Source organism: Phalacrocorax aristotelis, chromosome W (genome assembly GCF_949628215.1).
Source record: "Phalacrocorax aristotelis chromosome W, bGulAri2.1, whole genome shotgun sequence".
Taxonomy (NCBI): Eukaryota; Metazoa; Chordata; class Aves; order Suliformes; family Phalacrocoracidae; genus Phalacrocorax; species Phalacrocorax aristotelis.
In genome coordinates this window covers 30371330-30944213 of record NC_134310.1, presented here as the reverse complement: position 1 = coordinate 30944213, position 572884 = coordinate 30371330, and the positions used below count along the sequence as shown (strand labels likewise).

The 572884-nt window shown below is 52.3% G+C and overlaps 14 protein-coding genes, 4 long non-coding RNA genes and 2 pseudogenes across 50 annotated transcripts; 9 read left to right on the top strand and 11 right to left on the bottom strand.

Annotated features, from left to right (window-relative positions):
• Positions 1–110983: 110983 nt before the first annotated feature.
• Positions 110984–272325, bottom strand: LOC142049354 (uncharacterized). Of its 2 annotated transcripts, none has more exons than XR_012657689.1 (7): positions 271923–272325; positions 151869–151978; positions 141041–141150; positions 130667–130776; positions 120898–121089; positions 120530–120639; positions 110984–111156 (listed from the first exon to the last, which is right to left on the bottom strand). It is a non-coding gene; the product is annotated as an uncharacterized LOC142049354 (long non-coding RNA). The 2 variants fall into 2 exon arrangements; XR_012657688.1 differs by lacking the exon at positions 271923–272325 and adding an exon at positions 152358–152519.
• Positions 272326–281804: 9479 nt separating this feature from the next.
• Positions 281805–285088, top strand: LOC142049788 (uncharacterized). Its single transcript, XR_012657826.1, has 2 exons — positions 281805–282331; positions 282719–285088. It is a non-coding gene; the product is annotated as an uncharacterized LOC142049788 (long non-coding RNA).
• On the bottom strand, positions 284994–302567 carry LOC142049782 (scaffold attachment factor B2-like). Of its 10 annotated transcripts, none has more exons than XM_075077740.1 (21): positions 302118–302567; positions 301094–301181; positions 299558–299622; positions 299191–299469; positions 297928–297990; positions 297090–297117; positions 295618–296116; positions 295142–295191; positions 294250–294350; positions 292902–293051; positions 292703–292803; positions 291638–291783; positions 290719–290807; positions 290019–290155; positions 289107–289400; positions 288436–288576; positions 287653–287692; positions 286710–286822; positions 285835–285947; positions 285546–285612; positions 284994–285328 (listed from the first exon to the last, which is right to left on the bottom strand). In XM_075077740.1, the coding sequence occupies exons 1-21, from the start codon at positions 302307–302309 to the stop codon at positions 285202–285204; spliced, it is 2883 nt and encodes a 960-aa protein (XP_074933841.1). In that variant the 5' UTR covers positions 302310–302567; the 3' UTR covers positions 284994–285201. The 10 variants fall into 10 exon arrangements, 8 of the variants coding, with proteins under 8 accessions (XP_074933841.1, XP_074933842.1, XP_074933843.1 ...); XM_075077741.1 differs by having other exon boundaries at positions 287653–287689; XR_012657823.1 differs by lacking the exon at positions 285835–285947.
• Positions 302568–302639: 72 nt separating this feature from the next.
• On the top strand, positions 302640–323132 carry LOC142049781 (scaffold attachment factor B1-like). The gene is made up of 21 exons (XM_075077739.1): positions 302640–303068; positions 304558–304645; positions 305824–305888; positions 305974–306180; positions 307509–307571; positions 308138–308165; positions 309070–309568; positions 309999–310048; positions 313077–313177; positions 314894–315043; positions 315139–315215; positions 315906–316045; positions 316389–316480; positions 316883–316989; positions 318172–318465; positions 318755–318892; positions 319400–319442; positions 320788–320909; positions 321643–321755; positions 321879–321930; positions 322767–323132. Exons 1-21 carry the CDS (start codon positions 302880–302882, stop codon positions 322894–322896), a joined length of 2748 nt encoding a protein of 915 aa, XP_074933840.1. The 5' UTR covers positions 302640–302879; the 3' UTR covers positions 322897–323132.
• An 8557-nt stretch (positions 323133–331689) lies between these two features.
• MICOS13 (mitochondrial contact site and cristae organizing system subunit 13) lies at positions 331690–335511 on the bottom strand. The gene is made up of 4 exons (XM_075077765.1): positions 335320–335511; positions 333818–333974; positions 332974–333025; positions 331690–331897 (listed from the first exon to the last, which is right to left on the bottom strand). The coding sequence occupies exons 1-4, from the start codon at positions 335346–335348 to the stop codon at positions 331800–331802; spliced, it is 336 nt and encodes a 111-aa protein (XP_074933866.1). The 5' UTR covers positions 335349–335511; the 3' UTR covers positions 331690–331799.
• Positions 335512–335556: 45 nt separating this feature from the next.
• HSD11B1L (hydroxysteroid 11-beta dehydrogenase 1 like) lies at positions 335557–347998 on the top strand. Of its 7 annotated transcripts, none has more exons than XM_075077760.1 (10): positions 335621–335843; positions 336461–336508; positions 336698–336779; positions 337736–337942; positions 339137–339267; positions 341226–341337; positions 342598–342689; positions 343510–343603; positions 344465–344630; positions 344930–347998. In XM_075077760.1, the coding sequence occupies exons 4-10, from the start codon at positions 337858–337860 to the stop codon at positions 345117–345119; spliced, it is 870 nt and encodes a 289-aa protein (XP_074933861.1). In that variant the 5' UTR covers positions 335621–335843; positions 336461–336508; positions 336698–336779; positions 337736–337857; the 3' UTR covers positions 345120–347998. The 7 variants fall into 7 exon arrangements, with proteins under 7 accessions (XP_074933863.1, XP_074933858.1, XP_074933860.1 ...); XM_075077758.1 differs by having other exon boundaries at positions 335630–335843; positions 337661–337942; XM_075077757.1 differs by lacking the exon at positions 336461–336508 and having other exon boundaries at positions 335561–335843; positions 337661–337942.
• A 1171-nt stretch (positions 347999–349169) lies between these two features.
• Positions 349170–392900, bottom strand: CELF5 (CUGBP Elav-like family member 5). Of its 4 annotated transcripts, XR_012657825.1 has the most exons (14): positions 392528–392900; positions 383243–383325; positions 369669–369720; positions 360461–360589; positions 359779–359858; positions 358641–358787; positions 353284–353428; positions 352457–352603; positions 352165–352227; positions 352005–352079; positions 350764–350907; positions 350486–350650; positions 349372–349429; positions 349170–349239 (listed from the first exon to the last, which is right to left on the bottom strand). XR_012657825.1 is itself a non-coding variant. In XM_075077754.1 (13 exons), the coding sequence occupies exons 1-12, from the start codon at positions 392814–392816 to the stop codon at positions 350523–350525; spliced, it is 1482 nt and encodes a 493-aa protein (XP_074933855.1). In that variant the 5' UTR covers positions 392817–392900; the 3' UTR covers positions 349344–349429; positions 350486–350522. The 4 variants fall into 4 exon arrangements, 3 of the variants coding, with proteins under 3 accessions (XP_074933855.1, XP_074933856.1, XP_074933857.1); XM_075077754.1 differs by lacking the exon at positions 349170–349239 and having other exon boundaries at positions 349344–349429; XM_075077755.1 differs by lacking the exon at positions 349170–349239 and having other exon boundaries at positions 349344–349429; positions 369672–369720.
• Positions 392901–398335: 5435 nt separating this feature from the next.
• On the bottom strand, positions 398336–402870 carry LOC142049786 (activated RNA polymerase II transcriptional coactivator p15-like; annotated as a pseudogene).
• Positions 402850–416420, bottom strand: NCLN (nicalin). Of its 3 annotated transcripts, none has more exons than XM_075077750.1 (15): positions 416132–416420; positions 413249–413439; positions 412889–413033; positions 411726–411820; positions 411424–411504; positions 411142–411245; positions 410612–410700; positions 410294–410433; positions 409682–409860; positions 409392–409479; positions 409259–409297; positions 408978–409141; positions 408286–408339; positions 408119–408197; positions 402850–406701 (listed from the first exon to the last, which is right to left on the bottom strand). In XM_075077750.1, the coding sequence occupies exons 1-15, from the start codon at positions 416310–416312 to the stop codon at positions 406642–406644; spliced, it is 1689 nt and encodes a 562-aa protein (XP_074933851.1). In that variant the 5' UTR covers positions 416313–416420; the 3' UTR covers positions 402850–406641. The 3 variants fall into 3 exon arrangements, with proteins under 3 accessions (XP_074933851.1, XP_074933852.1, XP_074933853.1); XM_075077751.1 differs by having other exon boundaries at positions 408978–409138; positions 416132–416402; XM_075077752.1 differs by having other exon boundaries at positions 413255–413439; positions 416132–416402.
• Positions 416421–416994: 574 nt separating this feature from the next.
• On the bottom strand, positions 416995–420708 carry S1PR4 (sphingosine-1-phosphate receptor 4). The gene has a single exon (XM_075077395.1). The coding sequence runs from the start codon at positions 420411–420413 to the stop codon at positions 419193–419195; it is 1221 nt and encodes a 406-aa protein (XP_074933496.1). The 5' UTR covers positions 420414–420708; the 3' UTR covers positions 416995–419192.
• A 4166-nt stretch (positions 420709–424874) lies between these two features.
• LOC142049765 (mast cell protease 1A-like) lies at positions 424875–431197 on the top strand (annotated as a pseudogene).
• Positions 431198–435163: 3966 nt separating this feature from the next.
• On the top strand, positions 435164–438673 carry LOC142049460 (chymase-like). The gene is made up of 5 exons (XM_075077201.1): positions 435164–435350; positions 435463–435610; positions 436709–436850; positions 436985–437218; positions 437901–438673. The coding sequence occupies exons 1-5, from the start codon at positions 435164–435166 to the stop codon at positions 438036–438038; spliced, it is 849 nt and encodes a 282-aa protein (XP_074933302.1). The 3' UTR covers positions 438039–438673.
• Positions 438674–448849: 10176 nt separating this feature from the next.
• On the bottom strand, positions 448850–465085 carry GNA11 (G protein subunit alpha 11). Its single transcript, XM_075076718.1, has 7 exons — positions 464888–465085; positions 460216–460400; positions 458438–458592; positions 457292–457420; positions 455742–455871; positions 454821–454974; positions 448850–453149 (listed from the first exon to the last, which is right to left on the bottom strand). Exons 1-7 carry the CDS (start codon positions 465021–465023, stop codon positions 452959–452961), a joined length of 1080 nt encoding a protein of 359 aa, XP_074932819.1. The 5' UTR covers positions 465024–465085; the 3' UTR covers positions 448850–452958.
• A 17237-nt stretch (positions 465086–482322) lies between these two features.
• TLE5 (TLE family member 5, transcriptional modulator) lies at positions 482323–492409 on the top strand. 2 transcript variants are annotated; one of them, XM_075076799.1, is made up of 7 exons: positions 482323–482506; positions 483050–483147; positions 484650–484713; positions 487156–487200; positions 488781–488843; positions 490372–490446; positions 491125–492409. In XM_075076799.1, exons 1-7 carry the CDS (start codon positions 482480–482482, stop codon positions 491344–491346), a joined length of 594 nt encoding a protein of 197 aa, XP_074932900.1. In that variant the 5' UTR covers positions 482323–482479; the 3' UTR covers positions 491347–492409. The 2 variants fall into 2 exon arrangements, with proteins under 2 accessions (XP_074932900.1, XP_074932899.1); XM_075076798.1 differs by having other exon boundaries at positions 482348–482506; positions 491128–492409.
• A 181-nt stretch (positions 492410–492590) lies between these two features.
• On the top strand, positions 492591–498329 carry LOC142049904 (uncharacterized). Of its 2 annotated transcripts, none has more exons than XR_012657856.1 (2): positions 492591–492646; positions 496814–498329. It is a non-coding gene; the product is annotated as an uncharacterized LOC142049904 (long non-coding RNA). The 2 variants fall into 2 exon arrangements; XR_012657855.1 differs by having other exon boundaries at positions 492598–492646; positions 492881–498329.
• Positions 498330–500936: 2607 nt separating this feature from the next.
• Positions 500937–519441, top strand: TLE2 (TLE family member 2, transcriptional corepressor). 5 transcript variants are annotated; one of them, XM_075078087.1, is made up of 20 exons: positions 500937–501062; positions 501156–501253; positions 501935–501998; positions 503286–503330; positions 505333–505395; positions 505626–505700; positions 506135–506324; positions 508551–508567; positions 511967–512068; positions 512384–512428; positions 513721–513861; positions 514990–515125; positions 516360–516520; positions 516932–517008; positions 517355–517604; positions 517789–518036; positions 518144–518291; positions 518372–518522; positions 518675–518751; positions 518842–519441. In XM_075078087.1, the coding sequence occupies exons 1-20, from the start codon at positions 501039–501041 to the stop codon at positions 518947–518949; spliced, it is 2220 nt and encodes a 739-aa protein (XP_074934188.1). In that variant the 5' UTR covers positions 500937–501038; the 3' UTR covers positions 518950–519441. The 5 variants fall into 5 exon arrangements, with proteins under 5 accessions (XP_074934188.1, XP_074934186.1, XP_074934190.1 ...); XM_075078085.1 differs by having other exon boundaries at positions 506132–506324; XM_075078088.1 differs by lacking the exon at positions 500937–501062 and adding an exon at positions 501627–501688 and having other exon boundaries at positions 501155–501253; positions 506132–506324.
• Positions 519442–520721: 1280 nt separating this feature from the next.
• LOC142049513 (transducin-like enhancer protein 1) lies at positions 520722–534206 on the bottom strand. Of its 2 annotated transcripts, none has more exons than XM_075077296.1 (21): positions 534078–534206; positions 533429–533552; positions 532616–532764; positions 531853–531916; positions 531336–531380; positions 527942–528004; positions 527672–527746; positions 526838–527033; positions 526345–526361; positions 525861–525965; positions 525665–525709; positions 525238–525393; positions 524786–524915; positions 524498–524682; positions 524348–524424; positions 523795–524044; positions 522341–522588; positions 522086–522233; positions 521855–522005; positions 521431–521507; positions 520722–521183 (listed from the first exon to the last, which is right to left on the bottom strand). In XM_075077296.1, the coding sequence occupies exons 2-21, from the start codon at positions 533450–533452 to the stop codon at positions 521076–521078; spliced, it is 2313 nt and encodes a 770-aa protein (XP_074933397.1). In that variant the 5' UTR covers positions 533453–533552; positions 534078–534206; the 3' UTR covers positions 520722–521075. The 2 variants fall into 2 exon arrangements, with proteins under 2 accessions (XP_074933397.1, XP_074933398.1); XM_075077297.1 differs by having other exon boundaries at positions 527705–527746.
• Positions 534207–542281: 8075 nt separating this feature from the next.
• On the bottom strand, positions 542282–547461 carry PLPP2 (phospholipid phosphatase 2). Its single transcript, XM_075077348.1, has 6 exons — positions 547288–547461; positions 544737–544888; positions 544119–544396; positions 543860–543917; positions 543545–543721; positions 542282–543431 (listed from the first exon to the last, which is right to left on the bottom strand). Exons 1-6 carry the CDS (start codon positions 547337–547339, stop codon positions 543294–543296), a joined length of 855 nt encoding a protein of 284 aa, XP_074933449.1. The 5' UTR covers positions 547340–547461; the 3' UTR covers positions 542282–543293.
• Positions 547462–548979: 1518 nt separating this feature from the next.
• Positions 548980–551431, top strand: LOC142049554 (uncharacterized). The gene is made up of 3 exons (XR_012657750.1): positions 548980–549325; positions 550407–550475; positions 550609–551431. It is a non-coding gene; the product is annotated as an uncharacterized LOC142049554 (long non-coding RNA).
• MIER2 (MIER family member 2) lies at positions 551425–564393 on the bottom strand. Of its 5 annotated transcripts, none has more exons than XM_075077318.1 (12): positions 563892–564393; positions 563188–563339; positions 562296–562481; positions 561511–561634; positions 560754–560863; positions 560013–560082; positions 558270–558421; positions 557418–557499; positions 557222–557316; positions 556318–556421; positions 555145–555281; positions 551425–554321 (listed from the first exon to the last, which is right to left on the bottom strand). In XM_075077318.1, the coding sequence occupies exons 1-12, from the start codon at positions 564010–564012 to the stop codon at positions 553846–553848; spliced, it is 1809 nt and encodes a 602-aa protein (XP_074933419.1). In that variant the 5' UTR covers positions 564013–564393; the 3' UTR covers positions 551425–553845. The 5 variants fall into 5 exon arrangements, with proteins under 5 accessions (XP_074933419.1, XP_074933418.1, XP_074933422.1 ...); XM_075077317.1 differs by having other exon boundaries at positions 556294–556421; positions 563892–564392; XM_075077321.1 differs by having other exon boundaries at positions 562296–562421; positions 563892–564392.
• Between the last annotated feature and the right edge of the window lie 8491 nt (positions 564394–572884).

Below are 572884 nucleotides of genomic sequence, written 5' to 3'. Positions count from 1 at the left end.
AAACTGGGATATACTGGGAGGCATTGGGAGGGAAGTGGGTGTCAACTGGGACATTCCAGTTTCCTCCCAGTACATCCCAGTTCCCTACCAGTGCAGCCCAGTACATCCCAGTTCCCTCCCAGTCCGTCCCAATCCCCTCCCAGTACATCCCAGTTCCCTGCCAGTATGTCCCAGTACATCCCAGTTCCCTCCCAGTACATACCAGTTCCCTCCCAGTTCCCTCCCACTACATCCCAGTACATCCCAGTTCCCTCCCAGTACATACCAGTTCCCTCCCACTACATCCCAGTACATCCCGGTACATCCCAGTTCCCACCCAGTACATCCTACTACATACCAGTTCCCTCCCAGTACATCCCAGTACTTCACAGTTCCCTCCCAGTACATCCCAGTACGTCCCAGTTCCCCTCAGTACATAACACTTCCCTCCCAGTACATACCAGTACATCCCAGTGTCCTCACAGTACGTCCCAGTTCCCTCCCAGTACATCCCAGTTCCCTACCAGTACATCCCAGTTACCTCCCTGTTCCTTCCCAGTACATAACAGTTACCTCCCAGTACATCCCAGTAGATCCTGGTACATCCCAAATCCCTGCCAGTTCCACCCGGTACAACCCAGTACAAGCCTGTACATCCTAGTTCCTCCACAGTACATCCCAGGGCATCCCCGCACATTGTAGTGCCTCCCAGTACATCCCAGTTCCCTCCCAGTACTGGGAGGGACCTGGGATGTACTGGGAGGGACCTGGGATGTACTGGGAGGGAACTGGGATGTACTGGGATGTAATGGGACGGAACTGGGATGTAATGGGACGGAACTGGGAAAGAAGTGGTAGTGAACCGGGAGGGAATTGGGATGTACGGGGATGAACTGGTAGGAAACTGGGATGTACTGGCATGGAACGGGGATGTATTGGGATGTACAGGAACGGAACTGGAATGTACGGCGATGTATTGGCATGTACTGGCAGCGAGCTGGGATTTACTGGGATGTACTGGGAGGAAACTGGGATATACTGGGAGGAAACTGGGATATACTGGGAGGCATTGGGAGGGAAGTGGGTGTCAACTGGGACATTCCAGTTTCCTCCCAGTACATCCCAGTTCCCTACCAGTGCAGCCCAGTACATCCCAGTTCCCTCCCAGTCCGTCCCAATCCCCTCCCAGTACATCCCAGTTCCCTGCCAGTATGTCCCAGTACATCCCAGTTCCCTCCCAGTACATACCAGTTCCCTCCCAGTACATACCAGTTCCCTCCCAGTTCCCTCCCACTACATCCCAGTACATCCCAGTTCCCTCCCAGTACATACCAGTTCCCTCCCAGTACATACCAGTTCCCTCCCGGTACATCCCAGTTCCCTCCCAGTCCGTCCCAATCCCCTCCCAGTACATCCCAGTTCCCTGCCAGTATGTCCCAGTACATCCCAGTTCCCTCCCAGTACATACCAGTTCCCTCCCACTACATCCCAGTACATCCTGGTACATCCCAGTTCCCACCCAGTACATCCTACTACATACCAGTTCCCTCCCAGTTCCCTCCCAGTACATCCCAGTACTTCACAGTTCCCTCCCAGTACATCCCAGTACGTCCCAGTTCCCCTCAGTACATAACACTTCCCTCCCAGTACATACCAGTACATCCCAGTGTCCTCACAGTACGTCCCAGTTCCCTCCCAGTACATCCCAGTTCCCTACCAGTACATCCCAGTTCCCTCCCTGTTCCTTCCCAGTACATAACAGTTACCTCCCAGTACATCCCAGTAGATCCTGGTACATCCCAAATCCCTGCCAGTTCCACCCGGTACAACCCAGTAAAAGCCTGTACATCCTAGTTCCTCCACAGTACATCCCAGGGCATCCCCGCACATTGTAGTGCCGCCCAGTACATCCCAGTTCCCTCCCAGTACTGGGAGGGACCTGGGATGTACTGGGATGTAATGGGACGGAACTGGGATGTATTGGGAGGCACTGGGAAAGAAGTGGTAGTGAACCGGGAGGGAATTGGGATGTACGGGGATGAACTGGTAGGAAACTGGGATGTACTGGCATGGAACGGGGATGTATTGGGATGGACAGGAACGGAACTGGAATGTACAGCGATGTACTGGGATGTACTGGGAGCGAACTGGGATTTACTGGGATGTACTGGGAGGAAACTGGGATATACTGGGAGGAAACTGGGATATACTGGGAGGCATTGGGAGGGAAGTGGGTGTCAACTGGGACATTCCAGTTTCCTCCCAGTACATCCCAGTTCCCTACCAGTGCAGCCCAGTACATCCCAGTTCCCTCCCAGTCCGTCCCAATCCCCTCCCAGTACATCCCAGTTCCCTGCCAGTATGTCCCAGTACATCCCAGTTCCCTCCCAGTACATACCAGTTCCCTCCCACTACATCCCAGTACATCCTGGTACATCCCAGTTCCCACCCAGTACATCCTACTACATACCAGTTCCCTCCCAGTTCACTCCCAGTACATCCCAGTACTTCACAGTTCCCTCCCAGTACATCCCAGTACGTCCCAGTTCCCCTCAGTACATAACACTTCCCTCCCAGTACATACCAGTACATCCCAGTGTCCTCACAGTACGTCCCAGTTCCCTCCCAGTACATCCCAGTTCCCTACCAGTACATCCCAGTTCCCTCCCTGTTCCTTCCCAGTACATAACAGTTACCTCCCAGTACATCCCAGTAGATCCTGGTACATCCCAAATCCCTGCCAGTTCCACCCGGTACAACCCAGTACAAGCCTGTACATCCTAGTTCCTCCACAGTACATCCCAGGGCATCCCCGCACATTGTAGTGCCTCCCAGTACATCCCAGTTCCCTCCCAGTACTGGGAGGGACCTGGGATGTACTGGGAGGGACCTGGGATGTACTGGGAGGGACCTGGGATGTACTGGGATGTAATGGGACGGAACTGGGATGTATTGGGAGGCACTGGGAAAGAAGTGGTAGTGAACCGGGAGGGAATTGGGATGTACGGGGATGAACTGGTAGGGAACTGGGATGTACTGGCATGGAACGGGGATGTATTGGGATGTACAGGAACGGAACAGGAATGTACAGCGATGTATTGGCATGTACTGGCAGCAAGCTGGGATTTACTGGGATGTACTGGGAGGAAACTGGGATATACTGGGAGGAAACTGGGATATACTGGGAGGCATTGGGAGGGAAGTGGGTGTCAACTGGGACATTCCAGTTTCCTCCCAGTACATCCCAGTTCCCTACCAGTGCAGCCCAGTACATCCCAGTTCCCTCCCAGTCCGTCCCAATCCCCTCCCAGTACATCCCAGTTCCCTGCCAGTATGTCCCAGTACATCCCAGTTCCCTCCCAGTACATACCAGTTCCCTCCCAGTACATACCAGTTCCCTCCCAGTTCCCTCCCACTACATCCCAGTACATCCCAGTTCCCTCCCAGTACATACCAGTTCCCTCCCGGTACATCCCAGTTCCCACCCAGTACATCCTACTACATACCAGTTCCCTCCCAGTTCACTCCCAGTACATCCCAGTACTTCACAGTTCCCTCCCAGTACATCCCAGTACGTCCCAGTTCCCCTCAGTACATAACACTTCCCTCCCAGTACATACCAGTACATCCCAGTGTCCTCACGGTACGTCCCAGTTCCCTCACAGTACATCCCAGTTCCCTACCAGTACATCCCAGTTCCCTCCCTGTTCCTTCCCATTACATAACAGTTACCTCCCAGTACATCCCAGTAGATCCTGGTACATCCCAAATCCCTGCCAGTTCCACCCGGTACAACCCAGTACAAGCCTGTACATCCTAGTTCCTCCACAGTACATCCCAGGGCATCCCCGCACATTGTAGTGCCTCCCAGTACATCCCAGTTCCCTCCCGGTACTGGGAGGGAACTGGGATGTACTGGGAGGTAACTGGGATGTACTGGGATGTAATGGGACGGAACTGGGATGTATTGGGAGGCACTGGGAAAGAAGTGGTAGTGAACCGGGAGGGAATTGGGATGTACGGGGATGAACTGGTAGGAAACTGGGATGTACTGGCATGGAACGGGGATGTATTGGGATGGACAGGAACGGAACTGGAATGTACTGCGATGTACTGGGATGTACTGGGAGCGAACTGGGATTTACTGGGATGTACTGGGAGGAAACTGGGATATACTGGGAGGAAACTGGGATATACTGGGAGGCATTGGGAGGGAAGTGGGTGTCAACTGGGACATTCCAGTTTCCTCCCAGTACATCCCAGTTCCCTACCAGTGCAGCCCAGTACATCCCAGTTCCCTCCCAGTCCGTCCCAATCCCCTCCCAGTACATCCCAGTTCCCTGCCAGTATGTCCCAGTACATCCCAGTTCCCTCCCAGTACATACCAGTTCCCTCCCACTACATCCCAGTACATCCTGGTACATCCCAGTTCCCACCCAGTACATCCTACTACATACCAGTTCCCTCCCAGTTCACTCCCAGTACATCCCAGTACTTCACAGTTCCCTCCCAGTACATCCCAGTACGTCCCAGTTCCCCTCAGTACATAACACTTCCCTCCCAATACATACCAGTACATCCCAGTGTCCTCACAGTACGTCCCAGTTCCCTCCCAGTACATCCCAGTTCCCTACCAGTACATCCCAGTTCCCTCCCTGTTCCTTCCCAGTACATAACAGTTACCTCCCAGTACATCCCAGTAGATCCTGGTACATCCCAAATCCCTGCCAGTTCCACCCGGTACAACCCAGTACAAGCCTGTACATCCTAGTTCCTCCACAGTACATCCCAGGGCATCCCCGCACATTGTAGTGCCTCCCAGTACATCCCAGTTCCCTCCCAGTACTGGGAGGGACCTGGGATGTACTGGGATGTAATGGGACGGAACTGGGATGTATTGGGAGGCACTGGGAAAGAAGTGGTAGTGAACCGGGAGGGAATTGGGATGTACGGGGATGAACTGGTAGGGAACTGGGATGTACTGGCATGGAACGGGGATGTATTGGGATGTACAGAAACAGAACTGGAATGTACAGCGATGTATTGGCATGTACTGGCAGCGAGCTGGGATTTACTGGGATGTACTGGGAGGAAACTGGGATATACTGGGAGGAAACTGGGATATACTGGGAGGCATTGGGAGGGAAGTGGGTGTCAACTGGGACATTCCAGTTTCCTCCCAGTACATCCCAGTTCCCTACCAGTGCAGCCCAGTACATCCCAGTTCCCTCCCAGTCCGTCCCAATCCCCTCCCAGTACATCCCAGTTCCCTGCCAGTATGTCCCAGTACATCCCAGTTCCCTCCCAGTACATCCCAGTTCCCTCCCAGTTCCCTCCCACTACATCCCAGTACATCCCAGTTCCCTCCCAGTACATACCAGTTCCCTCCCACTACATCCCAGTACATCCTGGTACATCCCAGTTCCCACCCAGTACATCCTACTACATACCCGTTCCCTCCCAGTACATCCCAGTACTTCACAGTTCCCTCCCAGTACATCCCAGTACGTCCCAGTTCCCCTCAGTACATAACACTTCCCTCCCAGTACATACCAGTACATCCCAGTGTCCTCACAGTACGTCCCAGTTCCCTCCCAGTACATCCCAGTTCCCTACCAGTACATCCCAGTTACCTCCCTGTTCCTTCCCAGTACATAACAGTTACCTCCCAGTACATCCCAGTAGATCCTGGTACATCCCAAATCCCTGCCAGTTCCACCCGGTACAACCCAGTACAAGCCTGTACATCCTAGTTCCTCCACAGTACATCCCAGGGCATCCCCGCACATTGTAGTGCCTCCCAGTACATCCCAGTTCCCTCCCAGTACTGGGAGGGACCTGGGATGTACTGGGAGGGACCTGGGATGTACTGGGAGGGAACTGGGATGTACTGGGATGTAATGGGACGGAACTGGGATGTAATGGGACGGAACTGGGAAAGAAGTGGTAGTGAACCGGGAGGGAATTGGGATGTACGGGGATGAACTGGTAGGAAACTGGGATGTACTGGCATGGAACGGGGATGTATTGGGATGTACAGGAACGGAACTGGAATGTACGGCGATGTATTGGCATGTACTGGCAGCGAGCTGGGATTTACTGGGATGTACTGGGAGGAAACTGGGATATACTGGGAGGAAACTGGGATATACTGGGAGGCATTGGGAGGGAAGTGGGTGTCAACTGGGACATTCCAGTTTCCTCCCAGTACATCCCAGTTCCCTACCAGTGCAGCCCAGTACATCCCAGTTCCCTCCCAGTCCGTCCCAATCCCCTCCCAGTACATCCCAGTTCCCTGCCAGTATGTCCCAGTACATCCCAGTTCCCTCCCAGTACATCCCAGTTCCCTCCCAGTACATCCCAGTTCCCTCCCAGTTCCCTCCCACTACATCCCAGTACATCCCAGTTCCCTCCCAGTACATACCAGTTCCCTCCCAGTACATACCAGTTCCCTCCCGGTACATCCCAGTTCCCACCCAGTACATCCTACTACATACCAGTTCCCTCCCAGTTCCCACCCAGTACATCCTACTACATACCAGTTCCCTCCCAGTACATCCCAGTACGTCCCAGTTCCCCTCAGTACATAACACTTCCCTCCCAGTACATAACAGTACATCCCAGTGTCCCCACAGTACGTCCCAGTTCCCTCACAGTACATCCCAGTTTCCTCCCAGTACATCCCAGTTCCCTCCCTGTTCCTTCCCAGTACATAACAGTTACCTCCCAGTACATCCCAGTACATCCCAGTAGATCCTGGTACATCCCAAATCCCTGCCAGTTCCACCCGGTACAACCCAGTACAAGCCTGTACATCGTAGTTCCTCCACGGTACATCCCAGGACATCCCCGCACATTGTAGTGCCTCCCAGTACATCCCAGTTCCCTCCCAGTACTGGGAGGGACCTGGGATGTACTGGGAGGGAACTGGGACGTACTGGGAGGGAACTGGGATGTACTGGGATGTAATGGGTCGGAACTGGGATGTATTGGGAGGCACTGGGAAAGAAGTGGTAGTGAACCGGGAGGGAATTGGGATGTACGGGGATGAACTGGTAGGAAACTGGGATGTACTGGCATGGAACGGGGATGTATTGGGATGTACAGGAACGGAACTGGAATGTACTGCGATGTAGTGGGATGTACTGGGAGCGAACTGGGATTTACTGGGATGTACTGGGAGGAAACTGGGATATACTGGGAGGAAACTGGGATATACTGGGAGGCATTGGGAGGGAAGTGGGTGTCAACTGGGACATTCCAGTTTCCTCCCAGTACATCCCAGTTCCCTACCAGTGCAGCCCAGTACATCCCAGATCCCTCCCAGTCCCTCCCAGTACATCCCAGTACATCCCAGTTCCCTCACAGTACATCCCAGTTCCCTCCCAGTTCACACACAGTTCACTCCCAGTTCCATTCCAGTACATCCCAGTACATGCCAGTTGCCTCCCAGTTTCCTCTAAGTACATCCCAGTACTTTAAAGTTCCCTCCCAGTACATCCCAGTTCCCTCACAGTACATCCCAGTACTTCACAGTTCACTCCCACTACATCCCAGTACGTCCCAGTTCCCCCTTGGTACATAACACTTCCCTCCCAATACATCCAAGTTCCCTCCCAGTACATCCCAATCCCCTCCCAGTACATCCCAGTTCCCTGCCAGTATGTCCCAGTACATCCCAGTTCCCTCCCAGTACATACCAGTTCCCTCCCAGTACATCCCAGTTCCCTCCCAGTTCCCTCCCACTACATCCCAGTTCCCTCCCACTACATCCCAGTACATCCTGGTACATCCCAGTTCCCACCCAGTACATCCTACTACATACCAGTTCCCTCCCAGTTCACTCCCAGTACATCCCAGTACTTCACAGTTCCATCCCAGTACATCCCAGTACGCACCAGTTCCCCTCAGTACATAACACTTCCCTCCCAGTACATAACAGTACATCCCAGTGTCCTCACAGTACGTCCCAGTTCCCTCACAGTACATCCCAGTTCCCTACCAGTACGTCCCAGTTCCCTCCCAGTTCACTCCCAGTACATAACAGTTACCTCCCAGTACATCCCAGTACATCCCAGTAGATCCTGGTACATCCCAAATCCCTGCCAGTTCCACCCGGTACAACCCAGTACAAGCCTGTACATCCTAGTTCCTCCACAGTACATCCCAGGGCATCCCCGCACATTGTAGTGCCTCCCAGTACATCCCAGTTCCCTCCCAGTACTGGGAGGGACCTGGGATGTACTGGGAGGGAACTGGGACGTACTGGGAGGGAACTGGGATGTACTGGGATGTAATGGGACGGAACTGGGATGTATTGGGAGGCACTGGGAAAGAAGTGGTAGTGAACCGGGAGGGAATTGGGATGTACGGGGATGAACTGGTAGGGAACTGGGATGTACTGGCATGGAACGGGGATGTATTGGGATGTACAGGAACAGAACAGGAATGTACAGCGATGTATTGGCATGTACTGGCAGCGAGCTGGGATTTACTGGGATGTACTGGGAGGAAACTGGGATATACTGGGAGGAAACTGGGATATACTGGGAGGCATTGGGAGGGAAGTGGGTGTCAACTGGGACATTCCAGTTTCCTCCCAGTACATCCCAGTTCCCTACCAGTGCAGCCCAGTACATCCCAGTTCCCTCCCAGTCCGTCCCAATCCCCTCCCAGTACATCCCAGTTCCCTGCCAGTATGTCCCAGTACATCCCAGTTCCCTCCCAGTACATACCAGTTCCCTCCCAGTACATCCCAGTTCCCTCCCAGTTCCCTCCCACTACATCCCAGTACATCCCAGTTCCCTCCCAGTACATCCCAGTTCCCTCCCAGTACATACCAGTTCCCTCCCGGTACATCCCAGTTCCCACCCAGTACATCCTACTACATACCAGTTCCCTCCCAGTTCACTCCCAGTACATCCCAGTACTTCACAGTTCCCTCCCAGTACATCCCAGTACGTCCCAGTTCCCCTCAGTACATAACACTTCCCTCCCAGTACATACCAGTACATCCCAGTGTCCTCACGGTACGTCCCAGTTCCCTCACAGTACATCCCAGTTCCCTACCAGTACATCCCAGTTCCCTCCCTGTTCCTTCCCAGTACATAACAGTTACCTCCCAGTACATCCCAGTAGATCCTGGTACATCCCAAATCCCTGCCAGTTCCACCCGGTACAACCCAGTACAAGCCTGTACATCCTAGTTCCTCCACAGTACATCCCAGGGCATCCCCGCACATTGTAGTGCCTCCCAGTACATCCCAGTTCCCTCCCGGTACTGGGAGGGAACTGGGATGTACTGGGAGGTAACTGGGATGTACTGGGATGTAATGGGACGGAACTGGGATGTATTGGGAGGCACTGGGAAAGAAGTGGTAGTGAACCGGGAGGGAATTGGGATGTACGGGGATGAACTGGTAGGAAACTGGGATGTACTGGCATGGAACGGGGATGTATTGGGATGGACAGGAACGGAACTGGAATGTACTGCGATGTACTGGGATGTACTGGGAGCGAACTGGGATTTACTGGGATGTACTGGGAGGAAACTGGGATATACTGGGAGGAAACTGGGATATACTGGGAGGCATTGGGAGGGAAGTGGGTGTCAACTGGGACATTCCAGTTTCCTCCCAGTACATCCCAGTTCCCTACCAGTGCAGCCCAGTACATCCCAGTTCCCTCCCAGTCCGTCCCAATCCCCTCCCAGTACATCCCAGTTCCCTGCCAGTATGTCCCAGTACATCCCAGTTCCCTCCCAGTACATACCAGTTCCCTCCCAGTACATACCAGTACATCCTGGTACATCCCAGTTCCCACCCAGTACATCCTACTACATACCAGTTCCCTCCCAGTTCCCTCCCAGTACATCCCAGTACTTCACAGTTCCCTCCCAGTACATCCCAGTACGTCCCAGTTCCCCTCAGTACATAACACTTCCCTCCCACTACATCCCAGTACATCCCAGTGTCCTCACAGTACGTCCCAGTTCCCTCCCAGTACATCCCAGTTCCCTACCAGTACATCCCAGTTCCCTCCCTGTTCCTTCCCAGTACATAACAGTTACCTCCCAGTACATCCCAGTAGATCCTGGTACATCCCAAATCCCTGCCAGTTCCACCCGGTACAACCCAGTACAAGCCTGTACATCCTAGTTCCTCCACAGTACATCCCAGGGCATCCCCGCACATTGTAGTGCCTCCCAGTACATCCCAGTTCCCTCCCAGTACTGGGAGGGACCTGGGATGTACTGGGATGTAATGGGACGGAACTGGGATGTATTGGGAGGCACTGGGAAAGAAGTGGTAGTGAACCGGGAGGGAATTGGGATGTACGGGGATGAACTGGTAGGGAACTGGGATGTACTGGCATGGAACGGGGATGTATTGGGATGTACAGGAACAGAACTGGAATGTACAGCGATGTATTGGCATGTACTGGCAGCGAGCTGGGATTTACTGGGATGTACTGGGAGGAAACTGGGATATACTGGGAGGAAACTGGGATATACTGGGAGGCATTGGGAGGGAAGTGGGTGTCAACTGGGACATTCCAGTTTCCTCCCAGTACATCCCAGTTCCCTACCAGTGCAGCCCAGTACATCCCAGTTCCCTCCCAGTCCGTCCCAATCCCCTCCCAGTACATCCCAGTTCCCTGCCAGTATGTCCCAGTACATCCCAGTTCCCTCCCAGTACATCCCAGTTCCCTCCCAGTTCCCTCCCACTACATCCCAGTACATCCCAGTTCCCTCCCAGTACATACCAGTTCCCTCCCACTACATCCCAGTACATCCTGGTACATCCCAGTTCCCACCCAGTACATCCTACTACATACCAGTTCCCTCCCAGTACATCCCAGTACTTCACAGTTCCCTCCCAGTACATCCCAGTACGTCCCAGTTCCCCTCAGTACATAACACTTCCCTCCCAGTACATACCAGTACATCCCAGTGTCCTCACAGTACGTCCCAGTTCCCTCCCAGTACATCCCAGTTCCCTACCAGTACATCCCAGTTACCTCCCTGTTCCTTCCCAGTACATAACAGTTACCTCCCAGTACATCCCAGTAGATCCTGGTACATCCCAAATCCCTGCCAGTTCCACCCGGTACAACCCAGTACAAGCCTGTACATCCTAGTTCCTCCACAGTACATCCCAGGGCATCCCCGCACATTGTAGTGCCTCCCAGTACATCCCAGTTCCCTCCCAGTACTGGGAGGGACCTGGGATGTACTGGGAGGGACCTGGGATGTACTGGGAGGGAACTGGGATGTACTGGGATGTAATGGGACGGAACTGGGATGTAATGGGACGGAACTGGGAAAGAAGTGGTAGTGAACCGGGAGGGAATTGGGATGTACGGGGATGAACTGGTAGGAAACTGGGATGTACTGGCATGGAACGGGGATGTATTGGGATGTACAGGAACGGAACTGGAATGTACGGCGATGTATTGGCATGTACTGGCAGCGAGCTGGGATTTACTGGGATGTACTGGGAGGAAACTGGGATATACTGGGAGGAAACTGGGATATACTGGGAGGCATTGGGAGGGAAGTGGGTGTCAACTGGGACATTCCAGTTTCCTCCCAGTACATCCCAGTTCCCTACCAGTGCAGCCCAGTACATCCCAGTTCCCTCCCAGTCCGTCCCAATCCCCTCCCAGTACATCCCAGTTCCCTGCCAGTATGTCCCAGTACATCCCAGTTCCCTCCCAGTACATCCCAGTTCCCTCCCAGTTCCCTCCCACTACATCCCAGTACATCCCAGTTCCCTCCCAGTACATACCAGTTCCCTCCCAGTACATACCAGTTCCCTCCCGGTACATCCCAGTTCCCACCCAGTACATCCTACTACATACCAGTTCCCTCCCAGTTCACTCCCAGTACATCCCAGTACTTCACAGTTCCATCCCAGTACATCCCAGTACGTCCCAGTTCCCCTCAGTACATAACACTTCCCTCCCAGTACATAACAGTACATCCCAGTGTCCTCACAGTACGTCCCAGTTCCCTCACAGTACATCCCAGTTCCCTACCAGTACGTCCCAGTTCCCTCCCAGTTCACTCCCAGTACATAACAGTTACCTCCCAGTACATCCCAGTAGATCCTGGTACATCCCAAATCCCTGCCAGTTCCACCCGGTACAACCCAGTACAAGCCTGTACATCCTAGTTCCTCCACAGTACATCCCAGGGCATCCCCGCACATTGTAGTGCCTCCCAGTACATCCCAGTTCCCTCCCAGTACTGGGAGGGACCTGGGATGTACTGGGATGTAATGGGACGGAACTGGGATGTATTGGGAGGCACTGGGAAAGAATGGTAGTGAACCGGGAGGGAATTGGGATGTACGGGGATGAACTGGTAGGAAACTGGGATGTACTGGCATGGAACGGGGATGTATTGGGATGTACAGGAACGGAACTGGAATGTACTGCGATGTAGTGGGATGTACTGGGAGCGAACTGGGATTTACTGGGATGTACTGGGAGGAAACTGGGATATACTGGGAGGAAACTGGGATATACTGGGAGGCATTGGGAGGGAAGTGGGTGTCAACTGGGACATTCCAGTTTCCTCCCAGTACATCCCAGTTCCCTACCAGTGCAGCCCAGTACATCCCAGATCCCTCCCAGTCCCTCCCAGTACATCCCAGTACATCCCAGTTCCCTCACAGTACATCCCAGTTCCCTCCCAGTTCACACACAGTTCACTCCCAGTTCCATTCCAGTACATCCCAGTACATGCCAGTTGCCTCCCAGTTTCCTCTAAGTACATCCCAGTACTTTAAAGTTCCCTCCCAGTACATCCCAGTTCCCTCACAGTACATCCCAGTACTTCACAGTTCACTCCCACTACATCCCAGTACGTCCCAGTTCCCCCTTGGTACATAACACTTCCCTCCCAATACATCCAAGTTCCCTCCCAGTACATCCCAATCCCCTCCCAGTACATCCCAGTTCCCTGCCAGTACATCCCAGTACATCCCAGTTCCCTCCCAGTACATACCAGTTCCCTCCCAGTACATCCCAGTTCCCTCCCAGTTCCCTCCCACTACATCCCAGTTCCCTCCCAGTACATACCAGTTCCCTCCCAGTACATCCCAGTACATCCTGGTACATCCCAGTTCCCACCCAGTACATCCTACTACATACCAGTTCCCTCCCAGTTCACTCCCAGTACATCCCAGTACTTCACAGTTCCATCCCAGTACATCCCAGTACGCACCAGTTCCCCTCAGTACATAACACTTCCCTCCCAGTACATAACAGTACATCCCAGTGTCCTCACAGTACGTCCCAGTTCCCTCACAGTACATCCCAGTTCCCTACCAGTACGTCCCAGTTCCCTCCCAGTTCACTCCCAGTACATAACAGTTACCTCCCAGTACATCCCAGTACATCCCAGTAGATCCTGGTACATCCCAAATCCCTGCCAGTTCCACCCGGTACAACCCAGTACAAGCCTGTACATCCTAGTTCCTCCACAGTACATCCCAGGGCATCCCCGCACATTGTAGTGCCTCCCAGTACATCCCAGTTCCCTCCCAGTACTGGGAGGGACCTGGGATGTACTGGGAGGGAACTGGGACGTACTGGGAGGGAACTGGGATGTACTGGGATGTAATGGGACGGAACTGGGATGTATTGGGAGGCACTGGGAAAGAAGTGGTAGTGAACCGGGAGGGAATTGGGATGTACGGGGATGAACTGGTAGGGAACTGGGATGTACTGGCATGGAACGGGGATGTATTGGGATGTACAGGAACGGAACTGGAATGTACTGCGATGTACTGGGATGTACTGGGAGCGAACTGGGATTTACTGGGATGTACTGGGAGGAAACTGGGATATACTGGGAGGAAACTGGGATATACTGGGAGGCATTGGGAGGGAAGTGGGTGTCAACTGGGACATTCCAGTTTCCTCCCAGTACATCCCAGTTCCCTACCAGTGCAGCCCAGTACATCCCAGTTCCCTCCCAGTCCGTCCCAATCCCCTCCCAGTACATCCCAGTTCCCTGCCAGTATGTCCCAGTACATCCCAGTTCCCTCCCAGTACATACCAGTTCCCTCCCACTACATCCCAGTACATCCTGGTACATCCCAGTTCCCACCCAGTACATCCTACTACATACCAGTTCCCTCCCAGTTCACTCCCAGTACATCCCAGTACTTCACAGTTCCCTCCCAGTACATCCCAGTACGTCCCAGTTCCCCTCAGTACATAACACTTCCCTCCCAGTACATACCAGTACATCCCAGTGTCCTCACAGTACGTCCCAGTTCCCTCACAGTACATCCCAGTTCCCTACCAGTACATCCCAGTTACCTCCCTGTTCCTTCCCAGTACATAACAGTTACCTCCCAGTACATCCCAGTAGATCCTGGTACATCCCAAATCCCTGCCAGTTCCACCCGGTACAACCCAGTACAAGCCTGTACATCCTAGTTCCTCCACAGTACATCCCAGGGCATCCCCGCACATTGTAGTGCCTCCCAGTACATCCCAGTTCCCTCCCAGTACTGGGAGGGACCTGGGATGTACTGGGAGGGAACTGGGACGTACTGGGAGGGAACTGGGATGTACTGGGATGTAATGGGACGGAACTGGGATGTATTGGGAGGCACTGGGAAAGAAGTGGTAGTGAACCGGGAGGGAATTGGGATGTACGGGGATGAACTGGTAGGGAACTGGGATGTACTGGCATGGAACGGGGATGTATTGGGATGTACAGGAACAGAACAGGAATGTACAGCGATGTATTGGCATGTACTGGCAGCGAGCTGGGATTTACTGGGATGTACTGGGAGGAAACTGGGATATACTGGGAGGAAACTGGGATATACTGGGAGGCATTGGGAGGGAAGTGGGTGTCAACTGGGACATTCCAGTTTCCTCCCAGTACATCCCAGTTCCCTACCAGTGCAGCCCAGTACATCCCAGTTCCCTCCCAGTCCGTCCCAATCCCCTCCCAGTACATCCCAGTTCCCTGCCAGTATGTCCCAGTACATCCCAGTTCCCTCCCAGTACATACCAGTTCCCTCCCAGTACATACCAGTTCCCTCCCAGTTCCCTCCCACTACATCCCAGTACATCCCAGTTCCCTCCCAGTACATACCAGTTCCCTCCCAGTACATACCAGTTCCCTCCCGGTACATCCCAGTTCCCACCCAGTACATCCTACTACATACCAGTTCCCTCCCAGTTCACTCCCAGTACATCCCAGTACTTCACAGTTCCCTCCCAGTACATCCCAGTACGTCCCAGTTCCCCTCAGTACATAACACTTCCCTCCCAGTACATACCAGTACATCCCAGTGTCCTCACGGTACGTCCCAGTTCCCTCACAGTACATCCCAGTTCCCTACCAGTACATCCCAGTTCCCTCCCTGTTCCTTCCCAGTACATAACAGTTACCTCCCAGTACATCCCAGTAGATCCTGGTACATCCCAAATCCCTGCCAGTTCCACCCGGTACAACCCAGTACAAGCCTGTACATCCTAGTTCCTCCACAGTACATCCCAGGGCATCCCCGCACATTGTAGTGCCTCCCAGTACATCCCAGTTCCCTCCCGGTACTGGGAGGGAACTGGGATGTACTGGGAGGTAACTGGGATGTACTGGGATGTAATGGGACGGAACTGGGATGTATTGGGAGGCACTGGGAAAGAAGTGGTAGTGAACCGGGAGGGAATTGGGATGTACGGGGATGAACTGGTAGGAAACTGGGATGTACTGGCATGGAACGGGGATGTATTGGGATGGACAGGAACGGAACTGGAATGTACTGCGATGTACTGGGATGTACTGGGAGCGAACTGGGATTTACTGGGATGTACTGGGAGGAAACTGGGATATACTGGGAGGAAACTGGGATATACTGGGAGGCATTGGGAGGGAAGTGGGTGTCAACTGGGACATTCCAGTTTCCTCCCAGTACATCCCAGTTCCCTACCAGTGCAGCCCAGTACATCCCAGTTCCCTCCCAGTCCGTCCCAATCCCCTCCCAGTACATCCCAGTTCCCTGCCAGTATGTCCCAGTACATCCCAGTTCCCTCCCAGTACATACCAGTTCCCTCCCAGTACATACCAGTACATCCTGGTACATCCCAGTTCCCACCCAGTACATCCTACTACATACCAGTTCCCTCCCAGTTCCCTCCCAGTACATCCCAGTACTTCACAGTTCCCTCCCAGTACATCCCAGTACGTCCCAGTTCCCCTCAGTACATAACACTTCCCTCCCAATACATACCAGTACATCCCAGTGTCCTCACAGTACGTCCCAGTTCCCTCCCAGTACATCCCAGTTCCCTACCAGTACATCCCAGTTCCCTCCCTGTTCCTTCCCAGTACATAACAGTTACCTCCCAGTACATCCCAGTAGATCCTGGTACATCCCAAATCCCTGCCAGTTCCACCCGGTACAACCCAGTACAAGCCTGTACATCCTAGTTCCTCCACAGTACATCCCAGGGCATCCCCGCACATTGTAGTGCCTCCCAGTACATCCCAGTTCCCTCCCAGTACTGGGAGGGACCTGGGATGTACTGGGATGTAATGGGACGGAACTGGGATGTATTGGGAGGCACTGGGAAAGAAGTGGTAGTGAACCGGGAGGGAATTGGGATGTACGGGGATGAACTGGTAGGGAACTGGGATGTACTGGCATGGAACGGGGATGTATTGGGATGTACAGAAACAGAACTGGAATGTACAGCGATGTATTGGCATGTACTGGCAGCGAGCTGGGATTTACTGGGATGTACTGGGAGGAAACTGGGATATACTGGGAGGAAACTGGGATATACTGGGAGGCATTGGGAGGGAAGTGGGTGTCAACTGGGACATTCCAGTTTCCTCCCAGTACATCCCAGTTCCCTACCAGTGCAGCCCAGTACATCCCAGTTCCCTCCCAGTCCGTCCCAATCCCCTCCCAGTACATCCCAGTTCCCTGCCAGTATGTCCCAGTACATCCCAGTTCCCTCCCAGTACATACCAGTTCCCTCCCAGTTCCCTCCCACTACATCCCAGTACATCCCAGTTCCCTCCCAGTACATACCAGTTCCCTCCCACTACATCCCAGTACATCCTGGTACATCCCAGTTCCCACCCAGTACATCCTACTACATACCAGTTCCCTCCCAGTACATCCCAGTACTTCACAGTTCCCTCCCAGTACATCCCAGTACGTCCCAGTTCCCCTCAGTACATAACACTTCCCTCCCAGTACATACCAGTACATCCCAGTGTCCTCACAGTACGTCCCAGTTCCCTCCCAGTACATCCCAGTTCCCTACCAGTACATCCCAGTTACCTCCCTGTTCCTTCCCAGTACATAACAGTTACCTCCCAGTACATCCCAGTAGATCCTGGTACATCCCAAATCCCTGCCAGTTCCACCCGGTACAACCCAGTACAAGCCTGTACATCCTAGTTCCTCCACAGTACATCCCAGGGCATCCCCGCACATTGTAGTGCCTCCCAGTACATCCCAGTTCCCTCCCAGTACTGGGAGGGACCTGGGATGTACTGGGAGGGACCTGGGATGTACTGGGAGGGAACTGGGATGTACTGGGATGTAATGGGACGGAACTGGGATGTAATGGGACGGAACTGGGAAAGAAGTGGTAGTGAACCGGGAGGGAATTGGGATGTACGGGGATGAACTGGTAGGAAACTGGGATGTACTGGCATGGAACGGGGATGTATTGGGATGTACAGGAACGGAACTGGAATGTACGGCGATGTATTGGCATGTACTGGCAGCGAGCTGGGATTTACTGGGATGTACTGGGAGGAAACTGGGATATACTGGGAGGAAACTGGGATATACTGGGAGGCATTGGGAGGGAAGTGGGTGTCAACTGGGACATTCCAGTTTCCTCCCAGTACATCCCAGTTCCCTACCAGTGCAGCCCAGTACATCCCAGTTCCCTCCCAGTCCGTCCCAATCCCCTCCCAGTACATCCCAGTTCCCTGCCAGTATGTCCCAGTACATCCCAGTTCCCTCCCAGTACATCCCAGTTCCCTCCCAGTACATCACAGTTCCCTCCCAGTTCCCTCCCACTACATCCCAGTACATCCCAGTTCCCTCCCAGTACATACCAGTTCCCTCCCGGTACATCCCAGTTCCCACCCAGTACATCCTACTACATACCAGTTCCCTCCCAGTACATCCCAGTACGTCCCAGTTCCCCTCAGTACATAACACTTCCCTCCCAGTACATAACAGTACATCCCAGTGTCCCCACAGTACGTCCCAGTTCCCTCACAGTACATCCCAGTTTCCTCCCAGTACATCCCAGTTCCCTCCCTGTTCCTTCCCAGTACATAACAGTTACCTCCCAGTACATCCCAGTACATCCCAGTAGATCCTGGTACATCCCAAATCCCTGCCAGTTCCACCCGGTACAACCCAGTACAAGCCTGTACATCCTAGTTCCTCCACGGTACATCCCAGGACATCCCCGCACATTGTAGTGCCTCCCAGTACATCCCAGTTCCCTCCCAGTACTGGGAGGGACCTGGGATGTACTGGGAGGGAACTGGGACGTACTGGGAGGGAACTGGGATGTACTGGGATGTAATGGGACGGAACTGGGATGTATTGGGAGGCACTGGGAAAGAAGTGGTAGTGAACCGGGAGGGAATTGGGATGTACGGGGATGAACTGGTAGGGAACTGGGATGTACTGGCATGGAACGGGGATGTATTGGGATGTACAGGAACGGAACTGGAATGTACTGCGATGTAGTGGGATGTACTGGGAGCGAACTGGGATTTACTGGGATGTACTGGGAGGAAACTGGGATATACTGGGAGGAAACTGGGATATACTGGGAGGCATTGGGAGGGAAGTGGGTGTCAACTGGGACATTCCAGTTTCCTCCCAGTACATCCCAGTTCCCTACCAGTGCAGCCCAGTACATCCCAGATCCCTCCCAGTCCCTCCCAGTCCCTCCCAGTACATCCCAGTTCCCTCACAGTACATCCCAGTTCCCTCCCAGTTCACACACAGTTCACTCCCAGTTCCATTCCAGTACATCCCAGTACATGCCAGTTGCCTCCCAGTTTCCTCTAAGTACATCCCAGTACTTTAAAGTTCCCTCCCAGTACATCCCAGTTCCCTCACAGTACATCCCAGTACTTCACAGTTCACTCCCACTACATCCCAGTACGTCCCAGTTCCCCCTTGGTACATAACACTTCCCTCCCAATACATCCAAGTTCCCTCCCAGTACATCCCAATCCCCTCCCAGTACATCCCAGTTCCCTGCCAGTACATCCCAGTACATCCCAGTTCCCTCCCAGTACATACCAGTTCCCTCCCAATACATCCCAGTTCCCTCCCAGTTCCCTCCCACTACATCCCAGTTCCCTCCCAGTACATACCAGTACATCCTGGTACATCCCAGTTCCCACCCAGTACATCCTACTACATACCAGTTCCCTCCCAGTTCACTCCCAGTACATCCCAGTACTTCACAGTTCCATCCCAGTACATCCCAGTACGCACCAGTTCCCCTCAGTACATAACACTTCCCTCCCAGTACATAACAGTACATCCCAGTGTCCTCACAGTACGTCCCAGTTCCCTCACAGTACATCCCAGTTCCCTACCAGTACGTCCCAGTTCCCTCCCAGTTCACTCCCAGTACATAACAGTTACCTCCCAGTACATCCCAGTACATCCCAGTAGATCCTGGTACATCCCAAATCCCTGCCAGTTCCACCCGGTACAACCCAGTACAAGCCTGTACATCCTAGTTCCTCCACAGTACATCCCAGGGCATCCCCGCACATTGTAGTGCCTCCCAGTACATCCCAGTTCCCTCCCAGTACTGGGAGGGACCTGGGATGTACTGGGAGGGAACTGGGACGTACTGGGAGGGAACTGGGATGTACTGGGATGTAATGGGACGGAACTGGGATGTATTGGGAGGCACTGGGAAAGAAGTGGTAGTGAACCGGGAGGGAATTGGGATGTACGGGGATGAACTGGTAGGGAACTGGGATGTACTGGCATGGAACGGGGATGTATTGGGATGTACAGGAACGGAACTGGAATGTACTGCGATGTAGTGGGATGTACTGGGAGCGAACTGGGATTTACTGGGATGTACTGGGAGGAAACTGGGATATACTGGGAGGAAACTGGGATATACTGGGAGGCATTGGGAGGGAAGTGGGTGTCAACTGGGACATTCCAGTTTCCTCCCAGTACATCCCAGTTCCCTACCAGTGCAGCCCAGTACATCCCAGTTCCCTCCCAGTCCGTCCCAATCCCCTCCCAGTACATCCCAGTTCCCTGCCAGTATGTCCCAGTACATCCCAGTTCCCTCCCAGTACATACCAGTTCCCTCCCACTACATCCCAGTACATCCTGGTACATCCCAGTTCCCACCCAGTACATCCTACTACATACCAGTTCCCTCCCAGTTCACTCCCAGTACATCCCAGTACTTCACAGTTCCCTCCCAGTACATCCCAGTACGTCCCAGTTCCCCTCAGTACATAACACTTCCCTCCCAGTACATACCAGTACATCCCAGTGTCCTCACAGTACGTCCCAGTTCCCTCACAGTACATCCCAGTTCCCTACCAGTACATCCCAGTTACCTCCCTGTTCCTTCCCAGTACATAACAGTTACCTCCCAGTACATCCCAGTAGATCCTGGTACATCCCAAATCCCTGCCAGTTCCACCCGGTACAACCCAGTACAAGCCTGTACATCCTAGTTCCTCCACAGTACATCCCAGGGCATCCCCGCACATTGTAGTGCCTCCCAGTACATCCCAGTTCCCTCCCAGTACTGGGAGGGACCTGGGATGTACTGGGAGGGAACTGGGATGTACTGGGAGGGACCTGGGATGTACTGGGATGTAATGGGACGGAACTGGGATGTATTGGGAGGCACTGGGAAAGAAGTGGTAGTGAACCGGGAGGGAATTGGGATGTACGGGGATGAACTGGTAGGGAACTGGGATGTACTGGCATGGAACGGGGATGTATTGGGATGTACAGGAACAGAACAGGAATGTACAGCGATGTATTGGCATGTACTGGCAGCGAGCTGGGATTTACTGGGATGTACTGGGAGGAAACTGGGATATACTGGGAGGAAACTGGGATATACTGGGAGGCATTGGGAGGGAAGTGGGTGTCAACTGGGACATTCCAGTTTCCTCCCAGTACATCCCAGTTCCCTACCAGTGCAGCCCAGTACATCCCAGTTCCCTCCCAGTCCGTCCCAATCCCCTCCCAGTACATCCCAGTTCCCTGCCAGTATGTCCCAGTACATCCCAGTTCCCTCCCAGTACATACCAGTTCCCTCCCAGTACATCCCAGTTCCCTCCCAGTTCCCTCCCACTACATCCCAGTACATCCCAGTTCCCTCCCAGTACATCCCAGTTCCCTCCCAGTACATACCAGTTCCCTCCCGGTACATCCCAGTTCCCACCCAGTACATCCTACTACATACCAGTTCCCTCCCAGTTCACTCCCAGTACATCCCAGTACTTCACAGTTCCCACCCAGTACATCCCAGTACGTCCCAGTTCCCCTCAGTACATAACACTTCCCTCCCAGTACATACCAGTACATCCCAGTGTCCTCACGGTACGTCCCAGTTCCCTCACAGTACATCCCAGTTCCCTACCAGTACATCCCAGTTCCCTCCCTGTTCCTTCCCAGTACATAACAGTTACCTCCCAGTACATCCCAGTAGATCCTGGTACATCCCAAATCCCTGCCAGTTCCACCCGGTACAACCCAGTACAAGCCTGTACATCCTAGTTCCTCCACAGTACATCCCAGGGCATCCCCGCACATTGTAGTGCCTCCCAGTACATCCCAGTTCCCTCCCAGTACTGGGAGGGAACTGGGATGTACTGGGAGGTAACTGGGATGTACTGGGATGTAATGGGACGGAACTGGGATGTATTGGGAGGCACTGGGAAAGAAGTGGTAGTGAACCGGGAGGGAATTGGGATGTACGGGGATGAACTGGTAGGAAACTGGGATGTACTGGCATGGAACGGGGATGTATTGGGTTGGACAGGAACGGAACTGGAATGTACGGCGATGTATTGGGATGTACTGGGAGCGAACTGGGATTTACTGGGATGTACTGGGAGGAAACTGGGATATACTGGGAGGAAACTGGGATATACTGGGAGGAAACTGGGAAGGAAGTGGGTGTCAACTGGGACATTCCAGTTTCCTCCCAGTACATCCCAGTTCCCTACCAGTGCAGCCCAGTACATCCCAGTTCCCTCCCAGTCCGTCCCAATCCCCTCCCAGTACATCCCAGTTCCCTGCCAGTATGTCCCAGTACATCCCAGTTCCCTCCCAGTACATCCCAGTTCCCTCCCAGTACATCCCAGTACATCCTGGTACATCCCAGTTCCCACACAGTACATCCTACTACATACCAGTTCCCTCCCAGTTCACTCCCAGTACATCCCAGTACTTCACAGTTCCCTCCCAGTACATCCCAGTACGTCCCAGTTCCCCTCAGTACATAACACTTCCCTCCCAGTACATACCAGTACATCCCAGTGTCCTCACAGTACGTCCCAGTTCCCTCCCAGTACATCCCAGTTCCCTACCAGTACATCCCAGTTCCCTCCCTGTTCCTTCCCAGTACATAACAGTTACCTCCCAGTACATCCCAGTAGATCCTGGTACATCCCAAATCCCTGCCAGTTCCACCCGGTACAACCCAGTAAAAGCCTGTACATCCTAGTTCCTCCACAGTACATCCCAGGGCATCCCCGCACATTGTAGTGCCGCCCAGTACATCCCAGTTCCCTCCCAGTACTGGGAGGGACCTGGGATGTACTGGGATGTAATGGGACGGAACTGGGATGTATTGGGAGGCACTGGGAAAGAAGTGGTAGTGAACCGGGAGGGAATTGGGATGTACGGGGATGAACTGGTAGGGAACTGGGATGTACTGGCATGGAACGGGGATGTATTGGGATGTACAGGAACGGAACTGGAATGTACTGCGATGTACTGGGATGTACTGGGAGCGAACTGGGATTTACTGGGATGTACTGGGAGGAAACTGGGATATACTGGGAGGAAACTGGGATATACTGGGAGGCATTGGGAGGGAAGTGGGTGTCAACTGGGACATTCCAGTTTCCTCCCAGTACATCCCAGTTCCCTACCAGTGCAGCCCAGTACATCCCAGTTCCCTCCCAGTCCGTCCCAATCCCCTCCCAGTACATCCCAGTTCCCTGCCAGTATGTCCCAGTACATCCCAGTTCCCTCCCAGTACATCCCAGTTCCCTCCCAGTTCCCTCCCACTACATCCCAGTACATCCCAGTTCCCTCCCAGTACATACCAGTTCCCTCCCACTACATCCCAGTACATCCTGGTACATCCCAGTTCCCACCCAGTACATCCTACTACATACCAGTTCCCTCCCAGTACATCCCAGTACTTCACAGTTCCCTCCCAGTACATCCCAGTACGTCCCAGTTCCCCTCAGTACATAACACTTCCCTCCCAGTACATAACAGTACATCCCAGTGTCCCCACAGTACGTCCCAGTTCCCTCCCAGTACATCCCAGTTCCCTCCCTGTTCCTTCCCAGTACATAACAGTTACCTCCCAGTACATCCCAGTACATCCCAGTAGATCCTGGTACATCCCAAATCCCTGCCAGTTCCACCCGGTACAACCCAGTACAAGCCTGTACATCCTAGTTCCTCCACGGTACATCCCAGGACATCCCCGCACATTGTAGTGCCTCCCAGTACATCCCAGTTCCCTCCCAGTACTGGGAGGGACCTGGGATGTACTGGGAGGGAACTGGGACGTACTGGGAGGGAACTGGGATGTACTGGGATGTAATGGGACGGAACTGGGATGTATTGGGAGGCACTGGGAAAGAAGTGGTAGTGAACCGGGAGGGAATTGGGATGTACGGGGATGAACTGGTAGGAAACTGGGATGTACTGGCATGGAACGGGGATGTATTGGGATGTACAGGAACGGAACTGGAATGTACTGCGATGTAGTGGGATGTACTGGGAGCGAACTGGGATTTACTGGGATGTACTGGGAGGAAACTGGGATATACTGGGAGGAAACTGGGATATACTGGGAGGCATTGGGAGGGAAGTGGGTGTCAACTGGGACATTCCAGTTTCCTCCCAGTACATCCCAGTTCCCTACCAGTGCAGCCCAGTACATCCCAGATCCCTCCCAGTCCCTCCCAGTACATCCCAGTACATCCCAGTTCCCTCACAGTACATCCCAGTTCCCTCCCAGTTCACACACAGTTCACTCCCAGTTCCATTCCAGTACATCCCAGTACATGCCAGTTGCCTCCCAGTTTCCTCTAAGTACATCCCAGTACTTTAAAGTTCCCTCCCAGTACATCCCAGTTCCCTCACAGTACATCCCAGTACTTCACAGTTCACTCCCACTACATCCCAGTACGTCCCAGTTCCCCCTTGGTACATAACACTTCCCTCCCAATACATCCAAGTTCCCTCCCAGTACATCCCAATCCCCTCCCAGTACATCCCAGTTCCCTGCCAGTACATCCCAGTACATCCCAGTTCCCTCCCAGTCCGTCCCAATCCCCTCCCAGTACATCCCAGTTCCCTCCCAGTTCCCTCCCACTACATCCCAGTTCCCTCCCAGTACATACCAGTACATCCTGGTACATCCCAGTTCCCACCCAGTACATCCTACTACATACCAGTTCCCTCCCAGTTCACTCCCAGTACATCCCAGTACTTCACAGTTCCATCCCAGTACATCCCAGTACGCACCAGTTCCCCTCAGTACATAACACTTCCCTCCCAGTACATAACAGTACATCCCAGTGTCCTCACAGTACGTCCCAGTTCCCTCACAGTACATCCCAGTTCCCTACCAGTACGTCCCAGTTCCCTCCCAGTTCACTCCCAGTACATAACAGTTACCTCCCAGTACATCCCAGTACATCCCAGTAGATCCTGGTACATCCCAAATCCCTGCCAGTTCCACCCGGTACAACCCAGTACAAGCCTGTACATCCTAGTTCCTCCACAGTACATCCCAGGGCATCCCCGCACATTGTAGTGCCTCCCAGTACATCCCAGTTCCCTCCCAGTACTGGGAGGGACCTGGGATGTACTGGGAGGGAACTGGGACGTACTGGGAGGGAACTGGGATGTACTGGGATGTAATGGGACGGAACTGGGATGTATTGGGAGGCACTGGGAAAGAAGTGGTAGTGAACCGGGAGGGAATTGGGATGTACGGGGATGAACTGGTAGGGAACTGGGATGTACTGGCATGGAACGGGGATGTATTGGGATGTACAGGAACGGAACTGGAATGTACTGCGATGTACTGGGATGTACTGGGAGCGAACTGGGATTTACTGGGATGTACTGGGAGGAAACTGGGATATACTGGGAGGAAACTGGGATATACTGGGAGGCATTGGGAGGGAAGTGGGTGTCAACTGGGACATTCCAGTTTCCTCCCAGTACATCCCAGTTCCCTACCAGTGCAGCCCAGTACATCCCAGATCCCTCCCAGTCCCTCCCAGTACATCCCAGTACATCCCAGTTCCCTCACAGTACATCCCAGTTCCCTCCCAGTTCACACACAGTTCACTCCCAGTTCCATTCCAGTACATCCCAGTACATGCCAGTTGCCTCCCAGTTTCCTCTAAGTACATCCCAGTACTTTAAAGTTCCCTCCCAGTACATCCCAGTTCCCTCACAGTACATCCCAGTACTTCACAGTTCACTCCCACTACATCCCAGTACGTCCCAGTTCCCCCTTGGTACATAACACTTCCCTCCCAATACATCCAAGTTCCCTCCCAGTACATCCCAATCCCCTCCCAGTACATCCCAGTTCCCTGCCAGTACATCCCAGTACATCCCAGTTCCCTCCCAGTCCGTCCCAATCCCCTCCCAGTACATCCCAGTTCCCTCCCAGTTCCCTCCCACTACATCCCAGTTCCCTCCCAGTACATACCAGTACATCCTGGTACATCCCAGTTCCCACCCAGTACATCCTACTACATACCAGTTCCCTCCCAGTTCACTCCCAGTACATCCCAGTACTTCACAGTTCCATCCCAGTACATCCCAGTACGCACCAGTTCCCCTCAGTACATAACACTTCCCTCCCAGTACATAACAGTACATCCCAGTGTCCTCACAGTACGTCCCAGTTCCCTCACAGTACATCCCAGTTCCCTACCAGTACGTCCCAGTTCCCTCCCAGTTCACTCCCAGTACATAACAGTTACCTCCCAGTACATCCCAGTACATCCCAGTAGATCCTGGTACATCCCAAATCCCTGCCAGTTCCACCCGGTACAACCCAGTACAAGCCTGTACATCCTAGTTCCTCCACAGTACATCCCAGGGCATCCCCGCACATTGTAGTGCCTCCCAGTACATCCCAGTTCCCTCCCAGTACTGGGAGGGACCTGGGATGTACTGGGATGTAATGGGACGGAACTGGGATGTATTGGGAGGCACTGGGAAAGAAGTGGTAGTGAACCGGGAGGGAATTGGGATGTACGGGGATGAACTGGTAGGGAACTGGGATGTACTGGCATGGAACGGGGATGTATTGGGATGTACAGGAACAGAACTGGAATGTACAGCGATGTATTGGCATGTACTGGCAGCGAGCTGGGATTTACTGGGATGTACTGGGAGGAAACTGGGATATACTGGGAGGAAACTGGGATATACTGGGAGGCATTGGGAGGGAAGTGGGTGTCAACTGGGACATTCCAGTTTCCTCCCAGTACATCCCAGTTCCCTACCAGTGCAGCCCAGTACATCCCAGTTCCCTCCCAGTCCGTCCCAATCCCCTCCCAGTACATCCCAGTTCCCTGCCAGTATGTCCCAGTACATCCCAGTTCCCTCCCAGTACATCCCAGTTCCCTCCCAGTTCCCTCCCACTACATCCCAGTACATCCCAGTTCCCTCCCAGTACATACCAGTTCCCTCCCACTACATCCCAGTACATCCTGGTACATCCCAGTTCCCACCCAGTACATCCTACTACATACCAGTTCCCTCCCAGTACATCCCAGTACTTCACAGTTCCCTCCCAGTACATCCCAGTACGTCCCAGTTCCCCTCAGTACATAACACTTCCCTCCCAGTACATACCAGTACATCCCAGTGTCCTCACAGTACGTCCCAGTTCCCTCCCAGTACATCCCAGTTCCCTACCAGTACATCCCAGTTCCCTCCCTGTTCCTTCCCAGTACATAACAGTTACCTCCCAGTACATCCCAGTAGATCCTGGTACATCCCAAATCCCTGCCAGTTCCACCCGGTACAACCCAGTACAAGCCTGTACATCCTAGTTCCTCCACAGTACATCCCAGGGCATCCCCGCACATTGTAGTGCCTCCCAGTACATCCCAGTTCCCTCCCAGTACTGGGAGGGACCTGGGATGTACTGGGATGTAATGGGACGGAACTGGGATGTATTGGGAGGCACTGGGAAAGAATGGTAGTGAACCGGGAGGGAATTGGGATGTACGGGGATGAACTGGTAGGAAACTGGGATGTACTGGCATGGAACGGGGATGTATTGGGATGTACAGGAACGGAACTGGAATGTACGGCGATGTATTGGCATGTACTGGCAGCGAGCTGGGATTTACTGGGATGTACTGGGAGGAAACTGGGATATACTGGGAGGAAACTGGGATATACTGGGAGGCATTGGGAGGGAAGTGGGTGTCAACTGGGACATTCCAGTTTCCTCCCAGTACATCCCAGTTCCCTACCAGTGCAGCCCAGTACATCCCAGTTCCCTCCCAGTCCGTCCCAATCCCCTCCCAGTACATCCCAGTTCCCTGCCAGTATGTCCCAGTACATCCCAGTTCCCTCCCAGTACATCCCAGTTCCCTCCCAGTTCCCTCCCACTACATCCCAGTACATCCCAGTTCCCTCCCAGTACATACCAGTTCCCTCCCAGTACATACCAGTTCCCTCCCGGTACATCCCAGTTCCCACCCAGTACATCCTACTACATACCAGTTCCCTCCCAGTTCACTCCCAGTACATCCCAGTACTTCACAGTTCCATCCCAGTACATCCCAGTACACACCAGTTCCCCTCAGTACATAACACTTCCCTCCCAGTACATAACAGTACATCCCAGTGTCCTCACAGTACGTCCCAGTTCCCTCACAGTACATCCCAGTTCCCTACCAGTACGTCCCAGTTCCCTCCCAGTTCACTCCCAGTACATAACAGTTACCTCCCAGTACATCCCAGTAGATCCTGGTACATCCCAAATCCCTGCCAGTTCCACCCGGTACAACCCAGTACAAGCCTGTACATCCTAGTTCCTCCACAGTACATCCCAGGGCATCCCCGCACATTGTAGTGCCTCCCAGTACATCCCAGTTCCCTCCCAGTACTGGGAGGGACCTGGGATGTACTGGGATGTAATGGGACGGAACTGGGATGTATTGGGAGGCACTGGGAAAGAATGGTAGTGAACCGGGAGGGAATTGGGATGTACGGGGATGAACTGGTAGGAAACTGGGATGTACTGGCATGGAACGGGGATGTATTGGGATGTACAGGAACGGAACTGGAATGTACTGCGATGTAGTGGGATGTACTGGGAGCGAACTGGGATTTACTGGGATGTACTGGGAGGAAACTGGGATATACTGGGAGGAAACTGGGATATACTGGGAGGCATTGGGAGGGAAGTGGGTGTCAACTGGGACATTCCAGTTTCCTCCCAGTACATCCCAGTTCCCTACCAGTGCAGCCCAGTACATCCCAGATCCCTCCCAGTCCCTCCCAGTACATCCCAGTACATCCCAGTTCCCTCACAGTACATCCCAGTTCCCTCCCAGTTCACACACAGTTCACTCCCAGTTCCATTCCAGTACATCCCAGTACATGCCAGTTGCCTCCCAGTTTCCTCTAAGTACATCCCAGTACTTTAAAGTTCCCTCCCAGTACATCCCAGTTCCCTCACAGTACATCCCAGTACTTCACAGTTCACTCCCACTACATCCCAGTACGTCCCAGTTCCCCCTTGGTACATAACACTTCCCTCCCAATACATCCAAGTTCCCTCCCAGTACATCCCAATCCCCTCCCAGTACATCCCAGTTCCCTGCCAGTACATCCCAGTACATCCCAGTTCCCTCCCAGTACATACCAGTTCCCTCCCAGTACATCCCAGTTCCCTCCCAGTTCCCTCCCACTACATCCCAGTTCCCTCCCAGTACATACCAGTTCCCTCCCAGTACATCCCAGTACATCCTGGTACATCCCAGTTCCCACCCAGTACATCCTACTACATACCAGTTCCCTCCCAGTTCACTCCCAGTACATCCCAGTACTTCACAGTTCCATCCCAGTACATCCCAGTACGCACCAGTTCCCCTCAGTACATAACACTTCCCTCCCAGTACATAACAGTACATCCCAGTGTCCTCACAGTACGTCCCAGTTCCCTCACAGTACATCCCAGTTCCCTACCAGTACGTCCCAGTTCCCTCCCAGTTCACTCCCAGTACATAACAGTTACCTCCCAGTACATCCCAGTACATCCCAGTAGATCCTGGTACATCCCAAATCCCTGCCAGTTCCACCCGGTACAACCCAGTACAAGCCTGTACATCCTAGTTCCTCCACAGTACATCCCAGGGCATCCCCGCACATTGTAGTGCCTCCCAGTACATCCCAGTTCCCTCCCAGTACTGGGAGGGACCTGGGATGTACTGGGAGGGAACTGGGACGTACTGGGAGGGAACTGGGATGTACTGGGATGTAATGGGACGGAACTGGGATGTATTGGGAGGCACTGGGAAAGAAGTGGTAGTGAACCGGGAGGGAATTGGGATGTACGGGGATGAACTGGTAGGGAACTGGGATGTACTGGCATGGAACGGGGATGTATTGGGATGTACAGGAACGGAACTGGAATGTACTGCGATGTACTGGGATGTACTGGGAGCGAACTGGGATTTACTGGGATGTACTGGGAGGAAACTGGGATATACTGGGAGGAAACTGGGATATACTGGGAGGCATTGGGAGGGAAGTGGGTGTCAACTGGGACATTCCAGTTTCCTCCCAGTACATCCCAGTTCCCTACCAGTGCAGCCCAGTACATCCCAGTTCCCTCCCAGTCCGTCCCAATCCCCTCCCAGTACATCCCAGTTCCCTGCCAGTATGTCCCAGTACATCCCAGTTCCCTCCCAGTACATACCAGTTCCCTCCCACTACATCCCAGTACATCCTGGTACATCCCAGTTCCCACCCAGTACATCCTACTACATACCAGTTCCCTCCCAGTTCACTCCCAGTACATCCCAGTACTTCACAGTTCCCTCCCAGTACATCCCAGTACGTCCCAGTTCCCCTCAGTACATAACACTTCCCTCCCAGTACATACCAGTACATCCCAGTGTCCTCACAGTACGTCCCAGTTCCCTCACAGTACATCCCAGTTCCCTACCAGTACATCCCAGTTACCTCCCTGTTCCTTCCCAGTACATAACAGTTACCTCCCAGTACATCCCAGTAGATCCTGGTACATCCCAAATCCCTGCCAGTTCCACCCGGTACAACCCAGTACAAGCCTGTACATCCTAGTTCCTCCACAGTACATCCCAGGGCATCCCCGCACATTGTAGTGCCTCCCAGTACATCCCAGTTCCCTCCCAGTACTGGGAGGGACCTGGGATGTACTGGGAGGGAACTGGGATGTAGTGGGAGGGACCTGGGATGTACTGGGATGTAATGGGACGGAACTGGGATGTATTGGGAGGCACTGGGAAAGAAGTGGTAGTGAACCGGGAGGGAATTGGGATGTACGGGGATGAACTGGTAGGGAACTGGGATGTACTGGCATGGAACGGGGATGTATTGGGATGTACAGGAACAGAACAGGAATGTACAGCGATGTATTGGCATGTACTGGCAGCGAGCTGGGATTTACTGGGATGTACTGGGAGGAAACTGGGATATACTGGGAGGAAACTGGGATATACTGGGAGGCATTGGGAGGGAAGTGGGTGTCAACTGGGACATTCCAGTTTCCTCCCAGTACATCCCAGTTCCCTACCAGTGCAGCCCAGTACATCCCAGTTCCCTCCCAGTCCGTCCCAATCCCCTCCCAGTACATCCCAGTTCCCTGCCAGTATGTCCCAGTACATCCCAGTTCCCTCCCAGTACATACCAGTTCCCTCCCAGTACATCCCAGTTCCCTCCCAGTTCCCTCCCACTACATCCCAGTACATCCCAGTTCCCTCCCAGTACATCCCAGTTCCCTCCCAGTACATACCAGTTCCCTCCCGGTACATCCCAGTTCCCACCCAGTACATCCTACTACATACCAGTTCCCTCCCAGTTCACTCCCAGTACATCCCAGTACTTCACAGTTCCCACCCAGTACATCCCAGTACGTCCCAGTTCCCCTCAGTACATAACACTTCCCTCCCAGTACATACCAGTACATCCCAGTGTCCTCACGGTACGTCCCAGTTCCCTCACAGTACATCCCAGTTCCCTACCAGTACATCCCAGTTCCCTCCCTGTTCCTTCCCAGTACATAACAGTTACCTCCCAGTACATCCCAGTAGATCCTGGTACATCCCAAATCCCTGCCAGTTCCACCCGGTACAACCCAGTACAAGCCTGTACATCCTAGTTCCTCCACAGTACATCCCAGGGCATCCCCGCACATTGTAGTGCCTCCCAGTACATCCCAGTTCCCTCCCAGTACTGGGAGGGAACTGGGATGTACTGGGAGGTAACTGGGATGTACTGGGATGTAATGGGACGGAACTGGGATGTATTGGGAGGCACTGGGAAAGAAGTGGTAGTGAACCGGGAGGGAATTGGGATGTACGGGGATGAACTGGTAGGAAACTGGGATGTACTGGCATGGAACGGGGATGTATTGGGTTGGACAGGAACGGAACTGGAATGTACGGCGATGTATTGGGATGTACTGGGAGCGAACTGGGATTTACTGGGATGTACTGGGAGGAAACTGGGATATACTGGGAGGAAACTGGGATATACTGGGAGGAAACTGGGAAGGAAGTGGGTGTCAACTGGGACATTCCAGTTTCCTCCCAGTACATCCCAGTTCCCTACCAGTGCAGCCCAGTACATCCCAGTTCCCTCCCAGTCCGTCCCAATCCCCTCCCAGTACATCCCAGTTCCCTGCCAGTATGTCCCAGTACATCCCAGTTCCCTCCCAGTACATCCCAGTTCCCTCCCAGTACATCCCAGTACATCCTGGTACATCCCAGTTCCCACCCAGTACATCCTACTACATACCAGTTCCCTCCCAGTTCACTCCCAGTACATCCCAGTACTTCACAGTTCCCTCCCAGTACATCCCAGTACGTCCCAGTTCCCCTCAGTACATAACACTTCCCTCCCAGTACATACCAGTACATCCCAGTGTCCTCACAGTACGTCCCAGTTCCCTCACAGTACATCCCAGTTCCCTACCAGTACATCCCAGTTCCCTCCCTGTTCCTTCCCAGTACATAACAGTTACCTCCCAGTACATCCCAGTAGATCCTGGTACATCCCAAATCCCTGCCAGTTCCACCCGGTACAACCCAGTAAAAGCCTGTACATCCTAGTTCCTCCACAGTACATCCCAGGGCATCCCCGCACATTGTAGTGCCGCCCAGTACATCCCAGTTCCCTCCCAGTACTGGGAGGGACCTGGGATGTACTGGGATGTAATGGGACGGAACTGGGATGTATTGGGAGGCACTGGGAAAGAAGTGGTAGTGAACCGGGAGGGAATTGGGATGTACGGGGATGAACTGGTAGGGAACTGGGATGTACTGGCATGGAACGGGGATGTATTGGGATGTACAGGAACGGAACTGGAATGTACTGCGATGTACTGGGATGTACTGGGAGCGAACTGGGATTTACTGGGATGTACTGGGAGGAAACTGGGATATACTGGGAGGAAACTGGGATATACTGGGAGGCATTGGGAGGGAAGTGGGTGTCAACTGGGACATTCCAGTTTCCTCCCAGTACATCCCAGTTCCCTACCAGTGCAGCCCAGTACATCCCAGTTCCCTCCCAGTCCGTCCCAATCCCCTCCCAGTACATCCCAGTTCCCTGCCAGTATGTCCCAGTACATCCCAGTTCCCTCCCAGTACATCCCAGTTCCCTCCCAGTTCCCTCCCACTACATCCCAGTACATCCCAGTTCCCTCCCAGTACATACCAGTTCCCTCCCACTACATCCCAGTACATCCTGGTACATCCCAGTTCCCACCCAGTACATCCTACTACATACCAGTTCCCTCCCAGTACATCCCAGTACTTCACAGTTCCCTCCCAGTACATCCCAGTACGTCCCAGTTCCCCTCAGTACATAACACTTCCCTCCCAGTACATAACAGTACATCCCAGTGTCCCCACAGTACGTCCCAGTTCCCTCCCAGTACATCCCAGTTCCCTCCCTGTTCCTTCCCAGTACATAACAGTTACCTCCCAGTACATCCCAGTACATCCCAGTAGATCCTGGTACATCCCAAATCCCTGCCAGTTCCACCCGGTACAACCCAGTACAAGCCTGTACATCCTAGTTCCTCCACGGTACATCCCAGGACATCCCCGCACATTGTAGTGCCTCCCAGTACATCCCAGTTCCCTCCCAGTACTGGGAGGGACCTGGGATGTACTGGGAGGGAACTGGGACGTACTGGGAGGGAACTGGGATGTACTGGGATGTAATGGGACGGAACTGGGATGTATTGGGAGGCACTGGGAAAGAAGTGGTAGTGAACCGGGAGGGAATTGGGATGTACGGGGATGAACTGGTAGGAAACTGGGATGTACTGGCATGGAACGGGGATGTATTGGGATGTACAGGAACGGAACTGGAATGTACTGCGATGTAGTGGGATGTACTGGGAGCGAACTGGGATTTACTGGGATGTACTGGGAGGAAACTGGGATATACTGGGAGGAAACTGGGATATACTGGGAGGCATTGGGAGGGAAGTGGGTGTCAACTGGGACATTCCAGTTTCCTCCCAGTACATCCCAGTTCCCTACCAGTGCAGCCCAGTACATCCCAGATCCCTCCCAGTCCCTCCCAGTACATCCCAGTACATCCCAGTTCCCTCACAGTACATCCCAGTTCCCTCCCAGTTCACACACAGTTCACTCCCAGTTCCATTCCAGTACATCCCAGTACATGCCAGTTGCCTCCCAGTTTCCTCTAAGTACATCCCAGTACTTTAAAGTTCCCTCCCAGTACATCCCAGTTCCCTCACAGTACATCCCAGTACTTCACAGTTCACTCCCACTACATCCCAGTACGTCCCAGTTCCCCCTTGGTACATAACACTTCCCTCCCAATACATCCAAGTTCCCTCCCAGTACATCCCAATCCCCTCCCAGTACATCCCAGTTCCCTGCCAGTACATCCCAGTACATCCCAGTTCCCTCCCAGTCCGTCCCAATCCCCTCCCAGTACATCCCAGTTCCCTCCCAGTTCCCTCCCACTACATCCCAGTTCCCTCCCAGTACATACCAGTACATCCTGGTACATCCCAGTTCCCACCCAGTACATCCTACTACATACCAGTTCCCTCCCAGTTCACTCCCAGTACATCCCAGTACTTCACAGTTCCATCCCAGTACATCCCAGTACGCACCAGTTCCCCTCAGTACATAACACTTCCCTCCCAGTACATAACAGTACATCCCAGTGTCCTCACAGTACGTCCCAGTTCCCTCACAGTACATCCCAGTTCCCTACCAGTACGTCCCAGTTCCCTCCCAGTTCACTCCCAGTACATAACAGTTACCTCCCAGTACATCCCAGTACATCCCAGTAGATCCTGGTACATCCCAAATCCCTGCCAGTTCCACCCGGTACAACCCAGTACAAGCCTGTACATCCTAGTTCCTCCACAGTACATCCCAGGGCATCCCCGCACATTGTAGTGCCTCCCAGTACATCCCAGTTCCCTCCCAGTACTGGGAGGGACCTGGGATGTACTGGGAGGGAACTGGGACGTACTGGGAGGGAACTGGGATGTACTGGGATGTAATGGGACGGAACTGGGATGTATTGGGAGGCACTGGGAAAGAAGTGGTAGTGAACCGGGAGGGAATTGGGATGTACGGGGATGAACTGGTAGGGAACTGGGATGTACTGACATGGAACGGGGATGTATTGGGATGTACAGGAACGGAACTGGAATGTACTGCGATGTACTGGGATGTACTGGGAGCGAACTGGGATTTACTGGGATGTACTGGGAGGAAACTGGGATATACTGGGAGGAAACTGGGATATACTGGGAGGCATTGGGAGGGAAGTGGGTGTCAACTGGGACATTCCAGTTTCCTCCCAGTACATCCCAGTTCCCTACCAGTGCAGCCCAGTACATCCCAGATCCCTCCCAGTCCCTCCCAGTACATCCCAGTACATCCCAGTTCCCTCACAGTACATCCCAGTTCCCTCCCAGTTCACACACAGTTCACTCCCAGTTCCATTCCAGTACATCCCAGTACATGCCAGTTGCCTCCCAGTTTCCTCTAAGTACATCCCAGTACTTTAAAGTTCCCTCCCAGTACATCCCAGTTCCCTCACAGTACATCCCAGTACTTCACAGTTCACTCCCACTACATCCCAGTACGTCCCAGTTCCCCCTTGGTACATAACACTTCCCTCCCAATACATCCAAGTTCCCTCCCAGTACATCCCAATCCCCTCCCAGTACATCCCAGTTCCCTGCCAGTACATCCCAGTACATCCCAGTTCCCTCCCAGTCCGTCCCAATCCCCTCCCAGTACATCCCAGTTCCCTCCCAGTTCCCTCCCACTACATCCCAGTTCCCTCCCAGTACATACCAGTACATCCTGGTACATCCCAGTTCCCACCCAGTACATCCTACTACATACCAGTTCCCTCCCAGTTCACTCCCAGTACATCCCAGTACTTCACAGTTCCATCCCAGTACATCCCAGTACGCACCAGTTCCCCTCAGTACATAACACTTCCCTCCCAGTACATAACAGTACATCCCAGTGTCCTCACAGTACGTCCCAGTTCCCTCACAGTACATCCCAGTTCCCTACCAGTACGTCCCAGTTCCCTCCCAGTTCACTCCCAGTACATAACAGTTACCTCCCAGTACATCCCAGTACATCCCAGTAGATCCTGGTACATCCCAAATCCCTGCCAGTTCCACCCGGTACAACCCAGTACAAGCCTGTACATCCTAGTTCCTCCACAGTACATCCCAGGGCATCCCCGCACATTGTAGTGCCTCCCAGTACATCCCAGTTCCCTCCCAGTACTGGGAGGGACCTGGGATGTACTGGGAGGGAACTGGGACGTACTGGGAGGGAACTGGGATGTACTGGGATGTAATGGGACGGAACTGGGATGTATTGGGAGGCACTGGGAAAGAAGTGGTAGTGAACCGGGAGGGAATTGGGATGTACGGGGATGAACTGGTAGGGAACTGGGATGTACTGGCATGGAACGGGGATGTATTGGGATGTACAGGAACGGAACTGGAATGTACTGCGATGTAGTGGGATGTACTGGGAGCGAACTGGGATTTACTGGGATGTACTGGGAGGAAACTGGGATATACTGGGAGGAAACTGGGATATACTGGGAGGCATTGGGAGGGAAGTGGGTGTCAACTGGGACATTCCAGTTTCCTCCCAGTACATCCCAGTTCCCTACCAGTGCAGCCCAGTACATCCCAGTTCCCTCCCAGTCCGTCCCAATCCCCTCCCAGTACATCCCAGTTCCCTGCCAGTATGTCCCAGTACATCCCAGTTCCCTCCCAGTACATACCAGTTCCCTCCCACTACATCCCAGTACATCCTGGTACATCCCAGTTCCCACCCAGTACATCCTACTACATACCAGTTCCCTCCCAGTTCCCTCCCAGTACATCCCAGTACTTCACAGTTCCCTCCCAGTACATCCCAGTACGTCCCAGTTCCCCTCAGTACATAACACTTCCCTCCCAGTACATACCAGTACATCCCAGTTTCCTCACAGTACGTCCCAGTTCCCTCACAGTACATCCCAGTTCCCTACCAGTACATCCCAGTTCCCTCCCTGTTCCTTCCCAGTACATAACAGTTACCTCCCAGTACATCCCAGTAGATCCTGGTACATCCCAAATCCCTGCCAGTTCTACCCGGTACAACCCAGTAAAAGCCTGTACATCCTAGTTCCTCCACAGTACATCCCAGGGCATCCCCGCACATTGTAGTGCCGCCCAGTACATCCCAGTTCCCTCCCAGTACTGGGAGGGACCTGGGATGTACTGGGATGTAATGGGACGGAACTGGGATGTATTGGGAGGCACTGGGAAAGAAGTGGTAGTGAACCGGGAGGGAATTGGGATGTACGGGGATGAACTGGTAGGGAACTGGGATGTACTGGCATGGAACGGGGATGTATTGGGATGTACAGGAACGGAACTGGAATGTACTGCGATGTACTGGGATGTACTGGGAGCGAACTGGGATTTACTGGGATGTACTGGGAGGAAACTGGGATATACTGGGAGGAAACTGGGATATACTGGGAGGCATTGGGAGGGAAGTGGGTGTCAACTGGGACATTCCAGTTTCCTCCCAGTACATCCCAGTTCCCTACCAGTGCAGCCCAGTACATCCCAGTTCCCTCCCAGTCTGTCCCAATCCCCTCCCAGTACATCCCAGTTCCCTGCCAGTATGTCCCAGTACATCCCAGTTCCCTCCCAGTACATACCAGTTCCCTCCCAGTTCCCTCCCACTACATCCCAGTACATCCCAGTTCCCTCCCAGTACATACCAGTTCCCTCCCACTACATCCCAGTACATCCTGGTACATCCCAGTTCCCACCCAGTACATCCTACTACATACCAGTTCCCTCCCAGTACATCCCAGTACTTCACAGTTCCCTCCCAGTACATCCCAGTACGTCCCAGTTCCCCTCAGTACATAACACTTCCCTCCCAGTACATACCAGTACATCCCAGTGTCCTCACAGTACGTCCCAGTTCCCTCCCAGTACATCCCAGTTCCCTACCAGTACATCCCAGTTCCCTCCCTGTTCCTTCCCAGTACATAACAGTTACCTCCCAGTACATCCCAGTAGATCCTGGTACATCCCAAATCCCTGCCAGTTCCACCCGGTACAACCCAGTACAAGCCTGTACATCCTAGTTCCTCCACAGTACATCCCAGGGCATCCCCGCACATTGTAGTGCCTCCCAGTACATCCCAGTTCCCTCCCAGTACTGGGAGGGACCTGGGATGTACTGGGAGGGACCTGGGATGTACTGGGAGGGAACTGGGATGTACTGGGATGTAATGGGACGGAACTGGGATGTAATGGGACGGAACTGGGAAAGAAGTGGTAGTGAACCGGGAGGGAATTGGGATGTACGGGGATGAACTGGTAGGAAACTGGGATGTACTGGCATGGAACGGGGATGTATTGGGATGTACAGGAACGGAACTGGAATGTACGGCGATGTATTGGCATGTACTGGCAGCGAGCTGGGATTTACTGGGATGTACTGGGAGGAAACTGGGATATACTGGGAGGAAACTGGGATATACTGGGAGGCATTGGGAGGGAAGTGGGTGTCAACTGGGACATTCCAGTTTCCTCCCAGTACATCCCAGTTCCCTACCAGTGCAGCCCAGTACATCCCAGTTCCCTCCCAGTCCGTCCCAATCCCCTCCCAGTACATCCCAGTTCCCTGCCAGTATGTCCCAGTACATCCCAGTTCCCTCCCAGTACATCCCAGTTCCCTCCCAGTACATCCCAGTTCCCTCCCAGTTCCCTCCCACTACATCCCAGTACATCCCAGTTCCCTCCCAGTACATACCAGTTCCCTCCCAGTACATACCAGTTCCCTCCCGGTACATCCCAGTTCCCACCCAGTACATCCTACTACATACCAGTTCCCTCCCAGTTCACTCCCAGTACATCCCAGTACTTCACAGTTCCCTCCCAGTACATCCCAGTACGTCCCAGTTCCCCTCAGTACATAACACTTCCCTCCCAGTACATAACAGTACATCCCAGTGTCCTCACAGTACGTCCCAGTTCCCTCACAGTACATCCCAGTTTCCTCCCAGTACATCCCAGTTCCCTCCCTGTTCCTTCCCAGTACATAACAGTTACCTCCCAGTACATCCCAGTACATCCCAGTAGATCCTGGTACATCCCAAATCCCTGCCAGTTCCACCCGGTACAACCCAGTACAAGCCTGTACATCCTAGTTCCTCCACGGTACATCCCAGGACATCCCCGCACATTGTAGTGCCTCCCAGTACATCCCAGCTCCCTCCCAGTACTGGGAGGGACCTGGGATGTACTGGGAGGGAACTGGGATGTACTGGGAGGGAACTGGGATGTACTGGGATGTAATGGGACGGAACTGGGATGTATTGGGAGGCACTGGGAAAGAAGTGGTAGTGAACCGGGAGGGAATTGGGATGTACGGGGATGAACTGGTAGGAAACTGGGATGTACTGGCATGGAACGGGGATGTATTGGGATGTACAGGAACGGAACTGGAATGTACGGCGATGTATTGGCATGTACTGGGAGCGAACTGGGATTTACTGGGATGTACTGGGAGGAAACTGGGATATACTGGGAGGAAACTGGGATATACTGGGAGGCATTGGGAGGGAAGTGGGTGTCAACTGGGACATTCCAGTTTCCTCCCAGTACATCCCAGTTCCCTACCAGTGCAGCCCAGTACATCCCAGATCCCTCCCAGTCCCTCCCAGTACATCCCAGTACATCCCAGTTCCCTCACAGTACATCCCAGTTCCCTCCCAGTTCACACACAGTTCACTCCCAGTTCCATTCCAGTACATCCCAGTACATGCCAGTTGCCTCCCAGTTTCCTCTAAGTACATCCCAGTACTTTAAAGTTCCCTCCCAGTACATCCCAGTTCCCTCACAGTACATCCCAGTACTTCACAGTTCACTCCCACTACATCCCAGTACGTCCCAGTTCCCCCTTGGTACATAACACTTCCCTCCCAATACATCCAAGTTCCCTCCCAGTACATCCCAATCCCCTCCCAGTACATCCCAGTTCCCTGCCAGTACATCCCAGTACATCCCAGTTCCCTCCCAGTCCGTCCCAATCCCCTCCCAGTACATCCCAGTTCCCTCCCAGTTCCCTCCCACTACATCCCAGTTCCCTCCCAGTACATACCAGTACATCCTGGTACATCCCAGTTCCCACCCAGTACATCCTACTACATACCAGTTCCCTCCCAGTTCACTCCCAGTACATCCCAGTACTTCACAGTTCCATCCCAGTACATCCCAGTACGCACCAGTTCCCCTCAGTACATAACACTTCCCTCCCAGTACATAACAGTACATCCCAGTGTCCTCACAGTACGTCCCAGTTCCCTCACAGTACATCCCAGTTCCCTACCAGTACGTCCCAGTTCCCTCCCAGTTCACTCCCAGTACATAACAGTTACCTCCCAGTACATCCCAGTACATCCCAGTAGATCCTGGTACATCCCAAATCCCTGCCAGTTCCACCCGGTACAACCCAGTACAAGCCTGTACATCCTAGTTCCTCCACAGTACATCCCAGGGCATCCCCGCACATTGTAGTGCCTCCCAGTACATCCCAGTTCCCTCCCAGTACTGGGAGGGACCTGGGATGTACTGGGAGGGAACTGGGACGTACTGGGAGGGAACTGGGATGTACTGGGATGTAATGGGACGGAACTGGGATGTATTGGGAGGCACTGGGAAAGAAGTGGTAGTGAACCGGGAGGGAATTGGGATGTACGGGGATGAACTGGTAGGGAACTGGGATGTACTGACATGGAACGGGGATGTATTGGGATGTACAGGAACGGAACTGGAATGTACTGCGATGTACTGGGATGTACTGGGAGCGAACTGGGATTTACTGGGATGTACTGGGAGGAAACTGGGATATACTGGGAGGAAACTGGGATATACTGGGAGGCATTGGGAGGGAAGTGGGTGTCAACTGGGACATTCCAGTTTCCTCCCAGTACATCCCAGTTCCCTACCAGTGCAGCCCAGTACATCCCAGATCCCTCCCAGTCCCTCCCAGTACATCCCAGTACATCCCAGTTCCCTCACAGTACATCCCAGTTCCCTCCCAGTTCACACACAGTTCACTCCCAGTTCCATTCCAGTACATCCCAGTACATGCCAGTTGCCTCCCAGTTTCCTCTAAGTACATCCCAGTACTTTAAAGTTCCCTCCCAGTACATCCCAGTTCCCTCACAGTACATCCCAGTACTTCACAGTTCACTCCCACTACATCCCAGTACGTCCCAGTTCCCCCTTGGTACATAACACTTCCCTCCCAATACATCCAAGTTCCCTCCCAGTACATCCCAATCCCCTCCCAGTACATCCCAGTTCCCTGCCAGTACATCCCAGTACATCCCAGTTCCCTCCCAGTCCGTCCCAATCCCCTCCCAGTACATCCCAGTTCCCTCCCAGTTCCCTCCCACTACATCCCAGTTCCCTCCCAGTACATACCAGTACATCCTGGTACATCCCAGTTCCCACCCAGTACATCCTACTACATACCAGTTCCCTCCCAGTTCACTCCCAGTACATCCCAGTACTTCACAGTTCCATCCCAGTACATCCCAGTACGCACCAGTTCCCCTCAGTACATAACACTTCCCTCCCAGTACATAACAGTACATCCCAGTGTCCTCACAGTACGTCCCAGTTCCCTCACAGTACATCCCAGTTCCCTACCAGTACGTCCCAGTTCCCTCCCAGTTCACTCCCAGTACATAACAGTTACCTCCCAGTACATCCCAGTACATCCCAGTAGATCCTGGTACATCCCAAATCCCTGCCAGTTCCACCCGGTACAACCCAGTACAAGCCTGTACATCCTAGTTCCTCCACAGTACATCCCAGGGCATCCCCGCACATTGTAGTGCCTCCCAGTACATCCCAGTTCCCTCCCAGTACTGGGAGGGACCTGGGATGTACTGGGAGGGAACTGGGACGTACTGGGAGGGAACTGGGATGTACTGGGATGTAATGGGACGGAACTGGGATGTATTGGGAGGCACTGGGAAAGAAGTGGTAGTGAACCGGGAGGGAATTGGGATGTACGGGGATGAACTGGTAGGGAACTGGGATGTACTGGCATGGAACGGGGATGTATTGGGATGTACAGGAACGGAACTGGAATGTACTGCGATGTAGTGGGATGTACTGGGAGCGAACTGGGATTTACTGGGATGTACTGGGAGGAAACTGGGATATACTGGGAGGAAACTGGGATATACTGGGAGGCATTGGGAGGGAAGTGGGTGTCAACTGGGACATTCCAGTTTCCTCCCAGTACATCCCAGTTCCCTACCAGTGCAGCCCAGTACATCCCAGTTCCCTCCCAGTCCGTCCCAATCCCCTCCCAGTACATCCCAGTTCCCTGCCAGTATGTCCCAGTACATCCCAGTTCCCTCCCAGTACATACCAGTTCCCTCCCACTACATCCCAGTACATCCTGGTACATCCCAGTTCCCACCCAGTACATCCTACTACATACCAGTTCCCTCCCAGTTCCCTCCCAGTACATCCCAGTACTTCACAGTTCCCTCCCAGTACATCCCAGTACGTCCCAGTTCCCCTCAGTACATAACACTTCCCTCCCAGTACATACCAGTACATCCCAGTTTCCTCACAGTACGTCCCAGTTCCCTCACAGTACATCCCAGTTCCCTACCAGTACATCCCAGTTCCCTCCCTGTTCCTTCCCAGTACATAACAGTTACCTCCCAGTACATCCCAGTAGATCCTGGTACATCCCAAATCCCTGCCAGTTCTACCCGGTACAACCCAGTAAAAGCCTGTACATCCTAGTTCCTCCACAGTACATCCCAGGGCATCCCCGCACATTGTAGTGCCGCCCAGTACATCCCAGTTCCCTCCCAGTACTGGGAGGGACCTGGGATGTACTGGGATGTAATGGGACGGAACTGGGATGTATTGGGAGGCACTGGGAAAGAAGTGGTAGTGAACCGGGAGGGAATTGGGATGTACGGGGATGAACTGGTAGGGAACTGGGATGTACTGGCATGGAACGGGGATGTATTGGGATGTACAGGAACGGAACTGGAATGTACTGCGATGTACTGGGATGTACTGGGAGCGAACTGGGATTTACTGGGATGTACTGGGAGGAAACTGGGATATACTGGGAGGAAACTGGGATATACTGGGAGGCATTGGGAGGGAAGTGGGTGTCAACTGGGACATTCCAGTTTCCTCCCAGTACATCCCAGTTCCCTACCAGTGCAGCCCAGTACATCCCAGTTCCCTCCCAGTCTGTCCCAATCCCCTCCCAGTACATCCCAGTTCCCTGCCAGTATGTCCCAGTACATCCCAGTTCCCTCCCAGTACATACCAGTTCCCTCCCAGTTCCCTCCCACTACATCCCAGTACATCCCAGTTCCCTCCCAGTACATACCAGTTCCCTCCCACTACATCCCAGTACATCCTGGTACATCCCAGTTCCCACCCAGTACATCCTACTACATACCAGTTCCCTCCCAGTACATCCCAGTACTTCACAGTTCCCTCCCAGTACATCCCAGTACGTCCCAGTTCCCCTCAGTACATAACACTTCCCTCCCAGTACATACCAGTACATCCCAGTGTCCTCACAGTACGTCCCAGTTCCCTCCCAGTACATCCCAGTTCCCTACCAGTACATCCCAGTTCCCTCCCTGTTCCTTCCCAGTACATAACAGTTACCTCCCAGTACATCCCAGTAGATCCTGGTACATCCCAAATCCCTGCCAGTTCCACCCGGTACAACCCAGTACAAGCCTGTACATCCTAGTTCCTCCACAGTACATCCCAGGGCATCCCCGCACATTGTAGTGCCTCCCAGTACATCCCAGTTCCCTCCCAGTACTGGGAGGGACCTGGGATGTACTGGGAGGGAACTGGGATGTACTGGGAGGGAACTGGGATGTACTGGGATGTAATGGGACGGAACTGGGATGTAATGGGACGGAACTGGGAAAGAAGTGGTAGTGAACCGGGAGGGAATTGGGATGTACGGGGATGAACTGGTAGGAAACTGGGATGTACTGGCATGGAACGGGGATGTATTGGGATGTACAGGAACGGAACTGGAATGTACGGCGATGTATTGGCATGTACTGGCAGCGAGCTGGGATTTACTGGGATGTACTGGGAGGAAACTGGGATATACTGGGAGGAAACTGGGATATACTGGGAGGCATTGGGAGGGAAGTGGGTGTCAACTGGGACATTCCAGTTTCCTCCCAGTACATCCCAGTTCCCTACCAGTGCAGCCCAGTACATCCCAGTTCCCTCCCAGTCCGTCCCAATCCCCTCCCAGTACATCCCAGTTCCCTGCCAGTATGTCCCAGTACATCCCAGTTCCCTCCCAGTACATCCCAGTTCCCTCCCAGTTCCCTCCCACTACATCCCAGTACATCCCAGTTCCCTCCCAGTACATACCAGTTCCCTCCCAGTACATACCAGTTCCCTCCCGGTACATCCCAGTTCCCACCCAGTACATCCTACTACATACCAGTTCCCTCCCAGTTCACTCCCAGTACATCCCAGTACTTCACAGTTCCCTCCCAGTACATCCCAGTACGTCCCAGTTCCCCTCAGTACATAACACTTCCCTCCCAGTACATAACAGTACATCCCAGTGTCCCCACAGTACGTCCCAGTTCCCTCACAGTACATCCCAGTTTCCTCCCAGTACATCCCAGTTCCCTCCCTGTTCCTTCCCAGTACATAACAGTTACCTCCCAGTACATCCCAGTACATCCCAGTAGATCCTGGTACATCCCAAATCCCTGCCAGTTCCACCCGGTACAACCCAGTACAAGCCTGTACATCCTAGTTCCTCCACGGTACATCCCAGGACATCCCCGCACATTGTAGTGCCTCCCAGTACATCCCAGCTCCCTCCCAGTACTGGGAGGGAACTGGGATGTACTGGGAGGTAACTGGGATGTACTGGGATGTAATGGGACGGAACTGGGATGTATTGGGAGGCACTGGGAAAGAAGTGGTAGTGAACCGGGAGGGAATTGGGATGTACGGGGATGAACTGGTAGGGAACTGGGATGTACTGGCATGGAACGGGGATGTATTGGGATGTACAGGAACAGAACAGGAATGTACAGCGATGTATTGGCATGTACTGGCAGCGAGCTGGGATTTACTGGGATGTACTGGGAGGAAACTGGGATATACTGGGAGGAAACTGGGATATACTGGGAGGCATTGGGAGGGAAGTGGGTGTCAACTGGGACATTCCAGTTTCCTCCCAGTACATCCCAGTTCCCTACCAGTGCAGCCCAGTACATCCCAGTTCCCTCCCAGTCCGTCCCAATCCCCTCCCAGTACATCCCAGTTCCCTGCCAGTATGTCCCAGTACATCCCAGTTCCCTCCCAGTACATACCAGTTCCCTCCCAGTACATACCAGTTCCCTCCCAGTTCCCTCCCACTACATCCCAGTACATCCCAGTTCCCTCCCAGTACATACCAGTTCCCTCCCAGTACATACCAGTTCCCTCCCGGTACATCCCAGTTCCCACCCAGTACATCCTACTACATACCAGTTCCCTCCCAGTTCACTCCCAGTACATCCCAGTACTTCACAGTTCCCTCCCAGTACATCCCAGTACGTCCCAGTTCCCCTCAGTACATAACACTTCCCTCCCAGTACATACCAGTACATCCCAGTGTCCTCACGGTACGTCCCAGTTCCCTCACAGTACATCCCAGTTCCCTACCAGTACATCCCAGTTCCCTCCCTGTTCCTTCCCATTACATAACAGTTACCTCCCAGTACATCCCAGTAGATCCTGGTACATCCCAAATCCCTGCCAGTTCCACCCGGTACAACCCAGTACAAGCCTGTACATCCTAGTTCCTCCACAGTACATCCCAGGGCATCCCCGCACATTGTAGTGCCTCCCAGTACATCCCAGTTCCCTCCCGGTACTGGGAGGGAACTGGGATGTACTGGGAGGGAACTGGGATGTACTGGGATGTAATGGGACGGAACTGGGATGTATTGGGAGGCACTGGGAAAGAAGTGGTAGTGAACCGGGAGGGAATTGGGATGTACGGGGATGAACTGGTAGGAAACTGGGATGTACTGGCATGGAACGGGGATGTATTGGGATGGACAGGAACGGAACTGGAATGTACTGCGATGTACTGGGATGTACTGGGAGCGAACTGGGATTTACTGGGATGTACTGGGAGGAAACTGGGATATACTGGGAGGAAACTGGGATATACTGGGAGGCATTGGGAGGGAAGTGGGTGTCAACTGGGACATTCCAGTTTCCTCCCAGTACATCCCAGTTCCCTACCAGTGCAGCCCAGTACATCCCAGTTCCCTCCCAGTCCGTCCCAATCCCCTCCCAGTACATCCCAGTTCCCTGCCAGTATGTCCCAGTACATCCCAGTTCCCTCCCAGTACATACCAGTTCCCTCCCAGTACATACCAGTACATCCTGGTACATCCCAGTTCCCACCCAGTACATCCTACTACATACCAGTTCCCTCCCAGTTCCCTCCCAGTACATCCCAGTACTTCACAGTTCCCTCCCAGTACATCCCAGTACGTCCCAGTTCCCCTCAGTACATAACACTTCCCTCCCCATACATACCAGTACATCCCAGTGTCCTCACAGTACGTCCCAGTTCCCTCACAGTACATCCCAGTTCCCTACCAGTACATCCCAGTTCCCTCCCTGTTCCTTCCCAGTACATAACAGTTACCTCCCAGTACATCCCAGTACATCCTGGTACATCCCAAATCCCTGCCAGTTCCACCCGGTACAACCCAGTACAAGCCTGTACATCCTAGTTCCTCCACAGTACATCCCAGGGCATCCCCGCACATTGTAGTGCCTCCCAGTACATCCCAGTTCCCTCCCAGTACTGGGAGGGACCTGGGATGTACTGGGATGTAATGGGACGGAACTGGGATGTATTGGGAGGCACTGGGAAAGAAGTGGTAGTGAACCGGGAGGGAATTGGGATGTACGGGGATGAACTGGTAGGGAACTGGGATGTACTGGCATGGAACGGGGATGTATTGGGATGTACAGAAACAGAACTGGAATGTACAGCGATGTATTGGCATGTACTGGCAGCGAGCTGGGATTTACTGGGATGTACTGGGAGGAAACTGGGATATACTGGGAGGAAACTGGGATATACTGGGAGGCATTGGGAGGGAAGTGGGTGTCAACTGGGACATTCCAGTTTCCTCCCAGTACATCCCAGTTCCCTACCAGTGCAGCCCAGTACATCCCAGTTCCCTCCCAGTCCGTCCCAATCCCCTCCCAGTACATCCCAGTTCCCTGCCAGTATGTCCCAGTACATCCCAGTTCCCTCCCAGTACATCCCAGTTCCCTCCCAGTTCCCTCCCACTACATCCCAGTACATCCCAGTTCCCTCCCAGTACATACCAGTTCCCTCCCACTACATCCCAGTACATCCTGGTACATCCCAGTTCCCACCCAGTACATCCTACTACATACCAGTTCCCTCCCAGTACATCCCAGTACTTCACAGTTCCCTCCCAGTACATCCCAGTACGTCCCAGTTCCCCTCAGTACATAACACTTCCCTCCCAGTACATACCAGTACATCCCAGTGTCCTCACAGTACGTCCCAGTTCCCTCCCAGTACATCCCAGTTCCCTACCAGTACATCCCAGTTCCCTCCCTGTTCCTTCCCAGTACATAACAGTTACCTCCCAGTACATCCCAGTAGATCCTGGTACATCCCAAATCCCTGCCAGTTCCACCCGGTACAACCCAGTACAAGCCTGTACATCCTAGTTCCTCCACAGTACATCCCAGGGCATCCCCGCACATTGTAGTGCCTCCCAGTACATCCCAGTTCCCTCCCAGTACTGGGAGGGACCTGGGATGTACTGGGAGGGAACTGGGACGTACTGGGAGGGAACTGGGATGTACTGGGATGTAATGGGACGGAACTGGGATGTAATGGGACGGAACTGGGAAAGAAGTGGTAGTGAACCGGGAGGGAATTGGGATGTACGGGGATGAACTGGTAGGAAACTGGGATGTACTGGCATGGAACGGGGATGTATTGGGATGTACAGGAACGGAACTGGAATGTACGGCGATGTATTGGCATGTACTGGCAGCGAGCTGGGATTTACTGGGATGTACTGGGAGGAAACTGGGATATACTGGGAGGAAACTGGGATATACTGGGAGGCATTGGGAGGGAAGTGGGTGTCAACTGGGACATTCCAGTTTCCTCCCAGTACATCCCAGTTCCCTACCAGTGCAGCCCAGTACATCCCAGTTCCCTCCCAGTCCGTCCCAATCCCCTCCCAGTACATCCCAGTTCCCTGCCAGTATGTCCCAGTACATCCCAGTTCCCTCCCAGTACATCCCAGTTCCCTCCCAGTACATCCCAGTTCCCTCCCAGTTCCCTCCCACTACATCCCAGTACATCCCAGTTCCCTCCCAGTACATACCAGTTCCCTCCCAGTACATCCCAGTTCCCTCCCACTACATCCCAGTTCCCACCCAGTACATCCTACTACATACCAGTTCCCTCCCAGTTCACTCCCAGTACATCCCAGTACTTCACAGTTCCCTCCCAGTACATCCCAGTACGTCCCAGTTCCCCTCAGTACAGAACACTTCCCTCCCAGTACATAACAGTACATCCCAGTGTCCCCACAGTACGTCCCAGTTCCCTCACAGTACATCCCAGTTTCCTCCCAGTACATCCCAGTTCCCTCCCTGTTCCTTCCCAGTACATAACAGTTACCTCCCAGTACATCCCAGTACATCCCAGTAGATCCTGGTACATCCCAAATCCCTGCCAGTTCCACCCGGTACAACCCAGTACAAGCCTGTACATCCTAGTTCCTCCACGGTACATCCCAGGACATCCCCGCACATTGTAGTGCCTCCCAGTACATCCCAGTTCCCTCCCAGTACTGGGAGGGACCTGGGATGTACTGGGAGGGAACTGGGATGTACTGGGAGGGAACTGGGATGTACTGGGATGTAATGGGACGGAACTGGGATGTATTGGGAGGCACTGGGAAAGAAGTGGTAGTGAACCGGGAGGGAATTGGGATGTACGGGGATGAACTGGTAGGAAACTGGGATGTACTGGCATGGAACGGGGATGTATTGGGATGTACAGGAACGGAACTGGAATGTACTGCGATGTAGTGGGATGTACTGGGAGCGAACTGGGATTTACTGGGATGTACTGGGAGGAAACTGGGATATACTGGGAGGAAACTGGGATATACTGGGAGGCATTGGGAGGGAAGTGGGTGTCAACTGGGACATTCCAGTTTCCTCCCAGTACATCCCAGTTCCCTACCAGTGCAGCCCAGTACATCCCAGATCCCTCCCAGTCCCTCCCAGTACATCCCAGTACATCCCAGTTCCCTCACAGTACATCCCAGTTCCCTCCCAGTTCACACACAGTTCACTCCCAGTTCCATTCCAGTACATCCCAGTACATGCCAGTTGCCTCCCAGTTTCCTCTAAGTACATCCCAGTACTTTAAAGTTCCCTCCCAGTACATCCCAGTTCCCTCACAGTACATCCCAGTACTTCACAGTTCACTCCCACTACATCCCAGTACGTCCCAGTTCCCCCTTGGTACATAACACTTCCCTCCCAATACATCCAAGTTCCCTCCCAGTACATCCCAATCCCCTCCCAGTACATCCCAGTTCCCTGCCAGTACATCCCAGTACATCCCAGTTCCCTCCCAGTACATACCAGTTCCCTCCCAGTACATCCCAGTTCCCTCCCAGTTCCCTCCCACTACATCCCAGTTCCCTCCCGGTACATACCAGTTCCCTCCCACTACATCCCAGTACATCCTGGTACATCCCAGTTCCCTCCCAGTACATCCCAGTACTTCACAGTTCCCTCCCAGTACATCCCAGTACGTCCCAGTTCCCCTCAGTACATAACACTTCCCTCCCAGTACATACCAGTACATCCCAGTGTCCTCACAGTACGTCCCAGTTCCCTCACAGTACATCCCAGTTCCCTACCAGTACATCCCAGTTCCCTCCCTGTTCCTTCCCAGTACATAACAGTTACCTCCCAGTACATCCCAGTAGATCCTGGTACATCCCAAATCCCTGCCAGTTCCACCCGGTACAACCCAGTACAAGCCTGTACATCCTAGTTCCTCCACAGTACATCCCAGGGCATCCCCGCACATTGTAGTGCCTCCCAGTACATCCCAGTTCCCTCCCAGTACTGGGAGGGAACTGGGATGTACTGGGAGGGAACTGGGATGTACTGGGAGGGACCTGGGATGTACTGGGATGTAATGGGACGGAACTGGGATGTATTGGGAGGCACTGGGAAAGAAGTGGGAGTGCACGTGGAGGGAATTGGGATGTACGGGGATGAACTGGTAGGAAACTGGGATGTACTGGCATGGAACGGGGATGTATTGGGATGTACAGGAACGGAACTGGAATGTACTGCGATGTATTGGCATGTACTGGCAGCGAGCTGGGATTTACTGGGATGTACTGGGAGGAAACTGGGATATACTGGGAGGAAACTGGGATATACTGGGAGGCATTGGGAGGGAAGTGGGTGTCAACTGGGACATTCCAGTTTCCTCCCAGTACATCCCAGTTCCCTACCAGTGCAGCCCAGTACATCCCAGTTCCCTCCCAGTCCGTCCCAATCCCCTCCCAGTACATCCCAGTTCCCTGCCAGTATGTCCCAGTACATCCCAGTTCCCTCCCAGTACATACCAGTTCCCTCCCAGTACATACCAGTTCCCTCCCAGTTCCCTCCCACTACATCCCAGTACATCCCAGTTCCCTCCCAGTACATACCAGTTCCCTCCCAGTACATACCAGTTCCCTCCCGGTACATCCCAGTTCCCACCCAGTACATCCTACTACATACCAGTTCCCTCCCAGTTCACTCCCAGTACATCCCAGTACTTCACAGTTCCCTCCCAGTACATCCCAGTACGTCCCAGTTCCCCTCAGTACATAACACTTCCCTCCCAGTACATACCAGTACATCCCAGTGTCCTCACGGTACGTCCCAGTTCCCTCACAGTACATCCCAGTTCCCTACCAGTACATCCCAGTTCCCTCCCTGTTCCTTCCCAGTACATAACAGTTACCTCCCAGTACATCCCAGTAGATCCTGGTACATCCCAAATCCCTGCCAGTTCCACCCGGTACAACCCAGTACAAGCCTGTACATCCTAGTTCCTCCACAGTACATCCCAGGGCATCCCCGCACATTGTAGTGCCTCCCAGTACATCCCAGTTCCCTCCCGGTACTGGGAGGGAACTGGGATGTACTGGGAGGTAACTGGGATGTACTGGGATGTAATGGGACGGAACTGGGATGTATTGGGAGGCACTGGGAAAGAAGTGGTAGTGAACCGGGAGGGAATTGGGATGTACGGGGATGAACTGGTAGGAAACTGGGATGTACTGGCATGGAACGGGGATGTATTGGGATGGACAGGAACGGAACTGGAATGTACGGCGATGTATTGGGATGTACTGGGAGCGAACTGGGATTTACTGGGATGTACTGGGAGGAAACTGGGATATACTGGGAGGAAACTGGGATATACTGGGAGGAAACTGGGAAGGAAGTGGGTGTCAACTGGGACATTCCAGTTTCCTCCCAGTACATCCCAGTTCCCTACCAGTGCAGCCCAGTACATCCCAGTTCCCTCCCAGTCCGTCCCAATCCCCTCCCAGTACATCCCAGTTCCCTGCCAGTATGTCCCAGTACATCCCAGTTCCCTCCCAGTACATACCAGTTCCCTCCCACTACATCCCAGTACATCCTGGTACATCCCAGTTCCCACCCAGTACATCCTACTACATACCAGTTCCCTCCCAGTTCCCTCCCAGTACATCCCAGTACTTCACAGTTCCCTCCCAGTACATCCCAGTACGTCCCAGTTCCCCTCAGTACATAACACTTCCCTCCCAGTACATACCAGTACATCCCAGTGTCCTCACAGTACGTCCCAGTTCCCTCACAGTACATCCCAGTTCCCTACCAGTACATCCCAGTTCCCTCCCTGTTCCTTCCCAGTACATAACAGTTACCTCCCAGTACATCCCAGTAGATCCTGGTACATCCCAAATCCCTGCCAGTTCCACCCGGTACAACCCAGTACAAGCCTGTACATCCTAGTTCCTCCACAGTACATCCCAGGGCATCCCCGCACATTGTAGTGCCTCCCAGTACATCCCAGTTACCTCCCAGTACTGGGAGGGAACTGGGATGTACTGGGAGGGACCTGGGATGTACTGGGAGGGACCTGGGATGTACTGGGATGTAATGGGACGGAACTGGGATGTATTGGGAGGCACTGGGAAAGAAGTGGGAGTGCACGTGGAGGGAATTGGGATGTACGGGGATGAACTGGTAGGAAACTGGGATGTACTGGCATGGAACGCGGATGTATTGGGAGGTACAGGAACGGAACTGGAATGTACTGCGATGTATTGGCATGTACTGGCAGCGAGCTGGGATTTACTGGGATGTACTGGGAGGAAACTGGGATATACTGGGAGGAAACTGGGATATACTGGGAGGCATTGGGAGGGAAGTGGGTGTCAACTGGGACATTCCAGTTTCCTCCCAGTACATCCCAGTTCCCTACCAGTGCAGCCCAGTACATCCCAGTTCCCTCCCAGTCCGTCCCAATCCCCTCCCAGTACATCCCAGTTCCCTGCCAGTATGTCCCAGTACATCCCAGTTCCCTCCCAGTACATACCAGTTCCCTCCCAGTACATACCAGTTCCCTCCCAGTTCCCTCCCACTACATCCCAGTACATCCCAGTTCCCTCCCAGTACATACCAGTTCCCTCCCAGTACATACCAGTTCCCTCCCGGTACATCCCAGTTCCCACCCAGTACATCCTACTACATACCAGTTCCCTCCCAGTTCACTCCCAGTACATCCCAGTACTTCACAGTTCCCTCCCAGTACATCCCAGTACGTCCCAGTTCCCCTCAGTACATAACACTTCCCTCCCAGTACATACCAGTACATCCCAGTGTCCTCACGGTACGTCCCAGTTCCCTCACAGTACATCCCAGTTCCCTACCAGTACATCCCAGTTCCCTCCCTGTTCCTTCCCAGTACATAACAGTTACCTCCCAGTACATCCCAGTAGATCCTGGTACATCCCAAATCCCTGCCAGTTCCACCCGGTACAACCCAGTACAAGCCTGTACATCCTAGTTCCTCCACAGTACATCCCAGGGCATCCCCGCACATTGTAGTGCCTCCCAGTACATCCCAGTTCCCTCCCAGTACTGGGAGGGAACTGGGATGTACTGGGAGGTAACTGGGATGTACTGGGATGTAATGGGACGGAACTGGGATGTATTGGGAGGCACTGGGAAAGAAGTGGTAGTGAACCGGGAGGGAATTGGGATGTACGGGGATGAACTGGTAGGAAACTGGGATGTACTGGCATGGAACGGGGATGTATTGGGATGGACAGGAACGGAACTGGAATGTACGGCGATGTATTGGGATGTACTGGGAGCGAACTGGGATTTACTGGGATGTACTGGGAGGAAACTGGGATATACTGGGAGGAAACTGGGATATACTGGGAGGAAACTGGGAAGGAAGTGGGTGTCAACTGGGACATTCCAGTTTCCTCCCAGTACATCCCAGTTCCCTACCAGTGCAGCCCAGTACATCCCAGTTCCCTCCCAGTCCGTCCCAATCCCCTCCCAGTACATCCCAGTTCCCTGCCAGTATGTCCCAGTACATCCCAGTTCCCTCCCAGTACATACCAGTTCCCTCCCACTACATCCCAGTACATCCTGGTACATCCCAGTTCCCACCCAGTACATCCTACTACATACCAGTTCCCTCCCAGTTCCCTCCCAGTACATCCCAGTACTTCACAGTTCCCTCCCAGTACATCCCAGTACGTCCCAGTTCCCCTCAGTACATAACACTTCCCTCCCAGTACATACCAGTACATCCCAGTGTCCTCACAGTATGTCCCAGTTCCCTCACAGCCTCACAGTACATCCCAGTTCCCTACCAGTACATCCCAGTTCCCTCCCTGTTCCTTCCCAGTACATAACAGTTACCTCCCAGTACATCCCAGTAGATCCTGGTACATCCCAAATCCCTGCCAGTTCCACCCGGTACAACCCAGTAAAAGCCTGTACATCCTAGTTCCTCCACAGTACATCCCAGGGCATCCCCGCACATTGTAGTGCCTCCCAGTACATCCCAGTTCCCTCCCAGTACTGGGAGGGACCTGGGATGTACTGGGAGGGACCTGGGATGTACTGGGAGGGACCTGGGATGTACTGGGATGTAATGGGACGGAACTGGGATGTATTGGGAGGCACTGGGAAAGAAGTGGTAGTGAACCGGGAGGGAATTGGGATGTACGGGGATGAACTGGTAGGGAACTGGGATGTACTGGCATGGAACGGGGATGTATTGGGATGTACAGGAACAGAACAGGAATGTACAGCGATGTATTGGCATGTACTGGCAGCGAGCTGGGATTTACTGGGATGTACTGGGAGGAAACTGGGATATACTGGGAGGAAACTGGGATATACTGGGAGGCATTGGGAGGGAAGTGGGTGTCAACTGGGACATTCCAGTTTCCTCCCAGTACATCCCAGTTCCCTACCAGTGCAGCCCAGTACATCCCAGTTCCCTCCCAGTCCGTCCCAATCCCCTCCCAGTACATCCCAGTTCCCTGCCAGTATGTCCCAGTACATCCCAGTTCCCTCCCAGTACATACCAGTTCCCTCCCAGTACATACCAGTACATCCTGGTACATCCCAGTTCCCACCCAGTACATCCTACTACATACCAGTTCCCTCCCAGTTCCCTCCCAGTACATCCCAGTACTTCACAGTTCCCTCCCAGTACATCCCAGTACGTCCCAGTTCCCCTCAGTACATAACACTTCCCTCCCCATACATACCAGTACATCCCAGTGTCCTCACAGTACGTCCCAGTTCCCTCCCAGTACATCCCAGTTCCCTACCAGTACATCCCAGTTCCCTCCCTGTTCCTTCCCATTACATAACAGTTACCTCCCAGTACATCCCAGTAGATCCTGGTACATCCCAAATCCCTGCCAGTTCCACCCGGTACAACCCAGTACAAGCCTGTACATCCTAGTTCCTCCACAGTACATCCCAGGGCATCCCCGCACATTGTAGTGCCTCCCAGTACATCCCAGTTCCCTCCCAGTACTGGGAGGGACCTGGGATGTACTGGGATGTAATGGGACGGAACTGGGATGTATTGGGAGGCACTGGGAAAGAAGTGGTAGTGAACCGGGAGGGAATTGGGATGTACGGGGATGAACTGGTAGGGAACTGGGATGTACTGGCATGGAACGGGGATGTATTGGGATGTACAGGAACAGAACTGGAATGTACAGCGATGTATTGGCATGTACTGGCAGCGAGCTGGGATTTACTGGGATGTACTGGGAGGAAACTGGGATATACTGGGAGGAAACTGGGATATACTGGGAGGCATTGGGAGGGAAGTGGGTGTCAACTGGGACATTCCAGTTTCCTCCCAGTACATCCCAGTTCCCTACCAGTGCAGCCCAGTACATCCCAGTTCCCTCCCAGTCCGTCCCAATCCCCTCCCAGTACATCCCAGTTCCCTGCCAGTATGTCCCAGTACATCCCAGTTCCCTCCCAGTACATCCCAGTTCCCTCCCAGTTCCCTCCCACTACATCCCAGTACATCCCAGTTCCCTCCCAGTACATACCAGTTCCCTCCCACTACATCCCAGTACATCCTGGTACATCCCAGTTCCCACCCAGTACATCCTACTACATACCAGTTCCCTCCCAGTACATCCCAGTACTTCACAGTTCCCTCCCAGTACATCCCAGTACGTCCCAGTTCCCCTCAGTACATAACACTTCCCTCCCAGTACATACCAGTACATCCCAGTGTCCTCACAGTACGTCCCAGTTCCCTCCCAGTACATCCCAGTTCCCTACCAGTACATCCCAGTTCCCTCCCTGTTCCTTCCCAGTACATAACAGTTACCTCCCAGTACATCCCAGTAGATCCTGGTACATCCCAAATCCCTGCCAGTTCCACCCGGTACAACCCAGTACAAGCCTGTACATCCTAGTTCCTCCACAGTACATCCCAGGGCATCCCCGCACATTGTAGTGCCTCCCAGTACATCCCAGTTCCCTCACAGTACTGGGAGGGACCTGGGATGTACTGGGAGGGACCTGGGATGTACTGGGAGGGAACTGGGATGTACTGGGATGTAATGGGACGGAACTGGGATGTAATGGGACGGAACTGGGAAAGAAGTGGTAGTGAACCGGGAGGGAATTGGGATGTACGGGGATGAACTGGTAGGAAACTGGGATGTACTGGCATGGAACGGGGATGTATTGGGATGTACAGGAACGGAACTGGAATGTACGGCGATGTATTGGCATGTACTGGCAGCGAGCTGGGATTTACTGGGATGTACTGGGAGGAAACTGGGATATACTGGGAGGAAACTGGGATATACTGGGAGGCATTGGGAGGGAAGTGGGTGTCAACTGGGACATTCCAGTTTCCTCCCAGTACATCCCAGTTCCCTACCAGTGCAGCCCAGTACATCCCAGTTCCCTCCCAGTCCGTCCCAATCCCCTCCCAGTACATCCCAGTTCCCTGCCAGTATGTCCCAGTACATCCCAGTTCCCTCCCAGTACATCCCAGTTCCCTCCCAGTACATCCCAGTTCCCTCCCAGTTCCCTCCCACTACATCCCAGTACATCCCAGTTCCCTCCCAGTACATACCAGTTCCCTCCCAGTACATACCAGTTCCCTCCCAGTACATCCCAGTTCCCACCCAGTACATCCTACTACATACCAGTTCCCTCCCAGTTCACTCCCAGTACATCCCAGTACTTCACAGTTCCCTCCCAGTACATCCCAGTACGTCCCAGTTCCCCTCAGTACATAACACTTCCCTCCCAGTACATAACAGTACATCCCAGTGTCCCCACAGTACGTCCCAGTTCCCTCACAGTACATCCCAGTTTCCTCCCAGTACATCCCAGTTCCCTCCCTGTTCCTTCCCAGTACATAACAGTTACCTCCCAGTACATCCCAGTACATCCCAGTAGATCCTGGTACATCCCAAATCCCTGCCAGTTCCACCCGGTACAACCCAGTACAAGCCTGTACATCCTAGTTCCTCCACGGTACATCCCAGGACATCCCCGCACATTGTAGTGCCTCCCAGTACATCCCAGTTCCCTCCCAGTACTGGGAGGGACCTGGGATGTACTGGGAGGGAACTGGGATGTACTGGGAGGGAACTGGGATGTACTGGGATGTAATGGGACGGAACTGGGATGTATTGGGAGGCACTGGGAAAGAAGTGGTAGTGAACCGGGAGGGAATTGGGATGTACGGGGATGAACTGGTAGGAAACTGGGATGTACTGGCATGGAACGGGGATGTATTGGGATGTACAGGAACGGAACTGGAATGTACTGCGATGTAGTGAGATGTACTGGGAGCGAACTGGGATTTACTGGGATGTACTGGGAGGAAACTGGGATATACTGGGAGGAAACTGGGATATACTGGGAGGCATTGGGAGGGAAGTGGGTGTCAACTGGGACATTCCAGTTTCCTCCCAGTACATCCCAGTTCCCTACCAGTGCAGCCCAGTACATCCCAGATCCCTCCCAGTCCCTCCCAGTACATCCCAGTACATCCCAGTTCCCTCACAGTACATCCCAGTTCCCTCCCAGTTCACACACAGTTCACTCCCAGTTCCATTCCAGTACATCCCAGTACATGCCAGTTGCCTCCCAGTTTCCTCTAAGTACATCCCAGTACTTTAAAGTTCCCTCCCAGTACATCCCAGTTCCCTCACAGTACATCCCAGTACTTCACAGTTCACTCCCACTACATCCCAGTACGTCCCAGTTCCCCCTTGGTACATAACACTTCCCTCCCAATACATCCAAGTTCCCTCCCAGTACATCCCAATCCCCTCCCAGTACATCCCAGTTCCCTGCCAGTACATCCCAGTACATCCCAGTTCCCTCCCAGTACATACCAGTTCCCTCCCAGTACATCCCAGTTCCCTCCCAGTTCCCTCCCACTACATCCCAGTTCCCTCCCAGTACATACCAGTTCCCTCCCAGTACATACCAGTACATCCTGGTACATCCCAGTTCCCACCCAGTACATCCTACTACATACCAGTTCCCTCCCAGTTCACTCCCAGTACATCCCAGTAGTTCACAGTTCCATCCCAGTACATCCCAGTACGCACCAGTTCCCCTCAGTACATAACACTTCCCTCCCAGTACATAACAGTACATCCCAGTGTCCTCACAGTACGTCCCAGTTCCCTCACAGTACATCCCAGTTCCCTACCAGTACGTCCCAGTTCCCTCCCAGTTCACTCCCAGTACATAACAGTTACCTCCCAGTACATCCCAGTACATCCCAGTAGATCCTGGTACATCCCAAATCCCTGCCAGTTCCACCCGGTACAACCCAGTACAAGCCTGTACATCCTAGTTCCTCCACAGTACATCCCAGGGCATCCCCGCACATTGTAGTGCCTCCCAGTACATCCCAGTTCCCTCCCAGTACTGGGAGGGACCTGGGATGTACTGGGAGGGACCTGGGATGTACTGGGAGGGACCTGGGATGTACTGGGATGTAATGGGACGGAACTGGGATGTATTGGGAGGCACTGGGAAAGAAGTGGTAGTGAACCGGGAGGGAATTGGGATGTACGGGGATGAACTGGTAGGGAACTGGGATGTACTGGCATGGAACGGGGATGTATTGGGATGTACAGGAACAGAACTGGAATGTACAGCGATGTATTGGCATGTACTGGCAGCGAGCTGGGATTTACTGGGATGTACTGGGAGGAAACTGGGATATACTGGGAGGAAACTGGGATATACTGGGAGGCATTGGGAGGGAAGTGGGTGTCAACTGGGACATTCCAGTTTCCTCCCAGTACATCCCAGTTCCCTACCAGTGCAGCCCAGTACATCCCAGTTCCCTCCCAGTCCGTCCCAATCCCCTCCCAGTACATCCCAGTTCCCTGCCAGTATGTCCCAGTACATCCCAGTTCCCTCCCAGTACATCCCAGTTCCCTCCCAGTTCCCTCCCACTACATCCCAGTACATCCCAGTTCCCTCCCAGTACATCCCAGTTCCCTCCCAGTACATACCAGTTCCCTCCCGGTACATCCCAGTTCCCACCCAGTACATCCTACTACATACCAGTTCCCTCCCAGTTCACTCCCAGTACATCCCAGTACTTCACAGTTCCCTCCCAGTACATCCCAGTACGCACCAGTTCCCCTCAGTACATAACACTTCACTCCCAGTACATAACAGTACATCCCAGTGTCCTCACAGTACGTCCCAGTTCCCTCACAGTACATCCCAGTTCCCTCCCTGTTCCTTCCCAGTACATAACAGTTACCTCCCAGTACATCCCAGTACATCCCAGTAGATCCTGGTACATCCCAAATCCCTGCCAGTTCCACCCGGTACAACCCAGTACAAGCCTGTACATCCTAGTTCCTCCACAGTACATCCCAGGGCATCCCCGCACATTGTAGTGCCTCCCAGTACATCCCAGTTCCCTCCCAGTACTGGGAGGGAACTGGGATGTACTGGGAGGTAACTGGGATGTACTGGGATGTAATGGGACGGAACTGGGATGTATTGGGAGGCACTGGGAAAGAAGTGGTAGTGAACCGGGAGGGAATTGGGATGTACGGGGATGAACTGGTAGGAAACTGGGATGTACTGGCATGGAACGGGGATGTATTGGGATGGACAGGAACGGAACTGGAATGTACGGCGATGTATTGGGATGTACTGGGAGCGAACTGGGATTTACTGGGATGTACTGGGAGGAAACTGGGATATACTGGGAGGAAACTGGGATATACTGGGAGGAAACTGGGAAGGAAGTGGGTGTCAACTGGGACATTCCAGTTTCCTCCCAGTACATCCCAGTTCCCTACCAGTGCAGCCCAGTACATCCCAGTTCCCTCCCAGTCCGTCCCAATCCCCTCCCAGTACATCCCAGTTCCCTGCCAGTATGTCCCAGTACATCCCAGTTCCCTCCCAGTACATACCAGTTCCCTCCCACTACATCCCAGTACATCCTGGTACATCCCAGTTCCCACCCAGTACATCCTACTACATACCAGTTCCCTCCCAGTTCCCTCCCAGTACATCCCAGTACTTCACAGTTCCCTCCCAGTACATCCCAGTACGTCCCAGTTCCCCTCAGTACATAACACTTCCCTCCCAGTACATACCAGTACATCCCAGTGTCCTCACAGTACGTCCCAGTTCCCTCACAGCCTCACAGTACATCCCAGTTCCCTACCAGTACATCCCAGTTCCCTCCCTGTTCCTTCCCAGTACATAACAGTTACCTCCCAGTACATCCCAGTAGATCCTGGTACATCCCAAATCCCTGCCAGTTCCACCCGGTACAACCCAGTAAAAGCCTGTACATCCTAGTTCCTCCACAGTACATCCCAGGGCATCCCCGCACATTGTAGTGCCTCCCAGTACATCCCAGTTCCCTCCCAGTACTGGGAGGGACCTGGGATGTACTGGGAGGGACCTGGGATGTACTGGGAGGGACCTGGGATGTACTGGGATGTAATGGGACGGAACTGGGATGTATTGGGAGGCACTGGGAAAGAAGTGGTAGTGAACCGGGAGGGAATTGGGATGTACGGGGATGAACTGGTAGGGAACTGGGATGTACTGGCATGGAACGGGGATGTATTGGGATGTACAGGAACGGAACTGGAATGTACAGCGATGTATTGGCATGTACTGGCAGCGAGCTGGGATTTACTGGGATGTACTGGGAGGAAACTGGGATATACTGGGAGGAAACTGGGATATACTGGGAGGCATTGGGAGGGAAGTGGGTGTCAACTGGGACATTCCAGTTTCCTCCCAGTACATCCCAGTTCCCTACCAGTGCAGCCCAGTACATCCCAGTTCCCTCCCAGTCCGTCCCAATCCCCTCCCAGTACATCCCAGTTCCCTGCCAGTATGTCCCAGTACATCCCAGTTCCCTCCCAGTACATACCAGTTCCCTCCCAGTACATACCAGTTCCCTCCCAGTTCCCTCCCACTACATCCCAGTACATCCCAGTTCCCTCCCAGTACATACCAGTTCCCTCCCAGTACATACCAGTTCCCTCCCGGTACATCCCAGTTCCCACCCAGTACATCCTACTACATACCAGTTCCCTCCCAGTTCACTCCCAGTACATCCCAGTACTTCACAGTTCCCTCCCAGTACATCCCAGTACGTCCCAGTTCCCCTCAGTACATAACACTTCCCTCCCAGTACATACCAGTACATCCCAGTGTCCTCACGGTACGTCCCAGTTCCCTCACAGTACATCCCAGTTCCCTACCAGTACATCCCAGTTCCCTCCCTGTTCCTTCCCATTACATAACAGTTACCTCCCAGTACATCCCAGTAGATCCTGGTACCTCCCAAATCCCTGCCAGTTCCACCCGGTACAACCCAGTACAAGCCTGTACATCCTAGTTCCTCCACAGTACATCCCAGGGCATCCCCGCACATTGTAGTGCCTCCCAGTACATCCCAGTTCCCTCCCAGTACTGGGAGGGACCTGGGATGTACTGGGAGGGAACTGGGATGTACTGGGATGTAATGGGACGGAACTGGGATGTATTGGGAGGCACTGGGAAAGAAGTGGTAGTGAACCGGGAGGGAATTGGGATGTACGGGGATGAACTGGTAGGAAACTGGGATGTACTGGCATGGAACGGGGATGTATTGGGATGGACAGGAACGGAACTGGAATGTACGGCGATGTATTGGGATGTACTGGGAGCGAACTGGGATTTACTGGGATATACTGGGAGGAAACTGGGATATACTGGGAGGAAACTGGGATATACTGGGAGGAAACTGGGAGGGAAGTGGGTGTCAACTGGGACATTCCAGTTTCCTCCCAGTACATCCCAGTTCCCTACCAGTGCAGCCCAGTACATCCCAGTTCCCTCCCAGTCCGTCCCAATCCCCTCCCAGTACATCCCAGTTCCCTGCCAGTATGTCCCAGTACATCCCAGTTCCCTCCCAGTACATCCCAGTTCCCTCCCAGTTCCCTCCCACTACATCCCAGTACATCCCAGTTCCCTCCCAGTACATCCCAGTTCCCTCCCAGTACATACCAGTTCCCTCCCGGTACATCCCAGTTCCCACCCAGTACATCCTACTACATACCAGTTCCCTCCCAGTTCACTCCCAGTACATCCCAGTACTTCACAGTTCCCTCCCAGTACATCCCAGTACGCACCAGTTCCCCTCAGTACATAACACTTCACTCCCAGTACATAACAGTACATCCCAGTGTCCTCACAGTACGTCCCAGTTCCCTCACAGTACATCCCAGTTCCCTCCCTGTTCCTTCCCAGTACATAACAGTTACCTCCCAGTACATCCCAGTACATCCCAGTAGATCCTGGTACATCCCAAATCCCTGCCAGTTCCACCCGGTACAACCCAGTACAAGCCTGTACATCCTAGTTCCTCCACAGTACATCCCAGGGCATCCCCGCACATTGTAGTGCCTCCCAGTACATCCCAGTTACCTCCCAGTACTGGGAGGGAACTGGGATGTACTGGGAGGGAACTGGGATGTACTGGGAGGGACCTGGGATGTACTGGGATGTAATGGGACGGAACTGGGATGTATTGGGAGGCACTGGGAAAGAAGTGGGAGTGCACGTGGAGGGAATTGGGATGTACGGGGATGAACTGGTAGGAAACTGGGATGTACTGGCATGGAACGGGGATGTATTGGGAGGTACAGGAACGGAACTGGAATGTACTGCGATGTATTGGCATGTACTGGCAGCGAGCTGGGATTTACTGGGATGTACTGGGAGGAAACTGGGATATACTGGGAGGAAACTGGGATATACTGGGAGGCATTGGGAGGGAAGTGGGTGTCAACTGGGACATTCCAGTTTCCTCCCAGTACATCCCAGTTCCCTACCAGTGCAGCCCAGTACATCCCAGTTCCCTCCCAGTCCGTCCCAATCCCCTCCCAGTACATCCCAGTTCCCTGCCAGTATGTCCCAGTACATCCCAGTTCCCTCCCAGTACATACCAGTTCCCTCCCAGTTCCCTCCCACTACATCCCAGTACATCCCAGTTCCCTCCCAGTACATACCAGTTCCCTCCCAGTACATACCAGTTCCCTCCCGGTACATCCCAGTTCCCACCCAGTACATCCTACTACATACCAGTTCCCTCCCAGTTCACTCCCAGTACATCCCAGTACTTCACAGTTCCCTCCCAGTACATCCCAGTACGCACCAGTTCCCCTCAGTACATAACACTTCCCTCCCAATACATACCAGTACATCCCAGTGTCCTCACAGTACGTCCCAGTTCCCTCACAGTACATCCCAGTTCCCTACCAGTACATCCCAGTTCCCTCCCTGTTCCTTCCCAGTACATAACAGTTACCTCCCAGTACATCCCAGTAGATCCTGGTACATCCCAAATCCCTGCCAGTTCCACCCGGTACAACCCAGTACAAGCCTGTACATCCTAGTTCCTCCACAGTACATCCCAGGGCATCCCCGCACATTGTAGTGCCTCCCAGTACATCCCAGTTCCCTCCCAGTACTGGGAGGGAACTGGGATGTACTGGGAGGTAACTGGGATGTACTGGGATGTAATGGGACGGAACTGGGATGTATTGGGAGGCACTGGGAAAGAAGTGGTAGTGAACCGGGAGGGAATTGGGATGTACGGGGATGAACTGGTAGGAAACTGGGATGTACTGGCATGGAACGGGGATGTATTGGGATGGACAGGAACGGAACTGGAATGTACGGCGATGTATTGGGATGTACTGGGAGCGAACTGGGATTTACTGGGATGTACTGGGAGGAAACTGGGATATACTGGGAGGAAACTGGGATATACTGGGAGGAAACTGGGAAGGAAGTGGGTGTCAACTGGGACATTCCAGTTTCCTCCCAGTACATCCCAGTTCCCTACCAGTGCAGCCCAGTACATCCCAGTTCCCTCCCAGTCCGTCCCAATCCCCTCCCAGTACATCCCAGTTCCCTGCCAGTATGTCCCAGTACATCCCAGTTCCCTCCCAGTACATACCAGTTCCCTCCCACTACATCCCAGTACATCCTGGTACATCCCAGTTCCCACCCAGTACATCCTACTACATACCAGTTCCCTCCCAGTTCCCTCCCAGTACATCCCAGTACTTCACAGTTCCCTCCCAGTACATCCCAGTACGTCCCAGTTCCCCTCAGTACATAACACTTCCCTCCCAGTACATACCAGTACATCCCAGTGTCCTCACAGTACGTCCCAGTTCCCTCACAGTACATCCCAGTTCCCTACCAGTACATCCCAGTTCCCTCCCTGTTCCTTCCCAGTACATAACAGTTACCTCCCAGTACATCCCAGTAGATCCTGGTACATCCCAAATCCCTGCCAGTTCCACCCGGTACAACCCAGTAAAAGCCTGTACATCCTAGTTCCTCCACAGTACATCCCAGGGCATCCCCGCACATTGTAGTGCCTCCCAGTACATCCCAGTTCCCTCCCAGTACTGGGAGGGACCTGGGATGTACTGGGAGGGACCTGGGATGTACTGGGAGGGACCTGGGATGTACTGGGATGTAATGGGACGGAACTGGGATGTATTGGGAGGCACTGGGAAAGAAGTGGTAGTGAACCGGGAGGGAATTGGGATGTACGGGGATGAACTGGTAGGGAACTGGGATGTACTGGCATGGAACGGGGATGTATTGGGATGTACAGGAACAGAACTGGAATGTACAGCGATGTATTGGCATGTACTGGCAGCGAGCTGGGATTTACTGGGATGTACTGGGAGGAAACTGGGATATACTGGGAGGAAACTGGGATATACTGGGAGGCATTGGGAGGGAAGTGGGTGTCAACTGGGACATTCCAGTTTCCTCCCAGTACATCCCAGTTCCCTACCAGTGCAGCCCAGTACATCCCAGTTCCCTCCCAGTCCGTCCCAATCCCCTCCCAGTACATCCCAGTTCCCTGCCAGTATGTCCCAGTACATCCCAGTTCCCTCCCAGTACATACCAGTTCCCTCCCAGTACATCCCAGTTCCCTCCCAGTTCCCTCCCACTACATCCCAGTACATCCCAGTTCCCTCCCAGTACATACCAGTTCCCTCCCAGTACATACCAGTTCCCTCCCGGTACATCCCAGTTCCCACCCAGTACATCCTACTACATACCAGTTCCCTCCCAGTTCACTCCCAGTACATCCCAGTACTTCACAGTTCCCTCCCAGTACATCCCAGTACGTCCCAGTTCCCCTCAGTACATAACACTTCCCTCCCAGTACATACCAGTACATCCCAGTGTCCTCACGGTACGTCCCAGTTCCCTCCCAGTACATCCCAATTCCCTACCAGTACATCCCAGTTCCCTCCCTGTTCCTTCCCATTACATAACAGTTACCTCCCAGTACATCCCAGTAGATCCTGGTACATCCCAAATCCCTGCCAGTTCCACCCGGTACAACCCAGTACAAGCCTGTACATCCTAGTTCCTCCACAGTACATCCCAGGGCATCCCCGCACATTGTAGTGCCTCCCAGTACATCCCAGTTCCCTCCCAGTACTGGGAGGGACCTGGGATGTACTGGGAGGGAACTGGGATGTACTGGGATGTAATGGGACGGAACTGGGATGTATTGGGAGGCACTGGGAAAGAAGTGGTAGTGAACCGGGAGGGAATTGGGATGTACGGGGATGAACTGGTAGGAAACTGGGATGTACTGGCATGGAACGGGGATGTATTGGGATGGACAGGAACGGAACTGGAATGTACGGCGATGTATTGGGATGTACTGGGAGCGAACTGGGATTTACTGGGATGTACTGGGAGGAAACTGGGATATACTGGGAGGAAACTGGGATATACTGGGAGGAAACTGGGATATACTGGGAGGCATTGGGAGGGAAGTGGGTGTCAACTGGGACATTCCAGTTTCCTCCCAGTACATCCCAGTTCCCTACCAGTGCAGCCCAGTACATCCCAGATCCCTCCCAGTCCCTCCCAGTACATCCCAGTACATCCCAGTTCCCTCACAGTACATCCCAGTTCCCTCCCAGTTCACACACAGTTCACTCCCAGTTCCATTCCAGTACATCCCAGTACATGCCAGTTGCCTCCCAGTTTCCTCTAAGTACATCCCAGTACTTTAAAGTTCCCTCCCAGTACATCCCAGTTCCCTCACAGTACATCCCAGTACTTCACAGTTCACTCCCACTACATCCCAGTACGTCCCAGTTCCCCCTTGGTACATAACACTTCCCTCCCAATACATCCAAGTTCCCTCCCAGTACATCCCAATCCCCTCCCAGTACATCCCAGTTCCCTGCCAGTACATCCCAGTACATCCCAGTTCCCTCCCAGTACATACCAGTTCCCTCCCAGTACATCCCAGTTCCCTCCCAGTTCCCTCCCACTACATCCCAGTTCCCTCCCAGTACATACCAGTTCCCTCCCAGTACATCCCAGTACATCCTGGTACATCCCAGTTCCCACCCAGTACATCCTACTACATACCAGTTCCCTCCCAGTTCACTCCCAGTACATCCCAGTAGTTCACAGTTCCATCCCAGTACATCCCAGTACGCACCAGTTCCCCTCAGTACATAACACTTCCCTCCCAGTACATAACAGTACATCCCAGTGTCCTCACAGTACGTCCCAGTTCCCTCACAGTACATCCCAGTTCCCTACCAGTACGTCCCAGTTCCCTCCCAGTTCACTCCCAGTACATAACAGTTACCTCCCAGTACATCCCAGTACATCCCAGTAGATCCTGGTACATCCCAAATCCCTGCCAGTTCCACCCGGTACAACCCAGTACAAGCCTGTACATCCTAGTTCCTCCACAGTACATCCCAGGGCATCCCCGCACATTGTAGTGCCTCCCAGTACATCCCAGTTCCCTCCCAGTGCAGCCCAGTACATCCCAGTTCCCTCCCAGTCCGTCCCAATCCCCTCCCAGTACATCCCAGTTCCCTGCCAGTATGTCCCAGTACATCCCAGTTCCCTCCCAGTACATACCAGTTCCCTCCCACTACATCCCAGTACATCCTGGTACATCCCAGTTCCCACCCAGTACATCCTACTACATACCAGTTCCCTCCCAGTTCCCTCCCAGTACATCCCAGTACTTCACAGTTCCCTCCCAGTACATCCCAGTACGTCCCAGTTCCCCTCAGTACATAACACTTCCCTCCCAGTACATACCAGTACATCCCAGTGTCCTCACAGTACGTCCCAGTTCCCTCACAGCCTCACAGTACATCCCAGTTCCCTACCAGTACATCCCAGTTCCCTCCCTGTTCCTTCCCAGTACATAACAGTTACCTCCCAGTACATCCCAGTAGATCCTGGTACATCCCAAATCCCTGCCAGTTCCACCCGGTACAACCCAGTAAAAGCCTGTACATCCTAGTTCCTCCACAGTACATCCCAGGGCATCCCCGCACATTGTAGTGCCTCCCAGTACATCCCAGTTCCCTCCCAGTACTGGGAGGGACCTGGGATGTACTGGGAGGGAACTGGGATGTACTGGGAGGGAACTGGGATGTACTGGGATGTAATGGGACGGAACTGGGATGTATTGGGAGGCACTGGGAAAGAAGTGGTAGTGAACCGGGAGGGAATTGGGATGTACGGGGATGAACTGGTAGGAAACTGGGATGTACTGGCATGGAACGGGGATGTATTGGGATGTACAGGAACGGAACTGGAATGTACTGCGATGTAGTGAGATGTACTGGGAGCGAACTGGGATTTACTGGGATGTACTGGGAGGAAACTGGGATATACTGGGAGGAAACTGGGATATACTGGGAGGCATTGGGAGGGAAGTGGGTGTCAACTGGGACATTCCAGTTTCCTCCCAGTACATCCCAGTTCCCTACCAGTGCAGCCCAGTACATCCCAGTTCCCTCCCAGTCCGTCCCAATCCCCTCCCAGTACATCCCAGTTCCCTGCCAGTATGTCCCAGTACATCCCAGTTCCCTCCCAGTACATACCAGTTCCCTCCCAGTACATACCAGTTCCCTCCCAGTTCCCTCCCACTACATCCCAGTACATCCCAGTTCCCTCCCAGTACATACCAGTTCCCTCCCAGTACATACCAGTTCCCTCCCGGTACATCCCAGTTCCCACCCAGTACATCCTACTACATACCAGTTCCCTCCCAGTTCACTCCCAGTACATCCCAGTACTTCACAGTTCCCTCCCAGTACATCCCAGTACGTCCCAGTTCCCCTCAGTACATAACACTTCCCTCCCAGTACATACCAGTACATCCCAGTGTCCTCACGGTACGTCCCAGTTCCCTCACAGTACATCCCAGTTCCCTACCAGTACATCCCAGTTCCCTCCCTGTTCCTTCCCATTACATAACAGTTACCTCCCAGTACATCCCAGTAGATCCTGGTACATCCCAAATCCCTGCCAGTTCCACCCGGTACAACCCAGTACAAGCCTGTACATCCTAGTTCCTCCACAGTACATCCCAGGGCATCCCCGCACATTGTAGTGCCTCCCAGTACATCCCAGTTCCCTCCCAGTACTGGGAGGGACCTGGGATGTACTGGGAGGGAACTGGGATGTACTGGGATGTAATGGGACGGAACTGGGATGTATTGGGAGGCACTGGGAAAGAAGTGGTAGTGAACCGGGAGGGAATTGGGATGTACGGGGATGAACTGGTAGGAAACTGGGATGTACTGGCATGGAACGGGGATGTATTGGGATGGACAGGAACGGAACTGGAATGTACGGCGATGTATTGGGATGTACTGGGAGCGAACTGGGATTTACTGGGATATACTGGGAGGAAACTGGGATATACTGGGAGGAAACTGGGATATACTGGGAGGAAACTGGGAGGGAAGTGGGTGTCAACTGGGACATTCCAGTTTCCTCCCAGTACATCCCAGTTCCCTACCAGTGCAGCCCAGTACATCCCAGTTCCCTCCCAGTCCGTCCCAATCCCCTCCCAGTACATCCCAGTTCCCTGCCAGTATGTCCCAGTACATCCCAGTTCCCTCCCAGTACATACCAGTTCCCTCCCAGTTCCCTCCCACTACATCCCAGTACATCCCAGTTCCCTCCCAGTACATCCCAGTTCCCTCCCAGTACATACCAGTTCCCTCCCGGTACATCCCAGTTCCCACCCAGTACATCCTACTACATACCAGTTCCCTCCCAGTTCACTCCCAGTACATCCCAGTACTTCACAGTTCCCTCCCAGTACATACCAGTACATCCCAGTGTCCTCACGGTACGTCCCAGTTCCCTCACAGTACATCCCAGTTCCCTACCAGTACATCCCAGTTCCCTCCCTGTTCCTTCCCATTACATAACAGTTACCTCCCAGTACATCCCAGTAGATCCTGGTACATCCCAAATCCCTGCCAGTTCCACCCGGTACAACCCAGTACAAGCCTGTACATCCTAGTTCCTCCACAGTACATCCCAGGGCATCCCCGCACATTGTAGTGCCTCCCAGTACATCCCAGTTCCCTCCCGGTACTGGGAGGGAACTGGGATGTACTGGGAGGTAACTGGGATGTACTGGGATGTAATGGGACGGAACTGGGATGTATTGGGAGGCACTGGGAAAGAAGTGGTAGTGAACCGGGAGGGAATTGGGATGTACGGGGATGAACTGGTAGGAAACTGGGATGTACTGGCATGGAACGGGGATGTATTGGGATGGACAGGAACGGAACTGGAATGTACGGCGATGTATTGGGATGTACTGGGAGCGAACTGGGATTTACTGGGATGTACTGGGAGGAAACTGGGATATACTGGGAGGAAACTGGGATATACTGGGAGGAAACTGGGAAGGAAGTGGGTGTCAACTGGGACATTCCAGTTTCCTCCCAGTACATCCCAGTTCCCTACCAGTGCAGCCCAGTACATCCCAGTTCCCTCCCAGTCCGACCCAATCCCCTCCCAGTACATCCCAGTTCCCTGCCAGTATGTCCCAGTACATCCCAGTTCCCTCCCAGTACATACCAGTTCCCTCCCACTACATCCCAGTACATCCTGGTACATCCCAGTTCCCACCCAGTACATCCTACTACATACCAGTTCCCTCCCAGTTCCCTCCCAGTACATCCCAGTACTTCACAGTTCCCTCCCAGTACATCCCAGTTCCCTCCCAGTTCCCCTCAGTACATAACACTTCCCTCCCAGTACATACCAGTACATCCCAGTGTCCTCACAGTACGTCCCAGTTCCCTCACAGTACATCCCAGTTCCCTACCAGTACATCCCAGTTCCCTCCCTGTTCCTTCCCAGTACATAACAGTTACCTCCCAGTACATCCCAGTACATCCCAGTAGATCCTGGTACATCCCAAATCCCTGCCAGTTCCACCCGGTACAACCCAGTAAAAGCCTGTACATCCTAGTTCCTCCACAGTACATCCCAGGGCATCCCCGCACATTGTAGTGCCTCCCAGTACATCCCAGTTACCTCCCAGTACTGGGAGGGAACTGGGATGTACTGGGAGGGAACTGGGATGTACTGGGAGGGACCTGGGATGTACTGGGATGTAATGGGACGGAACTGGGATGTATTGGGAGGCACTGGGAAAGAAGTGGGAGTGCACGTGGAGGGAATTGGGATGTACGGGGATGAACTGGTAGGAAACTGGGATGTACTGGCATGGAACGCGGATGTATTGGGAGGTACAGGAACGGAACTGGAATGTACTGCGATGTATTGGCATGTACTGGCAGCGAGCTGGGATTTACTGGGATGTACTGGGAGGAAACTGGGATATACTGGGAGGAAACTGGGATATACTGGGAGGCATTGGGAGGGAAGTGGGTGTCAACTGGGACATTCCAGTTTCCTCCCAGTACATCCCAGTTCCCTACCAGTGCAGCCCAGTACATCCCAGTTCCCTCCCAGTCCGTCCCAATCCCCTCCCAGTACATCCCAGTTCCCTGCCAGTATGTCCCAGTACATCCCAGTTCCCTCCCAGTACATCCCAGTTCCCTCCCAGTACATACCAGTTCCCTCCCAGTTCCCTCCCACTACATCCCAGTACATCCCAGTTCCCTCCCAGTACATACCAGTTCCCTCCCAGTACATACCAGTTCCCTCCCGGTACATCCCAGTTCCCACCCAGTACATCCTACTACATACCAGTTCCCTCCCAGTTCACTCCCAGTACATCCCAGTACTTCACAGTTCCCTCCCAGTACATCCCAGTACGTCCCAGTTCCCCTCAGTACATAACACTTCCCTCCCAGTACATACCAGTACATCCCAGTGTCCTCACGGTACGTCCCAGTTCCCTCACAGTACATCCCAGTTCCCTACCAGTACATCCCAGTTCCCTCCCTGTTCCTTCCCATTACATAACAGTTACCTCCCAGTACATCCCAGTAGATCCTGGTACATCCCAAATCCCTGCCAGTTCCACCCGGTACAACCCAGTACAAGCCTGTACATCCTAGTTCCTCCACAGTACATCCCAGGGCATCCCCGCACATTGTAGTGCCTCCCAGTACATCCCAGTTCCCTCCCGGTACTGGGAGGGAACTGGGATGTACTGGGAGGTAACTGGGATGTACTGGGATGTAATGGGACGGAACTGGGATGTATTGGGAGGCACTGGGAAAGAAGTGGTAGTGAACCGGGAGGGAATTGGGATGTACGGGGATGAACTGGTAGGAAACTGGGATGTACTGGCATGGAACGGGGATGTATTGGGATGGACAGGAACGGAACTGGAATGTACGGCGATGTATTGGGATGTACTGGGAGCGAACTGGGATTTACTGGGATGTACTGGGAGGAAACTGGGATATACTGGGAGGAAACTGGGATATACTGGGAGGAAACTGGGAAGGAAGTGGGTGTCAACTGGGACATTCCAGTTTCCTCCCAGTACATCCCAGTTCCCTACCAGTGCAGCCCAGTACATCCCAGTTCCCTCCCAGTCCGTCCCAATCCCCTCCCAGTACATCCCAGTTCCCTGCCAGTATGTCCCAGTACATCCCAGTTCCCTCCCAGTACATACCAGTTCCCTCCCGGTACATCCCAGTTCCCACCCAGTACATCCTACTACATACCAGTTCCCTCCCAGTTCACTCCCAGTACATCCCAGTACTTCACAGTTCCCTCCCAGTACATCCCAGTACGTCCCAGTTCCCCTCAGTACATAACACTTCCCTCCCAGTACATACCAGTACATCCCAGTGTCCTCACAGTACGTCCCAGTTCCCTCACAGTACATCCCAGTTCCCTACCAGTACATCCCAGTTCCCTCCCTGTTCCTTCCCAGTACATAACAGTTACCTCCCAGTACATCCCAGTAGATCCTGGTACATCCCAAATCCCTGCCAGTTCCACCCGGTACAACCCAGTAAAAGCCTGTACATCCTAGTTCCTCCACAGTACATCCCAGGGCATCCCCGCACATTGTAGTGCCTCCCAGTACATCCCAGTTCCCTCCCAGTACTGGGAGGGAACTGGGATGTACTGGGAGGGACCTGGGATGTACTGGGAGGGACCTGGGATGTACTGGGATGTAATGGGACGGAACTGGGATGTATTGGGAGGCACTGGGAAAGAAGTGGTAGTGAACCGGGAGGGAATTGGGATGTACGGGGATGAACTGGTAGGGAACTGGGATGTACTGGCATGGAACGGGGATGTATTGGGATGTACAGGAACAGAACTGGAATGTACAGCGATGTATTGGCATGTACTGGCAGCGAGCTGGGATTTACTGGGATGTACTGGGAGGAAACTGGGATATACTGGGAGGAAACTGGGATATACTGGGAGGCATTGGGAGGGAAGTGGGTGTCAACTGGGACATTCCAGTTTCCTCCCAGTACATCCCAGTTCCCTACCAGTGCAGCCCAGTACATCCCAGTTCCCTCCCAGTCCGTCCCAATCCCCTCCCAGTACATCCCAGTTCCCTGCCAGTATGTCCCAGTACATCCCAGTTCCCTCCCAGTACATACCAGTTCCCTCCCAGTACATACCAGTTCCCTCCCAGTTCCCTCCCACTACATCCCAGTACATCCCAGTTCCCTCCCAGTACATACCAGTTCCCTCCCAGTACATACCAGTTCCCTCCCGGTACATCCCAGTTCCCACCCAGTACATCCTACTACATACCAGTTCCCTCCCAGTTCACTCCCAGTACATCCCAGTACTTCACAGTTCCCTCCCAGTACATCCCAGTACGTCCCAGTTCCCCTCAGTACATAACACTTCCCTCCCAGTACATACCAGTACATCCCAGTGTCCTCACGGTACGTCCCAGTTCCCTCCCAGTACATCCCAGTTCCCTACCAGTACATCCCAGTTCCCTCCCTGTTCCTTCCCATTACATAACAGTTACCTCCCAGTACATCCCAGTAGATCCTGGTACATCCCAAATCCCTGCCAGTTCCACCCGGTACAACCCAGTACAAGCCTGTACATCCTAGTTCCTCCACAGTACATCCCAGGGCATCCCCGCACATTGTAGTGCCTCCCAGTACATCCCAGTTCCCTCCCAGTACTGGGAGGGACCTGGGATGTACTGGGAGGGAACTGGGATGTACTGGGATGTAATGGGACGGAACTGGGATGTATTGGGAGGCACTGGGAAAGAAGTGGTAGTGAACCGGGAGGGAATTGGGATGTACGGGGATGAACTGGTAGGAAACTGGGATGTACTGGCATGGAACGGGGATGTATTGGGATGGACAGGAACGGAACTGGAATGTACGGCGATGTATTGGGATGTACTGGGAGCGAACTGGGATTTACTGGGATATACTGGGAGGAAACTGGGATATACTGGGAGGAAACTGGGATATACTGGGAGGAAACTGGGAGGGAAGTGGGTGTCAACTGGGACATTCCAGTTTCCTCCCAGTACATCCCAGTTCCCTACCAGTGCAGCCCAGTACATCCCAGTTCCCTCCCAGTCCGTCCCAATCCCCTCCCAGTACATCCCAGTTCCCTGCCAGTATGTCCCAGTACATCCCAGTTCCCTCCCAGTACATACCAGTTCCCTCCCAGTTCCCTCCCACTACATCCCAGTACATCCCAGTTCCCTCCCAGTACATCCCAGTTCCCTCCCAGTACATACCAGTTCCCTCCCGGTACATCCCAGTTCCCACCCAGTACATCCTACTACATACCAGTTCCCTCCCAGTTCACTCCCAGTACATCCCAGTACTTCACAGTTCCCTCCCAGTACATACCAGTACATCCCAGTGTCCTCACGGTACGTCCCAGTTCCCTCACAGTACATCCCAGTTCCCTACCAGTACATCCCAGTTCCCTCCCTGTTCCTTCCCATTACATAACAGTTACCTCCCAGTACATCCCAGTAGATCCTGGTACATCCCAAATCCCTGCCAGTTCCACCCGGTACAACCCAGTACAAGCCTGTACATCCTAGTTCCTCCACAGTACATCCCAGGGCATCCCCGCACATTGTAGTGCCTCCCAGTACATCCCAGTTCCCTCCCGGTACTGGGAGGGAACTGGGATGTACTGGGAGGTAACTGGGATGTACTGGGATGTAATGGGACGGAACTGGGATGTATTGGGAGGCACTGGGAAAGAAGTGGTAGTGAACCGGGAGGGAATTGGGATGTACGGGGATGAACTGGTAGGAAACTGGGATGTACTGGCATGGAACGGGGATGTATTGGGATGGACAGGAACGGAACTGGAATGTACGGCGATGTATTGGGATGTACTGGGAGCGAACTGGGATTTACTGGGATGTACTGGGAGGAAACTGGGATATACTGGGAGGAAACTGGGATATACTGGGAGGAAACTGGGAAGGAAGTGGGTGTCAACTGGGACATTCCAGTTTCCTCCCAGTACATCCCAGTTCCCTACCAGTGCAGCCCAGTACATCCCAGTTCCCTCCCAGTCCGTCCCAATCCCCTCCCAGTACATCCCAGTTCCCTGCCAGTATGTCCCAGTACATCCCAGTTCCCTCCCAGTACATACCAGTTCCCTCCCAGTTCCCTCCCACTACATCCCAGTACATCCCAGTTCCCTCCCAGTACATCCTACTACATACCAGTTCCCTCCCAGTTCCCTCCCAGTACATCCCAGTACTTCACAGTTCCCTCCCAGTACATCCCAGTACGTCCCAGTTCCCCTCAGTACATAACACTTCCCTCCCAGTACATACCAGTACATCCCAGTGTCCTCACAGTACGTCCCAGTTCCCTCACAGTACATCCCAGTTCCCTACCAGTACATCCCAGTTCCCTCCCTGTTCCTTCCCAGTACATAACAGTTACCTCCCAGTACATCCCAGTAGATCCTGGTACATCCCAAATCCCTGCCAGTTCCACCCGGTACAACCCAGTAAAAGCCTGTACATCCTAGTTCCTCCACAGTACATCCCAGGGCATCCCCGCACATTGTAGTGCCTCCCAGTACATCCCAGTTACCTCCCAGTACTGGGAGGGAACTGGGATGTACTGGGAGGGAACTGGGATGTACTGGGAGGGACCTGGGATGTACTGGGATGTAATGGGACGGAACTGGGATGTATTGGGAGGCACTGGGAAAGAAGTGGGAGTGCACGTGGAGGGAATTGGGATGTACGGGGATGAACTGGTAGGAAACTGGGATGTACTGGCATGGAACGCGGATGTATTGGGAGGTACAGGAACGGAACTGGAATGTACTGCGATGTATTGGCATGTACTGGCAGCGAGCTGGGATTTACTGGGATGTACTGGGAGGAAACTGGGATATACTGGGAGGAAACTGGGATATACTGGGAGGCATTGGGAGGGAAGTGGGTGTCAACTGGGACATTCCAGTTTCCTCCCAGTACATCCCAGTTCCCTACCAGTGCAGCCCAGTACATCCCAGTTCCCTCCCAGTCCGTCCCAATCCCCTCCCAGTACATCCCAGTTCCCTGCCAGTATGTCCCAGTACATCCCAGTTCCCTCCCAGTACATCCCAGTTCCCTCCCAGTACATACCAGTTCCCTCCCAGTTCCCTCCCACTACATCCCAGTACATCCCAGTTCCCTCCCAGTACATACCAGTTCCCTCCCAGTACATACCAGTTCCCTCCCGGTACATCCCAGTTCCCACCCAGTACATCCTACTACATACCAGTTCCCTCCCAGTTCACTCCCAGTACATCCCAGTACTTCACAGTTCCCTCCCAGTACATCCCAGTACGTCCCAGTTCCCCTCAGTACATAACACTTCCCTCCCAGTACATAACAGTACATCCCAGTGTCCTCACGGTACGTCCCAGTTCCCTCACAGTACATCCCAGTTCCCTACCAGTACATCCCAGTTCCCTCCCTGTTCCTTCCCATTACATAACAGTTACCTCCCAGTACATCCCAGTAGATCCTGGTACATCCCAAATCCCTGCCAGTTCCACCCGGTACAACCCAGTACAAGCCTGTACATCCTAGTTCCTCCACAGTACATCCCAGGGCATCCCCGCACATTGTAGTGCCTCCCAGTACATCCCAGTTCCCTCCCAGTACTGGGAGGGACCTGGGATGTACTGGGAGGGAACTGGGATGTACTGGGATGTAATGGGACGGAACTGGGATGTATTGGGAGGCACTGGGAAAGAAGTGGTAGTGAACCGGGAGGGAATTGGGATGTACGGGGATGAACTGGTAGGAAACTGGGATGTACTGGCATGGAACGGGGATGTATTGGGATGGACAGGAACGGAACTGGAATGTACGGCGATGTATTGGGATGTACTGGGAGCGAACTGGGATTTACTGGGATATACTGGGAGGAAACTGGGATATACTGGGAGGAAACTGGGATATACTGGGAGGAAACTGGGAGGGAAGTGGGTGTCAACTGGGACATTCCAGTTTCCTCCCAGTACATCCCAGTTCCCTACCAGTGCAGCCCAGTACATCCCAGTTCCCTCCCAGTCCGTCCCAATCCCCTCCCAGTACATCCCAGTTCCCTGCCAGTATGTCCCAGTACATCCCAGTTCCCTCCCAGTACATACCAGTTCCCTCCCAGTTCCCTCCCACTACATCCCAGTACATCCCAGTTCCCTCCCAGTACATCCCAGTTCCCTCCCAGTACATACCAGTTCCCTCCCGGTACATCCCAGTTCCCACCCAGTACATCCTACTACATACCAGTTCCCTCCCAGTTCACTCCCAGTACATCCCAGTACTTCACAGTTCCCTCCCAGTACATACCAGTACATCCCAGTGTCCTCACGGTACGTCCCAGTTCCCTCACAGTACATCCCAGTTCCCTACCAGTACATCCCAGTTCCCTCCCTGTTCCTTCCCATTACATAACAGTTACCTCCCAGTACATCCCAGTAGATCCTGGTACATCCCAAATCCCTGCCAGTTCCACCCGGTACAACCCAGTACAAGCCTGTACATCCTAGTTCCTCCACAGTACATCCCAGGGCATCCCCGCACATTGTAGTGCCTCCCAGTACATCCCAGTTCCCTCCCGGTACTGGGAGGGAACTGGGATGTACTGGGAGGTAACTGGGATGTACTGGGATGTAATGGGACGGAACTGGGATGTATTGGGAGGCACTGGGAAAGAAGTGGTAGTGAACCGGGAGGGAATTGGGATGTACGGGGATGAACTGGTAGGAAACTGGGATGTACTGGCATGGAACGGGGATGTATTGGGATGGACAGGAACGGAACTGGAATGTACGGCGATGTATTGGGATGTACTGGGAGCGAACTGGGATTTACTGGGATGTACTGGGAGGAAACTGGGATATACTGGGAGGAAACTGGGATATACTGGGAGGAAACTGGGAAGGAAGTGGGTGTCAACTGGGACATTCCAGTTTCCTCCCAGTACATCCCAGTTCCCTACCAGTGCAGCCCAGTACATCCCAGTTCCCTCCCAGTCCGTCCCAATCCCCTCCCAGTACATCCCAGTTCCCTGCCAGTATGTCCCAGTACATCCCAGTTCCCTCCCAGTACATACCAGTTCCCTCCCAGTTCCCTCCCACTACATCCCAGTACATCCCAGTTCCCTCCCAGTACATCCTACTACATACCAGTTCCCTCCCAGTTCCCTCCCAGTACATCCCAGTACTTCACAGTTCCCTCCCAGTACATCCCAGTACGTCCCAGTTCCCCTCAGTACATAACACTTCCCTCCCAGTACATACCAGTACATCCCAGTGTCCTCACAGTACGTCCCAGTTCCCTCACAGTACATCCCAGTTCCCTACCAGTACATCCCAGTTCCCTCCCTGTTCCTTCCCAGTACATAACAGTTACCTCCCAGTACATCCCAGTAGATCCTGGTACATCCCAAATCCCTGCCAGTTCCACCCGGTACAACCCAGTAAAAGCCTGTACATCCTAGTTCCTCCACAGTACATCCCAGGGCATCCCCGCACATTGTAGTGCCTCCCAGTACATCCCAGTTACCTCCCAGTACTGGGAGGGAACTGGGATGTACTGGGAGGGAACTGGGATGTACTGGGAGGGACCTGGGATGTACTGGGATGTAATGGGACGGAACTGGGATGTATTGGGAGGCACTGGGAAAGAAGTGGGAGTGCACGTGGAGGGAATTGGGATGTACGGGGATGAACTGGTAGGAAACTGGGATGTACTGGCATGGAACGCGGATGTATTGGGAGGTACAGGAACGGAACTGGAATGTACTGCGATGTATTGGCATGTACTGGCAGCGAGCTGGGATTTACTGGGATGTACTGGGAGGAAACTGGGATATACTGGGAGGAAACTGGGATATACTGGGAGGCATTGGGAGGGAAGTGGGTGTCAACTGGGACATTCCAGTTTCCTCCCAGTACATCCCAGTTCCCTACCAGTGCAGCCCAGTACATCCCAGTTCCCTCCCAGTCCGTCCCAATCCCCTCCCAGTACATCCCAGTTCCCTGCCAGTATGTCCCAGTACATCCCAGTTCCCTCCCAGTACATCCCAGTTCCCTCCCAGTACATACCAGTTCCCTCCCAGTTCCCTCCCACTACATCCCAGTACATCCCAGTTCCCTCCCAGTACATACCAGTTCCCTCCCAGTACATACCAGTTCCCTCCCGGTACATCCCAGTTCCCACCCAGTACATCCTACTACATACCAGTTCCCTCCCAGTTCACTCCCAGTACATCCCAGTACTTCACAGTTCCCTCCCAGTACATCCCAGTACGTCCCAGTTCCCCTCAGTACATAACACTTCCCTCCCAGTACATAACAGTACATCCCAGTGTCCTCACGGTACGTCCCAGTTCCCTCACAGTACATCCCAGTTCCCTACCAGTACATCCCAGTTCCCTCCCTGTTCCTTCCCATTACATAACAGTTACCTCCCAGTACATCCCAGTAGATCCTGGTACATCCCAAATCCCTGCCAGTTCCACCCGGTACAACCCAGTACAAGCCTGTACATCCTAGTTCCTCCACAGTACATCCCAGGGCATCCCCGCACATTGTAGTGCCTCCCAGTACATCCCAGTTCCCTCCCGGTACTGGGAGGGAACTGGGATGTACTGGGAGGTAACTGGGATGTACTGGGATGTAATGGGACGGAACTGGGATGTATTGGGAGGCACTGGGAAAGAAGTGGTAGTGAACCGGGAGGGAATTGGGATGTACGGGGATGAACTGGTAGGAAACTGGGATGTACTGGCATGGAACGGGGATGTATTGGGATGGACAGGAACGGAACTGGAATGTACGGCGATGTATTGGGATGTACTGGGAGCGAACTGGGATTTACTGGGATGTACTGGGAGGAAACTGGGATATACTGGGAGGAAACTGGGATATACTGGGAGGAAACTGGGAAGGAAGTGGGTGTCAACTGGGACATTCCAGTTTCCTCCCAGTACATCCCAGTTCCCTACCAGTGCAGCCCAGTACATCCCAGTTCCCTCCCAGTCCGTCCCAATCCCCTCCCAGTACATCCCAGTTCCCTGCCAGTATGTCCCAGTACATCCCAGTTCCCTCCCAGTACATACCAGTTCCCTCCCGGTACATCCCAGTTCCCACCCAGTACATCCTACTACATACCAGTTCCCTCCCAGTTCACTCCCAGTACATCCCAGTACTTCACAGTTCCCTCCCAGTACATCCCAGTACGTCCCAGTTCCCCTCAGTACATAACACTTCCCTCCCAGTACATACCAGTACATCCCAGTGTCCTCACAGTACGTCCCAGTTCCCTCACAGTACATCCCAGTTCCCTACCAGTACATCCCAGTTCCCTCCCTGTTCCTTCCCAGTACATAACAGTTACCTCCCAGTACATCCCAGTAGATCCTGGTACATCCCAAATCCCTGCCAGTTCCACCCGGTACAACCCAGTAAAAGCCTGTACATCCTAGTTCCTCCACAGTACATCCCAGGGCATCCCCGCACATTGTAGTGCCTCCCAGTACATCCCAGTTCCCTCCCAGTACTGGGAGGGACCTGGGATGTACTGGGAGGGAACTGGGATGTACTGGGAGGGACCTGGGATGTACTGGGATGTAATGGGACGGAACTGGGATGTATTGGGAGGCACTGGGAAAGAAGTGGTAGTGAACCGGGAGGGAATTGGGATGTACGGGGATGAACTGGTAGGGAACTGGGATGTACTGGCATGGAACGGGGATGTATTGGGATGTACAGGAACAGAACTGGAATGTACAGCGATGTATTGGCATGTACTGGCAGCGAGCTGGGATTTACTGGGATGTACTGGGAGGAAACTGGGATATACTGGGAGGAAACTGGGATATACTGGGAGGCATTGGGAGGGAAGTGGGTGTCAACTGGGACATTCCAGTTTCCTCCCAGTACATCCCAGTTCCCTACCAGTGCAGCCCAGTACATCCCAGTTCCCTCCCAGTCCGTCCCAATCCCCTCCCAGTACATCCCAGTTCCCTGCCAGTATGTCCCAGTACATCCCAGTTCCCTCCCAGTACATACCAGTTCCCTCCCAGTACATCCCAGTTCCCTCCCAGTTCCCTCCCACTACATCCCAGTACATCCCAGTTCCCTCCCAGTACATACCAGTTCCCTCCCAGTACATACCAGTTCCCTCCCGGTACATCCCAGTTCCCACCCAGTACATCCTACTACATACCAGTTCCCTCCCAGTTCACTCCCAGTACATCCCAGTACTTCACAGTTCCCTCCCAGTACATCCCAGTACGTCCCAGTTCCCCTCAGTACATAACACTTCCCTCCCAGTACATACCAGTACATCCCAGTGTCCTCACGGTACGTCCCAGTTCCCTCCCAGTACATCCCAATTCCCTACCAGTACATCCCAGTTCCCTCCCTGTTCCTTCCCATTACATAACAGTTACCTCCCAGTACATCCCAGTAGATCCTGGTACATCCCAAATCCCTGCCAGTTCCACCCGGTACAACCCAGTACAAGCCTGTACATCCTAGTTCCTCCACAGTACATCCCAGGGCATCCCCGCACATTGTAGTGCCTCCCAGTACATCCCAGTTCCCTCCCAGTACTGGGAGGGACCTGGGATGTACTGGGAGGGAACTGGGATGTACTGGGATGTAATGGGACGGAACTGGGATGTATTGGGAGGCACTGGGAAAGAAGTGGTAGTGAACCGGGAGGGAATTGGGATGTACGGGGATGAACTGGTAGGAAACTGGGATGTACTGGCATGGAACGGGGATGTATTGGGATGGACAGGAACGGAACTGGAATGTACGGCGATGTATTGGGATGTACTGGGAGCGAACTGGGATTTACTGGGATGTACTGGGAGGAAACTGGGATATACTGGGAGGAAACTGGGATATACTGGGAGGAAACTGGGATATACTGGGAGGCATTGGGAGGGAAGTGGGTGTCAACTGGGACATTCCAGTTTCCTCCCAGTACATCCCAGTTCCCTACCAGTGCAGCCCAGTACATCCCAGATCCCTCCCAGTCCCTCCCAGTACATCCCAGTACATCCCAGTTCCCTCACAGTACATCCCAGTTCCCTCCCAGTTCACACACAGTTCACTCCCAGTTCCATTCCAGTACATCCCAGTACATGCCAGTTGCCTCCCAGTTTCCTCTAAGTACATCCCAGTACTTTAAAGTTCCCTCCCAGTACATCCCAGTTCCCTCACAGTACATCCCAGTACTTCACAGTTCACTCCCACTACATCCCAGTACGTCCCAGTTCCCCCTTGGTACATAACACTTCCCTCCCAATACATCCAAGTTCCCTCCCAGTACATCCCAATCCCCTCCCAGTACATCCCAGTTCCCTGCCAGTACATCCCAGTACATCCCAGTTCCCTCCCAGTCCGTCCCAATCCCCTCCCAGTTCCCTCCCACTACATCCCAGTTCCCTCCCAGTACATACCAGTTCCCTCCCAGTACATCCCAGTACATCCTGGTACATCCCAGTTCCCACCCAGTACATCCTACTACATACCAGTTCCCTCCCAGTTCACTCCCAGTACATCCCAGTACTTCACAGTTCCATCCCAGTACATCCCAGTACGCACCAGTTCCCCTCAGTACATAACACTTCCCTCCCAGTACATAACAGTACATCCCAGTGTCCTCACAGTACGTCCCAGTTCCCTCACAGTACATCCCAGTTCCCTACCAGTACGTCCCAGTTCCCTCCCAGTTCACTCCCAGTACATAACAGTTACCTCCCAGTACATCCCAGTACATCCCAGTAGATCCTGGTACATCCCAAATCCCTGCCAGTTCCACCCGGTACAACCCAGTACAAGCCTGTACATCCTAGTTCCTCCACAGTACATCCCAGGGCATCCCCGCACATTGTAGTGCCTCCCAGTACATCCCAGTTCCCTCCCAGTACTGGGAGGGACCTGGGATGTACTGGGATGTAATGGGACGGAACTGGGATGTATTGGGAGGCACTGGGAAAGAAGTGGTAGTGAACCGGGAGGGAATTGGGATGTACGGGGATGAACTGGTAGGGAACTGGGATGTACTGGCATGGAACGGGGATGTATTGGGATGTACAGGAACAGAACTGGAATGTACAGCGATGTATTGGCATGTACTGGCAGCGAGCTGGGATTTACTGGGATGTACTGGGAGGAAACTGGGATATACTGGGAGGAAACTGGGATATACTGGGAGGCATTGGGAGGGAAGTGGGTGTCAACTGGGACATTCCAGTTTCCTCCCAGTACATCCCAGTTCCCTACCAGTGCAGCCCAGTACATCCCAGTTCCCTCCCAGTCCGTCCCAATCCCCTCCCAGTACATCCCAGTTCCCTGCCAGTATGTCCCAGTACATCCCAGTTCCCTCCCAGTACGTACCAGTTCCCTCCCAGTACATACCAGTTCCCTCCCAGTTCCCTCCCACTACATCCCAGTACATCCCAGTTCCCTCCCAGTACATACCAGTTCCCTCCCAGTACATACCAGTTCCCTCCCGGTACATCCCAGTTCCCACCCAGTACATCCTACTACATACCAGTTCCCTCCCAGTTCACTCCCAGTACATCCCAGTACTTCACAGTTCCCTCCCAGTACATCCCAGTACGTCCCAGTTCCCCTCAGTACATAACACTTCCCTCCCAGTACATACCAGTACATCCCAGTGTCCTCACGGTACGTCCCAGTTCCCTCCCAGTACATCCCAGTTCCCTACCAGTACATCCCAGTTCCCTCCCTGTTCCTTCCCATTACATAGCAGTTACCTCCCAGTACATCCCAGTAGATCCTGGTACATCCCAAATCCCTGCCAGTTCCACCCGGTACAACCCAGTACAAGCCTGTACATCCTAGTTCCTCCACAGTACATCCCAGGGCATCCCCGCACATTGTAGTGCCTCCCAGTACATCCCAGTTCCCTCCCAGTACTGGGAGGGACCTGGGATGTACTGGGAGGGAACTGGGACGTACTGGGAGGGAACTGGGATGTACTGGGATGTAATGGGACGGAACTGGGATGTATTGGGAGGCACTGGGAAAGAAGTGGTAGTGAACCGGGAGGGAATTGGGATGTACGGGGATGAACTGGTAGGAAACTGGGATGTACTGGCATGGAACGGGGATGTATTGGGATGGACAGGAACGGAACTGGAATGTACGGCGATGTATTGGGATGTACTGGGAGCGAACTGGGATTTACTGGGATATACTGGGAGGAAACTGGGATATACTGGGAGGAAACTGGGAGGGAAGTGGGTGTCAACTGGGACATTCCAGTTTCCTCCCAGTACATCCCAGTTCCCTACCAGTGCAGCCCAGTACATCCCAGATCCCTCCCAGTCCCTCCCAGTCCCTCCCAGTACATCCCAGTTCCCTCACAGTACATCCCAGTTCCCTCCCAGTTCACACACAGTTCACTCCCAGTTCCATTCCAGTACATCCCAGTACATGCCAGTTGCCTCCCAGTTTCCTCTAAGTACATCCCAGTACTTTAAAGTTCCCTCCCAGTACATCCCAGTTCCCTCACAGTACATCCCAGTACTTCACAGTTCACTCCCACTACATCCCAGTACGTCCCAGTTCCCCCTTGGTACATAACACTTCCCTCCCAATACATCCAAGTTCCCTCCCAGTACATCCCAATCCCCTCCCAGTACATCCCAGTTCTCTGCCAGTACATCCCAGTTCCCTCCCAGTACATACCAGTTCCCTCCCAGTACATCCCAGTTCCCTCCCAGTTCCCTCCCACTACATCCCAGTTCCCTCCCAGTACATACCAGTTCCCTCCCAGTACATCCCAGTACATCCTGCTACATCCCAGTTCCCACCCAGTACATCCTACTACATACCAGTTCCCTCCCAGTTCACTCCCAGTACATCCCAGTACTTCACAGTTCCATCCCAGTACATCCCAGTACGTCCCAGTTCCCCTCAGTACATAACACTTCCCTCCCAGTACATACCAGTACATCCCAGTGTCCTCACGGTACGTCCCAGTTCCCTCCCAGTACATCCCAGTTCCCTACCAGTACATCCCAGTTCCCTCCCTGTTCCTTCCCAGTACATAACAGTTACCTCCCAGTACATCCCAGTAGATCCTGGTACATCCCAAATCCCTGCCAGTTCCACCCGGTACAACCCAGTACAAGCCTGTACATCCTAGTTCCTCCACAGTACATCCCAGGGCATCCCCGCACATTGTAGTGCCTCCCAGTACATCCCAGTTCCCTCCCAGTACTGGGAGGGACCTGGGATGTACTGGGAGGGAACTGGGATGTACTGGGAGGGACCTGGGATGTACTGGGATGTAATGGGACGGAACTGGGATGTAATGGGACGGAACTGGGAAAGAAGTGGTAGTGAACCGGGAGGGAATTGGGATGTACGGGGATGAACTGGTAGGGAACTGGGATGTACTGGCATGGAACGGGGATGTATTGGGATGTACAGGAACGGAACTGGAATGTACGGCGATGTATTGGGATGTACTGGGAGCGAACTGGGATTTACTGGGATGTACTGGGAGGAAACTGGGATATACTGGGAGGAAACTGGGATATACTGGGAGGCATTGGGAGGGAAGTGGGTGTCAACTGGGACATTCCAGTTTCCTCCCAGTACATCCCAGTTCCCTACCAGTGCAGCCCAGTACATCCCAGTTCCCTCCCAGTCCGTCCCAATCCCATCCCAGTACATCCCAGTTCCCTGCCAGTATGTCCCAGTACATCCCAGTTCCCTCCCAATACATACCAGTTCCCTACCAGTACATCCCAGTTCCCTCCCAGTTCCCTCCCACTACATCCCAGTACATCCCAGTTCCCTCCCAGTACATCCCAGTACATCCTGGTACATCCCAGTTCCCACCCAGTACATCCTACTACATACCAGTTCCCTCCCAGTTCACTCCCAGTACATCCCAGTACTTCACAGATCCCTCCCAGTACATCCCAGTACGTCCCAGTTCCCCTCAGTACATAACACTTCCCTCCCAGTACATACCAGTACATCCCAGTGTCCTCACGGTACGTCCCAGTTCCCTACCAGTACATCCCAGTTCCCTCCCAGTACATAACAGTTACCTCCCAGTACATCCTAGTAGATCCTGGTACATCCCAAATCCCTGCCAGTTCCACCCGGTACAACCCAGTACAAGCCTGTACATCCTAGTTCCTCCACGGTACATCCCAGGGCATCCCCGCACATTGTAGTGCCTCCCAGTACATCCCAGTTCCCTCCCAGTACTGGGAGGGACCTGGGATGTACTGGGAGGGAACTGGGATGTACTGGGATGTAATGGGACGGAACTGGGATGTATTGGGAGGCACTGGGAAAGAAGTGGTAGTGAACCGGGAGGGAATTGGGATGTACGGGGATGAACTGGTAGGGAACTGGGATGTACTGGCATGGAACGGGGATGTATTGGGATGTACAGGAACGGAACTGGAATGTACGGCGATGTACTGGGATGTACTGGGAGCGAACTGGGATTTACTGGGATGTACTGGGAGGAAACTGGGATATACTGGGAGGAAACTGGGATATACTGGGAGGCATTGGGAGGGAAGTGGGTGTCAACTGGGACATTCCAGTTTCCTCCCAGTACATCCCAGTTCCCTACCAGTGCAGCCCAGTACATCCCAGTTCCCTCCCAGTACATCCCAATCCCCTCCCAGTACATCCCAGTTCCCTGCCAGTATGTCCCAGTACATCCCAGTTCCCTCCCAGTACATACCAGTTCCCTCCCAGTACATCCCAGTTCCCTCCCAGTTCCCTCCCACTACATCCCAGTACATCCCAGTTCCCTCCCAGTACATCCCAGTACATCCTGGTACATCCCAGTTCCCACCCAGTACATCCTACTACATACCAGTTCCCTCCCAGTTCACTCCCAGTACATCCCAGTACTTCACAGTTCCATCCCAGTACATCCCAGTACGCACCAGTTCCCCTCAGTACATAACACTTCCCTCCCAGTACATAACAGTACATCCCAGTGTCCTCACAGTACGTCCCAGTTCCCTCACAGTACATCCCAGTTCCCTACCAGTACGTCCCAGTTCCCTCCCTGTTCACTCCCAGTACATAACAGTTACCTCCCAGTACATCCCAGTACATCCAAGTAGATCCTGGTACATCCCAAATCCCTGCCAGTTCCACCCGGTACAACCCAGTACAAGCCTGTACATCCTAGTTCCTCCACAGTACATCCCAGGGCATCCCCGCACATTGTAGTGCCTCCCAGTACATACTGGGAGGGACCTGGGATGTACTGGGAGGGACCTGGGATGTACTGGGATGTAATCGGACGGAACTGGGATGTAATGGGACGGAACTGGGAAAGAAGTGGTAGTGAACCGGGAGGGAATTGGGATGTACGGGGATGAACTGGTAGGAAACTGGGATGTACTGGCATGGAACGGGGATGTATTGGGATGTACAGGAACGGAACTGGAATGTACGGCGATGTATTGGCATGTACTGGCAGCGAGCTGGGATTTACTGGGATGTACTGGGAGGAAACTGGGATATACTGGGAGGAAACTGGGATATACTGGGAGGCATTGGGAGGGAAGTGGGTGTCAACTGGGACATTCCAGTTTCCTCCCAGTACATCCCAGTTCCCTACCAGTGCAGCCCAGTACATCCCAGTTCCCTCCCAGTCCGTCCCAATCCCCTCCCAGTACATCCCAGTTCCCTGCCAGTATGTCCCAGTACATCCCAGTTCCCTCCCAGTACATACCAGTTCCCTACCAGTACATCCCAGTTCCCTCCCAGTTCCCTCCCACTACATCCCAGTACATCCCAGTTCCCTCCCAGTACATCCCAGTACATCCTGGTACATCCCAGTTCCCACCCAGTACATCCTACTACATACCAGTTCCCTCCCAGTTCACTCCCAGTACATCCCAGTACTTCACAGATCCCTCCCAGTACATCCCAGTACGTCCCAGTTCCCCTCAGTACATAACACTTCCCTCCCAGTACATACCAGTACATCCCAGTGTCCTCACGGTACGTCCCAGTTCCCTCCCAGTACATCCCAGTTCCCTCCCAGTTCACTCCCAGTACATAACAGTTACCTCCCAGTACATTCTAGTAGATCCTAGGACATTTCAAATCCCTGCCAGTTCCACCCGGTACAACCCAGTACAAGCCTGTACATCCTAGTTCCTCCACGGTACATCCCAGGGCATCCCCGCACATTGTAGTGCCTCCCAGTACATCCCAGTTCCCTCCCGGTACATCCCAGTTCCCACCCAGTACATCCTACTACATACCAGTTCCCTCCCAGTTCACTCCCAGTACATCCCAGTACTTCACAGTTCCCTCCCAGTACATCCCAGTACGTCCCAGTTCCCCTCAGTACATAACACTTCCCTCCCAGTACATACCAGTACATCCCAGTGTCCTCACGGTACGTCCCAGTTCCCTCCCAGTACATCCCAGTTCCCTACCAGTACATCCCAGTTCCCTCCCTGTTCCTTCCCAGTACATAACAGTTACCTCCCAGTACATCCCAGTAGATCCTGGTACATCCCAAATCCCTGCCAGTTCCACCCGGTACAACCCAGTACAAGCCTGTACATCCTAGTTCCTCCATAGTACATCCCAGGGCATCCCCGCACATTGTAGTGCCTCCCAGTACATCCCAGTTCCCTCCCAGTACTGGGAGGGACCTGGGATGTACTGGGAGGGACCTGGGATGTACTGGGAGGGACCTGGGATGTACTGGGATGTAATGGGACGGAACTGGGATGTATTGGGAGGCACTGGGAAAGAAGTGGTAGTGAACCGGGAGGGAATTGGGATGTACGGGGATGAACTGGTAGGAAACTGGGATGTACTGGCATGGAACGGGGATGTATTGGGATGTACAGGAACAGAACTGGAATGTACAGCGATGTATTGGCATGTACTGGCAGCGAGCTGGGATTTACTGGGATGTACTGGGAGGAAACTGGGATATACTGGGAGGAAACTGGGATATACTGGGAGGCATTGGGAGGGAAGTGGGTGTCAACTGGGACATTCCAGTTTCCTCCCAGTACATCCCAGTTCCCTACCAGTGCAGCCCAGTACATCCCAGTTCCTTCCCAGTCCGTCCCAATCCCCTCCCAGTACATCCCAGTTCCCTGCCAGTATGTCCCAGTACATCCCAGTTCCCTCCCAGTACATACCAGTTCCCTCCCAGTACATCCCAGTTCCCTCCCAGTTCCCTCCCACTACATCCCAGTACATCCCAGTTCCCTCCCAGTACATACCAGTTCCCTCCCAGTACATACCAGTTCCCTCCCGGTACATCCCAGTTCCCACCCAGTACATCCTACTACATACCAGTTCCCTCCCAGTTCACTCCCAGTACATCCCAGTACTTCACAGTTCCCTCCCAGTACATCCCAGTACGTCCCAGTTCCCCTCAGTACATAACACTTCCCTCCCAGTACATACCAGTACATCCCAGTGTCCTCACGGTACGTCCCAGTTCCCTCACAGTACATCCCAGTTCCCTACCAGTACATCCCAGTTCCCTCCCTGTTCCTTCCCATTACATAACAGTTACCTCCCAGTACATCCCAGTAGATCCTGGTACATCCCAAATCCCTGCCAGTTCCACCCGGTACAACCCAGTACAAGCCTGTACATCCTAGTTCCTCCACAGTACATCCCAGGGCATCCCCGCACATTGTAGTGCCTCCCAGTACATCCCAGTTCCCTCCCAGTACTGGGAGGGACCTGGGATGTACTGGGAGGGACCTGGGATGTACTGGGATGTAATGGGACGGAACTGGGATGTAATGGGACGGAACTGGGAAAGAAGTGGTAGTGAACCGGGAGGGAATTGGGATGTACGGGGATGAACTGGTAGGGAACTGGGATGTACTGGCATGGAACGGGGATGTATTGGGATGTACAGGAACGGAACTGGAATGTACTGCGATGTACTGGGATGTACTGGGAGCGAGCTGGGATTTACTGGGATGTACTGGGAGGAAACTGGGATATACTGGGAGGAAACTGGGATATACTGGGAGGCATTGGGAGGGAAGTGGGTGTCAACTGGGACATTCCAGTTTCCTCCCAGTACATCCCAGTTCCCTACCAGTGCAGCCCAGTACATCCCAGTTCCCTCCCAGTCCGTCCCAATCCCCTCCCAGTACATCCCAGTTCCCTGCCAGTATGTCCCAGTACATCCCAGTTCCCTCCCAATACATACCAGTTCCCTACCAGTACATCCCAGTTCCCTCCCAGTTCCCTCCCACTACATCCCAGTACATCCCAGTTCCCTCCCAGTACATCCCAGTACATCCTGGTACATCCCAGTTCCCACCCAGTACATCCTACTACATACCAGTTCCCTCCCAGTTCACTCCCAGTACATCCCAGTACTTCACAGATCCCTCCCAGTACATCCCAGTACGTCCCAGTTCCCCTCAGTACATAACACTTCCCTCCCAGTACATACCAGTACATCCCAGTGTCCTCACGGTACGTCCCAGTTCCCTCCCAGTACATCCCAGTTCCCTCCCAGTACATAACAGTTACCTCCCAGTACATCCTAGTAGATCCTAGGACATTTCAAATCCCTGCCAGTTCCACCCGGTACAACCCAGTACAAGCCTGTACATCCTAGTTCCTCCACGGTACATCCCAGGGCATCCCCGCACATTGTAGTGCCTCCCAGTACATCCCAGTTCCCTCCCAGTACTGGGAGGGACCTGGGATGTACTGGGAGGGAACTGGGATGTACTGGGATGTAATGGGACGGAACTGGGATGTATTGGGAGGCACTGGGAAAGAAGTGGTAGTGAACCGGGAGGGAATTGGGATGTACGGGGATGAACTGGTAGGGAACTGGGATGTACTGGCATGGAACGGGGATGTATTGGGATGGACAGGAACGGAACTGGAATGTACGGCGATGTACTGGGATGTACTGGGAGCGAACTGGGATTTACTGGGATGTACTGGGAGGAAACTGGGATATACTGGGAGGAAACTGGGATATACTGGGAGGCATTGGGAGGGAAGTGGGTGTCAACTGGGACATTCCAGTTTCCTCCCAGTACATCCCAGTTCCCTACCAGTGCAGCCCAGTACATCCCAGTTCCCTCCCAGTACATCCCAATCCCCTCCCAGTACATCCCAGTTCCCTGCCAGTATGTCCCAGTACATCCCAGTTCCCTCCCAGTACATACCAGTTCCCTCCCAGTACATCCCAGTTCCCTCCCAGTTCCCTCCCACTACATCCCAGTACATCCCAGTTCCCTCCCAGTACATACCAGTTCCCTCCCAGTACATCCTGGTACATCCCAGTTCCCACCCAGTACATCCTACTACATACCAGTTCCCTCCCAGTTCACTCCCAGTACATCCCAGTACTTCACAGTTCCATCCCAGTACATCCCAGTACGCACCAGTTCCCCTCAGTACATAACACTTCCCTCCCAGTACATAACAGTACATCCCAGTGTCCTCACAGTACGTCCCAGTTCCCTCACAGTACATCCCAGTTCCCTACCAGTACGTCCCAGTTCCCTCCCTGTTCACTCCCAGTACATAACAGTTACCTCCCAGTACATCCCAGTACATCCAAGTAGATCCTGGTACATCCCAAATCCCTGCCAGTTCCACCCGGTACAACCCAGTACAAGCCTGTACATCCTAGTTCCTCCACAGTACATCCCAGGGCATCCCCGCACATTGTAGTGCCTCCCAGTACATACTGGGAGGGACCTGGGATGTACTGGGAGGGACCTGGGATGTACTGGGAGGGAACTGGGATGTACTGGGATGTAATGGGACGGAACTGGGATGTAATGGGACGGAACTGGGAAAGAAGTGGTAGTGAACCGGGAGGGAATTGGGATGTACGGGGATGAACTGGTAGGGAACTGGGATGTACTGGCATGGAACGGGGATGTATTGGGATGTACAGGAACGGAACTGGAATGTACGGCGATGTATTGGCATGTACTGGCAGCGAGCTGGGATTTACTGGGATGTACTGGGAGGAAACTGGGATATACTGGGAGGAAACTGGGATATACTGGGAGGCATTGGGAGGGAAGTGGGTGTCAACTGGGACATTCCAGTTTCCTCCCAGTACATCCCAGTTCCCTACCAGTGCAGCCCAGTACATCCCAGTTCCGTCCCAATCCCCTCCCAGTACATCCCAGTTCCCTGCCAGTATGTCCCAGTACATCCCAGTTCCCTCCCAGTACATACCAGTTCCCTACCAGTACATCCCAGTTCCCTCCCAGTTCCCTCCCACTACATCCCAGTACATCCCAGTTCCCTCCCAGTACATCCCAGTACATCCTGGTACATCCCAGTTCCCACCCAGTACATCCTACTACATACCAGTTCCCTCCCAGTTCACTCCCAGTACATCCCAGTACTTCACAGATCCCTCCCAGTACATCCCAGTAGGTCCCAGTTCCCCTCAGTACATAACACTTCCCTCCCAGTACATACCAGTACATCCCAGTGTCCTCACGGTACGTCCCAGTTCCCTCCCAGTACATCCCAGTTCCCTCCCAGTTCCCTCCCAGTACATAACAGTTACCTCCCAGTACATCCTAGTAGATCCTAGGACATTTCAAATCCCTGCCAGTTCCACCCGGTACAACCCAGTACAAGCCTGTACATCCTAGTTCCTCCACGGTACATCCCAGGGCATCCCCGCACATTGTAGTGCCTCCCAGTACATCCCAGTTCCCTCCCGGTACATCCCAGTTCCCACCCAGTACATCCTACTACATACCAGTTCCCTCCCAGTTCCCTCCCAGTACATCCCAGTACTTCACAGTTCCCTCCCAGTACATCCCAGTACGTCCCAGTTCCCCTCAGTACATAACACTTCCCTCCCAGTACATACCAGTACATCCCAGTGTCCTCACGGTACGTCCCAGTTCCCTCCCAGTACATCCCAGTTCCCTCCCAGTACATCCCAGTTACCTCCCTGTTCCTTCCCAGTACATAACAGTTACCTCCCAGTACATCCCAGTAGATCCTGGTACATCCCAAATCCCTGCCAGTTCCACCCGGTACAACCCAGTAAAAGCCTGTACATCCTAGTTCCTCCACAGTACATCCCAGGGCATCCCCGCACATTGTAGTGCCTCCCAGTACATCCCAGTTCCCTCCCAGTACTGGGAGGGACCTGGGATGTACTGGGAGGGACCTGGGATGTACTGGGAGGGACCTGGGATGTACTGGGATGTAATGGGACGGAACTGGGATGTATTGGGAGGCACTGGGAAAGAAGTGGTAGTGAACCGGGAGGGAATTGGGATGTACGGGGATGAACTGGTAGGAAACTGGGATGTACTGGCATGGAACGGGGATGTATTGGGATGTACAGGAACAGAACTGGAATGTACAGCGATGTATTGGCATGTACTGGCAGCGAGCTGGGATTTACTGGGATGTACTGGGAGGAAACTGGGATATACTGGGAGGAAACTGGGATATACTGGGAGGCATTGGGAGGGAAGTGGGTGTCAACTGGGACATTCCAGTTTCCTCCCAGTACATCCCAGTTCCCTACCAGTGCAGCCCAGTACATCCCAGTTCCTTCCCAGTCCGTCCCAATCCCCTCCCAGTACATCCCAGTTCCCTGCCAGTATGTCCCAGTACATCCCAGTTCCCTCCCAGTACATACCAGTTCCCTCCCAGTACATCCCAGTTCCCTCCCAGTTCCCTCCCACTACATCCCAGTACATCCCAGTTCCCTCCCAGTACATCCCAGTTCCCTCCCAGTACATACCAGTTCCCTCCCGGTACATCCCAGTTCCCACCCAGTACATCCTACTACATACCAGTTCCCTCCCAGTTCACTCCCAGTACATCCCAGTACTTCACAGTTCCCTCCCAGTACATCCCAGTACGTCCCAGTTCCCCTCAGTACATAACACTTCCCTCCCAGTACATACCAGTACATCCCAGTGTCCTCACGGTACGTCCCAGTTCCCTCCCAGTACATCCCAGTTCCCTACCAGTACATCCCAGTTCCCTCCCTGTTCCTTCCCATTACATAACAGTTACCTCCCAGTACATCCCAGTAGATCCTGGTACATCCCAAATCCCTGCCAGTTCCACCCGGTACAACCCAGTACAAGCCTGTACATCCTAGTTCCTCCACAGTACATCCCAGGGCATCCCCGCACATTGTAGTGCCTCCCAGTACATCCCAGTTCCCTCCCAGTACTGGGAGGGACCTGGGATGTACTGGGAGGGAACTGGGACGTACTGGGAGGGAACTGGGATGTACTGGGATGTAATGGGACGGAACTGGGATGTATTGGGAGGCACTGGGAAAGAAGTGGTAGTGAACCGGGAGGGAATTGGGATGTACGGGGATGAACTGGTAGGAAACTGGGATGTACTGGCATGGAACGGGGATGTATTGGGATGGACAGGAACGGAACTGGAATGTACGGCGATGTATTGGGATGTACTGGGAGCGAACTGGGATTTACTGGGATATACTGGGAGGAAACTGGGATATACTGGGAGGAAACTGGGATATACTGGGAGGAAACTGGGAGGGAAGTGGGTGTCAACTGGGACATTCCAGTTTCCTCCCAGTACATCCCAGTTCCCTACCAGTGCAGCCCAGTACATCCCAGATCCCTCCCAGTCCCTCCCAGTCCCTCCCAGTTCCCTCACAGTACATCCCAGTTCCCTCCCAGTTCACACACAGTTCACTCCCAGTTCCATTCCAGTACATCCCAGTACATGCCAGTTGCCTCCCAGTTTCCTCTAAGTACATCCCAGTACTTTAAAGTTCCCTCCCAGTACATCCCAGTTCCCTCACAGTACATCCCAGTACTTCACAGTTCACTCCCACTACATCCCAGTACGTCCCAGTTCCCCCTTGGTACATAACACTTCCCTCCCAATACATCCAAGTTCCCTCCCAGTACATCCCAATCCCCTCCCAGTACATCCCAGTTCCCTGCCAGTACATCCCAGTACATCCCAGTTCCCTCCCAGTACATACCAGTTCCCTCCCAGTACATCCCAGTTCCCTCCCAGTTCCCTCCCACTACATCCCAGTTCCCTCCCAGTACATACCAGTTCCCTCCCACTACATCCCAGTACATCCTGGTACATCCCAGTTCCCACCCAGTACATCCTACTACATACCAGTTCCCTCCCAGTTCACTCCCAGTACATCCCAGTACTTCACAGTTCCATCCCAGTACATCCCAGTACGCACCAGTTCCCCTCAGTACATAACACTTCCCTCCCAGTACATAACAGTACATCCCAGTGTCCTCACAGTACGTCCCAGTTCCCTCACAGTACATCCCAGTTCCCTACCAGTACGTCCCAGTTCCCTCCCTGTTCACTCCCAGTACATAACAGTTACCTCCCAGTACATCCCAGTACATCCTGGTACATCCCAAATCCCTGCCAGTTCCACCCGGTACAACCCAGTACAAGCCTGTACATCCTAGTTCCTCCACAGTACATCCCAGGGCATCCCCGCACATTGTAGTGCCTCCCAGTACATCCCAGTTCCCTCCCAGTACTGGGAGGGACCTGGGATGTACTGGGAGGGAACTGGGACGTACTGGGAGGGACCTGGGATGTACTGGGATGTAATGGGACGGAACTGGGATGTATTGGGAGGCACTGGGAAAGAAGTGGTAGTGAACCGGGAGGGAATTGGGATGTACGGGGATGAACTGGTAGGGAACTGGGATGTACTGGCATGGAACGGGGATGTATTGGGATGTACAGGAACGGAACTGGAATGTACTGCGATGTACTGGGATGTACTGGGAGCGAACTGGGATTTACTGGGATGTACTGGGAGGAAACTGGGATATACTGGGAGGAAACTGGGATATACTGGGAGGCATTGGGAGGGAAGTGGGTGTCAACTGGGACATTCCAGTTTCCTCCCAGTACATCCCAATCCCCTCCCAGTACATCCCAGTTCCCTGCCAGTATGTCCCAGTACATCCCAGTTCCCTCCCAGTACATACCAGTTCCCTCCCACTACATCCCAGTTCCCTCCCAGTTCCCTCCCACTACATCCCAGTACATCCCAGTTCCCTCCCAGTACATACCAGTTCCCTCCCAGTACATCCCAGTACATCCTGGTACATCCCAGTTCCCACCCAGTACATCCTACTACATACCAGTTCCCTCCCAGTTCACTCCCAGTACATCCCAGTACTTCACAGTTCCATCCCAGTACATCCCAGTACGCACCAGTTCCCCTCAGTACATAACACTTCCCTCCCAGTACATAACAGTACATCCCAGTGTCCTCACAGTACGTCCCAGTTCCCTCACAGTACATCCCAGTTCCCTACCAGTACGTCCCAGTTCCCTCCCTGTTCACTCCCAGTACATAACAGTTACCTCCCAGTACATCCCAGTACATCCAAGTAGATCCTGGTACATCCCAAATCCCTGCCAGTTCCACCCGGTACAACCCAGTACAAGCCTGTACATCCTAGTTCCTCCACAGTACATCCCAGGGCATCCCCGCACATTGTAGTGCCTCCCAGTACATACTGGGAGGGACCTGGGATGTACTGGGAGGGAACTGGGACGTACTGGGAGGGAACTGGGATGTACTGGGATGTAATGGGACGGAACTGGGATGTATTGGGAGGCACTGGGAAAGAAGTGGTAGTGAACCGGGAGGGAATTGGGATGTACGGGGATGAACTGGTAGGAAACTGGGATGTACTGGCATGGAACGGGGATGTATTGGGATGTACAGGAACGGAACTGGAATGTACTGCGATGTACTGGGATGTACTGGGAGCGAGCTGGGATTTACTGGGATGTACTGGGAGGAAACTGGGATATACTGGGAGGAAACTGGGATATACTGGGAGGCATCGGGAGGGAAGTGGGTGTCAACTGGGACATTCCAGTTTCCTCCCAGTACATCCCAGTTCCCTACCAGTGCAGCCCAGTACATCCCAGTTCCCTCCCAGTCCGTCCCAATCCCCTCCCAGTACATCCCAGTTCCCTGCCAGTATGTCCCAGTACATCCCAGTTCCCTCCCAGTACATACCAGTTCCCTCCCAGTACATCCCAGTTCCCTCCCAGTACATCCCAGTACGTCCCAGTTCCCCTCAGTACATAACACTTCCCTCCCAGTACATACCAGTACATCCCAGTGTCCTCACAGTACGTCCCAGTTCCCTCACAGTACATCCCAGTTCCCTACCAGTACATCCCAGTTCCCTCCCTGTTCCTTCCCAGTACATAACAGTTACCTCCCAGTACATCCCAGTAGATCCTGGTACATCCCAAATCCCTGCCAGTTCCACCCGGTACAACCCAGTACAAGCCTGTACATCCTAGTTCCTCCACAGTACATCCCAGGGCATCCCCGCACATTGTAGTGCCTCCCAGTACATCCCAGTTCCCTCCCAGTACTGGGAGGGACCTGGGATGTACTGGGATGTAATGGGACGGAACTGGGATGTATTGGGAGGCACTGGGAAAGAAGTGGTAGTGAACCGGGAGGGAATTGGGATGTACGGGGATGAACTGGTAGGGAACTGGGATGTACTGGCATGGAACGGGGATGTATTGGGATGTACAGGAACGGAACTGGAATGTACTGCGATGTACTGGGAGCGAACTGGGATTTACTGGGATGTACTGGGAGGAAACTGGGATATACTGGGAGGAAAGTGGGATATACTGGGAGGCATTGGGAGGGAAGTGGGTGTCAACTGGGACATTCCAGTTTCCTCCCAGTACATCCCAGTTCCCTACCAGTGCAGCCCAGTACATCCCAGTTCCCTCCCAGTCCGTCCCAATCCCCTCCCAGTACATCCCAGTTCCCTGCCAGTATGTCCCAGTACATCCCAGTTCCCTCCCAGTACATACCAGTTCCCTCCCACTACATCCCAGTACATCCTGGTACATCCCAGTTCCCACCCAGTACATCCTACTACATACCAGTTCCCTCCCAGTTCCCTCCCAGTACATCCCAGTACTTCACAGTTCCCTCCCAGTACATCCCAGTACGTCCCAGTTCCCCTCAGTACATAACACTTCCCTCCCAGTACATACCAGTACATCCCAGTGTCCTCACAGTACGTCCCAGTTCCCTCCCAGTACGTCCCAGTTCCCTCCCAGTACATCCCAGTTCCCTACCAGTACATCCCAGTTCCCTCCTTGTTCCTTCCCAGTACATAACAGTTACCTCCCAGTACATCCCAGTAGATCCTGGTACATCCCAAATCCCTGCCAGTTCCACCCGGTACAACCCAGTAGAAGCCTGTACATCCTAGTTCCTCCACAGTACATCCCAGGGCATCCCTGCACATTGTAGTGCCTCCCAGTACATCCCAGTTCCCTCCCAGTACTGGGAGGGACCTGGGATGTACTGGGAGGGACCTGGGATGTACTGGGAGGGACCTGGGATGTACTGGGATGTAATGGGACGGAACTGGGATGTATTGGGAGGCACTGGGAAAGAAGTGGTAGTGAACCGGGAGGGAATTGGGATGTACGGGGATGAACTGGTAGGGAACTGGGATGTACTGGCATGGAACGGGGATGTATTGGGATGTACAGGAACAGAACTGGAATGTACGGCGATGTATTGGCATGTACTGGCAGCGAGCTGGGATTTACTGGGATGTACTGGGAGGAAACTGGGATATACTGGGAGGAAACTGGGATATACTGGGAGGAAACTGGGATATACTGGGAGGCATTGGGAGGGAAGTGGGTGTCAACTGGGACATTCCAGTTTCCTCCCAGTACATCCCAGTTCCCTACCAGTGCAGCCCAGTACATCCCAGTTCCCTCCCAGTCCGTCCCAATCCCCTCCCAGTACATCCCAGTTCCCTGCCAGTATGTCCCAGTACATCCCAGTTCCCTCCCAGTACATACCAGTTCCCTCCCAGTACATCCCAGTTCCCTCCCAGTTCCCTCCCACTACATCCCAGTACATCCCAGTTCCCTCCCAGTACATACCAGTTCCCTCCCAGTACATACCAGTTCCCTCCCGGTACATACCAGTTCCCTCCCGGTACATCCCAGTTCCCACCCAGTACATCCTACTACATACCAGTTCCCTCCCAGTTCACTCCCAGTACATCCCAGTACTTCACAGTTCCCTCCCAGTACATCCCAGTACGTCCCAGTTCCCCTCAGTACATAACACTTCCCTCCCAGTACATACCAGTACATCCCAGTGTCCTCACGGTACGTCCCAGTTCCCTCCCAGTACATCCCAGTTCCCTCCCAGTACATCCCAGTTCCCTCCCTGTTCCTTCCCATTACATAACAGTTACCTCCCAGTACATCCCAGTAGATCCTGGTACATCCCAAATCCCTGCCAGTTCCACCCGGTACAACCCAGTACAAGCCTGTACATCCTAGTTCCTCCACAGTACATCCCAGGGCATCCCCGCACATTGTAGTGCCTCCCAGTACATCCCAGTTCCCTCCCAGTACTGGGAGGGACCTGGGATGTACTGGGAGGGAACTGGGACGTACTGGGAGGGAACTGGGATGTACTGGGATGTAATGGGACGGAACTGGGATGTATTGGGAGGCACTGGGAAAGAAGTGGTAGTGAACCGGGAGGGAATTGGGATGTACGGGGATGAACTGGTAGGAAACTGGGATGTACTGGCATGGAACGGGGATGTATTGGGATGGACAGGAACGGAACTGGAATGTACGGCGATGTACTGGCATGTACTGGGAGCAAACTGGGATTTACTGGGATGTACTGGGAGGAAACTGGGATGTACTGGGAGGCACTGGGAGGGAAGTGGGTGTCAACTGGGACATTCCAGTTTCCTCCCAGTACATCCCAGTTCCCTACCAGTGCAGCCCAGTACATCCCAGATCCCTCCCAGTACATCCCAGTTCCCTCCCAGTCCGTCCCAGTACATCCCAGTACATCCCAGTTCCCTCACAGTACATCCCAGTTCCCTCACAGTTCACACACAGTTCACTCCCAGTTCCATTCCAGTACATCCCAGTACATGCCACTTTCCTCCAAGTAAACCCCAGTTCCCTCCCACTACATCCAAGTTCCCTCCCACTTCCCTCTAAGTACATCCCAGTACTTCACAGTTCACTCCCAGTACATCCCAGTTCCCCCTCGGTACATAACAGTTCCCTCCCAGTACACCCCAGTACATCCCAGTTCCATCCCAGTATGTCCCACTACATCCCAGTTCCCTCCCAGTCCATCCCAGTTCCCTCCCAGTACATCCCAATTCCCAACACTTTCCACCCAGTAAATCCCAGTTCCCTCCCAGTACATACCAGTTCCCTCCCAGTACATCCCAGTACTTCACAGTTCCCTCCCAGTTCACTCCCAGTTCCCTCCCAGTACATCCCAGTTCCCTCTAAGTACATCCCAATACTTCATAGTTCCCTCCCAGCACGTCCCAGTACGTCCCAGTTCCCCTCAGTACATAACACTTCCCTCCCAGTACATACCAGTACATCCCAGTGTCCTCACAGTACGTCCCAGTTCCCTCCCAGTACATCCCAGTTCACTCCCAGTACACAACAGTTACCTCCCAGTACATCCCAGTACATCCCAGTAGATCCTGGTACATCCCAAATCCCTGCCAGTTCCACCCGGTACAACCCAGTACAAGCCTGTACATCCTAGTTCCTCCACAGTACATCCCAGGGCATCCCCGCACATTGTAGTGCCTCCCAGTACATCCCAGTTCCCTCCCAGTACTGGGAGGGACCTGGGATGTACTGGGAGGGAACTGGGACGTACTGGGATGTAATGGGACGGAACTGGGATGTATTGGGAGGCACTGGGAAAGAAGTGGTAGTGAACCGGGTGGGAACTGGGATGTACGGGGATGAACTGGTAGGAAACTGGGATGTACTGGGATGTACAGGAACAGAACTGGAATGTACAGCGATGTATTGGCATGTACTGGCAGCGAGCTGGGATTTACTGGGATGTACTGGGAGGAAACTGGGATATACTGGGAGGAAACTGGGATATACTGGGAGGCATTGGGAGGGAAGTGGGTGTCAACTGGGACATTCCAGTTTCCTCCCAGTACATCCCAGTTCCCTACCAGTGCAGCCCAGTACATCCCAGTTCCCTCCCAGTCCGTCCCAATCCCCTCCCAGTACATCCCAGTTCCCTGCCAGTATGTCCCAGTACATCCCAGTTCCCTCCCAGTACATCCCAGTTCCCTCCCAGTTCCCTCCCACTACATCCCAGTACATCCCAGGTCCCTCCCAGTACATACCAGTTCCCTCCCAGTACATACCAGTTCCCTCCCGGTACATCCCAGTTCCCTCCCGGTACATCCCAGTTCCCTCCCGGTACATCCCAGTTCCCACCCAGTACATCCTACTACATACCAGTTCCCTCCCAGTTCACTCCCAGTACATCCCAGTACTTCACAGTTCCCTCCCAGTACATCCCAGTACATCCCAGTTCCCCTCAGTACATAACACTTCCCTCCCAGTACATACCAGTACATCCCAGTGTCCTCAGAGTACGTCCCAGTTCCCTCCCAGTACATCCCAGTTCCCTACCAGTTCACTCCCAGTACATAACAGTTACCTCCCAGTACATCCTAGTAGATCCTAGGACATTTCAAATCCCTGCCAGTTCCACCCGGTACAACCCAGTACAAGCCTGTACATCCTAGTTCCTCCACAGTACATCCCAGGGCATCCCCGCACATTGTAGTGCCTCCCAGTACATCCCAGTTCCCTCCCAGTACTGGGAGGGACCTGGGATGTAATGGGACGGAACTGGGATGTATTGGGAGGCACTGGGAAAGAAGTGGTAGTGAACCGGGAGGGAATTGGGATGTACGGGGATGAACTGGTAGGAAACTGGGATGTACTGGCATGGAACGGGGATGTATTGGGATGTACAGGAACGGAACTGGAATGTACTGCGATGTATTGGCATGTACTGGCAGCGAGCTGGGATTTACTGGGATGTACTGGGAGGAAACTGGGATATACTGGGAGGAAACTGGGATATACTGGGAGGCATTGGGAGGGAAGTGGGTGTCAACTGGGACATTCCAGTTTCCTCCCAGTCCGTCCCAATCCCCTCCCAGTACATCCCAGTTCCCTGCCAGTATGTCCCAGTACATCCCAGTTCCCTCCCAGTACATACCAGTTCCCTCCCAGTACATACCAGTTCCCTCCCAGTACATACCAGTACATCCCAGTTCCCACCCAGTACATCCTACTACATACCAGTTCCCTCCCAGTTCACTCCCAGTACATCCCAGTACTTCACAGTTCCCTCCCAGTACATCCCAGTACGTCCCAGTTCCCCTCAGTACATAACACTTCCCTCCCAGTACATAACAGTACATCCCAGTGTCCTCACAGTACGTCCCAGTTCCCTCCCAGTACATCCCAGTTCCCTCCCTGTTCCTTCCCAGTACATAACAGTTACCTCCCAGTACATCCCAGTAGATCCTGGTACATCCCAAATCCCTGCCAGTTCCACCCGGTACAACCCAGTACAAGCCTGTACATCCTAGTTCCTCCACAGTACATCCCAGGGCATCCCCGCACATTGTAGTGCCTCCCAGTACATCCCAGATCCCTCCCAGTACATCCCAGATCCCTCCCAGTCTGTCCCAGTACGTCCCAGTACATCCCAGTTCCCTCACAGTTCACACACAGTTCACTCCCAGTTCCATTCCAGTACAGCCCAGTACATGCCACTTTCCTCCAAGTAAATCCCAATACCCTCCCACTACATTCAAGTTCCCTCCCACTTCCCTCTAAGTACATCCCAGTACTTCACAGTTCACTCCCAGTACATCCCAGTTCCCCCTCGGTACATAACAATTCCCTCCCAGTACACCCCAGTACATCCCAGTTCCATCCCAGTATGTCCCACTACATCCCAGTTCCCTCCCAGTCCATCCCAGTTCCCTCCCAGTAAATCCCAATTCCCAACACTTTCCACCCAGTACATCCCAGGTCCCTCCCAGTACATCCCAGTTCCCTCTAAGTACATCCCAGTACTTCACAGTTCCCTCCCTGTTCCTTCCCAGTACATAACAGTTACCTCCCAGTACATCCTAGTAGATCCTAGGACATTTCAAATCCCTGCCAGTTCCACCCGGTACAACCGAGTACAAGCCTGTACATCCTAGTTCCTCCACAGTACATCCCTGTGCATCCCCGCACATTGTAGTGCCTTCCAGTACATCCCAGGTCCCTCCCAGTACACTCCCAGTACACAACAGTTACCTCCCAGTACATCCCAGTACATCCCAGTAGATCCTGGTACATCCCAAATCCCTGCCAGTTCCACCTGGTACAACCCAGTACAAGCCTGTACATCCTAGTTCCTCCACGGTACATCCCAGGACATCCCCGCACATTGTAGTGCCTCCCAGTACATCCCAGTTCCCTCCCAGTCCGTCCCAATCCCCTCCCAGTACATCCCAGTTCCCTGCCAGTATGTCCCAGTACATCCCAGTTCCCTCCCAGTACATACCAGTTCCCTCCCAGTACATACCAGTTCCCTCCCAGTTCCCTCCCACTACATCCCAGTACATCCCAGTTCCCTCCCAGTACATACCAGTTCCCTCCCAGTACATCCCAGTACATCCTGCTACATCCCAGTTCCCACCCAGTACATCCTACTACATACCAGTTCCCTCCCAGTTCACTCCCAGTACATCCCAGTACTTCACAGTTCCCTCCCAGTACATCCCAGTACGTCCCAGTTCCCCTCAGTACATAACACTTTCCTCCCAGTACATACCAGTACATCCCAGTGTCCTCACAGTACGTCCCAGTTCCCTCCCAGTACATCCCAGTTCCCTCCCTGTTCCTTCCCAGTACATAACAGTTACCTCCCAGTACATCCCAGTAGATCCTGGTACATCCCAAATCCCTGCCAGTTCCACCCGGTACAACCCAGTACAAGCCTGTACATCCTAGTTCCTCCACAGTACATCCCAGGGCATCCCCGCACATTGTAGTGCCTCCCAGTACATCCCAGTTCCCTCCCAGTACTGGGAGGGACCTGGGATGTACTGGGAGGGACCTGGGATGTACTGGGATGTAATGGGACGGAACTGGGATGTATTGGGAGGCACTGGGAAAGAAGTGGTAGTGAACCGGGAGGGAATTGGGATGTACGGGGATGAACTGGTAGGGAACTGGGATGTACTGGCATGGAACGGGGATGCATTGGGATGTACAGGAACAGAACTGGAATGTACAGCGATGTATTGGCATGTACTGTTAGCGAGCTGGGATTTACTGGGATGTACTGGGAGGAAACTGGGATATACTGGGAGGAAACTGGGATATACTGGGAGGCATTGGGAGGGAAGTGGGTGTCAACTGGGACATTCCAGTTTCCTCCCAGTACATCCCAGTTCCCTACCAGTGCAGCCCAGTACATCCCAGTTCCCTCCCAGTCCGTCCCAATCCCCTCCCAGTACATCCTGGTACATCCCAGTTCCCACCCAGTACATCCTACTACATACCAGTTCCCTCCCAGTTCACTCCCAGTACATCCCAGTACTTCACAGTTCCCTCCCAGTACATCCCAGTACGTCCCAGTTCCCCTCAGTACATAACACTTCCCTCCCAGTACATAACAGTACATCCCAGTGTCCTCACAGTACGTCCCAGTTTCCTCCCAGTACATCCCAGTTCCCTCCCTGTTCCTTCCCAGTACATAACAGTTACCTCCCAGTACATACCTGTACAGCCCAGTAGATCCTGGTACATCCCAAATCCCTGCCAGTTCCACCCGGTACAACCCAGTACAAGCCTGTACATCCTAGTTCCTCCACAGTACATCCTAGGGCATCCCCGCACATTGTAGTGCCTCCCAGTACATCCCAGATCCCTCCCAGTACATCCCAGATCCCTCCCAGTCTGTCCCAGTACGTCCCAGTACATCCCAGTTCCCTCACAGTACATCCCAGTTCCCTCACAGTTCACACACAGTTCACTCCCAGTTCCATTCCAGTACAGCCCAGTACATGCCACTTTCCTCCAAGTAAATCCCAGTTCCCTCCCACTACATTCAAGTTCCCTCCCACTTCCCTCTAAGTACATCCCAGTACTTCACAGTTCACTCCAGGTACATCCCAGTTCCCCCTCGGTACATAACAATTCCCTCCCAGTACACCCCAGTACATCCCAGTTCCCTCCCAGTATGTCCCACTACATCCCAGTTCCCTCCCAGTCCATCCCAGTTCCTTCCCAGTAAATCCCAATTCCCAACACTTTCCACCCAGTACATCCCAGTTCCCTCCCAGTACATCCCAGTTCCCTCTAAGTACATCCCAGTACTTCACAGTTCCCTCCCAGTTCACTCCCAGTACACAACAGTTACCTCCCAGTACATCCCAGTACATCCTAGTAGATACTAGGACATTTCAAATCCCTGCCAGTTCCACCCGGTACAACCGAGTACAAGCCTGTACATCCTAGTTCCTCCACAGTACATCCCTGTGCATCCCCGCACATTGTAGTGCCTTCCAGTACATCCCAGGTCCCTCCCAGTTCACTCCCAGTACACAACAGTTACCTCCCAGTACATCCCAGTACATCCCAGTAGATCCTGGAACATCCCAAATCCCTGCCAGTTCCACCCGGTACAACCCAGTACAAGCCTGTACATCCTAGTTCCTCCACGGTACATCCCAGGACATCCCCGCACATTGTAGTGCCTCCCAGTACATCCCAGCTCCCTCGCAGTACTGGGAGGGAACTGGGATGTACTGGGAGGGAACTGGGATGTACTGGGATGTAATGGGATGGAACTGGGATGTATTGGGAGGCACTGGGAAAGAAGTGGTAGTGAACCGGGAGGGAATTGGGATGTACGGGGATGAACTGGTAGGGAACTGGGATGTACTGGCATGGAACGGGGATGTATTGGGATGTACAGGAACAGAACTGGAATGTACAGCGATGTATTGGCATGTACTGGCAGCGAGCTGGGATTTACTGGGATGTGCTGGGAGGAAACTGGGATATACTGGGAGGCATTGGGAGGGAAGTGGGTGTCAACTGGGACATTCCAGTTTCCTCCCAGTACATCCCAGTTCCCTACCAGTGCAGCCCAGTACATCCCAGTTCCCTCCCAGTCCGTCCCAATCCCCTCCCAGTACATCCCAGTTCCCTGCCAGTATGTCCCAGTACATCCCAGTACATACCAGTTCCCTCCCAGTTCCCTCCCACTACATCCCAGTACATCCCAGTTCCCTCCCAGTACATACCAGTTCCCTCCCAGTACATCCTGGTACATCCCACTACATACCAGTTCCCTCCCAGTTCACTCCCAGTACATCCCAGTACTTCACAGTTCCCTCCCAGTACATCCAAGTACGTCCCAGTTCCCCTCAGTACATAACACTTCCCTCCCAGTACATACCAGTACATCCCAGTGTCCTCACGGTACGTCCCAGTTCCCTACCAGTACATCCCAGTTCCCTCCCAGTTCACTCCCAGTACACAACAGTTACCTCCCAGTACATCCCAGTAGATCCTAGTACATCCCAAATCCCTGCCAGTTCCACCCGGTACAACCCAGTACAAGCCTGTACATCCTAGTTCCTCCACAGTACATCCCAGTGCATCCCCGCACATTGTAGTGCCTCCCAGTACATCCCAGGTCCCTCCCAGTAATGGTAGGGACCTAGGATTAACGGGGAGGGACCTGGGATGTACTGGGAGGGACCTGGGATGTACTGGGAGGGACCTGGGATGTACTGGGAGGGACCTGGGATGTACTGGGATGTAATGGGACGGAACTGGGATGTATTGGGAGGCACTGGGAAAGAAGTGGTAGCGAACCGGGAGGGAATTGGGATGTACGGGGATGAACTGGTAGGGAACTGGGATGTACTGGCATGGAACGGGGATGTATTGGGATGTACAGGAACGGAACTGGAATGTACTGGGATGTACTGGGAGCAAACTGGGATTTACTGGGATGTACTGGGAGGAAACTGGGAGGAAAGTGGGTGTCAACTGGGACATTCCAGTTTCCTCCCAGTACATCCCAGTTCCCTACCAGTGCATCCCAGTCCGTCCCAGTTCCCTCCCAGTCCGTCCCAGTACATCCCAGTTCCCTCCCAGTTCACTCCCAGTACATAACAGATACCTCCCAGTACATCCCAGTACATCCCAGTAGATCCTGGTACATCCCAAATCCATGCCAGTTCCACCCGGTACAACCCAGTACAAACCTGTACATCCTAGTTCCTCCACAGTACATCCCAGGGCATCCCCGCACATTGTAGTGCCTCCCAGTACATCCCAGTTCCCTCCCAGTACTGGGAGGGACCTGGGATGTACTGGGAGGGAACTGGGACGTACTGGGAGGGAACTGGGACGTACTGGGAGGGAACTGGGACGTACTGGGAGGGAACTGGGACGTACTGGGAGGGAACTGGGACGTACTGGGAGGGAACTGGGATGTACTGGGATGTAATGGGACGGAACTGGGATGTATTGGGAGGCACTGGGAAAGAAGTGGTAGTGAACCGGGAGGGAATTGGGATGTACGGGGATGAACTGGTAGGAAACTGGGATGTACTGGCATGGAACGGGGATGTATTGGGATGTACTGGGAGCGAACTGGGATTTACTGGGATGTACTGGGATTTACTGGGATGTACTGGGAGGAAACTGGGATATACTGGGAGGAAACTGGGATATACTGGGAGGCATTGGGAGGGAAGTGGGTGTCAACTGGGACATTCCAGTTTCCTCCCAGTACATCCCAGTTCCCTACCAGTGCAGCCCAGTACATCCCAGTTCCCTCCCAGTCCGTCCCAATCCCCTCCCAGAACATCCCAGTTCCCTGCCAGTATGTCCCAGTACATCCAAGTTCCCTCCCAGTACATACCAGTTTCCTCCCAGTACATCCCAGTACATCCCGGTACATCCCAGTTCCCACCCAGTACATCCTACTACATACCAGTTCCCTCCCAGTTCACTCCCAGTACATCCCAGTACTTCACAGTTCCCTCCCAGTACATCCTAGTACGTCCCAGTTCCCCTCAGTACATAACACTTCCCTCCCAGTACATAACAGTACATCCCAGTGTCCTCACAGTACGTCCCAGTTCCCTCCCAGTACATCCCAGTTCCCTCCCAGTTCCTTCCCAGTACATAACAGTTACCTCCCAGTACATCCCAGTACATCACAGTAGATCCTGGTACATGCCAAATCCCTGCCAGTTCCACCTGGCACAACCCAGTACAAGCCTGTACATCCTAGTTCCTCCACGGTACATCCCAGGGCATCCCCGCACATTGTAGTGCCTCCCAGTACATCCCAGCTCCCTCCCAGTACTGGGAGGGAGGTGGGATGTACTGGGAGGGAACTGGGATGTACTGGGATGTAATGGGACGGAACTGGGATGTATTGGGAGGCACTGGGAAAGAAGTGGTAGTGAACCGGGAGGGAATTGGGATGTAAGGGGATGAACTGGTAGGAAACTGGGATGTACTGGAATGTACGGCGATGTATTGGCATGTACTGGGAGCGAGCTGGGATTTACTGGGATGTACTGGGAGGAAACTGGGATATACTGGGAGGAAACGGGGATATACTGGGAGGAAACGGGGATATACTGGGAGGAAAGTGGGTGTCAACTGGGACATTCCAGTTTCCTCCCAGTACATCCCAGTTCCCTACCAGTGCATCCCAGTACATCCCAGATCCCTCCCAGTCTGTCCCAGTACATCCCAGTACATCCCAGTTCCCTCACAGTACATCCCAGTTCCCTCACAGTTCACACACAGTTCACTCCCAGTTCCATTCCAGTACAGCCCAGTACATGCCACTTTCCTCCAAGTAAATCCCAGTTCTCTCCCACTACATCCAAGTTCCCTCCCACTTCCCTCTAAGTACATCCCAGTACATCCCAGTTCCCTCCCATTATGTCCCACTACATCCCAGTTCACTCCCAGTCCATCCCAGTTCCCTCCCAGTAAATCCCAATTCCCAACACTTTCCACCCAGTACATCCCAGTTCCCTCCCAGTACATCCCAGTTCCCTCTAAGTACATCCCAGTACTTCACAGTTCCCTCCCAGCACATCCCAGTACGTCCCAGTTCCCCTCAGTACATAACACTTCCCTCCCAGTACATCCCAGTACATCCCAGTAGATCCTGGTACATCCCAAATCCCTGCTAGTTCCACCCGGTACAACCCAGTACAAGCCTGTACACCCTACTTCCTCCACGGTACATCCCAGGACATCCCAGCACATTGTAGTGCCTCCCAGTACACCCCAGTTCCCTCCCAGTACATCCCATTACATTCCAGTGCCCTCCCAGTACATCCCAGTACATCCCAGTACTTCACAGTTCCCTCCCAGTACATCCCAGTTCCCTCCCAGTACATCCCAGTTCCCTCCCAGTACATCCCAGTTCCCTCCCAGTACATCCCAGTTCCCTCCCAGTACATCCCAGTTCCCTCCCAGTACATCCCAGTTCCCTCCCAGTACATCCCAGTTCCCTCCCAGTACATCCCAGTACTTCACAGTTCCCTCCCAGCACATCCCAGTACGTCCCAGTTACCCTCAGTACATAACACTTCCCTCCCAGTACATACCAGTACACCCCAGTTCCCTCCCTGTTCCTTCCCAGTACATAACAGTTACCTCCCAGTACATCCCAGTAGATCCTGGTACATCCCAAATTCCTGCCAGTTCCACCCGGTACAACCCAGTACAAGCCTGTACATCCTAGTTCCTCCACAGTACATCCCAGGACATCCCAGGACATTGTAGAGCCTCCCAGTACGTCCCAGTTCCCTCCCAGTACAACCCAGTAGATCCTGGTACGTCCCCGTTCCCCGCACTGTACGTCCCCGTTCCCCGCACTGTACTGGGAGGACAACCGAGCCTGCGCAGTGACTGACATAGGGAACGAGCAAGTTTGTACCCATCACTAGACAAGACAATAATGACTATGTATGAGTATGTGAAATTTTCATCTATAAATTGTACGGGAAAGGTGCGTGAGGTACGCACGCCAGGAGGAGCGATCCCCCGTGCATCTGGCGCCGCGAATAAAGAATGCCTGCTCTTTAATACTAAATTGGTGTTGAGGAGTCGTTTCCGATTTTAACGCGTTTTTCGGTAACACAGGGAGTCAGATCAAGAGAGCCAGAGAACAACAAAACACCGACAGGCTACAGGACAGAGCAGGAGGAATAAAAAAAAAAAAAAAACGGAGCCAGAGCCAGGCAGAGAGAGGCGGAGAAAGAAAAAGGAGCCACAGGCTACAGGACAGAGAGAGGGAGGACTGAAAACACGGGGAGGCAGGGAGCCACTCAGAGCGAGATGGAGAAAGAAGGTGCGGGGGGGGCGTAAAAAAAAATAATTTTGCCGCAGGTAAGGAAAGAGAGGGGGCCGGGGGAGAGACAGGGAGGGCCCAGGACGCACAAGAGAGGCAACGGGGCCCCAGTGGCCCAGGACTCACCGCGACTCTCGCTCTCAGCGCTGCTGGCACAATTTAGCCGTTCAGATGCTTCTTTCCCCTCCTCTCCTCCCTGCCTCTTCTGCAGCTCCAGACTCTAGGCCGTCCTCCACCTGAAGAGAATACGTGGGTGTCTTACAGCTCTTACCAGATGAGGCTTCCTAGGCACATAGCCTAGCTTGCTCGTGCACTACACGCCCGTACCCAACTCCGGGTTACGCGTACAGACCCTACGGTGCACGTTGGTGGCCTGGCCCGCTGCGGGCTATGAAGGGGGATCCTTCCTCCCCCACCTGCATGGACAGGCTCTCTCTTGCCTGCGGCAGGAAGGCAGCTGGCAGCCAGAGCACCTTCAGTTTCTTCTTCTTTACCTTTCGTTGGCATCTCCAGCTTCAGCCGAGGCAGCTCCTGTCCGCAGCCGGGAAGGGCTTTGTCTATCCCTTTTCGGCCCTGCGCTGCGAGGACGGCGAGGACGGGCAGAGAGAAGCCACGCGAGCCTGAGACGGCCGCAGGCAACGGCATCCCCGGGGGAAGGACAGACAACCACGTCCTCAGCACGGTCTCTGGGAGAGGGAAAGAAGAAACAGCGACCGTCATTACCGTCGATCGACCCTGGCCAAAGCCTCTCCTTCCGCAGGGGCTTCTGGACACACCGCTCCCTCCCCACGCTACTGCTAAGGGCCCCTGCGCCAAGGGGGAATCCAGTGCGCTTGAGGGACGGCTTGCTGCCTTCACGACAGGGCCTGGGGGCGGCCTAAGGCTATGCAGCACGCTTATGGGGAGGTGCCGGAGCTGGGGGCAGGCGCACGGGGCAAGGGGGGCCAGGGGAGGCTGAGCGGGACCTCCGGTGGGCCGGGGAGGCGGCCATCATCTGCGCCCTGGGCACGGGGAAAAGGTCATCGTCCTCCTCCTTTCCCTCTTCCCTTCTGTCAGCTCCCGGGGAACTCACCGCTTCTCAGGAAGCGGCCGCACCCGCAAGCCCCCAGTAATCAACACGAATCCAACCCCAAAAATACACCTCGCGTACCGTACGCGCCACGGCCGCCTGGCACCCGAGCGCCGGAAGACCGCGCCTCCCGCCATGCCCGGCGAACCACGTGACAGGGCCGGCAGCCACTGCGCCAGGAATACAGCTCCCGGCATGCTCTGCGGCACAACCCGGCTGCCCGGCAGCCGCAAGGACTACAGCTCCCGGCATGCTCTGCGGCACAACCCGGCCGCCCGGCGGCCGGTTTGATGCGGAGCCACCCAGCATCCCTGCGAGCACAGCTGCAGGCGCAACAGCAGTTACGCAGCCACAACTAGGCACTAAACAAAGGCTTTCCAACACTGGAGGTCTAGAACAGGTAGACATTAGCACAGAAGCACAAGGGGCTCCGTCACCCTGCACAAATCTCCCCGTGCCTACACACGCACACGTTCAGAAGTTAGTTATCAGAAAACGCCCGACTCAGCCATTTGCCACAGTCACGAGACTCACGACATGATAACACGACATGACACACGAGGTGGGCTCAGAGTTTTAAGGCAAGAAATACCTCCCACGCCCCCCACCCGAGATCTTTCAGGGTCCACACCTGCCATCGCCCCGCACCAAACCTACCCGGCCAAAGGCTTTCAGGTGGCCCGAAACACTGTACACAGAAAATAACCAGGGACAGACCTGCATTGTTCGGAAGCGAACGATGCCCGACCGGGGCTCCTCTGCGGGGCACGGAGCCCCCCGGCCCCGCCCGGAGACACACACCCGCCCCCCGCTGCCCGAACTCACCCACCAGCGCTCTCCGGCCCCCGGACACGGCCGCGCTGCTCTCTCAGGCGGCTGCCGCAGGCGAGGCTCGGGCACCGCCAGGCCTCCAGGCGTCCCGAGGGGCTGCCGGCCACCGCAGGGGATGGCTGCCGGCGGCCGGACCGCCGCGGCGCTCCCCGCCCAGCTCCGAGCAGGCTCCGCCGGCCGCGGGCTTCCCACGCCGGGCCGCAGAGGGGCCCCGGCACCGCACAGGGACGCCTCGCGACCCGGCCGCCACACGCACCGGCCCTTCGGCCTCCACACGCACCGCTCCCGCCCCCGCTCCGACGCGCCGCGCACGCGCCACCGGAAGCCCGAGCCCCGCGGGGCGGCCCTTAAAGGGCGGCCGGAAGGAACGGCCCCCACCGGCCCCGCCACCGCGCCCAGCCGGTGAGCGCCAGCGCCCCCTGCTGGCCGGGCCGCGCTCAGCTCGCGAGGGCGCCGAGGGCCGGGCGGGGCGGGACGCGCCGGCTCGGGGCCAGCGCCTTCTCGGGGCGAGCGGGAAACCCCTGCGGGCCCCGGTCACGGCCGGGCAGAGCCGCGCGCCCTCCGAGAGCTGCTGAACGGGGCTGCCGCTCGTGACACATACCGAGCCGTCTGCGACGGGAGCGGGCAGAGGAGGAAGGGGCCGGCGGCCGCGGGGCCCTGGCCCCAGGCGGGGGGGGGGGGGGCTGGGGCCCGGGGGGCCGCCCCCCTCCTCACAGTTCCCTCACAGTTCCCTCACAGTTCCCTCACAGTTCCCTCACAGTTCCCTCACAGTTCCCTCACAGTTCCCTCACAGTTCCCTCACAGTTCCCTCACAGTTCCCTCACAGTTCCCTCACAGTTCCCTCACAGTTCCCTCACAGTTCATCCCATGGACGGAACCGGGACCTACTGTGAGGCACTGGGAAAGAAGTGGGAGGAAGCCGGGACAGACCAATATAGCCCAGTATGGACTAGACCAATATAGCCCAGTATGGACTAGACCAATATAGCCCAGTATGGACTGGAGGGAACTGCGAGGGAACCGCGAGAGAACCCCACAGAACAAACCATGGGGCACGAGAAGGCAGAGAATTAAGAATTAGGGACAGGGAGCCAGAAAAAAAAAAGAAAAAAACCAAAGGGAGACAGAGAGCAAAAGGAATCGCAATGCGTACGGAGAGAAGAGAGAAACAATTCTAGCATAGGGTCACGCGGGAGCCAGGGACAGCAAGATGGAGAAAGGACAGAAGCTACAGGCTACAGGGCAGAGAGGGAAGAATTAATGAATAGACACAGAGAGCTGGGCAGAAAGAGATGGAGAAAGGCTAAAGATCACACGGCCTACAGGGAAGAGAGAAGAGAGGGAAGAATTTTAAAAACAGGGGCAAGAAGCCAGAGAGAGGGAGAGAGAAGCAACAATAAAATGGGGACAAGCCACAGGGCAGCGAGGAGGGAATCAATGAATAAGAACACGAGACCAAAGAGAACACAATGTAGAATGGAAAAAAGGAACAGCGGCCTACAGGGAAGGAGGAATTAAAGATCAGGGACTGGGAGGCAGACAGAGACACATGAAGAAACAAGTGAAAAAAAAGAAAAAAACAAACCAACAGCAATGGGCTACAAAGACAGAGAGGGAGGAAATGAGGAAATAAAACGTCGCAGCAAGGAGCTGGACAGAGAGAGATGAGGACAAACAAATAGCATGGGTCCACGTGACAGAGAACGTGGAATTAGAACACAGAGAGAGGGAGCCGGACAGAGAGAGAGGCCGAGAGAAACATCTAGACAGGCTACAGCGGGCAGAGGCAGGAATTAAAACCTAGGGACAGGGAGCTGGACAGAGAGAGATGGAGGTCACAGGGAACAGCGGTGGCTGCAGGAAGAACAGGAATTCATGAATAGGGAAAGGGAGCTCGACAGAGAAGAACTCAGAAAGGCAAGAACAGTAGCAGGGTACAGAGCAGAGAAGACAAATTAAAAAGCACGGGGGGAGCGTTGAGGCAGACAGAGAGAGATTAAGAAAAAAGTCACGGGCTACGTGGCAAAGCAGGAGGAATTCAGAAACGAGGATGGGAACCAAGGGAGAGTGTGCTGGTGAAGGATAACGGGCATTAAAAGTGAGGGACGGGGAGCTGGGAAAAGCGAGGCAGAGAAAAACAGAATCACAGAGAGAATCACACAAAGCCAAAAAAGAAGAAACTGAACAACAGGAACAGGTGTAACCAAAGCGATGAAATCAACCAACCAGAGACGGTGTTCCATTACGGGAACATGGAGCGTACCAATCAGCGCACCTGTCGATCTGCATTGTAGTGCCTAGGCGATCGTTAATGTCAGCAGAACAACAGACAACATGCTTCTGTCAGAAAAGGATGACAAAACGCGGTTTCGCTTAGCGGACTGAGAAAACTAGCCAAGACTGCCAAGAGTAAGAGCCGAGAAGCTAAAAGGTAATTCCGGCAGGGGGAGATCGCGACCACCGACTCACAGACCACCACCGACCCAAGTAACACCACCTACTCAGAAGAGAACAACGGAAGAGGACAACCGAGCCTGCGCAGTGATTGACATACGGAACGAGCAAGTTTGTACCCATCGCTAGACAAGACAATAACGACTATGTATGAGTATGTAAAATTTTCATCTACAAATTGTACAGGAAAGGTGCGTGAGGTACGCACGCCAGGAGGAGCGATCCCCCGTGCATCCGGCGCCGTGAATATAGAATGCCTGCTCTTTAATACTAAATTGGTGTTGAGGAGTCGTTTCCGATTTTAACGCGTTTTTCGGTAACAGTTTTGGCACCCCAGGTGGGAACCTGCTTTTGAATCTCGACGGATCCGTGGGATCGTGGGACCTGCAGCCGGCCCCGAGGAATTCTCCGGGAGAGCTTCCGATCCCCGGGCCAGAGAATTCTGAGCAAGATCCCCTGGATTGAGGTAAACAAGGCATTCTTTGAAGAAGAAACTTAGGTAGAATAATACGTGGGGTTAGTTTCCCACATAGGATAGGATAGCGGGTTTGAGTCCCACAGGCCTGCCCGTAAGGCGCGGCGAAAGCCACGCAGGGTCGGGGCCAAGAGGTGCCTCGGTTGGTAAGTCTCTGCTAGGCGAAAGCCTGTGGAGCGGGACCCGAGGGTAGGGGAGTCTTCAACAGGGGGTTGAAGTCTCCAGGGATATCTAGCAGGGGGCTACAGATCCCAGTGGCAGATTTCCAGTGAGACCTCTAACGGGGGTTGGAGTCCCTCTGACTAGTATTTGTGATAGTGCACTATCACAACTACTAGTCGACTGGGAGACGGGAGCATTACTGAGTAGGAAACCTATCCCACAGAGAAAACCTTTGCGATGTATTTTGAAGCACTGGAAAGACGTCGGGGGCGGTGACCCACTAACTCGGAAACCATTAATTGAATATTGCAATCATTGGTGGCCAACGTATCAATTGGAAGGTGGGCACAAATGGCCAGAACATGAGACATTGCAATATCGTACCATCTTGCAATTAATGTTGTTTTGTAAAAAGGGAAGGCAAATGGGAAGAAGTGGCATATGTTGATTTGTTCTTTACACCGTGGAATCATCCCGAGCAGCAGAAACAGCGTGAGGTATGTCCACAAGATTCTACGGCAATGTTTCTGAAAAGAGGAAAACGTGGTGAGAACTTGAAAGAGTGTTGCTCTACTTGTGATACTGGATACTTCGCTTGATGAAACTGACAAGAAAATAGTATGGAATACAGCCAGAAGGCAGGTGCAGGGAGCACATGCTAACAGGAATTTACAGAGAACAATGAATAAGAATTTTCCATCTACAAATCCCGAGTGGGACCCTAATCAGCCAGGACCCAGGGGAATGTTGACTAGATGTCAGAGAGAGATTTTATTTGGAGTAAGACAAGCAATGCCAAAAGCAATAAATTGGTCAAAATTTATGAAGTGAGACAAGAATTAAGTGAGTCCCCTTCAGCCTTTATGGAAAGACTGAAGGTGACCACCAGAAAATATACTCATTTGAACCCAGAAAAACCAGAAAAAGCAATTCAGCTGGTCTCTATATTCATAAGACAATCAGCCCCAGATGGGGGCGGGGGGAGAGAAAACAACCTTCAGAAACTAGAACAACCTGAATCCAGAGATCTGGGTTAAATGCTTGAAGTAGCTTGGCATGAAGGAGACCAGGGGAATCAACCCTAGCTGAACACCTGGTTACACTGAAGCTACGGAATGAAGAAATAGAATTTTTGGTAGATACGGGAGCCACTTATTTGGTATTGAATACACGTGAAGAGAAATTTGATCATAAATCAGTAGATGTTGCTAGCGCAACAGGGCAAAGAAAAATTAGCCCCTCTCAGAGCCATTAAAGTTTAAATTGGAGAAGCAATGGGCAACTCACCAGTTTCTGCATATGCCTGAATGTCCACTGCCTCTGTTATGACGAGATCTATTAGGTCAATTAGATGCTCAAGTAACTTTTAAAGATGGAGAGATTAAATCACTAATACCAGAATCAAAAGCCACAGAGGCGAGAGCGTTTATGTTACAGGATTCCTCCAGGGAGGAACAGGTTCCCGAGGAAGTGGAAAACGTAGTAATTCCTTTGGTTTGAGCGAGCGGAGCTCCGGAGCGATCTAAGTGGGCAGAGCCGGTAAAAGTAACCTTAAAGCCTGGAGCCAAGCCCGTAAGACAAAAACAATACCCTATTAAGCGAGAGGCTCGAAAAGGATTACAGAAGTTAATTATAAAATTTTTCAGAATATGAGCTTTTAGTGGAATGTGAATCAGAATATAGTACTCCTGTGTCGCCAGTAAAGAAATCTAGAGGCAAAGAGTATTAGCTAGTTCACGATTTAAGGGCTATAAATCAGGTGGTCCAAGATATACATCCGGTAGTAGCTAATCCATACACTTTACTGACCTCTTTTAAAGGAGGAGCATAAATGGTTTACTGTACTAGATTTGAAGGACGCCTTCTTTTGCATACCTCCAGGCATAAAAAGTCAAAGCCTATTTGCTTTGGAATGGGAAAGCCCCACCACAGAATGAAAGACACAGCTACCATGGACCGTACTTCCACAAGGATTTAAAAATAGTCCTACGATACTTGAGACTCAGCTGGCAAAAAAAAATTAGAGATATAGAAAAAACAGAACCCAGGGAGAGGCATCTTGTTACAGAATGCGGATGACATTCTGATAGCGGCACAAAGTAAAGAAAAATGTTTTGAAATTTTTAAATTTTCTCGGCCAAGGAAGATGCGGAGTTTCCAGAAACAAAACCCAAATAGGAAAAGAAGCAGCCATTTATTTAGGATTTGAAATATCTCAAAGACAAAGACAATTAGAAAGTGAAAAGAAAGAAACTATTTGTCAAATTCCCGAACCTAGCAGCCCGAAGGAACTGAGAGCTTTTCTGAAAACAATGAAATAGCATCAGCTCTGGATTCTGAACTATAGACTGTATGTAAAACCATTATTTGAGGCATTGAAAGACTCAAAAGGATAAATATTTAACCTGGATGCCCGGATGCCAAACGGCATTCAAAGAACTGAAAAGAGCCTCGATGATGGCCCCTGCATTAGGCCTACCTGATTTCGCTAAACCTTTTCAGTTGTTTGTCCACGAAAGACAACATTTAGCCCTTGGAGTGCTGACACAGCGACTGGGAACCTGGAAGAGACCTGTGGGCTACTTCTCCAAACAACCTGACCACGCGAGTAAAAGATGGCCTAGGTGTTTACGGGCAGTAGCAACAACAGCGCTGCCGATCCGGGAAGCCCCAAAGTTAACAATGGGACAGAAGATGACAGTCTATGTCCCGCACATAGCGGTGACTGTTTTAGAACAAAAGGGGGGTCGTTGGCTATCCCTTAGCAGAATGTTGAAATATCAAGTTGTTCTGTTAGAACAAGACGATGTGGAATCGAAGACTACTGCTATACTGAATCCTGCTATGTTTTTAACAACAGAAAACCTTACGGACAATTTAGAACACGATCGCTTGCTAACTATTGAACAAGTCTATTCCAGCAGACCAGACCTGAGACACAAACCTCTGGGAAAATCCTGATCTGGAGTTGTTTACAGATGGAAGAAGCTCTGGGCGAGAAGAGAAGCGAATGGCCGGATATGCTGTCGTTATCGCCGCCGAGGGAACGGAGTCAGGGGTGCTGCCTGCAAACACCTCAGCACAGAAAGCAGTATTGGTAGCATTGAAGCGAGCTCTGCGAATGGCAGAAGGACAAAGGATAAATATCTAGACTGATTCCAAACGTGCATTTGGTGTGATCCACGATCATGGAGCTATTGGGAAGGAGAAAGGACTGCCATCAGCCCAAGAATCATCAATACAGCATAAAGAAGAAATTCTCCAACTTCCGGAAGACGTGCAGAAACCAAAAGAAGTGGCGGTAAAGCGTTGCAAAGCTCATCAATTTGGCCAGACGGCTGTAAACATAAGCAAACGACTGACCGATAAAGCTGCAAAGAGGACTGCAGAGCAAGGTATCCTTGCACTAGTACCAGTAAAACAGATCAGAATTCCAAAGTTGAAACCGAGATATAATAAATTGGATGAGCAATTAGCAGAACAATTGGAAGCATCACAAAACACAGAGAGATGGTAGGTAACACCAGAAAAACAAGTAATAACAACAACCACCCCACAAGTTATGACAGAACTTGCAAAAGAAAACCATGAGCAAACACATTAGGCTGTAGGCGCTACGGTTTTGAGTTTAAAAACATCTGTAGCGTGTGTAGGCACGACAAGAATAGTTAAACCCATAGTAGCTAAGTGTCCAATCTGTCCTAGAAATAATCCCCTGAACCAAAGGAAACAACCTTTAGGAGTAACAAAACAAAAAATTCTCCCGGAAATTATTAGCAAATTAAGTTCTCTGAGTTACCCAGACAAAATAGATATAGCAGTATTTGTCAGTGCTGATTGACAAATTTTCTAGATGGCCAGCAGCTTTCTCGTGCTGCACCGACAAAGCTAGAGTAGTAGTTAAAACGTTGCTGAAGGAAATAATACCAAGATTTAGAGTGCCAACGGGAATGTCCTCTGATAGAGCACCACATTTTTTTGCAGAGGTACTTCAACAAATTAATAAAATTTTGGGTAGAAAATGGGACCTGCATACACCCTGGAGACCACAATCAAGTGAAAAATTTCAGAACATGAAGCAAACACTAAACTGACATAGTGGAATATTATTGATCTAGGATGGAAGTATTGAGAAAATTATTATTTCAGAACTTCCAAACAGGGGAAATGTAACCAAAGTGATGAAATCAACCAGAGACGGTGTTCCATTACGGGAACATGGAGCGTACCAATCAGCGTATCTGTCGATCTGCATTTTAGTCCGTAGGCGATCATTAATGCGAACAGAACAACAGACAACGTGCTTCTGTCAGAAAAGGATGAAAAAACGCTGTTTCGCTTAGCGGACTGAGAAAACTAGCCAAGACTGCCAAGAGTAAGAGCCGAGAAGCTAAAAGGTAATTCCGGCAGGGGGAGATCGCGACCACCGACTCACAGACCACCACCGACCCAAGTAACAGAAGAGAACAACGGAAGAGGACAACCGAGCCTGCGCAGCGATTTACATACGGAACGAGCAAGTTTGTACCAATCAGCAGACAGGACAATAATGAATATGTATGAATACGTAAAACATTGATCTACAAATTGTACGGGAAAGGTGCGTGAGGTACGCACGCCAGGAGGAGCGATCCCCCGTGCATCCGGCGCCACGAATAAAGAATGCCTGCTCTTTAATACTAAATTGGTGTTGAGGAGTCGTTTCCGATTTTAACGCGTTTTTCGGTAACACAGGGAGTCAGATCAAGAGAGCCAGAGAACAACAAAACACCGACAGGCTACAGGACAGAGCAGGAGGAATAAAAAAAAAAAAAAAACGGAGCCAGAGCCAGGCAGAGAGAGGCGGAGAAAGAAAAAGGAGCCACAGGCTACAGGACAGAGAGAGGGAGGACTGAAAAGACGGGGAGGCAGGGAGCCACTCAGAGCGAGACGGAGAAAGAAGGTGCGGGGGGGGCGCAAAAAAAAATAATTTTGCAGCAGGTAAGGAAAGAGAGGGGGCCGGGGGAGAGACAGGGAGGGCCCAGGACGCACAAGAGAGGCAACGGGGCCCCAGTGGCCCAGGACTCACCGCGACTCTCGCTCTCAGCGCTGCTGGCACAATTTAGCCGTTCAGATGCTTCTTTCCCCTCCTCTCCTCCCTGCCTCTTCTGCAGCTCCAGACTCTAGGCCGTCCTCCACCTGAAGAGAATACGTGGGTGTCTTACAGCTCTTACCAGATGAGGCTTCCTAGGCACATAGCCTAGCTTGCTCGTGCACTACACGCCCGTACCCAACTCCGGGTTACGCGTACAGACCCTACGGTGCACGTTGGTGGCCTGGCCCGCTGCGGGCTATGAAGGGGGATCCTTCCTCCCCCACCTGCATGGACAGGCTCTCTCTTGCCTGCGGCAGGAAGGCAGCTGGCAGCCAGAGCACCTTCAGTTTCTTCTTCTTTACCTTTCGTTGGCGTCTCCAGCTTCAGCCGAGGCAGCTCCTGTCCGCAGCCGGGAAGGGCTTTGTCTATCCCTTTTCGGCCCTGCGCTGCGAGGACGGCGAGGACGGGCAGAGAGAAGCCACGCGAGCCTGAGACGGCCGCAGGCAACGGCATCCCCGGGGGAAGGACAGACAACCACGTCCTCAGCACGGTCTCTGGGAGAGGGAAAGAAGAAACAGCGACCGTCATTACCGTCGATCGACCCTGGCCAAAGCCTCTCCTTCCGCAGGGGCTTCTGGACACACCGCTCCCTCCCCACGCTACTGCTAAGGGCCCCTGCGCCAAGGGGGAATCCAGTGCGCTTGAGGGACGGCTTGCTGCCTTCACGACAGGGCCTGGGGGCGGCCTAAGGCTATGCAGCACGCTTATGGGGAGGTGCCGGAGCTGGGGGCAGGCGCACGGGGCAAGGGGGGCCAGGGGAGGCTGAGCGGGACCTCCGGTGGGCCGGGGAGGCGGCCATCATCTGCGCCCTGGGCACGGGGAAAAGGTCATCGTCCTCCTCCTTTCCCTCTTCCCTTCTGTCAGCTCCCGGGGAACTCACCGCTTCTCAGGAAGCGGCCGCACCCGCAAGCCCCCAGTAATCAACACGAATCCAACCCCAAAAATACACCTCGCGTACCGTACGCGCCACGGCCGCCCGGCACCCGAGCGCCGGAAGACCGCGCCTCCCGCCATGCCCGGCGAACCACGTGACAGGGCCGGCAGCCACTGCGCCAGGAATACAGCTCCCGGCATGCTCTGCGGCACAACCCAGCCGCCCGGCAGCCGCAAGGACTACAGCTCCCGGCATGCTCTGCGGCACAACCCGGCCGCCCGGCGGCCGGTTTGATGCGGAGCCACCCAGCATCCCTGCGAGCACAGCTGCAGGCGCAACAGCAGTTACGCAGCCACAACTAGGCACTAAACAAAGGCTTTCCAACACTGGAGGTCTAGAACAGGTAGACATTAGCACAGAAGCACAAGGGGCTCCGTCACCCTGCACAAATCTCCCCGTGCCTACACACGCACACGTTCAGAAGTTAGTTATCAGAAAACGCCCGACTCAGCCATTTGCCACAGTCACGAGACTCACGACATGATAACACGACATGACACACGAGGTGGGCTCAGAGTTTTAAGGCAAGAAATACCTCCCACGCCCCCCACCCGAGATCTTTCAGGGTCCACACCTGCCATCGCCCCGCACCAAACCTACCCGGCCAAAGGCTTTCAGGTGGCCCGAAACACTGTACACAGAAAATAACCAGGGACAGACCTGCATTGTTCGGAAGCGAACGATGCCCGACCGGGGCTCCTCTGCGGGGCACGGAGCCCCCCGGCCCCGCCCGGAGACACACACCCGCCCCCCGCTGCCCGAACTCACCCACCAGCGCTCTCCGGCCCCCGGACACGGCCGCGCTGCTCTCTCAGGCGGCTGCCGCAGGCGAGGCTCGGGCACCGCCAGGCCTCCAGGCGTCCCAAGGGGCTGCCGGCCACCGCAGGGGATGGCTGCCGGCGGCCGGACCGCCGCGGCGCTCCCCGCCCAGCTCCGAGCAGGCTCCGCCGGCCGCGGGCTTCCCACGCCGGGCCGCAGAGGGGCCCCGGCACCGCACAGGGACGCCTCGCGACCCGGCCGCCACACGCACCGGCCCTTCGGCCTCCACACGCACCGCTCCCGCCCCCGCTCCGACGCGCCGCGCACGCGCCACCGGAAGCCCGAGCCCCGCGGGGCGGCCCTTAAAGGGCGGCCGGAAGGAACGGCCCCCACCGGCCCCGCCACCGCGCCCAGCCGGTGAGCGCCAGCGCCCCCTGCTGGCCGGGCCGCGCTCAGCTCGCGAGGGCGCTGAGGGCCGGGCGGGGCGGGACGCGCCGGCTCGGGGCCAGCGCCTTCTCGGGGCGAGCGGGAAACCCCTGCGGGCCCCGGTCACGGCCGGGCACAGCCGCGCGCCCTCCGAGAGCTGCTGAACGGGGCTGCCGCTCGTGACACATACCGAGCCGTCTGCGACGGGAGCGGGCAGAGGAGGAAGGGGCCAGCGGCCACGGGGCCCTGGCCCCAGGCGGGGGGGGGGGGCTGGGGCCCGGGGGGCCGCCCCCCTCCTCACAGTTCCCTCACAGTTCCCTCACAGTTCCCTCACAGTTCCCTCACAGTTCCCTCACAGTTCCCTCACAGTTCCCTCACAGTTCCCTCACAGTTCCCTCACAGTTCCCTCACAGTTCCCTCACAGTTCCCTCACAGTTCCCTCACAGTTCCCTCACAGTTCCCTCACAGTTCCCTCACAGTTCCCTCACAGTTCCCTCACAGTTCCCTCACAGTTCCCTCACAGTTCCCTCACAGTTCCCTCACAGTTCCCTCACAGTTCCCTCACAGTTCCCTCACAGTTCCCTCACAGTTCCCTCACAGTTCCCTCACAGTTCCCTCACAGTTCCCTCACAGTTCATCCCATGGACGGAACCGGGACCTACTGTGAGGCACTGGGAAAGAAGTGGGAGGAAGCCGGGACAGACCAATATAGCCCAGTATGGACTAGACCAATATAGCCCAGTATGGACTAGACCAATATAGCCCAGTATGGACTGGAGGGAACTGCGAGGGAACCGCGAGAGAACCCCACAGAACAAACCATGGGGCACGAGAAGGCAGAGAATTAAGAATTAGGGACAGGGAGCCAGAAAAAAAAAAAGAAAAAAACCAAAGGGAGACAGAGAGCAAAAGGAATCGCAATGCGTACGGAGAGAAGAGAGAAACAATTCTAGCATAGGGTCACGCGGGAGCCAGGGACAGCAAGATGGAGAAAGGACAGAAGCTACAGGCTACAGGGCAGAGAGGGAAGAATTAATGAATAGACACAGAGAGCTGGGCAGAAAGAGATGGAGAAAGGCTAAAGATCACACGGCCTACAGGGAAGAGAGAAGAGAGGGAGGAATTTTAAAAACAGGGGCAAGAAGCCAGAGAGAGGGAGAGAGAAGCAACAATAAAATGGGGACAAGCCACAGGGCAGCGAGGAGGGAATCAATGAATAAGAACACGAGACCAAAGAGAACACAATGTAGAATGGAAAAAAGGAACAGCGGCCTACAGGGAAGGAGGAATTAAAGATCAGGGACTGGGAGGCAGACAGAGACACATGAAGAAACAAGTGAAAAAAAAGAAAAAAACAAACCAACAGCAATGGGCTACAAAGACAGAGAGGGAGGAAATGAGGAAATAAAACGTCGCAGCAAGGAGCTGGACAGAGAGAGATGAGGACAAACAAATAGCACGGGTCCACGTGACAGAGAACGTGGAATTAGAACACAGAGAGAGGGAGCCGGACAGAGAGAGAGGCCGAGAGAAACATCTAGACAGGCTACAGCGGGCAGAGGCAGGAATTAAAACCTAGGGACAGGGAGCTGGACAGAGAGAGATGGAGGTCACAGGGAACAGCGGTGGCTGCAGGAAGAACAGGAATTCATGAATAGGGAAAGGGAGCTGGACGGAGAAGAACTCAGAAAGGCAAGAACAGTAGCAGGGTACAGAGCAGAGAAGACGAATTAAAAAGCACGGGGGGAGCGTTGAGGCAGACAGAGAGAGATTAAGAAAAAAGTCACGGGCTACGTGGCAAAGCAGGAGGAATTCAGAAACGAGGATGGGAACCAAGGGAGAGTGTGCTGGTGAAGGATAACGGGCATTAAAAGTGAGGGACGGGGAGCTGGGAAAAGCGAGGCAGAGAAAAACAGAATCACAGAGAGAATCACACAAAGCCAAAAAAGAAGAAACTGAACAACAGGAACAGGTGTAACCAAAGCGATGAAATCAACCAACCAGAGACGGTGTTCCATTACGGGAACATGGAGCGTACCAATCAGCGCACCTGTCGATCTGCATTTTAGTGCCTAGGCGATCGTTAATGTCAGCAGAACAACAGACAACATGCTTCTGTCAGAAAAGGATGACAAAACGCGGTTTCGCTTAGCGGACTGAGAAAACTAGCCAAGACTGCCAAGAGTAAGAGCCGAGAAGCTAAAAGGTAATTCCGGCAGGGGGAGATCGCGACCACCGACTCACAGACCACCACCGACCCAAGTAACACCACCTACTCAGAAGAGAACAACGGAAGAGGACAACCGAGCCTGCGCAGTGATTGACATACGGAACGAGCAAGTTTGTACCCATCGCTAGACAAGACAATAACGACTATGTATGAGTATGTAAAATTTTCATCTACAAATTGTACAGGAAAGGTGCGTGAGGTACGCACGCCAGGAGGAGCGATCCCCCGTGCATCCGGCGCCGTGAATATAGAATGCCTGCTCTTTAATACTAAATTGGTGTTGAGGAGTCGTTTCCGATTTTAACGCGTTTTTCGGTAACAGTTTTGGCACCCCAGGTGGGAACCTGCTTTTGAATCTCGACGGATCCGTGGGATCGTGGGACCTGCAGCCGGCCCCGAGGAATTCTCCGGGAGAGCTTCCGATCCCCGGGCCAGAGAATTCTGAGCAAGATCCCCTGGATTGAGGTAAACAAGGCATTCTTTGAAGAAGAAACTTAGGTAGAATAATACGTGGGGTTAGTTTCCCACATAGGATAGGATAGCGGGTTTGAGTCCCACAGGCCTGCCCGTAAGGCGCGGCGAAAGCCACGCAGGGTCGGGGCCAAGAGGTGCCTCGGTTGGTAAGTCTCTGCTAGGCGAAAGCCTGTGGAGCGGGACCCGAGGGTAGGGGAGTCTTCAACAGGGGGTTGAAGTCTCCAGGGATATCTAGCAGGGGGCTACAGATCCCAGTGGCAGATTTCCAGTGAGACCTCTAACGGGGGTTGGAGTCCCTCTGACTAGTATTTGTGATAGTGCACTATCACAACTACTAGTCGACTGGGAGACGGGAGCATTACTGAGTAGGAAACCTATCCCACAGAGAACACCTTTGCGATGTATTTTGAAGCACTGGAAAGACGTCGGGGGCGGTGACCCACTAACTCGGAAACCATTAATTGAATATTGCAATCATTGGTGGCCAACGTATCAATTGGAAGGTGGGCACAAATGGCCAGAACATGAGACATTGCAATATCGTACCATCTTGCAATTAATGTTGTTTTGTAAAAAGGGAAGGCAAATGGGAAGAAGTGGCATATGTTGATTTGTTCTTTACACCGTGGAATCATCCCGAGCAGCAGAAACAGCGTGAGGTATGTCCACAAGATTCTACGGCAATGTTTCTGAAAAGAGGAAAACGTGGTGAGAACTTGAAAGAGTGTTGCTCTACTTGTGATACTGGATACTTCGCTTGATGAAACTGACAAGAAAATAGTATGGAATACAGCCAGAAGGCAGGTGCAGGGAGCACATGCTAACAGGAATTTACAGAGAACAATGAATAAGAATTTTCCATCTACAAATCCCGAGTGGGACCCTAATCAGCCAGGACCCAGGGGAATGTTGACTAGATGTCAGAGAGAGATTTTATTTGGAGTAAGACAAGCAATGCCAAAAGCAATAAATTGGTCAAAATTTATGAAGTGAGACAAGAATTAAGTGAGTCCCCTTCAGCCTTTATGGAAAGACTGAAGGTGACCACCAGAAAATATACTCATTTGAACCCAGAAAAACCAGAAAAAGCAATTCAGCTGGTCTCTATATTCATAAGACAATCAGCCCCAGATGGGGGCGGGGGGAGAGAAAACAACCTTCAGAAACTAGAACAACCTGAATCCAGAGATCTGGGTTAAATGCTTGAAGTAGCTTGGCATGAAGGAGACCAGGGGAATCAACCCTAGCTGAACACCTGGTTACACTGAAGCTACGGAATGAAGAAATAGAATTTTTGGTAGATACGGGAGCCACTTATTTGGTATTGAATACACGTGAAGAGAAATTTGATCATAAATCAGTAGATGTTGCTAGCGCAACAGGGCAAAGAAAAATTAGCCCCTCTCAGAGCCATTAAAGTTTAAATTGGAGAAGCAATGGGCAACTCACCAGTTTCTGCATATGCCTGAATGTCCACTGCCTCTGTTATGACGAGATCTATTAGGTCAATTAGATGCTCAAGTAACTTTTAAAGATGGAGAGATTAAATCACTAATACCAGAATCAAAAGCCACAGAGGCGAGAGCGTTTATGTTACAGGATTCCTCCAGGGAGGAACGGGTTCCCGAGGAAGTGGAAAACGTAGTAATTCCTTTGGTTTGAGCGAGCGGAGCTCCAGAGCGATCTAAGTGGGCAGAGCCGGTAAAAGTAACCTTAAAGCCTGGAGCCAAGCCCGTAAGACAAAAACAATACCCTATTAAGCGAGAGGCTCGAAAAGGATTACAGAAGTTAATTATAAAATTTTTCAGAATATGAGCTTTTAGTGGAATGTGAATCAGAATATAGTATTCCTGTGTCGCCAGTAAAGAAATCTAGAGGCAAAGAGTATTAGCTAGTTCACGATTTAAGGGCTATAAATCAGGTGGTCCAAGATATACATCCGGTAGTAGCTAATCCATACACTTTACTGACCTCTTTTAAAGGAGGAGCATAAATGGTTTACTGTACTAGATTTGAAGGACGCCTTCTTTTGCATACCTCCAGGCATAAAAAGTCAAAGCCTATTTGCTTTGCAATGGGAAAGCCCCACCACAGAATGAAAGACACAGCTACCATGGACCGTACTTCCACAAGGATTTAAAAATAGTCCTACGATACTTGAGACTCAGCTGGCAAAAAAAAATTAGAGATATAGAAAAAACAGAACCCAGGGAGAGGCATCTTGTTACAGAATGCGGATGACATTCTGATAGCGGCACAAAGTAAAGAAAAATGTTTTGAAATTTTTAAATTTTCTCGGCCAAGGAAGATGCGGAGTTTCCAGAAACAAAACCCAAATAGGAAAAGAAGCAGCCATTTATTTAGGATTTGAAATATCTCAAAGACAAAGACAATTAGAAAGTGAAAAGAAAGAAACTATTTGTCAAATTCCCGAACCTAGCAGCCCGAAGGAACTGAGAGCTTTTCTGAAAACAATGAAATAGCATCAGCTCTGGATTCTGAACTATAGACTGTATGTAAAACCATTATTTGAGGCATTGAAAGACTCAAAAGGATAAATATTTAACCTGGATGCCCGGATGCCAAACGGCATTCAAAGAACTGAAAAGAGCCTCGATGATGGCCCCTGCATTAGGCCTACCTGATTTCGCTAAACCTTTTCAGTTGTTTGTCCACGAAAGACAACATTTAGCCCTTGGAGTGCTGACACAGCGACTGGGAACCTGGAAGAGACCTGTGGGCTACTTCTCCAAACAACCTGACCACGCGAGTAAAAGATGGCCTAGGTGTTTACGGGCAGTAGCAACAACAGCGCTGCCGATCCGGGAAGCCCCAAAGTTAACAATGGGACAGAAGATGACAGTCTATGTCCCGCACATAGCGGTGACTGTTTTAGAACAAAAGGGGGGTCGTTGGCTATCCCTTAGCAGAATGTTGAAATATCAAGTTGTTCTGTTAGAACAAGACGATGTGGAATCGAAGACTACTGCTATACTGAATCCTGCTATGTTTTTAACAACAGAAAACCTTACGGACAATTTAGAACACGATCGCTTGCTAACTATTGAACAAGTCTATTCCAGCAGACCAGACCTGAGACACAAACCTCTGGGAAAATCCTGATCTGGAGTTGTTTACAGATGGAAGAAGCTCTGGGCGAGAAGAGAAGCGAATGGCCGGATATGCTGTCGTTATCGCCGCCGAGGGAACGGAGTCAGGGGTGCTGCCTGCAAACACCTCAGCACAGAAAGCAGTATTGGTAGCATTGAAGCGAGCTCTGCGAATGGCAGAAGGACAAAGGATAAATATCTAGACTGATTCCAAACGTGCATTTGGTGTGATCCACGATCATGGAGCTATTGGGAAGGAGAAAGGACTGCCATCAGCCCAAGAATCATCAATACAGCATAAAGAAGAAATTCTCCAACTTCCGGAAGACGTGCAGAAACCAAAAGAAGTGGCGGTAAAGCGTTGCAAAGCTCATCAATTTGGCCAGACGGCTGTAAACATAAGCAAACGACTGACCGATAAAGCTGCAAAGAGGACTGCAGAGCAAGGTATCCTTGCACTAGTACCAGTAAAACAGATCAGAATTCCAAAGTTGAAACCGAGATATAATAAATTGGATGAGCAATTAGCAGAACAATTGGAAGCATCACAAAACACAGAGAGATGGTAGGTAACACCAGAAAAACAAGTAATAACAACAACCACCCCACAAGTTATGACAGAACTTGCAAAAGAAAACCATGAGCAAACACATTAGGCTGTAGGCGCTACGGTTTTGAGTTTAAAAACATCTGTAGCGTGTGTAGGCACGACAAGAATAGTTAAACCCATAGTAGCTAAGTGTCCAATCTGTCCTAGAAATAATCCCCTGAACCAAAGGAAACAACCTTTAGGAGTAACAAAACAAAAAATTCTCCCGGAAATTATTAGCAAATTAAGTTCTCTGAGTTACCCAGACAAAATAGATATAGCAGTATTTGTCAGTGCTGATTGACAAATTTTCTAGATGGCCAGCAGCTTTCTCGTGCTGCACCGACAAAGCTAGAGTAGTAGTTAAAACGTTGCTGAAGGAAATAATACCAAGATTTAGAGTGCCAACGGGAATGTCCTCTGATAGAGCACCACATTTTTTTGCAGAGGTACTTCAACAAATTAATAAAATTTTGGGTAGAAAATGGGACCTGCATACACCCTGGAGACCACAATCAAGTGAAAAATTTCAGAACATGAAGCAAACACTAAACTGACATAGTGGAATATTATTGATCTAGGATGGAAGTATTGAGAAAATTATTATTTCAGAACTTCCAAACAGGGGAAATGTAACCAAAGTGATGAAATCAACCAGAGACGGTGTTCCATTACGGGAACATGGAGCGTACCAATCAGCGTATCTGTCGATCTGCATTTTAGTCCGTAGGCGATCATTAATGCGAACAGAACAACAGACAACGTGCTTCTGTCAGAAAAGGATGAAAAAACGCGGTTTCGCTTAGCGGACTGAGAAAACTAGCCAAGACTGCCAAGAGTAAGAGCCGAGAAGCTAAAAGGTAATTCCGGCAGGGGGAGATCGCGACCACCGACTCACAGACCACCACCGACCCAAGTAACAGAAGAGAACAACGGAAGAGGACAACCGAGCCTGCGCAGCGATTTACATACGGAACGAGCAAGTTTGTACCAATCAGCAGACAGGACAATAATGAATATGTATGAATACGTAAAACATTGATCTACAAATTGTACGGGAAAGGTGCGTGAGGTACGCACGCCAGGAGGAGCGATCCCCCGTGCATCCGGCGCCACGAATAAAGAATGCCTGCTCTTTAATACTAAATTGGTGTTGAGGAGTCGTTTCCGATTTTAACGCGTTTTTCGGTAACACAGGGAGTCAGATCAAGAGAGCCAGAGAACAACAAAACACCGACAGGCTACAGGACAGAGCAGGAGGAATAAAAAAAAAAAAAAACGGAGCCAGAGCCAGGCAGAGAGAGGCGGAGAAAGAAAAAGGAGCCACAGGCTACAGGACAGAGAGAGGGAGGACTGAAAAGACGGGGAGGCAGGGAGCCACTCAGAGCGAGATGGAGAAAGAAGGTGCGGGGGGGGGGGGGGGGGGGGGGCCGCAAAAAAAAAAAGTAAATTTTACAGCAGGTAAGGAAAGAGAGGGGGCCGGGGGAGAGACAGGGAGGGCCCAGGACGCACAAGAGAGGCAACGGGGCCCCAGTGGCCCAGGACTCACCGCGACTCTCGCTCTCAGCGCTGCTGGCACAATTTAGCCGTTCAGATGCTTCTTTCCCCTCCTCTCCTCCCTGCCTCTTCTGCAGCTCCAGACTCTAGGCCGTCCTCCACCTGAAGAGAATATGTGGGTGTCTTACAGCTCTTACCAGATGAGGCTTCCTAGGCACGTAGCCTAGCTCGCTCGTGCACTACACGCCCGTACCCAACTCCGGGTTACGCGTACAGACCCTACGGTGCACGTTGGTGGCCTGGCCCGCTGCGGGCTATGAAGGGGGATCCTTCCTCCCCCACCTGCATGGACAGGCTCTCTCTTGCCTGCGGCAGGAAGGCAGCTGGCAGCCAGAGCACCTTCAGTTTCTTCTTCTTTACCTTTCGTTGGCGTCTCCAGCTTCAGCTGAGGCAGCTCCTGTCCGCAGCCGGGAAGGGCTTTGTCTATCCCTTTTCGGCCCTGCGCTGCGAGGACGGGCAGAGAGAAGCCACGCGAGCCTGAGACGGCCACAGGCAACGGCATCCCCGGGGGAAGGACAGACAACCACGTCCTCAGCACGGTCTCTGGGAGAGGGAAAGAAGAAACAGTGACCGTCATTACCGTCGATCGACCCTGGCCAAAGCCTCTCCTTCCGCAGGGGCTTCTGGACACACCGCTCCCTCCCCACGCTACTGCTAAGGGCCCCTGCACCAAGGGGGAATCCAGTGCGCTTGAGGGACGGCTTGCTGCCTTCACGACAGGGCCTGGGGGCGGCCTAAGGCTATGCAGCACGCTTATGGGGAGGTGCCGGAGCTGGGGGCAGGCGCACGGGGCAAGGGGGGCCAGGGGAGGCTGAGCGGGACCTCCGGTGGGCCGGGGAGGCGGCCATCATCTGCGCCCTGGGCACGGGGAAAAGGTCATCGTCCTCCTCCTTTCCCTCTTCCCTTCTGTCAGCTCCCGGGGAACTCACCGCTTCTCGGGAAGCGGCCGCACCCGCAAGCCCCCAGTAATCAACACGAATCCAACCCCAAAAATACACCTCGCGTACCATACGCGCCACGGCCGCCCGGCACCCGAGCGCCGGAAGACCGCGCCTCCCGCCATGCCCGGCGAACCACGTGACAGGGCCGGCAGCCACTGCGCCAGGAATACAGCTCCCGGCATGCTCTGCGGCACAACCCGGCCGCCCGGCAGCCGCAAGGACTACAGCTCCCGGCATGCTCTGCGGCACAACCCGGCCGCCCGGCGGCCGGTTTGATGCGGAGCCACCCAACATCCCTGCGAGCACAGCTGCAGGCGCAACAGCAGTTACGCAGCCACAACTAGGCACTAAACAAAGGCTTTCCAACACTGGAGGTCTAGAACAGGTAGACATTAGCACAGAAGCACAAGGGGCTCCGTCACCCTGCACAAATCTCCCCGTGCCTACACACGCACACGTTCAGAAGTTAGTTATCAGAAAACGCCCGACTCAGCCATTTGCCACAGTCACGAGACTCACGACATGATAACACGACATGACACACGAGGTGGGCTCAGAGTTTTAAGGCAAGAAATACCTCCCACGCCCCCCACACGAGATCTTTCAGGGTCCACACCTGCCATCGCCCCGCACCAAACCTACCCGGCCAAAGGCTTTCAGGTGGCCCGAAACACTGTACACAGAAAATAACCAGGGACAGACCTGCATTGTTCGGAAGCGAACGATGCCCGACCGGGGCTCCTCTGCGGGGCACGGAGCCCCCCGGCCCCGCCCGGAGACACACACCCGCCCCCCGCTGCCCGAACTCACCCACCAGCGCTCTCCGGCCCCCGGACACGGCCGCGCTGCTCTCTCAGGCGGCTGCCGCAGGCGAGGCTCGGGCACCGCCAGGCCTCCAGGCGTCCCGAGGGGCTGCCGGCCACCGCAGGGGATGGCTGCCGGCGGCCGGACCGCCGCGGCGCTCCCCGCCCAGCTCCGAGCAGGCTCCGCCGGCCGCGGGCTTCCCACGCCGGGCCGCAGAGGGGCCCCGGCACCGCACAGGGACGCCTCGCGACCCGGCCGCCACACGCACCGGCCCTTCGGCCTCCACACGCACCGCTCCCGCCCCCGCTCCGACGCGCACGCGCCACCGGAAGCCCGAGCCCCGCGGGGCGGCCCTTAAAGGGCGGCCGGAAGGAACGGCCCCCACCGGCCCCGCCACCGCGCCCAGCCGGTGAGCGCCAGCGCCCCCTGCTGGCCGGGCCGCGCTCAGCTCGCGAGGGCGCCGAGGGCCGGGCGGGGCGGGACGCGCCGGCTCGGGGCCAGCGCCTTCTCGGGGCGAGCGGGAAACCCCTGCGGGCCCCGGTCACGGCCGGGCACAGCCGCGCGCCCTCCGAGAGCTGCTGAACGGGGCTGCCGCTCGTGACACATACCGAGCCGTCTGCGACGGGAGCGGGCAGAGGAGGAAGGGGCCGGCGGCCGCGGGGCCCTGGCCCCAGGCGGGGGGGGGGGGGCTGGGGCCCGGGGGGCCGCCCCCCTCCTCACAGTTCCCTCACAGTTCCCTCACAGTTCCCTCACAGTTCCCTCACAGTTCCCTCACAGTTCCCTCACAGTTCCCTCACAGTTCCCTCACAGTTCCCTCACAGTTCCCTCACAGTTCCCTCACAGTTCCCTCACAGTTCCCTCACAGTTCCCTCACAGTTCCCTCACAGTTCCCTCACAGTTCCCTCACAGTTCCCTCACAGTTCCCTCACAGTTCCCTCACAGTTCCCTCACAGTTCCCTCACAGTTCCCTCACAGTTCCCTCACAGTTCCCTCACAGTTCCCTCACAGTTCCCTCACAGTTCCCTCACAGTTCCCTCACAGTTCCCTCACAGTTCCCTCACAGTTCCCTCACAGTTCCCTCACAGTTCCCTCACAGTTCCCTCACAGTTCCCTCACAGTTCCCTCACAGTTCCCTCACAGTTCCCTCACAGTTCCCTCACAGTTCCCTCACAGTTCCCTCACAGTTCCCTCACAGTTCCCTCACAGTTCCCTCACAGTTCCCTCACAGTTCCCTCACAGTTCCCTCACAGTTCCCTCACAGTTCCCTCACAGTTCCCTCACAGTTCCCTCACAGTTCCCTCACAGTTCCCTCACAGTTCCCTCACAGTTCCTCCCATGGACGGAACCGGGACCTACTGTGAGGCACTGGGAAAGAAGTGGGAGGAAGCCGGGACAGACCAATATAGCCCAGTATGGACTAGACCAATATAGCCCAGTATGGACTGGAGGGAACTGCGAGGGAACCGCGAGAGAACCCCACAGAACAAACCATGGGGCACGAGAAGGCAGAGAATTAAGAATTAGGGACAGGGAGCCAGAAAAAAAAAAATGAAAAAAACCAAAGGGAGACAGAGAGCAAAAGGAATCGCAATGCGTACGGAGAGAAGAGAGAAACAATTCTAGCATAGGGTCACGCGGGAGCCAGGGACAGCAAGATGGAGAAAGGACAGAAGCTACAGGCTACAGGGCAGAGAGGGAAGAATTAATGAATAGACACAGAGAGCTGGGCAGAAAGAGATGGAGAAAGGCTAAAGATCACACGGCCTACAGGGAAGAGAGAAGAGAGGGAGGAATTTTAAAAACAGGGGCAAGAAGCCAGAGAGAGGGAGAGAGAAGCAACAATAAAATGGGGACAAGCCACAGGGCAGCGAGGAGGGAATCAATGAATAAGAACACGAGACCAAAGAGAACACAATGTAGAATGGAAAAAAGGAACAGCGGCCTACAGGGAAGGAGGAATTAAAGATCAGGGACTGGGAGGCAGACAGAGACACATGAAGAAACAAGTGGAAAAAAAAAAAAAAAAAACAAACCAACAGCAATGGGCTACAAAGACAGAGAGGGAGGAAATGAGGAAATAAAACGTCGCAGCAAGGAGCTGGACAGAGAGAGATGAGGACAAACAAATAGCACGGGTCCACGTGACAGAGAACGTGGAATTAGAACACAGAGAGAGGGAGCCGGACAGAGAGAGAGGCCGAGAGAAACATCTAGACAGGCTACAGCGGGCAGAGGCAGGAATTAAAACCTAGGGACAGGGAGCTGGACAGAGAGAGATGGAGGTCACAGGGAACAGCGGTGGCTGCAGGAAGAACAGGAATTCATGAATAGGGCAAGGGAGCTGGACGGAGAAGAACTCAGAAAGGCAAGAACAGTAGCAGGGTACAGAGCAGAGAAGACGAATTAAAAAGCACGGGGGGAGCGTTGAGGCAGACAGAGAGAGATTAAGAAAAAAGTCACGGGCTACGTGGCAAAGCAGGAGGAATTCAGAAACGAGGATGGGAACCAAGGGAGAGTGTGCTGGTGAAGGATAACGGGCATTAAAAGTGAGGGACGGGGAGCTGGGAAAAGCGAGGCAGAGAAAAACAGAATCACAGAGAGAATCACACAAAGCCAAAAAAGAAGAAACTGAACAACAGGAACAGGTGTAACCAAAGCGATGAAATCAACCAACCAGAGACGGTGTTCCATTACGGGAACATGGAGCGTACCAATCAGCGCACCTGTCGATCTGCATTTTAGTCACTAGGCGATCGTTAATGTCAGCAGAACAACAGACAACATGCTTCTGTCAGAAAAGGATGACAAAACGCGGTTTCGCTTAGCGGACTGAGAAAACTAGCCAAGACTGCCAAGAGTAAGAGCCGAGAAGCTAAAAGGTAATTCCGGCAGGGGGAGATCGCGACCACCGACTCACAGACCACCACCGACCCAAGTAACACCACCTACTCAGAAGAGAACAACGGAAGAGGACAACCGAGCCTGCGCAGTGATTGACATACGGAACGAGCAAGTTTGTACCCATCGCTAGACAAGACAATAACGACTATGTATGAGTATGTAAAATTTTCATCTACAAATTGTACAGGAAAGGTGCGTGAGGTACGCACGCCAGGAGGAGCGATCCCCCGTGCATCCGGCGCCGTGAATATAGAATGCCTGCTCTTTAATACTAAATTGGTGTTGAGGAGTCGTTTCCGATTTTAACGCGTTTTTCGGTAACAGTTTTGGCACCCCAGGTGGGAACCTGCTTTTGAATCTCGACGGATCCGTGGGATCGTGGGACCTGCAGCCGGCCCCGAGGAATTCTCCGGGAGAGCTTCCGATCCCCGGGCCAGAGAATTCTGAGCAAGATCCCCTGGATTGAGGTAAACAAGGCATTCTTTGAAGAAGAAACTTAGGTAGAATAATACGTGGGGTTAGTTTCCCACATAGGATAGGATAGCGGGTTTGAGTCCCACAGGCCTGCCCGTAAGGCGCGGCGAAAGCCACGCAGGGTCGGGGCCAAGAGGTGCCTCGGTTGGTAAGTCTCTGCTAGGCGAAAGCCTGTGGAGCGGGACCCGAGGGTAGGGGAGTCTTCAACAGGGGGTTGAAGTCTCCAGGGATATCTAGCAGGGGGCTACAGATCCCAGTGGCAGATTTCCAGTGAGACCTCTAACGGGGGTTGGAGTCCCTCTGACTAGTATTTGTGATAGTGCACTATCACAACTACTAGTCGACTGGGAGACGGGAGCATTACTGAGTAGGAAACCTATCCCACAGAGAACACCTTTGCGATGTATTTTGAAGCACTGGAAAGACGTCGGGGGCGGTGACCCACTAACTCGGAAACCATTAATTGAATATTGCAATCATTGGTGGCCAACGTATCAATTGGAAGGTGGGCACAAATGGCCAGAACACGAGACATTGCAATATCGTACCATCTTGCAATTAATGTTGTTTTGTAAAAAGGGAAGGCAAATGGGAAGAAGTGGCATATGTTGATTTGTTCTTTACGCCGTGGAATCATCCCGAGCAGCAGAAACAGCGTGAGGTATGTCCACAAGATTCTACGGCAATGTTTCTGAAAAGAGGAAAACGTGGTGAGAACTTGAAAGAGTGTTGCTCTACTTGTGATACTGGATACTTCGCTTGATGAAACTGACAAGAAAATAGTATGGAATACAGCCAGAAGGCAGGTGCAGGGAGCACATGCTAACAGGAATTTACAGAGAACAATGAATAAGAATTTTCCATCTACAAATCCCGAGTGGGACCCTAATCAGCCAGGACCCAGGGGAATGTTGACTAGATGTCAGAGAGAGATTTTATTTGGAGTAAGACAAGCAATGCCAAAAGCAATAAATTGGTCAAAATTTATGAAGTGAGACAAGAATTAAGTGAGTCCCCTTCAGCCTTTATGGAAAGACTGAAGGTGACCACCAGAAAATATACTCATTTGAACCCAGAAAAACCAGAAAAAGCAATTCAGCTGGTCTCTATATTCATAAGACAATCAGCCCCAGATGGGGGCGGGGGGAGAGAAAACAACCTTCAGAAACTAGAACAACCTGAATCCAGAGATCTGGGTTAAATGCTTGAAGTAGCTTGGCATGAAGGAGACCAGGGGAATCAACCCTAGCTGAACACCTGGTTACACTGAAGCTACGGAATGAAGAAATAGAATTTTTGGTAGATACGGGAGCCACTTATTTGGTATTGAATACACGTGAAGAGAAATTTGATCATAAATCAGTAGATGTTGCTAGCGCAACAGGGCAAAGAAAAATTAGCCCCTCTCAGAGCCATTAAAGTTTAAATTGGAGAAGCAATGGGCAACTCACCAGTTTCTGCATATGCCTGAATGTCCACTGCCTCTGTTATGACGAGATCTATTAGGTCAATTAGATGCTCAAGTAACTTTTAAAGATGGAGAGATTAAATCACTAATACCAGAATCAAAAGCCACAGAGGCGAGAGCGTTTATGTTACAGGATTCCTCCAGGGAGGAACGGGTTCCCGAGGAAGTGGAAAACGTAGTAATTCCTTTGGTTTGAGCGAGCGGAGCTCCAGAGCGATCTAAGTGGGCAGAGCCGGTAAAAGTAACCTTAAAGCCTGGAGCCAAGCCCGTAAGACAAAAACAATACCCTATTAAGCGAGAGGCTCGAAAAGGATTACAGAAGTTAATTATAAAATTTTTCAGAATATGAGCTTTTAGTGGAATGTGAATCAGAATATAGTACTCCTGTGTCGCCAGTAAAGAAATCTAGAGGCAGAGTATTAGCTAGTTCACGATTTAAGGGCTATAAATCAGGTGGTCCAAGATATACATCCGGTAGTAGCTAATCCATACACTTTACTGACCTCTTTTAAAGGAGGAGCATAAATGGTTTACTGTACTAGATTTGAAGGACGCCTTCTTTTGCATACCTCCAGGCATAAAAAGTCAAAGCCTATTTGCTTTGGAATGGGAAAGCCCCACCACAGAATGAAAGACACAGCTACCATGGACCGTACTTCCACAAGGATTTAAAAATAGTCCTACGATACTTGAGACTCAGCTGGCAAAAAAAAATTAGAGATATAGAAAAAACAGAACCCAGGGAGAGGCATCTTGTTACAGAATGCGGATGACATTCTGATAGCGGCACAAAGTAAAGAAAAATGTTTTGAAATTTTTAAATTTTCTCGGCCAAGGAAGATGCGGAGTTTCCAGAAACAAAACCCAAATAGGAAAAGAAGCAGCCATTTATTTAGGATTTGAAATATCTCAAAGACAAAGACAATTAGAAAGTGAAAAGAAAGAAACTATTTGTCAAATTCCCGAACCTAGCAGCCCGAAGGAACTGAGAGCTTTTCTGAAAACAATGAAATAGCATCAGCTCTGGATTCTGAACTATAGACTGTATGTAAAACCATTATTTGAGGCATTGAAAGACTCAAAAGGATAAATATTTAACCTGGATGCCCGGATGCCAAACGGCATTCAAAGAACTGAAAAGAGCCTCGATGATGGCCCCTGCATTAGGCCTACCTGATTTCGCTAAACCTTTTCAGTTGTTTGTCCACGAAAGACAACATTTAGCCCTTGGAGTGCTGACACAGCGACTGGGAACCTGGAAGAGACCTGTGGGCTACTTCTCCAAACAACCTGACCACGCGAGTAAAAGATGGCCTAGGTGTTTACGGGCAGTAGCAACAACAGCGCTGCCGATCCGGGAAGCCCCAAAGTTAACAATGGGACAGAAGATGACAGTCTATGTCCCGCACATAGCGGTGACTGTTTTAGAACAAAAGGGGGGTCGTTGGCTATCCCTTAGCAGAATGTTGAAATATCAAGTTGTTCTGTTAGAACAAGACGATGTGGAATCGAAGACTACTGCTATACTGAATCCTGCTATGTTTTTAACAACAGAAAACCTTACGGACAATTTAGAACACGATCGCTTGCTAACTATTGAACAAGTCTATTCCAGCAGACCAGACCTGAGACACAAACCTCTGGGAAAATCCTGATCTGGAGTTGTTTACAGATGGAAGAAGCTCTGGGCGAGAAGAGGAGCGAATGGCCGGATATGCTGTCGTTATCGCCGCCGAGGGAACGGAGTCAGGGGTGCTGCCTGCAAACACCTCAGCACAGAAAGCAGTATTGGTAGCATTGAAGCGAGCTCTGCGAATGGCAGAAGGACAAAGGATAAATATCTAGACTGATTCCAAACGTGCATTTGGTGTGATCCACGATCATGGAGCTATTGGGAAGGAGAAAGGACTGCCATCAGCCCAAGAATCATCAATACAGCATAAAGAAGAAATTCTCCAACTTCCGGAAGACGTGCAGAAACCAAAAGAAGTGGCGGTAAAGCGTTGCAAAGCTCATCAATTTGGCCAGACGGCTGTAAACATAAGCAAACGACTGACCGATAAAGCTGCAAAGAGGACTGCAGAGCAAGGTATCCTTGCACTAGTACCAGTAAAACAGATCAGAATTCCAAAGTTGAAACCGAGATATAATAAATTGGATGAGCAATTAGCAGAACAATTGGAAGCATCACAAAACACAGAGAGATGGTAGGTAACACCAGAAAAACAAGTAATAACAACAACCACCCCACAAGTTATGACAGAACTTGCAAAAGAAAACCATGAGCAAACACATTAGGCTGTAGGCGCTACGGTTTTGAGTTTAAAAACATCTGTAGCGTGTGTAGGCACGACAAGAATAGTTAAACCCATAGTAGCTAAGTGTCCAATCTGTCCTAGAAATAATCCCCTGAACCAAAGGAAACAACCTTTAGGAGTAACAAAACAAAAAATTCTCCCGGAAATTATTAGCAAATTAAGTTCTCTGAGTTACCCAGACAAAATAGATATAGCAGTATTTGTCAGTGCTGATTGACAAATTTTCTAGATGGCCAGCAGCTTTCTCGTGCTGCACCGACAAAGCTAGAGTAGTAGTTAAAACGTTGCTGAAGGAAATAATACCAAGATTTAGAGTGCCAACGGGAATGTCCTCTGATAGAGCACCACATTTTTTTGCAGAGGTACTTCAACAAATTAATAAAATTTTGGGTAGAAAATGGGACCTGCATACACCCTGGAGACCACAATCAAGTGAAAAATTTCAGAACATGAAGCAAACACTAAACTGACATAGTGGAATATTATTGATCTAGGATGGAAGTATTGAGAAAATTATTATTTCAGAACTTCCAAACAGGGGAAATGTAACCAAAGTGATGAAATCAACCAGAGACGGTGTTCCATTACGGGAACATGGAGCGTACCAATCAGCGTATCTGTCGATCTGCATTTTAGTCCGTAGGCGATCATTAATGCGAACAGAACAACAGACAACGTGCTTCTGTCAGAAAAGGATGACAAAACGCGGTTTCGCTTAGCGGACTGAGAAAACTAGCCAAGACTGCCAAGAGTAAGAGCCGAGAAGCTAAAAGGTAATTCCGGCAGGGGGAGATCGCGACCACCGACTCACAGACCACCACCGACCCAAGTAACAGAAGAGAACAACGGAAGAGGACAACCGAGCCTGCGCAGCGATTTACATACGGAACGAGCAAGTTTGTACCAATCAGCAGACAGGACAATAATGAATATGTATGAATACGTAAAACATTGATCTACAAATTGTACGGGAAAGGTGCGTGAGGTACGCACGCCAGGAGGAGCGATCCCCCGTGCATCCGGCGCCACGAATAAAGAATGCCTGCTCTTTAATACTAAATTGGTGTTGAGGAGTCGTTTCCGATTTTAACGCGTTTTTCGGTAACACAGGGAGTCAGATCAAGAGAGCCAGAGAACAACAAAACACCGACAGGCTACAGGACAGAGCAGGAGGAATAAAAAAAAAAAAAACGGAGCCAGAGCCAGGCAGAGAGAGGCGGAGAAAGAAAAAGGAGCCACAGGCTACAGGACAGAGAGAGGGAGGACTGAAAAGACGGGGAGGCAGGGAGACACTCAGAGCGAGATGGAGAAAGAAGGTGCGGGGGGGGGGGGGGGGGGGGGCCGCAAAAAAAAAAAGTAAATTTTACAGCAGGTAAGGAAAGAGAGGGGGCCAGGGGAGAGACAGGGAGGGCCCAGGACGCACAAGAGAGGCAACGGGGCCCCAGTGGCCCAGGACTCACCGCGACTCTCGCTCTCAGCGCTGCTGGCACAATTTAGCCGTTCAGATGCTTCTTTCCCCTCCTCTCCTCCCTGCCTCTTCTGCAGCTCCAGACTCTAGGCCGTCCTCCACCTGAAGAGAATACGTGGGTGTCTTACAGCTCTTACCAGATGAGGCTTCCTAGGCACGTAGCCTAGCTCGCTCGTGCACTACACGCCCGTACCCAACTCCGGGTTACGCGTACAGACCCTACGGTGCACGTTGGTGGCCTGGCCCGCTGCGGGCTATGAAGGGGGATCCTTCCTCCCCCACCTGCATGGACAGGCTCTCTCTTGCCTGCGGCAGGAAGGCAGCTGGCAGCCAGAGCACCTTCAGTTTCTTCTTCTTTACCTTTCGTTGGCGTCTCCAGCTTCAGCTGAGGCAGCTCCTGTCCGCAGCCGGGAAGGGCTTTGTCTATCCCTTTTCGGCCCTGCGCTGCAAGGACGGCGAGGACGGGCAGAGAGAAGCCACGCGAGCCTGAGACGGCCACAGGCAACGGCATCCCCGGGGGAAGGACAGACAACCACGTCCTCAGCACGGTCTCTGGGAGAGGGAAAGAAGAAACAGTGACCGTCATTACCGTCGATCGACCCTGGCCAAAGCCTCTCCTTCCGCAGGGGCTTCTGGACACACCGCTCCCTCCCCACGCTACTGCTAAGGGCCCCTGCACCAAGGGGGAATCCAGTGCGCTTGAGGGACGGCTTGCTGCCTTCACGACAGGGCCTGGGGGCGGCCTAAGGCTATGCAGCACGCTTATGGGGAGGTGCCGGAGCTGGGGGCAGGCGCACGGGGCAAGGGGGGCCAGGGGAGGCTGAGCGGGACCTCCGGTGGGCCGGGGAGGCGGCCATCATCTGCGCCCTGGGCACGGGGAAAAGGTCATCGTCCTCCTCCTTTCCCTCTTCCCTTCTGTCAGCTCCCGGGGAACTCACCGCTTCTCGGGAAGCGGCCGCACCCGCAAGCCCCCAGTAATCAACACGAATCCAACCCCAAAAATACACCTCGCGTACCGTACGCGCCACGGCCGCCCGGCACCCGAGCGCCGGAAGACCGCGCCTCCCGCCATGCCCGGCGAACCACGTGACAGGGCCGGCAGCCACTGCGCCAGGAATACAGCTCCCGGCATGCTCTGCGGCACAACCCGGCCGCCCGGCAGCCGCAAGGACTACAGCTCCCGGCATGCTCTGCGGCACAACCCGGCCGCCCGGCGGCCGGTTTGATGCGGAGCCACCCAACATCCCTGCGAGCACAGCTGCAGGCGCAACAGCAGTTACGCAGCCACAACTAGGCACTAAACAAAGGCTTTCCAACACTGGAGGTCTAGAACAGGTAGACATTAGCACAGAAGCACAAGGGGCTCCGTCACCCTGCACAAATCTCCCCGTGCCTACACACGCACACGTTCAGAAGTTAGTTATCAGAAAACGCCCGACTCAGCCATTTGCCACAGTCACGAGACTCACGACATGATAACACGACATGACACACGAGGTGGGCTCAGAGTTTTAAGGCAAGAAATACCTCCCACGCCCCCCACACGAGATCTTTCAGGGTCCACACCTGCCATCGCCCCGCACCAAACCTACCCGGCCAAAGGCTTTCAGGTGGCCCGAAACACTGTACACAGAAAATAACCAGGGACAGACCTGCATTGTTCGGAAGCGAACGATGCCCGACCGGGGCTCCTCTGCGGGGCACGGAGCCCCCCGGCCCCGCCCGGAGACACACACCCGCCCCCCGCTGCCCGAACTCACCCACCAGCGCTCTCCGGCCCCCGGACACGGCCGCGCTGCTCTCTCAGGCGGCTGCCGCAGGCGAGGCTCGGGCACCGCCAGGCCTCCAGGCGTCCCGAGGGGCTGCCGGCCACCGCAGGGGATGGCTGCCGGCGGCCGGACCGCCGCGGCGCTCCCCGCCCAGCTCCGAGCAGGCTCCGCCGGCCGCGGGCTTCCCACGCCGGGCCGCAGAGGGGCCCCGGCACCGCACAGGGACGCCTCGCGACCCGGCCGCCACACGCACCGGCCCTTCGGCCGCCACACGCACCGCTCCCGCCCCCGCTCCGACGCGCACGCGCCACCGGAAGCCCGAGCCCCGCGGGGCGGCCCTTAAAGGGCGGCCGGAAGGAACGGCCCCCACCGGCCCCGCCACCGCGCCCAGCCGGTGAGCGCCAGCGCCCCCTGCTGGCCGGGCCGCGCTCAGCTCGCGAGGGCGCCGAGGGCCGGGCGGGGCGGGACGCGCCGGCTCGGGGCCAGCGCCTTCTCGGGGCGAGCGGGAAACCCCTGCGGGCCCCGGTCACGGCCGGGCACAGCCGCGCGCCCTCCGAGAGCTGCTGAACGGGGCTGCCGCTCGTGACACATACCGAGCCGTCTGCGACGGGAGCGGGCAGAGGAGGAAGGGGCCGGCGGCCGCGGGGCCCTGGCCCCAGGCGGGGGGGGGGGGGCTGGGGCCCGGGGGGCCGCCCCCCTCCTCACAGTTCCCTCACAGTTCCCTCACAGTTCCCTCACAGTTCCCTCACAGTTCCCTCACAGTTCCCTCACAGTTCCCTCACAGTTCCCTCACAGTTCCCTCACAGTTCCCTCACAGTTCCCTCACAGTTCCCTCACAGTTCCCTCACAGTTCCCTCACAGTTCCCTCACAGTTCCCTCACAGTTCCCTCACAGTTCCCTCACAGTTCCCTCACAGTTCCCTCACAGTTCCCTCACAGTTCCCTCACAGTTCCCTCACAGTTCCCTCACAGTTCCCTCACAGTTCCCTCACAGTTCCCTCACAGTTCCCTCACAGTTCCCTCACAGTTCCCTCACAGTTCCCTCACAGTTCCCTCACAGTTCCCTCACAGTTCCCTCACAGTTCCCTCACAGTTCCCTCACAGTTCCCTCACAGTTCCCTCACAGTTCCCTCACAGTTCCCTCACAGTTCCCTCACAGTTCCCTCACAGTTCCCTCACAGTTCCCTCACAGTTCCCTCACAGTTCCCTCACAGTTCCCTCACAGTTCCCTCACAGTTCCCTCACAGTTCCCTCACAGTTCCCTCACAGTTCCCTCACAGTTCCCTCACAGTTCCCTCACAGTTCCCTCACAGTTCCCTCACAGTTCCCTCACAGTTCCCTCACAGTTCCCTCACAGTTCCCTCACAGTTCCCTCACAGTTCCCTCACAGTTCCCTCACAGTTCCCTCACAGTTCCCTCACAGTTCCCTCACAGTTCCCTCACAGTTCCCTCACAGTTCCCTCACAGTTCCCTCACAGTTCCCTCACAGTTCCCTCACAGTTCCCTCACAGTTCCCTCACAGTTCCCTCACAGTTCCCTCACAGTTCCCTCACAGTTCCCTCACAGTTCCCTCACAGTTCCCTCACAGTTCCCTCACAGTTCCCTCACAGTTCCCTCACAGTTCCCTCACAGTTCCCTCACAGTTCCCTCACAGTTCCCTCACAGTTCCCTCACAGTTCCCTCACAGTTCCCTCACAGTTCCCTCACAGTTCCCTCACAGTTCCCTCACAGTTCCCTCACAGTTCCCTCACAGTTCCCTCACAGTTCCTCCCATGGACGGAACCGGGACCTACTGTGAGGCACTGGGAAAGAAGTGGGAGGAAGCCGGGACAGACCAATATAGCCCAGTATGGACTAGACCAATATAGCCCAGTATGGACTGGAGGGAACTGCGAGGGAACCGCGAGAGAACCCCACAGAACAAACCATGGGGCACGAGAAGGCAGAGAATTAAGAATTAGGGACAGGGAGCCAGAAAAAAAAAAATGAAAAAAACCAAAGGGAGACAGAGAGCAAAAGGAATCGCAATGCGTACGGAGAGAAGAGAGAAACAATTCTAGCATAGGGTCACGCGGGAGCCAGGGACAGCAAGATGGAGAAAGGACAGAAGCTACAGGCTACAGGGCAGAGAGGGAAGAATTAATGAATAGACACAGAGAGCTGGGCAGAAAGAGATGGAGAAAGGCTAAAGATCACACGGCCTACAGGGAAGAGAGAAGAGAGGGAGGAATTTTAAAAACAGGGGCAAGAAGCCAGAGAGAGGGAGAGAGAAGCAACAATAAAATGGGGACAAGCCACAGGGCAGCGAGGAGGGAATCAATGAATAAGAACACGAGACCAAAGAGAACACAATGTAGAATGGAAAAAAGGAACAGCGGCCTACAGGGAAGGAGGAATTAAAGATCAGGGACTGGGAGGCAGACAGAGACACATGAAGAAACAAGTGGAAAAAAAAAAAAAAAAAAACAAACCAACAGCAATGGGCTACAAAGAGAGAGGGAGGAAATGAGGAAATAAAACATCGCAGCAAGGAGCTGGACAGAGAGAGATGAGGACAAACAAATAGCACGGGTCCACGTGACAGAGAACGTGGAATTAGAACACAGAGAGAGGGAGCCGGACAGAGAGAGAGGCCGAGAGAAACATCTAGACAGGCTACAGCGGGCAGAGGCAGGAATTAAAACCTAGGGACAGGGAGCTGGACAGAGAGAGATGGAGGTCACAGGGAACAGCGGTGGCTGCAGGAAGAACAGGAATTCATGAATAGGGCAAGGGAGCTGGACAGAGAAGAACTCAGAAAGGCAAGAACAGTAGCAGGGTACAGAGCAGAGAAGACGAATTAAAAAGCACGGGGGGAGCGTTGAGGCAGACAGAGAGAGATTAAGAAAAAAGTCACGGGCTACGTGGCAAAGCAGGAGGAATTCAGAAACGAGGATGGGAACCAAGGGAGAGTGTGCTGGTGAAGGATAACGGGCATTAAAAGTGAGGGACGGGGAGCTGGGAAAAGCGAGGCAGAGAAAAACAGAATCACAGAGAGAATCACACAAAGCCAAAAAAGAAGAAACTGAACAACAGGAACAGGTGTAACCAAAGCGATGAAATCAACCAACCAGAGACGGTGTTCCATTACGGGAACATGGAGCGTACCAATCAGCGCACCTGTCGATCTGCATTTTAGTGCCTAGGCGATCGTTAATGTCAGCAGAACAACAGACAACATGCTTCTGTCAGAAAAGGATGACAAAACGCGGTTTCGCTTAGCGGACTGAGAAAACTAGCCAAGACTGCCAAGAGTAAGAGCCGAGAAGCTAAAAGGTAATTCCGGCAGGGGGAGATCGCGACCACCGACTCACAGACCACCACCGACCCAAGTAACACCACCTACTCAGAAGAGAACAACGGAAGAGGACAACCGAGCCTGCGCAGTGATTGACATACGGAACGAGCAAGTTTGTACCCATCGCTAGACAAGACAATAACGACTATGTATGAGTATGTAAAATTTTCATCTACAAATTGTACAGGAAAGGTGCGTGAGGTACGCACGCCAGGAGGAGCGATCCCCCGTGCATCCGGCGCCGTGAATATAGAATGCCTGCTCTTTAATACTAAATTGGTGTTGAGGAGTCGTTTCCGATTTTAACGCGTTTTTCGGTAACAGTTTTGGCACCCCAGGTGGGAACCTGCTTTTGAATCTCGACGGATCCGTGGGATCGTGGGACCTGCAGCCGGCCCCGAGGAATTCTCCGGGAGAGCTTCCGATCCCCGGGCCAGAGAATTCTGAGCAAGATCCCCTGGATTGAGGTAAACAAGGCATTCTTTGAAGAAGAAACTTAGGTAGAATAATACGTGGGGTTAGTTTCCCACATAGGATAGGATAGCGGGTTTGAGTCCCACAGGCCTGCCCGTAAGGCGCGGCGAAAGCCACGCAGGGTCGGGGCCAAGAGGTGCCTCGGTTGGTAAGTCTCTGCTAGGCGAAAGCCTGTGGAGCGGGACCCGAGGGTAGGGGAGTCTTCAACAGGGGGTTGAAGTCTCCAGGGATATCTAGCAGGGGGCTACAGATCCCAGTGGCAGATTTCCAGTGAGACCTCTAACGGGGGTTGGAGTCCCTCTGACTAGTATTTGTGATAGTGCACTATCACAACTACTAGTCGACTGGGAGACGGGAGCATTACTGAGTAGGAAACCTATCCCACAGAGAACACCTTTGCGATGTATTTTGAAGCACTGGAAAGACGTCGGGGGCGGTGACCCACTAACTCGGAAACCATTAATTGAATATTGCAATCATTGGTGGCCAACGTATCAATTGGAAGGTGGGCACAAATGGCCAGAACACGAGACATTGCAATATCGTACCATCTTGCAATTAATGTTGTTTTGTAAAAAGGGAAGGCAAACGGGAACAAGTGGCATATGTTGATTTGTTCTTTACACCGTGGAATCATCCCGAGCAGCAGAAACAGCGTGAGGTATGTCCACAAGATTCTACGGCAATGTTTCTGAAAAGAGGAAAACGTGGTGAGAACTTGAAAGAGTGTTGCTCTACTTGTGATACTGGATACTTCGCTTGATGAAACTGACAAGAAAATAGTATGGAATACAGCCAGAAGGCAGGTGCAGGGAGCACATGCTAACAGGAATTTACAGAGAACAATGAATAAGAATTTTCCATCTACAAATCCCGAGTGGGACCCTAATCAGCCAGGACCCAGGGGAATGTTGACTAGATGTCAGAGAGAGATTTTATTTGGAGTAAGACAAGCAATGCCAAAAGCAATAAATTGGTCAAAATTTATGAAGTGAGACAAGAATTAAGTGAGTCCCCTTCAGCCTTTATGGAAAGACTGAAGGTGACCACCAGAAAATATACTCATTTGAACCCAGAAAAACCAGAAAAAGCAATTCAGCTGGTCTCTATATTCATAAGACAATCAGCCCCAGATGGGGGCGGGGGGAGAGAAAACAACCTTCAGAAACTAGAACAACCTGAATCCAGAGATCTGGGTTAAATGCTTGAAGTAGCTTGGCATGAAGGAGACCAGGGGAATCAACCCTAGCTGAACACCTGGTTACACTGAAGCTACGGAATGAAGAAATAGAATTTTTGGTAGATACGGGAGCCACTTATTTGGTATTGAATACACGTGAAGAGAAATTTGATCATAAATCAGTAGATGTTGCTAGCGCAACAGGGGCTAATTTTTCTTTGCCCTCTCAGAGCCATTAAAGTTTAAATTGGAGAAGCAATGGGCAACTCACCAGTTTCTGCATATGCCTGAATGTCCACTGCCTCTGTTATGACGAGATCTATTAGGTCAATTAGATGCTCAAGTAACTTTTAAAGATGGAGAGATTAAATCACTAATACCAGAATCAAAAGCCACAGAGGCGAGAGCGTTTATGTTACAGGATTCCTCCAGGGAGGAACGGGTTCCCGAGGAAGTGGAAAACGTAGTAATTCCTTTGGTTTGAGCGAGCGGAGCTCCGGAGCGATCTAAGTGGGCAGAGCCGGTAAAAGTAACCTTAAAGCCTGGAGCCAAGCCCGTAAGACAAAAACAATACCCTATTAAGCGAGAGGCTCGAAAAGGATTACAGAAGTTAATTATAAAATTTTTCAGAATATGAGCTTTTAGTGGAATGTGAATCAGAATATAGTACTCCTGTGTCGCCAGTAAAGAAATCTAGAGGCAGAGTATTAGCTAGTTCACGATTTAAGGGCTATAAATCAGGTGGTCCAAGATATACATCCGGTAGTAGCTAATCCATACACTTTACTGACCTCTTTTAAAGGAGGAGCATAAATGGTTTACTGTACTAGATTTGAAGGACGCCTTCTTTTGCATACCTCCAGGCATAAAAAGTCAAAGCCTATTTGCTTTGGAATGGGAAAGCCCCACCACAGAATGAAAGACACAGCTACCATGGACCGTACTTCCACAAGGATTTAAAAATAGTCCTACGATACTTGAGACTCAGCTGGCAAAAAAAAATTAGAGATATAGAAAAAACAGAACCCAGGGAGAGGCATCTTGTTACAGAATGCGGATGACATTCTGATAGCGGCACAAAGTAAAGAAAAATGTTTTGAAATTTTTAAATTTTCTCGGCCAAGGAAGATGCGGAGTTTCCAGAAACAAAACCCAAATAGGAAAAGAAGCAGCCATTTATTTAGGATTTGAAATATCTCAAAGACAAAGACAATTAGAAAGTGAAAAGAAAGAAACTATTTGTCAAATTCCCGAACCTAGCAGCCCGAAGGAACTGAGAGCTTTTCTGAAAACAATGAAATAGCATCAGCTCTGGATTCTGAACTATAGACTGTATGTAAAACCATTATTTGAGGCATTGAAAGACTCAAAAGGATAAATATTTAACCTGGATGCCCGGATGCCAAACGGCATTCAAAGAACTGAAAAGAGCCTCGATGATGGCCCCTGCATTAGGCCTACCTGATTTCGCTAAACCTTTTCAGTTGTTTGTCCACGAAAGACAACATTTAGCCCTTGGAGTGCTGACACAGCGACTGGGAACCTGGAAGAGACCTGTGGGCTACTTCTCCAAACAACCTGACCACGCGAGTAAAAGATGGCCTAGGTGTTTACGGGCAGTAGCAACAACAGCGCTGCCGATCCGGGAAGCCCCAAAGTTAACAATGGGACAGAAGATGACAGTCTATGTCCCGCACATAGCGGTGACTGTTTTAGAACAAAAGGGGGGTCGTTGGCTATCCCTTAGCAGAATGTTGAAATATCAAGTTGTTCTGTTAGAACAAGACGATGTGGAATCGAAGACTACTGCTATACTGAATCCTGCTATGTTTTTAACAACAGAAAACCTTACGGACAATTTAGAACACGATCGCTTGCTAACTATTGAACAAGTCTATTCCAGCAGACCAGACCTGAGACACAAACCTCTGGGAAAATCCTGATCTGGAGTTGTTTACAGATGGAAGAAGCTCTGGGCGAGAAGAGAAGCGAATGGCCGGATATGCTGTCGTTATCGCCGCCGAGGGAACGGAGTCAGGGGTGCTGCCTGCAAACACCTCAGCACAGAAAGCAGTATTGGTAGCATTGAAGCGAGCTCTGCGAATGGCAGAAGGACAAAGGATAAATATCTAGACTGATTCCAAACGTGCATTTGGTGTGATCCACGATCATGGAGCTATTGGGAAGGAGAAAGGACTGCCATCAGCCCAAGAATCATCAATACAGCATAAAGAAGAAATTCTCCAACTTCCGGAAGACGTGCAGAAACCAAAAGAAGTGGCGGTAAAGCGTTGCAAAGCTCATCAATTTGGCCAGACGGCTGTAAACATAAGCAAACGACTGACCGATAAAGCTGCAAAGAGGACTGCAGAGCAAGGTATCCTTGCACTAGTACCAGTAAAACAGATCAGAATTCCAAAGTTGAAACCGAGATATAATAAATTGGATGAGCAATTAGCAGAACAATTGGAAGCATCACAAAACACAGAGAGATGGTAGGTAACACCAGAAAAACAAGTAATAACAACAACCACCCCACAAGTTATGACAGAACTTGCAAAAGAAAACCATGAGCAAACACATTAGGGTGTAGGCGCTACGGTTTTGAGTTTAAAAACATCTGTAGCGTGTGTAGGCATGACAAGAATAGTTAAACCCATAGTAGCTAAGTGTCCAATCTGTCCTAGAAATAATCCCCTGAACCAAAGGAAACAACCTTTAGGAGTAACAAAACAAAAAATTCTCCCGGAAATTATTAGCAAATTAAGTTCTCTGAGTTACCCAGACAAAATAGATATAGCAGTATTTGTCAGTGCTGATTGACAAATTTTCTAGATGGCCAGCAGCTTTCTCGTGCTGCACCGACAAAGCTAGAGTAGTAGTTAAAACGTTGCTGAAAGAAATAATACCAAGATTTAGAGTGCCAACAGGAATGTCCTCTGATAGAGCACCACATTTTTTTGCAGAGGTACTTCAACAAATTAATAAAATTTTGAGTAGAAAATGGGACCTGCATACACCCTGGAGACCACAATCAAGTGAAAAATTTCAGAACATGAAGCAAACACTAAACTGACATAGTGTAATGTTATTGATCTAGGATGGAAGTATTGAGAAAATTATTATTTCAGAACTTCCAAACAGGGGAAATGTAACCAAAGTGATGAAATCAACCAGAGACGGTGTTCCATTACGGGAACATGGAGCGTACCAATCAGCGCACCTGTCGATCTGCATTTTAGTGCCTAGGCGATCGTTAATGTCAGCAGAACAACAGACAACATGCTTCTGTCAGAAAAGGATGACAAAACGCGGTTTCGCTTAGCGGACTGAGAAAACTAGCCAAGACTGCCAAGAGTAAGAGCCGAGAAGCTAAAAGGTAATTCCGGCAGGGGGAGATCGCGACCACCGACTCACAGACCACCACCGACCCAAGTAACAGAAGAGAACAACGGAAGAGGACAACCGAGCCTGCGCAGCGATTTACATACGGAACGAGCAAGTTTGTACCAATCAGCAGACAGGACAATAATGAATATGTATGAATACGTAAAACATTGATCTACAAATTGTACGGGAAAGGTGCGTGAGGTACGCACACCAGGAGGAGCGATCCCCCGTGCATCCGGCGCCACGAATAAAGAATGCCTGCTCTTTAATACTAAATTGGTGTTGAGGAGTCGTTTCCGATTTTAACGCGTTTTTCGGTAACACAGGAAGTCAGATCAAGAGAGCCAGAGAACAACAAAACACCGACAGGCTACAGGACAGAGCAGGAGGAATAAAAAAAAAAAAACGGAGCCAGAGCCAGGCAGAGAGAGGCGGAGAAAGAAAAAGGAGCCACAGGCTACAGGACAGAGAGAGGGAGGACTGAAAAGATGGGGAGGCAGGGAGACACTCAGAGCGAGATGGAGAAAGAAGGTGCGGGGGGGGGGGGGGGGGGCGCAAAAAAAAAAAGTAAATTTTGCAGCAGGTAAGGAAAGAGAGGGGGCCGGGGGAGAGACAGGGAGGGCCCAGGACGCACAAGAGAGGCAACGGGGCCCCAGTGGCCCAGGACTCACCGCGACTCTCGCTCTCAGCGCTGCTGGCACAATTTAGCCGTTCAGATGCTTCTTTCCCCTCCTCTCCTCCCTGCCTCTTCTGCAGCTCCAGACTCTAGGCCGTCCTCCACCTGAAGAGAATACGTGGGTGTCTTACAGCTCTTACCAGATGAGGCTTCCTAGGCACGTAGCCTAGCTCGCCCGTGCTGGAGCTGGGGGCAGGCGCACGGGGCAAGGGGGGCCAGGGGAGGCTGAGGGGGAGCTCTGGTGAGCTGGGGAGTCGGCCATCTTCTGCACCCTGGGCAGGGGGAAAAGGTCATCATCCTCCTCCTCCTTTCCCTCTTCCCTTCTATCAGCTCCCGGGTAACTCCTAGGGCTGCCCTCACCCGCTCGCCTTTAGCATACCAGAAGCCTGCCTCGGCGGGTCATTTGAAGCTTCCCATCCCACCAGCCCCAGTAGTACAGGCACACAAGGAGACACCCCTGCACCCACCAAAGGCGCTCGCTCACCTCGCCGGCAGCCCTAGGCCTCACCCGACACAGGGAATCGTGTCCGACACACCACCACGCTGCAGCAAGAGCAGAGGAGGCCTTTCCTTACCAGGAAGCAGCAACGAGCACGGCGGCATCACCTCGCAGGCACTGCAATATCGCAGGGCTGTTACCTGCGGAGAGAGCAATGGGGATCACAGGGACGCCACCGCGCGTGCACGGCTCCCGGGCTCAGTACCCAATTCTGGTCGCTGGGCAGCAGCATTATCTGAATTACTCTTCTCGATTAATACCATCCAGAAACCGTAACTTGGCTGCATCCACAGAGCTTCTATTCCTCTGCACCTTTCCCCCTCGCAGCCCCAGCAGCGCCATTCATTGCCTCTGCACCAAACAGCAAAGTGTCTCGAGGGAGGAGAAGCAGCACAGCAAACCTGGGGAACAAGGTTGGGTTCCCACCCCCGCAGAATAAGCCCCAGGAACTGCTTGTAGGCATGTGGCATCAGGGTTGTGATCGGGTTTTGGTTTGGTTTTCTTTTTTTTTCCCCCGCCTTCTTTACATAATGTAATAATTGGGGTTGCTTTTCCAAACTACTGAGTTCTGTGGGGATTTTTTGTGCTTTTGCCCTACAAAAAATGGTCATTTTCACTTTCGGTTTTGTGCATGAGAATGGTTGGTGGGTGCTTTTAGGTTGTTGTTCCTTCCCCCCACCCCCTTTTTTTTTTCCTTTCCAGCCGCACAAATCCAGCTGGAGTTGGCTTTCCCAGAAGCCCCAAGTTGTTTTCTTTCCACCAGAATTCTTCCTGTATTTTCACCCCTCATTGCAGGCCCAGAGTCAAGGGGTTTGAGGTATTTTTGTGCCCAGGCAGCAGCTCCCAGGCTGCATAAGCAGCCCCACAGGGGGAAGTCCCCGTTTGAGGGAATCGGCCCCAAACTGGGATGGGAAAGTGAAGAGAAGGAGAAAAAACCCTGAATAACCTGAAAAAGAACACCTACTCCAGCCCACCAAGCACCGGTCACCTTGCCTGACTCACCTCCAGGGCCCACATCACGCTCGGCTCATCGCTTAGCACCCTCAGATCACAAAAAAAAAAAAAAAGAGTAAAACCCATAATGGAGCCCTATAGCCATCAGTCACATCTTCCCTCCAGTACTACACACAGACTCACCTTCTTACAGCGCTCCCCTGGGCTCTCCTCCGTTGCCCTGCACGACTCATCCATCTGCACCTGGAAAAACAGCGTTACTGAACAAGTCACCTGGAGGCACAGCAACAGCTTAACCATTCCACAGCTCCTGCGCCCACGTAGGAATACCATCTAGAGCCCAACTACAGCCTGCCGTTAAAGGAAATGCATTAAATCAAACGTTAAGCCCTCGCACATACAAGCCGGAACAGCAAAAACACGGCACGCTCGCGCACCCAGGGCGCAGCCCGACGGAGGTCCACGCGCACCTCGCCGGTTTGATGCGGAGCCACCCAGCATCCCTGCGAGCACAGCTGCAGGCGCAACAGCAGTTTCACCTACACCCATCTCGGCACGCAGCGCTTCTGAAGCTTTAAGCTGAAAGCCCTACCTTGACGCTTGGCCACACTAGAAGCGAGCCGTAGCTAGGACTCCACAGAAACACAGCAACACAAATTGCACACCCACAGCGGCGACAGCCTTGCAACTACTTAGACCAGGAACAACAGAGGAAAGTAAAACGGCTTCATCACCCGCACAGGAAAAGCGGCAGACGGAGGCAAAGGGTCAGCATTCATAGCCCTTACAGAACACAGGCGTTCTCTCTCCTTCCATTCCTAAACCCATCCCTTAGGTCTAAATATCACAGCCCTGCTGTGGCAATAGCGAGAGCGGGGAACGAGAGCCCTGCCGCCGGCCGTTTGTGCGGCAGGACACAAAAACAGAGGGACATGTTTTGCCACACACAACCCTGAATCTCCTGAAAAGTTATGTTTACCAAAAATAGGCATTTGGAACATATTGCCAAAAACAAAACATTCGGCAATAAAACTTTTATGTGTTTGACACCCGCACATTTTTTGGGAACTTGCTATTTGCTTCCTGGTTTTGCTGGTCTTCCCTCAGAAGTTCTACCTGCAGCCAAGTTATTCCCACCCGCCCGACCGGTTCAAGCATTCACCTTCCTGGTATTACCAGCACATTGAGACACAGGCGAGGAACTTAACTGCTCTTCTAAAACTATCCAAATGACAATTACAGCCCTGAAAGAGGAGTGGAAGAGAAGAACAGGAGAGATCAGGCAGCAAAAATGCTCTGCAGGCTGCTGCCAGCCAACACTGCACTCTTTTGTTAAAGCCACCCCGCCCCCCCAAATGCAAACAAAAAAACCCCCCATGACTTCATGAAGTGCGTGGGTTTTTTTTCTTTTCAGTAGTCCTTTTGGAGCTCATCCCTGTCTCAGCATCTTGTCTTGTCAGAGCATGAAGTGCAGATGATCTGTATCCCGATGACATTTGCATGGGATGAATACATTTTCAGAAATAGACCCGATCCGTGAGACTCCTGTCACCTTTGTGGTTTTAATAATCGTAACTCAATTTTATCGACTGACACACTTGTGAGAAAACTAATTAACTTGAAACGTAGCCTCTCCTCGGGGAAAAAAATGTGTTAGACACCAAATGAAACCGATTCAGAGCTCCAAACCACGATGGAGCCGACAGAGCTGTTGTGACTTAGTTTGTATGTTTAATTAATTGGTTAATAACTCTTCTAAGCAGCGCAGAATGAAGAGCTGGACCCAAAGAGGGTGCGCTGCACTGGATCCAAAAAGCACCCTTCCTCCAGAGACCCGCCTCAGGTGGCGAGTTCGCTCTGGTGCATGCCGGCCTCCCGAACTTCGGGGTCCGATGTGACCGGACCCCCACCTCCGGGGAGGGTCCTCGTACCCTGCCCAACCCTTGCTTTCCCCTGCAGCCCCCGATGCCCCCACGCCACCCCCACAAGCAGCCAAACCGGCTTCTGCTTTTGGCCCCCAAACCAGCTCACTTTGGGACCGGTTCTGAGCCAAAAAGCCCAGCTGCTGAGCCTGTTCTCAAGTCCCAAAAGCGCAGCACTTGACCTCTGCTCCTCAGCCCAAAACCACACCACTTAGTCCCCTCGCTCAGGCCCTCAAAATGCACGACTCGATCTGTTTCAGGGCCCCGGCGTCAGCCACAGGAGCCTGCTCTCAAGGCCCAGGAACAGAAGAGCTGTGCTCTCCACGCTCAGGGACCAAACCAGCTGAGCCTGGCTGCGTCCCGGCCCCCTCCGCAGTCCCCACGGGCAACGCTCAGGGCCGCGGAGAGCGCAGCCACCCCGCAGCCCTGCACCCCCACGGCCCACGCGGGCACTGTCGGGGAGGCCTTGGGAACTGAACTGCGCGGGCCCGGCCCCGCACCCCGGCGGGGCAGCCCAGCACCGGCCCGGCAGCGCTTTCTTCCTGCTCTCGCAGGCCTCGTTTCCCCGGCAGCGCCGGGCCCGCACCCCAACCCCACAGGGGGCCGGGCCCGGCCCGCCTCCAGCAAACCGCGGCGGCAGCAGCCGGGGTCCCTGCCTGCCTCGCGGGCAAGGGGGGACCCGCCCGGCACCGCAGGAGCCCCCGCCGGGGTCGCCGCCGCCGCCGCCCGACCCCGACGAGGAGCAGTCGAGAGCCGGGTGGGGCTGCCCCTACTCCCCGGGGACGGGCACGGGCTCGGCCCCAAAACCCAACCACCGACCCACGACAGCGCTCGGCCCGGGGCCGCTGCTGCCCGCACCCCGCCGCCCCCCCGGGGGCTCCGCGGACCGGGAGACCCCACAGCCCAAACCCGCCGACCCACAGCGCGCCCGGCCATGCGGCTCCTCACCTGCTCTGGCGCGGCTCCGGCTGCCCCACGGCCCGGCACGGAGCCGAACCCGGCCACCGGACCATCCGCCAACCCCCCCAACCCCCGGACGCTCCGGGACGGTTCTCGTCCCTTTTCGCTCTGACGCCTCGAGCCGAGCCGGCCCCGCTCCTCCGAGCTACCGGCGGTGCCCGCTCTGCTGCTCGGGGCCGGGCCCTGTTCTCGCCCGGACGCGAGAAGCCGCTCCGGGGTCTTCTCGGTGCGTCCAGCCCCGTGCCGTGCCGGAGCGGGGAGAGCCGGGTACGAGCGCGGAGCCCTGGGGCAGGGGTTGCCCCAGTGCCGCCGACGGTGTGTGGGGGGGTGTCGTCGTCCCCCGCCCCACGCGGGGGGCGCACACACGGTACACCCGCGGGCAGGGGCATCCCCGGGGAGCCGTGCGGCCGGGCTGCGCCGTAGGAGGGGAAGGTGATGTTGGTTTCCCATTTTCCCCGCAAACTGATCCTCCCCCCCGGCCCCCCTTTCCCGCGCGTTACAGCCCGCGAAAAAGCTTTTAACAACCCGATCGACAACACTCCCTTTATCCCTCTTCCAGCAGCAGCAGCAGCAGCAGCGAGAGATTAAGGCAACTGCAGCAGAGGGGAGGAAGGCAAGGAGAGCCTTTTCAAGCAAGGGCAGGACAAAATGCACGGCGTGGACAGGCACAGGAGAGGCTGCATTATCTGGAAAGCACAACGCCTGCCCAAGGGCAGAAAATAAGGAACGAATTGTTTCCAAGGAGCTGCAGCAGACGAATCACCTTTTTCTTTATTGCACTCCTGCCCTTTGTTATCCAAAGCGATAGGCTTCACCACCGGGCAGAAAATAGCTGCTAGATTTAAACGGACAACCAGAAACAATCAAGCCACCCAGCAAGAAGTTCGCAGCAGAGGTATAACCCATCAGCAGCTAAAACATTTGTTACGCAGGCACAACTAGGCACTAAACAAAGGCTTTCCAACTCTGGAGGTCTAGAACAGGTAGACATTAGCACAGAAGCACAAGGGGCTCCGTCACACTGCACAAATCTCCCCGTGCCTACACACGCACACGTTCAGAAGTTAGTTATCAGAAAACGCCCGACTCAGCCATTTGCCACAGTCACGAGACTCACGACATGACACACGAGGTGGGCTCAGAGTTTTAAGGCAAGAAATACCTCCCCCACCCCCCACCAGAGATCTTTCAGGCTCCAGACCTGCCATCTCCCCGCACCAAACGTAACCGGCCAAAGGGTTTCAGGTGGCCCGAAACACTGTACACAGAAAATAACCAGGGACAGACCTGCATTGTGGAAAAGCGAACGATGCCCGACCGGGGCTTCTCTGCGGGGCCCGGCCCCCGCCCCGCCCCCGGCCCGACCCGCACGGAGATACCCCCCGGCCCGCGCCAGGCCTCACCTCACACGGAGACCCACCCGCTGCCCGAACTCACCCACCAGCGCTCTCCGGCCCCCGGACACGGCCGCGCTGCTCTCTCAGGCGGCTGCCGCAGGCGAGGCTCGGGCACCGCCAGGCCTCCAGGCGTCCCGAGGGGCTGCCGGCCACCGCAGGGGATGGCTGCCGGCGGCCGGACCGCCGCGGCGCTCCCCGCCCAGCTCCGAGCAGGCTCCGCCGGCCGCGGGCTTCCCACGCCGGGCCGCAGAGGGGCCCCGGCACCGCACAGGGACGCCTCGCGACCCGGCCGCCACACGCACCGGCCCTTCGGCCTCCACACGCACCGCTCCCGCCCCCGCTCCGACGCGCACGCGCCACCGGAAGCCCGAGCCCCGCGGGGCGGCCCTTAAAGGGCGGCCGGAAGGAACGGCCCCCACCGGCCCCGCCACCGCGCCGGACCGCCCCCGCGCCCAGCCGGTGAGCGCCAGCGCCCCCTGCTGGCCGGGCGGCGCTCAGCTCGCGAGGGCGCCGAGGGCCGGGCGGGGCGGGACGCGCCGGCTCGGGGCCAGCGCCTTCTCGGGGCGAGCGGGAAACCCCTGCGGGCCCCGGTCACGGCCGGGCACAGCCGCGCGCCCTCCGAGAGCTGCTGAACGGGGCTGCCCCTCGTGACACATACCGAGCCGTCTGCGACGGGAGCGGGCAGAGGAGGAAGGTGCCGGCGGCCGCGGGGCCTGGCCGCAGGCGGGGGGGAGGGGCTGGGGCCCGGGGGGCCGCCCCCCTCCTCACAGTTCCCTCCCAGTTCCTTCCCAGTACATAACAGTTACCTCCCAGTACATCCCAGTACATCCCAGTAGATCCTGGTACATCCCAAATCCCTGCCAGTTCCACCCGGTACAACCCAGTACAAGCCTGTACATCCTAGTTCCTCCACAGTACATCCCAGGGCATCCCCGCACATTGTAGTGCCTCCCAGTACATCCCAGGTCCCTCCCAGTACTGGGAGGGACCTGGGATGTACTGGGAGGGAACTGGGATGTACTGGGAGGGAACTGGGATGTACTGGGATGTAATGGGACGGAACTGGGATGTATTGGGAGGCACTGGGAAAGAAGTGGTAGCGAACCGGGAGGGAATTGGGATGTACGGGGATGAACTGGTAGGAAACTGGGATGTACTGGCATGGAACGGGGATGTATTGGGATGTACAGGAACGGAACTGGAATGTACTGCGATGTACTGGGATGTACTGGGAGCAAATTGGAATTTACTGGGATGTACTGGGAGGAAACTGGGATATACTGGGTGGAAACTGGAATATACTGGGAGGCACTGGGAGGGAAATGGGTGTCAACTGGGACATTCCAGTTTCCTCCCAGTACATCCCAGTTCCCTACCAGTGCAGCCCAGTACATCCCATTTCCCTCCCAGTCCGTCCCAGTTCCCTCCCAGTCCGTCCCAGTTCCCTCCCAGTACATCCCAGTTCCCTCACAGTTCACACACAGTTCACTCCCAGTTCCATTCCAGTACATCCCAGTACATGCCAGTTGCCTCCCAGTTTCCTCTAAGTACATCCCAGTACTTCAAAGTTCCATCCCAGTACATCCCAGTTCCCTCCCACTCCGTCCCAGTACATACCAGTTCCCTCCCAGTACATCCTACTACATACCAGTTCCCTCCCAGTTCACTCCCAGTACACAACAGTTACCTCCCAGTACGTCCCAGTTCCCTCCCAGTACGTCCCAGTACATCCCAGTTCCGTCCCAGTTCCCTACCAGTGCGTCCTAGTTCCCTCCCAGTACGTCCCAGTTCCCTCTTAGTCCATTCCAGTTCCCTCCAGTATATCCCAGTACATCCCAGTTCCCTCCAGTACATCTCAGTTCCCTCACAGTTCACACACAGTTCACTCCCAGTTCCATTCCAGTACATCCGAGTACATGCCAGTTCCCTCCCAGTACATCCCAGTTCCCTCACAGTTCACACACAGTTCACTCCCAGTTCCATTCCATTACATCCCAGTACATGCCAGTTCCCACCCAGTACATCACACTACATCCCAGTTCCCTCCCAGTTCCTGCTAAGTACACCCCAGTACTTCACAGTTCCCTCCCAGCACATCCCAGTATGTCCCAGTTCCCCTCAGTACATAACACTTCCCTCCCAGTACATACCAGTACATCCCAGTGTCCTCACAGTACGTCCCAGTTCCCTCCCAGTACATCCCAGTTCCCTCCCAGTCCGTCCGAATCCCCTCCCAGTACATACCAGTACATCCCAGTGTCCTCACAGTACGTCCCAGTTCCCTCCCAGTACATCCCAGTTCCCTCCCAGTCCGTCCCAATCCCCTCCCAGTACATCCCAGTTCCCTCCCAGTATGTCCCAGTACATCCCAGTTCCCTCCCAGTAAATCCCAGTTCCCTCCCAGTTCCCTCCCACTACATCCCAGTTCCCTCCCAGTACATACCAGTTCCCTCCCAGTACATCCCAGTACATCCTGGTACATCCCAGTTCCCACCCAGTACATCCTACTACATACCAGTTCACTCCCAGTACATCCCAGTTCCCTCCCAGTACATCCCAGTTCCCTCCCTGTTCCTTCCCATTACATAACAGTTACCTCCCAGTACATCCCAGTAGATCCTGGTACATCCCAAATCCCTGCCAGTTCCACCCGTGTGCTGGTTTTGGCTGAGAAGGGGTTAATTCTCCTCACTGTGGGGGTCAGCTACCTTTCCAGCTTCCCGCGCTCTGCCGCGTGGCGTGGCAGGGGGGGCTGGGAGGGGCAGGGCCATGGTGGGGGCGGCTGACCCCGACTGGCCAATGGCAGGTTCATTCCATACCATGTGACACCATGACCAGTATATTGAGGGGGGGCAGTGGCAGCGCGCGGGCGGCGCGGCGTCGGGTCGGCGGGCGGCGAGCGGCTGCGGCGCGTGCGGTTTGTTCCGGCGGTTCGTTCCCCCTCTGCCCTCCCCTCCCTTCCCCCCTCCCCCGGGGCTTTGCGCCTCTCATTGTTCTCCTTCACATTGCATTTCTACTGTTGTTTCTTTTAATTTTCATTATTAAACTGTTCTTATCCCAACCCACGAGCGTTACCCTTCTGATTCTCTCCCCCATCTACCGGTGGGGGAGTGAGCGAGCGACTGTGTGGGGCTGAGCTGCCGCTAAACCACGACAGTCTTTTTGGCGCCCAACGTGGGGCACGAGGGTTGGAGATAACAACAGCTGCTGGTCACAGCACCATGTTGTCCTTTTTGCAGTGGGTGTTAAAAATCGGTGTTGGTTGTTTGAGTCTGCTGTGTTCTGCTGTGATTAGTAATGTTTTGCCTACGAGATTTGTTATACAAACACTCGTTTTCAGCTTTACCTGGTATTTGGGGTTTTTGCTGAAACCGTTGCTGTACTTCGGATACCACCTTGTTGAGGCAATTAGCAATTATACCTCCTCCTCTGAGAGATTTTATATGGAGGAAATACAGAATAATACCTTTGCAACTTTGTTCTATGATGTCTGTGCCTTTGTTACAACAACGTTTTTGTATCTTGAACATCCTTGGGTGGTTAAGGTGCAGTCATTGTTAGTTTTTGGGCATGTTGTTTTGGTTTTGACTAAGCAACTTAAGAATATCACCCAGAAATCTGCCCCGAGGCTTGATAGTTACGAGTGGCAGGGCATGTGGGATAGCATGGGCAAATACCTAGGGCAGTGGGCACCCCCAGTGTTTTGGAGTTTCACCCCCGAGCAAGTGCAGAATCCTAAAAAACTAGTAGAATATTTGGAAAAAGTATGTTGTTACGCTGGGAACTCCAGAGAGACACAGATAACTGCAACGTGCTGGGGTCTGGCCCATGCATACCGAGCCCTGCTCAACAGTATTCAGTGCCCCCAGGGGGAAGAGAATGTCTCTGGATTGAAATGCAAAGTGACTGGCACTGTAGACAATCCAGCCCTGACAACAGGCACTGCAGCCACTCAAACCCCCACAACAAGTACCGGAGCTAGCTCAGAAAATAAACCCGTACCAGTATCAGTTGCCCCCATACATAAGACGAAATATTGGAAGCGGACATCAACTCGTTTAGAACGGGATGATGAAGAACCAGGGCCATCGCGGGGAGAGGAGGGAGAAGTAATAAATGAAATAGAGACCACCCGATCCCTGTCCTTAAGCGAGTTGCGAGATATGCGAAAAGATTATAGCCGTCGTTCAGGTGAGCACATTGCCACCTGGCTGCTCCGATGCTGGGATAATGGGGCCAGTAGCCTGGAACTAGAGGGAAAAGAAGCCAAACAATTGGGATCCCTTTCTGGGGAAGGGGGCGTTGACAAAGCAATTGGAAAAAAACCACAAGCCCTCAGCCTCTGGAGGCGACTCCTGTCTGGAGTGAAGGAAAGGTATCCCTTTAAAGAAGATGTTACATATCGCCCAGGAAAATGGACAACTATGGAGAAAGGCATCCAGTATCTCAGGGAATTAGCTGTGTTTGAGGTGATTTATGGTGACCTGGATGATCAACGGTCATCCAAAGATCCAGATGAAGCCGAGTGCACACGACCCATGTGGCGGAAGTTTGTACGGAGCGCACCATCTTCGCATGCAAACTCATTGGCAGTGATGTCCTGGAAAGATGACGAGACACCAACGGTGGCAGAGGTGATAGATAGGCTCCGGGATTATGACACAAATATCTCTTCCTCGCTTGTCTCTGCTGTGGAGAAACTATCCCAAGAGGTCCAGCAACTCAAAGAAGATCTGTCCTACTCCCCACCTCGACAGAGCAGTGTCTCAGCTGTTAGGAATAAGCGTCCTTTGGCTCAAAGAAGGGGATACACACCACGGGCCACCCTATGGTTCTACCTGCGTGACCACGGAGAGGACATGATGAGGTGGGATGGCAAGCCTACTTCGACCCTACAGGCACGAGTACATGAACTGCAAGGAAGAACAGTCACTCAGGGAGGCTCTTCCAGGAAAGCTGCTGCTCCAGTTTCCAGCGAGCAAGTCCCCAGACAGAGGAGTAGAAGCGCAGATTTTATTTCTAAGTGTAATAGAGGGACTCCTGATTCACATTTACAGGAAGTGAGTTGTGACTGCCATGATCAGGACTAGAGGGGCCCTGCCTCCAGCCGGGTGGAGGAAAGGGATAACCGGGCTTACTGGACTGTGTGGATCCGATGGCCTGGCACGTCCGACCCACAGGAGTATAAAGCTTTAGTGGACACCGGCGCACAGTGCACCTTAATGCCATCAAACTATATAGGGGCAGAACCCATCAGCATTGCTGGAGTGACAGGGGGATCCCAAGAGCTAACTGTATTGGAGGCCGAAGTGAGCCTAACTGGCAATGAGTGGCAGAAGCACCCCATTGTGACTGGCCCAGAGGCTCCGTGCATCCTTGGTATAGACTACCTCAGGAGAGGGTATTTCAAGGACCCAAAAGGTTACAAGTGGGCTTTTGGTGTAGCTGCCTTGGAGACGGAGGAAACTGAACAGCTGTCTACCTTGCCCGGTCTCTCAAAGGACCCTTCTGTGGTGGGGTTGCTGAAGGTCAAAGAACAACAGGTGCCAATCGCCACCACAACAGTGCACCGGCGGCAATATCGCACCAACAGAGACTCTCTGATCCCCATCCATAAACTCATTCACCAACTGAGGAGCCAAGGAGTCATCAGTAAGACCCACTCACCCTTTAACAGTCCCATATGGCCAGTCCGGAAGTCTAATGGAGAGTGGAGACTAACAGTAGACTATCGTGGCCTGAATGAAGTCACTCCACCATTGAGTGCTGCTGTGCCAGACATGCTAGAACTTCAATACGAACTGGAGTCAAAGGCGGCCAAGTGGTATGCCACAATTGATATTGCTAATGCATTCTTCTCAATCCCTCTGGCAGCAGAGTGCAGGCCACAGTTTGCTTTCACATGGAGGGGCGTCCAGTACACCTGGAATCGACTGCCCCAGGGGTGGAAACACAGTCCTACCATTTGCCATGGACTGATTCAGACTGTACTGGAACAGGGAGAAGCTCCAGAACACCTTCAATACATTGATGACATCATTGTGTGGGGCAGCACAGCAGAAGAAGTTTTTGAGAAAGGTGAGAAAATAGTCCAAATCCTTCTGAAAGCTGGTTTTGCCATAAAACAAAGTAAGGTGAAGGGACCTGCACGAGAAATCCAGTTCTTAGGAATTAAATGGCAAGACGGTCGTCGTCAGATTCCAATGGATGTGATCAACAAAATAGCAGCCATGTCTCCACCAACTAGCAAAAAGGAAACACAAGCTTTCTTGGGCGTTGTGGGTTTTTGGAGAATGCATATTCCAAATTACAGTCTGATCGTGAGCCCTCTCTATCAAGTGACCCGGAAAAAGAATGATTTCAAATGGGGCCCTGAGCAACGACAAGCCTTTGAACAGATTAAACGAGAAATAGTCCATGCAGTAGCTCTTGGGCCAGTCCGGGCAGGACAAGATGTAAAAAATGTGCTCTACACTGCAGCCGGGGAGAATGGCCCTACCTGGAGTCTCTGGCAGAAAGCACCTGGGGAGACCCGGGGTCGACCCCTAGGGTTTTGGAGTCGGGGATACAGAGGGTCTGAAGCCCGCTATACTCCAACTGAAAAAGAGATATTGGCAGCATATGAAGGGGTTCGAGCTGCTTCAGAAGTGGTTGGTACTGAAGCACAGTTGCTCCTGGCACCCCGACTGCCAGTGCTGGGCTGGATGTTCAAAGGAAACATCCCCTCTACACACCATGCAACTGATGCTACGTGGAGTAAATGGGTTGCACTGATCACCCAGCGGGCTCGAGTAGGAAACCCCAGTCGCCCAGGAATCTTGGAAGTGATTATGGACTGGCCAGAAGGCAAAGATTTTGGATTATCACCAGAGGAGGAGGTGACACGTGCTGAAGAAGCCCCACTGTATAACAAACTGCCAGAAGATGAGAAGCAATATGCCCTGTTCACTGATGGGTCCTGTCGCCTTGTGGGAAAGCACCGGAGATGGAAGGCTGCTGTATGGAGTCCTACACGACAAGTAGCAGAAACTGCTGAAGGAGAAGGTGAATCGAGCCAGTTTGCAGAGGTAAAGGCCATCCAGCTGGCCTTAGACATCGCTGAACGGGAAAAGTGGCCAGTGCTCTATCTCTATACTGACTCCTGGATGGTGGCAAATGCCCTGTGGGGCTGGCTGCAGCAATGGAAGCAAAGCAACTGGCAGCGCAGAGGCAAACCCATCTGGGCTGCCACATTGTGGCAAGATATTGCTGCCCGGGTAGAGAAACTGGTTGTAAAGGTACGGCATGTGGATGCTCACGTCCCCAAGAGTCGGGCCACTGAAGAACATCGAAACAACCAGCAGGTAGATCGGGCTGCCAAGATTGAAGTGGCTGAGGTGGATCTGGACTGGCAGCATAAGGGTGAACTATTTCTAGCTCGGTGGGCCCATGACACCTCAGGCCATCAAGGGAGAGATGCAACATACAGGTGGGCTCGTGATCGAGGGGTGGACTTGACCATGGATATTATTGCACAGGTTATCCACGAATGTGACACATGCGCTGCAATCAAGCAAGCGAAGCGGGTAAAGCCTCTGTGGTATGGGGGACGATGGCTGAAATATAAATATGGGGAGGCCTGGCAAATTGACTATATCACACTCCCACAGACCCGCCAAGGCAAGCGCCATGTGCTTACAATGGTAGAAACAACGACTGGCTGGCTGGAAACATATCCTGTCCCCCATGCCACTGCCCGGAACACTATCCTGGGTCTTGAGAAACAAGTCCTGTGGCGACATGGCACCCCAGAGAGGATTGAGTCAGACAATGGGACTCATTTCCGAAATAGCCTCATAGACACCTGGGCCAAAGAGCACGGCATTGAGTGGGTGTATCACATCCCCTATCACGCACCAGCCTCTGGGAAAATTGAAAGGTACAATGGACTGTTAAAAACCACACTGAGAGCAATGGGGGGTGGGACATTCAAGCACTGGGATACACATTTAGCAAAAGCCACGTGGTTAGTCAACACGAGGGGATCTGCCAACCGAGCTGGCCCTGCCCAGTCAGAAATCCTACATACTGTGGAAGGGGATAGAGTCCCTGTAGTGCACACAAAAAGTATGCTGGGCAAAACAGTCTGGGTTCTTCCTGCCTCTGGCAAAGGCAAACCCATTCGTGGGATTGTTTTTGCTCGAGGACCTGGGTGCACTTGGTGGGTGATGCGGGAGGATGGAGAAATCCGATGTGTGCCTCAAGGGGATTTGATTTTGGGTGAAAACAGTCAATGAACTGAATGGCACAATGTGAACTGCTATATAATATTGTGTGTCACCTCTGTGTTGTATCAATGATATCAGAGTACGAGCCTCCCAACCCATGGAAGATCAACTATGAAACAAGCCGTGCAGCAGTGATGGAACGATGACTGACTCGGTATGCAGCAACCCAACGCCACACACCATCTCTCCCACCCGGAAAGACTGATACAACAGATGGAGCCCAGAGTCATGGACTGCGTGAACTCAATGGACATTTTAATGGACATTTTACAGGGAAGATCCATGAACTAAGGGAATGATGTCTGTGTATTATGTTAAAGGATGGGAAGGGGAGGGGTGGTGGTTGGTACGGTTGTATTGCATCATATGGGACCTGGGCATGGTGTAAGTGGTATGGAATAAGGGGTGGAGAATGTGCTGGTTTTGGCTGAGAAGGGGTTAATTCTCCTCACTGTGGGGGTCAGCTACCTTTCCAGCTTCCCGCGCTCTGCCGCGTGGCGTGGCAGGGGGGGCTGGGAGGGGCAGGGCCATGGTGGGGGCGGCTGACCCCGACTGGCCAATGGCAGGTTCATTCCATACCATGTGACACCATGACCAGTATATTGAGGGGGGGCAGTGGCAGCGCGCGGGCGGCGCGGCGTCGGGTCGGCGGGCGGCGAGCGGCTGCGGCGCGTGCGGTTTGTTCCGGCGGTTCGTTCCCCCTCTCCCCTCCCCTCCCTTCCCCCCTCCCCCGGGGCTTTGCGCCTCTCATTGTTCTCCTTCACATTGCATTTCTACTGTTGTTTCTTTTAATTTTCATTATTAAACTGTTCTTATCCCAACCCACGAGCGTTACCCTTCTGATTCTCTCCCCCATCTACCGGTGGGGGAGTGAGCGAGCGACTGTGTGGGGCTGAGCTGCCGCTAAACCACGACAACCCGGTACAACCCAGTACAAGCCTGTACATCCTAGTTCCTCCACAGTACATCCCAGGGCATCCCCGCACATTGTAGTGCCTCCCAGTACATCCCAGGTCCCTCCCAGTACTGGGAGGGCACTGGGATGTACTGGGAGGGAACTGGGATGTACTGGGATGTAATGGGACGGAACTGGGATGTATTGGGAGGCACTGGGAAAGAAGTGGTAGTGAACCGGGAGGGAATTGGGATGTACGGGGATGAACTGGTAGGTAACTGGGATGTACTGGCATGGAACTGGGATGTATTGGGATGTACAGGAACGGAACTGGAATGTACTGGGATGTACTGGGAGCGAACTGGGATTTACAGGGATGTACTGGGAGGAAACTGGGATATACTGGGAGGAAACTGGGAGGGAAGTGGGTGTCAACTGGGACATTCCAGTTTCCTCCCAGTACATCCCAGTTCCCTACCAGTGCATCCCAGTCCGTCCCAGTTCCCTCCCAGTCCGTCCCAGTTCCCTCCCAGTCCGTCCCAGTACATCCCAGTTCCCTCCCAGTACATCCTACTACATACCAGTTCCCTGCCAGTTCACTCCCAGTACACAACAGTTACCTCCCAGTACGTCCCAGTTCCCTCCCAGTACGTCCCAGTACATCCCAGTTCCGTCCCAGTTCCCTACCAGTGCGTCCTAGTTCCCTACCAGTACGTCCCAGTTCCCTCTTAGACCATTCCAGTTCCCTCCAGTATATCCCACTACATCCCAGTTCCCTCCAGTACACCTCAGTTCTCTCCCATTTCCCTCCCAGTACATCCCAGTTCCCTCACAGTTCACACACAGTTCACTCCCAGTTCCATTCCAGTACATCCCAGTACATGCCAGTTCCCTCCCAGTACATCACACTACATCCCAGTTCCCTCCCAGTTCCTGCTAAGTACATCCCAGGACTTCACAGTTCCCTCCCAGCACATCCCAGTACGTCCCAGTTCCCCTCAGTACATAACACTTCCCTCCCAGTACATAACAGTACATCCCAGTGTCCTCACAGTACGTCCCAGTTCCCTCCCAGTACATAACAGTTCCCTCCCAGTCCGTCCCAATCCCCTCCCAGTACGTCCCAGTTCCCTGCCAGTATGTCCCAGTACATCCCAGTTCCCTCCCAGTACATACCAGTTCCCTCCCAGTACATCCCAGTTCCCTCCCAGTTCCCTCCCACTACATCCCAGTTCCCTCCCAGTACATACCAGTTCCATCCCAGTACATCCCAGTTCCCACCCAGTACATCCTACTACATACCAGTTCCCTCCCAGTTCACTCCCAGTACATCCCAGTACTTCACAGTTCCCTCCCAGTACATCCCAGTACGTCCCAGTTCCCCTCAGTACATAACACTTCCCTCCCAGTACATACCAGTACATCCCAGCGTCCTCACAGTACGTCCCAGTTCCCTCCCAGTACATCCCAGTTCCCTACCAGTACATCCCAGTTCCCTCCCTGTTCACTCCCAGTACATAACAGTTACCTCCCAGTACATCCCAGTACATCCCAGTAGATCCTGGTACATCCCAAATCCCTGCCAGTTCCACCCGGTACAACCCAGTACAAGCCTGTACATCCTAGTTCCTCCACAGTACATCCCTGTGCATCCCCGCACATTGTAGTGCCTTCCAGTACATCCCAGGTCCCTCCCAGTTCACTCCCAGGACACAACAGTTACCTCCCAGTACATCCCAGTACATCCCAGTAGATCCTGGTACATCCCAAATCCCTGCCAGTTCCACCCGGTACAACCCAGTACAAGCCTGTACATCCTAGTTCCTCCACAGTACATCCCAGGGCATCCCCGCACATTGTAGTGCCTCCCAGTACATCCCAGGTCCCTCCCAGTACTGGGAGGGAACTGGGATGTACTGGGAGGGAACTGGGACGTACTGGGAGGGAACTGGGATGTACTGGGATGTAATGGGACGGAACTGGGATGTAATGGGACGGAACTGGGAAAGAAGTGGTAGTGAACCGGGAGGGAATTGGGATGTACGGGGATGAACTGGTAGGGAACTGGGATGTACTGGCATGGAACGGGGATGTATTGGGATGTACAGGAACAGAACTGGAATGTACAGCGATGTATTGGGATGTACTGGCAGCGAGCTGGGATTTACTGGGATGTACTGGGAGGAAACTGGGATATACTGGGAGGAAACTGGGATATACTGGGAGGCATTGGGAGGGAAGTGGGTGTCAACTGGGACATTCCAGTTTCCTCCCAGTACATCCCAGTTCCCTACCAGTGCAGCCCAGTACATCCCAGTTCCCTCCCAGTCCGTCCCAATCCCCTCCCAGTACATCCCAGTTCCCTGCCAGTATGTCCCAGTACATCCCAGTTCCCTCCCAGTAAATCCCAGTTCCCTCCCAGTACATCCCAGTACATCCTGGTACATCCCAGTTCCCACCCAGTACATCCCAGTACATCCCAGTTCCCACCCAGTACATCCTACTACATACCAGTTCCCTCCCAGTTCACTCCCAGTACATCCCAGTACTTCACAGTTCCCTCCCAGTACATCCCAGTACGTCCCAGTTCCCCTCAGTACATAACACTTCCCTCCCAGTACATAACAGTACATCCCAGTGTCCTCACAGTACGTCCCAGTTCCCTCACAGTACATCCCAGTTCCCTACCAGTACGTCCCAGTTCCCTCCCAGTTCACTCCCAGTACATAACAGTTACCTCCCAGTACATCCCAGTACATCCCAGTAGATCCTGGTACATCCCAAATCCCTGCCAGTTCCACCCGGTACAACCCAGTACAAGCCTGTACATCCTAGTTCCTCCACGGTACATCCCAGGGCATCCACGCACATTGTAGTGCCTCCCAGTACATCCCAGTTCCCTCCCAGTACTGGGAGGGACCTGAGATGTACTGGGAGGGACCTGGGATGTACTGGGAGGGAACTGGGATGTACTGGGATGTAATGGGACGGAACTGGGATGTAATGGGACGGAACTGGGAAAGAAGTGGTAGTGAACCGGGAGGGAATTGGGATGTACGGGGATGAACTGGTAGGGAACTGGGATGTACTGGCATGGAACGGGGATGTATTGGGATGGACAGGAACGGAACTGGAATGTACTGCGATGTACTGGGATGTACTGGGAGCAAACTGGGATTTACTGGGAGGCATTGGGAGGGAAGTGGGTGTCAACTGGGGCATTCCAGTTTCCTCCCAGTACATCCCAGTTCCCTACCAGTGCAGCCCAGTACATCCCAGATCCCTCCCAGTACATCCCAGTTCCCTCCCAGTCCGTCCCAATCCCCTCCCAGTACATCCCAGTTCCCTGCCAGTATGTCCCAGTACATCCCAGTTCCCTCCCAGTAAATCCCAGTTCCCTCCCAGTACATCCTGGTACATCCCAGTTCCCACCCAGTACATCCTACTACATACCAGTTCCCTCCCAGTTCACTCCCAGTACATCCCAGTACTTCACAGTTCCCTCCCAGTACATCCCAGTACGTCCCAGTTCCCCTCAGTACATAACACTTCCCTCCCAGTACATAACAGTACATCCCAGTGTCCTCACAGTACGTCCCAGTTCCCTCCCAGTACTGGGAGGGAACTGGGATGTACTGGGAGGGAACTGGGATGTACTGGGATGTAATGGGACGGAACTGGGATGTATTGGGAGGCACTGGGAAAGAAGTGGTAGTGAACCGGGAGGGAATTGGGATGTACGGGGATGAACTGTTAGGAAACTGGGATGTACTGGCATGGAACGGGGATGTATTGGGATGGACAGGAACGGAACTGGAATGTACGGCGATGTATTGGGATGTACTGGCAGCGAAGTGGGATTTACTGGGATGTACTGGGAGGAAACTGGGATATACTGGGAGGAAAGTGGGATATACTGGGAGGAAACTGGGAGGGAAGTGGGTGTCAACTGGGACATTCCAGTTTCCTCCCAGTACATCCCAGTTCCCTACCAGTGCAGCCCAGTACATCCCAGACCCCTCCCAGTCCCTCCCAGTACATCCCAGTACATCCCAGTTCCCTCACAGTACATCCCAGTTCCCTCCCAGTTCACACACAGTTCACTCCCAGTTCCATTCCAGTACATCCCAGTACATGCCAGTTGCCTCCCAGTTTCCTCTAAGTACATCCCAGTACTTTAAAGTTCCCTCCCAGTACATCCCAGTTCCCTCACAGTACATCCCAGTACTTCACAGTTCACTCCCACTACATCCCAGTACGTCCCAGTTCCCCCTTGGTACATAACACTTCCCTCCCAATACATCCAAGTTCCCTCCCAGTACATCCCAATCCCCTCCCAGTACATCCCAGTTCCCTGCCAGTATGTCCCAGTACATCCCAGTTCCCTCCCAGTACATACCAGTTCCCTCCCACTACATCCCAGTTCCCTCCCAGTTCCCTCCCACTACATCCCAGTTCCCTCCCAGTACATACCAGTTCCCTCCCAGTACATCCCAGTACATCCTGGTACATCCCAGTTCCCACCCAGTACATCCTACTACATACCAGTTCCCTCCCAGTTCACTCCCAGTACATCCCAGTACTTCACAGTTCCATCCCAGTACATCCCAGTACGCACCAGTTCCCCTCAGTACATAACACTTCCCTCCCAGTACATAACAGTACATCCCAGTGTCCTCACAGTACGTCCCAGTTCCCTCACAGTACATCCCAGTTCCCTACCAGTACGTCCCAGTTCCCTCCCAGTTCACTCCCAGTACATAACAGTTACCTCCCAGTACATCCCAGTAGATCCTGGTACATCCCAAATCCCTGCCAGTTCCACCCGGTACAACCCAGTACAAGCCTGTACATCCTAGTTCCTCCACAGTACATCCCAGGGCATCCCCGCACATTGTAGTGCCTCCCAGTACATCCCAGTTCCCTCCCAGTACTGGGAGGGACCTGGGATGTACTGGGAGGGAACTGGGACGTACTGGGAGGGAACTGGGATGTACTGGGATGTAATGGGACGGAACTGGGATGTATTGGGAGGCACTGGGAAAGAAGTGGTAGTGAACCGGGAGGGAATTGGGATGTACGGGGATGAACTGGTAGGAAACTGGGATGTACTGGCATGGAACGGGGATGTATTGGGATGTACAGGAACGGAACTGGAATGTACTGCGATGTACTGAGATGTACTGGGAGCGAACTGGGATTTACTGGGATGTACTGGGAGGAAACTGGGATATACTGGGAGGAAACTGGGATATACTGGGAGGCATTGGGAGGGAAGTGGGTGTCAACTGGGCATTCCAGTTTCCTCCCAGTACATCCCAGTTCCCTAACAGTGCAGCCCAGTACATCCCAGTTCCCTCCCAGTCCGTCCCAATCCCCTCCCAGTACATCCCAGTTCCCTGCCAGTATGTCCCAGTCCATCCCAGTTCCCTCCCAGTAAATCCCAGTTCCCTCCCAGTACATCCCAGTACATCCTGGTACATCCCAGTTCCCACCCAGTACATCCTACTACATACCAGTTCCCTCCCAGTTCACTCCCAGTACATCCCAGTACTTCACAGTTCCCTCCCAGTACATCCCAGTACGTCCCAGTTCCCCTCAGTACATAACACTTCCCTCCCAGTACATACCAGTACATCCCAGTGTCCTCACAGTACGTCCCAGTTCCCTCCCAGTACATCCCAGTTCCCTACCAGTACATCCCAGTTCCCTCCCTGTTCCTTCCCAGTACATAACAGTTACCTCCCAGTACATCCCAGTAGATCCTGGTACATCCCAAATCCCTGCCAGTTCCACCCGGTACAACCCAGTACAAGCCTGTACATCCTAGTTCCTCCACAGTACATCCCTGTGCATCCCCGCACATTGTAGTGCCTCCCAGTACATCCCAGTTCCCTCCCAGTACTGGGAGGGAACTGGGACGTACTGGGAGGGAACTGGGATGTACTGGGATGTAATGGGACGGAACTGGGATGTATTGGGAGGCACTGGGAAAGAAGTGGTAGTGAACCGGGAGGGAATTGGGATGTACGGGGATGAACTGGTAGGAAACTGGGATGTACTGGCATGGAACGGGGATGTATTGGGATGGACAGGAACGGAACTGGAATGTACGGCGATGTATTGGGATGTACTGGGAGCGAACTGGGATTTACTGGGATGTACTGGGAGGAAACTGGGATATACTGGGAGGAAACTGGGATATACTGGGAGGAAACTGGGAGGGAAGTGGGTGTCAACTGGGACATTCCAGTTTCCTCCCAGTACATCCCAGTTCCCTACCAGTGCAGCCCAGTACATCCCAGACCCCTCCCAGTCCCTCCCAGTACATCCCAGTACATCCCAGTTCCCTCACAGTACATCCCAGTTCCCTCCCAGTTCACACACAGTTCACTCCCAGTTCCATTCCAGTACATCCCAGTACATGCCAGTTGCCTCCCAGTTTCCTCTAAGTACATCCCAGTACTTTAAAGTTCCCTCCCAGTACATCCCAGTTCCCTCACAGTGAATCCCAGTACTTCACAGTTCACTCCCACTACATCCCAGTACGTCCCAGTTCCCCCTTGGTACATAACACTTCCCTCCCAATACATCCAAGTTCCCTCCCAGTACATCCCATTCCCCTCCCAGTACATCCCAGTTCCCTGCCAGTATGTCCCAGTACATCCCAGTTCCCTCCCAGTACATACCAGTTCCCTCCCACTACATCCCAGTTCCCTACCAGTTCCCTCCCACTACATACCAGTTCCCTCCCAGTACATCCCAGTTCCCTCCCAGTACATCCCAGTTCCCTCCCAGTACATCCTACTACATACCAGTTCCCTCCCAGTTCACTCCCAGTACATCCCAGTACTTCACAGTTCCATCCCAGTACATCCCAGTACGCACCAGTTCCCCTCAGTACATAACACTTCCCTCCCAGTACATAACAGTACATCCCAGTGTCCTCACAGTACGTCCCAGTTCCCTCCCAGTACATCCCAGTTCCCTACCAGTACGTCCCAGTTCCCTCCCAGTTCACTCCCAGTACATAACAGTTACCTCCCAGTACATCCCAAATCCCTGCCAGTTCCACCCGGTACAACCCAGTACAAGCCTGTACATCCTAGTTCCTCCACAGTACATCCCAGGGCATCCCCGCACATTGTAGTGCCTCCCAGTACATCCCAGTTCCCTCCCAGTACATCCCAGTTCCCTACCAGTACATCCCAGTTCCCTCCCTGTTCCTTCCCAGTACATAACAGTTACCTCCCAGTACATCCCAGTAGATCCTGGTACATCCCAAATCCCTGCTAGTTCCACCCGGTACAACCCAGTACAAGCCTGTACATCCTAGTTCCTCCACAGTACATCCCAGGGCATCCCCGCACATTGTAGTGCCTCCCAGTACATCCCAGTTCCCTCCCAGTACTGGGAGGGAACTGGGATGTACTGGGAGGGACCTGGGATGTACTGGGAGGCACTGGGAAAGAAGTGGTAGTGAACCGGGAGGGAATTGGGATGTACGGGGATGAACTGGTAGGAAACTGGGATGTACTGGCATGGAACGGGGATGTATTGGGATGGACAGGAACGGAACTGGAATGTACGGCGATGTACTGGGATGTACTGGGAGCAAACTGGGATTTACTGGGATGTACTGGGAGGAAACTGGGATATACTGGGAGGCACTGGGAGGGAAGTGGGTGTCAACTGGGACATTCCAGTTTCCTCCCAGTACATCCCAGTTCCCTACCAGTGCAGCCCAGTACATCCCAGATCCCTCCCAGTACATCCCAGATCCCTCCCAGTCTGTCCCAGTACATCCCAGTTCCCTCACAGTCCATCCCAGTTCACACACAGTTCACACACAGTTTACTCCCAGTTCCATTTCAGTACAGCCCAGTACATGCCACTTCCTCCAAGTAAATCCCAGTTCTCTCCCACTACATCCAAGTTCCCTCCCACTTCCCGATAAGTACATCCCAGTACTTCACAGTTCACTCCCAGTACATCCCAGTTCCCCCTCGGTACATAACAGTTCCCTCCCAGTACACCCCAGTACATCCCAGTTCCCACCCAGTACATCCCAGTTCCCTCTAAGTACATCCCAGTACATCCCAGTTCCCTCCCAGTACATCCCAGTTCCCTCTAAGTACATCCCAGTACTTCACAGTTCCCTCCCAGTTCACTCCCAGTTCCCTCCCAGTACATCCCAGTTCCCTCTAAGTACATCCCAATACTTCATAGTTCCCTCCCAGCACGTCCCAGTACGTCCCAGTTCCCCTCAGTACATTACACTTCCCTCCCAGTACATACCAGTACATCCCAGTGTCCTCACAGTACATCCCAGTTCCCTCCCAGTACATCCCAGTTCCCTACCAGTTCACTCCCAGTACACAACAGTTACCTCCCAGTACATCTCAGTACATCCTAGTAGATCCTAGGACATTTCAAATCCCTGCCAGTTCCACCCGGTACAACCCAGTACAAGCCTGTACATCCTAGTTCATCCACAGTACATCCCAGGGCATCCCCGCACATTGTAGTGCCTCCCAGTACATCCCAGGTCCCTCCCAGTACTGGGAGGGAACTGGGATGCACTGGGAGGGAACAGGGATGTACTGAGAGGGAACTGGGATGTACAGGGTTGTAACGGGAGGGACCTGGGATGTATTGGGAGGCACTGGGAAAGAAGTGGTAGTGAACCGGGAGGGAATTGGGATGTACGGGGATGAACTGGTAGGAAACTGGGATGTACTGGCATGGAACGGGGATGTATTGGGATATACACGAACGGAACTGGAATGTACGGCGATGTATTGGGATGTACTGGGAGCGAACTGGGATTTACTGGGATGTACTGGGAGGAAACTGGGATATACTGGGAGGAAACTGGGATATACTGGGAGGCATTGGGAGGGAAGTGGGTGTCAACTGGGACATTCCAGTTTCCCCCCAGTACATCCCAGTTCCCTACCAGTACATCCCAGTACGTCCCAGTTCCCCTCAGTACATAACACTTCCCTCCCAGTACATACCTGTACATCCCAGTTCCCTCCCAGTCCATCCCAGTTCCCTCCCAGTAAATCCCAATTCCCAACACTTTCCACCCAGTACATCCCAGTTCCCTCCCAGTACATCCCAGTTCCCTCTAAGTACATCCCAGTACATCCCAGTTCCCTCCCAGTACATCCCAGTTCCCTCTAAGTACATCCCAGTACTTCACAGTTCCCTCCCAGTTCACTCCCAGTTCCCTCCCAGTACATCCCAATTCCCTCTAAGTACATCCCAATACTTCATAGTTCCCTCCCAGCACGTCCCAGTACGTCCCAGTTCCCCTCAGTACATAACACTTCCCTCCCAGTACATACCAGTACATCCCAGTGTCCTCACAGTACATCCCAGTTCCCTCCCAGTACATCCCAGTTCTCTCCCAGTTCACACACAGTTCACTCCCAGTTCCATTCCAGTACATCGCAGTACATGCCAGTTGCCTCCCAGTTTCCTCTAAGTATATCCCAGTACTTTAAAGTTCCCTCCCAGTACATCCCAGTTCCCTCACAGTACATCCCAGTACTTCACAGTTCACTCCCACTACATCCCAGTACGTCCCAGTTCCCCCTTGGTACAAAACACTTCCCTCCCAATACATCCAAGTTCCCTCCCAGTACATCCCAATCCATTCCCAGTACATCCCAGTTCCCTGCCAGTATGTCCCAGTTCCCTCCCAGTTCCCTCCCAGTACATACCAGTTCCCTCCCAGTACATCCCAGTTCCCTCCCAGTTCCCTTCCACTACATCCCAGTTCCCTCTAAGTACATACCAGTTCCCTCCCAGTACATCCCAGCACATCCCAGTACTTCACAGTTCCCTCCCAGTACATCCCAGTACGCACCAGTTCCCCTCAGTACATAACACTTCCCTCCCAGTACATAACAGTACATCCCAGTGTCCTCACAGTACGTCCCAGTTCCCTCCCAGTACATCCCAGTTCCCTACCAGTACGTACCAGTTCCCTCCCAGTTACCTCCCAGTACATCCCACTAGATCCTGGTACATCCCAAATCCCTGCTAGTTCCACCCGGTACAACCCAGTACAAGCCTGTACATCCTAGTTCCTCCACAGTACATCCCAGGGCATCCCCGCACATTGTAGTGCCTCCCAGTACATCCCAGTTCCCTCCCAGTACTGGGAGGGAACTGGGATGTACTGGGAGGGACCTGGGATGTACTGGGAGGGACCTGGGATGTACTGGGATGTAATGGGACGGAACTGGGATGTATTGGGAGGCACTGGGAAAGAAGTGGTAGTGAACCGGGAGGGAATTGGGATGTACGGGGATGAACTGGTAGGGAACTGGGATGTACTGGCATGGAACGGGGATGTATTGGGATGTACAGGCACGGAACTGGAATGTACTGCGATGTACTGGGATGTACTGGGAGCAAACTGGGATTTACTGGGATGTACTGGGAGGAAACTGGGATATACTGGGAGGCACTGGGAGGGAAGTGGGTGTCAACTGGGACATTCCAGTTTCCTCCCAGTACATCCCAGTTCCCTACCAGTGCAGCCCAGTACATCCCAGATCCCTCCCAGTACATCCCAGATCCCTCCCAGTTCCCTCACAGTACATCCCAGTTCACACACAGTTCACACACAGTTCACTCCCAGTTCCATTCCAGTACAGCCCAGTACATGCCACTTTCCTCCAAGTAAATCCCAGTTCTCTCCCACTACATCCAAGTTCCCTCCCACTTCCCGATAAGTACATCCCAGTACTTCACAGTTCACTCCCAGTATGTCCCAGTTCCCCCTCGGTACATAACAGTTCCCTCCCAGTACACCCCAGTACATCCCAGTTCCCACCCAGTACATCCCAGTTCCCTCTAAGTACATCCCAGTACATCCCAGTTCCCTCCCAGTACATCCCAGTTCCCTCTAAGTACATCCCAGTACTTCACAGTTCCCTCCCAGTTCACTCCCAGTTCCCTCTAAGTACATCCCAATACTTCATAGTTCCCTCCCAGCACGTCCCAGTACGTCCCAGTTCCCCTCAGTACATAACACTTCCCTCCCAGTACATACCAGTACATCCCAGTGTCCTCACAGTACATCCCAGTTCCCTCCCAGTACATCCCAGTTCCCTCCCAGTTCACTCCCAGTACACAACAGTTCCCTCCCAGTACATCCCAGTACATCCTCGTAGATCCTAGGACATTTCAAATCCCTGCCAGTTCCACCCGGTACAACCCAGTACAAGCCTGTACATCCTAGTTCATCCACAGTACATCCCAGGGCATCCCCGCACATTGTAGTGCCTCCCAGTACGTCCCAGTTCCCTCCCAGTACTGGGAGGGACCTGGGACGTACTGGGAGGGAACTGGGACGTACTGGGAGGGAACTGGGATGTAATGGGACGGAACTGGGATGTATTGGGAGGCACTGGGAAAGAAGTGGTAGTGAACCGGGAGGGAATTGGGATGTACGGGGATGAACTGGTAGGAAACTGGGATGTACTGGCATGGAACGGGGATGTATTGGGATGGACAGGAACGGAACTGGAATGTACGGCGATGTATTGGGATGTACTGGGAGCGAACTGGGATTTACTGGGATGTACTGGGAGGAAACTGGGATATACTGGGAGGAAACTGGGATATACTGGGAGGCATTGGGAGGGAAGTGGGTGTCAACTGGGACATTCCAGTTTCCTCCCAGTACATCCCAGTTCCCTCCCAGTCCGTCCCAATCCCCTCCCAGTACATACCAGTTCCCTCCCAGTACATCCCAGTTCCCTCCCACTACATCCCAGTACATCCCAGTTCCCTCCCAGTACATACCAGTTCCCTCCCAGTACATCCCAGTTCCCACCCAGTACATCCTACTACATACCAGTTCCCTCCCAGTTCACTCCCAGTACATCCCAGTACTTCACAGTTCCCTCCCAGTACATCCCAGTACGTCCCAGTTCCCCTCAGTACATAACACTTACCTCCCAGTACATACCAGTACATCCCAGTGTCCTCACAGTACGTCCCAGTTCCCTCCCAGTACATCCCAGTTCCCTACCAGTACATCCCAGTTCCCTCCCTGTTCCTTCCCAGTACATAACAGTTACCTCCCAGTACATCCCAGTAGATCCTGGTACATCCCAATTCCCTGCCAGTTCCACCCGGTACAACCCAGTACAAGCCTGTACATCCTAGTTCCTCCACAGTACATCCCAGGGCATCCCCGCACATTGTAGTGCCTCCCAGTACATCCCAGTTCCCTCCCAGTACTGGGAGGGACCTGGGATGTACTGGGAGGGACCTGGGATGTACTGGGAGGGAACTGGGATGTACTGGGATGTAATGGGACGGAACTGGGATGTATTGGGAGGCACTGGGAAAGAAGTGGTAGTGAACCAGGAGGGAATTGGGATGTACGGGGATGTACTGGGAGGGAACTGGGATGTACTGGCATGGAACGGGGATGTATTGGGATGTACAGGAACAGAACTGGAATGTACTGCGATGTACTGGGATGTACTGGGAGCAAACTGGGATTTACTGGGATGTACTGGGAGGAAACTGGGATATACTGGGAGGCACTGGGAGGGAAGTGGGTGTCAACTGGGACATTCCAGTTTCCTCCCAGTACATCCCAGTTCCCTACCAGTGCAGCCCAGTACATCCCAGATCCCTCCCAGTACATCCCAGATCCCTCCCAGTCTGTCCCAGTACATCCCAGTTCCCTCACAGTACATCCCAGTTCACACACAGTTCACACACAGTTCACTCCCAGTTCCATTCCAGTACAGCCCAGTACATGCCACTTTCCTCCAAGTAAATCCCAGTTCTCTCCCACTACATCCAAGTTCCCTCCCACTTCCCGATAAGTACATCCCAGTACTTCACAGTTCACTCCCAGTAGATCCCAGTTCCCCCTCGGTACATAACAGTTCCCTCCCAGTACACCCCAGTACATCCCAGTTCCCACCCAGTATGTCCCACTACATCCCAGTTCCCTCCCAGTCCATCCCAGTTCCCTCTAAGTACATCCCAGTACATCCCAGTTCCCTCCCAGTACATCCCAGTTCCCTCTAAGTACATCCCAGTACTTCACAGTTCCCTCCCAGTTCACTCCCAGTTCCCTCCCAGTACATCCCAGTTCCCTCTAAGTACATCCCAATACTTCATAGTTCCCTCCCAGCACGTCCCAGTACGTCCCAGTTCCCCTCAGTACATAACACTTCCCTCCCAGTACATACCAGTACATCCCAGTGTCCTCACAGTACATCCCAGTTCCCTCCCAGTACATCCCAGTTCCCTCCCAGTTCACTCCCAGTACACAACAGTTCCCTCCCAGTACATCCCAGTACATCCTCGTAGATCCTAGGACATTTCAAATCCCTGCCAGTTCCACCCGGTACAACCCAGTACAAGCCTGTACATCCTAGTTCCTCCACGGTACATCCCAGGGCATCCACGCAAATTTTAGTGCCTCCCAGTACGTCCCAGTTCCCTCCCAGTACTGGGAGGGACCTGGGAAGTACTGGGAGGGAACTGGGACGTACTGGGAGGGAACTGGGATGTACTGGGATGTAATGGGACGGAACTGGGATGTATTGGGAGGCACTGGGAAAGAAGTGGTAGTGAACCGGGAGGGAATTGGGATGTACGGGGATGAACTGGTAGGAAACTGGGATGTACTGGCATGGAACGGGGATGTATTGGGATGTACAGGCACGGAACTGGAATGTACTGCGATGTACTGGGATGTACTGGGAGCAAACTGGGATTTACTGGGATGTACTGGGAGGAAACTGGGATATACTGGGAGGCATTGGGAGGGAAGTGGGTGTCAACTGGGACATTCCAGTTTCCTCCCAGTACATCCCAGTTCCCTCCCAGTACATCCCAGTTCCCACCCAGTACATCCTACTACATACCAGTTCCCTCCCAGTTCACTCCCAGCACACCCCCGTACTTCACAGTTCCATCCCAGTACATCCCAGTACGCACCAGTTCCCCTCAGTACATAACACTTCCCTCCCAGTACATACCAGTACATCCCAGTGTCCTCACAGTACGTCCCAGTTCCCTCCCAGTACATCCCAGTTCCCTACCAGTTCACTCCCAGTACACAACAGTTACCTCCCAGTACATCCCAGTACATCCTAGTAGATCCTAGGGCATTTCAAATCCCTGCCAGTTCCACCCGGTACAACCCAGTACAAGCCTGTACATCCTAGTTCCTCCACAGTACATCCCAGGGCATCCCCGCACATTGTAGTGCCTCCCAGTACATCCCAGTTCCCTCCCAGTACATCCCAGTTCCATCCCAGTACATTCCAGTTCCCTCCCAGTTCCCTCCCAGTACATACCAGTTCCCTCCCAGTACATCCCAGTACATCCTGGTACATCCCAGTTCCCACCCAGTACATCCTACTACATACCAGTTCCCTCCCAGTTCACTCCCAGCACATCCCCGTACTTCACAGTTCCATCCCAGTACATCCCAGTACGCACCAGTTCCCCTCAGTACATAACACTTCCCTCCCAGTACATAACAGTACATCCCAGTGTCCTCACAGTACGTTCCAGTTCCCTCCCAGTTCCCTCCCACTACATCCCAGTACATCCCAGTTCCCTCCCACTACATCCCAGTTCCCTCCCACTACATCCCAGTACATCCCAGTTCCCTCCCAGTTCACTCCCAGTACATCCCAGTACTTCACAGTTCCCTCCCAGTACATCCCAGTACGTCCCAGTTCCCCTCAGTACATAACACTTCCCTCCCAGTACATAACAGTACATCCCAGTGTCCTCACAGTACGTCCCAGTTCCCTCCCAGTACATCCCAGTTCCCTACCAGTACATCCCAGTTCCCTCCCTGTTCCTTCCCAGTACATAACAGTTACCTCCCAGTACATCCCAGTAGATCCTGGTACATCCCAAATCCCTGCTAGTTCCACCCGGTACAACCCAGTACAAGCCTGTACATCCTAGTTCCTCCACAGTACATCCCAGGGCATCCCCGCACATTGTAGTGCCTCCCAGTACGTCCCAGTTCCCTCCCAGTACTGGGAGGGAACTGGGACGTACTGGGAGGGACCTGGGATGTACTGGGAGGGAACTGGGATGTACTGGGATGTAATGGGACGGAACTGGGATGTATTGGGAGGCACTGGGAAAGAAGTGGTAGTGAACCAGGAGGGAATTGGGATGTACGGGGATGAACTGGTAGGGAACTGGGATGTACTGGCATGGAACGGGGATGTATTGGGATGTACAGGCACGGAACTGGAATGTACTGCGATGTACTGGGATGTACTGGGAGCAAACTGGGATTTACTGGGATGTACTGGGAGGAAACTGGGATATACTGGGAGGCATTGGGAGGGAAGTGGGTGTCAACTGGGACATTCCAGTTTCCTCCCAGTACATCCCAGTTCCCTACCAGTGCAGCCCAGTACATCCCAGATCCCTCCCAGTACATCCCAGATCCCTCCCAGTCTGTCCCAGTACATCCCAGTTCCCTCACAGTCCATCCCAGTTCACACACAGTTCACACACAGTTCAATCCCAGTTCCATTCCAGTACAGCCCAATACATGCCACTTTCCTCCAAGTAAATCCCAGTTCTCTCCCACTACATCCAAGTTCCCTCCCACTTCCCGATAAGTACATCCCAGTACTTCACAGTTCACTCCCAGTAGATCCCAGTTCCCCCTCGGTACATAACAGTTCCCTCCCAGTACACCCCAGTACATCCCAGTTCCCTCCCAGTCCATCCCAGTTCCCTCCCAGTAAATCCCAATTCCCAACACTTTCCACCCAGTACATCCCAGTTCCCTCCCAGTACATCCCAGTTCCCTCTAAGTACATCCCAGTACATCCCAGTTCCCTCCCAGTACATCCCAGTTCCCTCTAAGTACATCCCAGTACTTCACAGTTCCCTCCCAGTTCACTCCCAGTTCCCTCCCAGTACATCCCAGTTCCCTCTAAGTACATCCCAATACTTCATAGTTCCCTCCCAGCACGTCCCAGTACGTCCCAGTTCCCCTCAGTACATAACACTTCCCTCCCAGTACATACCAGTACATCCCAGTGTCCTCACAGTACATCCCAGTTCCCTCCCAGTACATCCCAGTTCCCTCCCAGTTCACACACAGTTCACTCCCAGTTCCATTCCAGTACATCCCAGTACATGCCAGTTGCCTCCCAGTTTCCTCTAAGTATATCCCAGTACTTTAAAGTTCCCTCCCAGTACATCCCAGTTCCCTCACAGTACATCCCAGTACTTCACAGTTCACTCCCACTACATCCCAGTACGTCCCAGTTCCCCCTTGGTACATAACACTTCCCTCCCAATACATCCAAGTTCCCTCCCAGTACATCCCAATCCCCTCCCAGTACATCCCAGTTCCCTGCCAGTATGTCCCAGTTCCCTCCCAGTTCCCTCCCAGTACATACCAGTTCCCTCCCAGTACATCCCAGTTCCCTCCCAGTTCCCTTCCACTACATCCCAGTTCCCTCTAAGTACATACCAGTTCCCTCCCAGTACATCCCAGTACATCCTAGTACATCCCAGTTCCCACCCAGTACATCCAACTACATACCAGTTCCCTCCCAGTTCACTCCCAGCACATCCCAGTACTTCACAGTTCCCTCCCAGTACATCCCAGTACGCACCAGTTCCCCTCAGTACATAACACTTCCCTCCCAGTACATAACAGTACATCCCAGTGTCCTCACAGTACGTCCCAGTTCCCTCCCAGTACATCCCAGTTCCCTACCAGTACGTACCAGTTCCCTCCCAGTTACCTCCCAGTACATCCCAGTAGATCCTGGTACATCCCAAATCCCTGCCAGTTCCACCCGGTACAACCCAGTACAAGCCTGTACATCCTAGTTCCTCCACAGAACATCCCAGGGCATCCCCGCACATTGTAGTGCCTCCCAGTACATCCCAGTTCCCTCCCAGTACTGGGAGGGACCTGGGATGTACTGGGAGGGACCTGGGATGTACTGGGAGGGAACTGGGATGTACTGGGATGTAATGGGACGGAACTGGGATGTATTGGGAGGCACTGGGAAAGAAGTGGTAGTGAACCGGGAGGGAATTGGGATGTACGGGGATGAACTGGTAGGGAACTGGGATGTACTGGCATGGAACGGGGATGTATTGGGATGTACAGGAACAGAACTGGAATGTACTGCGATGTACTGGGATGTACTGGGAGCAAACTGGGATTTACTGGGATGTACTGGGAGGAAACTGGGATATACTGGGAGGCACTGGGAGGGAAGTGGGTGTCAACTGGGACATTCCAGTTTCCTCCCAGTACATCCCAGTTCCCTACCAGTGCAGCCCAGTACATCCCAGATCCCTCCCAGTACATCCCAGATCCCTCCCAGTCTGTCCCAGTACATCCCAGTTCCCTCACAGTACATCCCAGTTCACACACAGTTCACACACAGTTCACTCCCAGTTCCATTCCAGTACAGCCCAGTACATGCCACTTTCCTCCAAGTAAATCCCAGTTCTCTCCCACTACATCCAAGTTCCCTCCCACTTCCCGATAAGTACATCCCAGTACTTCACAGTTCACTCCCAGTACATCCCAGTTCCCCCTCGGTACATAACAGTTCCCTCCCAGTACACCCCAGTACATCCCAGTTCCCACCCAGTATGTCCCACTACATCCCAGTTCCCTCCCAGTCCATCCCAGTTCCCTCTAAGTACATCCCAGTACATCCCAGTTCCCTCCCAGTACATCCCAGTTCCCTCTAAGTACATCCCAGTACTTCACAGTTCCCTCCCAGTTCACTCCCAGTTCCCTCCCAGTACATCCCAGTTCCCTCTAAGTACATCCCAATACTTCATAGTTCCCTCCCAGCACGTCCCAGTACGTCCCAGTTCCCCTCAGTACATAACACTTCCCTCCCAGTACATACCAGTACATCCCAGTGTCCTCACAGTACATCCCAGTTCCCTCCCAGTACATCCCAGTTCCCTCCCAGTTCACTCCCAGTACACAACAGTTCCCTCCCAGTACATCCCAGTACATCCTCGTAGATCCTAGGACATTTCAAATCCCTGCCAGTTCCACCCGGTACAACCCAGTACAAGCCTGTACATCCTAGTTCCTCCACGGTACATCCCAGGGCATCCCCGCACATTTTAGTGCCTCCCAGTACGTCCCAGTTCCCTCCCAGTACTGGGAGGGACCTGGGAAGTACTGGGAGGGAACTGGGACGTACTGGGAGGGAACTGGGATGTACTGGGATGTAATGGGACGGAACTGGGATGTATTGGGAGGCACTGGGAAAGAAGTGGTAGTGAACCGGGAGGGAATTGGGATGTACGGGGATGAACTGGTAGGAAACTGGGATGTACTGGCATGGAACGGGGATGTATTGGGATGTACAGGCACGGAACTGGAATGTACTGCGATGTACTGGGATGTACTGGCAGCGAAGTGGGATTTACTGGGATGTACTGGGAGGAAACTGGGATATACTGGGAGGCATTGGGAGGGAAGTGGGTGTCAACTGGGACATTCCAGTTTCCTCCCAGTACATCCCAGTTCCCTCCCAGTACATCCCAGTTCCCACCCAGTACATCCTACTACATACCAGTTCCCTCCCAGTTCACTCCCAGCACACCCCCGTACTTCACAGTTCCATCCCAGTACATCCCAGTACGCACCAGTTCCCCTCAGTACATAACACTTCCCTCCAAGTACATACCAGTACATCCCAGTGTCCTCACAGTACGTCCCAGTTCCCTCCCAGTACATCCCAGTTCCCTACCAGTTCACTCCCAGTACACAACAGTTACCTCCCAGTACATCCCAGTACATCCTAGTAGATCCTAGGACATTTCAAATCCCTGCCAGTTCCACCCGGTACAACCCAGTACAAGCCTGTACATCCTAGTTCCTCCACAGTACATCCCAGGGCATCCCCGCACATTGTAGTGCCTCCCAGTACATCCCAGTTCCCTCCCAGTACTGGGAGGGAACTGGGACGTACTGGGAGGGAACTGGGATGTACTGGGAGGGAACTGGGATGTACTGGGATGTAATGGGACGGAACTGGGATGTATTGGGAGGCACTGGGAAAGAAGTGGTAGTGAACCAGGAGGGAATTGGGATGTACGGGGATGAACTGGTAGGGAACTGGGATGTACTGGCATGGAACGGGGATGTATTGGGATGTACAGGCACGGAACTGGAATGTACTGCGATGTACTGGGATGTACTGGGAGCAAACTGGGATTTACTGGGATGTACTGGGAGGAAACTGGGATATACTGGGAGGCATTGGGAGGGAAGTGGGTGTCAACTGGGACATTCCAGTTTCCTCCCAGTACATCCCAGTTCCCTACCAGTGCAGCCCAGTACATCCCAGATCCCTCCCAGTACATCCCAGATCCCTCCCAGTCTGTCCCAGTACATCCCAGTTCCCTCACAGTCCATCCCAGTTCACACACAGTTCACACACAGTTCACTCCCAGTTCCATTCCAGTACAGCCCAATACATGCCACTTTCCTCCAAGTAAATCCCAGTTCTCTCCCACTACATCCAAGTTCCCTCCCACTTCCCGATAAGTACATCCCAGTACTTCACAGTTCACTCCCAGTACATCCCAGTTCCCCCTCGGTACATAACAGTTCCCTCCCAGTACACCCCAGTACATCCCAGTTCCCTCCCAGTCCATCCCAGTTCCCTCCCAGTAAATCCCAATTCCCAACACTTTCCACCCAGTACATCCCAGTTCCCTCCCAGTACATCCCAGTTCCCTCTAAGTACATCCCAGTACATCCCAGTTCCCTCCCAGTACATCCCAGTTCCCTCTAAGTACATCCCAGTACTTCACATTTCCCTCCCAGTTCACTCCCAGTTCCCTCCCAGTACATCCCAGTTCCCTCTAAGTACATCCCAATACTTCATAGTTCCCTCCCAGCACGTCCCAGTACGTCCCAGTTCCCCTCAGTACATAACACTTCCCTCCCAGTACATACCAGTACATCCCAGTGTCCTCACAGTACATCCCAGTTCCCTCCCAGTACATCCCAGTTCCCTCCCAGTTCACACACAGTTCACTCCCAGTTCCATTCCAGTACATCCCAGTACATGCCAGTTGCCTCCCAGTTTCCTCTAAGTATATCCCAGTACTTTAAAGTTCCCTCCCAGTACATCCCAGTTCCCTCACAGTACATCCCAGTACTTCACAGTTCACTCCCACTACATCCCAGTACGTCCCAGTTCCCCCTTGGTACATAACACTTCCCTCCCAATACATCCAAGTTCCCTCCCAGTACATCCCAATCCCCTCCCAGTACATCCCAGTTCCCTGCCAGTATGTCCCAGTTCCCTCCCAGTTCCCTCCCAGTACATACCAGTTCCCTCCCAGTACATCCCAGTTCCCTCCCAGTTCCCTTCCACTACATCCCAGTTCCCTCTAAGTACATACCAGTTCCCTCCCAGTACATCCCAGTACATCCTAGTACATCCCAGTTCCCACCCAGTACATCCTACTACATACCAGTTCCCTCCCAGTTCACTCCCAGCACATCCCAGTACTTCACAGTTCCCTCCCAGTACATCCCAGTACGCACCAGTTCCCCTCAGTACATAACACTTCCCTCCCAGTACATAACAGTACATCCCAGTGTCCTCACAGTACGTCCCAGTTCCCTCCCAGTACATCCCAGTTCCCTACCAGTACGTACCAGTTCCCTCCCAGTTACCTCCCAGTACATCCCAGTAGATCCTGGTACATCCCAAATCCCTGCCAGTTCCACCCGGTACAACCCAGTACAAGCCTGTACATCCTAGTTCCTCCACAGAACATCCCAGGGCATCCCCGCACATTGTAGTGCCTCCCAGTACATCCCAGTTCCCTCCCAGTACTGGGAGGGACCTGGGATGTACTGGGAGGGACCTGGGATGTACTGGGAGGGAACTGGGATGTACTGGGATGTAATGGGACGGAACTGGGATGTATTGGGAGGCACTGGGAAAGAAGTGGTAGTGAACCGGGAGGGAATTGGGATGTACGGGGATGAACTGGTAGGGAACTGGGATGTACTGGCATGGAACGGGGATGTATTGGGATGTACAGGAACAGAACTGGAATGTACTGCGATGTACTGGGATGTACTGGGAGCAAACTGGGATTTACTGGGATGTACTGGGAGGAAACTGGGATATACTGGGAGGCACTGGGAGGGAAGTGGGTGTCAACTGGGACATTCCAGTTTCCTCCCAGTACATCCCAGTTCCCTACCAGTGCAGCCCAGTACATCCCAGATCCCTCCCAGTACATCCCAGATCCCTCCCAGTCTGTCCCAGTACATCCCAGTTCCCTCACAGTACATCCCAGTTCACACACAGTTCACACACAGTTCACTCCCAGTTCCATTCCAGTACAGCCCAGTACATGCCACTTTCCTCCAAGTAAATCCCAGTTCTCTCCCACTACATCCAAGTTCCCTCCCACTTCCCGATAAGTACATCCCAGTACTTCACAGTTCACTCCCAGTAGATCCCAGTTCCCCCTCGGTACATAACAGTTCCCTCCCAGTACACCCCAGTACATCCCAGTTCCCACCCAGTATGTCCCACTACATCCCAGTTCCCTCCCAGTCCATCCCAGTTCCCTCTAAGTACATCCCAGTACATCCCAGTTCCCTCCCAGTACATCCCAGTTCCCTCTAAGTACATCCCAGTACTTCACAGTTCCCTCCCAGTTCACTCCCAGTTCCCTCCCAGTACATCCCAGTTCCCTCTAAGTACATCCCAATACTTCATAGTTCCCTCCCAGCACGTCCCAGTACGTCCCAGTTCCCCTCAGTACATAACACTTCCCTCCCAGTACATACCAGTACATCCCAGTGTCCTCACAGTACGTCCCAGTTCCCTCCCAGTACATCCCAGTTCCCTCCCAGTTCACTCCCAGTACACAACAGTTCCCTCCCAGTACATCCCAGTACATCCTCGTAGATCCTAGGACATTTCAAATCCCTGCCAGTTCCACCCGGTACAACCCAGTACAAGCCTGTACATCCTAGTTCCTCCACGGTACATCCCAGGGCATCCCCGCACATTTTAGTGCCTCCCAGTACGTCCCAGTTCCCTCCCAGTACTGGGAGGGACCTGGGAAGTACTGGGAGGGAACTGGGACGTACTGGGAGGGAACTGGGATGTACTGGGATGTAATGGGACGGAACTGGGATGTATTGGGAGGCACTGGGAAAGAAGTGGTAGTGAACCGGGAGGGAATTGGGATGTACGGGGATGAACTGGTAGGAAACTGGGATGTACTGGCATGGAACGGGGATGTATTGGGATGTACAGGCACGGAACTGGAATGTACTGCGATGTACTGGGATGTACTGGGAGCAAACTGGGATTTACTGGGATGTACTGGGAGGAAACTGGGATATACTGGGAGGCATTGGGAGGGAAGTGGGTGTCAACTGGGACATTCCAGTTTCCTCCCAGTACATCCCAGTTCCCTCCCAGTACATCCCAGTTCCCACCCAGTACATCCTACTACATACCAGTTCCCTCCCAGTTCACTCCCAGCACACCCCCGTACTTCACAGTTCCATCCCAGTACATCCCAGTACGCACCAGTTCCCCTCAGTACATAACACTTCCCTCCCAGTACATACCAGTACATCCCAGTGTCCTCACAGTACGTCCCAGTTCCCTCCCAGTACATCCCAGTTCCCTACCAGTTCACTCCCAGTACACAACAGTTACCTCCCAGTACATCCCAGTACATCCTAGTAGATCCTAGGGCATTTCAAATCCCTGCCAGTTCCACCCGGTACAACCCAGTACAAGCCTGTACATCCTAGTTCCTCCACAGTACATCCCAGGGCATCCCCGCACATTGTAGTGCCTCCCAGTACATCCCAGTTCCCTCCCAGTACATCCCAGTTCCATCCCAGTACATTCCAGTTCCCTCCCAGTTCCCTCCCAGTACATACCAGTTCCCTCCCAGTACATCCCAGTACATCCTGGTACATCCCAGTTCCCACCCAGTACATCCTACTACATACCAGTTCCCTCCCAGTTCACTCCCAGCACATCCCCGTACTTCACAGTTCCATCCCAGTACATCCCAGTACGCACCAGTTCCCCTCAGTACATAACACTTCCCTCCCAGTACATAACAGTACATCCCAGTGTCCTCACAGTACGTCCCAGTTCCCTCCCAGTTCCCTCCCACTACATCCCAGTACATCCCAGTTCCCTCCCACTACATCCCAGTACATCCCAGTTCCCTCCCACTACATCCCAGTTCCCTCCCACTACATCCCAGTACATCCCAGTTCCCTCCCAGTTCACTCCCAGTACATCCCAGTACTTCACAGTTCCCTCCCAGTACATCCCAGTACGTCCCAGTTCCCCTCAGTACATAACACTTCCCTCCCAGTACATACCAGTACATCCCAGTGTCCTCACAGTACGTCCCAGTTCCCTCCCAGTACATCCCAGTTCCCTACCAGTACATCCCAGTTCCCTCCCTGTTCCTTCCCAGTACATAACAGTTACCTCCCAGTACATCCCAGTAGATCCTGGTACATCCCAAATCCCTGCTAGTTCCACCCGGTACAACCCAGTACAAGCCTGTACATCCTAGTTCCTCCACAGTACATCCCAGGGCATCCCCGCACATTGTAGTGCCTCCCAGTACGTCCCAGTTCCCTCCCAGTACTGGGAGGGAACTGGGACGTACTGGGAGGGACCTGGGATGTACTGGGAGGGAACTGGGATGTACTGGGATGTAATGGGACGGAACTGGGATGTATTGGGAGGCACTGGGAAAGAAGTGGTAGTGAACCAGGAGGGAATTGGGATGTACGGGGATGAACTGGTAGGGAACTGGGATGTACTGGCATGGAACGGGGATGTATTGGGATGTACAGGCACGGAACTGGAATGTACTGCGATGTACTGGGATGTACTGGGAGCAAACTGGGATTTACTGGGATGTACTGGGAGGAAACTGGGATATACTGGGAGGCATTGGGAGGGAAGTGGGTGTCAACTGGGACATTCCAGTTTCCTCCCAGTACATCCCAGTTCCCTACCAGTGCAGCCCAGTACATCCCAGATCCCTCCCAGTACATCCCAGATCCCTCCCAGTCTGTCCCAGTACATCCCAGTTCCCTCACAGTCCATCCCAGTTCACACACAGTTCACACACAGTTCAATCCCAGTTCCATTCCAGTACAGCCCAATACATGCCACTTTCCTCCAAGTAAATCCCAGTTCTCTCCCACTACATCCAAGTTCCCTCCCACTTCCCGATAAGTACATCCCAGTACTTCACAGTTCACTCCCAGTAGATCCCAGTTCCCCCTCGGTACATAACAGTTCCCTCCCAGTACACCCCAGTACATCCCAGTTCCCTCCCAGTCCATCCCAGTTCCCTCCCAGTAAATCCCAATTCCCAACACTTTCCACCCAGTACATCCCAGTTCCCTCCCAGTACATCCCAGTTCCCTCTAAGTACATCCCAGTACATCCCAGTTCCCTCCCAGTACATCCCAGTTCCCTCTAAGTACATCCCAGTACTTCACAGTTCCCTCCCAGTTCACTCCCAGTTCCCTCCCAGTACATCCCAGTTCCCTCTAAGTACATCCCAATACTTCATAGTTCCCTCCCAGCACGTCCCAGTACGTCCCAGTTCCCCTCAGTACATAACACTTCCCTCCCAGTACATACCAGTACATCCCAGTGTCCTCACAGTACATCCCAGTTCCCTCCCAGTACATCCCAGTTCCCTCCCAGTTCACACACAGTTCACTCCCAGTTCCATTCCAGTACATCCCAGTACATGCCAGTTGCCTCCCAGTTTCCTCTAAGTATATCCCAGTACTTTAAAGTTCCCTCCCAGTACATCCCAGTTCCCTCACAGTACATCCCAGTACTTCACAGTTCACTCCCACTACATCCCAGTACGTCCCAGTTCCCCCTTGGTACATAACACTTCCCTCCCAATACATCCAAGTTCCCTCCCAGTACATCCCAATCCCCTCCCAGTACATCCCAGTTCCCTGCCAGTATGTCCCAGTTCCCTCCCAGTTCCCTCCCAGTACATACCAGTTCCCTCCCAGTACATCCCAGTTCCCTCCCAGTTCCCTTCCACTACATCCCAGTTCCCTCTAAGTACATACCAGTTCCCTCCCAGTACATCCCAGTACATCCTAGTACATCCCAGTTCCCACCCAGTACATCCTACTACATACCAGTTCCCTCCCAGTTCACTCCCAGCACATCCCAGTACTTCACAGTTCCCTCCCAGTACATCCCAGTACGCACCAGTTCCCCTCAGTACATAACACTTCCCTCCCAGTACATAACAGTACATCCCAGTGTCCTCACAGTACGTCCCAGTTCCCTCCCAGTACATCCCAGTTCCCTACCAGTACGTACCAGTTCCCTCCCAGTTACCTCCCAGTACATCCCAGTAGATCCTGGTACATCCCAAATCCCTGCCAGTTCCACCCGGTACAACCCAGTACAAGCCTGTACATCCTAGTTCCTCCACAGAACATCCCAGGGCATCCCCGCACATTGTAGTGCCTCCCAGTACATCCCAGTTCCCTCCCAGTACTGGGAGGGACCTGGGATGTACTGGGAGGGACCTGGGATGTACTGGGAGGGAACTGGGATGTACTGGGATGTAATGGGACGGAACTGGGATGTATTGGGAGGCACTGGGAAAGAAGTGGTAGTGAACCGGGAGGGAATTGGGATGTACGGGGATGAACTGGTAGGGAACTGGGATGTACTGGCATGGAACGGGGATGTATTGGGATGTACAGGAACAGAACTGGAATGTACTGCGATGTACTGGGATGTACTGGGAGCAAACTGGGATTTACTGGGATGTACTGGGAGGAAACTGGGATATACTGGGAGGCACTGGGAGGGAAGTGGGTGTCAACTGGGACATTCCAGTTTCCTCCCAGTACATCCCAGTTCCCTACCAGTGCAGCCCAGTACATCCCAGATCCCTCCCAGTACATCCCAGATCCCTCCCAGTCTGTCCCAGTACATCCCAGTTCCCTCACAGTACATCCCAGTTCACACACAGTTCACACACAGTTCACTCCCAGTTCCATTCCAGTACAGCCCAGTACATGCCACTTTCCTCCAAGTAAATCCCAGTTCTCTCCCACTACATCCAAGTTCCCTCCCACTTCCCGATAAGTACATCCCAGTACTTCACAGTTCACTCCCAGTAGATCCCAGTTCCCCCTCGGTACATAACAGTTCCCTCCCAGTACACCCCAGTACATCCCAGTTCCCACCCAGTATGTCCCACTACATCCCAGTTCCCTCCCAGTCCATCCCAGTTCCCTCTAAGTACATCCCAGTACATCCCAGTTCCCTCCCAGTACATCCCAGTTCCCTCTAAGTACATCCCAGTACTTCACAGTTCCCTCCCAGTTCACTCCCAGTTCCCTCCCAGTACATCCCAGTTCCCTCTAAGTACATCCCAATACTTCATAGTTCCCTCCCAGCACGTCCCAGTACGTCCCAGTTCCCCTCAGTACATAACACTTCCCTCCCAGTACATACCAGTACATCCCAGTGTCCTCACAGTACATCCCAGTTCCCTCCCAGTACATCCCAGTTCCCTCCCAGTTCACTCCCAGTACACAACAGTTCCCTCCCAGTACATCCCAGTACATCCTCGTAGATCCTAGGACATTTCAAATCCCTGCCAGTTCCACCCGGTACAACCCAGTACAAGCCTGTACATCCTAGTTCCTCCACGGTACATCCCAGGGCATCCCCGCACATTTTAGTGCCTCCCAGTACGTCCCAGTTCCCTCCCAGTACTGGGAGGGACCTGGGAAGTACTGGGAGGGAACTGGGACGTACTGGGAGGGAACTGGGATGTACTGGGATGTAATGGGACGGAACTGGGATGTATTGGGAGGCACTGGGAAAGAAGTGGTAGTGAACCGGGAGGGAATTGGGATGTACGGGGATGAACTGGTAGGAAACTGGGATGTACTGGCATGGAACGGGGATGTATTGGGATGTACAGGCACGGAACTGGAATGTACTGCGATGTACTGGGATGTACTGGCAGCGAAGTGGGATTTACTGGGATGTACTGGGAGGAAACTGGGATATACTGGGAGGCATTGGGAGGGAAGTGGGTGTCAACTGGGACATTCCAGTTTCCTCCCAGTACATCCCAGTTCCCTCCCAGTACATCCCAGTTCCTTCCCAGTACATCCCTGTTCCCACCCAGTACATCCTACTACATACCAGTTCCCTCCCAGTTCACTCCCAGCACACCCCCGTACTTCACAGTTCCATCCCAGTACATCCCAGTACGCACCAGTTCCCCTCAGTACATAACACTTCCCTCCAAGTACATACCAGTACATCCCAGTGTCCTCACAGTACGTCCCAGTTCCCTCCCAGTACATCCCAGTTCCCTACCAGTTCACTCCCAGTACACAACAGTTACCTCCCAGTACATCCCAGTACATCCTAGTAGATCCTAGGACATTTCAAATCCCTGCCAGTTCCACCCGGTACAACCCAGTACAAGCCTGTACATCCTAGTTCCTCCACAGTACATCCCAGGGCATCCCCGCACATTGTAGTGCCTCCCAGTACATCCCAGTTCCCTCCCAGTACTGGGAGGGAACTGGGACGTACTGGGAGGGACCTGGGATGTACTGGGAGGGAACTGGGATGTACTGGGATGTAATGGGACGGAACTGGGATGTATTGGGAGGCACTGGGAAAGAAGTGGTAGTGAACCAGGAGGGAATTGGGATGTACGGGGATGAACTGGTAGGGAACTGGGATGTACTGGCATGGAACGGGGATGTATTGGGATGTACAGGCACGGAACTGGAATGTACTGCGATGTACTGGGATGTACTGGGAGCAAACTGGGATTTACTGGGATGTACTGGGAGGAAACTGGGATATACTGGGAGGCATTGGGAGGGAAGTGGGTGTCAACTGGGACATTCCAGTTTCCTCCCAGTACATCCCAGTTCCCTACCAGTGCAGCCCAGTACATCCCAGATCCCTCCCAGTACATCCCAGATCCCTCCCAGTCTGTCCCAGTACATCCCAGTTCCCTCACAGTCCATCCCAGTTCACACACAGTTCACACACAGTTCACTCCCAGTTCCATTCCAGTACAGCCCAATACATGCCACTTTCCTCCAAGTAAATCCCAGTTCTCTCCCACTACATCCAAGTTCCCTCCCACTTCCCGATAAGTACATCCCAGTACTTCACAGTTCACTCCCAGTACATCCCAGTTCCCCCTCGGTACATAACAGTTCCCTCCCAGTACACCCCAGTACATCCCAGTTCCCTCCCAGTCCATCCCAGTTCCCTCCCAGTAAATCCCAATTCCCAACACTTTCCACCCAGTACATCCCAGTTCCCTCCCAGTACATCCCAGTTCCCTCTAAGTACATCCCAGTACATCCCAGTTCCCTCCCAGTACATCCCAGTTCCCTCTAAGTACATCCCAGTACTTCACAGTTCCCTCCCAGTTCACTCCCAGTTCCCTCCCAGTACATCCCAGTTCCCTCTAAGTACATCCCAATACTTCATAGTTCCCTCCCAGCACGTCCCAGTACGTCCCAGTTCCCCCCAGTACATAACACTTCCCTCCCAGTACATACCAGTACATCCCAGTGTCCTCACAGTACATCCCAGTTCCCTCCCAGTACATCCCAGTTCCCTCCCAGTTCACACACAGTTCACTCCCAGTTCCATTCCAGTACATCCCAGTACATGCCAGTTGCCTCCCAGTTTCCTCTAAGTATATCCCAGTACTTTAAAGTTCCCTCCCAGTACATCCCAGTTCCCTCACAGTACATCCCAGTACTTCACAGTTCACTCCCACTACATCCTAGTACGTCCCAGTTCCCCCTTGGTACATAACACTTCCCTCCCAATACATCCAAGTTCCCTCCCAGTACATCCCAATCCCCTCCCAGTACATCCCAGTTCCCTGCCAGTATGTCCCAGTTCCCTCCCAGTTCCCTCCCAGTACATACCAGTTCCCTCCCAGTACATCCCAGTTCCCTCCCAGTTCCCTTCCACTACATCCCAGTTCCCTCCCAGTACATACCAGTTCCCTCCCAGTACATCCCAGTACATCCTAGTACATCCCAGTTCCCACCCAGTACATCCTACTACATACCAGTTCCCTCCCAGTTCACTCCCAGCACATCCCAGTACTTCACAGTTCCCTCCCAGTACATCCCAGTACGCACCAGTTCCCCTCAGTACATAACACTTCCCTCCCAGTACATAACAGTACATCCCAGTGTCCTCACAGTACGTCCCAGTTCCCTCCCAGTACATCCCAGTTCCCTACCAGTACGTACCAGTTCCCTCCCAGTTACCTCCCAGTACATCCCAGTAGATCCTGGTACATCCCAAATCCCTGCCAGTTCCACCCGGTACAACCCAGTACAAGCCTGTACATCCTAGTTCCTCCACAGAACATCCCAGGGCATCCCCGCACATTGTAGTGCCTCCCAGTACATCCCAGGTCCCTCCCAGTACTGGGAGGGAACTGGGATGTACTGGGAGGGACCTGGGATGTACTGGGAGGGAACTGGGATGTACTGGGATGTAATGGGACGGAACTGGGATGTATTGGGAGGCACTGGGAAAGAAGTGGTAGTGAACCGGGAGGGAATTGGGATGTACGGGGATGAACTGGTAGGGAACTGGGATGTACTGGCATGGAACGGGGATGTATTGGGATGTACAGGCACGGAACTGGAATGTACTGCGATGTACTGGGATGTACTGGGAGCAAACTGGGATTTACTGGGATGTACTGGGAGGAAACTGGGATATACTGGGAGGCATTGGGAGGGAAGTGGGTGTCAACTGGGACATTCCAGTTTCCTCCCAGTACATCCCAGTTCCCTACCAGTGCAGCCCAGTACATCCCAGATCCCTCCCAGTCTGTCCCAGTACATCCCAGTTCCCTCACAGTACATCCCAGTTCACACACAGTTCACACACAGTTCACTCCCAGTTCCATTCCAGTACAGCCCAGTACATGCCACTTTCCTCCAAGTAAATCCCAGTTCTCTCCCACTACATCCAAGTTCCCTCCCACTTCCCTCTAAGTACATCCCAGTACTTCACAGTTCACTCCCAGTACATCCCAGTTCCCCCTCGGTACATAACAGTTCCCTCCCAGTACACCCCAGTACATCCCAGTTCCCACCCAGTACATCCTACTACATACCAGTTCCCTCCCAGTTCACTACCAGTACATCCCAGTACTTCACAGTTCCCTCCCAGTACATCCCAGTACGTCCCAGTTCCCCTCAGTACATAACACTTCCCTCCCAGTACATACCAGTACATCCCAGTGTCCTCACAGTACGTCCCAGTTCCCTCCCAGTACATCCCAGTTCCCTACCAGTACATCCCAGTTCCCTACCAGTGCAGCCCAGTACATCCCAGATCCCTCTCAGTACATCACAGATCTCTCCCAGTCTGTCCCAGTACATCCCAGTTCCCTCACAGTACATCCCAGTTCACACACAGTTCACACACAGTTCACTCCCAGTTCCATTCCAGTACAGCCCAGTACATGCCACTTTCCTCCAAGTAAATCCCAGTTCTCTCCCACTACATCCAAGTTCCCTCCCACTTCCCGATAAGTACATCCCAGTACTTCACAGTTCCCTCCCAGTACACCCCAGTACATCCCAGTTCCCTCCCATTATGTCCCACTACATCCCAGTTCCCTCCCAATCCATCCCAGTTCCCTCCCAGTAAATCCCAATTCCCAACACTTTCCACCCAGTACATCCCAGTTCCCTCCCAGTACATCCCAGTTCCCTCTAAGTACATCCCAGTACATCCCAGTTCCCTCCCAGTACATCCCAGTTCCCTCCCAGTTCACTCCCAGTACACAACAGTTCCCTCCCAGTACATCCCAGTACATCCTAGTAGATCCTAGGACATTTCAAATCCCTGCCAGTTCCACCCGGTACAACCCAGTACAAGCCTGTACATCCTAGTTCCTCCACAGGACATCCCAGGCCATCCCAGCACATTGTAGTGCCTCCCAGTACATCCCAGTTCCCTGCCAGTACTGGGAGGGACCTGGGATGTACTGGGAGGGAATTGGGACGTACTGGGAGGGAACTGGGACGTACTGGGAGGGAACTGGGATGTACTGGGATGTAATGGGATGGAACTGGGAAAGAAGTGGTAGTGAACCGGGAGGGAATTGGGATGTACGGGGATGAACTGGTAGGAAACTGGGATGTACTGGCATGGAACGGGGATGTATTGGGATGTACAGGAACGGAACTGGAATGTACGGCGATGTATTGGGATGTACTGGCAGCGAGCTGGGATTTACTGGGATGTACTGGGAGGAAACTGGGATATACTGGGAGGAAACTGGGATATACTGGGAGGCATTGGGAGGGAATTGGGTGTCAACTGGGACATTCCAGTTTCCTCCCAGTACATCCCAGTTCCCTACCAGTGCATCCCAGTCCGTCCCAGTTACCTCCCAGTCCGTCCCAGTACATCCCAGTTCCCTCCCAGTACATCCTACTACATACCAGTTCCCTCCCAGTTCACTCCCAGTACACAACAGTTACCTCCCAGTACGTCCCAGTTCCCTCCCAGTACGTCCCAGTACATCCCAGTTCCGTCCCAGTTCCCTACCAGTGCGTCCTAGTTCCCTCCCAGTACGTCCCAGTTCCCTCTTAGTCCTTTCCAGTTCCCTCCAGTATATTCCAGTACATCCCAGTTCCCTCCAGTACATCTCAGTTCCCTCACAGTTCACACACAGTTCACTCCCAGTTCCATTCCAGTACATCCCAGTACATGCCAGTTCCCTCCCAGTACATCCCAGTTCCCTCACAGTTCAGACACAGTTCACTCCCAGTTCCATTCCAGTACATCCCAGTACATGCCAGTTCCCTCCCAGTACATCACACTACATCCCAGTTCCCTCCCAGTTCCTGCTAAGTACACCCCAGTACTTCACAGTTCCCTCCCAGCACATCCCAGTACGTCCCAGTTCCCCTCAGTACATAACACTTCCCTCCCAGTACATACCAGTACATCCCAGTGTCCTCACAGTACGTCCCAGTTCCCTCCCAGTCCGTCCCAATCCCCTCCCAGTACATCCCAGTTCCCTCCCAGTATGTCCCAGTACATCCCAGTTCCCTCCCAGTAAATCCCAGTTCCCTCCCAGTAAATCCCAGTTCCCTCGGTGTTCCCTCCCACTACATCCCAGTTCCCTCCCAGTACATACCAGTTCCCTCCCAGTACATCCCAGTTCCCTCCCAGTATGTCCCACTACATCCCAGTTCCATCCCAGTACATCCCAGTTCCCTACCAGTTCCTTCCCAGTACATAACAGTTACCTCCCAGTACATCCCAGTACATCCCAGTAGATCCTGGTACATCCCAAATCCCTGCCAGTTCCACCCGGTACAACCCAGTACAAGCCTGTACATCCTAGTTCCTCCACGGTACATCCCAGGGCATCCCCGCACATTGTAGTGCCTCCCAGTACATCCCAGTTCCCTCCCAGTACTGGGAGGGACCTGGGATGTACTGGGAGGGACCTGGGATGTACTGGGAGGGAACTGGGATGTACTGGGAGGGAACTGGGATGTACTGGGATGTAATGGGACGGAACTGGGATGTATTGGGAGGCACTGGGAAAGAAGTGGTAGCGAACCGGGAGGGAATTGGGATGTACGGGGATGAACTGGTAGGGAACTTGGATGTACTGGCATGGAACGGGGATGTATTGGGATGTACAGGCACGGAACTGGAATGTACTGCGATGTACTGGGATGTACTGGGAGCAAATTGGAATTTACTGGGATGTACTGGGAGGAAACTGGGATATACTGGGAGGAAACTGGAATATACTGGGAGGCACTGGGAGGGAAGTGGGTGTCAACTGGGACATTCCAGTTTCCTCCCAGTACATCCCAGTTCCCTACCAGTGCAGCCCAGTACATCCCATTTCCCTCCCAGTCCGTCCCAGTTCCCTCCCAGTCCGTCCCAGTTCCCTCCCAGTACATCCCAGTTCCCTCACAGTTCACACACAGTTCACTCCCAGTTCCATTCCAGTACATCCCAGTACATGCCAGTTGCCTCCCAGTCTCCTCTAAGTACATCCCAGTACTTCAAAGTTCCATCCCAGTACATCCCAGTACGTCCCAGTTCCCTCCCAGTACATACCAGTTCCCTCCCAGTTCCCTCCCACTCCGTCCCAGTACATCCCAGTTCCCTCCCAGTACATCCTACTACATACCAGTTCCCTGCCAGTTCACTCCCAGTACACAACAGTTACCTCCCAGTACGTCCCAGTTCCCTCCCAGTACGTCCCAGTACATCCCAGTTCCGTCCCAGTTCCCTACCAGTGCGTCCTAGTTCCCTCCCAGTACGTCCCAGTTCCCTCTTAGTCCATTCCAGTTCCCTCCAGTATATCCCACTACATCCCAGTTCCCTCCAGTACATCTCAGTTCTCTCCCATTTCCCTCCCAGTACACCCAGTTCCCTCACAGTTCACACACAGTTCACTCCCAGTTCACACACAGTTCACTCCCAGTTCCATTCCAGTACATCCCAGTACATGCCAGTTCCCTCCCAGTACATCACACTACATCCCAGTTCCCTCCCAGTTCCTGCTAAGTACATCCCAGGACTTCACAGTTCCCTCCCAGCACATCCCAGTACGTCCCAGTTCCCCTCAGTACATAACACTTCCCTCCCAGTACATAACAGTACATCCCAGTGTCCTCACAGTACGTCCCAGTTCCCTCCCAGTACATAACAGTTCCCTCCCAGTCCGTCCCAATCCCCTCCCAGTACGTCCCAGTTCCCTGCCAGTATGTCCCAGTACATCCCAGATCCCTCCCAGCACATCCCAGTTCCCTCCCAGTAAATCCCAGTTCCCTCCCAGTTCCCTCCCACTACATCCCAGTTCCCTCCCAGTACATACCAGTTCCCTCCCAGTACATACCAGTTCCATCCCAGTACATCCCAGTTCCCACCCAGTACATCCTACTACATACCAGTTCCCTCCCAGTTCACTCCCAGTACATCCCAGTACTTCACAGTTCCCTCCCAGTACATCCCAGTACGTCCCAGTTCCCCTCAGTACATAACACTTCCCTCCCAGTACATAACAGTACATCCCAGTGTCCTCACAGTACGTCCCAGTTCCCTCCCAGTACATCCCAGTTCCCTACCAGTACATCCCAGTTCCCTACCAGTTCACTCCCAGTACATAACAGTTACCTCCCAGTACATCCCAGTAGATCCTGGTACATCCCAAATCCCTGCCAGTTCCACCCAGTACAACCCAGTACAAGCCTGTACATCCTAGTTCCTCCACAGTACATCCCAGGGCATCCCCGCACATTGTAGTGCCTCCCAGTACATCCCAGGTCCCTCCCAGTTCACTCCCAGTACACAACAGTTACCTCCCAGTACAGCCCAGGACATCCTAGTAGATCCTGGTACATCCCAAATCCCTACCAGTTCCACCCGGTACAACCCAGTACAAGCCTGTACATCCTAGTTCCTCCACGGTACATCCCAGGACATCCCCGCACATTGTAGTGCCTCCCAGTACATCCCAGTTCCCTCCCAGTACTGGGAGGGACCTGGGATGTACTGGGAGGGAACTGGGACGTACTGGGAGGGAACTGGGATGTACTGGGATGTAATGGGACGGAACTGGGATGTAATGGGACAGAACTGGGAAAGAAGTGGTAGTGAACCGGGAGGGAATTAGGATGTACGGGGATGAACTGGTAGGGAACTGGGATGTACTGGCATGGAACGGGGATGTATTGGGATGTACAGGAACGGAACTGGAATGTACTGCGATGTACTGGGATGTACTGGCAGCGAGCTGGGATTTACTGGGATGTACTGGGAGGAAACTGGGATATACTGGGAGGAAACTGGGATATACTGGGAGGCATTGGGAGGGAAGTGGGTGTCAACTGGGACATTCCAGTTTCCTCCCAGTACATCCCAGTTCCCTACCAGTGCAGTCCAGTACATCCCAGTTCCCTCCCAGTCCGTCCCAATCCCCTCCCAGTACATCCCAGTTCCCTGCCAGTATGTCCCAGTACATCCCAGTTCCCTCCCAGTACATACCAGTTCCCTCCCAGTACATCCCAGTACATCCTGGTACATCCCAGTTCCCACCCAGTACATCCTACTACATACCAGTTCCCTCCCAGTTCACTCCCAGTACATCCCAGTACTTCACAGTTCCCTCCCAGTACATCCCAGTACGTCCCAGTTCCCCTCAGTACATAACACTTCCCTCCCAGTACATAACAGTACATCCCAGTGTCCTCACAGTACGTCCCAGTTCCCTCACAGTACATCCCAGTTCCCTACCAGTACGTCCCAGTTCCCTCCCTGTTCCTTCCCAGTACATAACAGTTACCTCCCAGTACATCCCAGTAGATCCTGGTACATCCCAAATCCCTGCCAGTTCCACCCGGTACAACCCAGTACAAGCCTGTACATCCTAGTTCCTCCACAGTACATCCCAGGGCATCCCCGCACATTGTAGTGCCTCCCAGTACATCCCAGGTGCCTCCCAGTACTGGGAGGGACCTGGGATGTACTGGGAGGGACCTGGGATGTACTGGAAGGGACCTGGGATGTACTGGGAGGGACCTGGGTTGTACTGGAAGGGACCTGGGATGTACTGGGATGTACTGGGAGGGAACTGGGATGTACTGGGATATACTGGGACGTACTGGGATGTACTGGGATGAACTGGAGGGAACTGGAACGGACTGGGAGGGAACTGGGATATACTGGGATGTAATGGGTTGTACTGGAATGTACTGGGAGGGAACTGGAATGGACTGAGATATAATGGGATGTACTGGGATGTACTGGAGGGAACTGGAACTGACTGGGAGGGAACTGGGGTATACTGGGAGGGAACTGGGATGTACTGGGATATACTGGGCTGTACTGGGATGTAGTGGGATGTACTGGAGGTAACTGGAATGGACTGGGAGGGAATTGGGATATACTGGGAGGGAACTGGGATGTACTGGGATGTACTGAGAGGAAACTGGGATGTACTGGGAGGGAACTGGGATGTACTGGGATGTACTGGGAGGGAACTGGGATATACTGGTATATACTGGGATGTACTGGGATGTACTGGGCTGTACTGGAGGGAACTGGAGTGGACTGGGAAGGAACTGGGATGTACTGGAGGGAAATGGGATGTACTGCGATGTACTGGGAGGGAACTGGAATGGACTGGGAATGAACTGGGATGTACTGGGAGGGAACTGGGATGTAATGGGAGGGAACTGGGATGTATTGGGATGTACTGGAGGGAAATGGAATGGACTGGGAGGGAACTGGGATATACTGGGAAGGAACTGGAATGTACTGGGATATACTGGGGGGGAACTGGGATGTACTGGGCTATACTGGGAGGGAACTGGGATGTACTGGGATGTACTGGAGGGAACTGGAATGGACTGGGAGGGAACTGGGATATACTGGGAGGGTACTGGGATGTACTGGGATGTACTGGAGGTAACAGGGATGTACTGGATGTAACTGGAATGGACTTGGAGGGAACTGGGATATACTGGGAGGGAAATGGGATGTACTGGGATGTACTGAGATGAAACTGGGATGTACTGGGAGGGAACTGGGATGTACTGGGATGTACTGGGAGGGAAATGGGATATACTGGTATATACTGGAATGTACTGGGATGTACTGGGCTGTACTGGAGGGAACTGGAGTGGACTGGGAAGGAACTGGGATGTACTGGAGGGAACTGGAATGGACTGGGAGGGAACTGGGATATACTGGGAAGGAACTGGGATGTACTGGGATATACTGGGGGGAACTGGGATGTACTGGGCTATACTGAGAGGGAACTGGGATGTACTGGGATGTACTGGAGGGAACTGGAATGGACTGGGAATGAACTGGGATATACTGGGTGGGAACTGGGATGTACTGGGATGTACTGGAGGTAACAGGGATGTACTGGATGTAACTGGAATGGACTTGGAGGGAACTGGGATATACTGGGAGGGAACTGGGATGTACTGGGATGTACTGAGAGGAAACTGGGATGTACTGGGAGGGAACTGGGATGTACTGGGAGGGAACTGGGAGGGAACTGGGATGTACTGGAGGGAACTGGAATGGACTGGGAATGAACTGGGATATATTGGGAGGGAACTGGGATGTACTGGAGGTAACAGGGATGTACAGGATGTAACTGGAATGGACTGGGAGGGAACTGGGATGTACTGGGAGGGAACTGGGATGTACTGGGATGTACTGGAGGGAACTGGAATGGACTGGGAAGGAACTGGGATGTACTGGAGGGAACTGGTATGTCCCAGTTCACTCCCACTTCCCTCCCACTGCCTCCCAGTATATCCCAGTTTCCTCCCAGTACATCCCAGTACATTCCAGTAAATCCCAGTTCTCTCCCAGTACATCCCAGTACATCCCAGTACATCCCAGTCCCCTCACTGTTCATCCCCGTACATCCCAATTCCATCCACGTGCACTCCCACTTCTTTCCCAGTTCCCTCCCATTACATCCCAGTACATCCCAGTTCCCTCCCAGTACATCCCAGTTCCCTCCCAGTACATCCCAGGTCCCTCCCAGTACTGGGAAGGACCTGGGATGTACTGGGAGGCACTACAATGTGCTGCGATGGCCTGGGATGTCCTGTGGAGGAACTAGGAAGTACAGGCTTGTACTTGGATGTACTGGGTGGAACTGGGAGGGAATTGGGATGGACCAGGATCTATTGGGATGTACTGGGAAGGAAGTGGGAGGGAACTGGGATGTACTGTGAGGAAACGGGGATGTACTGGGAGGGAACTTGGGGGTACTGGGAGGGAACTGGGATGTACTGGGATGTACTGGAATGGAATGGGAATGAACTGGGATATATTGGGAGGGACCTGGGATGTACTGGGATGTACTGGAGGCAACTGGGATGTACTGGAGGGAACTGGAATGGACTTGGAGGTAACTGGAATGGACTGGGAGGGAAATGGGATGTACTGGGATGTACTGGGAGGGAACTGGGATGTCCCAGTCACTCCCACTTCCCTCCCACTGCCGCCCAGTATATCCCAGTTTCCTCCCAGTACATCCCAGTACATCCCAGTAAATCCCAGTTCTCTCCCAGTACATCCCAGTACATCCCAGTACATCCCAGTTCCCTCACAGTTCATCCCCTTACATCCCAATTCCCTCCACGTGCACTCCCCCTTCTTTCCCAGTGCCTCCCAATACATCCCAGGTCCCTCCCATTACATCCCAGTACATCCCAGTTCCCTCCCAGTACATCCCAGTTCCCTCCCAGTACATCCCAGGTCCCTCCCACTACTGGGAGGGAACTGGGATGTACTGGGAGGCACTACAATGTGCTGGGATGGCCTGGGATGTACTGTGGAGGAACTAGGATGTACAGCCTTGTACTTGGATGTACTGGGTGGAAATGGGAGGGAATTGGGATGGACCAGGATCAATTGGGATGTACTGGGAAGGAAGTGGTAGGGAAGTGGGATGTGCTGTGAGGAAACTGGGATGTACTGGGAGGGAACTTGGGGGTACTGGGAGGGAACTGGGATGTACTGGGATGTACTGGGATGAACTGGAGGGAACTGGAACGGACTGGGAGGGAACTGGAATATACTGGGATGTACTGGGATGTACCGGAATGTACTGGAGGGAACTGGAATGGACTGAGATATAATGGGATGTACTGGGATGTACTGGAGGGAAGTGGAACTGACTGGGAGGGAACTGGGATATACTGGGAGGGAACTGGGATGTACTGGGATATACTGGGCTGTACTGGGATGTACTGGGATGTACTGGAGGTAACTGGAATGGACTGGGAGGGAATTGGGATATACTGGGAGGGAACTGGGATGTACTGGGATGTACTGATAGGAAACTGGGATGTACTGGGAGGGAACTGGGATGTACTGGGATGTATTGTGGTGTACTGCAGGGACCTGGAGTGGACTGGGAAGGAATTGGGATATACTGGGGGGGAACTGGGATGTACTGGGATATACTGGGCTGTACTGGGATGTACTGGGATGTACTGGAGGGAACTTAAAGAACTGGGATATACTGGGAATGAACTGGGATATACTGGGAGGGAACTGGGATATACTTGGAGGGAAATGGGATGTACTGGGAGGGAACTGGGATGTACTGGGATGTACTGGGAGGGAACTGGGATGTACTGGGAGGGAACTGGGATATACTGGGAGGTAACTGAGAGGGAACTGGGATGTCCCAGTTCACTCCCACTTCCCTCCCACTGCCTCCCAGTATATCCAAGTTTCCTCCCAGTACATCCCAGTACATCCCAGTAAATCCCAGTTCCCTCCCAGTACATCCCAGTACATCCCAGTACATCCCAGTTCCCTCACAGTTCATCCCCGTACATCCCAATTCCCTCCACGTGCACTCCCACTTCTTTCCCAGTGCCTCCGAATACATGCCAGTTCCTTCCCATTACATCCCAGTACATCCCAGTTCCCTCCCAGTACATCCCAGTTCCCTCCCAGTACTGGGAGGGACCTGGGATGTACTGGGAGGCACTACAATGTGCTGGGATGGCCTGGGATGTACTGTGGAGGAACTAGGATGTACAGGCTTGTACTGGGTTGTACCGGGTGGAACTGGCAGGGATTTGGGATGTACCAGGATCTACTGGGATGTACTGGGAGGTAACTGTTATGTACTGGGAAGGAACAGGGAGGGAACTGGGATGTACTGGTAGGGAACTGGGATGTACTGGGTGGAACTGGGAGGGAATTGGGATGGACCAGGATCTATTGGGATGTACTGGGAAGGAAGTGGGAGGGTAGTGGGATGTGCTGTGAGGAAACTGGGATGTACTGGGAGGGAACTGGATATACTGGGAGGGAACTGGGATATACTGGGATATACTGGGCTGTACTGGGATGTACTGGGATGTACTGGAGGGAACTGTAATGGACTGGGAATGAACTAGGATATACTGGGAGGGACCTGGGATGTACTGGGATGTAGTGGAGGGAACAGGAATGGACTGGGAGGGAACTGGGATATACTGGGAGGGTACTGGGATGTACTGGGATATACATGGATGTACTGGGATGTACTGGGATGTACTGGAGTAAACTGGAATGGACTGGGAGGGAATTGGGATATACTGGGAGGGAACTGGGATGTACTGGGATGTACTGAGAGGAAACTGGGATGTACTGGGAGGGAACTGGGATGTACTGGGATGTACTGGAAGGGAACTGGGATATACTGGTATATACTGGGATGTACTGGGATGTACTGGGTTGTACTGGAGGGAACTGGAGTGGACTGGGAAGGAACTGGGATGTACTGGAGGGAAATGGGATGTAATGCGATGTACTGGGAGGGAAATGGGATGTACTGGGATGTACTGGAGGGAACTGGAATGGACTGGGAGGGAACTGGGATGTACTGGGATGTACTGGAGGGAACTGGAATGGACTGGGAGTGAACTGGGATATACTGGGAAAGAACTGGGATGTACTGGGATATACTGGGAGGGGACTGGGATGTACTGGGCTATACTGGGAGGGAACTGGGATGTACTGGGATGTACTGGAGGGAACTGGAATGGACTGGGAATGAACTGGGCTATACTGGGAGGGAACTGGGATGTACTGGGGTGTACTGGATACACTGGAATGGACTTGGAGGGAACTGGGATATACCTGGAGGGAACTGGGATGTACTGGGATGTACTGGAGGGAACTGGCATGTCCCAGTTCACTCCCACTTCCCTCCCACTGCCTCCCAGTATATCCCAGTTTCCTCCCAGTACATCCCAGTACATCCCAGTAAATCCCAGTTCTCTCCCAGTACATCCCAGTACATCCCAGTAAATCCCAGTTCCCTCCCAGTACATCCCAGTACATCCCAGTACATCCCAGTTCCCTCACAGTTCATGCCCGTACATCCCAATTCCCTCCACGTGCACTCCCACTTCTTTCCCAGTGCCTCCCAATACATCCCAGTTCCCTCCCATTACATCCCAGTACATCCCAGTTCCCTCCCAGTACATCCCAGTTCCCTCCCAGTACTGGGAGGGACCTGGGATGTACTGGGAGGCACTACAATGTGCTGGGATGGCCTGGGATGTACTGTGGAGGAACTAGGAAGTACAGGCTTGTACTTGGATGTACTGGGTGGAACTGGGAGGGAATTGGGATGGACCAGGATCTATTGGGATGTACTGGGAAGGAAGTGGGAGGGAAGTGGGATGTGCTGTGAGGAAACTCGGATGTACTGGGAAGGAACTTGGGGGTACTGGGAGGAAACTGGGATGTACTGGGAGGGAACTGGATATACTGGGAGGGAACTGGGATATTCTGGGATATACTGGGCTGTACTGAGATGTACTGGGATGTACTGGAGGGAACTGGAATGGACTGGGAAAGAACTGGGATATACTGGGAGGGACCTGGGATGTACTGGGATGTAGTGGAGGGAACTGGAATGGACTTGGAGGGAACTGGGATATACTGGGAGGGTACTGGGATGTACTGGGAGGGACCTGGGATGTACTGGGATGTACTGGGATGTACTGGAGGGAACTGGAATGGACTGGGAGGGAATTGGGATATACTGGGAGGGAACTGGGATGTACTGGGATGTACTGAGAGGAAACTGGGATGTACTGGGAGGGAACTGGGATGTACTGGGATGTACTGGGAGGGAACTGGGATATACTGGTATATACTGGGATGTACTGGGATGTACTGGGCTGTACTGGAGGGAACTGTAGTGGACTGGGAAGGAACTGGGATGTACTGGAGGGAACTGGGATGTACTGGGCTGTACTGGGAGGGAACTGGGATGTACTGGGATGTACTGGAGGGAACTGGAATGGACTGGGAATGAACTAGGATATACTGGGAGGCAACTGGGATGTACTGGGGGAACTGGGATGTACTGGGATGTACTGGAGGGAACTGGAATGGACTGGGAGTGAACTGGGATATACTGGGAAAGAACTGGGATGTACTGGGGTGTACTGGAGGTAACAGGGATGTACTGGATGTAACTGGAATGGACTTGGAGGGAACTGGGATATACCTGGAGGGAACTGGAATGTACTGGGATGGACTGGGAGGGAACTGGGATGTCCCAGTTCACTCCCACTTCCCTCCCACTGCCTCCCAGTATATCCCAGTTTCCTCCCAGTACATCCCAGTACATCCCAGTAAATCGCAGTTTCCTCCCATTACATCCCAGTACATCCCAGTAAATCCCAGTTCCCTCCCAGTACATCCCAGTACATCCCAGTACATCCCAGTTCCCTCACAGTTCATCCCCGTACATCCCAATTCCCTCCACGTGCACTCCCACTTCTTTCCCAGTGCCTCCCAATACATCCCAGTTCCCTCCCATTACATCCCGGTACTTCCCTGTTCCCTCCCAGTACATCCCTGTTCCCTCCCATTACATCCCAGTACATCCCAGTTCCCTCCCAGTACATCCCAGGTCCCTCCCAGTACTGGGAGGGAACTGGGATGTACTGGGAGGCACTACAATGTGCGGGGATGCCCTGGGATGTACTGTGGAGGAACTAGGATGTACAGGCTTGTACTGGGTTGTACCGGGTGGAACTGGGAGGGAATTGGGATGGACCAGGATCAATTGGGATGTACTGGGTAGGAAGTGGGAGGGAAGTGGGATGTGCTATGAGGAAACTGGGATGTACTGGGAGGGAACTGGATATACTGGGAGGGAACTGGGATGTACTGGGATATACTGGAGGGAACTGGAACGTACTGGGATGTACTGGGATATACTGGGAGGGTACTGGGATGTACTGGGATATACTGGGATGTACTGGGCTGTACTGGGACGTACTGGAGGGAACTGGAATGGACTGGGAGGGAATTGGGATATACTGGGAGGGAACAGGGACGTACTGGGATGTAGTGGAGGGAACTGGAATGGACTGGGAGGGAACTGGGATATACTGGGATGTACTGGGAGGGAACTGGGATGTACTGGGATATACTGGGACGTACTGGGATGTACTGGGATGAACTGGAGGGAACTGGAACGGACTGGGAGGGAACTGGGATATACTGGGATGTACTGGGATGTACTGGAATGTACTGGAGGGAACTGGAATGGACTGAGATATAATGGGATGCACTGGGATGTACTGGAGGGAACTGGAACTGACTGGGAGGGAACTGGGATATACTGGGAGGGAACTGGGATGTACTGGGATATACTGGGCTGTACTGGGCTGTACTGGGATGTACTGGAGGTAACTGGAATGTACTGGGAGGGAATTGGGATATACTGGGAGGGAACTGGGATGTACTGGGATGTACTGATAGGAAACTGGGATGTACTGGGAGGGAACTGGGATGTACTGGGATGTATTGTGGTGTACTGCAGGGACCTGGAGTGGACTGGGAAGGAATTGGGATATACTGGGGGGGAACTGGGATGTACTGGGATATACTGGGCTGTACTGGGCTGTACTGGGATGTACTGGACGGAACTGGGATGTACAGGGAATGAACTGGGATATACTGGGAGGGACCTGGGATGTACTGGGATGTAGTGGATGTAACTGGAATGCACTGGGAGGGAACTGAAATATACTGGGAGGGTACTGGGATGTACTGGGATATACTGGGATGTACTGGGATGTACTGGGCTGTACTGGAGGGAACTGGAGTGGACTGGGAAGGAACTGGGATATACTGGAGGGAACTGGGATGTACTGGGCTATACTGGGAGGGAACTGGGATGTACTGGGATGTACTGGAGGGAACTGGAATGGACTGGGAGGGAACTGGGATATACTGGGAGGGTACTGGGATGTACTGGGATGTACTGGAGGTAACAGGGATGTACTGCATGTAACTGGAATGGACTTGGAGGGAACTGGGATATACTGGGAGGGAACTGGGATGTACTGGGATGTACTGATAGGAAACTGGGATGTACTGGGAGGAAACTGGGATGTACTGGGATGTACTGGGAGGGAAATGGGATATACTGGTATATACTGGGATGTACTGGGATGTACTGGGCTGTACTGGAGGGACCTGGAGTGGACTGGGATGGAACTGGGATGTACTGGAGGGAACTGGAATGGACTGGGAGGGAACTGGGATATACTGGGAAGGAACTGGGATGTACTGGGATATACTGGGAAGGAACTGGGATGTACTGGGCTATACTGAGAGGGAACTGGGATGTACTGGGATGTACTGGAGGGAACTGTAATGGACTGGGAATGAACTGGGATATACTGGGTGGGAACTGGGATGTACTGGGATGTACTGGAGGTAACAGGGATGTACTGGATGTAACTGGAATGGACTTGGAGGGAACTGGGATATACTGGGAGGGAACTGGGATGTACTGGGATGTACTGAGAGGAAACTGGGATGTACTGGGAGGGAACTGGGATGTACTGGGATGTACTGGGAGGGAAATGGGATATACTGGTATATACTGGGATGTACTGGGATGTACTGGGCTGTACTGGGGGGAAGTGGAGTGGACTGGGAAGGAACTGGGATGTACTGGAGGGAACTGGGATGTACTGCGATGTACCGGGAGGGAACTGGGATGTACTGGGATGTACTGGAGGGAACTGGAATGGACTGGGAATGAACTGGGATATACTGGGAGGGAACTGGGATGTACTGGGAGGGAACTGGGAGGGAACTGGGATGTACTGGAGGGAACTGGAATGGACTGGGAATGAACTGGGATATATTGGGAGGGAACTGGGATGTACTGGAGGTAACAGGGATGTACTGGATGTAACTGGAATGGACTGGGAGGGAACTGGGATGTACTGGGAGGGAACTGGGTTGTGGGATGTACTGGAGGGAACTGGAATGGACTGGGAGGGAACTGGGATGTACTGGGATGTATTGTGGTGTACTGCAGGGACCTGGAGTGGACTGGGAAGGAATTGGGATATACTGGGGGGGAACTGGGATGTACTGGGATATACTGGGCTGTACTGGGCTGTACTGGGATGTACTGGACGGAACTGGGATGTACAGGGAATGAACTGGGATATACTGGGAGGGACCTGGGATGTACTGGGATGTAGTGGATGTAACTGGAATGCACTGGGAGGGAACTGAAATATACTGGGAGGGTACTGGGATGTACTGGGATATACTGGGATGTACTGGGATGTACTGGGCTGTACTGGAGGGAACTGGAGTGGACTGGGAAGGAACTGGGATATACTGGAGGGAACTGGGATGTACTGGGCTATACTGGGAGGGAACTGGGATGTACTGGGATGTACTGGAGGGAACTGGAATGGACTGGGAGGGAACTGGGATATACTGGGAGGGTACTGGGATGTACTGGGATGTACTGGAGGTAACAGGGATGTACTGCATGTAACTGGAATGGACTTGGAGGGAACTGGGATATACTGGGAGGGAACTGGGATGTACTGGGATGTACTGATAGGAAACTGGGATGTACTGGGAGGAAACTGGGATGTACTGGGATGTACTGGGAGGGAAATGGGATATACTGGTATATACTGGGATGTACTGGGATGTACTGGGCTGTACTGGAGGGACCTGGAGTGGACTGGGATGGAACTGGGATGTACTGGAGGGAACTGGAATGGACTGGGAGGGAACTGGGATATACTGGGAAGGAACTGGGATGTACTGGGATATACTGGGAAGGAACTGGGATGTACTGGGCTATACTGAGAGGGAACTGGGATGTACTGGGATGTACTGGAGGGAACTGTAATGGACTGGGAATGAACTGGGATATACTGGGAGGGAACTGGGATGTACTGGGATGTACTGAGAGGAAACTGGGATGTACTGGGAGGGAACTGGGATGTACTGGGATGTACTGGGAGGGAAATGGGATATACTGGTATATACTGGGATGTACTGGGATGTACTGGGCTGTACTGGGGGGAAGTGGAGTGGACTGGGAAGGAACTGGGATGTACTGGAGGGAACTGGGATGTACTGCGATGTACCGGGAGGGAACTGGGATGTACTGGGATGTACTGGAGGGAACTGGAATGGACTGGGAATGAACTGGGATATACTGGGAGGGAACTGGGATGTACTGGGAGGGAACTGGGAGGGAACTGGGATGTACTGGAGGGAACTGGAATGGACTGGGAATGAACTGGGATATATTGGGAGGGAACTGGGATGTACTGGAGGTAACAGGGATGTACTGGATGTAACTGGAATGGAGTGGGAGGGAACTGGGATGTACTGGGAGGGAACTGGGTTGTGGGATGTACTGGAGGGAACTGGAATGGACTGGGAGGGAACTGGGATGTACTGGAGGGAACTGGTATGTCCCAGTTCACTCCCACTTCCCTCCCACTGCCTCCCAGTATATCCCAGTTTCCTCCCAGTATATCCCAGTACATTCAGGTAAATCCCAGTTTCCTCCCATTACATCCCAGTACATCCCAGTACATCCCAGTTCCCTCACAGTTCATCCCCGTACATCCCAATTCCCTCCACGTGCACTCCCACTTCTTTCCCAGTGCCTCCCAATACATCCCAGTTCCCTCCCATTACATCCCAGTACTTCCCTGTTCCCTCCCAGTACATCCCTGTTCCCTCCCATTACATCCCAGTACATCCCAGTTCCCTCCCAGTACATCCCAGGTCCCTCCCAGTATATCCCAGGTCCCTCCCAGTACTGGGAGGCACTACAATGTGCTGCGATGGCCTGGGATGTACTGTGGAGGAACTAGGAAGTACAGGCTTGTACTTGGATGTACTGGGTGGAACTGGGAGGGAATTGGGATGGACCAGGATCTATTGGGATGTACTGGGAAGGAAGTGGGAGGGAAGTGGGATGTGCTGTGAGGAAACTGGGATGTACTGGGAGGGAACTTGGGGGTACTGGGAGGGAACTGGGATGTACTGGGATATACTGGGCTGTACTGGGATGTACTGGGATGTACTGGAGGGAACTTAAAGAAGTGGGATATACTGGGAATGAACCGGGATATACTGGGAATGAACTGGGATATACTTGGAGGGAACTGGGATGTACTGGGATGTACTGGGAGGGAACTGGGATGTAGTGGGAGGGAACTGGGATATACTGGGAGGTAACTGGGAGGGAACTGGGATGTCCCAGTTCACTCCCACTTCCCTCCCACTGCCTCCCAGTATATCCCAGTTTCCTCCCAGTACATCCCAGTACATCCCAGTAAATCCCAGTTCTCTCCCAGTACATCCCAGTACATCCCAGTACATCCCAGTTCCCTCACAGTTCATCCCCGTACATCCCAATTCCCTCCACGTGCACTCCCACTTCTTTCCCAGTGCCTCCCAATACATCCCAGTTCCTTCCCATTACATCCCAGTACATCCCAGTTCCCTCCCAGTACATCCCAGTTCCCTCACAGTTCATCCCCGTACATCCCAATTCCCTCCACGTGCACTCCCACTTCTTTCCCAGTGCCTCCCAATACATCCCAGTTCCCTCCCAGTACTGGGAGGGACCTGGGATGTACTGGGAGGCACTACAATGTGCGGGGATGCCCTGGGATGTACTGTGGAGGAACTAGGATGTACAGGCTTGTACTTGGATGTACTGGGTGGAACTGGGAGGGAATTGGGATGGACCAGGATCTATTGGGACGTACTGGGAAGGAAGTTGTAGGGAAGTGGGATGTGCTGTGAGGAAACTGGGATGTACTGGGAGGGAACTTGGGGGTACTGGGAGGGAACTGGGATGTACTGGGATATACTGGGCTGTACTGGGATGTACTGGGATGTACTGGAGGGAACTGGAATGGACTGGGAATGAACTGGGATATACTGGGAGGGACCTGGGATGTACTGGGATGTACTGGAGGGAACTGGAACGGACTGGGAGGGAACTGGGATATACTGGGAGGGTACTGGGATGTACTGGGATATACTGGGATGTACTGGGACGTACTGGGACGTACTGGAGGGAACTGGAATGGACTGGGAGGGAATTGGGATATACTGGGAGGGAACTGGGATGTACTGGGCTGTACTGAGAGGAAAGTCTTATGTACTGGGAGGGAAACGGGATATACTGGGATGTACTGGGAGGGAACTGGGATATACTGGTACATTCTGGGATGTACTGGGATGTACTGGGCTGTACTGGAGGGAACTGGAGTGGACTGGGAAGGAACTGGGATGTACTGGAGGGAACTGGGATGTACTGCGATGTACTGGGAGGGAACTGGAATGGACTGGGAATGAACTGGGATGTACAGGGAGGGAACTGGGATGTACTGGGAGGGAACTGGGATGTACTGGGATGTACTGGAGGGAACTGGAATGGACTGGGAGGGAACTGGGATATACTGGGAAGGAACTGAGATGTACTGGGATATACTGGGGGGGAACTGGGATGTACTGGGCTATACTGGGAGGGAACTGGGATGTACTGGGATGTACTGGAGGGAACTGGAATGGACTGGGAGGGAACTGGGATATACTGGGAGGGTACTGGGATGTACTGGGAAGTACTGGAGGTAACAGGGATGTACTGGATGTAACTGGAATGGACTTGGAGGGAACTGGGATATACTGGGAGGGAACTGGGATGTACTGGGATGTACTGATAGGAAACGGGGATGTACTGGGAGGAAACTGGGATGTACTGGGATGTACTGGGAGGGAATTGGGATATACTGGGAGGGAACTGGGATGTACTGGGATGTACTGAGAGGAAACTGGGATGTACTGGGAGGGAACTGGGATGTACTGGGATGTACTGGAGGGAACTGGAATGGACTGGGAATGAACTGGGATATACTGGGTGGGAACTGGGATGTACTGGAGGTAACAGGGATGTACTGGATGTAACTGGAATGGACTGGGAGGGAACCTGGATGTACTCTGAGGGAACTGGGATGTACTGGGATGTACTGGAGGGAACTTGTATGTCCCAGTTCACTCCCACTTCCATCCCACTGCCTCCCAGTATATCCCAGTTTCCTCAGAGTATATCCCAGTACATTCCAGTAAATCCCAGTTCTCTCCCAGTACATCCCAGTACATCCCAGTACATCCCAGTTCCCTCCCAGTACATCCCCGTACATCCCAATTCCCTCCACGTGCACTCCCACTTCTTTCCCAGTGCCTCCCAATACATCCCAGGTCCCTCCCGTTACATCCCTGTACATCCCAGTTCCCTCCCAGTACATCCCAGTTCCCTCTCAGTACATCCCAGTTCCCTCCCAGTACTGGGAGGGACCTGGGATGTACTGGGAGGCACTACAATGTGCTGCGATGGCCTGGGATGTACTGTGGAGGAACTAGGAAGTACAGGCTTGTACTTGGATGTACTGGGTGGAACTGGGAGGGAATTGGGATGGACCAGGATCAATTGGGATGTACTGGGAAGGAAGTGGGAGGGAAGTGGGATGTGCTGTGAGGAAACTGGGATGTACTGGGAGGGAAATTGGGGGTACTGGGAGGGAACTGGGATGTACTGGGATGTACTGGGAGGGAACTGGGATGTACTGGGATATACTGGGACGTACTGGGATGTACTGGGATGAACTGGAGGGAACTGGAACGGACTGGGAGGGAACTGGGATATACTGGGATGTACTGGGATGTACTGGAATGTACTGGAGGGAACTGGAATGGACTGAGATATAATGGGATGTACTGGGATGTACTGGAGGGAAGTGGAACTGACTGGGATATACTGGGATATACTGGGAGGGAACTGGGATGTACTGGGATATACTGGGCTGTACTGGGATGTACTGGGATGTACTGGAGGTAACTGGAATGGACTGGGAGGGAATTGAGATATACTGGGAGGGAACTGGGATGTAATGGGATGTACTGAGAGGAAACTGGGATGTACTGGGAGGGAACTGGGATGTACTGGGATGTATTGTGGTGTACTGCAGGGACCTGGAGTGGACTGGGAAGGAATTGGGATATACTGGGGGGGAACTGGGATGTACTGGGATATACTGGGCTGTACTGGGATGTACTGGGATGTACTGGAGGGAACTTAAAGAACTGGGATATACTGGGAATGAACTGGGATATACTGGGAATGAACTGGGATATACTTGGAGGTAACTGGGATGTACTGGGATGTACTGGGAGGGAACTGGGATGTACTGGGAGGGAACTGGGATATACTGGGAGGTAACTGGGAGGGAACTGGGATGTCCCAGTTCACTCCCACTTCCCTCCCACTGCCTCGCAGTATATCCAAGTTTCCTCCCAGTACATCCCAGTACATCGCAGTAAATCCCAGTTCTCTCCCAGTACATCCCAGTACATCCCAGTACATCCCAGTTCCCTCACAGTTCATCCCCTTACATCCCAATTCCCTCCACGTGCACTCCCACTTCTTTCCCAGTGCCTCCCAATACATCCCAGTTCCTTCCCATTACATCCCAGTATATCCCAGTTCCCTCCCAGTACATCCCAGTTCCCTCACAGTTCATCCCCGTACATCCCAATTCCCTCCACGTGCACTCCCACTTCTTTCCCAGTGCCACCCAATACATCCCAGTTCCCTCCCATTACATCCCAGTACATCCCTGTTCCCTCCCAGTACATCCCAGGTCCCTCCCAGTACTGGGAGGGACCTGGGATGTACTGGGAGGCACTACAATGTGCTGGGATGGCCTGGGATGCACTGTGGAGGAACTAGGAAGTACAGGCTTGTACTTGGATGTACTGGGTGGAACTGGGAGGGAATTGGGATGGACCAGGATCAATTGGGATGTACTGGGAAGGAAGTGGGAGGGAAGTGGGATGTGCTGTGAGGAAACTGGGATGTACTGGGAGGGAACTTGGGGGTACTGGGAGGGAACTGGGATGTACTGGGATGTACTGGAGGGAACTGGAATGGACTGGGAGTGAATTGGGATATACTGGGATGTACTGGGAGGGAACTGGGATATACTGGTATATACTGGGATGTACTGGGATGTACTGGGCTGTACTGGAGGGAACTGGAGTGGACTGGGAAGGAACTGGGATATACTGGGATGGCCTGGGATGCACTGTGGAGGAACTAGGAAGTACAGGCTTGTACTTGGATGTACTGGGTGGAACTGGGAGGGAATTGGGATGGACCAGGATCTATTGGGATGTACTGGGAAGGAAGTGGGAGGGTAGTGGGATTTGCTGTGAGGAAACTGGGATGTACTGGGAGGGAACTGGATATACTGGGAGGGAACTGGGATATACTGGGATATACTGGGCTGTACTGGGCTGTACTGGGATGTACTGGACGGAACTGGGATGTACAGGGAATGAACTGGGATATACTGGGAGGGACCTGGGATGTACTGGGATGTAGTGGATGTAACTGGAATGGACTGGGAGGGAACTGGGATATACTGGGAGGGTACTGGGATGTACTGGGATATACTGGGATGTACTGGGATGTACTGGGATGTACTGGAGGGAACTGGAATGGACTGGGAGGGAATTGGGATATACTGGGAAGGAACTGGGATGTACTGGGATGTACTGGGAGGGAACTGGGATGTACTGGGAGCGAACTGAGATGTACTGGGATGTACTGGGAGGGAACTGGGATATACTGGTATATACTGTGATGTTCCAGGATGTACTGGGCTGTACTGGAGGGAACTGGAGTGGACTGGGAAGGAACTGGGATGTACTGGAGGGAACTGGGATGTACTGCGATGTACTGGGAGGGAACTGGGATGTACTGGGATGTACTGGGAGGGAACTGAAATGGACTGGGAATGAACTGGGATATACTGGGAGGGAACTGGGATGTACTGGGAGGGAACTGGGATGTACTGGGATGTACTGGAGGGAACTGGAATGGACTGGGAGTGAACTGGGATATACTGGGAAAGAACTGGGATGTACTGTGATATACTGGGAGGGGACTGGGATGTACTGGGCTATACTGGGAGGGAACTGGGATGTACTGGGATGTACTGGAGGGAACTGGAATGGACTGGGAATGAACTGGGATATACTGGGAGGGAACTGGGATGTACTGGGGTGTACTGGAGGTAACAGGGATGTACTGGATGTAACTGGAATGGACTTGGAGGGAACTGGGATATACCTGGAGGGAACTGGGATGTACTGGGATGTACTGGAGGGAACTGGGATGTCCCAGTTCACTCCCACTTCCCTCCCGCTGCCTCCCAGTATATCCCAGTTTCCTCCCAGTACATCCCAGTACATCCCAGTAAATCCCAGTTCCCTCCCAGTACATCCCAGTACATCCCAGTACATCCCAGTTCCCTCACAGTTCATCCCCGTACATCCCAATTCCCTCCACGTGCACTCCCACTTCTTTCCCAGTGCCTCCCAATACATCCAGGTCCCTCCCGTTACATCCCAGTACATCCCAGTTCCCTCTCAGTACATCCCAGTTCCCTCCCAGTACATCCCAGTTCCCTCCCAGTACTGGGAGGGACCTGGGATGTACTGGGAGGCACTACAATGTGCTGGGATGGCCTGGGATGTCCTGTGGAGGAACTAGGATGTACAAGCTTGTACTTGGATGTACTGGGTGGAACTGGGAGGGAATTGGGATGGACCAGGATCAATTGGGATGTACTGGGAAGGAAGTGGGAGGGAAGTGGGATGTGCTATGAGGAAACTGGGATGTACTGGGAGGGAACTGGAACGGACTGGGAGGGAACTGGGATGTACTGGGATATACTGGGCTGTACTGGGCTGTACTGGGATGTACTGGAGGGAACTGGAATGGACTGGGAATGAACTGGGATATACTGGGAGGGACCTGGGATGTACTGGGATGTACTGGAGGGAACTGGAACGGACTGGGAGGGAACTGGGATATACTGGGAGGGTACTGGGATGTACTGGGATATACTGGGATGTACTGGGCTGTACTGGGACGTACTGGAGGGAACTGGAATGGACTGGGTGGGAATTGGGATATACTGGGAGGGAACTGGGATGTACTGGGCTGTACTGAGAGGAAAGTCTGATGTACTGGGAGGGAAACGGGATGTACTGGGATGTACTGGGAGGGAACTGGGATATACTGGTATATACTGGGATGTACTGGGATGTACTGGGCTGTACTGGAGGGAACTGGAGTGGACTGGGAAGGAACTGGGATGTACTGGAGGGAACTGGGATGTACTGCGATGTACTGGGAGGGAACTGGAATGGACTGGGAATGAACTGGGATGTACTGGGAGGGAACTGGGATGTACTGGGAGGGAACTGGGATGTACTGGGATGTACTGGAGGGAACTGGAATGGACTGGGAATGAACTGGGATATACTGGGAAAGAACTGGGATGTACTGGGATATACTGGAAGGGAACTGGGATGTACTGGGCTATACTGGGAGGGAACTGGGATGTACTGGGATGTACTGGAGGGAACTGGAATGGACTGGGAGGGAACTGGGATATACTGGGAGGGTACTGGGATGTACTGGGATGTACTGGAGGTAACAGGGATGTACTGGATGTAACTGGAATGGACTTGGAGGGAACTGGGATATACTGGGAGGGAACTGGGATGTACTGGGATGTACTGATAGGAAACTGGGATGTACTGGGAGGAAACTGGGATGTACTGGGATGTACTGGGAGGGAAATGGGATATACTGGTATATACTGGGATGTACTGGGATGTACTGGGCTGTACTGGAGGGACCTGGAGTGGACTGGGAAGGAACTGGGATGTACTGGAGGGAACTGGAATGGACTGGGAGGGAACTGGGATATACTGGGAAGGAACTGGGATGTACTGGGATATACTGGGGGGAACTGGGATGTACTGGGCTATACTGAGAGGGAACTGGGATGTACTGGGATGTACTGGAGGGAACTGGAATGGACTGGGAATGAACTGGGATATACTGGGTGGGAACTGGGATGTACTGGGATGTACTGGAGGTAACAGGGATGTACTGGATGTAACTGGAATGGACTTGGAGGGAACTGGGGTATACTGGGAGGGAACTGGGATGTACTGGGATGTACTGGAGGGAACTGGAATGGACTGGGAGGGAACTGGGATATACTGGGAAGGAACTGGGATGTACTGGGATATACTGGGAGGGAACTGGGATGTACTGGGATGTACTGGAGGGAACTGGAATGGATTGGGAGGGAACTGGGATATACTGGGAGGGTACTGGTATGTACTGGGAGGGTACTGGGATGTACTGGGATGTACTGGAGGTAACAGGGATGTACTGGATGTAACTGGAATGGACTTGGAGGGAACTGGGATATACTGGGAGGGAACTGGGATGTACTGGGATGTACTGAGAGGAAACTGGGATGTACTGGGAGGGAACTGGGATGTACTGGGATGTACTGGGAGGGAAATGGGATACACTGGTATATACTGGGATGTACTGGGATGTACTGGGCTGTACTGGAGGGAACTGGAGTGGACTGGGAAGGAACTGGGATGTACTGGAGGGAACTGGAATGGACTGGGAGGGAACTGGGATATACTGGGAAGGAACTGGGATGTACTGGGATATACTGGGGGGAACTGGGATGTACTGGGCTATACTGGGAGGGAACTGGAATGTACAGGGATGTACTGGAGGGAACTGGAATGGACTGGGAATGAACTGGGATATACTGGGTGGGAACTGGGATGTACTGGGATGTACTGGAGGGAACTGGAATGGACTGGGAGGGAACTGGGCTGTACTGAGAAGAAACTGGGATGTACTGGGAGGGAACTGGGATGTACTGGGATGTACTGGGAGGGAACTGGGATATACTGGTATATACTGGGATGTACTGGGATGTACTGGGCTGTACTGGAGGGAACTGGAGTGGACTGGGAAGGAACTGGGATGTACTAGAGGGAACTGGGATGTACTGCGATGTACCGGGAGGGAACAGGGATGTACTGGGATGTACTGGAGGGAACTGGAATGGACTGGGAATGAACTGGGATATACTGGGAGGGAACTGGGATGTACTGGGAGGGAACTGGGATGTACTGGGATGTACTGGAGGGAACTGGAATGGACTGGGAATGAACTGGGATATACTGGGAGGGAACTGGGATGTACTGGGAGGGAACTGGGATGTACTGGAGGGAACTGGTATGTCCCAGTTCACTCCCACTTCCCTCCCACTGCCTCCCAGTATATCCCAGTTTCCTCCCAGTACATCCCAGTACATCCCAGTAAATCCCAGTTCCCTCCCAGTACATCCCAGTACATCCCAGTACATCCCAGTTCCCTCACTGTTCATCCCCGTACATCCCAATTCCCTCCACGTGCACTCCCACTTCTTTCCCAGTGCCTCCCAATACATCCCAGTTCCCTCCCATTACATCCCAGTACATCCCAGTTACCTCCCAGTACATCCCAGTTCCCTCCCAGTACTGGGAGGGACCTGGGATGTACTGGGAGGCACTACAATGTGCTGGGATGGCCTGGGATGTACTGTGGAGGAACTAGGATGTACAGGCTTGTACTTGGATGTACTGGGTGGAACTGGGAGGGAATTGGGATGGACCAGGATCAATTGGGATGTACTGGGAAGGAAGTGGGAGGGTAGTGGGATGTGCTGTGAGGAAACTGGGATGTACTGGGAGGGAACTGGATATACTGGGAGGGAACTGCGATATACTGGGATATACTGGGCTGTACTGGGATGTACTGGGATGTACTGGAGGGAACTGGAATGGACAGGGAATGAACTGGGATATACTGGGAGGGACTTGGGATGTACTGGGATATACTGTGATGTACTGGGATTTACTGGGATGTACTGGAGGGAAATGGAATGGACTGGGAGGGAATTGGGATATACTGGGAGGGAACTGGGATGTACTGGGATGTACTGGGAGGGAACTGGGATGTACTGGGAGCGAACTGGGATGTACTGGGATGTACTGGGAGGGAACTGGGATATACTGGTATATACTGGGATGTACTGGGATGTACTGGGCTGTACTGGAGGGAACTGGAGTGGACTGGGAAGGAACTGGGATGTACTGGAGGGAACTGGAATGGACTGCGGTGTACTGGGAGGGAACTGGGATGTACTGGGATGTACTGGAGGGAACTGGAATGGACTGGGAATGAACTGGGATATACTGGGAGGGTACTGGGATGTACTGGGTTATACTGGGATGTACTGGGCTGTACTGGGACGTACTGGAGGGAACAGGAATGGACTGGGAGGGAACTGGGATGTACTGGGCTGTACTGAGAGGAAAGTCTGATGTACTGGGAGGGAAACGGGATGTACTGGGATGTACTGGGAGGGAACTGGGATATACAGGTATATACTGGGATGTACTGGGATGTACTGGACTGTACTGGAGGGAACTGGAGTGGACTGGGAAGGAACTGGGATGTACTGGAGGGAACTGGGATGTACTGCGATGTACTGGGAGGGAACTGGAATGGACTGGGAATGAACTGGGATGTACTGGGAGAGAACTGGGATGTACTGGGAGGGAAATGGGATGTACTGGGATGTACTGGAGGGAACTGGAATGGACTGGGAGGGAACTGGGATATACTGGGAAGGAACTGGGATGTACTGGGATATACTGGGGGGAACTGGGATGTACTGGGCTATACTGAGAGGGAACTGGGATGTAATGGGATGTACTGGAGGGAACTGGAATGGACTGGGAATGAACTGGGATATACTGGGTGGGAACTGGGATGTACTGGGATGTACTGGAGGTAACAGGGATGTACTGGATGTAACTGGAATGGACTTGGAGGGAACTGGGATATACTGGGAGGGAACTGGGTTGTACTGGGATGTACTGAGAGGAAACTGGGATGTACTGGGAGGGAACTGGGATGTACTGGGATGTACTGGGAGGGAAATGGGATATACTGGTATATACTGGGATGTACTGGGATGTACTGGGCTGTACTGGAGGGAAGTGGAGTGGACTGGGAAGGAACTGGGATGTACTGCGATATACCGGGAGGGAACTGGGATGTACTGGGATGTACTGGAGGGAACTGGAATGGACTGGGAATGAACTGGGATATACTGGGAGGGAACTGGGATATACTGGGATGTACTGGGATGTAATGGGAGGGAACTGGGATATACTGGGAGGCAGTGGAGAGGGAAGTGGGAGTGAACTGGGACATCCCAGTTCCCTCCCAGTACATCCCAGTATATCCCAGTTATCTCCCAGCATATCCCAGTTCCATCCCAGTCCATTCCAGTTCCCTCCAGTACATCCCAGTACATCCCAGTTCCCTCCAAGTATATACCAGTTCCCTCCCAGTCCATTCCAGTTCCCTCCAGTACATCCCAGTACATCCCAGTACATCCCAGTTCATTCCCAGTCCATTCCAGTTCCCTCCAGTGCATCCCAGTACATCCCAGTACATCCCAGTATATCCCAGTACATCCCAGTTCCCTCCCAGTATATTACAGTTCCATCCCAGTCCACTCCAGTTCCCTCCAGTACATCCCAGTACATCCCAGTACATCCCAGTATATCCCAGTTCCCTCCCAGTCCATTCCAGTTCCCTCCAGTACATCCCAGTACATCCCAGTACATCCCAGTATATCCCAGTACATCCCAGTTCCCTCCCAGTATATTCCAGTTCCCTCCCAGTCCACTCCAGTTCCCTCCAGTATATCCCAGTACATCCCAGTATATCCCAGTTCCCTCACACTACATCACAGTACATCCCAGTTTCCTCTCAGTACATCCCAGTACATCCCAGTTCCCTCCAAGTATATCCCAATTCCCTCCCAGTCCATTCCAGTTCACTCCAGTACATCCCAGTACAGCCCAGTACATCCCAGTATATCCCAGTACATCCCAGTACACTCCCAGTATATCCCAGTTCCATCCCAGTCCACTCCAGTTCCCTCCAGTACATCCCAGAACATCCCAGTACATCCCAGTATATGCCAGTCCATTCCAGTTCCCTCCAGTACATCACAGTACATCCCAGCTCCCTCCCAGTATATCCCAGTTCCCTCCCAGTCCGTTCCAGTTCCCTCCAGTACATCCCAGTACATACCAGTACATACCAGTATATCCCAGTTCATTCCCAGTATATCCCAGTTCATTCCCAGTCCATTCCAGTTCCCTCCAGTACATCCCAGTATATCCCAGTTCCCTCCCAGTATATCCCAGTTCATTCCCAGTCCATTCCAGTTCCCTCCAGTACATCCCAGTATATCCCAGTTCCCTCCCAGCACATCCCAGTATCTTCTGAGTACATCCCAGTACATCCCAGTACATCCCAGTACATCCCAGTTCCCTCCCAGTATATCCCAATTCCCTCCCAGTCCATTCCAGTTCCCTCCAGTACATCCCAGTTCATCCCAGTACATCCCAGTACATCCCAGTACATCCCAGTATATCCCAGTTCCCTCCCAGTCAGTTCCAGTTCCCTCCTGTACATCCCAGTACATCCCAGTATATCCCAGCTCCCTCCCAGTCCATTCCAGTTCCCTCCAGTACATCCCAGTACATCCCAGGTCCCTCCCAGTATATCCCAGCTCCCTCCCAGTCCATTCCAGTTCCTTCCACTACATCCCAGTACAGGCCAGTACAGCCCGGTATATCCCAGTACATCCCAGTTCCCTCCCAGTATATCTCAGTTCCCTCCCAGTCCATTCCAGTTCCCTCCAGTACATCCCAGTACATCCCAGTACATTCCAGTTCCCTCCCAGTACATCCCAGTTCCCTCCCAGTACATCCCAGTACATCCCAGTTCCCTCCCATTACATCCCAGTACATCCCAGTTCCCTCCCAGTACATCCCAGTTCCCTCCCAGTACATCCCAGTTCCCTCCCAGTACTGGGTGGGACCTGGGATGTACTGGGAGGCACTACAATGTGCGGGGATGCCCTGGGATGTACTGTGGAGGAACTAGGATGTACAGGCTTGTACTGGGTTGTACCGGGTGGAACTGGGAGGGAATTGGGATGGACCAGGATCTATTGGGATGTACTGGGAAGGAAGTGGGAGGGAAGTGGGATGTGCTGTGAGGAAACTTGGATGTACTGGGAGGGAACCGGTTATACTGGGAGGGAACTGGGATGTACTGGGATATACTGGGCTGTACTGGGATGTACTGGGATGTACTGGAGGGAACTGGAGTGGACTGGGAATGAACTGGGATATACTGGGAGGGAACTGGGATGTACTGAGATATACCGGAATGTACTGGGATGTACTGGGATGTACGGGAGGGAACTGGGATATACTGGGATGTACTGGGATGTACTGGGATGTACTGGAGGGAACTGGAATGGACTGGGATATACTGGGATGTACTGGGATGTACTGGGATGTACTGGAGGGAACTGGAAGGGACTGGTAGATAACTGGGATATACTGGGTGGGTACTGGAATGAACTGGGGGGGAACTGGGATGTACTTGGATGTACTGGGATGTACTGGAGGGAACTGGAATGGACTGGGAGGGAATTGGGATGTACTGTGATGTACTGGGAGGGGTCTGGGATATACTGGGATATACTGGGATGTACTGGCATGTACTGGGATGTACTGGAGGGAACTGCAATGGACTGGGAGGGAATTGGGATATACTGGGAGGGAACTGGGATGTACTGGAATGTACTGAGGGGAAACTGGGATGTACTGGGAGGGAACTGCGATGTACTGTGATGCACTGGGAGGGAACTGGGATATACTGGGATATACTGGGATGTACTGGCATGTACTGGGATGTACTGGCGGGAACTGCAATGGACTGGGAGGGAATTGGGATATACTGGGAGGGAACTGGGATGTACTGGAATGTACTGAGGGGAAACTGGGATGTACTGGGAGGGAACTGCGATGTACTGTGATGCACTGGGAGGGAACTGGGATATACTGGGATATACTGGGATGTACTGGAATGTACTGCAGGGAACTGGAGTGGACTGGGATGGAACTGGAATATACTGGGAGGGAACTTGGATGTACTGGGATGTACTGGAGGGAACTTGAATGGACAGGGAATGAACTGGGATATACTGGGAGGGAACTGGGATGTACTGGGATGTACTGTGATGTACTGGAGGGAACTGGAAGGGAACTGGGATATACTGGGATGTACTGGGATGTACTGGGATGTACTGGAGGGAACTTGAATGGACTGGGAGGGAACTGGGATATACTGGGATGTACTGGAGGGAACTGGAATGGACTGGGAGGGAACTGGGATGTACTGGGGGGAACTGGGATGTACTGGGATGTACTAGTTGGAACTGGAATGGACTGGGATGTACTGGGATGTACTGGGAGGGAACTGGGATGTCCCAGTTCACTCCCACTTCCCTCCCACTGCCTCCCAGTATATCCCAGATTCCTCCCAGTACATCCCAGTACATACCAGTAAATCCCAGTTCTCTCCCAGTACATCCCAGTACATCCCAGTACATCCCACTTCCAACACAGTTCACCTCAGTACATCCCAATTCCCTCCACGTGCACTCCCACTTCTTTCCCAGTGCCTCCCAATACAGCCCAGTTCCGTCCCATTACATCCCAGTACATCCCAGTTCCCTCCCAGTACATCTGTTCCCTCCCATTACATCCCAGTACATCCCAGTTCCCTCCCAGTATAGCCCAGTACATCCCAGTTCCCCCCCAGTATATCCCAGTACATCCCAGTTCCTTCCCAGTATATCCCAGTTCCCTCCCAGTCCATTCCAGTTCCCTCCAGTTCATCCCAGTACATCCCAGTTCCCTCCCAGTACATCCCAGTTCCCTCACAGTACATCCCAGTTCATTCGCAGGCCATTCCAGTTCCCTCCAGTTCATCCCAGTACATACCAGTTCCCTCCCAGTACATCGCAGTACATCACAGTTCCCTCCCAGTACATCCCAGTTCCTTACCAGTCCACTCCAGTTCCCTCCAGTACGTCCCAGTACAGCCCAGTACATCCCAGTATTTCCCAGTACATCCCATTACCATCCCAGTATATCCCAGTTCCCTCCCAGTCCATTCCAGTTCCCTCCACTACATCCCAGTACATCCCAGGTCCCTCCCAGTATATCCCAGTTCATTCCCAGTCCATTCCAGTTCCCTCCAGTACATCCCAGTACAGCCCAGTATATCCCAGTACATCCCAGTTCCCACCCAGTATATCCAGTACACCCCCAAAACATCCCAGTTTCCTCACAGCACATCCCACTTCCCTACCACTTCCTTCCCAGTACATCCCAATAGATCCTGGTCCATCCCAATTCCCTCCCAGTTCCACCCAGTACATCCAAGTACAAGCCTGTACATCCTAGTTCCTCCACAGTACATCCCAGGCCATCCCAGCACATTGTAGTGCCTCCCAGTACATCCCAGGTCCCTCCCAGTACATCCCAGTTCATTACCAGTCCATTCCAGTTCCCTCTAGTACATCCCAGTACATCCCAGTTCCCTCCCAGTATAGCCCAGTACATCCCAGTTCCCTCCCAGTATATCCCAGTACATCCCAGTTCTTTCCCAGTATATCCCAGTTCACTCCCCGTCCATTCCAGTTCCCTCCAGTACATCCCAGTACATCCCAGCTCCCTCCCAGTACATCCCAGTTCCCTCCCAGTACATCCCAGTTCATTCGCAGGCCATTCCAGTTCCCTCCAGTTCATCCCAGTACATCCCAGTTCCCTCCCAATACATCGCAGTACATCCCAGTTCCCTCCAGTACATCCCAGTTCCTTCCCAGTCCACTCCAGTTCCCTCCAGTACGTCCCAGTACAGCCCAGTACATCCCAGTATATCCCAGTACATCCCAGTACCCTCCCAGTATATCCCAGTTCCCTCCCAGTCCGTTCCAGTTCCCTCCAGTACATCCCAGTACATCCCAGGTCCCTCCCAGTATATCCCATTTCATTCCCAATCCATTCCAGTTCCCTCCAGTACATCCCAGTACAGCCCAGTACAGCCCAGTATATCCCAGTACATCCCAGTTCCCTCCCAGTATATCCAGTTCCCTCCCAGTACATCCCAGTTTCCTCACAGCACATCCCACTTCCCTACCACTTCCTTCCCAGTACATCCCAATAGATCCTAGTCCATCCCAATTCCCTCCCAGTTCCACCCAGTACATCCAAGTACAAGCCTGTACATCCTAGTTCCTCCACAGTACATCCCAGGCCATCCCAGCACATTTAGTGCCTCCCAGTACATCCCAGGTCCCTCCCAGTATATCCCAGTTCCCTCCAGTACTGGGAGGGAACTGGGATGTACTGGGAGGGAACTGGGATGTACTGGGATGTAATGGGAGGGAACTGGGATGTATTGGGAGGCACTGGGAAAGAAGTGGGAGTGCACGTGGAGGGAATTGGGATGTACGGGGATGAACTGTGAGGGAACTGGGATGTACTGGGATGTACTGGGAGAGAACTGTGATTTAATGGGATGTACTAGGATGTACTGGGAGGAAACTGGGATATACTGGGAGGCAGTGGGAGGGAAGTGGGAGTGAACTGGGACATCCCAGTTCCCTCCCAGTCCATTCCAGTTCCCTCCCAGTCCATTCCAGTTCCATCCAGTACATCCCAATACATCCCAGTTCCCTCCCAGTACATTCCAGTTCCCTCCAGAACAACCCAGTACATCCCAGTTCCCTCCCAGTATATCCCAGTTCCCTCCCAGTATATCCCAGTTCCTTCCAGTACATCACAGTACATCCCACTACATCCCAGTACATCCCAGTACCCTCCCAGTATATCCCAGTTCATTCCCAGTCCACTCCAGTTCCCTCCAGTACATCCCAGTACAGCCCAGTACGTCCCAGTATATCCCAGTATATCCCAGTTCCCTCACAGTATATCCAGTTCCCTCACAGTACATCCCACTACCCTCCCACTTTCCTCCCAGTACATCCCAATAGATCCTGGTCCATCCCAATTCCCTCCCAGTTCCACCCAGTACATCCAAGTACAAGCCTGTACATCCTAGTTCCTCCACAGTACATCCCAGGCCATCCCAGCACATTGTAGTGCCTCCCAGTACATCCCAGGTCCCTCCCAGTACTGGGAGGGAACTGGGATGTACTGGGAGGGAACTGGGATGTACTGGGATGTAATGGGAGGGAACTGGGATGTATTGGGAGGCACTGGGAAAGAAGTGGGAGTGCACGTGGAGGGAATTGGGATGTACGGGGATGAACTGTGAGGGAAGTGGGATGTACTGGGATGTACTGGGATGTACAGGGAGAGAACTGGTATTTACTGGGATGTACTGGGATGTACTGGGAGGGAAGTGGGATGTACTGGGATGTAATGGGAGGGAACGGGGATGTATTCGGAGGCACTGGGAAAGAAGTGGGAGTGCACGTGGAGGGAATTGGGATGTACGGGGATGAACTGTGAGGGAACTGGGATGTACTGGGATGTACTGGGATGTACTGGGAGAGAACTGGGATTTACTAGGATGTACTGGGATATACTAGAAGGAAACTGGGATATACTGGGAGGCAGTGGGAGGGAAGTGGGAGTGAACTGGGACATCCCAGTTCCCTCCCAGTATATCCCAGTTCCCTCCAAGTACTGGGAGGGACCTGGGATGTACTGGGAGGGAACTGGGATATACTGGTATATACTGGGCGGGAACTGGGACGTACTGGGATGTACTGGGAGGGAACTGGGATGTACTGGGATATACTGGGATGTACTGGGCTGTACTGGGATGTACTGGAGGTAACTGGAATGGACTGGGAATGAATTGGGATATACTGGGATGTACTGGGCTGTACTGGGATGTACTGGAGGAAACTGGAATGGACTGGGATATACTGGGATGTACTGAGATGTACTAGGATGTACTGGAGGGAACTGGGATATACTGGGAGGGTACTGGGATGTACTGGGAGGGTACTGGGATGTACTGGGATGTACTGGAGGAAACTGGAATGGACTGGGAGGGAATTGGGATATACTGGGAGGGAACTGGGATGTATTGGTATGCACTGAGAGGAAACTGGGATGTACTGGGAGGGAACTGGGATGTACTGGGATGAACTGGAGGGAACTGGAATGGTCTGGGAGGGAACTGGGATATACTGGGAGGGAATTGGGATGTACTGGGATGTACTAGAGGGAACTGGAATGGACTGGGAGGGAACTGGGATATACTGGGATGTACTGGGATGTACTGGGATGTACTGGAGGGAACTGGAATGGACTGGGAATGAACTGGGATATACTGGGACGGAGCTGGTATGTACTGGGATGTACTGGAGGGAACTGGAATGGACTGGGATGTACTGGGATATACTGGGAGGGAACTGGGATGTACTGGGATGTACTGAGAGGGAACTGGGATGTACAGGGAGGGAACTGGGATGTACTGGGATATACTGGGATATACTGGGATGTACTGGGATGTACTGGAGGGAGCTGGAATGGACTGGGAATGAACTGGGATATACTGCGAGGGTACTGGGATGTACTGGGATGTACTGGAGGGAACTGGAGTGGACTGGGAGGGAATTGGGATATTCTGGGAGGGAACTGGGATGTACTGGGATATACTGGGATTTACTGGGATGTACTGGGATGTACTGGAGGGAGCTGGAATGGACTGGGAATGAACTGGGATATACTGGGAGGGTACTGGGACGTACTGGGATGTACTGGAGGGAAGTGGGAATGGACTGGGAGGGAACTGGGATATACTGGGAGGGAACTGGGATGTACTGGGATATACTGGGATATACTGGGATGTACTGAGAGGAAACAGGGATGTACTGGGAGGGAACTGGGATTTACTGGGATGTACTGGGATGTACTGGGAGGAAACTTGGATATACTGGGAGGCAGTGGGAGGGAAGTGGGAGTGAACTGGGACATCCCAGTTCCCTCCCAGTTACCTCCCAGCATATCCCAGTTCCCTCCCAGTACATCCCAGTTCCCTCCAGTACATCCCAGTACATCCCAGTTCCCCCCCAGTACATCCCAGTTCCCTCCCAGTCCATTCCAGTTACATCCAGTACATCCCTGTTACCTCCAGTACATCCCAGTTCCCAATATATCCCAGTTCATTCCCAGTCCACTCCAGTTCCCTCCAGTACAGCCCAGTACATCCCAGTACATCCCAGTATATACCAGTATATCCCAGTTCCCTCCCAGTACATCCCAGTACATCCCAGTTCCCTCCCAGTACATCCCAGTTTCCTCTAAGTACATCCCAGTACATCCCAATTCCCTCCCAGTCCATTCCAGTTCCCTCCAGTACATCCCAGTACATACCAGTTCCCTCCCAGTACATCGCAGTACATCCCAGTACCCTCCCAGTATATCCCAGTTCCCTCCCAGTCCATTCCAGTTCCCTCCACTACATCCCAGTACATCCCAGGTCCCTCCCAGTATATCCCAGTTCATTCCCTGTCCATTCCAGTTCCCTCCAGGTACATCCCAGTACAGCCCAGTACAGCCCAGTATATCCCAGTATATCCCAGTTCCCTCCCAGTATATCCCAGTTCCCTCCCAGTCCGTTCCAGTTCCCTCCAGTACATCCCAGTACATCCCAGGTCCCTCCCAGTATATCCCAGTTCATTCCCAGTCCATTCCAGTTCCCTCCAGTACATCCCAGTACAGCCCAGTACAGCCCAGTATATCCCAGTACATCCCAGTTCCCTCCCAGTCCGTTCCAGTTCCCTCCCAGTACATCCCAGTTTCCTCACAGCACATCCCACTTCCCTCCCACTTCCTTCCCAGTACATCCCAATTGATCCTGGTCCATCCCAATTCCCTCCCAGTTCCACCCAGTACATCCAAGTACAAGCCTGTACATCCTAGTTCCTCCACAGTACATCCCAGGCCATCCCAGCACATTGTAGTGCCTCCCACTACATCCCAGGTCCCTCCCAGTACATCCCAGTTCATTCCCAGTCCATTCCAGTTCCCTCCAGTACATCCCAGTACATCCCAGTTCCCTCCCTGTACATCCCAGTTCATTCCCAGTCCATTCCAGTTCCCTCCCAATATATCCCAGTTCCTTCCCAGTCCACTCCAGTTCCCTCCAGTACAGCCCAGTACATCCCAGTACATACCAGTATATACCATTATATCCCATTTCCCTCCCAGTACATCCCAGTACATCCCAGTTCCCTCCCAGTACATCGCAGTTCATTCCCAGTCCATTCCAGTTCCCTCCAGTACATCCCTTACATCTCAGTTCCCTCCCAGTATAGCCCAGTACGTCCCAGTTCCCTCCCAGTACATCCCAGTACATCCCAGTTCTTTCCCAGTATATCCCAGTTCACTCCCAGTCCATTCCAGTTCCCTCCAGTACATCCCAGTACATCCCAGTTCCCTCCAGGTATATCCCAGTTCCCTCCAAGTCCATTCCAGTTACATCCAGTACATCCCTGTTACCTCCAGTTCCCTACCAGTACATCCCACTTCCCTCCCAGTATATCCCAGTTCATTCCCAGTCCATTCCAGTTCCCTCCAGTACATCCCAGCACATCCCAGTTCCCTCCCGGTACATCGCAGTACATCCCAGTTCCCTCCAGTACATCCCAGTTCCTTCCCAGTCCACTCCAGTTCCCTCCAGTACAGCCCAGTACATCCCAGTACATCCCAGTATATACCAGTATATCCCAGTTCCCTTCCAGTACATCCCAGTACATCCCAGTTCCCTCCCAGTACATCCCAGTTTCCTCTCAGTACCTCCCAGTACATCCCAGTTCCCTCCCAGTACATCCCAGTTCATTCCCAGTCCATTCCAGTTACCTCCAGTACATCCCAGTACATCCCATTTCCCTCCGAGTATAGCCCAGTACATCCCAGTTCCCCCACAGTATATCCCAGTACATCCCAGTTCCTTCCCAGTATATCCCTGTTCCTTCCCAGTCCATTCCAGTTCCCTCCAGTACATCCCAGTACATCCCAGTTCCCTCCCAGTACATCCCAGTTCCTTCCCAGTATATCCCCGTTCCCTCCCAGTCCATTCCAGTTCCCTCCAGTACATCCCAGTTCCTTCCCAGTCCACTCCAGTTCCCTTCAGTACAGCCCAGTACATCCCAGTTCCCTCCCAGTATATCCCAGTTCCCTCCAAGTCCATTCCAGTTACATCCAGTACATCCCTGTTACCTACAGTACATCCCAGTACATCCCAGTTCCCTCCCAGTATATCCCAGTTCATTCCCAGTCCATTCCAGTTCCCTCCAGTACATCCCAGTTAATCCCAGTTCCCTCCCAGTATAGCCCAGTACATCCCAGTACCCCCCCAGTATATCCCAGTACATCCCAGTTCCTTCCCAGTATATCCTAGTTCCCTCCCAGTCCATTCCAGTTCCCTCCAGTACATCCCCGTTCCCTCCCAGTACATCCCAGTTCCCTACCAGTACATCCCAGGTAATTCGCAGTCCATTCAATTTCCCTCCAGTTCATCCCAGTACATACAAGTTCCCTCCCAGTACATTGCAGTACATCCCAGTTCCCTCCCAGTACATCCCAGTTCCTTCCCAGTGCACTCCAGTTCCCTCCAGTACGTCCCAGTACAGACCAGTACATCCCAGTATATCCCAGTACATCCCATTACCCTCCCAGTATATCCCAGTTCCCTCCCAGTCCATTCCAGTTCCCTCCACTATATCCCAGTACATCCCAGTTCCCTCCCAGTATATCCCAGTTCATTCCCAGTCCATTCCAGTTCCCTCCAGTACATCCCAGTACAGCCCAGTACAGCCCAGTATATCCCAGTACATCCAAGTATATCCAGTTCCCTCCCAGTACATCCCAGTTTCCTCACAGCACATCCCACTTCCCTCCCACTTCCTTCCCAGTACATCCCAATAGATCCTGGTCCATCCCAATTCCCTCCCAGTTCCACCCAGTACATCCAAGTACAAGCCTGTACATCCTAGTTCCTCCACAGGACATCCCAGGCCATCGCAGCACATTGTAGTGCCTCCCAGTACATCCCAGGTCCCTCCCAGTACTGGGAGGGAACTGGGATGTACTGGGAGGGAACTGGGATGTACTGGGATGTAATGGGAGGGAACAGGGATGTACTGGGAGGGAACTGGGAAGTACTGGGATGTAATGGGAGGGAACTGGGATGTATTGGGAGGCACTGGGAAAGAAGTGGGAGTGCACGTGGAGGGAATTGGGATGTACGGGCATGAACTGTGAGGGAACTGGGATGTACTGGGATGTACTGGGATGTACTGGGAGAGAACTGGGATTTACTGGAATGTACTGGGATATACTGGGAGGAAACTGGGATATACTGGGAGGCAGTGGGAGGGAAGTGGGAGTGAACTGGGACACACCAGTTCCCTCCAGTACATCACAGTTCCTTCCCAGTCCATTCCAGTTCCCTCCAGTACATCCCAGTACATCCCAGTTCCCTCCCAGTACATCCCAGCTCCCTCCCAGTCCATTCCAGTTACATCTAGTACATCCCTGTTACCTCCAGTACATCCCAGTTCCCTCCCAATATATCCCAGTTCATTCCCAGTCCGTTCCAGTTCCCTCCAGTACATCCCAGTACAGCCCAGTTCCCTCCCAGTACATCCCAGTTCCCCCCCAGTATATCCCAGTTCATTCCCAGTCCATTCCATTTCCCCCCAGTACATCCCAGTACATCCCAGTTCCCTCCCGGTACATCGCAGTACATCCCAGTTCCCTCCAGTACATCCCAGTTCCTTCCCAGTCCACTCCACTTCCCTCCAGTACAGCCCAGTACATCCCAGTACATCCCAGTATATACCAGTATATCCCATTTCCCTCCCAGTACATCCCAGTACATCCCAGTTCCCTCCCAGTACATCCCAGTTTCCTCTCAGTACATCCCAGTACATCCCAGTTCCCTCCCAGTATATCCCAGTTCCCTCCAAGTCCATTCCAGTTACATCCAGTACATCCCTGTTACCTCCAGTACATCCCAGTACATCCCAGTTCCCACCAAGTATATAACAGTTCATTCCCAGTCCATTCCAGTTCCCTCCAGTACATCCCAGTACATCCCAGTTCCCTCCCAGTATAGCCCAGTACATCCCAGTTCCCCCCAGTATATCCCAGTACATCCCAGTTCCTTCCCAGTATATCGCAGTTCCCTCCCAGTACATCCCAGTTTCCTCTCAGTACATCCCAGTACATCCCAGTTCCCTCCCAGTATATCCCAGTTCCCTCCAAGTCCATTCCAGTTACATCCAGTACATCCCTGTTACCTCAGTACATCCCAGTACATCCCAGTACCCTCCCAGTATAGCCCAGTTCATTCCCAGTCCATTCCAGTTCCCTCCAGTACATCCCAGTACATCCCAGTTCCCTCCCAGTACATCCCAGTTCCCCCCCAGTATATCACAGTACATCCTAGTTCCCTGCCAGTATATACCAGTTCATTCCCAGTCCATTACAGTTCCCTTCAGTACATCCCAGTACATCCCAGTTCCCTCCCAGTACATCCCAGTTCATTCCCAGTATATCCCAGTTCATTCCCAGTCCATTCCAGTTCCCTCCAGTACATCCCAGTACATCCCAGTTCCGTCCCAGTACATCGCAGTACATCCCAGTTCCCTCCAGTACATCCCAATTCCTTCCCAGTCCACTCCAGTTCCCTCCAGTACAGCCCAGTACATCCCAGTACATCCCAGTATATACCAGTATATCCCAGTTCCCTCCCAGTACATCCCAGTACATCCCAGTTCCCTCCCAGTACATCCCAGTTTCCTCTCAGTACATCCCAGTACATCCCAGTTCCCTCCCAGTATATCCAAATTCCCTCCCAGTCCATTCCAGTTCCCTCCAGTACATCCCAGTACAGCCCAGTACATCCCAGTATATCCCAGTACATCCCAGTACCCTCCCAGTATATCCCAGTTCATTCCCTGTCCATTCCAGTTCCCTCCAGTACATCCCAGTACATCCCAGTACAGCCCAGTATATCGCAGTATATCCCAGTTCCCTCCCAGTATATCCAGTTCCCTCCCAGTACATCCCAGTTTCCTCACAGCACATCCCACTTCCCTCCCACTTCCTTCCCTGTACATCCCAATAGATCCTGGTCCATCCCAATTCCCTCCCAGTTCCACCCAGTACATCCAAGTACAAGCCTGTACATCCTAGTTCCTCCACAGTACATCCCAGGCCATCCCAGCACATTGTAGTGCCTCCCAGTACATCCCAGGTCCCTCCCAGTACTGGGAGGGAACTGGGATGTACTGGGAGGGACCTGGGATGTTCTGGGAGGGAAATGGGATATACTGGGATGTAATGGGAAGGAACTGGGATGTATTGGGAGGCACTGGTAAAGAAGTGGGAGTGCACGTGGAGGGAATTGGGATGTACGGGGATGAACTGTGAGGGAAGTGGGATGTACTGGGATGTACTGGGATGTACTGGGAGGGAACTGGGATTTACTGGGATGTACTGGGATGTACTGGGAGGAAACTTGGATATACTGGGAGGCAGTGGGAGGGAAGTGGGAGGGAACTGGGACATCCCAGTTCCCTCCCAGTTACCTCCCAGTATATCCCAGTTCCCTCCCAGTACATCCCAGTTCCCTCCCAGTACATCCCAGTACATCCCAGTTCCCTCCAAGTATATCCCAGTTCCCTCCCAGTATATCCCAGTTCATTCCCAGTATATCCCAGTTCTTTAAGTTCCCTCCAGTACATCCCAGTGCATCCCAGTACAGCCCAGTATATCCCAGTACATCCCAGATCCCCGCCAGTATATCCCAATTCCTTCCCAGTCCACTCCAGGTCCCTGCAGTACACCACAATACATCCCAGTACATCCCAGTTCCCTCCCAGTACATCTCAGTTTCCTCTCAGTACATCCCAGTACATCCCAGTTCCCTCCCAGTATATCCCAATTCCCTCCCAGTCCATTCCAGTTACCTCCAGTACATCCCAGTACATCCCAGTACAGCCCAGTATATCCCAGTACATCCCAGTTCCCTCCCAGTATACCCCAGTTCCCTCCCAGTCAGTTCCAGTTCCCTCCAGTACATTCCAGTACAACCCAGTACATCCCAGTATATCCCAGTTCCCTCCCAGTCCGTTCCAGTTCCCTCCAGTTCATCCCAGTACATCCCAGTACGTCCCAGTATATCCCAGTACATCCCAGTTCCCTCCCAGTACATCCCAGTACATCCCAGTTCCCTCCCAGTACCCCCAAGTTCCCTCCCAGTACATCCCAGTTTCCTCACAGCACATCCCACTTCCCTACCACTTCCTTCCCAGTACATCCCAATTGATCCTGGTCCATCCCAATTCCCTCCCAGTTCCACCCAGTACATCCAAGTACAAGCCTGTACATCCTAGTTCCTCCACAGTACATCCCAGGCCATCCCAGCACATTGTAGTGCCTCCCAGTACATCCCAGGCCCCTCCCAGTACTGGGAGGGAACTGGGATGTACTGGGAGGGAACTGGGATGTACTGGGATGTAATGGGAAGGAACTGGGATGTATTGGGAGGCACTGGGAAAGAAGTGGGAGTGCACGTGGAGGGAATTGGGATGTACGGGGATGAACTGTGAGGGAACGAGGATGTACTGGGATGTACTGGGATGTACTGGGAGGGAACTGGGATTTACTGGGATGTACTGGGATGTACTGGGAGGAAACTTGGATATACTGGGAGGCAGTGGGAGGGAAGTGGGAGTGAACTGGGACATCCCAGTTCCCTCCCAGTTACCCCCCAGTATATCCCAGTTCCCTCCCAGTACATCCCAGTACATCCCAGTTCCCTCCAAGTATATCCCAGTTCCCTCCCAGTATATCCCAGTTCATTCCCAGTATATCCCAGTTCTTTAAGTTCCCTCCAGTACATCCCAGTACATCCCTGTACAGCCCAGTATATCCCAGTACATCCCAGTTCCCCCCCAGTATATCCCAATTCCTTCCCAGTCCACTCCAGGTCCCTGCAGTACACCACAATACATCCCAGTACATCCCAGTTCCCTCCCAGTACATCCCAGTTTCCTCTCAGTACATCCCAGTACATCCCAGATTCCCCCCAGTATATCCCAATTCCCTCCCAGTCCATTCCAGTTACCTCCAGTACATCCCAGTACATCCCAGTACAGCCCAGTATATCCCAGTTCACTCCCTGTCCATTCCAGTTCCCTCCAGTACATCCCAGTACATCCCAGTTTCCTCCAGTACAGCCCAGAACATCCCAGTTCCCTCCCAGTACATCCCAGTTCCCTCCCAGTACATCCCAGGTAATTCGCAGTCCATTCCAGTTCCCTCCAGTTCATCCCAGTACATACCAGTTCCCTCCCAGTACATCGCAGTACATCCCAGTTCCCACCCAGTACATCCCAGTTCCTTCCCAGTGCACTCCAGTTCCCTCCAGTACGTCCCAGTACAGACCAGTACATCCCAGTATATCCCAGTACATCCCAGTACCCTCCCAGTATATCCCAGTTCCCTCCCAGTCCATTCCAGTTCCCTCCACTTCATCCCAGTACATCCCAGGTCCCTCCCAGTACATCCCAGATCATTCCCAGTCCATTCCAGTTCCCTCCAGTACATCCCAGTACATCCCAGTTCCCTCCCAGTACATCCCAGTTCATTCCCAGTCCATTCCAGTTCCCTCCCAATATATCCCAGTTCCTTCTCAGTCCACTCCAGTTCCCTCCAGTAAAGCCCAGTACATCCCAGTACATCCCAGTATATACCAGTATATCCCATTTCCCTACCAGTACATCCCAGTACATCCCAGTTCCCTCCCAGTACATCCCAGTTCATTCCCAGTCCATTCCAGTTCCCTCCAGTACATCCCCGTACATCTCAGTTCCCTCCCAGTATAGCCCAGTACATCCCAGTTCCCTCCCAGTATATCCCAGTACATCCCAGTTCTTTCCCAGTATATCCCAGTTCACTCCCAGTCCATTCCAGTTCCCTCCAGTACATCCCAGTACATCCCAGTTCCCTCCAGGTATATCCCAGTTCTCTCCAAGTCCATTCCAGTTACATCCAGTACATCCCTGTTACCTCCAGTTCCCTACCAGTACATCCCAGTTCCCTCCCAGTATATCCCAGTTCATTCCCAGTCCATTCCAGTTCCCTCCAGTACATCCCAGTACATCCCAGTTCCCTCCCGGTACATCGCAGTACATCCCAGTTCCCTCCAGTACATCCCAGTTCCTTCCCAGTCCACTCCAGTTCCCTCCAGTACAGCCCAGTACATCCCAGTACATCCCAGTATATACCAGTATATCCCAGTTCCCTCCCAGTACATCCCAGTACATCCCAGTTCCCTCCCAGTACATCCCAGTTTCCTCTCAGTACCTCCCAGTACATCCCAGTTCCCTCCCAGTACATCCCAGTTCATTCCCAGTCCATTCCAGTTACCTCCAGTACATCCCAGTACATCCCATTTCCCTCCCAGTATAGCCCAGTACATCCCAGTTCCCCCCCAGTATATCCCAGTACATCCCAGTTCCTTCCCAGTATATCCCTGTTCCTTCCCAGTCCATTCCAGTTCCCTCCAGTACATCCCAGTACATCCCAGTTCCCTCCCAGTACATCCCAGTTCCTTCCCAGTATATCCCAGTTCCCTCCCAGTCCATTCCAGTTCCCTCCAGTACATCCCAGTTCCTTCCCAGTCCACTCCAGTTCCCTCCAGTACAGCCCAGTACATCCCAGTTCCCTCCCAGTACATCCCAGTTTCCTCTCAGTACATCCCAGTACATGCCAGTTCCCTCCCAGTATATCCCAGTTCCCTCCAAGTCCATTCCAGTTACATCCAGTACATCCCTGTTACCTCCAGTACATCCCAGTACATCCCAGTTCCCTCCCAGTATATCCCAGTTCATTCCCAGTCCATTCCAGTTCCCTCCAGTACATCCCAGTTAATCCCAGTTCCCTCCCAGTATAGCCCAGTACATCCCAGTCCCCACCCAGTATATCCCAGTACATCCCAGTTCCTTCCCAGTATATCCCAGTTCCCTCCAGTACAGCCCAGTACATCCCAGTACATCCCAGTACATCCCAGTTCCCTCCCAGTACATCCCAGTTCCCTCCCAGTACATCGCAGTACATTCCAGTTCCCTCCCAGTACATCCCAGTTCCTTCCCAGTGCACTCCAGTTCACTCCAGTACGTCCCAGTACAGACCAGTACATCCCAGTATATCCCAGTACATCCCATTACCCTCCCAGTATATCCCAGTTCCCTCCCAGTCCATTCCAGTTCCCTCCACTACATCCCAGTCCATTCCAGTTCCCTCCAGTACATCCCAGTACATCCCACTTCCCTCCCAGTACATTCCAGTTCATTCCCAGTTCATTCCAGTTCCCTCCCAATATATCCCAGTTCCTTCTCAGTCCACTCCAGTTCCCTCCAGTACAGCCCAGTACATCCCAGTACATCCCAGTATATACCAGTATATCCCATTTCCCTACCAGTACATCCCAGTACATCCCTGTTCCCTCCCAGTATATCCCAGTTCATTCCCAGTCCATTCCAGTTCCCTCCAGTACATCACAGTACATCCCAGTTCCCTCCCAGTATAGCCCAGTACATCCCAGTTCCCCCCCAGTATATCCCAGTACATCCCAGTTCCTTCCCAGTATATCCCAGTTCCCTCCCAGTCCATTCCAGTTCCCTCCAGTTCATCCCAGTACATCCCAGTTCCATCCCAGTACATCCCAGTTCCCTCCCAGTACATCGCAGTTCATCCATGTTACCTCCAGTTCATCCCAGTTCCTTCCCAGTCCACTCCTGTTCCCTCCAGTACGTCCCAGTACAGCCCAGTATATCCCAGTATATCCCAGTACATCCCATTACCATCCCAGTATATCCCAGTTCCCTCCCAGTCCATTCCAGTTCCCTCCACTACATCCCAGTACATCCCAGGTCCCTCCCAGTATATCCCAGTTCATTCCCAGTCCATTCCAGTTCCCTCCAGTACATCCCAGTACAGCCCAGTACAGCCCAGTATATCCCAGTACATCCCAGTTCCCTCCCAGTATATCCAGTTCCCTCCCAGTACATCCCAGTTTCCTCACAGCACGTCCCACTTCCCTCCCACTTCCTTCCCAGTACATCCCAATAGATCCTGGTCCATCCCAATTCCCTCCCAGTTCCACCCAGTACATCCAAGTACAAGCCTGTACATCCTAGTTCCTCCACAGTACATCCCAGGCCATCGCAGCACATTGTAGTGCCTCCCAGTACATCCCAGGTCCCTCCCAATATATCCCAGTTCATTCCCAGTCCATTCCAGTTCCCTCCAGTACATCCCAGTACATCACAGTTCCCTCCCAGTACATCCCAGTTCCCTCCCACTATATCCCAGTTCATTCCCAGTCCATTCCAGTTCCCTCCAGTACATCACAGTACATCCCTGTTCCCTCCCGGTACATCGCAGTCCATTCCAGTTCCCTCCAGTACATCCCAGTTCCTTCCCAGTCCACTCCAGTTCCCTCCAGTACAGCCCAGTACATCCCAGTACATCCCAGTATATCCCAGTATATCCCAGTTCCCTCCCAGTACATCCCAGTACATCCCAGTTCCCTCCCAGTACATCCCAGTTTCCTCTCAGTACATCCCAGTTCCCTCCCAGTCCATTCCAGTTCCCTCCAGTACATCCCAGTACACCCCAGTTCCCACCCAGTATATCCCAGTTCATTCCCAGTCCATTCCAGTTCCCTCCAGTACATCCCAGTACATTCCAGTTCCCTCCCAGTATAGCCCAATACATCCCAGTTCCCCCCAGTATATCCCAGTACATCCCAGTTCCTTCCCAGTATATCCCAGTTCCCTCCCAGTCCATTCCAGTTCCCTCCAGTACATCCCAGTTCCTTCCCAGTCCACTCCAGGTCCCTCCAGTACAGCCCAGTACATCCCAGTACATCCCAGTATATACCAGTATATCCCAGTTCCCTCCCAGTACATCCCAGTACATCCCAGTTCCCACCCAGTACATCCCAGTTTCCTCTCAGTACATCCCAGTACATCCCAGTTCCCTCCCAGTATATCCCAGTTCCCTCCAAGTCCATTCCAGTTACATCCAGTACATCCCTGTTACCTCCAGTACATCCCAGTACATCCCAGTACCCTCCCAGTACATCCCAGTTCCCTCCAGTACATCCCAGTTCCCTCCCAGTCCATTCCAGTTCCCTCCAGTACATCCCAGTACATCCCAGTTCCCTCCCAGTATATCCCAGTACATCCCAGTTCCTTCCCAGTATATCCCAGTTCCCTCCCAGACCATTCCAGTTCCCTCCAGTACATCCCAGTACATCCCAGTTCCCTCCCAGTACATCCCAGTTCTCTCCCAGTACATCCCAGTTCATTCCCAGTCCATTCCAGTTCCCTCCCAGTACATCGCAGTACATCCCAGTTCCCTCCAGTACATCCCAGTTCCTTCCCAGTCCACTCCAGTTCCCTCCAGTACAGCCCAGTACATCCCAGTACATCCCAGTATATACCAGTATATCCCAGTTCCCTCCCAGTACATCCCAGTACATCCCGTTTCCCTCCCAGTACATCAGACTTTCCTCTCAGTACAGCCCAGTACATCCCAGTTCCCTCCCAGTATATCCCAATTCCCTCCCAGTCCATTCCAGTTCCCTCCAGTACGTCCCAGTACAGCCCAGTATATCCCAGTATATCCCAGTACATCCCAGTACCCTCCGAGTATATCCCAGTTCATTCCCAGTCCATTCCAGTTCCCTCCACTACATCCCAGTACATCCCAGGTCCCTCCCAGTATATCCCAGTTCATTCCCAGTCCATTCCAGTTCCCTCCAGTACATCCCAGTACAGCCCAGTACAGCCCAGTATATCCCAGTACATCCCAGTTCCCTCCCAGTCCATTCCAGTTTCCTCCTGTACATCCCAGTTTCCTCACAGCACATCCCACTTCCCTCCCACTTCCTTCCCAGTACATCCCAATTGATCCTGGTCCATCCCAATTCCCTCCCAGTTCCACCCAGTACATCCAAGTACAAGCCTGTACATCCTAGTTCCTCCACAGGACATCCCAGGCCATCCCAGCACATTGTAGTGCCTCCCAGTACATCCCAGGTCCCTCCCAGTACTGGGAGGGAACTGGGATGTACTGGGATGTACTGGGAGGGAACTGGGATTTACTGGGATGTACTGGGATGTAATGGGAGGAAACTGGGATTTACTGGGATGTACTGGGATGTACTGGGAGGAAACTGGGATATACTGGGAGGCAGTGGGAGGGAAGTGGGAGTGAACTGGGACATCCCAGTTCCCTCCAGTACATCCCAGTACATCCCAGTTCCCTCCAGGTATATCCCAGTTCCCTCCAAGTCCATTCCAGTTACATCCAGTACACCCCTGTTACCTCCAGTACACCCCAGTACATCCCAGTTCCCTCTCAGTATAGCCCAGTTCATTCCCAGTCCATTCCAGTTCCCTCCAGTACATCCCAGTACATCCCAGTTCCCTCCCAGTATAGCCCAGTACATCCCAGTCCCCTCCCAGTATATCCCAGTACATCCCAGTTCTTTCCCAGTATATCCCAGTTCCCTCCCAGTCCATTCCAGTTCCCTCCAGTACATCCCAGTACATCCCAGTTCCTTCCCAGTACATCCCAGTTCCCTCCCAGTATATCCCAGTTCATTCCCAGTCCATTCCAATTCCCTCCAGTACATCCCAGTACATCCCAGTTCCCTCCCAGTACATCGCAGTACATCCCAGTTCCCTCCAGTACATCCCAGTTCCTTCCCAGTCCATTCCAGTTCTCTCCAGTACAGCCCAGTACTGTGAGGGAACTGGGATGTACTGGGATGTACTGGGATGTACTGGGAGAGAACTGGGATTTACCTGAATGTACTGGGATATACTGGGAGGAAACTGGGATATACTGGGAGGCAGTGGGAGGGAAGTGGGAGTGAACTGGGACATACCAGTTCCCTCCAGTACATCCCAGTTCCCTCCCAGTCCATTCCAGTTCCCTCCAGTACATCCCAGTACATCCCAGTTCCCTCCCAGTACATCCCAGTTCCCTCCAAGTCCATTCCAGTTACATCCAGTACATCCCTGTTACCTCCAGTACATCCCAGTTCCCTCCCAATGTATCCCAGTTCATTCCCAGTCTATTCCAGTTCCCGCCAGTACATCCCAGTACATCACAGTTCCCTCCCAGTACATCCCAGTTCCCTCCCACTATATCCCAGTTCATTCCCAGTCCATTCCAGTTCCCTCCAGTACATCCCAGTACATCCCTGTTCCCTCCCGGTACATCGCAGTACATCCCAGTTCCCTCCAGTACATCCCAGTTCCTTCCCAGTCCACTCCAGTTGCCTCCAGTACAGCCCAGTACATCCCAGTACATCCCAGTATATACCAGTATATCCCAGTTCCCTCCCAGTACATCCCAGTACATCCCAGTTCCCTCCCAGTACATCCCAGTTTCCTCTCAGTACATCCCAGTTCCCACCCAGTATATCCCAGTTCATTCCCAGTCCATTCCAGTTCCCTCCAGTACATCCCAGTACATTCCAGTTCCCTCCCAGTATAGCCCAGTACATCCCAGTTCCCCCTAGTATATCCCAGTACATCCCAGTTCCTTCCCAGTATATCCCAGTTCCCTCCCAGTCCATTCCAGTTCCCTCCAGTACATCCCAGTTCCTTCCCAGTCCACTCCAGTTCCCTCCAGTACAGCCCAGTACATCCCAGTACATCCCAGTACATCCCAGTTCCCTCCCAGTACATCCCAGTTTCCTCTCAGTACATCCCAGTACATCCCAGTTCCCTCCCAGTATATCCCAGTTCCCTCCAAGTCCATTCCAGTTACATCCAGTACATCCCTGTTACCTCCAGTACATCCCAGTACATCCCAGTACCCTCCCAGTACATCCCAGTACCCTCCCAGTATATCCCAGTTCCCTCCCAGTCCATTCCAGTTCCCTCCAGTACATCCCAGTACATCCCAGTTCCCTCCCAGTATATCCCAGTACATCCCAGTTCCTTCCCAGTATATCCCAGTTCCCTCCCAGTCCATTCCAGTTCCCTTCAGTACATCCCAGTACATCCCAGTTCCCTCCCAGTACATCCCAGTTCCCTCCCAGTACATCCCAGTTCATTCCCAGTCCATTCCAGTTCCCTCCCAGTACATCGCAGTACATCCCAGTTCCCTCCAGTACATCCCAGTTCCTTCCCAGTCCACTCCAGTTGCCTCCAGTACAGCCCAGTACATCCCAGTACATCCCAGTATATACCAGTATATCCCAGTTCCCTCCCAGTACATCCCAGTACATCCCGTTTCCCTCCCAGTACATCAGACTTTCCTCTCAGTACAGCCCAGTACATCCCAGTTCCCTCCCAGTATATCCCAATTCCCTCCCAGTCCATTCCAGTTCCCTCCAGTACGTCCCAGTACAACCCAGTACATCCCAGTATATCCCAGTACATCCCAGTTCCCTCCCAGTCCATTCCAGTTCCCTCCACTACATCCCAGTACATCCCAGGTCCCTCCCAGTATATCCCAGTTCATTCCCAGTCCATTCCAGTTCCCTCCAGTACATCCCAGTACAGCCCAATACAGCCCAGTATATCCCAGTACATCCCAGTTCCCTCCCAGTCCATTCCAGTTTCCTCCAGTACATCCCAGTTTCCTCACAGCACATCCCACTTCCCTACCACTTCCTTCCCAGTACATCCCAATTGATCCTGGTCCATCCCAATTCCCTCCCAGTTCCACCCAGTACATCCAAGTACAAGCCTGTACATCCTAGTTCCTCCACAGTACATCCCAGGCCATCGCAGCACATTGTAGTGCCTCCCAGTACATCCCAGGTCCCTCCCAGTACTGGGAGGGAACTGGGATGTACTGGGAGGGAACTGGGATGTACTGAGAGGGAACTGGGATGTACAGGGATGTAACGGGAGGGACCTGGGATGTATTGGGAGGCACTGGGAAAGAAGTGGGAGTGCACGTGGAGGGAATTGGGATGTACGGGGATGAACTGTGAGGGAACTGGGATGTACTGGGATGTACTGGGAGGGAACTGGGATTTACTGGGATGTACTGGGATGTAATGGGAGGAAACTGGGATTTACTGGGATGTACTGGGATGTACTGGGAGGAAACTGGGATATACTGGGAGGCAGTGGGAGGGAAGTGGGAGTGAACTGGGACATCCCAGTTCCCTCCAGTACATCCCAGTACATCCCAGTTCCCTCCAGGTATATCCCAGTTCCCTCCAAGTCCATTCCAGTTACATCCAGTACACCCCTGTTACCTCCAGTACACCCCAGTACATCCCAGTTACATCCCAGTATAGCCCAGTTCATTCCCAGTCCATTCCAGTTCCCTCCAGTACATCCCAGTACATCCCAGTTCCCTCCCAGTATAGCCCAGTACATCCCAGTCCCCTCCCAGTATATCCCAGTACATCCCAGTTCTTTCCCAGTATATCCCAGTTCACTCCCAGTCCATTCCAGTTCCCTCCAGTACATCCCAGTACATCCCAGTTCCCTCCCAGTACATCCCAGTTCATTCCCAGTCCATTCCAGTTCATTCCCAGTCCATTCCAGTTCCCTCCCAGTACATCGCAGTACATCCCAGTTCCCTCCAGTACATCACAGTTCCTACCCAGTCCACTCCAGTTCCCTCCAGTACAGCCCAGTACATCCCAGTACATCCCAGTATATACCAGTATATCCCAGTTCCCTCCCAGTACATCCCAGTACATCCCGTTTCCCTCCCAGTACATCCCAGTTCCCTCCCAGTACATCCCAGTACATCCCAGTTCCCTCCCAGTATATCCCAATTCCCTCCCAGTCCATTCCAGTTCCCTCCAGTACGTCCCAGTACAGCCCTGTACATCCCAGTACATCCCAGTACATCCCAGTACCCTCCCAGTATATCCCAGTTCATTCCCAGTCCATTCCAGTTCCCTCCAGTACATCCCAGTACATCCCAGGTCCCTCCCAGTATATCCCAGTTCATTCCCAGTCCATTCCAGTTCCCTCCAGTACATCCCAGTACAGCCCAGTACAGCCCAGTACATCGCAGTACATCCCAGTTCCCTCCAGTACATCCCAGTTCCTTCCCAGTCCACTCCAGTTCCCTCCAGTACAGCCCAGTACATCCCAGTACATTCCAGTATATACCAGTATATCCCAGTTCCCTCCCAGTACATCCCTGTACATCCCAGTTCCCTCCCAGTACATCCCAGTTTCCTCTCAGTACATCCCAGTACATCCCAGTTCCCTCCCAGTATATCCCAATTCCCTCCCAGTCCATTCCAGTTCCCTCCAGTACATCCCAGTACATCCCAGTTCCCTCCCAGTATATCCCAGTTCCCTCCAAGTCCATTCCAGTTACATCCAGTACATCCCTGTTCTCTCCAGTACATCCCAGTACATCCCAGTTCCCTCCCAGTATAGCCCAGTACATCCCAGTCCCCTCCCAGTATATCCCAGTACATCCCAGTTCTTTCCCAGTATATCCCAGTTCCCTCCCAGTCCATTCCAGTTCCCTCCAGTACATCCCAGTACATCCCAGTTCCCTCCCAGTACATCCCAGTTCCCTCCCAGTATATCCCAGTTCATTCCCAGTCCATTCCAGTTCCCTCCAGTACATCCCTGTACATCCCAGTTCCCTCCCAGTACATCGCAGTACATCCCAGTTCCCTCCCAGTATATCCCAGTTCGTTCCCAGTCCACTCCAGTTCCCTCCAGTACAGCCCAGTACATCCCAGTACAGCCCAGTATATACCTGTATATCCCAGTTCCCTCCCAGTACATCCCTGTACATCCCAGTTCCCTCCCAGTACATCCCAGTTTCCTCTCACAACATCCCAGTACATCCCAGTTCCCTCCCAGTATATCCCAATTCCCTCCCAGTCCATTCCAGTTCCCTCCAGTACATCCCAGTACAGCCCTGTACATCCAAGTATATCCCAGTACATCCCAGTTCCTTCCCAGTATATCCCAGTTCCCTCCCAGTCCATTCCAGTTACATCCACTACATCCCAGTACATCCCAGGTCCCTCCCAGTATATCCCAGTTCATTCCCAGTCCATTCCAGTTCCCTCCAGTACATCCCAGTACAGCCCAGTACAGCCCAGTATATCCCAGTATATCCCAGTTCCCTCCCAGTATATCCTTTTCCCTCCCAGTACATCCCAGTTTCCTCACAGCACATCCCACTACCCTCCCACTTCCTTCCCAGTACACTCCAATAGATCCTGGTCCATCCCAATTCCCTCCCAGTTCCACCCAGTACATCCAAGTACAAGCCTGTACATCTAGTTCCTCCACAGTACATCCCAGGCCATCCCAGCACATTGTAGTGCCTCCCAGTACATCCCAGTTCCCTCCCAGTACATCCCAGTTCCTTCCCAGTGCACTCCAGTTCCCTCCAGTACGTTCCAGTACAGACCAGTACATCCCAGTATATCCCAGTACATCCCATTACCCTCCCAGTATATCCCAGTTCCCTCCCAGTCCATTCCAGTTCCCTCCACTATATCCCAGTATATCCCAGTTCCCTCCCAGTACATCCCAGTTCCCTCCAGTACATCCCAGTACAGCCCAGTACAGCCCAGTATATCCCAGTACATCGCAGTATATCCAGTTCCCTCCCAGTACATCCCAGTTTCCTCACAGCACATCCCACTTCCCTCCCACTTCCTTCCCAGTACATCCCAATAGATCCTGGTCCATCCCAATTCCCTCCCAGTTCCACCCAGTACATCCAAGTACAAGCCTGTACATCCTAGTTCCCCCACAGGACATCCCAGGCCATCCCAGCACATTGTAGTGCCTCCCAGTACATCCCAGGTCCCTCCCAGTACTGGGAGGGAACTGGGATGTACTGGGATGTACTGGGAGGGAACTGGGATTTACTGGGATGTACTGGGATGTAGTGGGAGGAAACTTGGATATACTGGGAGGCAGTGGGAGGGAAGTGGGAGTGAACTGGGACATCCCAGTTCCCTCCCAGTTACCTCCCAGTATATCCCAGTTCCCTCCCAGTACATCCCAGTTCCCTCCCAGTACATCCCAGTACATCCCAGTTCCCTCCAAGTATATCCCAGTTCCCTCCCAGTATATCCCAGTTCATTCCCAGTATATCCCAGTTCTTTAAGTTCCCTCCAGTACATCCCAGTACATCCCAGTACAGCCCAGTATATCCCAGTACATCCCAGTTCCCCCCCAGTATATCCCAATTCCTTCCCAGTCCACTCCAGGTCCCTGCAGTACACCACAATACATCCCAGTACATCCCAGTTCCCTCCCAGTACATCCCAGTTTCCTCTCAGTACATCCCAGTACATCCCAGTTCCCTCCCAGTATATCCCAATTCCCTCCCAGTCCATTCCAGTTACCTCCAGTACATCCCAGTACATCCCATTATATCTCAGTCCATTCCAGTTCCCTCCAGTACATTCCAGTACATCCCATTACATCCCAGTATATCCCAGTTCCCTCCCAGTCCGTTCCAGTTCCCTCCAGTTCATCCCAGTACATCCCAGTACGTCCCAGTATATCCCAGTACATCCCAGTTCCCTCCAGTACATCCCAGTACATCCCAGTTCCCTCCCAGTACCCCCAAGTTCCCTCCCAGTACATCCCAGTTTCCTCACAGCACATCCCACTTCCCTCCCACTTCCTTCCCAGTACATCCCAATTGATCCTGGTCCATCCCAATTCCCTCCCAGTTCCACCCAGTACATCCAAGTACAAGCCTGTACATCCTAGTTCCCCCACAGTACATCCCAGGCCATCCCAGCACATTGTAGTGCCTCCCAGTACATCCCAGGTCCCTCCCAGTACATCCCAGGTCCCTCCCAGTACATCCCAGTTCATTCCCAGTCCTTTCCAGTTCCCTCCAGTACATCCCAGTACATACCAGTTCCCTCCCAGTATAGACCAGTACATCCCAGTTCCCTCCCAGTATATCCCAGTATATCCCAGTTCTTTCCCAGTATATCCCAGTTCACTCCCAGTCCATTCCAGTTCCCTCCAGTACATCCCAGTACATCCCAGTTCCCTCCCAGTACATCCCAGTTCCTCCCAGTACATCCCAGTTCATTCCCAGTCCATTCCAGTTCCCTCCAGTACATCCCAGTTCCTTCCCAGTCCACTCCAGTTCCCTCCAGTACAGCCCAGTACATCCCAGTACATCCCAGTATATACCAATATATCCCATTTCCCTCCCAGTACATCCCAGTACATCCCAGTTCCGTCCCAGTACATCCCAGTTTCCTCTCAGTACATCCCAGTACATCCCAGTTCCCTCCCAGTATATCCCAGTTCCCTCCAAGTCCATTCCAGTTACATCCAGTACATCCCTGTTACCTCCAGTGCATCCCAGTACATCCCAGTTCCCACCCAGTATATCCCAGTTCATTCCCAGTCCATTCCAGTTCCCTCCAGTACATTCCAGTTCCCTGCCAGTATAGCCCAGTACAATCCAGTTCCTTCCCAGTACATCCCAGTTCCTTCCCAGTATATCCCAGTTCCTTCCCAGTCCACTCCAGTTCCCTCCAGTACGTCCCAGTACAGCCCAGTACATCCCAGTATATCCCAGTACATCCCATTAACATCCCAGTATATCCCTGTTCCTTCCCTGTCCATTCCAGTTCCCTCCACTACATCCCAGTACATCCCATTACCCTCCCAGTATATCCCAGTTCATTCCCAGTCCATTCCAGTTCCCTCCAGTACATCCCAGTACAGCCCAGTATATCCCAGTACATCCCAGTTCCCTCCCTGTATATCCAGTTCCCTCCCAGTACATTTCAGTTTCCTCACAGCACGTCCCACTTCCCTCCCACTTCCTTCCCAGTACATCCCAATAGATCCTGGTCCATCCCAATTCCCTCCCAGTTCCACCCAGTACATCCAAGTACAAGCCTGTACATCCTAGTTCCTCCACAGTACATCCCAGGCCATCCCAGCACATTGTAGTGCCTCCCAGTACATCCCAGGTCCCACCCAGTACTGGGAGGGACCTGGGATATACTGGGAGGGACCTGGGATGTACTGGGAGGGACCTGGGATGTACTGGGAGGGAACTGGGATGTACTGGGATGTAATGGGAGGGAACTGGGATGTATTGGGAGGCACTGGGAAAAAAGTGGGAGTGCACGTGGAGGGAATTGGGATGTACGGGGATGAACTGTGAGGGAACTGGGATGTACTGGGATGTACTGGGATGTACTGGGAGAAAATTGGGATTTACTTGGATGTACTGGGATATACTGGGAGGAAACTGGGATATACTGGGAGGCAGTGTGAGGGAAGTGGGAGTGAACTGGGACATCCCAGTTCCCTCCCAGTTATCTCCCAGTACATCCCAGTTCCCTCCCAGTACATCCCAGTTCCCTCCAGTATATCCAAGTACATCCCAGTTCCCTCCCAGTACATCCCAGTTCCCTCCCAGTCCATTCCAGTTCCCTCCAGTACATCCCAGTACATCCCCGTTCCCTTCCAGTATATCCCAGTTCATTCCCAGTCCATTCCAGTTCCCTCCAGTACATCCCAGTACATCCCAGTATATCCCAGTTCCCTCCCAGTATATCCCAGTTCATTCCCAGTCCGTTCAAGTACCCTCCAGTATATCCCAGTATATCCCAGTACATCCCAGTATATCCCAGTACATCCCAGTTCCCTCCCAGTATATTCCAGTTCCCTCCCAGTCCACTCCAGTTCCCTCCAGTACATCCCAGTACATCCCAGTATATCCCAGTTCCCTCACATTACATCACAGTACATCCCAGTTCCCTCCCAGTACATCCCAGTTTCCTCTCAGTACATCCCAGTACATCCCAGTTCCCTCCCAGAATATCCCAGTTCATTCCCAGTCCATTCCAGTTCCCTCCAGTACATCCCAGTACATCCCAGTATATCCCAGTCCATTCCAGTTCCCTCCAGTACATCACAGTACATCCCAGCTCCCTCCCAGTATATCCCAGTTCCCTCCCAGTCCGTTCCAGTTCCCTCCATTGCATCCCAGTACATCCCAGTACATACCAGTATATCCCAGTTCATTCCCCGTCCATTCCAGTTCCCTCCAGTACATCCCAGTACATCCCAGTACCCTCCCAGTATATCCCAGTTCCCCCCCAGTATATCCCAGTTCATTCCCAGTCCATTCCAGTTCCCTCCAGTACATCCCAGTATATCCCAGTTCCCTCCCAGTATATCCCAGTACATCCCAGTTCCTTCCCAGTGTATCCCAGTTCCCTCTCAGTCCATTCCAGTTCCCTCCAGTACATCCCAGTACATCCCAGTTCCCTCCCAGTACATCCCACTTCCCTCCCATTATATCCCAGTTCATTCCCATTATAGCCCAGTTCCCTCCAGTACATCCCAGTACATCCCAGTTCCCTCCCAGTACATCGCAGTACATCCCAGTTCACTCCAGTACATCCCAGTTCCTTCCCAGTCCACTCCAGTTCCCTCCAGTACTAGCCCAGTACATCCCAGTACATCCCAGTATATACCAGTATATCCCAGTTCCCTCCCAGTACATCCCAGTACATACCAGTTCCCTCCCAGTACATCCCAGTTTCCTCTCAGTACATCCCAGTACATCCCAGTTCCCTCCCAGTATATCCCAATTCCCTCCCAGTCCATTCCAGTTACCTCCAGTAGATCCCAGTACATCCCAGTACAGCCCAGTATATCCCAGTACATCCCAGTTCCCTCCCAGTATATCCCAGTTCCCTCCCAGTCAGTTCCAGTTCCCTCCAGTACATCCCAGTACATCCCATTATATCTCAGTCCATTCCAGTTCCCTCCCAGTACATTCCAGTACATCCCAGTTCCCTCCCAGTACATCCCAGTTTCCTCTGAGTACATCTCAGTACATCCCAGTTCCCTCCCAGTATATCTCAATTCCCTCCCAGTCCATTCCAGTTCACTCCAGTACATCCCAGTACAGCCCAGTACATCCCAGTATAACCCAGTACATCCCAGTCAGTTCCAGTTCCCTCCTGTACATGCCAGTACATCCCAGTATATCCCAGCTCCCTCCCAGTCCATACCAGTTCCCTCCAGTACATCCCGGTACATCCCAGGTCCCTCCCAGTATATCCCAGTTCATTCCCAGTCCATTCCACTTCCCTCCAGTACATCCCAGTACATCCCAGTACATCCCAGTATATGCCAGTCCATTCCAGTTCCCTCCCAGTATATCCCAGTTCATTCCCAGTTCATTCAAGTTCCCTCCAGTACATCGCAGTACATCCCAGTACATCCCAGTACCCTCCCAGTATATCCCAGTTCATTCCCAGTTCATTCAAGTTCCCTCCAGTACATCCCAGTACATCCCAGTACATCCCAGTATATCCCAGTACATCCCAGTTCCCTCCCAGTATATTACAGTTCCATCCCAGTCCACTCCAGTTCCCTGCAGTACATCCCAGTACATCCCAGTATATCCCAGTTCCCTCCCAGTACATCCCAGTACATCCCAGTTCCCTCCTAGTATATACCAATTCCCTCCCAGTCCATTCCAGTTCCCTCCAGTACATCCCAGTACATCCCAGTACATCCCAGTTCCCTCCCAGTATATTCCAGTTCATTCCCAATCCGTTCAAGTTCCCTCCAGTACATCCCAGTACATCCCAGTACATCCCAGTATATCCCAGTATATCCCAGTTCATTCCCAGTACATCACAGTACATCCCAATTCCCTTCCAGTCCATTCCAGTTCCCTCCAGTACATCCCAGTACCTCCCAGTATATCCCAGTTCCCTCCCAGTTCATTCCAGTACCCACCCAGTATATCCCAGTTATCTCCCAGTCCCTTCCAGTTCCCTCCAGTACATCCCAGTACATCCCAGTACATCCCAGTATATCCCAGTCCATTCCAGTTCCCTCCAGTACATCCCAGTACATCCCAGCTCCCTCCCAGTATATCCCAGTTCCCTCCCGTACATCCCAGTACATCCCAGTACATTCCGGTATATCCCAGTACATCCCAGTTCCCTCCCAGTATATCCCAGTTCATTCCCAGTCCACTCCAGTTCACTCCAGTACATCCCAGTACATCCCAGTTCCCTCCCAGTAATCCCAGTTCATTCCCAGTCCATTCCAGTTCCCTCCAGTACATCCCAGTACATCCCAGTTCCCTCCCAGTATAGCCCAGTACATCCCAGTTCCACCCCAGTACATCCCAGTACATCCGAGTTCCTTCCCAGTATATCCCAGTTCCCTCCCAGTCCATTCCACTTCCCTCCAGTACATCCCAGTACATCCAAGTTCCCTCCCAGTACATCCCAGTTCCCTCCAGTACATCCCAGTTCCTTCCCAGTCCACTCCAGTTCCCTCCAGTACAGCCCAGTACATCCCAGTACATCCCAGTATATCCCAGTATATCCCAGTTCCCTCACATTACATAACAGTACATCCCAGTTCCCTCCCAGTATATCCCAACTCCCTCCCAGTCCATTCCAGTTCCCTCCAATACATCCCAGTACAGCCCAGTACATCCCAGTATATCCCAGTACATCCCAGTACCCTCCCAGTATATCCCTGTTCCCTCCCAGTCCATTCAAGTTCCCTCCAGTACATCCCAGTACATCCCAGGTCCCTCCCAGTATATCCCAGTTCATTCCCAGTCCATTCCAGTTCCCTCCAGTACATCACAGTACATCCCAATTCCCTCCCAGTTCATTCTAGTTCCCTCCAGTACATCCCAGTACCTCCCAGTATATCCCAGTTCCCTCCCAGTTCATTCCAGTACCCACCCAATATATCCCAGTTATCTCCCAGTCCCTTCCAGTTCCCTCCAGTACATCCCAGTACATCCCAGTACATCCCAGTATATCCCAGTCCATTCCAGTTCCCTCCAGTACATCCCAGTACATCCCAGCTCCCTCCCAGTATATCCCAGTTCCCTCCCGTACATCCCATTACATCCCAATACATTCCGGTATATCCCAGTACATCCCAGTTCCCTCCCAGTATAACCGGTTCCCTCCCAGTACATCCAAGTTTCCTCACAGCACATCCCACTTCCCTCCCACTTCCTTCCCAGTACATCCCAATAGATCCTGGTCCATCCCAATTCCCTCCCAGTTCCACCCAGTACATCCAAGTACAAGCCTGTACATCCTAGTTCCTCCACAGTACATCCCAGGCCATCCCAGCACATTGTAGTGCCTCCCAGTACATCCCAGGTCCCTCCCAGTACTGGGAGGGAACTGGGATGTACTGGGACGGACCTGGGATGTACTGGGAGGGACCTGGGATGTACTGGGAGGGAACTGGGATGCACTGGGAGGGAACTGGGATGTACTGGGATGTATTGGGAGGCACTTGGAAAGAAATGGGAGTGCACGTGGAGGGAATTGGGATGTACGGGGATGAACTGGAGGGAAGTGGGATGTACTGGGATGTACTGGGATGTACTGGGAGGGAACGGGGATTTACTGGGATGTACTGGGATGTACTGGGAGGAAACTGGGATATACTGGGAGGCAGTGGGAGGGTAGTGGGAGTGAACTGGGACATCCCAGTTCCCTCCCAGTACATCCCAGTACATCCCAGTTCCCTCCCAATATATCCCAGTTCCCTCCAAGTCCATTCCAGTTCCCTCCAGTACATCCCTGTTACCTCCAGTACATCCCAGTACATCCCAGGTCGCTCCCAGTATATCCCAGTACATTCCAGTTCCCTCCCAGTACCCCCAAGTTCCCTCCCAGTACATCCCAGTTTCCTCACAGCACATCCCACTTCCCTCCCACTTCCTTCCCAGTACATCCCAATTGATCCTGGTCCATCCCAATTCCCTCCCAGTTCCACCCAGTACATCCAAGTACAAGCCTGTACATCCTAGTTCCTCCACAGGACATCCCAGGCCATCGCAGCACATTGTAGTGCCTCCCAGTACATCCCAGGTCCCTCCCAGTACTGGGAGGGAATTGGGATGTACTGGGAGGGAACTGGGATCTACTGGTATGTAATGGGAGGGACCTGGGATGTATTGGGAGGCACTGGGAAAGAAGTGGGAGTGCACCTGGAGGGAATTGGGATGTACGGGGATGAACTGTGAGGGAACTGGGATGTACTGGGATGTACTGGGATGTACTGGGAGAGAACTGGGATTTACTGGGATGTACTGGGATATACTGGGATGAAACTGGGATATACTGGGAGGCAGTGGGAGGGAAGTGGGAGAGAACTGGGACATCCCAGTTCCCTCCCAGTACATCCCAGTACATCCCAGTATATCCAGGTTCCCTCCCAGTCCATTCCCGTTCCCTCCAGTACATCCCAGTACATCCCAGTTCCGTCCAGTACATCCCAGTACATCCCATTTCCCTCCCAGTATATCGCAGTTCCCTCCTAGTCCATTCGATTTCCCTCCAGTACATCCCAGTACATCCCAGTAGATCCCAGTACATCCCAGTTCCCTCCCAATATATCCCAGTTCCCCCCCAGACCACTCCAGTTCCCTCCAGTACATCCCAGTACATCCCAGTACATCCCAGTTTATCCCAGTACATCCCAATATATCCCAATTAATTCCCAGTCCACTCCAGTTCCCTCCAGTACAGCCCAGTACATCCCAGTATATACCAGTATATCCCAATTCCCTCACAGTACATCACAGTACATCCCAGTTCCCTCCCAGTTCATCCCAGTTTCCTCTCAGTACATCCCAGTACATCCCAGTTCCCTCCCAGTATATCCCAGTTCCCTCCCAGTCCATTCCAGTTACATCCACTACATCCCAGTACATCCCAGTATATCCCAGTACATCCCAGTTCCCTCCCAGTATATCCCAGTTCCCTCCCAGTCCATTCCAGTTCCCTCCTGTACATCCCAGTACATCCCAGTACATCCCAGTATATCCCAGTTCCCTCCAAGTATATCCCAGTTCCCTCCCAGTCCATTCCAGTTCCCTCCAGTACATCCCACTACATCCCTGTACATCCCAGTATATCCCAGTATATCCTAGTTCCCTCACAGTACATCACAGTACCCTCCAGTACATACCAGTACATCCCAGTTCCCTCCCAGTACATCCCAGTTCCCTCCCAGTACATCCCAGTTCCCTCCCAGTACATCACAGTACATCCCAGTTCCCTCCCAGTACATCCGAGTTTCCTCCGAGTACATCCCACTAAATCCCAGTACATCCCAGTATATCCCAGTACATCCCAGTTCCCTCCCAGTACATCCCAGTACGTCCCAGTTCCCGCCCAGTATATACCAGTATATCCCAGTTCCCTCCCAGTACATCCCAGGTCCCTCCCAGTACTTGGAGGGAACTGGGATGTACTGGGAGGGAACTGGGATGTACTGGGAGGGAACTGGGATGTACTGGGATGTAATGGGAGGGAACTGGGATGTATTGGGAGGTACTGGGAAAGAAGTGGGAGTGCACGTGGAGGGAACTGGGATGTACGGGGATGAACTGTGAGGGAACTGAGATGTACTGGGATGTACTGGGATGTACTGGGAGAGAACTGGGATTTACTGGGATGTACTGGGATATACTAGAAGGAAACTGGGATATACTGGGAGGCAGTGGGAGGGAAGTGGGAGTGAACTGGGACATCCCAGTTCCCTCCCAGTATATCCCAGTTCCCTCCAAGTACTGGGAGGGACCTGGGATGTACTGGGAGGGAACTGGGATATACTGGTATATACTGGGCGGGAACTGGGACGTACTGGGATGTACTGGGAGGGAACTGGGATGTACTGGGATATACTGGGATGTACTGGGCTGTACTGGGATGTACTGGAGGTAACTGGAATGGACTGGGAATGAATTGGGATATACTGGGATGTACTGGGCTGTACTGGGATGTACTGGAGGGAACTGGAATGGACTGGGATATACTGGGATGTACTGAGATGTACTAGGATGTACTGGAGGGAACTGGGATATACTGGGAGGGTACTGGGATGTACTGGGAGGGTACTGGGATGTACTGGGATGTACTGGAGGAAACTGGAATGGACTGGGAGGGAATTGGGATATACTGGGAGGGAACTGGGATGTATTGGTATGCACTGAGAGGAAACTGGGATGTACTGGGAGGGAACTGGGATGTACTGGGATGAACTGGAGGGAACTGGAATGGTCTGGGAGGGAACTGGGATATACTGGGAGGGAATTGGGATGTACTGGGATGTACTAGAGGGAACTGGAATGGACTGGGAGGGAACTGGGATATACTGGGATGTACTGGGATGTACTGGGATGTACTGGAGGGAACTGGAATGGACTGGGAATGAACTGGGATATACTGGGACGGAGCTGGTATGTACTGGGATGTACTGGAGGGAACTGGAATGGACTGGGATGTACTGGGATATACTGGGAGGGAACTGGGATGTACTGGGATGTACTGAGAGGGAACTGGGATGTACAGGGAGGGAACTGGGATGTACTGGGATATACTGGGATATACTGGGATGTACTGGGATGTACTGGAGGGAGCTGGAATGGACTGGGAATGAACTGGGATATACTGCGAGGGTACTGGGATGTACTGGGATGTACTGGAGGGAACTGGAGTGGACTGGGAGGGAATTGGGATATTCTGGGAGGGAACTGGGATGTACTGGGATATACTGGGATTTACTGGGACGTACTGGGATGTACTGGAGGGAAGTGGGAATGGACTGGGAGGGAACTGGGATATACTGGGAGGGAACTGGGATGTACTGGGATATACTGGGATATACTGGGATGTACTGAGAGGAAACAGGGATGTACTGGGAGGGAACTGGGATATACTGGGAATGAACTGGGATGTACTGGGATATACTGGGATGTACTGGGATTTACTGGGATGTACTGGAGGGAACTGGAACGGACTGGGAGGGAACTGGGATATACTGGGAGGGAACTGGGATGTACTAGGATGTACTGAGAGAAAACTGGCATGTACTTGGACGGAACTGGAATGTACTGGGATGTACTGGGAGGGAACTGGGATATACTGGGATATACTGGGATGTACTGGGATGTACTGGGATATACTGGAGGGAGCTGGAGTGGACTGGGAGGGAACTGGGATATACTGGGAGGGAACTGGGATGTACTGTGATATACTGGGATGTACTGGGATGTACTGGGATGTACTGGGAGGGAACTAGGATGCACTGGGATGTAATGGGAGGGAACTGGGATGTATTGGGAGGCACTGGGAAAGAAGTGGGAGTGCACCTGGAGGGAATTGGGATGTACGGGGATGAACTGTGAGGCAACTGGGATGTACTGGGATGTACTGGGATGTACTGGGAAGGAAGTGGGATGTACTGGGATGTACTGGGAGGGAACTGGGATTTACTGGGATGTACTGGGAGGAAACTGGGATATACTGGGATGTACTGGGAGGGAAGAGGGAGGGAACTGGGATGTACAGGTCTGCTGGTTTTGGCTGAGAAGGGGTTAATTCTCCTCACTGTGGGGGTCGGCTACCTTTCCAGCTTCCCGAGCTCTGCCGCGTGGCGGGGGGGGGCTGGGAGGGGCGGGGCCGTGGTGGGGGCGGCTGACCCCGACTGGCCAATGGCAGGTTCATTCCATACCATGTGACACCATGACCAGTATATTGGGGGGGGGCAGTGGCAGTGGGGAGGCGGCGTGGCGTCGGGTCGGCGGGCGCCTGCGGCGCGTGCGGTTTCTTTCGGCGGTTCGTTCCCCCTCTCCCCTCCCTTCCCCCCTCCCCCGGGGCTTTGCGCCTCTCGTTGTTCTCCTTTACATTGCATTTCTACTGTTGTTTCTTTTAATTTTAATTATTAAACTGTTCTTATCCCAATCCACGAGCGTTACCCTTCTGATTCTCTCCCCCATCTACCGGTGGGGGAGTGAGCGAGCGACTGGGTGGGGCTGAGCTGCCGGCTAAACCACGACAGTCTTTTTGGCGCCCAACGTGGGGCTCAAGGGTTGGAGATAACAACAGCTGCTGGTCACAGCACCATGTTGTCCTTTTTGCAGTTGGTGTTAAAGATCGGTGTGGGTTGTTTGAGTCTGCTGTGTTCTGCTGTGATTAGTAATGTTTTGCCTACAAGATTTGTTATACAAACGCTCGTTTTCAGCTTTATCTGGTATTTGGGGTTTTTGCTGAAACCGTTACTGTACTTCGGATACCACCTTGTTGAGGGAATTAGCAATTATACCTCCTCCTCGGAGAGATTTTATATGGAGGAAATACAGAATAATACCTTTGCAACTTTGTTCTATGATGTCTGTGCCTTTGTTACAACAACGTTTTTGTATCTTGAACATCCTTGGGTGGTTAAGTGCACTTATTGTTAGTTTTTGGGCACGTTGTTTTGGTTTTGTCTAAGCAACTTAAGAATATCACCCAGAAATCTGCCCCGAGGCTTGATAGTTACGAGTGGCAGGGCATGTGGGATAGCATGGGCAAATACCTAGGGCAGTGGGCACCCCCAGTGTTTTGGAGTTTCACCCCCGAACAAGTGCAGAATCCTAAAAAACTAGTAGAATATTTGGAGAAAGTATGTTGTTATGCTGGGAACTCCAGAGAGACACAGATAACTGCAACGTGCTGGGGCCTGGCCCATGCGTACCGAGCCCTGCTCAACAGTATTCAGTGCCCCCAGGGGGAAGAGAATGTCTCTGGGTTGAAATGCAAAGTGACTGGCACTGTAGACAATCCAGCCCTGACACCAGGCACTGCAGCCACTCAAACCCCCACAACAAGTACCGGAGCTGGCTCAGAAAATAAACCCGTACCAGTATCAGTTGCCCCCATACACAAGACGAAATATTGGAAGCGGACATCAACTCGTTTAGAACGGGATGATGAAGAACCAGGGCCATCGCGGGGAGAGGAGGGAGAAGTCATAAATGAAATAGAGACCACCCGATCCCTGTCCTTCAGCCAGTTGCGAGATATGCGAAAAGATTATAGCCGTCGTTCAGGTGAGCACATTGCCACCTGGCTGCTCCGATGCTGGGATAATGGGGCCAGTAGCCTGGAACTAGAGGGAAAAGAAGCCAAACAACTGGGATCCCTTTCTGGGGAAGGGGGCGTTGACAAAGCAATTGGGAAAAAACCACAAGCCCTCAGCCTCTGGAGGCGACTCCTGTCTGGAGTGAAGGAAAGGTATCCCTTTAAAGAAGATGTTACATATCGCCCAGGAAAATAGACAACTATGGAGAAAGGCATCCAGTATCTCAGGGAATTAGCTGTGTTTGAGGTGATTTATGGTGACCTAGACGATCAACGGTCCTCCAAAGATCCAGATGAAGCCGAGTGCACACGACCCATGTGGCGGAAGTTTGTACGGAGCGCACCATCTTCGCATGCAAACTCATTGGCAGTGATGACCTGGAAAGATGACGAGACACCAACGGTGGCAGAGGTGATAGATAGACTCCGGGATTACGACACAAGTATCTCTTCCTCGCTTGTCTCTGCTGTGGAGAAACTATCCCAAGAGGTCCAGCAACTCAAAGAAGATCTGTCCTACTCCCCACCTCGACAGAGCAGTGTCTCAGCTGTTCGGAATAAGCGTCCTTTGGCTCAAAGAAGGGGATACACACCACGGGCCACCCTATGGTTCTACCTGCGTGACCACGGAGAGGACATGATGAGGTGGGATGGCAAGCCTACTTCGACCCTACAGGCACGAGTACATGAACTGCAAGGAAGAACAGTCACTCAGGGAGGCTCTTCCAGGAAAGCTGCTGCTCCAGTTTCCATTGAGCAAGTCCCCAGACAGAGGAGTAGAAGTGCTGGTTTTATTTCTAAGTGTAATAGAGGGACTCCTGATTCACATTTACAGGAAGTGAGTTGTGACTGCCATGATCAGGACTAGAGGGGCTCTGCCTCCAGCCGGGTGGAGGAAAGGGATAACCAGGCTTACTGGACTGTGTGGATGCGATGGCCTGGCACGTCCGACCCACAGGAGTATAAAGCTTTAGTGGACACCGGCGCACAGTGCACCTTAATGCCATCAAACTATATAGGGGCAGAACCCATCAGCATTGCTGAAGTGACAGGGGGATCCCAAGAGCTAACTGTATTGGAGGCCGAAGTGAGCCTAACTGGCAATGAGTGGCAGAAGCACCCCATTGTGACTGGCCCAGAGGCTCCGTGCATCCTTGGCATAGACTACCTCAGGAGAGGATATTTCAAGGACCCAAAAGGTTACAAGTGGGCTTTTGGTGTAGCTGCCTTGGAGACGGAGGAAACTGAACAGCTGTCTACCTTGCCCGGTCTCTCAAAGGACCCTTCTGTGGTGGGGTTGCTGAAGGTCAAAGAACAACAGGTGCCAATCGCCACCACAACAGTGCACCGGCGGCGATATCGCACCAACAGAGACTCTCTGATCCCCATCCATAAACTCATTCACCAACTGAGGAGCCAAGGAGTCATCAGTAAGACCCACTCACCCTTTAACAGTCCCATATGGCCAGTCCGGAAGTCTAATGGAGAGTGGAGACTAACAGTAGACTATCATGGCCTGAATGAAGTCACTCCACCGTTGAGTGCTGCTGTGCCAGACATGCTAGAACTTCAATATGAACTGGAGTCTAAGGCAGCCAAGTGGTATGCCACAATTGATATTGCTAATGCATTCTTCTCAATCCCTCTGGCAGCAGAGTGCAGGCCACAGTTTGCTTTCACATGGAGGGGCGTCCAGTACACCTGGAATCGACTGCCCCAGGGGTGGAAACACAGTCCTACCATTTGCCATGGACTGATTCAGACTGTACTGGAACAGGGAGAAGCTCCAGAACACCTTCAATACATTGATGACATCATTGTGCGGGGCAACACAGCGGAAGAACTTTTTGAGAAAGGAGAGAAAATAGTCCAAATCCTTCTGAAAGCTGGTTTTGCCATAAAACAAAGTAAGGTGAAGGGACCTGCACGAGAAATCCAGTTCTTAGGAATCAAATGGCAAGATGGTCGTCGTCAGATTCCAATGGATGTGATCAACAAAATAGCAGCCATGTCTCCACCAACTAGCAAAAAGGAAACACAAGCTTTCTTGGGCGTTGTGGGTTTTTGGAGAATGCATGTTCCACACTACAGTCTGATCGTAAGCCCTCTCTATCAAGTGACCCGGAAAAAGAATGATTTCAAATGGGGCCCTGAGCAACGACAAGCCTTTGAACAGATTAAACGAGAAATAGTCCATGCAGTAGCTCTTGGGCCAGCCCGAGCAGGACAAGATGTAAAAAATGTGCTCTACACTGCAGCCGGGGAGAATGGCCCTACCTGGAGCCTCTGGCAGAAAGCACCTGGGGAGACCCGGGGTCGACCCCTAGGGTTTTGGAGTCGGGGATACAGAGGGTCCGAAGCCCGCTATACTCCAACTGAAAAAGAGATATTGGCAGCATATGAAGGGGTTCGAGCTGCTTCAGAAGTGGTTGGTACTGAGGCACAGCTGCTCCTGGCACCCCGACTGCCAGTGCTGGGCTGGATGTTCAAAGGAAACATCCCCTCTACACACCATGCAACTGATGGTACGTGGAGTAAATGGGTTGCACTGATCACCCAGCGGGCTCGAGTAGGAAACCCCGGTCGCCCAGGAATCTTGGAAGTGATTATGGACTGGCCAGAAGGCAAAGATTTTGGATTATCACCAGAGGCAGAGGTGACACGTGCTGAAGAAGCCCCACTGTATAACAAACTGCCAGAAGATGAGAAGCAATACGCCCTGCTCACTGATGGGTCCTGTCGTCTTGTGGGAAAGCACCGGAGATGGAAGGCTGCTGTATGGGGTCCTACACGACAAGTAGCAGAAACTGCTGAAGGAGAAGGTGAATAGAGCCAGTTTGCAGAGGTAAAGGCCATCCAACTGGCCTTAGACATTGCTGAACGGGAAAAGTGGCCAGTGCTCTATCTCTATACTGACTCCTGGATGGTGGCAAATGCCCTGTGGGGCTGGCTGCAGCAATGGAAGCAAAGCAACTGGCAGCGCAGAGGCAAACCCATCTGGGCTGCCACATTGTGGCAAGATATTGCTGCCCGGGTAGAGAAACTGGTTGTAAAGGTACGGCATGTGGATGCTCACGTCCCCAAGAGTCGGGCCACTGAAGAACATCGAAACAACCAGCAGGTAGATCAGGCTGCCAAGATTGAAGTGGCTGAGGTGGATCTGGACTGGCAGCATAAGGGTGAACTATTTCTAGCTCGGTGGGCCCATGACACCTCAGGCCATCAAGGGAGAGATGCAACATACAGGTGGGCTCGTGATCGAGGGGTGGACTTGACCATGGATATTATTGCACAGGTTATCCACGAATGTGACACATGCGCTGCAATCAAGCAAGCGAAGCGGGTAAAGCCTCTGTGGTATGGGGGACGGTGGCTGAAATATAAATATGGGGAGGCCTGGCACATTGACTATATCACACTCCCACAGACCCGCCAAGGCAAGCGCCATGTGCTTACAATGGTAGAAACAACGACTGGCTGGCTGGAAACATCTCCTGTCCCCCACGCCGCTGCCCGGAACGCTCTCCTGGGTCTTGAGAAACAAGTCCTGTGGCGACATGGCACCCCAGAGAGAACTGAGTCAGACAACGGGACTCATTTCCGAAATAGCCTCATAGACACCTGGGCCAAAGAGCACGGCATTGAGTGGGTGTATCACACCCCCTGTCACGCACCAGCCTCTGGGAAAATTGAACGGTACAATGGACTGTTAAAAACTACACTGAGAGCAATGGGGGGTGGAACATTCAAACACTGGGATACACATTTAGCAAAAGCCACGTGGTTAGTCAACACGAGGGGATCTGCCAGGCAAGCTGGCCCTGCCCAGTCAGAAATCCTACATCCTGTGGGAGGGGATGGAGTACCTGTAGTGCACACAAAAAGTATGCTGGGCAACACAGTCTGGGTCCTTCCTGCCTCAGGCAAAGGCAAAGCCATTCGTGGGATTGCTTTTGTGTGGGAAACTATAGGCTTGAATCCACATGCGGGTCCCCTGATAAGTTGTTTGAGATAGAAAGCGGGCTGGAGGATTATAGGTACGCGATGGAATTAGCTTGACTACAGACCCAGTGTCAGACCCGCTGATGGAAAATTACAGAGATCAGACCCGATGATGGGAAATTACAGAGAATCTGCAAGTCACCAGGAGGAGGAAGAAAGGCGAGAGATATCTCGGCCTTGAGAGCAAAGAAGAAAGGCAGGGATGTCTCTCGGCCTTGAGAGCATCCGACAAACAACAAGGAGTTTAGGCACGAAGTACAGAAATAGACTGTTCGTTAAGGAGGTGTCGCAATCCGTATGAAGTAATTGTTGAAGCTTGTTTACAAGAGCATATAAAAGCGCTGTGACTTAAAAATAAAACTGAAGCTTGCTCTATCACTCACGTTGAGTTGGCTGCTTGCTTTCCTCGCTCGCCGCACTTTTGCTCGAGGACCTGGGTGCACTTGGTGGGTGATGCGGGAGGATGGAGAAATCCGATGTGTGCCTCAAGGGGGTTTGATTTTGGGCGAAAACAGGCAATGAACTGAATGGCACAATGTGAACTGCTATATAATACTGTGTGTCACCTCTGTGTTGTATCCACGATACCAGAGTACGAGCCTCCCAACCCATGGAAGATCAACTATGAAACAAGCCGTGCAGCAGTGATGGAACGATGACTGACTCGGTATGCAGCAACCCAATGCCACACACCATCTCTCCCACCCGGAAAGACTGATACAACAGATGGAGCCCAGAGTCATGGACTGGGTGAACTCAATGGACATTTTAATGGACATTTTACAGGGAAGATCCATGAACTAAGGGAATGATGTCTGTGTATTATGTTAAAGGATGGGAAGGGGAGGGGTGGTGGTTGGTACAGTTGTATTGCATCATATGGGACCTGGGCATGGTGTAAATGGTATGGAATAAGGGATGGAGAATGAGCTGGTTTTGGCTGAGAAGGGGTTAATTCTCCTCACTGTGGGGGTCAGCTACCTTTCCAGCTTCCCGAGCTCTGCCGCGTGGTGTGGCGGGGGGCTGGGAGGGGCGGGGCCATGGTGGGGGCGGCTGACCCCGACTGGCCAATGGCAGGTTCATTCCATACCATGTGACACCATGACCAATATATTGGGGGGGGGGCAGTGGCAGTGGGGAGGCGGCGCGGCGTCGGGTCGGCGGGCGCCTGCGGCGCGTGCGGTTTCTTTCGGCGGTTCGTTCCCCCTCTCCCCTCCCTTCCCCCCTCCCCCGGGGCTTTGCACCTCTCGTTGTTCTCCTTTACATTGCATTTCTACTGTTGTTTCTTTTAATTTTAATTATTAAACTGTTCTTATCCCAACCCACGAGCGTTACCCTTCTGATTCTCTTCCCCATCTACCGGTGGGGAGTGAGCGAGCGACTGGGTGGGGCTGAGCTGCCAGCTAAACCATGACAACAGGGATGAACTGTGAGGGAACTGGGATGTACTGGGAAGGAGCTGCAATGTACTGGGATGTACTGGAGGGAACTGGGATATACTGGGAAGCACAGGGTGGAAGTGGGAGTGAACTGGGAGGGAACTGGGCTATATTGGGATATACTGGGAGGGACCTGGGATGTACTGGGAGGCACTACAATGTGCTGGGATGGCCTGGGATGTGCTGTGGAGGAACTAGGATGTACAGGCTTGTACTTGGATGTACTGGGTGGAACTGGGAGGGAATTGGGATGTACCAGGATCCACTGGGATGTACTGGGAATGAACTGGGAATGAACTGGGATGTACTGTGAGGAAATTGGGATGTACTGGGATGGAACTGGGATGTACTGGGAGGGAACTGGGATGTACTGGGATGTACTGTGAGGGAACTGGAATGGACTGGGAGTGAAATGGGATATACTGGGAGGTTACTGGGGTGTACTGGGATGTACTGTGAGGGAACTGGGATATACTGGGAGGGAATTGGGATGTACTGGGAGGGAATTGGGATGGACTGGGATGTACTGGGAGGGAACTGGGATGGACTGGGATGTACTGGAGGGAACTGGGATGGACTGGGAGGGAACTGGGATATACTGGGAGGGACCTGGGATGTACTGGGAGGCACTACAATGTGCTGGGATGGCCTGGGATGCACTGTGGAGGAACTAGGATGTACAGGCTTGTACTTGGATGTACTGGGTGGAACTGGGAGGGAATTGGGATGGACCAGGATCTACTGGGTTGTACTGGGAAGGAACTGGGAGGGAACTGGGATGTACTGGGAGGGAACTGCGATGTACTGGGATGTAATGGGAGGGAACTGGGATGTATTGGGAGGCACTGGGAAAGAAGTGGGAGTGAACAGGGAGGGAATTGGGATGTACAGGGATGAACTGTGAGGGAACTGGGATGTACTGGGAAGGAGCTGGAATGTACTGGGATGTACTGGGAGGGAACTGGGATATACTGGGAGGCACAGTGTGGAAGTGGGATTGAACTGGGAGGGAACTGGGCTGTATTGGGATATACTGGGAGGGAACTGGGATGTACTGGGATGAACTCTGAGGGAACTGGGATGTACTGGGAGGTACTGGGAAAGAATTGGTAGTGAACCAGGAGGGAATTGGGATGTACGGGGATGAACTGTGAGGGAACTGGGATGGAACAGGGATGTACTGGGATGTACTGGGAATTACTGGGATGTACTGGGAGGAAACTGGCATATACTGGGAGGCACTAGGAGGGAAGTGGTAGTGAACTGGGAGTGGACTGGGACGTACTGGGAGGGAACTGGGATGTATTGGAATGCACTGGGATGTACTGAGATGTACTAGGATGTAGTGGGATATACTGGGAGGGAACTGAGAGGGAAGTAGGATGTACTGGGAGGAAACTGGGCTGTACTGGGATGTACTGGGTGGGAACTGGGCTGTACTGGGATGTACTGGGAGGAAACTGGGCTGTACTGGGAAGGAACCGGGAGGGAACTGGGAGGGAACTGGGATTTATAGGGAGGGAACTGGGATGTACTTGGATGTACTGGGATGTACTGGGAGGGAACTATGATGTACTGGGATGTAATGGGAAGAAACTGGGAGTGAACTGGGAGGGAACTGGGACGTACTGGAATGGAATTGGAGGGTACTGGGACGTACCGCGAGGGAACCGCGATGCACCGCGATGTACCGGGACGTACCGGGACGTACCGGGAGGGAACTGGGACGGAACTGTGATGTACCGGGATATACTGAGAAGAAACTGGGAGGGAACCGGGAGGGAACCGGGACATACTGGAGGGAACCGGGAGGGAACCGGGACGTGGGGGATGAAGTGGGAGGGAACCAGGACAGAACCGGGACGTACGGGGATGAAGTGGGAGGGAACCGCGAGGGAACCGGGACGTACGGGGATGAAGTGGGAAGGAACCGCGAGGGAACCGGGACGTACGGGGATGAAGTGGGAGGGAACCGCGAGGGAACCGGGACGTACGGGGATGAAGTGGGAAGGAACCGCGAGGGAACCGGGACGTACGGGGATGAAGTGGGAGGGAACCAGGACGGAACCGGGACGTACGGGGATGAAGTGGGAGGGAACCGGGACGCAACCGGGACGTACGGGGATGAAGTGGGAGGGAACCGGGACGCAACCGGGACGTACGGGGATGAAGTGGGAGGGAACCGGGACGCAACCGGGACGTACGGGGATGAAGTGGGAGGGAACCGGGACGCACTGGGAGGGAACTGGGACGGAAGTGGGATGCACGGACCAGACCAATAAAGCCCAGTATGGACTAGACCAATATAGCCCACTATGTACTGGGATGGAACCGTGAGGGAACCGCGAGGGAACCCCACAAAACAAACCATGGGGCTACGTGGTGCAGAGCACAAGAAGGGAGAGAATTAAGAATTAGGGACAGGGAGCCAGAGAAAAAGGAAAAAAACCAAAGGGAGACAGAGAGCCAAAGGAATCGCAATGCGTACGGAGAGAAGAGAGAAACAATTCTAGCATAGGGTCACGGGGGAGCCAGAGACAGCAAGATGGAGAAAGGACAAAAGCTACAGGCTACAGGGCAGAGAGGGAAGAATTAATGAATAGACACAGAGAGCTGGGCAGAAAGAGGTGGAGAAAGGCTGACGATCACACGGCCAACAGGGAAGAGAGAAGAGAGGGAGGAATTTTAAAAACAGGGGCAAGAAGCCGGAGAGAGGGAGAGAGAGGCAACAATAAATGGGGACAAGCCACAGGGCAGCGAGGAGGGAACCGATGAATAAGAACAGGAGACCAAAGAGAACACAACGTAGAATGGAAAAAAGGAACAGCGGCCCAACAGGGAAGGAGGAATTGAAGATCAGGCACTGGGAGGCAGACAGAGACACATGAAGAAACAAGTGAAAAAAAAAAAAACAACAGCAATGGGCTACAGAGACAGAGAGGGAGGAAATGAGGAAATAAAACATCGCAGCAAGGAGCTGGACAGAGAGAGATGAGGACAAACAAATAGCACGGGTCCACGTGACCGAGAACGTGGAATTAGAACCCAGAGAGAGGGAGCCGGACAGAGAGAGAGGCCGAGAGAAACATCTAGACGGGCTACAGCGGGCAGAGGCAGGAATTAAAACCTAGGGACAGGGAGCTGGACAGAGAGAGATGGAGGTCACAGGGAACAGCGGTGGGTGCAGGAAGAACAGGAATTCATGAATAGGGAAAGGGAGCTGGACAGAGAAGAACTCAGAAAGGCAAGAACAGTAGCAGGGTACAGAGCAGAGAAGACGAATTAAAAAGCGCGGCGGGAGCGTTGAGGCAGACAGAGAGAGATTAAGAAAAAAGTCACGGGCTACGTGGCAAAGCAGGAGGAATTCAGAAACGGGGATGGCAACCAAGGGAGAGTGAGCTGGTGAAGGATAACGGGCATTCAAAGTGAGGGACGGGGAGCTGGGAAAAGCGAGGCAGAGAAAAACAGAATCACAGAGAGAATCACACAAAGCCAAAAAAGAAGAAACTGAACAACAGGAACAGGTGTAACCAAAGCGATGAAATCAGCCAACCAGAGACGGTGTTCCATTACGGGAACACGGAGCGTACGAATCAGCGCATCTGTTGATCTGCATTTTAGTCCCTAGGCGATCGTTAATGTCAGCAGAACAACAGACAACGTGCTTCTGTCAGAAAAGGATGACAAAACGCGGTTTCGTGGAGCGGACTGAGAGAACTAGCCAAGATTGCCAAGATTAAGAGCCAAGAAGGTAAAAGGCAATTCTGGCAGGGGGAGATCGCGACCACTGACTCACGGACCACCACCGACCCAAGTAACACCACCTACTCAGAAGAGAACAACAGAAGAGGGTAACCGAGCCTGCGCAGTGACTGACATACGGAACGAGCAAGTTTGTACCGATCGCTAGACAGGACAATAATGACTATGTATGAGTATGTAAAATTTTCATCTATAAATTGTAGGGGAAAGGTGCGTGAGGTACGCACGCCAGGAGGAGCGATCCCCCGTGCATCCAGCGCCGTGAATAAAGAATGCCTGCTCTTTAATACTAAATTGGTGTTGAAGAGTTGTTTCCGATTTTACCACGTTTTTCGGTAACACAGGGAGTCAGACCAAGAGGGCCAGAGAAAGACAAAATACCGACGGGCTACAGGACAGAGCAGGAGGAATAAAAAAAACAAAAACGGAGCCAGAGCCAGGCAGAGAGAGGTGGAGAAAGAACAAGTAGCCACAGGCTACAGGACAGAGAGAGGGAGGACCGAAAAGACGGGGAGGCAGGGAGCCACTCAGAGCGAGACGGAGAAAGAAGGTGCGGGGGGGGCGCAAAAAAAAATAATTTTGCAGCAGGTAAGGAAAGAGAGGGGGCCGGGGGAGAGACAGGGAGGGCCCAGGACGCACAAGAGAGGCAACGGGGCCCCAGTGGCCCAGGACTCACCGCGACTCTCGCTCTCAGCGCTGCTGGCACAATTTAGCCGTTCAGATGCTTCTTTCCCCTCCTCTCCTCCCTGCCTCTTCTGCAGCTCCAGACTCTAGGCCGACCTCCACCTAAAGAGGATACATGGGTGTCTTACAGCTCTTACGAGATGAGGCTTCCTCGGCACGTAGCCTAGCTCGCTCGTGCCCTACACGCCCGTACCCAACTCCGGGTTACGCATACGGACCCTGCGGTGCACGTTGGTGGCCTGGCCCGCTGCGGGCTATGAAGGGGGATCCTTCCTCCCCCACCTGCAGGGACAGGCTCTCTCTCGCCTGCAGCAGGAAGGCAGCTGGCAGCCAGAGCACCTTCAGTTTCTTCTGCTTTACCTTTCGTTGGCGTCTCCAGCTTCAGCCGAGGCAGCTCCTGTCCACAGCCAGGAAGGGCTCTGTGTGTCCCTTTTCGCCCCAGCGCTGCGAGGATGGCAAAGCCGGGCAGAGAGAAGCCACGCAAGCCTGAGACGGCCGCAGTCGACGGCGTCCCCGGGGGAAGGACAGACAACCACGTCCTCAGCACGGTCTCTGGGAGAGGGAAAGAAGAAACAGCGACCGTCATTACCGTCGATCGACCCTGACCAAAGCCTCTCCTTGCGCAGGGGCTTCCAGACACACCGCCCCTTCCCCGCGCTACTGCTAAGGGCCCCTGCGCCGAGGGGGAATCCAGTGCGCTTGAGGGCCGGCTCGCTGCCTTCACGACAGGGCCTGGGGGCGGCCAAGGGCTACGCAGCACGCTGCAGGGGAGGTGCCGGGGCTGGGGGCAGGCGCACGGGGCAAGGAGGGGCCAGGGGAGGCTGAGCGGGAGCTCCGGCGAGCCGGGGAGGCGGCCATCATCTGCGCCCCGGGCACAGGGAAATGTCATCTTCCTCCTTTCCCTTTTCCCTTCTATCAGGTCTTGAGTAACCCACCAGTTGTGAGGGAGTGGTCACACCTGCAAGCCCGCAGAAATCCACATGAATCCAGCAATAAAAGTACACCTCGGCAGTGGGGGCTGCAGCAACAGCAAGAACTACGCCACACAACACACACCCAAAAGAAACACAGCTTCTGGGAACCCGAGTCTGCAAGAACTACAGCTCCCAGCATGCAGTGGCACACATGGCAGGGCTATCCGGCCACAGAGTGCCAGAAGACTACACCTCCTGGTATGCTCCAGGGAACAACATGGCTTTCTCACCCTCGGGGCACCGTTCTCCCTGCCAACGCACCCAGAAGCCCTACCAAGCACTCAACACAGCCTCGCTCTCCCCACTGCCGCCTCCAACCCAGCGCTGCCCCACCGCCCGGCTCCGGGCAGCCCCCGCCACAGCCCCGCCACAGCCCTCCTCAGGGCTTTACCTAGGACCCACCTGTCAATCACCCAGCTCCTGCTCACCTTCTCCCTCGCTGCAGCCACAGCCCAGGGACACTCCACTCCTCCCTGGGCTCACACTGGCCACACACCCACCCAGGGCAGGGCACCACCCCTTTTACGGGGAGGGGCTGGCACCATCAGCCCCACAGCCCACAGCTGAGGCACAGCAGCAACGGGGGGCCCCCTCCCCTCACCCCCACAGTGCACCACCTCCTCCCCTGGGCTCCATCACAGCCCCTTGCCCCACGCACAGGGAGCCCAAACGCAACCTTGAGGGCAAAGGAGACGGCAAGCGTTTACTCAGGCGCACACATAATAAGTCCCAGTGTTATCCCAAAAAGGGGGTTTGTTCACCCAGTGCGCAAAATGCCAAACTGCACACAGAGCAGAGGCATTTCACTTAAGTCATTTTTATGCAAAGATTGGTGCTAGGTAGTAGCCCACAAAGCTAGCACACCACACCGAGAAACTACGAGGCATTTATACAGTTAAATAAGTCAATCACAGCTAATATTCACATACCCCAGCTAGTAATTGGTTAACTTATTTCTCACGTGAATATAAGAGTACAGCTCACTTTTAATTTACCACACATGCTCATAGGTTAAGGGACTTACTAGAGAGGGGGCAGTTCCTGGCCTATGCACATGATTTTTAGTATTAGCACAAGGATAGTTTCCCTACTGGGCACTTTGTTCTAGTTCTTATCCACATCCCAATTGGCTGTTCTCCTTGACTACACGCTTTAACACCATGTTCTCAGCAGCTTCTGAGGTAGGATGTTCGCTTTAACCCATCGCTCAGCTCTTCTCGAGGATATACTCATGAAACAGGTGCTTCCCTATCTCTCAGTTTCTGTCTCTGGCCCTCAACTTCTGTTTTGCCAGGCTCACATAGTTCATTGTTATGTCTTTAGCAGACAGTTCCAAAAATTCCATTTTCTCAGGGATACCACCAGGAGCAAGTCAGCTCTGTGGCTCAGGGTCCCCAATGCTCCCCCTGCCCCAGTCCACTTCGGCAGTCGTTGCCAGAGCCACGCAGACCTGATTTTGGCTAGGATTGTGTTCATTTTATCCATAGTAGCTAGTAGGGGATAGGTTTTGGATTTATGATGAAAACAGTGTTAATAACATAGAGATGTTCTAGTTATTGCTGAGCAGTGCTTACACAGTCAGGGCCTTTTCTGGTTCTCTCAGTGCCCCACCAGCAAGTAGGCTGGGAGAGGACACAGCTGGGAAAGCTTTCCCAGCTAACTGACCAAAGGGATATTCCATACCATTTGACATCATGCTCAGTGCATGCAGCTGGGGGAAGAAGGGGGAGTCATTAGGAGCTACGGCATCTGTTGCTGTCCAGGCCCCTGTCCCGCTCCCCCACCTCCACACCCTAGGGAGGAGAAGCAGCACAGGGAACCTCAGGAACAAGGCTGGGTTCCCCACCCCACCCCCCCCCCAGAGTAAGCCCCCCAGGAATTGCTGTAGGCGTGTGGCATCAGGGTTGTGACAGGGAGAGCAGCAAGTCACATGTGCTAGAGAGTTAAGGAAGAAAAATTAAATGAACACAGCTGCCCTTCTGAAGGCAGGCTGCTTGGTGTGAGAGGGGCAGATGCTTGTCAGGAAACAGGGCATCCAGGCAGACCAGGTGCCAGTAGCTGATCTGCAAGTGAGTTTTACACTGCTGATCCTTCAGCTTTGTTGGGTTGCCACCGCCTCACCTCGCCTCTGCGCTATCAGAACTCTACTCTCCTCATCCTGCATACACACAGAGCTTCAGGGAGCACAAGACATGAGGGCAAGGGGGCATATCGTCACCAAAATCGGGAACAAACCTCATAACACCAATGTAGTGTTAAAAGGCAGGCAATTCTTTATTCACAGTGCCGGATGCACGGGGGATAGCTCCAGCTAACATGCATACCTTACACACCTTTCCCATGTGATTTATATAGGCAAAAAATATACACATTCATTTTACCCATACATATTCAATATTACTCTCTTTGGTGATTGGCACAAACTTGCTCACGTCACATGTAAATTATTGCACAGACTCAGCTGTCCTTTCCTATTGCTCTCTTTTGAGTAGGTAGTATTACTTGAGTAGGTGGTCCATGAGTTGGTGGTCGTGATCTCCCCTTGCTGGAATTACCTTTTACCCACTTGGTTCTTAATCTTGGCAGCTCTGGCCAGTTTTCTCAGTCCACTACACAAAATCGCACTTTGTCATCCTCTTCTGACAGAAACACACTGTCTATTGTTTTGTTCGCATTAATGATTACCAGGAGACTAAAATACCCGATCAAGGAATACACTGATTTCTATACTCCATGTCCCCAGACTTACAGTCCAGTTGGATAGGGCTGTACAAGGAGTATAGCAACATCCATGGTTGGTTAATTCCATCACCCTGGTTACATTTCCCCCCTTTGGAAGTTTTGAAATAATCATCTTTTCAATACTTCCATCTTAGATCAATAATATTCCATTGTATCATTTTAGGGTTTCGTTCATCCTCTCAATTTTACCACTTGATTGTGGTCTCCAGGGGGTATGTAGGTCCCATTTTATACCCAAAATTTTACTAATCTGTTGAACTACATCTGCCACAAAATGTGGTCCTCTATCAGAGGACATTCCCATTGGCACCCCAAATCTTGGTATTATTTCCTTCAGCAATATTTTAACTACTCCTCTAGCTTTGTTGGTGTGGCAAGGGAAAGCTTCTGGCCATCCAGAAAATTTATCAATCAGCACTAACAAATACCTATATCCATTTTTGTCTGGGTAACTCAAAAAAAAATCAATTTGCCAATAATCTCCAGGAGAGTCTCCTTGTTTTGTTACTCCTAAAGGTAGTTTCTTTTGGTTCGGGGGGTTATTTTTATGACAGATTTGACACTTAGCTACTATGCATTTAACCATTCCTGTCATCCCTACACATGCTACAGAAGTTTTCAAACTTGAAACCATAGCATCTACACCCCAACGTGTTTGCTCATGCTTTTCTTCTGCAAGTTCTTTCAGAACTTGCAGGGTCCCAGAAAAGGGTCCGGGTAAACAGACTGGTCTTGGGCAGAAATTCTGATGCTGCTTTAATCACCACAAAAAGATGACTATTTGTAAACTTCTGATATGCGAGACAAGACAGATCTGTGCATTAGACTAATAATGCAAGCAAGGAAGCTCTCATTTAGCATTATGCTGATGAGCCAAGGCTAGCAAGCCCCTCAGTATTGCTATCTATGTGCCCGCCAGGCACAGAGAACAACAGAGACATCAAGACCTGATTAAGGTACAGTATGGGACTCAGACAGACTACAAAAACCACATAACACAGACACAGGCTGCTACTGCCCCACCCGGCAGACGTTCATGTTTTGCAGAAAGGCCCCACGCCCTGACTCTGCCCAAATGTGCTCAATCTCTGATCAGTCTGCTACACTGATTTTAAAATCCCTGCCTGCCCCACCTGCACTTACCCCAACCAACCAGCCACCCAGACAAAGGGAGCATCAGCCCCTCAACTTCCCTTTCAAAACGCTGGGACTCAAAAGCTATCTTTTAGAAAGGCCTCAGAGGCAACGTAGGATGGTGCTGCAATCACCCAGATCCTCTTCATCATCTCCAAATCTGGAGTGCCATCAGTCAGCATCACACCAGTCAACACTGGCCTCTTCTGCAATGACACCCTCCTCGGAAGTACTGTGACATTCCACCCACTTCCAGTCTAATAAGGCTGAATATTGTGGCCACCGCCACCTACGGCACCTAGAGAACCAGAGAGACAATGCAACCGTTGTGCCTGGAAGCAGTTGCCCTCTTACAAACAGTTCCATACCTCAAAAATAACCGCTGCTATGGTTTGCTGTTCATCGCTCACCTTGCTCGATGAGCTAGGGGCAGACATCCTGCTTTGCATATAGGTTTGAGAGTCACTTTACATCTTCAAAACAGAGCATTTACCCCCAAAAAATGGCTTCCTCCCCCTTCAACTGCTTGAATTCAGCCTGTTGTTCTTAAACTTTGGGCACTTTTAAATGTTAACTAACTAGGCACATAGGTGCTCACAACGACACGATCCCTCCATAGCCACATGCCAACATACATTCTCACAACGCTCTGTTTCCCCCCTCCTTTCTGTGTCCGGCTCCCTACTGTGCATCTGCAGCAACAAGAAAAGACAGTCAATGGGATGCTAAAAAACACCTTAACTAACAGTGAACCTTACCCACTCCACTAACCTGGTAAATCCATGCTTTGCAATCCAATCTGCAGTATTGAGTCAGCAGCATCAATGAGTTCAAAACAAGACACACATTAATACCCGTAAGAAGCATACGCCCTTACAAGAACAAAAGAAGAGGTCCTTTTGCCTACCCCAATAGCCACTTCCCAGACTCCTCCTTTTCCCCCAGCACTTCCACATGGCTCCCCTCACCTCCTGAGCCATGCCTCCTGGGTCAGTGGTCGCATCAGGCACCTGCTCGTATAATCTGTCCGTATCTGATTACTCAGGAAGCATAACCTTCAATCCCAGGCCCACCTCCAGAAAAATACGGAGAGACACACAGATGTTGTGTACTGCTTTCCAAAAACAAGAGCCCACCATGCAAAACTAACAAATCCCTTTGTATCACTTGGCAACACAGACCCCACAAGCACTAAACCCAAATAACTAAGCATACTCCTCCATCACAGCAAACACCACCCTCTGACAAATGTGACAAACCTGGTGGCCTTCTATGACAACGTGACTTGCCTGGTTGACATGGGGCAGGCGGTGGACATTGTCTACCTGGACTTCTCCAAGGCCTTTGATACAGTCCCCCACTGCCTCCTCCTGGAGAAATTAATGCATTAGGGCCTAGACAAGGGGTCTGTGCAGTGGGTGGGGAACTGGCTGACAGGCCGCACCCAACGGGTGGTGGTAAATAGCTCCTTTTCCAAGTGGCAACCTGTCACAAGCGGAGAGTCCCCCAGGGATCGATATTGGGCCCAATGTTGTTCAACATATTTATAAACGATCTGGATAACAGGATCAAGTGTAGCCTGATGAATTTTGCAGATGACACCAAATTGACTGGGGAAGACACTCCAGAAGGGAGAGCTGGTCTGCAGGAAGATCTGGATAGGCTGGAAGAGTGGGCCAAAAAACCCTTATGAAGTTCAACAAGAAGTGTAAGGTCATGCACCTGGGAAAACATAATCCAGGAGTGCAGCACAGACTGGGATCCACCTGGCTGGAGAGCAGCTCTGTGGGAAGGGACCTGGAGGTCCTGGTGGACAGGAAGCTCAATATGAGCGAACAGTGGCTGCTGCGGCCAAGAAGGCCAACAGGGTGCTGGGTTGCATCAAAAAGGGCATCGCCAGCAGAGAGAAAGAAGTCATCATCCCGCTCTACTCAGCACTTGTCAGGCCACACCTGGAGTACCGTGTACAGTTCTGGTTCCCTCTATACAAACAGGATGTGGACAGGCTGGAAGGGGTCCAGAGAAGGGCCACCAAGATGATCCAAGGACTGGGAAGCCTGCCATATGACATTAGGCTAGGAAAACTAGGTTTGTTCAGCCTTGAGAAAAGGAGGCTTAGAGGGGATCTCATTACAATGTACCAGTGCTTAAGGGGTAGTTACAAAGCAGATGGAGACCCCCTTTTTACAAGGAGTCATATGGAGAGGGCAAGGGGAATGGACACAAGTTGCTCTTGGGGAGATTCCAGTTGGACACAAGAGGAAAATCATTCACAGTGAGGACAGTCAACCATTGGAATAATCTCCCCAGGGAAGTAGTTGACTCGGCCACATTGGACACTTTCAGGAGTCATCTGGGCAGGGTGCTGGGCCATCTTGTCTAGACCGTTGTCTTCCTAGAAAGATTAGACTAGATGGTCACTGAGGTCCCTTCCAACCTGTGGTTCTGTGATTCTCTGCTCACCTTTCCTGTTGTGCATTGCTCAACTGTCCTGCTTAGCCTACGCCAGTTACTAAAACTGCAAGACAGACTCTTCCTCTGTGGAAAGTAACTCCTAAGTGTCTCCGTGAACTGCATCACACAGAACTCCTCAGTAGACAGCATGCTTGAATGAAGGCACAGGCACATACAGGACAGGAGACTGGAATGCCAGCAGGTACATGCATATGAAATCCTAACGTTAGCTAACACTGCACTATCAAGCCTTAAGACAAAACTACATAGTAGTTACAGAAGACCCAAGTGGAGACAGGTACTGAGTATCACTTGATGGTCACAAAATCTCACGGACACCTCTCAGATCCAAACGCTTAATGAGAGATGCTTCTTGCTAAAATACAAGCTCGATGAGGAAAAGACAAAGGTGATGCAGACCAAGCAAGTAAAGTCTCAGTACAGAAGTACCCATTCCTTCAGATGGCAGGACAGTACTGCCACATCGGTCTGACCTGAGCACCTGGTTCTAATGCCTGTCCAGTGGTGCCTGTGATCTCTCTCACAGCCTCCCACATCATAGACACCTCCCCTGCCCGGAGCCACGTTTTGCGTGTCCCAGTCCCTCCCCACCCTGGCAATGAAAAACAAACACAAAAATAGGGACTCCATCACCTTGGCCTCCAGAATAAACTTCCTTCCTCTGCTGACAGTCAACGTAGATATCCTCATGCCATTCCTTGAATGCAGGCTGGCCCTTAGATGCCCATACTGCCAAAGGAAGAGAAAGTGATTACGCTCTTATAACATGCTCCTTCATCCTCTCGTTCATCAAGAAATCAAAAGAAAGCTGCCATCCCAAATGCTACGTAACAGAAGTTTGTGCAGCAGACAGCCAAGCCCATCCCTGTAAATCAAGCGCTTTGCTATGACCCTGCTTTATCTTTCAGTGACAGCACCTGCCCTGGGGTTCCCCAAACCCCTTTGTGGGTCGCTAGGAAAATCAGATACAACTAGTTCAAAACACCTGACAAATAAGGTATGACCCAAAAACACATATACCCCACCTTATCTCAAAACCAGTCAGGTAGCTGGCTTCCTCCCACACAAAACTCACATCTTTGACTAATACACCAAACAGAACGTTTATACCAAACAGAACAAAACCCTTATCCTCTGACACACTGTGAAAAGGATTAGTGCACCCACATAATATAATGTCAACAACTTAAAGAGTAAACAGCAAAACTAGTGAAGGAACCCAAGGATCTATCTCCATTACAGTCAGGAATTCCAGCAAAATAAAACCTGCTTCTCAAGGGGGGGGGGGGGGGGGGGAAACAAAAAAAAAACCAACAACAACAACAAACAAAGCACCATCCTATTAAGCTATCTTACCACCCTAAACACCCAAAACCACATCATATGAGAAAAAAAAAAAGAAGAGGAGGACACAAGTGAGATTTCTAGTATAAATACTGCAAAACATTACCAAGCTCTAAAATCTTTACCTCAAACAAACACAGCTGGCCATAGAGCTGAGAGAACTCTAAAGCTACAAGCAACTAAAGGAACAACAGAGCACCAACACCAGAAAAACCCTAAAGCAGAAAAACCTCCCTGAATAGAGGCTGAGGCTCATATACCCCGGGTCCCACCCACCGGCCTTCCCACAATCGCCTAGGAAAGGGGCAGGCTGAACCCTCAGGATAAGAGGGGCTGGAATAGCAGCAGGGGGTGTTATCACCTGCCTGAAGTTCACAGCATAGAAAAAAGGGGGGTGGGGCAGGGGAAAGAAGAAAAATGCTCAGGTTGTCACCAGGGGGTGGGTTCTGTCACTGGGGTGGGGGGGTGTGTATGCATGGGGAGTCCAGCACCACCCGACAGGACCATTACCTGAGGGCAGGGCCTGTTGCTAAGGAGGGGGGGCAGTGGTAGACAGGACTGTCCCCCCCAGGGCCATTGCCAGGGCTGAGGCTTGTTGCTAAGTGGGGGGCAAGGGGAGCAGACACTGCCCATCCAGGTTGTTGCCAGGGGGTGGGGTCTGCCTCTAAGAGGGGTGTGGCCGTGGGGCCCCAGCACCGACCCCCAGGACGTCAACAGAAGGCCGTGTCAGTCACTAAGGAGGGAAGCCAGTGTGGCGTGGCACCACCCTCCCAGGCCGCTGCTGGGGGCGAGACCTGTCACTAACCCGGGGGGAGCGGAGCCAGGCACCGCCCACCTGGGCCAGTGCCAGGGGCCAGGGCCTATCACTAAGGGGGAGGGGAACCAGCCCCACCCATCTGAGTCATCACCAGGGGGCGGGGCCTTTTGCTAAGAGGGTGGGCCAAGAGGAGAAGGCAACGGCCAACCAGGCCATTGCCGTAGGGCAGGGCCTGTCGCTACGGTGCAGGAGGCACTGGGGAGCAGCCCCGCAGCCCGGACCCTTGCCAAGGAAGGGGCCTGTAACTGAGGGGAGTAGAGCCAGTGGGAACTGGCACAGCCCCACCAAGATGTAGCTAAGGGGACGGGCCTGTCGTGAAGTGGGGGAGCAGGGAGACCAGGCACTGCTCTCCCTGGGGGTCATCACCAGGGGGCGGGGCCTGTTGCTAACAGAGGGAGGCCAGGGGGGTACAGGCAATGTCCCTCCAGCCTGTCACCAGGGGACAGAGTCTGTCAGTAAGGAGGGGGGCAGGGTGAGCCCAGCACGGCTCCCCTGGCTTATCGCCAAGCGGCGGGGCCAGCACTTCCTCCTGCGGGGTCATCACCAGGGGGCAGTGCCTGTCACTAAGGTAGGGTGGACCCAGATGTAGCCAGCACTGGCTCCCCAGCCCACCACCAAAGGGCAGCAACTGTCGCTAAGAGGGGGTGACCAGGGGTAGCTGGCACCACCCACCAGTCTGTTGCCAGGGGGCGAGGCCTGTCACTAAGTGGTGGAGCCAGTGGGTTAATGCACTGCCCTCCCCGCTGGCCCGTCGCCGGGGGCGGGGCGTATCGGTAAGTGCCAGTGGGGCCTGGCACTGCACTCCTCAGGTTCTCACTGGGGGGATGGGGACCTGGCACTAGGGAGCTGGAGGACTTACGGTCCATAGACCGTGGGTTTCAGAGATGACACACACACAGAACAAGCTGGAGGACCGCAGACCCATAGAGTGCAACTTCCGGAGGACTGAAGGGCACTTCCGGTGTGCTGGAGGACCGCGGACCCATAGAGCTTGACCTCCGGAGGACTGAAGGGCACTTCCGGTGTACTGGAGGACCGCGGACCCATAGAGCTTGACCTCCGGAGGACTGAAGGGCGCTTCCGGTATGCTGGAGGACCGCGGACCCATAGAGCTTGACTTCCGGAGGACTGAAGGACACTTCCGGTATGCTGGAGGACCGCGGACCCATAGAGCTTGACTTCCGGAGGACTGAAGGGCACTTCCGGTGAGCTGGAGGACTGGCGTCCTATAGAGTGCGATTTCCGGGAGACTGCTGCGCACTCCCCGGTGGCCCTGGAGCACGGTGAGTGCCTGGCCCAAGCACCAGTGGCCTCTCCCGGTGCCAAGCAGGGCAGCCGTCACCGAGAAACCACTCCAGTGGCTAGGAGCCAGCCGTAGCCCAAGCGGTGTCTGTTGGCTCTCTGGCTGCCCCTCTCTTGGACCCAGCGGCAGCTCGGTCTCCTGCGAGGGGGTTTCTCTGCACCTGGGCTCTCCCTCTCTGGGTAGTAGCAACAGCGGTGGCTGCCCGGTGGCTTGCCCGGGTTTGGGGTGGCGCTTGGTGGGGGTTGCACAGGGCAGGGGGGCAGGGGGCAGCACTTTACCGTGGTGGTGCCGAGGCTGTGTGGGCCAACGGCTCCAGTCAGTGCCGCCCCATGTTTCAGCAGCCCGGTTGAATAATTTGCTGTTACAGAGCACAGCAAGCACCTGGGGAGGATCCTGGTTCTCTGCAGCTACAGGAAAAAGGAAGGAGGAGATGGAGCACCAAAAAGAGCCTGTGGCAGAAGGGAAGGTCAAGTCACGACTTCATATTCAGGATTAGAAACCCAGTCAGAAGGCCTGCAATTACCATTGCTACAGTAAGACACGGTTAGAATAAACTGCTCCCAGCAAGTACTCAATTCCTCTTTTGTACCTGGAAATGTCTGTGATGACGGTATACTGCCTAGGCCTCAGTAACGGGTCAGTTTAACGTTGCTGTTATTAATGTCATTAGTTCTGGTTGAGAATCACCACCACCTGTGAATTTTCTTAATACCTACATTTGAACATAGCCATTATTTAATGGCTCACCTTCCTCTTTATTTAAAAATTGAAAGTTTCGATTACTGTTTGGGTTTGAAGTAGTTGTTGTCACTGACCCTGAACTTACAGCTCTGTTATAATTTAGGTATTAACCACTCCCAATTTAGCTTTCCAGGTCTATTTTCATTTTAGATTCTAAAACTTTCTTTTTTTCTTTCTGATTGGAAGTCATTAATGCTATGAATAGCTAAATCTAAACACAGCCATTATTAAATCAATTGCAAGCATTAAGGACTCCCCCTCCTTCCAACCTTCCCTTCTCTCGGCTCTCAGGTAACTCTGTGGGGCTGCCCTGACCTTCAACAGACCAGAAGCCTGCTGCAGCAGGCAGTTTGAAGCTTCCCATCCCACCACCCCCAAGTGGGCAGGAGACACCCCTGCACCCGCTAAAGGGTCTCACTCACTTCACTGGTGCTCCCGACACTCTCCCAGCACCAGAAGTTGTGCCTGGCCCACCGCCACACTGCAGCAGAAGCAAAGGTGGCCACGGCGCTGCCGCGCACCCCGGGATGCCAGCCCTGCAGCACCGTGCTTTGGCCACGAGGCAGCAGCAAGTGCCCTGCCCATGCCCAGGGGAGGCACAGGCACTGCGGTCCCACACCATGCAGGCCGAGCACCTGCTGGCAGCACCCGCTTGGTGGGGGCAGTGGCATTCCTCACCAGGAGGCAGGAATGTGTGCCACGGCATTGCCCTCTGGCACCGCAGGGCTGGTACCTGCAGGCAGCATCGTGGGTCACAGGCACGCCCCCGTGGACACAGTGCCCCAGCTGCAGCACCTGACACTGGTCTCTGGGCAGCAGCAGCAAGCGCACACGTGCACCCCACTACATATGCACTGCATCCCACAGCTATCCGCCTTTTGACCCGTGTCACCTGCGACTGAGGGCATCCTGGATGGCACGGAGGGAAGAAAGTGGCTTTGGGGCACAAAGATGGCCATAGGAGAGGTTCTGAGGGAACAAGAGGCATCCAACGTGTGCTAGAGAGCAAAAGCGTCCCAAGGGGAACGCAGATGGCTTCAGGATACATCAGGACATAGAGCAGAGGGGTCATGGGGGAGCCAGTGACAAAAAGAAGGCTCTGGGGACATGGTGAGGAGCTTGTGAGGGGATCTGAGCAGAGCACAGATGTCCTGAGGGGACCAGGGACTGAACAGAGGCATCCGAGATGGCACAGAGGACAAAAAAATACTCTGGGACACACTAAAGGCTTCAGGAGGCAATGTAACAGGAGAAGGGTCCCAAGGCAGGGCAGGGAGACACGAGAGGCATCAGGGTTCTCCTAGGTCTCGCAGCAGTGTGTGGGGCACCCGTCGCCCACTCTCCTGGGCCTTGCAGGGTAAGATGGATAGGCAGGCAGGCAAAGACCCAGGGGGCTGGTCAGAAGGATGGGGAGAGAAAGAAGGGTCAAGAGTAGGACAGAAAGAGCGATGCAGAGAGGAGAAAGACTAGAAGAGAGACAGGCATCTAGACTGAGTTTCACTTTTATGTGAACACAGGACAATTACATGGTTAAATGGGAACTAAACTATCATGTAAGGAATTGCAGCGGCAGCTTGGGCATCCAGTGTCTCTCTGGCTTAGTATGGCGGTGCTTTCTACTTGTACTCCTCTACAGTGTTAACAACTGCTAGAAAAACAAATCAGAAGACATTCATCGCTCCTGTCTCTCAAATGCAGGTAAGGACATACACAGCCACACCGTCACAAGTTCATCACATGCCTTAGAATCTCACTGTGTTGAAAGCAGATTGCCTCTTTCTTTTACTGGCATTTAAGCCCCTCATGAGAGGGATACTGCCAGAGAGTCTAGAAACAAGAAAGCTGTAGCCATAAACTATTATTCTTGAAAAACGGCGTGTTTCACTAAGAGAAACTTCAAGTGATGTTTGACCAAGAACACGTTTATTACAAAAAAAAAAAAAAAAAGAAGAAGAAACCAAACCAACAAGTCGACATAATATTTGGCTACAATGCAGCAGCAGTCTTGCTTTTTGTCATCACAAGTCAGGGTGACCCTAGTTAATAAAATTCACCACCACTGTCATCTGGCATTAAAAAAAAATATATATATGTGTATATATAGTGTTTTCAGTAGCGGTGGCTGAAACGCGGTTCAGTTGGCCTGTTTGTTCTCTCCTGGCCTGCAAACACTCCTTGTATTCCGCTACTCTGCATCATCTGGCTCTGGTTTCCAACTTGTGTGAAGCCTCCACGCCTAAAAACAAGACCAGACAAATTGAAACTTGCCCAGAGAAGTTAATACTACTGTGACTCTGAGAAGAGATGTTTGCATGTTTTTTTCTACTTGCCAATCCATAGTTAAATAGAAGCTGAAAGTATTATTTTTCACAATTGACACAGGAGTTTCTTCTTTTATACAGATCAGTCAACTATTATAAAAACATTATAAGCACTCTGACAAAGCTTCTTACCCCGACATCCCTCCTCGATTCATCACATGGCCTGGTCCTGACTGACCAGGCATGCTTCTATCACCACCTAGTTTAAAACAAAACAAAACAAAACAAAAAAAAAAAAGCCAAACAAACAAAAAAAAAAAAGACTTTTGTGTTTTCCTAGTAAAAAAGCCACCTTGTTCCCAAAATTTTGCTGTCTCAGTAATGCTGTTAAAGCTCCATAGGAATTTTAACTACCGCTAGAAGTTCAGCAGCAGTAATTCATAGAAAAAACCACGATCACACTGGTAAGCAGCAAGTGTACCTTGCCATCTCTCATGATCCCGTCCCATCATTCCTCCATCCACATTTCCCTGCCATGAACGATCTTGATGCCCCTCTAACTTTCGACCATGATCTCCCCAGTCACGTCCATCTCTTAAAAAAATAAAAGAACATCTTCTAGGTGTGTCCCTTATCCATTTAGCAGTATAGGGTAAAGCCAAACACTGTACCCCAGACAAAAGTGTATTAAATTGTCAGTCGAGCTGTGATCTACAGCCACCCAATCATTGCAATAAAAACTGGCCGACGAGAAACTTGCTGAACAGCATCCTTCGCACAACAAATCTCGTCGTCTTCTGATATACAGAGACATAATTATTGTCACAATGTACTAATATACTTAAACATGGAACAATTAATTGACCACCATTCCTCTGCCTGGTATATTTATGCAGAACTGAACATTATGCACCTGGCATATGCCTAGCTCAGCCAGCTGGTTTAAAGAGAAATCACTAAGATTCCAGATGAGTCTCAGTTCACCACCACCACCACCGCACAGATTCTGACTCAATTTCATTAAAACCTGACCACTAGCCACCAACGAGACTTTCGTAGGCGTTACTGAAGCACCTGGTACAAGACAATCTCATCTGTAGAAAAGAAAGTTATTTCCAAGAGAACCACTGTTATGAGCTAACTAGGCAGCACCTCTTTACTCACTACAACACTCCATTCCCCCGATACATGGGGGAGCTACATGTGTGAGATCCTTGCTTCTCCAGATGCTTGAAGAAACTATCTGGAGAGGATTCACGCTTGTCAAACTGCTTCTGCTGTCACCCTTCAAAGGTTCACAGAGTGCTAAAATTCTAAAAGCCAACAAATCACTTCCCTTATTTCATATGCACTAACCGGTTTTGTGGAGGTATCCCTCTCCCTTCACTCATTCTTCTGTCAGACCCATAGCCACCCCAACTATCCCGGGAGTGACGATCGGGCCCTCCGTGGCGTTCATCTGGGTAATGCTGGAAGGGAAATGGTACAGAATCATGCTAAGAATCAGTACAGGTCTTCTTTCAAGACTGCAAAAAATCATCTCCTTAGAGGCTGCCTTTCTATAAGCTGTCAGAAAATAAACCAGTACCTGTCTCGTTTTTTACTGGTTCCATTGTTGCTGCTGCAAACGGTTTGCTCTAGGCATTTATTTTCTTTCACAGCACAGATTCCATTCCGCTTGTTGGTGAGACAAGGCCTTTTGTTTGGTAGGGTGGGTTTTTTGTTCCGTAGGGTTTTTTTTAAGGCTTACATTCTGGCTCCAGATTTTCAATTTTTACATAGAATATCTGCCTACTTCCTACCTCTCTCTTCAGAAAGGAAAGGTTTTGTATACCACTGGTTTCCACACCTGTCCTTTTACAGTCATCTGCCTTGTTCCACTGTGACACCAGTTATTTTCTACAAACTATTTAGATAAACGTCACAGAAGGGATCCCTTGCCAGCTAAGGATAAGACGGTATAGTAACTACCCTCTTAACACAATACGGACACCCAAATGATTAACCAGAAAACTTTTATTGCCATGTACCGGCCTGAAAAGATGCCATTCTGTAGCTCCCATCGCTCAGAGGCGTCCCCCTGCCCCAATCCGTGGCTGCCACGCTAGCAAGGGGATAACTTAGTAACTTGCGTTCCACATATTAGTGTGCAAAATCAGTTGCTGCTTGAATATCTGCTCAGTTTAAACCCTGTGGTGGTTGCATTAATGAACTAGGCAGCATGTTCACTGTGTTCTTCCTGCTTTGGGGTCAGTTAGTTTGGCTTTTTAACTGAAGCGGTTCTTTAGGTATAACCCACCTGCCCATCTCGATCTGGTATTCCTCTTGAACCATCTCTTCTGGAAGAAAAGAGAGAAGATTCAGCTGAATCAACAGAGTAACGATAATTCTGACGTCTGTATGAAATAGCGCATGAAAATTTCATTAGGCTGAGATCTGAACATCAATGTTTTTTTATTGGTAAGATATTCAAATGAGTTCTTGTTTCATAGCATAGGAAGAGATCAAAGGTTACATCTCTTACTGTAATATGGGTAAGCGAGGCATCCCTGAGGCATGGTCAGGTACTCGATGGTACCAAGGGAAAACACTGAGCAAACCTACCAGTATTAGAAAGAGTTAAAAGCAAATGCAAAGCAGTATGGCTTCTGCCGAAGATCCTCTGAGAGAAAGAGAGAAGTCTCAATAGCTCTACACAGAAAATATTTTTGCACTCTGTGGAACTAAAAATCTGCGTTAGCTAGGCTGCAAAGATGAAAGTATGGCAAGTTTTAAAGCAAAAGGAAATGGCTAAATCTTAGGCTAATGAACAAGGATTCATAAACCAGATTTCCTTACACCTGGATAGAAGCTGCAGGATCTCCCTCAGCATCACGGCAGATTACATTAGTACTTGGTTTATCATCTTTACACAGGCTCTTTCCAATATGCCCATAAATGATGGAAACAAAGGATTGCAAGCAGGTATAAAATTAGACACAAGAAATGCACAAAGGTCATTTGTTTCACTCTTCTCTTTTGGCACCCTTCAAGCAATGAATTTCCATAATAGCATAGGAAGAAAAGACACTGCCTTGCGAACCTGTCCAAACAATGATCTTGATATCGGCCACGATCCCTGTGGTCAAAGTCGTGGAAACGGTCTTGACGACTAAATTCAGAATGATACCTATCATCCATTGCCATTCGCTTCACCTCGCCTGGCCAGTACGGGTCATCTCGCCTGCAAAAATCGTTATGATTAGTAGTTCTCTCAAAACAATCTTCCTTTCCTGCTCTCTTGATATCAAGCCTCATTCAATCCAATTATACAAACAATTAATTTTGATTTATAATTGAAAGCTCTTGTGTGTTAGGCGGGCATCACATTTCAGTTTCAGAGGAAGCCAGGTGTATCAACACTACACGAAAAGCTTAATCTCAGCATGTGCTGACATGAGAAGAGAACAGGTATGTGTTCCCACTAGCAATCCTGCTTTAGAGTTGATGTACACAGTTCCTATTCTTAGGCACTCCTCTTTGGGAAGTAAGAATTTTAAACCTGCGGTAATAAAATTGCGCTTACAGGTATGACATTTGTTCTCTCTCAAGATCAATATTAAGGTGTTAAAAGCAACATGTAAATAGTCTTTCAGTTGCGAGCTCCCACGACTACTTTAACAAAAGTACTAACAGTTTACAGAGGCTTTAGAATGCTCTGTCTGTAACTGAAAGTGGGCAAGGAGTTTGCAGTCTCATTGCAGTCGTCGTTACCTGTTGTCAGGATCATAAGGCCTTCTCATGGCAGATCGCCGTTCTTGTTCATAGCGTAGCTGTTCCTGCTGACGTCGCAGCTCTTCCCTCTCTCGCTGGATTCGCTCCTGTTCTCGTCTCCTTTCCTGCTCTATGTGCATTCTTTCTCTCTCCAACCTCTCCCTCTCTAAGCGCTCTCTGTCCAGACGCTGCCTTTGAAATTCAAGTCGTTCCCGCTCTCTCTGGAGCCTCTGTCTTTCATCCCTCTCATGAATAGCTTGAAGCCGTTGTTCTCGTTCTCGCCTCTCTCTCTCTCTAATTGAAAAAGTGAGATGTTGTTTTCAATTGAGAATCTTAAGTCTAAGCTTTATTGCTTCTTTGTTTTGGTTGGGGTTTCTTGTTTGCCCTTTTGTTTTTAAGTTTATATGTTCTTTCTACCACTTGCTTAAATGTGAATGATCTAAACGACATCGCAGCTGCTTGGGGCGGGGGGGGGGCGTAGTCCAAAGAGATGAAACAAACAAGGGTAAGCATTCTGCATAAGTAACAGGGTATCTACTGCAAGTCAGCTCTGTCAAAGCTTTCACAGCATGTCCTAAGAAGTGTGACAAACAGGAAGTATTCACAAACTTCCAGGGAAAAAATCAAGTATGGAAGTTCAAATCTGATCAAGTGGAATGCAAGCCCCGACAAAAGTTTTTATTCAACAAGAGTCTCCCGAAAAGCATACGTTTAGAGAAGATCCATTTCAGTAGTGAAAACCTTCATAATTTGGCATTATGTCTGCTCTATCAATAGATTAGTATTAAATTGATCTGAGATATTAATGTTGGAGGGCCAGCACAACACTACTTTGCAACCTGTTCAGAACACAGATAAAGAAAGTAAAACCAAATGCCATTCACAGTTTAGAGCGAAACTGGGAACACTCACCGGCGTCTTTCCGTTTCCCTGATTTCTCGCTCCCTCTGTCTCTGTCGTTCACGTTCTCGCTGTTCTTTGATTTTATCAAATGATAAAATATCTTGCTTTTCTTTGCTCTCAGATTTGCGATCCTGACTTTTTGTACTCTGAGTTAAATCAAAACATTACATTAGCTGAACACAGTGCATTTTTAGCTAAAATTCCTAGGCCAAAAGCCCAGCTTATGACAACCTGAACAAAACAGACTATCGTACCTTCCCAGAGGTGAACAATGTTGGAATTCCATGGAAAAGTAGGCAGGGAAAAAGTACCCTGATTTTGGCTAAAGAGTTTTTTAAAAGTAATTTTTTTATATACATATAGATAAACACATATATGAAAAATACTAGGGACCCATGACCTGACTTGCACCGGTGGCGAACAATACACTGATTTAAAGGTCACCAGTCACCACACCGCTCTCAGGGAAACATATCATCTTAGTACCATTTTCATACTGCAACGCTACTTCTTCAACTAGGACAGCAGCAACAAAACCTATCAAGTGAATCACAAGCATTTACCATCATTAACACCCTAATGCTTTCTAAAAGATGATAAAAGGGCAAATGTTTCCAATATGCAAAGTAAAAAAACGCTTCAACTATATGCATATAAAACTATTTGACACCTATTTTTATATAAAGTCTTCTCTGAAACTTGTACTTACTCTCTCCTTTGAAGTAGAAGTTTTCACACTAATAACTGGTTCTCCTTTAGATTTATCCATTACCACTGTCCTTTCAGTTCCTCGACTCGCTAGAAAACAAAATGCGTCCGGGAATAAATAACACGCAAGACGTTCAAAAATTCTTGCAAGATTTAAAGCCATAGAGATACTAAGCAGTAAAAAGTTATTTTACTGAGGTTTAAATAACTTATGAAAGAATACATTTATGATTCAAATAGCTTATGAAGATTTGGCCAAGTTGGGGATGGGGGCAGTAAAGCTATCACAAAATTACAGTAGTGTTTTCTGGCAGGAATGACAGTTAAAAGCAAGCAAATTTAATTTATTTTTTCTGTCTGCAAAATACATCCCTTTGCCACAGTCGAACAACAAGAAGGAAAAAAAAAAAACAAAAACACCCCCACCCAACAACAACAAAACACACCAAACCACCCATGCAGAACCGCACACTGTGTCACATCTAAACCCAGTGACAGTTCCATAAAATTCAGTTTACCATTTTGAGTATTTAAAGCCCATTAACTATGAAAACTTTGTTGCTAAGTTACTAGCATTCTAAGTCAGAAAAAAGGTTTTCAAGGTATTTTCTGGTGTTGTTTTTTGTTCACCAGCAAAACCTCAGTATTACTAAGTACACTTCATAGTCTCTTTACTGAATTATGAATCACACCAAATAACAACACTGAGGTTTGCAGAAGCTGAAGACTTCTAATCAGGCACGATTCTGAATGCTTCTGCTTGTTCTGCCACTTCCTACTTAGCTGATAAATGGAATTTTTTTTGGATGCAAGGTAGAAGTTTGTCGCAGTCACTTAGATTCTTTGCACCAATTTTTTTCAAATTTGGTTTTTAAAAACAACTATCCTTGAAAACATTTCTGAAAGGCAGCTAGAATTACCCGATTTGCTTGCCCGAGATCTATCAGAGGATCCAGCCTTTTGTTCATCTTTCTCTTTTCCTTCTTTCTCATCTTTTCCATCTTTTTCTGATTTCTTAGCATCATCTTTTTTGTCAGTCTTCTCCTCCTTCTTAATACCAACAGACCTACAGGTAAACTTTGTTTTAATAGAGAACCTAACAAAAAATGCTATATAACCCCTCTGATCAAGCCAACTGTGTCAAAAAAAGAAAACACTATTAAAAAAACTCAAGACAAAAAAAGTCCAAAAAATACTCTCAGAAAAGCCACTCCCAATACCTTCCATGCTGCAGTGCTGAAGCCAACGCATACTTGTGCACACAATTAAGAGTAGCAAACAATACTAAGCTAAAGCTAACCAAAAGTGAGAAACAACAGAAAACCTTCTGAATATTTGGGGACTTTGAGTGCTAGAAGCCAAGCCTTCTGTTCTGCCTATAAGTAAAGTCCATGCATAGCACAGGGGGAAGAAGGCCCACCCAGACAGAGGTCAAGTTCCACAAGAAGAGCTTTTGTAAACAAATACCTTAAATACCTGATGCAAACAGGCTAAGCCTGCCAAAGCATCTCCTTTATCAAACCTTTCAAATTTGGTATAGAACCTTTTGTTCTATGAGAGAACAAAAAGTGGTAAAGCAAAATGCTTCTTTCAAAAGCAAGAGGCCGCTTGAAAAACAAATATTGAAATATCACTTGCTAACCATGCAAACAGTCTATCAAAAAGACAGACTAAATCCTAGAAATATTTGTCAGTTAAATAAGCAGACCAAGCAAGACTCAGATCAGAGGACAAACAATTCTCATAAAAATAGTACCTAGAAACAATTTGATTGGGTATCTCCTGATATAACTGACAAGTTTTGACACTAAAACCTGAAGATGGCAGCATTTCTGAACAGAGTGCCAATTAAGATGCACTTACTGCCGTAGAACACCAATTTCAATTTTTCAAGTCTTACTGGTATTTCAGATGTGGTATGAAGCATTTCAATAATTTCAAATGAGTGGCCTTCAAACATAGAAAAATACCAAAAAACACTTTACTTCTCAGGTTTGGACTCTGCAGAATGATGCCTGTCTTTTTCCTTCCTTGTTTCACCTTCTTTTTTGTCTGAAGGCTTTTTCCCAGCTGGTTCATTTTTTGCCTAGAATTTTAGCCAGAAATAATTTTATAATAAGAGACAGATATTAAACTCCCACACTTTTATTTTCATTACACTGTCAAGGAATAGCTACCACTTACCTTTTCCACAGAAATCATTTTTCCATGCAGCTCTGTTCTGTGGAGATGATTAATACACTTAGTGGCTTCTTCAGATGTTGACATTGTAACAAAGCCATAACAGCGAGCACCAGGACTGCGAGCATTTGTCACTACTTTCGCACCAACAACCTTTGGGAAAAAAAAAAAAAAAGTCTGCGTTTGCAGATCTGTCACCAAATGAATTATAACTTAATCACCATTTCAGCAGCTACCAGTACCACACAGTATAGTACTATCCACTTTTAACAGGGAGGAAATATGCTCAGCACACATTCCATCAGCATTCTCAGAAGACAACATTGCTAGGCTTGTCTGACAGGCAGCAAAGGAAAGGTTTTCATTTTAACTTGACCTCTATACTGTATAGCCAACCGTGTTCTAGAAGTGCCTCACTGAAGAGCACTTCACAGCATATGACATGAACAACATTTACGCTCAAGTCAATAGCAACACAAACACAGCTGAAAAGGTTAACATTTAAGATTATTCCACAAGTGTTCTGGAAAAAAGTACAAAGCAAACACAAAATGCTATGAAACAAGTAAATTTGCTTGTGGAACAGACTGTTGATACAACTCTGCTAAAAAAGAGACTGCCATAATAAGCAGCTCAGAAAATTCATCTTTAAGTTGCTGAGCAGGTCAGATAGATAGATAGATAGAGAGATCGATCAATGTGGGGGACAGCAGGGGTGCAATAATAAAATAATAATTAAAAAAACCCTACCACCGCTTTGTCTTTTCTTACAGGACACCTCTACTAGTTTCTATCCACAGATTATAATCTCTGACAGCACAGAGGCACGTGCTTAAGTGACACACATATTTAAAACTACATTCAGAAATGCGTTAGGAGGAAGGGGAGCTGGTGATGGAAAGAGTTCCCTTCCACAACTTCTGCTCTCATACCCTACCTGGCACTGAAGAACAAATGGAAGCCTGCCCTCAAAGACTAGATTGCTCAAAGGAATGCCCCTTGAAATGAAAGTTTACAACTGCATTAACTATCACTGGATACCCAAGAGGTGTAATTAGACTACAGTGCACTAGATGATGACCCACCGGTCTCTCCTGTTGAGAATTGCCTCATTTTTACAGGTATCTGCACAGAGATTCTCTGAAACCTGGATTTCTGTCTGCTCCCCCCCCACCTTTCAGACAACCTTCTTTATGAAGTATGCTACTTTCAGACACAGCGCTTCAAAAGAACACAAGAAAGTTAAACACTTAGCCTATCCAGTTATTCATTAGGAAAAATAGGAGCTAAATTTAAAGGCATCCTTTTAAATCAATAAAATGGTTTGTTACTTTACATATCCGCTACATACCTTTCCGTACTTGCTGAAAAGATTCTTCAAGTCTGTAGCTCTTGTGGAGGATGAAAGTCCACTAACCCACAAATTTCTGCCAGAACCACTACCCCCACGGCCTAAGGTACAAAAAAGCCAAGCATAAAAGACTGTGTAGGAAAAGAATACAACAGTGAAAAACCAATTGTCCTACAACCCCCTTTTTTTTTTCTTCATTAACCTTTTCAAATGCAGTTTTAGTTCTACCTCTTCCAATCAATCTTAAAAATTAATAGTCACAGTGCAGTCTGCAAAAAATGACCTTCTGAACATCACACTTCATGTGTATTTGAGTAGTCTTAATGAGTTTTCATCTGCATATTGTCTTCCTACACTCATACAAGAATTTCACTTTTTCGAGAATTACAAAGGATTAAATATTAATTCACAAGAGACTTCCATTTTTAAAAATACTTTGTCGGTTAGTAAGCTTATAGAAGTTACATGAACTGAAACTTACAGTTCGTGCTTTGAAGGCCCATGTTACAACTACATTGAAGGCTCACTGAATTAACAGTCCCCACCAGAATTGCCCCACAGAGTATAAACCTATAGATTTAGGCATCTGTTGAGATTTTTCACACAAATCCTGGTCTTGTCAGTACCTATCACCATTCACGAAGCTAGTGGGACTCCAATATAGCTACTACAGTGAAGATATACACATGCTTAGGGAATTAACACAAAGCATAAGCAGTGCAAGAAAGGCAAGTGAAAAAGTGAGTACAACTATTACTCCATTTGCCCCTTTGAATGTTTACTTACTACAACGGACTCATTAGTAATGGTTAGATTTGACCCCGTAACATTTTTTTAAGGCATTTGTACATTGCTTTTTTAAAAAAAAAAAAAGAAAAGAAAAACCCCATACCTTTCTCGTCTTTTGAGATTATCTTTGTGTCTCTGTCCTCCTCGACAGGGCTAAAGACAAAACACCATGTTACTCAACTGATCATATGCAAAAAGCATGTTAATTCTAGATTGTGCACTGAAATTGGATACCTACCAGTAAATTACTTCTGAAATAAACACTATCTTTGCAAATTTATAGAAGAATGACAAGAAATAAGGGATTCGCATCCTTAAACAGACAATTCTGTTTTGCAGATGACAGAAATAAGAGTAATTTAAGAAAACAACCTTTGAAGGTTGAGGAAGGAAAGAAATCAAACCCTCTGTGTTTAAAAAAAAAAAATATTTGCACAAGGAGAAATAAAACAGACTCTTTAGGAATAGGCTACAATTTCATCAGTCTCGGTGGCCAATTCAAGGAAACAGCTTATTCGCATCACTTAATGACCAATGAAAAAAAGATAGCATCTGGTCTATAACGGAGAAAAAACAAACCTCTTTTTCTGATCACCACCCTCACTGGTTGAGGACTCTTTAGTAGCAGGGGATTCCTCAGAATTAGCTTTGTCTTCTGCTTTCTTGACATCTTCTTTGCTATCTTTGGCTTCGGGACCTGCGCCTTTTTCTGCTGTTTCCCCACTAGAGGCTTCCAGGCCTTGGGAGCGTTTGCTACTCTGATCGCTTAGGGTCTCTACTACTAAAGATTCAGAGTCCGGTTTCTCTTCCTCTATTGTCTGTTCACTTGTCTCCCCTTTTGCTACAACTAAACGCTTTGCTTCCTTCCTTGCCATAGCTTGTGCCGATTTGCTGTCCAAATCTAAAGCATCTTCCTCCAACTGAGCGGCAGCAAGAGCGTCCTCTTCCTCTGCTAGCCTCTTGCCTGGCACCACGTTACTTGCTTCCTGTGCATGTGGCCGCTCCGCTTCAGAAGTTTCTTCGTTAAGTAGTTCAGATTTACAAGTTTCCCCCAAAATGTCGAGTATTTTCTCATTTTCTACGGATTTAACAGGAATAGAATGGCACAAGATTTAATCACCAGGGAAATACAGCAATCACAAATGTGGAACTGGCATGGCTGCCACACTAACACCAAGAGAACTTCTAAGCTACACAGAGATTGGAAAACCCTAGTGTACACAGTGTTAAAAGCACTACGCTAACTGCTGTCTGACAAACTACCAGATCAGCCCTAAAATGTTAACAGGGAAGAAAAATGCCCCCACAGATCTAACAAAAACCTTCTGGCTGATCCTTGATATTCTTCATGAAATCATTCAGCTCTGTTTCTTCTCTAGTTAGCTTCCAGAGTCCGAGATGCTTAACTGAACGTATCAAGGCACTGAGAGTTCAATATCCAAATTTCTGTGAAATTCTTTTAGCAGACAGTCCAACATGAGAACTGGGCATCTTCTGATGGTGCGTGAGTGTGTTTGCAGTCCATAAAGCGAATCAGGTCTGTAGAAAATTCCTGTGATGACAGTGTATTCCTTCTTCTGAAGTCCAGTCACTCTTTAATTTCTGTTCTGTACCAAAGCTTTGTATTACCTACACTCCTGTGTTTATATTCACAGAACTACAGTACAGTGTGATATCACAAGATCTGTTTTCAGAACCTTTACACCTTTAAGGCTCACTCCTTAACTCCACTGTAGGTAACAGTTCTATGGAACGATTTCATCACATTAAATACATGTTTTCACAAAGCGTTTATTCACAGATCTGGTGATATGACTGGGTTTCCAATCTCTATGACCCTGCATGACCTGGATTGTCCACCATAATAATGTACACTACAGTAATGCATTTAAAAAAAAATATCAGGGACACAAAAAGAATTAAATGAAGAATGAAACGGTTTCAATGCCCAGGACTTTTTTTTTCTTCCTTAATTTAAACAAACAAAGAAAAAAACAACCAAACAAAAAAACAACAAAACCACAAAAAAACAAACCACAAAAAAACAGTACCTGGTTCCAGAGGTAACTCTTCAAGTTCCTGCAGTGAAACAGATTAAAAAAGGAGGGAAAAAAGAAAGGAGAAATACCATGATTTCATTAGAAATCAAGATGTTATTCTGAATAGACACCTCTCACCCCCACCAAGGCAGAGGGAATTTAGGGAGTTGCTATAATTTAGCCTATTTCAGCTTTAAATACACTGACTTTTAAATAAATTTCTTACAGGAAGGTTTAGTATTACTGTTTAACATCTTCAAGTTTCATGAAATGTGTAAAAATGTCAATATTTCTCAAGTTCAGATAGCTGTTGAATACATGGTACACATTTGCATGGCTAAATAAATCAACAATTATAAGCAGCATAGAGCAAAGCGTGTCTTTGTGTTACCCTTCTCTAGAGTCTACTTCACAAAGTCTGCTTTCTGAAAACAGGATCGATAGAAACACCAGCTTCACCTGGAGCTACAAGTGTCCTTAACCCACCACGAGTGATCTGGAAACAAGGCCAGTATTTCAGGAATAGATCAGTTTCAGCTTTCTTGTCAACACAGGAGGCATACACTTTTAATGGAAGTTAAATACAATGTAAGGCACTGAGTTGGTTTATGCAACATATAAAGAGAATGCAATTTATCAGCCAAACTCAGTATGATATATACATCATATATTTATGACCAGATAGATATCTTTGTCCACATGATTAAATTAGAAAGGCATTAGTTCCTATTGCTTGCAGAGTAAGAATGCACCCACTGTGTACTACCTGTACATATACCATTTCAGCATACAGTTTATATGGCTTATATCATGCCTTTTTGTTTGCAAAGAAAAATTGGTTCCCATTTACCTTTATTACTGTTAAATCAGATGAAGAAGCATCTAAACTGTTTCCAACATCTTCAACCTCTACCTTTAGAAAGTAAACGGAAGACATTTTGTTATCTATAAAAGAATGGTATTGTGAATGAAACCTCAATGAGAAAATGAAGATTCTATTTTCACTGACCCCTGGTATTAAGCAAATATAACTAGCATCCAAAACAATCAAGAAGGGTAAAAACTGACCAATGGCCCCCACACCTCTCCCCGATCCCCACTGACTGAATGAGCTTTCTCATTACCTCGCAAAGATGTTGGTGGGCTCACAAAAATCTTTTAAGCAGGGGGATTCTAACAGCAGGTTTTCTCCTACTCTTTCTCTCTTACTTACAGCAACAACGCAGAGCCAACAAGTCTATGGGACTCAATAAGTGTTTTCTTTACTGATAAAAGACCACAGGAACTGACCCGGAGTCCAGTAGTTTAGTCACTGAATGAACTTACTTTCTGGCTATTTCTATTTGACTTGTGTGGGGCAGGGATATGCGTGAAGATAGGGGGTTAACCTTATTTCTGCAACTTTCAGATAGCAGGGGGAGGGGAGAAGCACCCAACTTTAGCATCTTGTAGTCTGGACTGATGACACAATGTGCATACAGAACAAAGAGCTATACTTCCCTATTAGATTGGGCAGAAATAACTTTCTTCAAATACTTTGTTGTACATTTCAGGAGATAAACGCTTGACTTTGGGGAAAAAAATTATCTTCTAGCCCAGATAGACACTGTCATATAAGCAGTGCAACAGCCAGATGAACACAGAAAGCCAACACAAAAATACTTTCAACTGAATAACAGTGAGACCCTATCATAACAGAAAAATAATCTAGAACACAGTTCCCAGAATGTTGCTGTTCAGCTGAAGTGAAGTAAATACGGCTACAGCATTTGTATGCCTCACATGTCCTCCTAAACAAAGGAAGATATGAAAATGGGAATGTAAACATAAAGTGAAGCAGGGAATTCAAAGCATGATTAAAATGAACACTTTCTGGATTACTATTAATTTGTACAGTCATATGTGTACAAACAACATCTAAACATTTTAAAATCAAGAATGCTATTTCCACAAATATGTAAAAGAAGAAAAAGCAATGACTGTGAGAACTGGTAAAGCCCCAAACTGTTTCAAATACTCTTTAGTTACTGTTTTGCTATTTATTTTATTAAAAAAAAAAACACTAAAAAAAAGTTTTAAAAAATTTGATTCCACACACATAAGAGATGCATACCATCACTACTGGTATTTCTCTTGATTCTTCTTTAATTTCTGAAAATTGTGGGGATGCCTCCAAGTTACCTACAGCATATTCTGTAGGCTGATCTGGAAGTTCTTTCAATTCTGCATCAGCATTTTCTTTACTATCAGACAGTGAGTCAAGAATATTATCAGCACTGTAATCCTCTCCGCAATCTACCGCATTGCCATTATCTATTTCAGCTTCATCTAACACACTAATATCCATCATGTCAATATCCTGCAAGTTATCCAAACTTGCTTCAATATCCTCCTGTAAAAAGAAAAAAAGTATATATAATAGTCATTGTAACTTGAAAGCAATGCTGTCATTACTTCGCTTCAAACACAGCCTCACACACCTGTCCATCTCCCGAATCCTCTTCCAGGCCATTATCTTCTACTCCCTCTTCATCTGGTCTACGTCCTAACAACATCACGATCATTAGAATGAAAAGGCGGCAACAACATGTATCCTTCAAGTTTTATTTTTAGTTCAGAGTTAGTATTCCATGCAGTTTAGTTATCTGCTTTTTCCTTATTTTCCACAACTGGAAAGTTTTTTTCAGTAACTGACAAACATGCTACAGTCCAAGGTCTGTCACGAGTTCAAGAAGCACTGCTGTGCACTCCCCAGAATATCTCAGCTGAGAATGGCTCAGCTGAGACTGCAGTAATTTATTATCTCAACTTTTCATTTCTTTCCAATTACTAGAAGGAAAAAAGAAAAAGAGCCAACCAAACGAAAAACCCAACACAAACCAACGAAAAAAAAACCCACTCTGCACGTAAGCATTACTGCAGTGCTCCCTTCACCAGCTGGACACATGATATCAGAACTGACATTGCTGAAAACAGTATGCTAGTTTCAGCACCAATAGTAACCCCTCACACTCAGAGCTAAGCAGTTGTTTCATCTTTTATGAATGTTATGTTCCGTAAAAACTACAAGCACATTACAATAAAAACAACAGAAAGGTTGTTTTAGAGCTAAGAGGAACACCTCATCTATTTCCATTCCAACACTAAAAGTGCTATACCATATTTTTGAGATTTGAAAATGAGCATGATTACCAAAGACATCTCTGCTTTTACCCACAATTGTGAGATTTGTTCTCTTTCCAGTTACGATTTCACATTTTAGTTTGCAAGCAAATGTAATATCACTCCAAATTGGATTCCATGACAAAAATAGAGAAAGCCTTAAAAACATATCCAATTTCAGATATTGATTAAAAACTCATCTTCTGGGAAGAAAAATGAGAGTGCTATTAGCTATGAAGCATAAAGCTTAACACACTAAAGAGGTTATTTTGATTTTGCTAGAAACCCTTCACTTCTTCCTCAAAAAACCCTTATATTTCTCAAAAGTAAAAGTACAGTCACATAAAAGAACAATTATCTATCTTGAGAACCCTGACACTGCTTCAGCATTACTTACTAATTCCTGCTACAAATTTCAGGGAACTCCAAGAACAAACCAACAGAAACTCCGAGTGGACTGATTCCTGCCTTACTAAATTACATGAAGTTCTGTGAATGAATGACCAGTGAATTTAATACCATACCACCCGTCCCTAGAAACCTGAGCACAAATGTGGGGAGAAGTACCAGTAACACATGGCATCAAAGGTCAGAACCAAGAAACAGAAGAGTCAACTGTGCTTAATTTTTTCCAGGGAATTGGTTTTACCGAAATCTGGCTCAGGCAAGTAATATTAGCTATAGCTTTATGACTGCAAAACATTCAGCAACAGTGCTAAAATTAAACCAAGCACTTCTCCAAAAGGAAAAGCAGACCTCAGAAAAAAGATTAGCAAGGTTCCATTTCATGAGTAAAACTTGCTAGTAAACTCAAGGGGGGGGCGGGGTGGAGATCCTCTCTAACTGCCCTGTACCTTTGCTGCTTCTTTTTGGAGTTTTCTTCATGATATTTTCTGAAACCACTGGAATTTCATCAGGATTCCCCCCTTCCTCCTCAATAGCCTATTAAGGGGAAAAGATAAAGACATATATCAAGACAAACATGAAAATTCCATTTGTGCATTTCTGTTGAGTCTAAGAGCTGGACACCAGAGACAGAAAAACACCAAAACAAGTATCCAGCACTTTGAATTAGACAACAGCAAATCGGATGCGCAAACCAAAGACCACCCAATCAAAGTAACAAGCACGCGCCAAACAGTAACATGTTGGTGTAAACTTACTAGAAAGCTGTCACCAGCATAACCTATAGACAAAAGTCAATCCTACAGCATTTGCAACAGTACATACAGATACCATGGGCATTGCGAGAGAGTAAGAACCTCGGCTCTAGGATACAGCAAGCATCAGTTCAATGAAGGCAGTGCACGTGCTACTAACATACCAAACATTCTGATGAGGATACAGGCTACCAGCTAGAAAGCCAGAAAAAAGATCAGTAGGCAGCAAAAAGCCTAGCAGACAGAGTACAGAAATCCGGGAGCTCAACACATGGCGGCAAGCCCAGTGATGCATGAAGCTAGAAATGCTTGTGCCGAGCGCCGCGGCAGACGCACTCTGCTGTGCAGGTCTAGGAAATGGGAGCCGGGGGGGTGGGGGTTCGTGCTGGCTGCGCCGGGGGAAACGCCAGGCTCGCACACGCACATGCCACGGCTCCTACACAGGACCGGCGGTTTCAGGGGCGAGCCTGGTTCCAGGGGAAGGCCGAGTACGGAGCCACCGCCTGCCCCGCCAGGCACGGGCCTCCCCGCCTCGGGCCTGGTGGGCTCCACGAGACAGCCCCAGCGCCGGGCGCACGACCCCCGCTCCCACAGCCCCACTCCCTCCGCTCCACCGCCCTTTGGCGCCATTTTCCTCGGCAGTGCCTGGCGGGCTGGGGTCGCGCAGGCGCCGGCTGCGTCTCCCCCTCAGGTAGCCCCGGCGCGTCTCCCGGCTCACCTTCCTGAGGCGCTCCATAAGGACGCTCTTGTTTCCCCCGCTGTCCAAATTGCGGCGCTTGAGTTCAGCCCGCAAGTCTATCACACGCAGCTCGCTCAACCGCCGCCGGTTTTCAGACTCCGAACTGGAGGCTCCAGACCCGCCCAGGGACGCAGATTCTCCCTGCCCGGCCGCTGACTGACTCTCCGCCATGGGGCCGTTGTTTCGACTCGCACGCACGAAGTACGGCAGGATAAAAACAACGGCGAAGAGCCACAGTTGCAGCACAAAATGGTGGCAAAACCGAGACGCACTGAAGAGAAAGGGGGAGGGAAGGAAAAGAATCGCAGCCCGCAGGCGCGTTGACCAGAGGGCCCGAAAGGGTTATGCGCATGCGCAGAGGAACCTCCCCGCTCCAGAGCCGGCCGCTGCGTGTGCGCGTGCGGACTGGTTTCTTGACCGCCTCATCTCGGGAATGCGCAACCGCGGTCTGTTTCGGCCCTCGGACGCATGCGCGAGAGCCCGCGAGCCCTCCTTCGACGCGGGCGGTGCCGCCCGCGCAAGAGTCGTCATTCAGGTTTTCTTCCACGCCCCACCTTCCCCCTGCCCCCTGGCCGTCGTAGCCCTTCTCTCCGCGCCTGCGCGCAGCGGGCTTCTTCCCCCCTCCCCTCGGTGCCTGTTAGCCACCCCACCATTTTGTGCTGTGATCGCAAGGTTAGCTGCTTGATTGTGCCGTGTTCTCCCGTGCGCTCGGGCTTGAGGCGGAATACTGAAGGGGCCTTGATGGCGGAGAGTCAATCGGCGGCCGGGCTGGGGGACTTCACATCCCTTGGTGGGGCCGCGGTTCTCGGCTCAGAACCCGAAACCAGGCGGCTGAGCGAGCTGCGAGTTATCGACCTGCGGGCCGAGCTCAAACGGCGCAACCTAGACAGCAGCGGCAACAAGAGCGTCCTCATGGAGCGGCTGAGGAAGGTGAGACAGGCCCGGCGGGAGAGAGGGCGGGGGTGGCGGCATCCGGGTCCTTTGTCCCCGGCCCGAGGGCGCTTGGCGCATGCGCGCTCGGAGTCGCGGCCGGCGTCTTGAGCCGCCGCGCCGAGGGAGGCCTGGCGGGGGACCGTGAGCTGGGCTGTGGCTGCGCCGCCGTGTCCTCCCGCTAGTCCATCTCTGGTACCAGCGCGCCCCTTCTCTCGGGCCCCTATAGAGCCGTTGTCCTCGCGGGAGCCTCCAGCAGCCCCGCCGCTGCACTGGTTCTCGCCACCGCCCCGAACCCCCCCCAGCGGAGGCCCGCGCCGCCCGCTCGCTCTTCAGCCGTTCCTTTGGAGTGCTGCTCCGGTTTCGTTCCGCGGTGGTCCCGGGCTTTCCTTCGCTCTCTGTGCCTGGCGTACGCACGTCCTTCACCGATTTCCTCTCCCCCAGCATATATGCACGCTCCCCTTCCCGTATCTCCTCGCTCTTCCTCTGTACGCACTTCACCTGACTCTGGCTCTCCCACCTCTCCGGAATGTATTTTCACAGATTTGTATGAGGCCAGAACGGCATCGTTGGTCCTGACCCTTTTATAGGTTCTAACAGGCCTGCACGTTGAGGAGAAAATACTGTCGGATGTGCTTGCTTTCCTGTAGTGCTTCCTCCTAGTTTTATACGGTTGAAGTGTTTATCTGCTGAGTAGGAAGCCTTGTTTACAGATGAGGGGAACTTCACTCCTCAGTTATAGCTTGATTTGGCTTCGGGGTTGTGCCACAACACCTCACTATTCAGTTTTTCTAACGGCTGATATGGCTGCCTGGCTGTATGACCTGAGACACTAATGTTTCCATCTGACAAATCCTTAAAAATGCTGTCATGGCCACTTACTTGGTCCTTTCACCCCAGTGGGTCTGGGTGGAGACTTGGAAGGGTAAAAGCAAGAGAGGACTCATGGAGTGAGATCAAGACAGTTTAATAATTTCAAAAAATGTAAGGGCAAGAAAAAAAAAAGGCACCAAACCAAAACAGAGAAGAGGAAAAAGAAAAAGGCAGCCCAGAAAAGCAAGTGATGTAAAAGAAACCAATTGCTTGCTGTCAACCAACTGATGCCAAGCCAGTCCCCAAGTAATGGCAGCCCCACCAACTTCCACCCCAACCAGTTTTATTGCTGAACATGACATCGTATGGCATGGAAGATCCCTTTGGTCAGTTGGGGTCAGCTGTCCCAGCTGTGTCCCCTCCCAACTTCTTGTACACCCTCAGCCTACTTGCTGGTGGGGCAGTGTGAGAAGCAGAAAAGGCACTGATGCTGTTTAATCACTGTTCAGCACTAACTAAAACCTCCCAGTGTTATCAACTCGTGTGTTCTCAGCACAAATCCAAAACAGAGCCCCATACCAGCTACTGTGAAGAAATTTAACTATCTCGTCCAAACCAGTACAAATGGTACCACCAGCAAACAGTATAATAGATGTCATGCTGCTGTTTCCAATAGGCCATTGAGGATGAAGGAGGAGATCCTGATGAAATTCCTGTGGCCTCAGAACTGACCAACAAGAGAACACCAAAAAGAACTAGCAAAGGTACAGAGTCTAGACAAATACAGTTCCTTTGTTATGTTGTAACTAGAACTCAGCATATAATATTGATTTTTTTTCTGTTTCATTAGTTTAAATTTTAAAAAAAGTGCTTTTTCTTTTTCCATTACAGAAGATGGTAAAACTCTGTTACGTTAGTGAGTGATATCGAGTTTAAACAATGATATGATACCTAACTGTTCTTCTGTTAGCAAGTCTGGAAACCTGTAGATGAGACCATAAGTTGCAGGTGTTTCCGTACTTGTGACCGTGAGTGTAGAATTGTGTCAGTTACAGAGCAAACAGCTGCAGCGTAAGCTTTAGTGGAAAGTTCTGCCAATGTATATTAAGGTGGCTCCACCCTGGATACTAATTGCCTTGCCGTAACTAGATATTCCTTTTTTCATAGAAACCCTTGAACCCCCATCATCATTGAGATGCGTTTTTAGATGCGAGAAATTACAGCAGGAACAATCAGAACCGTTGTTGCACAAATAACAAATGTGTATAACCTCTGTTAGTGTTAGATTTCATTTTATGACTGCTGTTTTGAAAAGAAACTTCTGAGATAGCTCGTTAGTGATTTTAAGTGTGTTTTGCTTCAAAAACATTAAATATTGTGTGGGCCACATTACATGTAGTTTATTTGAATTGCTGATAGCTAGTTCTTGAAAGATACTTTCTGAAATTTACTTTTAAGCTGCTTTCTTTGAGATAACAGGGTAAAAATAGAGAAAGAGCAGTTGTTTTTGAATAGCGATACAAGTTTGCTTGTCCCTAAATGTGATCTGTGTGTCCAAGATCTCAAAAGGAAGACTAATTCTAAATCAGCTTAATTATTTAAATGATAAGAGGGAGGGGTTTTTTAACAATGATAGGGTGCTTCTTTTAGATGGAACACCTTCCTAGGCAGTGTTGACTTTTTAGGTATTGAAGGGTTGTGGAATGAGTGGAGTGCAGCCATTGAAAAATGTAGCTGTGCTACTTCTAGTTCATGTTCATGCCGTTCGCTTGTATCAAGTGGCAATTCGTTCTCCATTATATCTAGGCAGACCTGGACTTCTGAATCAGGGTCTTAATGATTATTTGTTGAAACAAACTCAGTGTTGAATAGATAATTCAGTGAAGAGTAGACATGTTATGAAATTTAGTGCTATATCTCACTTCAGTGATGTTATTTTTAGGAAGGAAAACAGAAGAAGAAGGTGTTGAAGACAATGGACTAGAAGAAAACTCTAGAGATGGGCAGGTAAGTGAAATCGGGATTGCTGCTACTAATAATATGCATCATTTAACCCACAATAAATACACGTGTACCCTTTTTCTTTCTGTAGGAGGATATTGAAGCAAGTCTGGATACCTTGCAAGACATTGACATGATGGATATTAGTGTATTAGATGAAGCTGAAATAGATAACGGCAGTGCTGTAGACTGTGGAGAAGACTATAGCCCTGATAATATTCTTGATTCTCTGTCCGATAATAAAGACAATGTCGAAGCAGACTTGAAAGAACTTCCGGATCAGCTAACAGAAAACGAGGTGAGTGAGTAGAGGTTTTTGTCAATTTTCAGAAGGTATTTAATAAGTATATGGGCACTTGAATAAGTTACTTCAGTGCAATAGGATACAGGACGTAAATGTGATATGGATTTTGTTGCACGTTAACAGCTTTCATGTCGTACTCTTAAGTGGTAAGTGTTCTTGGACCTATCAGAGGCTTGAACCGTTCACAGTAGACGGGTCACAGTCTTCTTTACCTTGCAATAACATCTTTGCTTGCCATGAAAGAAGCCTGGAATTGAAAGTAATGTATTAGTTTTGGTGTTCCCTCTTCCCATTTATATGTGTTTAAGTGTATCTATGCATATACCCAGCCATTTAGGTATTTACATATATGGAGAGAGATAGAGACATTATTTCCAGATAATTTGGAAAAATTTTCCAGAGAAATAATGGTGTGGTTTAAAGAATTTGTGTTGTACACTTTCCTCATAGATATTAATGAAACAAGAAAATCTTTATGTATTGTGTATGGCCCTGTTCTGACATGGCTGGGCTTTGTTTTGAGAGCAACTTGCCACGTCTTTTACAGATAGCACAGTCTCCTGCTACTGAACGAACAGGGTAATCTGTACGTTACATTTGCTCCCCAGATATTATCCTTCCTTGGATCCTCATGGGGTGTTTTATTCTAGGCTGTTGACTCCCAAAACTGAAAGTATTATCCTTCTTTGCCTCCAATGTTGGTTGGTTGGTTGGTTTTTCTATTTTAGGCCTGTGGGGTCTGTCTCAACTTTTTATCGTTTACCTTCTGAAAACAGAGTCATTGCGACAACATCCAGCTAACCTGAAAGGCAATTTTCTGGTGCTCTGTAAATTAGAGCTGTTGTGAATCGTGTTAACTCATGAGCTTTGTTTGAGTCTTACAATCAGCTCTTAAGGAAGGAAGATTCTGGGGACGTGTTTATTTTTGGAGAAGTGGAAACCTAAGTCGACTTCATTTCTAACTTCTGCTTTCAGTTAGAAACTAAAGAAGTCAAAAAGTGGGAAAATGGCAAAACATGTTATGTACAGTAACCACAGAAATGTGAAATAAATTTCCTCTCTACATAAGAGTAACTTTGAAGTGGACAATATCATGTTGAAATTAAAATTAAAGGTAACTGGAGAAAGGTATTTAATCATCAAGAATATTTGTATGTTGCTCATCATTCTTGGATCACAATCTGAAGTAGCACTTCAGACCTGTCAAATACTGGAAAATATTTCTCGTATTATTGCTAGGGAAAATTGAATATAGTAGTATTTCTCCATAAGCTAACATTACTTTTTGTAAAAAATGCTATAATTTTTTTTTACTCTTTCAGGAAGATTATGATGACATGGAAAACAATTTAGACACCTCTTCTTCTGATTTAATGGAAATGAAGGTAAATTGAAAACGTAGCTGCGTTTCTTATTGTTATCAGCATTCCCTCCATGTTCATACTATGAAAACAAAAACATGACCATAATATGAAATTGTAACAGAATCCAGTGATCTTGCTCAGAATAGTCTGTCAAATGAGAACGCCCTGTGTTTTTGCCCTGTTTTTTAGTCAGCTAACAAGACATCCTCCACTTTTGTGGCAAAAAAAAAATGGTCCTGTACTGTTGGTTTGGTTTTTTTCCTCCTGTTGTTTATATCAAGTAGTAGCTGGGATTGTTTTTCACTCTGCAGTTGATGTGGTACACAAAGATACTTTACTGGTCTCTTTAATGTTCCAAATTAGATACGAGAATGCAATTGTGGGTGATATTTTGATTTGGCTTTAATGTGCCAGAAGAATTACCTATATAAAATACGCGGTTCCAACAGATGGTGAAAAAAAGTGCTAAATGGAGTAGGTGAATTTGTGTAGTTTTCAGTCTTGGGAATGGGTGGAGGGTTGCTATTATTCTGTGTTACAAAATAGATTTTATAAAATCCTCATCCTGTGTTTATTTTCCCAAACAGAAAATGGAGAAGCTACACTTGGAGCCAGGTACTGTTAAAGAAAAACATATTCCTGTTTTTTCAACTAATACTTTTTAAACCATTAACTATTAAACGAAACAAGCAAACAAACATAATTTGCATTATTTTTATGATGGACAATCCAGATCATGCAGGGTCATAGAGATTGGAAACCCAATCATATCCCCAGATCTGTGAAGTGATGCTTGTCATCTTTGAAATATTTCCAGTGAAATGAAATGGTTTAAAAACATGTTAAACTACATAAATGGATTTAGAGAAGTTAATCACAGTTTAAAACCTAAAGATTCTACTTGTAAACAGATCTTGTGATATCGCACACACCTTAACTCTGTTACTAAGTAGAGAGAAATGAAAGCAGTAAAAAGATATTGTAGGGCATTAAAATGTAAAGATTAGTTACTGGATACAGAAGAAAGAAGAGAGTTTCTTCATGGAAATTTCATACAGATACTTTTCACTTTCTGGACTGCAAACACACTCACGCACCATCAGAAGATGCCCAGTTCTCATGTTGGACTGTCTGCTAAAAGAATTTCACAGAAATTTTAAAATTGAACCCTCAATGCCTTGATACGTTCAGTTAAGCATCTCGGACTCTGGAAGCTAACTAGAGAAGAAACAGAGCTGAATGATTTCATGAAGAATATCAAGGATCAGCCAGAAGGTTTTTGTTAGATCTGTGGGGGCATTTTTCTTCCCTGTTAACATTTTAGGGCTGATCTGGTAGTTTGTCAGACAGCAGTTAGCGTAGTGCTTTTAACACTGTGTACACTAGGGTTTTCCAATCTCTGTGTAGCTTAGAAGTTCTCTTGGTGTTAGTGTGGCAGCCATGCCAGTTCCACATTTGTGATTGCTGTATTTCCCTGGTGATTAAATCTTGTGCCATTCTATTCCTGTTAAATCCGTAGAAAATGAGAAAATACTCGACATTTTGGGGGAAACTTGTAAATCTGAACTACTTAACGAAGAAACTTCTGAAGCGGAGCGGCCACATGCACAGGAAGCAAGTAACGTGGTGCCAGGCAAGAGGCTAGCAGAGGAAGAGGACGCTCTTGCTGCCGCTCAGTTGGAGGAAGATGCTTTAGATTTGGACAGCAAATCGGCACAAGCTATGGCAAGGAAGGAAGCAAAGCGTTTAGTTGTAGCAAAAGGGGAGACAAGTGAACAGACAATAGAGGAAGAGAAACCGGACTCTGAATCTTTAGTAGTAGAGACCCTAAGCGATCAGAGTAGCAAACGCTCCCAAGGCCTGGAAGCCTCTAGTGGGGAAACAGCGGAAAAAGGCGCAGGTCCCGAAGCCAAAGATAGCAAAGAAGATGTCAAGAAAGCAGAAGACAAAGCTAATTCTGAGGAATCCCCTGCTACTAAAGAGTCCTCAACCAGTGAGGGTGGTGATCAGAAAAAGAGGTTTGTTTTTTCTCCGTTATAGACCAGATGCTATCTTTTTTTCATTGGTCATTAAGTGATGCGAATAAGCTGTTTCCTTGAATTGGCCACCGAGACTGATGAAATTGTAGCCTATTCCTAAAGAGTCTGTTTTATTTCTCCTTGTGCAAATATTTTTTTTTTTTTAAACACAGAGGGTTTGATTTCTTTCCTTCCTCAACCTTCAAAGGTTGTTTTCTTAAATTACTCTTACTTGTAAACATCTTCCTAATATAAGCCTGTTTAAGAATCTGACTTCATTATTTCTTGTCAGATTTCTTAAATCAAGTATACAAAGGTGTGTTTTCGTTTGCAACATATTTTCTGGTAGGTATTTAATTTTAGCATTTCTCATAATCTATAGTTAGTCACTTTTCTTTCTGACTTGAATAATGTGGTGTTTTGTCTTTAGCCCTGTTGAGGAGGACAGAGACACAAAGATAATCTCAAAAGACGAGAAAGGTATGTTTCTTTTCAAAAATAGAATTTTAATATAACTTTAATGATTCAAAAATAGAACTTTAATGGAACTTTAATGGAGAAATTGGTTTTTATTGGATGGGGTATTTCAGCAGAAAAGCATTGTAATCTGTGCTGTTGTTAAATATCACATTATTCACCTCTTCCTGGATTTTTTTTTAATCTATGCTAAACTATTTTCCTTTCGTGCATTTTCTAAGAATATCTGCATCACACCCTTTCGTTTGTATCTTGATCTTCAAAGGTAGATGTTAATACGTGGCAAATATGTCCTTCCTGGCACTGAAGATGCTTACCAACAGCTGTTAGTGAGTCAAGGGCCTGTCGCGGTTGTGTTTGCTTTACTTATACGCTTGTGATTCTTCATACCATCTTCTGTTTTGCTGAAGTAATTTGGAATCTAGTATTCACATGTTTAAATGCCAGAGAAACTTAGAACTTAATGTTGTCTTCAGATTAGATTGACATTATTAAATCATTGTCCACACGGATCCTATTTACGGTGCAAATATGCACTGTAAACAAGATGAAGATTTCTTGATCAACAGTGTCAGGTGCCTGCTCCTTCTTTTCATCATACTTATTCCTTTTAATACATCAGGCTGCTGAGTTTTTGCAGCTCACCCCACCTTCTATTCTCTCCTGCCTGACCAGGGCAGAAAATCTAGAACTCACTGTTAATGCTCTTGTCACATACTGCAGGCAGGTAGTTCGGCACTGTGAGCGTGGAAGTTCCAGCAATGCCTATAACGGGCAGGAAGCTCATTATGAGATCTGTCTACCAACCGGCAGGAAGAATTTGCTTGGTTTTAATTGGGTTTTACAACACAGATTGACCTCATTGTCAGCTGCTCTTTTCCAAGATCCAGGGTTATACCTGTCTGTGCGAGCTACTAGACCTCATCGTCAGCTCCACTAGAGTCTGTTTACCTCTTGCTTGCAGTCTGTCATCTTGTGTTCTCTTATTTCAGAATATTTAAAGGAGTATTTTATGCATGCCGTCATTTACCCAAGGTCTTGAGTGTATTTTTTTGTGGACTGGGAAAACTCTTCTTGAAGTTTGCGTTCAAAACCGCCTTCAGGAACTTGGGTGTCTGATAACAACCTTGCCCCTGCATAACTTCCTCCAAAGGATGTGATGTGTTCCATAACATTTCTTTAAATCATTTTCTGATAGTTTACAGGGTTAGTAAACAGCACTGGGGAGAGGTAGGTCCTTGATTGTTTAACTCTTTCCGCATACAGAGCAAAGCGGTTGAGGCAGAAGAAAGCTACAAAACTATATACAAGTCAGTTCTGACTCATATGTTGCTATTTCCACAGCTGTATGAAAGGATTTTATTTAGGATGAGGGGTTTCCCGTGTCCGTGCATTCATTATGAGAGCTGTCTGGTGGACTTGGCAGTCAATTTATGTATGTCTGAAAGATGTCTCCAATGTTGAGGGTTGGCTCCCAATACCTATATCATTCTAGTTTCTAAATTAGAGAAGATTTTATAGTCCCAAAGAAAGACTCTTTGTCTTGGAAGTGCAGTACCATTGCAGGAGCACTTCTTTAAGTCTTATGGGGACAAAAACTGGGGATGTTAAGACTGATCAAAGCTTCTTCAAGAAGGACATTAACGTAGTTTAAATAATATAAAAAATAATCAGTAAAATAGGTGAAAGAAGAAAGTGCTCCGTTTTCTCTTTCTCCAGGATGCTGGTGCCAGTGTAACTGCAGATTGCAATGCTAAAATTCCAGAGGTAGCATGTAGAGTAAAAGCATCAAAGCCTATGGCTCAGCTTTTTGAAACACCAAGACAATGTGTCTCCCATGTCTTTACACGCAAGACGCACCTTTGTCCATGCAGGTTTTGAGACTAGAAGATCACAGGTGTAGATTTAGTCTCTTTTAAAGGGATTGGCACAAATGATTGCATGCTTCCCTGGGGAACTTCTATAAATATTAACAACAATGTTCTCAATGCTAAGCTCGCGTTTGAGACAATGATAAAAATTATCAGGAAGAGACAAAAGACACACAAATGAAATAGCATTTTAGAAAGGCTCTGGAAGAAACGTCTCCCCTCAGTGAAAGCAGTTCTGAAAAATTCCATATGTAACCAAAAAAAAAAAAAAGCAGATGGTTTGGAAGCAGGTAGCTAGACTCAAACCTGCTTCGCTCCGTTCACTGAAGACTTGGAACTGAACACTGCCAAGACTGATGAAAGGACAGCAGAGACATTTCAAAGCAGACTGGAAACAGTATCCCAGCGTAAGTGCTGCACGCTGAAATGCAAACACTAGAACTTGGAGTTCAACTTGAACACCTTTTAATCACTACATGTTAGGTTTTCAGACTTTACAAGTACGTAAGCGTTTATAAAATTATCTTTCTAGTGTAGATTCCAAATTGGAAAGGTGTTCTGTAGTTCTTGCATAGTTAAAGCTAAGTCTTTTGTGACTCCTGTAACTGAAGTCACAGGCTTCATACCCCAACTGTGGAATCTGTGTGGGCAGAAATAGAAATTTTCTTGCTTGCTCTGTGGTCAGTGTTTTTCCATGAGGGGTATGGTTAATCTGCATCCCATCATCATTCCTTTGGAGTCGAGGAGATAAGGAGGGCAAGACACGAGCGTACATGGGTACTAACACAGTTCCCCCAACTCTAGCAGGCGTTACGTCTTTTCCTATAAGTGCATCGTTTCTGGGATCTATCCAAGCACATTCTGAAGGGTCACAGTTACTTCAGAGGTGCCCTAGTCCAATTTCTTTCTTGAAGAATGACATACCAAACTTCTGTTGCATGTATCAAAGCTTGTAGTTCCGTCTTAAAAGTTTTTGGACTTGTAATACTACTTGCCTTCAGGAATGTGAATCATGGAGGGAGAATGTTATGCGTTGCGTTGCATTTGCTCTGATTTAAAAAATTAAAGACTTGTGGAACTGCTCCTTTTTAATTCAGAAGTAGTTGTTGAAGTAATTGGGATTTGGGGTATGTTCTGGTTTTGTTTGTTTTCCTAATTAGGTCGCACTGCTAGCGGTTCTGGTAGAAACTTTTGGGTGAGTGGATTGGCTTCCACTACCAGAGCTACAGATTTGAAGAATCTGTTTAGCAAATATGGGAAGGTAAGGGGTTTTTTGGTTTGGGTTGGTTTTTTTCACTTGAAACTGTTTTAATAAGACTTCTTAAGCTCCTGTCATTGAAAATACTAGTGAAATGTGTCAATTTATTAAAAATATTGTGGGATATCAAGGAAAAGATTGCTGAAGTACAGGCTGAATGACTGCTTTTTTTTATTCTGTCGCTCACTTCCAACAAATATAAAATTCCGTTTACTGTCCTTTATTTGAAATGGTCAACAACTCTTTACATATAGTTCTGTCTCCTGTTCAGTAATACAGTATCTTCACCCATGGGAAATTCACAGTCAACAGTGAATTTAACATTGTTTATTAAACACTTCTTAGGACTAAGTAAAACATGCAGTAAATGTTGAAACATAATTATTGGGGAATAGCTTATGAATTGCCTCTATATGTGAAGTTTTATTTTTGTCTAGAGTTGGCAGTTGCTTCAAAAAGCACTTGTTTGGTAGTTTCTGGGGCAAGGTCCTGCAGTTGTTACTAATGATAGACAAAATGGCAAGTTAACTCTCCCTGTCAGTTGGGAAATGGAAAGAGTTGGTTTAGTAAGAAGACTGGTGTCAAAGACATCAGTAAGGATTTTTGTCAAACCTTTGAAGCCTACTTAAAAATGGCTATCAGCAGATTGCGTTAAAAGAAAACTGTATGTGCTAGCAATCTGCTATTGAACATTTAACTAACGAAAATACGCCAGAACTTAAATGTGACTTTACAATAGGTACAAAAATGGGTTAAGTGTATCACAGCTTTGAGTTTGTCTGAAAGTCATGAGACTAGTAAAACCTTTTTAACCTTCCTCATAACAACAAAAATGCAATACTTTTCCTTACATTTATTTGTTCGGAATTCCGTCCAGTAACCTGGAACATTGATCATAGAGATGTACCACAAAATTTTAAATGTAACTAAAAACTATGTGACAGCCAACATAGTATTTGCCTCTACTTAGATGCCATGGTAATGTTTAGCTGTTTAAATAAAGTTATTGTTATTTTCTTTGGAATATTAGCAGAGGCAAAGCTTCCTAGAAGTAGATGTATATCTGCAATAAATCAAATGTTCAGAAGTACGTCCTTTATTCAGCTGTACTTTAAAATATGACACCTCTGTGAAATGTGATTGATTTCTCTAATACAAAGTGAGCTGTATTGACTATATGAGCATAAGTAAGCACCATTTATGAAAGCAGGTGGTTTATGTAGGCTTTTTCAAGTTATACTTTTTGGGGAAAGTTCCTGTTTCTTAAGCAAGATTGTAGATAACATTGTGAGTCTGCCTCTTAGCAGTGACATGAAAACATTTTTTCAAGGGGAGGTGGAACTTAGCTGTTGAGCTACCATTAGCATGTGGGTGGGAAGTGGCATACAAATTTTTATTAGGTAGTCAGTCCTTTACATCAACATTGTTTTGCTTAAGTATAAAGTTAGCCTGTTTTGGTTTTTTGTTGGTTGGTTTTTTAACGTCCTTTCTTCAGAACAGAATTCAGCCTTTGGCTCCCATCTATTGATTGAGCTTTTGCAGAGTTGCATTGGCAACAGAAGCATGACTGGCTCTAAGCACTGGTCCCTTTGTATTTTTTAATCTCCTAAAAATAGGACGATGGACAGGAATAACACAGTAGGAATGGAGCTTGTACTTCTTGCTGTTAAATGGCAGGCACTTGTTACAGTGAGCGTAATACCTCTTTATTTTGGAAAGGTGGTAGGTGCAAAAGTGGTCACCAATGCTCGCAGTCCTGGTGCTCGCTGTTACGGCTTTGTTACAATGTCTACAGCCGAGGAAGCAACGAAGTGCATTACTCACCTCCACAAAACAGAGTTACATGGGAAAATAATTTCTGTAGAAAAAGTGAGTACTGATCCTCAAAGATATCCTATTACTATCAGATTGTACAAATGATCGAGACCACATTCTCAGCTGATGATGTGCAAAATAAATTTCAGGCAAAAAGTGAACCTGCTGGGAAGAAGCCAAGTGAAAAAAAAGAGAATGAAGCAAAGAAAGAAACAGTCAGTGAGAGGTACCATTCTGAAAATTGTCTGTCCACAGGTGTTTTGCTGTTTGTCAGTCTATGCTGATTTGTCAGGAAAAATAAAGCCACAGTAAGAATTTCTGTGGCAAACATTCAGAGAGAGCAATAGATGCATTTTTCCCAACTTTTACTGTAAGATAAACTTCTCTGGGTGTTCAGTGTCTAACTTAACACATTTCTGTTATGTGCTTTAAGGTAGGCATTGGAAAGTTGCGTTTTCAAGTATACTTTTTAATTTAGCTATATTTGGTTCTCAATAAGATTGTGGTGCTTTCATGTCATAAATCTATAGGCAAGGTCAGCTGAGAATTTTGATCAGCATGTCCCTGTTTCTTCAGTAAATTTTTCTCTCATTGGCATAGGGCTTTGTCAGATGGTTGTGGTCACAAACAGTTAAAGATCAGTTGTCCAATATCATGTTTCCAGAACATGTTCCTCTTCAGCGCTATGTTTTTTTTTCTTTAGCATTACTGAAAGTAGCTGAAAAAGACACTAAGAGAGTGAATAAGACACTTAAGTCCTTTGCTTTAATTATCTTCTTGGGGCATAACTCCTATTAAATACTATCGGCAACTGTCTTATCACATCAGAATTCTACTTTGTTACTGTGTTGCTAACATTCTCCTTAATTTTCTTTTAGTCTCTATTACTCTAATCTATATCAATATCTATCTGTAGACCTGGCAGTGTTAGAAGGGATGAGAAATCTGACCAAAAAGATGATCCTAAAAAGACAGAAGAGAAAGATGAAAAGGAAAAAAAAGACAAAGATGAACTGAAGTCTGGTTCATCAGATCAACCTAAAACCATTAAGTCAGGTAATTTGGCTATTCTTTTTTTTTTTCAGAGAGTAAAAGATATGGTGAAGTATGAATAATTAGTTGTAGGTAGTTCTTTCCAAAGAACTGCCAATATTCTAGAATTATTTCCAGTTCTTAGTTGGAAATCCAGAGGGTATAAAGGGGCAGGGAGGAGGTGGTGTTTGACATCGTGTCATCCTTAAGAGAAGCACTAGGTGTAGTGAAAAAACTATTTTTGAAGAGAGGGTTAAATGCCCGTTTTCACATTTTAGAGAACATAACTTCTGGCGTAGCAATGAATGGTGTAGGTTCTGTAGTTTGTTTTTTCCATCTCTTTCCCCTCAACTTCTGATTTATTTAGGAAGTAAAGGAACAGAGAGGACAGTAGTAATGGATAAATCCAAAGGAGAACCTGTTATTAGTGTGAAAACATCAACTGCATCAAAAGACAGAGTAAGTAATGTTTCTGCACGGGAAACAGTATGTGTCAGTTTTCCTTAGAAACAAATACTGAATCCTGCCAAGCTACGCGTAACCTGCGCTTGTCTTACCAGTTTGTCCAATTAGAGTTTCTATAATGCGGATTTAGATCTTAATTAGTAGAATACCTTTCATACAGCTGACACCATATTCAGCAATAAAATCCTGCCAAACAAATGTGGGAAAGTAAGTATTACTGTGTTAATAGATGGTGTGTCTGTAAGGTTAAAAAAAGAACAGGTTTTTTGAAAATGCTGAGACCAAGCTTTGAGATGTGATATGTATGAATGGAAACAGAGCCTGAGTATTTTTGGTGATAGTTGTCCTTTTATAAATGTACTCCATTAAGTTTCTCTACTTCAATATTAAATACAGAGCATTAAGAGCCAGGATCGCAAATCAGAGAGCAGAGAGAGGCAAGGCATTGTGCCATTTGACAAAATTAAAGCACAGCGAAAAATGAGGGAGGCAGAGCAGCGCCGGTAAGAGCAACTGTGAAACTGTTTCATACCCACCCCCACCATCCCCCCAAATGAATATAATTTCATTAACATTACTAAGAGATAAAGGGGGGTTTGATTTGGATTTTACTTGTCATTTGTTATATGTTTGTGGGTCACATATATGTTTAACTGGAGCTTTCCCAGTTCCTGACTTGGTTAATACTAAGCTTGAAACTGGGCGGGGAGGGGAATTGCAGTTTGTTTTTTGTTCTTTTTCCATTTTGAAGGTTTTGTGATTTAGATTGATTTAAGTATGCTGCCCTCCTTAGCTGAGCATGCCTTATAGTAGAGGTGACATCCTAATTCTAAACTTGCCACACTCAAATATACAGGGAAGGACAAGCAGAAAAGTTGTCCTTCTCAGAATACGACCTTGTCTTTCTTGTTACAGCATTCAAAGTCTCCATAGTGTTTGAAATAAAACAAGATGAGTATTTTTGCATTTAAATTCGTTGTGTCTATAGAGAAATTGGGGGACTTTCCATTAACCCTTCAACATTTCCACATTGTATCTTTTTAGTTAGGAACCTAATTCAGAACCTAATTATTTTTGGTGGGGTTTTATTTCTGTTTTCATGATGTTTCATACAGAATAAAGGTGTTGGTGGCCATCCTTCAAATTCCTTGCTAGAACTGTGACCCGAATTCCGTGTTAAAACACTTTCCACACATGACAAACCTTTATTACTTACTTTAAGTAAGTTGAATTGGACAGAGAGAAAATGCTTTCATCATCCGTCCTGGAGAGGAAGAAGTTTCTCTCTCATACGTAGATTTCTGTGCCTTAGTGGAGTCATATTATCCAGCACACTGTTCTGGCTTCTTCAGAGTTGGATATTTTCTTTGAGTAGAAGGCATGAGTTTGGGGCGTTTGGGTTCAAATTCTCCCAACCATATAGGATTATTTGCTCCCACAAATTTTGGAGTTTTCTGGGAGTAATATGATCGGTTTCTAAATACAGGTAATTCATGTGTACGCCCTCTTCCCTGCATGCCCTCCCTCGCGCCCCCTCCAGGTATAATTGCAAGCAGCTGATGCAAGTCTGCAGTCACTGTGGTTTTAATTTTTAATACTACTTTTTTTTTTTCTTTCTTTTCCTTTTAAACTTCTTTTATTTGTTGAAGTATCAGATCTATAGCCTTCTGTTTCTCTTAAAATAGCACACGTGAGCGTCGGGAGAGACAGCAGCACCTGCAAACTATCCGGGAACGAGAAGAAAGGGAGAGGCTTGAGATTGCTCGTGAAAGACTGGAAATTGAAAGGCAGCGCCTTGAACGAGAACGGATGGAAAGAGAAAGACTGGAAAGAGAACGAATGCACATAGAGCATGAAAGAAGACGAGAACAAGATCGCATTCAGCGAGAAAGAGAAGAGCTGCGACGCCAGCATGAGCAACTGCGCTATGAACAAGAACGCCGATCTGCAATGAGAAGACCGTATGACATAGATGGCAGGTAAAGCCAGCAAATACAAATGACGCAAGTGGAAAATGTTGCTGACAGGTTCTGTCTCATCAACCTGTGCTATAAAAGGCTATCCGTATGCTCTCAGCTTCCATTAATCAGCAGTTGTTGATTGCATGGAGATGATCATGTTTAATAGCCCCAGTCAAACTGTCCTCTATGAGGTTTTTCAACTCCCTTTTGAACTAATTTGCCCTTCATCTGGTTTGCACAGTTTGGAAGGAGGGAACAATATCAAAAGTCATTATCTTGACTAAAATGAGTATGTTTGTTCTTTCAGGAGAGATGATCCATACTGGCCAGAGGCAAAACGAATGGCAATGAATGATAGGTACCATTCAGATTTCAGTCGCCAGGATCGCTTCCATGACTTTGATCACAGGGATCGTGCCCGTTACCAAGACCATTCAATAGATAGGTTGGTGTCTTACGTCCATTGTGTTGCCTGAATCAAAAGACAAAAATATATTTAATGTCACATTTTGCTGCCTTTACTGTGTGTTTGGTTTGCATTTTATTTTTTAAGTGTGGCTTAGTGGCTGCGGACTTTTTTTTGTGCGTAACCATGAAGAGATCTGTACTGTGCCATGAGTTAAACCTCCTGGCAGACTTGGTTAGAGTGTTCTGCTTGCAGTGCTGTTTCACACATACGTAGAATTCTGAAAAATTTCTAAATAATAATGTAGGCACCTGGCATCTTAACAAGAATATTCTCATTTGTATTGTAGGACTAACTGGGCTTTCCAGGAATCCAAAATGTGTCGTGGTTTCCATATGTTACAGCTGTTTGTGCCTTTTGTAGATAATGCTGGCACTACATGGAGGCAGGGTTTTTCATCTGTGTTGTTACATACATGGATTTTTTTTTTTTATAGATCGCTATATGTTTTACTACCACAGTCTGATTTTAATTGTCTGTTTGTAGGAGGGATGGATCAAGGACAATGATGGGAGATCGGGATGGACAAGTGAGTTGCTTTATAAAAGCTACAGAAAGATCTTGACTTCTTACAACCTCATTTTCTGTAGTGTGTGTCAGATTAAATTTCAGTATCACAGAATTACGTTATGTTTCCCAAAATATGTATTGATAGCCAGATTGTCTTATCTTCCATAATAAGATGAAATTTAGTTCAAAGGCTTGCTTATTATACAAGTTAGACATAGTTATTCCAATACAAATCAAACAACTCAAGTGGATCGTGTCAAAAAGAGTATTCCAAAAGACTGTAGAAAAGGCAAAGGTATAAAGTACATATAAAATTCACTCTACGAGGTTGCACGGAAATAACAGCAAAACTAGTACAGATGTTTGCATGTTTTTGAGGTCTGCGGGAAAGACCTTTAGGGTACATTCAAGCAGATTAATTTTGTGGAGTCGTGGAATCCTCAAGTGCTCTTTACTGTGATGGGTAAGCTGTGAGACTCAGAGGGACCTGGACAGGGTGGAGAATTGAGCAGAGGGAAATATCATTACGGTCAACAATGGGAAATGCAAAGTTCTGTTCCTGGGGCGGAATAACCCTGTGCCGCCGTACATGCTTGGGACCAACCAGATGAAAGCTAGTTTTGCAGAGAAGGACCTGGGAGTCATGGTGGACAACAAGCTGACCGTGAGTCAGCATTGCACCCTCCTGGCAAAGACGGTCAGGAGCATCCTGGGCTGCATTAGGAAGAGCATTGCCAGAAGGTCAAGGGCGATGATCCTTCCTCTTCACTTGGCACCCATCTGGCATACTGTGTCCAGTGCTGGGCTCCCGAGTACAAGAAAGTTGAGAGTTTACTGGACCGAGTGCAGCCTAGGGACACAAAGATGGTTAAAGGCCTGGAGCATCTTTTGTATGAGAAGCTGAGAGAGCTGGGACTGTTCAGCCTGGGGAAGAGAAGGCCCAGGGATTATCTTATCAGTGTGCATTAATACCTCACGTGGAGGTATGGAGAAGATGGAGCCAGGCTCTACTCAGTAGTGCCCACTGACAGGACGTGAGTCAATGAGCACAAACTGAAACACATGAAATTCCATCTGAAGACAAAACTAATCACTTTTTTTTAAAACGACTGTGAAGGTGGTCAAACACTGGACAGGTTGCATGGGGAAGTTGTGGACTCTCCAGCTCTGAAGATACTCAAAACCCAGTGGGAGACTGTTCTGGACAGCCTGCCCTGGCTGACCCTGCTTGAGCAAGGGGGATTGGATCTCAGGCGGTCCCTTCCATCCTAAATGATTCGAGATCGAGTAATTACAGCTGAGCAACTTTAAACAATTAAAAGAGTCTGCTTTGGGCAGTCCTATAAGTGTTCTTTGCTTTTTAGCATTATCCAGACGAGCGCCATGGAGGACCAGACCGTCACTCACGAGACTCTCGGGAAAGTTGGGGTAGCTATGGATCTGACAGAAGAATGAGTGAAAGTAGAGGGATGCCTCCACAGGCACGGTTAGTACGCTTAACTGAAAATATTTTTTCCTTGTGCACCTAAGGAATACTTATATGTGAAAGTGGGATGCAGTTTTTGGAAGTAAGATTCTTTTTTTTCCAACTTTCACCCCTGAAACTGTTCTCTGTTGTATTGACTACAGATGAGTAGCTCTTTCAGCTTGCCTTGTGCATCAAAATGTGAATCTTGGCATGATTTTTTTTATTTTTTTTTTAGTAACTTCACACCTGAAAGTCTTCACATTTTCACTTAATTTTACCTAACATTACTATCAACGCTTGATATTTTCAGGGTAGTGGTTCTTACCCAGTTCATAGGTGTTGGAAGCACCGTCCGGTCAGCCCTATGAAAGGAAAAGAAGTTAATAAAATGCTTACAGATTGGGGATGGGGTGTGTTTTGAGGTTTTGTGTTGTGTTTTTGGTTTTTAATAAGTCCTATGAGTAAGCCAGCCTACAGAAGACACCAAAAATAAATTGACTGGTCAAAAACAACAAGTGAGGATGTTCAGAGTAAACTGGGACATCAATGTAGCATAAACCAGGCTAAGGAAAATCTTATTTTCTTATTTGTCATGTTACTTGGATTGAACAGATGGCTTATTACTGAGATAATACAAGATTTGCATGTGCCTTGGTAAAGCATTTGAGTAAGTTTGACTTAGTAGTTTTGCTTGAATTTACTTTGTGTGCTCTGGCTAATGTGAGAAGGTATGAATTTCATACTTTTGCAGGGATGGACGTGACTGGGGAGATCACGGTCGAAAGTTTGAAGGACATCAAGATCGTTCATGGCAGAGCAGTGTGGATGGAGGAATGATAGGACGGGATCATGAGAGATGGCAAGGTATGCTTCTTGCACGACAGCTCTTCAGTTGTGCCACGTAAAGCAGAAAACATAGGCATTGTTACCCTTGGAGATGAAGTAAAACTATTAGTGTGGATATAAACAAAACGTGCACTTTTTTAGGTGGAGGTAGAGGCAGACCTGGCCATGTGATGCATCGTGGAGGCATGTCAGGGTAAGGACTAAGTGTTTATTTCCCTTTTATGGGGCATCTCTTCTATTTAAAATGGCCAAAGAAACATCTTACAGGAGCATCAGTTATCTGATTTGTTATTCAAATGTCAAGGAATAATAAAATATTCCCATGGCTTTTATGTAGTTCATTGTCGTGGTTTAGTCCCAGCCAGCAACCAAGCCCCACGCAGCCGCTCGCTCACTCCCCCCTGGTGGGACGGGGGAGAGAATCGGAAGAGTAAAAGTGAGGCGACTCATGGTTTGAGATAAAGACAGTTTAATAGGTAAAGCAGAAAGTGTGCGCGGAAGCAAAGCAAAACAAGGCATTCATTCACTCCTTCCCATCGGCAGGCAGGTGCTCAGGCACCCTCAGGAGAGCAGGGCTCCATCACGCGTAACGGTTACTTGGGAAGACAAACGCCATCACTCCAAACGTCCCCCCTTCCTCCTTCTTCCCCAGCTTTATATCCTGAGCATGGCGTCGTATGGTACGGGATACCCTGTGGGTCACTTTGGGTCAGCTGTCCCGGCTGTGTCCCCTCCCAGCTTCTTGTGCACCCGGCAGAGCACGGGGAGCTAGAAATGTCCTCGACTAGTACAAGCGCTACCCAGCAACAGCCCAAACATCTGTGTGTTATGTCAATATTTTTTTCACGCCAAGTCCAAAGCACAGCGCTGTGCCAGCTAGAGTGAAGAAAATTAACTCTATCCCAGCTAAAACCACGACATGCATCTTATTGAAGAGTGAAAATCATGTAAAAAGTTGTAAAAGAACACCCATTATATCAACCTGATTACCAGAGTCATGAGAGAAAATTTAAATGTCTGTCTTTCTAGACGTGGAGGTTTCATGCAAGGTGGCAACCAAAGTCAGATGATGCATGGAGGAGGAATGCAAGGAGAAGGATTTGCTGGCCAGGAGAGAGCAAACAGACCTAATGATCCTCGTTTCAACCGTCGCTACTGAATGTGTTTTAATTTTTAATGCAAGGTGGCAACTGAAATGAATCTGTTACCCAGGGTTACCATTAATTGTAACTTATGGGCTACTCTAAGTGTAATCTTTTTTTTTAAGCTGCTGCCATATTATGTCACTCAATCCAGTGTGAACTCATTTGTTTTGTAACGTGTTGTTCATATCCCACTTAAAATGTTTGTTAATGAAGCATTCCATTTTCCATAAATAAAAGCCAGTTTACAGTTCGTTGCTTTGTTTCAGTCCCTGGAAAACCAATTTATTCAGCTATGTGTTAAATGATGTACATTTCTTTCAAAGATGAAGTATCAAAATGCCTTACAGGTGTCCCTTTGCACTTCCAGTAGCACACAGCTCCCAGAAATACACTGAAATATTGTGTTACTTCAGACATGTCAAAATTAACTAGCATATGTGCCAGCATGAGAGAATGTTAGTAGGTTGCAGTTGTCAAAGTTCCAACACCCTGCCACTGCAAAATTGACTGGATCCTGTAGGACAAGTGGTGAATTTTTTTTCCTCATGTCTCACATTGGTAGGAACTATGCAACAATATTTTTCACTCTGAAAAAGGCTACCAGCACAGCCTCTATATGAGAAAATGCACAGTTACTTGTGAAAATAGTGACTTTCAAGTGTAAGTCTGAATCATTTTTGTTTAGCTTCTGATTGATCAGGGTAGCCCAAAGCTCCACTGATTTCAGGCCAGTACTTTCACCTAGCAATCCATAATTTCCTTGAAGTAGATTAGGAACAGCCGTTGGCTGTGCTTTGGCATCATTTTAAGAATGTTGAAAATTAATGTGATCAAGATTGGTGCAAATGATCTGTCACCTATCATATCCAAATTATAATTTGTCTTTGTGTAGTCATCTCTGGAGCAACACCACCCTAGCGTTACCCACCAACAGGTGGCTTTCGTGATGCCAAGAGGAAAAATCCCTGTTACTTTCATTAGTAGGGTCATGGGTTTTTCCATTTTCAGGTATGTGTTTTTCAAGTTGTCTGAAGATTGGTTTTCATTAATTTCCTACAGCCTCCATTGTTACGGAAAGTGAAACACTTCAGATCTTTTTCACAAGGGTTGAAGACTTTCCACACCAGAGGAGGAATATGGACAAACAATCTAAATTGTAAAAAGCTGCTTTGACTGCAGTGAGGAGTTGCCTGAGGCTGGCTGGATCACAGTGCCATCAACCTCAGCGTAGAAGTTAGTTTTTGTTTTAATGGTGAAGCTAAGGCCCAGAAAGACTTGAATCATTTGTTCCAGAACACAAACTAGGAATGCAAACAGAAAGAGTAGATGTCCAGATTGCGACGCTTAGTACCAACTAACCGTAATAATCCTGTGAGTCTGGCTAGAATCCAGTGCCTCCTTGCTTTTAGTCCTTTAGATGTTCACCTCTGATACAGAGAAAGAAAATAAATGAGCAGTGATAGCCCCAGACCTGCTCTGCTTTATCTTGCCCAGTTCAGATCGTTGACCATTAAGCATAGAGGACAAGTGAATCATTCCCACTAGTTACCACCTCTGGCTGTCCCTACTACTGTGTCTGGACCTTCTCTGCAGAATTGCATGGAAACATGACGCTCCAGCACAAATGACCTGTCCATTTGTAGCTTTGAGGAGAGCATCTTTCCTCGTCCTCAGCAGGTATGTAGCGTCCCAAAAGGGGTTATGAGATTTCCCCTCTAGCCAGGGCAGGTTCTAATTACAGCACCACACAGTCATTTATAAGCATGAGGAACATTGCCATCTCCTCGGCTACTATTTAAGGAATTTGGAGAAGTCAAAAAATTCGTGTCTGTGACCCAAATCATTGCATCAACAACCTACGTAGAGATTGATGCCAAAGGGCTAGTATTTTATCATCTGGGGAGACAATTATCCTAATAAAAGAACCTTTTTGACCACCACGGGGGGAACAACAACCAACCAATCGAACTGGAGCCTCTTATTATCTCATTATGTTTACTGCATCTGAAAATCACATTTACTTTAGTAAGAAGGCTTTCCCCCACCAGTTTTTTAACTGAACTGCATTTCCCTACAATTCCGCTGGATGGCCACACTGACTACATGCATGGTTCTGGCGTGGCAGCAGTCGATCACTCAAACCTTGACACCCAGTGGGTATAACACCTGCTCAGTCTTTATTAAATCCAGTGCTGTACTCAGCTGCTGTAACAACTAAAACACACAGTGAAACATAAATATATTGATTAACTCAATTTTCCATAGGAGATTTTTTTTTCAAACAGCAAATGTGAGTTCCCTAATTTCTTAAAATCATTCATTGAACTTTTGCAGGCTAGAGTCCTCAAGGTCTGTTTTGTTGCTTTTTTTTTTTTAAGTCTGTTAAATGAAGCAAAACGAACCAACCAAAAAACTTATTTTAATACTGCTTATGCCTGCCTTACTCATTAACCTTACTGACTCTGCAAACCTGTTGGGAGTCTCAGCAATGGAGGGACAACTTCCAGACCAGTCCCAACCTTCCTAGTCCTTAAAATGAAACAACGTGAAACATGCAAGCTCTGTGATGAGAAAGGCAAAGGAAGTTGAATAACCCTACTACTTGAGAAACAAAAACCAGCTGTGTTTTAGCATTCAAGGCACTACAGCTAATGGTAAGCTCCCAGCAATTTCAAGCTCGCACATGAAACCTATACCTGGCCTGCAGATGGAGAATGTTTGATGCTAACGAGCGTAAAAGCAAGATCCTGAGCATGTGCCTGTTTCCAATGTAACGGTGCCCTCCAAGGAAAGATCTAGTTACTAGAGTGTGGCAGAATGAACTGTTTGCCCTACCGTGTTTGTCCCTCACTATTTTGCTGTCGTGGCGTCTCGAGTTGGTGGGTCAGGTAAGAAAACTTTTGCTTATGTTTGTCTGATCGCTGAAAGCTATAGCAATGCGAAGTGTAGCTCCTACTATGTCAGCTGCTGCTTGTTTTGCAGAGGAAGACAGGCCCCGCTGGGGCTAGCTAATTGAGTCACCTAACAGCTCTGTCCAAACAGGGAAAAACATCTCCCAAAGTTGTGTGAGGTTCAAGTTTGACCTGGTACTGCATAACCCAGAAAATAACTGTGCTGTTAGTATCGTGGAACTTTCACAGCATCTAGCTCTTCAAATGCCAGACTAGTGCATCTGCACTAGAAGCCTAGCCTCTGTGTATCATCAGTGGAGGGAAACAGTTCCTAACTGCTTTGGAGGCTTTCACTGACTTTGGAAATCTGTGTAACTGATCTGATGCCGTAGTTAAATGGCATAAATCCTCCATAATTCATGTTTACTTCATAAACATACTAAAGATGCTGGTAGTGCAGGGTGTCATCTGTGCTTCTTGGGAAGTGTGCTGGAATGACAACGCCACAGGAAGTGTGAGCATGAGAAAGCACACCTCATGGCAACTTCCTTGCCTTGAGAAAGGAGCCGAAGCATTCGTGCAAGGCAAACTAGGATGTTTACTAAGCGCTGACGTACAAGAGAACTGTATACAGTTGTACACACCTTCCCCTTCTTCTTTTTAGTAAATAACTTGAATTACTTAAGATCATTCATAAAATACCATTAAGAAAGCATACTACAATGAAGAAGCTTCAGAAAGCAATCATCAAAGGGCAAAGGAGTGGTACAGAAGATCATGAAACACACAGAGAGCTAAAGGTCCAAGCATACCAGGGGTGCGGTATTCTACCTATTTGTACATAGTGTGTGTACATAAACAAAGACCGTGCTTTGTCCAAAGTGATTACATTTTGTTTGTAGCAGAAGCTAGAGAGATTAAGACTCTCTCAATGACAGTGTCAGAATTTTCTTAGGGAGTGGTTTGGCATGGTGGGGTGAGGGAGTAGAGACAGAACCATTCACTGGAGTCCTAAACCTCACTTCACCTCTCCCCTTATCTTCCCGGACATTCAAGCTGAGAGAGTACGTGTTTTCAGAAAAGACCTGAAGATAAGCATGGAGGCCATCCTGGAGACAATTCTTTTATTACTTCTGGTGATTTGCGAGGTAAAAATTAAACACTGCTCTAGAAAACTAAGTCCTCTGTTTTACCAAAGAGCAGTGATGGGGTAGTCAACGGTAGAATGAGCTTCCCATGCAGACTGACCCTTACTCTAGTGGGAGCAAAGGGAGGTGTATTCCAGTAAACCCACGTTCCCAGCGCATCCCGAGATGAGCTATTTGTTATGTGAGATGCGCTGCTTTTCAAAGTTGGTTGGCTAAGCCTTTCTCCCCACCACCACCTTTTTTTTTTCCCCCATGTGTAGCCAGAGATATTAAGGACTTGAAAAGATACCAGTAAGTTTGGCAGTGGGACGGGAGCATCCCATAATCTTGCTCAGTGCCACCAAGCTGGCAGATGTAAACTTTTTATCCTTCTACAGGACAGGTCCACTAGAGACAGCCAGAGTGCTTGATAACTGGTGACAGAAAAAAGGTAGCCTGTGAAAGTCATTACTGCGAAACACCTATGAGGCAAAAAGAAAAAACTGGAAAGGTGGACTGGATATGATGCAAAGATAGAGTATACAACTACAAAATGCACTGGTGAGTTTTTAGACCTACCCACTAATGCCAACTCTTTTTGTGAGGAAGATGTTCCAGAACTGTTGGGTGTAGTGGCACCAGGCTACTCTGTCAGTATCCAGTGTCACCATGTTCAGAAAGAGAAAATATACTGGGTGAGCTGAAAAAAAAACCACCGCTTTTTTACTGTGAAGGCCATCAAACACTGGTATAGGTCATCCAGAGAAGCTGTGGAGTCTGTATCCTTTGAGATGTTCAAAAACTGGTTGGACACGGTCCTGGGCAACCTGGTCTAGATGACCTTGCTTGAGCATGGAGGTTGAACTAGATTATCTTGAGACGTCCCTTCCGAGCACAACAATTCTGAGCTGCAGCACAGGTACTATTTTAACAAGTCAATTTCTATGCTGCCACTTTGTCTGCTCAGCAAACTGATTAGCACTCTTGTCGTACCTACTATTATTTCTATAGGTCACAAACTAGAATTGGCAAAACATTCCAATTAAACCCAGCAATTTTATGAAAGGATCCCTTATTGAATGTACACATTGTCATCGAGGTGTAATGAGACAAATAGATGCACTGGGTCAGATGAAACAGTCCTTCCCAATCAGTATTCTTTCTCTTTTAGAGGCAGGTGCGTAAAGGTGCAGGTGGCGCAATCCTTCATCAGGTGATCATCTCCCAGTCTCTGGCACCTCAAGGTTAACTGAGCTGCAGCTTCCACCTGGACCATTACGTTTAAGAGCCACTGATGGGCTCATCCTCCAGGAATCAACTTAAGCGCTTTTTAAAGCTATTTATACCTTAGCCAAATCCTCTGAAATCTCTTGGCAGTAAGTTTCATCATATAAATATTTGTTTAAAAAAGGAAACAAAACCCCTGCAAATCCTTCCTTCTTGCGTTTTAAACCTGCTTCCTAGTCTGAGTAAGCACTCATCCTACTCTCCCTACCTTCCCCTGCCTATTTCCTGTCCTGTAGCTGTGTCTTGTAACTTGTAACTTGTTCTTTAACTAGGACAGACTAGAACAATGCGACCGGGCTAGCACACTGGTGTGGGAGGGTTGCCACCTCTGCTGCCAGCAGCCAGGACAAGCTCTGTCCCTAGTTTTGGAAGTATGAACAGCAGCTCTGGGACAAACAGAGTCCCGAGGACAGAGAGGGTACAAGCTGTGTATTTACAACAAGCCATCTGATATATGCACAGATGCTTCCTGTGAAGAGGGAACAGATTCATCGTGATGCTACCCCATGTCATAATGACTTCTGCAACCTGATGCCACAATCCATCACAAAAGGGTAAAAATACAGAATAAATCTGCCATTCCATCTTACAATACTGATGCCCTCTACACCATCGGTGCTCTTTATATATGCCTTGGCTGTGACTGAAAACTGACCTCGGGAAAGTTTTCATCAACATTAAAATTAAAACATGCACAGTCCACTAACTGGAGCATGTTGCAAGCTAGCAAAATGTTTCACACAGATACCCTTTGCTCAATTACTCTCCCCACGCATGTGTAATTGTTCTGGGCCATGCACACACATGGGTCAGCCCATCCATTTCTCTACTAGCATGTTACTACAATGCCACGCAATTCCTGTAGACACCAGCTTCCTCCTGCAGAGGTAAGAAGGCCTACTGTGAAAAGGTTCACATCTGCCAGCATATGGATGGACCTAGAGCAAGAGTGAGGAACTCCGTTTTAGATCTTATTGAGTTGGGAGACACTGCTGCTTTGAAGGTAAACATCAGCGAAGGATTTTGCTTTTCCACCTTGGACAAGCTTCAAAAGTGCCAGTAGGAAGGAGAGACTAAATTATGGTGCAAGTGCTGAGTTTCACGACTTCTTGTATACAATGCTGCTGCTGAACTGTGTGAGTCTGGCAAACAACCTATTGGTAGAATTCCTCTTGCTTAAACTTTAACTTAGGTTCAGGCTGGTGGTTTCTGCTTCTGACAATCCTCACTTTGGCAGCAACTGGTACCATCTTCCTTTTTGCAAGAACCCTTCATAGCAGCAAAGGTAACAGACAGCTGCAGATAACTGACTAGCTGCTTCTGTTTCCTGCCTTTTCATGTCCTGGACATAGCTGGAGAGGTTAAAAAGTAATGTGAGCTACCAGCACATGTAATTTATGGCCTGTTCTAGGGAAACAAAACCAAACAGCTCACACGGCAAGAGAATGCCACAGTGTGTGCCACAGGGGACACATGGCAGGACTGAACAAATACAACAAAAGTATTTTGGAATGACTGACTGTAAACGTTCTGCTAATAAGCTACTTTGAATTCGAAACCTGCCACGCTACCTCCTTGTCCTCCATCCCTACAAACACTGCTGTGATAAAACATCTCTTTAGAGCAACCCTCATCCCTGCCAGCATGTGTCCACTAGCATTTCCACTACAAGAACAAAATGTTAGTACCTAAGCCATCATGAGATGGGCATTCATTTTGCTCATGTGAAAAAAACATCCTCAGAAAACCAATGGCAGGAATGAGTTGCCAGGAATCCACTTTCTCCCCAGGCCTTAATTTACCTACATTGCACACTTCTGTTCTACCAAAAAACGGCTGACTGCCTCTTCTACAGAGGTCTACCACCAGCAAACAGTTTTCTCACTGCTAACTCTGGTTCTTCTTCATATGTCCCCAATACACGGTTACATGTTCATCATAATTCCTACCAGAATGAAATTTACCCTGTTCCTTGTGTTGATTTGACAGCTAGTTGTTACTTCCAGTATCTTCTGGACCTACATATATTTTGGCAGGAAACTGAGAAGTGCATTGTAATCCTGGTTCCTCCTCCTTTTCAGAGGAGATGTCTGTCTCCTGTGGAAGAAGAGATGGATAGCAAGAGAATATTCTTGCTTCCTAGGAACCTCCCTTCCCACCTCCCATTTTGTATTGCTGCTTATCAGTAAACAAGGTTTCTGCTTTCAAAAAAAAAAAAAAAAAAATCACATTTCTGTTTTTATTCATGCAAAAACTAGGAGAAAGTCTGGTAGGAGAACACAGCTAGAAGTCTCTGGGCATTCCAAAAATAAGGAAATGAAAAAACGTCCACACAGATTGTGGAGTCATTCGGTGGCCGGCTCTGGGTTTAGCTCATGTTCCCGTATTTGCTCATAGCTCAGCTGCAGAATAGCGTTGTTCCTTTGCAAAGAACTTACAGTACACAAAGACATAGTTGCAGTCAATGGGCTTTGTTCCTGAGGTACCTCTGCCTAATTCTTCATGGGGGCACTAGGTTCAGATGAAGTAGGAAATCCCTCAACCTCACTCTCCATTGCATGGGGACACTGCTGCAACTGGAGATCCTTCCCGTTTCCTTTTTCTCTCTTGCTCAGTTACCAAAAAGCTTTACACACAGAGGTGAGAGTATCTTAAAGGCACTTCCAACCCTATTTTACAGGCATGTAAGGAAGTCAGCAGACAGAATATTTTTTCAGATATTGAAAGTAGAGACAAACTGATTCCATGTAGTTTTAGCGAACAGCTGGCAAAATTTAAAATCTAAACCCTTGCCTCCAAATAACCTACGCTGTGGAGCTGAGAATTCAGATACAGGTGTAAATTTGACAGTGCTACTGGTCATTGACTATGCATCCACAGGCATATTTGGATCAGTTGCTGGAAAAGTTACAGTTAAATGGTACTGTGATTTTGCTGTTCAAGCTCAGATACTAGGAACACTGGCAATGCCCATAGCCCGAATAGGCTAGGGGGGTGTTAAAAAGTTTCCTAGGACTTGCTGGAGTTTTGCATCACAGACCTATAAACTCCCTTCTATTGCACACTGTCATGAACAACAAGTATTGCAACTAGTACTGCCTACTCCCAGTTGTGTGACAAGTCGCAGGCCACCTCAAAGCAGCTTTCACACCAACAATACGCCCTCTGTCTGACAGAGGCTACGCCTTCCTCAGCTAGCTTGAAGACAAGTCCTTTGTCTTCGAATGACATCTTTTACTGTTACCTTGGATTTTTAAAGACTTTTTTTAAACTCAGCTTGTTTTGAATTAGATGGCATTCACCTTCAAGATTAATTCACCTTCAGAATAATCTGTTTAGTTAGCAAACTTGGCAGCTTTAGAACAGGAGCTATACCTCAGCATATGGCCATCACTTCATTACAACTGATCCATGATCTCCGCTGAAGCCTCTGATCACTGGTAAGACAGAAAGCAATTATTCTGTTGCAGTCTGTATGCTAAAACCAATCCAAATACAAATGGAAGTTCCAAAGTCTTTTATTGTGGCCCTTGCATGGCTCATCTGCCCTTCAGAGGGATCATCCCAAAGACGACATGGGATGGAGAGGATCATGAACCCTGGAGAACGTGTTCATTTGACAAGATCCTTCACATACTTCCAGCCTTCCACAGTGTATTCACAGGCCCTGGTGGGAGCTACAGACAAGGCAGACATGACTGTCTGCACTCCTGCAAGGAAAGCAGAGAAGAATTATCCCAAGAAGAGCATCATCCAAGCCAAATTTCCTAATGCTACTCTAGCATTGCTGATTTCTCTAAATGCTGTGAGAAAAGTCTAGCTCTATCTCAGAAGCTTTCAAACACACTAAGGCCTGAATGATCCTTGGTTCAAGTACAGCTTTATTGTCTCGGTAGCATTTATGACACAGAAAAACTCCACCTTCAGGACCAGTGTAAGTGATAGACAATTACGAGACTGAAACAAAGAACTGAGCAAAGTTCCATTTTATTTCTGGCCTTGCCACAGACTCCATGGGTGATGTTGGATACGTCACACTACTTGTGGACTGTGTTTCCGCACAATTACATGAAGACTTTTTGCTGCACCATAAAAAAACTACAAATTAACTGACCAGGTATTTATAACGTGCTTTGGCCTTCAAACAAGATCTCTCAAATTCTAGTAACAATGGGAATACTCATCCCTTCTGAAAAGTCAGAGGCTGAGTTCGGACACACTAACATCTGAAAAGTCTATAAACTCTTCAATCTCTAACCAAAGGTTCACCTTTTCTTAAGAACAAGTCGTCATTTATTTTTATGCTCTAGTTTCCCTGATCACTACCAGTGCTGATGAACTCACTGGTGCATAATCTACTATCTACTTATTGTGGGCCTCCGCACAGGCCTCCGCAGACACTTCACCGAAACATTGAATCTTAGATTCTAGGATAGTGTAGGCGTGCGACCTTGGGACACAGGTGGGCAGCAAGCTTTCTAAGTAAAAGAAACACCAGCTCCTCTGGTTAGAAAAGGCAGATGGGTTTATGGGGACACATCCTCCTCCTCATTTCACAGTTCGGAACAACAAGAAATTAAGTCCCAAGTCACCCAGTGTGCTAGTGGTAAAACCTGGAGCTGAATACACTTCCTCAGTCCCAATGCTCCCTCCATCAGACTGTAACATCTACCACTGCCTTCTCTATCGTTCACTTTACAAGGACAGCATTGAAACAAGACTGGTATAAGCTACATCACTCTTGGCCTCTTGCTCCTTTCACAGTTTGGTGAGAAGTTATTTTTACCTTTATTCCAGGAATCAGAGGGGGAAAAGTCAAATTTTGGAGTGGGTGGGAGCTAGAAAGAGAGAGAGAGAGACAAAATATCAGCACTTGAGGGGTTTCACTTTTAACAGCGTTCACATCACCTTGGAGAAGCCTCTTGACCTCAGTTCTCAAATATACTTAGATGCTTACTCTCCGTAAGTCTCAAAAGGGATCAGATATGAGGCTTAAAGTCTGGACTTTGCTCTTTCCCCCAGTATAAAGTAGGGGCAGAAGGCAGTACCTGTCACTTGGGTGCTCTTGAAAAATCATCTCCATTGCTGTCTCCTTAAGGTCACCTGTTAGTTTAAAAAAGTCTCTAATATGAAAAAATTATTTTCAAACTTTCAGCAAAGGCTTCTCCTGTTCTGAGCATTTTAAAAACTAAGAATTACTCCAAGAGAAGGGCCTCTTCAGGCAATTTAAATTCAACTTGATGTGCTGTTAGCAGCTTGAGAAATTGGGAGGAGAATCTTTTCATTAATTCTTTAAAACCATGTAGGATCCTTCAAAAGAAGCTTAGGAATACCACTACCTAGTGAAATATCTCCTAGAGCATGCCTACAATCCCCTCCTTGACCCTGCAAAGGCTAGTTACCCCTTCTCCTTTGAAATAACATCTGTAAGCAACATCTCTCCCTGAAATTTAAAATTTTATCCTCTTTCCATTTCAATCCTCGTCAACATATTCTCAATGTGAAATCCAGTTTCAACAGCAAAACTCCTGCCACCATCACTGGGACCAGAATATCACCCTGATGTTTTCTCCTTCTCATCCAGAGAATGTGTTTGTTTTGTTGACTGTGTTCATCTGCACAGTCCTTACCTCCCAGCCTATGTAACTTGTCCACTCTTGGATAGCTGGAGGCAGTGCTGCTCGAGCTTTTTTGAGGGCTTCAGCACCTTGTGTGCCACTGCCCAGCAGCCCCTGATCATATGCCACATATACAGCAGCTCCAGCCAGGCTTCCTTTGATGACAAACCTGAAAGAATCAAAAGCAGCAACAGTTCAGTTCACATTACGATTATCGATGCATCTCTCTTGGTAGGTTGTGACCATCAAAGGGAGGGTATGGATAAAGAAATCCCAGGGTCACAAATACTCTACTGCAATGTCTTATTACAGACAAAAAGCACCAGAAAAAATATGTAGCTACCTTCCTTTTCTTCCTAGGCCAACTATTCCCTGTCAGTCCCTTGAAACCATACCCATTCAACAGTTTATCAGCGACAGTTTTCAAGAAAAAATGAGAAGGTATCAAACACCTCAGAGCACGTGCCACTTTTTAACGTCTGAGAATCCCTGGTCTATCATTATACCTTTGATAAAAGGAACAAAAGGATTTTGCAGTGGGTAAGACATCCACGTTAATGACGTGTTTCTTGCTGTCTTGTTAATAAGTAACCTGATTAATTTAGCAGACACCAGTATTAAGCTAAGTATTATTATCATTATGGTCCAGTTAACACCTGGCCATGCCTGCTCCTGCATTGCCTAGGCTTTTAAAGTTTCCCGGTAGACTGCACGCTGTGCAAACACTGGTTTTACAGCTGTAGTGGCAACCTGCAAAATGGAAGACAGAAAAAGAATACTTGACCTCTGTTTATTTTTCAATACAGATAAGAGATCTGGGGAGACTGACTTTTTCGAATTCACAGGGCAGAGTTGTTTCCCCTTTAAAAAACCACAAAGCTACTGCATACCTAGGGGGGAAAAAAAACCAAACCAAAACAACCCAAAAAAACACCACCACCAACCAAACAACTTGCCAGATAGCAGTACTGCAATAGTAGACCACACAGGTAGATACAGCCGTTGAGAGGCAAAAGAGAATCTTTATGTAAATCCACATATTCACAAGTATTCTGGGGGAAAGGGATTTCTCTGTTACACGAATTCACTGCTCGCTCCCAAAAGCGCCCACGCACACCACCTCCCTTCGAACGGGCTGTATGGCCAGCTCCGAAAGCGCTCCCTCAGCAAACGAGCACCCTTGGGCCGCATTTCCCGCTTTTAGTTTACACATTCCTGTTCGCTACGAGAAAACGGCCAGACCCCGGCCAGGCGTCTGGAGACACAGCGAGAAGCCGCCGGGTGGAGGCCGGGCCGGGCCGGGCCGGGCCGGGCCGGGCCGGGCGGGGGGGGTGGCGGGCAGACGAAGTCAAGGGCGCAGCGCCACAAGGCCGGGCGCCGGCAGGGCCGGCCGGGGCCCGGGGGAGGTGGGGGAGCCCCTCCGCGCGCGGCGGGACGGGGCGCGGGAGCTGCGGCGGGGCGAGCGGGCGCTCGGCCGACCTCTCCGGGTAGGGGGCGCGGACGCGGGGACTCACTTGACGGCGGGGAAGAGCCTGGCGGCCATGACCGCAGGAGGAGCCGTCGGGAGCCGGTCACGCGGTGAGGGGCGCGGCCGCCCCGGGCCGCCCCGCCTCCCGCTCGGCGCGGCCGCCCCGGCGGTTGCCAAGGCAGCCGGGCGGGCACCAGGGAGGCTCTGCGGAGGCGCACGGTCACGCGCCGCCGCCCCTCCTCCTGCCGCGGTTCGCGGGGCCAGGCGCGCGCGCGGGCGGGTCGGGCCGCGCGGGCGGGGCTCTGGGGGCCCGGGCGGGCGTGAGCGAGCCCAGCCCAGCCCAGCCCGGCCCGGCCGCGCGCGGCAGCCTCGCGTGCCTCTCCGCGGTGAACCCTCCGCGATGAGAGCGGCTCTCGAGCCCTCAGGGCGCACCCCCCTGCTGCTCTTCGCATCTCGACGGCGGCTCGGCCGGGGCTTAAGCCCCGGTGTTCCCGAAAAGGCTTCATCCTGCCAGCTCTGCCTGCTTCTTGCCTTCTGCGTCGTGCAGGAGGAGGCGCCGGTAATCCTGAGGTACAGCTTCTGGCGGTCGGTGTTACCAGCCGTGAGCGCAGTTCAGAGGGCTGTGGGAATTGCCAGTGAAAGATCTTTTTCTTAGAATCAGATGCATTCTCTTTGTCTCTTTCTTTTATTTCTCTCTCTCTTTTTTTTTTTTTTTTTAATTAAAAGAGCTCATTACCTTTCAGTCTTTGTATATGTTTACATAAAATTTGGCCAAAACGAGGTCAGCTCTGGCTGTGGGTGCCTGCCGTGTTTGAAACCGTTGCAACTCTCAGTGCAAGCATCTGTTTACTGCTTTTTTGTTAATCCTAAGAAAACCCAGACAGATTCAAAACAGAACATATTGGCTGTTTTATCCACCTTTAAGCAAATATTAGATAGCCTGAACTACTGATACGGATCCGACATGGATCCCTTGCTTGTAATAGTGGAGTAGAAATAGATACTATGAATAGAAATAGAAAATATGTGTTGCATTGTCAAATCGGATTATGCTTGTAACTTAAACCCCTTGAGTTACAAATTTACCCACTAACTTCTCAACTTCAAGAACATTACTGTATTATCTCAGAACCTTCCAACTACTGAAGTTCATGGTTGTTCCCGTTTTCCCCTTTTATCTTCACCAGTCCCCAACCCTACGAAGGCTTCTGTCCGTGATCATCTCTGTATCCTGAGTAAGACTGTTAATTTCGTTATCTCACTAAGTATTAGCCATATCCTGATATGCTGTGCCCCCAGAAAAGCTACCTTTAAACATGTTTGCAGAACTGTGGAAGTTGACACAGTGAATTTTGCACAAGACGGCTTCTGGAACTACTGCAAAATTTCTTTTTTTAATTCCTCCTATATTCACTATCTAACAGCTTCTGACTACTAAAGAATTTGTGAAGACAGAAAAACTCAGAAAATACAGAGGAATAATACTGGCTACTGATGCTTAGCTTGGTAAGTGAATACTATTAGTAAGATTCGATACTGACTTAAGTTTTGAATTTTCCTGTAGCAGGAGAAGTTCTAAAGAAGAAGTACAGAAATAAATCCCTCACCTTTTTCCCTGCCTTGTACACCATTTTACATATGGCAGGCAAGTATAATTCCCAAAGCATAGAAAAGCACATCTAAACGTATTTTGTCAGCACGATTTCGTATCTGTTTTAAATTTTTGTCAACAGCTGCAGATAATACATTATTTTGTAAAAGAGATAATTTAATTATTTTTGCTTTTTAGATTTGATGTGTTTTTACATCAAATACATATGTGAGAATCTGAAATAGAATGCAGCAATACAAAATGCAGAAGGCTTTTACTGTAAAATTAGACTTTCAAGTCATGGTTTAAATGACAAATTGGTGCTGACTCCACAAGTTTCTGTGGAGTGTTCCATTAGGAACAGACATTTTAAAAATAATTCCCCTGGTCAGTTCAGTTCATTTAAGACAGACTGAATGTCAGACCAGCTGCTGTGGAGCAAATGAAAGGCTCAGAAAAGAGTAGCTGAGCAAGGCAGGAAGATAGATGAGATAATTTCTTGAGCTTTGTCCAGACTTGTTTTCTGCCCTCTTTGGATCCCTTCCTCTCGTACAAGAGGAGATTTCATTGTCTTCAGGCCTGCAGCTTTATATTTTTCATCCTGCTGAGGCTACTTCCTCTGAACAGGGAGTTACACTGCTTGGCACAGCCAAGCCCTAACCTTTCTTGGGCAAATGCAAACCAATCACAGGGCTGTGGTGTTCCCTCCCTTCAACAGGGAAACAGCAACTTTTTTGCAGCTTATTATCAAAATGTTGATTGTCCATGTCCTCCCTATCTTTCATTCTTGACAAAGGTGACTTCTTGGCTCCCAGTGGAGAGACTCCTCAGGTGGAGTCTTAGTTCTACACAGAGCCTCCCTTATATGCAGGACAGAAAAGGACGGTACATGCCTCTTGCAGCTCGGCTTCCAGCATCAGAGGAAGATTACAGTATTTTGGCTAGAGTGCTCAGCTTCACGACTTCATTTTGTTCTTCACAACTTGGAGGGATATGAAGCCAGTTGGAAAAGTGCTTTGTGCTACAGGGATCATAGCTGGGGTCCTAGTTTTCTTCTGGAAAGACTCTTTTAACCCAGGTAGGCTCACCCGGGGGGGTCATTCTAAACTGGAACATGAGTCTTGTAAGAAAAGAGATTGAATTTCCAAACTCTGACTGGTGGTCTCATTCCTGCCCATAGTCTTACCAGAGTCTGTGGCCTCAAAGCAATGCTTCATCCCCAGAAATAGAGAGAAGCTTGAAACAAAGAGGAAATAAAAAATGGTCTGACAGCATTTACAAGGGATCCTGCTATCTGTGTGGGGAAAAAATTACGTGTACTTTGCCACTGCCTTTCCCTTTTCGTTTTGACTGCAAACTCCTTGGGGTCAAGAACCATCTCTATAGACGTGCAGTGCCGAGCACAAGAGGGCCGACACGTCTCCCAGGTGATGGCAAAGAATAAATAATACAGAGAAGGCAGGATGCCCAGACCCTGTTTTATGTTGTAGGGCTTTTTATAATGTGAAAACCAACTTCATCCTTGAAAGATATTGGGCTAGGAACCCAGGCAATGGGCATGTGACGCAGCTAGCTTGCATAACCGTGTCATTATTCCCTGGCAGGGATAGCCTAGGCATAATGTCCACAACAGACACACAGTAATAAAACAACGCATCTTTTGGGCAGTTGGGCCTGAGGGGGGGTTGTTCCATGGCAACTGAGCCATGCTGGCTGCACACTTTTGTCCGTTATCTAACTCCATGGAAGAATGCTGAGCTGGTTAGGAGGGCTGGGAACGGTGAAGCAAGGCTTGGCTGTTTGGTTTCTAGCATGCTGTCTGAGTAAAGTGGGCCAGACTGAGCCTTCTGCTCTGTGACTGAAGTATGAACCTGGGGGTTGTCAGCATGGAGGAAGGAACTGGCTGTTGCGTGTTAGTGGAGCTAAGCCAAGCTGACTGCCGCGTGCTGGATCTTGTTGAGGTAGCCAAGCTTTCCTGTGACCCAGGCCAAAGCAGATCAATATGGCTGGCTACTTGACATGAAAAATAGCTTGTTCTTCAAAGATTAGGTGATTTTTTTATTATTTTCAGTCTAGCAAGAATTGGAGGGTATTGTTCATCTCATGACTTCTTCAGGTCAGTCCTGCCTCTTCTAGTGTTGGAGAAGCATCAAGACTTTCGAGCACTTAAACACACCTTTCTACGTTAGAGCTCTGACAGTAGTTAAGGGCAGCTCCTCTGCTGCTTCCTTCACTTACTTCTATATCTTTTATTCTGTTTCCCATAAATAAGAAAGCTTGTCTGGTGCCCGCGTTCTCTTGACTGGAGCCAGTGCTGGGATTGGAGAGCAGATGGCATATCATTATGCCAGATTTGGTGCTGAAATTGTTTTGACCGCTAGGAGGGAAGCTGTGCTGCAGAAGGTAAGAACTTCCTTGTATGAGGGAAGACATAAGAGATTTGGACTTTTACCAAACGAGAAAACCACCACCAGCAACAAATTAGTTGTCAGCATGATATATTTTCCTTCAGAACTGTTGTTGAGCAAAACCAGCATACTTTCAAAATTCTTTCCACTTATGTAGAAAGATGGAACATGCCAGTGACATGTTTTGAGCCTGATTCACTGGCAGTGTCCTGTGCCATTCTTCTCTGAAACCGATCTCCTGGATCCTGGGCTACTTTGTGTTGCTGTACACCAGTGCCTGCTGCAATATGCCCGGTTTTTCTTACCAGAAGGCAGTAACCCAGAAGGGAGCTTGGCCTGTGCAGGAAGATGCGTATACAACACTGCCTGAACTTTTTACTGCCTGCACATTTACACAAGGAAATGGTATGAAGCTGTGTCAGGGGAAGTTCAGATTGGACATCAGGAAAACTCTCTTCACTGAGAGGGTGGTCAGTCACTGGAACAGGCGCCCCAGGGAGAAGTGGTCATAGCACCAAGCCTGTCAGAGTTCAAGGAGCATCTGGATGATGCTCTTAGTCATATTGTTTAGTTTTAGGTCATCCTGCGAGGAGCAGGGAGTTGGACTTGATGATCCATATGGATCCCTTCCAACTCGAGATAATCTATGATTCTATGAACTACAATTCCTTTGTGGTATCGTGCAGCTTTTCAGAGTCCAAACCATTCTATTTGTAGCTATTTTGTTAAAGACTCCCTCCGTTTTGTAAGTTAAATAATTTTTGATCAGCTCGAATAGATGAGACTCCTTTATCTGTAGTTTATAAAATGGGACAATATTTAGAGAATCATAGAATCAATAGAATGGTTTGAGTTGGAAGGGACCTTTAGAGGTCATCCAGTCCATCCTGCCCCACAGTGAGCAGGGACATCTTCAACTAGATCAGGTTGCTCAGAGCCCCACCCAGCCTGGCCTTGAATGTTTGTAGGGATGGGGCATCCACAACCTCTCTGGGCAACCTGTTCCAGTGTTTCACCACCCTCACTGTAAAAAATGTATTCCTTATATCCAGTCTAAATCTCCGCTCCCTTAGTTTAAAACCATCACGCCTTGTCCTGTCACAACAGGCCTTGCTAAAGAGGTTGTCCCCATCCTTCCCACAGCCCCCCTTTAAGTACTGGGAGGCCGCAATAAGGTCTCCCCGCAGCCTTCTCTTCTCCAGCTGAACAACCCCAGCTCTCCCAGCCTGTGCTCGCAGCAGAGGGGCTCCAGCCCTCGGAGCATCTCTGTGGCCCCTCTGGCCCCACTCCAACAATTCCATGTCCTTCTTGTGTTGAGGGCCCCAGAGCTGGACACAGGACTCCAGGTGGGGTCTTACCAGAGTAGAGAGGCACAATCACCTCCCTCGTCCTGCTGGCCAAGGTGTCTCTTAAACGGTGGGGGTAGGTGAAAGTTCTCCACTATGAAGTTGCACAAAAGGGGAGTCGGGGGCGGTGAGCATAAGAATAGTTCCTAATGCCTGACAAGTGTTATTTCAGCAAATAGCTAAACTGCGTATCATTACTGGGCACCTTCACATACTCAACACAGCAAAGAAATTATGAAAGATGAATACTGCTAGAGCCTTACCAGGTATTTTGGAATAAAAAAAGAACTTAATGTAAAGCATAACCTTTATTTCAGAAGATTTTCCTGAATAAAACTCTTTTTCGGATGAATCTTGATCCTTTTCCAAGGTAGATTGACTCTGCGTCCTGCTAAAAGTTACCCCTATTTATCTGTCTGGTTAAACAAAGCCTCGGTGCAAAATGAGCTGAATAGCAGTAGATTTAAAATTGAAGTGTGTCTTTGTCCAGAATTGATTCTCAGTGACTGTAGTATGGGGAAAAAACAGTGCCTTACAGTGCCCTTATTTCCGTTCTTTCCTCCTCACTCCATATCGTTTAATCTTTGGGGGTGTGTTCTTTTTCAAGGTGGTGGAGAAATGCCTGACCCTTGGAGCAAAGAAAATATTTTATATCCCTGCAGATATGTCTTCCCCTTCAGAGCCTGAAAAGGTGGTTCAGTTTGCTGTTCAAAAGCTGGGTAAGTATCTTGGGCATCTTGTTGGCTTTCAGGTATATAGTCAGTTCTCATTCCAGTAGAAGCTTCCTCTTCAGTTTCACCATGTTCCTTGCTGAGGGCGATGTTTAGGACAGGAGGGTGTGGGGTTTCTAAACACCAATCTGGATGCGGCCATCTTATTAGCTGCCTTTCACGGGGAGGGCGTCTTTTGCTAGAGGAGAAAAGTATGCAGAAAGTACTTGCTTGCAGTACTTCACTAACACCACACAGCAACAGCTGCAGTACCTCACCTGTCACAGGGTACCACATGTACATGCATTTGCCATACGTGAGCAGGTACCAACTGCACAAACCCAACCCTGAACATAGTGCCATGTGTTGAGAGAGACAGAAACTGAGTGGTCTGAAAGAAGTGACCCGACCACGTAGCAAAGCTCAGTCCAAGACTGTATAGAAGGGGAAGATGGTCTTATTTTAACCAGAACTGATTCACACTACTCCCAATCTCATGCATTCGCATTCACTCATTCTGTAGTACTCACAAGCAACAAGATGTGTGTGACCAAGTACCTTGGCCAACCTTGCCTGTGGTGATACAAAGGACAAGGGATGCCCACTGTTGAGTCCTCATCGTGTCTTCTGGGTTCTTGGTTGGCGACCATTTGCTGCTTTTTGATCATCTTTTGTGCCCTGTAGGAGTTGAGTGGTTATGATCTTTTGCCTCTCCATCTTGTCTCATTTGGATCAGACTGTCATTAGTCATCATTTTCTATTATACTCACTATTCTGTTGTCCATTATTTGAGTGTCTTAATCATTTCATTATGTCCTTGTTTTTCCTGATGTGGTTGTCTTAAGAAACTCTGTAAGTGTGCTGTGATCTGGATGACCTGCTGGTCCAGCTGCCGTCAATTCATACCTTTTTTTTAAACCTTTTTCTGTCTTTGTTGATACATTCCCATACCAATTGTAATTTTTCTTTTACAAATTTGTATACTTATAACTTTGAAAATAGAGTGTACCACCAGAACTAAGTTCCAAGTCTGCATTACCCTGAAACATCATTTTGGAGAGCTGCTGTCAAAGAACAGCAGCTTTCCTTCCAATTCTACCCTTGAGGAACAGGCAAACCAGCTCCCAGATGGACATATTTCACGTACCTTCATCTTTCTAACTTCCTGAGGGAGCAACTGGTTGGTTCAGCCCACCTGCTGGCATTTCTGAGTTCCTTGGTTACTAGTTAGGGGATGGTCCCTGTGATTCCTTTTTCTCCTGTCCACAGGGGGACTGGATTACGTGGTGTTGAACCACATTGGCATGACCCGTTTCCAGATGTGGGATGGAGATGTGGAATACACTCGCTGGCTTATGCAGGTGAGGTTTTCTCAGCAGGAAGAGCTCATCTTGAATTGGGAGAGTCTGGCTTTTCCTGGGACAGCTTTGGGAAGTTCAAAGGCAAATTCAAGTCTATGGCAATGGTTGAGAACAAACCTTTTAATTCATTGGTGTTTCAAGTCAAATTGTTTGGAGGCTTTGTTACTGGACAGGTGTTTTGCTCAGTTGTTGTATATGTGTGCAGAGGAATGTCTGGGAAGAACTTCACTTCTCTCCTTCCTTCTGTCCTTCTTAACTCCCATTAGCCCAGGACTGTTAGGGATTGATGGGTAGTTACAGGCAGTTGTGCAATGTATGTCTAGTTCAGGAAGGCCAACAGGTGAGGAGCAAGCATTTCCTACTAATCTACAGCAAGTGCACATGTCATTGCAGAACACAGTAAGGTTGTTTGAAATGGTGTTTGCTCTTTAAGTCTCTGCTTACAGATTCAGTTTTCCAGTAGAAAGCAAAGTGAGACGCTACTGGTGTCCTTGTTGCTGGATAGGGATTACAGAGTAAAGAACGGTATATAGAGAAATCAGGGACAGCTAATTGCCTCGTATCAAGAAATCTGTATGCTAAAGCCCAGGAAAAACCTTTGCTCTGACTCTTCTCCATTGCGTTTTCTGAAATCTGAAAGACTTGTGGATGCAATGTTTGTCCCCATCTTCAGAAAGATGATTCTTTTTGCCTGATGTTTGAAAAAGCAAATCCAAGTCATGCTCCTTCCCATTTCTGACCACTGCATTGGCTTTCTGGCTCATGCTGACCTTCCCTCCAAACCCTCTTGCCTCTTCCATGTCTACTTTTATCATTCCAGGTGAATTTCTTCAGTTACGTGGCACTCACAACAGCAGCTCTTCCCATCCTAGAGAGGGATAAAGGCTCTCTGGTGGTTGTTTCTTCCCTCATAGGTTAGTGTCCTTAACTGGCATAAGTGCTGGCCTTGTGGAAACAATGGTTCCCAGCACGTCATGTTTCTCTGTGCCCTTTAACCCCTCAACACATGTTTTCAAGATGTGTTTTTTTTAAGGAAGCAAGAGGGATGGTGGCTGGCTGGCCTTGTTTTCTGGAAGACCTTCTCTGTGTTGCACCATTTTGCATTCCCTTGGAACTTTGCTCTTCACTCACCACGTACCCAGATCTACTTGTTTGGCTCCTGTCCCCTCACAGCCAGGCCCATCTCTCCTGCATTTCTGACACAGCATTAAGACCATCCTGCCACTCTAAGGCCTTCTGGCTTTGGCCAGCCTGAATAGCAGGCTGCTGAGTAGCTGGACCTACTGTATGGGATGGAAAGGCAGGATGAAGTCTTTGGTGTGTGCTCAAGGGAGCAGCATCACCATACACAAGTTCAGACTATGGCTCATCCCTGCCTTGAGATGTAACGTGCCTTGGTGTCAGGGAAACATCATGGCCAGATGCACCAGCATGTGACCCAGTCCATGTGCTTGAATGCAGTGGGGGAGAGGAAGGCTGCAGGTAGACCATCACAGTAGGCTTTTTAGCCCAGAGTGTGAACCGTGTAAGTTAAAAGAAATTTCCTCCCCTTATCCACATATGTGGTGGCTCTTGTGCTAGGATGTGCTCACACAAAGTGGTATTATTTTCTAAGCGCCTGTGTGTGATTAGAAATAGAGGGAAACTCACCTGAACAGAACATGGGTTGATGCAGGATGGCAGAGCTGCTGTCTTTCCCCGGATTCCCTCCCCATGCACCATTCGCCTTACAGCCACTTTCCTGGTGTTTTCCACTCTCTCCTTTTCCTTTCTAGGGAAGATACCCACTCCTTTTACCACTTCTTATTCTGCCACCAAGTTTGCCCTGGATGGATTCTTCAGCTCGCTGCGCCATGAACTTGTCATGCAGAAGAGAAACATCTCTATCACACTGTGCATCCTGGGCCTGATTGATACTGATACAGCATTAGAGAATATCAGGTGTGTATTTGGAGGAGGATGTAGGAGTCTGGGAGGGAATGTGTCTGCAGGAACACGTCTCTTCTTGAAAGCATGCAAAAAATGCACGACAACTGTGTTTAAGACGGTGTGTGCATCTGTTTGGATGTGCAAGAAAACTAACGGGGAGAGCGCATCTGCTTGGGTACATCATGGGGGTTGTGCATGTCCACCTCAGCATGGAACATGAGCGTGCGGAACCCTGTGGTAGTAAGTTGCACAGTTAAAACCACACCAAGGATTGACAGGCTTTGAGTGATCCTTTCACTGTTTCCTTCCAGGGGCAAAGTGCTGCACCTTACTGCTTCTCCTGCTTCTGAAGCTGCACTCGCCATCATCTCGGGGAGTGCCACACAGGTGCAGGAGGTTTTCTACCCATGGTGGCTGCAGCACGTATGCTACCTCTGGGTTTTGTTCCCCTGTAACCGCGACCAGGTTTTACGGAGTTACTATAACTACAGCAGTCTTTAAGGGATGCCCAGTCTCGGTCTCTTCTGCCATCCTATATCCCTTCTAATCACATTCCCCCTGTCCCACCAAGCATCTCATTCAACCATTGGTGTCAAGCGGGAGCAGGGCAGCAGTGGTGGCAAAGTACCCTTAGCTTTTTTCATAAGACTCTTGGTCTCCCCCTCATCCTGCTTCAGCCACAGTTCTGACATTTCTACCTGTCAGTCAGAGATCTTTCCTGCTGCTCACTCTGTTTTGGCCCTCCACCCATCTCTCTTCAGCCTCATCTGTCCACTTTTACTGACCCCAGTCTTCCCTCAGCTCCAGCTTTAACCTCTGTCCATTCATGATGTCCTGGAATGTCTGTCCATTCCTGGGACATCCTGTTCCACTGCTTCATGGGTTTGTGGATGCTTCCTATTAATAGAATTTTAATCGCTATTTTAATTAAACTAATTTGTTTAATGTGTCAGTGTTACATGTTGATGCTTCCTCTGTGAAGGAAGGCTAGTGGCCTGGCTTCTGTGAGCACAGGCCTGAGGGTAGATGTTTGCTGACGGCACAGGACCTATGAAATCAGTTCTTCCTTGCTGTAAATGCCTCGTTGGGTGCAAGGTTCCTGCACTGAACAGGAGAAAGAATGCAGAGAAAGAACATGCATGCCCTAACATGTTATTCCTATGGATGTGTCATGTCTTGTAAGTTCTAGCAGCTAGGAAAAAAGTTTCTGCTTGAATCCTCCTGGGCTGGAGTAAAAGATCCTATGTGGGCTCCTTGGTGGCTGAGAGGATGGTTATTTTGTGTTTTGTTCCTGTCCACAGTGCATGAATCCAGGAACTCTAAGTAGCTTTGAAAGCTGAACATTTTGTAGAAACTGGTTGACAGCTTTGGAATTTATTGGATCAGTCAGGTATTGCTTAAAACCCAGGCTTATCTAGGGGATACAGAACTAAATGGAGTGTGCAGACCCTTGCCAATCGCAATCTTTCATTAGTCGTAGCTGGTCTTCTCCAAGGCGAGAAGAAAAGCAAGTTACGGGGTAAATTCTAGCCAGTGAGAGGTAGCTTCCTGGGAAAGGGTCACTCCATGCCCCCCCTTTCGCTCTGTTGACAGCTAGGTGCTAGACTAAGTGCACTAGTGTTCTGAGCTAAATATAAAAATATATGTGCCTGCAAGAGATGTCACTGCAGCTGGATTTCTTATTCTTGTTACTGGGAATGCTGTGTGGCACTTTAGTCGCAAGTAGTACATTTTATTCAGCGCTAGCTGAGCGTTTTCCTGCCTCTCTCCTTGCCATTGGCTGGATTTTGACATGACAAAGCTTTCTATGGAGCTGTGTGGCAATAAGAACTCATCACAATTCACAAACTCTGGAGTTTGAACGCACCCCTTCTAAAACACACACCTGTTTGCTTCTCATGACAGTTTGCAGTATACACCTTGGCTTAATCACTGCAGAGTTGTGTTGGTGTGGGGGCAAGAAGGCATCAAAAGTTCAGGTAGGCCTAATTTTCAGTCTCTGCTCATACTCTGCTTTTCTCCAGCACCATTAGACGGGGGTTTCAAAGCAGAAGAAAAGCCCAGGGGAACTGGTGCTTTTATAGAAGGGCAGGCTGAACAATGGGCATGGCAAATGGAGTTGCTTCTCTACCAACCCCAAGCATGTTCCTCACCGTCAGGGTAGAGATGAGGAGCCTGCGCATTTGCTTTCCCTTTTCCTCGTTCTGTGTGTAGCGCCAGATGGGCTGGGCTCTGGCTCTCGACTGATTGATTTCCGTCAAGGTGCTGTTGAGAGAACCAGTTTTGTTCTCTTGGGTGTGAGCAGAGTACACAGGCATTCTTAAACAATGTCTGGTATCTGCACACAAGAGCTGGGACTGGTTTGTGTTTCGCTCTGCTGGGGCTTGGCTGCTGACCCCAATTTGTTGCCACTGGGCTTTGTAACAAACGGGCATTTTGGGGATCGTATGCCAAAGACTGGAACAAAAATCCACAGATGGCCTTCTTAGAGACACAGGGACGCTGTGTGGTGGTCAGCGTAAGGCAGGGTTGTATTCTGTAGGACTTAGGCGCTGTCATACCTCCCCCTGTGAAATGCTTTTTAACTGACTGCACAGATGATTTGCTAAATGGAAGCAGACTTTCCTCGCCCCAGGCCTTTGGCGATTGTCTTCAAATGCAGGCATTATCTAAAAGCAGCTGCAACTAATACATGAAGTAAAACCCCAGTTACTTAGCAAGTAAAACTTTTATTAAATAAATTTAAGATTTTTTTTTGACCAGAGAGGAATTTTACATTGACGAAGCTTGTAGCGCACCTGTAACATCGTACAGTCACATCAGTAACTGTGATGGAAGAAAGTGTAAATGATTGTTTTAAACCAAGTTGCCCTAGAAGTTCCAAAGTCCTTTTTTTTTTTTCCCATTTTGCATTTGTTGGTCTTTTTTTTTTGTTTTGTTTTGTTCAAAATTAGATTAAGTTTAAACTTCATGAAATTACTTGTAGCAGAAATAAAGTACATTATACAAATCACGTACATAATAGATGTTAAGTATAAAAATGGTATTTACAATAAGTAAACATGGACTATAGAAACACACAGACTCGTACAGCTTCATCCATCTCAAACTCTCAGCATCAGATACAGAGGGGTGGTTGAGGAGATGTGAAGGTACTTAACTGAGCCACAGACAGCTGAACAAAGGGAAACTGGAGGAGGATGAGAACTGGCTGAGGGTCTCTGAAGTCCCCATAGCTCACTTCAGTATCAAGCGCAGCCACCTTTCGCCACCAACCCTCTGTTCATGTTTGAGCGCGCGCGTGCACACACACAGACCGGGGACTGTTCTTGGTACCTTATCAAACTCTGGACTATTTAAACTAATAATTCAGAAGGTTTATGGGGTTGGTTGGTTTTGTTTTTCTTTCCTTATTTTGGTAGAAACTTAGACTGTTTCAAGCGGTTAACCGGATATGCCTTGTCAGTATGACACACCGCACCCCACCACCCCACCCCACCCCTAGGGGATCGTTGTTAAATCAAGCTCTGAACTATGTTCTGTGCTTAAGTATATGTGTATATAGCTGTATCTATATATGCTGCAGAATGTATATGTCCCTTGGAGGGGGCTGGTGGGGAAAAAACAGAATGGCAACCCTCTTTCATCATACTAGCCTTTTGTCTGCTTGGAAAAGCTTTGCAGAATGTGTAAGAGGCGAGTCTTCCTGCTAAATCCAGATGTAGAAAATGTCCCATTTTGTCTGGGAATCAGAACTGCCCGCTAACCACAGTTAGGTTACTTCCACCATGAGGCAGTGCCCTGGGAGGCTTCTGTCACTGTTCTGGAGATTGCATCTCCTCACACGCTCTCATCTTCTCTTGCTTTGATCAAGAAAATGCTCCATTACTATGGAGAGCTATGAAAGACGGATCTGTGCCGTGTGTGGGGAGGCAGTACAGTTCCTGTAGGTAAAGGGACTGGTTTCCTGTGCTTTCAGCCTAATGGAGGAGTGCTCAGGATAGCCTTTGGCACCAAATTCCAGGAGCTTTGTCTGCAGAAGCCCTTGGAAAGATAAGACTGAGAGCTCTTGAGATCCTTAACCAGGCTGGTGCTAAGGTCAGTGGATGAGTGACTCGAGCTGAGCACCTGCTGTGCCCTAATCCTGGAGGTATGTAGTTCTCTTTCTCCTTGCTGCTTGCCAATATTGAGCAGAGAGATGCACTCACTCTCTCTCCCTCTCGCTCTCTGTCCAGCCAAGCATCCTCTCAAAATGTTCAGGCCTATCTGCAGTGCTTGCTGAGAAGCGAAGGCAAACCCTTCACTTCCAATCCCTCTTGCAAGGAGTCAGTCTCTGAATGGAGAAGTTTGGTCCTGTGAGCCACTTTAAAAAAAAATAGAGACTGTATATATATATATATTTATATTTATCTATGAAAGGGCCAGGAGACAGGGCAGGAGGGACAGAGCTAATTTTCCATACATTACTGTAGTAACCTAGAGACACACCAGTGGGTTTTCTTGGTCCATGTACTCCAGGCGTACCCCAAGAGGAAGAGCTTTGGGTCCCCAGGGGTGCTGGTTTTCTGGTCCCTTTGCTATGCACCGCATTAGCAGCAAATATGTCCATCGTGGCAAGAATCTTCCTGCTGGGCAGATATTGAGCCTTCTCTTTAATTGCATTTTTGGGGGAGGAGGGCAGAAGGAGGATGAGGTGGGTAGATGGGGAGCAGAGGAAGGAAAAGGGTGGTGCCGAAAGAGTTGATAAATTTACTGGCCTCTCTGTAAATCAGCCTGAAGCAGAAATTCTTCCTCTGGACTTTCCCCTTCACCTGAATAGAAAGGGAGGAGGGAGGGAATTTGGAGATTAGGAGGACAGCTATGCAAACCTTGGGCTTTGAGTTGCTGTTGCTTAAACATGGAGGAAGATAGGACCAAGATCAGCCCTCCCTTAGTCCCAGTCTGTTGGCTGGTAGGAGCTAGCTCTTCAGCAGCCAACTCTCATGTCAGGCAGTTCTTCTGTGGCCCTTCAAGCTCTCACCTCGTCTCTGTTTTTCTGTGATCCTCCTGAATCATGGGATTTTCCCCTCTTACCCTGGAAAGCATTCTCTGCAGACTAATTTCAGGCCACAGGTAACAACTGCAAACAAAACTATTGGGTTTTAAAACCTTTTTAGGAAGATGAATGCTTTTGGGGAGCAATCGGAAAGTAGACTGAAACCTTGCTTAGACCACACACAGGTGGGTAATTTGAACCCATCTGCTTGTCAGGCCCCGAGTGCACAAACAGGCTTTAACAGTCTTGACCAGCCTCGCGTGCAGCTTCCATCTGCACCCTCTGCCCATGGGCCCAGGAGTCTCATTACAGCTCAGACCTGTGCCTTCAGTCCTTGTCTGATCCACATTGCAGAAGTGCCAGTCTCCACCTGTCCATGGACCTGTCCTGCCCATGATCTTATTATCTGGACTCCAACCCTCAGATTGTCTTCCCATCTTGATGTCAGATCTGTTTATGATTCTCATTATAGACCTGCCTGGAAATCCCTGGACTATGTCTGACCCTGTTGACCTTTGCCACAGCTGATCGTGATGCAGTCCTGCAGAGGGACTCTCTGGCTTGGCCTTGGGCCTGCCTCGGGCCTGCCTCATTGCCACAAACTTGCCTGATGATCTAGGCTCTTGGTTGAACCTGGCCACCATCACCAGGCCTGCCTTGGTCACCTTGCTCAGGTGCTGGGGCTGGGCCCTGGTAGGGAAGGCTCTGCCCTGCTAGCTGTCTTACTGCATTCAGCTCCTGGCTCCCACCCCATAGGGACCGGCCAGACCCTGCTCCCTGACACTGGGCAGCACTGTGCAGGAACTGTGGTGTGCTGCAGGAACAGCTTTACCTGTGCTGCAGAAGTGACTCCCGCTTGCTCATTGCTGTCAGTAGGGATGGTTAGCATCCTTGGGTCGTTTTAACTGGACCTTCAAACGTTTCATGCCAATCTGGAAGCCATTCATGGCGTGGATAGCAGTCTGTGCACTGGATGGGTTGTCAAAGCTTACAAAACCTGAAGGACAGGACACAGGCATGGATAATAATGGTACTGTTGGTGCCATGCCCAATGCATGAGTGTCCTCATTATCCATCATGCTTCCCTTGCCCACTGGTGTCAGCACTCACCAAAACACTTGCTCTGGTTGGTGGCACGATCCATGAATACCTTAGAGGAAATTATATTGCCAAAGGGCAGGAACATCTGCATCAACTCATTGTCTCCAAACTCCTGAGGGAGATGGTAGATGAAGAGATTGCAGCCTTCAGGACCTGCAGGCATAGGGGCAATAGGGAGGGACAAAACAGAGAGTCCCCAAAGGGAAGGGGTAAAGAAATGCGCTCAACACAGAGCACAGCGCTGGAGGAGGACCCCAGCATTGCCCCCTCTGTCTCAACCTCCCCTTGCTTGTCTATCTCAGTCACTGGTCCGTGAAGGGTTCTGAGGGCTCCCTAAGAGCAGCTGGGAGGCAACAGGCAGAACTAGAGTTTCTGGAGCGCAGATTCACTTTCACAGCCAGCCCAGTTCCCATGTGGGGTACTGGACACAACAACTCTGTGTCTGGGTGCTGTTTTGCTAGAAGGAAATTAGCTGAGGTGACAGCTCCTTGTTCACAGAGCTCTTCCATTCCTAGGAGAGCAGCAGACACTGCTATGCAAAAGCTGCTGCTCTTACCAGTCCCTGCCCACAGCTATGCAGTGGTTGCCTTTAGCCCACATACCACAGTTCCAACTGGAAATCTCCTGGATTGCCACACATCCGATATTTATGGGCTGACCTGGTCCTGCCTACTCCTTCACTTGCTCCCTGTGAGCCTAATGAGCACAAGGAGCTGTTTCTTTGCTGACATCTGCTGTACGAAGCAGGAGCGGACAGTGAATTCCTTTGCTGCCAAATTCTGTCCAGGCCAGTTTTGAAATAAGCTGAAAAAACAGACTCATGACGCTAGGAAGGTTGCAGAGGGAGCTGGAGAGGCTGGTTAGACTGGTACCAGTGTGGTGCTGGCGTCAGTAAAGATGGGGAGGAAGTGCTCTTTTCCCTGCCTGCATAGGGAAGGTGCTGATTCTGTAACCTTTGGTGTCAAAGCTTAGTGTCCTAGTGCTCGCCGTCCCCTTTGTACTTGGCAGCATCTGGCGGGGGATGAGCTCAGGAAGTTTGTATGACAAGCATCCTCTGAACCCTTACAGTCTACTTCACTGCAGAGACATGGTTGGTTCCAAAACCCAGCGCCAATATTAAATATTAGGGTGGTCAAAGATAAGTGTTGTCTCCTCGCCACTGGTTCTGTGGTACAGAAGATGAGCTACATTAATCCCGCCGCCCCCTCCCCCCTGCTGCCAGATGCACACATTCCCACCCTAATCCTCACCTTCTCGTTGCTGCTGCTGCAGGATGGGAGGTGGCTGAGGGATGCTCTGAGCAATGGTGGTGGTGGGGTACACAGCTGTAGTCCAAGGAGACAGAACAAACTTTACCTGAGGATCTGGTCAGCCACACAAGGGCCTGAGGGAGACAAGGGAAGCTGGTACCTGCATACTGCTGAACTCCTGTGAAGGCTGGGTGCAAAGTCTCTGCTACTGAAGGGCTCTGGGCTGTAGAGAACAACATAATCAGAAGCACAGCAAAGAGAATCACTCATGCGTTTTCTCTCCCCCCACTCCACCACCCCCCCACCAAGTGAGTCTTAGTGCCCGGCCAGTAGGGAGCCAGAAAAAGTGTTCTATGTGGGGAATCCAGAAGAGAGGAGCTAATTGCAGTTCCTGCCATCTCTGGATAGGGTTTCTTCCCCCCCCCCCCCCCCCCCCCCCCCCCCCCCCATACCTGAGTATGGCACAAGGCCATTGGTGTAAACTGTTTCCAAGGTTGGATGCCCATTTGGGAATGGTACCACTCCAGTGAACCCATTTGAAATGGGTGCCACCAGTCCCGGCATGGCTGCTGTTCCCAGCAGAGGTGGTGAATGTAGCCCTGTAGAGCAAGAAGAGAGGACATCCCATGAAAGTCGCGGTCCCACCACACCTGCATGCCCTCCTTCCATGTGCCTGACAAGACTGCTGTGTATGAAGCTATTAGCTCTTCTAATTGGCACGTGGAGGTAACGGACTAGTACTGGAGCCTTCACAAAATTAGAGGCAGCACTGGTGAGAAGAGCGTGTGCAGCATTGCTAGTCCTGGCTGCTGTCAGAGCTTTGGGATGGAACATTTTTAATACAGGTTTGTAGAGCACCTAGCACAATAGAGCCCTGTTCTTGACAGATGTTCAAACCCAATATGCATTATTGCTGATATTATTACTGAGGGATGTTATTAATGAATAATAGCACTGCTGTATATAGAGTCGGGTGCAGTCCTGGGAACCTGGTCCTTCTTTACTGTATCAAAGGGAAAAAACTGCAGCAGGGCAGAACAGCAGTAAGACAAAAGAATGTGCATCGAACATGTGAGGGTATCAGGGAGGCGGCAGAAATTTGCACAGAACTAGGGACTGCTGTCTTCAGAGGCTGCATTCTTAGAAAAGAGTGGCCTAATCCAGATGCTGAGCCCAGAGGAATGTGGGAACTCTTTTACCTGTATGAGCACCATGCTGGGGCAGGAGGTTCATTGGTAGCGAAGGACTTGCTGTGTCCTGGCCCACACCAGGCCCTCACCTGATGCTGGTGCGATAGGCGTGGCTGGCAGCCCGTTGAGGCTGATGGCACCGATCTGCTGGATGTGGCATGGGGAAAAGGCGACGCCTGGGCTCAGGTAGCTGCCGTGGGAGGTGGAGAGAACCGTCGTCTGCTGCTGCATCAGCTGCAAGGCAGGACCACACAGTCAGGGCCCCACGCTGCCCAGGGCTTTGCGCCCCTTGGGGCCCGGCACTGCCCGAGGCTCTCGCTCCGCCGCGCCGCCGCCCAGGGCTCAGTGCCTGGCTCGGCTCGCCCCAAGCCTGGCGCTGCTGGGGGCCTCCCTCCCTCCCGGCCCCGTCGCGGCCGCGGGCGGAGCTCGGCCAGGCTGCACAGGCTATCTCGGCCTCCGCCTTCCCCGGCCGCTGCCAGGGGCCGGGGCCGGGCCCGAGCTGCGGCCTCGCAGTCTCCCCCCGCCGCCACCGGGGGGCGCCGGCTTTCCGCCGCCTGCACCGGACCTTCCCGCGACCCAGCGGCATCTGCCGGGGCGGGCGTCGTCGTCGCAGTCCTCCGAAGCCCCGCGGCCCGCCTGGCTGGCGGTCCCCGCGCCCGGGGGCCCGGCCCCCGAGGTGGGCCTGGAGCTCCCTGCGGCCACGTACTGGGCCAGGCCGTGCGTGGAAGCCCCCGAGAGCTGGGCACAGCTCCCCGCCCTGCAGCCGGAGGACACGGCTAGGCGGGCATCCTCCGCAAAGCCAGGGACGCAGCCGGACAGCCCTCCGCCCACCCTCGCCCTCGCCACATGCCAGCAGCTTTGAGGGGTCTTCGCTCCCTCAGCTGTGGTCCAGGCCCTTAGGATGGGCCCTTCCTGCTCAAGAAAGCGCCTGCAGTGGGGAAGCGGGCAGGAAAAGGGGGGTTGCTTCTGCACCCAGCAGCACCCGCCCACCACAGGCCCTACCGCTCTGGCAGGCGCAGCAACGACACCTCCTCCCAGCCACAGCTCCTGCTCTGAACCCTGCCACTTCTCCTGGGACAGTGCCAGGTATAACACAGCTTTGCCCTGAGGAATGGGGTCCAAATCCTTCTCCTTTTGCCCAGCCTCCACAAGGAGACCGTACTGCTGGGAGACACGTGGAGCGCATTCTGGTACGGGCGCCCTGTCGTACAGCCAGGTGTCTGTCCAGGCCCAGTTCTCACAGCATGCTTCACCGTCTGAGGTCTGCGCCATGATCCACTCAGCTCAGTCTTTCCTGGGACAGTGGCCTGCACCCTGGGACTGGGAGATGGCAGCAACTTGTGGTCCCATAAAACACCTGACTAGGCGGAGATGCACAATGCTAAAAGAAGGGATGGGGACAGTGGAACATGAGGTTTGGAGGAGGGTTAGGAGGAAGAAGAAAAAATCCTGGTCCCATTTGGCTACCTGTTGGTGCTCTGGACCATAAGGTTAAATCAGACTGCACTCAGAGTGCAGTGATAACAGAGAATTCTGGATGCAAAATTTTCTAGCCCCTCTATAAGCCTTGTTTTCACCATCAAGCAAGAAGAGCAGAAGAGGCACAGGTGCAGCTCCCTGGAAACTGTACAGTTCCACAGGAGGAGCTGGGGGGGTGGCAAATGGCAAAACCCAAGAAAACACAAATCCTCCTTATATTAACTACAAGTGTATCCCACTACCTGCTTTGCAACATAAATACACAGCGCCCAAGTAACCTGCCTCATCCACAAATGGCTAAGACAGTAAGCCAGTTTGGCCCAGGTCTCAGGTGGAGAATCTGGTAACTCTTGAAAAGTTCATGGCTAGCTAAACCTTCTCTTAGTTTCCTCCACACAAAAGCTGATTACTTCTGTTGCGTAAAAATAAGAGGAATTGCCTAATTTCATCGTATTGATGCCTCTGTAAGCTGGCACAAGCAAAGCGGCTGAGATGGAACTGACTCTGCAGGGCAGCACTAGGATAGGGGAGAGCCCTCTTTGGGGCAAAGGCGGGACACTCCCAGGCGCACCACAGACACGGTCTCAGCAGGCAGGCTGACAGCACAGGGGTTCACTACCGCTTGACTCCAGAAAGCAAGCACCCTGAAATCATCTCATCTATTCACCGCCACGTTGTCTTTGGAGTGATTCCCCTGAAGCAGGACTCACGCACATTACTGGGAACCAGTCACCCTGAGCCAGGATTACAGCAAAATGCGACCTTCCTGAGAGCACAAAAGTCTGCTAAGGAAAGCGTCCCCGTGGCAAGCAGTCTGCACGTATTCTTAGTCCTATCTTCACGCTGTCCCCATTTAAGGATGCAGGAACTAATCCATTTCTTATTTACTAGATGAATATTGATTTTCTTTTTTCTCATTAATGCCTGTTCCGTGCCAGGCTCTGGCTGGAACAAGACCTGCACATGCACCAAACTAGCATTCTGCAATTGTTTTCATTACTTAAATAAAATACCAGAAAAAGGGGTTGTGTGAACAAACTGTGTTTTGTGATTAGAACTAACTGATTTATGAAATACAAGAAATGTTCATGCATTATAAGCAGTTAGTAAATTGCACCGGCTGCTTTTTTAAGACTTCAGGCCTATTTTGTATTGATGGATTATTATTATTTCAGCTCCCAATCAGCTGAAATTCCCTGATTCCATCTGAACTAATCACTGAATTCAACTCGTTGAATAAACTGAAATGAAAGAAATACTCACTTTTCACTTGCAGAAGAGGCACCTGGGATCAAAACCTGGTTTAAGCACTGAAATAAACTGCTTCCAGATGCTTAGCCCGTAATTTTTCCCAGAGAAGTATGAGAATTTTTCTTACAAACTGTATCAGCTAACATGTACTGTTTGACTACCTTTAATACCTTATTTTGTATATTTGAATATATCAGAATACCTTTAGACCTAACATAGTCTGTGATTATTTCATGTTTGAGACAGCTTTTAAAAGAAAAATGCCATTAATATAAATTTAACACATCCAACTGAAATAAGAACAAAAAACCAAACAACCCAGGCTCTATACTACTTCTTCCTAGGCCAGGGACTCTAGGGACTGCTCTGGCTTGGCAAGGCAGCAAATCCCATGGGGACAGGGAGGGAAAGTCATTAGTGTATTAAATTGTGAATGTAAGAACCAATGCCTATGATGCACTAGTTCACCCCAGCAGCACTTGCTCCTCTCAGTCTGATTCAACCACATACATAATTATTAGCTGCATCTCCTGGGCCTATGAGTAACCTTGGGTGCAGCATCTACTACTTCAGGCCCTGCACCATGCAAGCATAAACCATGTTGGAGTTCTCTTGAGCCCTGGCTTACCAGAGCTCCCAGCTCCCAAGAGCTGCCCATGGCAAGACACTTGGAGTTGCTGTAAGGAGATTCAGCAAGGAAATCCCTCCCTCTCTTTCCACTTCCAGAGATATTAGATGACATTTCAAAGGGTTGATACCCTCTCCCTCTGATGGGGAAACTATGCATACGAGAACTGGCTAGGATCTCTCCTCCAGGAGAAGGTAGACCAAAGACTGGGATGACACAAGAGAAGAAACAACCAGGTGTGAGGTCAGTGCCTCAGAAAGAAGGAGAGAGAACCAAAACCAGTGGAAAGGGAACAGAAAAAGAGGGGAAAAAACTGAAAGAGTGGGAGACAGGCTGGGTCTTGAGTCAAGGGGAAAGCCAAAATAAAGTCACAGAGCAGGAAGTTCAGTGACAAAGCAACAAATTTACAGACACAACTGAGAAGAAAGATGCAGATAAGCAAGGAGCACAGCCTAGGTCTGACTGGCTTCTTGTCATCATCAGGAGTTTCTAAAGACCGAGTCTAGAAGGCCTCGCTGCTCTCCTTCCTTATACATCCTGGACCATAAGCTAATAGAGTACTTTCTGCCATCATAACCTCACTGTGTGGTCTGTTCCTGCCTCCTTCACCATCATACTGTGCCGAAGTTAGCACCATCTCCATGGCAGCAGAAGATACACCAGAATGATCATCACATAGCTGAGCCACTGCAGCTGGGTTGTAGCTGAGCCAAGCTACAACCTCAGACCTCAGGTATACCTGGCATGTGGATTACAGGGCTGGACAGAAAAGATTGGTCCTGGCAAGAGATACTGCTGTCTGGTCAGAAAGGGTTCTCCCTCTAAACCATTATTCTGCCGGAAGCCTTGGTGCTTGGAATAGTATAGCTGTTCTCAGCCTCATTACATAAGAAGAATCAAATAATCTGTGTTGGACAAATTCTACATGTGGTTCCCAAAATTCCCCCATGATATGGAGCCTCATATATATTGCCTCTTTTCTTTTGCCACTCCATGCTCTTCCCACACACTGAAATGGCATTTGGCAGTTTCTGGGGATTCTTTGAGAGGAAATGGTAAAAAACTGAGAAACACTCCCTTCTCTGTCATGTAGATAGAAGGGAGACACACCAAGTAGCCACTGAAGCCAGAGGTGGAAGAGGTGTACACATATATGAGAAGAACAGGTTTATTTGTGCTCCCCCCTGGAAAAGACCTTTCAGTAACAGCATCTACTTCTGAGTTCTTTGTTTGACACAACCACCTCTCATACCTTGAGCAATTTCTGAGCCTCCTTCCATAAGCTTTATACTTGGTAGCAGAGACCTGAAAGTGACAGTCACCAAGAAGACCCAAAAGATGCTCCACCACAGCTGATCAGGGACTTGTTGTGTTTGGGACCTACCTCAAACATCAATGGCAATCACCACCGTTGCTCCAAGACAGTGAGATTTTCTCACTAAGATCCAAAGCACATCTAGTCTTGCCAGAGGAGGCCAGACTGCTGAAACACTTCTGACCCTCTGCTACCCACTACTCCCTCTCCAGCATCCTGCAAACCCTACAGTCACACTAGCCAAGAAAGAAAACACTGGGAGCCAAGGACAGCACTAGTGGAATTACACCCTCCTGAGAATTCCAGCTGAGAAATAAACACATGAAGCTGGGCTCAGGGCTGTCATGGTGCTCCAGAAACAGACACACACATTTGTGCCATAGACCCAGAGGACGTGTTCACAAGTTGGCAGACTGCCATGTCTGGAAGACATCACCCAGGAATCACGGCTCTGAGCTGTCCTCAAAACAAGACAGAAAGACACTGTGTCATGCTTGACCTGTTCCCAGACACCTCCGCCAGTCTACACCACATCAGAGAAATCCAGCCTCACTTTGAGAAGGTCCCGGCTCTCTCCTCTCACCCCTTCCAGAACAGAAATGCACAAATACTAGGCTGCTGACTGGAGAAACAAGCCAGGAACAACTCCCAGGTGCTGTGAAGCTTTCACGCATTTGTTACAGAGACTCGTTTGCAGTCTCCCAGCCCAGGTATGGTGTTGCCCCATAGCGAAGAGGGCAGCTTTTCCCCACACACACACGCGTGATACTCACAGCCTGCGCATAGGCGCTGTATGGGCTGAACGGCAAGGTGAGAGATGGACTGAATATCCCCAGCTGCCCCACCATTTGCTGCATACGACGGAGGGTCCTCTCCTTATCTGTGTCAGCAAACTTCACCACTAGACTGGAGGAGGCGCCCTAGGCACAGAGAGAGGAGACAGAGAGAGGAGGCAGGCGGAGAAGAGGCCGCGGGATAGCCAGAGAGTCAGCAGTCAGGCAAGATGGGATGGGGCAGAGCAGGCAGCAGAGAGGAGTGGGAAGAGGAGCAGAGGAGCAAATATTGGCATGAAAGTGCTCAGGAGCTGCCTGGAGCCTGGGCTGTGCCCTTCCCCATCCATCTGTCCATCCAACCCTTCCCTCTCCCACCCTTCCCCACATGCCTTAGGCCTCGCACAGCTGTACAAGTGGGTGCACACATCCCTGGCTCTGTTCACCAGGTGATGGTGCAGCCAGGAACACCCAGGATATTGTCAGCCACAAGCACCATCTTTCCACCACCATGAGCTTGGCTGGATGGGCAGAGCAGTTCCTGGCAGCTGGAAATACCCGTGCTGCAGCAAGGCACTGTACTGCCCTTAAGGTGCCCCAATCCAGGTTAGAGAGTGTGAGAGACGAGATCACAGCTGCAGCTCCACTTGCACAAGAAGGCACAGCTGCGGCCACACAACCCCACACAATGCACAACGCATTCCCAGCCACACCCAGCCTGCCCCAGAGGCCTCCTCTACTGCCTAAGTAAGTAAGAGAAGGTGGGGACTGTGCTCAGACACTGGAGACCTGACTGCTCACGTTACCGAATTGTTAGCTTGCATCCTGCTCAGGTTTGGACTACTCCAGGTAGCTGTCTCCAAGATAAATTCATGGTCTGGTTCTTGGCTCTTTTTTATTTAGTCTTATTAGCTATAAGGGCTGTCACTACCTGTCTGGACAGACATAGATACACACACCAGCCCAGGAGACAGGATGGCTCCCAAAGGCAGGAGCACACATGTGCACACACACCGCCTCCACCCCTCACAACCACACGAGCTGGAAACTGCAGTCAAACCTGTCATGGTTTTGGACAGTGAGGGGAGGTTCCTGCAATAGGGTGATGGGAAGAGGGTAGGTACCCTGGCCTTATACTCACGGGCATTGTCTGGCTGCCATGGAGTGCGTGGATTGCTGCCTGAGCCTCTGTGTGAGATGAGAACTTTACAAAAGCACAGCCTGGAAAGGGACAGAAAGAGCACAGGAGATTGCAGTGACAGGACTGCTGTGAAAGTGCCCCTTGCATCATCATGCAAGAGACAGTATCTGAATCTGAGGCAGGGCAAAGGAAAGACACCCCAAGAAAGCAGGCAACAAAAAGGATGACTCACCCCAAGTCCTCTATCCTGGAAAAAACAGGAAGGGTCTCAAATTGTTACTTCAATGATATACTCTGTAGATTATGTCACGATCTCCACCCTTGCCCCCAATTACCTCTTCCCCAAATTCTCTATGCACTCCTAATCATGGGTACAAACATTTCAAATTGCAGACCCAGACTGAGCCAACAGGCTCACTAGTGATCCTGATAACTCAGCTACTCATCGTGCTGTTTCCCATCCTTTCACCTTGGTTTCTTGTCCATCTTCCCCAATCTTTCCTTGCAGCAGACAACTCTTGTCGCCTGACTCCCTATGCCCCGCGGTGACGTGGGTTTCCATAAAGATGGGGTGGGGGAATAAGCGCCCCAGTGGAAAGGAGGCACAGGTGGTGGTGGTGAGGTAGATGAGCACTACCTGACGAGCAAGGAGAAAGGGCACGACACACAGAGGGGTTCACACCTTTGCTGTTACCATCAGGTCCACGGAGCACCGTACATTCATCAATGACCCCAAATGGTTCAAAGAGCCGGAGCACGTCATCCTCAGACTGCTGCTTATTTAACATGCCCACAAAGAGCTTCCTGTCCCCTAGGGGCAAACACAGAAACATCAACCTTCTATGAGGCTCACAGTCCAAAGCAGGACGACAGGGACAGTTAAGCACAAAACAGCCTAGTGTTGAACACATGCCTGGCATGAAAACGATTTGCTGTTGGCTGAAATGCTTCCAGGGATGAGTATGCAGGGTCCTCCCAAGCTCCCCACACCTGCAAAGGTTTCTGTGTCTTCCCCTCTCCTACCCTCCCAAAGGAAAACAAAAGATTAATAATTTCCTTCTATTCATTAGCTCTTTCCTTTGAATGATCCAACACAAATGGTAATAAGGAAAACTGCCTGGGCAGTTATGCCCTTACTGAACAATATGTGAAGTCCAAGAGGTACCTTAGGAAATACAGCAGACCAACCCAGGCAGGGTAGATAAATTCCAGGACCCTTGGCTTCTGTTTCCTTTTCCTTCTTTCCAAGATCAATGTTTCTTGCCAATGTGACACCCAACTACTAGAAGGCTGGAAGGAGGATCTGGGGAACTACAGGCCTGTCAGCCTGACCTTGGTACTGGGGAAGATTATGGAGCGGTTCATCTTGAGTGAGCTCACCAGGCAAGTGCAGGACAACCAGGGGATCAGGCCCAGCCAGCATGGCTTCATGAAAGGCAGGTCCTGCCTGACCACTCTGATCTCCTTCTATCACCAGGTGACTTGGCTAGTGGATGAGGGAAAGGCTGTGGGTGTTATCTACCTGGACTTTAGTAAAGCTTTTGACACTGTCTCCCACAGCATCCTCCTAGAGAAGCCGGCAGCTCATGGCTTAGACAGGTGTAGTCTTCACTGGGTAAAAACTGGCTGGATGGCCGAGCCCAGTTGTGGTGAACAGGGCTAAATCCAGTTGGTGACCGGTCACAAGCAGTGTTCCCTGAACTCAGTTTTGGGGCCAGTCTTGTTTAATATCTTTATCAATTATCTGGATGAGGGGATTGAGCACGCCCTCAGTAAATTTGCAGATTACACCAAATCGGGCGGGAGTGTTGATCTGCTCAAGGGTAGGAAGGCTCTGCAGAGAGATCTGGACAGGCTGGATCGATGGGCCGAGGTCACCTCTATGAGGTTTAACAAGGTCGAGTGCTGGGTCCTGTACTTCGGTCACAACAGGCCCATGCAATGCTGCTGGCTTGGGGCAGAGGGGCTGGGAAGTACCCGGCGGAGAAGGCCCTGGGGGTGCGGGCTGACAGCCGGCTGGGCATGAGCCAGCAGTGCCCGGGTGGCCAAGGAGGCCACCAGCATCCAGGCCTGTACCAGCAATAGTGTGGCCATCAGGAGTAGGGAAGTGATCCTACCCCTGTACTCGGCACTGCTGAGGCTGCACCTTGAGTATTGTATTCCATTTTGGGCCCCTCAGGACAAGAAGGACATCGAGTTGCTGAAGCATGTCCAAAGGGCAATGAAGCTGGGGAAGGGTCTGGAGAGCAGGTCTTACGAGGCGCAGCTGAGGGAGTTGGGGGTGTTTAGCCTGGAGGAGAGGAGGCTGAGGGGAGACCTTATCGCTCTCTACAACTGCCTGAAAGGAGGTTGTAGTGAGGAGGGGGTTGGTCTCTTCTCCCAAGTCACTAGCGATAGGATGAGAGGAAATGGCCTCAAGTTCCATCAGGGGAGGTTTAGATTGGATATTAGGAAAAACTTCTTTAGTGAAAGCGTGGTCAGGCATTGGAACAATCTTCTCAGAGAGGTGGTGGAGTCACCGTCCCTGGAGCTGTTCAAAAAACATTGAAGAGTGGCACTTCAGGGCACGGTTTAGGACGCATGGTGGTGTTACACTGACAGTTGGACTTGATGATCTTGGAGGTCTTTTCCAACCTTAATGATTCTATGATTCTGCAGCTGTTATGTGACCAAGCATCTTAGCTTCAATTTGCCCTTCCCTCCCCAGTCTAACCAATATGTCTACCAAGCTGTCCTCCAAGGCCTGGAATAAACCTTGGCATCCTGGGTCCCAATTTGCCTCACCATAGGATCAGCCAAATGAAAGACAGTTGGGTAAGGGCAAACAAACAGCTCCATGGTCCCCACTCCCCCATCTGCACCGGCATTTTGTACCCGTGTTACACAACTGGACGGCTGACCAAACACATCCAGGATTTTGAGCTCGGGGTCCTTCTGGATTCCTCCATCAGAATGGAGAACTGAGGATTATGGTTTTGTTGGGATGGCCAACTGTGGAGGTGGGCAGAAAGCTGCACAGTGCTTTCTCCCCCCCTCTACCCCCATCAGTTCACACAGGGGGTCAACACACAGGCTGATGCCATCCAGTCAAGCACAGACACAGCAGTGGTTGGGGTAACATCCTCCACAGATTGCTGTGAACAACTATTAAAATAGCACAACATTAAAATCCTAGCCTAAATGCCAGCCCAATCTTCATTTTTGTAAGGAGACGGTTGTGCCAACTACAGAGTTAACCCTCCCCCACTGCCCCAGACATGCATGGGGAGACATGACCCACAGGAGCGAATGTGTCAGGATATGGCTTGGGAGGAGCAGTGAGAGAGGATTCCTTATTGTTAGCAACAGGATCAGAAGGGCTGGCTTCAAACAAAACCAATGTAATGTGACGCACGTCAGGGAAAATAGCAAGGACGCTGCTATCGGTTTGAGAGTGCAGTGACCTGAAAAACAACAGGTCTTGGAGCTATAGCAGCAGAGGAGGCTGCAGGGGTGGTGGTGTGTATGTGTGGCAGGAATGGACGCCACATTACACATTCACACTGCCAGCATAGCCCTCCCCCAACCCCTTCCTTGCTCCCCTTGGCTCAGAGGATGGTTCCCACCCAGGTAGATCAGCAAGCTGCCTCCCCCCCAACTGCTCTGACACATGCAGACACACTTGGGAGCACATGCAGGAAGTATCTACATGTGCCATTGGTCCCTTGCACAAAGGCAGGTGCACACACACAACATTAATGGACAAGCACATAGGCTCATGCGTGCAAAGGAACATGCTTGCACATTGACCCAGACCCAGCAGGTACCTTCAGAAACGAACTTCCTTAGTGAGCAAGAGGGATGTGCAGACAGATGCATTCTCCCACCATGCAGACACTGCAGGGAGCTACTATGTATGGCCGCACCACCCGACGGAGCCCAAGTACAAGCTTATGCAGGCACAGGCACTAGACGTACATGCAACGCAGATGCCACCACAGATAAATAGTTAAAAGTGCTGCATCTAAGGCTCTTACCCAGTCCCAAACAGATACTCCTGATTTATATCACTGGAAGTCGCTGAAATATATGGCCTTTTGTATTTTTTAAAGGCCAAATTTCCCATCTTCCCCATTTTCATGATTCCCTGGATAACTAAACCTGTGGGAATTTCATCCCCCTCCATTTTTTTCTTGCAGTTTTCTCTACGTTTCTCCTTGCACCTGTATGATGATGGTTGCATTTTGGAGACACTACTTCAGCTAATTGAGTCCATCCAAAATTTAGTGCTCTGGCAATGCTCAATAATCCCCAGCCAAGGCACGGCAGTAATAAACCAGGTGCTGTACAGCTGCCTTCTTAGCAGTAAGACAGCATCTGCCCCCACCCAAGGGCCAGCTCAGAAATGCTGGTAGGCAAACCAGCCAAAAAATAGCACATAGAGAAGGTGGTAAATCTGACTGGAAGGGGAGTGGAAAAAAATGGGACTGGTCAGGAACATACTTACTGGGAGGTGGAGAGGCGAACGGAAACTAAAGGAGCAGTAGCTCTGTGCTCCCATTAACATCACCTGGTGCCAAATGTGATCCCAGTTTGTCTATGGGAGGGGACACTTGAGCTCTGCAGTGTTCTCCCTTTCTCTACACTGAATCTATGTTGCAGCTGTAGCCAGGCCTTATTTCAGACATATGCACCATGCTGTGGCCTTTGGATTGCAAACATGGCAGGAATTCCTCAAAAACACACCAACAAAGGGGAGAAACACATCAGGGAATATTTGTACTGAATTTAGATGCTGTAAAATAATCCTCTGTTCTTTGAACTAACAAGCAAATAATTGTGGACTAAGACTTAACAGCCAGAAATGCACTTGATGCTCCTGCCCTGCTCTTTTGGGACTCCAGCAGGCTGTCCGGCTATTTGGGTCAGGGTGGTGTCACGATGACTAGGAAAGTCAGTTATATTAGAAATTTTAAAAGCTGGAACTCTGGGTGGGGGGAACATACAGCTACATGGATGTAATATTACTTTTGTAACATTGGACTTGTTCTTCTGGATCCGATTTTGTGTAACATGAGGTTTTCGTGGAAGAATAGCGGGTAACTCATGGAGAGTCAGGTAAGTGGTTCAAGTTTGGGCTGATGACTAATTCGGTGCAAAGACCTCATGGTTACCACAGCCACCCAAAGCTTAAGTGCAATGGACGCAAGAGGCCACAACTTTGCAGTGGAGGCACTGAATGAAAAGGAACCTTGTCAACTTGCAATCAAATCAACATTAAACTATGAGTTACTGGTTGTCTTCTCCTTCAGATGGCCTTGAAATTTCCTGGCTAATTTTTGTGGTTTCATCCTCATTCTGTTGGATCAAAAGCATTTTTCTTTACCTTGCACTTTGGGAAAGATCCATTGAAACAGTGAATGCTCGTCTCCATTCTTGCAGTTTTACTGCAGGTCTTCTGTTGTCTGACAGGGCTCACTAACAGAACGCTTTGGAAGTTCTGTGTTTATGTGTGAATTTCAGCTTCTATTTTTTGAATTTGGAAGAAAAAAGTGCCAGCCTTCCTGGCTATGTAGATCAGGTTAAAACTGTGATACCTTAGGGACTCAGGCTGTAAAGGCAAATATAAAGAAACACACCTCTTGGTTTTGAATCTTTTCTGAATGCCCAGAATGGCAATGTTAGAATGGGGTGAAGTCACATTTTTTTCACAGTTATTTTCATTTCATACGGCCCAGCTCCCAAGATTGCACATAGGAAAAGGATCCAGGCTTGTTCCCCTGGAATGCCTCTTTGCAGCAACTGGGGATCTCTGACAGGGCTCCTCTGCTGCTGACCTCCCTCCCTCTCCATGTGTTGGTGCCCAACCCATGATCTAGTGCCCTCTCTCTTTGGGCAGCTTCTAAATAGGGGCATTCCTCTGCCAATAACCAAGCTGCCTCATCTCCCTGTGAAACCTTGCTTGAAACCCTGCAAGCCATTTCACCTGATGTCTGCTGTCACCATTCTTAAAGCGGTCAATCCCAAATCAGCTGGCATCCTCCAGCCACTGCTGTGGGTCACTGGCTCCTTTGGCTCCCCAGCAGGGGATCCTGCAGTGCTGGAAGATCTTCTCTCCTCCACTTGTAAGAGCACACCCTCCTCCTGCCATTTTTCCTTCACTTTCTCTCCAGCTCTTGTTTTTCACCCTCTGATTGGCAATTTCCCATGCTGTCCAGCAACCAGGAAAATTGTCTCTGATCTCTGACTGTTGAGTTCCCATGGAAACATGCTCCGGGCACAGCCAGTCACCCAGGCAGCAGGAGGAGGGCCAGTGCAGAGGAGGTCACTGATGAAGATACCACCGGAACAAGTGAGGAGATAAGGTGGAATGCTTTGGCCATGAGACAGAGAGGAGAGCACACAAGCACTGGACACTGCTCCTCTTTAAACCCAGTGGATTTAGGTCATCTGGCCAGCAGCTGTCAGTAGCAAGGATCAGTCAGGGAGGGAGGAAGCCTGCTCAAGCAAGCTTGGAGCTCACTTGGGACAGTGAATGGGACAGCAAATGGGACAGCAAATCTCCTTGGGTATGCAGAGAGCTTCCTTGTCTCTAAGGCAGTGCTAATGGGCTTGGGCTACCTGTCGTACCACATCAGTGCAGCAGAGTGCTCCAGGTCTCGCAAGAAGCACAAACAAGCTCCTCTGCTCCCTCACTCCACCTCCTCCTGGCACTCCCAGGCTCACATCAGAAGCGTGAGGGGAAGAAGGAAAGAGCTGACAAAGCCTGCACCAGAATCACAGATCCCCTCTGAACTAATGCAGGCATCTTTTTACTAGTGAATTCCTTCTGCAGGGTGCAGTAACACTGAGCATCCAGCTAACCCCATACAGCCCCTACAGGGCTTGGCTAAAACTGCCCCTTTGGCACAAAAATTAGTATCTCTCAGACCAGGAGACAAATTCTGGTGCTCTAACTTTGTGTACTTAATTCAGAATGCTTAATTTGAGACGTCAGTCCCTGGAGAGGATAAGAGAGGTTCCCTTCAAGAATAATGCAGAGCAGAACCTCACTGATGCATGCAGCTGTTCCCTCAATAAATACCTAGTCCAAGCAGTTCTGCCCTGCCCCAAATCTTTCTTTTACCTCCTGCCAGCATTGGGGCTATTGCTATAGGGAATGGCTCTTCCCATGTCTGCAAACTGGCTCATCCACTTCACTGACAAGTGGAACATCACAACAGAAACCTTCGGAAAGAGCAACCTGTTTCAGACAAATAGAGGGTGCTGTCTCAATGCTGCTTCTGCCTCAGGAAAAAATTCCAGTTTGTCATGGATCCTGTGGGAGCTACTCATTTCTGAGCTCTGCAATGAAGCTGGAAGGAAGCTAGGCACATGGTCTGGAGGGAGGCAGGTGTTCAGACTTCAAAGGCTGCTTTTCTCGATGACCTTCTCCGTGGGAAGCTCAGCTGATGCCCTGATGTTTGCAGTCCTTACAGATTGTGGCACTTTTTTTAAGCTTAGAGATTTCAGGGTCCAGTGCCTTGACCAAAAGCTTGCCTCGACCAAAAGCTTGCCTCCAAATCAACATCCTCTTTTTGAACCTCTTGGCCTATTTCAGCTCAATTTGACAGAGAAGCTGAGGCATCAGAGATTTTAAGTCCCAACACATTTTGCGATATTGGTGGCTGTGTACAGAAGAGAGTCCCTAGTAGTACCCCACCAGCAAAAGAAAGACTGCAGAAAGACTCAGCCTAGTATTAGACACCAGAGATTCCAGAGTTGCACTCATCAAAGAGACACAACTGTTAAGAAAACACAATCTGCAGTGGTTGGTCTGTTCACAGCCTGAATTGTCTGTCTCGTCTGTTTTTACTGCTGTTGTGTGGGAGCTTAATGCAGGGGTATCAGCTGCGCATGGGTGGTACTGGTGAAGGTAAATGTGCGCATTTGCCTCTGAATGTGTGTGTGTCAAGTAGGCACATGTACGTATTTGCAAAGCACTGCATGCGTGGGGCATCCGTCTGTAGGTGCATCTGCCTGTGTCTCTGTGTGGGCTGTGAGGGTTGCTATGCATCCGTGCCTTACAGCCTGAGAGCGCATGGGATCTGCCAGCATGTACATGTAACGGTTTTGGGATGTTCGGTTATTGGTATGACTGCCAAAGGATTCCCTAGTCTCCTGTGCTTTTTTTTCCCCCCCTAAAGACTCATTAGGAATAACCTCAGATACAATTATACAATTTCTGAATTAATTAGAAATGTGGGGTGCAATTTTTTAACATAATGTGGTGGGGAAAGGATTGACCACCTAACAGTTGTATCTAGAGGCAATATGAGGTGTCAGAGAGCAGTCAGCTTCCTCTATCCACGCTGCAGGCACCTCCAGGGGATAGCTCATGCACTCCTAATATCCGTGTCAAGAGTGAGAGAGTAAATCACCCTGAAGGCACTGGTCTTTCTTTACTGTCCATAGCATGGACAAGGACCTTAAACTCTACCCTGAACCCAGGAGCTGAAGTAAGGTGAGATGAATGCAGCCCTATGTGTTTTAGGCATGCTAGTTTCTTTGGAGGCTTCAGTCATGGTTCTTTTCAAAAGGAGCATGTCTATTGGTGGCATGTCTGGGATTTTCAGTATAGCCCAAGGGAACAAAAATGCCCAGACTTCAGTAAAACTCAGGTGTCTTGTCTCTCAAGTAAATAATGAAAAGTCACAGATTCTGTTTGGAAAAATGATCTGACTTAAACAGATAAACTTTTTTTTTTTTTTTAAAGGAGGATCACACAGCCATAAATACATTCATATAAAATTTTCTAAAATACGTTTCATGTACCTGCCAGTGCAATAATTGAAAGTCACTACAAACTGCTTGGAAGTGATCACTTAAAATTCAAAAGAAAAGCCTTCCAAATCTAAATGCAGCATGCAGAATATGCTGCCCTACAGGACAAAGTCTCACACAAATTCTCCCCTCCCCACTACTACACTGCTTTCAGAGGCAGCACCGGCAGCACCAACAGCACGAGGCATGGAGAGGCAGATGCAGGAATAGAGAGAAAAGAAATGTATCGGTAAGAGAAGGAGAAGCAGCAAAACGAGTTCATAAATTTGGAAAGGGTTGGAGTTGTAAACCTCCTCCACCTGGAGGAGGCATCTGAGCTGCTGTGACCTCCCCATAAAATTAACAGAGATGCTCCTGTTCCCAATCTTCCAGCTCTGGACAATTCAGTATATGCTGCTCTAACCAAGCTTTTCCCCTGCAGGCTGACAGCACCTCCATCTCAGGCCTAGACTCAGGATCCTTTCCCTTCAGACACTATTTCCCCATCATATGCTATTTTCTGCAACAGCACTTGGGCCCTGACAGTGTGATGGGGGCTGCTTGCAGGACTGAGAGTGGGGAGGCTGAGACAGTCCGACAGTGATGGGGGAGGCAGAGGAGTAGGTGCAGACAGGAGAATCAGCCGCAAAGAGTGAGCTGAACAGGTTAAAAAGCCAGTGTTGCTGCAGGGATCTGGCTTTTATTGGGCTGATCGGGTGTAAGAATGAAGAAACCTCTTCCCAACTGCTTACACCCACACCAGGACCCCTCATGCCATGCACTAAAGTGTCTGCCTGCTTCGGTAACTTCCTGGGGTGGATACTGTCAGGCTAATAGTACCCTCAAAGGGCTGGGAAAGAAAGTGGAGCGGGCAGCCACATTATTACCCTTAGGACTTGGGGTCCTCTCAGCTGCCTGCTGTGCCAAGCTAAAGGCTCCCATCAAAGCCTAGCCCTAGACTCCTCCTGCCCCCCCAAATACCTGCCACACACAAACATTCCTTCATACAGACTGCAGGGAGAGGAAGGCCAGGGCAGGACCCTGTCTCTTTGCTTGGTCCCCCTCACAAGCACAAAGCCGCCAAAGGAGAAACAAGGAGAGATGACAACTACCTCCACGGCTCTCGCTGTCTGCAGGTTTCACTTGAATCGGGCGCGCCATCTGCAATGAAAGAGAAATGCAGAGGGTTAGAGCTTGGCCCATCTGCCTGGCACATGGTGCTGATGGCAGTGGCACCAGGGTGCCCCTTTCTGCCTGCTGCGCATAATAGGAGAGTAGCAGAAAGGAACAAAGACATCACGATGGCAACCAGAACCCTTGGAGAAGGGACCACATGGATTTCAGGCTTCTCAAAAGGGCAAACCTGGTGCTTTTCCCTGCTCACCTGCTTGCCTGCAAGGAACAGCTCTCCTGGAAATCCCCACTGTGCATAAACCTCCACCTCCCCAGGCACAGCAAGTGGCAAAGAAAGGACTCCAAGGAAGCAGCTCATCACCATGACACCGGAACCTGAACAGTGGTTAGGGTGGCCTAAGGTGAGACTACACTTGGAAGCTCTTCCTATGCCTGTCCTGACTCAGCGCAGGCATGGTCACATCACCTAACCGAGCCACTTACTTTCCTTGCAGGAGGGAGGAAAGACTGCCTCTGGACAGCAGTACAGCAAGCAGGCATGTTATGTTTCCCCTTCCCCAGCCCTCATGCAGTCAGAGCTCTGTGCACCAGAGCAGCTCTGAAGAAAGGCAGTGCTGCTCGCCAGCATCTCCTGTCCACATGGGGAATGCTCAGATTGAGATTCACAGAACTCCTCTCGCTTGGTTGTGAAGCAGAGCTGTTTACCTCTCTTGCATCAGTTAGTGCCAGCAGCAATAGCCCAACCACAAGCAACAAGCCTGAGGGGTAGCTTAGCTCACGTGATATGGGGACTTTCCAAGTAAGACAGAACACTTCTACCCAAGAATAGCTGCATTAAGTAACCCACAGCTTTAACTGTCTGATTCGCAAAGCAGGGCAAAACTCTCATCTGATGGAAGGTATGCATGTCCTATGCTGCCCAGAAAGGCCATTGACAAGCTGTAGCCTCCTTCCCAGGCTCACAGGAGCCAGCTGAGCCAGAATCTCCTCCGACGAATGGTGTACAAGGCAAATTTCCACATTCACAGCACATCTTACTCCATGTCTCTCAGCGTCATTTACAGAGGCTGACAGTGACTTGAATTGGTGACATTTGTAATAAAAAACAAACAGAGTATCGCAGGTAAGACCTGCACACAAGTTGCAGGTCCAGGCATAGTCTGCCCCCTCTCTTAGGAAACACCCTCATGAAAAACAGCAACAACAACAGAACAGAAAATGAAATCAAGCCATAAAAGTCACCAACCGAAATGTGTTTAGAAACCAGCATGCAAAATGTGGACTGCTGTCAGCCTCCAAGCGGTGGCTGGCCAGAAACCAGAGGTAGAGCCCACAGGCACAACAGCTGGAGGAAAACCATGAAGTAACTTTGCAGTTCAGAGGACAGCGATGCCAACCAGTAGGTGACAGGCTGCCATTGTATGGCGTACTGCTGCTGAAGCCTGACCGCGTGGAGAACATGGAGCACAGGAGAGCACTTGTGGCAGCTGGGGGTTGTAAGCTGGCTTTCACTGACTGGTGGATCTCAGGCAGGATGAGCAGAAGCTGGGACCAGCCCCAAGCGATACCACCCCTGCCTCAAGGAGCGATATGAGGCTGAGCCAGAGACTGACTGGCAGCTCCCTAAAGGAAGGCCAAGCTGCTGCCATGCTGCACCTCGGCTGGCAGCAGTGCCAACCCCAACTCCATCTCCCAGGATGTGCTGTGTCATTTGGGGGAGAGGGAAAGGCTGAGGGTCCCTTTCCCACTGATCAACTTTTCCCTTCCCTTTGATCAGCTGCAAGGTTTTGCAGAGCTCCTGACGTCCCGCTGTGCTGCCACGTGGCCACAGCATGTGCAGTACTGGCACTCACCAGCCTCTGGGCTGCTGCTCCCCACAGGAGCTGCCAAGGACCAGGCATCTCTTTCAGCCCATGAACTGGGTGGGATGTGGGGCAGGGGTTCAGAAGAATGTGGTCAGACACTGCTCCAGAAAGCCTCAGATTTCCTCCCTGAGAGGCAGTGGCTCCTATTGCTGCTCACAGCCTCTGGCAATATGCCTCTGCAAGCTGAGGCTGGGGGTGTTTCAGCAGCAGGCTGGGTGGCAGAGAGCAGGCAGCCCAGATGCGTGCTCAGAAGAGAGGGCTCGGTGTAGAGCCAAGAGGGGCAGCTAGCCACCTCACTCCCCACTGCTTCCACAGCACTGAGAAATAGCACTATTTCTACCCAGGATGCAAGACCAGGATTAAGCTAAACAGATGGGGAGGGAGATGGAGGGACAGACTTGGATCTCAGCTTCTATGAGGAGCAAATCCGCTTGGGGGAAGGGAGGAAGGGTGGGAGGAAGGGGTGCCGTGGAAGCCAAGAGCATCACACCCCCACACGAGCACAGACCCACCCAGGGATGCTGGAGCTGAGGGCTCGGGGCCAGGAGTCAGAAGGGACGCCGGGAGGTGAGGGGGGAGGTGAAGTACCTGCGGACATCTCCCTGTCCCCTCCCCCAACAGGGCTGTCACTCCAGCTCCCAGCACCTAGGGTAAAGGAGGTGTTGTCATGGTAACAGTTATTCACCACATGGAACCTGACATTTGTGGTTGCCATGGAAACCAGCTCTTGGGGGCATTCCCTCTGCTTTGCACAAAAGAGACATTTTGATATGATCTCTGGGGAGGGGGCCCCCTCTCCCCATCTGTCCCCACCTTTCCTTCCCCCCATCCCAGGGACCGCTCCGCAGCCGAGGGTGCAACGCACGGCCTGCCCCTGGGACGGTGAGCCACGGCTGGCCCTACTGAACCTGCCGGCCCTGCAGTAGCGCACCCCACAGGGTCACACGGCCACGGTGGGGCGACATGCCTGCAGCAGGGCCATGGCACGATGCCTGCAAGGCAGCACCGGCAGTAGAGGTGCCAGCATTGGTGCCAGCACAGTGAAGTGGGTTAGTACCGGTGCACGTCTGGAAGCAACGGCTGGCTGCAGCAAGAAGAGGAAATGTGGTTGCCTAGGGTGAGATCAAGCATGTGGGCTGCTCTGCACCCCACAGCTGTGGCCACAGCTTCTCTCTTGCCTATGTGACGCAGCACCTTGGCAGGGCACCGGAATACTCACCCTCTGCCAATGTCAGACCAAGCCCTTGGTCAAGGGCTGCCCATTTCCAGAGACTTTGCCAGCTCCAGTGACTTTGAGAGCCATCCACTGAACTGAGGTCTAGTCTCTGGGCTGGTCTTCATCTGCTCTGGAAGATGTGAGTAAAGAGGAGAAAATAAGATACAAGAAATTTGTCCAGATGCTGAGGGTTGAAGAAGAACAGCAGGATTCTCTGCCTGCTGCTTCTTGAAATGGGAGATCTCCCAGCTGAGGCAGACATAGTCCTCCTTGCAGAGAACTGACACCCAGAGGCTTCCACAAACAGGACAACACTTTAATCCTTCTAAGTCCCATTAAAGATGAACGAAATATCAAAGGCCTGTCAAGCAGAGGTGTGAGCCTACAAATGCAAAGGGAATCCACAGCTGCTTTAACTCAACAACGTAGGTCAACAAGGCCTTGAGAAGTGTCCCTGTGGGGTCCTAAACTTTGTATACAGGTCTCTGACAAAGAGCTCTGTCCCCTACAGGAGCTCAAGGCACAGAAAGGATGGTCAAGCTTTCCACCTTCCATTTGAGGGAGAAAGAGAGTAACAGGGCAGGAGGGAGGACACGCTTCTGGCTTGCACGGCAGACTCTGGAAGTAGAAATTCTTCTGGCCTCCAGTCTCCATCTCAAGTTACATGGTAATCAGAGGACTCACCTGACTCTAAGAAAGCCATATTTGTACACGCCCAGCTGGGCCTGGAATCCAACAGTCAGGATGCATCTGCCTTAAATTCCCGGTGCCAAATAGATGCACGTGCACAGATATGCATGCCTTCACCACACAAGAACACAGACATACGTGAACACACATGTGGCATGGAGAACTTGAGCAAATTATTTATGAGCCTGTGCCTGTCTCACTAGCTGAGCTTTATTTTCCTCATTAAGTTATTCAGCTAAGCATTATTATTCATTTCTGGAGAGTACCACATTAACATTTAGCACATGCTGTGAGGCCAGCATGGGCCAAATGTCCCTCATCCCCACACTTCCTACCTGCTGCTAATGACAGACTAAGAACTGACCCGCTGGGCAGACTAAGACCATGTCCCACCAGACTCAAGAAAACTTCTGGAGCCATATGCAGCAATGGACACCAGATGGGCAGCACATTAGAGGGGGCGAAACTGCCACTGCTCCCCTTCAGCTTCTCCCTCACTTCCGCCCTCCTTGCTGGATGCACACCTTGCCTTGCCAAACACAGCCATGCTTACCCTCCACAGCCCATGGCTCTCACAGATGATGATTCTCTGTCTGCATCGCTCTCCTCCTCGCAAGCACGCAGCCTTTATCAGCTTGCTTTCTTTACTGGTGGGAAGCAACTGGCCAGCCTGATGGGGCAGAAAGCTGTACTAACCACCAGAGCATTACATGCTACAAAGCACAGCAGCCATATTTCCTGCATAGCCCTCAGGGAGCAGTGAGGAGATACCTGGTGGTAAAGGAATCTCTGCAGCCCAGAGGAGCCTAGAGGTTTCTAGGGAATAAGCAGGGGTGAGAGGGCCTTGCTGGCAAGTATCTAGACTACATCCCACCTCATCCCCAGCATCTGGCCAGCATACAGAAATGGGAAACTCTGCTCTGTTTGGGCTTCCTCCCTGCTTTCAAGGAAATGCTTCCCCAACCTTGTAGCGATCTTGGGATCAAGGATCTAAGGAAAAACCCCAGCCCTGCTAAAGTCAGAGGAAGCTTTGCTATTGGTTTCACCAAGGCCAAAGCGCACCATTTCTCTCACCAGCCCCCCATAAAACACTTCAGGAGGTGAACTAGCTCCCCACATTTACACCAACGCCCAGCATGAGCTGTCATCTCAGCAACCTGGTAGCCATGCTCTCCAGGCAGTGACCCCTAGCTCTCGTGTCCTCAGCTTTCAAACTGCAAAAGCTGCATAGAGGGAGAAAGCCCCCTGGGATGCAGGGCAAGCCTCTCTATTAATTAGGAGTAAGTGATGTAAAATAGCCCCTCAGGTGCAATGCAGGGGAACCTCATAGCGTTAAGTGGGTCAGAGGCAGAGAGCATGAAGCACACAATGCAGGCTTGGCTCCTCTGGGACATCAGGAACCAAAAGGCATCCAAGGCCATCGGCAGAATTAAGTCCCAGGCTCTCAGGCTTTGCAAACTGTGGGCTGGTCCTCTTCTGGCCAGTTAAAAATGCCCTGCCTGCATGATCACAGCCACTTCTAGCTGTGCAGAGCACATAAATCTAATTGCTGATTTGCTCATTTGGATTCTGTTTCTGGTCGGGAATGCAAGCAGTGATGGACTGGTGCCAGTCTCAGTGTTCAAGTCTCCTGCTTGCATCTCTCCACAGACATCTCAGCATACCTCAGTCCTGTCCAGAAGAACCATCCTTCTCTGAGAAAGGGGAGTGGTCTTACACAGAAACAGGAGCAACATTAGCACCAAGCACCATTCCAGCACAGCTCTAAAGGCTGCTTATGAATTCACTCCATCCAATCTCATTATGAAGGAGACAAGGGTAATTATGAGTACTGTGTTCCAGGTGGAGGATTCAAGGCACGCGATGATGAAGGTCATGCAGAAAGTCTGTTGCAGAAGCAAGATGCGAAGTGCAGAGTCCAAACCACACAGCTCCTGCCTGCACGGCTAAGGCCATCTCTCTTTGCATGAGCAAGGAAGACTGCTGGAGGACTTAATCCAACTGCTCTGTGTCACCAAGAAGATTCATAAACTTGAACTCCTCTCACAAGTTTCTCTGGGAGGTGTTTTCCCTACCCCCAGCACAGAGGGCAAACCAGGCAGAAATTATCCCCCGTTCCCCACCAAAGCTGAGTGCGTGCAGGAATCAGGAAGCAGACATCTGAGCAGCACGCAGGCCACAACGCACATAGACTGGCTGCTTTGCCTCTTGGATTCTCTGCTGCACTGTGTTTCTTCTCCCTTAACACAGCCAGACATCCTTGTCCCCGCTGTAGCTAGTGCTGCTCTGGGAGGAAGGCAAGCAACTTATCACCGTGACTCAGAAAGCCTTTGGATCTCCCTGGTATCTCTATGGAAGTGACAGCACAATTACTGTGCATTAACATCAGACAAGCAGCAGGGAGGCCAGCCCAACACAGCAGTTACAGCCCCTATCATGTACATGACTGTTTGGCAGACACATTTAAGTGGGGTCTCTCAGGACTCCATGGTCAGTCTGTCCTCATGGGGCTACTTCCTTGATGCTTCAGTGCACCGCAGGGCACTGCCTCAAGGAGGACATTAGATCATCTTCCCTGTGGCCCTGATCTCTCCTTGTCACTTCTGATTAGTGACACTGAAGGTCAAAGGAGATTTTAGGTGAGAAGAGGAAAGTGCCAACCTTCTCAAAACCTTTTCTATAGGTGCTAGGACAAGTTTCCCCCAGAAGCAACAGGAAGAAAAATCCTGGGCCAAATTCAGGTGAGTACCTTCTGGTTTCAAGGGGGCTTTTCAGCAGTGCAAAAAAGAGTAGTATTTGGCCCCAAACTTCTTCCTGCACCTTCCCACTCCTGCATGACAGGGCTGAAGGAACTGAAAACCCCAAAAGCTCCTCTAGCAACTTTGTCAAGACCACAAGAGATCATTCTGGCCACTAGAAAGCCACGGGCCTGAGGACCCAAGTACAGTTTGGTGCTCAGGCCCATAGTCTTCCCTCTGCTGCACGATCTTGCTTCAGCAGAGACAGGGTCTTGCTGTCCTTGGCTTCCCAAGGAGGCCCTAATCACAGGGGCCACTCCCAGCTCAAAGTAAGGTGGAAAGTGCTTAGCAGGCCTACAAAAAGCAGGAATAACATGCTATGAGATGGGTCACCAAGCATACTCTTGAGCAAGTACAAGAGTTCCTCCAGAGGGGAAAGCTGGGAGCGCTGCCACACTCACCTGGCTTTGATCTTTCTGTCAGGCTGTTTAGAGAAGACATCCTACACCCAACTTTGCCTGTGCTCACTGGTACACCGCTGGCTCTACCTCACTGGACACCTGGTCCAGTGAACATGCTCAGGTGCTCCTCCATGCACAAGTGGGAGCTTCCCAGGACTTCAGCAAACTGGCAAAGGGCAGAGCGAGGGGCAGAGGAAGCCTGAGCTGACACACAGAGCCAGCTGGGTCTGCAGAGGTCTTGCGAAGGCCTCTCGTGGGTGTGCTGGAAGGTTAACAGCTGCGGTCGGTCTGGGCTTGATGGCTCGGGTACTGGCAGTTCCTCAGTGCAGCCATGCCCCCACCTCTTCTCCCCCACGGCAGGTTTATTACAGCGGCTGGGGAAAGAGGTCTCTGCTAATGTAACACGCTTTGGCGGCTGCGGCCAGGGCCGAGCAGAGGGCAGCAGGAACCCTCTGCCCCAGATGCTGCACATGGGGAGAGACCACCAGTTCTTGTGGCAACGGTTAACTGTCCCAGCAGTGCAGAACCTCGCCCATGGGAAAATCCACTGAAAATGGACCCAAATCCCAGTGTCACTGTACGTAACCCCTGAGCCGTCTCTTCTCTGTGCTGAACAACAGTTACGGCTGATATTAGATAAACTAGGGGGTGCTCACAGACCGGGAGAGAGGCCCAGAACTAGTGCAGGATCTCCTTGGAGATATTCAAAATTCAGTTGGAGAAGGTCCTCAGTGATCCCATGTAGTTAGCCCTGCTTTGTGTGGGGTTTGATCAGAGACCCCAGATGTCTCTTCCAACATAAATTACGCCGTCATTCTATATCCATACTCACAAACACTCGTGTGCATGCACACATACCAAATGACCCTGGGGAGATGGGAATGCAGAGTCATGCTCAGGAGTGTGGGTGCCTTTGCAAAGATGGAGGTCTGTGTTGGTTGGTGCGCAGGTGCGTGTGTGTGTGTTCACGAGCACAGGTGAGATCACCAGGGAACGTGCCAGCTCTGTGCTACGAAAGTCTAAGCTCTGTGCTACAAGATGTTGCCCTTTGCACAACTGGGCACTCAATTTCTAGAGAGAAAGGGAGGCCCCTTGTGCACAGGACAGAGCCTGCACATGTGCATTTGGTCAGCATGTGGGAATGGGTGCTGGTCTTTAATTTTATTATCCTTCCAATTCTGTAAGCAGCAGGAGCCAATGTTTGCCTTGGCAGCTTGCTCTCCCCCTGCCTCTTCGCAGGGCTGTTGCCTTTCCTTATGCTAATTCTCAGCCCCTTAAGCCAAACCCCAACCAGCGTAAGCAATTGCAACTCTCTCTGCAGGCACTTCTGTTGCTCCTTGTAAAGGACCTGCTTTAGCCCAGTACCTTCGTGTCCTGTTGCTGTCATTTCAATTAGACAGCCTTGACATGCTCTCTGTATTGCTACCTTCTACTGATAACGTTGCATGGCTCTCATGAATTTGCTGATATTGTCTATCAAACCTGCAGAGCAGACGTGGGAAAAACTTCTCCACCCTGCCCTGCCCAAAGGTTCAACCTGCAGAGGCCACCTCAGAGATTAACAACCAGAGTCCAGCTTCAGCCCCAACCAAACATTCAGGCCCCCTACTCCACTCCTCAGCACGTCTCCCAGCTTCGCCAGCTGCAATATCCCATAGCATTCACATGAAGAAACTTTTAGAAATACTGGTCCAGGCTGGCTTCACACCAGAACTTACACAAAAGAGAGGGGAAGGGAGAGGAGAATGACATGCTTTAACCTCTCTACCAAAACCCCTCCAGTCACCTGTGTTCCCTTATATCATCATGGACTGTGGATCCTGACAGATGGCCCACGGTGAGCCCTTGCTCTTGGCGGCACAGGAGACAGCCTGCCCACAGGGATGCCCTCTGCTCAGGCTCTGCTGGGTCTCTGCATTAATCCTTGTGCCCAACCATCTGAGTTAGTGCTGCAGCATCTCACCCCTGGTGCCTTCCCAGATCCTCTCTCTGCTCTAATGCTGTTGCTCTCTGTAATTTTCTGTTCCTGGGTCCCTGTGTTCCCAAGCCATCACTGCATCCATGAGTTCTACCCCTGATGTAGCCATATTTCAGTACCCCCATCGCTGCTCTTAAACTGCCCATATTCCTAGCTTGGATCAATACCAATTTCTGCCACTTACTTGCCTACCTTTCAGCAAGCCCTTCTTTGTTCTGCATAGAAATAAAACTGTAACTGTACCTTGCCAAAAGAATTACTTTTTTTAAACCTCCCCCACTCTGCTTCCTCCCTCTATTCTTCTTTCACTTCTTCTTCAGGAGCAATTTTATGTAATTTGCAACTGCCTGGCTGCAAATGAAGAAAGACACAAAGCATTTCTGCGAAATATTGAAAAGCTGGCTGCTTTTCCCTCAAATTTCACTTAGCGAGAGGCTTTAACTTGTTCTGTGATCACTGCATGTCATTAATAACCTCTCCAATTCCTTTTAGACTCAGCAAAGTGAAGGCACAATCACAAATCAAAGGCATGGGTTATTGAGATATAATATCGTTTCACCAAGCCAGGGAGGAGCGTGCCAGGGAGTGGGGAGAAGGTGAAACGCTGTACTGCTAGGCTGGCTGGCAGCTGAGGAGGACGCTAGATTTAGGAGGAAGTGTAAGGGCTTGATCCCCTCTCTGCTTTTCAGATCCAAAGATTTTGCCTCTGTTCAGCCTCCATGGGTTGTGTGTGGACTCAGGCCACAAAAGGAGCTGTCTTCTATTTTGCTCCTCAGGCAGATCTGTCTCCATCTCTGCTGAGTCTTTGGAGCCCATCAAACTGCTTGACGGGGACTGAGTCAGACTTAATTGTGCAGTTCCCCAGCCTGTCTTCAGGGTGCAAAACTGGGGAACCTGAACTAGGATCTTTGCACATGCAGAATGCAGAAGGTACTGCGTCAGGCTGGCTAGGAGGTGGTGATGGGCAGACAACTGGCCACGATGCTGGCGCTGTCTATATGCTGCACAGCATGAGTCGCTGTGAGCAAGGTGTGATGTGCTTCCCACTTGCCACATGTACAGACCAGGTTCATGGGCAAACCTGTCCTGCTGCGTGCCAGCCCTTTGGCTGTGGTGAGTTTCCCATGTTGCTGTCTGCATCTGAGAGCCCACACCACAGTGTGTGGAAACAGGCTCCCTGCCCACACGGCCACAAGGCAGAGCATTCTTCCTGCTTACGTCAGCCGACAGCAAGGGCATAGATACTTGGCATCATTTTAAGCTCCTTAGCAAGCCTGGGTGATCAGACACTTCTGCTAATTCACCAAGGATGCACTTCACCTCTCTGTTCTAGGAAGGTCCATCTTTCCTTCCCCAAAGGAAGATTTTTTTTTTACTTCCAGACCGCACTGATAGCAATTCACCATCTCTGAAGGCAGCACAGGTGTTTTAGATAATACAACACACAGCTGGCAGTCTCCTTGCTTTATACCCTGAGCACACTAGCCCTTACAAAAACGGGCGAAAGCCAAAAATCTGTCTACCTTTGGAAAAAGATGCTAAGCCTTACTGCCAAAAAATAAACTTTTTTGAGTTTAAATTCTATTTAGCTACCACACATCCAACAGCCCTCAATTTAAAAATAAACAGCAATTTTGATCTCCCAAAAGGAGAACTTGCCAGAAATGCCATAAAAACAAATACAGACCATGGTGATTCCTATTGACTTATGTGGGAAAACCTACCATATAAATAAACAGAAATCCTCAGGAAAGCCACACTGCAGGTATGGCTCTGCAGGAACAATGTGGCAGCAGTATTAGATGGGCTGACATTGCTAGCATCAGACCTGGAGGACCTAAGCAATACCTCTGTGGGCACGGGCCTACCCAGTGACAGACTTGGAAGAGAACCCAGAAGTCCTGCTCCAGCTGCCTGATCACAGCCTAAGGACCTATGAGAAACCATATCAAAGCATTTCCATAAATCTGTCCTTAACAAAGCCCCAGTCTAGACTAAGAAAGCCTTTGTCTCTATTCAGGTTCATGAACTGTGGAGATGAACCACTGGTCTCTGCATAGAGACCAACAAAGGAAGGTACTTGGATACTCCTGGGTTTGCAATACAATGTCAAGTGTAGGATTACCAACAAGATCCTTTCTATGCCTGTTTGGTCCCTTCTTGTCTCTAAACACGCTGATGCTTGGTCATGCATTCAGATGACAGTTTGTCCCACCCTACACTGACGTCATACACTCTTAAACTTTCTTCCTGCTATTGCTATGTGCAATAAAGAGATAGTAAAAAGAACAAGAAATCATTTGTTTACCAGACCACGGCCCCATTTACTGAAATCACAGCAGTGTGGTCCAGTACATTCTGTTCTCTGTCCTATGCTAGGGTCCTCACTATATTTCTGATGAGAGGCTTTGCCACAGAGTTCATCAGAAAATGATCTAGATATGAATGTTGAGACAAAATTTCTCAGCCTTGCTCCCAAAACAGGGAAACAATTAGTTACCTAGCACTTCTGCCTGTGACTCATTTCCAGAGTATTCTCTGTGATCAGTTGGGTCGGAGGGGTGGGTAATACTATACGGACACAAGCAAACCAGGCAAAGAAAACAGGGCTGAAAGCTACCTCAGGTCACCCAGCCGACGTCCGTGCCAAGACCAACTCTGTGCAAAATCAGGATGGAGGTCTGTTCCATTCTGGTAGTAACCATCTCTAAATGATCACTAAACTGACCAAAGAGAGAATCCTACCTTCTTGGTCATTGAGGGACTTTCCAAAAAAGAAACTAAATGTGATGAAGTGGTGTACTGCCAGCCTGAAAATAGACTGCTCCAAATGCAGCACAGCTCATCTTCATCTTAATCCTGAAGCTTAATTACACCATGTTGCTCATTAACTGTCTCCAGACAAACATGTTTGAAAGTACTCAGCTAGCACAGGCTTCTTACTGTTCCTAAGCACTTTCTTACACCTCCCTTAACATAAAAAGCCTTTAGATCTCCCCATCACAGATAAACTGCTGCTTTAAATACTACCCAGTGCAGCACTGAGAGCACAAACAGTAGAGGACACAGCAAAATATGCAACAGATTCCCGATGTAGAACTGCAGCAAAACTGATATTGCCTTGAATCCACCGACCGTCACATGAATAACCTTCCAGAGTCCCCTCTACAGGTACTAGCTAGAGACATGTCTGTCTTCTCCATTGTGTTACAGCACTGTACCATGACTCATCACTACTGCTCCTCCATTCTTTGACACGTTCTTACAGCCTCTGTCAATTCTGCCCTGGACCAACACAAACAGATTACACTGCTTTAGCCTGAAAGGCTGATCTTTTCCCCTCATACAAAATTAACTCAAACAGTATTTGAGCACAAGGTTATCTGCACTCTTTCCTCTTGCTGCCCTGAGATAACCTGAAACGGTAAAGATCCTATTAAACGGTAATTATGTTACATGCACTTCCCAGCCCTCAAACGCCAACATAGGCCCATGCAAAAGGGAAGTACAGGTGAACAAATATGGAAAAGGATGTGAGCATGTGGAGGTCTTATGGGGAACTGGGAGAGGTGAGCAAAGCTAGCTGGACCTGTATGGGTTAAAGAGGAAATGTTATGGTTAAGAAATCCTAACCCCTCTCCAGAGACCCCTGGTTTACATTAATTATTCTGTTGCCTTGAGCACTCAGGGCCTCCTGTGAGCTTCTGTCTATAAGTACCCAACTCCTCCGCCTACTCACCTCCAAATGAATCCTTCCAACGTGCGTGATCAACCCCCTCAGCACAGCAAAGGAACTGCCCAGTCAAAGCTCTCAAATCATACCAAAACGGGAATGGCAACAATTCAGAACTCCTTTCTGCTCACCAGCAGGCCCTAGAGAGGCAGAGGACTTCCCTGTGAGAGGGGACCTGTTCCACAGCGCCCGGTCTCCTGCGATCCCTACTGCGCTTTGCTCCCAAAACCCGCTGTGGAGCAAGCAGGACTCAGGAACAGACCACAGCTAGTTCAGCAGTCTTGGTCTCACCTATTTGTCTTCCAAACAACAGGATGTGGCAAGTGTATTTTTTTCTTCTGAGAAGCTGATCTAACTCAACCATTGCACTAGAAGTCATTTTGGGTCCTGCACAGAGCCAGCCAACGAATTGTCCAGGCACCCTGCAGGGCAACGGAGACTAGGAGCGGATGCACCAGGAAGTTCTGCACACCTGGAGGGAAAGGGTCTGGTACTTTGTCTTATCTCCTGTCAGCTTTCCAGCAGGCTGGGCCCACGCACTTCACCCCAAAGCCCACAGCTCTCTAGTGACAGGGACAGACGGCTGAAGATGTCACGTCACACCACAGAGATCAAACAGCAGCACAGAAACAGGCTCGGCTGGAGTTACATGGGGCAGCCTTGGCAAAGTGGAGAAAAGAGCAGCAGCTCTGTGAGGAGCAGCGCTGTGCTTTGACGCCCACATCCCTGTTCTAACCCCCAAACCACACTTCTGTCTCCTAAGCAGGAAAGTTAATCTAAGCCACTTCTCGCCCTCACTCCCTCCCCTGATAATCCCCCATGCGCCTGCCCATGGCATGAACTCCAGGCGCAATTCATTGGGACTTACCCCTGGCAGAGTCTTCTGTTCATGCAGTGCTGTCTGGGCTTTGATGGCAGAGTCTCTGGCACAGTATGTGAGGAACGCGCAACCTGCAGTGGATACAGCAAGTGTCAAGTTGGACATGCAATTGCAGATGCACATCGACGCATTTCCTCTTTGATAACAGCAGGTGACCGAAATACAAGAAGTGCAGATGCTGCCCTGTTCCAGCAGACCTCTGGCCCAAGGTTTCTGCTCAGGTACAGAGGAAGTGCCGAGGACAGCCTTGGTGTGAGACCTGACCTTTTTACAGGGGGGCAGAGGGGGAGGCTTGCTAATTAAAGGTGCAAATGTGGCATAATTTGGATGTGTTGAAAAGACTAGGGAAAAAGACAAAAAGACAACATTAAAGGACTTGCAGGCCCCATCCAAGGTCTGCTGAAGTCACAGGAAAGGATTGGAATGAATCAACAAGGTTTGAAACAGGTGTTGAACAAGGTCAGAAACAACAGGAGAGCAAATCGCAAGCTACCATTGCCTGTGAGGGGAACAGCCCAAAAGACATGGATCAGACGAGATGCAAGACCAGACAAAAAAACCAACCAAACAAAAACAAACGAACACCACAAGCAAGGAAAGAGGAAAAGCATCTGGGATTTTAGGCTTATCTGAAAGCTCCACGATGCAGAGTCACAGAATCATGGAAAGCTACAGAAAGAGAGGACTGGCTCTCTGTGCCATACATACACCCAAACACAGGCAAATATATATATGCGTGACATGGGAAGTTCAGAGAACAGGGTCAACTTATGAAGCAAGATGAAAAGCACATGGAAAAGGCCAGATCCTGACATTTTTAGTCAAAATTTGACTAAACATCTTAGCCTAACACTGGAGCCAAGGGAAGAGGGGAGGAATTGTAGCCCATCCAGGAAGATGAAAGATCACCTTTGGGAGCTCTGATGCTATGAATAATCAAATGACACTAAGCAAAGAAAAAATTTGGCTGGTTATCAAGAAATATGGATTCACCAAGGGAGGATCATGCTTGACCAACCTGATAGCCTTGTATGACGGCATGACTGGCTGGGTAGATGAAGGGAGAGCAGTGGATGTTGTTTACTGTGACTTCAGCAAGGCATTCAACACTGTCTCTCCCATGAAACCCTCACGGACAAGCTAAGGAAGGGTGTGTTAGATGAGAGGACAGTGAGGTGGATTGAGAACTGGCTGAACAGCAGAGCTCAGAGGATCATGATCAATGGGGCAGAGTCTGGTTGGAAGCCTGTAACTCATGGTGTTCCCCAGGGGTCCGTGCTGGGTCCAGTCCTGTTCAACATATTCATCAGTGACCTGGATGAAGGGACAGAGCGTCCCCTCAGCAAGTTCGCTGGCGATACCGAGCCGGGAGGAGCGGCTGATACACCGGAGGGCTGTGCTGCCATCCAGCGAGACCTGGACAGGCTGGAGAGCTGGGCCCGGGGGAACCTCATGGAATTAATTCAACAAAAGCAAGCGTAAGGTCCTGCCTCTGGGGAGGAACAACCCCCCGCACCAGCACAGGCTGGGGGTTGACCTGCTGGAAAGTAGCTCTGCTGAGAAAGAACCTGGGAGTGCTGGTGGACGGCAAGTTGATCATGAGCCAGCACCGGGCCCTTGGGGCCAAGGCCAGCGGTGTCCTGGGGTACATAAAAAGGTGCATGGCCAGCAGGGCGAGGGAGGTTCTCCTCCCCCTCTGCTCTGCCCCAGTGAGGCCACATCTAGGGTGCTGTGTCCAGTTCTGGGCCCCCCAGGTCAAGAAGGACAGGGAACTGCTGGAGCAAGCCCAGCGCAGAGCTGCCAAGGGGATCAGGGGCTGGAGCATCTCCCTTGGGAGGAAAGGCTGAGAGACCTGGGTCTGTTCAGCCTGGAGAAGAGAAGGCTGAGGGGAAGCCTTGTCAATACTTATAAATATCTAAAGGGTGGGTGTCAAGGGGAAGGGGCCAGACTCTTTTCAGTGGTGCCCAACGCCAGGCCAAGGGGCAACGGGCACAAGTTGGAACATTGGAAGTTCCAGCTAAACATGGAAAAAAAACCCTTCCCTGTGCGGGTGCCAGAGCAGGGGCACAGGCTGCCCAGAGAGGCTGTGGGGTCCCTTCCCTGGAGACATTCACCCCCCGCCTGGACGCGGCCCTGTGCCCCTGCTCTGGGTGTGCCTGCTCCAGCAGGGGGTGGGACGCGGTAAGCTCCAGAGGGCCCTTCCAGCCCCTGCCATTCTGTGATTTCCTAGCAGAGAGAGATTTATTTAGACTGTGGAGCTTCATCGCTTCAATTGTTTCAGATGAGGATGGGCAGAGCACTGAAGAATAGACTCAAGCACTACAGTGCATCTGACCCCCTCACTCATCCCCCTCCTATTCGTGGTGGCATTTCACATCCTAAGCAAAGGCAGGACATGTCCCTTCAGCTTGTTGCTAAATGTCCATGCCTGTATTGTTGTGCTGAGGGTGCAGATGCATTGTTAAGGCAAACATACCTCCCAAACAGAGAGGCCTGTTCTTTTGACCCCACACTCTTGTGCCTGGCTTGGGGTACTCCAAAGCTGCTTCAGCTCTCCACGGATCCAATGATGGATGCAGGACAAGGGGTGCCTGGATGTCTCGTCTCCGCCCCAGAGTGACTCCATGGTACACAACACTTTTAGGCTGTGAGGAAGCCAGCTGCTCAGGGCAATCCCAACCCATGGCAACAAGATTACACTGTTCTTCCATCCCAGCTCCAATAAATTTCTACAGCTAAGCAAATCACATCTGTCCTCACAGCTCTTGCTAGGGGAAAAAAACCCTCCACAAACAGCACAAAAGTATTAGATATCTCTAACAGGTAATTAAACCTCCTTATTGCCCAGGTTTTGAACGGAGAACGCTGCACCAAGGCCAGACATGGGATCACCAGATAATTTAACACACGCAGTAAGGCCAGGAAGCATGCAGGTAACCTTCTCATTGCAAAGGCAGCTAGATCTACTGGGGGGGGAGCACCCCTTTGCTTTTGCTTTCCTCTCACAGACTGCTGTGATGTCAAGCATCAGGAAAAGCCCCAAAAGCACCTGTACAACCAGAGGCCAAACCCTATTTCTAACAGATTTGGAGGCCTGGTCACCAAAGTCCCAAGTGCAGATGCTTGCCTGATTCTACCTGCTGCTCCAGTTTGCTACTTTGCAAGTCACCCAAGACCCATTCTAAGATAATTGCAGTCAAGTTTAGTACAGAAAACTCTGAAGACAGGAGTTGGGAATAAGCAATTTATTGCACTGAAAGCTTCGATGTACTGGTACCACATCCACGTGCCATGAAGACACCATCCTTGCCTCAGGAGAATTATCCATTAAACCTAAGAAAACTAAGGTTTAGAGGATAGGAGAGGAATAAGTCTACATGAAGCTACCTGCTTAATGCACTCAGTCTCTGAGTCCCAATTCCAGTGCTCAGGAACATCAACACTGAGGTAATGCACACTGGCAGTCCGTGCTGGTTTTGGATGGGATAGAGTTAGTTTTCTTCATAGTGGCTAGTATGGAGCTGTGTTTTGGATTTGTGCTGGAAACTGTTGATAACACAGGGATGTTTTAGTTACTGCTGAGCAGGGCTTAGACAAAGTCAAGGCCTTTTCTGCTTCTCACCCCACCCCACCAGCGAGTGGGCTGGGGCTGCACAAGGGGTTGGGAGGGGACACAGCCAGGACAGCTGACCCCAACTGACCAAAGGGATCTTCCATACCATATGACATCATGCTCAGCATAAAAAGCTGTGGGATGAAGGAGGAAGCAGGGGACGCTCAGAGTGATGGCATTCTGTCTTCCCAAGTAACCATTACACCTGATGGAGCCCTGCTTTCCTGGAGATGGCTGAACACCTGCCTGCTGATGGGAAGTAGTGAATGAATTCCTTGTTTTGCTTTGCTTGTGTGCGCAGCTTTTGCTTCACTTATTAAACTGTCTTTATCTCAACCCATGCATTTTCTCACTTTTACTCTTCTGATTGTCTCCCCCATCCCACAGAGCGGGGAGGGGGAAGTGAGCAAGCAGCTGTGTGGTGTGCTTAGTTGCCAGCTGGGCTTAAACTATGACACAGGCTCAAAAACCTCAGTCCATGGGAGGACAAGAATAAAATGAGGGTTGGACAAAGGTGCAGAGACACTCCTCACACAGGGATAGAGAGTTATTTTGCAAGGTACTGTCATGATGCCAAATCAGGGATTTGTAAAGTTCAGCAACACCTACATTCACCAGCGCCAATCCAAAAAAGTGCCATGAATCCCCCTCCCTACAGCCCTCCAGTCTTTCTCTTCCCTAGAGCAAAGGCAGCCAAAAATACTGCTCATCTTTTAGGTGCTCGGGTATCTGTACCAAGGGGTAGCAGCGTCTGGAGGCAGAAGCATCCTGCAGCCATACAGCCTGAAGATGCCCCACTCAAACCTCCTGCCTCACTCCCAGCGCAATCCTTGCTGCTGCTCTGCTCTTCAAGCATGTGGATATTTGCTCAACAGGAGCCAGCTTGTACTCCTTCCCTTCACTCAAGCATGAAACACCACTTAGGCAGGCTCTAACAACAGGCTGTATCTGGGCTGGACTGAGACAAGCAAGCTTATGGGCACAGGACAGCCCTGTGTACTGCTCCGTCCCTGAGCTCTCCATGTCACTAAGCTTTCAGGACATTCAGCTCATTCATTTCACCTCATTCCTGCTTCCCGAACAGCAGGAATCTGGGAGGCTGTACTGGCTGTGGAAAAGAGGGAGCTAAAGAGGTTGGCCACGTCCTTTGGAAAACATGATTACTGTCCTCCACAGCCAGATGTTTTAGAGGTAGATGCAGGAGTCATTTATATTTGCAAAATACTGGTCAGAAATACAGAAGAAGGTTTTGCAGAAACACTATACTCTAAGCTTAATTGTGTAAACAAATATTTAGGAAAAAGAACCTTCCTTCCTGAAGAGACATTAATTCTTGCAAACTAACTCTTCAGCTACTCCTTAGGATGCAGCAAGTAATGCACCACACATTTGCCACAGCCTCCCCTTGTCTCCTGCTTTACCCAGGTGCCTGAAGCTTACAGAAGTACCAGAGGCTCAAGGAAAGCCATGTCTTCCCAGCTAGGAAGTGTTTCCATGCTGTTACAGGACCCTGCTTACCATGTCTTTCAGGGGTTCTTCAGGCTCCTAGAACTTTGAGCCTGACAGAGTCACCCCGGGTTCCACTCTACAGTGAGGAGATGCCCGCAGAGGTGCAAAGGGGCCTGTCACTCTCACTAGGTTTTCTCACTTCCACATTTCTTGCTTTAGTTAACAGCCAACTCAGGTCAACAGGCTTATGGCCCTTTGGGCACTTCTGGCACCAAGTCAGTTATGCCTGCTGACACATGGTGTTAAAAAGCACTCAGAGTGTTAAAAAGTGCCGGCCTTGAAGGTCCCAGGCATCCAGCCACCCAGGGAGTGTCGATGATCCAGTCACGGAACAGGGAAGTGTAACAGCACCCAGAGCACTGTCTATAAAATCAAGCCATTACAAGTCCTAAATGGGGGAACTTGGACAGAAGCTGCTGCTGGACAATGAGAGCTGTGACGCCTGGTGGCCAGGGATGCCTCCACCCATCTTCTTTCTCTGAGGACTGACTCGTCTTCTTTTATACGATTTTTCAAGTCTAGATTATGATTGATATATTGATACAGCAAACCATGTACTAAAATCTGACCCAACCTGCAGGGGGTCCCAGTGATAAGAAAGCATAAGTAGTATTACAAATTCTGTATTACACTACTTATAGACTGTACTATAGTGATTCAGCTTGTAGAAATCCTGTGCCATTCTAATCATAAATTCTGTGCTGTACTAATCATAAAATGTTAGGAAAATAAAGCTTTAAGTGTAACTGTGACGTACTGCCATCATTCTGCCAGGGAGCCCTAAAAGAACCTGTATGTCCCCTTAGTGTTGGGTGACACCACCCTACTCCCACTGTCTCCAGCTCCCTGTAAGCAGAACCCAGCCTAGTTCCACTTGCAAGAGACTGCGGGGGGGGGGGGGGGGGGAAGCTATTCTGTACCTGATCCTGCCTGATCCTCCCTACAAACCACACATTGACTCTGAGATTTACAGTCCCTTCAGATCCTAAACGTTACTCCAGACATCAGCAGTCTAAAGCCTTGAGCAAGAAAAGGCTGTCAGTTTGCAGAAGAGGGGGGGGTCTCTAAATTCAGCTTAGCATTAGAAATCACATCAAATACTTCAGCAGGGGAAGCATGGAGTCAGCGGGGAGCTTATCTACAAGCCTGCAGAAGCCAAGTCAAAACTCAACTGCCAGTGAGGCAAGTTAGGCTGAGGTTGTTATTGCCTCCTTGCCCTTTGGAAAAGCCACCCATCTGTCCACACACTGTAAGCTTCTCCACATGCCGTGTGAGAGGGCTGCTCCTGTCCCTGCCATTCCCCTGCAGTTCAGTTTAGTATCTCACACTCCAGAATCTCCACTTTCCCTACCACGGGCGCTGCTAGGAAACCCATCCAGGAGAGCACAGTTGACACTCGTGGAGGAACCACCTTCTTGCCCAATCCTGGAACACAAGGCCAAAAATTTCCACTTGATTCTTCCCGCTCAGTCTTCTCTGACCTTTTCCAAAAGCCTGTTCAAGTGCATCCCTGCTCTTCCCATGAAAATATTAGCTTTAAGACAAATACTGCCATTAACATGCAAATGTATCTGTGATTTAGCATAAATACAAAAACTGCCTCATGAATAATATTAGGAGGCTGGAACAGCATCAACTACCAGTAGTCAAGTTGCTGAGACGTGAATAGTCAGGCACTACCAAAACCATTTCATAATGGTGCTCATGTTTCTAGCAGGCCTGTAAGATCCTCATCTGCCTCCGGTGAATTCATCAGTTCTCAGCGCCTGCACAGGACAGTCTAGCTCTTGCGCTCTTGGACTCTGCAGCCCAGTTCATATCCTCCTGCCCCTGGCAGGCCTTTTCCACCCTTCCGTCCTCCCTGGGGGCAGAGGCAGCCGCGCAGTTCCATGCCAAGCTGCAAGGGATTGCAAGAGGAGCTGCTGGGCTTTACTAGCGGCGCTGGCTTCTCATACAACTGCTTCACCCATTTAAGGAAAGAAAGGGAAAAAGCAGATGGACGCTGCATGTGAACTGTCAAGTGGATCTCACTGCAGATGAGGGAACACGGGGAGAGAAAACTGAATCTGCTGTTACAACTACCCCAGAAAGATCATGGCTTCTGTATGGTGCAGGAATGAGTGCACAGTTATCCATATTTGCCAAAGCCTTCCCCCGATCGGGGCTGTGAAACCCTGGCCAGCTCCTGTGGCAGTGCTTCGGGCCGCCGTGGCTTATGGGTCAGGTCTGGCACCCTCCAGGCCTGCTGACACTAACAGGAGCGGCAGCTCCTCGCCAGCCTGGCCTTCTTGCATGGAGCATAACCCAACGCAACAAGACCTGATGAGATGGGAGGGGGAGGCTGGAGTCAGGGTTGGCTGGATTGGGGGTCTAATTTCCTTGCTGCGTGCTAAACCCCCCCACATCCTCGTGGAGGAATGCCTTTCTTTGGAGAGGTATATTGCCTGTTTCCAAAGCAGGTTGAGGGTCTACACGTAAACCCATGCCATCAAAGAAAGGAATCCCAACCTTTCACTTTGTACAAAACAGCGACAGAGGAAACTGAAGGTGTGTGGAAATGACTGTACAACAGCCACCAGAAGAACCTACACATCTCAACGGCCTTTCCTGGACAGAACAGAGCACCAACAACCCCTGACCAACACCTGTATCCGCTCAAAAATGTCAGAACCAAAGGGATGTATTTATTTTGCTGCATGAATCCTGCATTTAGCAGCAAGTTAATGTCACACAGATCTGGCTAATACCAGTGCTACCCCCTTTAATTTCCATATCCAAGTGGCAGATCCCTAGAATCTGTCTCTTGTGTGGAACCTGACCTCAGACCACAGAGTCTATACTTAATAAGGCAACTGAAATGAAATGTGCAATTGCCTCTTGCCTCAGGCCCATTCTCCTCACTGCGTTTGAAACCCGGCAACTCGCTGTCAGATGGCAGCAGATTTGGACTCAGTCCCTTGCATTTCGGTTCTGAGGTCCCAGCCAGACATACTTCTTCAGGTAAATTCAAGCCAGCCAGCTCCCACAGGCTTCCATGAGGAAGCGTCTCCCTTTTGTGCTGGGGTCAGATTTAGCCTTTTGTTTGAAAATAAACTTATTTTTTTGTTGTCCCCTTCCCTCTCTGTTCAGTCTTGAATGGTTTGAGCTGCCACAGCACCCAAAATTTTTCTTACCTTTCCTCCTAAATCTGAAACCAGAGGCATCGTGACTGAATTCGACTCACACTCCCTCCAGCACACTCCAACACATGACCCCGTCAAGAATCGCTTTAGGGCGCAGAGGCCCAGGCTGAGCACTGACAGCTTTCAAGGTACTTACTGTAGGTTCCCTGCTCTACATGTGCCAGGGAGTGGTGCTGCCATCACTCTCTCGGATCTCACAGCAAACAGGTTCCATGAATTCCCATTCATGGCTGGAGCTGTGGGGATCACAATATCCCAAACACCTGCTGGGGATGGGCTAGAACTGCTCACAGAAGGAAGCCGACATCCTGAATGCGACAGCTTTTCAATACAACAATAAGTGCAGCTACACAAGCCTCCTCAAACTTTTTAGCATCCACTAACGGTATTTCAGTGAAGACAGACCCCTCATCTATACCAATCTTTCATCAAGAAGGCCCCTCATCTACCCTGAACGCCGCTGGCAACAGCAGATTTGCGGCCGATATTCTTTTGTTACGCGGATTTTGAAACTGTAGCACCGTATTCCTGCCTGGGAGGACGTCTGAGACCACCGAGAGGATGGCTGGCCGCTCACCGAGGGCTCCCGTTCCAGACCCAGCTGGCCCGACCTGCAGCAGCCTCAGGCTGCTCCGCTCTGCCCATCGGCGCCTTTGTCACAGCACCCCACGCACCGGCGCCAGGCCCCGGGCTACCGGCACCGGGGCAGGAGCGCTGCGCGGGCACGGCCCGGCTCCGCGGGGCTCCGGCGCGGCGGCGACGACCCCCGCCCGTGGGCGCCGGGGACGCAGCAGACCCGTCGCCGAGCAGCAGATCAGGGGGCGCCGGGGAGGGGCAGAGGCAGCACGTCCCGGTGGGTCACGCGTGGACAGACCCGAGGGCAGGCAGGGGACGGCGAGACCCGCCGCCCTTTGTGCGCGCCCCGGGGAGCGGAGCGGGCCGTGCCGCGCAGCGCGGGGCCGGGCTCACCCTTGTGCATGCCGGTGTAGCGGTCCTTGAGCACGGTGAGCTCGTAGATCTTGCCGAACTGCTCGAAGAGCGGCTTGAGGTCCTTCTCCTCCAGGTTGCGCGGGATCTGCCCTACGAAGAGCTTAATGGCATCCAGGTCCTTCATGCTGTCGGGCTGCGCGGGGGGCTCCGCGCCGCCGCTGCTGCTCATGGGGGAGGCTCGGCGCGGCGGGCGCGGCGGCTGCGGCGCTGGCGGGAGCGGCGGCGGCGGCGGCTGCCTCCTCGCCTCGCCCTCGGTGAGTCTGGCCATGCCCCGCGCCCAGCGCGGCTGCGGGCGGGCGGGCGGGCGGACGGGGGAGGCAGCGCGGCTGCGAACGGAGCCGCCGCCAGCGCCGCCGCCGCGGCGCCACAAAGAGCCGCTCCGCAGCGCCCCCTGCGGGCCCGCCGGCGGCGGCGCGGGGCCAAGGCGGGGCGCCCCTAGGGAGGGACGGGCGGGGAACGGAGGGGCGCCCCCGGGGGGGGGGGGCGGGGGGGCACCGGGGGGGGTCCGGGGGTGGGGGAAGAGGGGGACAGAGGGGCAACGTAGGGACGGGGGAACCCAGGAGAGAGCCCCCTTAGCAAGGAGAACCACAAAAGCGCTTGCGGCCATGGATGGGGAGGCAAGGCAGCTGTGTACCCTGAGGGCTGAGGAGGAGACGCAAGGCCTGTCTTCCTCGGGCAAGAAAAGGCGTATTTTTAGGGCCTAAGTTCCAGAAACACTGAGGCCCTGGGAGCAAAGGGGGGAAGCTCTAAGCACCCACAGATAGGCCCTATGTGGTCAGCAGTGGTGGGGGGTGTTATTTGTAGGACCTGGTACTTATCTCGGAAGTACAAATTCTCATCAGCTGTCAGGAAATTACGCATTAGACCATCTTCTGAAGTAAGAGCTTGCTCTTGTACTGCTAACAAAAGACAAAGCAGAGTGCCCTTCCACATCCATATCAGAAATCAGTGTTTAGCCCCTTTTTCTCAATATCTCAGCACCAGGGTCTGGAAGAAACTAAGGTATTTAAAGCAGAAGATTTTCTAACACAGCCCTCCCCCACCAGCCACAAGCACCGATCCTGGAGCGGGCTTAGCTGCGATGGAAAGTGATACGCAGCCCCAGGTCTACAACCCTGGCCAGGTCTCTCTGCCCCAGGCCCTTGTAGGCAAAGCCCCCTTTCTTTTGAGAAGCTCGGCTCCCTCCTAACTGTGGCTTGGTGGAGGCATTTCCAGCTAGGTCCTGTTCAGAGTGTGCCAGATAGTCAGAAGCTGGTCTCATATCCATGTTGAAGCAGACATTATTGCTACCAGGTCAGATCTGACTCTTCAGGCGAGGATACAGAATGCTCTCCCACCAACTTCTCCAGTTCTGACAGATGACCTGAGGCAGCAGGGGATGTCAGCGCTCTGAACAGCACGGTCCGGGTGGCCCAGGCTGTCTCATCTCTCTGCTCCACCGCTGTTACGCCAGGGTGATGCTGAGGCACAGCACACCCAATGCTCATGCTCCACAAGGAGCAGCTGCCCTCAGCAGCGCAGCTGCAGGGACGCAGCCCAACCCAGCACTGCTGCCCATGACCACACGCCGCCTGTATATCCCACAGGGCATTTCCCCTGCCGCATGCACAGCTCTTGTCGTCGCACCATACATTTTAGCCTGTCATCCTGCCCCAGTGTCCCTGAAGATGAATGGACTTCTGCACCCTCGCACTGGGAGGAGGGAGGGAGTGTGTTTGCTGGACTGTTTGCAGAGATAGCTTTGGCAGAGCCAGGTGCTCAGCTCTGCTGAGCACGCTGGGCCCGAGGCTTGACAAAGGACTGCGGTACAGGCACAACCGGGCCTCTCTTCCCCTTGCTTAGTCTCTCTGCTAGGAGCTTTCTGCTGTCTCCCACTACTCTTGCCCTGGATCCTGCAGACAGAGGCAGGGAGTGGAGGAGGGGACCCTGCTGTGCAGTGCACATACCCAGTGCAACAACAGCTCAGAGCTCCCACACAGCAGCCCAATTCAGCAGGCTGCCCTCTTGCCTGCTCCCGAAGGCCCGTCTTCCTTCCTGCCCTCTCCCCACAGTCCCCCACGTACTAGCTCACACAGCTCACCTCCCAGAGCACTGGCTCAAATACTACCCAGATCTGTTACGCTTGATTCTACCCAGAAAGGTAGAGGGCTGACTCCAGGTCCCTGCAACAGGAGACATTGCAGCAGGTTTCAGTGCTGGTATCTATGCAGAAGAGGCTAGGGAAAAGGAGGTGGGTTATCAGGGCAAGAAGAGGCGTCCTAATCCTAGGCAGCAGAAGAAGGAACTGAGAGTGCTGATCACTGCTTATGGAGCACCCACCTGGCTCCCAAGGTAAAGCCATGGCAAGAATGACAGATGCCCCTGCAGAGCAAGAGGCATGTGCTGGCTCTTAGTAGGAAAGCACTGTGGATTCATTCCTCTTCTGCTCAGCAGAGAATCTCAACCCTCCTCCAAGCTACAGTTCTGCCCCCTCCTTTCTCCAGCCCTGGCTATTGTCCCCACCTGTGTGTGGAGCTCCCAGAACACTTTTTCAGGGCCAGCAGGTGCAAAAGCCTGGAATTTACATCCAGGCTTTCCACTGAAATGGTCTCACAAAGGCCCTCAGCTTTTTGCAGCCTTGCCTGAACCCAGAGGCCACTGCAAGGTGTCTCGAGACCCTTGCTGTAGAGCTGCCTTGTGTTGGAGGGTGGTACCAGTCCTAAAATTCACCCTGAAAAACCAGAACTCCCCACACTGGTCAAACTTTCTGTTTACATCTCTTGCAGAGACTGCCAGGTCCTTCCATCTATTCAGAAGCCACAGATGATTCAGCTGGGAAGCCTATGACAAGTCAAGCTGTTCTCATTTTTAACAGCTGCAAACAGATAAGGTAATCTTAAAAACAAGAGATGACAAGAGCAGCAAACCTCACCTTGGACAGATCATGGCTAAGCAAGTAATGTTTTCAGTCACCTTTCCATGCTTAGTGTGCTTTTTCTTGTCAGCTGCTGCAGCACAGGCTGCTCTAGGCTTATGTTACAGCTCGAGGGACCCAGTGCCTCAGGTAGAAAATGTCTATTTAGAAGGAAAGATACATCCAGTATCTTTTAGAGTCCATGAATGGACATATAATCACCCTGACTGCAGCAGAGAAAAACAGACATGAAAATACTGCTGGAAAATGAAAAATGGAACAGCTGTCAATCAGCACCTGGAAAGAGTTTACAGAGCTAGACAGGGAATTAGATACCACAGTAACAGGATTAAGGGGTAGATAAAAGATAGTCATAGCACCGAGAGAGTGAAAAAGGAAAATGAGAGGTCACCTTTGGAGATGAAGAAGAAACATGTTGCATCTGTCACTGAGGAGGCTGCAAGGGAGAGCTAGGAGGGGCACAGCAGAGCTCAGATGCATGATTCGCAGAGGATGAAGGAACAGATTCTGCCCAAACCCAAGATACTGCTTCAAAAAAGAACTGTTAAAAGAAAACCACATTGCATGCCCAGGAAGCTTCTCTTCTGCAGAGAGACATTTGCTAGTAAAAAAACCCAAAGTGTTTAAAGAAAATACATCTATACTCTCCTGGCTTCTTGTGGCATACGAGTGTTTGGATTTAGACAGGCGCAGCTCAAGATAAAAGGTGAAGAGGTCCAGTCGGTGGCCCAAATTTGGGAAGGGCTCAAACAAAGGATGCAGGAACAGCAAGATACACATTGCATTAGGAGTGCCTGCACTTTCCTTCCAGCTCCTAAAGACATCAAGGAATGGAGAAAATACAAGCTGGTGCTCTGAATTTCCACATCACCTAGGAGACAGCTCTTGAGGCAGGAAATCCTCACAACAGCCCAGGGGAAAAAAAAAAAAAAAAAAAAGCGGGGGGGGAGGATCTTTCAAGGATCCTTCAAAACACACTGCCTTCTCTTACCTATTTGCTCCCCAGGCAGAAGAGCCAAAAGACTAATTAAGACAGTCCTGGCAGAAAACATCCAAACAACAATACAGTATCTCAAGAAGATAAAAGTTCAGTCCTGTAATGTGATTGTTTCTGCTCTGGAGCAAAAGGTTCTGCAGAGAAAACTGCTTCAGAACAGCCAGATCAACAGCTTAAGAGAAAAACACCCTCTCTGCATAAAAGAGTACAACTTGCTATACGCTTTCATCCTCTCTTGTTTACCAAGACCTTGCTATTCACCTTTCATTGGACATGTTATCCCAACCAATTTAAGATTAGGGTTGTTTTGTTTTTTTTTTGATATTTTCACTTTGCAACAAACCAAAAGTTAACTGAGTTTTAAGGCTTGTGGATTTTATGACCGGAAGTTGCCTATAACAGTGGGTAGATTGGAAATGAACATCAAAGATCCCAGATATCTTTCTGATCAAGAGCAGCTGTTGAGGATTAAAAAAAAAAAAAAAGCTTTGTTGCCTGTTACACAAAAAGTCAAAAAGTTTGGGTTGTTTGCAAACTGTTTCTTCCAAGGCTTGAAAGAAAGCAAGTCAGAAAACAATGGCGCGCGGCCCTCCTTTCTCAATTAAGGGGAGGCCACTGATCAGCTCTAGAACCATGCAATATTCAATTGAGCTGATATTAAGCTCAAAGATATTAAGCTCAGCTGGTTTGATCTGGCTTCTCCCTTTATCGCCCAAACACTTCTGGAGTATGCATCATGCACAGAGATGGTTGTTTCTGTCACATGCTTTAGTCTGGGTACCCCAGGGCTGGGACAAAATAAAAGGACTGAGCATCCCTAGCATCTTGGGTTCATACATACACCATCTGTTTCTCTTTCATCTCTTCCTTTTCTGTAAGTTCTTTATCTTCCTATTACCTCTAGTCTCTGAACACTGCATTAGGACATTATGTTATAAATATTCCACAGGAATAAGCTTACAGCATGAACAACATGGCTTCAGGACACAGTCTAGTATCCTCATGCTCTCTCTCACTTACTTGAGAGAAAGAAATGTGACACTTGAATAGAGAACCGCTGAACACAGGATTAGAGGAGAATGCCTCAGTCGTCAAGTCTACCCATCTCCACCCCTCAGCCAAGCAGCTACAGCACTGAGCCCTTCAAAATTTTTTTAAGGGACAGATTTATGAAGATACATTTTTTTTCTCCTGTTACTCCTAGTGAAAGGTTAATCCAGCAGTTACAAATTCAGCATTTAGGAAAGCCTAGTTTCAATTTGCTGCTTCACCCCACATCCCCAAGCTGTTACAGCTCCAGCACCTCTATAGAGCAAGGGCCTTAGTACCTCCTACTTTACCAAGGTGTTGCAAGTGTCAGATATATTTAAAAGCATGAAGCATTCGGATACTATGGAAACCAGGGCAAGAGAAAAACCAAAAATAGATGGAAGACACAAGCTGTTGAAAAGTCTGGAGAAGTCTTGCTAAGGAAGGCTCTGCCTGCTGCAGCTGATCCCAGAGTGGGATTCATTTAGAACTCAAGGATAAAATAGTCTCTCTCCACTCTTTCCATAGCTTGTCATTTTTCTCTGCGACAGGGAAAGGAATATTCTTTTTCCTCCTTAGGCCTTTGGTTTCCCCTATATTTAATAGGCCTCCTAATTACCAGTTCTTTTGAATGCTTCACATTCTAGCTTGCCCTTCCCATGACCTGGAGTAGACCACTGTCTGAGTGCTTCTGTATAGCAGGATTATTGGGAACATATCATGAGAATAAACACTACAGAGCACTCTTCTCCTGAAAGGGAAATCCAACAGCAACCTACAGAGAAGGGTGCCTGAAACAAAGAGTTGAGGCGCCAGCCTGTGAAACACTATGCCTCTTTTTTTTTTAGAATGCAAACACATTTATTGTGCATATTCACTCCCTACAGACAAACCTGTTGCTAAGTTATAATAATCCCTTTCTTCACTCACACCACACCACCCCAAAAACAAACAAACAAACAAAACCCCAAACACCAACTGACCCTCACCAACACAGAAAGTACTTGAAATAGCCAGAATGACATGTGGAGGAAACCAAGAGGATGACAACATGAGGTATACAAACCATCTTACTCAACAGTCAACCAAGTGGAAGACAGTAACAGATGCAGAGCAGTTAAAGCACTCCACAAAGTAGACTGAAGCCATCCACCCCTGGAAAGCCAGGCTAGGGTCATGTCCCTCACCAGCACAGACCTCAAGTCTGCCTGAGATCAGAGGTGCTGATGTCTCACTTCACAGCACTGGCTCTAGTTCCAGGTGCTCATAACAAGCTACTTCTTGAAAATAGAAGTGTCTCTGGTCTTTTCAGCATGACCACCACCCAGCAAGGTGAGAGGAAGGCTCCAGATGAGAATCCTTGACTTCATAGTTGCCAGCACACTTAAGAGAAAGGAAACAGATTGAAGGTATCCAAGATTCTTCATCTTATAATTTCTTGACTGCAGCATCGATCTCAGGAATGATCTCCTTCAGCTGGTTCCACTGTTCTGCAGACAGGGCAATCCCTAGAAACAGCAAAGGGAGAGGTTTCAGAGGAGGCAAGAGGTAAGCATCAAGTAGCACACCAGATCAGCTCCTTCAGACTAGCTATAGAAGGGAAAGCTGGAATCTGAGGCAGAGGCACAGACCAGAAACAGAAGCAGCCTTCTAAGCATGGCAGTTGTGCCAGCACTGCAGCATCCATATCAAGAAGTACTCAGTGCTATCACAGAAGCGCCATATGAGAATATAAGCTCAAATTATCTCCTAAGAGTCCTGCAGCCTCTTATAGTAAAAATTTCCACCCACAGGAGCTGGGAAGAAATTCTAGGAGAACCTTACTCCACACAGCAGTGAGGACACCATCCTTTCAACTGCCCAAAGAAAATAATACCAACTCTAGCTTTATTGAAATAACTGCTGCTAACAAGAAATCACTAGTGTAGCTTAAACACTAGAAAAGAACTGGTTTCTCTTTAGATCCAGCAGAGATAAAGTCTTGATATCCTGCCCCTCTCCCGTACAAAACAAACATGGTAGTGGAATTGCTACGTGGGTTCCAGCCAGATGTTGTCAACTTGTTCCTTTTGGCTTTGTTAAGAATCAGATTTAAGAAATAGGGCCCAAGCTTAATTAAATTCTCTAGATAAAAATCAGGGGCCAAGAACTCTTGAGAAAAACAGCAGAGGCAGTATTTAAATGAAAAAAACATTTCTTCATGATCTCTGTTTTAACTGACAGATCGTCTGTCTTATATCGTGGGTGTGCTTTTCCAGCCTGGAAGGAGCCCACAGTGCTCCTTTCCCTCTCTGCCCCCAGTGGCACAGAAAAGCTTGAAGGCTTTCCTTCCCATTTTCATTACAGGGTATGCAGTTCCCTCTAAGCGAGTAATTTATACTTGTAACTTCTCTGAAGGAAATTAATTTCTGGAAGGAAAACCATGCTTAATGGTTATGAAGCAAACCAAGCTGAAACATAGTCATCTGCCCTGACATAAAAATCTGTAGCAAGGATGAAAAAGTTCCCCAGGAAACCCCGCATTGACTGAATCTTTGCTGGGCATAACACACAGGGTAGACAAAGAGAGTCCAAGGCTTGTGAACTACAAGGCAAGCTGGCAAGTCACTGTCAGAGTCCCAAAGCAAAAGGCCTAAGTTGAGTGTTGACCCATCAGTTGAGGAACTCTGGAGAAAAATGTGTATTCCCTTCTCCAGCTGCCTTTGCTTGCATCACCTACTCAGGTAGCGCTGCTGTGATAGGCTACTCAAGTCATGCCACTCTATCACATCATCAGACACCTTACCAAAAGAATATGGAACACCTAAGACAGCAGCATTGGAGTGTCTTGGTAGGGATCTGGAAGGGTCTTCACCTTCCTGTCCCCACCTAGATAGGGAAGAATGGATTTACTTCTGGGAGGCTCTCCCTGTCAAGCACAGCTCCACCATTAGAGATTAGGGGCGAACACGCAAAACGCTACCTTTTCCGCCTAGGCATCACCAGTACCAAAACACAAGTTTGTCAGCTAACAGTAGGAGACAAGGAAGTAACATTAGAGCCAGTGTTTCCAGCCTCCCCTCCTCCACCTTGCAGCTCTGCCCCTGCCAACAGCCAGAGAAAGGACTGGTGATCAGCGGTGGAACCGGAGCCCTGCACAGCAGCTTCCTGCACTGCTTCTCAGAGCAGTCCCGCCAAGCGCCAAATCTCACTGGAGACTCACGCTCACTCATTCTTTGCGCTTTTCTTGAGCTGTTGCCACCCGGGCTCAGGAAGCACTGAGCCCTCCCGTGCGGTCTGCTCAGCCCCCCAGCCCCGCAGCGCGGCGCGCTCCGGGCTCCGTCCGGGCCGCCCAGGAGCTGGAGAGCCGGCCGCCGAGGCGGCGCGGCCCCCGGCTGCCACCTAGGGAACGCGGTCGTACCTTTCCTCCCCGGTTTCACGCTGCCCTCCTTGTCAGCGTAGAACTCCCTGATGTCCACGAGGGCCTTCCCCTTGAAGCAGGACACTGTGACATAACGCATCTTCCCAATCTGCGGCGACACAGAGCCTGCGTTAAACCCAGCCCTGCAGCAAGCCGCCCCTCAGCCCGCGGGGCCCGCTGGTGCCAGAGGGCCAGCGAAGGGAGAGCAGGCACCCCAGGCCCCCAGCTCAGCTGCCAGCAGAGGAGGCGGAGGGGACACCTGTATAAAGAGAAGATGTGTTCCTAGAGCAGCTTCCTGTCCTCCCTACCTGGAACATGCCCTCCTCCTCCTCAGTGCCTCGTCCCAGAGGATTTTCTGTCACCTTTGAAGGTTTTGCCTGGGTTTTTCGGCCTTTTCTCTGACTTTGGAGATATTTCTTTCTTTCTTTTCTAAAAAGAGAGTTCACCGCTTTGAACAGCCCGGTCCGAGAGCCACAGCCCTTCTCTCGGGCCGCCCCTGAGCCTCCACAGCCCACCAGCTCCGCGAACGAGGCGTGCACGCTACCGGGGGCGCTGCGCCCGCCAGGTGCCAGCTGCGCCGTGCGGCGAGAGGGGCGCGTCGGGGCCAAGACCCGCCAGGAAGCTCTGCTGGCGGCCCTACCCTCTCCCCGGAGCGGCGGTACCTTTCCCTCGTCCTCCTCCGGGCCGCTCTCCGAGCTGCTCGTCCCCGCTAGCTCCTTGGCCTTAGGCATCCTATGGGAAGAGCGGCCGGTCAGCCCGGGAAGCGGCGGGGGAAAGCGCCAGAGCCGCCGGGGCCCACAGGAGGGGAGGAGAGACGGGGAGGAGAGACGGGGAGGGCGGTCCCGGCCCCGCTCGTACCTGAGAGGGGGCTGCGCGTGCTGCACGCGGCCGGCCCCGCCGCCCTCTCGAAGAGCCGCGCTCCGCCCCCCGCAGCCGTCCCCCAGTCCCGCGGCTCCCCCGCGCTTCCCCCGTGGACAGCGCCCCCCGCCCCCCGGCCAATCGCCGCGGCGCCGCCCGCCGGCCCCGCCCAGTCCCGCCGGCGGGCCTGCCTCGTCGCCGTTTGCGGCGGCGCCGCGCGCCCCGCGCCGAGCCCGGCAGGGAGCCCGGCGGCCGGCGCGGCCCGGGTGGGGAGCTGCGGCCGGCTGGCGCGGGACGTGCCCCATCCGCCTCGGAGCCGGCCCGGCAGGGTGCTGGCCCTTCCCCGCCGAGTCCCGAACCACCGTCAGGGGACGGCGGGGGGCGCAGCGGAGACCGGCGTTGCCGGGACTTCGTCGGTTTGCCCCGTGGCTGCAGGGCCCCAGCAGCAGGGGGCCTGGCCGCCTCCCGGCAGCCCGGCTGAGGCCTGGCTTTGCACGTCCCTCCAGCGCAAGTGGGAAGGTGGGGCGGCTGGTGCTGGGAGGAAAGGTCTTACCCAGGAGAACCCTTTAGCTACTGAGCCACTACGAGGAGAACAGAATGAAAGTACCACCTCTGCTTTTCCCTTCCTGTTGTGTTCAGGTCAGTTTTACCGCTGTGATTTGTAAGACTTGACTGACTCGAGCTCAGGGGACAGATCTCTTGCAATGCTTATAATTTGAATAAATAGTTTACAAGCGTTCAAAACATCATTTGGTAATGACAGAGGCACAATGATCTACCACTGGTGGACGTGCTGTCGGCTTCTCAGGTAGCCAATTTTTCACAGTACTGAAGCTGTCTTGCATAGAAACTCTAATTGCTTCAAATCGTCACAAACCCTTTGAACAAATGGGAATTTGCTCACCTCAAACTGCTGGATTTTTGCTCAGAGTCTGTAACGTTTTCTGTCATACTATTCTACTTTTGACTATACAGAAGGGATGATGTAAGCTCTTAAATATACACATTTCCCCCTTTTTGCAGGGCGTCCGTTCCTTCAAACAGTGCAAGGAGATTCCAGCTTTTTGAGCTTCCAGCAGCAAATAGTTTCTCCAACAAATGTGTTCTTCAAACCTACTCACTTGGTTTATTTTTGCAAGGGAAAGAGAGACAAACAAATAAGGAAATGAAAAAAATGTTAAAATACTTAAATATTATTACATTTCTAGTCAGAAAAATATGTAAATCAACTGCATTGAATTTTCTATTATCTTTTAAATATTCACCCCCAATATACATTTGTTCTTTAGGACACACAAGAGAGAAATAATTGAGTTAACATTGCTAGATAAATCAACTCTTTTTCCTGAGCTGCAAATTATTCCAGATCATAACCTTGAGGTTTGCTATCCAGTAACTACAAATGGAAACTAAACAGACCAAAGAGAGCAAGCAGGAAACCCACACTTGAGCACCCAGAGGCCCACCAGAGGCCCAGTTTACTAAGACATATAGTAGCACCCCCATCATTTCAGATAGGTAAGTCAAGACTGAATGGCTCTTAAATGTAAAACCCAGCTTGCCACAAGGTGCAGGAGAAGCTTGGTATTTTAACTTATGCTGTGAACATGAAAGCACAATTTAAAACAAACAAATGCACACACACACACACACACACACACCCCCAACCATAAGCCCCACAACAATTTGGGGTCTCTGTGGTTTTAAACATCTAAATAGATTGTGGCGACTCTTCCAGACACTGACGGTAGAGTACCTAATCCCATTCTGGCTTCAGAGTCTTTCCTCTTCGCACTGAGTACAAGGGTGGCATTCATATTGCACAATACTTATTTCATAACAGTGAACCAACCTCTTATTTGGGAGATCAACTACAATAGTCCAAACTACTCATATACGATCCCCATTAGCGCCTGTGTGGGTGGGAGCGGATAGAAGGAATGCACAGCTTCCGTGCTAAAATCCTGCTGCAAAACCATTTTTTGAGCTGCAGACTTTGACAGAACCAGGACAATAGGTAGAGATAGCAAATAAACTTGGTTTTTTTATGGCTAGAGGCATCAACTGCTAGCCACTTGTGTATATGCAGACATACGCTTTCCATGCTTCTTCCTTCCAGGCCCGGCAAACTCCTGATAAAAAGGACAGGTAAACATACGGGCAACAAGAATCAGCTACACAGCGCTCTTCTGCAATGTTGTGGAGAACTCTCATTTTACCGTAACAGCTGTTGGATTTCTGCCTTTGCATGTCTCATGTAGGTGACAGAATTATCAGATATGCTGCAGTATGGATCAGCACTATTTTTCTTGTTTTTTCAAAACCTAGCAGAATAGCAGTATCTATTTACAAGCTTCTCTGTCAACTTCGCAAAGGAAAGAGCACTGTGGGAACTAAGTTCACTCCCAGACGGGCACTATGTTCCAGCTATGAGAAAGTTGGATTTTACCATCTTGGATTTGTGTATGTAATGTTTCAGTGCACCTGTGCTTTGATCAAAAGCATAAACCCTTATCTGTAGTATAAACTACTCACTGTGGCAGCCAGCTAGATACACACCAAATGCCTCCAATCAGATTGTAGGACAAATTACCCTTGCGTGGGGAAAGCAACGTACTATCCCAACTGCCCTTCAGGTTTACGAACTCTCCTCATTTACCTCTATCCACCTTCCTTTTAGATGGCTGCCACTGGCTTCTGGCACTGCATCAGGAGCGTTAGCAGTTTATTGTTGAGACCACAAGGGGCTGAAGTGTTCGCTTTAATGCTACAACCTCGACAGGGACGTAGCTGCAACCACAGTGGGTTGCCTGGGTGGAACTTTTTGACCGAACTTTGAGCTTCTTATCTGGAAAACTGAAGGTTGACAGTCTCCACTGCAAGGAAGAATGCTCCAGGCCCATTCTGTTCTCTCTTGCCCACTACCTGCAAATTTTATATGCATCAAGTCAAGCTGCAGCACGATTGCTAATCAGTGCTTTGGTTCCCATCCAAAGGACAAGGACAGTGACCACCCACAACAATTCCTTTTCTAACAAGTGTGTGCACAGCAGCTGTGGTGAAGACAAGGATCCACAGCTTGAATATTCCTTGCATACACAAAAAAGGGTACACCTTCATTCAAGTCCACAAGCTTTTCAGCCTCTGTAAAAGATGCTATTTTAAATACAAGTAGCCATTTCCAAAAAAAAAAAAAAAAAAAAAAAAAAAAGGTAGTCACCATGGCCTGTGAAGAGACCTCATATGCATAGAACAAGTTACTGAAAGGACTCAAACATCGTTGGCTGTCAGGACAGTAGTATTCAGTCAGGACATCTTCCACAACTACAACTAGCCTAGGACTGTAGTCAGTATCTTGATGTATTTTCTACAACTTGAGGGTAAACAAAGTGCAACACTGCCCAGAAAGGGCATTCACCAGAAAGTGGTGAGAAATATCCTGCTTACCTTGGATGGTGGAATTCAGGAAAGAGTTAAGATGACGCCAATGCTTGAGCAACTGGTTACCTGGCCCTCCTGATCTTTGCATAGCACTGGCAACTATTTTGGGCAACGACATAGCTCTCTCCAGCCAGAAGTATCAGCAAACTAAAAATAAGTCTTGCTCAAGGATAAAAGTAACAGAGAGTGTGTGTTCCGAGATACACTCCCTTAGGTGCAGTTCCAGAAACAGCCATGTTTAAAATGACATTCATAAAACTTATTTTTTTGTTTTGTTTTGCTTTTTAATGGCTAATTGACCTGCCTCCCTTCATACAGGGGGCAGCACACAAAAGGACAGAAACAAGCGCTTTGGGAAGTTGCTCATATGTGCAGGCCAGGAACAGTGTTTCCAGAAATAATAGAGCTGAAAAATGTGAAATGAGATCCTGAGATGCAGGTGAACATGGGAAAACACCCCAAAATCCAGAATCCATCTGGAAATAAAAACTGAGGAATGAAGATTTAAGGGATTACAGACCAGAGCTCAGCAGGAGCTGAACTTCTCTTGCTATTAATATAACCAGCTCGTTTAAATACATCTAACAGCACAGAACATGATCCTGCAGCAGCTGGGACTGTAGAACACCCCTTAAAAACTAAGCAAGAGTTTAGCACAGAGTGGTGGCAGCTGTGAACTGTTGAAGGACCATAAACTTTAAGAGAAATCAAGTACACAGCAAAATGCATCCTCCAATGGAGACAGGAGAGGACCCGTCCTAATAAGAACCCTAATGCAAGGAACCCATTTTAACAATCTCTCCTTATTCTGTCAATAACAGTCAAGACCATTTACAGTGCACCTCCTAAAAGGGAATGAGCTATTGCACAGTCTAAACACAACGCAAGACGACACTTCCTGCGGACACTGCTTGCTCAGCACACCTTCCTAAAGCCAGGCAGCGAGCTTAAGGAAGAGGTGCCATAAGAAAACATGCTAATAGTATTCTCTTTAATTTGCATGTGCACTTTTTTCTTTTAAACAACTCTTCTGAGTCCTTGTTTGCTGGGCAGAGATAACACGTCACTCTACTCTGTAGTTTCAGTTCCCAAGTTGGCTGTACGGCACATGTGTTCATGAAGGTGCTGGACTTGTTTTACACTCACAGAAGCTGCTCAGAATCAGCTGTTCAGTGTTTAAACAACCTGCAGGAACTACTGAAGTCTCTGAGCCTCTCCCTCGCCAAAAAGCAAAGGAAAATAGAGATGGTGCAAGTCAGGGGAAGAAGGTGAAGAAAAAGCACTTAAAAGGTGCACAAGAGTTGAAATTTCGTTTTCTTTCTGCCTTCCTCCCCTCTATAGAGCAGCAAAGAGGAGACAGAGGAGGAGAAACAGCAGGGTTCAATGGAAGGCAGAAGGTTCCTGATGGGCTCACCGATGGCTCAGTGCTGCTATATGGGTGATGACTCATTGCTTCACTGCTGCTTGGTTTTAAGGGATAATCTCTGTATCATTTTGTAAAGGAGACCGAAGTGCTGGAAACAGAAGGAAAATAAATAACCATGAGTCCTTATAAATTCTAATAAAATGACTGTGTTCTACACAGAGAGAAAACTTTCTAGTAAGCTTAAATCAATACTAATTTGCAAATGCAATACCCTGTTTGGATCATCCACTAGCACTCTCAATCCTGAAGAGAGAGTGGGACTTGGTGAATTAGGAGTAATTATTACAATGCAGCCAGTTACTTGAAGTTGTACAGAAAGTGATGGCTTACAGAAGTGTTTGTGCAGACCTGCATCACCCCCATTGTGAAGATGCAAACACTTGTTAAAGATTTTACGTTTTTTGATCCAATTGTGTTCCTTCTGAAGGGGAAGAGAAAGCTTCAGTTTCTAACACATGCATTATACTGGTTACTACAGAAACACTGCTGCTAGCAGTTTCAGGAATGTGAAAATGAACCAGGCAAACACAGAGATTCCCAGTAGTTCACAATTCTTTAACTGGATCTTCTCTTTCACCATTTCACCAGTGACTCTGAAATTCACTTACTTCCTCTATTGATTTTGCTTTGATTAATTGCATTTTGATTCGACAACAGCTACCTTCAGGTATTTGAGAGATATAACAAGATCCAGGCTTCAAATAATTTGTAATAGCAAACATAATGAAGACAGCTAGCAGAAATCAAAGGATATGTTCTCCCTCCTGTTTATGTTGTTGCATTGGATTTTTAAATGCTTTTTGTTTCCCCAAACAAATAATGAACACAAATAACATGATCAAAATTTACATCAATCTAAAATGCTTCCTTTTCATTCATGTTCTTCAGAGAACCCAGCCAGGATCAGAACCCTAGCTCACAGTGGCTTTGTTAACACTTAAACAAAACCACTAAATTTAAGCTGGCTGGCTAAGGCATGAAGCATCACATTTCCAGGAGTATGGACACAGGACGTATTTATGGTTTCATAGAAACAAAACAAAACAAAAATAAAACCGCCCCCAAAAACCCACCCAAACAAAACCCTGAAGATGCACTTCTAAGCTGCATCCCAAGTTCAGATACTGGAAGGATCTCCTAACACTCCTAACTTACTACAAGCTGCAAACCTTTAACATTACAGATTTTAGTTGCCTTGAGATGTTTCAGTCTGAAGCTGTTACATAGCCAAAAGAGCCTAACAAATGAGTTGCACATGTCCTTGACCAAGAGAAGGAGCTCTGTAAATCAGCTTTGCACTAGAAGGGCAAGAGATTGCCTTCAGCACAGCCAGCTGAGATACTCAAAAACATACACACCAAAACAGCCAGCCATTTTTGATTACTACTTTTAGTGGGGTGGCATTGTTGCTCCAACTTTGGTGCTGGGACTGTGTGAGCACTAGTCACTGTAGCTAACATGATTTATGAGGAAAATACACTTGTCTCCTGCTTCTCTTCTCTTACCTGCACTGCAATATAGGCAACACCAAGGTAGGCTGCGATACAAACAGCCAGAAGCAGGTCAAAGATCGCTGGCTTGACCCTGCAATAAAGAAAGAACACATAAAATTGCTACAGCAGGTACTACCACAGTGAGACAATAGCCCAGCATGCTCAATGGAATTCCATACCTGTATGCATTCATCACCTGTTTCAGCTGGTCATAGAAAACAAACTCGGGGTCCCTGTGAAAAGAAAAATAAAATCCTTCAGGTTGTATTAAACTTCTTGACACTGCAGTGAGGACAGCCCTGACCTCTGTTCCCAAGGAGTTCGTCCAACCAGAGACAGGTAAGCATGACCACCTTGCATACCAGTTTTGAATTTATTTTGATTGTCAAGGCTTTCTTTTCCTACAGTCAGAAGTCTAAGGTACAGTTCAGAACACATACTGTTCAGCTGTCTCAGAAGTACATGGAAGGCGCCTCACTGGGTTCATTAAACTGCTTCAACCCAAGCAGGTTACACAGGCTGGAAGCTGCCTTTTTGCAATTAAAGAAAGCTTTCTAGGGGACCTTAGTCTTTTCCTGCATTCAGAGAGGAGCAGAACTCTAAGTGGGAAAGGGTGGAACCAAAACAGTGAAAAAAAAAGCTCTTCAGAGAAAGGGGGCTGCTGGGACTTGTTACTGTGCTGTGGGGAATGATAAAGAGCTTTCTCTGGGAGAACAGAGAGCATGAACCACAACTGACAGGAGAACAGAAAAGAGCCATCACTTCCAGCTACATGCCAAGAAGCCAGAAAAGCTGCAGCCCCGAGACAAAATTCTTTGGAGGGGGAAGCCAGTCAGCATGCTCTGGATGGTTCTTTCATGTCTTTTCTTACCGTTTGTCTGCCTTTACATGATGCTGTTTGACATCCTTCAGGTAACGACCCATATAATATTCTAAGGTGTTGAGGAAGGTGCTGTCTTTATCAATCAACTGGGCAGCCCTGGGCTGACTGCTCAGCCAGTCCATCACTGATTCCAGTTGCTCCTGCTGGATCTGCTGCAGAAAAGTACCACCAAAGAAAGGGAGTCAACCACACATCTGCTGAGACCAGACCTCTCTCCCAGACTCTTGATTCCTTCTTCCCACAAGGTTACCAAAATGTACCGTGCTCACCATCTGATCTGTGAAGATCTGCAGATCTGCAGGTGCTCCCTGCAAGGGAAAAAAATAACCCAGGCTATTGGTGAGAGCATGCTTGGTTGGGTAGGACAAATCTGGCTAGCACTGCACGATGGGCAGCTCTTACCTTGTCTGTTAGGTTGTAGATGACCCTTGTCAAAGCCTCAGCAATGATCCTCGTATTCCTGGTTAGTGCCTTAGTGTCTATTCGTGCCCTAAAGCAAAAGAGAGGATTATGGACTCGTCAACACCAGAAACCACACTTTTTCACTGCATCAAGGACGAGCCTGAATCCACAGTCCAGCTCCCCGTGTTTTTTCACCCATCCTCTGACAATCAGAACAGCACAAGCAGTCATGAGGCCAATTTGTGTTTATGGGCTGGATTTCAACTGCAGCCCCTCCAAAGGCCTCTAACCTCCGATCCATGATGCTGTTGCGCAGGCTGTCCCGGTGGCTCTCCAGATGGGAGATGGTGAATGCTGGCAAGCGTCGGATGGCAAAACGCTCATGCTCCCATGCCAACATGTCCTCAGCCAAGTTTATCTTCTTATGCACCATGGAAAACTTCACCTCCGGGAACTGGCTGGCAATAACCTAAGGGAAAGGACAAGGCACCCTGGGTGTCATGCTGCCCACTGCACAGTCCCATCTTGCACTGCCCAGTCCACCTAGACCCAATTGTTTTGTGCTCCAGAAGGTAAACGCACTTTCACCTGTAAGGTGCAGTTACTGCCATTAAAAAGCTGGTTTAACATCAAAAAAACTATTTTAATGTCACTACAGGGCAGCTTTTGTAAGCAACAAGCCATAAGGAAGTAGAGTGGAAAAAGCAGCAGATCTAGTCTGCTTCATTTGGGACTATGGCATGAGAATTTGTCTGCACTTCAAATCAAATTGAAATACTTCATGTATTGTTTATGGTAACAGCACACCCTTTCTTCACGCCTTCCTTCCTTCCTCTCTTAGAGAGCTGCAACTCCCCATAGTAAGTCCGAAGTTCCCATCTACCTAAAATGCTTTTCATTACCATCTCCAGTTCTCTCAGAAACGCATGCTGCAAGGTTCCCTCCTTGGGAGGCTTTGAGACATGGAGATGAAGGCTATTGCCTCGGCCCAGAGTATCAAGGCAGAGAACAAACGCTACGTTGTCCTGCAGCAGGCTGGAATCTGCAACAGAAAAATCCAAACCTTTATTGCTATGTTTTGTGCTGGGATTTCCATGCCAAAAAAGCAAGGCCCACGCAAGGAGGTTCTCACAGGAGGGCTGATATAGTAGACACTTAACAAAATTGTATTGACAGAGGCCTTGCCACAGAACATGCTGGAACGCCAGCCCCTTACTCACCCGTGTGGTCCAAATTGTCTTCCAGCCACCGCTTGGTTCCTTGATAATTAAACTTGCCACCTCCAGAGGCAAAGAACAGCAAGTTATACCTGCCCACGAAAGAAGACAGAAAAGTGTTAGCGCACTGCACTCCATGGCTACAGAACTCCTTTACTCAGCCTGGAAGGTGTGGTGAAATCACAACAGCTAGCACCTGACATTCAAGGTAAACTGTCCATTAACAAATGCTTCCTACACATCACATACTAAGGTAACGGCAGGGCAGGGGTAAAGGCGGGGGAGTTCCCAGTGCTTGATGATGGAATCTACTTCCCACATCACACCCTTCACTTGTCCCAAGCTTTAGCAGAGCTACAGCAAAGAAACCAAAGGAAGCAGCTTGGCCATTAACAGCAGCTGTACTCAGAGGGAAGCAAAACAGAGCAAAGGAAGTAAAAGACTGCTTGTAACACTCCATGGGTCCGGAGCAAGAGCCCTTCTTATCTGATCTCAGCTATATACATTCAGCAAAGCATAGGGCAGTTTCTTACCCAGCATGGGTACGTCTGTAGGTGTAGAGCCGGGAAAACAGCCTGGCTAGTTCCAGTAGCACTGAGATACCACTGCCATTGGAGTCAGCACCATGTGACAGCCACTGCAGGATGAAGTGGGACAGAGACAAGGTGACAACCCTATACTTATTCTCACATACCAGAACAGCTTTCAAGGTAGCACACTACCCCATGTCTTTAAGGCCAAGACAAAACACAGGGGCAGAGGCCATATGGGAAAAAAGACAGAAACAGAGAGCTGCAGGAAGAAAGAATACTCACTGGAGCCACTCCAAAAGAATCATAGTGGGCAACTATCACAACAGTGGGCAGGTCTTCTCCACCCAGCCCTGTAAGCCTTCCCTGCAGAGGAAAGATCCGTGTCACTCAGCCTTGCCCTTTGTGTGCCTGTACAAAGACACCCTGACTTCTATAGGCCTACTGAGTCTGCAGTGGCCTCAGTTCTGAGGACTTCAGGCACTTACCTGGCTGAGACTCCCCCTATCAGTCCAAGTGTCTGACAAAGTCCCAATAAGAGAAGGCATCCCATCCATATTGCCAGTTTGAATCGATATACAACTCACCTCCACACTGGGTATGAGCCAGTCATTAACAGCTTTGCTTTGAGCCCCACTGGTCACCATCTGGAAGCCATTGGCAGTTGCCGTGTGCAACAGAACTAGAACAACAAATAAAAAAGTACCCTGGGGCAGTTTCATCCATTTTTTCCCTTGCTAACCTAGCTCTGAAGAGACCAGCTTTAAACCATTTAAGCCCTCACTTATTGCTTTTGTTTATGCATTCACATGGAAGCATGGTGACAATGCATTTTCATTCTGTCCTGAAATCCCAGCATTTTGAGCTGGGTAAACCAAAAACTTTTCTCCAGCAGGCATCAAGTTAATCATGAGCAGCAGGGTCAGTAAGATAGTAAAGCTATTTACAGGGGAATACATGGAAGCACTGAACTGACTTGTGGTCAGACAAAAAGCTTCAGCTTCTACCAACACACTGTAGTCACATAACTTCAATGTTGTTTTTAACTTGAGTTTTGCTTTCTAACTTACTTGCAACAGTGTGAAGCTGAGAACTCACTCCATGCAACTGTACTTCCAAAGGTAGTCAAGTAATACTGCCTCTTATGCTGTGTCTTTCTTCCATTAAATCTCAAAGCACTTTAACAAAGACAGAATCACAGAATGGCAGGGGCTGGAAGGGACCTCTGGAGATCATCTTGTCCAATCCCCCTGCTTGAGCAGGCACACCCAGAGCAGGGGGCACAGGGCCGTGTCCAGGCGGGGTGTGAATGTCTCCAGGGAAGGGACCCCACAGCCCTTCTGGGCAGCCCGTGCCCCTGCTCTGGCACCTGCACAGGGAAGGGTTTTTTTTCCATGTTTAGCTGGAACTTCCGATGTTCCAACTTGTACCCGTTGCCCCTTGGCCTGTTGTTGGGCACCACTGAAAAGAGTCTGGCCCCTTCCCCTTGACACCCACCCTTCAGATATTTATAAGTATTGACAAGGCTTCCCCTCAGTCTTCTCCAGGCTGAACAGACCCAGGTCTCTCAGCCTTTCCTCATAGGAGAGTTGCTCCAGGCCCCTGATCATCTTTGTGGCTCAGATAAATATGAATAAACATGAAGGCAATAAAACACTGGTCCATGGTGCACATGACACAGCAGACTGCTCCCAGAGGTGAGATCAGGAGTGTCTTCCTCTAAACCTTTCCCCCTCTTGTCAGAACTCACCTTCTGCAGCTGAGGCAGAACCCTGTGATGCAGAAGCAGCCCGTGTTTGTTCATATATAGACAGAAGCTCTTCATCTTCCACTGCAAAGTAGACTGGCACAATGGTTTCCATAGCAAGCATTTCCGGCTCTATCTCCATGAATTGCTGAGGGTTTAAGTGAGAGACAAACTTAGCATCTGCTAAACATGCAAGAGGGCAGAAAAAAATTAACCAAAGCAGAGAGAGAAAGGCAAGTTTAGAAATCAGAATATGATTTGTTGTGCATTACAACAGCGGCTTTCAGTCTTATAGCAACCCAAGCCTCTCCCTCTCAAGTACATCTCCCACTGGAAGAGATAGGGAATGGGTTTTTTTTTTACCCTTACAACATCCTGTGGGACAGAAGAGATGGAGCGCGGCAAGATGATCACCACAGCACCAGCTGACTGGCGAAGAGCCTTCTGGTACTGCTCATAGGAGAAATCCACTAGCCGCATCATGACACAGCGGCGGCTCAGGACGTCTGCTTCTACAGTGCGGGCTTCTGTGTTAAGCACTGCACTCCTGGTGCCTGTGAGGAGAAAAGAGCAAGAGGTTTTGTAAGTGATTTCATCACATCGCCTTTGCTTAAGCCTAGCTCCTTCTCAGAACAGTCTTGGTGATAGTCTGATGAACTTCAGAGCAGCCAGGACCTGCAGAAAGCTAAGGTCATCTCTTCCCCCTTGTCCAAGAAAGAAGAGATGTGTGTTTTGTCCTTGCATCCATCAGACCAACATCTGTGCAGCCATGTCCTGCCAGGCTCCCCTTACTCCAGCACTGCACAGTCTTGACCACCTTCCAGCCTTCCTCCCCGCCGTAACCACGCAGACTACCTGTTTGCTCACCTGCAGCTAATACCTGCAGACAGCAATACATGTGGAAAAAGCCTGGCCTCTTGCTGTGCAGCCTACCGCATCCTCCAGCTGTAGGACTGCATCTGCAAGCAGAAGATGCAAGCTGTGCAGAACCACTTTGTGAAGGACACAAGGCTACCCCATGGCCATCCAAAGAGCTGTTGTAGCTCACCCACTGGGATGCTTCTGTGGCTAAGGAAATTACAAACGAGCCGTCTGCTTCTAACTGCTTGCTCTCTCCCACTCTCGGTTTCAGCATATCAAATCCCCCACATGAAAATGCAGTCCTCTGGGAGAACAGCAGTCTGGAGGCCTGCCAGCAGCTCCAGCATTTTCCAAGAGGGGACCACAAGGACGTCTTGTGTAAATAGAGACGTTCAAATCCACCTTACAATCTGTAATGCTCCAAATCCAATTTCTTCTTCTGTAACTCTGGCACCTACATTGAAGACTTCATCACCATCACCCGGGTCCCCAAGCAGCCAGGGAAGGAGCAAGATGCTCCAGAAGGCATCTCAGCCTATGCCAAGTTTAGGAGTGTTGCTGAAGGTTAGATTCCACCATTCCCAAACCAATGATGTGTAAACATAGCAAAGCGTGGATCCAGAGTTCTGCTCCTAGCACAACCCTCTGACATCTAAGCAGAGCTGACCCAACAGTATTTTCTGATAGCATTGCAAGGCAAGTTGATTTGCTGTAGTTTCTCTACAGAGAACTGTTCAATAATCATTCGTTTACAATGTCAGGAACTCTATTCTAACAGCGTTAGAGGAAGTCCAAGTTTGTTCTTCAGTTGCTGTATGACTGGCGTTGACAAAAAAAATCTTCTCCTCCCAGCAAGAAAAGGCTCAACAGCAATCTCTATTTGGTCTTTTTGGAAAAGAACATGAGAATCTGGAAAAACAAATAGCTTTTATCCTGAAGGGCATCTGGCCTCAGAATGTACATCGAACAGGGACATCAGCTCCCCAAAGGGGCTGGCAAGGAACAGAGGAACTACCCACTCCACCGAGCGAAAAGGCTCCAGAAAAAGAAACAGCATAAAAAGTTAATTGCAAGCGTCTTAAAAAACAATGTGTGGCTTTTCGAAAGTTCACAAAATATTCCAAAATATGTTGTGAACACTTGGCTAGAGAGAACACTCAGGCAACCAAAGTCAGAGCCAGATGAACCACACACCTGCTGCCCCGTTAAGCCTGCCAGCAAAGACTTACCACCACATGAGAAAAGAGATAGCTTAATACCCCCATGAAAGCCCACCTCAGATCTAGTGAGGTTCTCAACAACAGAGGTCTCAAGATGTGCACGCATTTTGAGAAACTGAAATGAAGAACCCAGAAATAATTTCAGGTATTCAGAAGCTACCAATAACATCTGTAGTGTTTACAAATCGTGCAGGCATAGCTGGCGTTTTGTAGCTTCTACTGATCTTTGATCTCATGAAGATCTGAAAGACCAGGTCTCATGGACAGCACAGAATAAATGTGGGGCTGTAATGCCAGACTGTTAACAGAGGTCTGAAACTTAGGCCACAAAAGCGACAGCGGGAAGAGTCACTCATGGACAGAACACATGACCTGATCTGAAATAAAATATCTACGGAAGACTGAAAACCAACACTTAATTCTGGGTTAGTGAGTACAGGGGAGTGGAGGCTAAGGGTCACAAAACTTCAATGCCTCACAGAGCAGGTTGTGTTTCTGACTCAACAAAAGGTGTTGCACAATCGGCAGCCTGGAAGTCAATCATAACATAAAGGAAGAACTATAAAAGAAAGGACTTTCAAACGAGGAGACACTAGAGCCATAGCCACTGCTAACTGAGCCTGAAGAAGAGGCTGAAGAACAAAGAAGAATCAACCTGTCAGTAAGAATCAAAGGCAGGAGAACAAAACTGAGCTCACGACCAAGCTCCACAGTATACAAGAGGGCTGCAGCCGGACTGCTTGAAGCACAGGGAGCTCAGCCCACAGACAGGAGCCTGCAAGGACACGGCAGGGTCCTTGGACAGCTCTAGTTCACCACGTGGGAGCTCTCAGCACCCTCCTGCTGCTGCTGAGGCTGGGCAGTAAAGCTCAGCCAGACGGCGCCCGCCTATGGCCTCCCCTGGGGCTGCGCCCGGGCCCGGGCCCCGGCTGCAGCCTCCCAGGGCCTCCCGAGCTCCCCTGCACCCTCCCCCGGGCCGGGTCTCCCTCCCCGGGCCGCCTGCAGTTCCGCGGCCTACCCTGGGCTCCTCCCCGGGCCGGGGGCTCTTCCCAGGGCCCCACCGGCCCTGAAGGGGGCCGCTGCCGGGATTCGCCCTCCCGGAGGGCCGAGGCCTGGCGCAGGCCGGCGGCCGAACCGCGCCCGGCCTGGCCGTGCAGTCTCTCACCGTAGGGCTGCCCGCCCAGCTCGTACTGCTGCATGCGGTAGACCGTGAACTCGTGGGCGGCCTCTGCGGCGGGCGGCGGGCCCAGGAGCAGGAGCACGGCGGGCACGAAGAGCAGGAAGCTCAGCGGCAGGCACGAAGCCTTCAGCACCGACTCCAGTACCTCGCCCGCCTCCTCCAGCATCGCCGCGGACCCGGCCCCGCCGCTGCGGCCTGCTCCACCGGCACGCGCGGCACGCACGGCGCGGCGCCGCACGCACCGTCCGCGTCTCCCACGGGCTGCCGGGAGCTGTAGTTCGGGCGCCGCCGCAAGGGCCGCTGGGAGCTGTAGTCGCGGCGGCGGGGGGCAGCGGGCGTTGCCGCCCTGCGTGGCCTGCAGGGGGCGCTCCGCTCCGCAGCGGCGATGCGGCCGCCGCCCCTCGCCCGCCCCCGCCCGCCCCCGCGCCCCGCACCGCCGCTCTCCGCGCCCACCGCAGCCGCGGGAAGCGTGAGCCGAACCCGCGGAGCGCCGTCACACGCGGCGCCGAACGGCAGCGGCGGAAGCGCCCGGTGCCGGCGCGGGGCACAGCGCAGCACCTCCCCGCGCCGCGCTGCCACCGGCTCTGCCGGCCCGCGAACGGGACGGGGTGGGGGGCTCCCCCAGCTTTTGGAAGGGGGTGATCCCGGTGCCCTGGGAACGCGACGGGGGCGCTCCGGCTGCCCCGGGCCTACGGGGAACGGCTGCCCCATACCCGCCACCTCCACGCCGCCCTCTATGGTACCGGACCTCCTGCTCTGACCCTAGGAGGCCCCTTGCCTATGGGACCAGCCACCAGGTACCTGACCTGCAGGAAGAGAAAATAATAGCAAATCAAACAGGGGCTTTCTTATCATCTAGATTTATTGCAAAACAAATGGGCTGGAAGCTCAGTAACTCCTGCTGAGGGGACGGGTCAGCAGGTTTTAAGTCATCGGGAGCTTCTCTTCCCTAGTGCTTGGGTGGCTTTGGCTTCCTTGTATGGTGAGAAGAGGCCATTTGGGTGCCACTCTGATTTTTCACTTGGTTAGGGAATAGAAGAGCAGGAATCTGATGTGCAAGCTGGCAGTGCCTTCTGGGCCCCACTGGGTCTCTACCAGACCCAGGCAGGAATGGGGCTATTTTGGAGCCAGCCATTTTTCGTAGCACCGAACAGTCCTCTCAGTACCAGGGCTAAAGCCTGGCCCCAATGAACTTCTGCAACCTGCTGGCCTGGCATGTGGGTGTCGTTGTGCCCACCACCCCTGTTCCAGCAGGCATTCTGCATGTTCTGTTGGGTCCTTGGGAGCTGCTGGTGCTGCTTGACCCCTGTAACAGCCCCAGCTCTGCCAGAACTCCTGCAAAGGTCTTCAAGCCCTGCAAAAGCCTCTGCTGGCCCCAGCCAGCCTTGCCCTGGGAGCAGTTCCCCCCAGGAACCTCATGCAGCACAGCTATCTGCCTGCCCATGGAAAAGTCCATTTCTGCTGTCAGCTGGGCTGTGTCCATGCACAGCTTGGCTGCCTCTTAAGCTTCCTGCTCGTGAAGTTGCAGCAACTTGGGATCTCTCCTGACGCTTCAGAGATACCAGCCAGCAAACTGACAGAGGCCACAGCCAGGCAGTCACTGGCCTGCCAGCTCAGGGGAGAGAAGGCATGGCATTCTGAGAGGCAAGGGCAGCAGACCGCTGGGGCAGTAGGGAGCATCCATATGTGACTCCATACGTGAGCAAACAAGCTAGGATCAGACCCCATTCCTTTCCCCAGCTGTGCTGAACTTCAGAAGGGCTTGGGGCAGGTTCCACCCCATTCTTGCCAGGTGATGACTCTGTTCCAGGCTGTTGAAGCAACTCTTGCGAATCTGTTCTGTTGCAAACACCATTTTCAAAAAGATTTCTCAAAGGATGCAGCCTTTTTGGCTCAAAAAGGAAAAGGAAACAATTCCTGCTGCTTCTGTTCAGGTGTGAGCCAAACCCCACCAGAGACAATAGAATGCAAAGCCGTCTAGAAGCTGCTGCTCAGCCTTCCAGTGTCCACACAGTGAGCATCTCCCCCTGTGTGGGGACCTTGGAATTTGGCAGATTTGCTGAGCATGACCTACGTCTCTCGGAGGCCACAGCGCTGCAAACCCTCTGCTGTATGGGTGTGTGTTACCTGAGAGGCTCAGCCAGGTGGGAGCAGGTAGCTCTGCCACGCAGGATGGCACCAGACTCCCCAGTCACTGTGCGTACCTCTCTCTGCCCGTAGTAGTGCCAGGGCTGACACTGCAGACTTAGCCCCAGGCCCAGAGGCACAGCAGAGCTCATACTTCTTGCTGCCAGGCTGTAAGCAGTCACAGCATTTGCCGAGGCATGGTGCCCAGCCTCTGCACTCTGGTGAGGGACTGGGCTGTTACTGCAGCACTCGCCATCCTGTGGCTCATTTGTGCTGCACTACAGGTGGGTACCTGCTCCTGGCCAGCAGCTTCTGAGCTACCCCGCAGCTGCACACGCTTGCACTTGCAAACCCAGTTGATCTTGACTCCCTGGCAAGACATTAAGCCTGCATCCTTTCCAGCAGCTGTGCCAATCACAGCAGTTCCAGAAGGCTGTAAACTGCAGAAGACTCAGGTATCGCCTCCAGCCCTGCATAACATGCAGTGGCAGCACTGCCGGCCCAGTCTGATCCGAAGGGGTTGGAGGGCAGTCTGGCTGGGGATACTCATCCTATTCCTCACTGTGCTCTGGGGCAAAATACCCTCATCTGGGAAGGTACAGCATCTATATACATGCACACAGAGAGCAGGGTCCACTTGTAACCTAGGCACAGCAGTTGTCTCAGCAGAGCATCTATCCCAAAATGTGTCCATATCCTTCACTCCCATGCTAGGAGCAATGCCTGACCCTATGCTGCACCCACACTGGAGCAACATGCCAGTCTGAAGGGATTGGGAAGCCTCACCACAGTTAACAGCTGGGATGGGACTGCACCTGGTCAGCCTGAGCTGCATGTAGGTTACAATTCTGCTAGGCCAGAACCAGCAGCACAAGGTCCTGGTGGGCTGCCTGGCATCTTTTGCTCTCCCCATGGCCTCTCAGAGGCTGGGGAGATTGCTCATCATGCTGGAGTTGCTGGAGAGAGGTGCTCTGGGCCGGGCATTCAGTGCTACAGAGCTGCGGAAGCTCTCCCGGTAACGCAGGGAGCTTTCTGTGGATGAGCCAGAATTGATGTCTGTGATGACCAAGCAGTTCCCAGGCTTGCAAAGCCCAACCCTGACACAGCAGCAGCACAGCAGGCTTCCCACTGCACGGCGCACCTCCACGCTCCGGAGGGAGTAAATGATGGGGTTAACGCCTGAGTTAAGCATGGCCAAAGCCAAAGTCCAGTCCAGGCCGTGGAGGTGTGTGCAGTTCTGTGTCTCACAGAAGACATCAAGGAGCAACAGGACAAAGAGGGGGCTCCAGCAAATAATGAAGGCACCCAGGATCATCAGCACAGTCTTGAGCAAGCGCAGGGACCGTTTGCGGCTGTGCCGAGAACTGGTTTGCTTAGAACTGGCCTGGACCAGCTGGAAGATTGAGATGTAGAGGCCTATTATCCCCAGGAGGATGATGCTGAACATGACTACGGAGAAAAGGATGTAGTTCTTGGAGTAGAGAGGCAGGAGGACAGAGCAGGCATTGAAGTCACACAGACAGTTCCAACCCAGCAGTGGGAGCAGTCCAATGATGAAGGCCAGCAGCCAGCAGGAAATGATCAGGCTGCGTAAGCGCAGGGTCTTGCTGGCTTCGTTCTCAGCAATCGGCCTTACCATGGCACTGTAGCGCTCAATGGCAGTCACAAGCAAGCTGAAGGTGGAGGCAGCCAGCGCGATGAAGAGGATGCCTTCTCGCAGGAACCAGAGTTGAGGTGAAAGCTGGAAGGTCTTCTTGCCTGAGAGGCAGAGATTGGAAAGGTACGCAATCCCTGCGAGCAGGTCGCTCACGGTGATGCTGGCAATGCAGGAGTAGACCCAGCGGCGGGCTCGCAGGCACAGCATGATGGCCAGCAGCACAAGCAGGTTCTCCAGGATGATGATGCAGCTGATGACGGCAAAAGTTGTGCGGACGAGACTCATGCCCTCATCCCCAGACTGCCGGTTGGTCAGCTTGCCTGTGAAGTTGTAGTGCTGCAGGATGATGTTCACATTCGTCATGGCAACCAGCTGCAGGCAGGAACCCTTCCTGTCGAGCAGGTCAAGTCTGAGCTGAGGATATTGAGCAGAGCCCAGTGGAAGGGAGCGATTCACCAGCCAGCTCAGCTCTGGACCATCCATCTTCTAGGCAAAGCCAGCAGCCAAGGCATGCACGATGGAGCAAGGGCTGAAGTGGAGTTTGGAGCAGGGCAGACCCACTGTCTGAAGGCTGGAGACAGCTGTGAGACTCTGCCACACAGGACTGGCTCTGAGCCCAGCAGCCCTACCCAGTGTGGAGATGAGAGTTAGAGCCCTGTCTGCCAGCCCCGCAGCACTGAAAGAGCAAGGGGAGAGGAAGGTGAGTTGTTTTGTAAGTCCACACGTGAGCATGGGCTTCCTGTTGTTTAATAAAGTTTCCTGTTGTGAACTGAAGTATTGACATAATTTCTAACAGCTGTCATAATTTCTCAGTAAGGGTCAGGCAATTCTCAGCTTTGCTGTGGTTGTGAAGGTGGGACATGGGTGAAATAATGTGTCAGGACCCTCTTTGAGTCAGGGCAGGCTGGGTTGGATGGGGTAACACCTCCCACCTTGATGGGTAGGGTCTGTTGGGCTGAACAAACCCAAGTGCTAGTAAGAGCACCCAGGCAGCCTGAGACACTGAGTGCTTTGCCTTTTGTGGTGTTAAATTCAGCCCTGAGCCTGGCAGAGAGCAACTGCTTCTTCATCAACTGCCCTGTGCACCACTCATGCCCAGATACATCCTTCTCCAGGATGCTCCATGCTCTCACCCCTCTGAGCTCCACCATGGGCCCAGCTCCTGCCGGTCTCTCAGGACACATCCATCCAAGTCCTGCCCTGTCAGTGCAGCAAGTCCAGGCACCTGTGTGTCTGAAGCCGGGGCTCAGCTCTACCCAGTTCAAAGGAAACCAGCTGGTCAAAGTCCTGCATGTGCCCTGACATTGCACCCTCCACCTTCAGCTCTCCAGGCACCTGCTAGAGATGGGTCAGGATCCTCCCACCGTCTAGGTCACAGAGAAACAGGCACAAAGCTGCTGCCTCTCACCTGGCATTGCAGAAGGCGCAAGGGGCTACACTGAGACCAGAACCCAGGACTCCTGACGTGATTGTAGTGTTAATGTCTATCATGGACCTATTCCCTGCGTCTGCAAAACTTGACTGGAGAGAAAGTCTTGCAATGTGCTATCCCCAACCGCGGCTGTTGAATTTGCCTTATGACTCACCTGTCATGACTGGCCCAAGGCTCTTGCTGCCGGAGGGAGGCTCAGCAGCTAGCAGTGCTCTCCAGCTGCTTGTCTGAGGCCCAGCCCAGAGTAGGTAGTGGGGAGGGCTCCTTGTGCAAAATAAGTGAGACTTCTACCTACCAAAGTGGAAAAAGGGAAGTTACAACATCAACCGCATTTCTGTGCAGGATGGACCCCACCCAAAACAGCTGCAAAGAGGCATAATGAAAAGAAAGACAGAGCACCTTTTAGCTCAGGATCACAGCAGGGCTGTGCCCTGCTTTCACCTGTGCTCTTGCTCCAGGCTGGCACAAAGCCATGGAGAGGTCCCCAGGTTGAGAGCAAAGAGTGGTGATTTCTTCCATCAGCATGGCAAGCAGGGAGTTGTCCTGGGAGTCCGTCCACTGCTTGACGAGTGGAGAGATCCCAGCCTGGATCAGAGCATAGACAAGTGGAAAATGCAAAGGCATTTCATGCTGCAGGAAGTCACGTGCAAGCAAGAGTGGTTCTCACCAAAAGCTGAGGGCTCCATCCTCCACATTCACCCTTTCAATTGGTGTTTTGGGCTTTTCTATCAGCAGCATGGAAAGAAACACATGCTGATAAAGTCAGCAGATGACCCCAAGATTGAAGGAGCGGAAATCAGCGGGAAGGCTGGGCCATGAGTGCAGCGCAATCCAGAGAAGGGTGCACATTCAGCACAAAGAGCACACTCCCAAATGGGCTGGGCAGATGCTCGCGGCACAGCACTGGAATCAAAACGGTCAATGTGATCCTTGCACATCACCCCTGCTTTATTCTTGCTTCAGGCTGAGCCTCCAGCCAATGTGTCTGCTCAGGACAGAACCGGTGGGGCGTCCCTAAAACACCAGAGGATGAAGAAACTTGCTTTGTTAGGGACCCTAAGTAGCTTCTCAAATCGCTTGCAGCATGTGAACAGTCTCAGGAACAAGATATCTAACAGGAACGAGCTCTTTGTCAGGGAGATCTGCAGAGAGTGTAGGGCAGGTGGGAGGCAAATGCTTTTGTTGGCAGGAGGGCTTGAGGCAGATAAGCAGCTGATACAGCTCAACACACTCACCCATGGGGTGCCAGTCCTCTGGACCAGCAAAATATTGTAGGCTCTTCCTAATGCCCCTTCCACAAGCACATCAGGTGCTGCCTAAAAGGCAGGGCTGATTATTTTGTCAAGAGCTATTCCAGTGAGGCAAAACCTTGTTCCTTGCTCTGTCCTAGCAACTGGCTTGTTTGGCCTTTTCCATAAGTGGAGGGGACTGAGTGCTTGTGAAGCATGCTGCAGTTTCACAGAACATCGCGAGGGAGGCCAGCTCTGGGACGCTGCCTGAGCTGTGACGCAGCCCTTGCTGCTGCCCCTCCAGCACCCTCTCACTTCTGCCCCCACCAACAGCCCGCTGAGCTCCCTGCCTCATGGCAAGTTGCCACACACCTCAAACACTGCTCCCAGACCATGGCAAGTCAGGGCACAGTCCCATAGCCTGCCGAGGCTGGGGGGACTTGGGTCTCCTCCACTCCAAGTCATCAGCTCAGCAGAGCAGGGCCTTGCCGGCTGGCACAAGGCCAGCCCCACATCTCCCTCAGGGCTGCTGCCGCCAGACCCAAGGCAGGGAGTCCCCAGCTCCACGGCTGGGGGCGAGCGAGGCTCCCCTTCAACTGGGCACCAATACAAGGGAGAGTTCCTGTTATTCTGGAGTGGCTCCCCATTGCTATCTGCAGAGATGCAGGCTGAGCTTTATCTTGGTACTTCTCCTTTGCTGCCGTTTCAGTTCAGATGTTCTTTCTTTGAAATGAAGGGAGGTGGGGGAGGGACACCCCATCCTGCAATGTTTCTCATCTCTTTCCTTCAGATCAAGACTACAAGCTACTTGAAACTGCCTAATAGTTGTTGAGTGCTGGGCTTGGAGGGACCAGGGGAAGTATGGGGGGCCATTTGCAGCCCCCTGAACCCTCTGCCAGAACTGTGGCCGTAGCAGGTGTTCACGGATGCTGAGATGAAGCACCTTAGCAGCAGAAGCCCTGGAACCCTCCACAGCCTGCTCCTACCAAGGCCGACAGGAAGGTAAAAGCTCCTTGCCCCCAGAGGGAAGAGATTGTCTGCAGGCAGGGATGCCCAGAGAGGAGGAGGGCAGGAGCAGCCTGGAGACCAGCTCCTTGGGTTTGTGGCCAGTGGCATGCCCAGTCACTCCTGCCCTGAGACTGCCTGCCCCCGGAGGGCATCCAGCTCCACATTGTGGGGGGCCACAAGCAGCTGCAGGGGAAAGACAGCAAGCTACAAATGCAAGATAAAATATCGATGGTTTCTGTTGAGGTTTTCCTGCTGTGCTGCTGCACAGTCCTGATTAAAACTTGTGTTTTCAGACATTCTGATTAAAAAAAATCCCTAGGTGAGGCACTTGGAGAGCTCTGCCTGGTGGGCCTAGCCAGGCAAATCCCCAGCTGGCTCATGGACAGCTGGTACCCCCATCTCTGTCCCACAAGGCTTCCTCCACACCCACCCATCCACTGTGTGGCCCCAGCACAGGCCAACATCAGCCAACGCATCCACTCACCCGCAGGTGTTTTTCTGCTCCAGGAAGGGTGGAGATGTGCTGGTTTAAAAATGACTGATCACTTCTGGCAGTTGGTTGGTTGCATTTTCTAGCTTTGGTCTCTTCTACTGTGCAGCAGCAGGCAGTCATCTTTCCAGGGGCACATCCCAGTCCCCAGCGTGGCAGGGATGCTTCTCGCACCAGAGGAGCTGGGAAGAGCCAGCAAGGCTCCTCTGACTTGGGCTGACACCAGGTCCTGGAGACCTGGCCCTTCACAGTGCTCAAAGAATTGTCCCAGGTACAGTTGTGCCTGGGCATGAGCTCATTGAAACTGGTTGGCGGCGATGGTGGGTCCCTGCAGGAAAAGAGTGTCTGCAGTGCGCCTCTGGAGTTGAAGGAAGACAAGAACATGAAAGAGAAAATTTCAGGACCATCTCCTTTTGACCACATTAATGACCTTAAATGGCAAAGTTTTGTTGATTTTTTTTTCCTTAAGGAGCTTTTCTTTTGAAACCTGAATTTCCTCAATGTAAAAATATTAAACAGAAAGCAAACAGCTGCATAAAATGCCCCTCCCCATCACCCCCAAAAAAGATAATTACTTGGAAGTCATCCCGATAAAACACATCATCAACGGGCCAGCCCAGACCCTGTCTGCCATGGTGTCACACATTGCTCTCCTTTGTGACAGATTTGAGATTTTGACCTTTTGGCTGATCTGGAATGAAAGGCACTGAGTGTTTCCAGTGCTCAGTGCCAGTAGGATGGAAGCTTTGGAGGCACTCATCCTTCAGCATCCCTCCACAGTGAGCATGCCACAAATGCAGACTCCTGAGTCTCACTTCTTCTTTAACGTGTGGCATTTCATGCACCTCCTGACAGCCGCTGGCAACTGCCAGAGCAGCAACCCCTCCCCGGGGCTGGATTTTGGCCTAGGTAGCTCAGAGGAGCTGGAGAAGCTGCGCCATCTCAGTGCCTGGTCTCCAAATGCCATGCCCAGCACTGGCTCTCCTACTGTGCCTGGGACAGGCTCAGCTTTCCCCTAGCGTCTTCTTTCCCTGTAACCGCACCTCCAGCGAGCAGACACATCGCCAGGAGGGAGCTGCACGGTGCTCCTGCCACCCCTACTCAGTGCGGGGCATGGCCGGGCATGGTCAGCGTGGTGTGACCAAGGCCATGAGGCCACTCCAGAGACCTGGATGGAGCCTCTGGCCTAGAGTTCCCCATGCAGGACCCATTAAATCCCTTATTTAAGCTCGTCTGCACTGCTCTGCACCCTCTGGGGCAGGGCCTAGATCATTGCTAGACCTGTCACCACAGGCTCACAGCTGAGAGCTGTTTATTCCAATGTTCATGCGGGGATGGCAGGGAGGAACCAGTCCTCACCCACGAAACAGGCCAGGGAGGGCTCAGCGTAAACAGCAGGGTGATGCCTGCGCAAGGGGGAGCTGACAAGGGTGCGGTTCCAAGCACCACACAGAGGAAATCAGGCTGGTTTGAAACCTAATCTGAGCACTGTAGAGGAAGGACAAGCAACACACCTCCCTGCGGTTAGTGCTGCCTGGCTGGGGCAGGGGCAATGTGTTTACGGGCAGCAGGGCTGGGGCTGCTGCACTGTGTCTGGAAAGCATAAATTTATTCCAAGCTCTGCTACTTATCATCCTGTGCATCACTTCCTCCACCTGCTGTTTCTCCTCCCTGCTTGTTATACATAAGAATACTAAGCAGTTTGGGGCAGAGAACTGCTGTCTGGTTTCTACTGGCTGCAGCGTAGCCTGGCCCTGGTACTGCTGACCCACCAGCTGTTACAGAGCAAGAAGTAAACTCAAACGGCCCTGGGCATCTGAGCTCGCAGCTTTCAGCTCAGCACTGCTGGGATCAAGGGGAAAGCAAGACCTTTGCACAAGGTTACTGCAGGATACAGACTCATGGAGAGAGCTTCTGCCAGGGGTCAGAGTGCAGTGGGAACCCAGCATTTGGGAGTAAGGTTTTAATCACACAAAAGCCCTGGTGCCCAAGGACTAGCACGCAGGATAGCCCATGGTCCCAGACCTCGCCGCCCAAGTTAGTACAGCCCTACCGTGAGCCCACTGGCTCCTCTGATGTGCTGGAGACTGCTCTGGGCAGTAAGAGAGGGGTATATTTATCTGTTGGTTTGTTTATATGCACACACATACTCTGGTTTTATTTCCAGGAACTGTTTCAGGGGTTTTCCATTCTCATACCACGGCTCTCCCTCAAATGCCCTCCTCCCAGCAATGCAAACTAACTGGCAGATCGGCCCCACTGCCTCGCTGCTGCCCTCCTGGGACACTTGCCCTGCCAGCTTGCCCATGCCCCCAGCATGAGTACCCTGCTGCCAGCTTGCCCGGAGTCCCCCAGCTTCAAGCCCTGGCTGGGAGCAATGAGGACTGGCCCAAGCAGACAGGGGAGGACGGGCTGGGAGAGATGAGTGTTGTGCCTCTCTGACCCGTAAGCAGGGCGCCAGAGGGCATCTTCTCAGAGACGGGAAAAATCAACCCAGCAGCAGCTCGCTGGGCACGCTGCAGGCAGAAGCAACGACAGCACCCAAGCACTGTGCTTGTGCCAGGCCGGCAGGACTGCCCACACAGGGCACATCTGCCACAAAGCAGCGCCCTTACTGTGTGCCAAAGGTGTTTTTAGGACAGGTCTTCCTCCTGATCCACTCTGCTGGGAGCCTTGGAGCTGTACGTGCTTCTTAACCTGAAATCACACTCAGCATGAAGCAAAGCTGAATCATGTCTTGGGCAGGCACAGCTTGTCACAGACCTACACTAGGACTGGTAACCAGAGACTGCTCCAGAGAGGGTGATTTAGGAATAAAGCAAGCCTCATTTTCAAGTGACGTGCGGCCCCCTGAGGAGTGTTGGCAGAAAGTGTCCCAGGGAATGGGCACACAGTCAGGGTCTTCGGGTAGAAAAATGTCCCATAGCAGGACCAAGGATTTGGGGATGGAGGGGGTGCAGGGGGCAGGGAAGAGGGAGGCAATGAAGCCTCAGAGTGCTAATTGTTCTATTGCCTTTGTCTGTTGTGTTTTTTCATCAGTTCCTGGCTGCAGTTACAAACCCAGATTAGCTTATTTGAACCAGGTGCCTGCAGAAAATCTGTAGTGACCTGAACCAGAGCTTCTGGGAGGATTCCTGCCTAGGTGAACAAGATTTGAGTATCCCAAGAATTAAAAAGAGGCACTACCCCTTACCTCCCCAGCTCTCCCCATCCTTTCAATAGCAAATTGTCTGTACACACAGTAGAGGAAGGTCTTTTGGAGTAGATGCTTTGCTTAAGAATGGCTAGCCACAGCTAGCCGTTGGGCATGAGAGGAGAGCGCTGCTCCAGTTTTAGCGACTAGCATGCTGGCCAGAGACCTGGCTGCCCTACCTTGCAAGTGCTCACACAAGACAGTGGCACTGTCCCTCCTTGGACTCTGTCCCTCTTGTCACATAAGCACAGCCTCTGGGGATGAGCAGTGGCCGTAGCCAGGCAATTGCCTACTGGTTTTCCCCTAAGCCAGACTTTGGTGCTGAAGGGGCAAAGCAAGGGAAAGGGCTGGACCTCTGGGCTCAGAGAAAATTTTTGGAGAGCATCTGTGGGAAGGTTTAATCCTGACCATCACTCAAAATAGGAGGGATAAGGCCGGATGCAGGAGGTGTGCAGAACCTGGCTGCGCTCCCAGGACAGCTTTTGTCCTCATTGCAGCAGAGAAGCTGCATGGCTCCAGTGCGGCACCCTGTCCCCTCCTCTGTGGCCTCTCTCTGCTATGGCTGTCTCCAGCCCCTTGGATGCTCTTGTGCTGGAGCAGAGTCAAGAGTTGTTGAAAGTCTGTGAGCGTGGACAAGATGTCCTTCCAGGATGCAACATGCAACGCCTCCTGAGCAGAGCAGACACTTCACAGAGCATCAGCCCTAATATATTTATGCTTTGCTGTGGGCACACAACTGCCCACAAGCCCTAGGGAGCAAGAAACAATGCAGCAAACTGGAACAACCTGGCAGTGGGGAAAATTAAGGTATATAAGGGCTAGGCAGTGCAGAGAGAAAGGACAACTTTAAACAACACAGGACTGTATGGCACAGCTCGTTCTGAGGTTGCAGCCCGAGGCTCAGACAGCTCTTCATACAAAGGCTCAGCTACCATCACAAGACACGCTTAGGCAATTGGAGGCCCAAAGATCAGAAGGAAAGTGTGGACAGCCACCAGCTAAGGCAGTGTGAGAGCTGGGAACAAGAATGCAGGTGTCCTGAGCCCCAGGTCCATGCCCTTGACACAAAGATTTGGTCACCTCTTTGAAATAGGGTCACCTGGGGCAGCACAATGGTGGTTTCTGTCCAGCACCACAAGGCCAGGAAGGGACAAGCGCAGCAGGATTGGTGCTTAGTTTAGCATTTGACCAAATCAAACTTTGCTAGGGGCAAGGTGAAGACAGCAATAGCAGGCTGGTTTGCAGGCAATTTCAGGTCAAGGAAGGGAGGGAGTAGAGAATCCAGAGCAGAGTAGATTAAGGTTTCCCCTGGTCCCATTTGAACAGATGTGCCAGTGGCCAGACCAGCTGCAGAGGGGAAACCACAGAGGGGAAAGAGCATCTGCAGTCATTGAGCTTGCCAACAAAGCATGAAGTGACCTGACCACCCCCAGGAGCAAGTGGCATGAACTACTGAAGGTACAGTATGAGACAGCCAGATTGCCAGAGCTCAAAGACACCATGCTTTGAAGCAGGTGGATGTGATTTGTCCTGCAGCCAAACTGCAGGAGAAATGCTAAATCACACCTTAAAAATACCCTAGGACACCTCTCCTCAGCACCCCTGAGGCTCTGGGGCTGCGGCGTACCACGCTCTCTCTGTCCGGTCTTTCTGTCCTGCTCTATCACTCATCAATCACAGCCTCAGGGCACGTGGGGCATGTGAGCAGGCCGGGGCAGCAGAGATGCAGATAGACCTGCAGGGATGCTGCAGTGCTCTGATTAGCGCAATCAGGCCATCACACATGGTTTCCTGGCTGCTGGGTGCAGCTGGCCCCAGGGTATAAAACCAGCCCTGGGGAACTAGGAGACTCAAAGTTCCACACATCTTGGAAGGAGCGTCCAGCTGTGGGAGGAGATGTGCCAGGCCCAGCTACTGCTGGCTCTGCTGTGCATCTTTCCTGCCCAAGGGCCAATGCCAGTAAGCTGGGGTGCCGCAAGCTGCTGCGAGTGAGGCTGCTGGTCTGGGCTCTGAGCACAGCAGCCACCGGCTCATTCTGCAGTGGGGTGTCTTGCAGGTGCTCTACAGGGTCAGACTGTGCGGGGCCACGAGGCTCAGCCCCACTCCCGCCCTGACGTGACATACCTGAATGTAGGGAAGTTAGCCTGCGGAGGCTTCCTGGTGGCCCCTGACTGGGTGATGACAGCTGCGCACTGCATGGGGTGAGTACTTCGTACAGGGGCTTTATCCCCTTCTTCATTCCCTAACCTGTGAGGTCCATCACTGGAGTAATTTTGGAGTAGGATTCTCGCCCTTCTGTGCTAGGCACTTCTCTCCCCCTGCCTGCAAAAGGGGAGGGACACGGGTGAGACCCAACCTGTTTTCTCCCTTCTCACCTCTGCTGCCACAGCCAGGAATGCCACAGTCATTCTTGGGGCTCACAACATCCATGAACCAGAAACAACCCAGCAGATCCGGGGAGTGCTCAGATACCACCAGCACCCTGAATACGACCCCAACGCTGTGTCTAATGACATCATGCTGCTCAAGGCAAGGCAGACCTGCAGCAGGCAGTGGGTCAGAGGGTAGAACGGGGCTGTGGGTGTAGCAGGGTCTGGGCAGAGCCCATTATTGCTGTTAGCTCCTTCTGCAAACCATCAGCTGCTTCTGCCCACGAGTGCTGGAGGCGGGCAGGAATGGGAGGGACCTGGGAGGGGGCCGTGGGCAGGGCTTGGAGCCGTACACCCTATTCGCAGCAGCTCACCAGGGCTTGCAGTGCTGTATGTCCTTCTAGACCTCTGTTACCATGGCACACAAAGTGCTGTTCTGCTGTTCTGCTCAGAGCCTTCTCCAAAAACCTTTCTTTCTACCAGCTGGCAGCAAAGGCCACTCTTGGTGACTACATCAACACCATCCCACTGCCCAAGACCAGCAGTGACCTCCCCACAGGCACCAAGTACAGTATAGCTGAGTGGGGCCTGGCTGATGACAGCCAGGCAACCAACAAGCTCTTTGAAACTAAAGTCTCCATCTACAGCCGCAGGAAATGCATCCGCTTCTACCCACATCTCAACACTGGCATGATCTGTGCCAGCAGCTTCCATGAGCTCAGGGATTCCAGCCAGGTACGGGCTGCCGGCAGGCTGGGGGCTTGGCTGTGGGGCCGGCAGGTTCTCTGATAGAGGGGTTTCTGCTAGCACAGACTTGGCTGGCTCCCAGGAGAGGTGACAAGCATTTGATTTGTAGCCCCCATGTGGACTAGCTCTCTGGATGCCCTGACACCCCTGTCCATGCACAGTCCTGGAGGGCAAAGCCCCAGCTCACCTCTTCTGGACAACTCCTCCCACATGGTGAGCGTGTGGGGCAGGAGCAGAGCTGCAGAGCCAGAGCAAAGAGGCAGCCCTGCTGGCAGTGCCTGGACAAGGAGGGACCAAGGTGAAACCTGTTCCCACAGGGAAGGGGCCTCTAAAACCATTCTTTCGTCTGTCCTCAGGGAGATTCTGGTGGGCCCCGGTATGCAACAAGGTGGCACAAGGCATTGTTTCCTTTGGGTACAACATCCCACCCACGGCCTACACCCGCACCTCCATCTGCCCTGGATCAAAAAAACCCAGAAGAAGTAGCGGCAGTGGCACTTGCTCCAACATTGGTGTGGACCTGGAGACTGCAATGGTTTTCTTCCTGCCCCTGCTGAAGGCTTGACTCCCTCCTCTCTCCTTGGGAACCTGAGTGACCTGATCAGCAAGGGTCCCCTTCTTTCTCTTCTGAGGCTGATGGCTGTCTCATTCCCTGCCCGTCTCAGACAGCCAGTTCAGGGTCAAGTTAAATCACCCTGGCAGAAGCAGGGATCATCCCAGATGGCACCAGAAAAAGGCTATGCTACAACAGACCCCATCCCTGCTTGAACCTTGCTGCACTTAAAACACCTACAGTAAATGCAGAGCTGCATTTCCCAGCATGTCGTCTTCTTTCTTGTACCTTGCGCCAGGGCGGGGGGAGGCAGGGTCTAGTTGGTCTAAGTGAGATGTCAGCCTGTTGGGACAGAGGCAGCTGTAGCTCTGCATCCACTGAATTACTGGCAGACTTGGAGGACAAGAGCCACAGTTGCCCTCCCTGGGGTCATGGGCATAGGTGTGTTGCAGGAAGAAAAACTTCCCAGGTAGAAATGGGCTGGGAAAAGTGATGTGCACACAATCCATTCACCAACTTCAGCAATGTCTGGGAGCACCTGCCTAGGAGCAGCTGACAGCCAGGATGTGGTGTGTCAGCAGGGACCAGGGTCAAAAGCTGCCATTCCCTGCAAAGTAATGACTGTCCCCTCTGCAGGGACCTCGCGCCTGGGTGATGTTGCACCCTAAGACATTGGGCAGCCAAGACAGCAGGCTGGGTCACAGGGGAAACTGGGCTAATCTTTTCAGCTGTCTTCGCTGTAGGAGGCTCCAGCAGGTGAAGGGAGCCAGACTTTTTGTGGACTGTGCTGTTCCTGTTCTCCCTTGGGCGTAGGGCAGGTGGCGGGCTAAGATCCGAGGGATGGTGTTTTAGGATCCCAGCAAGGAGACACACTGAAAGTCTCAGCTGTTGCACACCAGTGCTTTTAGTCTTTGCCTCTGCCATTCCCCAGCAGCCACAGTCCTCCATCTCCTGAACAGCAACATGATGTCAGGAGTAGAGGCATGGCTACAGTCTCTGAAAGGATTGTACTGAAAGGGTTGGTAAAGGATAAGGAGTTGATAAAGGGTTCACAAAAGCACCTGACCCCATGCCACTTCCTCCTTTCCTCCCATGCCATCTACTGGGGGAGAGCCCAACTCTTTCCCTGGAGAAGGCAAGGGCGAGTCCTGTCTGGGACCTGTCTGCCTTGGAGCTTGTTGGCATGTTTCTGTCCCTCTCAGGAAGGCAAGCCCAGCCCAAGCAGTCCAGCACAAGCAGAGACTATTCTAGCAGTAGCACAAAATGAAAAGGGTTTATGACTTTCCCCTCAGCCAGGTGGTGCTCAGAGGCAAGATGCTCCTCCCCACAGAGGATGCTCTAGCACCATTTTCAGGTAGCCCTGGCACTAGAGACAGAATACCTTGCACCAGTCCCTCCTTCCATGGCTTGCACTGGGTGTAAAGCAACCTGCCTAAACTCTGAGCCCTGCTGTCCTTTGTTCCAGGTAGTTTACGACAGTATCTCTCCTACACAGATAGGAGAGTTCTAGACACTTTCCTGGAGGAGATGAAAAGGGGCAGAAACAGTGCACTGGTAAATAACTGAGCTGCAGAACTCCCTGGTGCAGGATGACAGATGTCTGTGCAAATCCAAGACGACACTAGACTGGTTTGCTGTGGGGAAACCCGGTGGGGAATTTTAAACATACAGAAACCATGTGCAATTCAAGGGATCAGGTTGCTTGCCCTGTTGTCATAGTCTTTCCTAGGCTCCCAGTAGCCACCTTCATCACAAGGAGGAGACGGCCTGCAGTCCAGCCCTGGATGTATGCTCCTATGGCCTCCCTGTTCGTGCCTGGAGCAAAGGGAAAGACGGCACCTTTGCCTTCAGTGCCCAAGGCACCCTGGGGAAACTGAGAAGGGTCCATGGTTTGGGCTTCTGCTAACAGCTACTATCAGCTAGGAAATCTGCAATTGAGAAGGCTGCAACTGCTTATCTGTGTAGTACAAATCTTTGTCACGGCAGGGTTTTCCTTGAAGCTCCAGCTGCTGCAGTCTTTGCACGAGAATGACAGCTTTTAGCTTAAAAAAGGGTTTTGCCCTGTGGCACTGGGGGCAGATAGGAAAGCAAATTTACTGGCAGTCAGTGAGTGCAGCAAGGACGTGTATCAGCCCCATTTCATCACAGCCAAAGAGCAACCACTGCTGGGGCGAGTGCATAGGCATGCCTATAGAATCACAGAATGGCAGGGGTTGGAAGGGCCCTCTGGAGCTCACCCCGTCCCACCCCCTGCTGGAGCAGGCACACCCAGAGCAGGGGCACAGGGCCGCGTCCAGGCGGGGGGTGAATGTCTCCAGGGAAGGGACCCCACAGCCCCTCTGGGCAGCCTGTGCCCCTGCTCTGGCACCCACACAGGGAAGGGGTTTGTCCTCATGTTCAGGGGGAACTTCCCGTGTTCCAGCTTGTGCCCGTGGCCCCTTGGCCTGGCGTTGGGCACCACTGAAAAGAGCCCGGCCCCTTCCCCTTGACACCCACCCTTCAGATATTTATAGGCATTGATGAGATCCCCCCTCAGCCTTCTCTTCTCCAGGCTGAACAAGCCCAGGTCTCTCAGCCTTTCCTCCCAAGGGAGATGCTCCAGCCCCTGATCCCCTTGGCAGCTCTGCGCTGGCCTTGCTCCAGCAGTTCCCTGCCCTTCTTGACCTGGGGGGCCCAGAACTGGACGCAGCCCCGCAGCTGTGGCCTCACTGGGGCAGAGCAGAGGGGGAGGAGAACCTCCCTCGCCCTGCTGGCCATGCACCTTTTTATGTACCCCAGGACACCGCTGGCCTTGGCCCCAAGGGCCCGGTGCTGGCTCATGATCAACTTGCCGTCCACCAGCACTCCCAGGTCCTTTCTCAGCAGAGCTACTTTCCAGCAGGTCAACCCCCAGCCTGTGCTGGTGCGGGGGGTTGTTCCTCCCCAGAGGCAGGACCTTACGCTTGCTTTTGTTGAATTAATTCCATGAGGTTCCCCCGGGCCCAGCTCTCCAGCCTGTCCAGGTCTCGCTGGATGGCAGCACAGCCCTCCGGTGTATCAGCCGCTCCTCCCGGCTCGGTATCGCCAGCGAACTTGCTGAGGGGATGCTCTGTCCCTTCATCCAGGTCACTGATGAATACATTGGCTAGAACTGGATCCAGTACAGTGGTGAGGCAAGGGGACATCCTAGGGCCTGGGGGGGAGTGTGTTCAGTGATTTGCCACCAGCCCTTCCTCCCGCACAGTCCCTCTCACCATGGGCTGGTGGAAGAAGTGCAGCTGCCTTGGGGCCTGGTCCAGGGAAACCAGATCCCCACCATGCACTGCAGAAAGGCACTGGGGACTTGTTTGGCATTTAAGTCACTGCCTGCTAGGGTGCGGCCAGCATTGGCTGTGACGTGCTTGGACATGACCCTTCCCAGAGGAACAAGACCATCTTCAGGGAGTTGTGTCTTCAGGTTCTCTCTAGCTTGTGAAGGGGCAGAATCCCAAACCCACATCCCTGGTGTCTATCTACCCTCAACACAGAGGGAAAGTGAGCCGCTGCCCCAGGGTCAAGGAAGCGTCCTCCTGTCTTCTCTCACATTGGCTGGTAAGAGACAGCAAACTCCTCAATTTACGATTACATTGTTGGTGAACAATTACGTCTGGAAAGAAACACAAAATGGTGTCTTTTCCTGTACAAAGCAAAGCCCTAAGTCAGCAGCTGGTGCAGAACAGAGACCTCATGGCAACAGCAGCAGTCATGCTGCTGTGGGCCACGCTCACGAAGCTGCCAGAATAACTTCTTGCCCTCAAATAGCCATGTCCATTATGGTGTTATAAATGCACTAACACTGATTTTGCTCTATTAGCCAGGACCACACCTACTGAGAAAGAGCAGGAGGGCCCTCAACTGCCACTGCACGGTCTTTGGAACTGTTACATTGAGTAAAAAAATAAAAAATCTTGTTCTTGTAAGACTCGTGATAAAAATCAAGAGACTTTGCAAGTGCACAACAACAAATACAAGCCGCAAGGGAAAAGCCCACTGGCAGGCAAACGGATGAGGGTGGGTATGGTCCCTATAGCTTCCAGCGCAAAGGCAATGGGTTAAAATTGGCTCTGGGATTAGAAGGATGTCAGATACCCCAGACCAGGTCCAGGATGAAGGTGGGTTGATGCCCAAGGCTAAAGCTGACTGAATTCCCCTCTTAGATCGCTGAGGCATGCAATTTGCAGATAGATTAATCAGATGAGTCTGACCTCTGTGGTTTCCTGGAGTCTAGTCTCAGGCTATAAAACCTTGCTGGGAGCAGGAACAGACCCCAGCTGCAGCCTCACCTCCAAGAGAGCCACTGAAGCTGAAAACGCTGCGATGAAGCACCTGCAGAAACTCCTGCTCTTTCTCCTGCTGGTGACATGCCCTCCAGCCAAAGCCAGTAAGTAGAGCAGCCAGAGGTGGGGAGGGGGCTGGGGAAGGAAGAGTCCCAGAGAGCACGTCCTGTGCCCTGTTTCCTCCGATCCCTTCATCCTCAGTCCAATTCATTGCAGGTTATTCCTGGAATTGGAGGGAGAGAGGAGGTGAAGCCAAGACTCACTCCACACCCTACATGGCCTATCTTCAAGGAAAGAACAACCAATTCTGCGGAGGCTTCTTAGTGGCCCCGAACTGGGTGATGACAGCAGCTCAGTGCTTCGTGTAAGTTTTTGCTCTGTTCATACAGCACCTGGTGCAACAAGGCTGTCACACTGCCATGACCTGGGTAACACCTCCTAGAGGGTGGTCTAACAGTTTGAATCACTTCCTTCAGAGCTGTGGTCAAACTCTTTCCCTAGCAGGGAGTGCAGGCTGCACTGCTGGGACAGGGCAAGGCTGTGGGGACTGGCACTGAAACAGGAGGGGTCTGTCTGCTGCTCACCCTCGAGCCATCCTTCCCCACGGCCCTCCCCAGCCCGTGTTCAGATACTTACCTTTGTTATTCCCAGACGTAAGCAATGAGAAGTCAGAGCAGCTTCTTCCCTTGCTGTCACTGACCTGCTGGCAGAGCAGGGACTGCTGGTGTCAGGCTTTGCCCTTTCTGTCACCAAGACGCCAAGACTGTCATCAGAATTAATAATCTAATAAGCAAGGTGCTTGTCTAGCTCTCTTCTGTCCCTCCAGCTGGATAAATTGGGGCATGGAGGTGCAAGAGGTCTTTTCTAGATGCACATGACTCTGGGTGTAGCTACTATACTCCTCAGGGCTGACAGCTCTGTCCTAGTGCTAGTAACCCAGGCTCCGGGCCAGTCCCCACATCTGAGCCGCAGGAATGATGATCAGCAGAAGCCAGGAGCCTGGATGCCCAAATCCCACCTGCTAGATTGAAAGGCCCTCCCACCCATACCCAGGGTCCCTCACAATTTTCCTAAGTCAGCCCCTCTTGCAGATGATGTAGAGGCCAGTAAAGGTACATTGGCCCAGAGCAGGGTCCTGATTTAGAAATCCCTCCTTCGTGCCATGGGCCTACAAAGCATGGACCAACAGTCCTCATACCTTCGTACACAGCAGCAGCATTGGAGCAAATCTGCTCAGCTCGAGATCCAGAGGTAAAGTAACCCTTGCAGAGCTCCAGTCTGTCAGATGGGAACTTGCTCTGCCACTCGGCTGGGTAGATTCGCTGGCAGAACTCCTTGCTCCCACCATTCTTCCTTAAAGCCCAGCCAGTCTCTCTGGGCCATGCCCCCGGAACATGTGCCTCAGTGTTACGAGGGAAGGCAGAAGAAAGCTTATGACATACACTGTGCTTGATTTTACCAGACACAAACCTCTGACTGTCATCCTTGGAGCCCACACAATCCAGAAGAGAGAGGATAGCTGGCAAACATTTGAAGTCCAAGAGTATCACTGCCACCCAGGCTTCATGAGTCCTAAGAAGGGAAATGACATCCTCTTGCTGAAGGTAACTACCTGCCCGGTCCTGTCTGCCTGATGTGCAGGGCTGAGCTGTAACCCTGGAACAGGAGGGTACAGCCTTGGTCACAGAGCATTTACAGACCAAGCACTTACTTCTGTATTTTCTGTCCCCCTGCCCAGCTGAAAGGCAATGCCACCAGCAACAGATACGTTGAGATCATTCCCTTGGAAAAATCAAAAGTCCCTGGTGGGACTGAGTGCAGCATAGCCGGCTGGGGCTACAAAACAAGCACTGCCACGTTACGTGAAGCCAATGTCACCATCATCAAAAAAAGGGACTGCCTCAGCCACTTCCCTGGACTTGCTGACAACTTGATTTGCGGCCACAGTGAATCTCCTGGGGTACCTGAAAAGGTCAGTCTCTGACTTAGGGAGTAGAAGGCTGTGGGGGAGGTTTCAGCCAGGTGCTGGGCACAAACCTGATCTGGGCTAAAAACTTAACTGAAAAGGTACTGTCTAAAATTGCTTATTGTTGGCCCCTCAATCTCTGCCCCCCCCTCCAATCACTCCATGCTTCCTCACCAGCATCCCTCCCTCTTGCTGTCCTGGCACAAGAGGTGCCCTGGGTCTCGATCTCCAAGGATCATACCCTTGGAGGGTCAGCAGCGTTCCTGCTGACTGCATCACGCTTGTGCCAGCCCTGGGCCAAGCGGAAGGGACAAGGGAATCCTTGTCTTCTCACAGCAGTGGGCCTAGGTGTCTGCAACAGCACAGCAACACAACAGCTAGGCCAAAGAGGGGTTTGCCCCAAGTCTCATAGCTGGCCTGAGTGCATTTTGTAGTGCTCTGCAGCCAACAGAAGGGCAGAAATGAAGTGATGCTTTAAGCTTCAGTGTTTGCCCAGCTGTAGTTGTGCTCGGTCCCAGGCAAAACTGCCAATGGTGCCGTTTGGACCCAGAGCGATCTACATCCATTGCGAGTCTCCTGGGGAAGCTCTGTCCTGATATTTACAGCCTACCTGTTCTTTGCGAATGCACCCCTTTCCTGGGGACCCCTCATAAATCAACACTGATCTCTCTTCTCCCCCATTTTACAGGGTGATACTGGGGATCCACTCGTCTGCAACAAAGCAGCCTATGGCATCTTCTCCTATAAGCATAACAATTGGCCTGGTTTCTACACACACATTGCTCCTTACCTTCACTGGGTCTACAGTGTCATGAAGTCAGCATGACCCTACTCTCCCCCAGCTGCTGCCCTGGAAAACTCATGCTTCAAGGGCCCCATGCTCAGCTGCTTTTTCTTACCTTCTCCCTTGGAAACATCTTCCACTGATGCTCGCGGACATGGCAAGGACTTCTCTCTGGCATAGCCAAGCCCTGGCAGTGGGGGCTTGGCACAGAGGTTGCACCTCGGCTGTGTTTGTTCCCTGTGCGAGGCTAGGGAGTGCCCGTTGACACAGCGTGTGCTCCCGCACTGCTGCTCTGATTTACCCCTTTGTCAAGCTGCTTGTGGCTACAGCGCTAGAAAGGAAGCAACAGGACAGCCTTGAGTGAGGTGACAGTAGCTGTTGGGATGTCTGCCATCCTTTGGGGAAGGCAGTACAATTAGATCGGGGGGATCCAAAGAGCAGCCTCCTCCCTGCCCCTTGTATTTGTGACACCAGACGTCTGGGTCTCCTTTGCCCCAGCCCTGGGGTTAGAGGATTGCCCAGCTCCAAGGAAGACACTTTCAGCTCCTGCTTCACTCTGCCGCTGCTGCTCTCCCCCTACCTCTGAAACCTGCTGCCTCCTTTCTCCCCTCTTCCTGTAGCTCCAGTGTTGTAAGAATATGTAAAAACAATAAAATGCATCTGCATTTGAGAGCCTTTTTCCTTCCATGATTTGGATTTCTTTCAGCCACTGGCTCCAGTCCTAAAGAGCTCAGAAGCAAGTCACTGCTCAAACAGCTGAATCCCAAGCTGGAAGTTTCTACACTAACCAGTGGCCTCCATTTTCTGTCCCGCCTAAACCCCCAGAATAGGCGTCAAGCCTGTCTTTCAGGGCAGGGGGAGCCTCTTGGCCGCCTCTCCCCAGTGTCGAGCGCTTAGGCAAAACTGGAAAAGACGGTAATCAGTCGTCATCTGGCAGGAGATCGTCTTCCCCCCGTATGCTGCAGTGTGAGCAGGCAGGAAAGAAGAACCATGCAGGGGAGGGGGCACTGAGCGCGAGGGGCTCCCGGGGCTACGCGAGCACTTGCAGCGCGTGCCCGCTGATGTTGCACGGGGACAGAATTAGCCCACCTCATCACAGGGCAGCCTGCCCGCAGAGCACAGCAGAGTCAGGAACGCGGCTCTAGGCCCTGCAGCGCCTGAGTGCTCTGTGAGACAAGCTGCGCCATGGGGCTGTGCCAAGCCTTCTGCTGCCTCCAGTTCACGCGGGTTCTCACGCACCCCGGGCAGCGGCAGCTCACATTGACGACACGCATTTGGCTGCTCCGGCCATGCAGCTGCCTGGAGGAGTGCATTACCACAGAAGGAGGTGAAGTACTGGGCTGCATCTCAGGCAGCAACTGTGTCCTCCAGGGGGTTTGTTTTGCTCAGGAAGAGGATCCCCGCTGTGCTCCAGAGCCAGGACAGCCCCATGCAGGGCCAGGCTCTCCACCACTCCATTCTGCAGTGAAGGGGGTGCGCGCACAGACTGCTGTCCCTCTCAGGCAGATGTCCAGCTCAGCAACCTCCCAGAGCAAGCTGCCAAACTCCACAGCCCCACTGCAGAGCAGTGATGGCAGAGGTGGCACACATTCCTCACTGACACTCACCCACCTGCCTGGAGCACCCTACAAGCTCCTTCGCCAGCACCTCCCGGCACAGCCTGTGAGCTTCTTGCCTTCTTGCGGTTGGCTTCCAGGCAGCAGTCACATTCACTGAGGGAGGCCAGATATATGAAAGCAATCACATTCTCGAAGCAGCAGACACATTTCCTCTGCTCTGACTTCTGCCCACCCACATTCCTGATCCTGCCAGGGTAGAGGGTCAGCCAGGGGCAGGGGCACGATGTTTTCCCCTTTGGGCAGGCAGTGCCTGGGACCACGGCTTTGACAGGGATCACAGACTCGGAGCCCCCCAGGACTGTGCTGCCACATCTCGACAGGTTACCAGGCATCAAGCGAGTTACTAAACGTAATGCCAAATGCACTCTTAGCCTGCCAAGAGCAAGTGAGCAGAAGCCTTACCAAGCCACCTCTTGGGCAGAGGACAAGAAGAGCACCAGAGCCAGCTGGAATTCAACTACCTGAAATTCAAGATGCAGGCAGCATTTCAAACAAGCGAAGGCACAGAGGTGCAAAGGTAACCTGTGATAATGTGTGATTCCTGATAACCACTGCACCTGCCCAGCCCAAGCAGAAGCAGAGGCTGCTAGGGTAGGTGCTGCCTTATTTCCCACTGGGGGAGGGAGAGGCAGCCAAGAGAGATAGCCCAAGGACAAGAGGCGTGATAGAGAAGGAAAAGGCAGGGTACAGGACAGTTGTTGGAGAGAAGGTGAATCCCATGCACTTGCCCCACTCAAAGGGCTGACGGCTTTGCAGGAACTTCACCTTACATCCCATTCTGCACTGAGAAGTGGTATTCCTTGTTGCCAACTATAGGCATTTGAGTCTGCAGCACATCCAGAACAGTGGGAACATAAAAGCCCTCAGCTATCCACTCCAGATTGGACAGAAAACCACAGGGAGCCACAGTACAAGGAAGCAGTCTGTCCCTTCGGCCCGCAGAGCTGTGCCACATGTCTACATCATATGTTTGGCTCATTCTCAAGCCACATTCCCCTCATCCTCCGCAGCGTACATGCTAGCTCGCTTCCAGTTCTCTTCTGGAGTCAGACAACTAGGTTCCTCCAGCAAAGAGGCAAGTGCATTCCCAGACAGGCAGCGTGAAGGCAGATAGCGCCAGACTTGGCTTTCCCTGCCTGTAGCCAGTGCTGGAGCTGTCCAGCGAGCTTCAGTTGCTCTCCTTCGCGTGCATCTTCACACCGTCTCCCAAAGCAGGCGTGCACTCGTGCCACCGGGTGTCACAGTATAAATACAGAACCCTATAGGGGTATGACACCACCATTTCGTTCTTTCTTGCAGATTTCAACAGAAGGAAAAAAAAAAATATTACCAAAGTCAAAGCCCTGTGTGTTTTCTGGCTATGGGTAACACAGGGTGCAACAGAGATCTAGAATATAGCCAGTCCATGCCGGAGGCAGTATACCCAAGAAGCTTGGACACGAGTCAGCTGCACCAACTGGCTTAGAAGCAAAGGCTTTGGTTCGGGTTCAAGCCAGAGACAATGTGGACAGCCCGAATGCTGACCCTCACGGTATGCGAGAGGACAACAGCGCCTCGCACAGCAAGGTCTTGTGCCGAGGCTGTAAGGCACTACTGCAATGCCCGATTTTATCTCAGATCTCTGCCAGTCCATAAAAGGGTAAAGTCAATCTGTAGCAGTAAAGGAAACGGAACTGGGAGTACTACTGCTGACCTCATGCCTTAACTGTATCACCACCCTTCTCTTCCCACAAGCCCCTGTAGCTTGTGATAACATCCAACCACTGTGTAACTGAGGCACAAACCCCAGAGTCAGCTCCAGTTTCAGTGTGTCAGGAAAGAAATCACACCCAAAGATTCAAGAGATTTTTGTGCCTTTCGGTTGTACCGAAAAACAAGAGTGAAAGATGTAGGCATTAGCTCATCAGTGACCCATAAAATCAGAGATGTTTCAATGCTGCGTTATTACAGCAGTTGCAGCTTGCCAAGAAGCAGTCATTTCAGCTCCTGCCGGACTCATCTCTTCTCCCCTGGTATTTTGTTGATTTTGCTGTTGATCAGAATGAGAGATTTATCCTCCTCTAGTAGGAAACATGGGCAAACACGGCAGCAGCAGAAGCACTGAGCCGTGGAGGCTGGGGGAGGGATTCGGGGAGAAGGTGGCTGCAGCAGCTCAGCCCTTCACCGCAGAGCAGAGTTTTGGGCAGGCTCCAGTTTGTCCCTCCCTGCTCCGTCCTCCAGCCCTCTGCATCCCTCTGTGGCTGGACTCTGGGAGGTGCCAGTAAGGGAAATCCTGACCAGCCCTCTGTCACACCCAAGTGTTCATCAGGACACATTGAGTCATTCAGGTCTTTTTAGTGAAGTTGGCAGCAAAGAGAACCACCACACATTCCCACCACGGCCTGACAGTCTGCAAACATTTTCTTCCTACATTTCATGATTTAAGACAAAAGAATAAAGGCCCACCTCCTCTAGAACAGAGCTTGAAACTATTATATCTGAAGGAAAATAATCTGGAGATTTGGCAAGTGACCTAGCAAGAGAATGAGAACAAACGTTTCCATCACGTGCTTAGGGTTTCACTGACAAAAATAAAAGAGACAAGGAAAAGCCATTCTGCCAGATCCCACTACGTTTTCAAGTTAACAGCAGTTCCTCCAGAAAAACAATTTCAGTATGTCCCTCGCTGCAGTTCTGCCTGGTGTGACAGAGGTGCCGGTCGCACCTCTGGAAATTACAAAAATGGCTAAACCTGCCAAACTGCACTTTCCCGTGCCCTGCACATCATCTCACCCGCAAGCCACGCAGGGAAAAATCTCACATTCTGAGAAACACCACATCCTTCCCTGGCCCGGGCAGAGGGGCCCACAAGCAATAGAGACAACCAGTGAACTCACAGCCCCAGCTCAGAAAGAACAACCATGAGGCAAAAACAGCGTCTTGCTTCCTCAGCTGACACCTCTCACACTACCACCTCTGCCCTAAGGAGGGGAGGGAAATGGAATGGCATCTACAGATTCAGGCTCTTAGAAACCAAGCCACCCAGTCCAAGAGGCAAGGAAGTTCCCCCGCATCGCTGTGAGCCACGCTCTCAGTTCCCCCGAGCGCGCCACGGCCCCCTACATTGAGGACTCACCCATGAGAACCGTGTAGTGCAGAAACCCTGCTGCTGCCTGCTCTAACAGCGCAGGCACTCCTTCCCTCATCATGGGCACTCGGGGCTAACCTGCTGCTCACTGGCATACCCTGAACTACATCAGCCTGGCTGAATTAATCTTAATTGGTGAGGACATCTGCACATCAGCAAAACAGCTGATCTGAAAGAGCCCTGAAATAGCACACTCTTGTCCACCAGCTGCACGTACAGGGCATACAACCTAGGCTTACCGCCCACCAGCCAGCTTCTGCAGTCGTATGACGGGGGGGAAACACAGGCAAGTACAAGTGAATGCAGGGAACCTTGTTCTCTCCTGAGTTTTGAAAACCAGAAACTTTTTTGAGTGAAGACTTCAGATTACAGGAGTGCAGACTCTTTCTACCGGTAAAAAGTGGCAGTAAACCTCTTCTGTTCTCTACAGAATCGCAGAGGAAATAGCCAGACAGCTTTTTTGATAGGGTCTTTCCCCAGACACAGCGCACACGTACAGTGCAACCACGGTGAAGTGAGAACAAAGGAGGAGCCTGTACAATCCGCACCAGTGACCTGGCTGTCTTCCACAGCAAGGTAACTGCTGCTCCTAGGGAAGGCAAGGGAAGGAGTGTGACGGACAATGAAATGGTGAAGGTATTCAATTTTACACAGACAAAGGACGTTCCAAGACCTATATCGTTGAAGCCTGCCTTCGAACAAGTGTGAAAACACTAACTCCACTCACTTTTTCTCCCCACACAGATTTCCAAACATACCAGTTTTGATTGGGATTCCAGGTGAGACGTTGGTGAAATGTCATAGTCTATCTAAGCCTAAAGCAGGGCAGGGAGGAGAGGAGGAGTTTTATAATAATCACCTATTTGTACGGATTTCCCGTGCTATAAACAGGCCTGGCTTGTCTCCTCCCTTCACTGCAATAACCACTCCCACCAAATCACTGGAGGTTCAGGACCGCAGAGCTGTGAGACACAGGAACCCCAGCGAGTGTCGTGCTGCAATGACACTGCCAGGCTCCGGAGACAATCTGAGCCTGCACCTGCAGAACAAACATCCCACTTTCCTCAATGCCACATTTGCTTTGTCTTTAACTAGGGCTGCATGTTTCCGGGCTTACAGCTGGGGAACGAGAGACCCAGCTCTCCAGACAAAGAACAACAGAACTTGGGTCTTCAGAGATAAGATTAATTTGGCAGGAATCTGCCCAGCCGAGGTGTGGAGCTTGATTCATACCCAAGCAGTGGGGATGCACCAGTAACAGAAAAATGCAGTCAGGCAGCTGAAGACATTTAAGCAACCACTGGAGAAAAACGGGATAAAATCTGGGTGCCTCTATTATTAGGGGTACCCAGGTAGTTTTGTAGTGCAGAGTGGTTTTGAACTTGACGATATTTGCATTCTTCTAACTGCATAGAAGAGGGGGAGGGGGTCGGGTGGGAAGAGATCTGTTTAAAGCACAGGAATCCACCGTATTTCTTGAGATTAGAACAAACCAATGAAATTCTGAAATCAAAGACTAGTGGACAAAGTTTACAAAACCACTGATAAGAATGTCTGCCTTTTTGCATCCAAACTTGGTTTTTGACCTGGAAGTTTTGATCAAGCCCGATTTCACCGACCAGCTCCTGTTCTTAAACCATTTAGGACTATAGGTACACTTCAGATTGCAGGTTACAAAAGTTTCCTGCCCGTAGAAACACAATCTCCAAAGTTTTTGAAAAGCACAGTCAGACTGAAGTTTTTGTGTTAAAAGAAAACCCCGAATAGGTTTTATTTTGCAGGATGTACTTCTGGGGAGTGTTTGCCTTTCTCTATGTTCACCTTTGCATAAGGGTGACTTGTTAGAGCCCTTTTAACTTCTGCAGCAGCATTGGATACGGAACACCAGACCAAAGATTTTAAGATTCCAAGTACTTTCCAAACCTAGGAATTCAAAATGTCTTAAAGCCCCCAGGTCATTCACTTCACTAAGAAAAGCATTAAGTTCTCGGTGATTTTTCCTGCAAACGATGATGTTGCACAAGGAGAGCGCATTTATGCCATGGGGGTTCTACATGCACACAGTGCCCTCTCCAGGTTAGCAACAGCACATGTTCTTCGAGGGTCTGTCTCCAAACTTCTGAATTGATTAAAAAAAAATCACAACAACTTACCTCTAAAAAACATTTTTCAACAACGCATAAGATTGCAGTTTGGAAGTAAATTCATGACTAAGCTGAGAAAGGCACCTCTTTCCCCTAGGGTTCTTAACAACATTTAATCTGCTCCAAATCAAGCGTTGCAAAGCTGACATCGAGCTGAGACTTCTTTTCTAATCAGGGTGCCAAATCCTTTCCAGAAGGATTCCGAGGATGTTCTCATCCTTCGTTGCCTCTCCTTTGCTGAGAGCCTCACTGAAGCTATCAGCTGTTTGCAGCATTAGAGATTGAATGTCTGAGCCACTGGGAGGGAGTCTATGAACCAGCACAGCAGGAGAGACCTGCCTTTCGGATGCTTCATACAAACACCATTTATTTCCATGGCCGGGAGCTACAGATACACAGCTGAGATGAAGGGAGGAACAATTCTGGGAGCAGTGCGTAGGAGTGGCCAGTGACAACAGGTAATAGCATCTGACTGGGCACGCAGAACAGCCTGCAGGCTGCATCTGTAGTCCCTGCTGAGCCACATCCTTGCCCACCTCAGGAGCTAGGTTACCCGGAAGCTTTCACACAGCCCAAATGCCAAGTTGTCATACAGTCCGTTATGTGAGCCACAAAAACTCTTCAGAAGCCATGAGTACTCAACCCAAGGTGATAGAGACGTTACAAAAATTGCTTGTAGAGGCTTAAATTCCTGATAGGACTGCATCACAGAAAATAAAACAGCTGAAAGACAACTATACCTAACTGGTGCGCCTGAGGAGAGAACACAGACAAGTTCATTTTAGAAACTGCTAATGATGCTAGCTTTTGCTGGGAAGCTACTGAGGTATGGACAGGAGACCACACATGCAATTTCTTTTCAACTAGCTTCACAAACCAGAGAAAAGGAAGGAAGAAGATTTTGTCCAGGGTGGTTTCTGGAAACATTCATTTCCATCCTGACTCTTTCCCCTCAGTTCTTACTGCTTTTGTTTTTGTTTGCAGGGACACATACACTATAAAAGCTTTTGTTTTTTTAAAAGGTTTTTCTCCACCTGCATTCCAAATCCCTACCTTCAGAAATAGGTAATCACAGTATTTATTCAAATGCCTTCATGCCAAAAGAGACTGGCTTCTGCAAGGGAGAGACTCATGATTTCCACGTTCCATCCTTGAGCTTACCACAGCGACTGCTAGGTATGATAAAAGTAGGCAATGACATGGGAGGCAGGACCCAGCAGCCTTCAGAGGACAGGTGTGCTGCACAGGAAAACAGACACATAAATTAGAGGCCAAGAGTGCTGGATGGAAGCCCCTCACTGAGCCTGGGGTCCAAGAAGTCACTGCTCTTGACAGTAACCTTGCATCAACAACGCCTTACAAACAAGCCAAGCTGGCACCATGCCTCTGACCTGCGTGCCATCGATTGCAGAGTCCTGCATAAGGCAGCCTGGGGTCAGGCTAGACACAGGAGAGAAAGATGAAGTGGAAGGAGGGAGGCCTTCATAAATTTCCTATAATATTTTATTCTTCTCATGCTGGACAGATGCTTCCCTAGCTTTCCCAAGAGTACAAATGTGATGCTCAAAGAAAAGAGCTTTCTCCTGCTATGAGGATGATGGCTATCCAAGGACAAGGCGAGTTCCATATTCTCTCTTCTTTGCCCTCTTCTTCTGCGTGGAATTTTTTAATATGAAGAAGGTGGAAAATTATTTCCTTAATGTCTGGGTCCACTTATGTACATAATCCCAAGGACCTGTTCTGGTGTTGGCAGTGACATCTAATGGCCAGGCTTGAAATGACTTGCAGCACTAACAACACCCCAGTCCCTGGGCCAGCACACCTTACCAGAAAACTCACCTGGGCCACAGCTCAGTTCCGACTGTCGTCTTTTCCCAAGAGTCCCTCGAGAGCAGGCTGCAGGCAAATGGAATTGTCCAGGCAGCAGCAGGCAGCTCCATGCTACAGCCCCTCCTGGGTTCCCAAGACTTCTTGCAGGGTGGGGATGGGGTACTTCCCACGCAGGACAAAGGAGCTGAGGGCCTCTCACCCCCAGCTGCTGAGGTGGAGGCTAGGAGGAAACAGTCGTGCTGTAAAAGGTTTACTCAGCCTATGTTTGAGGGGCCCTTGGGAAAGACAGCATCTGTGAGCAAGCTGCGTGGGTCATTCTGTTGGCTGCTGCTCCCAGCTGCCTCTTTCCCTGGGCCCCTCCAAGACAGGCAGGGACCCAACCTCCTGCGTATAGGCTGGACAAGCCGCAACGCTTCAGAGAGAGCACCCACACTGCACACCTGCAGCAAGCATGGGCAGTTTGCACAGGTATCACGGCTGGAGGCTGCAAAAGGCCAAAACACAAGGCCCTCTCGCAGTTAGCTGGGAATACTGGGCACTAGTTTTAAGACTTTACCTTCTTCCTTGAAGTCTGGATCTGTCTCTATGCTTTATTTAAACAGAGCGTATTGTACTCTCTTTGCAAAGAATGGCGCAACACGTGATCCGCATGGGGCTGAAAGAAATAAACAACAAACCAAACACTTCTTTCAGCTACTATTTCATGCTCTCCGGCTGGTGAGAACACAGAGCAGCTGAGAAAAGCAACGTACATTCACCCTTAGAAACCAGCAATGACACAAGTACCTGCCGGTATTATGGCCACCCAGACTGGAGTGATCTTCCTGCTTCAAGACAAACACAGTATCTCAGGCTGTCCGGTACCTGGAACTTCACCTGTGCGTGAAATAACATAGAAGGGAGCAGAACATCCTTGGCTGCAGCTTCCTGAAAACACAGGAAGCCTTACACAGAGGAAGTTAGACAGTTCTACCCGCTCCCAGCCGATTTAATCTGAAATTCCTGGGGACCAATCCTAGGGAAGGAGAATGAAATTCTAGGAACTCCGTCCCAGGAAATCCCTGTGAAAGCCTGTGAGGGCTTTCACAATCATCCATCCCTGGACACCTAAAGGGATAAATTTACGCAGTGTTTCATATTTCAGTCCATGTTGCTGACAAACAAGACTGGAAGCATGTCTGGTCCCACCACCATTTCTGCTACTGGCAACGTTGCGGTTTAACCCAGGGGGCAGCTGATCACCACAGAGCCGTTCGCTCATGCCCCCTCACAGTGGAACGGGGGAGAGAATCGGGAGGGGGGGCAGGGAAGTAAAATTTGTGGGTTGAGATGAAGAGTTTAATAGGACAGAAAAGGAATGAATAATAAATAACAATAATAATACAAAATAAGTGATGCAAAAGTGATCGCTCACCACTCGCCAACCAGTGGCCAGCCAGCTTCCAAGCTGTGGTCACTGTCCCCCGGCCAGCTCCCCTCTAGCTTATATACCGAGCATGATGTCATACGGTACAGAATATCCCAGCTGTCCTGGCTGTGCCCCCTCCCAGCTTCTCACTGGCAGGGCGTGAGAAGAGGAAAAGTCCTTGACCAGTACAAGCACTGCTCAGCAACAACTAAAATATCGGTGTGTTATCGACATTATTCTCATACTAAATCCAAAACACAGCACTGTACCAGCTACTAGGAAGAAAATAAACTCCATCCCAGCCGAAACCAGGACAATCCTGCAAGAAATGTGCCTGAAATGGACTGACACTACAGCAAGAGGCAGTAACGAATACTGACACTTAGCGATTCTATGCCAATATCCTGTAAAATTTTAAGTCAAGGTGCCACCATTGCATCCCTACATCTTAAAACCCTAATCAGCCACTGTTCACACTCCACTTCAGAATTATTAGTACAGTATGTTATATATAGGTATTGCATGTTATGCCTTATATTTAACAAAACACACTGTTTCTATGCCTCAGAGTCCTGGTTTTCTGAGCAGGGACAACATTGCTAGCTAGGAAGGCAGAGTGCGCTTCAGTCAGATGCAGGTCCCACAGGGTACAGAAGTTGTTAAGCCAACCAGAAGGAGGGGGAGAGGAGGGACAGGAGTGAAGAAACAGATGCAGAACCACCACGGCTTTTAGGAACAAAATTTATTCCAATTTCAAACAGAGAATTTATTTCAGGAGAAAGATATGAAAATCAATTTCCATCAGATATTTCTGTAATAAGGGTTGTTGCCCAGCAGTCAGAGTGGGATCATTCCAAGAAACAATCACACTCCTGGACTGGAATGAGACAGTTTGGAGCCTGAATAGATCCAGACACTGGGCATCTTATTCAGAAACTCCTTTACCCTACCCTCTTCCCTCCCCCCACCCCAACACACACAACAATACATGCATTGCAAATGACAAGGTTTAAAAACAGCATTTTATATAGTATCTTTTTAAATAGGATAATGTTTAAATTGTCTTAAATCAGGATCCTATAATATACAAGTATAACCAAATAATTTCCACCACATTGGCACTTGAGTCTCTGGCACTACTAAAGAAGGGGCATTGGCACAAACCATACTCTTATAAAACTGGGTGCTGCATAACACACTTTGTCTCTGCTGGACTCGAACAACCTGGGCTCTGTACAGTACAATACAATGGTCAGCACACTCTGGAAGTACTTTTTTTTAAAAAAAAACAAAAACAATAAAACACATGAAAAAAACCCATAGTTGAATGCAAGGCCAACATTGCTAGGAAGCAACAACAAGAGACCAAAGAATCCAACTCCGGGAGAAGGGGAGACAGGCAGAAAGGGCAGGAGCTATCTGACACGCTGAAGCAGTAAGGGGCTATTGCTCACCAGGTAGCCAATCCACAAAGAATGGTGCAAAGAAACGGGATGGTCCTCTCCTCACTGACTTCAAGTTTCAAACTGGTTCAAAGCACGTTGGTTTCTTCAGCAGAACAAAGATAAAAAGTGCACAAGGAGCAGAGGTTAGCCAAGAGACCACTTCCTCAGACTCAAGATTCTAGATTCTCTGCAAGAACCCAATTCCACCTCTTTTCTGAAGGTCAATCTGTTGTCGCAACCTGCAGAAAGTTCTGACTGGCCTCACTTTCAGAAAAGATAATATAGGCAAATTTGGTTTAAGGTTTGGCACTTTTGCTAGGGCAGGCGTTTGCCAAAGGGCCAGCCAACAGAGACCCAAACCAGTTCTGCCGGACTGCTTCACTGGCCAAGCTGGAGGCACACAAGCTACTGCTAAGAAAAGCATGTGCTAACACTGGTATCTTCTCACACATAATATAGTACACAGACAACTCCAGATTATGTGTACAAGTACGACCCATTCCTCTCCTAATTCAGAATGAGGTTTTGGGAACTCGTAAGACAGCCATCGCATAGTGTTCTCCCCTTCCCTTTGCAATAATCATCACACCAAGTCAGGTATCAGGCCAACAGCTACACCAAGCAGTTGCTCAGTGAGGTACAGCGCGTGCCTAAATCCTTGCGCCCATAGCCTCCCACAGTTCCCCACAACGATGCAGATTCACTCTGCAAGAGACAGAAGCCAAGATCCCTCCTCCTATGCCAGGGCAGCAGCTCTTAAAGAAGGGGAGGATACAAAACAAAACAAAACAAATTTCTGATTCAAGTGGAAGTACCACCGTCATTCACCTTGGAAAAAAAAACTTCTGGGAAGTTCTTTCCAAGAACCTGTATATCTCAGTGCCAGGTTCGTCACTGGCAATAGTTGTAGTGTGAACCATTTACAAGAGGATCACAGAAGCAGAAGAGGCTGGTGCTGCCATCTGCTTCAGATGAACAGCACTTAGAATACACAAAGATGATTATAAATTCCTCTTTATAGGACAGTTTCTACAAAATGGATCATTTTGGCATAAAGACAAAAAAAAAAGCAGTAAAATTGATGCAAAGCTGTCTGACACATGGGAATCCCTCTCATTCCTCCCAAATGTTAAATGCAGACCAGAGCATGGCTAGCCTAAAGAGATGCTGTTTCCCTCAGCATCACCACTCAGCCAGACTGGCTCTTCAACTGTTGGTCCCATGGCTACTGTTCCAACTTGAGCTCTCTAATCCCTCTTAGCAGAGCTTGCTTTCTTCTGTAGTGCTCTAAGACATACAGAGGATTCCCTCAGCTATTCTGGAAAACAAGAGGGACCTATAAACACAATCACTCAAAATTATGTCCCCCCATATTTTAGTGTTCTAGATCAAAGCATCTTAAGCATCTCAGACAGTTAAGATTTACTCTTACATGCTGTGCAAAACACTGATGTAGTGCTCTGTCTACAAAAGAGACAAAATATCAACAGCCCCCTTCAACAGTGCAGCTCATTTAGTCTTTATCTAGTGGCAGCCTGCTAGCCTTCAAGGGGGCAATCTGGTCGATCCAGAGGATTTGGACCCAATGCTACTAGTTGGAATTGAAACAGAAGCATTAGTGATGGCTAAATGACACACATCCAGAGGTGGGACAGATTCCCGTTTCCTACTCTCTCCTTGCCTTGCCACTGAAGTTATCTTCCAGGCTGGCAACAGGTCTTCAGCACATTTGTTCACTTGCCTCAGCTCCTGGAAAAAGCTCTCTAACGTGCAAAGGCTTCACATCCTTCTGCTTAGTGGAGTTTCATTTGGCATCTAGAATCCAGAACTACTTCCACTCTACCTTCCACCTGCACCAGCAAACCCTGCTGTCGCTGTCTCTACCCTCTTGCTAAACAGAAGTGCAACCACAGCAGGGCTTTCTGGATTCCATAGCAGCCGCGTGCTCCAGCCGTGACTCCTACAACTCGATCATCATATGCACCCTGGAGCAAGTATGTGTGCAAGTCTTCCAAAGAGGATCCGTACTCCTCTAAAGAGAAACACAGCAGCATGTGCCTCAGGGGAATGCATAAAGAGCAGAAAGAGAATTGCTACTCCCTCCAAGAGCTATCCTCAACCTTTTCAAGTAAGAATCCTACCTACATCCCAAAGTTTGTCACCCAACAACTCTGGTTCTTTCTAAAAATCTGCAAGCTGGACAGGACCAAGGAATTCTTACAAAGTCATTCAATACACTGGCACAAAATGCAATAAACAAGGCTTGTTTGCTATTAGCAGCAAGAAAAGAACTAGAGGGTGGCACGAGACTAAGATTTTCAATCCAGCCAAAGTCTGATGTTTAAACGCCACAATTACTCAATGTGCTTTTGGTATTTGCTGCATAGAGAAGTTGCTCACTTGATGCCATATACTCTACTCAACAAAATGTAGTTTCTCTCTGCAAATTGAGCCTTGTGCGCACGCATGCGCTTGTGGTGTGGGGGGGGATGTGTGTACGTGTGTGGAAAAAAACCAAAACAAAATAAAAAAGAACAATTACAGTCAGGCACTTCCCCAGGCTCAGCAGCTATTGCTCCAAGAGCTTCCATCATTTGTAGTCCATGAACAAAATACAGCAACACGTAGCAAACTATGTATAGAACATCAATAATTTAAAAAAAAAAAATAATAATCACAGTCTCCATACCTTTTATAATTGATAAGAAAAAATAACTCAGAACTAGAACATATAAAGAATGGAAAAGTGATGGCTTTTTTGTTGTTGTTGTTTTGCCTTTTCTTTTTTTGCACAATAGTTGGAGAGCAATGGCTCCTCCCCAACATTTCATCACAGTGAACCATGGAGCGTGTCCTGGGGAAGGGAAGGGGTGGGGCAGGCGGGGCGTGGCGGAGTGGAGAGCAAGCAGGATTAGCAAATTACACCAGAGGCACCCTATACCACAAGGCGAAGGGACCAGTAGCATTCCGCACTCCCACAGTCCAGTGAATTCATAATCTTGGCTGGAAAGTTAGTTTTTTCTATGTATACCATGGGAATGAAAAGGGGGCGGGGGGGGGAAAGTGGCTAAGCAACAAAGAAAAGCTCAAGATGAGGCTGCCTTAGCTGTTTGGCAAAAATTAAGAAGTAAGCAAGGTGCTGAAGAAATGAGGCATATCCCCGTTAACTGTGAAATAAAAGCAATCTGTTAAAAATATGAAATCAACTACTCTGTGGACAGAGACATGAGACTCCAGGATAACACTGAGCACTTGCCACTCCACAGATCAGACAATTTGCAATCATTACATCATCAAAAATTAAAACTTTTTTTCCTGTCATATTTAAAATTTCTTTTTTTTGTCTTTTCTTCACAATGACGCCTCTCAAGGGCCAAGGGCAGAGCAGGTCAAACCAGGTTGTACTCCTTCAGGTTGAGCTGTAGGATGGTGTCCTTGACAGCTGCAAAGACGAAACGGATGTTTTCTGTGTCTGTGGCACATGTGAAGTGAGAATAGATGATTTTATCGCTGTCTGGATTTAAATCCACAAACATCTTGAGAATGAACTCACGGGCTGCCTGTGCATCCCTCTGTGGGCCTGTATCAAACAGAGAAACCAATTAATGGATTTATGCTAAGTCCATCCCCCAGTCTGATCCATCAGAATAATTGCTAATGCACTACTTCTTATGGGTTACAGAGCTATAAAGAAGAAATTGAGATCATTTATTGCATAAAAATGCCAGGAGCTGAAGTGTTTTATGCTCTTCAGTTATCTAACCAAAACCTACAAAAGGCATTTTTCCAAGGCTGAGTTTTGACAGACACCAAGGTGTCATTTCAGACTGTGCTTTGAAATACAGCATTTGGTATAACCCTGTCTGTGCTGCGTTCACTAGATAACAGTGACAGATGCTGGATATACATAACACAATGCTCTCCCATGGGGTTGGGATGTATATTTCTTCTATCGATGGATCTTAGGTGCTGAGACACAAGCGTACGTTTTGCAAACAAGGGTCTTCAGCCAACACTGCAGTCTGTCCTAACTGGCTGGTCATCTCACAGGAGCTAAAAAAAAATAGATTTTTTGGCCAGTATTTACTTCATATTGCTGACAACTCCTCAGAAGAAAGTCACCTACTGATATTTTTTTCACAGTACTGGTGTTGTCACATTCTCCATGGCAAGGACCATCTCTTGAGAGGTGGTCTGATGGGCTACCTTCCACTCACAAGCCATGGAGCATCCCTGGAGGAGCTACAGTAAATTCTTATATGAAAAAAAAAATCAAAGTATATGACACATCGTGATGTTGCAATACTGTCCCCAGCTGTTAAGTTATATTAGAAGTATGTGCTATTTGACTGATAAGCTCACCAGCCATTCCCAGCCTCCCATAAAAACATGATGTTTTGCACCACTGACAGTTTCAGCGTGCTTGTGCTTTCAGACAGCAGGGGGCATGAAACTCCAGAAGCGGGAGGACAGCTAATAAGGAGCAATTTCATTAGCTGTTTAGAAGAAAGTTGTTTGCGAAATAGCAATTCTTCCTTTACCTTGTATTTTTAAAGCACATAATGACAGCGTTAATACAAGAGAGTATGCCAAGAAGTGTGCTGCCTGATCTCCTTCTCCACTGCTTCTATTTATTTTCAGCCCTGTACAGATGTGTTACCAGCCAACTTTAAATGCACTCACTGAAGAGCTTGAAATGCTATTTTGGCTAAGGATTTTTTTTTCAGATAGGAGTTTCTCTGTTTCACGTAGATATTATTTTTCCACAACTGCAGATGACACACTATAAGAATTTCATGCTACCTGAGATTTTTCAATATCATCATTTGAACGACTTGTGTATTTGACCAGTCAGCTTCTCAAAACAAGGGCTTAAGTCACCTCTTGACTAGAGGGTTAAAACGCCCAGTATACCGGTGAGTTGTCACATGTTTATGAAATAGGTTATATGCACAAGCACACAGGCAGGAAAGTTAGAGTCCCATTATTTAATACTCTGAAGTGTATATTGGGGATGGGGGGAGTAATTTGTCATCGAAGAGAAGTTCATTATTTGATCGGGTTCCAGTTATCTACATATGATTAAGTCATTTTTGTGACATTTTCTCATTGTTGTAAGTATTTCTTCCCGAATTAAGATGTTTTCCCCATTTCTGGATCTGAGTTTTCTTAAAAAAAACCCAAAAATCTAACCAAACCATCTCCACCCCTTCTTCTCTATATAGAGTGTTCCTCCTTAAAATATACTCACCATCAAACTCTGGGAAATAGTCAACAAGGTGGGAATATAGGATCTTGTCTTCCAACAGATCTTTCTTGTTGAGGAAGAGGATAACAGAAGAATTTTGGAACCATGGATAAGTGATAATGGTTCGAAAGAGAGCTTTACTCTCTTCCATCCGGTTCTGAAATAAGAAGAAGAAAGCCTTGTTTTCACAAATGAGCACTAAGATGCCTTTCTGCTACCTGCACATGCACTCAGATCTGTATCGATCCAGCATCTCAGATACTGTACACAGAATACTTTGGCCCCAGGTAGGTTCTGGCTCAAGCTGTGCCAGCAAATGGAACGGAAACACAAAATCTGATGGACTCAAGCTTCATATAATTGGCAAGCCACTCATATCAAAAGGCTTAAAAGTCATTTTATGCTTTGATGGTCATGTGAGAGGACTGGCCATGATACTTTGTGAACACGTTTTGTCTAGTAGAAGAGGAATAACTGCTGTTACCTAATGGCATTTTTTCAATCTATTAGCAAGGGCAAAAATTCAGCATTGCACCTTCAAAGACAACAGTCGCTACCTAAGAAGAGAACAGTCACAGCAGGAAGTAGTTCAGTGAGGAAGAGAGGAATGGGTGATTTTTAAGAGCATACCGCCACATTGCACAGTACCTTCCAAGGCACACAGAACTCAGCAATTTCAGAGTATTTCAGTATCACTTGAGAAGTACAGATTATTTGAATGCGACGTGCATTTTCCATTCTCAGGGACATCATGACCCATTGAGGCTCATGTTCCCTTTGCAACAGGAAGAACTTAAGGCCAAAACCAGCAATACTTGCTAATCCAACTTGGCAGCAAGTACTCTGGTACCAACCTCCAAGAAGCTAGAAATACATTGCTCCTTTCTTTCCACCCTCCTGCAGAGTTCCCATTCTTTGGCTTACCTCGTTATCAGATTCCACCAGAACTTGGTCATATTCACTAAGTGCTACTAAAAACATGATGGAAGTCACATTTTCAAAGCAATGGATCCACTTCCTTCGTTCTGATCTTTGACCTCCAACATCCACCATTCTAAGGAAGAAAAATACATAGAGCATCACAGAAGTAGCTGCAGTTTTCTATCTGAATGTGAAGGACCAGCATACGATGAGAACAAATGCGGCTCTTTACCATTCAGGTTCACCTGGCATGGGGATGTAATAGTATGTGCCTGCTAACAAAACCATCGAGTTTACAAAATATCCTGTTCCAGAAGTAAATCGAACTGAAGAGATGGCCATAGGCAAGTGATACCAAATTCAAGTCCCAAATATCAGCATTACCATTTTTAGCTGCATTCTGCTCTGGTTCGCTAAGTAGCAGCCCTGAGTCTGAAACGACAAGTCCTTCAAAACTCTGCTCTGCCAAATGAGCAAACTATTTCTGTTTTTCATTAAAGCATCTGCTTGCCTCAAAACTTCTCTCACACAAAGAGCTTTCTTTAGTTATTAAACTTTCTTTAGAATGTGCTGTTTAAAACTGAGGAGCTGAAGTGCATGACTGTTAAGTCCCAACTGTATAGTACGCTAAAATTATTTTGTCACTCGCCTGAAGTGCAGCACACCCGGTCCACTAAAACCTTATACTTATTTCATAGGTCAGCAAACCAGAACAGGGAGAGTCACTTTCCGTATATGTGTAACTGAATGGACGAAGAGAGAGGATGCAGGCTTCTTTATACCTCTCTTGTAATGTCAACACTGTGGTAGAGAAGGGCAGGGAGCATGTAAGTACCAGAGAGCTAGGGAGAAAATTGCTTTGCAATAGACAGGCATGTCATTGTGCCCTTTATGGCATGCTCGATGTCTGGCTTAAGCCTCCAAACACCATGTACAGCAGCAGAGGCAGCAAGTTTTGGTGTCATCCTGAGAGCACAAGGTAGGCACAGAAAACCACCTCTGAAGGCAGATGCTAGGTATCAAATACAAGGAAGTATTTCTGCACAAAAAGGGGTCTCTTTTTGAAGTAGAAATAAATGGTCAAAGTTGCTTGACCTAAGCATTCTTAAAGGGAAATACATTTCAAGTCAAGCACTGCCCAGAGCAAGCTTCCCCCTCCTCCCCTTGGTGGTTTAAGCTACCAGCAGTTCACTCAGCTGCCTCACCAGCCACCACTTCAGCATCAGATGCCAGCCACACAATCCTTCCCAGGAAGGACATAAATTCCTGTGAGATGGTTAGTGGGGTTTAGGTGTCACTGATTCAAAAGCATGTTCTGTTTTCTGACAGTCAATGCTTCAGCTTGGATTTTTCCCTTAATTAGAGTAAAATGTTACACCATCCCCATTACAGGAGCACCTGTCAGCAGACTCTTCATAACACCACAGCACATACATCCACTCAAGCCTCTCAGCTAAGCACCTGGACACTCTACAGCAATCCAGAACTCATCCTTCCTGAAACCATATCACTCCTCTCCCAGTTCAGCTGTAACATGAATACACCTTCAGTACCTGAAGATAATATTCTCTAGGTCAAAGGGGTACTCTATGATACCGGTTGTAGGAACTCTAACCCGTAGCACATCTTGCTGAGTTGGTAGATATCCTGGGGTAGCAATACGATCCACGTCGCTAAGATAGCTGCAAGAAGCACAATGGAAAAAAAAAAAACAAAACTACCTTAGGTTGCAGCACATAAATATACAGATTTAAACACTGTCACGTTTAGTCTTTCCCTAACATAACAAGAAAGTCAAAAGTCACCTGAACCATTTAAAACATGATGTGATAAAATAACAGAACACGTCTTCAGGTAATAGTAATTCACCAGCCATCCCCTTTGGAGGATAAACAGATACATTAAGGACAACTTTATCAACTCTGTATAGGAATGTGGAAGACAATCTTTACTACAGAGAAATTCTAAGTACAGTGGAAGCTTATGTTTCAGAATCAAGTCTCATCTGTGTTTTCTATTCATAAATGAACCTATGTTACCAGACTTAGATTTTGGTAATAATAAATCCATTAAGGTACATGGATGTGTAAACCTGTAGGCCAAAGGACAATCTTGAAGAGAAAAAGCAACACTTCTGCTGCCTAAGAGCCAGGACCAACACAGACTGCATAAGGTGGAGATTCTAGCCTCAGGTATATCCAGAAGCAGATGTGTGAACACTGTCTTTATCGTCCACCAGAACACCTCATACCCTCACGAAAAGTAGCAAATGGTAAAGAATTTCCAGATCTAAATCTATCTCCAAATAAACATAGCTTCCTCCGTCTCCAGCATACCTCTTTGCCTTTCTGAAGCCAGATTCAAACAAGTTACCAGTTACCTGCTTCCACTGCTCTTTCGTCTTAACTTTTCTTAAGGATACTTCTGGCTAATAGAAGCAAAGTGCCTCTCTCATATGCCTATGATTTTTATCCCAATACGCATAGCCAGCAGAGACTGTGCAGCTTGTCTAAAATGCTAGCAAGGCTCATCCACCTCAATGAAAAAGATAAAAGGTACTTTAAACAAACTAGACAGAGGAATCTACAGCAGTGTTCCTGCCCTTTGAAACAAACTCTAGACTCCAACTAAAAAATTGGACAGGTATTATTTGTTAGATGATCACTACCATCTACCAGTGCCTGTGATTGTATACTTACTATTTAGCTGAGTCGGAAAGCTGATATTCTCTTCTCCTGTCATAACACTCTTGTATTCCAGGGTCGTTCCACAATGTTTTAATTGCACTTACATATGGCTGCTCAAATGTCATGACCTTTTCTACATCCACTTCCCGGATCAGCACTGCATTGGCCTGGAGATTGAAAAAGAAAAAAAAAGGGGGGGCGGGTGAGGGGGCAGTGTCAGGTAGTGGTCACAGGCAAATTCTCAGATGAACTAAATCCTTGCATTATGACTTCAAGGGTCCACACGCTGTTTGTGGATCAGGTTGCTAAGACCAGAGGGCCAATGAGTAAACTATACATCTTAGACACAGCAGACATCAGCAAAATTCCCCCAAAACATCATATGCTCCTCCACAGAATAAGCTGTAAAACAGCAGCAGGTTTCACCTATCATTAGATCACTGGGTGTTTTGAAACACAGTGGTTTCCAAGGCAGAGCATTCACTGTGAAGAACCCCAGACCGCCCAACTTCTGAAAATTTAAACTGCAGTTGGATAACTGCAGTTGGATAACTGCTATCTCAGGTTTCTTACAAAAAAAAATTTAAGCTACGTTTTGAATAGCAATAGAGACATTATTTTCTCTCTCAAATTGAAGTATGCTGAAACAAAAATGCCCACCATACAATCTACAAGCAAAGGAAGGACTACAGTCATTACAATAGCCTGTGGCATCTATGAAGTTATCATCCACACCAAGCTGCTTTCTGAAACCTTTGGTACACTTGCCACAGGAAGGGGCTTTTGCCCGCACCAGCTATGCCAGGAAAAATAAAAAACAAAGCCAAGTTCTGCAAGTGTTAGCCTAGGTAAAGTTGGCAGATAATACCTGTCAAAACACCTCCACCATGGCCCAGGTAAAGCACAGGCAAAGCAAGCTTCCTCACACCCTGCCTATTCTCATCACTGAGGCTGCGGAACCTCTCTAAAGGCAAAAAAGGTGTTCAGACTCAAGAACTCCTGCTGCACCATTCGGTCCCTATAAACAGTTATTAAAAATCAGCTTCAAGTCGCTGTGTGATAGAACAGATAAACCACAACTTAATGTAAAAATATTAAGGTACTAAGCATTAAAGAACCAAAACACACTAAAAATACAATCAAATTTCCTGGTGTACCCTCCCCCTCCCCCGAAACTTGCCCAAAAAAGCTAAAATAATTTGGACCAGATCTGGCTGAAAAATTTATTCCTGGATCCAAAATCAATAAGCCAGACTTCAGCTTAAATCCTGTTTCTGTGGCTGAGACCAGAACCCTTCTACAAAGGTTCGTACTTTTGGTCAGCACCTATCAGAAAAACTGACAGGTTGCAGTAATAGTGAAAGCTACCAGTAGAGGCGTCTTTTGGGTCCAGCATGTATTCTGTCAGCTTCAAGTTCCAATGTGAATAGTAACTCATGCAAAGGGAAGCCCAACACATTTAACAATACTGAGTCCTTGAAATGAGTAAAAAGAACACCTCTCCTATACCCTATGCCATATCCCTATCCCTAGCACCCACCACTCACTATGCAGACCAGTACATAAACCGTACCAAGAAAGTTGCTCTATCCCTTAACACAACCGAGTAAATGGAGTCAAATATCAGCAAAATGTCAAAAAAGCAGCCCTTAAGCACAAAACATTTATGGGAAAGAGTTCAGGGAGGTTGGGATTGCAATGCAGAAAGACATGAACAAACAGGAACTTAGGAGTCAAGCCCTAGAATCCCCATTGCTTAAAAACACATGCAAAAATTGTGAGAAATTTACCTTGTTCTGTTCATATTTGTACAGAATCTTCAGGGTTTCCATGGCCCTGATCATAGACTGCATGGCAGTGAAGATGTTTTGGTACACCAGCTTGGTGAAGCCTTTTTTGTCCTCTTCAGAGTAGCCTGAGCCATGAATTATACGCATTTGCTTAATGAATGTGCTTTTTCCACTCTCCCCAGTGCCTACAGAATGCAAGAGAGAGAATTAGGAGCCATCTCAAGAAAGGCTTGCTACAGAAGAAAGCAAGCTAACATCCGTCACATCATACCCCAAAGTTCCTATTACCGTATCCAAGTACACACTACTTCCAACCACTTTTTTAGCCACTTTCCAGAATATTAAGAGACAGTCTGGATGCTCCTGCTCATCCTCACTATGAACATAACAGCATAGAAGGAAGACATCTTGTCCTTTACAGCAGCCTTCAAAAGCAGCTCTGGTACTTATTCCAAATCTCACATTACAGCCACTCCCACACGTTCTGCGTCAAAAGGCCCTTGTCCGTCACACCTGACCTATTCCCAGATACTCCAGCAAGATGCTACAATCACAGCACCAGGCAGAGAGGGCCCAGATGCACTCTCAAGTTGGTAAGTACTGCAAACTGAGATGACAGTGAGTGGGCTGGGGGAAGCCTATTTGCACAGTAAAGAGCAAATCTTCCACTGTGATTTGGCACAGAACGCTCTTTACCTTATAGAGTATGTGTCTTTTCAGATAAAAGAACGGAACACAACAGAAAAGCCAACTCTAAAGGAGAATGAAGCTCAAGAAACTACTAGCTTATTCCATTTAACATGAACAATCCAGTCAGTGCATCTGCCTGGTACACCAAACTACTGTGCAAACAATGTTTGCTCTTAAGGACTGAAATGATAATCATCGTTGTGGCAAGACACCTCTAATACTGCTTGCAGCCTTTGGATATTATAGAGTTAAAAATAGCAACTGGCAGGGAGAACAGAGTAGGGTGTTGCTCACAGCTGTCTGCACCCTGTCTTGATCCCCAGAAGACAGCAGGCTGCTCAACAAGGCTACCGGTTCCTTATTGCACAGGTTCACTGCCCAGAGAAGCTGGGTCTTAGCGTCGGTGGGAGTGCAAAACACACTCACACCAGTGCCAGCGCACTAAACAGTCCAGCCCTTTCAACAGCTGCTTCCTGCAGTCAGTTGGGCAGGTCCTCCCACTCCTACATTTATGGCCCCAGAAAAGTGTAATTTAACATGTGAAGGCCAACAGATGATATAAAAGGACAGTGGGAACTTTCAGACACAGTAAGCACGAGGGAAAAACATCATCAAAGTATCCGTGCCGTTACACAGCCTTATTAAATTCACGATTCAACTGGTATTATGGAAAGTACCCAGCAACTTCCACTCTATATGCACACGGTACATTTTGTGGAGGGGACGCACGGGTCAGGTCTTGCATGTGATTAGCATACCTCCACACTGCATCCCACAAGCAACACCCGATGCGCATACCACTGACACTTCCGTGGAGTACTTTTGTTCAATTTTCTAAAATTTGCTATTGAGAAGCAGAATATATGAGACAGCTCTTTTTAATACAGTGGCCCACCTTACGTGGCTATTGAGAGCAAAAACTAAAATTTATCACATAAGTGACAAATCCTTTTGATCTCCAGTTACAAATAAGCACACAGCAGAGCCGGGGCTTTCACCACCAGGTACTCACCTCACACTAGGGGATGGATATACTAAGACAGGATCTCATTCATCACAATACACAATTACTACTCACATCTAGATTCTCAATTACTCATGTTTATAGTGCCAGGCTAAAAGGCAAACAAATAAATATGTTCAAATAAAAGCAGCAAGCACATAACTAGAAGCAGCATGTTTACAATAAACAAGTTCTCCCCGTATCCAAGAACTGACAGAAATTATGTCAGAATAGTTAGAAATCAACGTTACAAACACCATTAATATGCAGCAAGCTATCTCCACTTCAAACAGAAAGCTAGACCATAAATGGGGGGGGGGGAAATGGAAACTGAAATCTTTTGTGGTTTCTTTCACTGTGGTGAGAAATACTTCCTTGTCTTTTACCACAGTGACCAAAACTGAGAGAAAAAAAAAAAAGTGGTGCTTCAAAGTGTTCCAATAATGAAAACATAAGAGAAACCTCAGCACCAGCCATTCACTTTATTCAGAACTTAAGAGTTCAAACACAGATTCTTCCTGTCACCCCATCATCACCTGTTTTTGGTGGGTTTTTTTTGTGTTTGGGTTTTTTTTTTTGTTGTTGGTTAGGGTTTTGGGGGTTTTTTCCAGTGTTTTTTGTGGTTTGGGGTTTTTGGGTTTTTTTGGGGGGGTTGGTGGGGGTGGGGGCGTGTGTTTTGGTTTTGTTTTTTTTTCTTTTTAAAGGTGCCTCTTGCTTTTACCTAGCCATCAACAATACAATACAAAACAACACCACACCAGAATGGTAAGAGCTCTCGTGGGTATGGTCTCCTACATTTATCAGAGCACAATAACCTTTTCTAATATGACAACGTTGAGACAAGCAGATAATCTGAATTCACCATTTCTTCTGTCAACACATGAAAGCAGCAGAAGTTACAGTAAGTTACTAATGACCCCCATCATTACCTGACAGGCACTCGTAAATACATCACTCAGTCAACAGTACCCCGTGCTTAATCACAAGTCATTTTTGTATAAAATATTCTCCCCACTCCCCACCCAGTAAAAAGACCAATTACTACCTTATACCAGAGGGCAATGTCCAATACCTTGAAATTAAATTTCTTATTACCAGGCTCATCATTGATTAGCACTGTTATTCTTCACCCCAATTTTCTGGTTTAGGCTTCAACAAGCTGTCACTAGATGTAGCGACAGGAAAAATTACCGGAGTTTCTACAAGGCAGAAACCCCCTCCACACATGCACTCTTCTCAAGATTTTGAGGATTTGGGAAAGCCCTCTCACTAATATGATCACTAATACTGGTGAATGTAAGAACTCCACATAGTAGGAACAAGACAGAAGAAATCCCTGCAAGCAGCGGTTACATCAAGGAGAGAGAACACACATTACCTGCCACAGCTTAAGCTGGGCAATGTGCTGCACCCAGGGAAAAGCACCCAGCAAACACATCCTAAAACTAGCAGTGCTGCTTATCCAATATTAGCCACTTCATATGGATTTTTTTTTAAATCTGATGCTGAACCTTACTTAACTGTATCTTTTAGAAAAGCAGAAAGGATTCTTGAACTATCTGAATTATTTCTAAAGTGAAATTTTTAGATCCAGGGGGATCGACTTAACCCAGATCTATCCTATAGTGCCAACCTATTTTGAAACAGCTGCTTCTGCAGGTCTGCTTTAGGGAAGCATGAGAGTGAGACACACATTCCCTAGTCCACAAGCAGCCTACAGAAACTGACACAGCATCTTCAAAGAGCACAAACATCAAACCCTCGATTCTACCTTTCACCTGACAAACAGCAACATGTTAATCACCAAGGATTCAGGGTGAGAAGGAAAGCCCTGGCCTTCCCTTAACAGCTATCACTATGCAACAGTGTCAGTACTGGAGACCTCCAAAGGCCTGGGCAGACACAGCCTCACTTCACTTGTGTAAAGTTTAAGATTTTTTTTCACAAGGATCATCCTAACTCTTCATCTCTACCTTAATGGCTTGCCAACTCGTGACAGACCCCAAGTGAATAAACTCAATCCATCAGATCTGCTCCATATTTCAGCTTGAGAGGATGTAGTATTTAAGAGACAAAGCAGGATACATCAACAAGCCATGATAAGTCACAGCACCCATGAAAACTATAACCCGAGTATAAATTGGAGGGCTACCTGGACGTGAGCATCAAACTCACTGCTGAAGGATGTAAATGCCTGAAATCTTAGCTGACTGCTCTTGTAATTGATTACCCATCCCTATAAACCTTATCTAACCACAGAATGGTTATCCATCTGCACAACCACAGAACTCCACTATGTTTCCATCCGAACATCTACATCCTTATCACTGCACAGGTGATCTCCACCTCTAAAGGCAATGCTAAACACTATAGCCATTTCCTCATCAGACACAGAACTTTCGCATTCTCACTGCTTCATCTCCCTTCAGATTCACTACACCAAGTTCCTAACCCTGCCGGCCCCCCCCAGGACCGCACAAGGGAAAGTCTGTGGTTTAGGAGCTGGAGGCCAATTTTCCCACCGACATTTACTCAAGGCCCAGAAGTTCACTGCCGATACCGAAAAGCGTCAGCTCCATCACTGAATTTTCATACACCGATAAAGGCCGGCACGCTCTGGGAAGCGTTTCCTCGAGACAATTTTCACGCGTGTGCGTGCGTGCCTGCATCTAGAACGAGTAATTTCGGCTTCATAGTTCCTGCTTATGTCAAGATCCATTTTGACAGAGAAGGCACCATAAAAAACAAACAAAGGGCAGCCAATGAGACGGCCAGCGCCGGCACCGGCAGGAAGGCCGCCCGATCGCTCGTGGCTCCCGCCGCTTCCCCACCACACCCGCTCCCCGCCACAGCGCGGGCGCGGCGCGGCCGCCCAGCCACCCGGACCTGTCAAGCCCCGCGGCAGCCGCGGGCCCGGGGCCGGGCGGGCCAGGCCAGGCCCCGCGGCGGCCCCGCGGGCCGGGCCCCGGCGCTCCTCACCCAGCAGCAGCAGCTTCAGCTCGCGGCGGGCGTCGCGCTTGTCCCTCCGCAGCTGCTTCTCGATCTCGGCGTTGATGCGCTTCGACTCCTTCACCTCGTCGCTCAGGCAACAGGCCATCATGGACTCCAGAGTCATGGTTGCGCCGCGGCCGGGACGCCCCCGCCCACCCCCCACCCCCCCGGCACCGACCACCGTCCTCCGCACGGCCGGCGGCCCGGCCCGGCCCCGCACCCCCTCCCCTCCCCACCCCTCCCTCCGCGGCGCCGGCCCGGCCCGGCCCCGGCCTCGGCCCCAACCCCTGCGGCCGGGCCTAGCGCCGCCGCCGCCCCCCTCAGCGCGCTGCCCTCGCCCGGCTGCACCGCCCGCCGCTCCCTCCTCACACAGCCCCGCCGAGCCAGCGACGAGCCGGCGCAACCCAACCCGCTGCCGCCGAAAACAAGCGCTGACTGACAGCCGCCGGCGCCAGTGGGAGAGCGCGGCGGGCAGCGGGGCGGTGCCGGACCTGCCGGGCGGGGCGCCGCGGCCAACCGGAGCGCAAGTTTGGTTGGCCGGTCGGGGAAGGGAGGGGGGGGAGGGCGCTCGGACGCGCGTTCCCAGAGCGGGGCGGAGACCGCCGGGCATTGTGGGACGGTGGCGGACCGAGGCGCCGACCGTGGGGCGGGCCGAGGCGAGGGGGGCGGTGGGGCTGACGCCGCCCTTCCGCTCGCTGCGGCCTGGCCTAGCCGGGCCGTCGGGGCCGCTCGGACGGCGGCGCAGGGCGGGCCCGCGGCCCCGGGCGTTGCGGCACTTCCCGCCCTCCCCGGGCCCACCCGCCCTCCGGAGGTGCCGCCGCGGCGGAGCCGGCCAGGCCTGGCCCTGCTCGAGGGAGGGCCCCCCTCGGCTGCAGGCCCCGCAGACCCAGCCCACCCGGCCCCCCTCAGCCGCCCACGGCTGCGGCACTCCCCGATGCAGAGGAGGAAGCAGAACGAGGCGCAGCGGTGCCAGGCCGGCGCCCCCAGGCTCAGGCTGGCGCCTCCTGACTGTGTCCCAGCAGAGCCGAGCCAGGCCAGGCCAGAGCCTGTTAGCTGAGCTCTCTGGATGCCACTGCCGAGCCCTCCCTCACACTGCATCTCTCCAGACAGGGACCTCAAAGCTGTCTTTAACCCTGCTTTCCTCATCGCTTCTTACTGGGTCCCTCTTCCCCTGTAACAGCTACCCCACCCGGCAGCCTGACGCATCCCATCCGAGCCACAGCCACACGTTCATCCTGTTGCTGCCAGTGGAGCTTTCTCTTTCTGAGCAACCCCGCCACGCCGGAGCACCTGAGACTGCACACCCATCGCACTGGGACCCCCCAGCTCCACTCCTCCACCCGCAGAGGCGGCGCCCAGACTGCCATTCACCCCCGAGCCCTCCAGAAGAGGGGTGGCAGCAACTGAAAGTGTCAGGGGGATCAAATCAGACCGACCGAGGCCCATCCCGCCATCCCAGTCACCCCAGGACTGTGTTCCTTGACTCAGGCATTACCCATGAGCAGCAAGCGCTGACAGGGCCTGGGGCCCCAGTGCCAGGGTGCCCTGGCCAGCCACGTGCTCTCCCCATAGCCCTCCATACAGAAAGAAAGATAGAATTCTGGAAATTCAGAAGATTCTGTTTCCTATGGCCAGATCACGCAGCACCAGAAGCTGCAGCTCCCACCGTCCTTTCAGGTGGATGCCAGGGCTCCAGCTGTTACAAGCTGCACTGGGATGGTTGTGTATCCTGATTCAGCAGGGCCCCCTCCACCCCTGCCCTATGGATCTGAGAGTGCTTTAGTACGTGCCTTATTTCAAATATCTCCTCCCAGAAGCAGAGGTGTACACAAAGCAAGACCTCTGCATGTTCCACATGGCAAGGTAAACAGATGCACACTTAACTTTCCAAAGAAATTTCTTCCCACCTTCCTCTCCCCCTGCTTGTCTTGGTTTCTCTTGCTCCATCTGGTGTTGTTTCTTTGTCTCAGACAACTTCCCCCAGTTCACCCAGTTCTTCTTCTTGTTGTTCTTCTTGCAGGTGCTTCTACTTGTGTTTTGGAGTCCTCATGGACACCCAGCTCCAACACTGCCCATTCTGTCTGCTTGCAGTGTGTTCCCACACCTCCTGGCACAGGCTTGCTCACCTTTCCTAGTCTACTCTGCCTGGAGGACTGTATGTAACCATTCTTTTCGAAGGTCTGAAAAAGCATGACAGAACTGCTACATACCTGTCTTCCTCATTATCTGCCTGGCCATGGCTTCCCAGTCCCTACTTCATGGCAGTCTGGCTAAGACAGAAACACAAGATATTCACAAACAACAGGTTCTGTTTTCCACTTAAATTCCACCTGCTCCTCTTATACCTGTGCTATTCCAATGAGGTCTTGGCCTCAATTAAAAGATTATTACTTTTCTTTCCTTTCCCCAGTCGTCTCCATAGTTTGGCCTTTCTCAGCATCAATACTCACCTCCCACTCTTATGTTCTCTTACATATGGCCAACAGTCAAGAGAGGACTTACTAGGACTTACTTCCTCATTACTGTCTCTGGTGAAGGTGTAGCCATTCTGCTTTGGCAGCCAAAAATTATTCCTCAGGAATAATGTCCTGGTGTTCAGGACATCCAGAACTGAATTCACAGTGGGCTACTCAGTGTGACTGTCTGCCCTTTGGAACTCTATGTATGGATGGTGCTTGAGGAAGCAGGAAGGCTTAAGTTCTTATAACCCCTGCAACACTGCTCTGACTTTAGGCAAGTCACTTAACCTCTTTGCATGTCCTCAGGCTGTGAGTGCAGATAGATACTGTGTCTCGGGAGCATGCTAAAGAGTTACCTAGTTAGGATTGCTAGGCTGCTTTGAACCACCAGGCGGTATATGCTAGACACTATTGTTTTGGTTACCTTCCCCTGAGCAGGATCAAAATCTAAAGGCCAGAATATCCTGAAGAAACTTTCGCAGCTTGCCAAAAGAACAACAAAATTTGCACCCATCCTCTAGACCACTTGCTTGGTTCCTGCTGACAGACATCAGTTCTGATGAATCCCGATCAAACTACCGATTTAGGAATGACAGGTCCGCTAGTCTCTCCAAGCAGCAATAGTCTGTCCACTCCTTCCCTTTCTGCCCTAATGGAGAAGCTTTGGTGCTCAGAAGGCTCACCTAGAAGACAGGACACCTGGGATTTCCCTCAGCTTTGTCACCAGTGTGCTGTGCAATTCCCTAAGCCCCGCTCTCCATTTCCATGCCCCACATGGGTTGCTGTGTCTGTAGTCTCAGATATTCCCCTCCTTAGGTTTCTCTCCCCTCACCCTTCCCTCTCTTCCCTTGCAGCCTCTCACAACTGCTGCTGTCAGCAGATGTCACTGACTTCCAGGCATTCTCCCCAGTCCCTTACCACTGCATGCTCTCCAATCGTGTTTGCTCTGATCAGCGGCTGCTTGCCTAAGGGGGAGAGTTCCTGCCAATCTGTCTAGTCTCACCTCTATTTTCCAGCAGGCTGGCAAAGGGGAAGGGGGGATCCTTGTGGTTTTTTGTGGCTTACTGAGTTCTACATGAAGGACTTAATAAGCAGCATTTCCCAGATGGCTGATCCTGAACATGTCAGGCCACTTCAGAGCAACTACTTTCACGGCCCACATTTGCAGCAGTTAATATTAAGCACAGAGATGGCCCCCATTCATTTATAAAGAGGAAGGTCCCAGCCCTTGTAAAGGGTGTTCAGTCACTAGGCCCATCCAGATGAAGCACACCTTGCTAGACAGCATTGCAGACGTTTCAAAGTCCCATTCTCTCTGTCCATTCTGGCCCCATTTCTTAGGTGCTTTTGAGTTCTAGGTGCTTGAGAGCAGAGGGGAGCAGGGACAGCCCAGCTGCATTTTGCTGCAGCTGCTTGATCAACAACTTCACTGAGGAAAATTTTCATTGCTTAAAAAAAAGCAGCTTGCGACCAGATGATAACTGCTCCCATCTGAATGCAGGAACCAGGTGCCCTGAGCGCAGGATCCCCAGTTCAGCTGCCCACATACACACAGGGAGATTCTGGAAGTCAAGCACATCCCCCTTTCAGTGCGTACCTTGCTGGATCTGAACCCTGATTGCACCTTCTGCTTTGCAATTATTTTGTAAGTTGAACAACCGTTTCCTTCAGCTGTTGGAAAGAACTAGTTGCTACAATTCACCTCTCAGATGAGCTTTCAGCAGCAGAGGTGGTGCAGGGTTATAGGTCCCTCCCACGACTTTGGGATGACGTTTTCTGTCAGCTGGAAGCACCCTGCTGCCAGTCAACATTTTATACCTTCTAGGTGTTGGAAAAATGCAGTGTGATGTTTCACTCCTCAGTGCCTCTCCAGGAACCGACAATCCCAGGGAGCTGAGCTAGAATCTCATTTCCCAAGTTAGGAGGTGCCTGGCATGCGATGGCCACCCCTCCCCAGGAAGGGCGATGGGAGGGCAGCAGGGACCGCTGGCAGGCACTGGTAGTTGTCTCCGAGTAGTTTGAAGGAGAGCGGCTCAGAGCATGCAGCAAGATGAAAGCAAAAAGGGGAATATCACCAGGGAGAAACGGGGAGGAGGAGAAAGCTGAGAGGTGGCCTGCAGGAGATGAGAAAGAGAAAGCAAGACAGCTGGTGCGTTACTGTCAGAGAGCCTCTGCCAGGAGCAGCCACCGGGCGCTTCCACCTCGCGGCACAAGCGCAGCAGCTGTCGCAGGCGCCTGGTTGAAGCGTCAGCCCCGAAGCGAAGCCCCCTCTCCCCCGGCATCCCCCCGAGCAGGCCCCGGGGGCCGCCGCTTTCCACTGCCGCGCCCCAGATCCCCCGCGGGGGGCCGGGCCCCACGGCCGCGCCGGTCCGCTCCCACGGGCTGCGAGGACGGCGCTCCGGGCCCGGCAGCTCCCGGTCCCGGCGCGGGGCGGGGGCGCAGCCGCCGGGGCCCCGGGGCCGCGCTCGGCAGAGGGCAGCAGCGGAGCGGAGCGGAGCGGGCGCCGCGCCCCGCGGGAGCCCGGCCCGGCGAAGAGCCGGCGCCGGACCGCCCCGGCACACGCCGCTTGCGAGCGCCCGGGGCCGCGCCCCATCGCCCCGGGCCCCCCAGCTCCGCTCCTCCACCCGCAGAGGCGGCGCCCAGACTGCCATTCACCCCCGAGCCCTCCAGAAGAGGGGTGGCAGGGGGATCAAATCAGACCGACCGAGGCCCATCCCGCCATCCCAGTCACCCCAGGACTGTGTTCCTTGACTCAGGCATTACCCATGAGGAGCAAGCGCTGACAGGGCCTGGGGCCCCGGAGCCAGGACTCCCCATAGCCCTCTGCACAGCCCTCCAGGGCCAATACCCAGCTCACCCCTTTCACAGACCCACCTTCAGCTAGCCAGACTTTGATGAGCTGTCCCCAGCCCCACACTGCGGGTCTGAGAGGCAAAATACCATCTGAAATGCACAGCAGAGGTTTGCTACCTGCTGGGCCCTGTGCTAGGATGCAAGGCTCTTGTTAAAGCTGGGTGGTGGGAGGAACAGGACTGGACACAATGCTCTCCTCTCTGATCTGGGCTTCATGCTGCTCACCATTTTCCATTTAAAAAAATACTTTAAATCCCCTCCCAAGTGTTTCTGTAGCCTCACACCTGCTCCCCTCCTTTTTCATCCCTTCCAAGGTTTTCTGCCTCTACCTGTGGCAGCAGCGTTCCCCTCACACCATCTTGGGAAGGGGTGGCATCAATTAGACACTTCCCTGAGCTCTCATCAGCACTAATGAGTGGCCAGGACCACTGGGATCACTGTAGTCATCTCTGGAACAGAGCAAGGGGAAAGGATTGCAGCAGCCCTGGAGCATCCCTTACGCACACAGCAGAGCTGTGCCACCAGCCAGGGAATGCAGGCAGGCAGCCAGGTCAGCCCCACAGGGCCAGGCAGACCAGCCACCAAACCACCTGGTGAGGACTGTGCAGGAACAGGTGAAGAAGTCCTGATGCACACAGGTGCTTAAGGAACAAAGCAAGACAAAACAACTCCTACCCAGATGCTTGGGAGGACACTTGAGCTATTTCTCATATGTGTGTTTTAAAAATGATCTCACAGTTAGGGGCCCGAGCACGCTTTCCAACCAGCCTGGAGACGCACTGACCATAATCTGCAGGTTTAGGAGTGATGGGGTCACCTAAACCATTTCAGTTACTGGGTGGGATTAGATTTTTATTTATTTATTAAACAAAGCTCATTCCCTCCCTAGTTGTAAACACTGGGCCTATGACTCCCACCCTGAGTTCTCCCCTTCTCACAGGTTCACCACTGCTCCTGGGACTTCCCCTCTCCTCTGCCTGCTTTTGCCATCCACCCTGACTCCTCTTTGGCCTGTCTACCCTTCACCCCCAACTCTTGCCACCACCCTTGGGAGCTGCCCAAGTCCCTTTGGGCAGGCTGAAGCAGCATGATGTGCACCCTTGCAGTGTCAAACACCCTCCCTACTAAGTCTGCAATGACATTCTAAGCATATGGAAAGACAAGCGTATCTGTCCCCAAACCCTCCACCACCAGTACCGTGAACAGAGACACAGGTTCCTCCAGGAAGGAGCTGCATGCCCAGCGCTTGCTGTGGGGCAGGCCACAACAGCAAGGCTGCATTAGAAAATACCAGGGCCTTTGCATCACGTCTGTGATGCTGAGGACTTTCATGCATCGGTGGCACTATTCTGGGTTTGTGCCAATAGAACTGGCACTCCTAAGGGCACAACCCAGGCGCTGAGAGGGCTTTACTGATCCAAGAAGAGGAGGACAGAGGCAGAGCCATTACAGAGAAGCAGGAGAAGCCAGGGTCCAATGGAAAACAGGTCATGTTTTCCAGTGGGGAAGACGATAGGGTCACTGGGACCTGCAGCCAGGGGATGGTCCAGCAGCACCTACCGAGAGCCAAGGACAAACTGGGTCAGTTCAGCCCGTGCCAGCAGGTCACAGCTAGGCTGGTCTCACAGCACCTCATCCTGAGCACACCCGTTTGCCCATGGCACCCTGACACTGCCTTGCCTCAGTCTCCCCAGCACCACCTCCAGCCCTGGGCCCATCGGCCCCCAACACGCCACGGGAGCACAGAGCACCCACCACCAGCATCGCCTCGCCTCCCACAGGAGGGCACTAGCAAGCCACAGGCCCGCAGAGATGCTGCCAGCCTGGCTCCAGCCAGCTCCACCCTTTTAACACCTCCTTCCCCTCCTGACCCTGGTGTTTCAGGTCAGAATCGAGCCCCTGCAGCCCTTTAACCCCCTCCTGGCCAGGGCACGGTCAGCAGTTCCCATCGCATGCCAGCACAGCGCTTATACTAAGGAAGAAGGAGAGCAATGTATCGTTTGATAAATGAAAGCACCTTTATACCAGTAAAATCATGACAGTAGTGCTAACCTTGCATAAGCTGGAACTCCCCCCACATCAGCTCCTTCCCTGTGCTGCAGGTCCCAGGCTGTAAATGCCCCCCAGGAGGCCACAAGAGGTACTTAATAAGTACCTGCAAGGTGCATAAGGTCTCTCCCTAAAGCCTCAGCATGCCAGGTGTTATTACTGCAGAGCAGGTGTCAAACGTTTCAGCCTCCTCCAAAATTATTTTTACAAGCTCTTCAATTGTCTGTCACAGGAAGATGCCTCAAGGAGACCTGAATTCTCTGAAAAGAGGGGGAAAAGCACCCAGATCAAACATGCTGACAAATCCAGCCTGTGACAGCAATTGCTGGACTACAGTTTTTTAAACCTTATGTTTCACATCTGGTTTGTCACAGCTGTTGTAGGTGGGTTCAGTGCACAGTAAATCAGGATAACAAACCTACATTTACCGTGATCCTTTCATCCCCTAGGATCCCAAAGCACATCATTTAATTGGACTCAGCCTGCACAGAGATTTCATAAATAAAGGAATGATGAATTAGCACAGCTGCTGCAGCATTCACACAAGTTACTAAGACACAATCTCCTTGTGCAATCAATCCAGCCTCATGCTTCAGTGTTTTGTCATAAATTGAGGTCAGGAAGAAATGTTCTCCCTACCTGGAATGCAGCACTGCTGAACTAGCTGAGTACAGGAAGACACGTAAGGGTGTAGTAATCTGTCTTCCCTGTGCAAATCTCAGAAATCATTGCAAATATTCATTTGGTGGAGCTCCCATGCAGTAGGTGAACACTGATCCTGCACAGGGGCAGGAGGAATGTGATATAGGGGAGAGATTATCTGCCTCACATCAGGCAGGAGGAAAGCTTGGATGATCCTTTTGACCTTAAAATTGGTATCTCATTACTGCCTTTGTCCAGAAGGGAAACAGAAGGAGAGAGGTGAGAGTCCTTGCCATGCCCATGACACACAGCAGGCCTGATCTAGAAGCCCCTCCTTTGCCCATTCCAGCCCCTGCTGGTCACTCCCTCCATCAGATTCAGTCTCTGTTTCATACGCAGAGGGATTCAAATGCTGCTTCTGGAAACTAATGAGCCCAGGATCCTCCTTATGGTCAAAGGGTCAGTGGATTCCCCTGGACCTCCTGACTGTGTTATAGCTTCAGACTTCCTGTTTATCTCCCACCAAGTGCCTCAGAGACACCACCCAGAGCTAAGCCCTTCTCTGGAGCTTGATGCTGTCCCAGCTCTGGCCCGGGAGCAGGCAATTTTAGGCATCCTCGCCATGTGCTTCCTCATCACGCCTCAGCTGCAAAATCCCTTTCCTGCTTCCTGCAAGGAGTGTGAACTGTTCCTTGCACTTTGGCTGGTAAAAAGGATGATAATTACCCCTAATCTGTCTGCAGCAAAAACACAGGCCACAGCAGAAGCGGGGGGCAGCCACCGTGAGGAATGGAACCCAATTATTCCAAGTCACTGATAAAATGGGATCAAAGAGGGTGGAAATGTTTTACCAGCTGTAAAAAGCCTGCCCAGACCAAGGCTCTTCCTTGGAGAAAGGCCCTTTCTGCCCACAGACCACCCCTGCTGGGACCTGTTCACATCCATGGGGCGGTTTCTCATTTTTCTTCTTGGTATAGGTGGGGAGTTTGGGATGAGGTTCATTTTTGCCTAGGAGGGGGAGCAGCAAGACTGTTTCCCCAGGAAAAGAGCATAGTAATGTGGGGATACGGTGCAGAACAAGCGCTTTGTCTGCTGCCCCATGCGGGAGCTGAGCTGCTGGGGCTCTGCTGTGTCCCGTCATGAGCACCTGGGTGTCCCAGGGGACAGAGCAGTCAGGGCTGGGTGGCGATGGGGGCGAGGGACAGCACTGCAGAATGGCATCTGACAGGTCCACTGCCAAGGCAGTGCTTGCGGGGCGGGCAGTGCTGCACTGCCGGCTGCTGTAGGTCTTCCTCACCTCCCCACGAGCCCATGCTGCCCAGGACCACAGCCCCGCGTCATTGCCATTGGAATCGGGGGAAGAGAGCACTGGGTGGCATGTGGGCTGGGCTGGGGGTGTGTGGCAGATGAGTGCCTTTAGGAGCAGGCGAAGAGACACCAGCAGGTCACCCCAGGCTGTCCCAACATCATGGGCTGGGCAGCCTCTGCAGCAGCACAGGTACTGCCAGGGCACTGAGAGGGCAGCACATGCTTTCTGCCAGCTCCCGGGGTTATCAGCTGCTCCTTGGAGTTCAAGAAAAAGCATGACCCCACAGAGCCACCCCAGCCAGCGCCAGCCCTGGCTGCTGAGCTCCAGCTCTGACCCCTTTGCCAGGTGCAGGGCCTTGCCTTTGGTGGGGGAATCTCAGCAGTGAAGTCTGCCAAGGGATGCAGTGGACAGAGCAGCCGTTGCACCAGGACCCTGCACTCAGTCCAGGCTGAGTGCAGGATCGGGCTGGTTTCCTCTTGCCAGGCAGACAGTGCTGCGGTGGGTACAGCAGGACCAACTGCAGGAACCTGCCCAGCTTCGGGGTTCAGAGACCACTTCAAATTACCGCTCGAGTAAGGTGTCAGTAACTAAATCTGGAGCCTGCCTTGTGTTTGCTGCCCAAATGCTGCACCCTCGTGTCAGTTCCCAGGACGTTGTTTAAGTTGTAACGGAGGGGTTTTGCCTCTCCAGCCTGCCCCCATGCCTGGCAGAGCAGAGGAGGCTGTGGGTGACTGCAGAGGGCAGGATCAGATCAATGGCTTGGTATCTGTCCCTGACGGAGGCCAGCAGCAGGCATTTCAAAGGAACATGTGAGAAATACGATAATGGACAGGGGGCGTGTGCTGGGGGACAGAGCTGCACCCCTGTGGGATGCAGCCACCTGACCCCATAGCCACAGCACTGGCGTCACCATCGGTGTCGTAAGGATGTTTCCTACCCGGGCAATCGACCGCCTGTCTGGATGTGGCAGGGCTGAAGTCCCTGTGCCCAGCAGCCCGAGAGGCAGGCAAGACGGCTGCTGGCTGCGGAGGGGGCAGCACTGCCGTCCCGGATGGTGGCACGGGGGACCTGTCCTCCCTGGGGCAGCCCCATGGCTCATTCCAGCCCTTTGCTGCAGCAGGGAGATTTGCATGGCTGATAATGGTGGCAGCGAGACTTGGGAGGTGGTGAGGGAAAGGAGGAAACAGCCCGTATGTGAAAGAGAGACCACAGAGACAGATTGCTTATAAATCACTCCTGGGCCTGCCAAACCCTTGCCAGGCATCTGGTAGATTGCATTATGCTATCTGGAGAAAGTATAATATAAAAGGTCAATAATCCCTGTGACAAGAGGGATGATAAGGGACAGCATGGCCTCAGGTCCCACAGGAGCTGGCCTGGACGTGGCAGGGAGCCCAGAGCTCAGCCTCCCCTGCCGTCCCCAGCACTGTGACAACCCCATAGCCTCTCGCCTCCCCAGGGGAAGCCGGGGCCTGGGCAGGGAGCCGGGACCCTGGCCCATCTGTGGCGGGTGGGTGGTGAAGGGGTGGGCCGTCCCGTAGGTGATGCATGGACAGCCTGGTCCCCAGGCCCGCAGCTGTGAGATTTGCCTCCCCGCAAGCCATGAGCGCTCAGAGCAAACCAGGCAGCCAGCAGCGCTCCTCCCCGCAGGCGGCCACGGTGCTGCAGAGGCGTCTGAGCGGCTGCATCGCAGCGACTCCTGGGAGAGGGAAGGGGCTGGGGCAGGTGAGGGGCTGTCAGACATCTCAGCCATGTGGGAGCCTGGTGCCAGGATGCCAGCCCCCTGCCAGCCTCTGCTCTGGCACTCGGGGGTGCTGCCAGGGCCCTGACGTCCCTGTGGGGGCCCAACCTGAGTCACAGGCAATGAGTCTATGTGCGGCCCATCACAGCAGCGTGTGGAGAGGGGAAAAAGCGACCTCTGCTCTGGGAGAGCAGGGCTGCATCATCGTATGTGTCGGAATGGCCCACAGACAACCCACCCAAGGCATCCTGGCCAAGACATGCTCCGTGAAAATGCCTGCCTTGTCCCAAGCGCCTGTCCTTGTGCCCTAAGAGATGTTACTCCTTCCCCCATGCAGTCCCTGCTGACTGCAACAGCAAACTGCTGATGGCAGGCTGCAAGGAACTACAGAAAGAGAAACATAAATGCAGTCTTGAGAGGCTGAAGCAAAACACAGAATTAACCCCTGCAGCTTCAAAGCACTGGAAACGACGTGGTTCCACATTAAAGTCGGCAGGGAAACTTTGCACAAGGCTTTGCCGCTGCACGCAAGCCGTTGAGGTCAGGCATGTTACCGGCAGAGCTGCCAGTGAGCAGAAGCAGGCAGCTCCTCCGCCCAGCCCCGGCCAGGGCCAAGCTGCATGGCTGGGCACAGCAGGAGCTGGCACCACTGCCTTGCTGCCTGTGAAGATGGGCTGGCAAAACGGAGGGTGGAAGGTGAGGAGACTGTGAGCGCCAGCAGCACGGCATGGGCTAATAGCCCGCAAGCTGCCAACCACTGCACCTTATAAAGTGCCTCACAGATGTCCGAATATGGGGTTGCAGTGGAGGATGGCACTCTGCAAAGCCAGGCTTTACATCCTGGGGAGGGACTGGGATTTGTTAGCAGCTGGTGTATGGATGGCAGCTGAAGTTTAATGAGTTTGGTGGGTCTCAGTCCTGTTTCTACTGGAAAGAGTCCACAGTATTCAAACCACAACGGAGAAGCAAAGGAGAGGCTGCTGGCTGAACCACACCACCTCCATCGAGGTCCTGTCCACACCATGCTGAGGTATGTAGTGCCCAGGGAAGCCCAAATATCTCAGACTTAATCCTGCAAAGTACTTGTGTATGTGGTCAGCTTTAGGTGTTGGGACTCAAGAGTGGCCCTGAGGTGGGGGGGCGGGGGCGGTGGGGTGAGGAAAAACCTTCCTTGTCTCAGGACCTGAATTGCTGCTGTGTCTTTTTTATTTCTTCCTCTTTAATTCCAGTTAAAAGAGATGGTATTCTCAGGGTAAAAGCAGGATCCTAGAGCCTACATTTCCTTTGCAATGACCACATGTCCTCTACCTTGTGTCCGGAGCTTCAGAGTAGAAAGTGTCTGTACAGCCTCTATCCTTGAACCAGTGATGGAGTGGGATAAAATATCTGAATAATTTACAAAGGCTGTTCATTAAACGGATTTATTTTTGGCAGCTTTGTTAGACTGCTCCTTTTAGGAACGAACAGGAAGTTGCTCTGTTCTCATTAGGACATCCCTGTTCAAACCCTTCCTGCTGGGGCCAGGGACTGGGACAGCCTATTGCTCCGTTAGCAATGCTAAATATAAACTCCCGGTCCCCAGGTAACCAGGCTCCAGTGCCAGTGGCCAGGCGACCTGGCAAGAGAGGATGTCATTAGACATGCATGTCACGGGAAGTGGCAGCGATGGCAGAATCTTCCCCCCAGCCTCTGTGGGCAGGAGACCAGCATGGAGGGACGGGAGAGGTCCAGTCCTGCACTGGCTCTGAGCAGGAGTCTGCTCCTGCTCTCCAGCCCGACAACCCCACAGGCTTGGGCAAGCTCAGGATGTGGTGAAAGGCAAAGCTCAGCACGGACACAGTGTGGTACAACCTGAGGGCACACAGCTGGGGGCAGACACGAGGCCAGCAGGCATGCTGCGAGATCACCATGCGTACGGCAGTGCCTTACAGCAATGCTAAAGGCAGGCACTGCACCTTCCTCCCTGGAAGGCTGATGCCAAGCAGGGTGCCATGGAAGAGGTGGAAGTGGCTCCCCCAGCCCCCGTGTGCTGGTTGCCCTGGCCTGGAAACCCCTTTGCCAGCCTCCCAAACCAAGACCCTGTGCAGTGTCAGGCCCTCGACTAAGCTGTCAAAGTCAGCAGCCAAGTCCCTGGCTACCCTCTGTGGCCCTTCCAAAGGGTGCTCTGGCTACCCTAGGAGCAGACACGCTCCCTGGAAACCCACCTGCAAGCTCAGCTTAACCTTGACACAGTTTTGGGTGCAGCAAGAGCCTGGCGTGACCTTGCTCCTGACCGAGGTGTTAGGGGAGTCGGGGGGATCCATCCACTTCAGCTGCAGCTTTCCAATATTGCCATAAAACAGCCTTGTAGCAGACAAAAGTTGGTTCTTGGAGAGCTCCTACACACGTGCTCAGAGCTCCCTTCCCGCGCAGGAGAAACCCTCGTTGCTGGAGCCAGGTCTGAGGTGGACTGTGGGAATCCCTTCCTTTTACCAGGGTGTGTTTAAGGCAGGCTCCTCCACATGCTGTTTTGCTGTGTGCCTGGGCCATATTCACCCCTGCTAACACGTACAGGCCCACTGCTTGGGCAGGGTTATAATTGGCCCTTCTTCAGATGCAGATACATTGCCCGGCTGGAGACAGGCTCATTAAAGAGTCATTTACCAGGCACAAGCGAGTTTGTGTTCCCCTGGATTGGGATTTGCCAAGACCATACCATACATTAGTGTGTTTCCTGGAAGAAAGTAAGGAGAGGAAAAAAAAAAAGATAAAATGGAACATTTTGTAGCTAACATAAAAGCCAATAAAGGAACATTTCATTTCCCACTCGGAAGGGAGCGACTGCAACTTGTTGTAAAGAGGGGAAGGCAGCACAGGGCAGTGTGAGCAGGGCTCCCTTGCTTTCCCCTTGACCAAGGGAAGACTTGAGATGCATGTTCCTGTTGCCCCCCACTCCTAGGGAGCCCAGCTGGGGCCAAAGCTGCAGCGAGCTGGCAGCACAGCTGCCCAGCCATTCCCCGTCATGCACCTTGGAGGGGCATCGCAAGCCCTTTCCAGAGGCTGGGGTCTGAGCTGGGGTGCTGCGGGGCAGAGCCACGGAGGGTGCAGACTGCTGAGCCGAGGAAAGCTTCATACTGGCAGCCTGGGGCCCTGGAAGAGTGCCTCTACCTCGTCCTCTGTGAAGTTCAATAGACTCTTCTAATTATTATTGTTGTTTAAAGAAGCGCATCAGCGACAGGAAGAGCCCAGTCCTGTTTGTGTCAAGGACAAATGCTTCATGGCTTTGGCAGTACCGTCATTAGGAATACCTGTTTTTTCGGGTTGCTACGTGGTAACTTTGTTGCTTTATCTCAACTGGAAAAAAATTCATTCAAGTTAAAGAAGAAATTATACTATCTAGACGAGCTATGAAGGGGTGAGCTGGGGAAGGAGAGCAGAGATGCTGCCTGGCTTGGCAGGCAGACAGATATTCCTGGGTGTCTCACAAAAGTGTGTGTACATAGCTGTGCTAAAAGGCAGCCACCACTGGGTGAAGAACGTGCCTTTGGCCCCGGCTGCCCAGGTGGTCTCACCTGAGGGGACTGATAAGGCAAGATATCCACTCTGGAGATCTCTTCCCGAAGTTGGTACTGCTCTGCATCATGACCAACCCCTGAAATATTCTGGATGGGAAGTTATTAGCAGACAGCAACTGCTCTGCAGGCACAGCACACCAGATCGTCCTTCAGCACCTCTAACATGAGCAAAGTCTGTAAAATGGGAGAACCAACCTGCCGTGTGTTATGGGGCCATCTCTTCTTCTGTGCATGTACAACATGTTGCACAGGACAGTTAACATTGTGGGTTAGGTCTTTAGGTGCTGCAGGAATGCATGTGATCTGTTCTTCCAAACTAGCAGCAAACGTGAGCCTCCTGGCCCACCCATATGCTCAAAGGGTTTCTTTTAACTAAAAAGGGTAACTTCTTAGCACAACACGGGAGCCCTCCTGCAAACGAAGCAGGCGCGGTCTGAAAGGTGCAAACCTCTCAGGCAGCAGCTGTGCAAGAAGATCCCTTGGGATGAGCTGGCCCAGCACAGAAGCTTCTCGGTGGCCGCACGCACGGGCTCACAGTGACGGACCTTACACCAGCACTCCCTCTGTAGAGTGTAGGAGGGAGCCCACAGCCCCTGATTTCCAACACATGATTTAAAGCACAGCACTTGCATGCTGCGCATTTCTTCTGCACTTAACATAATCATCTCTATAATAGATACCTAATTCCTGTAGTGGACTGGGCACTATTACCTGCAAGGCCAGTCTGTTCTGTGCTGGGGGCCAGGGACGGTACAGCTCTCGACCCAAGCACTGCGTCTCTGAATCATCGCTTAGCCGAGGGCCAAACCCGTCTGCATCCCACTGTCCCTTCCTTCCCCCGCACGGCAGCAAGGTGACAAGCCTGGCAGGGAACACAAGACATGCTCCAGGCTTGCTCCAGTGCCTCCCACCGAAGGCAGAGCTCACCAGAGAGGCAGGCCTTAGCTTTGCAAAGAGACAGCGGTGACCTCGCCTGGTCTTCTGCACACACCAGTTACAAGCTGCACATCGCTGCCCTTTTGCAACGCCCAAACTAGGGCCGCTCAGTTTCTCTACATGTAAAAAGGGGACCAGGATGCTGGCGAGCTGGGGGGGAGACTGTCTACCCTATTTTCCAGCCCTTATTCTTCAGGGACATAAAGCCTGCCTGCACTATTAATAATCCTTGGCATGAAGCTGTCACAGTTTTCACTAATATGGAGATGTTGAAGTGAAAAAGCTACTGCACAATATGCAGGAGGTGTCACAATAACTCAGCTGCTATATTGTTCTCTTTAAAAATAAATACCACAACAGCCGAGCTCACATTGCTGGAGTTATGACGTGTAGGGTTTTATTTTTAATCAGAAAATGTACTGATTTTTAAAGATAGACACAAAGCAGCATCTGAAATTGATGAAAGCTCCCTGTGCGCTCACACATGCCAGCCGTATTCCTGCCTGTGATTCGCAGGCTGGCTTCCAAGGACCTGATCCCGCCTCAGCCCAGGCACATTTGTGTGTGTGGCTTTCGAGAGGTCCCATGGCAACAAAGTCCTTCCAGCAATAAAGTCAGAGGCTAAATTCCCCACCTCTTTGCTCTCTGTGTGGATGCAATCAATCCCCCAGGACACAAACCGCAGGGGCTGCTCCTCGGGCAGAGGGTTTAGGACCCAAGTTTGCACCCAGAGCAAAATTTTCCATTGTTTGGAGATGGGAGGTTTGTCTGGGGACGGTTGCAGGTGAATTCCCTTGCCTTTGCCTTCCCTTGTGCTCAGCAAAGGCAAGGTTGAAATAAAGCAAAACAAACCCCCTGTGTAAACAAGCCCTGTTCTCCCACTTGGGAACGGACGTGAAAGTGAGCCGCATCTGACGGCGTTCACGGCGTTGCCAGCATGGTTCAGATCCTGCGGGGCCGCATTGGGTTTAAGAACCTGTAAGAAACTGGAGCGGCGGCTTCGTTAACAGCAGAGCTTCCCCTTGCCTCCACCATGTAATAAGATGCAGCGCCAGGAGCCACAGGAATAATCTTTACTGGGTAGGCCAAGGCTCTTGTAAGCAAGAGAGCTGCGAAAGCCGAGAAGCCTCATGGCACGGCCGGTCCCGGCGCTGTCCAGGGCTCCCGTGACCGAGGGCCGGGCCTGCAGGTACCGAGGTTCGCCCTGCAAACCTCTGCCAGGCTTCAGTCCCGGAGTTACCCCGGTCCAGGGTAAACTCGAGGCCTCTGCAAAGAGCTGCTGCGGCGGCGGTGCCTCGGCCCCGGGCCGGCGCGGGGCAGCGCTCCACGCCTCGGCTGCGGCTGCCGTGAGCCGCGGGTCCTGCCGCCGCACCGGCGGCGAGGAGGGGCCCGGGGAGAGGGGAGCCCGCAGCCCCGGGCGGGTGCGGGGGGACTGGCAGCCCCGGCAGGACTGCAGCGGCGAGGGCTCAGGGAGGGCGGAGGCGCCGGTAGCTCGGGGCCGCGGGCAGCAGGGAGCAGACCACCGGGAGGAGGCGCCGGAGCGGGAAAGGCCCGTCCCGCCCCAGCCCCGGGCCCCGCCGCGCCCGACAGCGCGCCCACGGCCCGGGCCCCCGCTCGGCTCCCGCCGCCCGGCCGAGCCCCGCGCCGCCCGCAGCGGGCAGGGCCGCCCGCAGCCCGCCCCGGGCCGGTGCCCGCGGCCGCCGGCGCCGCGCGGCGGGGGCGGGGACCGGCGGGGGCGGGGGCGGCCGTGGGCCCGCCCGGCCCGGGGAGGCGGCGGCGGCAGGTGGTGCCGAGCAGCCGCAGGACGGAGCCGGAGCCGCAGCCGCCATTAGACAATAGGCGCCGGCGGCGGGGCGGCAGGAGCGGCGCGGGGCGAGCGGGGCGGCCGGGGCGGGGCGGCCGCGGGGCCGGGGCGGCCGGGCCCGGCGCGGACAAAGGCGGCGGCGGCGGCGGCGCGGGGAGCCGCGGCGGGCGCGCGAGCGGGCGGCGGCACCGGCAGCTGGGCCGCTCTGTGCGGGGGCCGAGCCGCAGCCTGACATGATGTTTCCACAAAGCCGGCACTCGGTACGGCGCGGCCGGGCGCGGGAGCCCCGCGCGGCCGGGCACCGGGGCCGCGGGGCCGCGGGGCGGGGCCGGGCACCGGGCGGGGGGGGGGGAGCGGCGGCGGCGGCGGCGGGGGCCGCGGGCCGGCCCGGCTCGGGGGCGCGGCGCGGGGACCGCCCGGCCTCCCTGCGGCGGCTCTGGCGGGACCGCGGGGACCGAGCGTCTCCCGCCACCGGCAGCGAGAGGGCGGGGGCCTCCCCGCACCGCGGCCCCGGCCGGGCCCCGTAGCGCCGGCGGAGCCGCCCCGGCCGCTGCCGGGCCCGAGGGGCGGCGGGGCCGGAGGCAGCGCCCGGGCGCCAGCGGCCCCCACGGGTGACCTTGGGCGCGTCCCGAGCCTGAGCGCGCCGGCCCTCCCGCCCCCGGGCCCGGCCTGTCCGCGCAGGGGCTCCGGCCGCGGGGCGAGGCGAGGCCAGGCGTCCCGGCCGTGGCCGGAGCGGCGGGCCCGGGGCGGGCTCGGGGCAGCTGCGCGCCCCCGGCCACCAGCGCTGTCTCCTGTTGTTCAAGGGCTCCTCTCACCTGCCGCAGCAGCTGAAGTTCACGACCTCTGACTCCTGCGACCGCATCAAGGACGAGTTCCAGCTCCTGCAGGCCCAGTACCACAGGTACGTTCCCCCGCGCACCGCCGGGCCCGGCCCGGGTCTGCCCCGCAGCATCCGCTGGGTTGGCAGGCGTCGGCAGGGCACACGAGGATCGCTGGCTTTGCTGTGCCGCGCGGCGTGCCGAGGAGGGGTCCTGGCCGTGCACCTTGGGTCGCCTTTGGCCAGGGGAGGACCTAAGGCAGGGGATTAGTGGCGTTCACTTGGGAGCCCAGCGAGGAGATCGTGCGTCTTCCCTGTGCGGCTAAGGTCCTTCCTCTGAGCGCTGCTCGGCCAGGACCACGCGGAGGCTTGCCAAGGCCTCCTCTGTCTTGCGGGGAGTTTTCCTCGCTTCTTCTCACTGGCTGCCATTCTTGGATGGTACATGCTGCAAGGGGCGCTTAGATCCAAAAGCTTCTGCTTTTCTGTGTGCCTGTGTAAAGGCTTCTGCTGACCCGAAAGCCGGCTTGTGATGGTCTGTTGCTTTCTGTGTGTGCATGTTTGAAATAAACATGAAGCTCTTGGGTTAAATCAACTGTTTGATGCCCTCTGCTGTGGCCCGGCAGGCTGCGAGGCACTGGTTGTGGTGTGTGCCTTGGTGCCGTGTGGCTGCGACTCCCCCGTCTGCCTTTCCCCAGCCTGGGCTCTGCCGGACAGCTGGCTCTGGCTGTGCGGTGGTGTCATTCTGGCAGGAGCAGGCAGAAAAACTGCTGGGAAATGGCTGTTTCCTGGTGTCCCTGTGTCTCTGGGCAGTGCCAGTGAGGGAGTAGGGGAGCCCAAGAACCATGCCTGCTGGAAGGGAGGCTATCCCCCCACTCCACCCCCTTGGACTTAATCTGCTCAAGAAGAGGCAGGTTTTGTGTAGGTAAAGCTGTTTCTTGTTTGAAACATAAAACCGTAGCATATGCCAGTTGCAGTTGCTTGGCTGGTGGACTGAGGTCTCATAAAACTGGGAGCAGCAGCACGTTCTCTGAAGGGTGTGAAAAACCTAGGGAGCAAAAAAAATCCTTTCTTCACTTGCTACGCTTGCTGCCCCTGTGCCCCCTCCCTGCCCCCCCCCCAACCCCTTAAATCCAGAAATGGATCTGACTGGTTTTGAAGTTGTATTGGAGCATCTCCTGAGTGCTGCAGACAAGCCTGTACTAGAAGCCATCCCCAGCTGCGAGTGATAAGCTGAGGAAAGGCAAATCCCTCCCTGGGCAGCCACCTCTGCTTCTGCCCAGCTTTCTGCTTCCCGAAAAAAGGATTTGCCTGGGGGAGGTCAGTGTCCAGCTGGTGGATAGATTTGTGCTGCTTCTCCTGAATGTGTGTTGGTGGGACTCCAGCTGGGAAGGTAGGAGTGGGCTCTGTTGCAGTCACTGCTGTGCCAGCACAGCATGGCCCAGCTCCGACCACCCCTTGGAGTCTGGGCGGTCGTGTCCGAGAAGCCAGCCTGGCCAGGATGGGGCTGCGCAGGAAGCAGCTGCTCTGTGGCAATCAACTCTCTCACCTCCTGTTTGTGGTTTTCTTGCTGTTTTCTGGCTTTTCAGCTTGAAGTTGGAATGTGACAAACTAGCCAGTGAGAAATCGGAGATGCAGCGTCACTACGTCATGGTAAGGACCGACCCTGGCAGCCGAGAGCACGTGGGTGGTGCGGGTGGGGACTCGCATTTTTGAGATTATTAGAGCGCACGATGAGCAGGTGCCCGTGCCGGGGTTTTGCCGGGCACGGAGCCTTTGCTCCATGGAGCTGCAGGTCCCTAGGCAAGGCTGGCGCTGGCTTCTCTGAAAGGGGGCTTTTTTATATTTTGTGCTGTCTGCATGCAGTGGATTGTTGAAGTGCAGGGAAGTAGCAGAGAGTTGTTGGACACAGCAAACTGATGGGCCCAGTGGCTGGCTGCTTGATGGGTGGTGATGGGGTCCTTAGCCTTGCCACTGGCTGGCTGCTTGACCTTACTCCCTGTGCCCTGGGGGAAGTGACAGCTCTTATGCATCCAAGAGGGAGCTGCAAGGTGCTGGTATGCAGGCATCTGGGGACTCCAGGAGAGTTGTGGCCAGTGAAAGACAAAGCAGAGCTCTGAGAAGTTGTGAAGCTGGGAAACCCCACAAGCCTAGTGGGAGTTGGAAGCAGAAACCAGCAGCTGTGTGAGAGCTAAACCCTCTGCACCTTCTTGTGACCCCAGCAGCGTTGCGAAGCCATGGTGCAAAGTGCTAGCACATCTCACCGGTGCGTGTGTCCCAGCACTAAGCGTGCAAATCCCAGGGCAGTGCGTGGTACAGGCATGAGATGTGGTGCTGCACGTGGGCAGCAGGCTTAGCCATAACTCTCTAAAGAGAAATCTGCCTCGAAACAACCATGTTCTTGTAGGCAGGGTGATGGTTTGCCTGCCAGGTAATGCCTCTGTCTTCCCACGCATGGAAGAGCCCTTGTAGCAGAGGAAAGGGGTGCCAGGCAAGGCTGTGGTCTGTTCCTTACCTGCCAAGGATTTAATAGGAGGTTGTGATACTGTCCATAAAGATGAGGTGGTGCCTGTTTGCCAGCTGCTGCACCTGCCCTGGAAGGAAGAGATAAGATGTAGAAATTAATACAGCAGCTCTTCAGAGGAGAGTGAGGACTTTAAAACCAGAAATGAGGGAGCTGGCCCCTCCATCCTTCTGTACTGCCTGCGTGCCCAGACTCTGAGACTGTGGGAAGCAAGGTGTGCCTGGGGCTGGGGCCAAGGAGAAGGGGTCACAGCTTTCCTTGTGTATCACTGGCAAAGCCTGCCCCACTCTCACTGATAAATGATGGCTTCCTGGGCCTTGCAGCCTGCATGGAGGCTCTCATCTCCAGGTGTGGATGAGATGTATTTTTTTTCCCCTTAATGCTGACAGTCACCAGAATTGATTCAGGTTACTGTCAGTGGCAGAGGGGAAGGGCTATTGCTCATTGAGCAGCACTCAAGGCTTTGCAGGCACAGCAGCTCCTGCCTCGTCTGTGTGGCTGAGCTGGAGTTGCACAGAGCTGCTGTCGCTCCCCACCACAGCAAGTCACGGGAAGCGAAGAGGAGGGTTTCTGTGAATGTGCAAAGCTGCTACAGCTGCTTCAGTTTTTGAATAAGTCACAATTAGCAGATTGGGGGTCGGGCTCCTGCTTCCTGCTCGGTCTTCAGAATGCAAAGAAGCCTCGAACCAGCAGTGGTGTTAGAGAAGACTGAGATCATGGCGAGACCAAGCTGAGTGCTTCTCAAGACTTTTGGTGTTGGTACCAAAACACCAGTGATCTTCTCCTTGAATTAAATGAATGCAGATGTGGATTTTTCCTTCCCTTTGGAAGAATCAGGATTGCAGCCTGCAAGCTGAGGGAGGAGACTTCTAAACTCTCAAACATCAGTCTTAAAACGGCTTGTTCCAGGGGTCAGGCATTAGCTTCTCCTGCCAATAGGTTGCTCTGTAGCTGCCTGTTGCAGGGGTTTTCTGGGTTGGTTTGTGTGTGTGGTTTTTTTTCACACAGCTTCTTCCCAAACAGCTGGGGCTGTGTGCAGCTGGATGTGTTACTTGCTAGATGAAGCCCAGTTGTGATCTCTTCCATTTGCTGCTGAAGCAGCCGTGTGGGCTTTAGGATAATGGCCAGGCAAAGCTTGTAGAGTCAGACAGCCTCTCTTTTGGCTATGGATGTGGGAGGCTGTGGAGCCCTGAGTCTTTTCCACGTTTGAAGCAAGCCTCTCACCTTGATTCAGACCGCTGAAAGGTGTCTGCGAGGGGTGTTGTGTGGGGCCCAGTCAGCAAGTTCCCGGGTCTCCATCTGCAGCAGTGTGAGGCTGGAGCAGGGTAGGCAGGGAGTGCCTGGGCTCAGTGCTTCTGCCTTAGACCTGGGGAGGGTCTCTGTCTGTGTTTGCCCCGTGCTATCTTTGTTTCCTAGGGCCAGCTCTCCTCTCCTCACATCCTTGCCCCAGCCTTTGTAGAAGACCTTGCTAGGAAAGCATTAGTAGTTCCCAGCACTGCTGCATGGAGCCTCTTTACCTGGTGGGGACTTGATTTACAATTGCTTTTGTTCTCTTCTCCCCTGCTCTACAGTATTACGAGATGTCCTACGGGCTGAATATTGAAATGCACAAACAGGTACGGGGAAGGCACTTCCAAGTGCTCTAATTCCTGTGGCGGGTGGGTTGTCTGCCATGCTTTGCCCTCTGTCACTTCAGTGGTATTTCAGGAACTAGAAATGCCATGAGCCTGCAAAATGTCAGAGCTGCCTTTGAAATGCAGGGAACCCCCCACCTCTCAGGATCACAGTGCTGGACTGAGGGCTCCCACCCTGAGCTGCAGGCATGGTTCTCCCCAGAGCCTGAACAGATATTTAGGCAGTGGAGGCAGGGTGTGGAGCCGCAGCTCAGAGTCAGTCAGCAGACGTGAACCTGGTGTGGAGGGCAGATGACCTGGGTCCCTCCCAACCCTCCTCCCAGGCCCCAGGTGGGTTCCCAGCCCTGACGCCTTCCTCGGTGCCTGGGAAGACTTGTGATCACCCCAGCCGGAAAAATGCCTTTGGCTCCCCCTGGGCTCTTGCTGCAGTCAGGCCAGAGAGTACTTCTCTTGGGCTGTGATAAGGTAATGCAATGGCAGACCTTCTAAGAAAGCCTCCTTGTGATGGAGACTCTGCTGCAGCCTGGATAAGTTTGTTCATTACCCTCACTGGTGGTTAAGTTGTTAATTATCCCTAGTGGCTAATTACCTGTGCTGTTCACAACATCAGCCTCCTCTGAGCCTGACTCTATCTGGCTTTGGCTTCCAGTCACAAAGTCGTCTGCGTGTCACGGCTCAGTTATAAGCCTCTTAGCACAATTCTGCTCCCCACAAAGGCACTCTGTGCCTCCGATCCCATCGCCCTCGTGGGTAAGCCCATGAGAATGGCTTCCCTGGGAAAACCTGCATCATGGTAAAGGATCTGAGCCACAAATCCTCACTGCTGTCCCATGAACTGTCTCCCAGCCTAGTCTGCTCTCCTGTGGTGCTGGTGGGGCTCCCTTGGCTGGTTTTGGTGCATGCCTAAACCCTTTGGCTCTGTATTTCTTTTGACTCCATTGGAAAGTGACTTGCTGGCAGCTTTATTCTTTCCCAGAAAAGCATTTAACACCCCCAAATTTGCCACCTGCTTGTATGAGGCTATGAAGAAGCTGCCCCATTCCCTGTGGTCTCCTTGATACAGCCCCAGTCCTGGAGCTTGGCTGCAGGGAGTCTGGCAGCGGGCGAATGCTTGCCTCTGGGGAGGGGGAGTCCGAGCAGGCTGAGCAGCTGGTCTCCAGGGGAGAGTGGGGGTCTCGGTGGCAGCAGCACGTGTGTCTGTGTGGCAAATATAATTCAACACATCCCCACCTGGGTCTATAATAAGTTTCCTCTCTGGTTGCTCCTGACTTCATTAAATGAATATTGGAGACCCGGAGAGGGAAGAGAATACTGAAAATCTGCTCTTTGCAGTCAGCAGCATTGATTCATTTAACTCTGTAGGGAGGGGCCTTGGGGGTGAGGTGAGCCCCCCCCCATGGCACCAGGACACTGCCAGCACCTCTCTAGGGGGAGTGTGTTTTCTTATGGCAGACTGGGGACTTGGTCCCTGCCTGGGGAGGGGGAAAGTGGGGCAGCTGGTGCTGAGGGTGGTCAGTCCTGAGCCACTTGATGCCTTTCCTCTCCGTTCTTCCCACCTCTAGGCTGAAATCGTCAAGAGGCTAAATGGGATTTGTGCACAGGTTCTGCCCTACCTTTCACAAGAGGTGAGTCCCCAGCTCAGCATCCACTCTGGCTCAGGGGCATGTTAGCGGGGGGAGCAGAGGTCCCCATCCTGCTGTGGGGCAGCGAGGTGCCACGGTCCTTCTGCACGGGCAGCTCCTCACCCCTGGTCTGGGAAACATCATTGCTCACTTGCAGCCCCTGTGCGGGGACAAGCCCTTTGAGGCAGGTTTGGCCTGGAGGCATTGGAGCAGCCCACCCAGGGGCTGTGCCGTGGCTAATGTGCCAGTCTGTACCCTTTGTGGTGGCTGTGGACAAAGAAGGGCTGTGTTCCCTCTCACCCATGATTCCTGAGTCACTGGTCACTTCTGCACGGGTGGTGGGAACTTCAGGTGGCTAATTGGGGGAGGGCAGTGTTTAAAAAAAAAAAAAAAAGCAAAACCAAAAAAACACCTCCATATGGCTGCTCCTTGATCTGGTTCCTCTGCCTCATTAATTAATGTGCAGCTGATGGGCTCCTCCCACTTCCCTGAGAAATTAATTGGGAGGGCTTGGGAGTTGCTGCCTGAGGCAGGAGGAAGATGAAGCACCTCTGGTGTTGTGTCTGCCCAGCTCCCCACACAGGCCTGCAGAGGCTAAACTCCACAGCTGTTAACCGTGGCTGGTTTTTTCGGTTAGGAATAGCTGTGGGACAGAGGCTGTGTTTCTCGGTCTGGGTTAGCTGTGGGGTTGTGGGATAGGCTGTGTTTTTCCCACCCACCTGTTCTCAGGGAAGACAAAGTGGCTTGCGGATCAGATCAGAGCTGCCTAATAACTAAGCCACGACTAAACCTTTTGCATCTTAATGGAGCCTCTTCCCCCTCCCTAACCCTGTCCTGCTGCCACGGTAGAAAGAAAAATCCAGTTGCTGGAGTGCAATGGACAGGCCTGATGTTCAGAGACCTTGTGCTCTCAGAGGAGCAAGTACAGTTGTCCTTTATTTTTTAAAGTACGTGATACAGATGCTTTATCCTGCTTGTGTTCGGAGCAGCTGTGCTGGGCTCTTCCACAGCAGCATCTTCCAGCTGCTGCAGTTGGGACTCAGGATGTGTCCCAGGGACTGGGGGGCTTCCCAAGAGCTTCTGATTTTAGGGCTTGTTGTGTTTGTTAGGGGGATCTCATTTTGTGTCAGGTCTGGGTAGGAGGGGGGAGGCAGGATGAGGGGCACTGCCCGCCTTAGAGCCCTTCTGGCCAAGGATTGCTGGGCCTGTGCTGAGCGGGACAAGGGTGGGAGTAAGAGGGGACCTGCTTAACCCTGTGGTGAGAAACTGGAATGAGACAAGCATGCCTCCTTCCCTGCTCCTTGCTACCATGGGTCTCAGTGGTGTAAAGTCCTTGTCACAAATGGATGGCGTGCAGATGTTTCCAGCTGTGCAGTTAACCAGCCTGCCTCCATGTCCTGACATCTCAGTGCTAGCAGCCGAGATAACGTGTGTGTGTGTGTGTGTGTCAGACCCAACAGGGCTGGGTCCCTATTCTCCTTCCCTGTGATACTAGAAATGACCCTGAATTCCTTTGTTCCCTCCACACCAGCATCAGCAGCAAGTCCTGGGAGCCATTGAACGAGCCAAACAGGTTACAGCGCCAGAACTGAACTCCATCATCCGTGTACGTGATGCATGTTTTGTCTGGGTTCAGAGGGATGGGAATCTGTGCCTTTGGCCTTCGAGACAGAGCTTGGCAGGGGCGTCATGTCCTGGGGATGTGCCCCATGTGCTGGGAGCAGGCTGCTCCATGTGCCGTGCTGCAGCCCTGCTGGGATGAGGCTGTGAGTGCTGGGCTGACCCTGCTGACATGGGGCTGGTTTTGTCCAGACTTGTTATGATGCAGGCTTGGGTTTGCAGAGGAGCACGGATTCCTGCTCTGCCCCAGCAGGGTGCAAGGAGAGGAGCTTTGGTTTCGAGCAGGAACCACAGCAGCTCCTTGACGTGAAAACACCATCTGTTCTTGGTCAAGGTCGGGAGGGCTTTAACTGCATCCTTGGAGCATGCCAAAGTCTGAGGCCAGATGTCCTGTGGGCTACGGGCTCTCTGTCATGCTGGGGACATGCTATTGAGTCTTGTCTTGAGGCTGTCACAGCCCAAGGACTCTAGAATATTTTTCTCTTTTATTGTTTTTTCTTTTTCCTCTGAGGCTGTGGTGCTCTCCAGGACCCTGAGGCCCTCAGTTTAAGCTTGGCTGCTGGCAGTCTGTCTGGGCAGCCCAGGCCCTTGGGTTGGGCTCCAAGTACACTCAAAATGACAATATCCCTCTCTTGTCTTTCTGTCTGTCCATCGTTCTCTACAGCAGCAGCTTCAAGCTCACCAGCTGTCACAGCTCCAAGCCCTTGCTCTGCCTCTGACTCCGCTCCCCGTGGGCCTCCAGCCCCCGTCCCTCCCTGCTGTCAGCGCCGGCACCGGGCTCCTCTCGCTCTCGGCCTTGGGCTCCCAGGCTCACCTCTCCAAGGAGGACAAGAATGGCCATGATGGGGATGCCCACCAAGATGACGATGGGGAGAAATCAGATTAGAGTGAATGGGGGGCTAGGGGGAGGGGGCTGTCTGGGGGGAGGGTGGGGCGGGTTAATGCAAGATGCAGTATCTCTCTCTAGTTGCTGTGCAGCAGAATCGCGGGGGCTTGTGTTTGGTGGCAGCTTGCCAGGTCTGCTTCCACGGGCAGCAGTGCCTGGGGGATGCCCGCACCGCCATCCCAGCAGACAGGCTGCTCCGCAGCAATGCAAGCGCCATAGCAGTAACCGTGTGGCCGATCGTGCTCTCCCTGTGCCCAGCCTGATGTCCCCGCTCCTGCTCTGTTGCAGAGCTGAGCCAGAGCCTGGCTTGGGCTGCTCTGGGGCCACTTGCCCCCCAGCTCCTCAGTGCCACGTGGCTCCCCTCTGCCTGCCACTCCTCCCTTGGTATTTAAAGATGCCCCTTGATCCTAATGGTTTCTGCACAATTCCCTGCTGGGATCCCTGCCCAAAACCATCTCCTCCCTCCCAAAGCACTCTTGATCTCATTGCATCGCCCCGGCTCTGTCCCTGTCCTCCCCGCGCCCCTCCTGCACTAATACCAGGCCGGCACCTTGCTGTTCTGCATGTATCTGTTCTTAATCAGTCCTGTGGCACCGTGGCAGTACGATGCGCTCCGGCCGCCGGGGCTTCTCCTCGGCTGCTCCTTGGCCTTGGGCTGGCGGGGGAGCCTCTGCCACCCCCTCCCCTTCGGCATAGCACCCGGCTTCGGGGCGCTGGGGCGGCTGGGCAGAGGGGCAGGCAGACTGAGAGCCTTTCCTGGTCCTTCCCCTCCCTGTGCTCCTGCCCCCATGTAGAGGATACAGCAGCTTTCTCTGTTCTTATCTCCGTGCGCTAGCGTGTCTTCTAAAAAAAAAAAAAAAAAAACCAACAAAAATGGAACAAAAAAAAGAGAATAAAATTAAATAATAATCTGGTGTTTGTATATAGTCCTTTAGGAAGATCTTGTTTTGCTTTTTGTGTTTAATCACTTGACCTATAATAAGAGGAACTGAAAATGCTGTATCAAGGACGTACAAGCTGTGCCTTTCAAATAAAGAAATAAGAAGGTTGGTTAAAACTGTGACTTGCTGCCTGCTTCCTTGCTGCCTTTGAGATGACTTCAAAATACTTCCCTCCCTCTCCTGCCCACCCCCACACAACTCCCCCCCCCCCCCCCCCCCCCCGCCGATGGGGGAATCGGTGGGGGAGAACAGGTCCCTTTGCTGGCTAACCTTGGACTCTGCCCCCGTTTCCCCACGTGCTCTCCTGGCTCCGAGCAGGCTGTGGGAGGCGTCTGGAAGAGCTGCCCTCTCTCCTCCAGGTGAGCGTGTCCAAGACCAGTCCTGCCTTACCTGGTGCGATGCCCTGCCCTTCGTGGGGGCGGGGGGGGCCCTTTTTGGAGGTTCCTCTGTGAGCTGGAAGGTGGTTGGGGAAGGGGGTAGCATTGACGCTTCTGGTTCTGGCTTCTCTCCTGCTCTTGCCTCCGCAGGTGCTGGCAGAATGAGGGCCGTCTCCGCTGCCTGCACCCCACTCCAGGATGCAATCCCTCCCACAGGCAGCGTTGCAGAGCCATGTGCCCACATGGGAGCATTGGCTGGAGTCTGCTGGAGCCAGGGCAGGGAGGACACCCAGGCAAAGCCGAAACAAACTGGAGAGCAAGGTGAAAGCAGCCAGTGGCGAAAGGGACCTGGCAGCTCTCCAGCTGAAAAGCAAGGAGGGCTGGAGCAAAGTGCTACGGAGCGCTGTCGGCCTTCCGCTGGAGCAGGAGTGGTGAGCTCTGGTAACGCATGGGAATGGTCCCTGTGGGCTGCTGCAGGTCTGCTCTGCGTGTGCATAATTCATTTTTCCTGTGGGTGCAGAGGATAAGCTGCTTCTGTGGCACTTGGCCCCTCTGGAAAATCTGGCCTGTGTTGCCCTGGGGCTGAGATTGCTGTAATGGAATTGGCTCTCAATAATTAGAGCTGTTCTCCGGCTTCAGAGCCTGCTCTGCCCTGATAACATCTTCCCCTCCATATCTCCCAGGCCAGCTGGAGTGGGAAAATTTCCTTCCCCTGGGAAGGAAGCTGTGTCGGGGCAGGGGGTGCCTTGGTGCCCCGGGCTGCCCACTGAGGTTGGAGGACTACGGTGGCGCAGATGGGGACGCTGGTGAAAGCCAGAAGAGTAGCAATGGCTGTTGTGCTTCTGTCCTGGCACCGGGCAAAGATCAGGCCAAATGCCCAAGGGTGGGATTTGATGGGATTTGCTGAACCAGCTCAGGCCTGGGACCAGGTCTGACTCCAGACTGGTGGCACTTCAGGCTGGGGCTGTCTGCTGCAGTGGGTCCAGGGTGAGAGAGGCTTGAGGAAAGGTGCACAGCGCTGCGTGAATGCCCACCGGGGCTGCAGCTCTGCTCGGCCCCTTCCCTGGCGCTGCTTCTGACGCGTTTCTTCTGATGCGGGCCAGCCTGCCGCAAAGAGGGGATGGAGGGACTGGCGTGCGGCTCAGTCCCATGTCCCACTGTGCTGGGAGAGCCAGTCAGGACTGGCGCAGCCGTGCTGCAGCTCAGATGGGTTACAGAGCCTGTGGGCAGTGCGAGGACCTGACAATGCTCCCATTATCTGCTTGCGACACCTCGCCAGCATGAACCAGGGGATGGCTGGTTCCCTGCACAGGGTTGCAAGGGACCAGGCAGGTCTGCAGACGAGCATGGCTCCAGTGGTGATCTTTGAATTCCAGCTGCTGGCTGGGACTCTGCAGGGCTGCCTGGGGGGTCTCAGCCCTGTCCACCGCCAAACCAGGCGCCCCATGCAGGGCCTGATGCTCCTGACGCAGCCGTCGCCACTGGCTGCTCGGGCTGATCCAGAGTGCAGAGCCCACGGCACAACCAGAGCTGCTGCAGCACGGCAGGGGCTGGCCTGACCTCAGTGCCCTTGGGGGGCTGCCTGTCCCCTCCGCTGCACAGGGGCTGCTGGTCAGGAGCTGGCTGAAACGCTACCTAGAGCTGCAGCCTGACCCCACGGTCTTGCAGCTGCTCTGAGAGCCTCGCTGGTGCTGAGCAAGCAGGTTTCTGATGTGAAAGGCCAACACAGCTCCGGGCCAGGGGCTGCTGCGATGCGACAGTTGCTAAACCCATCTCTGCTCTGTAAGTGCAGCTGAAAACCCCGCTGGGAGCGTGCTGGCTGTGGGGAAGGCTGCAACTTTTCAAGCGCCTTCACCTCGAGGTCACTGGTTCAACCTCAGCCCGGGGGTAGGGAGCACAGTAAGTGGATGTTATTCCTGATGGATGTGCAAGGGAGGAGGATTTAGGGGAAATTGGTCTGGGGTGTTTTCAGGCTGGCGATTTCAGAGGAACAGACATCCCTGTTGTTAGAGCTAATTAGCAGCCTCGGTTTGGTGGGCAAGGGGTCGAACAAACCACGAGGCTGCTGGCTGAGCATCCTTGGCCACCAGCAGGCTGGGGCCGGGAAGCCACTCCTGCCTGGGCTGTGGCTATCTCCTTGCTCTCTGCAGGAGACTAACCCACTGTAAAGTATAAAGACAGAGCTTCTAGGCTCTCCAAATTCCCTGCACCTCCCAGCAGATGAGGAGCTGAACCTCATGCTCCACTCCTGCATCCACCAGTGACCCATTCCTGAAGCATGCTGGCTTCACACCCAAAGCATTTCTCTGGGTGTTGGGAGGCACCCTGATATCCCATCCTATGGACAAGCACTGCTGCAGTTCCCCGTGCTTCCAGTCTGGCTCTCTTTGCAACCACCAGCTCTGGATCTCCCAAGGGAGTAATTTCGTAGGACACCTTACCAGATTTGGGCTTAAATCTAATTGCATACCAAAATCTGCAAATCTAAACCATAGCAGCAGCAAAAAAAGGGTTAAAAACCCCTCCCTCATGACTCTCCCAGTAGCTGCAGACTTGAGGAAACAGCTTCTCTCCTTCCAAACGGGCTGCTCTGCCTTGTAACCTCTCATTACTGGAGCTGAGAGACCTTCTCCTGCCCTGGCAGGAGAGGCTCGACGCTTGTGAGGAGGAGCGTGATGTGGGGCTTCCAAAGCTCTGCTGATCAGGGATGGTTTAAGACTGGTTCCTGGCAGAGAAACCCCTTCTCTTTGCGCGCAAGAGGTCACGATACAGGAGTGGGAGAGGGACCCAGGTGACGGGCTGAGAACCAGCTCTCCTGGCACCGGGATCCTTGGAAAAGCTTGGCAAAGCCCTGGCTCATTAAGGGGGGATAGAGAGCAATCTCCTGACAGCGACTGTCCCACAGTCCGAAGAGCTTTCAGCTATGGCGGATGGAGAGCGGGCTGAGTCCGGAGGGTGGGGGCAGGACCCCATCCGTCAGCGCCCCATGCCCTGCCCACAGAGCAGCACAGCATTTACCCTAGGTTTGACATCGATTCCTGCTTGCTGCTGCCAGGGGCTTGGCAAAACTTTGCTGCCTCGCATCTCTTCCCCTTCCACCTGCCTGTCACTGGAGGGGTCGTAAAATGGCATCTTTCCCCTTTGAGGGGGTGAGCAGGTGCCAGTTTTTCACTGGGTGAAGGAGGCTTCCACACCTGTTTGACTCTCGATCCAGCCCCTTCAGCTTTTTCCCATAGGACAGATCCCTGTGGCAGCAGTGGGAATTGCCTCCACCACATCCCCCTCCCGCTCCCACCCTCCTCATTTTTCAGCGCAGCTTTGCTTGAAACAATGGCACAGCCTGCAAGCCAGGAATGCTTTGCAGTGCACTGGAGCAGGGCCTCCTTCCCAATTCATCACTAATGCAGGAACGCCAAGCCCTTCCTGGCTGCAGTGAGCACGAGATAAAAGCTAAAAGAGGCATCAATAATTAAAAACCACTCAAAGCCAGTAAGTGCAAACAGGAGCCAACATACAGATCGAAGGCAGCGCCAGAGAAGAGACTCTGTCAGCTGCTGGGTTGCTCTAAGGGTTCCCACATCTCTCTTGCAGGCACCCACCCCCCCAGCCCACCGCCCTGAGGTGACGAGGTGTCCCTGGCACAGTGGGAGCGCAGCAGCGCAGGGGCTGCAGGCAGGAGCGCATTGGCTCTGCAGTGTGCCGGGAGCCCAGCCCGGCCATGGCAGGAGAGACACCCCCAGCTCCTGCACGTGGTTTGCCTTGCAGATGCTCTGGGGACACACCACTTTAAAGAGCGGGTGACAGCACTGGAGTCCCAGGGATGGGGACCTGTGGTTTAGTCCCAGGAGCGTGGCTGCAGAACCTTGATTTCTAGTACAGCTTTAGCTCAGCTCTTGCAGACTTGCTGCCAGTCCCTTCCCTCAGTTTCCCTTCTCATCTCATGTTCATTCCAGGACAGATTCCAGCCAGGATAAGGCCCCTGATTGTGCCAGCCGCTGGTATAAATGCCCAGGGAAATTCATGTTGTCTGAGGGTGCCAGGAACTCAGCTCTGCTGAGTTCAAGGTTCCTCATTCAAGTATGCAAGTGAGAAGCTGAAAACAGGATGGTTTGGAAGCTTCGTGGTCATCTTTGCTCCCTGCTTCCACAGGCCAGGCAAGCTGGTTGATTGAGTCCTGGTAGGGAAAAAGCTGAATCATCTAAATGTGGTGGCACCGGTTCTGCTCCCCCTGCCCACAACGGCCCCACTGACCCAAAAACCCCACCAGCACCTAGCTGCCAAAAAGCCCACCCAGGGCTGAGCTTGCACATGTGCTTGACCGGCAAGCCCTGGACCTGCGTGGACCCGAAGAGGCAGGTGCAGGGACACAGTCTGCAAAGGATGGGGCACGCCCAGCTGCCGCGAGGAGACTGAGGCAGTGCTACATCCCAGCCGTGTCCCCACCTGCCTTCCCATTCCCGGTGGCCTCCTGCCTGGTCAGCAAACACGCCTGCAAAATGGGGCACACAGCAGCTTTGCGCCGTGAGAGCAGTTCCTCGGATGAGATGGTTGTACAGCGCTCCTCACCACCCACCTGCCCCATACCTGTGTTTGGAAGGGACGGAGCAAAGCAGGTGAGAGAAATGGCCCCTGGGAAGGCCTCAGAGCGGGGGCTGGAGGAGAGACTGCGTGCACAGGCTTCAGCTGCTCCGAGAGCGGAGAGCCCTGGTCACCCACTGGCGAGAAACGTGATGGTCTCTGCCCTTGACCTTCTGCTCTGGAGATGTGCTGGGTATGGCAGGCTGTGCAAAGGAGGCGCGTGGGGAGAGAAACACTTGACCCACAGCACAGAGCTGGGGCTGCCCTTCCTGGCGAGGGCAGGAGGCTGCGTGTTCCCGTGCCCCAGGGTGGCATTTGGGGAGCTGAAAGGTGAAATCATTGGGGTAATTCCAGAAGCAGCAACCTATTTTGCTTGGATCTGGGTTATAATGGCAAACAGAGCTCCTGAGTGTCCTGAAGCCCGGGCTTGTTTGGTTTCTGTGCTGGTTATAAACAGAACTGCTGTTTACAGCACTCGCCTCTCGATCCTGGCGTGGATTTCAAACGCCCTCGTCCTTTGGGGCTCTTCCAAGCACTGCCACTACCAGGCACAAGCCCGTGGCTGCTGCGGGAAGTGGCTGGGCCCCCAGCTCAGCAGCCTGCAGCGGGTGGCGGCAGCCAGGGCTCAGACCGGCTTCACTGGCTTGTCTCAGCTGCGTCCTCTGCCTTACACCTGGAGGGAAGAGTGGGACCAGGTCCCTTTGCTGCTGCATCCAGAGGCCTGTGGGTGCAAAGGGTTAACTGCAGTTGTTTTCTCCCCAGTCCAGGCACATGCTGAAGCAAATTAATCTCTGGGTTACAGGCTGTCCTGCTCCAGGGCCCACGTCAATCATTAATGGAGGGTGATGAAGACACGTGTGACATCCATCATTCTGGAGCTGCCTGTTCCAGGTTTACCTGTGTCACTCTCTGAGACAAGAGAGCCGAGAAAGTGCCTAAGGAAAACCGGCAATTTTTGGTAAGGAGTTTTGAAAAATGCTGCAACACGTCTTCTCAGTCTCTCCTTCCAGTGAAACACAATCTGAAATGTTTCCCGATTTTGTAAAAACACTTTCCTTAAATAAAAATTAAAAAACCTCTCCCCCAATGAGACAAACGAAAAATAAATTTTCTAAAAGTTTACATTTGAATTAAAATACGTATATTCATAGGTGCAGAAATACACACACGTGTATATGTACATATATGAAAGGAAGGCTTTTCAGGTGCTCTGGGGCTGGATCTGCCTGGTGAAAACCCACGGGCAGGGCAGGCGAAGGGGATGGCGCAGAGGCTGGGCAGGGACCGGCCGGGGCTGGAGGGACCGGGGCCCAGCCAGCCTGCCCACCGCCACGGGACGGCCCCCAGTCGCCGCCGGGGCACCGCGGGATGGGGGCACTGGGGGGGGGCGCGGGCCAGGGGTAGGATGGGGAGCCTCCGCCGCCCACCGCCTTGCACGGCCTGGCCGCTGCCGGCACGCAGCAAGTAAATAACACAATTAATAAAACATTAGGATGAAACGTGAAGCATTAAATTTTAACCTGTGCAGCGCCCAGGTACAGCTGGTTCCTGCAATATTTAAGGATTGCTCCTCGCCCTCCCTTTACCGCCCCCGAATGCGGTGACTTGAGGGCAGGCTGTGCCGGGGGGGGTGGTGCGAGGCGCGGAAGGGGCCCTTGGTGGGGTGGGACGGGATCCTGGGGCGCGGTGCCCGGCCGCAGATCGGCGGAGCCGGGGCAGCCCGGGAGAGCGGCCCCGCTGGGCCGGGGGCCCGGAGCTGCGCCCGCGGCCGGGCAGGGAAAGGGGCTCGTGGCTCGCAGCGGGGTCCGGATCCCGGCCCACGGCGGGAGGCGCCCGGGAACCCGGGGGTGGCGGTGCTAACGAGGCGGCGGGGCGGCCTCCGCTCGCCCGGGACCGGCTACCCCGGCAGAGCCTGCGGGCAGCCTCCTCCTTGCGCCCGCTCCTCTGCGCAGGGGGCAGCCGCCCGCCCCGGGGGCGCCGAGCCCGGCCCGCTGCTCCCCGCGGAGGGGCTGCTCCCCCTGGGCCGGGGCCGCCGCACGGTCCGCGGCGGGGCCGGCCCCGGGCCAAGGGCACAGCCACGCCCGGGAACCGCGCGGTGGGCTGGCGGCGGGGCGGGCGCGGAGCTGCCGCCACTCTCTGGGAGCCACCGGGAACCTCCCGCGGCAGAGCCGAGCCGAGGGCCCCGGGGCCGCCCGGAGGTTTCCCCCGCTCCCCCCACACCGGGCCCGCGGGGAGGCCGAGGCCGAGGCCGGCGGCTCCGGGCCCCTCCGGGCCGCCCCCGCCCTGCGCCAGCCGCTCCCGCGGCGCCCCGCCCCGGCCCCCGCCGCCCCACGTTACTTTGAGTGGCAGTCGGCAGCCGCCGCAAGGCCTTGTGGGCCGCGTCGTCCGCCCGCTCGGGCCGCGCGCGGCGGAAGACCCGCCCGCCCGGCGGCGCTGGGCCGACCCATCCCGAGAGGGACCGGCCGCGCCGCCCCGGGCCCTCAGCGGGCAGCGGGTGGGACGGGCCGCTCCCGGGCGGCGCCGCCGAGCGCGGCGCGGCGAACGGTGAACTACAACTCCCATAGTGCGCCGCGGCGCCCCCGCCGGGGCTCCTGCGGCCCGCTCGCTTCTCATTGGCCTTCCCGAGCTGTGACGTCACGAACCCGGGTGGGAACGGGGCAGGGCGATTGGCTGGCACTCCCGCGGCAGTAGCCAATGGCAGGTGCGGCCACCGCGGCCGCGGGCCGTGAGGCTGGTTAAGGTGGAGCGGGGGAAGCCCTCTGCCCGCGGGGCGGTGTGGCCGGCCGGGTGTCCCCGCCGCCCCTGGCGGGTGGGGGACGGTCGCGGGGCAGCGCCCGGCGGTGAGCCGGCGACCCGGGGCCCCGTGCCCAGTCGAGGGCTGTTCGGCCGCCTTCGTTTGTGCTTTCGGTGCCTCCGCGCTACCCCACCGGCGGCCGGTGTCGTGTCCGCCCAGAGCGGGGTGGGGATGGGGGGGTGCTGCCGGCCCCGGGGATGCCGGCGCGGCTCCGCTCCTGACTCTGCCCGGCGCCAGGGCGCTGCTCCGCGGAGCTGCCGCGCATGTGCGTGGCGTCGGGCTGGGGCGACGCGCAGGACGGGGGGCTCCCCCCGGGGAGGCGAGCGGCGGCGCGGGGGCAGCGGTGTCGGCGGACGCCTGCCGGGTGGTTCCAGTCGGCCCCGGAGCCAGCGGCTCCAGCGCCAGACCCTCCCCGGGATCCCCTCCGTCTCCGACAACATCGTGGGAGCGTGAGGTTGGGGGGGCTGCCCGGGACCCTGCGGGCACGGGGTCGGCGCGGCCGGTAGTGCGGGAGCTCCGGTGTTGTCCGGGCGCCGGAACCGCCCCTTCCCGCCGTCCCGAGCCCCGCGGGGCCCCGTGTTCTGCGCGGACGCGCCACCTTAAGCGGGCGCCGGCGGACGGGGCGCTCGGGGCTGGCGGCAGCTCCACCAGCCAGGGACCGCCGGGGGCCGCCGGCGCCTCCCGCCCGCTCCCGCCTCTTCCCCGCCCCCGGCCCCATGGGGGGCGAGCGGAGACCCCGCGGCCGGCGGGCCGCCCCCCGCGCCCGCCCGCCCGACGGCAGCCGGCTTCGCCCCGCCTGAGCCGCTCGGCGCTCCCGCCGACCCCCCGCCTCCGCGCCGGCCCCCGCGGCCCGGCCGCCCTCCTGCTGCCGGCACCGGGGCGAGGCACCCCCGAGGAGCCCCGGCGAGCGGCGGGGGGAGCTCCCCCGCCGGGGGCGGGGAGACGGGCGGGGAGCGGGGGCTGGGGAGCGGCGGGGCTGGGGCGGGGGCCCGCGCCCTCAGGATGTTCCCGCAGGGACGGCACCCGGTAAGTCCCGGGGCGGGCGGGGGCCCGGCGGGCCGGGCCGGGCGAGGGCAGCGCGGCGGAGCCACAGCCGCCAGCCGGGCCGTCTCTCCCCAGACCCCCCTCCAGCCTGGGCAGCCCTTCAAGTTCTCGGTCCTGGAAATCTGCGACCGCATCAAGGAGGAATTTCAGTTCTTGCAGGCTCAGTACCACAGGTGAGGGGCTGCGGGGGCGGGCGGGGGACCCCTGTTTTCGGTGGGGGCGTAGGGCAGGAGGTGGGGAGATGAGGTAGTTTAGGGGGCAGGATGTGGCCGGGGGTCAGACGGGGCTGCGGGCAGAGGCGAGCATCTTGGAGAAGGGGCACAGTAGGAACGGGAAGAGAGGAGTCCGGGCGCGAGGGAGGATGGAGTGCGGGGCAGGGGTGAATTGGGGCAGGGAAGACGGGGATAGGGGTTCTGGCGAAAGGAGTGCTTGGGGAAGAATGGGAGAGGGATCTAGGCTGAGGGGTGGCATGAAGCGGTGAATCGGGGTGCCAGGTCTTGAGTGGGGGTCCCGAGGGGGAGACCACCGACGGTTTGTTTCTTCCAGCTGAGCTGTGTATAGGGCGACATGGAGTGGATGGTAGCAGTGCTGCAGGACCAGAGCACTGGGTGGGTGCGACAGACCATCCGGCGGGGAGCAGGGCCTGTGCAGGGAGCACAGCCGCAGGAATTGGGTCCCCCAGGGGTGGCAATCCAGTTGGGGTGGGCGTGTGACACCCCTGCAGCCCCATGAGACTGCGGAGGGGAAATGGGAGATGTGTTGAGCTTGCTGAGGTCACGGGGTGGGAAGTGGGAACCAGTGGGCAGGGCAGGAGGTGTGGGTCCATGAATGAAAGCTGGGGATCCTCTTTGCAGCCTGAAGCTAGAATGTGAGAAGCTGGTGAGCGAGAAGACGGAGATGCAGAGACATTATGTCATGGTGAGCTACCCCTGCACTCTCCCCCGTGGCTCCCCCAAAGCATCCCTGACTGTCACCCTCTGGTGACATCCCAGGCTCTGGGGCTCCGCTCAGCCGACTGGGCCAGCGGCCTCCGCGAGCCACTCCTGCCAGGGGTATGTCTGGCCTGGGTGGGGTGTGAGTTAGGAAGGAGTTAATCATTATTCCTAGCAACGGCTGGCTCTTCTGATGATGTCTGCTGCCACTCAGTGTTGCTTGAGTCCACGAATCATGCCATAGGTTTCGTCTCTCTTATTTTCTTTTTTTTTTTCTTTTTCTGTGTAGCCCTTTAAGAGCTCTTTTCCCTTCCTTCCTGTCTCTCTCCTAAGTGGGGGGGGTGTCTTGGAAGCAATACCTCAAGGCCAGTGTTTTGGGTGGAAGGGGAAGTTGCCTTTAGGAGGAGTAGGGCAGGATCCCTCCACAGTTGCCACCAGCCCACCAGGGTACCAGCCAGAGCCAGGCTTTCTGCTGGTAGCCCTGGCAGGAGCAGGGGTAGCTGCTGGAAGGAAGGGAAGAGGATGGGAACTGCAGAGCCAGAGCAGCATTCCCTCTCCTTCAGCATCTGATGTTATCGGCCCCTCTAAGGAAAGGGGAAACCCAAATTAAGCTGTCCAAAAGGCAAGCAGAGCTAAACTTGGGCAACCGCCATCCCCTGGGTGATGACAGCCCCAGCCATGAGGCCAGGGGTGGCATCACAGGGCATGTCACCCACCAGCTGGGATCCCTTCCCACATCCCAGAGGCTCAGGCATTCCCAGAGGTAGAAGGCTGCCACCTTTAAAATGGGCTTTGCTGGAGGAAGGCAGCTCCTCTGGTCCCCCCCCTTCTCCCCATCCTCAGGGGTGAGGGGACGGGGTCTGCTGCTGTCACCACTGCCAGAGTCACTAGTGACTGGTGAAAGGTGTAACTCGATGTCATCTTTGCATTTGCTCAGGCATGGCCACCCATGTGACTAGATGGGCAGCCGCGTCAGGGAGCGGGTCTGGGTTGGGAGTGGGGAAGGACCGGACAGGCCAGGAGAGGATGTGGGGGCAATGGGGCTGGCTTATGCTGCCTTAAACTAACGCAGAAACTGCAGTGTAATCATCACAGGTGTTAAACAGTCTACACTGGCTGCTGCCTACCTTGTCCCAGGCTGGTGGTGTGCTGGACAGCTGTTTCGCATGGGCTGGGGGGAGCGGGGGCCCCCGGCAGTGGAGTTCGGCTGGGGGGAACAGGCCACTTGCTCTGGGCAGCTCCTAACCAAGCTGTGCTGTGATTTTGCTCTCAGTACTATGAGATGTCCTACGGGCTGAACATTGAAATGCACAAGCAGGTAAGCGAGATGGGGTCTGGGCCTGCGGCAGGGGGTGGTGGGGAAGAGGCTGAGGATGGAGGCTTTTTTGGAAGATGATCTCCCTTATCCCCATGTAGCTATAACAGCATGGGAGATGGAGCACACCTCTGTGCGAGGGGCTGTCCTGCAAAGGGGTTCAGCAGTTGTCAGATGTGCACTATTGAGTTCTGGTAGGTGCCTTGGGGCAGGACCTCCTCCTTGCCGTCCCAAAGCACCTCTCGGAGCCTGGCCTGGAGCCCTGCGCACGTACCTCCCTGCAGCAGTTCCCTGCGGCCCCAGACGCAGGAGGCAGCGTGGAGAAAATAGCAGGAGCTGGAGCCCAGAGGCAAATGGATTGTCTTTCTTTTCTTTTCTCTTTTTTTAATCCCCTTTTCCTTTCCTGAAGCCAGAGGAGTGTTTTCACCCTTCCCTGGTTCCCCTTTTGTTCCAGCGTTAATTTGCTTTCCCTCTTCAGATTTATCAATCTAGTCATCACGGGCTCTCTGCCAGGGAAATTAGTTTGGACCAATGCCTGACAAAGTGGCAAGTCAACTGCCATATTCCTCCAGCTGGCTCAGCCCCTTCAAGTTTGCTCCTTTTGTTAGCAGGGAGAGTAGTAGAGCCTGCGAGCACGTTCCTGCCATCCCCATGTGCTCCGAGCTCGAGTGGGACTGGGACCCAGGGGTGGCCTGATCCACACAGGGCGACAGAGGCAATGGCCAAATGGTTGGGGAGAGGGAGCCCTGGCCCACACAGGTCTGGCTCTGCTGGCTCTGTGTGGGCAGGATTGATCTGGAGGAGGGGGGCAGTCTCTGGCTCCCGGGGACCTGCGTGGGTGTCAGGGTGGTGGCTGATGCAGCGGCTGGGACCTGCGGGTGACCGGGGTGCTGGTTGGGGTGGGGGTGCTTCCCAGGGCCCAGGCTGCCTTTGAGTGCAGCAGGTAAATGTTTCCTTTGTTCTTTGCCGGTTTTATGCGTGATTTGACCTCTCTGTAATGCTGTCAGGGATTGTTGGAAACCTGAGATGAGAAAACACTTCAGAGGAGCCAATCCCTCCCCCAGTGCTAGGGTGGATTTGCAGTGGGTGGGGGGAATCAAGATTTCCCCCGGAGGCACTGGTTTTCTTTTGGAGAGGCTGGGCTGGAAGCCGCAGCCGCTTCCCTTGGGAAATGCCGCTTACCCAGGTGGGGATGCGGCGGGCTGTGGGTCTGTCTCTTAGCGCAGACTGAGGAGAGGACGTGCAAGGTCCTCTGCATTTCCTCCTTGTCCGCTTGCTGGGCAGGGGGATAGGTATGGGGGTGCTCTGTGCCTCTGCTCCCCCTCTGGAAGCAGCAGGGAGAGCTGCCTGTTGGCCTGGCGCTTTGGTAGGGGTGGGAGCAGGAGCCCCTTCTCCAGGCAGGAAGGACAGAGCAGGTACCACAGGCAGTGCCCTGCAGGGCCTTGCTGGTGCGATGCAGAGAGGGCTGAATTCGTTTGTGTGAATTTTGCGTCCCCCTTGCTCTCCCCCTGGCTTCGAGTCCAATGTTCGGGGAGAGAGCGAGCAGCATGCCGATGGCCCGCTGCCAGCTCTTGCGGCTTGGCTCTCCTCCTGCCCTGCCAGCCTGCCCGCTGGCTGCGAGAGCGGCAGCCCACAAAGCCAACATGGGTTTGGGCTGAGCAAAGCCAGCTGGGCTGCGAAAGGACTGACAGTTCAGAGCTCGGCTTGGCCTGATCCACAGAGGGATTTAGGAGTCGGCTTCTCTCCCATGTGCCTGGGGGAACCTGACAGCCTGGGAGGGTCCCACAGCCCTGGGCCGCGTCCTCCCTTGGCAGCAGCTTGGGAAATCCCAGCAGGGACGCAGAGGCAGCAGGAGGATTTGCACTGAGCGGGTGCGGGTGAGGAGAATTTATCTCCTCCGCAGAGGCTGCGTGCGTCTGCAGGATGCTTGGCTGCCCTCCTCTCCACTGGAGGGGACGGGGCTCAGAGCCCTCTCATCCATGGTGATACCTGCTTCTTCTTTCAGGCGGAGATTGTCAAGAGACTGAGTGCCATCTGCGCCCAGATCATACCTTTTCTGACGCAGGAGGTAAGGGGGACAGCCGTGGATGCGCACTGGACTGCTTGGCCCTTGGGAAGGGGCGAATCCGAGTCCAGCGTGAACAACTGGAGGTTCGGTGTGGGCCGGGGGAACCACTCTGCCCAGGCTGGAGAGATGGGAGAGAGGGCTGCGCAGCCCCCGGTGGCTGGGGCGATGCGGGGCCATGTGTCCCTCTGGCCAGGAGCACGGTGTGACCTCCCTGTGCTCTTCCTTCCCAGCACCAGCAGCAGGTCCTGCAGGCTGTGGAGCGGGCCAAGCAGGTGACCATGGGAGAACTGAACAGCATCGTGGGGGTGAGTCCCGCTGCCTGGGTCAGGGGTTCAGACCACGCAGTGCAGCGATGGGGAAGCTAGGGTCTTTACGACTTCAGTAAGCCCAGGGCTGGTCCCCTGCAGTGAGAGGGTTTGCCACTGTGTCCCAAAGGCAGTGGGATCCTCCCTGGCCCCCGAAGCACTGAGCAGAGCAGGGCAGAGCCATGGTTTGGGCTCATCTACCATGTGTCGGGATTGCATCTGCGCTGGGGGGGTACTCATGGTGCCCTGGGTAGAAGGGGCAGGCGGTGTGACCTGGACCGTGCAGCCTCGACAGCTCTGCTCCCCTCCTCGTCCTCGCGTTGTCTCATCCCATCGTGCTTTGCATCGCAGTTCATGCTGAGGGGTGCCGGGCATGGCTGGCTGTGGCTGCCTCCTCCCAGATCAAGGACCATTTGCTCTTTCTTTTTCAGCAGCAACAGCTTCAGCACCTCTCCCACCACGCATCCCCCATCCCGCTGACACCCCACCCCTCCAGCATGCAGCCTTCTAGCCTCAGCGGGGTCAGCAGCACCTCGGGGCTTCTGGCCCTCTCCGGGGCATTGATGGCACAGTCTCAGCTGGCTGCCAAGGAGGACAGAGTGGCCCAGGATGGGGAGAACAGAGGTAAGGGCAAGAAGCACAGCTGGATTAACCCTTTGAAGGCTGGCTGAGTCAGTGCTGGGCAGACATCCCAGAGGTAGAGGGGCAGCGCTGGGAGGGATACTGCTGCCTCCTCTGCCTGTTTCCCAGGGCTCTTCAATGCCTGGCAGCTGCTCCCTGGGGCCAGGGAGAGCAGCAAGCACTGGAAATGACAAATCCAGCTAATTAAATATCTGCAGCCCCTGGAGGCTGGCTCTATTTCTGACCAGGGGAACAGCTGCAGCGCAGTGATGGTGTGCGGCGGTGGCGGGGGGCGGCTGCATGTGCACCCCAAACGCTGGGCAGCAGGGCTCCGGGCATGTGTGTGTGCACACGTGGGTCTTCCTGCTCCCTGGGGTATTTCCAGTGTGTGAAGGTCCCCTCCTCCACGGAGCAGCTGGGAGGGCGTGAGTTCCCCGCCACAGAGAAGCCCTCCATTTACACCAGGTAAAGATCTGATGCCTGAAGACAAGATTTTAAGGGAAAATACTGATGCAAGCCCCTGGTAAAAACTGGGGGAGCTACGGGTCTGTGGCAAGGAATTCAGAAAGCAGAGCCTTACTGCCTGTGTGATGCCTTGTAAATAGCAGTCATTCCTCATCCTTATGGGTACCTCCTCCTATCAGGATTACAAAGTGCTTTACAAACATCATCAATATTTAATCATTGTTAAATCAGTGCTCTGAATGCTACTGGCAGGCCTGGGCCAAATTAATACTACCACCCAGCTCTGCTGGTGACTTGTTGCTGTTGAAGTGCTGCATGAAGGAGAAGCTGCTCTGAGCTCGTCACCTTCTGCAGAGCGCAGGCGTCGGGTGTTTTTGCTGAAGGAAGGCTGAGGCACAGGCGGAGGGTTCTGGGCAGCAGGGCAGCTCTACGGACTAGACACAGGCAGTAAAATTCAGCAGTCGTAGTGATGCTCCTCTGCAAACTCCTCTGGGGAAGGTGCTGGCTGCTCCTGACATCCTGATTCGGGGCCTGGGGATGCTCCCACGACAGGACCCAATGGTAACAGCAAAACTGGGCAGCGGAGGAGTTTGTTGCGTTTTCCTAATGATCTGGTTTTGCTTGTAAGATTTCAAGGTGGTCAAAATAGCAGCAGGAAACCGTCAGTGTCTGCTTTGTGCCCCTGTATGCAGGTGTCTGAGGTTTTAATTCTGTCGGTGTCTCTTTAAGGATGGCCTTCCCCGAAGGAGAAAAACAAACTCCAGAAAGAGGATAAAAGCAGGCTGTGCCGTGCCTGCCTTAACCCTTAGAGACCCGGGCAGCCTGTGCTTCCAGCGGCATCTCCTGCCGGGCACAGCCCAGAGCTGCTCCTTGGCAGGGGCATCCAGCCAGGGCAGAGGGCACGAGGACACCCAGAATAATTCCTTAAAAAAAATTAGTGAAATACTACATATGGCTTGGGTTAATCCCTGGTGCTCTGCCATAGTTAGCTGGAGCTGGTGTGGATCAAGCTGAGCCAGGGCTGAAGTGCTGATGGCAGGCACCCAGTCCCCCTGCCTCCCCTTTCCCCAGCTTTGTGCTGACCGTAGCCTTGGAACAGCTGCCCACATGGAGAGTTCTCCTGGTACCTGCCTGCCTCCTTTTGCCACCAGAGACTGGGATGACTTTGTTCTTTCCAAATGCTGATGTGATCCTTAGGAGTGAAAATCAACCAGGGAGGGTTGCTAGACCCCAGCCCATAACCCTGTTCTTAGGTTTGTAGCAAATGCCTGGCACTTCTTCCCTGAGGCCCAGGGAGGTCGACCTGTTTTGTTGTGCATGTAAAAAAGCCTTGTAGGTTTTCCAGGCAGGGCTTCTTAGCACGGCTTCATAAGGGAATCAGATGGGTGTGATTTAGGGGGTCTCAGCTGGCTCATCCCCTCCTGGCAGCCTTGGACCCGTTGCCATGTCCAAGGAAGAGATTCCAAAGCTGGACTGAATGTCTTTAATTTCTTTCCCCTGCTTCCCTGAGGAAGACCAATGCTCTCACCTCCTATTAAGCATCAGAGGATCCATGCTGCGGATGGGCAAAGTGGGAAATAGGGTGTGATTTTGCAGCCCATGTCCCACTGTCTCCTCCTGTGTTGCCCTGCAGTGCCCCCCTCTCCTCCCTACACCAGGTACTTCGGGCACAGCCTCCACATTAACAGCCTCTCCCTCTCCTTCCCTCTGCCTCGCCGACACGGACCTGCCCGGACGATCCCCCTGTTGTCCCCTGGGCTCCAGAGCGCACCCCGAGCCGGGTAAGTCGTGCTGGCATGCCTGGCTCTGGCCAGGCCGCTGGCCTCAGCTGGCCTCGGTGCACGGGTGAGTGGAGGCTTTCCCTCCCCTGCCAGCTCCCAGAGTCACTTCAAGCGTCTCCAGCACGCTCCAGGCAGGAGGCAGAGCCGGCTGCTGGCTCCTGGGAAGGGCTGTGGGTGCTGGGGGAGCGCAGCTGTGGGGAGGGCACCCAGGGGCAGTGCTGGGCTTGGCTTTGGGGCAGCCCGCTGCTCAGAGCTGGGGCTGGCACCGCAGGCAGGCGATGCAGCCGGCTCCCTTGGCAAGCACTCGCAGTAGGATTTCCTGGAATGTTTTGTTTCCTGACCTTTTCAAAGCAAACAGACCAGAGGCAGCGAGCTGTCCTCTGTCTGGTGCCAGCCTGGGAGGCCACGCTCCAGCACAAGAGGAGGCGGTGGCAGGGGCTGGGGTTTTGTTCACATGTGGGGCCAGGTTGGGGTCACAGGGCTCCCTGGGGAGGGGAGGCAGCTCTGCCGGCAGAGCAGGTCCGTGTTCCCCTGTACACCACAGCCGAGGCACCCTGCTCTTCTGCAGCGGGCCCTGGGTCTCCCGTTCGTTCTCCCTAACGTGTGGGCTCCTTTCTTCCCCCTCCCTCCCCAGCTTGGTGGATAAGGGAGGGTGGAGGGACATCTCCCCGTGCCACCCTGAGCCACCTTTCAAGGCTGGCTGTGTTTGCACACAAGGTGATTAGGGTGACAGGCTCCCAGGACTGGCCTTCACCGGGTACTGAGTTTGCCAGGGCTCAGCATGGCAAGAAGGTAGGGGCAATCCATGAAGCTGGGTGTAGCTGGGCAGTGGGGCTTGGGGCAGCTCTGCCCTATCCCGCAGGCAGCGCAGGGGTCCTCATGAGCATGGGCCAAGTTTCTGGGTTTGAGGCATTTTGGGGTCATCCCTATTTCTCAGTGGAGCTGATTTCCCCAAGGGATGGAAAGAGTCTCCGTCCAAGCCAGGCTGACAACGGGGGCCCTGAGCCACATCCAGCTGCACATTCCCACCCTTGTTTATCCAGGGCAAAGTGTCCAGTCATTCTGCTGTCGCCCCTGAGCAGGGCCTGGCACTTCTGCCTTGGCTCCTGGGGCAGCCCAGTCTCTGGCGAACAGCACTGCACGTATAGACCCAGCTTGAGCCGCAGGGGTGAGGGTGCACGGGCTCCAGACCTGCTCCTGCACCTGAGCTGGCATCTGCTGCGCTGGCACATGCATGGTGGCGGCAGCACTGAAATGCGGCCGTGTCTAGGATGGAACAGAGCTGTGTTTGAGCTCCATGGTGTTGCAGGCTGGAGAGTAAATCCAGCTGCAGTGTGGAGGGTGGGAGCAGCCACGTGGCAAATATGTGTGCGTAGGGACGTAGGGGAGCCTGGGAGAACATCTGAGTGGAGAATATAAGAAAAAGGGGCTCTCCTTATTGTAACCCCTGTTCCCTTTGCTTTGCTGGCATGGATAGGCTGTGTTTGCATTGGGGTTTTGTAGTTGAAGGTTCTGGGCCACCTCAATTCAGAGCCTGCTGATGCAAGGATCTAGAGGTCAAGGGCTTCTCCTGAAATAACCAGCTCTGTCCTTTTCAAGGAGTTTCCAGTTTAGGAAACAGGCTGAACGGGTCTCCTTACCTAAGCCCAGTGCTGCCAGCCCCTCTGCACCCTTCGGCTGCACCGTCCCTTTTAAGCTACCCCCCAGCCTGCCGTGAGTCCCAGGTCTGACTCCCTTCCCAGGCTCCTCGGCTGCTGTAAGCCAGAGCTCCAGCTCCTGGTACAGACAGGGGAAGGAAGGGTTAACAAGCCCCTCCACTGGGGAGCAATTGGCATTGATCTTCATAGGCTTGCAGTCAGGTGGGTGAGGAGGAGGGAGAGACGGTCGGGGTACCTCCTCCAGAGATCACCCAGGGGACAGGGAGCATCCTTTCCGCTCTGTAGTTGTATGTGTTGAGACGCTTAATCCTACTGTGCTGGAAACAATCGGCTATGTGGGAGCCCTGGGACGGGGCGTTTTCTCCTCAAACCCTGGCATGAGCAGTTCTGGGAAGATTGTGAGGGGGTCGTGCCCCAGAAACTGCCCGGGCCCAAGCACCCTGGCTGCTCTGGGAGGGAGGGCAGCCCCTCTGGTAACCAGTGTCAGCCTGGCGTTCCTCTGGTTTGCACAAGAGCCAGGGGGCTGCAGGTGGGCAGGCACCACTTGATTGCATTATCGTCCTCCAAGCAGAGCAGCAAGCGTTGGGGGTGGGAGGAGACTTGAGACACCCCTGCAGCTGCTGGCAGCATCTCGGGGAAGGGGCATTTGTCCTGCTTGGCCCGATCCTGCTTCCCAGCCCGCTGCCTCCTGTGGCGCAGGGTTAAGGTGAAGTAAACACGTCTCTGATGGGGATTTTCCACTCCGCCATGCCTTGTTATCTCCCGAAGGGGCGGATCTGCTCTTCAGCCACACTGAGGATGCTGCCTCGCTCAGCTCCTGGCTCCATGCAGCCCTGCTTGCCAGTGGCTGGGCCAGGGCGTGGATGCAACTCCTTGTCCTCCACCGTCCCTGTCACAGCAGGGCTCATCTGCCAGCTGGGGCTGTTGCCCCCTGCCCTGTGGCCCGGCCCGCTGCTCTGGTAGGGCAGGGGAGCCTGTGGCTTTGGGGTTTTGGGCAGGGCTTTGTTCTCTCCCCCTTCCTGCTGCCTGCCTGCCAGCCAGGGAGATGCTTTGCCAGGGTGGGGGCAGTGGTGGGCTGCTGGACCAGCCGTGCCCTCCCTGGGGAGGGGCTGGGGCGTGGGGCCTGGCCAGGTTTGAATGGTGAGAGGTGGGCAGGGGAAGGGGTGAGGGCAGCTCGCTTTGGAGTCATTCTGGGGCGAAGCTGGGAAAGTGAGGTCGTGGCGTGTTGCAGCTGCATGTGGGTGAGTCTCTGAGCAGGAGGCTGTGGGCAGCCAACCCCCAGGGACGGTCCCATCCTGCTTCCCTTTCCTCTGTCGTGTCAGAGGTGAATGGATGAATTTGGGCTAGAAGTCAGGAGTCTGGAAACATCTTCTCCAGCCTTGCTTAAAGTGCCAGACTAAACCCCATCTCTGCTCCCAGGTACATTTGGATCTTAGAGGACTCTTGGCCAAGCGTGCATGGGATGCCAGTAAGGGGATGACACAAGTCTCTGCGCAGAGGGGGAGCGTAGTGCACCCCCCTTTATCCCTGACAACTGCTTCGTGGGGAAAGGGGACCCCTGCACCCCAAACCAGCCGTGGCACAGGTTGCACGGGTAGCTGGGTGGATGCTGGGCTCTGGCGGGGTGCAGCCAGCGGCACTGGGAGGTCTGTTCCGGAGTGGAAATGCAGCTGGTAGGGCTTTGCAGGCTGTCTGCTCCCCTGCCAGCTCATACGCCTGCTTCTCCCCCTCTCTGGCTCAGAGTGTTTCTGCTTCCCCTCCTGAGAGCCTGCAGGATGAGGAGCGGACAGGAGGCATGGGGCTGAAGCGGAAGCGGGAGGAGAAAGACCTGCCTGGGCATTATGTGAGTGCACCAAATAGCGGGGCTGTGGGAGATGGGCCCCAGCCCGGGAGGTGTCTGGGGAGCTCTGTGCCTGCCCTGGGGGCAGATGGCTGTAATCCTGTGAAAAGAAAGGAACAAAGTGAAGAGCCCCAGGGAAGCCCCTCAGCCGGAGGGTTGAGTTGCTGCCTGCAGGGCGTGGTGTGGGTTCCTGAGAAGTGATTTGCAGGAGAAAATGGAGTCTCTCTGCTGGCTGGGGTCCCGTGGGGCAGAGCCCAGAGCTTGGTCCAGCCTCTCCCACCCCTGACTGAGCTTTTCTGGGTTTCTCCCCCCTTGCAGGATAGCGATGGGGACAAGAGTGACTACAACCTTGTGGTGGATGAGGTAAGTCCTGTACCCTTAAGGGCATGCTGAAGCCTTGCAGGGTATCCAGCTCAAGCTGTAGTGATCAGATTCAGAGCTCTGGTTGCTGAGCTTTGGGGTTCGTTAGGCTCCGGCTCATTGCTGCTGGGCAGAGCAGCCAGCCAGGACACGTGCCAGCCCTGCCCTGATATGTTCGTGCCAGCCAAGGCTGATTATGATTCATAGTGCTCCAGGTTGAAGGTTGTGCCAGCCAGGGCTCAGCTTTGCCAGCCATAGACTTGGCTCCGCTTCACAATCCCGTTTCAGTCCATCTCCTGTAGCATCCCATATGGGGAGGCTGATAAGCTGGGATGAGAGCCCCAGAGAGCCGGGCTTGCTGCTGGCAGCTCACGCATGTGGAGGTGGCAGGAGCAGGCAGACATGCTGTGCTGCCTTTGGCAGCAGAGCTCGCAGCACCCCTGACCCAGCCTGGCCCTGTCCAGGTGGTCACAAACAGCGCCCGGCCTTGACTTTAACACACTGAGCCCGTGTCTGTGTCTCGGTGCAAGGGGTACTCTGAATTTCAGTCTCTTGCAACCAAACTGCCAGGCACTTCTGGTACAACCTTCCCTGACCACCAAGGCAGATGCAACAGTATTTTATCCCAGCCCCAGCCGTTCTTGGCAGAGATTATGTTTTTGGGGACATCCCTATTCCTCCCCTGGAAGACTGGGGGGAGGGATAACACAAGTGGGTTTTTTTTCCCTCCTGCCACTTCCTAAGAAAATACAATCCGTGAAAGGAACATCAGCAGGGATTTCTGCAGAAAACGACACACAAAAACTGCTCACTGGTGTAATTATGGTGATAAAAATCACAGCCCTAATTGAATGGTTATAGGAGTGCAAGAGCTGATGGGTGGCCTTGGCTCCAAAATGCTGTCGAGGGGCTGCCAAGAGGCCCTCTCTCAGTTTCTTGGGTGTGCTGGTTGCATCCCTCCTTGTGTAGGCACCTGTGGCCACCAGTGCCCTCTGAATCTGATGTCACCTCTAATTTTGTTCAAAGAGAAAAATCAAGCAGGTTTCTCTCCCTGCCGGAGCAGAGCAGGGGCCTCTGAGTGGGTGCTCCTCGTTAATGCCGCCCAGGCAGGCGCGGGACAGCGAGAGGCTGGATGAGCAGCTCGCTCGGCAGGCAGGAGGGAGCAGACGGGGGCTTGGTGGTCCCTGCTGGGCTCTGGGCCCAGGGGTGGCTCTCCAGGACCTCTGTGGTGCCTGCCCTCCTGCAGAGGGACTGGGGCTCCCATTCCCCAGAGACCTCTTCTCTCCCCCACCCAGGACGCCCCCTCGGAGCCCGGCAGCCCCGGCCGCGCACCCAGCAGCCGGCTTCCGCCAGCCCACCGGGAGATGCCCGAGAGCCCTGCCTCCATCACCTCTAGCCGGAGCGCGACGCCCCTCAAGCCGAAGGACCAGAGTCTGGTAGGGAAGCACGTGGGCAGCCCAGGCCGTGGGTGGGCAGTGGGGCTGGGCACGTGGCCCTGAACTTCTCTGTGGCCTGTCCGCTGCAGCCTGAAGGCGGGTGAGGAGATGCCAGTGCTGAGTGTTTGGTACCCACCGCCGGCCTCCCCAGCACTGGGAGCCGAGGTCCGTGCCCTCAGAGGGAGGGTAATCATCTGCTAGTCTGAGGCTTGGCTCTGCAGGTATTTTCCATCCAGCTGCCTGCAGGATTACCCAGAGCTCCTCATAACAATTGATTTTTCTGTGGTTTGGGGTTTTTTTTTTTTTCCCCCTTCCTTCTTGCCAAGCATCAGCCCAATGCTCAGATTGAAACATCAGCATGCAGGGAGGGGGAGGGATGTTTCTGCTGCTCCTCGGCCCTCCCAGCCGCTGCAGGGACCGAAGCGATGCATCCCTGCCATCCCGGGGTCAGTAGCCGGCTGGGGGCCACCGGGAGCAGTGAGTGGTGGCTCCCCAGCACAATCGGATTAGAGCAGACAAAGCGCCCTGAGCAATCTGCCAGCACAGCACGTAGCTTTTCTGTTATTAATTTTTTTTTTCCTCTGCTGGTGTCGACAAAATCCCCAGGCAGAAAAAGAGGAAGAAATAGGAGAGGGATGAAAAAAGAAAGGAATTAAATAGCTGTGGGGATCGAAGAGGCCAGTTCGTCTCAGGCATCCTCCTGGTCCTGCTCCACACAGGCTGGGGATGGGGGTGCCCCCTGCACAAGAGGGATTGCACATGAGGGAGGAAGAGATCTCTGTGTAACAGCCCCGAGGGGCCTTGTGCCAGGGGCAGGGTGCTGCAGGGGTGCAGGACTGTGGCAGTTTGTCGTGATGCAGGGCTTGTGTTGGGCGTTTGCACCCAGGGAGGGGAGACATGGGGCTCCTTCCATGCCGTGGGAAGGGCATGAGGGGCAAAGGAGGAAAAGAGTGGGGTTTGGGCCCAGGATGGCCGGGTCCCTGCCCAGCTCTGTCTGGGAGCAGTGCCTCTTGGTGCCCCTCCTCCCCTCCTGGGTGGCTTGAGGCTGCTGGCAGGCCTGCGGCGCTGGGGATCGCTCTCCCGGGCAGCAGTCTTGCTGCTGAGGCTGCTCTTCCCTCTGCCATGCAGACCGACCCTCCAGCCAGCGCTCCCACCTCCAAGCCCTCTGCTTCCTCGCCACCCCACGACTCTCTCACGCCTGGGCCCAGCTCGGCCGCCCAGCTCCGGCAGCTCCCTGCCAAAGCACCCGCCACCAACACCATCAGTGAGTGGGGACGGCGCGGGGGGGATGTCGTGCTCTGCCGTGGACAGTGCCGTGGGGCTGGGGTAAGGGGAGGCAGGGTGCCCTCTCCCATCAGCAGAGCTGGGGTGGCCATTTTGCTCCCCGTAATCAAACACGTCAACCACATGTGTGCACCTATGTGCAATTAGCACGTACCCGACTGCCGATGCTTTCCTGGAGAGCTTAGACCTGCTGGAGGTGGTGTGTCAATGTGCGGAGGCGTTCGGGGCGGTGGGGCAGTGGGGCGGCAGGTGTTTTGTTTGGAGATTGTGGTTTTTCTCTGAGAAGTTGCAATTTTGCTAGTGGTATGTGAAGCCACATGCTTCAGGTCTTGGCTGCAGGGGTAGGAGGGGTGGCAGAGTGCCACCACGGGCACACAGGGATGCAGGAGGCCAGGATGTGGCCAGTCTCCCTGTGCAGCTGAGGATCTCCATAGGGGTGAGGGTCTGCATGCACTGGGTGCTTCAGAGGCCCTGGGCAAGATCCAGCTGACCCAGGAGCCAATGGCTGCCACCTTCTGAAAGCACAGGGGAGGGGAGGGAGCGCTCTGTAGTGGCTTCCGCGGTGGCTGATGGTGAGTTGGTCATGCCTGCTTTTCCTGCCTCAGTTTCCTTGAAGACATTTAGGGAAGCCTTGGGAAGAGGTCTCTGAAACAGCTTGGCCACTGTCTAGCCAAAGGGACCAAAAGGTGATGGGAGGAAGACAGCTAGCCCAAGGGAGAAATAGAGCCAGAACTAGAGATGTTAAACCCTTGTCTGGCTAGAAAATTACAGTGGTTTAGCAAAAATTGAACTGGAATCGATTCAATAAACCCTCGAAACCCTGGAGGTAGAGCTGCTTAGCCATCAACTACAAATAATCTGGCCTGGCTGAGACTGAAAAGGCGCTGGCAGCAGAGATGAGAGCTGCTGTGGCTTAGCAGTTGGTCTGTGGGGCATCCTTTGGAGGAGGGATGGAGCCATTTGATCTCCCGTGCTGGATCTGCGTCCCAGGTCCCTGACTAATGGGACTTGGGCTGCCTCTCCTTTGGTCTTTGGCTCCCAATCCATAGCCTGCCTGCCTCCTCCTGATCCGCTGGTCATGCCACACTTGGCTGGGCCCGGTGCAGTGGTGATGCTGCCTCTTGCTCCTGGCTTCTGGCAGATGCCCTTTTGCTCGGGTGATGCCTGTTCACACCCGTCAGCCAGGGCCAATGAGCGGGTCTCTCCTTGTGCAGCTCTCCGCAGCCCGCTGAGCGTGTCCAGCCCCTACACGGCCTCCTTTGGGATGGTGCCCCACGCCACCCTCAGCGGGGAGCTCCCAGCCCCCAGCGTGTACATGGGCATCCACCTCTCGCCGCAGGTCAGCAGTGCTGTGATGTACGGCCGGTCCCCGATGGTAAGTGGCTGAGGGACAGGCTCAATCCGCCAACAGGTGCTGGCTCTGTCACCTGTCCCCCGCTGTTCTGGGCATGCACTGTCCCTGGCGTGCACTATCTGCACCGCTGCAATGAGCTCAAGCCAGGGGGTTGCAGCCATAGGAGGGGGCTCCCTTCTGGAGGTGTCTGGGTTGTGGGGCCAGTGGAGGGTGCAGAGCTCTCAGAGAAGCCCCCACTGGTGTGCAGCTGTGTCTTTGGAAGCCCATTTTGGCCTTTGTCACTTGCATGTGGAGGAAGCAGCAAGCAGGGACCTTGCGCAGAGCTGGGCTGGCCCAGTCCCAGGGCATGCAGGGAAAGGCATGAGCCCAGCCCTTGTGTCCCCTCCTGGGGGTTTGTCACTTGGCTCATCATGTGCCCTTTGCTTTGTGCAGGTGGCTTTTGAGTCACACCCTCACCTGAGGGCTTCCACCATCTCATCTTCACTCTCCACCATCCCTGGAGGGAAACCGTAAGTTTGGCTGCACGCAAGGGCTGCGGGGAGGGTGGTCAGCAAGGGGCTAAAGCCAGGCAGTACGGGGTGGGGGGTGGTCTCCTTCCCCATGGCTCATTTCTACACCCGGCAGGTGTAGGGCAGGGCTGGGCCTGGTTGGATTTTCTCTCCGCTTCTGAGGCCAATGCTGTAATTTCGTTCCAGGCAGCTGGTGGTAACAAGGAGATGATTAATTATATCCCTCATTAGCCAGAGTGCACCGGACACCTCCCACCTGGCTCGAGTGTGGCTAAGGGGAGAGGTCGGCTCCCGCAGTCGGGCATCATGCAGGGGTTGTTCAGTCCTCTCTTCTGCTCCCTTCCAGCGCCTACTCCTTCCACGTCAGCGCTGACGGGCAGATGCAGCCGGTGCCTTTCCCGCCCGACGCCCTCATCGGCTCCGGCATCCCCCGCCACGCGCGGCAGCTCCACACCCTGACCCACGGCGAGGTGGTCTGCGCCGTCAGCATCAGCAGCTCCACACAGCACGTCTACACCGGGGGCAAGGGCTGTGTGAAGGTGTGGGACGTGGGGCAGCCGGGCACCAAGACGGCCGTGGCTCAGCTGGACTGCCTGGTAAGGAGGAGGAACAGAAAGGCATTTTGTGGGGGCTGGGAAGAGGAATGCATCCCTGTTACAATGGAGGGGGACAGAGGGTGCTTTCATTTCTGTGATGAGAAAAGGAGATCTGTCTCCTGCCACCCCCATGCACTGATCAGCTCCTTCTGCACTTGCCCCATTTACTGTAATTCTAATTCAGAACCGTGACAACTACATCCGCTCCTGCAAGCTGCTCCCCGACGGCCGGAGCCTGATCGTGGGCGGGGAGGCCAGCACCCTCTCCATCTGGGACCTGGCGGCCCCCACGCCCCGCATCAAGGCCGAGCTCACCTCCTCTGCCCCCGCCTGCTACGCCCTGGCCATCAGCCCCGATGCCAAAGTCTGCTTCTCCTGCTGCAGCGACGGCAACATCGTGGTGTGGGACCTGCAGAACCAGACCATGGTGAGGTGAGCCCGGGGCAGGCGGCTGGTGGCACAAGGCAGGAACATGGCTCCTGGGGAGCTGGCAGCCCTCATGGCTCTGCCCTTGCCCTCTCCGTCCCCTTCTTTCCCAGGCAGTTTCAAGGCCACACGGATGGTGCCAGCTGCATTGACATCTCTAACTATGGCACCAAGCTGTGGACGGGGGGGCTGGACAACACAGTGCGGTGCTGGGACCTGCGGGAAGGGCGTCAGCTGCAGCAGCATGACTTCAGCTCCCAGGTAGGGGCTGGGGTGGGCTGGGAGCACCGTGGGGCTGGCCGGGACCAGCCAGGCCGCTGTGTGACCCTCTCTCCCCCCAGATCTTCTCCCTGGGGTACTGCCCGACGGGGGAGTGGCTGGCGGTGGGCATGGAGAGCAGCAACGTGGAGATCCTGCATGTGACCAAACCTGAGAAATACCAGCTGCACCTCCACGAGAGCTGCGTCCTCTCCCTCAAATTCGCCTCCTGCGGTAGGCGAGCCCTGTATTTTCTGCTTGGGCAGTGTTGACTTTGGAACGGGTTGGCTCTGAACAGCCCCAGGCGGGTCCTATTAGTTCCCCCTGCCATGCTCACCCCCCTGAATCGAGTCTCAAACACTGACCCACTTTGTCTCCTGCCCCAGGGAAATGGTTTGTGAGCACGGGGAAGGACAACCTCCTGAATGCCTGGCGAACACCCTATGGAGCCAGCATCTTCCAGGTGTGCGGGGAGGCATTTGGACGGGCAGGGGGGATGAAGGCAGCTTCAGCCACCAGTGCTGCCCTCACCACCTGCCTCTCTCACATTCAGTCTAAAGAGTCCTCGTCCGTGCTGAGCTGTGACATCTCCATCAACGACAGATTCATTGTTACGGGCTCTGGGGACAAGAAGGCTACAGTGTATGAGGTGGTATACTGAGGTCCCCCTCCATCACCATCCATCAGGGAAGGGGCCAGGCCTTGCCCAAAGCCTCTGGGGCTGGCAGACGTCTCCAGTGCTGGGCCAGACCCCCCCGCAGCTTCCCTCCCTCTCCTTTCAGTTGCCAAAACAAGGCCAGGGCCCGGTCCCTGCTCTCCCTGTCCCAGTTCCTGTCTGGGGCATGGCAGAGGTGGAGAGCTGGGGGTGAGCGCTCGCTGGGGCCAGGTGCACCCCCAAGCTGGGCAGCAAGCAGGGGCTGGGCAGGGCCTCCTCGAGCCCGTCAGTCCATCAGGGCTGGAGGCACGGGGAGCAGGAGGACTGTTGGGGTGCAAGGCAAGGCCAAGCGTGACGGAGGTAGCGTTGCTTTTGAAATACTGCTACTGATTTAATGGCACCCGTTTTCTGCTGCAGAAACAGCTGTAACTTATCACTAAAGTATTTAACTGTGTTTTCAAGCCCTTACTAATAAAACAGAACAAAAAAAAGGGCTGGTGTGGTGGTGGGCTGGGGTCTGATCTCACTGCTGGACTGATGGAAAATCATCCCTGAGGAGCTGACCACCTGCCCCCCATCCCCTGAAATTGTGCCCGTAGAGCCGGGGGCTCAGCCCCCTTGCACAGGGGCGCTGGGGGGTGCGGGGCCCTGAGGCAGCGGCGGGGACGGAAGCCAGAGCATCCTGCACACCCTTGCAGGTACAGAGCAAGGGGAACCTTGGCTGCAGCTTCCCCAGCCAGCGCTGCCAGGCTTCGCCGCAGCATAGGTGGGGGTCCAGGAGCGACACACACACACACACAGAGCGACCCCCCACCACCCTCCCTTGGCCGGCGGCAGCGGGGGGCCTTTCCTGCTGTGGCAGAGCTGCTCCTGCCGCGGCAGCCTGCGATGGCAGCCCCAGCCCCGGGCTGGATGGGGCGAGCAGTGCCCCAGGGCCAGGCTCGGGGCAGGAGCACATCGTAGCCGCCGCGCCCCGGGCGGTAGCACCCCGCTTCCCTGCCAGCCCCTGCTGCGGCCACCGCTGGCGGGCGGCGCGCCAAGGCTCTCGGCAACAGTCCTGCTTCCCCCACAGCCGCGCTGGCGGGAAGCCAGACCGATAAGCCAACGCCGACTGCTCACATCTCATTTCCTTCGAAAAACCGCTTCCTCCAGCGCTGGCCTCTCCCCAACACCCTGCAGAGGCAGAGGCTGCTCCGTGGCCGGCACCACCCCGCAGCCGCCGCACGCCTTCCCCCCGCGGGCAGCAGCGCCCCAGCCCTGGCTTGCCCTCCGCCGCACGCAGGACCAATGCGGGGCAGCACGGTCCTGCTGCCAGACCCCCACCACCCTGCCTGCAGCGGAGGGTGGCCGCAAACCCACCCCACTGCAGGAAAGGGACCCGAGCAGGGAACTGGGGGGGGGGGCCAAAGGGACCAACGCTACCAGTCTCACCCATCCTCACACCTGCTCCGGCCCACCAGCACCAAGCACCAAGGCTGCTGCCCAGGAAAAGGCACAGCTGTGCTTTTTGTTTGTTTGGTTTTTTTTTATTTATTATTAAATACACCCTAGGAGGCAGAGAGGGAGATGAGGACTGAGCCCATCCTCCCAAGCCTGGCCCAGAGCCTTAACAAAAAAAAAAAAACACAACCCAAAACAAACACCCACCCTCTCCCCACCCCCACCCGCACACACCCACTCCCCCCCCCCAAAAAAAAAAAAACAAACAACCAAAAAAACCCAACCCACCACCCAGGGACACCCAACACACCAAAAAGTTAAAAAAGGAAAAACAAACGCCAAAAAAATAAAGCAAAATTTAAAACATACAAAACAAAAAACTAACAATGCCAGACCCTCCCGTCCCAAGTCCAGACTTAGAAACAAAACAACAAATAAAGAACGAAAGGAGGAGAAAGTCCCCAGGAAATTCACTGTGAGCAGCAGCTGCCACTTCCCAGCCCAGCGTGACCGTGGTCCCAGGGCCACCTCCACCCCTCGCTGCTCTCCTCCGGCGTGGATGCCCCAGCCAGGGGCTGCACATTCTTTGGGAAGTCAGCAGCAGAACAGGTAGAGTCCACCCGTCTGTCCACATGGATGGCCGCGTGGCCATGTGGCGTGGGCCCTCCCCGCAGTTGGCACCTCTCTCGCTCTCAGTAAATGACCTCGTAAACCGTCGCTTTCTTGTCCCCTGAGCCAGTCACGATGAACTGGTCATCCGTGGAGACGTCGCAGCTGAGGACGGAGGAGGTTTCCTTTGACTGGAGGGGGGACAGCGGGGGTAAGCGCAAGAAGCAGCCCCAGAGCAAGGTCCTGGTCCCACCCCTTGGGACTCAGGGCCCCAGGGTGTGCCCAGGGAGGCTGCAGGGACAAGTATGTTTATGGGGCTGATTACTGCTAAGCTACATTAGGAACGGGTTGTACGGGGCAGTCCCAGGTCTGGGCAACCTCACCCAGAAGACCACCCCGCACCTGACCCTGACCCCAGCAGCTCCGCACACCCCACACCTGGAAGATGCTGGCTCCGTAGGGCGTCCGCCAGGCATTCAGCAGGTTGTCCTTCCCCGTGCTCACAAACCACTTCCCTGTGGGAGGGACAAGAGGGACAAAAGCATTGTGTCACCAAACCAGGCCCACCCGCTGGATTCCTGCAGCAAATTGTGCCCGGGTTGTGTAACAGAAGGCAGGGCCCCGACACCCATTGTTAGCCAAGGGGCTGCGCTAACGAACCCGGAGCCTGGGACAAGAGCGCTGCGCCTGCAGCTGCGGGTGTCGCTCTAGGAGGGGCGGCTGCCCCTTCTCCGAGAGGTACCAGCGGCATCCATACAGGCCCAGGGTGCCTCTCTGCTTGCCCCCAGCGTAATGCGCCCTAGGACACGCAGCCAGAGGACTGCATCCATGAGCCTCCAGAACCCGGGAGAGGCGTGCCTACCGCAGGAGGCGAATTTGAGGGAGAGGACGCAGCTCTCGTGGAGGTGCAGCTGGTACTTGTCCGGTTTGGTCACATGCAGGATCTCCACGTTGCTGCTCTCCATGCCCACCGCCAGCCACTCCCCCGTCGGGCAGTACCCCAGGGAGAAGATCTGGGGGGAGAGAGGGTCACACAGCGGCCTGGCTGGTCCCGGCCAGCCCCACGGTGCTCCCAGCCCACCCCAGCCCCTACCTGGGAGCTGAAGTCATGCTGCTGCAGCTGACGCCCTTCCCGCAGGTCCCAGCACCGCACTGTGTTGTCCAGCCCCCCCGTCCACAGCTTGGTGCCATCGTTAGAGATGTCAATGCAGCTGGCACCATCCGTGTGGCCTTGAAACTGCCTGGGAAAGAAGGGGACGGAGAGGGCAAGGGCAGAGCCATGAGGGCTGCCAGCTCCCCAGGAGCCATGTTCCTGCCTTGTGCCACCAGCCGCCTGCCCCGGGCTCACCTCACCATGGTCTGGTTCTGCAGGTCCCACACCACGATGTTGCCGTCGCTGCAGCAGGAGAAGCAGACTTTGGCATCGGGGCTGATGGCCAGGGCGTAGCAGGCGGGGGCAGAGGAGGTGAGCTCGGCCTTGATGCGGGGCGTGGGGGCCGCCAGGTCCCAGATGGAGAGGGTGCTGGCCTCCCCGCCCACGATCAGGCTCCGGCCGTCGGGGAGCAGCTTGCAGGAGCGGATGTAGTTGTCACGGTTCTGGGGTGCAGGAGAGAGGACCCCGTTACCCCTTCCCCTCCAGGCCTTCTACACCCATCCCAGACTGACGAGTCACCCCAGGGCCAGCAGCTCGTCCTGAGGGCAGGAGCAGCAGCAGCAGGGCGGACCCACAGCCGCCCTCGCAGGACACCAGGGCTGGGGCAGCTGTGCAGCCCACCCAGTCCCATGCCCAGAGCGGTCACCCTGGCTGCGCCCCACAGCAGCCCCCCAGTTTGTTACTGCACTACGAAAGGCCTCGGGGACACCCTCGCCCCACGGTGTCCCTGCCAGCAGCTGCCCAACATACACAGCCAGTCCTGGAGGAGACAAGGGGCAGCCAGGGAGACAGCTCCAACAAGGCTGCAACAGCCCATGGCTCCAACCTCTAAAACACCATTTTTCCCTGCTCCCAAATTCTGATGCAGCTTGAAATTATCATGACTCAGTCATTTCCTTGTTTATGTATCTGTATCTTCAAGGTCAGCACCATCCAGGAATAATATTTGTCAGGCTGCCCAGGCCTCCAGGTCAGCAAGTAGAGAGAGGACTTGGGTTTGGGCTGGTCAAAGCAGGCACAGGGACGCCGATTCCAGCAGCCCATTTAAAAAAAAACCAAAAACTCAAAAGAATACAGGTTAAAAATACTCTCAGGTGATGGCTGTGCTTCCAGCTTGGCTCTGGTGAGTTTCTGTGGTCTGACAGGCCATTTCATTTATTTTTAAACGAAATAGGAGCTCTCCCTCCAGCCAAACTCACACAAGCAAAAGCCGAAACAAGGACAGAGTTGAATCCAAATGATGCTTCAGCCCATGCAAGTCTGGCCCGTATGAAGTACCTGGCTGGGGGGGTGACACTGGCAAAGGCTTGTCTTAGGGGCAGGCGCTGTCAGACAAAGCAGTGCCAAGGTGGGGGGGTGGGGGGGTGGGGGGGTGTAAAAGCCCCCCCAACAGCTTGGGACACTCAGAACGGACAGGGCAGCCCAGGGGAACACATCAGTAACATGGATCCACCGTCCCTCTCCAGCGGCCCCACACCGCCCCCACTTTGAAACACACATGGAGATTCTTTGGTGCACATCATCGCTTTCAGATGCTCCCTGCACCCCTTAGATCCCCAGTGGGGACCCCAGACCCAGTCTTCACCACGGCGTGGTGGCGCAGTACAGGGAAACAAGCTGTGCCAGCGCGGCGGCGCACCCCTCCTTACCAGGCAGTCCAGCTGAGCCACGGCCGTCTTGGTGCCCGGCTGCCCCACGTCCCACACCTTCACACAGCCCTTGCCCCCGGTGTAGACGTGTCGCGTGGAGTTGCTGATGGTGACGGCGCAGACCACCTCGCCGTGGGTCAGGGTGTGGAGCTGCCGCGCGTGGCGGGGGATGCCGGAGCCGATGAGGGCGTCGGGCGGGAAAGGCACCGGCTGCATCTGCCCGTCAGCGCTGACGTGGAAGGAGTAGGCGCTGCAAGAGGACAGATCAGTGAGAACCATCTGAGGATCCTACTCAGAGAGTGGCCGGCGCGGCATCGGACCCAGCACGCCCAACACAGGCAGCCTGGTTTGGACGTGGAGCCACGAGCAGAGCGGCAGCCAGCAAAGCCTGGCCAGGCACGCCACAGCCTGCCGCTGCTCAGAAACGGGTGCCCCCGCCGAGGCTGCGCTACTCGTTCCTGCTGGCCCTGGCCCGCCTGCGCCTCCCAGCTTAAGCCCAGCAGGACACCTCATCCCGCGCCCCTAGCACAGCCCCCAGTGCAGCCCCACTTACGGTTTCCCTGACGTCCCCACTTGCATGCTAGCCGCCAGCCCCGGGACGCGCATGTGGGGGTGCGGGTCGTAGCCCACCTGGAAGGGACAGTGGGTGAGAGCAGCTCGTGCCCAGCGGTCCCAGGACCCCATGCGGAAGAGGCTCACGCACCAGGGGGGAGCGCCCATAGCTGCCGGCTCCCACAGCGGCCGCAGCCCCGTTGAGCTGCGGGGACATGAGGTGGAGGCTGGCGTAGGCACCGGTCCCGGACATGTCCCCGTTAACCGTGGGGTGGGCCATGCCGAAGGCCGCCGAGTACGGGCTCTGCACTCCCAGCGGGTTCCTCAGGCCCAGGGCTACGGGGGAGAGGCAGCATGAAGGGATGGGGCCCCGGTCCGCCCTCACAGAGGCTGGTGGGACCAGAGCTGCCCACCCAGGCCCCGGCAGGGCCAGGCTCACCCAGGGGGTCCACGGGGGCCTTGGCAGCAGCGGGGCGAAACTGCTGGGCACTGCTGGAGCCTGGGGCTGCAGCGTCGCCCTGGGAGGTAGGAGTGCTGGACTTCAGGCTGGGCGTCCCTGCCTTCTCCACCTGCCAGGGAACAGAGGGGGGAGATCTGACAGCCACGCTCCTGCCCTGCCGGGGGGTCTCCTCAGGTCCGCCCCAGTGAGCTGGTCACTGTTCCTCATCCCCTGGCCCAGCCCAGCCAGTGCTGCAAGGTCCGTGGGATGGGACATGAGAAGGGATCTGATGGAGCAGGAGCCCACCCTGTCCCCCCAGCATTGCCTTCACCCTGTGGGTTTGGAGGCAGGTGGACCCATGTCCAGCAGCTCTGCCAGCTGCGCCCAGGCAGCGGGGACACAAGCACAACCCCCAAGTGAAGTGCCCCAGCGGCCCCATGCAGCACACATACCGTGGGCACATCCTTGCTCCGAGATGGGGACGTGCTGCTCGAGGACGCCATGGAGGTGGGGCTCAGCGGTACAGCCTCCTTCCTCCCCAGAGGGACCTTCTCCACCCCGTTCTCCCGGGATGAGTACGAGTGGACGCTGTGCGGGGAAGATGGGTCCTGGGGGCAGAGGGAAATCAGCAGGCAGCAGAGCAGGCAGGAGCACGGGGACATCCCAGGCCATGGTGAGCCGGTAGCTTGAGTGAGGGCCAGGCTGGGAGCCTGGATCCAGGGGCTCACTGCTGCCATCAGCGAGGGCCAGTGAGCACGTCTCAGGGGTCCCACCGCCACCTCCCCGTGCTTCCCACCTCCACCTGGAACAGCCTGTTAGCCCCCTACTCAGGAAGAGGGACAGGCAGTGCGCACCGACCCCAGTCCCCAGCACACTGACCTCATCCACCACCAAGTTGTCTTCACTTTTGTCCGCGTCACTGCCCTGAAACCCAGAGGACAGTTGGAGCCAAAGGGGCTGCGGCTGCCCTCACTCCTGCCTGCAAAGTGCCGGAGGTACAGGCAGCTCCGCTCATTGCCCGGCAAGAGGGGATGGGGATGCTCCGAGCCCCCCGGCCCCCCTTCCCCAGGCTCACGTAGTCTGTAACGAAGTCCTTCTCCTCCACCTTCCTCTTCTTGCTGCTGCTCAGGTACTCGGAGATGGCTCGTGCCCGCTCCCCATTGGGCAGCGCCAGGGAGCTCTGGGGCAGGGGGACGCAGCGTTAGGGGCCACTGTGCCCAGCTCCCTGGCCAGGCAGCACCAACACAGGGCTGTGGCTGGCTCCCAGGGCCTGGAGGGTCCCAGTGGAGCCCCCCATGCCACTAGTTCAGGCTTCAGCTCCTGCCAAAGGAGCAAGGAGGGGGACGCTGCTCGGGGGGACAGCATGGTTTGCCCACATGAGAGGGGGAACGGGTCCCCACGGGGAGAGCACCCACCCACATGGCTGCGCCAGCAGTGGGGCCTCGGCTGGGGAGCGGGACCCAAGGACCTGTCCCCCATATGGCCACCCTCTCCCGGGGTCCCGGCCAGAGCCTGCGCAGCCGGGGGGAAACGGTGCAAGAGAAGGAAAAGGCACTTACAGGGCCGGGGTCTCGCTCTGTCGCCGTGGCAACGTGGAGCAGCAGGAGAAGGAGGGAAGGAGGGACATGCTGTGCCACTGCCGAGAGCCCCCCCAGAAAGGCACCCACTCCTCCCGCAGGTGCCGGGGTGCTCGTGGCAGGGCCAGGCCAGTGCTACAGCAGCAGGGTGGTCCCAGGCCCCCACCAGGGATGACACCACCCTCCCCAGCCCACCCCATTACCCTCCCAGGCACTGCTGCTCAGTGCGGGGCATTCCCTACCCAAACCCCTCCTGGCTGGCAAACCCCCCGCTCCACCAGCCCGGTCAGGAGCCCCAAGGCACAGACAAGGCACCCCCCACCCAGCCCCAGCCCCCACCCCAGGGAAGTGCCCAAGCAGGAAGGGCACGGGGAGCAGAGGCAGCCCTGGGGCCCAGCACCACCCATTCCCCGGTTTGCCTGCTGACAGGAGGGTCACACCAGACCCCCCCCGGCTCCTGTCCCCCCACGCTCACCCCTGGGCTCGGTGTCGTGGACTCCTCGGTCATCTTTGGCGAGGAGCTGGGCCTGGGCCCCCAGTGCCCCCGAGAGCGCCAGCAGCCCCGAGGCACTGCTGATGCCTGCGAGGCCGGTGGGCTGCATCCCAGAGGGGTGGGGGGTCAGCGGGATGGGGGGAGCGTGGTGTGAGAGGTGCTGGGTCTGGAGCTGGTGCTGGAGAGGAGCAGGAGGAGAGAGCAGAGCCGAAGGGCCGTGTCAGGACAGCTGCCAGGGAGGGAAGAGGCTGATCCTCCCCACCGGCAGCCCTGCCTCAGCCAGGGGACAGGGAGCTGGTTGAGGAAGGGCAGGGCACGCTCCCAGGGTGCCCCCAGCGAAGCTGCGGGGGCCACCACGTCCCTCCTGCCACCTCCTCCCACCCTGCAACAGGAGCCACTGGGACAGACGGGAGATCCTACCCATATCCATACCAGCACACCACTGCAGTCTTGACGGAATAACTGAGGTGTGGGGATGGTGGCGAGCCCCCCTCCACCCGGGCCACAGGGCACAAGGACACGGCGACACACACCACCCATCACCCCCACACCCTGCTTTGACACCGCTGCAGCAGCAGCATCTCCTCCACCCCGACTACTGCCGGCAGCCCCCCAGACCAGCCTGGCTTGCCCCCTCCTTCCCCCCCACAACTCAGCCATGGGCAGGAAAAAGCAATGGGGGGTAGTGGGCTGCAGCAGACCCCCACACGCTTAGGGCAGGATGGGTCTCCAGCCCAGGGAGACGCCAGCGCCTGTGGGAGCCCAGCACCCCTGGCCGGGGGGTGGCGGGAAGGGGTGGGCAGAGGGTTGACGTACCCCAATCGCCGCGTTCAGGTCGGTCATAGTCACCTGCTTCGCACGCTCCACGGCCTGGACCACCTGCTGCTGGTGCTGCGGGGAGAGGAGAGCGCGTCAGCACCGGGCGATGCCCCCGCCGACTCCTGCGGCGAGCAGGGCTGCAGCAGTGTTGTTTCTTCAGGGGTTGGGGCAAAGGCAGCCCCCACCCCAGCCCAGCCCCGAGCAGGGACACTCCCTGTGCCCCAGAGGAGCTCTCTATGCCTGGCTGGGACCCGAGGGCTCACCCACCTCCTGAGACAAGAATGGGATGAGCTGGGCACAGATCACGTTGAGGCGCTTCGCGATCTCCGTCTGGCAGAAGAAGAAAGGCAGTGCCCGTGAGGGCAAGGGACGGAGCTGCCCCTGTGCCGAGCGGCCCCGATGCCACAGGAGACCCCTCCCACCACACTCCCCAGGCAGAAAGACACCCCCTCCCCACCGACACCCAAGCAACCACAGGGTGCTGGCACTTGGCCCCAAGAGCGGTTGCTCAGCACCAAGGAGGAGAAACACCCCAGGGGGAAACAGGAAAGCTCTGCTTCCTAACTCCACTCCCTCCAAAAACATGAGCCCAGCATCCTCCACCCCGACCCTGAGAGCCCCAGGATGGCTCCCGCCTCCTCCCTGCCAGGAACATGGAGCCCCATGGCCCATGGTGCCGAGGGCCACCCCCAAGCAAGCCCCCAGACCCACGGGTCAGGGCCCCGGCAGGCTCCCCTCCGCCCTCTGCACAGCCTCCTGCCAGCACTACGACCGCTAATTGCCGCTCTCCCAGCCCGCAGGAAGCCCTGGAGAGGTGCTCTCCTTACAGCTGCTGTTTTTCTGCAACACTTGAGTGCCACAGGCAATCAGGAGCGCCGAGCGCGGGAGCAGCGCGGGGAGGGAGGATGGCGGCGTGCTGTGCCATGCTCCCGTTGCACCCCACAGCCAGGGAGGGGCCCCCGCTGGCCCCCCGCTGCACCTCCCGGGCTGGGAGGTGAGCACAGACACTAAGCCATCCCCAGCCCCAGACACATCCCTGGGGGGAACGCCCAGGGGCTGCAGGGTCAGGCCCCTGCCCCAGGCACCAGCGGGTGACAGCCAGGAGAGCAGACACAGCTCAAGGCACCAGCGGAGATGCTCACACTGCTCCTCATCATGCAGAGCAGGGGACCCCACTCCTCCTCAGCAGTGGGGAGGGGGCAGAGAGCAGCAGCTCTCCCTAAACCCAGGCATCCTCCACTCCTGGAGAGGCAGGGGATGACCTGGGCACAGGGGGTCCAGGTAAGGTGCTGTCCCAAGCTCCAAGGAGCTCCCTGCCCACGCCGGCGGGGGGGACGAAAGCGTTACAGAGCCAGCACAAGGCTGACAGGAGGGGGTCAAACGCGGACCCTCTTGTCAGCTCCAGGAGGAGACCAGAGGCTGAAGTGCCCCAACAGCCAGGGACGGAACTGACCCCCGAATCTCCCTGCCAGGACCTTGGGCACATCTCCTGTGCCTGGCTGGTGCAAGCACCACAATGCCAGGGTGAGGGGCCACAGTGCTGCCCAGACGGTGTGGGGACACAGACCCAGGGACACTTCATGCCGCTCTCCGGAGTTGCCACCGACCCGTTTTTGCCAGACCTACAGAGCGCAGAAACAATCCAGCACCCGCCCTCGCTTCCCCTTCTGAGGGAGGAAAAAAAGAGAAAGAAAAGAAAGAAAGCAGGGGGAGCAAGGAGATTTGGCAGCCAGCAGTTCTGGGAAGGATTTAGCTGTCTCCCGGGGCCAGCAGTGATGGATTCTCTTCCCTAATGCACTGATGGGCAGCAGCTCCTTGGGGAGAGCTGCCTCCAATTCACTCGCACTCGTTAATGTGCAATTTACTGGCACTTTAACGCTCTCAGCATGAAAAATGATCATGCTGTTTGCAGCCCCCCCAGCCACCAGCACCGTCACCTCCCCCTGGCTCGCGGTGAGCAAGTCCAAGGCCAGGCAGATTCGGGGAGGTGGTTTTATAAAAAGCTATAGGCCCCTTCCATGCCAAAAACAAAACAACAATAAAAAATTAACGTCTCCTGCTAGTTCCTGTCTTGAGCCTCCCCTGCCGAGCCTGTGGCTGCCTGGAGAACTGCACCACCACAGCCAGCCCCCCAGCCCCATTTCCCTCCAAAAATACCCAGGGCAAAACCACCCCATACCCCGGCCCTTGCCGGTGCCAGCACTGCCAACGCCAGTACCGTGGGAGCCGGGCGCCCGGGGAGCCTCTGGGGGATGCTGGGCTGGGCGCAGCAGCGACAGAGACAGCACCGCACTAAGGCACTATTCCTCCTTCGCCAGGGGCAACGGGGCAAGCGCTTCCTCGGGGGTCCCAGGGCAGCCGAGAGCTCTCAGGACCCCTGTCCCTGCCCATGAGCACCGCTGGATTTGGGGGAAGGGGAGGAGAGACAGCGACCCAATCTCCCCGCAGCGGCGATAACGCACAGCTCTCGCGCAGGCAGTTCCCATTTTTCACACAATGGCCGCTGGCTGTCAGAGCAGACTTACGGGCCCTTGTTAAAAGTGCAGACAGCTCGCTGGCGAGCGGCCAGCGGCACCTGGGACCGGCAGAAAACACGAGCCTGCGAGGGCCGGGGAAAAACCGGCAGCCAGATGAGAGGAGCACACAGGCCTCTGGGGAGGGGGCACCGGGCTGGGCGGACCCTCACCATCGCCACTTGCAAGAGCAGCTTCAGGCTTCCTTCTTGGCAGGCTTTGCACAGCGGGGATGGTGGCACAGGGCAGGGTGCGCCACGGGAAGCGACAGAGCAGCAGAAAAACCCACGCAGCGGGCACAAAGCCGCCGAGAGTGGTGGTCAGCCTTGCCCTGTGCTGTGCTGGGGGCTGGCACCCCCATGCCACCCACCCGAGCCGGCTCCTGCGCAACAGTTGGCAGAGGCAGTGGCGAGGCGGGAAGGAAGGAGGCCGCGGCTGCAGCATGCCTCGCCAGGCTCCTCCACAGCCTCTTTAAAAATAGATGAGAAGAAACCTTCTGTCTCAAAGCAGCTGGTGACCCGGAGCGCAGCGCAGCAGTAGAAAGGGAGGGAGGGATGGGAGGCAGGGAAAGGGGGATGTGCAGCCCCAAGCCCTCAGGGAGCCCACCCGGCACCCACACCCCGGCCTTCTCCTCCCCACCTCAGGATGCTCCTCAGCCCTGGTCCCTAGAGCCAACTGGCACTGGACAGTTGCAAAGGCAGCAAGCCAAAGCTCATCACCCTGCCGTGATGCGGCAGCACCCCTTGACCTGCGAGAGCCGTCTCCACAACAGTCCCCAAGCAGCCCCTCACACTGGTCATGAGCAGCCGTGCAAGCAAAAGTCCTCCACCACTGCTCTCTCCCCACTGCAACAAGCATATCGCAACCCAGACGGGAACACGCTCCCTGAATCCAGTGAGCAAACGGCCGCTCACACCGGAGCGCACACACGTGCGCAGGGATCTGAGGAGACAGGCCAAGGCTGTGATGCAGAGCAGAGCTCCCAAAGCGCCGAGAAGGGAGCACATCCCCCACAAGCACAGCCTTCCTTGGACTAGGGCAGGGAGCGACCTCCCGAGCTTTCCACGGGAGGGGACGACACCGGAGGGCCTGGATGGCAAGGCAGGGACAGGAGAGCCGGGACAACGGTCCTGTCCCACCAGACTCACCTGTTTGTGCATCTCGATGTTGAGGCCGTAGGACATCTCGTAGTACTGCAACGGAGAGAAGGCAGCATCAGCACGACTGGGGAGCCCAGGGGGACTCGCAACCAGAAAGTCCTCTCCGGTGCTGGAGTGTGGGGTTTGCCTGGCCACAAGCATCCACACTGTGGCCAGGCCAGGAGGATAATACGGTCCCCAGCTCCTCGCTGGGAGCAGAGGTCTCTTCAGCACATGTCCGCAGGCCACAGAACAGACATGGTCCTGCTCGCTGCCCACAGGAGAGGAGACAACCCGCACCAGAGCAGCTTTGCCACCATGAGCTGTGGCAGCAAGCCCAGCTCAAACACCATGGCTCGTTTTGGAGGAAAACCAGACAATCACAGCCACAGGAACCAGATCTCAGGGCCTGGCCACACAACCCAAACACAAGGGGAAGCCAAAGCATCTCAGGGCTGCATATCCTTTGACGGTTCAGAGGAGACACCCCCCACTGCCCTCCTCCTTTCAGGTGGAGCTCACTAACCATGACATAATGACGCTGGATTTCTGTTTTTTCTGTTGCCAGCTTTTCACATTCTAACTTCAAGCTGTAAAAATAAAGAGAAGAAAGAGAGAGGGAGGAAGAGAGAGGGAGAGACCCCCTGCTCCCCCCACAGACAAGATCTCCAAGACTGGACAGAGCACGAGCCCTCCCAGTACACCATGTGCTTCAGCCTCCTGCTCTCAGATTCAATCCCATCTCCCAGCACAAGCCAAGAAAACCACCTGAAAGAGGGTGGAAGGGGCTGATAAAGAGGAGATGGACAGCAGAGGGATCCAGGCGTCAGGGAGCAATCTGCACGGAGTTTTAACCCACTCCCCAGCATCTGCTTCCCAAATGGAGCGAGCTGCAAAGCTGCGCTGCGTTTTTAACCTTGCTCTGCCGAGCACCGTGCGGGGAAGGGGAGGTGACCCGGCCCAGTAGAAGGGGGGACCAGAGGGATTCCAGGTCTGCTAAGTGACAGGTCCAGCTCAGCCCAGAAGCAGGGCCCTGGAAGGCCAGCACCCTCATCCCGGGGCTTTTGGCAGGAAGAGGGCAAGTTTCCCCCTCCAACAGTGTGATTTCAAGCTACCAAGGTGTTGCTTGGCACAGCTGTCCTCCAGATGGACCAGTGCCTGCAGCAGCATGGGACGGTGCTTCCTGCCAGCCCTCATCGATGCCCAGTGCCAAGGGGGAGCCCGCCTCTTGCCAGCACCAGTTAAGCGCCCAGCACCTTGCTGGCAGACGAGCTCTGGCAGCCTCTCACCTGTGGTATTGGTTCTGCAGGAACTGGAATTCCTCCTTGATGCGGTCCAAGGTCTCCGGGTAAGTCAGCTTGAGGGACTGGGGGGTGCTGGGGATGGCACTGGCAGCGACAGCAGCTCCTGAGGCAGCAGAGGGTGCCTGGAGATGGGCCTAGGCAGAGGAGGGGACCCTCAGGGTCACTGATGCTGGCCCAGCGAGCCTCATGAGTCCCCTGGGGGTTTCCCGTGCTCAGGGAAGAACCTATGGGCAGGTCTGGGAGAGCGGCACATGGAGGAGGCAGCAGAGTTACTGCAGAGAAAACTGGTTACAGCCAGGCACCAAGGGCAATCGCTTTCCACCTTTTCAGCATCAGTTCAGCCACTGAGCCAGAAGAGGATTAACAACCACGGGTGGCACAGAGCTTGCAGCCTGCGCGGGCAGAACATGCAACCCCCTGGCCCTCCCGCCCAGCCCTGGCCTTGGGGGTCCACCCTAGCCCACATGCCACACAGCAGAGCTTCCCGCCCACTCGTCGCCGGTCCCACGGTCATGCCCTGACCGTGATCCAGCTCCCAGCGTGTCTTAAAACCCAAATCCCTGCAGCTCTAGGGATCAGCATCAGTTTGGGAAGAGCTTCAACACTACTGAGAGTGTTACGCGGCGTTGGCACAACTTTACAGCCCAAGGCCGAAACCTCCCGCCTGCCGCAGGGTGAGGCAGGCGGAGAGCTCAGTTTGGGGGCGCAGGCTCTGCCGAGGGCCAGGGGAGCACAGCTGCCGCAGCACCACGTGCGCGCCCGTGGCCCAGAGGGGACGAGGCCGAGTTGCGGGCTCACCGGGGGCCGGTTCTGCGGGAACATCTTTGGCACCGGTCAGGCCCAGGATCCCTCTTGGCGCTCCAGGCCCCGATGCGGGCTCGGGACAGGGACCTGGGGATGCTTCTGAACTCTGGATCGGGCCCTGGGAGAGAGATGCCGACTCGTTGCCCACTGCCGGCCGGGGCGCGGGGCCCTGCGGGAGCCACAGCGGAGCAGGGCAGAGCCCCGGGGCATCGGCCCCGCCCGCAGCTCCCCCGTGGCCGCCAAGACGCGGGACCCCCGCACCGCACGCCTCGGCCCAGCCGCTCCGCACCCCCAAGGGGACCGGGGAGCCCCGGGGCTCCTCCCGGGCGCTGAGAGACCCCCCCCGCCGCAGGACCCCCCCACTGGCTGCCCATCCCTGGCCCCGCCGCGGGCACGGCCCAGGCCCATGGCCCCGGCCCCCCCCGCGCCGCGCAGACAATGGCCCCGCCGCCGCCCGCAGCAGGTACGGCCGTGGGGAGGGACCGGCCTCGCCGCTGCCCCGGACCCGAGCGGGTCCGGACCCGCCGCGGCTGGAGTCCCGAAGCGAGCCTGGACCGGCGCGGCGGAAACCGAACCGGACCGACGGGACTGGACGGGACGGGACGGGACGGGAGGGGAGGGGAGGGGAGGGGAGGGGACTCACCGCGCTGCTGGCCCCGGACCCGGGCGGGCGCCCCTGCGGCGGGGCGGGCCGAGCCGCACCGCACCGAGCCGAGCCACACCGGGCCGAGCCGCACCCGCACCGGGCCGGCGCCCCCGCCCCGCCCCGCCCCGCCCCGCCCGGGCCCCGCCCCGGCCCCGCCCCGGCCCCGCCCCGCCCGCCGCGGCCGCCGCGCTGCGGAGCGCGATCAATGAACGAGCGCCAGCGCCGGCTCCACGTGGGGCCTGGCCCGTGCGGGCAATCGCCCCGGCCGCCAGCCAATAGGAGCGCCGCGGGAGCGGCCCGCCCCCACGTGGGTCGCGCGGAGCTGCCTTCCCATTGGCCAGCCCGCCCGGCCGCCGCGGAAGGTGTCAATCTGGGGAGGCCAAAGAGGAGGCGGCGCGGGCGGGGAGCGGCGGTTAACCCGTGCGGTGCCGGGCGGGCACGGCGGGGCGGGCACGGCGGGGGGGGGGGGGGGCTGCCCCCAGGCCACCCCCCGCGGGACCCCCGGACGGCGGGTCGCGGCCATTTCCCGGCTCCGCGGCCGGGACCCCCCCACCCCCCCGCCCCCGCAGCTTCGCCCGCAAAACGGAGCCGTGAGGTTTGCACCCAAGACCCTGCGCCACCCGCCCTGCCGCCAGCCCTTCCCGGTCAGACTCTGGTGAGGTCCCAGCGCTCTGGGTTTGGGGCTTTCTTCTCATAAACACTAAACACAATAAGTCATGCCGCCACCCCGCCTTTTTTTTTTTTTTTTTAAATCAAGAAAAGAAAAGAAATGAAGCCCGAAATCCTCAGGGGCTGCGGGGCTCGGCTCACCGAGCATTCCCCGTGTCGTGTGATGGCAGGGAGCGGCAGGATCCCGCTCCCCGACAGCACCAAGCACTGGCCTGGGAAGGGCTCCCTCTCCAGCCCTCTCCCACGGCCCTGAGAGCCCCCTTCCTGCTCCCCTTTAGGGATCCCCACGCAGCCCCCCCCCCCCCCCCCACCAGCAAAGGGGTTTGGCCCAGGCGAGGGCCTGCCAGCACCCCAGCCTCCGGCTCCCAGCCATCACCCACCCTGCGAGGCAGCTTCCCCCCACTCTGGCAGCCCCACGGGATGCTGCTCCGGGAGGCTGTTGGATAAGTCAAGCATGGGTGAGTACTTGAGCTGGGAAAGGGATCCCCACATTGCCAGCCCCAGTGACCCCATGCAGAGCTGCCCACCCTCCTCCCCAGAGTCCCCCATGTTTCCAGCCAGCAGGCTGGGGTCCATACAACCCACTGCATTTTTCTTGTGGGTTTTCTGATGTTTTTCTCCTTTCAGGGAGATCGTTTGTTGTTCGACATTTTCTGCTGCCTGCAGGTCAATCCGGGCTTACACAGAGCAGGAAATAAAACATTTGAAGAGCAGCAGCTGTGAGGGGTCAGCCTCTCCTCCTGTTTAACCTTAATCCACGAACAGGCCCAACCCCTTTCCTCCCCACCACAGCTCCATCCTCTTGGTCCCATCACCGTTCGGGAAGGCAGCAATGCCATCGGCCCATGGGACAGACCCATCCTCACACCAGAGCACACAGACCCCAGCTTTCCAGGCTGATCAAAGTGACTGCTCTGAGCAGAAAGCAAAGCAAACCCAGCCACTTCCCCAGCCCCTTTTCCTTTGCCCGGATGGTGCTTGTCCTGAGAGACATTAGCTCTGGACATCCAGAAGGGAAACTCCCTCCTGCAGAGTTAAAATTTGCTGTTAAATGCACCCCTTAAGCTACCTGAGTGTGGCATCTGCACAGCTCTTCTGCGCCCAAGGGCAGCCATGTTTAGGGGTCACATCTGCAGATTGCCTGGGACAGCACGAGGCTCTGCATTTACAACAGGAGGGGGAAAATCCAACAGAAAGCAAATTATCCCAAAACGTGTACACAGAGACACAACCGCACACGTAAACACAGGCATACACAAGTCAGGGAACAAATAAAGTGTCCAAGTTTGATCTGATTTTCATGTGTGGTTTATTTTGCAGCCCGTTTCGCATCACCAGGACAACCCCGTGATCCCAGATCCCCTCCAGCTGAGACGGGCCCGGGGAGGTGGGTTTGTGCTCGCCTTTGCCTCTGATCACCATCACACCAGAGCACGCAGCCGCTCACACCAGCTCCTAACACACTGTGGGGCAGCGCTGGTGGGGGACACACCACACCAGGGAACGAGAGCCCATCCTTGGGGATGACAACTCTCCTCCAGGCCCTGGTAGAAAAGAACAATACTAATAACCTCAACAAAACCGCTAGCCAGCCTAGCATGACGGCACAAAGGCCACCCTGCACAAGCCCCAAGGTCTCAGGAGTCCTGGGAGCGATGGGCTCTGCTGTGCCCTCAGGCTGTGAGCAAGGTTTTCCAGCTGTGAGCAATGTCCCACTGGCTTTACAGAGCCAGGGACCACCCCCAATCCCCCCGTGGGAAGCACAGCCTGTTTTGCCCCATGTGTCCCCTGGCAGTCCCAGCATTTTCTGAGAGCAGCTGCGGTCTCAGCTGGGAGATCTCCCCAGCTCTGCCGAGGGGATCCATGGAGGGAGACACCCCTGGAGTTGGAAAGGGCTGGGGATGCCCCCACCCTCGCTGCACCCACCCTCGGCCTTGTGGGGTTTGTGCTCTGTGGAGGGAGGGTGGCTGGCACTGGGGAGGGAGAGGGAAGGAGAGTGGTCTCCCAGCCCTTATTATATTTTAAAATATAATAACAGCACGATGTCTATTTTTGTAGATGGAACAGATAATTTCTGGAAGAGGGCTATAAATCTCAAAGGGAGGGGAAATAATTTGACCAAGGTCATGTTAAGGCAGCAAGAGTGTAAAAGGGAAAAAATATTAAAATAACAAAAGAAAAGCAGCTGAGAGCTGGACTGATGTGCCATTTCCACTCCTAAGCCCGCTCCCCAGCCTGGGAACCCCCTTCCCTCCCCTCTGCCCTGCCGCTTCCCAGCATCACCCCACGGGGCTGAGGGGGCTGAGGCGGGCACAAGGCGCTGGCTGGGTGAGAGACGTCAAAGGAGCAGAAGAAAACTGAGACCCCAGTGAGCGGCCCCCGGCAGGACCCCAGTGCCCTCCCTCTCAGACAGCCCCTTCTTGCAGCCCTCTCAAGTCCCTCTCCCCTGGCTGCAGCAGACCCCGTGCCCGTGCTGTGCTTGGGGAGCCCTCAGGCACACTGGGGTGTGGGACTGGGGACAGGCTCGTGCCTGTGGGACGATGCGCTCGAGGCAGGGCTGGGCTGTCACAGGGGGAAGTGGGCTCCCCCCCCAGCTGCACCATTCCCCAACACGACGGTGGGATGGCAGCAGAGCTGGGCAAACACCATTGCAGCACTAATGAGGAAGGCAGTGAAGCTGCTGGCAGAGCCCCCTGCCCTGCCGCTGCGGTCTCTCTTGTCCTTGCCCGCTCCCAGCCAGGCGGTGGCAGCCCCTCTATCGCATCCCAGGCCTGGGTGCCGAGGCTCTGACAGCACCATCCATCACTGCCGGCTGCCCGTGCCATCCATCCCGGGGGACACAGAGCAGGCAGCGAGAGGCACAGGCTTGGCAGGGCCAGACCCGCTCACGCCATGTGGGTCATTTCTTGTCCAGCAGCCAGCTCTCACGCAGCAGCTTGGAGAGGCAGAAACGTGCTGGCAGCAGGGTGATGCCCGCCATAATGGAGAGGGACCTGCAGCCCTCTGCGCCCTTGCAGTGCAGCTCTGGTTTGGTGGGAATGTTGTGGTAGGAGTGGGAAAGAAAAGGACCCCAGGAATACCCACTTCACCTGGCATTGCGTTGGTCAGGCCTTGCCCTGAGCAAGAGCCAGGGCTGGTGGGGAAAGGCCAGCCATCCCGCGGCAGGGCTGGCATTCAGCAGCCCCACGCTTCCAGCTAGCACTTCCCTGGCAGCGCTGCATCTCTGCGCGGCTCCTGGCAAGCGGCGGAAAACAAACTGCTGCTCATACCCTCTGGCTGCTTCTCCAGGCTTGGCTGCCAGCTCCTCTACGCCAGAGCGGCTCTAGCGGGGCTGGGGAGGGCTCCCGGCAGTGCCCGCTGCCCCAGCCGCTTGCTCTGCCGAGGGGCATCCCCAGCAAGCTCCAACCCCTGTGCCAGAGCCAAAAGCAGGATGACCCTGTATGTTCCAGCGGGACGGGGCACCTGCTTGGGAGAGGCTCTCGCCTGGCTGCTCTAATGAGAAAGAGGCACCGTTTACCAACATCCCATGGGAGAGCTTTTCCCTCCTCGTTTCCTCCTTTCACCGTTTAATTTCTTCTCTAGCCCACTCCTTCCCTTACTCAGTGAGATCAAAGGCGTCTGTGGCACCGGGCACATTTCATAGGAATCGTCGATTAAAGGGTGTGCGGGAAGGTGGCAGGGATGGGATCAGAGGAGGAGGAGGAGGAGCGGCTGCGAGGAGCACCCGGGCTCCGCGCAGGGTCCCGGCAGGCCGGACTGGGCCGGGTAGCGCGGGGGGGGGACACGGGGGCGGCGGCCCTGCGGTTCTGCCGGCGCTGGGGGTCCCTCCGGCCGCGCCCCCGAGGCCCCGACAGCCCCGCGCCGGCGGAGCGCCCGGGACAGGAGCCGGCTCCGCGGGCAGCGGCGGCCCCGGCGCTGCGACAGGGCTGCGGCGGCCCCCGGCCCCGCGGCCCCCGGCCCCGCTCCAGCGGCGCGGCGGCTCCGCCGGGCTCTTGCTGCCCTCTGCCGCCGGCACCTGCCCGGCCGCGCCCCGGCGCCGCCTGCCCGCAGAGCCCGGCCGGCAGCCCCGACCCGGCCCCGGGCGAGAGGCGGGACGGGGCGTGCTCCTGCCCGCCGGCCGGTGCTCCCCGGGGGAAACGCCGGGGCTGGTGCCAAGGGCACGGGCCGCTCAGCGAGCCCCGTCCGGGCACCAGCCCCTCACTCCCAACCGCTCCGTGCCTCCGCGGTCCCCCAGTGCTAGGCAGCACTGCCACCTCCAGCGGCCACGGGCTGGGGTCCTGGCCCGACACCCCAGCTTTGCCCTCGCCTCCCTGAGGAGAGGAGGCCCCAAGGCCCCCACCTCCGCGCAGGCTGCACTCGGGCAGAGAGCTGCCAACACCCCCACCCAAAGGTGCGACCTGCTCCGTCACAGGCATCGGCTCCCCCCTCCTGGCGCATCCCTGCGCAGGGGCCACCTCGCACCCCGCCAGCCGCAGGCTCATCTGGTGGTAGCCTCCTCCCGTGGCTGCCGGCCAGTGAAGGGGATGTTTAGGGGATGAGTAACATCCTTCCTGGCAAGGCCTCTGCCTGCTCCTGGAAGCATGCTGCGGGCACCGGGAAGCTCAGGCCCTTCGCCTGCCTCTTGCCCCAATCAGCCGGGGAAAAAAGCCAGGAGCAGGAAGAAACCTGGGTACGGGGCCAGGGCAAATGAACCCAGACAAAGCGTGTTGAATCGGCAGGAGGAGTCCCAGGTGCCAGGGAGAGGGGAGGGAGGATGCTGCGTGGCAAGGCAGGAGGCAGCCAGGAGGCACAGGTTGGGGGAGGCAGCCCAGGGCCCCCTCCAGAGCGGGGCTGGAAGCCAGAGCCTGATGAGCACTGCCAGAAGCAGCTTATTTTGGAAAGGAGGCGTCTTGGCTGAGTGCTTGGTGCATGGAGCTGCTGACGCTGGGGAACAGGACAGCTCTCAGAGAACAGGTCCCAGCCATGCCTTGCGGGCCAACGCTGCTTGGCTTCAGCCTGCAGCCGAATCTGCCCCAGCACAACCAGGACTGGATCCCTAACTCCTGAGTCACTCACTGCAAAGGGGTTTGGACACCCCCGGTCACAAGCTGGCACGATGCTGAGGGTCACAGCTCATGCCGCATAGGAGAGGAGCTGCCTGGGATCCACCAAGCAGGCTGCACAGAGCTCTTGCCAGCTCTGGCCCACAGGACTTGGTACAACCTCAAGCCTCGAAGGGGGAAAGTGAGGCACACAAGCTGGTGGGGGGGGCACTTTACCCCACCACTAGACCCTGCTTCTCCACCCTTAGCTCCCAAGAGCAGTACCAGCCCCGCTATGCCAGCAGCAGAGCAAGCCTGGCCCAGACCCTCCCAGTGCTCAGACCAGGGGACTTGAGGCAGCCCCCACACAGGCAGTGGGGTCTGGCGAGAAGCTGGAGCAGTGCTGCCAGCACGCCACAGCGTTCAGCCATGACCAGGGCTAGCGAAGGTGGGAGGGACTGCAGACTGCAGCAGAAACGGGACCTGCTGTGCCTTCCCCAGGGCCCTGCTGTGCCTTCCCCAGGGCCCTGCTGTGGTGTCCACGGGGCAGAGGAGGCAGCACACAGGCAGCTCCCTGCCAGCATCCCCCATCCTTCCAGAAAGGGGCCGGGGAGCACACGTGGGGCAGGGGCTGGCTGCAGCTCACAGGCACTTGCTGTGTCCAGACACAGCTCAGGAGCTCCCTCCAACTACAGGATCCTCATCGCTTAGCATGCCATGAATTTGGTCAGGTCTCAGCCTCTTTCCCACACAGGGGCACAGCTGTGAACAGGCAGGCAGCTTCATCCACCCCAGGAAGGAGCAGCGGAGCTCCCCACTGTGCACCAGGCTGCCCTGCCCTTCAGAGCTGCACACTGCAGCATTGTGGCCCAGCTGGTTTTTCCAGAGATGCATCCAAGGGGTGAAATCAGATCTCAAGGGAAGGGAGCAGGCACGTTCCTGGCTGCACAGAGGAGCTGTCGAGGCAATGCCAGAAACTGGGGCAGCTGCTGGGCACCACAGCCCAGCCAGAGGAAGGCCGAGCAGACAAGCTCCTGTACCTGGTCTGTGCCTCGCTGCCCCTGACTCTAGAAGCTGCTGCTCCTTTACAGACCTTTGTTTGCAAACCCTGTGGCAGAGGTGCCCTGCCCTGGCACTTCCCACCAGCTTTGTTTTACACCATCAGATATTAACCAGCCCAGAGGGCTGGGACAGGGGGAAGGACACTGCTGGGAGACCAGGGAAGGGCCTGTGGGAGGAAAGCTCTCAAAGGAAAACAGAAAAGCAGCATGTGGTGAGAGTTCCCTCCACACAGGGAAGGTATTTTTGGTCAGGGCTTGTCTAGACTGGAGTAACCCACACTGCGTAAGCACATCAACACCACGGAGCAAGCCTGGGGCATGCAGGGTGCCTGCTGCTCCCACCAGGACAGACTGGGCTGCACTGACAGAGGACAGGCAAGAGGCTCTGGAGGCAGAACCTGACCCCAGGACTGGCCATCCCAACCCCCTGAGGGACTGGGGTGACCCTGGGTGCTCCTGGGCCCTGCCCCCCAGGACTTGGTACCCTGCAGAGCCTGGGTCATGCCCAGGTGGAGGGAGCTTACAGCAGCCCGGACACTGGGGGTCCAGCCGGGGTTCCCTGTGCCACATCAGCAGCTCTGCCCACCTCCAGCAAGCTGCAGGCAGGGCCCAAGTGGCCCTGAGCACGATGGGCAGAGCTGGGGTGCCCCCAACTTGTCCTGGACCCCAGAACTGAGCAGGGCTGTTTCTGATATTGTGGGCAGTGCAGTGGAGCAGACACAGCCCCGGCTGACCCTTGAACCTGGCCCTGCCAGGGCTGCCTCCCAGTGCCCCCCATCCCTCCCCAGCAGGGCTGCGGGCCCTGTGCCCCCCCAGCTCCCCAGCCCGGGGCCACTGCCTGTCCCTGCTGCCTGTCCCCGTCGCAGCCCTTCCCACGGCAGGAGGGACACGGGCCGGCCCTGCCAAGGCTCCCTCACCGCCCTGCCTTCCCTCGGCTCCGACTGCCGAGCAGCCAAGGGAGCTGCAGGCACAAAACGTCACTTTTTCCAAGAGCTTCTCTCCGCCTTCCCTTCCCCCTCACAGAGGCCGGCTGCGGTGCTGGGGAGCACGGGAGGCTCCCAGGGTCAGGGCAGAGGCAGCACTGGGACAGGACTCAGCTGGGACCCTGCACTGGCCGTGGCTCTTCCCCTCTCAAAGGCCTTATTTCCCAGGCAGCGTGAGCAAGGACCGCCTGGCCAGCCCCATCTCTGCTGGGGCTCCCTCCCATGGGAGGATGCTGCTTCCATCGGCCCCTCACCATCCCGTCGGCCCTGGTCAAGCCCAGCTTTCCCGGCACAACTGGGAAAGGGGCCCAGCAACCCTAATAGCCTTCCCCCCTGCCAGCAAACCTCCCCGCTAGCAAGGGGCTTCAGACCCCTTTCCCCTGGAAAAGGAAACCCTAAACACTTAAGCCCATCCATTCCAAGGCCAGGACCATCTATGGATTAAGAGAACAGGCCTGACACAGACATTCTTTAAGGATGATCTAATTTAAAAAACACATTTTTATAAAAACACATCATAATGAAAATGCATGTAGTTTAAAAAGAGGCCCACAGCGCTCCAGTGCCGAAGGCAACTGCACATGGACAATGGGACTGCTCTGTGACCCATTCCCCACCATCCCAGGGCATTCGGAGTCCTGTGTCCAGCTCCACATCCCCATTTATTTTCCTTTACCACAGAAAGCTTCTCCCCTTCCCCCTACCCTCCCTCACCCTCTAAAGCATCAGCTGAAGCTGTAGGAGAGACAAAGGCTCAAGCATCCCCCCCTTGTCCCAAGCCAGGCGCAAAGCAGGAAGGGTGCAAGAAGCCCTCGCTTCCAGCACTGTGGCGTCAGTGAGAGAGAAAAGCCTGCCCGTGCACCTTACGCTCACACCAGCTGCTGGCAGCCAGGACTGCTTTTAAAGGTAATCAGGGAACAGAGAAGAGCTCTGGATTGCTTTAATCCTTTCCAAAAAAGTATTGCTAGCCCAGCAGCTGTCCTCCTCCCCCTGTGCTTGTGAGGATTTGTACTCATAAGGCTGGATAATTTGACAGGGATAACACACGCTCAGCACAGGCTGCCTCAGACTTCCCCACGAGTTTGCTCTTCACTCGGTGCAGTTTGCCAGCCTGATAAATCCACCCCCACGTGCCACCCTTCCCTCCCTCCCTCCACGTGGAGGGCTGGGACGGCAGCCTTGGAGGGTGACTCAGATGCGCAGGGGACCGAGGACCTCCCCTTCCCGTGGGCAGGGTGCTGGGATCACTGGGCACCAGCAAGCACAGAGGCACCGCAGGCATGGGGAGCAAAGAGCCACAGCGCTGCAGGAGCGGGGAGGGGCAGGGCTGTCCTGTAGGTACCTGCGGCAGTGAGATGCACCAGAGCCGTGGAGCCAATGGTTAATAGAGAGCCAGCGTCCCCGTCCCCTGCGCCAGCAGAGGTGCAGAGCGCAGCGAGGGGCAGGTCTGCAGTCCGGTGCACATGGCCTGCACGCAGCTCACTGGGCGCCCCGGTAGCTGTAGTGATTGCGGTCGGGGTTGCTCACAGCAAGTGGCAAGCTGGGCTTGTGCTCTGGGTCTTTCTCATCACGCTGCTGCGGGGGACGGTGCTTGAAGAAGTCAGAGACATAGCGGACCTGGAAAAGACCGACGGGAAAGAGGGTTTGGGTGCCCCTCTGACCCCCCCAGCAGGCTGAGCTGCAGCCAGCAGCAATTCAGCAGAGCATCAAGTTGTGCAGGGGACACTCACAATGAGGACAGCAATGAGAGCCCCTTGGAGCAGCCCCGCCAGCACATCGCTCCAGTGGTGCTTGTAGTCGGACACCCTGGTGTAGCCCACGTAGATGGCGAAGGCGATGAGGAAGAACTGGATGGTGGGGCGCAGCAGCCGGGCCCACTTCCCCACCAGCCGGGCTTGCACGTAGAGCTGGGCAGGGAAGGGGGGGAGCAATCACCCAGCGCAGGGGGCACCAACCAGCCTGAAGACAGGGTGCTTGGGGCACCGGCCTGTCTAGGGGAATGGGACCCGCACGGGCTCGCTTGCCTTCCCACGCATGGCACTTACCGCCAGGAACATCATGCAGTACATCCCAAAGGAGGAGTGCCCAGAATAGAAGGACAGTCTGTGGGATAACAGGAATGGGTCAGGCCATGAGAACAAGCCCCTAGTGCCCCACTGGCCCCCCACAAGCCCCCCACCTGCTCTGCAGGCTCTGCCCTGCAGCAGGCAAGTGTCGATACCCATCTGGCACTGCCACCAGACCACAGGAGCCCGGCACTGCCAGGTGGGTGGAGGGGATGCATCCTGTGGCCCCAAGGCTCACCTGGACTCAGTGACCTCCCTGCTCTCCCCTTGACAGACGTTCTCCAGCTGAACGTAGATGGAGCAGTTCACCTTGGACCAGTCGGGATTGCAGACAGCCAGGAAGTTCGGCCGGAGACGGCCGATCATGTATTTAGCCAGGTCAGTCAGGGACTGGCTTATGGCCCCCCCGAAAAGGAAGGTCCCCACCACCTTGTAGAGGGCGGCCACATAGTTGTTGAACTCTGACTTAGAGTAGAGGCGCTCTGTGTAGACCAGGTACGCCTCCCCAAATGAGATCTGCAGAGACCAAGGGGCAAAGGTCTTAGGGCTACCAAGCAGCTCCCCAGCACCAGGGTACGGGATGCTCTGGCTCTTGGGTCTGCAGCAGAAGAGCCCCCAGCACCCATCTGCCACAGGAGCTCACGGGGCCTCTCCCCCTCCCTGTAGGGAACCAGCCCCATGGGACAGTGGTCCTGCCGCCCGTAGGGAGCTCCTGACCCCCAGCACAGCAGGGCTTGACTGAAGGGTCCTGTTGCCCTGCCAGGGATCTGGAAGCGGGCTGTGCTGGGGCCCAGCTCCTGGACACAACAGGCCAGGATGTCCCTGCCCCAGAGGGAAGGGGATGGCGTTTCCTTACAATGACAACTGTGCAGGTGATGGTGACCCCAGCCATGAGGCCATGGGTGATGGTGTCCACCTTGTAGGGGTAACGGATGGAGTCGTCATTGCAGTAGAAGCCCCGCTTGTACGGGGAGTTCACCAGTGTCAGGATGATGAAGGGCAAAGATGCTGTAAGGCAGAAAGAAGGTGAAGACTGGGGACACCTGCCTGCAGGCTCCACGCAGGCACCCAGCACCACATGGTGTCCCCATCCCTTGCCCCTGTGTCTCTGTTCGCCGCTAACAGGGAGGGATACCCTCTGGGACTCAGTCCCAAGCCACCTGCGCCCAGGGCAGGAGGACTTGCCCCGCCAGCATGCTGGCCCCACTGCTGATAGGGCCCTATCAGAGTTCGCAGCTGCCTGCAGCGCCCAGATACTGCACAAGACGGCCATGACCAGGCACCTGCAGAGCCCCCACAGCTGTCCCACTTCTCCCCAGGCACAGCAGTCGCAGGGCCTGCTGCAGGAGACGAAGGCTGATCTTATGCCTTGTCCTCACGCTCCCCAGGAGGATGGAGCTCATTAGAATTAACAAGCACAGGCATCTTGCAATCCTGATTTACAGCAGGAAAGGGCCCCCAGGCCCCAGATGGTCACAGTAGGACCCTCACACCAGCTCCAGGAGAGACAGTGCCTGGAGATGCTAGTGGGTTATCCGCCCAGGCACAGTTGGACCCCAGTGCACTTGGCTTCCCACCCTCGCCCTCCCGCAGCCCTCACTCCTGCTAGCCTCTCCTCTCCCCTGGTTCCTGGCAGGGCTCTGGATAGATGCTGCGACCAGCTGGATCAGTCCAGGCAAGGAGGCTTTTCCACCCAGCGTGCCCCAACCCTGGCCACAGGCATCTTAGAGCTCATCCCTGGATGGGGTCATCCCCGAGATTAAAACGGGGTTTGGGGGTCTCTGCCCCGTGCAGCAGGCATGCCAAATCCTCTGCTGAAAGGGGACGTCCTGCCCCTGCAGCCGCTCCGACCCTGCCCAGGGGATGCTTCCTCCGGCAGCGCCCGACCAGGCAGAGCCGGGTGGCCCCGAGAGCAGCCAGGGCAAGGCCGAGGGCTGGAGGCACCCGCCGTGGGGGACACGGGGCGCAGCCGCCTCGGGGGGGCTCTCCCCTGGGGAAAGGCCCCAGAGAGCGCGGTCCTCCCTCGGCTCGCAGTCCACCTTAAGCCCGGGCTCCTCTCCCGGTTCCGCCTTTCCCGGAGGTTTCCGCCTCCCCTTGTTCCACCGTCTCCCGGGAATACGCACCTTTGTCCCCGCATGCACCCTCCTCCCCGCGGGGGGCAGCCGGGGGGTCCCTGCGCGCCCGGACCCTCCACCTCCTGCGCTCACCAAGCAGGGGGAAGGGGGGAGTACGGAAAGATACTAAAATACCAGTCCGCCCCCCCCCGCCACCCCCCTGCTCCCCCCGAGCCGAGGCAGCAGCAGCCAAAAAGCGCTGCCACGGAGCTGGGACGAGCCCCCGCGTCTCCCACCCCGCTCCGGCTGCGGGGAGCCGGCTGCCCGGCGCAGGGGTGTCTGCAGGCGCCTCGCATACACCTCAAACATTAATTTGCAGCTCAAATTAGACACCAGTTTTCTTTCTGGATAATTTCATCCTCCAAAAAAGCTCCCCTAAAAATAAAAGGCACCGGCACACGAGCGAGAAGAGTGACCCGAACGAAAACAGGAACCTGCCTCTCCCCACCGGTGCTTAGCCCAAGAAAGCAACTCCCGGCCCGGGAGGTTCAGGCTGAAATTACGACCTGGGCCTTTATTTTTAGTCCGTCTTAATTAGGTGTTTGCCAGCGTCAGTTTTAGAAATGGGCGTTTGCCTGCACCATGGGGCAGGAGGGGGGAGGCTGTGGGGTGCTGGGAAGGGGTACCCTGAACCCAACCGCCCGGGGCTGCGGAGACCCCGGGGGCGCCGGGCCCGGCCGGCGGCGGCAGAAGGAAACGTTCCCCCAGCCCGACAGCGGGGCCGGGGCCCTGCTCGCCGCCTCCCGGCCCGGGACCGGCTCCGACCCCCGGCTCCCCGGGGGAGGCCGCCGGACCCGCCCCGGGCGCCCCCCGGCTCCCCCTTGGCCGCACCGCGGAGCCCCGCGCCGGGCACGTTCCCGGGGCGCTGCGGGGCCCCCCCGAGGCGTCCGGACACCGCGCGGCCCCGCGCCGGGACGGCAGCTCCGCGGCGGGGCCCGACAGCTCCGGGGCAGGAGCCGGTGCCCGCCCAGCCCTGCTACCCCTCACCGAGCCGCCCCGAGGGCGAAGCGGCGCCGGCGAGCTCCACGCCGGGGCCCAGAGCCCCGGGCCGGGCAGGTGCCTCCCGGGCTGCCCCCGGCCCAGCCCCGCAGCACCGGCAGCGGGCCGGCCCGGGCAGAGGCGCGGGGAGCCCCGGACCCCCGGTGCCGCCCGCGGACCCATCCCCAGCCCGCGACACAGCCCCACCGTGGGGGGAATCGGACGGGGAGGGGGGGGGAGGAGGAGGTGGATCGGGGACCCTCCGGAGCCGCCCGGGACGGAGGCGCCGCGGCCGCACCGGTACCGAGCCCTCACCGACCGCCAGGCAGAGCACGTCGAGCACCACGAAGACCTTTCTGCGCTCCATCCCGCTGCCGGTGGCGGCCCCGCGGCCCGGCCCCGCGGCTCACATGGCCCAGAACGACACGGGCCCGGCCGGGAGGTAAAGTCCGGGCGGACGGGACGGGGCGGGGCGGAGCGGGGCGGCTCCGGCAGCCGGTGCCCCCGCCCGCAGGCTGGGGCGGGGCGGGAGCGGGCGGGGGGCGGGCTGCGGGGCCGGGGGCGGCCCCGACGCCGATCCGGACCTCCTCGCCTCCAGCCGCTTCCCCCGGCCCCGCTCCAGCGCCCTCGGATCCGGCCTCCCCGTCCCCCCGCTTCCCCGGGCCGGTGCCCCCGCCCCGGCTCCGCTGCCGCCCGTCGCTGTGGCAAGGAGAAGGGGGAGAAGGAAGGGAGCGAGGCCGCACGTGGGGGCTGCATGTGTCCTGCCAGCCTCGGGCTTCTTTCCTGAGAAAAACAAGGGAAAAAAAGAAAAACACGAGAGTGGAAGAACGTGGCCACCAAAATGTGCTGGTTGCATCAGCATGTTTTATTGTGGAGTAGATACAGGGCTGACTCAGTTGCGATGCTGGTTGTTGGGGGGAAGGAGGGTTCTCTGGGAGCATTTGGATGCAGTGGAGAGGCTGGTGGGGAGCAGAGCAGTCAGATTTAAACACTGGATGAGGCAAATGATTGTTTTAAGCTGTGATTTGACCGCTCAAACATGGAGTGGCATTTTCCCGTGCCTCAGACATTGTCAGAGCAGGACAGGCTCCCGGTGCTGCCCACTGGGGCTGGGGACGTGCTGGGCTGATTGCACTTGGAGCAGGAACTGGAGCAAGGGTTTGATCACGGGTCTCTGCAGCAAGTCCCTGGCGGGAGCGAGGGTGACCGCAGCCCAGCTGTTTGCTCCAGGCCCAACTCTTGGTCAGGAATGGAAGGAAACATAAATAATACAGAAACCACCCAAATGATAGCTACTGGGCTGGTTTATTTAAGTGCAGTGTGAATGGCCTGTGGAGAATGTCAAGGCTGTTGTGGGAAGCCAGCAGAGCTGGAAACGCTCTCGGGCTGCCCTGGGGTTTAAGGAGAGGGGCAGAATCACTTGCCAGCTTTCCTCTGCTCCAATTCGGCCTCGTGCAACCTCCGTCGATGGGGCCCTAGCACAACGTCCATCGATGGGGCCCTGGCACAGCTGCTGCGGCAGGATTTCCCACACGCGTGCTGCCTGCAGGCCCCAAATCTTGGTGCCAGGTGGGTAAAGCCCCAAGGCAGGAGAGCTGAGGGGATGCTGGAGGAGATGAGGTTGGGTGGCACCTGTGGGTTCCCTGGCTGTATTGTGAAGGGGATGCGGGGTTTAATAGAGTCTGTCCCACCACTAATAAAACACCCCTTTGTGTCACAGCCCCCAGCAGTCCTTGGCCGTGCTGAGCCACCCTCGCAGCTGGCATGGAAGTGCCCTGGGCTGGGCCATCATGGAGGCACAGATGCGGCAGTGTGGGGCTCAGCAAGGACAGAATATGGCCCAGTGGGGTCATGCGGACCTATGCTGTCGGTGCATGGCTCCATACTGGAGCAGGGTAGAGGGGAGCGAGATAAGGCAGCTGCTCCCCTGCCTGCGCAGCATGGCCTCATGGAGCGGGTTCCACAGGCAGGACTTTGCCCCACATGGTGCCGCGGCTGTCAGATGGTGCCAGGGTGGCGGGAGCCTCCCAGCAACGGCCCAGACCGGCTGGACTGTCTGGTCCTAGCTCGGCCCAGCACTCGGGGGTGTCACAGGCACAGAAGAAAGCCCCTGCCCTCAGCTTGGTCTGGCACTCTTTGCTCAGACTCCCCCTACTCAGTACAGGGCCCCGGCCAGCAAAGGACCTTGCAGAGCCGTGCAGGGCCCAGTGGCACAGCCCTGGCTGCCGGGAGGGGTGGCGTCGTGGGGAGGCCTGGCACCATTTGGGCCCTGTTTGTTACATTTCCTCCAACCGCACTTGGACTTCCCATGGATTCCCACGGGATGCCGGTCCCGGCCCCTCCCAGCCCCAGGGTGAGTGCTGGGACCCCAGCCCGGGGGGTCTGCCGATGCTCTGCTCCGGGTGGGGGGGGGAACAGAACCCTTCTCCCCTCGCTGCCGGAGGTTTGCCCATGTCTCTGCTGCCGCCCCCTCCCACGGAGGCTCACGGGGGGCAGTCGGTGGCCTCCCACCGGCCCGAGCCGGAGGAGCGGCGGTTGCTGGGGGCGGCCGACCCCCTTCCCCGGGTCGCCGCCGCCGCAGAGGGAGCGGCCGTAGGAGCCGAGCTCCCGCCCCCGCCGCGCCTTGGAGAAGGTGGGGGGGGGGGGCGGCGAGGGTCCGGCGCCCCGATGGCCGGGACCCCCGTGGGGTGCGGGTCCCCCGGCGCGGGGCTGCGGCCCCCTCTGCCGTCGGAGCGGCGCGGCTGCAGCGGCCTCGCCGGGGCCGTGCGTGGGGACCGTGAGGCGGGCAGACATCGCTGCCCGCCTTCCTGCGCCCTGGGAGCAGGGAGGAAACTCCCCCGAAGGCTGCGGGGATGCGGGAGCCTTCGGTGGGGCGTTGGTCCTGCTGATCTCACACCCGCAGAAATGGTGCTCAGGTCACACAGAGCCAAAAAAGGTATTTCAAAGGATGCGACAAGATGGGCGACAGCGATCCCACCCGAGGGCTTCAAGTACACCCACCCTTCCTGACGCTCCTCAAGGAGGGGAAGGAAGGAAGGAAGGAAGGAAGAGGGGAACCTGCTCCCCTCCCTTGCGCCGTGGCTGCCATCGCAGCCCGGCCTCTGCTGGAGGGAGCTGGGGGGGGCTGCGCAGCCGAAGCCCCGCTCTGGCTGCAAACGATGCTCCGCTGCTGAGCCCCAGGCAGAGCTGAGCCCCAGGCAGAGCTGAGCCCCGGCGCTGGTCCAGGCCGCAGCAGCCGGGGTGTGCTGCCGTACGGCCCAGCACCGCACGGGCAGCAGCGGGGACGCTCTGCCTGCTCCCACCCGCGCAGCACCGCAGGCCGGTGTTGTGCCGAGCGGGTGTTTGCCCTGCCCGGCTGAGCTGCCAGGAGAAATGCAGGGCGGGAATGCTCCCAAACAGCGGGGTGGGCTGCCCCTTTCCTGCTGGTTTTCCAGGTGGCATTTTCCAGCTGTCAGCGAGAGAGATGTGAGCCCCCCTACCACCCCAAGGCCCTGGGACAGAAGGTGAGAGCTAGGCAAGAGCTGGGGAACAGAATTTAAGGGGTTTCTGACAAAACAGAGGCTTTGTGGCGAGTAACGAGCTTTCTTGAGGAAGCATAAAACACAGTTGCAGCAGGAACGTTTCTCTCGCCTCCAGGATGTTATTTCTGGCTGAAGCCAGTGAAACGTGGATGGACCCCTGCCTCCCACTGCCACAGGCTCTCTGAAGGCTGCCAGGGTTTCAGAGGACTCAGGGCACCTGTAAGAGCAATGAATAATTCCCCCTCTCCACACACAGCACCAGGAGGGAAAACGCAGCCAAGGAAGCTGGGCCTCCTCCCGGCTTGTGATGGCATCCCTGGTACAAGGCCCAGGAAAGTGGGCAGCGCCAGGAACGAAGAAAGGAGATACCCTGAAAACCATCCTCAGACCCCCCAGGACAGCAGCGACAGGCAACCGGGGCAGCTCACACACACTCCGGCCGTGGGGAGCGCCTGCACCACAGACCTGGCTCTGGCAGGGCAGGCTGGAGGCACAAGCTCTTCACTGAACCCGGGATGAAGATGCTCCTTGCCAAGCAGAAGCAGCTACATTCAAGAGTAGGTCAAGTTCAGATTCTGCACCAGGACCTCAGGGCTGTTCTGACATGGAATCATAGCACCCAATACAGGAGGACATGATCCCACAGAGCTCCAGGGCCATTACCTGGCCTGCCGCCTCCCCAAGGAGAGACCCGAGATCAGTGTTCAGCCACACACCGTGCCCTGGGTGCCCCCTCTCCTAGGGACCATGAGCATCTGCTGCCGCCAGCTTCCCGCGCGCTGTGCCGGGCATCTCGCCCCTGCCCCCGGAGCACTCGCCTGGGCTGGGAGAGGATCTGACCGAAAAGACAAGGACCCCTTTTCTTGCTTCTGCCATCATGACACACAGGACTGCGGCACCTCAGTCTCCAAAAACATGACAGGCTTCCATCTCACTTTCAAATTAGGTTTTTTAATTAAATAAATAACATCGAGGGGTCTTCAAGGCAGTATCACTTCACAGTGTAGGGCTTGGGGGGAGGAAGGGGGGAAAAGAGTCCAGCATTGGGAGCGGCTCAAAGTGAATGTGCTTTGTAAGAAGGAAAAAGAAAACCCTAACAAAAAAACAAAAACAAACCTCCTCCCCAAGCGACTCCCCCTCCCTGCCCCAGCCCTTTCCACCCCTCTCCCTTAAAGTTATGTGGAAAAAGCGCCGCACTCATGTTGAAAGACCCCATGCGAATCTGTAAACAACACTGAAGAACATAAATAAGAGACATTTTTGCCTCCTCCAGCCTCCCCTCTCCTTTCGTTAGGGCTTGAAACAAACCAAAGAAAAAATGGTTTCAGGAAAACTAAGAATGTTCTTGGCTGATGGAGAGGAGATGCCAAGGCCTGGCCCTCCCTGGGAGGGCTGCCCGTGCTCTCACCCTGCTTCCTCTTCTCCTTTCAGCCAAGGAGCTTCCTCTCTCCCCCAGAAAAGGGGAATCACAGCCTGGGCAGTTCCACTATGGAGCGGGCACTCGTATTTGCTTTCTGTTTCCAGCAACTGGGTGCAGCCGGAGGGGAGACCTCCAGTTACCACATCTGCTTGACAAAGCAATGCCGGGTCAAGGCATCTGTGTGTGTCTGGAGCTCGGCACCTCTCAGAGCTGGCCAGGGACCAAAGCAAACCCCTGCTAACTCACGCAAAACAGGTCTGGGGCTTGGAAGATGAGAGACACTGTCTGATCCTATCATCCTGTGAAGCTGCGTGATGCCATCTCCATGCTCCCGCTGCAGGGCTGAGCGCAGCTTCACAGGGCTGGGTAAAAGGAGGATCGAGGCTAATGGTTGTAGTCATCTTCCAAATCCACTGGCAGCAGAACCAACTGCGCGATCACAGCCCGAAGGCATCTACCAAAACAAGCAAAAAGCCTCAACCCAAACCCCCTCCCAAATGCAGAAAACGGCTGGAGGAAGAGAACATCTGCACCGGAGCCTTGCCTAGCAAGTCATCAGACAGCATTCGCTGCATGGAAAAAAGGAGAATGAGAACACGTGTACTTAAGCCAGTAGCAAACCCCAGACCTGGAAAACATTCAGGAAGTGAAGCAGCTCCAGACTCCAGCACACCCACAAACGTACCACTGTGGCTCTCTGCACAGCAGCCGGCCACCTCGCTGCCATGCGGGGCCGCCCTCGTCACCTCCTTGAAACATTGCTAATGGCAGTGAAGGCATACTTTCCTCTCAGAAAACAGAGAGCTATTTTTGTGATCGGAAAGGGGCAGGGCTGCCCTGGGACTTCCATGCTCTTCTGCCTGGGACTTTGTGCTAGCACTGGTGTGCCCTGGAGCTTGGTGCCCTGGGAGCGAAGCAACCTCCTCCTCCCGCAGCTGACAAATTGCTTTAACAAGCTAGGAAGTTACAGATGTTTTCATCTGCATTTTACCCTCCTGTACTGCAGCCGTCAGCAAGGATCAAGACATTCACTGCCAGTAACAGAAGCGGCAGCACCGCACCGCTCTGGGGCCGACGTCGCTTTGTGGGTCTAGAAACTCCTTTTACTCCCAGTACAAGTTCTCCACGGCCCAGCACTGCAAGGGAACGTGAGAAGGACTTAAGTGCACACGGTGCGACTGCACCACGCAGTATCCCTTTCCAAGACCTGATGCTTCTGCCAAAGGGCTGGACCAGGCCACATCCCACCTGCAGCTGGTGGCAGCGTGGGCAGGAAGACACGCATAGCTGCGAGAGGTTTGAAAACAGCACTGTGCATGCCCGTCGTGACCCACAGCTCAGGAGTGCAGGACAGCTGTTGGGAGGGGAACGGGGAGAATGACTTCTATTGCAACACACTATCTGTGGGTGAAGGGCCAAGACTCCCCATCTTCTTTTGGCACTGCGGGCGCATCTCCGCAGGCAAACCGCCCTGCAGCCCAGGTGGACTGTGCTCCCTGCGGATTTCCTAAGCTCTCGGCCCTCCAGACTGGATCCTCCGTCCCAGCCCCAAAATGCCGGTGTGACATCCCTGTTCTCAAAGCATCTCTGCGCTCAGACTGTCCCACCGGGGCCAAGGGACATTTCCCCTGTCCTGAGGCAGGGACTCTCTGAACAGCCTGGCATTACCTGGGGTGACACACGGTCAACGACACAGGGGGCGATGGACCTCCCCCCTCACTAAAGCCAGCCACCAGCTTTGCGTGATTGTGTCAGACACACTGGAGCAGAAAGGTGTTTGGTTTCACTGTAGCCTTGGATCAAGGAGGATGGAAAGACGGATTCTGACCAACAGCTCCAAACTGTCCCTATGGAACAGCGGAAGTCCCAGGATTTCACTCAGTCAGGTCAAAGTCCTTGCTGGGTCTGTGACAAGTTTGTGACTGGAGACTCTCACTGTGACAAAGGCTCTGACCGAGCCACAGGTGCTGGGCAAGCCTGATGAGCAGTCAGAAAACTATTTACATCTCCGATGCCAATGAGGCCAAAATCTGTGACCGATAAGGACACTTGCGCAGGGGCCACCTCTGCCTCTGGGTCTCTGTCCAAATCCACAGGGCCAGCAATTAAAGGCAAACCCTCGTTAATGTCTGCAGGGAGAGTGAAGTCCATGGTTATCGTCTCACCAGAGCTCTGCAACGTCTCCTGCTTCTCTGCTAGTCCTGGTCCTGCCGGCGGCAAAGCATAGAGCCCTGATTCTGAGGGGCTGACCGTGTGTTGTGTGCAGGAAGCCGAGATGGCACCTGAGGACGTCTCCTCCGTGGGGTCGAAGGAACAATTTGTCTCTGAAGGAGTACTGCACTCATAGCCCTGCCCCGATTCACTCATGCTGCCCAGGCTGCAGGCTGTGCTCTCCACGCTCAGGGGCTCTGCGCACCGCAAAGGAGGGAAGTGTGGGGGAGGGACAGACAGGGAGAGAGGGTGGGGGACAGCAAGTGAAAGAATGCTAGAGTGAGTCGATAACATACAAAAAAACAGAATTCAGTTCCATCCCACCTAATCACAACAGTATTTGTTTGATGGCACAAATGCCTATTACAGCAACCAAGATCCCTGCCAGCATGCACCGAAGAAAGGCAAGATGCAGACAGCAGATGGGAGGCCATCAGTATTTCTATGGAAATTAAAGGAGATCTCACAGAGACGCTCCAAGATAAGCCAAATCCTAAGTCCTATCCCCTCATGCCGACAGCCCTTGGGAGGTGCCTACACAAAGCCCTCATCTGCGGTAGGATGATGAGGGAATTAACTCATTTCAGGCTTCTCACAGCCAGCTCTCTCTGAAAGCAGTTCGCAGGTACAGCCTGACTTGTGGTGCCTTAAATCAGCCTCCGGAGGAGCTGCCTGTGTCTAGTGTGTCTGTGTGTTAGTGCACTGGAAGCACCTAACTGAGGTACCCGAAGTTAGTGCAAATCATTTTGCTTTGGGAATGACCTAGGGCACCCCGCCAAGCCCAGAGCAGGAACAATTCTTTTTATGTCACTACTGGTCAATGTAAGGACAGACAAGTCTCCTTTTCTCACACCCAAAATCTGCCCGGGGCTCGCATGTGACACAGGGCAAAGCGAGCACACTGGCGAGGTGCGGGGAGAAGAGCAACAGCTGGATAATGGCAAGAGGAGGAAGGCAAAGGAGGCTGCTGAGTGAGGGAGTCGGGTTATCCCCATGGCAGACAGAAGAAAAGGAAGTTACCTGTGCTCTCTATTGCTATCTGATCTTGACTGAAGTGAGAATCCAGGCAGCTAGTTGCAGAGGGAATTGGTGGGGAGCTCCGAGAACGACCGGCATTTTCTACTTCACCCCCGTCCAAGTCATTGTCAGTGTAATCCCTGTGGGGAAAGACAGATAGCACTGCCACCACCTGTTGAGCAGAGAGACGCAGGCAGGGAAAACAGTGACTGGGATTAAAACCCATCAACAAATGAAGCAGCAGGACTGCAGAGACCTCACTAGAATGAACGTCCATCCCTTCCTGTCTGCAGACCCCAGTTTAGACTCTGCACTGAGGCAATCACGGTTAACTTAGCATGGCTAAGACCTGCCCATGATAAACCAGAATGGGCTCCGCAGCTTTCCAGAACAGAGCGCTCTGTGCCACAGCTCTCTCTGAGCCCCAGCCCCTTCCAAAGCCAAATAAATGGTCAAACGCTCTCGCCAGGGAACAGCCAGCTTCATAGGAATACTGCAGTGGGTTGTGACAATGTTAGTGTGCCAGCAAAGAGCAAGTGATGAGAAAATATTTCCTCACCCTGGGGGGATGTGAGATTTCAGGTACTTTCCTGTCTTGCATTTAAAAAAAAAAAAGTAAGACTTCATCTAATGCTTTTGATTCAACTTAAATATTTCATTTTGACCTTTTAAAACATCTCAGTTTCAACCTTTCTGAAAAGCATTTTCTGTAATTAGCATACATTTAAAGTCAAAAATTTGTCTCAAAGGTGGCAGCAGGGAAAGAAATTAATTCAGGCTCCAAAATACCAGACATAGTGTATTTTTTAACTTAAAAAGCTCCCTTCCCAAAACCTCAATGAACTGAGTTATTTCCTCAGATCAGCCCTGAATCCCTGCCCCTAGCCTTAATTGTTGTGAATTCATTTGTCTGAAAGAAGCTAGTATTTTCTGACACAAGGAAGTCCACATCCAAGCAAATAATTTCTTTATCTTCCCTCCCCACACTAACAGCGTTTGTGTTCTGGGAATACCCAGCGGATCCCTCCATGCTCCCACCCAAGAAACCTTCTAGAGCAGAAAGCGCAGACTTTTAAGCGGAGGTGCTTTGCAGCAGGAATCTTCACTGGGAGGTTAACATTACTAATTTTAGTGTGAGAATATTCCACGCACGTGGCTCCAGGGTGGAGGACGTACTTCTTCCTTCCTAAACGAGTCTGCTGAGTGAAGTAGTCATAGCGCTCTGATTTTTTCCACATGTAGTAATACTCCACACACTCGCCCACTGACCGGGTGCGGACCTGAGGAGAAACATCGTAGTCAGAAAGCCATACGTCAAGATGCATCTCATGGAGCAAGGACTATCCTCCTATTTAATCAGCACAGAAAATTAAGTGCATTACAGTAATTTATATTGCTATGGACACATCTACACTGCAGAACAGAAGCACATACTGAGATTTCCAAGGTGGTAATCAGCCAGAGAAAGAACTCCCCACAGTGCACAACTGCTCTTGCAGGACCCCAGCGTGGGTTCACACACGGTACATCCGTGCAGGACTTTCCTGCGCTTCCAGCAGCACACAATATCAAGAGAGCAAACCTGCGTCCATTTTCACTGGTCAGCATCAACATGCCTACAGTGAATCAGCGGTAGAACTGGACTCTCTGGTTCTGCCAACTCCCAGCACAGCAGCATATGTCCTGGGGCCCAGCTCTCCCTACAACAGCATCTTTCGTTCTAGAGGATCCCAGGGGACTTTACAAAACATCCACATGCTCAACTCACTCATTCACAGAAGTACTGCAAGGGCTGAGAGTTTGGAAAGAACTTTTGAGACTCCAGAAAGGGCTAATCAGTAATTAACTGACATCACTCATGCAGGTCAGTGGTGTTTGTGACTTCTCCCACCTGGAAAATAAGGCAGAGCAGGGCAGTGAACAGCCCATCACCTGCTAGCATGAGTCAACACAAAGCCTGGGATCGGAACTCAGCAGTCCTGAACTTCCTGCATTAGCCGAGGCTCAAAACATACCTCCGGTGCAAACGCACGGCCTCCTTCCCTTTGTCTTAGTGGGACGCAGGGGTGAGCGTCCTTACCTTGTTTGCTTGGATAAGATGAAAGTTTTTCCCATGGACCCTGAAGCCATGTTCAAAATTTCTACATTCTTCCTCACTCCAGGCACAAAGTTCATCTATAGCAGAAAGAAAGAGGAGTTAGAGGAGATGTAGAGAGTCTAGAAAGTTACGTGTGCCTTGGTGTTTGGGGTAGAACCCACATATGGGAGGTTCTCACCTCTGATAACCTTCACATTGAACCGTAACCTCCGCAGGGCCTCTTCTGCATTGAAGTTGCATTTAACCAGTTCATACAAAGCCTAGGAAACGGAAGAAAATTACTGATGCACATATCTGAGCAACACACCACAAACCAACCTGCTCATGACTCACGTTCGCTTCGTAAAACTTATTTTTCCCAGGAGCCACTTTGCCAGTAACCCCAGCTTGATCATCAGCATCGATTATTCCACTCTCCAAGGCACTGGATTACAAACCCCGGGACTGAAAAGACGCGGTCCTACCAGCAGCTCTGCAGATTACGGGTGTGCCTCTGTGTTCCTGCAGACTTACTGCGAGAATATAACCTGGCTAGCTTAGAGGAAACTACCGCTCTGAGGTTTCTTAGCCAAATGTTTGATCTTCTGCTGGCTTCAGAGAAGAATTAGACAATGCTATAGAGGACAGATGGAAAAGGATGTTCCTGCTGCAAGCTCTGGCTCAGAGAGTTTGGGTACTGGGAGAACACAGTCAAAGCACCGCCCATTCTGTACTTGCCCGTTCTGTTACACGCTTTCCACAAACATCTGTTATTTTTTTGGAAGAAAAGTACTAAGCTAGACAGTGCTGTGGCGCACTCCACTACAGCCTTTCCCGTCTTCCAAACAGGAGCTGAGTTAATACAGCCTCCTGAGACTGCAGCTGAGCAGCACACCCTCACTTATCCATGAAGCAGGAGCAGAGGATCACTGGAGTTAGGCCTCGTTCTCTTTTAAGTGGATGTCTCAGCCAGGATCTCTTTAGGCAATGTTGCACTATTACACCAGCACCATTAGGGTATCTGCAGGCTGCAAGAAGCCCCCACGCTTACCTGTTCATTGTCCTTCACCATCTCTCCTTCTGGCAGGCTGATGCTAGACAGTTCGTCCCATCGCCGCTTCACTGCACGGTATAGGAACTCCTCGACCTCTCTCTCAGGGAGTATGTTTGGGTCCCAAAGCAGCTGATCTTCATTCTCATAGGCTAACAGAAAAAGCACTGGAATAAGCTAATCAAACAGAGAATTCTGCCGCTTTTGAGAAATACTCTGCATGTACGTGCATAGGAGACAGGAGGGAGGAAGTCTTTGCTTGCTACTCCAACCGGCACCAGAGATGACAACCATGTCTGTGAAGGTACTGCATTTTCCCTCCTGATTTTGGAGGCAGATAAGCTTAATACTCCTTATACCCCTTTTAGAGCCCTAAGCACAGGCTCGGCTCGCTTCCACTTCAGAAGGGTTAGCTGACAAGGTTTTTGTTACCACATTCTCAAAGGTTGTTGCTTTGATTCATCAGTCCTGGCAACTAAACCCCCCTAGGTTCTAAGGTGCCTTTTCCAGCACACTGTAAACAAAAGGAGTGGGAGGTGAAGGCAGCTCTGAGCTACAACCCTGGCCTAGGCCCAAAACTCTCTCCCTGTCCTAGACAGAAAACAAAGCAGCTGCAAGGCTCTCCCTCCCCTGTGAGAGCTTATAATGCTCCTCCATGAGCTGCTCCACCCACACAGAATAGCAGGAGCACGCTGCATCACTAAGTGAATCTTGCCCCTTTCGGCTTTCAAGGCTCTTAGTCCACGAGAACACAGCACACAACAATGCAGAAAGATGTTTAAGTAAAATAACAGCACAGAGGAAAGCAAGAAAAAAAGACTTGCTTGCAATAAAAAAATAATCAGAAATATTGAGATTTTTCTATTCAGATAAAAACATCAGCACCCTCTGTACTTAACTCATTTCTAGAGGCAAAGGAACCAATTCTTCTGCTCTGTAGAATCACTAAAATCAGGTCAGAGGCACTACAGACAGGGCATAAAAGATGCCCATCGGGATGCACTATCAGTTTCCTTTCATTTCACACTGATGCAAACATACAGGTTATGGAAAACACGCGCTAAATCTGTGGCCTTCAATACAGAAGGCTGAGAGCACTGATAGAGTAACAGTGAAAAGTTCTAAGAACTATACTGGGTAAATATGAAATAGTACCTGCAAAACGGGTAACTTTTATCTCCTTTAACTAATTTGCTCAGAGTCTGTTAGGATAAAACAACTAGGGAGGAAGGATGAAACTTCTGAAGACGTGGCTTTCTGTTAGCTACCTTGTTCAGGAACTCAACAAGCTGGTGCTCATATTGCACTAGTTATTAGACACAGTCTGCAAATCAAGGCACTTCCATCTCCTCTGCAGACATCCTGTCAGATGGGAAACTGATCAGCTCCAGGGAGTACTGAATGAAAATAATTCTGGCTACTCAAGGAAGGTGTCAGAGAAAAATAAATCAGAGTATCTCCAGAAGGGTATTCCTTCTCTTTGGCTACAGCTGAGACCCCTCCTCCAAACCTGTCACACCACTCCTGTTTTGACTGAGCAGCTTAGCCTCTCTAGCTGTATTACTAGCCCTATTCAAACAGGCTAGTTTAAAGCCAGCTCACGTGCAGCTGTACATTTTGGTGTCAACGCTGAGAGGTGCCACGCCTAGATACGTAGAGCAGAACTGGTGAACCAGGGCCCCATCAGATGCCCGGGCCAGCAGCCCTACATCCAAACAAGATACATAAAGCAGCTTGTCTTACCTTTTTCACCGTGCCTGTTGAAGTGGGGGATGGGAACAGTGGCTTGGTACTGAGGTCCAACCATGATCTCCTGAAATATCACCACAGAGAAGTGGGTAAATTGAAATGGAAAACGCTCCATGTAGGCACTGAGGTGTACTTCGTGATTTAGGGACTATGACACCACGAGGCCGATTTATATATCGGTAGTCCCCACTGACACTATTACTTCTAGGGAACCCTGACTATTTTATAGGGTAACTAAAAAGATTTACTACCAACCAGATGATACTTTGGGGACCTTAGGCATTTACATAGTTTTAATGTTGAAGATATATGGCAAGCAGCTAAGGCTGGAGATAAAGAAATGCAAAAGCTCTCCAGCAACCTTCACAACCAGGATGAATTTGGAAGTCTGCTCCTCTCTTTCATGTGATGGTTCCACCTCAGTAAATCCTGCTGGGAATATTGCATAGCATTTCACCTTTATAGGGCTACAGGCTGCAGGTTTAATTTACCAAGGCACAACAGCATTTTCCGTATCTGAAGCAGAAGGTAATTTCAGACAGATTTCAAGCCTGTATTAAAAAACCCTCTTGCAACCCATATCTGCCACTGCCTTCCACAAAATGCAAGTGCAGAGCAGAAGAAAATAAAAAAGAAAATTTCTTGAGGAAATATTACAGCACTTTGGAGTCATGCTTTCCTCAGACTCAGGCCCATTGTATTAGCTACCCTTCCCAACGCGCTCAGATCATTTACCTTCTTACACTCATTGGATGGGATGGAATCCTCCTCTGAATCCTCAGCCATGGAGGAAGCGCATGGAGATGAACACGGCTCTTTGTCCTCATCAGCAAGGAAGTTGTTCGCTTTGTAGGAAAGGAAAAGATCTGTAGTTATGTTTCCTTTTTTTTTTTCCTGTTGCTCTATGTTCACTCTTTCCTTCATTTTCTGTTCTAAAGTTACTTTCAGCATCCTCTTCAGTGACTACTTACCTGTGCTTTCATTTTCTCCTTTTAAATAAAATAATTTGCAGGCTTGCCACGCGGGTGGTGCCGACCAACCCGGGGAGCTCAGACTCCTTTGTTTTGCAGGCCAGCAGAAGGAATTAGATCACTTTATGCTGAGTCTCTCTCATGCACTTCAGCTTCCTGTGTACTCCAATATTTAGGAACTGCCACAATATATCACATCACTAGTACTACTTAATTTTTCACTTCTAGAGGTGTGTAGATCAGGTACTGGTCTTTCAGACTGCAATTATAGCAGGTAGCAAAACAATTCTCACTTTCTCAATGTTATGAGCTACGGCTAAAGACAATTCTACGCTCTATCATGTCCTAACGGATGCTCAGTAACACCACTGGCATTCAGGTTTATTTGCAGCCCCCAGAAGAAAAGTGGAAAAAAAATGATGTCAGGAAGCTTAATGACAAAATAAAGAAAAACATTCTTGCCCTAATCTGCACATCACAACTAAGTGAAAACCAATTACTTAGAAATTAGTGACACATACAGCCAGGCTGATTTGGGAATAGGTCCGATGCATCGTGGGATGTGACGGATGGAGTCAGATCATCAGCTGAAGACTGTGTCTCCTCCTCTTCTTCCCCTGAAAGCAAATCCTTCGCTATTTGTTCCTTTTAACAACAACAAGAAAGTGAAAAATATTTTTAAATTGAAAAAAAAATATGGGGGGCGGGTGAGGCCTAGAGTAAAGCATTTCTGGCCAATGGTGGCCACATCCACAGATCTCCTCACCCTCCCATAGCTCCTCCAAAGACAGGTTCCCTCTCACACTCCCCACCATCCCTAGGTTATCTTCCCTAGAAGCACTTCTACAAGTGCCAAGACTTCCTATGGAAGCCAGACAGAGAAAGAGCAAGTGTCCCTTTCTGCAGAGTTCCACCCAGAGCAAGTATCTCAAAGATCCTGGAAGGAAAAAAAAAAAAAAAAAGCTTTCTACAGACTTTAGCTAGAACAGGAGGAGCCATAGCTTCAGCTGGCAAGATACAAACCTCCCCTGACCCTCCACAGGTTCACATCTATGTGTAAAGACTTGTAACCCAAGTTCCATAAATAGTTTTTACAGTGTTCTTTTTAAAAGTTATCCTCTCTCCAGTCTCCCCTAAACTCTTTAAATTCAATTTCTGCACCTGGTGCTCCTCACTGAGACACCAGAACTAGGCAGGCCCCCTCCCCCAGCATTAATCAGATCCCACCTGAAAAGAGCTACTAGATGTCTCAAGTAAGATACAGCAGAGGGTAATAGCAAACACCCAAGCAGACAGCTGCTCTTACCTTATCCAGAGTCATATCTGGGAGATTTGGAGTAACATCATTGCTCTCACTGTCCTGCTCCGAGATGGGATCAGACGCCTCATAGCCATAAAGTGCAAGCAGCTCCTCAAATGGCATTTCACTGCTCTGAGCGAGAGGAGGACAAAGCTTCATCAGGAATGGAACAATCACCGAGTACAACACCAGCTGTAGTGAACACAGAGATATGCAGAGCCAGTCAAGGCAGCTCTGCTTTTCTGGGGGCTCTGAACTGCCTTGGGTAACGCTGCCTAATGAAGGAGGGATGGTCTATCAGGACTCACCGTAACCTCTTCTTCTCAAAGGTATAGAGAAGCCAGGAACTTTCACCCCAAAGCAATAGAGTCAAGGGCATTTAAAAAATATACTTAATTTTTATACTAGATCTCACGCTGATTAAGAGATGCCAGACAGCAGAACTGTATTTATAGTGAGGAAGGGAAGGAGCAAATCCCTGTACTAATCTTGTGCCTGACCTGAAAAGAGTCTCTGTCACCGACACCACACTTTGTGTTTCACTGAGGTCTCCGTGGGACCACCCACAGGACCACCATATCATCTCGCCTTTGTAGTTCCTCCACTGTGAAACAGACACACACCCTACAGCTGATGGCTCTTCTGCAAGGTGAGTGGAGACCGCCTCATCAGAGTGGCCTCTTGGCAGAAGACGACTCCAAAACTTGCTGCTGTCACCTGTTGTCAAAACCATTCCTTCCTATCCAAATGCAAAAGTAAGACTCGTTGATGGGTGGACCTAAACACAGCACATTGCCAGCTGAGCAAGCAAGTCAGAGTTGCACGCATAATTCTTTGGTACCAGTACTGCAGAAGCAAACAAGAAAATCCAGCAGGTAATTCCCCTTCCCGCCTTTACCTGAGAGGCACTGAAACTCTTCTCCAGCTCTTCTAAAGATTTCTGCTTCTCCTGAGAATCATCATCTTCTTCCCTTTCTTCCCGTACACCGTAGTTCTGTGAAAGGATCTCTGCTAGATTCAGTCGATGATCCGCTGAGCCCATTGACACAACTGCAGGGATTAGAAGAAGCTGGGATACTCGCACCACGCTAGACCAAACCTTCAGATCTGACAGAGCTTGGGGCGACCCCCTCTTGTGTGCGCAGCTACGATGCAGAGGAAACGATTAGGTAGAAGGGAGTGAGAGGGGCCGGGGAGCACAACTGAAAGAAGTCACTCCGCGAGCACTAAATTGCAAAGCCTGGATCTCTGCACATTCAAGTCCCACAACTGACTAAAAGCTGAATCTGAAGGTTTTCTGAGTGTTTATGTGCCTCTCCTGACTGGATTCGTTAATATCATAACGTGTGAACGCACACGGCAGCCTTTCCTTTGCCCGAGGCATTTTTAGGCTAATTACCCCTTACTGCAAGAACGGGCAAATGGACACTTGTAGGAGCTTTGGCATCTTTAAGACTTTACTCCTCTGTCAAATGGCATGGGAATCAACCAACAGGTTCAGACGATGTTGGAAGGAGAAGGGAACAGACAGGCTGATCACAGAAGCCTTGTTTCCTCTGGAAACCGGACCAACAAACAGAAGCGTACTTAAACTGTGGCTACCTGCTGCACTCTGAAGGCCAGGCTCTCCAGGACATAGACTGTGGGCTGGGTACGGCACCACCCTTGGACTCTGCCTGCCAACCGAGGCCTTCAAGAAAAGAGAAAAATATGGCTGAGACATCTGCTCTTAAAATTGTAACATGCCTCCAGCCGCTTACCCCCACCAGCAAGTGTAGTTTATTTAATTTCAAAGCAAAAGTTAACAAAAGCCACACAGGGTAACATTAGAAACTGTGCTGTGCAAAAAGAGCTCTAGTCAAGTTTATTTAACAGCTCTTCCAGGCCTCCTCTCCTCCTGATTCACCACCTTCCCCTCTGTGTCTAACTGCATATCGTGGTGTTTCCATTTTACCCTTTTTATCTTCTGCACTCCACTAATTATTTATCCTCTCACCAGTTTAAGACCTCAGATCCTTATGACTTATATTTCCACATAAAGAACGATTTTGACCCTAAGCCCTTATTCCAAATACACACACCATGCTTGCTTGAACACCGCATTTTTATGAACTGACCCACTCTTTGGGGACGCAATCGGAAGCAGCCAGCCACCACACGCTGGCTTCTCCCTAATGCCTCACTGCATCCAGAAGGCTCAGGGGGGCGAGCAAAGAAATTTAGGGCTGAGCAGGCAGTGAAGGAGTCTGGTAGGACTGCGAGTGGCACAGGCGAGGTGGGAAAGGGTGAGACAGGTAGACACTGGGAACAGACACCTGCTTTCTGGCATTCAGTGGTCAGAAGTTCAGGCAGCAGTATGGGCTGAGGCCTGGAAAACAGCCCAGAACATCTGCTGCTCCTTGGGCTGCTGTACATGGAAATGCTGTTCATCAAGTTCAGCCTAGGTAGGGAGCAAGCAGGTAATTAACCAATGCCTTTGGGTGACTGAGAGTATCCGACTGCGGAAGAAAATCATAGTGTCAGTCCCCCAGTCACCAATGACACCTTTTTATGATCCTCAGCCATTAATAATCTCAGCCGTGCACCATTACTCCTCGCTTACTCAGTGGGAGCCAGGACATCTACAATGCTTCAGTACGAGGCTCTTATGACTTATCTAAGAAAACATAGCACAGCTTCACATCAAAATTAATCCTCTAACAAGAGAACAAAGTACACACCAAAAAAGCCACCCCAGACATTGGGTTCTGAGTTAGTGCCTTGAGGTATTAACACATATATTGCAAATTCCATAATGACTAGAGAGGCAGCTATTTTCTAGTTATAGTTACCTCTAAGATAACAGTTGGCCTGGAAGGCAGCAGAAGATATTGCTGTACAAGAGAAGGACCGAAAGGAAGGAAAGGGAAAGGATCTGTGAAGCAGCTGTGGAATTCTTGCTCCTTCCTCTACCAGGACCAGTGAAAAGAGGATGCCTCTAGTCCAACCAGAGCACACACTGTGCGCTGCAATCCACCATCCCTGAGTGTCTGATTATCAGCAGCAAGATAACCCCACTGGAGACCACTTTGCCTGGCTGCAGGCAGAGCCCAGTGACCGTGCACGCTAAAAGAGAAGGGAGGAGTTTATGGGATAATGAAAGAAGGGGACAGAAAGGATTCGGACAGCCTCCATTTTGAGGATTGTCATACCAGGAAACGGCTTTGTAACTCTGGGAAGTGTCAATGCCCCTTTGCTGGGCCTTGCTGGAATGTGACCAAGTACAAAACCCTCTTGGATAAATCCTTCCAAGCAAACTACCCCAGTTCCATGAAAAGGATATAGGTGAGGTCTACACTGACTCCCTCTAAAGTGGTCTGCAGAACTCTCTTTCTTGAGACAATGATCTATATATCAATTGCGCCTCCTTTGCATGGGGACCAATAAGGAGCTGCATGCAAAGGATTTTGAAAACAAAGACTGAAACTGTTAGCAGTGGATGGGCTGGCTTGAAGACATGTCAGGAATGCTTCAGGAATGATGAGATCTTATATTAACGATCAGGTGCTGAAACGAAGAGTAAGTCAGTATGGCAGGATGACAATTCAGTAACCAATCAGAAGTTTATTTCCCCGAAGCAGTAACATAGCGTTAGAGCATGTGGGAAGTGTTGTGAGCGGGAGTCACCATAACTGGCACTGCTGTGTTTGGGCTGAGAAAGGAAACAAGTGGCAGACAAAGCAAACGGCCCATTCCACGCCCAAACTGAAACATGCGTGAAACTGAACGATCCCTCGGATTATTTACAAATCCAGAAGACCACAGAAACAAGGGTCAGAGTCAAAGGAGTAGGGGAGAAAGGCAGGTCTGGCTTAAATATGTAAACGGTGCCAGAGAGAATATTCCTGATGATACTGATTGCCGGTGGCACATGATGCAGAGTTATTTCGTTTGAAGGTGAGGTAGCTGTAGTCTGACACTTCAAATCCAAATGTCACACAAGAGGCAGAAAATGCAAGAGCATTACATGCGTCAGAAAGACAGCAGCAACACCAAGCACTACCAGATATCTCCAGATCAAGACTGGTTCTTGGCTAAGGTGTAGATGCTCCTGTCGCTGGCGACAGTTTTGGTCACCATCAAAGGTCACAGTGGTGAACTCCATTTATTTTGACAGTGCAGCATGATGATGGAAAATGGCTCCTACATCCATGGGCCATTTAATCACAGCGGGGAAAAGCAAGATTAAATTCCTTTAATCTTACTTTAAGTTTGCCAGCAGCTGCTTTCCTTCTACTAGTCTCTGCTTCTCAGGCATGAGAACCTTCCTCTCAAAAGTTACACAGATGTTGACCAATTATCCAGAGATACAAACACGGGAGTGAGTGACTCCAGCACTCCCTCCTTTATTCTGGGCACAAGTTTTTGAGCACATGGAACAAAGCAACAGCCTTTTTTTCTAAAATGCAGGCAGAGGAAGAGCCTGAGCTTTTTGCACTGACAAAGCTGTTTTCTAGTGCAAGGCAGATTGTTTGTCCAGAGAACTACCAGAGAAAAACCTTCAGGCTGAAACCACTCTTGCAAGAAAGTGAGGAAAAAGAGGGAAGGTTTCCCTTTCCAGTGTAACTATTTTAATATCTAACATGGTTTCCTGAGCTAGTTTAACATGTATTTCAAACTCAGTGAGAGAAGTGTTCCTCGTCCCTTTGCCTTGCCCATACTACTTGCCATCAGTCTGTTTTCTGCAAACTCTAGCTGCTGCCAGAGGGAAGTGGTATGGATGGAAACGGATTCATCCTGTAAGCTATGGAGCTGAAAGTAAAAAATTAACGGAGGACAAGACACACAGGTAATCTCCTGCACTGCTCAGGAAAATCAGTGCCCAAATCACACACCGTTGCAACGTCACAGCAGAGATACTGCTCAGTTCAAACCTCTTCTGCGAGACAGTGACGGCTCCTGGATCTCCCCAAGACAGAGACCCGTGTGCACAATGGCAACGTGGTACAGCGTACCAAGGCGGCACTTCAGCAAGTCGCATCAGCCCAACAACGTGCCAAAGTAACGCTTTGGCACAGACGAATGGAGCACCCTTTGTGCCCCACCAAAGGCGGCAGCGAAGACCAAACCATTCTGGATGGGATGGCAGGCAGGCCAAATGGCACCTTCCTCAGGCAAAATGCTGAAATACCCTGAAAGCGAAGCCCTGCCATTGAACAGAAGCTGTCTCAGCTAGCAGTGTTCTGAGATCCCATGACAGAGCAGCCAGATACTTCGATGTCTTCCCAGTGTCCTTGTGTCACGTCGTGGTCACCAGAAGGATCTCGGGATGGAAATGAAGTACGGATGTGCCACAACAACCATTCAGACAGAATGGGGATATTTCAAAGATGTGTCAAGACCTGACAGGGAATGGCATTACCAACCACAAGTGTGGTGGAGCAATGGCAGTAACATTTTGGCAAGAAGCACCAAGGCAAACACGGTGTCACAACGGGAGAGGCAGCAGGGGCGTCCCAACCCAGCACAAGCCCTCCTCGCCCGCCCGCTCCCTTGGCAGGGCAGTTCTCCCAGTCCCAGACACCCAGCTGAACGGTTCCTGCCACCTTCCCCAGCCCTCTACCATTCCCACGTCCCCGACCTGCACGTTCTCTGGCTGCCCAGGCCCTGTCGCTTACCTCCAGCCCCTTTCCTGCAGCTCCACACCCCTCTGACCCCGGCTCCCCAGCGACCCCCACGCTGCCGGACCCCGCTGTGTTAAAGCCCCGGGGGCTCCCACCTCGCTCTCTGCCTCCGCGCCGCCAGCCTTCCGGACCCTGGCCGGGACACGGGCCGAGGCACGGCGGCCGCGCTCCAGCCCCGGCAGCACGGCCCGCCACCCCACCCCACCCCACCCCGGCCGCTCAGGCAGCTCCTCCGGCCCAAAGCCCCTTTAAGCGCGGATCCCGGCGGCCTGGCCGCGGGCAGCCCCGCCGCTGCCTCCCCCGGCGCTGGCAAGCGGGCAGGGTCGGCACCGCTCCCCGGGCGCCCTCTCCCGTGCCCACCCCACCTGCGCCCCCCGCCCGGCCCCAGGCCGCCCCCCGGCCCGAGCGCCCCCGCCCCGGCGGGTCCCGCTCCGGCGGCCCGCGCCGCCCCATCCACCCTGCGGCCGAAGGACGGCGGCCCCGGGCTGCCGGTGCTCGGGAAGCCGCCGGCGGCGGGGCCCGGTCGGGAGAGGCGGGAGGCCCGAAGCCCGGCCCGGCCCAGCGCGACCCCGCCGGCGGCTCACTCACCTCCGCCATGGCCGAGCGCGAGCGGCGGGGGGGCACGGGCCCCGGATGCGGCGGCTGCCGCTCATTGGCTACGGCGCCGCGAGGGCGGGGGAGCGCCGGGGGCGCGGCGGGGCGGGGCCGGGTCAGGAGGCGGGGTCAGGGGTCAGGGGGCGCCGGTAGCGGCCGCTCCCGGGATCGTGGGCGTGGGTCGGGCCGCGCGGCGCTGCCGCCACCTCCCGGGGGCGCCCCCGTGAACGGGGGGAAGGGGAGGCGGCGGGCCGGGCCCCGGGGCCGCGGTCAGACCCGCGTCGGGGTCGCTGTCGCGAAGGGCCGCGGCGCTCGGTCAGTGCCGGGACAGCGGGAGGAGGGGGCGCCTGCGGGCGGGGCGGCGGCAGCACGCGCACCCGGGAGCCCGCGCTGCGGCGGGGGGCTGCAGGAAGGAGGTCTTTGCCATCGGCGCCGCCGCGCGCCTGTGGCGGTGTCCCCCCGGCCGCGGGGCTGGACGGGCACGGCCTCCCCGGGTGCGCATCGAGACCGGGGAGCGAGGGCCTGGGGAGCAGCTCCGCCGGGAGGGAGCGGGGGCTCCGGCCGACGGCAGGCTGAACAGGAGCCCCCAGCGTGCCCTGGCAGCCCCGAGGGCCAGCCGTGCCCTGGGGGGCACCGAGCCCCGCATCGCAGCCGGGCGAGGGAGGGGATTGTCCCGCTCTGCCCCGCGCTGGGGCGGCCTCACCCCGAGTGCTGTGGGCAGCGTTGGGCGCTGCAGGACATTGGGGGTATAAAGCTACTGGAGAGTGTCCAGAGGAGGCCACGGAGCTGGGGAAGGGTTTAGAGGGGAAACCGTACGAGGAGCGGCTGGAGTCCCTGGGTTTGTTCAGCTGGAGCAGAGGAGGCCGAGGGCAGCCCCATGGCGCTCTGCAGCCCCCTCCCGAGGGCAGGAGGAGGGGCAGGGCTGGTCTCTGCTCTCTGGTACCCAACGCCAGGCCCCGAGGGAATGGCGGGGAGATGTGCCAGGGGAGGGTTAGGCTGGGCATTAGGAGAAGGTTCTTCCCCCAGAGGGTGGTGGAGCCCTGGCACAGGCTCCCCAGGGAGGCATCACGGCACCAGCCTGGCGATGTTCCAGAAGCACTTGGCCAAGGCTCTCAGAGACACGGTGTGAATTTGGGGTGTCCTGTGCAGGGACAGGAGCTGGGCTTGATGGTCCAATGGATTGCAAAGCTTGAATCTGCAGGAAACAAACCTTCAGTGACTGTCACTGAGCAATGTGTTGATAAAAAGTCACCACATCTCATTTAGCAGTCACAGAACAGGGAAATTGGGGTAAAAGCCCGGGCACAGTCCCTGCCTTGCAAGGACCGAAACATAAGCATTATTCCTCGGTTCCTTGCTGTGGCTGTACTTGGAGAACACCTGAGATGCTCTTACAGAAGCTGCTTGATGGGTATTTTCCGTTCTGTTCAGCTGACGACAAGCTACACGCTTCCAGAGCATAATCCTCCAGCGCCTTGTTCTCCTTCAATGCCACACATCTCCAGGGCTCCCTGTATCCAGCCACCTTGCCAGGGGAGCCTTCCATCCCTCGGGGACCCACAGCAGCAGCCAGTGGGCCAGCGCTTTCCTCAAGGGGCACGTTAACGAGCTGCCAATGCGATTGGTGGGACGCGCAGCTACATTTGCCACCAGATCTCACCATTTGGTCAATTCCAGTAGGTCATCACTCAGCTCGAGCCGATGCCTCTCAGGCTGTGACCAGATCTGCCTCTGAGAGCAGCGATCCAGCCGCAGAGCTGTGCCCACGGAGGTTTTCTTAGTGTTCAGTCGTCAGGAGCAGCCTCCGCGCCCGGCAATTTGCTCTGTGTTGGGTTTTGCTCATGCTTTTGAGCTCAGGAAGCAAAGTGTTATCAAGTGCTTCTGAAGTGGTGGTGGCCCTTGAGCTGAGAACCAGAGCACTTCAACAGGCCTTTATTCCCTCGCGCAGATCTGTCGAGCTCTCCTCAAAGGACTAACAGATTGCAGATGCTGTTTATTCAATTAAAAAAGTAACCTTGTCTCTAGCTTTCAGAGAAATTTCTACAAAAACTACTGCTTTTTGCCTTATCCCAACAGTGCATCCAGGTGTTTTGTCACCGTAAAAAGCAGAAAGGCCCAGATTTGGGGTCAAAGGCTTGGGGAGAGTGAACTAATCTGTGGCATGAATTTTCAGACCCTCTGCCTGTTTGCAGCTTGCTCCAGGAGCCGTCTCACTGGTCTGCTGCCTACCCAGTGTGATCTGGGAAGCGTTTCAGGCAGCTCATGGGACTGGTTACCCCCAAATCGTTGTGCCCGTCGCACACGCACTCGGTACCCAAACCCGTGCAGACTGCAGGCCGACTGCGCAGGGCAGGCTGCAGGGTCTTGCGTGAATTCACGTTCACACTTTGGTACTAGCTTTCCCTTGGTCTCGCAAAGCAAGCTTCACTCTCCCGAAGGTTTGGAGGGAAGGACTCATTGCAGCAAATTTCTTTTAATTCTTCATGACAATTGCCTGGCTCTGCTCATTAGCTGAGTGCTGTGCCAGGAGCTCAGCTCTACTGAGCTGGAGCAATGTCCATGCCAGCTTCTGCTGTTCTGTTTAATGACTGCAGTGACAACTGCCAGGCTGAGTGTCTCCAAGCAGCTGCGCTTCCTTGAGGGAGTGGTGAAACACTTTTCAGTAGACACTTTGATTGCCCAGTATGTTAATTTCTGTCCTCAGAATTACCAGGTGCAGTGATTCTCCAGTCGGCAGCCACCACCAGACCCTGAAGAAAGCACGCAGCCAGTTTGTGGTGCCGGGCCGCAGAGCAGCTAGTGTGTGAGCAAAGGCAGCCCCACATCAGTGCAGCAAGTCGGGGATTTCAGCACCTGACTTTCAATATTCTGAAACTTTCAAAGGCCTTTTAAAAAATGTGAATGCCATTGGAATACGGGGTGGTTTAGACTCTCCAGGTGTTCGCAAGTGATTAGTCATGACACTCCAACAGAGCACTGTTTTGCAGTTGTTGCTCTGTGGACAAAGACAACGAAACATAAAAAGGTGAAGTGGCTTTGGCCAAACCTGGGGTCAGTTTGGCTGCAAAACTGGGATAGAGCTAGGTCTTGCCCTCCTTTCTCTCCTCCGCCTGTGCTCTACCTGGTAAGAAATGCTTCTTCGTAGAAAAGCTTTACAGCCCTGAGACAAACAGCAAATCCTTTTGCGCTTGATACAGTTCAGCAGTGGGGTGTTTAGCAACAATAAGGAAAAAATTATATCAGTATTGGGAAAGGACTGACACCTGCCTAGAGAAAGTAGAGGTTTGTGTCTGGATGTGTCCTGCCGCAGGGCAGGGATCTGTAGAGTGAAGGGTGGTCTAAACGCAGAGGAGGCGATAGAGCTGTGTGTATAAGCTTTGACTATAAAGAAACACTTGCTTTCCTGTTGGTTGTGGCTGTTAACAGACAGAGGAACAGCTTTTAACACTTACCAAAGTAGTTATGAATTAAGCTTTGGAGAAGCATCAGTTTTCATGAATGCTAGATGGAGCTATGCTACTCGCAAATAACATACTAGTTTAGGTTTTCAGACAAGTGTTTATGCTTCTAAAGCGTGCTAGCTTCTCAGGATCCACCAGTGCTGTCAGCTATTTATTGAACACACACAATCTGCACAGCTCTTTTCCAGGTTAGTTAAGGCAGCCTGTCCACCCAAGTAAGGCCAGTTGACAGGATGGGTGGGTTAAGGTGACACCTCATGGCTCTAGAGTCTCCTCCTTGTACCTATTATCCTTCCTTGCTTCCTCCCTCCCAACAAACCTCCGCTTCAAGGCACCACAAGCCACAAATATAATTTATTTACAGTCAAAATACTTATTATATAATAGTCTGTGCAGGGCTCACAAAAATATATGCAATATCTCCAAACGTAAGTAGGTGGTTTTGTAGCTGGTGGTTATATCAACCACCAGCGCCTGACAACCCTTTACAAATGCTAGGCCAGGCTTACAGAGCCCGTGTCGCGGCTCCCATAGGAGTGGCTGGTGAAACACAGACCGTTCTGCCTTTTGAGCTTCCTCAGCCTGTGGATCGCACCGTTGACGTCTTCTGATCCTGGCGTCTTGCACTGCAGGGCAGTACCTGATAACAAGCAAGCAAGTCTCACTCTCAGCTTGACAACACGGACAGGTCTCAACGTGGGATTCCTGCCGACCCTGTGCCAACGATTCTCTTGCACGGTAGACATTCGCTCTTAATTGCAAAGCAGTGGTGAGCTTCCTGTGGGGAATGTCCCTGTAACACCCAATCCCATTATTACTGATCTTATCCTTCTCAGAGTTGACAATGCCACAACCCTGGCACAGCAGCCTAGTCCAA

Coding starts and splice junctions, on each gene's coding strand:
- MIER2 (XM_075077317.1), bottom strand. CDS start 564,012: ATGTCTCAGCCATATTTTTCTCTTTTCTTGAAGGCCTCGGTTGGCAGG. Junction 560,864..561,510: donor ATTCCCAAATCAGCCTGGCT/GTATGTGTCACT, acceptor TTTCCTACAAAG/CGAACAACTTCCTTGCTGAT. Junction 557,317..557,417: donor CAATGTGAAGGTTATCAGAG/GTGAGAACCTCC, acceptor TTTCTGCTATAG/ATGAACTTTGTGCCTGGAGT.
- MICOS13 (XM_075077765.1), bottom strand. CDS start 335,348: ATGGCCGCCAGGCTCTTCCCCGCCGTCAA. Junction 333,975..335,319: donor AGGCTCTTCCCCGCCGTCAA/GTGAGTCCCCGC, acceptor TGATTCTTTCAG/GTTTGTCATCAAAGGAAGCC. Junction 331,898..332,973: donor CTCTGATTCCTGGAATAAAG/GTAAAAATAACT, acceptor CTTTCCTTGCAG/GAGTGCAGACAGTCATGTCT.
- TLE2 (XM_075078085.1), top strand. CDS start 501,039: ATGTTCCCGCAGGGACGGCACCCG. Junction 512,069..512,383: donor AAGACCTGCCTGGGCATTAT/GTGAGTGCACCA, acceptor CCCCCCTTGCAG/GATAGCGATGGGGACAAGAG. Junction 518,292..518,371: donor AGCATGACTTCAGCTCCCAG/GTAGGGGCTGGG, acceptor CTCTCCCCCCAG/ATCTTCTCCCTGGGGTACTG.
- TLE5 (XM_075076799.1), top strand. CDS start 482,480: ATGATGTTTCCACAAAGCCGGCACTCG. Junction 483,148..484,649: donor CTGCAGGCCCAGTACCACAG/GTACGTTCCCCC, acceptor CTGGCTTTTCAG/CTTGAAGTTGGAATGTGACA. Junction 484,714..487,155: donor TGCAGCGTCACTACGTCATG/GTAAGGACCGAC, acceptor CCTGCTCTACAG/TATTACGAGATGTCCTACGG.
- LOC142049781 (XM_075077739.1), top strand. CDS start 302,880: ATGGCGGAGAGTCAATCGGCGGCCGGGCTGGGGGACTTCACATCCCTT. Junction 303,069..304,557: donor TCATGGAGCGGCTGAGGAAG/GTGAGACAGGCC, acceptor TGTTTCCAATAG/GCCATTGAGGATGAAGGAGG. Junction 313,178..314,893: donor TGTTTAGCAAATATGGGAAG/GTAAGGGGTTTT, acceptor TATTTTGGAAAG/GTGGTAGGTGCAAAAGTGGT.
- PLPP2 (XM_075077348.1), bottom strand. CDS start 547,339: ATGGAGCGCAGAAAGGTCTTCGTGGTGCTCGACGTGCTCTGCCTGGCG. Junction 544,397..544,736: donor TCACCTGCACAGTTGTCATT/GTAAGGAAACGC, acceptor TGGTCTCTGCAG/ATCTCATTTGGGGAGGCGTA. Junction 543,432..543,544: donor CTCTCATTGCTGTCCTCATT/GTGAGTGTCCCC, acceptor GGTCTTTTCCAG/GTCCGCTATGTCTCTGACTT.
- HSD11B1L (XM_075077757.1), top strand. CDS start 337,858: ATGAAGCCAGTTGGAAAAGTGCTTTGTGCTACAGGGATCATAGCTGGG. Junction 337,943..339,136: donor GAAAGACTCTTTTAACCCAG/GTAGGCTCACCC, acceptor CCCATAAATAAG/AAAGCTTGTCTGGTGCCCGC. Junction 344,631..344,929: donor ACAGCATTAGAGAATATCAG/GTGTGTATTTGG, acceptor GTTTCCTTCCAG/GGGCAAAGTGCTGCACCTTA.
- GNA11 (XM_075076718.1), bottom strand. CDS start 465,023: ATGACTCTGGAGTCCATGATGGCCTGTTGCCTGAGCGACGAGGTGAAG. Junction 455,872..457,291: donor CTAGAGAATATTATCTTCAG/GTACTGAAGGTG, acceptor TTTCTTCCTTAG/AATGGTGGATGTTGGAGGTC. Junction 454,975..455,741: donor TGGTGGAATCTGATAACGAG/GTAAGCCAAAGA, acceptor TTCTTATTTCAG/AACCGGATGGAAGAGAGTAA.
- LOC142049513 (XM_075077296.1), bottom strand. CDS start 533,452: ATGTTCCCGCAGAACCGGCCCCCG. Junction 532,765..533,428: donor TCCCGCAGAACCGGCCCCCG/GTGAGCCCGCAA, acceptor TCCTCTGCCTAG/GCCCATCTCCAGGCACCCTC. Junction 524,425..524,497: donor GCTATGGGCGCTCCCCCCTG/GTGCGTGAGCCT, acceptor TGTCCCTTCCAG/GTGGGCTACGACCCGCACCC.
- LOC142049460 (XM_075077201.1), top strand. CDS start 435,164: ATGAGTCTGACCTCTGTGGTTTCCTGGAGTCTAGTCTCAGGCTATAAA. Junction 436,851..436,984: donor ATGACATCCTCTTGCTGAAG/GTAACTACCTGC, acceptor CCCCCTGCCCAG/CTGAAAGGCAATGCCACCAG. Junction 437,219..437,900: donor CTCCTGGGGTACCTGAAAAG/GTCAGTCTCTGA, acceptor CCCATTTTACAG/GGTGATACTGGGGATCCACT.
- S1PR4 (XM_075077395.1), bottom strand. CDS start 420,413: ATGGATGGTCCAGAGCTGAGCTGGCTGGTGAATCGCTCCCTTCCACTG.
- NCLN (XM_075077750.1), bottom strand. CDS start 416,312: ATGCTGGAGGAGGCGGGCGAGGTACTGGAGTCGGTGCTGAAGGCTTCG. Junction 411,505..411,725: donor GGCTCATACCCAGTGTGGAG/GTGAGTTGTATA, acceptor TTTCCTCTGCAG/GGAAGGCTTACAGGGCTGGG. Junction 411,246..411,423: donor ATTCTTTTGGAGTGGCTCCA/GTGAGTATTCTT, acceptor TTCATCCTGCAG/TGGCTGTCACATGGTGCTGA.
- CELF5 (XM_075077754.1), bottom strand. CDS start 392,816: ATGGCCAGACTCACCGAGGGCGAGGCGAGGAGGCAGCCGCCGCCGCCG. Junction 352,228..352,456: donor TGGCCTTGTGCCATACTCAG/GTATGGGGGGGG, acceptor TGTTCTCTACAG/CCCAGAGCCCTTCAGTAGCA. Junction 350,651..350,763: donor CAACCAGAGCAAGTGTTTTG/GTGAGTGCTGAC, acceptor CCTGTCCTTCAG/GTTTTGTAAGCTTTGACAAC.
- LOC142049782 (XM_075077740.1), bottom strand. CDS start 302,309: ATGGCGGAGAGTCAGTCAGCGGCCGGGCAGGGAGAATCTGCGTCCCTG. Junction 296,117..297,089: donor AGAGTTACCTCTGGAACCAG/GTACTGTTTTTT, acceptor TTAAATCCGTAG/AAAATGAGAAAATACTCGAC. Junction 293,052..294,249: donor TTTTCAGCAAGTACGGAAAG/GTATGTAGCGGA, acceptor TTTTTCCCAAAG/GTTGTTGGTGCGAAAGTAGT.